Source organism: Plodia interpunctella, chromosome 16 (assembly GCF_027563975.2).
Source record: "Plodia interpunctella isolate USDA-ARS_2022_Savannah chromosome 16, ilPloInte3.2, whole genome shotgun sequence".
Classification (NCBI taxonomy): Eukaryota; Metazoa; Arthropoda; class Insecta; order Lepidoptera; family Pyralidae; genus Plodia; species Plodia interpunctella.
In genome coordinates this window covers 2,752,133-3,306,557 of record NC_071309.1, presented here as the reverse complement: position 1 = coordinate 3,306,557, position 554,425 = coordinate 2,752,133, and the positions used below count along the sequence as shown (strand labels likewise).

Genomic DNA, 554,425 nt, shown 5'->3' with positions numbered 1-554,425 from the left:
TACTGGATGGATTCGAATGAAACTTTTTTGTTATATAGCTATTAAGCCTGGGCAACATATAGGAAATGAATGATTTTGAAAACTGGAACACCTGATGGAGAATAATGATTTTCCAGCTAAACTATAGGAAATATAGAAATGACGACGTAACAAAACTTGTTCAGTCTGATGAGCATTTTATTTTGAGGTATAATATAATCGAAGATATGGAACACCTGATGCAGACCCATGATAGTCTAGCTAAACTATAGGAAATAAATAAATGACGCCTTAATAAAAGTTGTTAGGCCTGATGAGCATTTCATGTTGAAGTATAAACATTTAATTCAAGCCGAGATTCTCACTGGGAGTGGTGCCGGTGAAACTGTACTTATGCCGCGTATACCGCTTATTGCGACTTTATGAGGCTTTCTCCAGGGTGAGTAATCTTCAGGTCTTTTTATTTTGGCACCCGAAGGAAAGACCCCCAATATATTATATAAAGAAATTTTTAAATTTCTCTAATAATTTTGACTCCTTACGAAAAATTATCCTGCACGCGAACGAAGTCACGGGTATCAGCTAGTCTTCAATATCGAATTCGAATATATTTCACTAGATCACAATCATTAGGTATATGTTTTTACAAGCTTTTCCTTAACATGCAATGTTACATAAATTGTGTTAATATGTTCAATTGGAATCTTGTAACTTAATTGGTGGATCCAGCGATTGCTTATACCCGATGGGCATTGTAACGCTTGTTTTTGTAAAAAATATTTTGATCGATCGTATGAGTTCCTTCTTTGTTTTTTTTTGTGCGTTTGAAAGCCGTTTGTAGATAATCTCTGGTCGTGCTTGTTGACAACGTCAACTATCACGGACTTAGTATATCTGTCATTGTCACACCTGCTTTGGTCATCTCACCCTGCGGGCGGTTTTCGAACTCAACGAAATTTAATATTCCAATGATAAATAATATTGGCTAAATTCGATAATATACAAGGCTTGTCGAAAATTCAACGCACACAATTTGGGAATTGTTTATTATTCCCTACCTATTGTCTTCATCATAACAACCCTGCAAAGTAACTCAAGTGACCACTTAATTTCTACTTTTACAAAGTTTTCCTATAGAAATTCATTTAATTTTTTAAATTAAATATCTCCCTAAATTGGTACGGATTTTGAAAATATGAATCTCGTTTTGGAAAGTCTTTATTTTGTTGTAAAAATATGTTGAAGGTAAATCAAAATTGCGCAAATTCTACACAAGGCAATACATTTAACTAAATCATGATTTTGATCCATGTTATTGTAGAGAGAATACTAACTATCTCGAAACTTAATTGGTGTAATTTTTCATGTTTGAATCTTCCAAAAACAAAGAAATGACATTTTGTTCAACCTTGGGTGTGGTTATAACTCATCATTGTAACCTACCTTTTCCTTATTACTTTGTGAAATAAAATAACTTTTTACCTAACAATTGTTTCAGATTAACTTTTTTACATGACGGCATACAAAATTTCAACCCTGAATGGTTGCCCTTTTCATGATGCCCTCACCAACTATCACTCCCGATGGGTATGTAAAGTTTCATGTCCCTACTATTAAGCGTTGAGGATCTCTCGTCTAGAGCTGCAGCATCAGTTCATGCGTATCATCAACAAGGCAAGGTTACCGGTACCGTCGCTTGTGGAATACATTTCAAGCCAAGAAAATCTATGGTGATAGAGTGTGCAAACAAACAAAAAATACATATCAATAAGTTTCACTTATCGCCGTCTACGCCAGAACTTGAACTTGAACTTAATTCTTTTTTCAATTTACCTTATTTCATTGAAAGTTCATACAGCCGGATGTTAGAAAATTGGTAAGGTCGATGAATAAAGAACCTTTCCTAAATCATAAAAACCTAATATTGATTAAATTTTATTCTAGCACCAACTAATTTTCAAATTTCATATTCATGAGCTCAGTAGTTTTCGAGATTTCGTGATACGTGAGTGAGTGAGTGAGTGTTTTTCACTTTTATATATATAGATAGATAGGTAAAGAAGATATATGGTAAAGTGCTGCATTTTTAATGTTGAACTATTTGAATGAATAGTTACACATTAGTGAATGAGCATGAATCTCGACAAGATTCATGTTTGTTTATTACACGTATCCTGTGCGATCCTTTTTTTATTCCATCATAATTCCTAAAAGTCATCGTTGGAGTTAAAATTGAGGTATTCCGTTTAGCCCACCAGGAATATTTTCCAGGTGCGATTTGTGAAATAAATTAAAATGTATTTTTTCAAGAGGCCCGTAGTTACTAATGATATTTGTGTTGAAGAATTTAAATTACATATAAAATCTTGAGTATACATTTCTATAATAATGTAATATGTAATATTGGCCAATGTGACTAAAATCTGAGCTATTCAAAATGGTGCGCTTAACGGAATTCTTCTAAATATTTACCAACATCTTGTACTTTCGTTCTAGGTAGCAAATTGCCATTGTTTTTTAATAAAACAAAAAGTGAATTAGGTCCAAAAATTGTTTATTTTCCTTTTTAAAACCAAAGAGAAATTTTAAAGCCATATAAAGACATTTTGTTAAAATTTAAGGTTCAGGTTAGACTTAGAAGGGGTAGGTGTTTCCTGTGTTCACGCGATAAATTCCGGACAAACACCTGAAAAAAAAATCGGTATGAAAGTTTTTATCTTATCTGTATTAACAAGTGTCCGTCTCATAAAATAATCAAAACTAAATTAACATCAAGTAATAGGATTTATAAAGTAGTGATCTATATCCTCTATGATTATCAGCTTGATACACTATCTGCTAGACAATAGTCTGCCCTATCTTATTCAGAAAATCTCTGTCTAGGATAATATTTTCCCATCCCTGGTAGGAACAATCGAGTTTATCAAGGCAATTAATCCATACGTCTTACAACATAGCCTTCCATCTTTTATCGATTATCCCTTATTTACATATTTCCATCGATTATTGGATAAACGATGAAGCCGAAAAATTTTGTGAAGAAATTTTATTATTTATAAAAGTGAGACAAAAGTATATGAAGTAATACTTACGGTGTTTTCGAGAGTCTGTTAGTTCCCATAGGAAGGGTAGATAATCTGCAGGTATTGGAGTCCTTCTCTGATATGGTGCTACAGCAGTTCGCATTGAAAGTCTTGTCTCTAATCGAAGCAGCGAAGTACAACCAAGCCCTGTTATGGTGACACTCGTTGTTGGCGCACCCAGGTTGGGTCCTACCACCATTGGGGTAAAAGTCTGCGTGGCCCAATTTTTCACCAATGCCGTTGGATAGAACGGTTCCTGAAGCGTCTGTATGAATCACCTCTACGTATTTTGCATCAGTGATGGACAGTTTGATTGGGCTTTGTGATGGATCAAGTCCTGCAATTATGAGAATAGATTTAGTTTCTTTATCAGATGAAAACTTTATTACTCAAAAATTCCAGACCAATGAAAATGCACTACTTTTTTGTCATCTACATGTTAATTTTGTCATCTAAATTTATGTTTATTTCTGCAGCTGTCAAGACTTTTCATTCTCATTTGCAAGGAGAAATTCTATGCAAGTAGCATATTTATCTAATGATAACTACCTGTAACTCTAGCAACACCGCCTATAAGTCTACCGGCGATGCCGGCAATGTGAGCTCCCAGGTTGAAACCGACCAAGTGAAGAGATCCAGGGGGAACATCGTTATTTCTCAGGGCATTAGCTAAGTACTGCGCAACGCTGAGTACCGCGGCTTGCGCTTGCGCATATGTCATCGACGCGTATATCGACCAGTCGACTACGATCACATTGACGTCTTCCGACTCCAAAAGTTCTGTAAATACATTGGCATTATTTATTTACACCAAAATTAAAATAAAAATAACAACAACATGGTAAAATCTATTAATTTTCAAAAATATCAATAACTAGCTGATGCCTGTCACTTCGTTCGCGTGGCCGAACAATTTTTGGTAAGGCGTCAAAATTATTAGAGAAATTTAATTATACAGACAAATATAACGATACCTATACATACAGAAGATGCTAATCACACTAAAAAGTATATTTTCTATAGTTTAGCTGAACTATTATGACTCTTCTTCAGGTGTTCTTCGATTTTTATACGTAAACAGAAAATGTTCATCAGACTGAACAACTTTTATTAGAGCGTCATTACTATATTCCTTATAGTTTAGCTGTATCATCATAGGTTTACATCAGGTGTTTCAGATTTCAAAATTTATTTATACCCTATATGTTGAAAAGTTTTACTCGAATCCGTCCAGTAGACTGGATTAGCGTGTGCAAACAAACAGAGAAACAGACATACAAAGAGACTTTTTTTAAATTCTTATTGTATTACTAATTCTCTATCGATCTAAATTTTTTTTTAAATTTAAATATCTTCAAAGTATAGAAACACTTTTTTTTACTATTTTATTATATGTATCGATTAGCTAATATTGTGCCCCATAAAGCTTACTGCATTTCCTCGCTGAATAGCTTAGACGACCTAGCTATGCTTGGAATAAAATGTATTGAGCGATTCACATAAATTTATGAACAAAATGATCTAGAAGTCAATTTTTCTCAGTAAACAAACTGTTTGAAAGTAAAAGAAAACGAAAGTCTATGGTATACCGGTAATGAAAAAATATATATTTATGTCATAGTTAATAATACGATTACACACAAAGATAAATCTTTTAATGCGCTTGAAGCAAACAAACATTTTATATATAATTATACATAGCTTGCTTACTGATTGACTTATAAAAAAAAAGATTGTTCTACTAATTTGTCAGCATAAAAGCAAACGGATAGCTTAATTTTTTTCTATCTGTCACCTCTAGAATAAAGCAGAGTTTCAGATTGATTGTCTCGATCATTGCACGTAGAAAAAACAAGTCATTAGAACATGACGATAACCTCCATCAAAAAGGTATAGGTGCCTAATGTTCACATAAAATGCAATACCGAGGTTGTACTGATGTAGAAAACCTACAATCAGTTCATAGTACTACATTGTACAATAGACCTCTTTTCAACATACCTCTTCTAACGTCAAGATTAAGCGATGTAAGGTAGCTTCCTCCATGCCCATGTACCAACACCACTGTAGGAACGTCTTCTTTAAGATCAGTGGCGGCAGGGCCAGCCTGAAGTAATGGCACTCCAGTCACATTGCTGCAAATTTTATACGTTATCGATTGGTTTAATGAATTGATGACTAATTAAATAAATAGCCAATTATGAAGTGAATTACTCACACAAAATGTTCGTTTATGATTATGTTTTCTGCTAATAACTATTAATTTTAAAAAGGTGAAACATATAATAAATCATTTATTTCGATTTCAAGTTAATGGTTAATTATTAAAATTAAATTACTAGAAAACCTGGACTGGCAGTGTACATGTTTCCTTGTTACTAGAAAAATTGGAATATAAAAAATACGCTAGAGCTAGTTTTTTTTTTTTCATGAAAAGCGAGGTAAAGTTAATCAACGGATAGGAGAATAATAATTTACCTGTTGTATAAATAGTATCGGCTAAATTCACCATTTTTTTGATTTCTTGGGACGGGCTCGCCATTAGCTAAAACTGGAACAATGTTTGTCTAATTAATTTTTGGACAAATAATAAATAAGTAAGATTTAACGATTAACATTATCTAGAGAACTTGTAATAAATTTTTGTTTGTTTATTTATCCCTACCTCTTTCACGTCAATACGTATAATTGGAGAGCGGGAGAGTGACATAGGCTACATTTTGCCGGACATAGCCGTGGGAAATAGCTAGTAGAGTATTAAGTTCTCTATGTCTTGCCACTAAGAAGCAATGCTAAAAACTAGTCTACACACCTGGAATAAGTTTTTATACAAGCAGCAAATTTTTGGTTTCATATCTCAAATATTAATGTCAATGTTGCGTTTGTATGTATGGTGTCACACGGCTAGACCATGCGAGGAACTCCCGTATTCGGTGCAGTCTTCGCGTCCGTGCAGAAACAAAATAGAAAGACAATTTCTGAGTAATGTTTATCTATCAAGATATTGACATCTTCACTTACCTAAGGCAATTGCAAAAACTACGGACACACCCTTCCACATGTTGACCTATTTCACTGCAACTAAAGAAGGCTGAATACTTTTAATTTTTGATTTGTAGCTGTATTTATATCACTGATTAAAACTTCATTGTGAATCGATAGTGAATCATCCGATTAGGAGATGCCATCATTAAAGAAGCCGACATTTTTAATTAATTTATGGACAGTATCTATATGTTAAAACTATAGAGGGGTACAATAACACATGTATAAAAAATATTTAAGATTACTTATAATTATTTTCATGAAAGCTGCAGATAAAACTTTTTTCTGTTCCATTTATTTATAAGAAATTGTACCTCGAATCGCATCTAAAAATATTGGTTGGTGGTGCGAATCGTACCACGAAACCTGCGAATAGAATCGGTGCAATTCCAAAATGTGCGGAATACTTTTTTTTTTCATTTTCTAATACCAAATTAAGCTGCCAAAAAAATGTTCACTTATGCATCCGAATAAAATCATCTGTACCTTGTTTCATATTGAGCGCTATCACTGGTATTAGATTTTATGCAATACCAAATACCCAAATCATCAAAACTAAAAAAGAAATTAATAAAAAGAATACGAAAACCAAATTAAAAAGTCACTTCTTGTTTAATAATCAGCAATCTCGTCATTTGTTTTTCGGCCAGCCTTCATCATAGGTATAGATGCATTGCCATGCACGATTGTTGTTTACCTACATTTCACAGATGTTCGACGTGAGTGATACATAAGGTTTTTCTTATATTTTTGTTAGAATTTTACGACTGCCGACATCTTGTTGTAAGAAGTCTGATACACTCATGAACTTAAACTGTCAAACAGTGTACGTACATGTTTCCTCAGAATGTTTTCCTTTACCTTTATTTATTAAACTTAAAGAAACAAACATGTAAAGGTAATAAATAAAAAACACAATAAAAATAATCCCGGTTTTATTATGCCCGCAAGTAAAACTTGTTGTTTTAGGTATTTATATAAATAAATAAATAAATAAATATATTAGGACAAATCACACAGATTGAGCTAGCCCCAAAGTAAGTTCGAGACTTGTGTTACGGGATACTAACTCAACGATACTATATTTTATAAATAGATACATATATAAATAGACATCCAAGACAATTTATGTAGGTATATTGTAGTAAAGTTGATATAATATTTTTTTTTGTATAAATAGAAATAGTTTATTGTAATCGCGATTAGCTCAGGGATTCCCTGTTATATACGTTATATTTACATCTATAACTCTTATTTAAAAAAATACTTATTCAATTCATTTTATCGGATTTCGAAGGTTAAATAAGTAAAAGTGTTGATAAGTTATGACTTTGTGATTTGTGGTAGTATATACCCTTAGAATGTAGGTATTACACAAGTTTTTAATTTTTCTGGGTTGTCTGCGGCTCGCATAAACCTAATTTAATCATATGTCATGTAACATTGCATACATTTATATTACACAGGGTCTCTATTTTATATTTAAACTGCACACATTTTGTACATTAGAGATTAGATTAATAGATTTAGATGATAAAACTGAGTCGGCATCCAAAGACATCGATCGTCATGCATACAGTATGCAAAACTGTGTGCAATCAATAAAAAGTTACCATATAGAGGATGTCAATTATGCTTAATCCATTGGATAAATCGCCATTATATTTAGTGAGAGGGCAGAGACCGATTTGTGCTCCATGTCTTGGACATAGTCACACGTTGGCAAGGGCTTACATATTCTCTCGGCTGGTATCAAACGCAAAACCTCCTAAAGAGTACTTGTTCTACTAGTTTTCGTAATTCGTAGTATGTCTTATTCATATAAAATAAATAAAATCTAATTTTGCGATTCTACATATCCTAACTCTATGTAATAGCCAAGCAACACGATACTAGTATAGTAGCGTTATGTAGCGGAATCAAACATAGAGTTTACGTTTTATAGAAACGACATTAAAACTAAAAAGAGGAAAATTTATGTCTTTATTACGTTCTGACAAAAGTCGTAGAATAAGATGTTAGTCTCTATGTATCTTATACGCCTACGGAAGGTTATGCGTTAGATACCAGTAACCCTGTATAGTGAGTTGGCTCCAAAGTTTTACCAAAGGCAGATCTTGGTACAAAAGTCTTCTACATGGGTAGGTAGGCAGTACATGGGCAGTACTTGCATTGATGTGGTCCGGTTTGGTGGGGCGTAAAAGGCAGTGTATTTACAGGGCACTATGGCAAAAGCTCCTAGATCACAAAGTAGGCAACACGCGTGTGACACCCCTGGTGTTGCAGGCGTTAATAGGTGGTTATACCATCAGGTGGGCCGCATGTCTATTTGTCCTAACCTAACTAAGTACGATACACGTAGGTGTAAACTCGAGGACTCATTCTACATGGCTTGATGGCATCTACGAGGCTTGATGGTCCGCGCCACGCTCGCGTAGCGTAAGGGGCGGGTGGTTAGCACTTGTGCTTGCTGCTCGCCCAGGTCGGGGCAAGGCCGGCCGGGGGGGCGTCGCGGTGAAATGCCTAGCGACCCCGTGATGTCCCCCATAACGGCAGCATGGAAACGCCCCAGGGGTTTAGTGGGTAGGCTGGGCCGACTAGCGGCCCAGGAGTCCCACACTCAGTGCGTAACAAGCATTCCCCTGGGTAAACAAAAAAAAAAAGGCTACACCTAGGACAGACCAATTAAGACCGGCTGTACCTACATCTAGCTGGCTAAACTTACGTTTAGCTGCACTTTGTAGTTTAGCCGTAACATATATATTTACTGTAAGGAGGTGAAATGTGGTTATGTCAAAACCATTGATGGCTTCACTCCCGTGGGAATTTCGGGATAAAAAGTATCCTATGTGTTATTAGAGGTTATATTCTATCCATGTGCCAAATTTCATAACAATTCTTAACTCAAACTTTCGCATTTATAATATTCTTCTTCATAGTCGTATTCCTCATGACTGAGGGTAGTGGTCATTACGTGGAATGAAACACACGTAAAAACTTTCTTGGCATTATTAATAGAGTGTATTGTCATTGCCTTCACCATTTCACACACATGTTAATAATCAACAAGTGTGCAGGTTTCCTCACGATGCTTTTCCTTCCGGAAGCGAGTGGTGGTCGATGAAAACTACTTTTACTGATTGGTATACAAGTTCATGTGACACGAGTAGGATTCGAAACTTGGGAACTTTCGAGCCACAGGCGGGCGTTTTAACCATTACACCACCACCGCTTTATAATATTAGTACATGTGTGTTTATTTGTTAGACAAATTAAAAAAAACGACTTTCAATATTCATATCGCTACAACACGGCTAAACCGAATTTAATGAAACATGGCTAAGAATACTCGGGATAAAGTTAAACTTATAACACTCCTCTTTTTGCGTTCGGGGGTTAAAAATAGTAGAATTACGGAAGTCTGTCTATACTAGGCGTTCAAACTTATCTTGATAATTTGTTACAATTTATACCTTGAATTAAAGATTGAAATAAACTAAATTAATTATCTTAAAAGCTTGATTAGCTCTGGGATCCCCCAGCTTATTTGTCCAACATTATCTGTCCATAAATCTTATCGATTATAATGTTGTAATCGTTATCATATGACTAGAATAGCCTTTAATAGATCGAGATGATTCGCCGAAGTTAAACGGTGTAATAAATTATACTACCACTCGCTGTAAACAGTTCACTGCACTTATGGCGCCTGGGTAGGCATCTTATTTCACTCACACAAATACATGCATTTATTTTATTTCATACATTTTGTTGAGAGTATATGAGCTTCGGCAGTGCTGATTGCTGATGGTGCATGTGTTCCAAAGGTCCCCACTTCGAAACCTGCTTGTATATCATGATTTCATTAAAGCTAAAATCGTCAGGAAACCTGCGCAATTGATGATTTTTAACAATTTTTCTGTGAATTGAAAACTGAAAACCACTCTAGTAACATATGCGATGCAAATCATTGTGTATGTTTCATTCCACTTAGGTTCCACGACCCATGAGATAAAACACCAAAACTGCTCAGTTTTAGTCCGTTCCTTTGACTATTTGCAATTCTTGGCTCGTACTCGTAATTCTTTCGTAATTCTGAGCCTCATTGCAAACAATGCATATAATAAAAGAGTAGATATTTTTGTCCTGTATATTGAACATATTTACACAAAAACAAAATTAGGCGATAGATTCATAATAATAGAGTAAGAATTTGAAAAAACTGTCTGTATGTCTGTTTGTACACGCTAATCTTCGGAACTACTGGATGGATTCGAATGAAACTTTTTTGTTATATAGCTATTAAGCCTGGGCAACATATAGGAAATGAATGATTTTGAAAACTGGAACACCAGATGGAGAATAATGATTTTCCAGCTAAACTATAGGAAATATAGAAATGACGACGTAACAAAACTTGTTCAGTCTGATGAGCATTTTATTTTGAGGTATAATATAATCGAAGATATGGAACACCTGATGCAGACCCATGATAGTCCAGCTAAACTATAGGAAATAAATAAATGACGCCTTAATAAAAGTTGTTAGGCCTGATGAGCATTTCATGTTGAAGTATAAACATTTAATAAATAAATAATAAATAAATATATTAGGACAAATCACACAGATTGAGCTAGCCCCAAAGTAAGTTCGAGACTTGTGTTATGGGATACTAACTCAACGATACTATATTTTATAAATAGATACATATATAAATAGACATCCAAGACCCGGGCCAATCAGAAAAAGATCATTTTCCATCATGACCCGACCGGGGATCGAACCCGGGACCTCTCGGTTCAGTGGCAAGAACTTTACCGCTGCGCCACCGAGGTCGTCAAAAGCCAAAAATTCAAGCCGAGATTCTCACTGGGAGTGGTGCCGGTGAAACTGTACTTATGTCGCGTATACCGCTTATTGCGACTTTATGAGGCTTTCTCCAGGGTGAGTAATCTTCAGGTCTTTTTATTTTGGCACCCGAAGGAAAGACCCCCAATATATTATATAAAGAAATTATTAAATTTCTTTAATAATTTTGACTCCTTACGAAAAATTATCCTGCACGCGAACGAAGTCACGGGTATCAGCTAGTCTTCAATATCGAATTCGAATATATTTCACTAGATATGTTTTTACAAGCTTTTCCTTAACATGCAATGTTACATAAATTGTGTTAATATGTTCAATTGGAATCTTGTAACTTAATTGGTGGATCCAGCGATTGCTTATCATACCTACCCGATGGGCATTGTAACGCTTGTTTTTGTAAAAAATATTTTGATCGATCGTATGAGTTCCTTCTATTGTATTTTTTGTGCGTTTTGAAAGCCGTTTGTAGATAATCTCTGGTCGTGCCTGTTGACAACGTCAACTATCACGGACTTAGTATATCTGTCATTGTCACACATGCTTTGGTCATCTCACCTTGCGGGCGGTTTTCGAACTCAACGAAATTTAATATTCCAATGATAAATAATATTGGCTAAGTTCGATACAAGGCTTGTCGAAAATTCAACGCACACAATTTGGGAATTGTTTATTATTCCCTACCTATTGTCTTCATCATAACAACCCTGCAAAGTAACTCAAGTGACCACTTAATTTCTACTTTTACAAAGTTTTCCTATAGAAATTCATTTAATTTTTTAAATTAAATATCTCCCTAAATTGGTACGGATTTTGAAAATATGAATCTCGTTTTGGAAAGTCTTTATTTTGTTGTAAAAATATGTTGAAGGTAAATCAAAATTGCGCAAATTCTACACAAGGCAATACATTTAACTAAATCATGATTTTGATCCATGTTATTGTAGAGAGAATACTAACTATCTCGAAACTTAATTGGTGTAATTTTTCATGTTTGAATCTTCCAAAAACAAAGAAATGACATTTTGTTCAACCTTGGGTGTGGTTATTACTCATCATTGTAACCTACCTTTTCCTTATTACTTTGTGAAATAAAATTACTTTTTACCTAACAATTGTTTCAGATTAACTTTTTTACATGACGGCATACAAAATTTCAACCCTGAATGGTTGCCCTTTTCATGATGCCCTCACCAACTATCACTCTCGATGGGTATGTAAAGTTTCATGTCCCTACTATTAAGCGTTGAGGATCTCTCGTCTAGAGCTGCAGCATCAGTTCATGCGTATCATCAACAAGGCAAGGTTACCGGTACCGTCGCTTGTGGAATACATTTCAAGCCAAGAAAATCTATGGTGATAGAGTGTGCAAACAAACAAAAAATACATATCAATAAGTTTCACTTATCGCCGTCTACGCCAGAACTTGAACTTGAACTTAATTATTTTTTCAATTTACCTTATTTCATTGAAAGTTCATACAGCCGGATGTTAGAAAATTGGTAAGGTCGATGAATAAAGAACCTTTCCTAAATCATAAAAACCTAATATTGATTAAATTTTATTCTAGCACCAACTAATTTTCAAATTTCATATTCATGAGCTCAGTAGTTTTCGAGATTTCGTGATACGTGAGTGAGTGAGTGAGTGTTTTTCACTTTTATATATATAGATAGATAGGTAAAGAAGATATATGGTAAAGTGCTGCATTTTTAATGTTGAACTATTTGAATGAATAGTTACACATTAGTGAATGAGCATGAATCTCGACAAGATTCATGTTTGTTTATTACACGTATCCTGTGCGATCCTTTTTTTATTCCATCATAATTCCTGAAAGTCATCGTTGGAGTTAAAATTGAGGTATTCCGTTTAGCTCACCAGGAATATTTTCCAGGTGCGATTTGTGAAATAAATTAAAATGTATTTTTTCAAGAGGCCCGTAGTTACTAATGATATTTGTGTTGAAGAATTTAAATTACGTATAAAATCTTGAGTATACATTTCTATAATAATGTAATATGTAATATTGGCCAATGTGACTAAAATCTGAGCTATTCTAAATGGTGCGCTTAACGGAATTCTTCTAAATATTTTCGTTCTAGGTAGCAAATTGCCATTGTTTTTTAATAAAACAAAAAGTGAATTAGGTCCAAAAATTGTTTATTTTCCTTTTTAAAACCAAAGAGAAATTTTAAAGCCATATAAAGACATTTTGTTAAAATTTAAGGTTCAGGTTAGACTTAGAAGGGGTAGGTGTTTCCTGTGTTCACGCGATAAATTCCGGACAAACACCTGAAAAAAAAAATCGGTATGAAAGTTTTTATCTTATCTGTATTAACAAGTGTCCGTCTCAGAAAATAATCAAAACTAAATTAACATCAAGTAATAGGATTTATAAAGTAGTGATCTATATCCTCTATGATTATCAGCTTGATACACTATCTGCTAGACAATAGTATGCCCTATCTTATTCAGAAAATCTCGGTCTAGGATAATATTTTCCCATCCCTGGTAGGAACAATCGAGTTTATCAAGGCAATTAATCCATACGTCTTACAACATATTAGCCTTGGATCTTTTATCCATTATCCCATATTTACATATTTCCATCCATTATCGGATAAACGATAAAGCTGAAAAATTTTGTGAAGAAATTTTATTACTCGTGAGACATAAGTATATGAAGTAATACTTACGGTGTTTTCGAGAGTCTGTTAGTTCCCATAGGAAGGGTAGATAATCTGCAGGTATTGGAGTCCTTCTCTGATATGGTGTTACAGCAGTTCGCAGTGAAAGTCTTGTCTCTAATCGAAGCAGCGAAGTACAACCAAGCCCTGTTATGGTGACACTCGTTGTTGGCGCACCCAGGTTGGGTCCTACCACCATTGGGGTAAAAGTCAGCGTGGCCCAATTTTTCACCAATGCCGTTGGATTGAACGGTTCCTGAAGCGTCTGTATGAATCACCTCTACATATGCTGCATCAGTGATGGACAGTTTGATTGGGCTTTGAGATGGATCAAGTCCTGCAATTATGAGAATAGATTTAGTTTCTTTATCAGATGAAAAATTGATCATTCAAAAATTCCAGACCAATGAAAATTCACTACATTTTTGTCATCTACATGTTAAATTTATTTTTATTTCTGCAGCTGTCAAGACTTTTCACTCTCATTTGCAAAGAGAAATTCCATACAAGTAGCATATTTATCTAATGATAATACCTGTAACTCTAGCAACACCGCCTATAAGTCTACCGGCGATGCCGGCAATGTGAGCTCCCAGGTTGAAACCGACCAAGTGAAGAGATCCAGGGGGAACACCGTTATTTATCAGGGCATTAGCTAAGTACTGCGCAACGCTGAGTACCGCGGCTTGCGCTTGCGCATATGTCATCGACGCGAATATCGACCAGTCGACTACGATCACATTAACGTCTTCCGACTCCAAAAGTTCTGTAAATACATTGGCATTAATATTTACACCAAAATTTAATACTATTGAAAGTAAAAGTAACAACAACATGGTAAAAACTATTAATTTACAAAAATATCAATAATTAGCTAATATGTCACCCCGAATCGTACCCGGCTCGAAGGTGCCCGAAAAATAATATCGTTTGTCAGCATAAAAGCAAACGGATAGCCTTATTGTATTCTATGTGTCACCTCTAGAATAAAGCAGTGTTTCAGATTGATTGTTTCGAAAATTCCACTAGAAGAAACAAGTCATTAAAACATGACGATAACCTCCATCAAAAAGGTATAGGTGCCTAATCCAACATCAAATGCAATACCGAGGTTGTACTGATGTAGAAAACCTACAATTAGTTCATAGTACTACATTGTACAATAGACCTCTTTTCAACATACCTCTTCTAACGTCAAGATTAAGCGATGTAAGGTAGCTTCCTCCATGCCCATGTACCAACACCACTGTAGGAACGTCTTCTTTAAGATCAGTGGCGGCAGGGCCAGCCTGAAGTAATGGCACTCCAGTCACATTGCTGCAAATTTGATACGTTATCGATTTATTTAATGAATTGATGACTAATGAAATAAATAGCCAATTATGAAGTGGATTGCTCATACAAAAATTTTCGTTTTATGATTACGTTTTCTGCTTATAACTATTAAATTTAAAAAGGTGAAAAATAATAATAAATGATTTATTTCGATTTCAAGTTAATGGTTAATTATTAAAATTAAATTAATCTCAAATGTTGCTACAAAAATTGGAATATAAAAAATACGCTAGTGCTAGTTTTTTTTTTTCAAGAAAAGCGGGGTAAAGTTAATCAACGGATAGGAGAATAATAATTTACCTGTTGTATAAATAGTATCGGCTAAATTCACCATTTTTTTGATTTCTTGGGACAGGCTCGCCATTAGCTAAAACTGGAACAATGTCTAATTAATTTTTGGATAAATAATAAATAAGTAAGATTTAACGATTAAGATTATCTAGAGAACTTGTAATACATTTGTGTTTGTTTATTTCTGAGTAATGTTTATCTATCAAGATATTGACATCTTCACTTACCTAAGGCAATTGCAAAAACTACGGACACACCCTTCCACATGTTGACCTATTTCACTGCAACTAAAGAAGGCTGAATACTTTTAATTTTTGATTTGTAGCTGTATTTATATCACTGATTAAAACTTCATTGTGTATCGATAGTGAATCATCCGATTAGGAGATGCCATCATTAAAGAAGCCGACATTTTTAATTAATTTATGGACAGTATCTATATGTTAAAACTATGGGTACAATAACACATGTACAAAAAAATATTTAGGATTAATTATAATTTTTTTCATCAAAGCTGCAGATAAAATATATTTTCATTTGATATAAGTTATTTGATATTTGTTTATAAGATAATTAAACATTAGATTTTTTGAGTAACACACATTTAAATTGTACCTCGAATCGCATCTAAAAATATTGGTTGGTGGTGCGAACCTGCGAATAGAACCGGAGCTATTAGAGCCTAATGATGCTGCCAAAAAACTGTTCACATAAGCATCCGAATAAAATCATCTGTACCTTCTTTCTTATTGAGGGCTATCACTGGTATTCGTTTTATTCAATACAATATAAATACCCAAATCATTAAATAGGTAACTTACCATCAAAACTAAAAGAAGAAATTAAGAAAAAGAATACGAAAACAAAATTAAAAAGTCACTTCTTGTTTAAAAATCAGCAATCTTAGATCACCTCGTGTGGAACGGTGACGCTCGTCATTTGTTTTTTCGGTCAGCTTCTTAGATATAGATGCGTTGTCATGCACGAATGATGCTTACCTACACAGATGTTCGACATGATATGCCAGTGTACATTTAAACCTATACATAAGATTTTTGTTACACTGCTAGCAGATACATTTATTGCTAAATCTTTACTAAAATATAAGGATATAATGAATACAAGTAACTATTAATCTTCTAGTACTTTTGATGGGTTTTTATAATCGCTTCTTCGCGCACGTACCTAACCACATACATAGATAGTCTAACCAGTAAGTGGGTGTCTTAATACTAGTTGGCGATAGTAAATATAGATCTATTTTTCATTGGTTTTGAACTCACAATACCTATTTTCTGTGTTTCAAGGATAATACTTTTTACCCTAACCTCTATATAAAAATATATACCCAATATTGATTATAATATTATGTTCTTAACCTTTCCCTAGGCAGTGGATACCAGGATGTGATGTTTGGCTCATTTCTGGTCAAGACCCTCCAGACATAAACAAGGAAATAGCACCCAACGAAGATGATGCTGAACTCCCACATATGACAATTTTCACTGAATTCGGTGATTTGAATCTAAGGCAAAAAATCACAGTATTTAAAAAGTAAGTATTATTTGTACGCTATCTTGTTCCCCGCGCCCCGCTCCGCCTCCAAAACGGTGGACGAACAGCGCGAGGTAGCGGCCAACGAGAGTATGGTGAAAACATAACATTACATTTACTTTACAACTTTTTATTGATGTATTAAACGTCATTGTTCCAAGTATAAACATACTTATAAACAAATAGGAGAACTTAATTCTAGAAGCATTATCTCCTAGCTAACCACTTTATAGCTTGTGGAACCAAATCTACAAATCTATGAGTGGCTACTTGACTGGGTAAAAATTAAAATGCATATAAATAGCCTATTATAATCTTGTTTCAGATTTGTATCATTGCCAGAGTTTGAACAGTGCCCTTTCAAAGTGACTATGGAAAGCAATTTGCCTAAGTTTGTGGTGCCTTTAGACGACGACGACAAGGACAGTATGGTCACACACATAGACGATATGGATAATTCGGATGTAGAAACTGAAAGTTAATGAATAAAACTGTTTATAAGGATAAATTAGTTTATCTCATATTTACATTATACATCTAGTGGTAAGTAGTCTGATACACTCATGAACTTAAACTATCAACCAGTGTACGTACATGTTTGCTCAGAATGTTTTCCTTTACCTTTATTTATTAAACTTAAATTAACAAACATGTACAGATAATAAAAAACACAATAAAAATAATCCCGGTTTTATTATGCCCGCAAGTAAAACTTGTTGTTTTAGGTATTTATGTAGGTCTGTAGTAAAGATGATATAATATTTTTTTTTGTATAAATAGAAATAGTTCGCGATTAGCTCAGGGATTCCCTGTTATATACATTACATTTACTTCAAAATATACTTATTTAAAAAATACTTATTTAAATAATTTTATTGGATCTCGAAGGTTAAATAAGTAAATGTATTGATAAGTTATGACTTTATGATTTCCGGAAATATATACCCTTAGAATGTAGGTTTCACAAGTTTTTCATTTTTCTGGGTTGTCTGCGGCTCGCATATACAACCTTATTTAATCGTATGTCATGTAAGTTTAGAAACTGCCCCTCGTTTATCAATCTAAACAAGTTTTTTACAAAAATGTCATTTTTGACACAAGCTTTTATTGTCATCAGAGAGGTCTTGTGGCATTTAACGCCTGACAAAATAACGTCCGTGCTGTAAACGGTTGAGAAGTTCCCTCGTTTGGAACCGATCTGGGCGGAACCATCAAGTCATGCTTATCATAATAATACATTTAATAATTGTCATGTAAACTGAACGTGGGAAATTTCGACTCTGTAGGATTACTGGAGGTAGGAGAAATCTAACTTGCAAGATTTGATTACAGACTGACAACGGGAAATGTGAAAGTAAATCTAAAAGCTTGTAATTATATTACACAGGGTCCCTATTTTATATTTAAACTGCACACATTTTGTACATTAGAGATTAGATTAGTAGATTTAGATGATAAAACTGAGTCGGCATCCAAAGACATCGATCGTCATGCATACTGTAAAACTGTGTGCAATCAATAAAAAGTTACCATATAGAGGATGTCAATTATGCTTAATCCATTGGATAAATCGCCATTATATTTAGTGAGAGGGCAGAGACCGATTTGTGCTCCATGTCTTGGACATAGTCACACGTTGGCAAGGGCTTACATATTCTCTCGGCTGGTATCAAATGCAAATCCTCCTAAAGAATACTTGGTCTACTAGATTTCGTAATTCGTAGTATTTATTATTCATATAAAATAAATAAAATCTAATTTTGCGATTCTACACATCTTAACTCTATGCCAAGCAACACGAGACTAGTATAGTAGCGTTATGTAGCGAAATCAAACATAGAGTTAACGTTTTATAGAAACGACATTAAAACCAAAAAAAGGAAAATTTATGTATTTATTACGTTTAGAGAAAAGTCGTGAACAAAAGATGTTAGTCTCTATATACCTTATGCGCCTTTGGAAGGTTATGCGTTTGATACCAGTAACCCTGTAGGGCTCCAAAGTTTTACCAGTGGCAGATCTTGGTAAAAATTATTCTACATGGGTATGTAGGTACCTCACTCTAAACAGCAGTACTTGCATTGCTGTAGTCCGGTTTGGTGGGGCGTGAAAAGCAGTGTAATTACAGGGACTGTGTCAAAAGCTCCTAGATCACAAAGTAGGCAACACGCGTGTGACACCCCTGGTGATGCAGGTGTTAATAGGTATTATTATACCATCAGGTGGGCCGCATGTCTATTTGTCCTAACCTAGATAAGTACGATACACGTAGGTGTAAACTCGAGGACTGGCTGCACCTAGATCTAGTCGGAATGATAAAGGGTAAAACTGATCTAACCGAACTTAAGCAGGCTACACCTTTTTTTTGTTTTCGCAGGGGGGAATGCGTTTAGGTACCAGCCGTCAGGAATGTGGGACTCCCAGGCCTAGTGTCCGGACTGACTACCCACTAAACTCCTCTGCGGCGTTTCCGCACCTGCCCTTATCGGGGGCGCCATGGGATCGCGGACATTCTACCACGACGCTCCCCGGCGTTAAGGCAGGCTACATCTAGGTCAAGGCAATAAAAACCGGCTGTCCTTAGATCTAGCCGGCTACTAAACTAAACTACTACTAAACCTACGAGTAACTTTGTAGTTTAGCCGTAACATATTCATATACTGTAAGGATGTGAAATGTGGTTATCATTTGACCACTGATGGCTTTACACCCGTGGGAATTTTGGGATATAAAGTACCCTATGTGTTATTCGAGGTTATATTCTACCCGTGTACCAAATTGCATAACAATTGTCTTTTAGTTTTTGCGTGAAACAACATGAAACACGTACATCCTCAAAAACTTTCGCATTTATAACATTCTTCTTCATAGTCGTATTATTCTTGACTGAGGGTCGTGGTCATTACATGGAATGAAACACATGTAACAACTTTCTTGGCATTATTAATGGAGTGTTTTTCCATTGCCTTCTTCATGTCACACACAAGTTAATAGTCAACAAGTGTTGCAAGTAGTGGTCGATGAAAACTACTTTTATATGAGTCAGTTGGTATTCAAATTCATGTGGCAGGGGTAAGATTCGAATCTGGGAACTTTCGATCCACAGGACCTTTAGATCTTAACCATTACACCACCAAGTACAAGTTTATTTGTTAGACAAATTAAAAAAAAAACCCACTTTCAATATTCATTTCGCTACAACTTTTGAACGGCTTAACCGAATTTCATGAAACATGGCTAAGAACACTCGGGATAAAATTATCTATGACATAAGAAAAAACTAAACGAAAGTCGGTGCATCCGTTTGGGAGCTACGATGGCACAGACAGATACACAGACAGACACGTTAAACTTATAATACTCCTCTTTTTGCGTCGGGGGTTATATTAGAATTACGGAAATCTGCATACTAAGCATTCAAACTTATCTTGATAATTTGTTACAATTTATATCTTGATTCAAAGACTGAAATAAGCGAAATTATTAAGTTAAAAGCATGATTAGCTCTGGGATCCCCCTAGCTTGGACATTCATTTATTTATCCAACATTATCTGTCCATAAATCTTATCGATGATAATGTCTTAATCATTATCATATGTCTAGAATAGCCTTTAATAGATCGAGATGATTCGCCGAAGTTCAACGGTGTAATAAATTATACTACCACTCGCTGTAAACAGAGTTCACTGCACTTATGGCGCCTGGGTAGGCATCTTATTTCACTCACACAAATACATGCATTTATTTTATTTCATACATTTTGTTGAGAGTATCTGAGCTTCGGCAGTGCTGATTGCTGATGGTGCATGTGTTCCAAAGGTCCCCACTTCGAAACCTGCTTGTATATCATGATTTCATTAAAGCTAAAATCGTCAGGAAACCTGCGCAATTTATGATTTTTAACAATTTTTCTGTGAATAGAAAACTGAAAACCACTCTAGTAACATATGCGATGCAAATCATTGTGTATGTTTCATTCCACTTAGGTTCCACGACCCCCATGAGATAAATCACCAAAACAGTTAAGTTTTAGTCCGTTCCTTTGACTATTTGCAATTCTTGGCTCGTAATTCTTTCGTAATTCTGAGCCTCATTGCAAACAATGCATATAATAAAAGAGTAGGTATTTTTGTCCTGTATATTGAACATATTTACACAAAAACAAAATTAGGCGATAGATTCATAATAATAGAGTAAGAATTTGAAAAAACTGTCTGTATGTCTGTTTGTACACGCTAATCTTCGGAGCTACTGGATGGATTCGAATGAAACTTTTTTGTTATATAGCTATTAAGCCTGGGCAACATATAGGAAATGAATGATTTTGAAAACTGGAACACCTGATGGAGAATAATGATTTTCCAGCTAAACTATAGGAAATATAGAAATGACGACGTAACAAAACTTGTTCAGTCTGATGAGCATTTTATTTTGAGGTATAATATAATCGAAGATATGGAACACCTGATGCAGACCCATGATAGTCTAGCTAAACTATAGGAAATAAATAAATGACGCCTTAATAAAAGTTGTTAGGCCTGATGAGCATTTCATGTTGAAGTATAAACATTTAATTCAAGCCGAGATTCTCACTGGGAGTGGTGCCGGTGAAACTGTACTTATGCCGCGTATACCGCTTATTGCGACTTTATGAGGCTTTCTCCAGGGTGAGTAATCTTCAGGTCTTTTTATTTTGGCACCCGAAGGAAAGACCCCCAATATATTATATAAAGAAATTTTTAAATTTCTCTAATAATTTTGACTCCTTACGAAAAATTATCCTGCACGCGAACGAAGTCACGGGTATCAGCTAGTCTTCAATATCGAATTCGAATATATTTCACTAGATCACAATCATTAGGTATATGTTTTTACAAGCTTTTCCTTAACATGCAATGTTACATAAATTGTGTTAATATGTTCAATTGGAATCTTGTAACTTAATTGGTGGATCCAGCGATTGCTTATACCCGATGGGCATTGTAACGCTTGTTTTTGTAAAAAATATTTTGATCGATCGTATGAGTTCCTTCTTTGTTTTTTTTTGTGCGTTTGAAAGCCGTTTGTAGATAATCTCTGGTCGTGCTTGTTGACAACGTCAACTATCACGGACTTAGTATATCTGTCATTGTCACACCTGCTTTGGTCATCTCACCCTGCGGGCGGTTTTCGAACTCAACGAAATTTAATATTCCAATGATAAATAATATTGGCTAAATTCGATAATATACAAGGCTTGTCGAAAATTCAACGCACACAATTTGGGAATTGTTTATTATTCCCTACCTATTGTCTTCATCATAACAACCCTGCAAAGTAACTCAAGTGACCACTTAATTTCTACTTTTACAAAGTTTTCCTATAGAAATTCATTTAATTTTTTAAATTAAATATCTCCCTAAATTGGTACGGATTTTGAAAATATGAATCTCGTTTTGGAAAGTCTTTATTTTGTTGTAAAAATATGTTGAAGGTAAATCAAAATTGCGCAAATTCTACACAAGGCAATACATTTAACTAAATCATGATTTTGATCCATGTTATTGTAGAGAGAATACTAACTATCTCGAAACTTAATTGGTGTAATTTTTCATGTTTGAATCTTCCAAAAACAAAGAAATGACATTTTGTTCAACCTTGGGTGTGGTTATAACTCATCATTGTAACCTACCTTTTCCTTATTACTTTGTGAAATAAAATAACTTTTTACCTAACAATTGTTTCAGATTAACTTTTTTACATGACGGCATACAAAATTTCAACCCTGAATGGTTGCCCTTTTCATGATGCCCTCACCAACTATCACTCCCGATGGGTATGTAAAGTTTCATGTCCCTACTATTAAGCGTTGAGGATCTCTCGTCTAGAGCTGCAGCATCAGTTCATGCGTATCATCAACAAGGCAAGGTTACCGGTACCGTCGCTTGTGGAATACATTTCAAGCCAAGAAAATCTATGGTGATAGAGTGTGCAAACAAACAAAAAATACATATCAATAAGTTTCACTTATCGCCGTCTACGCCAGAACTTGAACTTGAACTTAATTATTTTTTCAATTTACCTTATTTCATTGAAAGTTCATACAGCCGGATGTTAGAAAATTGGTAAGGTCGATGAATAAAGAACCTTTCCTAAATCATAAAAACCTAATATTGATTAAATTTTATTCTAGCACCAACTAATTTTCAAATTTCATATTCATGAGCTCAGTAGTTTTCGAGATTTCGTGATACGTGAGTGAGTGAGTGAGTGTTTTTCACTTTTATATATATAGATAGATAGGTAAAGAAGATATATGGTAAAGTGCTGCATTTTTAATGTTGAACTATTTGAATGAATAGTTACACATTAGTGAATGAGCATGAATCTCGACAAGATTCATGTTTGTTTATTACACGTATCCTGTGCGATCCTTTTTTTATTCCATCATAATTCCTGAAAGTCATCGTTGGAGTTAAAATTGAGGTATTCCGTTTAGCCCACAAGGAATATTTTCCAGGTGCGATTTGTGAAATAAATTAAAATGTATTTTTTCAAGAGGTAGTTACTAATGACATTTGTGTTGAAGAATTTAAATTATATATAAAATCTTGAGTATACATTTCTATAATAATGTAATATGTAATATTGGCCAATGTGACTAAAATCTGAGCTATTCAAAATGGTGCGCTTAACGGAATTCTTCTAAATATTTACCAACATCTTGTACTTTCGTTCTAGGTAGCAAATTGCCATTGTTTTTAATAAAACAAAAAGTGAATTAGGTCCAAAAATTGTTTATTTTCCTTTTTAAAACCAAAGAGAAATTTTAAAGCCATATAAAGACATTTTGTTAAAATTTAAGGTTCAGGTTAGACTTAGAAGGGGTAGGTGTTTCCTGTGTTCACGCGATAAATTCCGGTCAAACACCTGAAAAAAAAATCGGTATGAAAGTTTTTATCTTATCTGTATTAACAAGTGTCCGTCTCAGAAAATAATCAAAACTAAATTAACATCAAGTAATAGGATTTATAAAGTAGTGATCTATATCCTCTATGATTATCAGCTTGATACACTATCTGCTAGACAATAGTCTGCCCTATCTTATTCCGAAAATCTCTGTCTAGGATAATATTTTCCCATCCCTGGTAGGAACAATCGAGTTTATCAAGGCAATTAATCCATACGTCTTACAACATAGCCTTCCATCTTTTATCGATTATCCCTTATTTACATATTTCCATCGATTATCGGATAAACGATGAAGCCGAAAAATTTTGTGAAGAAATTTTATTATTTATAAAAGTGAGACAAAAGTATATTAACTAAAACTTACGGTGTTTTCGAGAGTCTGTTAGTTCCCATAGGAAGGGTAGATAATCTGCAGGTATTGGAGTCCTTCTCTGATATGGTGTTACAGCAGTTCGCATTGAAAGTCTTGTCTCTAATCGAAGCAGCGAAGTACAACCAAGCCCTGTTATGGTGACACTCGTTGTTGGTGCACCCAGGTTGGGTCCTACCACCATTGGGGTAAAAGTCTGCGGTGCCCAATTTTTCACCAATGCCGTTGGATAGAACGGTTCCTGAAGCGTCTGTATGAATCACCTCTACGTATTTTGCATCAGTGATGGACAGTTTGATTGGGCTTTGTGATGGATCAAGTCCTGCAATTATGAGAATAGATTTAGTTTCTTTATCAGATGAAAACTTTATTACTCAAAAATTCCAGACCAATGAAAATGCACTACTTTTTTGTCATCTACATGTTAATTTTGTCATCTAAATTTATTTTTATTTCTGCAGCTGTCAAGACTTTTCATTCTCATTTGCAAGGAGAAATTCTATGCAAGTAGCATATTTATCTAATGATAACTACCTGTAACTCTAGCAACACCGCCTATAAGTCTACCGGCGATGCCGGCAATATGAGCTCCCAGGTTGAAACCGACCAAGTGAAGAGATCCAGGGGGAACATCGTTATTTATCAGGGCATTAGCTAAGTACTGCGCAACGCTGAGTACCGCGGCTTGCGCTTGCGCATATGTCATCGACGCGTATATCGACCAGTCGACTACGATCACATTGACGTCTTCCGACTCCAAAAGTTCTGTAAATACATTGGCATTATTTATTTACACCAAAATTTAATAAAAATAACAACAACATGGTAAAATCTATTAATTTTCAAAAATATCAATAACTAGCTGATGCCTGTCACTTCGTTCGCGTGGCCGAACAATTTTTGGTAAGGCGTCAAAATTATTAGAGAAATTTAATTATACAGACAAATATAACGATACCTATACATACAGAAGATGCTAATCACACTAAAAAGTATATTTTCTATAGTTTAGCTGAACTATTATGACTCTTCTTCAGGTGTTCTTCGATTTTTATACGTAAACAGAAAATGTTCATCAGACTGAACAACTTTTATTAGAGCGTCATTACTATATTCCTTATAGTTTAGCTGTATCATCATAGGTTTACATCAGGTGTTTCAGATTTCAAAATTTATTTATACCCTATATGTTGAAAAGTTTTACTCGAATCCGTCCAGTAGACTGGATTAGCGTGTGCAAACAAACAGAGAAACAGACATACAAAGAGACTTTTTTTAAATTCTTATTGTATTACTAATTCTCTATCGATCTAAATTTTTTTTTAAATTTAAATATCTTCAAAGTATAGAAACACTTTTTTTTACTATTTTATTATATGTATCGATTAGCTAATATTGTGCCCCATAAAGCTTACTGCATTTCCTCGCTGAATAGCTTAGACGACCTAGCTATGCTTGGAATAAAATGTATTGAGCGATTCACATAAATTTATGAACAAAATGATCTAGAAGTCAATTTTTCTCAGTAAACAAACTGTTTGAAAGTAAAAGAAAACGAAAGTCTATGGTATACCGGTAATGAAAAAATATATATTTATGTCATAGTTAATAATACGATTACACACAAAGATAAATCTTTTAATGCGCTTGAAGCAAACAAACATTTTATATATAATTATACATAGCTTGCTTACTGATTGACTTATAAAAAAAAAGATTGTTCTACTAATTTGTCAGCATAAAAGCAAACGGATAGCTTAATTTTTTTCTATCTGTCACCTCTAGAATAAAGCAGAGTTTCAGATTGATTGTCTCGATCATTGCACGTAGAAAAAACAAGTCATTAGAACATGACGATAACCTCCATCAAAAAGGTATAGGTGCCTAATGTTCACATCAAATGCAATACCGAGGTTGTACTGATGTAGAAAACCTACAATCAGTTCATAGTACTACATTGTACAATAGACCTCTTTTCAACATACCTCTTCTAACGTCAAGATTAAGCGATGTAAGGTAGCTTCCTCCATGCCCATGTACCAACACCACTGTAGGAACGTTTTCTTTAAGATCAGTGGAGGCAGGGCCAGCCTGAAGTAATGGCACTCCAGTCACATTGCTGCAAATTTGATACGTTATCGATTGGTTTAATGAATTGATGACTAATTAAATAAATAGCCAATTATGAAGTGAATTACTCACACAAAATGTTCGTTTATGATTATGTTTTCTGCTAATAACTATTAATTTTAAAAAGGTGAAACATATAATAAATCATTTATTTCGATTTCAAGTTAATGGTTAATTATTAAAATTAAATTACTAGAAAACCTGGACTGGCAGTGTACATGTTTCCTTGTTACTAGAAAAATTGGAATATAAAAAATACGCTAGAGCTAGTTTTTTTTTTCAAGAAAAGCGAGGTAAAGTTAATCAACGGATAGGAGAATAATAATTTACCTGTTGTATAAATAGTATCGGCTAAATTCACCATTTTTTTGATTTCTTGGGACAGGCTCGCCATTAGCTAAAACTGGAACAATGTTTGTCTAATTAATTTTTGGACAAATAATAAATAAGTAAGATTTAACGATTAAGATTATCTAGAGAACTTGTAATAAATTTTTGTTTGTTTATTTGTCCCTACCTCTTTCACGTCAATACGTATAATTGGAGAGCGGGAGAGTGACATAGGCTACATTTTGCCGGACATAGCCGCGGGCAATAGCTAGTAGAGTATTAAGTTCTCTATGTCTTGCCACTAAGAAGCAATGCTAAAAACTAGTCTACACACCTGGAATAAGTTTTTATACAAGCAGCAAATTTTTGGTTTCATATGTCAAATATTAATGTCAATGTTGCGTTTGTATGTATGGTGTCACACGGCTAGACCATGCGAGGAACTCCCGTATTCGGTGCAGTCTTCGCGTCCGTGCAGAAACAAAATAGAAAGACAACAACAATTTCTGAGTAATGTTTATCTATTAATATATTGACATCTTCACTTACCTAAGGCAATTGCAAAAACTACGGACACACCCTTCCACATGTTGACCTATTTCACTGCAACTAAAGAAGGCTGAATACTTTTAATTTTTGATTTGTAGCTGTATTTATATCACTGATTAAAACTACATTGTGAATCGATAGTGAATCATCCGATTAGGAGATGCCATCATTAAAGAAGCCGACATTTTTAATCCGACATTTTTAATTAATTTATGGACAGTATCTATATGTTAAAACTATAGAGGGGTACAATAACACATTTACAAAAAATATTTAGGATTACTTATAATTATTTTCATGAAAGCTGCAGATAAAACTTTTTTCAGTTCCATTTATTTATAAGAGAATTTATAAGAAATTGTACCTCGAATCGCATCTAAAAATATTGGTTGGTGGTGCGAATCGTACCACGAAACCTGCGAATAGAATCGGTGCAATTCCAAATGGTGCGGAATACCTTTTTTTTCATTTTCTAATACCAAATTAAGCTACCAAAAAAATGTTCACTTATGCATCCGAATAAAATCATCTGTACCTTGTTTCATATTGAGCGCTATCACTGGTATTAGATTTTATGCAATACCAAATACCCAAATCATCAAAACTAAATTAATAAAAAGAATACGAAAACCAAATTAAAAAGTCACTTCTTGTTTAATAATCAGCAATCTCGTCATTTGTTTTTCGGCCAGCCTTCATCATAGGTATAGATGCATTGCCATGCACGATTGTTGTTTACCTACATTTCACAGATGTTCGACGTGAGTGATACATAAGGTTTTTCCTATATTTTTGTTAGAATTTTACGACTGCCGACATCTTGTTGTAAGTAGTCTGATACGCTCATGAACTTAAACTGTCAACCAGTGTACGTACATGTTTGCTCAGAATGTTTTCCTTTACCTTTATTTATTAAACTTAAAGAAACAAACATGATAATAAAAACACAATAAAAATAATCCCGGTTTTATTATGCCCGCAAGTAAAACTTGTTGTTTTAGGTATTTATGTAGGTATATTGTAGTAAAGTTGATATAATATTTTTTTTGTATAAATAGAAATAGTTTATTGAAATCGCGATTAGCTCAGGGATTCCCTGTTATATACGTTATATTTACATCTATAACTCTTATTAAAAAAATACTTATTCAAATCATTTTATTGGATTTCGAAGGTTAAATAAGTAAAAGTGTTGATAAGTTATGACTTTGTGATTTCCGGAAGTATATACCCTTAGAATGTAGATATTACACAAGTTTTTCATTTTTCTGGGTTGTCTGCGGCTCGCATATACAACCTTATTTAATCGTATGTCATGTAAGTTTAGAAACTGCCCCTCGTTTATCAATCTAAATAAGCTTTTTACAAAGATGTCATTTTTGACACAAGCTTTTATTGTCGTCAGAGAGGTCTTGTGGCATTTAACGCCTGACAAAAAACCCATATCCGTCCGTGCTGTAAACGGTTGAGAAGTTTTACTTATCATAAATACATTTCATAATTGTCATGTAAACTGAACGTGGGAAATTTCGACTCTGTAGGGTTACTGGAAGTAGGAAAAAATCTAACTTGCAAGATTTGATTACAGATAGACGGTACGTGTGAAACTAAATATATAAGCTTGTAATTATATTGCACAGGGTACCTATTTTATATTTAAACTGCACAAATTTTGTGAGTAGATTTAGATGATAAAACTGAGTCGACATCCAAAGACATGTTCAAAAATAACAAATTTTTGGTCTTCCATTGGCTGACCCACTGATCTTACAAAATATTAGGAAGTAGACGTTTCACGTCAAGCATACTGTAAAACTGTGTGCAATGAATAAAAAATTACCATATAGAGGATGTCAGTTGTGCTTAATCCATTGGATAAATCGCCATTATATTTAGTGAGAGGGCAGAGACCGATTTGTGCTCCATGTCTTGGACGTAGTCACACGTTGGCAAGGGCTTACATAATCTCTCGGCTGGTATCAAACGCAAAAACTCCAGTTACCAGTTTTTGTAATTCGTAGTATTTCTAATTCATATAAAAAAATAATCTAATTTTGCGATTCTACACATAACACACTCTACACTCACATAATACACTCTATGTAATAGCCAAGCAACACTCAGACAGTATAGTAACGTTATGTAGCGGAATCAAACATAGAGTTAACGTTTTATAGAAACGACATTAAAACTAAAAAAAGGAAAATTTATGTATTTATTACGTTTAGAGAAAAGTCGTGAACAAAAGATGTTAGTCTCTATATACCTTATGCGCCTTTAGAAGGTTATGCGTTTGATACCAGTAACCCTGTAGAGCTCCAAAGTTTTACCAGTGGCAGATCTTGGTAAAAAAGTATTCTACATGGGTATGTAGGTAGGTAGGTACCTCACTCTAAACAGCAGTACTTGCATTGCTGTAGTCCGGTTTGGTGGGGCGTGAAAAGCAGTGTAATTACAGGGACTTTGTCAAAAGCTCCTAGATCACAAAGTAGGCAACACGCGTGTGACACCCCTGGTGATGCAGGCGTTAATAGGTATTATTATACCATCAGGTGGGCCGCATGTCTATTTGTCCTAACCTAGATAAGTACGATACACGTAGGTGTAAACTCGAGGACTGGCTGCACCTAGATCTAGTCGGAATGATAAAGGGTAAAACTGATCTAACCGAACTTAAGCAGGCTACACCTTTTTTTTGTTTTCGCAGGGGGGAATGCGTTTAGGTACCAGCCGTCAGGAATGTGGGACTCCCAGGCCTAGTGCCCGGACTGACTACCCACTAAACTCCCCTGCGGCGTTTCCGCACCTGCCCTTATCGGGGTCGCCATGGGATCGCGGACATTCTACCACGACGCTCCCCGGCGTTGAGGCAGGCTACATCTAGGTCAAGGCAATAAAAACCGGCTGTCCTTAGATTTAGCCGGCTACTAAACTAAACTACTAATAAACTACTAAACCTACGAGTAACTTTGTAGTTTAGCCGTAACATATTCATATACTGTAAGGATGTGAAATGTGGTTATGGTTTGACCACTGATGGCTTTACACCCGTGGGAATTTTGGGATATAAAGTACCCTATGTGTTATTCGAGGTTATATTCTACCCGTGTACCAAATTGCATAACAATTGTCTATTAGTTTTTGCGTGAAAGGTAACAACATGAAACACGTACATCCTCAAAAACTTTCGCATTTATAACATTCTTCTTCATAGTCGTATTATTCTTGACTGAGGGTCGTGGTCATTACATGGAATGAAACACATGTAACAACTTTCTTGGCATTATTAATGGAGTGTTTTTCTATTGCCTTCTTCATGTCACACACAAGTTAATAGTCAACAAGTGTTGCAAGTAGTGGTCGATGAAAACTACTTTTATATGAGTCAGTTGGTATTCAAATTCATGTGGCAGGGGTAAGATTCGAATCTGGGAACTTTCGATCCACAGGACCTTTAGATCTTAACCATTACACCACCAAGTACAAGTTTATTTGTTAGACAAATTAAAAAAAAAAACACTTTCAATATTCATTTCGCTACAACTTTTGAACGGCTTAACCGAATTTCATGAAACATGGCTAAGAACACTCGGGATAAAATTATCTATGACATAAGAAAAAACTAAACTAAAGTCGGTGCATCCGTTTGGGAGCTACGATGGCACAGACAGATACACAGACAGACACGTTAAACTTATAATACTCCTCTTTTTGCGTCGGGGGTTATATTAGAATTACTTCCGTAATTCGTCTGCATACTAAGCATTCAAACTTATCTTGATAATTTGTTACAATTTATATCTTGATTCAAAGACTGAAATAAGCGAAATTAATTAAGTTAAAAGCATGATTAGCTCTGGGATCCCCCTAGCTTGGACATTCATTTATTTATCCAACATTATCTGTCCATAAATCTTATCGATGATAATGTTTTAATCGTTATCATATCTCTAGAATAGCTTTTAATCGATCGAGATCATTCGCCGAAGTTCAACGGTGTAATAAATTACACTACCACTCGCTGTAAACAGAGTTCACTGCAATTATGGCGCCTGGGTAGGCATCTTATTTCACTCACACAAATACATGCATTTTTTTATTTCATACATTTTGTTGAGAGTGTCTGAGCTTCGACAGTGCTGATTGCTGCTGGTGCATGTGTTCCAAAGGTCCACACTTCGAATCCTGCTTGTATATCATGATTTTATTGAAGGCTAAAATCGTCAGGAAACCTGCGCTTTAATTGATGGTTTTTAACATATTTTCTGTGAATTGAAAACTGAAAACCACTCCAGTAGTACTAACATATGCGATGCAAATCATTGTGTTTGTTTTCTTTCCACGATCCTCATGAGATAAATCACCAAAACAGTTAAGTTTTAGGCCGTTCCTTTGACTATTTGCAATTCTTGGCTCGTAATTCTTTCGTAATTTAGGCTTTTGCAATCTTTAATATCGAATTCTAATATATTTCGCTAGATCACAATAATTACATGTTTTTACAACCTTTTCCTTAACATGCAATGTATGTAAGTAAGTATTGGTATATGTTCGGGTGGAATCTTGTAAGTCAATTGGTTGATCCACCGATTGCTTATCATACCCGATGGGCATACAAAATTTCAAGTCTTGCTGTTGACAGTCGAGGGGTTCCCTGGTTTGGAGCCAATCCTGAAGGTAGTAACCATTTTATGATGCCCTCACCGACTATCATTCCCGATGGGTGTGTAAAGTTTCATGAACCTACTGTTAAGCATTGAGGCGATCTCTCGCCTGGAGCCAATCCTGCCTGCAGCATCAGTTCATGCGTATCATAAAGATGCATTGTCATCAGAACTGGACTAGCTTATAAAATTTGAAGTGAATTGGACATCGGGAAGTTATTCAAATTTAACTTGCAAGATTTGTACTTAACATACATACAAGTCAAGTTAAAATAAAAGCATTTAAAAACAATGATGGTAGGCTTACCGTCATTGTTATCATATCCTATAACCTATTATATAAGAAGGTCTCTTCTAGGTTATAGGATATGTTAAATTAGTTTCTTTGGGCATTTCTTCTTAGCAATGGTAGTTTTGCAATACCAGTAGTTTGTAGCTTTGGAGTAATGACGATCAGAAAAAGGTACTGTGAATGTCTAATTCTGTATAAGCTAAAGATATAAAATTGATACTATAAATCTTTCGCATTGCAGCGCAGCCAATCAATCACATAGCGGCATTGTGCCACGACAACAACGTGCGACGTACACGGCAACGTGCCATTGGTTGCTTGCCGTCTCATTGCGAAAAGATTCACTATTAAAAAGTGCTGTGGTACACGCGTTAAAGATTCTGGATGAAAATAGGCTACAGTCAATTCTTGGAAAAGAAAGATGTGCTGGCTTGATGTTGACAACGATGATAATGTGTAAGGCTTGAAAACTAAGGCCATAAACACCGTCTGAAGTGGAGAACAAAAAGTAGGAATCTAACCCTAAACTCCGATGTTTGATAGATGAGAAAGAAGATGCAAATTTTAAGTACCAAGGCCCACTTCTTTTTCAAAATCCATCCAATAGAAAAATCTAAGTACATTACGCCTTTGCTAAGTTTATACCTAGGTATTAAATCTAAACTACTCATTTATAATGAATAATATGGCTGCTATTTTGTTTTGTTCATATTTACGAGTGTGATTACATTCATAATCCAGTGCATTTATTTACTTATCTACAAGGAAACAGCGCGCTGCGTTCATCCGGCCCGATAACCTCACAGATACGGTTCAAATTCTTCGATCCGATGGACTTCACAATATGTTTTTGTTTATTCACTTTTAACCCCCGACGCCAAACGGAAAGGTTATAATTTGAACGTATCTATATGTCTGTCCGTACCATCGTAGCAACGAAACGGCTGTAAACCGATTTTGATTTAGTTTTCTTACAGCATAAACAAGCATGCCCAGCACAACAGCAACCCGATACGGGTCACCGAAGCATTACCGACTTTTGTAAAAGCGATACTTTTTTCTTGTCGAACCTATTAAAACACCGCAGAGGGAAGTTTATTCGAAAGATTATTTAAGTTACTTGTTAACACTTTCTGCCTTGTCTACCCCGTAATGATAAAGTAACCGTATCAACATCTGAATTTGCATTTTTACAGACAGTGTACAAAAAGTTTTGAAGATACAGAACCAACCGTTTAACCCTACTTGGGAATGCTGTTGTTACCTAAAAGTTGACTAAGCTATATGTTCCATAATCACCTCGCAGTCTGCAGTCATATGAAAAAAGGACGCACCTGATTTTTTTCGAATAAGTTTGTGTACATAATAATAGGAATAGTCTGTTTTGTCGTGTTCCGTCTATGTATGTTCCTATTTTATCCTGTCGACAAAGGAATCAATAAAAAAATGATTTATTCAAGTGACCATGAATCAATAATTACTATATCAATTGGGTACCATCAACCGTAATTGTAATGTATTGATTAAATTTATTGATAAATACTAGATTTCAAATGTGATCGATATTTGATAAGGGGACGGAAAGTTGTTATCTTAATTTTTGTATTAGCTCAAAATGTTGAGGAAAACTGGCAAAGAATAACATATTTACGCTGTTATTGCAAAAACAAACAGCGAACGAAGTAGCGTACGGCTGCTAGTTCGCTAGTAAATCATGCATTTTTTGATTATTTTCCTCCAACGGACTTTACTGACCTAATGCTTGTATGTCTGTGTGTTCTTCTCTGGAGGTTGCATTTCACAACAAATTCCTATTAAATTTTAAAATTAGGTAAGAAATAAAGCCCCGCCATTTTACATGTGCGCCTTTCTTTGTATCTGTATTCAAGTTGATACCCGAATCCTTCTGTATATTTGGTCCATTGACGCATTAATGTATGGAACTTGGCACATAAGTTGGCACAGAGCGTCCAAGTCGGCTAACTTATATAGGCCACTCACTTACTGACCCCAAATTACTTTGGCAAAGGAACACTCGATGAAGTTGTTATTTGAAAAGTAGTTGTACATTCATCTTTTTAATCAAATCTAATTTATTCAAAACCAATAATATTTTACAACAAATCATAAAAAATAAAGTAAAAAGTAAAATAAAAATTTAATCAAAAATGCCGCCCCGAATAGTACCCGGATCAAAAGTGCCCATTATGCTTGCAGCATTCCCTCTCTGAATAGCTATGAACAACCTTTGAACCTGGTACTGCCCAGAGCGGTAGTCATAACCCCTGTCCCTTAAGCGACGTCTATCTCACTCACAAATTCCCTGGCTTCTTGGCACCAAGGACCAGCCGTCTCGACAGCCACCGGAACAAACAAATAATTGTTGGTCAAAGCTGAATATTTGCTTTTTTTCTTCATAATTTTTTTTTCATTCATCTTATCTTAGACATATGTCTAAGTGTTATATAACACTTATTATCTTTGACGATGATGGAGTGTTAAGATTGTAAACCTGTTATCTAAGGTCCTAGGTTCAAATCCTACTCGTGCAACATGAGTTTATCGAAGTTTTAATAGATCACTTGATCACTTCATCGCGATCATTTGATCGCGATCAAGAACATAATGAGAAAACCTGCAATAGTTTCGATTGATAAGTTCACTGATGTATATGCGACTACTACAACTAGATGGTGAAACTTGTAAAAGGAATGTCAGATGCCTTTAGGTTATTTGAATAAAACTTTGGAAATCGAGAAACGATTGACTACTACAAGGTAAAGTGCGTTGAATGTAGATCAGGTGATCATGAACCACGCAATTTTGTCCTCGTGGGAAATTAAATGAAAACCTTTTTGATGAAACAGAGATTGAAATGTACTTTTTAATAACTAACAATGAAAAACTGTAACAAGTGAGGATGATACCTTTTTTATACATAGTTATAAAACTATGAAAATAGACTAAAGGATGCCCGCGGGCGGAGCCATTGTCAAAAACAAGCAAAATAAACTAGAGGAAATTAGAAATAATTTCTGGTAACCTCATTTAATTTTACATGATTCTAAGAAATATTTTTTTGACGGATACGTTCAGGGAATAATAAGCGCATGCGTCAATTGTTCCTCAACAAACTCCGAGAGGACCAGTTAGTCTGTCAGACTGGTCCGCGGACGCGCATCGTCCCGACACCAAGACCTCGTAAAACTTTTGTGGTCGGTTAAAAAATATCGTAAGCTGAAGTGTGTGTTTTGTGACAAGATGTGGTGGCAGTTAACTGTTACGTTGGTTATAGGGCTCTCTTGTGCAGGTATGGATTCGCTTTTTTACCTTGAACATTTTACAGGCTACTAAGTTTTTGTCTGAGTATTGTGTATATTTATGACTGAAATTAAATCCGTTCTAATTTATCATTTTACTTCCAAGATCGGGTATTTTTGTGGCGTCTTCTTGAAACTTTTTTAAACTGGATTTTATTCCCTGTGTTTGGCTGAAACCGGGCACCCTGCCTGGTACTTAAAATGCACATTAAAATTTATTATTTTTCTTCATTATGAAGATGCATAGTGAGAGTAGATAATATAAAGATAATAATTCAAAGTTGAAAGATTCTTAAAAATATTAAATAAAAATCAATTGCAAACATCTAAGGGGGGCAGGGAGGGGTTGATGTATTTTTGAATTTACCTACAATTCAAACTTTTTTCATTTATCAACCAAACTTGAACACACCCCTCTATTTCATCGGCTGGCGACGCCTTTCGGTGTCTACGTTTCACAGAGTTATCACATAGATAAAATGATCATCACATAGAGATATGTCTGCAAAAAGTACCTTTATCTATTATATCTATATTTAATAAAACTGTGAGTCTTTAAAGATATTAAAGAACAATAATTATGGGTCTTTACGGGACTAATAAAAGCCAAAAAGTGTTTTTAGAATTTTTATCTGCCTGCATAATGATAGAATTGGATACGATTTTCACAGTTATATAGCTGATGTTCTAACTTCAAATCTGTTATAGATCGCGAAACGTTGCTTAGAACTCGAGATATTGACAATAATTAAATACGTTATATCAGCGGACGCACGATATAAACGCGGGCGGAGCTGCGGACAAAAGCTAGTGTACAATATTTTGCGTGATTACGATTACAATTCACGTCACGTCTTCGTCTTTTTGTTCGCAGAGATCCCTTTAGGATCTTTTGCGCATCCTATATCTCCGCAAATATCTAACCGAAAAGTCTCTATAATCACCCTTCAGAGAAAAGCTATGAATTTTATGAATGAAAAGTCTATTGTTACGTGTAGGATAGTCGTTGAAACCAAGTGCGACATTATCCATTTTACCCGTTTTCAAGGTTTGAAAGATTATTCATGGAACATAGTGGAGTAAACCGACAAGGCAGAAAAGTCTATTTTTTGCGAAAATGTTAGTACCTGAATATCTGTCCGAAAAATGAAAATAGTTGATTTTTGGCAGATGAGGCAAATTGAAAATAAAGTTTAAAGTCACAGCTTATGCGTACGATAAATAGTTTGTCTCGTTAAATTTATGGAAAATAAATTTGATGTACTTAATGACCAAAATGTAACTTAACTATAAATAATCAAACCCCTGTCCATATCCAGACGACTTAAATGTAAATGGTGTCTCTGTGTTATTACTATGGCAGAAATATTGATATATTAGCCACATAGTGTAGCGTAGAACGAATGATTGTGCTGTGAAGTCCAATGGTCTAAATGGGCAATTTTAGTCGATTGCGATACGACGAAGCACTAAATACTCGCATAAACTCGTGCTAACCCCAGGCACGAGTATGTGAGTGTCACACATTGTCAATCGGATCATGTTTTTGATCGAATTCGAATTTTCCATTTACATATAGATGCCACTTCTGTTTGCTGTCTTGTTATAAATTCTGTGGTCGTCATACAAACATTGTTCCACTAATACTAAATGGAACCGAACAAATAAAACGATACTAGCCTATTGAATCAAAATTAATATCATAAATTAGAAAGTCAGTCTGTCACGTTATCATCGCTAAACCGCTCGGCCGATTTTGAAGAAATTTGAAATAGATATAGTTTATGAGTCAAGTACAAATATAGGATACAGTTAGTATTATTAAATGAATTGATATTTTTTATAGACAGGAAATAATTTTACTAAATGATGTCCTCTCATACGCCTATTTAATTGGCAGGTCAGTCGGTGTGTCAATTATAGTTTGTACGGCTAATGAGGTTACGCTCCAATAAACACAACGGCAGCAATATAGTCTGAGAGGGGTACCTAGAAGTAACCTATTCGATCATACATAACCCTCGAAACTATTTTTTTGACGCTTTAATAATAGAAAAAGAAAGTTTGACGTCAGACTATGTTTGTCCCTTTGAGAGGTATGTGTTTTATAACAAAACAGACAAAAAAATGGATATTTTTTTATTAATATCTATGGCGATACATATAGAAAATATCTTTAAAAATATAACAAAAATATGCCTTCGCGACATCAGTCACGTCTGACTGTCTACTAATATTAAATTTACGCCTAAATTAACTCCATAGCTATGTTGGACCGAATAGATTCTAGGAACCCAGGGTTATAGCGTCATCTCTTACTTCCTTCTATGTAAGATGTTTTTATCAGATTTGTTGTTTTTTTTCAGATTTTACATTTTTTTAACCTATTATATACCTTCAATTAAAAAAGACCTTAATTTATTCATTGGTGACATACGCTATGCAGGATTTTTTAATTGCAAAAAATTTAAGAGTAGATTTATATAAGAAAATCTTTTTGTTATTTCCCATGTACAGACTCTATTGTAATTTTATGTCTCTGTGTTAATTTTGATATTAACACAAGGAATTAGTCAGTTTTTTTTAATGTTTTAACCAAAGGTGAATCACAAATAATATACCAATAAATATTCTTCATATACTTCATAAATACTTATCAGAATTCGAACAAAAACGCTTCATCATTACAAAAATTCATCCGCAAGACGTTTTGTCAATTTTTTCCAAAAAAAAAAGGTATAAACTTACTTCATTACAAATTAATACCCTAATTCATCTCTAGTGATAACAAATAAGTAAAAAACCTATAAAAAGACTGCTATAAAAGTATAATACGATTAGGTGCTCCTGTACCTACGTGTTTTTACTGTTGTTTTACCACTTTCTGGAGCATCAGTTAATTCACATGATATTCCACCATTAGCCGTAAAAGGTGTGGCGCCCAGCCCCTGAGGATGTAATGTACTGTTTTAGCCCAGGGCAACGACTTCACTTAGGAAACAGGGTAAATGTTTCTATGTTGTTGAGACCTTGTCACGAATATTCACAGACATTTCAGTTTCACACCATAAAAAAAGAAATAAGATTTTCTCTTTCTCTTCTCTGCAACTCAATTCTGAAAATCTCAACCGATTGAGTTGAAAGTTTTTACACACGTTTAGTACAGTTTATTATAGGGATGACCTGATGGCGCACCCAGGAACGGCTGCAGGATCCTCAATGGTTTACTGCACGAACATGATTTTTGTCACACATTGAAGGCAATATGTGACAAAAATCATCTCTATTACAACAATAAAATACCAATATGACATTTTCGTAAAAAAACTTATTTATGTACAGATTGACTTTTAAACATTGGCTTTCTTTTCTCCATGGTACTGAAAAACTTTTCGTAGGCATGGAACCCTGAAATTGCGATGAACCAATCGTAATCAAATAGCTAATTGAGGAAAATCAGCTGATGAAGAATGCGGACTACAGGTAATTTTTTAAATGGGAGTAATCCCATACGAAAAGTTCAATATCACGGACTGAGCATTGAACAAAAAACCATTGCCATCAATGTATATATATATAATCATTATTATATACTACTATAGGATATATGAAATACCATTTTTAAATAAGGAGGAGAATTTTTTTATTTAATTTTTTGTAATAATTATTCAATATATTTTTAAAATATTTTTATATGTTTTAGAATCTATGTGTACCGACAAGATAGATTTTGTTATTATATTACCAGCATATTTCGATGATAAAGCAAAAAGGAAACTTGATAAGCGCGCGATAAAGGAAAAGGAAAAAAAATATTCTCTCCTTATTTTCTTCATATATGAGATATCGTTGTATCATCGCATTTTTATTCGTTTATTTTTATCCAATTTTGATACCAATAACATACATCGATCGAAAAAGAACGAAAAGTTCGAAAAAGGTTTATCTGAATACCGAATTTTATAAAGACCTAAAATAATAAAAATAAGTATATAATAAACTAAAAATAATTATGTAGTGAATTGATGATATTGTTATAATGCAAAATGATATTGCGACATTTTCTAGACAATAAATAGACAATTCTTCTCTAATGTAGAGAAAAAAACTTATACGTACGACATATATTGCTATTTTAACCCAATTTTAGAAGAAGTAAAACCTAATTAAGAACATTTCACACTACAGTACAACATGAGTACAACACAATACTCTGTTTTGCCCATAAAATAATAATTATAAAAATGACATATAAAAGACGGCGTTATCGCAATGCCTCTTCCACGCAACCCTATACCCAACTTCTATGCCGAAATTCCCAAAAGACCAGGGGGCTTACCATCATCTATTCATGCGAGCCAGTTCAGGACCTAAACTGATCTACATCGCAATTTCGTACCATCAAGTTGATGTTTAGTATGAATGCGTTTTTAGGTTCCTAAATTGAACTGCAACATTTGAATTACTCTGTAAAAGTTGATGGTAGGCCAGCAGGTCTATATGAAGCGTTCAATTCCCGCCCTAGACTATATATAATCTTTATCCCACTCTGGATGTTGTTTTGTTTGTAAACTCTTTATTACACAAAGAAAAAACATACAAAAAGAGCAGTAAAAATGCGTACAAAGACGGACGAAGCAATAAAGTACGTGAGATGTCGTTCAAATTCAATTCGCTCCGGAGATCGGACACCATGAAGCCAATTGGTGACGTCGTCGCGTCAATTGAGCAAATGTACGTACACCTCACCGTTCTTTTTTAACCGATTTCAGAGAAAGTGCGAGTTCTGTTTTTATGTGTACTATTCTCATGCAAGCAAACAGGAATTTTCCACCTGAAGAGAAATGTTCACCGCAGCCTATGGATGCCTGCAAGGCCAGAAGTGTCTCACGTGCGTTGTCGTCCCAAAATAAGTTTTATCACGGCCTTTGTGAAGAACCTATTGTAGTCTCTAGGGAAAACCACGGCTCATTCCACAACCTAAGAATACGGGAGAGGAAGTTCCATTTAATGCGCAAGTTTCTTATGCATTTCGCCGGTTTCATATTATACTATACTTTGTGAGTATCACTGGGCTAGTGTCCAGTGACTCCATGACCAGTGATATTTGATCCATGATCGATCAACGAGAAGAAGATTGCTTCGGAGCAAACTCTGTAAAACTAAGACAGACGAGTGATTTTATAACGGATTCCTTTTTTTTTCTCAGATCGATGTTTTCGAGAAATCGATGAGATTCATTTATTCGATCGATGAGATGTATTTATTTTTATTTTATGGTTCCATGTGAACCCTATATATTAATATAGAATATTACTAGATCTGTTAAAAAAACATGTCGGGATATTATCGTCAATTGTGTTCCTGGATAAAGCCATTAAGACTTTAATTATGCATGAAAACTGCAGTTTTTGGCTTAATGCTAGTTGTTTTTGATATATAACGGTTCTCAGTTGCAACTGGCGGCAATAAAAAAGAAAAAAAATACTGAGTTATTGATTCTATTTAAAGTTAATATTATGTCGAGTGAGTCAGTGGAATGAAAGTTTTGTACATCTGAGGGTAAGTTGCACCAGTAAATTATGACGTTGACTTTAACCTGCGCGGCGCTGACGTTTAGACAAAATGGCGTAAAGTCGCGTTAAAGTTAACGTCAAAGTTGCCTGGCGCAATCCGCCCTAAGTTATATTTTGTTTAGGTGCTTAAATATCATCTGTAAATGCTAGATATAGTTTGAAAATAATTATTATAATTTAATTTGTTATCTCATTTCATATTATGTTCAGTCGATCATAATTTTCATTTCAAATGTAATAAAACGCTGTACACATTTTCCTGTAAACTAATTGCAATTTGGACTTATCAAAAATAGATTATATAAATAAACTCCGTCGGTATAAAATGTTGCAGGATCGTTAATATCAAAAATCTTAATACCACTAATTTCTTAGCTATTTAGAGAATTTCATTATTCTTAATAGTGATGTCCTCGTGATGGAATCCCCATCTTAACATTGTTATGAGGGTCAAGAGGTTAAGTGGCTCATATAATGTGAGGGCGAAATGAGAGAGAGCCCACACTGCTTTAACTGGCGCGTTAGATCATAATCGTGACTTTCATTGACAAAAAAATCAATGTATGTTTTATTTTTAACTAGCGACCTGTCTGCACGAGATCTAATAACCTTTGGTAATAAATAGTATAAAGAACACTGAAAACTGCGTGAAAATCGTGGTTCAAAGGGAAAAAGCTTAGCGCAAACATACAGGCGCGGAGGGCGACTTTGTATTATACTATGTAGTGATGTGAATAGTTTTTGAATAGTACATTACAGAACTATGTGGAACTAACAATCGACCATAAGGACCCTTTACCCGTCGGGCGTCACATATGTAACTATTCCGTGGTTATAAGAAAACTCAGATCCGAAATCACCGAGCGTAGAAAGCTGAAAACTCTTTGTGTACCTTTGTAAGGACCTGTAGCCTTTTTTAAGCGGCCAGGGATAATTTTGTTCCTATTTGTAACACACAAATAAAAAAACATAGATTTATTAAAATTGTTATCTTACAAAATCCTGACTATCCTAAAAAATGTTATCTGTGTTATTAAATGTTTCTTTCATCCTGGAAAAATAAATGTTCCCGTTGGAAATTCACGCGTGCACAGCACAGCCGCGGGCAAATCCTAACTAAACTAAACTTTCAATTTAAAAATTTCTAGGCAAATGTAATGTCACGCAAGCAACATTTTCGCTCTGAATTGCAATGGAAAAGGACTGAAGAAGAGGAATTTATGTCAAAATTTTTTGAACTTATAAGTTAGTATGTACTGTACATGTACAGTTTAAATTCATCTAATTTATTATATAGTAAAGATATTGTCGGATGATCCTTGGAATCTTTAAGCAGGCGATTGTGTAGTTCGTGAAGGGATTTCGGAGTTGGGGCCAGATGTTGCCCAGAACGCAGCTGTCTCAACCATCAATATTGTAATAAAAACACTTTAACATAGCCTGATATGTATAAGTTTCGATGTAGGGTATAAAAATTGCGGGAAAAGTTCGATATTCATGAGGTTAGGACTGAATATTGATGTAAAAGTAACTGCGATGCAAAATCGAAGACATCATAACTAGTTTTGTTTGGGATATCTTGAATAGAAATGTCATGTTAAACTTTTTTTTTGTGTGGTTAACATTTATATGACTTCATGGTATAAAACAAAGTCGTTTCGTATATAAGATTATACTTTAAAATTTCGCAACGGATTTTGATGCGGGTTCTTTGTGATTTTTAAAGTAGGTCCTATATAAATAATATTATATCAGTATATAAATAAATTATATAAGTATATACTTAAATAAATTATATAAATATATATATACATTTTTAAATATTATAGTTTTACCCAAGCGAATCTAGGATGAGCTGCTAGTACATATACTAAAGAAAGAGGAAAGATTTATATTTTTCTGACGAGTAATCTTAAAAATTTTGTTAAAAAAGAAACACAAGGGAAAAACATTAACCAGGTACCTTTTTAAAGGTCGCGGGCAGCTGCTATCTACTATTAAATAACAGCTAAAATGTCAAAAGTAACAAATTTTCTTTACAATATTTTAACCCTTTTCAACCTAAATTTATAGTTAACAGATTTATACGCCGTATATTTTAAACGTTTTGTTCATAATTGAAAATGTACGTAGTATTTTCAAGCTCCGAATTTTTTGTTCAGAAAAATATTATATTTATAGCTTGTTTGACGAAAAATTAAGCAATAAAACGAATCAACCTGGACAAGTGGAACAAAATTGGGTTACTGTGAAAAAAGTCATCGCGTAAGTCAGGCGTCAGTATTTTTACCACATTAGCGTACTCAGTATTAATTTTAATTTTTAATCGCTGGAATACTATTCAGTTACATAATTTGATTACAGTTTAAGGTAATAAGAATACCTAATTAAATTAGTAGTATTTTAGCATTTCCTCTCTGAATCGCGAGACATGCCTGCAAAACTAATTACATTGTTATGCCTTAGAATATTTTAGACAATAAAATATTCATAATCTACAGGGTAAATCTTTTATGATAGACAGATGGACAGGATGTATATAAAATTTATTTTTTTTCGTCATACCTTAATTTACTTTATTCGACAGAAGTTACAAAAGTTTACAATTACAAAATGTTATAATATTTGTCTTTGTTGCATTTTTAGTTCTTGATGGGAAAAAAAGACGACAAATTCGTAACAGTCTCTATACGCTTTGTGAGAGCACGATTTAATAAATTCACAAAGACATAATTCTCTTCATATTGGTAATCGAACGGAACAGTCAACGTTATTAAAATATTACTACAGTTACTTGGAAATAGACAAAGGAACAAAAGGCAGACTTTACGTAGTAAATTACATTGCGAGGATTAAAATCTTGTAATGAAATATTCTTCCTCGTCTTCTTTATTGTGGTATACTCATGGCTGAGGATCGCGTCTAGTTGTTCTACAATTTTTCGATAATGTAGATGTCAGGATAAAGAGTTATGGGAAATTCTAGGAAAATGATAATTTCCTTAGGAAATTTCCGAGAATATGTTGTAATACCTTCGGTATACATTTATTAATTTTCTTTGTTAAACTTCATTTTTCCAAGTAAAACATAAAAACGGTTATCGATGAATTATTTCCTTGAAAGCCGGGAATTTAAAAAAAAAGTTAATTTCTCGGCGACACGTCAGTAGTACGCTATTCGGGCACGGGCTTTCCAGGCAACTTAATCTTGTCATCAGAAACAGGACCAAGCTTGTCCCTGATGTAGTTTACATATGATGACCTTATCATATCTGTCTATCTAGCCAGTACACTTCTCTCTAGACATTCCGGGTAATGACCTAATAAGATAAACTTCTTCACGTGTCCGTATTTATGACGTGTTGGGGTCACTAAGCGATTTGGACTGCGAGATTTTCGAACGGCGGGCCCCTATCGTCCAAAGCCCATTATTAATTCAAGTATTGTTTCTGAATTACTTGAATAGAAATGCAGTGCCGGAACAGTCCGAATGGATATATGCTGTGTATTATTCGAAATAAGAGATTAGTAATCAAATAGGTACTTACTTAATTTTATTCGACATAAATTAATGTTCGACTTTATTTGACTAAATCAACTACAGGGACTGGGTAAGTAGAAAAAGAGTATTTTAAAATATTTGACATTATGACATTGTCGCTCGCTTATTGCCATGTGAATATAATGACAGGATCGTTTTTGATATTTAATATTCAAGGAACTATTTTAATACTAGCTGATGCCCGCGACTTCGTTCGCATGGCCGAATCGAGGGGTTTTCCTTTGAGAGCTAAGTTATTATGATAAATTATGAATAAATGGAAAACTTTATGCTGAACAGTTTATCTAGCTAATCTCTATGAATTCCATATGAGATGTGCCAGATCTTCGATGTTTTAAATATTTATAAACACAATGTTATGGAAATAAATTTAACTGTACAGACAAAGCGTAACGATACCTATACAGAAGATACTCTGATGAGTATCTTGGAACTTGGACTGGAAAATATTTGTTAAGGCGTTAATATTATATTACCTATAGTTTAGGGTCTGGGCCATCATGACTCTACTTCAACAAAAAATGCTCATCAGCATGAACAACTTCTGTTAAGGCGCCATTTCTATATTTCCTATAGTTTAGCTGGACCATCATAGTCCATCAGGTGTTTCAGTTTTCGAAATGATTTATACCCTATATGTTGCTCAGGCTTAATAGCTTATATAACAAAAGTTTTATTCGAATCCGTTCAGTAGTTCCAGAGATTAGCATCTACAAACAGACGTACGGACATACAGACAAACAGACAATTTTCTTTTATTCAAATTCTTTCTCTATTACTATGATTCTATTGCCTAATTTTGTTTTTATGTAAATATATTCAATGTACTGACATTTGTGTCTACTGTTTTTTATACGTATTGATATTGATAAAGATAACATATTATAGATATAATAGATACCATATCTCAACACCAACTATAAGAATCTAATCTAATAATCTAAACACTCTTGCTTTGTTATTATTTTATTTGTATTTTATAGTTATTATTTTTGTATCTAGATTAGACAAGACATGTGTCACGAAACAGCATGAGATTAAACAAAACAAATACCTAAGTCGAAACACGAAAAACTCTTCACGTTTACAGTACTACGTAGGAACAAATATAATATAAACAAAGTACCTATCTAATCTTTAATATTTTTTTTGAGTTCTTTGTACAGCAATGAGACAACATAAGTTCAAACCACGGCGTAGACATTATTTGTATTTATAGTAAGTACCTAATGACAAAGACTTCGTAATCCGAAACTGAAAGGCTTCACATTATGAAGACTATGGCTGTGTTGCACCGACAAATTTTACGTTGACTTTAACCGGCGCGCCGCTGATATTTAGACAAAATGGGGTAATTTGCGTTTTTTGCACACGTTAAAGTTAACGGCAAAGTTGACGACACAACCCACCCTATGTTTATATCGTTATTCGTGAAATAGAACACACTATTTCTTTCTAGTTTTACTTTCTATCTTCCTTGCGTATTCCTCTTTGCAATCTGAACCGTGACGCCTCAAAACCCGGTGTCTGCGTAAAAAATAATTTAATTTTTTTTTATGGTTGACTGTAAATTTTCGACCGATAGCCTGACCGTCAAACCTCTTTGGGAGTACTGTTACTTATTACCAATCAGTTGCTTAGGCTCTATCTCATACTCGCGTGTACCAGGTGTGACGTCCAGGGTTAGCGTAAGAAACATTATCAAGTGTTGAAGATTCGGCTATGATTTAACAACCAGCCGACCGCATAACGTCAGCCCTTTTCGGGAATGCTAGTTTTTGCCTCTCAGCTGCCTTGTTCCTTAGTCGCCTCGTACGAGATCCATGGGAGGATATGGAGTGTTGCTACTCTAGACCACACGATCATCTTAGCTAAATCTATAGGTACATAAAGCATATACGATAGTCATTATATATTTGACGACCTCGGTGGCGCAGTGGTAAAGTGCTTGCCTTTGAACCGAGAGGTCCGGGGTTCGATTCCCGGTCGGGTAATGAAGGACAATGATCTTTTTCTGATTGGCCCGGTCCTGGATGTTTATCTATATACCTAAGTATTTGTTATAAAATATAGCATCGTTGAATTACTATCCCATAACACAAGTCTCGAACTTACTTTGAGCTAGCTCAATCTGTGTGATTTCTCTTAATACGAGTATATTAAAATATATATTATTAAAAATATAATATTATCCTATTGCTAGTCTACTAACCATGATTGCAAGGTTTAATGTATTTTACTAAGCTTAACTATGTGGCAAACCCTATTGTGCTCGGATAAGCTCTAACGTCCCATCTTATAGCACATATAGGCTCACAGCCTCGAGCAATGATCCCATAGTACTATATCAAGTTCAAAAGCATACCTTGTGATATTTTATTAATTTTCTACCGGCCCATTTCGGCTTCGCTTGTGTAAAAAGTTGATAAATTAGACACCCAAACCTTCCTCAGCAATCACAGTATCTATTAGCGAAAACCGCATGTAAATCCATGAAGTCGTTTTTGAGTTTATCGCTAAAAGACAGACAGACACGGCAGAGGATTTTTTTTATAATAAGTATTAAGGATAAGGATTTAAAAGAAGACCAAGAGCTACTTCAAAACACAATCAAAGGAAAAAAAGGATGAATCAAATGCTATACAATAAATGGCTAATCTAGGCTATTCGTATATTGTATTGGCGAATGAAATTTTCTAAATTCGTCCAGGAAGGTGAAGGAGTAAAAGTCTACTACTAACTTTCACAATTAAAAAAACAATTTTGATTGAATCTTAAAATAACAATTAAAATCCTGTTTTGTGACACAAGTACCTTACTATATTGTATACTACTGGATACTTGACATACAAAGAAGTCTTTATCGAGTTGTGCAAAATAATGCACTTGAAAAATGTCAAGTAAGAATTTTTAAACATCGTTTCACCGTATTATTTTTAATTTGGTGCTGTAGTTAATTCGCCACCTTTAATTTAAATAAAAAAATTAATTGATACTTTAAGAAACCCCGGAACCTGAAGTTGGGAGCATAGACCTCAGTTTGTTTTTTGCATTAGCATTTTGCAAACATTAACTATGTTAAAGAAAACTCTCGATTTAATTCTCTTTCAAATAAAAAAAACTAGATCATAATCGGTACAGCCCTTTGGCTGTTACGATGCCACGGACAGATATACAATTTTAACTTGTAACTTTAACTCTTTCTGGTGTTAAAAAATAGCCTTTATCGTGAACAGTTTAATTACAATTAAAATTAGCATATCAGATAACGCACGTAATTCTATCATCGCTTACGAAGCCTGTCAGGTCACCCTTTCCTTATCCGTACTTAAATAAAGGAGTATTAGAAGAAGGATAAACTTGTTGTAGTCTTATTGGATAAGTTGATGCCTCAACACAGGTTGTAATATAAAGTTTTAGCTAGTTTTAGCTGTTGGGGCGACTTCTTCACCGCACTTCCTAACTGATCGCATTTAATACTACTCATATAAAAAAGCTATTTTATTTTCAGCATTTGAAGTATACGATGGAAGGAAAAGTTGCAGTTAGTAGAACATGTGCAATAAGTAACTAACTTCTAGCATAAGGTAGACATTTTTACAAGCTTGTATTTTTAGTTTCACCTTTACCGATGTTTGCTTGTCTGTCTGTAATCTAATCTTGCAAGTCATTGTCCATTACAATGCATTATTATGATAAGCATGACCTGTGATGGTGCATCCGGGATCGGCTCCCAATGAGGGATCTCCTAACAGCAGGCTTACAGTAAGGACATGGGTTTTTGTCAAGCGTTAAATGCCATAAGATCTCTCTGACGACAATAAAAGCTTGTAGCAAAAATGAAATTTTTATAAAAAACTTGACACTGTTTTGTATTATTTACAAAACAGTTTAATTTTTTTTTAAACTTGTCTGTGGACCGGTAAGGAAAGAATAGTTATCAATCAATGATTTATTTAATCTTTTCTATTTCTCAAGAATCATATTTTAAAATGTTAAAATCAAATGTGAAATTAAAAATTGTTTAGAAATGAATTCACCGGCGATAATTAAAATTTTCGAAAGGACTTAAAAATAATCTTTAAAAGTAGCGAATCCTACGAATTGTAAATTGAAAAATCTGGCAGATTTAAATAATCCATTTTACTTCATTTTCGTCGACAAATTCATTATAAATCTGTGTAATTATTCGCTTAAAACTCAAAAAGTAGAATTTTTCATTATTAAACTTAGATAAATTCGCGAAGCTTTTTCCTAATTAGGAGCTTCTAGTTAATCCTTTGCCTGAGACGACAAACAAAAGCTCAGTTTTTTTTAACTTTTTCCTTTTCAGCGTCAGAAAGAACTACGAGTTTGTAATTTAACGGCGTATCGGAGACTATAGTTTCATTTTACAAGTTTTAGTTTTCCATAAACATTATTCAACATCAAATTCATCCTCATTATAAATAAAAGCAACACGATATTCAAAACAAAAATCATTTTAGCTAAGAATATAAATAGGAATAAATATTGAATAAGGGTCAAGAAAAGCTGTCAAACCATTTCATTGCAGCTTCACGAAGCGAAATAATTGTATCACATTTTATTTGCCTACATTTCCTTGGCGATAGGAAAAGATTTTGAATTCTCCAAATCGTCACAGTATAAAAACTTATTGCTTATACGCTATGCGACATGGGTAATCGACAGACAGTGTGAAAATTATTCTAGAGTAGATAATTCTTCTCTTCTAAAATGATTTTCACACTGGTATGAAGGTCGGTCGTGGGTATGGGTAGACCGCGTCAATATGGGATTGTATTGACATTAATTTAGGGAGGGAGGGGTTGGATTATTAATATACTTAGATTTGGTATAGTACGGTCAATACTGTCTTTATAAACTGTAGTATAGTTAGTTACTGTACGAGAGTCTATAAATACAGTACATTTAATTGCTTTAGCTATTGGCCGCGGCTTCGCCCTCGTGGATTTCCTACGGGAGGAATTATTTTTCCGAAATGAAAAATAACCCATGTCCGTCTCCTTACTTAAAATTACATGTATGAAAATTTTCAAAATATTATGAAAATTTTCAAAATATTAGTTGAACCATAGATATTTGATCTCTCCTCCTCCCGACAACTTTGCCACTCCACACGTGATCTCCTAATTTTTATTTTACTGTTTTTTATTATTTTATTCATAATTTTTATTTTTATTATAATAATTCATATACTGTGACATTTAAATTTTATTTGTAAAATATGTACGTGATTTGTGATCACGTGTCTGAATTATACTGTGAAACACAATTAACTTACATAAAAATATATGAGAAACGAGATGACCAGTTCCCTCTGGCAGCACCCGTTCACGAGTTGACGCATGGGTCAGCCATCGCGTAGCTCAACCATACTAGAGGGAACCTCACGACCCGGCCCACGACGCCACTACCAGATTGACCATTTGAGTGAGTATGACAAACTCGATTCCCATGACTTCATAATTACATATTATAATCAGCACTCGGATCACAATCATAACCTGTTTTGATATACCTTTTGACTGTGTACATTATGTACTTTTATATATTATTAGAAAAAAAAATATTGTAAGAAATAATAATGGTAAGCCGATCTGGCATGATAGGGACCAACACTGTTCAAATGAGTTTCTTTCTGCATTTCTTCTCAGCAGTGGTCGTTCCGAAATGTCAGTAGTTTGTAGCTTGTGAGAAATAACTATAAATGTAAAAATTGACGAGAATAAGTGCGTGTGAAGGTCTAATTTCTGAATAAATGATTTGAATTTGAATTTAAACCGTGAAGGGTAACAAACCAACGTACTTTCGCATTTATAATATTAGCTCGGATTATTATGAAAACCACTCTTAAGTGTAGTGTCCATAATAAACGCTAGTTCAAAGTCTGGAGGCAAGACCTAGATCCCCATTTGGCAACTGGCATTTTTGGTGCATAGCGGGGTTAGCTCACTGATGTGTGAGCCAGGCGACTCACTGTCGCGACGAGACGGCGCCTTGCCCGTGACGTCACAGGGAAACTCTTTTGTAGGTCACCAGTACGCAAACAGTTTGAGAATTCAAGGTCTACAAACTTAGTCTATAGACTGCTGTCTATGTGCTTTTAAGGTTTAATGGGCTCAGGGAATTAGGATTTATTTGCGGGAGCATAAAGTGAAGGGAGAAACGATAGATTTAAGGATTTTTATAGGTACTAATACTGTGTCTAAAATCATATTGCATGGAAGGCACTAGTCAAGAGAGCCTAGCTGCTGGTGGTCACGACCCGTAGACGTGGCCACGAGGAATACGACTATGATGATGATGATACTGTGCGTTATGTCCTCTCCTCAGTAGGTGTTCCAGGTAGAATTATCGATAGCCTACAATCCTTATGAGCTATTTCTTCGTAGCAAAATCATAACGCAACTCTGGTAATTTTTTTCAATAATTCTCTATTATGACAGTGCATATTGAGGTTCTCAGTGCGTTTCGACCGCTGCGCCTGCGCTTACATTCGATCTGTCAAATTTTTTTGACGAAGGAATTATTTCCAAAATCAATCTATACTATTATTATAAAGAGGTAAGCGTTTGTGAGTTTGTATGTTTGATGCGGGTAATCTCCGAAACTATCGAATCGATTTCAAAAAATAATTCACCATTAGAAAGGTATATTATCAAATATATTGCTATAGGCTATATTTTATCTCAAAATTCCCTCGGGAGCAAAGTCCCAGGCAGCATCTATTCATTCATAAAATTGACATTGCCACAGAACAGATTAATTATTTTAAAGTCAGATAATAAATTTAATTCTTGTCTTTGTTAACATTTGAATAATTGTAATGACAGCGCGGCCGCAGCGGTCGACAAGCTTCATAGCTTGTCGTGGCTTTCATAAGCCACCTATAACAGGGCATTGAAATGCGTATAATAGTATAAAACATCATAACATTTGTCGATTGTGTATCGACCTGTAGTCAAAGGATAATTCTAGGCCTTGGAAGCTAGAGAACAAACCTAATGGGGTCATGGGATTCACCCTAGTTGCGGCGTCGAGGCGGCGCGTCGCTCCGGCGCCCTCTCAGTATCGATGTGCGGCTAAGGTTTATGTTCCAATGGACCTCTTTGGCAGACAGTATAATTGCTTTAATACTGAACAGATCAAATATTATCTGCGCCCCGGTCTTCACTCCTATGGGAATTTCTTTAATCAGACCGTTTGCAGGTCTCGTCAATCGATCTGCCATCCTACATTTCTTCGTAAGAATATCAAATGCTAGATTAAATGCACTTGGTCCTTCAATATAACGTTTTTATATCTGTGACTTGCCCGTCCATCGGCTAGGTAGGCTAAGTAGTCTAGACAATAGTTAAAACATTAAGGCTATAGCAATTGTTAATGGATTTATCTACCAATATAAATCATATACCTAACTAACATTATTACCAAAACTAAAACATAAAGCGAGTCCTCATTTAGAGCATTAGTTCACATTTGAATAAATTTGCATGTTGGTAAATGTTTTGCTGCACATGCAGATAGCGATCCACCGATAGATGACGTCATTGCTTTCAGACGATTACAGCAATTACCGTAAGTAATGAGAACTAATAAACTTATGTTTTATAGCCTGCCTGAGTATAACTGACATCGAATTGGACCCATTTGAACCATTAATGATACAACTAGAAGCAGTAGACATAGTTTTAAGTAAATATTTGACGATCAACTTAATGCCTAATAGTAAATAAGTAAATAAATCTTCATCTCCTTCTATGGGAGGAGTTTTTTTTGCCTAGATTGAGTTTTTTTCTCTTTCTTCTTGAGTCTCTCAATCTCTCAGATTAGCGTGTTTGCCCTATTTTTTCCTTAGCCCAAGTAGTCAGACCATTGGCACGCATACCCTACCTACATCTTGACAACATCAAAAAGCTAACTTATTGTGTATGCCCCCTTCCAGGCCAAGCGTGAACGTAATTTGAGCTATCCAAATACGCAAAGAAAACAATGTTCAGCTGATGAACAGAGGAGATAATAAAGTTAAGTTATTGTAAAGTTATCGAGTCAGTAACGTGCAGCCATTGTGCCGCCGACGGGCGATCATGTTCCGTCAGGATTGGCGTTCGTGTGCGGACGACCTTTGTTTCAGGAAATCGATATTCGAAATTTTGACAGAAAATTGAAATACTATTATAGTTTTCGTTGGAAAATTCTTGGAAAATTGCTGGGACATTTACTAGGTACATACCTATCTCTGTCATTGATAAAAAAAGAATTTGATAAATACTACCTAAATGTATCTATAAAACTATTATTCTGTTGGTAAATAAAGTATTTAAGTTAAAGTATGTTTTGTTCCGTTCTGTCAATGCTATTTTTTTAAAAGTGCGATATTGACCTGCAATACTTTAGCTTAAAGTAACAGTGTTACTCATAACTTACGTCAAGTTTACAATAATTAAATTAATTTTTATTTACCACGTTAACGAATGCAGACTATAAATATTAACGTAACAATAATACTTATAAGGGAAACTCGGAAGTACGAATTTCAAACTCACTCGTTGGGTGTTATAAATTCTTTCATCGCTTGTTTCAGTACAGCCTACTGCATTACAATTCAGTCTATGGCTCTCTATGCGCAATATTGACGACTAAACAATGAATTACAGGTTTGTGTACGCTTTACCTAGTAGAATTTTCGTGTGAACGAGGCCTAAATTATCGTACATTTCGTGAGCAACGTGTTCAGAAATCAGATTTCAGAATTCAAAATTCCCAGCTCAGTTATGTTTCCGAACGTAGCTCCAGCATTTGCAGGAACGTGCTGATGCATGCAATGTCACTTATTACAAACCTCCATTACATGTTGCCATCAATGCTGTCATGTAATGATTGACGACATTTTAGAGCTTATTTGTGTAACAGCGTTTGAGATTATCTACTGTTTCTAGTCATGGAACGATATTTTATTGAAACTAAAATGCCACTTATTACTAAAATTTATGAATTCTTTGCTATAGCATAACCCGGCTTGACTAATGGTTCTCACTTTTTTCTTCCTGTTCAGTCTTTTCCATCTTTTTCTTGTCGTATATGTATTTAATTAGCACATATTTAACCTAGTAATCCAACTAATGTTAGGTAAGCATGTTTGTTACTACATTAATAATAGTAGATTAGTAGCCAAGGGCTGTAAGGCATCAATTGCAGTCCTAGATATTTAGACGCACGAGCGCAGCGAGCTTGATGCTTACACCCGAGCTAACTACTCTGCTTTACATCTCGATTGTGAGGTAAGTAGAAAAAAACGTAATTATAAAAAAGAACACAAAAACAAACAATAGGTATTTAAAGTAAAAGTTTTCTAGTCCCGCCTTTTTTCATTAAAAGGAACCAAGAACTTTTAATTTTTTTTTTCAAGAACGGAATTGAGCTTCGCCGTTCGATACCTATTTAGAATTGATAACTATTAGTATATTTATATGAAGATAAGGCTGAATAGCGAAACCACCTCTTTGGTCATTGGGGGTGAATGCATGATGTCTATTGCTAGTATGAAGGTTAGATGTACGCGAACTTTTTGAAAGAGTGAAGTGTTTTTTTTTAAATTACTTACCGCCCTAAGGCTTTTCTAGCTACATTATTACCCTAGAGCGCTAATTGGTCACCTACAAGCCCCATTTGGGGTTATAAGGACCTACTTACCGAATATGAGAGATGTAATATAACATATTTATTATAAATAGTATATATATAATAAGTTCGAGAGTTATATCATAGGAAACTAAGTCAAAAATACTATATTTGCAAACAAATACATATTATAGAAAAACAAATTTTTTTTTTCATTTTGACCGTCGAACCCAAGACCTACGGTGGTTTATTACGCAATCACCAACTCACCAACTAAGTACTTTTAAATGAATTTAATACGTAAATATTAATATACGTATTAATATGTAAATAAATATAGGTACTAGCCATTTTTAACTTCATTTATAAAAAATCTTTTTAAATTTGGTAATATGGAGTTTATGAACGAGCATTTAATTTTATTGTATATAAATATGTTATAGGAAAAAAAATATGATAACATTATTTTTGGTTAATAATTTATTTTATGCTATTACTCCGAAATGACTTAATAATTTTGAAAATAAAATGTTTGCAAACATTTAGCCTACGTTATTAAATATTCGGCGTAATGGACTGCATTTGAATTATTTATTCGCAGCATTTGAAGCTTAATTGGAATATGCTATTTTATCAATCTAAATATAACTGTAATATAAATATAACTGTCATTAAATGAATCAGTGTTACTGATTGTTATTATAAAAAAATGTCAAAAAGAATTTAAAAATGCAATTTATCTTTTCAATTTGAAAAGAGAACACTATGTCCCGATTTATTAATATTTAGCAAGAATTTAAATTCTTCTTGCAAAGTTTCAGAAAAACCAATTCCACCATACAAAGGCGTCCAATTTATGACTCAGTGCACGCAATACCCGTGGGACGAAACGTATATTGCGTACGCAACACCAAATTAATTCTGAAAGTCAGGAATTATATCTCGAAACTGAAATGTGAATGACGTCGTATAATCGAATATTATTGTATTTTATTGTATTGGTGTTGATTCCTCTGTCGCGCCCCGGTAGCCGTCAGAATCAGCAATCATTTCGCCTTGAGTCGGGTAAACGCACCATTTGTTGGCCGCTCCCAGATATTATGAGTTTTATTAGCTGTCATATCGCATTTTTCCGTTGAAATAGGTCCGAGTCACACGAACGAATTCGATAATTAACTTCTTTGTCTCACTCCGTTCTCAATTATCGGTTTATCGGATCATAGAGGGAGAGTTAGGAGTTATATCTTCACGAAATACCTAATTGATTTGACGTATTTAGTTATATTTCTGGTTGAAAGGTTTGAATTACCGTAAGGTTTGAGCCGCTTCTCCACTTGCGCCTGAAAAACTAGTCAAATGTAATTATTAACGTCAATAAATTTAAATTTAAATTAAACATGATTAGGTTGGTATAAAGTAAAGTAAAAGTAAACATTATTTGCTGTGCTGGCCCTATTTTCTGTATAATAGAATCTCACCAAAAGTATTTTCATGTAAAAATGTTGCCAAGACGAGTCTAGTTTGCTTCACAAACTCTACATTTTAGTCGAAATGTATGAAAAAGTGGTCAGATCTCATGTAGAGCCAAGATTCTTGATATATGCGCCCTAACTTTACCAGACCTAACTTCACATACTTTACATTCTAGTTAAATCGTGTAGCTTGGCCGTTTCGTTACTCTAGAAATTAGACAAACGAATACCTATGAAATCTAAAACGGCCAAGCCACACTTGGATAAGCTAAGAGACATACAATATTTTGTCATTATTGTCAACATGCATGTAACATTCATTGTTTTGCTGCTATTCTTATGTACGCAAGGACACGTTATTAGTATAACAACAATTATTCAAATATCAAGTTGCAGTGTGCTATCAATTTCAGAATAACTCCCTAGTGAATGATGAATGATCATCTTCAATAATTTCATTTTATTTGGTCATGTGGGCGTTGCCTAATTGCACGTGTTGTATTAGTGTAAGTAGCAGAGTCTAAGGGTGAGTATACACAAGTTTACTTATTGGACTTTTCACTACATCTAAGATAACAGTTAGAAGTATCATCGAACTCGCAATATTCATTAAAAAGATTAACTTTTTAATTTTTAATGAAAGCGGTACATTTTCGAATATTTACATGTTACACTTCTTGTACTCCAGTAACTGTGTGTGTGTGTTTTCAAATTCACGTGTAACCTCTTCATTATTTATTTAAGAGCACCTTCGGCGTTATTGCGTGGACGTGTATGTATGTATCACACGCAACGACATTCTTTGTAACCTCTACAAATAAATTATATTACTTTTTTTATTATTATTATATTTAATTATATAATTATATAATTATTATTATTTGTAACCTCTACAAATAAATTATACGACATTCGTTTTTTGAACTTAGATAATTACCTATAATATAAATTTAAGAAACGCGGAAAGTACGCACCACGCTTCGGCAGACATAAATCCGCCACATGCTTTGTATTGAACATCGGCCGCTACAAGCTTCGTCAAAAGTCAATAACCTTACATATTATAAAACAAAGTCCTTTGCCGCGTCTATATGTCTGTCACGATAACCTTAAAAAGTAATGCGCTGATTTTCATGTGGTTTTCACCAATAAATAGTGTGATTCCTGAGGTAGGTTTAGGTATATAATTTATTAAGTTTTGGCCGCTATTGTTGATATTTTAAAACTGCCATAAAAATTAAACTCTGTGAATACATGGCTTTACTTTGTGATAGTTTAATAGTTTTATGGATACATACAGAGCCGGGGCCGAGTTTCGCTCGATAGATATAAATTAGTTTTGTGGGTCGAGCGGCGTATTGCCCCTTACACTCACATTGCCTTGGGAATGGAACATTTTTAGAATATGCAAAATACTGTGATAGTTTGTGGAAAATCTACAACAAATTTACATATCATTGTTCGCGTTGTTGCTTAAAGTTTTGAGTTGTTATAATTTCAAAGGAAATGTACATTATTTTTTTTATCCCAGACTTGGTTGTAATATGAAATTCATCATTAGTTATTTTAATCTCGTTACGATAAGGGCGCTGGCTTTACGTATAAGGTAATGAAAAATTTACATGGCCATGACGACCCATCATGTAGATCACAACCATGGGATGGTTGTGATTCCATTTAAATGACTGTCAGTAGTTTGTAGCTTTCAGCTGTGTACTTAATTATATTCCCCACACTAGTAAGGTGACCCCAAACATAAAGTTTTAATTGCTCACATCGTTCAGTGTGAACACGAGGAATAAAAAACATTTTCGACACGCCATTGTAAAAATGTTGTATGTCCACAATTGTCAAGTATTTTTAAAGGTTATATACTTGTTAAATAACAGAATAAGAATATATTGAAAATAAATAAAATAAACGACGACAGCCGGGTGCATTTTATGGTAATCTGATCGAACGGAACACCTGACGACGAGACGAGACAAGACGGATTTTAATCAAGCATTTATTACCAAGTTACCGTCAGCTATTTACCAATACTCCGCTCGTAAGTAAATTAGACTCTTAGCAAAATGTCCGACGTAAATTCAGACTATTGTTTGTGTAATGATGAGCGTGTGAATCACACGATGGTTCGTGTTAGTCCCTATTCACCACTATTTCAACTTATAGTTAACCTTATGTCTGCTATTATACTAGATATTTAGGGGTCTGTACTCATAAGGTAAAAGGGAATATTATATGCTTCTGCTATCTGTCGTTCCATCAAAAAGCTTCATTTCGCGGACAATAATGGTAAACACTTAATTTTTTCTTATTGTACTTAGCACTTATCAGAAAAAAATGTTTAAAAATTCAACAATACGCGTAGTACCGCGCTAAAAATTAATTTACCGTAGGAACTATTTTGTATTAGTACACATTATTAAGCATAACGAGGACCGTGTGAAGTGGAGAAAAAAAGTAGGAAAGCGGCCCCTGGGCTTTGATGCTTTACGGCTGCAGAAGAAACCGGGAAAACGTTCAAATAAAATACAGAAACTACTACGCATTTATTCCAGTGGTATCACTGTTAATATCATTTGAACAAACTTGTAACATTATGAATTAGAATAATTTGTTAATAATGCTTTAAGCAATTAATTCTTCTATTATTTTTGTACAATAAAGATGAAAGAAATAATTAAATATAAAACTAGAATTAAACTGTTATTTGTTGGATAATTGATTAGTTACTTAGGTATAGGCAAAGCGGTTAGGCGATTACGTGGCAACTTGCACTAGCTCTATCTATCTTCCGAAGTGCTCCAACTCGTATCATTAAGGTACACAAGAACCATATACATATTCTATGTACTATCATTTATTATGGAATAACAACGGTCAAGATTGCAATGAATACTTTGCGATTCCCACTTTTACTTCAGCCATTTTTGTTTGTACATTGCCATTGCATTTAGTTCTTTATTTATTTTATTTTAATGTATATTTGTCGTTATTCGTCTATGTTTTGGAAAAGGAACAAACTTTATTATGTACCATACATAGCTTAACTATGTCGCAGATGAAATATTTGATACTTATTTTTTCACCGTATCGAAAAGGGACTTTAATTAAATATAACATAATGTTCATTTTACATTGAGCCAAAACGCCATCGTATCTATACAACAATTTTTCGCTATATGTATATTTTTTTGCAAGTTCATAAGAGTCCTCGTCGCAATGTTTAGATGTTTAATGGGACAACATATCCTGAATGCTCGCTTGTGTAATAAAGCTTAATAGACCAAGCAAAACCTTACCAACTGTAGCTCTTAATGGCAGCATTTAACTGGATTCTTTCAGCAATAACCGAGTAACGAGTGAGGCAGGTGGTGGCTTGCTCCAAATATTGCATAATGTGATTTTTTAGGGGTCCGTACCCCAAAACCAATGGGACCCTAGTCGGCCATCTTTATTTTTTTAGCTAATCTTGACCAAAAAATAGGTCGTTCTGATAGTCTATATCGGCTATTACCGAACTATCGACAGTTTCAATCCAAAAAGGCTATACTATCGATAGGCACAATCGATATATATAATATATTTTATTATTATTTATTATTTACTATCGATACTATTGCTTTTTCTCAAACTATCGATAGTCTATCGAAACGCTATAAGCGTCCAAGAAGTTTAATTTTTAGTTTTCATAAAGAAACAAAGGAAACTTATAAGAATGCGGTGGCACTAGAATGCGGGCAAATATCGTCTTAAAAATGATCTAATGTATTTTCCGATGTGTTTGTCTTTGTGTCATACATATTTTATCCTTAATATATTTACTAAAGGTTAATTTGAGTCAGGTACAACTCGTGGAAGACTTTTTGACTGAATATTTTATTTGACTGTATATTTTTTACGGAGTTATATGTAGTAATTAATGTTATTAGACAGTTAGTAATTTATTAGGCGGCACGGAACCCTTTGTTTGCAAGCCCGACTCACTCTTGACCAGTTTTTCTTACTGAACTCATACAATCGCAGTCGTTCGCCGTTTTCACGATCATAATTCAAATGCTCTTTATGCTCACCATGAAATATTCCCTTAATTTTCTAACCAACAGCACAAAGGAAGAGTTATGCGTATTTTGAACTGATATTTAGACTGTAAATAAGTATAATTATAGCAAAACATTTAAATAATTAATAAGATTTATTTTAATAACTGTGTTATATAATATTATAATAAATGCGTAGTAATTTCTGTATTTTATTTGAACGTCTTCCCGGTTTCTTCTGCAGCCGTAAAGCATCAAAGCTCAGCTTTCCTACTTTTTTTCTCCACTTCACACGGTCCTCGTTATGCTTAATAATGTGTACTAATACAAAAGAGTTCCTACGGTAAATTAATTTTTAGCGCGGCACTACGCGTATTGTTGAATATTTAAACATTTCTTTCTGATAAGTACTAAGTACAATAAGAAAAAATTAAGTGTTAACCATTATTGTCCGCGAAATGAAGCTTTTTGATGGAACGACATGTCTGTCGTTACGCACGTCACGCAGAGGCATATAATATTCCCTTTAACCTTAGTACTTCGTACAGACCCCTAAATATCTAGTATAATAGCAGACATAAGGTTAACTATAAGTTGAAATAGTGGTGAATAGGGACTAACACGAACCATCGTGTGATTCACACGCTCATCATTACACAGACAATAGTCTGAATTTACGTCGGACATTTTGCTAAGAGTCTAATTTACTTAGGAGCGGAGTATTGGTAAATAGCTGACGGTAACTTGGTAATAAATGCTTGATTAAAATCCGTCTTGTCTCGTCTCGTCGTCAGGTGTTCCGTTCGATCAGATTACCATAAAATGCACCCGGCTGTCGTCGTTTATTTTATTTATTTTCAATATATCCTTATTCTGTTATTTAACAAGTATATAACCTTTAAAAATACTTGACACTTGTGGACATACAACATTTTTACAATGGCGTGTCGAAAATGTTTTAAATAATTAATAAGATTTATTTTAATAACTGTGTTATATAATATTATAATAACACAGTTATTAAAAATATCTTATGAATTACTTAAAAATTGTGTCACGGGATTCGTGTTAAAGTATATAATAAAACGTGCCAAGTGTGAGCCTGTCAAACACCGAATCCAACGAAACAGTTTTAGCGTGTAAAACCAGCAAATCAGTTGGATAAACTGCTATTCAGCACTTTACATATACATACACGCATAATAGTCCCAGTCCGTCCATTAGCAAACAGGTACAGTACATTTGGGTAATGCGCTCTAAATTCACTTTACGACTGAATGGAAATGATACTTAGCTGAAAACACTGTCATTTAGGTTTCTTTTTATTAAGTTATCTTGATTTTGATGCAGAATTGACAAGCACAATAATAAAATTTATTAATCAATATTTATTACTTATTACGAAGTTATTTTACTTCTGGATATGTGTATTTTTTAAAACGTGCACAAAATTATAGTTACCTTACCTTTACCTTTGACGTTAAATTTAACGTGAGCAGAAGCTCACGTTGAATTTAACGTCAAAGGTGACAGTGCAACTTACCCTAAATATAAATAGGTATGTCATAGATTTTAAAATCATTTTGCACTAGAATTGATATCGGCAGTGCCGCGCACCTGGCGTATTTTAATAACATCCCTTTCAATTTTCCTACTATATCGTAAATTTAATATTTCCACATCGGGCGCGTTGGTTTGTCGTAATCAAATTTGACAGTATTTCGTTTTGCGAACTCTGCCTTACATAATATGAAAGCAAATCACACAGACTGAAAAGTATATAACACACGACGTGGATTTATGATCGTTGTTCTTGTCAGTGTAGTAGCCTCCATTTACATCTATCCTCTGCCATTGATTTTACCTCACTTTACGATACGACCCTTGCTTTTTCTTTCAGCTGATCCATGAAAAGGAAAGCCACGAAGGCCATTCATTATCTAACAAATACTTCTAAATTAATTTGTTTTAAATAAATACAATAAACGTTTATATCCTATCTCAGGGTTAATAAATCAGGGGAATATTTGCTATATCGTACAAGATAATTTGACATAAGTCTAATTTGCAATTTCATTTAGACATTCAGGCAGTTGGACAACCCATGCGCCAGCTCATATACCTACTTATAGTAATACCCATGAACATTTGTATTGTTTATAGTTATGATTTTTTACAATTTTGACAACATCTACGGAAATAATTATATATAAAAAAAGTAGAAACAAAAAGTAAAAACCATTCCCATTGACTAAATGAAAAATCTGAATGCACTATTGTAAACGCACATTGAATAAACTGGAAAAATGGCATTAGTTTAAACAGCATTTCTCCAATAATCTTATATCTCTTAAAGTGACTCCCGGCTAGTGCTTGACAAAGACTCGAGTTACTTAATCCAGTGGCTCTAATCCTGTTTTTTTAGAAGAAAATATTTTTTAATATTTAATAATATAGCAATAGTTAAAATACTTCTGAAAAATATTTTATCTTTTGTCAATCTGAGTGTAATATAAACTAAGTCTAATTTCTGTATAAATGCTTAAGGTGAGTTGCACCGTCAACTTTGATGTTAATTTTAACTGGGGCACCGGTGACATTTAGACAAATTTGGCTTTTTCTCCGCACGGTAAAGTTAACATCAAATTAGAGAACATTTTTAGAGGAATTTACGATGCGTTTTTATTATTTGGATATCAATTTACGGACTCGAGAGCCTAGCTCGAGCTCACACGGGCTTATTCTGACAACACTAATCTCTGTGCATCGAGCGGGCCTTATGTTCTGTACGGCTTCTGCAATGCTGCACTTAATCGCATTCAGGCGCTGTTATGGCGGTATATCATAATTGCCTAGCTATTTTACGATAATATATTTCTGATATTTAAGTTATGTTAATGTTCCAATGCAATTCGGCGCGGGAATTAAGTTTACCTATAAAAGTTTTTAAGATAGATAGTCTTTTGTTTAAATTAATATAAGTTATATTGCATCATTAGGAGATCTCTATGAATACTATAATTTTGTTTAATGCTGCCGGTTTTGTTAGATTTTTAACGTGTCTAAGTATATGATAGGTGAAAGATTTTATTTGGCCTCAAAATCTCGTTTCGGTTACAGATTTGGTTGCGGCTTTGATTGAAGACTATCAAAACTGGTTTTATTTTATTCGTCAAAAAAAAATTATGAACATGTAAATTTTTCTAGTAACACACAATTCACATAAGACACCTATTACAAAAGAATCAAACATTAAACATGCATTCGTGTCTTGTTAGTCTACAACATTATGTCAGTCATTCTAACAAACATCACACCTGCGGCCTAGTTTCAGTAGCCTCACTTATGGAGGGTCTCGCACCCACTCCTAGACGGTTTTCATAACCGATACATAGCACTTTTACTGCTGAAATCCATGGCACATAGAAATTTCTAAGATCGAAACCACGTGGTTCGTCGTCAATTTACAGTATTACTGAATATGATACGATACCATTTCATAACTACTTCCTAATGAGAAGTGCTCTAAATAATTTCTGTAATACTAAATATTCACTTTTTTGTCTTTTAAAAATATCCGGTTTTTGTAAAATATATTTTATGTACTCGTACCATTAGAAGCTTGAAGTACTTTTAGGTAGAATCAGGTATATCATAAATAAGTTCGTATCACAAACATATTGCATAAAAAAATACTCAGTTACTAATAGATTGTTATGAGTTTCCAGTTACGAGTGGGTGGGGATCTCAGAAACCACTCTGAATAAACAAAAGCTTGTCTACTTCATATATGTATCCACTTGGTATAATTGGAATCTCTGTTATATGAGATTTATAACGCCTACAGTTACTAAAATCAACAGTAAAACGCGAAACTAGATCGTTTCCCTTCTTCTTGGTATGAACTTAACTTATTGAACTTAGTTGTTTTGATCACCGTTGACTTGTTCGTTTTCCTGATATTTGCAAATCACTTTTGTACAACTAAAATATTATAAAACTATTTGCATTAATTCGATAAAACCTCTAAATAAATTTTGACGGCGTAAGTACATTAAGATGGATCTTTCTTTTAATTGTTATTGTAGGATGAAATAAAATGCATAAACTCGTTTTTTAGAAGTCGAGTCACTAGACTTCTAAAAAACGACTTTTTTTGGTTTTTCATTTACATGCAAAGTCACTTGATTAAAGAAAATAAGTAACATACAGAAAGCTTAAATTTCTGAATTGTGCTTTGAGGTCAAAAGCTCGACTGATCAGTAAAAAGCTCAGGATTCTAGCTGTAGCGGGTAAAAAGTTATTAGTGTGGGGAGATAGCGCTTTTAAAAGAGTCCGGGAAAATATACAGTTTCACTCGTCGATTTTTTAGGGTTCCGTACGCAACGAGCGCAGGCAGAAGTCTATTAAAATGCTGTCGGTCTATCAAAGGCAGGATTGCGTATTTTTTCGCACTAGAAAGACAAAGTGCTACGGCTCTTTACCTGTTTGAATCATTAATTGATTTTTTCTATTATTGATTTATGAATCTAGTAGGTATGCATATAAGTTACTCTTGTGCCTCAACAAACAAATCTTGTGCCTCATTTTCTATGTTATAAAAAAATAATTATTAAATAAACGAATTATTTTTAGATAACGTTCAAAAATAATGAGTACCTACTAAAAATATATGATAACTAAGTTTTTTGAAGTTTATTGAAATTTTGTCCAGTTAAAAGCTAATGATTAATAATTATTTTAATTTAATTAAAAATAACCAATTAGGAAACTGTCTTCAGAGGACATTGCTTTATTTTTGGAATGGCTTGACATACACAATTAGAAACACGTCATTACGTTACTATCTTAATAATTAATAATAACTATTATGCGATGAAACGGAACCCAGTATATTTGAGCCACAACCACATAATTGTGTTCGAACACGTTCACCATCACATCAATTGAATCATTTAAATTTTGAACTATCAGAATAACAATTTTCGAATTGGAATTGGAATGCAATATTCAATTGTAACATGTGTAGGTATGTTATCCGTAAATCCGATTATAGGAGATGTGTGCGAGGGCGAGCAATCAGGGCGACTGTTTCAACGGTTTCAGCTCTCTATCATACTTACAGGTCGATGTACGGCGGTGTAAACGATTGTGTTTACGATTCACCAGTTACGGAAGCATTTGTCATCAAAATTATTTACTAGATCGACAATGACGTTTTAGTGAAATTTTGTCAGTATTACTAATACGTTATTATGACGTTAATGGATTTCTAATGAATCTATGAAGTGTATATCATTCAATCTATCATTCATTCATTCATGTGTATTGTAGTTTTAAACATGGAATTAGTAGGTACGTACAAAGTAGGTACTTACTAAATCCATGGTTTTGAACGCTTTAGTAAAATGTTATTTTTGAAAATAAGTGTGAATCTTTCACTTTGTTTTTGCTGACCATTGTGTAAAATTATTGCCTTTTTCATCAACAACTCTCTACAGCCATCATTTACATTTTTATACAATTCTTGATAGAATCTTTCCATCTCTTGTTTGGGTCTTCCTCTTCCTTCATTTTCTTAACGCATGCGTCTGTTTTCTCTTAAATTTCTACATTCTTGACTTAGCTACTAACCCTCAAAAACAGAAATAAACCACAATGTTTTATAACTAAAATTAGAAAAGAATCTTAGGATTTTATTTTCTGTTCAACGTTAGTAAGTTAGAAGAGCCGATTCCCTAGGGATGCCGTCTTTGCCAGCCATATTTCGGTTTCTTTTGAGACGTGCTCGAGAAGATATTAATCACAAATAAAAACCAGGTAACCAGCCCTCACATCTGATGGGTAACAAAATCATCAATAAAAACTTTTGACGTCAGGCTAGCGGGCGATCATAAAATCATAACCCATTTTCCAGACTGCTAAGAATAACATGAAATGTGACAACTTTTTATCAACCAGCACCGATTGTGAAAGTCAATCAACAATCGAGGGATAGCTATAAACGGGATATTATTTTCATAGGCTTATTACCAGATACATACCGACATACAGCTAATCGTGGTGCTTGAGTTTAGCAGATTTTTACTCTGTCTATCTCGGAAGGAATAAAGATGTACTAAATTTGCAACTATATATTTGCTAGTCGTAGTCTAAAATAAAATCCTCAACACATCAGCAAAGATAAAACGTGATCTTATAGAAGTTGATTCCCTAGGGAAGCCCCCGGCCGCTTCTACGTCAATATCTGTCAGATAGCTAGTGTGAAGATAACAGCTAAATGGCAGATATACACTGGAAAATAGACGCTCAGCCGCGAGCCGCTCAGTATATTTTTAAAGATTTGTTTTTCAACAATGACAGCTTTGTGTGTTTACTTATTTTCAGTTATTTTCACCTGCGATATTTATTTTGAACCTATAAATCTAATATTTTTAGACTAAATATGTATTATGTAATATTGGCAATGTAAAATACTGATACGAGACTTAAAACAACATCTCTGCAGTAACATGTCCAAAAGATTAGTTTTCCTACCATTTGTAGATGATGATAAGAAGCACGTTCTGTATTCGAGAATAAAAACAGGTATTCATATTATATGATGAAATTCCTGAAATACACCTAAGCAGACGTGGAAATCCCTCTTTGGAAATGCTTTTATTATCAGCTGTCAGACGACTGTAGCCTAATGTCCTATTTTAGGGCGACAACTATAATAGACTAGACATTCAATGAATGTGTTTGAATGCAATCAAATCCCACATGGAGAATCCCACACAAATATAATAATGTGATGACCCTGACAAAACAATTATATTTTATACTAAACGAAATGGAGTCCTGATGAAATGCCATATAAAGTTCTTGCGTATCACGTATCGTATATATCAAGAGAATAATTTATTTGACAAAGATTCTCTCTCGCGTAGAAAGAAATTTATTATGGGCGAGTTTTAAAAGGTTCTTATGTACATTGGAGGTGGTAAAAATAAACGGGCCTATTTCACGATAGGAACAACACAGGAACATGTGATTGCATTAATGTTTTGGTGGTATGAAAATCCAGTGAGACGTTAATACAAAACGTGATCGGGGGACGCGTCTTGTAGGAAATGAGAAAAAATTAAAGCGAAAAAAATCTGGAGTGGAAAGCTTGATGAGTTTTTTAAAACTTTATGATCATGATAGATTTCTGTCAAATAAAAAATAGTAAAGTTTTCACGTAGCATGTATATTTTCCAAGTACCTGGCTTGAATTTACTCTCATCAGTTTACAAGATATTTAGTTTCACCTGTCCCGTTCCGATGTTTGCTTGTCTGAAAGTAATCAAATCTCGTACAATTGCACCTTACTTAATACAATGTAATGATTAAAAACATGCAACATAACATCAACTTGTGAAATTATACATTTTTGACGTTAAAAAAATCTATTTTAAGTGCTTGCTATTGCGAAATGAAATTTTAACCTTAAAAAATAAATAGAAGAATGCTTCTCATTTCACGTACTTTACCTACTTTAAATTATTACTTTCAGTTCGCACAGTCGGCAAAAGAGGAAATGTTTAAAATTCAACGCACTTGGCTCATTACTACTGGCTTTGTCTTATTATTTACGAGGTACGTGGATTCTGTGCCGAGTGCTGTACCGCCATTTATAAAAATAAACACATCGTTATATTTTATGATTTTACGCGAAATACGAGTACCGTACATTTTATTATGACTAGCGTATAGTTGAAAAATATGAACAAGAAAGTAGATTACTAGGGGGTAAGACAACTCGTTAGAACAACCACGCTGGTCTGAGAGAATAAGAGAATCATATAATATAGTTTGTAAAAGATAATTAAGGGAAAGGGCTATATAAACTGATGATTCATCTCATTGATGATTTATTGGCTAGCAATCTTTCAATATTTCTGAATCTTAATTCCACCCATTCCACTCAACGTGGCTTTAGAGTTTCGTGACTCTGTCTATCCCGTAAGGCATAAATACGAGATAATCTTGTATCTGTATACATTTACGTCAGAATGTATTATGCATGGAATAAAATTATACTACAAATTGGATTTCCACCACTAGGATTTGATCTTAAATATTCCCTCTTCTGCGAGGGAGGAAAGAAATTAAATCTTGATTGATTTATTTCTGATACTAAATAAAAACACAATGACTACCTAATCAAATCATAGAGATTTATGAGAGTATTATTATCAATAAAACAACTACGCAACGGATTATTATGAGGGTTTTTTTAAATAGATAGAGTAATTCAAGAGGAAAGTTTATTATGTAGAAGTATAACATGAATAACATATTCCAGCCGTGCGAAGCCGGGGGGGCCACTAGTAAAAAAAAACTGATCGCCGATCTTTAAGTGATCTTTAAGTAATAAGAAAAAGGATAAAGATAAGGATCATATATATTAACTATATTGATAGGAGTTTTCTGTAACTTGCAGTCTGTCAAGAAAATTACGAAAATAAATGAGGACGCTGCTTCCAGTTCTCCGGCGACACTGGGTGCTTAAAACCAATCTTGACCTCTCTTCTTCTCTAATAATCTATTTTCTTCACATGACAGACTGTATCTATATCTATAGCGAAAGAGGTCCACTATCTGTACAACCATGCGGTTTCACTTTAGAAAAAGTGCATTTATCATGGCAAGAGTTATTAGTGGCGTAATCAGAGTATCCATCTAGTCTAAATCATTAATTAAAGCAGCTGGGCCGGCCATGCCTCACCCGTTTGTATACGGACGGCGGAGCCGAGGGGAGGGCAGGCGGGGCTGTTGCTCTGGGGCCCCAATAAGAAGGGGCCCCTAGAGTTAAAAACAAATAAAACAGGTATTGTTTAATTGATACATGGACTGCGACATTTCCTTGTTTTCCTAACAGTATTCGCATTTGCTAATTGAATTTAATTTAACAACATGTTTAATAATATAAGACCATCAATTCAAGACGGCACGTGTCGTTTTAATAATAATAAAAAATATATCAAAGTAGTATCTAGATCTTCAAGGCGTGCTTTGATTTATGCCTCACACCGTTTTAGATCAAACGTCTCACTAGGCATATAAATGGACCTAGTCCCCAAGCAAGCCTCAAAGGATCGGGTTACGACCCGTGAATACCTTGACATACAAAATGAAAGACTTATTCAAAATGTACACATAGGTATTAGGAAAATAAATAGGGGATACCACATTGGCCCGGGGCCTCTAAAATGTCCAATCCAGCTCTGACGAACGTACAAGTTTCCGCATTAAATGCTCGTACAACCAGACTTGAGGCTTGAGGTTAACAATAGCTGCAATATCTGAGCTATTACACAATCCTATAGTCGTATTACTTATGCCTGAGGGAATTAGCATATACTACTACAACTCTTGTATATTGCCGGCCCCGTCCGGTTGCATTCACGACTGTGACACCCAGAAGCAGATGTCCGTATGAAAAAATAAACCTTTGAATTTTGAAGGTAGCTATTAACTTAGCTAGTTTCAAATATGTGATATTTCATAGAAAATAGCTTACTGCTGAGTCTACTGTAATGTACTGTAATATACGTTTCCTTCGATCAATTATTTTATTAATTAATTATTTCTTAATTTTATTAAGTATGTACAGTCAACAGCACATAACGATTCTTTGCAAACTCCCTGCAGGTTCACGCAGGATAACTTGATATTCCGTTGACAGTACCAATTAATGAAATTATAAGAATTTCAGCCCAATTACGAAGTTTAATGAGATAACCACAGCGATCGCGTTTCTAAGAAAATGTTATGAAGTCTTGTTCGATTCTTATTATGTATGCAAGATTTTTTTGCAACCAAGTTGTTATCATTTGGTAAAATATTAACTAGACACTAATATTATGTGATTGTAAATCTAAGAACTGGACCATAGGGAGTCCGAAATTGAACTTGAGCAATAACATTGCAATGAATACGATGTCAACTTAATAAGAATTTGAATGTGAAACTGAATAAAAATATATTATATATCTACTACATATTGTAATATAAGTGCCAGTTTCACCACTTTCTGAAAAAATATCAATTCAAAATATTGTAATCTGACAGATAAACTAACCGCTAGACGGGCCAGTTGGATGAAGCGGTGGTGGTGTAATGGTAATGATGCCCGCCTTTGTTATCGAAAGGTCCCAGGTTCGAATCCTACTCGTGCCATATGAGTTTGTATACCTACCAATCTGACTCATGTATAGTAGTTTTCAGGTGAAGGAAAACATCGTGAGGAAAACTGCACACGGGTTGATTATTATTATTGATTGATTATAATTATTCTTGTGTGTAAAATGGAGAAGGCAATGGCAAATCACTCCATTAATAATGCCAAGAAAGTTGTTGTGTGTTTTTCATTCCACGTAATTATGACCACGACCATGAAGAATAGGACTAGGAAGAAGATGGCCAAGTTATCCCAACCTAACACTTATGAAACACCATTTTTAACTCTATCTGTTCAACATATTACATAATATAGGCTATCAGATACTTTATCAGCAAGCGGCAAATTAGACCCTAAGTCTAACCACAATTATTAAGCCACTAAGACTAGGTATAAAATATATCTTTATACCCAAGATTAATATCACCTTTTATTAAGATTGTATTTTTTTCTTTTGTCTCCATTTGCATTATAGTGGCTGTCTGGAGGTGAGAATTTTAAAATATTAAAATTCTTGGAGCTTTCTTGATTTAAACTTAAGTTATTTAAGTGACGAAGTGCTTCCTTTTACAGGAAGAACGTTACTTTGCAGAGATCACAGAGTCAAGTATAGGTACTTAAGTTTATTCTTTTGTTAGAGCAAGTTTTTATAATCCATCCACTTAAGTCTTGGCATAAACAAACAAAATTAGGCAAAATAATTTTAGAATTATAATATTTATTCAAATCATAACCTAAAGATCATCCTATGATTTATCGGTGATCTATGACATATACCTTGTGTATATTACTCTCTGTTTGTTTGTAGTGTTAACAAAATATTATTATGTTTTGTAAATATTATCTTCGTATTTATTAATATAATAACCTGTTATTAAAACGGCCTCCCGGCAGACCACGCAGCATAGACAAAACGATCAAAAAGTTTTTTTAGAACCAAACAATACCATCTACGCATATGTATCAAATTATTGACAAATTTCCTTTCAAATTTTAGTTTTTTCCATGAAATACACGACACCCATACACGATTTATAATTTCGAAGATAATAAATATACGTATCATTGATCTCTTGTACTTCTGTACCTTAATAAACTCAGTGCATATTGTATCGAATTTCTCATGGTTGTGGGCAAGCTAATTGAAAAAGATTAGCAAAGATGCTCGCTCCGTATACAACAATTTGCCTCAGTTTAAGTTCTGAATGATTAAATTATATTGGGCTAGCTCAACCGAGTTATACTGATATGGGCTATAGTTTAGGCGAGGGATTATTTAATTTGATCAAAACTCGAGAATCAGAAACTTAGACTGTCACCACACCAGCACCAGTCAATTTCCAAAAATAAATAATAGTAATAAAAAAATGAATGGATGAAAATTACTTTAAACCTTAGTTATAGTCCAATAGTCCTTAATTAAAAATTAAAACTTAATTATTAAATAAAAAATAATTATTTGTCGATATTGTTTTAATAAAAGAATAAACAGTGTTTTAAGTCACTTATATTTATTACAATAATAGTACTCTAGAACTAGGATGGTGGCAGTGAGACACCACAGACTAATAAAAAAACTAAATTAGGCTTTGTATTGGATTTGTACTCTTAGTAACGCCGTATCGGATAATTACATTTTTGAAGCCATTTTTATTATAAGAAAGAGCCTGAAATTAATAAGGGCGAGGTCATAATTTCTCTGTAATATTAAACTGCCTGTTAACAGCATTTTTACAAACAAGCGAAATGCTTCTATTAATTATTTTAGAGAATGTGATTTTTTCCTTATCACAAAAGCAAAGGTTGAAAATGAAAAATAATTTCATAATAATTCAATATATGTAAAGTATGCTTTAGCTTTTTTATATATAACAGTGTATATGCTTAACTTTAAATATAGTTCTGAAGATGTCCAAGCTGATATAATTGTTTTGCATTAAATCGACACCATAAACATTAAATTACAGACTTATAAAGTTTAATAATCTACTAACAATAAAGTCATTTCAATAAACGAAAGTACAATGGAAACCTAAATATCCAAACTCATTTTGGAGTAATACAAAAGTTATTAGAAAGTTTTGAATTAGTTCGCGAATTCAATCCAACCACAAACATGTTGCGAAAATTATGATCAGTAAAATAAAGTTTTCAACAATTTGATGAGGAAATCTCAAGCGATTTCAAATTAATATTATTATAAGATATCAAATAGATTACTCATTTTTTCTACTTACTAAACCAAAAAAAACATACCTTAGACTTGTATTTAGGTATTATTTTTAAAAAATGGCGCAAGTCTTTACTAAAAAAATGTATCTACTTGCTCTCTCATCTGCCGGTTACGTTCGGAACTATGACGCCGCGAAGCCTAGGTCAGCCACAAAAATAACCTTAATATTTTGAAGATTAGACTGTGGTTTTACAATCGGCCGCCTGTGTGAAATCAATCGTCCTTGGGAATGCTACCGTTGCCTAGGCTATAGTCCCTTAGACACGTCATATGAGGATGATATGGAGTTGTCCTTTTCTAGGGCGGAACCAAAACAGATGTATCTAGATTGAAAACATAAAAATCATCAAATGTTAGGAGCACTATCAAGTCGTTCCTTCTAGATATACCTAGTCAATCGCACATTAAGTAAACTATTAATATATCATTTTCGCTAATACCGTCGCATCCATGACTGAGGAGTATCCTATGTGTTATTTCCATAATGTGGAAATGTGTTTGTTTGTCCTTCTTTCACGTTAAGCCATGTTTGTTTGTCATTTGACAATTTGAGATTGTTTGACTTTTTGTGGGTATATTTGCCCCAGATAGAGCCGCGGTTAACTGCTAGTATTTAATACAGCTGGACTCTTGCGTGGTTACAGCCAGAAGATTTAATCCATATTGTCGGTTTGCAAAGGGAATGCTATCTCCCTGCAAACTGAATTTCCCAATTCATACAAGAATGCTCAAATACTCACAGGCTTTGAAATTGTTTGTGTACCTGTTCCATAGCAGAGTAATGAGAAGCATGGTATTTAGGAACTAGGAAGAAAATAGATTTATCCGATTAAAGATTCTATTTTAAACATACTTTTTTAAATAAAATAAGCATATACCTATAAGGATTTTTGCTATTTACCAAAACGTCAAGATTTTGATGAAAGAAATTGGAATCATTTTAGGGACCAATAAGGTCAGATTTTTTTACCACCAACCTTATTTTTTTCCTATATCGTAGCACCAAAACAAATAAACTTATCTTAGTACTTAATAAGCAGAAAATATATCACTTTATTAATATAATGACGTGTGATTTTTTAATCATAATGTAAATTTTTAGAATATTTTGTTAAAATAATTAAATCCTATATCTCAACTGGGCTATAGTTTATCTCCAAATAGAGTTTGATCCCTTTGATATATTCTTTAAAATAATGAACATTGGTCCGAATCCATTTATTTTTCCAATATTGTCTGTCAACGCTGAAATATTTTACGAGAAAACATACAAATATTTTTACCAATCGTTATGCGTTACATTCTTTTATATTTACAGCATGGCTGTTCTTTATGCTGCTATTACATTTAAAAAATATAATTTCAGAGGAATATAATGTGTATAATATTTAATTAAGCATTTTATTTGCTTTTTAATCACACTTGAAATGGAAATGTTTTAAAAGAAAAAGGTTTTGTATGACATTTGATTAGAAGCATCTCAACCGAATATCGTCAATTGAAATATTGAATTAGGGTGAGTTGCACCAAATACGAGGTTGATTTCGAGTGAAAAGAGATTTGTCAAGATCATGGCAAATGGAAATCCCTAATCTCCTACCCCCATTGAGACTGATTATATAATACTTCCATGGGAAACAGGCGTGATAACATATGTATGTAATTATAAAGTATTAATTGATTAATTCATGAGTTATAAACTAAATTATCAATCATCATACATAGTATAAAACAAAGTCGCTTCCCGCTATCTGTATGTCCCTATTTATGCTAAGATTTTTAAAACTACGCAACGGATTTTGATGCTGGTTTCTTTATTAGATAGCGCGATTCAAGAGAAAGATTTCATATAAAATGCGGGCCCCTTAGTGAGTTATAAACTCAACTCAGTCGATTGAAACGAATTAATTAATTCACCGATCAAATTTTAATTACTTCGAAACCGGATAAACGATTATGTTGTCTATTGATCTAAATTCATTGAAAATATAAATATTTTCGATGGATTTGAGATCAAAATGGTTTCATTACTCCATCGTGACTGGCCTTTGCATGCGGGTTCGCCTACATTATAAATCTAAATAAATCATAATCAGTACCATCTCCATACCCTACCCATACATTAGTGAACACCGTATGAAAAACGGTTGTTTATAGCTTATTATACAAACAAACATGCGGGTTACTCGGTTCACGTCTGCCTGACGTAAACCCTCCTTAGGAATGCTATCGTTGCTTAACAACAATCAAATTGTGTCCCTCGTACGACATCCACAGTTGAGTTGTGAGTCCTTGTCTAGGTCAATTAATAAGACAAAAATAAGGGTTATCCTAAATGATACTCTGTTCCTTGCGACATTGCACGTTTGCTATTCGACTGTGTAAAGAAAATATGTTTAAATAATAAAATACGATTTTACTTGATCGGTTTTATTAATTACGCGATTTACTATTACATCGTTCTCATTAAAATATATATAGAGATGCCTTTTGACTCCAAATTCCGTAATAACGTCACAATACATTACTATAAGTAGTTCAAGCTCCTTATATACCTAATTTAGTTTTTGTCATTAGCAAAAAGTATCAGATTTGTCTAGTTGGAGAATAGCCAATTGAAAATTACCTTATAGAAAACGAAAAAGAAAAAGTATAGAAAATGATGTGCGTTTCAAGCATTCGACCTGCGAGGGGTCTTCATTGTCCATGACCAACCATGACATTTTACAGACAAATTAATCATTTTATGGGTCAGTGAAAGAATTATATCACAAGGCCGTTTATATTAGCACCAACTATCATTTTGCCAATATTGCAAACGTCGCTAATATTGATCTCTATTATTGTATATTTCTGCATTTATTGAATGAAGCGGTGGTTGGTCCAGTTGTTAAGACCATCCACCTGTGATCAAAAGGTCCCAGGTTAGAATTCTACTCGTGCCATATAGTCACTCATGTCTAATTGTTTTTATAGACCACCCCACTTGCTTTTGAACTTGCTATAATATTACGTACCATTAAGTGCTATAACTCAATTAGTATATATTAATATCTAACTCATCCTCAAAGCTCATCCCACGCTTATAAATGCAGCCGAAACATGCGGGTGTTTTCTGCTGTCCCGACTCACGACATTTCTCTATGTATTTTCAATATTATATGTGCCTATCTGTCAGATTTCATCATATATATTAATAAGAAGAGGACCGCCGTGTCGCGTCTGCCTGTATGTCTCTACGAACGCAATAAATTCAAAACTAATGGACGGATTTTTGTACGGTTTTCATCAATAGATAGTGTGATTACTTAATAAGGTTTTTGTGTATTGGTATATTATGGTTTAACCCGACCAACGCTTAACGGGCCATTACTTAATAACACATATCAATCATTAGTACAGTGCAATACATATAACATTTACATTTACAAAATTTATATCGGAGTAAAACAATATTTCTGGCCTAAATACGAATGTCTGCCGAAATCCTAGCTAAAGCTATAAATTTTGTGAAACACAATCTTCAATGGCGGCAACAGAAGCGAAATGAGCTCGATCGACACTCCATCATGACGGATTACTTGTTATTGTTTAGTGGTACAGTCAACTAGGCAAAACTCTACTCGAACTCATTGCAAATTTGCTCTTATTACCACAGAATAAGGGACTCTTATAACCACAAAATAAATACATTCGAAGAACTTGCCATGATGTTGACTACACCAACCTTCAGTAATTAATAAACATTTCGTTTTTTTAGTTATTTTGCTGTTAAAATTAATATTTATTTTTGGTATTTAAAATTTTGTTCAGGACAGATAAAGTAAATATAATAATTAATAAATATATCGGCAGGGAAAAACAACACACAATTCCGTCCAATATCAAAAATATAGCCCAAAATTGCAATGCATTTGCAATATTTCTAATTGGAATCAAAAAAATCTTTTTACGATGCCACCAGATTTTAGAAATTCGACTGTCAAAGTTAAAATTGATGGTCAAAACAACGTATTTATTATATATAATAAAGAATTCACAGATGAATTACTTTGAACATAAATATGGAGCCAACAAAATGGTAAACAATAAAAACAATTCATTTTCGTACTTTGATGGCTTTCATGCATAAATCAATATATACCTAGTATGTTTATTGAAGGTTGGCAGAATATTATTTATATTTCCATCATAATATTGTTGATGTAATTTTTAGGATTGTTATTCTGAGAATTTTTTGCACACGATTACATCCGTTTTTCGCATTTGTACTCACAAGAGTACAAATGAACATTTAGTGAAACATGAAATATTGTATATATTTCATGTTTCAATAAAGAGTTATAAATATTATTTTATTTATTTATTTTTCTTTATATTATGTTGTATGAGACACTAGACGTACTGCGTAATTTTTGAACTAATTTTGTTTAATAACGGTTAAAGAAAGTCCAAATTTCTCATAGTTTCGTTAACAATATGTTGTTAGCCAAATATATCATGGAAAACCATACTACAAATTTCGAGTAGGTTGTCGAAGTTTTCGTATCAATTTTAATAGAGATTAAGAGTAAGCTTGGAATTATTACGGAGCAGGTGGGGCGATAAATATCGTAGATCCAACTACGGACGACCACAATATCAGACCTTCCATTGTCTACTTTTGTTTTAATCTTCGACAATTAGTAGGGAATATGACGACGTGAGGTTCCGCCCTAGAATAGGATCACACCATATCTTTCCATGTATCTTCGTGCAACGCGACTAAAGGAGGAGGAGTGCCTTAGTAGTTTGTAGGTAACAACAGCTTTCCCAAGGAAGTTTCACGTCATACAGGCGGCAAATTCAACGAATCTTCTTTAATTTTTTCGCTGGCTCCGGGCTTCTCGGGGTCAAAGCCCCGAATGCAACCTTAGAATAAGATGTTAACAGCATATTTTCATAATGAGTAGTCTCCCAAAGCATGAGAGATGATTGACATCGAAAGCAAGGATTTTACGTTTAGGTTAATAAGTATAGTTAATAAGTACTTATAAGGTAAATAAGTACCATTACCAAGATGTATTTAATGGCTAAACGCAATATGGGGTTGTCGTTGTCTGTCCTATAAAGTTTTATCATGGATTTAATAAGTACTTCGTACAACGTACCTACTAATTCCATGAGTTTTATATGATACCATTGAGACTTAGAAAATTTAAACAAAATCTAATAGTAAACAACTTGGAAGGGATGTCTGTGAAATATAAAGCTTTTCAAGTCCAAGGTTTGGGTTTAAGGGTGGTTCGCAGAGCGTTTCGACCGCTCCGGTCGCGCAGTCATTACAACTTTTCAAATTTTAACAAAGACAAGAATGAGTTTTCACTATATGACTTTACATTAATTACTCTATACTGCAGTAATGTAAATTTTATGAATGATTGATTTTGGAAATGATTCCTTCCTCATGAAAATTGACGGATTGTAATGCCGCGCAGCAGGAGCGGTCTAAACGCTCTGCGAACCACCCTTAAGCGTTAAATAATTAATGGAACGAATCCGTACTTTTTTTCGCTTTTCTTACCTACTTGTCCAGTGGTGTAGATATTTGTCATATTGATTCGGAGATCGTGAGTTTGAAAAGTCCAGGGAGCATATTCCCTTTGTTTCCTAGGTATTAATCATCTGACAGACCATAGAAAGATGACTCAAGTACCTACTTTAGCAAACAACATACATAGTATTACGACTTTAGTGAGTAACTTTAATTATAGCAAATGCCATAGACACAGAATTTAAAAGGAAGATTTCAAAAGATTATTTTTTACTATTATAGGATACCACCAGATTAGAATGAAATTGGAAAAACGCATGGTTGATTGAAAGAGAGCTCTTGCATTGTTTCTGTCTGTTAGTAAATTGTCTACTTTTTAGTAACTAATTCTTTTACCTTAATATTGTGTCTTGGGATTTTTTAATTATGTTTTTGATTATTTAGAGAACGTCAAATATTTTCTGTCAGTTTTTCATCAAATATGGAGGTGCCTGGGTTCGGTCGCTTTATGATAGAATGATCTCATAATCATCAAGAGTAATCATTAGGTTTTTTAAAATGTATTCATACAAATAAGTAACATACAAAACATTTTTTTTTAAATATTAATATTAATGACACAATAAGGCACTTCTATTTGCCTTACTAAAAATTCTGTGGCTCCCACACATTGTCACATTTCTTGTGACAGTTTCATGGTCCCAGCGGGATACAACCGACACGCACAACACATACATCAGAGTAATAATGAGTCCATTAATTATCACCTGAAAACCTAGAGGATCATCTGTGAGGGTTACCGCATGTAGATAATTAACGCGAAGTTTGAAAGATACCCATTATTTTCCCAAGTACATTGTGACCTAAGGATTGTCTTGTATATTTTAAACTAGCTGCAAATAGCGATGTTACCCACGCAATTATTAAAAAAAATACTTACATTTTTATGCACAGTAGCGCCATCTATATTCTAAAGCGACATTGACTATCAGACTTTTTGACTAAATCCAACGGGAATTTGCATACTTTTGGGATAGAAAGTACCTTATGTTTTAATACAAGGTATCAGTACCAAATTTCATTAAAAAATATCCAATCGTATAATCGTAAAGAACAAACATACAAACTTTCGCTTTTATAAAATTAGTCGTATTAAATGAATAAAGTGTGAGAAGGCCGAAGATGAGATGGATAGACAGCTCCAAATAAAATGGGATACGGGTAGGCGGATGATGATGTACCACGACCATTACTACCATGAGTTATTTTATAATACTTATGAAATTTTGTCAGAGGAGCTTATGCTAGGTTAGCTTAGGTTAGGTTCACAATGCCCCCGACGGGTTCTCCCATCTTGTAGCGATGGTGGGGCTTAGTAACCGGGGGGGCTGGTCTGACACAACCAGCAACCAGCAAGCAACCACAGGTGAAATGCCTAGCGACCCCGTGACGTCCCCCATAACGGGAGCGTGGAAACGCCCCAGGGGTTTAGTGGGTTGGCTGGGCCGACTAGCGGCCCAGGAGTCCCACACTCAGTGCGTAACAAGCATTCCCCTGGGTAAACAAAAAAAAATCGGGCATCTTAACCATTACACCTCCACCACTTCATACTATGACATAAATAGCAAAAAATAAGGCTTTATTCGTGAGACAACATTTTATATTTTCATTGCAATCCAAGAATAAGTAAAAATATGTGACCGCGCTTCCTGGGCACTCTCGGAAAAATCAAAAGTTGTGAAGGCAGAACTTTTCATTTTAGTCTGAAATTTTATGTTAGTCCGGACTTTCATCCCGCTATAAAGTCCAATTTCAAAACAAACACCATTTCTAAGAAAACTTAAATGATACTGAAGTTTTCTTGAAATAAGTGAACATTCAAATTAAAACACTCTAATTCTTAACCACAACATGATTTGACGTATAATACGTAAAACTATATCTATGGGTAATTTCTATTCACTGGTTAATTTTTGCAATATGCTGAGCACAAGGAAAATAAATTTGCAGTGAGTGAACAAACATAAAAGAATTCTATTAGACCAAAGAAGTCACATATAAAATCTCCTCATACTTTGTGTAAAAAATTATATGTAATTTAAGAGACAGCGGGAACCATACTGCAAAGTCAGCAAACACATCTGTCAAATCGCATGTTATGAATAAATTAAATTAATTGATCATATAAGCTTTCTGCGTAGTTGATCAGACCGTCGTTACTAACACTCCTTTTTCCGCTAGGGGTTTAATCAATAAGTAAGACAATGTACACACGAGCAAACAGCACCAAAAAGCCCCTTAGTGACCTCGGCTCAACCCTGGACTATGTATACTTGGGGTCATAGAATTTGTAATCATGCCAAATAGAAGTGGCATACTCACGACATATAAGTCAAATTCAAATTTCAAATTCAAAATTCTTTATTCAATTTAGGATGATATACATCACTTATTGACGTCAAAAAAAATACTTAAACTAAGTTTACTGCCGGCTTCCAAAGCACAAGTGAAGAAACGGCGCAACAAACTTCACCGCAGCCTTTTCTCCAAGGACGTCAATTAACAAATATAGGTCTTATACATATATTAAAAATTAAGAGGACGAATTTACATCATTATTAAAAATGTCAAACTTTGAATAAATAAATAAAATAAAAGTTGTATTTCCAATAAAATTATTGAAATTGTCACACAAAATATATATATAAATAAAAAGGTAAATGTACAAAACGTACGTAATAATGTCATAATATATAAGCTGTATATGACTGTGAAGATTCTTCAAGGCTTCTGAAGCTATTTCACTTACACGCAATTGAATTACAGAATACGCCGCACAGTGGATTCATGCGAATACTACGCGAATCTACCCATTTTTAGAGTTCCGTACCTAAAGCATAAAATGGAACCCACTAAGACTCCGCTGTCCGTCCGTCTGTCACCAGGTCGCAATACTAACACCTTATGAACCGCGATTGTTAGACAGTTGAGATTTTCACAGATGACGTATATCTGTTGCCGCTAGAACAATAAATACTAAAGATATTTTCATATGAAAACATCAGATGTCATTTCTATTTGCCTCGCTATTCAAAATTCTATGCTCGGGGCGGCGGATTACGACATGACTCGACAATATTTACATGACCTTGTCTATCTAGTCCACCTTCCCTTTAATATGACGGTCTAATGTACTTTTTAATAAAACAGAAAAACGAAAATATTTTTCATATTAAAAAATCTACAAAAAACTGAAAGAGAGTTTACTCAAGTTTTACTTCACGGATTTACTACATCAAATAATTAAAATAATAAAAAAGAATAAAACAAATATGTAATGAATTTGTCATTACATATATGTATTTTTGATTTTTATTTTATTTATTTACGTAAACTTTATGGGTCAGACTCAGGAATCAGTCCTGAGTCCGACCCATAAAGTTTACTTTTCAAAAGTTTTATTTCACTTTCATTCTGGTAATAAGTCTACAGTCTGTTTTGTATCGAAAAAGTTTTCACGGAGACAAAATAGACAAAAGGAGCGGAACAAAGAACCCCTGAGAGAAAAGGTCGGGATATCTTTCTGGAGAGCGGCGAAGTGTCACGAATTGGGGCGATAAGAAACGCATCCCCTTTGAGTCTTGGCGCGTTGAAAATCTAAAGTTTTTCCTGCGCGATAGTTCTGAAGCGAAATAGCCTGGAACGGTTTTGTTTTCAATGACCTATGTTGAAATAACAAAACTAGGTATTTACAGGGTATTAGTGGAATGAATATATGAAAGATTAAGATTTAAAAACAATGGCTTTGGGGTTAAGTGAAATAAGCCTTGAAACAAGGTTTAAAATATTTTTTTGCTAATATGTCATTTTTGACATAAGCTTTTATTGTTTACAGAGAGGTCAAAAGAGAAAAGTTAGGGACGACATGATGATGATGAATTTATGAGATACTCTTCCGATTACACTATGAAGTTTATTATTCACACTAATATATATATATATATATATATATATATATATATATATATATATATATATATATATATAAAAGTGCCTAAATGGTCTCTATTGTATATACTTACGCGAAAATGTAAAGTCGAATGTGTCATTGACAGAACGAGACAAAAGGTATGTCTTAAACCCTATATATTACTTTACTCTTTGGTCTTAAACTATGATCATTTTTATGAACAACCAGATAATCATTCATACATTTTTGTCCAGATATTTAGCACCGCGACGCGACGGGAATGTCATATTGCCTCAGTTGTCAAGGCTATGTAGGTTTCTCGTACGACTTCCACTGGAGACTACAGAATGGTTCTAGTCTAGAACCATTGTAGGACGAAACCACAGGTCACATCTCCCACTATTCAGTAACATTCCCCTATCTATCTACACCCGATTGATCTATACAGCGAAATATAATAGTAATACAGTGCTACAACACCCGAAAATGCTACCGTGCAAATTTCGTGTCTGCTAAATGGGCGCGCCTTAATTCATGGCCTCGACACCGACCGCCGAGCGCGTGACATAATGAATATCGCGTTTGCTAAAGCCATTTCACTATGAAGTAATAGAAATTGTTCGACAATTGGATTTTAAATGATCAAATACTTTGATAGCTCAAGCGCAGTGATTAGGTTATTATTATTATTATCTGCTATTCATAATATTTTTCTTTCCGAGTGTGACATGTGTGGTATATTCCGAGATGTCTATGCAAGTTGTCTAAAAGCTTATTAAATTCATAAAATGAAATGTAATTTTTTAAGTATATTTTCCATCCTGCTTGACAGGACTGTGTCTTCACAGTCCTTCAGGGTCCAAGAGCAATAAGAAGCTACAAATTGGTCTTCCAAAATCTTAATGAAATAATCGGCTTCCAGTTCTAAGCCAGCAGACGAATAACCTCCTTTGTGAATTTTATAGCTATGCGGATTAAAGGATTTTGAATACCCCCAACGAGCAATACAGTTCAGAATAACATTCACTTTGTGATTTATGTCTGTTTAATAAGTTTTTCAGTGTACGTTCAAAGATAAATCCAAACATTTAATCTTTTGAAATATGTTTGTGAACTTGCAAATTCGTGTCACAAATTGAAATGCTTGTTGAAATCAAATGTAATTTCAGAAATTCTATTACTTACATATGTCAAATTTTAGGGTAGGTTGCAACGTCAACGTTGACGTTGACTACTTTAACATGCGCAGAAAAACGCAAAGTACTCCATTATGACTAAACATCAGCGACACGCCGGTTAAAATTAAAGTCAAATTTAACGGTTGAACTCACCCTTAAACTATATCTTAAAAATTTAAAATATGAATCTCAACATATCTAAAAGTATTTCGGAAAGTGTGCTAAAGATGAAAAAACAGACATACTTACCTATAATAAAACGAACGACCCGTACCAATAGTAGAATATATTTTTTATTATAGGATTTTAAAAACGGTTTTACTAAACTGACACCATTTTTGTAAAGTATATTTAGTGCGCCTCGGGAAAAATAGTGCATTTAGATTTTCATTAACTGTAATGGAAATCGTCACATTTTTTATTTTTACGATCGTAATACCTACTAGTATTTTTTAGAGTGAATAAAACTGTAAAAGTATGAAATATTTAAAAAATAAATAGTAGCTAGTAAAAAATTATTAATTCATAAAAAATGTATATCTTTTTACTTTATAAGTGAGTCAGAAAGGTCACAGAGGAGCTAACTTGGCGAGACGATGAGTCGCCGCCGTGACCCGTATTCCATTCCATGCCAACTGTTAGGAAACAACGCATTTATTTTATTTGTCTCCAGGTTTAACTCTTAGATTAACTGTATAAGGTCTTCTTATTTTTGATCATGTTCAACAGACCTATAAGTACGGATATCTTAAGTTATTGGTGTTTAGTTACTTACCTACTTTTTCTTCTCGTTCTCTTTATTTTAAAGCTTACGCTGATGTCAGATTTTATTTAAGTCGCCTTGAGGAATCGGACATATTTTTTACGACTGTCTACCGAGCTGCAAGTAGTTTTAGCTAGTAAAGAATGAATACAGCTTTTGAGTTTAAAAGAACACTTATAGTTTCAATTTTTAGCTAGTTTAGGCATGTCAGTTCGTCTGTAACCGACTTAACTCTGAAATTACTACTAAGAACCTTTTGTAGAATACGTATTAAACAAGCGGATATATAACGAAACAATGAAAATTTAAAAATAAATTGTACCTGTGTGTGTAGATGTACTCACGACATTTATCGTCTCTAGAAGCAAGTGGTGGTCTATAAAAACTATTGATGAGTCAGATAGGTGAATCTCGGGTGACACACGAATACCTAAGATTTGAATCTAAGGGAGAAGATTTTTCAATCACAGTGTTACATTAATAACCACTGGAGTAATAATATAACAGTCTTTCATGAAAGTGTATGCATGTATTGTCAAAAATATTTATCAGACCCGTCACATAAGCTTTTAGTAAAAAATAAACGTTGACATCTTTTTTGTTCGCTCGAAATTTATAATATTTATTATTTTTATTACGCAAAATAATTGGAAATTTTTGATTGTTTGATTTTTTTCTGACGATTTTTACACTTCCTTCACCCATTTTACGACTTTTTGGGTAAAATTTGGTAGTTCCCAGTAACATGCTCAAAATCTCGGAAAGAAGCTTTAAAATTTTAAGAGTTGTGATTTTTATATATACTAGCTTGCCTTATATCAACCCTCATTGGGAATGCTGTCTCTATCATACCATCAAAGACGTTTACGGGAGAATGGAATAGTGTAATTCTAGGGCGGAAACCACACACGTCACATAAGTACCAAATTTAGTAAATATTGTAATTAATGCATAAAAGGCGCACGTCACGTAAATTTTTCGGGCACGTCTCTTAATCGAGTGAGAGGTTTAGGACGAACTGTGCATTTACATAATCTTACTTTGTTAACCTGGATTTGATGGGGTTTCACCCTAAATTGCTATTTATTTTTGTTGTAAAAAGTTTAACCCTTTCACAGTGACGCGTTATATTAGTTCCCGAAGCATAGTGAATCGAAAATAAATACCTACGGCAAAGAAAATAAATACCTACGGCAAATAGGGATGTCCAAAACTTATATGCTACATCTTACAATCACAGATTTTTGGATATCAGACGGTCGCAAAATGGGCACGGAATTGTTTGTCGGATTAATCTGATGTACGCGGTAAAAGGGTTATCACAAACACTATAAAATGATGCCCCCCAAATGTTCCAGAACATTTACATTTTGGTCAATGTATTATTAGCTGAAATCTGAAACTCGTGGTTGTGTTTTCACCATTGATTTTATCATAATTGACAATCTATTCAGATTGTTAATTTCACACGTATTCACGTGTGAAATTGACACAAACTCGTGTGGCATGAGTAGGATTACAACCTGGCACCTTTCGATCACAGCAACGTGACGATGCCCATCTGTGAACGATTGCGAAATATAGCAACAATTTTACGCGTGAAACGAGCATAAATCGAGAATTTGAGATACGAGGCGGCCTGACCATCGGGCGCCGCATCACCCTCCGTTGTGACGCAGCAATGAATGTCACACATAAATTTCCCAACGGCTAAAATGCGTCGCCAACGCTAAGTAATGACCGCACGGGTTTTGTAGGGCTTTGAATTAATTAATTTCGCGGGTTTTATTATTTTTGGGAGAGTCCTTTTGAATAATAATCCTCACTTAATTTCGCAAAATGTCGTGTCATATTTTTTTCTGGGTTCATTTATGTACTCGTATGTACCTCCCTATCAGTTGATATTGAAATATTTTAACTTATTTGTCTCCAACATCTGAGCGTCCTCGCGGGTTTTTCCGCAGCCGTACCCGTCGGAGATTTTAATTAATCTAACAAATAAAAACTCTAAACATAATAAAAATCATATTCTTCAATGATGTTCAAATAATTGAAAAAATATTTTTTTGTTCAACGATTTGATTTATTTCAAAATAATGGTCATTATACGGTTCCGCTCGCGAGAAATAGATTGTCACTCTGCACATTCTGCCCATTTCGATCTCCACACATAAATAACACATTAATTCATTGTCTGTTTATCCGTGAAAAATGTACAAACAGTGTTTGTTTGTTCTTCTTTCGCATTTATAACATTGTTAATGTTACTATAGATTTTATATATTTTTCTCGTGGAATTAGTAGGTACCCCCTATAAATTCCATGATTTTTCTTTATCCAATCAACGTTGACAAGCGACGTAATTTATTAATCCTAGTCGTCAAGGAGCGTTGATTTACATTTGATTAAATGCCACTCAGGCGTATCGTATATAATATATATTGTTATAATCTGGAACGCAAAGGCAAATTAAATTTGTGCTACATACCATACGTTGGCATGAAATCTATATTTCCACATTTCACTACATAGTACAAAACAATCTTTTTGTATGTTTAGACTTTAAACTAATACTTAAATAATGTGAGTTTTTTAAATAGATAGAGTGATTCTAGAAGAAGTTTTGGTGTATAATTTTTATAGTTTTATCCGAGCGAAGCCAGAAAGAGCAAAAGTCTGTCTATCTGTTACGCTAAAGGGCTAGCTGGCGATAAACCAGCAAATGCCATAGACACAGAATGATCTGATCGTTACCGTTCACATAACGTTGAACCAACGTTCAACTAGCTAGCATCAATCAACGGGCTAGCCTTCCAATTGAATGACTGATTTAATGGCTTATTTGATTTCTAGCCGACAACTGTCAGGACTAAGAGTAGGAAATAAGTAGCTTGGATGCTGCTTAATAGCAAGAATAAAGTATTATTTTCAGTGCGAGACACCTACGAACGCGGTTCAGAAATAAAATATTTCCTTAACTATCCTTAGCTCCTAGAACTTCCTTATAATGCACTCAACTCGATCGCACACTAACTGCTATCAAATACTCCGTGAATGGCTTTTTATTTTAACCAGCTCAGACCGACTATAGGACACTTTTTACTCTTTGTCGTCTGTAATTGAATTTCGCTTGAAAGCTGCTGCGTTTGGTACTACCACAGATTATATATTACCTCCAGTAGTACTACAAACTACTTGGATTTAGAACCAGTTATCCTCTTCAGTTTCTGTATTATAACTCAGTTTTAATATGAGTAATCTCGGCTAATATAACGTTTCTAGCAAATATTACACTCTCTTTTATCTCATCTAAGCGATTTTGTGGTTTCGTTGGGTTGCGATTTAGAGTCCGCTGAAAAAATAAACCTTTTTTTTATTCGGTTGTTTTTTCACGTCTGCTGTTTTGATGTCTGCTCTCTGGGACCGCTATTGTTTCCTCTTAGCCGTCAAGAGAATATGGAGTGGCCCCGTTGTAGGGCGGGAACCGTTCTACATTTAAGTTATGGATTTGATCATTAATTAGTGAAAGTAGTAATAATTGAACTGATAACTGAAGTGTAAAGTCTAGATAGAAACAAAGCGAAACAATAATTGAACGCTTCTATGTTTTTCTACATAAATGTTTCACACAAACGATTTAATTGATATTTCCATATAACTGTTCTTAGTGCTAATAGTAACATAAAACATTATATTATACTCTTGAATTTTATGATAAATATATCAATACGTATTATGTCATTGCAAAGTATTTATTAAATCAACTAGAGTTAAGATTTCATCAGTTGCGGTCTATTGAAAACATGATTTAACAAAATGAGGCAAGAGTAGAATTCGAACTTGGGACCTTTTGGTTATTGATAAAACAAAGCCCACATAAATGACAGTTAAATGAACGTTTGTATAGTATGTGCTGATAGATCACAATGAATGCCAAAAAATAAATAATTTTTACACATTATATTACGTTCCACGTATGAAGATACCTTCAATATCACACACAATAAACACCACATAAAAAAATCAATAAAGTAACTTTGTCCGTCAAATTTATGTATTTAGGAAACTCAAGTGCTGCAAAAAAATTGATTGGTGTTCAAAAAGCCACGCTGTATATCTTCTGTCACCAGTAGGTATACGTTTTTTCACGGAGCCGGAAGATTTTCACTTGAATCACAGTCTTGTCTGATAAAGGAATATTTATGTAAATTTTGCCAGCTCTTACACAAAATGGCTTCCATTCCTGGCGGCCGCGCGCACTCGCTAAGTCGTTTACAATACCCTGTTATTCATATCTTTGTATAATTTATTTGATATCAATTCCACATTTTTGAGATCTATCGATAGATATTATTTACTCGTTTATGTATATATATATATATATATATATATATATGTTTCGACAACGAATGAAACGAGCCTATTCCTGGATGAGTTTCGTCGCTTTATCCAAATATCCTCACTATGTTTAATATGCTGTATCTACAAACAAAGTATACCGCTTCTTACTCAACCACGCAACGTTTACGGTTTGGCACATAAATAAAATAGACTATAATACATATATAATAATACATTTTATACCTCAACAATGAGAACAAAGTCCAGAAATATCAGAAACATTAATTAATTTACCCAATTTTCTGGTGGTGTTTGATATTCGCACGTAGTAAAAATGGTAATTGGTGACCAAAACAAAGTAGTAGTGGCACGTGGAAGAGACAGCTCAGCGGCTTTCGTGCAGCGACCAGGGTAACATAATACGCCAAATCAACCCTCTGGACGTGATCGGAAAATGTTATTATAATGCTGGGTTTGTAACCCAACGTCGTAACTGAACTACAAATGCGACAAAACACCACGACGCTACGCCTAGAGTTTTTTCAATTCTCTTGCTCATAAAGTTCTTATCTTGCATAAAATAAATCCAGACGTCGATCATCATCATATCGAGTGTGTTATTGCTAACACTTGTGTCAGATTTTAATCAAGTCGCCTAAAGGCATCTGACATGACTTTTACGATTACTTACCGCCATCTAGTTAATACCAGGCGCAGATAATGTTTAATTATATATTTTCAACTAGCAGCTTTCACAGCTTCACTCGGGTAGATCTATAATAAATTACACATCTAAACCCTTTAAGGAATCATATCATCATCTATTAGTGAAAACCGTACAAAAATCCGTCTGGTAGTTTTTGATTTTCTCGCGTTCACACAGACAGACAGATGCTACAGGTGGGCTTCTTGTCTTCGTGGAGTCAACTACTAGGGACACATGCACATGCAGCTCGCATCGTTCCAGCCGAGTCAATTAGAATGGTATTAGCAACATCCATATTCCATTTATATAAATATTTTTCTAGCCGCGCACAGCGCATGCATTAATCACCTGGTTCAAACGTGACATGACGAGACGAGTTTATATTTTCGTTTGTAACTTTTTCTATATAGACAATACAACATTTGCCATGAAAACTGCCTGAGAAGGTCTAAATTCTTTAATTAGAATAAACGCCTTGACTTTGAAATATTAATATTCCTAAGTACCTACTTACTTATAAAGCGGTGCTGATAATAATGAAGCCCTAACATTCAAATTTCCCTTTGTAACTGTGATTTACATTTGAAATTCATGAAATGGCGACGTTTATTATTAACGTGTGCTAAAGTTTCACATATTGACTAGTCTCTTTGGTTTCATAGCACGAATTCTGATCACAATTCCACAAACTAAACAAATATCACAAACTAACAAAAATAAGCAATAGTTCAGTTGATTTTTTCTCTAACTAAATTTGTATGTAGGTAAATACTCTTACTAGTATCGGGATGAATATATATGTTCTGTCAAGTCTCTTCCCTAAATTACATCTACAGCTGTGTGAACGAAATATCGCACTCATAAACAGTAAGTACTCATAATTTTAATTATTTAATTAAGCATCCACATGTCACTGCGCAATAACACAATAAACCGGAGATGAAAAAAATAATTTGGAAGGGAAAATTGGAATGATGTGAATACGTGACCTTTACAGGCCCTCCGTAACATTATTTTCTTCAAGTTTTAGTATTTTGTAGATACGTAATCTCTAATCTATGAATTTTTCCAGCTTCTTTAGCCATAGAGTGTATGATCACTAGATCTGCTCCTGTGCTCTGTTTGTAATTTGTTTTCTGTTGAGTTATGAGACCACTAGCTGGACCCTGCAGTGTGGGTAACACTGCAGGGTCCAGCTAGTGGTCGTGGTAGTGGGCATGAATATATTTTTTAAATACGTTTTTATGCACAATATCGCCATGTACTTTGTCAAACGCCGTTGATTATCAGACTTTTTGATCAAATTGTACAGGATTCTATGTATTAATCCAAGGTATAATTATACCTTGGATAGGTAACCTACCTCAATACAAAATTTCATAAAAAAGAAGTAACAAACATACTTAAAAACTTTCACGTTTATAATTCCAACACCCAACATTATCATTTAATGAGACAGGCCTTCCTTATGAAGAGAAAGGTGCTACCACACTGGCCCAATGCGGAATGATGAGGTTAAATAATAGTACCCTGACTAGCTACACCACTCCATTAGCTGAAAGTAATTTAAAGCACCATTATAATATAGTATAAAGGATCATATCCATGTAAGTTTTCCATTACAACAACAACATTCGTCGTAACCCAGAGAAAACTATGCAATAGCAAGATACAGCAAAGTTTTGGGTAGCTTTAAAACTATTCAGGGAGTTTGTGTCACTCCGATGTAGTGAAAATTAACCAAGTGCTAACTGGCCGAGTTGACAGCTAGCTACAATTCACCAAGTCTGAACAGACTTTGCCCTTAGCAAATAGATAGAACTAGACTTTGGTATAGTAAATGTTTCTGCATACACTTGACTTCAACCAATGGGCTTGTTCATTTAGTGGTCGTTCAAGTAGGGTTGGGGTCAGGTAGGCAGGATGTAAAATCACTTTATCAAACTTTTACAATACGTTTAGTTTACATGACAATACATTATCATAATAAGCATGACCTTATGGTGCAACCAGGAACGGTTTACCGCACGGATATAATTTTCTTGTTGTAAGCCATACGCTTATGGCTGTTAAATGGCATCGCAGCGTTACAGCCACGAATATAACCGAGAACAAGGGACTTCTGATTGTTAATGCGTGTTGGGAGTAAGAGAGGCATCCCCATACATATTACTTAATATACCGAGTAAGTATGAACCGAAGCAATAACACTCCGTTAATAAATCATCTCGACAGGTATTAAGCCAAGTCGAAACACGCCTTATTTGTCAATTAGGTATTTAAATAAACAGACGAATATTTATGGCCTAAACGTCAACTCGCTCATAATAGACTTTCGCTTTTAAAGATATTGAATCATGAATATAATTACACTGTAGATTATTTAATTAAACACTGCTTTTCTCAAAAGTACATTCACAAAATTTACTGTAAATATATAACTGTTACTGTAGGTATTGGTATAAAATTCTCGAAGACTTAGATATTAGTTTTTACGGAAAGTAATAAGGCAGGATTCCTTCGAGTCTTCACTGGTCTCTAGCAACGAATACGTAGTAATATAAGAGTGGGATGAAATCTATGTTAGTTTCAAGATTTCCTACGTGTACATACTTTATCTTTGCCTTTATGGTTACATTATTATTTAATACCCAGCTGGTGCTTGGCTACCACAGAACATTTAGTGGTCTGTGTTAACTACTCTAGCATATATTCCACAAAAACAGACCGTTTGAAATTAGTTTTGTCTTTCTATATTATGTCAGGTTATAATAATTATTCAACCATACACAAGAATCTCTCAATCTATCTCATCTGAGCATATTCCCGGTTTCTTTCTTAGCCGTTGAGTGTCGGATAGCAGAGTCCGCTTACTATATCCAAAGAGTGTTAAAATTAAACTGTTTAATTCTGTCGTGTAAGAAACCGCCGTTACGAAGTTACTTTGCGCATCACAAGTTATCAACTAATGGACGGGCCTCGCTAAGCGCTAAGCGCTAACTTGTTGACTTAAACTTCCAACGACAGTTCTGACCGATTCTTACGCCCAAAAAGATTAAGTAAACATCAAACTTTACAAAGTTTGCGATAAAATGTTTCACTAAATATTTTGCGAGCTCTTCGGCTCCCAATTTGTGGAGCGCGTCTCTAAGATAAGGCGCATAAGCCTGTTAGTCTTAATAATATTATAAATCGTACATTTTGTGGAAATTAATCATTATTTCACGTAAAAGCAATTGAAATATATTTTCATGAAATTTGATTGATGGTTGGAAACAAATATTAAAATTCACTCGAGTGTTATGAAATCAAAACATTATTACTTTGATGAAGGTCTAAGAGGCATGTTTTTTTTTGAGAGGTCAAATGAGCACAAATAACGGTAAGGTTAAATTTTGGATGTGCAGTGTGATAGCCTATTTTAGATGAGTTGGCAAATTGTTTTCCATTTTGAAATATCATGCATAATTGTCTTTGTTTTGTTTGACGGCACTGTTTTTAAGAAGATATTAGAATTGTTACACCATTTATTTTATTGCCAAACACATAATTATAGTACCTATTCCTAACAATATCAACCTTATCTCAATACTACAGTCGTCTGACGACTGTATTAATATTTCTCGGTTCGCCAAATATATTTTCGAGTGACTAAACTGATAACTAATGTTGGTAATTCATTTTGGGCGCCAAAATTAGCCGAAGTGAAGGATGTGCGACGTTCCGTGCCGCCGACTCGTTGTCGAACGAACAAATGAACGTGGTTTCGAATGGAAACCAATAAACTTTGTGCGCCTCCACTTCAACGCGTTTATTTTTTGCTAGATGCGCGCAGAGGCGACGCTCCCGTAGGAATTTCCGAATAAAAAATATCCTAAGTGCTATTTTATCGAAATTCGTCTAGTAGCTTTGGCGTTCAAAGTTTAATAAGTATGTTTAAGTAACACATCCATCCAGCCAACATCACCGCATATAAACTTTGGCAATTATAATATTTGTACGATTTGTTTGAAATGCCCTCAAGATATCTTTGACAAAGGCGTTTTGGATTACAAGTACTCCGAAATGTGACGATGTTTTGCTTTTGCTTGGAAAATGTTAGATTGTCTCTGAGCTAAGCCGCGATAGCATGTTTGCGTATTTAATGGTTTTCTTTTTAAATACGTTATTTCATGGTTATTTACCCTGCGTAATTTTGGCCAAATGAATCTAATACTTAAAGTGAGTGATGAAATGGTTAAATACTTTTTTGCATTTACCGATGTAACCACACCATTCTTAGTAAAGCGAACAAGAGATAATAAATCAATGTAACAAAAAAAAAATGTTTTACGTCTACACGTAAAGTCTAATTTTCATAATGAAACATTGGCGCAGAAATTTAGTTTCGTGACGGTACACAAAAATTTCACCTGTACAAAACGTGTTGCATTCGTCTTCATCGAGATCAATGTAGGTAACTAAAATTTGATTAACCGGAACAATAATAGCCTGTTTTTGTTGCAGTTTGGTCGCAAGATGAAAATGCTGAACCTTCACTCGATATAATGGCCAGATCTACACCCTACGAAGTTGGAGAAACTAAGGCGATATTTTGCAAATTGATAAATTTAGAGGTAAGTTACAAGGTGAGATGTTTATTAAAGGCCGGTGCACTGCACACCCACTGCGAGGGGACGTGTGTGATTTTATAGAAAAATGTTTTTTTATAACAAAACCAGCCATAATTCAATAAAAAATAAGCAATCAGTGTGCAGTTCTTTTATCTATGGTGTGCAGTATTCCTTGGCGCGGATCTTTTTTTTTTGTTTTTTCATATACTCTTTTTTCAGGATGGAGACTGGCTCAATCCAGCAGGAGATGTAGTCGGCACACGTAGCGCTAAAAACAAGAGAATTTTCGTGGAGAAGAAAAAAGAGGTGTCAGGTTTACTGATGCCCCTCATCATCAATAAGATGGAGATCACTGACAGCGGGAACTGGACGTGTAGGTCAGGGGACCTTGCGGAGACCATCTACATCTTAGTTGGAAGTAAGTTGGATAGAAAATTAAAACATTTTAATATTTTTCGTGATTTCTGACACAAGTTTCGACGTCGTTACAAAGACCTTATTTCATTCAACTCGTGACAAAAATATATTCCACATCCCTTGAGGGGTTTATTCGTCGGATGCCGATTCTGGGTTCACCAACAAGTTGTGGATATGAAAATAATGCATTGTAACAATATCATGTCTTGATCGGTTGAATATATTCAACTGCTTCAAAATTGAGTTGCAAGGTTCCACCCGAACGTTATAAATTAATCAAGTTAAATAAAAACTTGTAAGTTTATTTTGTAAAGTACGGATCACCACCTAACTCTCTCTCATCGTTGCTCAAACGTTCCCCTATTTTATGTTTTGGCGTAGGAACCTACTACATTACTTTTTTTACGTGTTTCTATGATATATTTTTTAGGAAAGGTTGTAATGAAGGCAAGGGAAACTCAGTACGGCAACGAAGGCAAAACCGCGAGATTCGACTGTGAGCCGGACGGCTTCCCAGAGCCGGTCGTTCAGTGGTACAAACCTGACCGACAACCTATTGAAGGTAATTTATCTTATTCTTTTTTATTGTATTAATTGCTATTTCATTTAAATCGCCTAAAGGCGCCTAAAGTCAAGACTTTTGCGACTATCTAACGCGTCTAGTGGCAAGTAATCGGCATCAACACTCAACGGCTAAGACTAAAAACACAAAGCATTTATCGCGGGTCTGATGAATACAAATGGACGTATTTTATATGTGAACATAGATACAAATACAACAAATAGACAGCAGCGATTGTGTTCCCGTTTGAAGGGTGAGAGATGCAGTGTAATTACAGAATACAGTAGCAAAAGATCCTAGGCCACAAAGTGTAACGTGTGTATTGTAGGCATTGATAGACAGTGGTGACCACTTACCATCAAGTGGGCCGCATGCCTCTTTGCCTGAGTGGTATTATAAAAAAACATTTTGTAATCCATCCAAAATTACAATGTATCCAAATGCGTTTATTGAAGTAACAACACAAAACACATTTTAACTAAGTAAAATAGATTTAAACTTTTTATATTAATTAAAATTCGTGAATGATGTTGATTTTCGTTATAAATAGTTATAGGTTATAATGTGTTTTAGTTAAAATGTACTTGTGTCATGTGTGTCATAACATTTAATGACATTTGAATTTCTATGGAAGATATCATGTATATAACATCATAGGACCTATATAACAATATGAATATTTCACACAACAAAAATTTCTATTTAAAAGAGAAACCAAGCTATATATTTACATTTCAGAGCACGACAAAAAGTATGTCGTCCACACGAAAGGTCGCAACCGCCAACTTGAGATAAAGAATGTTAACCATATGGACACTGGCGAGTACGTCTGTAAGGTTACCCAGAAAACTCTCTCCCACTACACCGACAAGACTGTCACTTTCATTGTTAACCGTAAGTAACCAAGAGATAAAATATGATAACGGACTGTCCCTTTGTGGGCTTTGGCAACGCATCAAAAACTCTTAATCAGGTTACAGATGTCCATAGACTGCGGTGTTTGCTTCCATTAGACTAACAGCATGGTCGTATGCCTCTCATCTGCGCATTTTTCCTCTGCCATTAAGCATGATCGTATGCCCAGGTGTACTCTAAACAAATGTCAAACGAACAAAGAACGAAAGAGACGAAAAAAGTATCTAATCTTTGATTATCATATTATAACTTATGTTTACACAAATAGCTGTGTGAATGATGTGTTCAGTAGTAATGGGTATCTACTCTCGGCTTATATTCCTCAGGGGGTTGCATAACGAAGATTTATCTGGAATATTCCAGTCTTTCGTAAAATTACGAACATCCATCCATCGTCCCAAATTTTCTCGTTTATGATATAAATAAGAGAATGATGATCGATTGCAATTGTAACACTGTACAAGGCGATCGTCTGCCCGGATCCCTCAACCGAGAAACAGTCTGACTGAAGAAACAAGACACACACAACGTCCAATTCGAATGGTTATGTCCAAATCGAATTTGATCAGAATTTTTGCTGGATTGCATGGACAAATGTTCATAGTAAATAATGGAAAAAAAAAAAATTAATATCTTTTTTTACTATGGAATTAGTAGGTAAACTTACTAAATCCATGTTTTAAACACAAGAGTTTATGATTAGGTAACACGCGTGACAAAAAGCAAAGTCAAATATAAGCTGGTGAAATCGGGCTCCTCACTGTTCTCTCTTTTTGTTTCCGTCATCCAAGAAAAATCCGGGAAAACTCCCGCGGTTTTTTCTTGGATGATGGATCCGGCTAGGCGTGCGTTGCCGCGCTGTGGACCATCGGCCTCAATAGGGGATTATCATGGATTTAATATGTACTGTACGGAATATCTACTAATTCCATGGGGATTATAATTCCTACAGAATTCAACAATTTTAAAATTTTACATTCCAGACTCGCCAGTGATAGTCAACCCGGAAACACAAGAAGAAAACACTGCGTCCACTGAAGAAGTATTCACGTTATTAGACAGAGTGTAAGTCGACATTTAGGTAGTACTCATATGCTTTGGTAATCAATACTAATGTTATATTATAAGTGTTAAATTGTATTTGTTTGTCCTTCTTTCACTGATTGAGCTCTTCACAGCTCTCCAATTATATTCACACTAAAATCACTACTTTTGCCGCGGGCCGAACCGTGATCAATAGCTAGTTCGATTTTATAAAATAACTAACTTCAATTTCTTATGTATTTTCTTATGATTTTGATAGGTTAAGACCGCAATGTTTTGACCGCAAAATATTTTTTATGTTTAGTTTGAAATGTCCAAATACCAATGAACGTTTTTTCTTTAACGAAATAAAAGTCTTTTAATATGAGTAGAGAATATAAGATGGCAAGGTTGTGCAAATGTCTAGCAATCACGAGCATAATAATTTGATATAAGAATTATTAAAAAATTGAATTCAAAAGTCCACTTTCTATTCTTTGTGTACAGATTCTACTTATATGTTGTGTATTTTTTTTAATGCAGCAGCATTAAAAAAAAATTGCACGACAACAACTAAATGAAAAACTTTTTCCACGTACAATAGTTGTGTGTCTTTCACAGTACAGTCAAAGCAAAGTAAACAAGCCTAGCTCAGCGATAGTTCGTCTCTATATATACTACATACATACTTCGTTTAGACCGAGGAATTTGAACATAAATAGCCATTGTATTGTGTGAATATAAAAATAAAAAACACATTGAAACAGTTTTTTATATACTTGTTGATGACGATAAGGTTGATTCTTCTTTGTCGAGGGATTTTTATTAAGAAATACGTGTGATGTGACTCAATGATTATTAATTTGCAACTTAAACACCATCGACACTCAAGTGAACTGTACAACATAAGTATGCCTTGGACATTTCAATAGATTAACGATTTTAACTTTGATAATACAAAATTAGATATTGCAAAAGTCAGCTTAAATAATGTTCTACCTGATGAGAAATATATAATTTTAATGTACTTACAGCATCTACCTCATACTCATGATTAACAAAAAAATAAACTTTATTTTGAAGATTTCACAATGAGAAACTGGTCTGGGTTTTAAATGAAAAATTTTTTCTGTCTTGCAGAAAAAACCTGACATGTAATGCAGTTGCGTACCCACTGCCAGATTTCAAATGGACCAAACATAAGAATGGTTATGACTATGAAGAGATCAAAGATGATACAGTAAGTGCATTGAGAAAACAAAATATATAGTAATACCGTAATACATACTATTGACACTAAAGTCTTTATGTTACACTTTCGGATATAATTATTTTTTAATATTTTATCCCTATTTAAAAATGTGTATAATGACTCACCTACCTTATTTATGATAAATTGTAATAAAAGAGCTATAACAAGTCCTTACAAAAATATTATTGTTGTCAAAGAGATCTTGTTGCATTCAACTATTGGCTGAATATCGTCATGGGTGATACGCGTGCCAATATGGTCTGACACCTAAGGATGTCGACGACTGCGTGAAGTGGAGACGAAAAACCTACTTAGAAAAGCGACCCTGGGCTCCGACGGTCAACGACTTCGGAAACAATCGGAAAAACGCTCAGATGAGAGAGAGATCTTGTTACATTAAACAGATGAGCGACAGACAGAAAGACGGGACAGGTTTAACTAAATAAACTTTCTAATATAATTTGGGTTGATATAATTTTGAACATAGACAGACTAAGGCGCTGAATATAAAGTTTACGTTTAGTTTAGGCACATTCTAAACAAAACTCTGCCTTTTACACGAGAGTTAAAAAAGCGTCCGAAGACGATGGAGTTTTCTAAATGCTATCGAGATTGAAATGATGATGATAAGAGAAGTAAAATTGGACATTCGGACTGTTCGTTCAAAAAACGTCGCGAAATAAAAGCACAGACGTGTGGATAGAAGGATGCTCTATTCCATCGCGTTATAAAACTGCTGCTGTCGTGTAGATACATGCAAACTCATACCATCAACCATTTTTAAAAGCGCGTCAAAAAAGCGCTCGTGTGTACGGATTCTAAGTACAAATGTTTATTGACGATGGCAAACACGAAGTTTAATGAATCATAGGCGCTTCAAGGAGAGCTCAATCGAACCTCTTAATTTCTATTTACTTCAGTCAAGTTGTCGAGTTCTAAGCAAATTCGGTATCGTCCTATTTTTATTTTAAATAGAGTTTTAATTAAACCTCAATTCCTCACTGATTTATTGATTATATTCCTTGTATATACTCGTAGTTCCTAGATTCCTTGTGTAGTATTATTTTTTGAATGTATAACATGTTAGTGTAGGTACTTTAAGTTTTCAAAAGCAAGTCACAATATAAAATTCCGTCTTTATACTTTGCAACAATGTTTTTTGTGGAAACTTCTTTAGGCGCGCCGAGCACTTCATTTTCTTACTTCATTATATCGCTGAAGAAGTTTTCACTTGTGTCGTACTTGCAATTTTCATGACAAAAGAAATCATTATGTCAAGTACAGTGATTTAAAAAAAATGCAAGTACATTTCGCATCACACTTTAAGGGTAAAAAAAAAATAATAATTTTCAGGTAGCGTATTCCGAGGGCGGCCTGACCTCAGTGCTTCAACTTAGAGTCTTCAACGAATCATACCTTGGCCAGTACAAGTGTACAGCGAGTAACACTCATGGACACAAGTTCATAATATTTGACGTCCGGCTGGGGAACAAACCTAATCCACCAGATGTGGTATGTGTTTCAAACATTTATCTCTTATTTTTTGCATTTCCGAGTTCGTTCGGGGGTTCGGGGCTATGATGCCGCGAAGCCCGGAATCAGTGTAAAAATTAACCTTGAAATTTTAACGATTTGGCTTTTAATTGCCATGCCCGTAAACCTGTCATGTACACCAACTATTATTCCCTATTAGCTGCTGTGGTTATATAATGTAGAATTACATTTAGTCGCCTCAAACGTTAACCTCGAAACATTTGGTGGGCTGCATGTATGTTCGCCTGTTTGGTAGTAGAAAAAAAATTAAGCTTACTTGTACATAATTGTTATCAGTTCGCCGTGGTGGAGAGCAATTCATCGTCGATCTCATTCAACGTGACATGCTCGTCATGTCTGCTCGGCCGCCTCGATCAGGGCTACTCCGACCCGCAGAACCTCGCGGTCACTGGTAATTTTTTTAAATAATAAATCGAATGCGTTTGACCTCAATGTCGCCTAATGCCCTAACTTCCTTTTTAATCCAAAATTATGCAGCTATTGTTGTATTACCGTGCAAACACAATCTAATACAGGCCTGGGAACTTAATGGCTCTGAATTTACTTTTAAATTATATCTTCATTTTGTAACAAGGATAATAAATGGAAATTACGTAATTATTCTATGATTTCAGGCTATAAAATTCAACTTACGATGAAACCCACGGAAGCTAAGCCGGATGATTGGGATGCAGCTCTCACATTCTCCTTCGATATAGAAGATGTTGAAGGTAAGCATTATATACACGTACATTTATATTTTTTAGTTAGTTAATTAATTAGGGTTAGAAAAACAAAATCATATTTTCTTGGGGCACAGACCATATAATACTTCTGGTTGGTACTTGGAATAAGCGGTGTGTAGCCTTTGCTAAATTCAGGAAAATCGGTCTAGTTATTTCTACTTTTAAGAAAAATTTTCAAATTATTTTTTTTTCCATGAATAAGTACTTGGAGAAATACGATCGTCTGCAATTTCAGCTACTGGGAAAAGTCTCTGTTTTCTGTGTGAGAATGACGTTTTTTTAAATGTCATTATTCCAATCCATCGCTTTTTAAGTCATCTCTTTGGCACTAAAATTTATCTAGTCCAATTTTCTGCCATCATATTTTTATACTGTTTCTTTTAGATACCATATTTACGCCAACGAACCTGACTTCGAGCAGTGTATTCCACGCCCGAGCTTGCTCCGTGAACCAGGCAGGCGAGTCCGAATGGTTCTACCTCGAAGGCGACGCCGTGACTAGTCTGGGAATCACCCAAACTCCCGCCTCAATCCAACATCTCTACGTCATTGCCGCTTTCCTTTTTAGTTTATATTATTAATACGAAAGCTCAATGTATTCATCATAACATTCCAATATTTATATCACTTTACTCAGAATAAGCGATATAAATTTGTTGTTACCATCTGTCTTTGATGGCTTGAGAGGTATTTTGTTGGGTGAATTTGTTATTGTCTTGGGGTTTATTTTTAGTTTATAATGTGTGTATATAAATTGTCTTGAATTGTTTATGTATTTATAAAAATTGGTTTTGCCTTGTTCTTGCAAATGATGACGGCACGATTTTGCCGACTTGATTGTGGCAAGGTCGTTGTGAATATATAACATTTATTTATATTTAACAAATTTTTTTGAGATATATAGAGGAATTCATGCTCGGCATACAATACATTTCTTTTCCAATTCTTTGAGAATTGTTATTCTTATACTTACAGATAATTTCAGCAAACTGTTGCAGGAGAACAAGATATATAAGACGGACTAATATTTTCAATTACTATTTTCATATCAGTTGTATTTATTTCTATTATTTCATTATTATTAATAACTATCTGCGCCAAGCCGTCATCAAAGCAAAGTTGTAAATACCTACTATGTTTAGATGCACCCAAATGCCTTTTCATATCTTAACAATTCATTGACATGTAAAATTGTTATTCCCATGAAAAATCACACTCGTGTTTAGATAGATAAATTGAAAATAATTGTCTGTTATTCAATTTAGTTATATCCCTTTTCTTGGCAGTGTGCAATTGCATATTCCAATAATATTGCTATGCTAACCATTATTATATATACATAAGAAATATAATATCCTGAGAAATAAGAAAGAAGTATCTGCCAAGAAAAGAGTCTGAACATTTTAATATCCTGATGTACCAGAAGCCGTAATGTTATGAGTAGGTGTTGTTCAATTGTATGTGATAGTATAGATAAGAGGAAAGATCAGAAACTAAGGGCTAACTTGTGTAAGTCTGAATACTTAATGTAATTTATGAAAAAGATAATCAATTACACTAATATCAAACATCATTTCAATTAAATTAACTATATATAGATACAGCTTGTCACATGCTTTAAGATTAACTTTTTTCTTGTATTTCAAACGCAATTTACCTATTTGTTCATTGGTTGTATGTAGTCGCTGATGTCGAAATACAAAAACGAGTGAAGACTAACTAAACATTGGACAATATTCAGTTTTCATTTGTTTCTGTATTTGAAGAAGATGACAAACAGGAGAACACACATACACAGAGTACAGACATGGGGACTCCTGTATGGTGTAGAATGTAGATAGATATATACTTACTGACAGTTTAAGTAGTTCCACCTTGAAAAAATATCAGAAACTACGTTAAATTCCATATCTTGAAAATATTGTAAAGAAGAATACACAATGTAAAAAAAAAACTAAAGAGAGTTTTGAATATATTTTGCGTCCATTTTTTATCTACGCACGTGCATACACTCAGAAATATTTCAACCCGTAAAAATATTTATAAGTGCTTGTTGTTAGTTAAATTTAAATTGTATTATGGGTAATTTCGAAGATACCGATCTCGAAACATAACATTAACATAGCATAAACATTTTGGTAAATTAAGTTTGATTAAATAAATTAATAAAGTGAGACTAAATATCAAGAAAAACTTCCTAAGAATTTGCTGAAAAATTTGATAGGGCTTATGCAAGCCATTTAATTGAAAGTTTTATTGCCTTATTAATAAAAAATATATTCTTTCAATAACTTTATTTGCTACAATAGCATAGGTATCTACATGTATGTAACAAGTCAATAAAATAAAAATCAATATAGTTTTTAAGCACTTTTCTATATATATGACATGATAACTCAAAAACTACCAAACAGATTTTTATGTAATTTTCAACGATGGATAGTGATAATATTAGAAAAGTTTCACGTGAACAGGCAGCGAGCAAAAGCATATATAAATTAAAACTATGACAATATTTGTGCAGGTGACATTATACAAGAAATTTATTTGTAACTTCTCATCTAATATTAAGATTTACATTTATTTTCTAAAATTTAAAATATAATTTTAGGCATTAGATTTTAGCAACGGTAGTCAATGAGTTGTAATCGTCAATTTTCTTTACAATTATTTACCACAATACATGGCAGTCTTTACACTAATCAGTAAGACTGATTTTTTTACTTAGATAACGTTTAGTTATGCTGTAATGTTTGTGAGCGTGTTAGCTTTAGAAGCTTGCATTATAATAAATATTATTATGTACTGTACAGTCAGTACCTACCTATATATTAGAAATCTGCCTTGAATTTTAAAGAATCTTGACTATATTCGTGGATGTTATTTTTGTTGGGGCACGTCTAAAACGACTCATTATATATTTGTGTTATTAAACATTTTAACACTCAAGGCAAAATTTGATCTTCATATTTTTAGGCACTGACTAGACATACATCTATGTGCTAATGTAAAATAACGAATGGGGCGCTTGTATGTATATGTATGAATAATATATATCCCAGTTTTGGTAGATAGTTGTTTTATGTTAAAATTTAGGCAAACACCGTTTAAATCTGGCACAAAGTGTTTAAAGTCGGAGTTGTCAAAATCGTAAAATATTTCATATTCTGAATATACTGGTTGTTGCGTACCTATGTTACTCACACTGATGTTTTATGGGTCTAATAAAATATTTATAAAATTGGCATGGTTCGTTTATTTATTTAGGTACTTTTTTTGCATCCTGAGTGTTCATCATCCATATTACATTGATTAATTTGCAATTAATGCATACCTCACACACATATTAAGCAATCTATAAGATAATGTTGAGCCTAGGTAGGTTGTTAACCCTACCATATATATTATCAAATTATTTTAGAAGTCTTATAAGAGGTAGACCGTGGTTTAAAGGTCGTCTGCATGCAATAACTCAAACAGCAATACTTCGGTTTGAAGGATGAGAGATGCTTCTCTCACCTCTCTGTATAACTGTATAACAGGGTACGAAAAGTCTATATCCAATCTAAGAGTAGAATTAAAAATAACTGTAAATAATTAGGTAATTATTTAAACTTAGTAAGAGTATGAGACAGAAAAAAATTAAAATAAAGTAGTTTTAGAACGATTTATTGAATGAAACACAAAGAAAATTTCTGACATATATATTTTTTCCCTCAATTTTTTTAAAGACAGGATTTTGTTAAAGAATATTCAATTACAAAAACAGATGTATTGTTAAACATTAACTTTCATATAATGGAATATATTTATACCAATCTCATCGCAAACATACAGGCAACAGCCAAAACCAGAATTCCTCCAGCAAAGAATATACCATAAAAAGTACCATCACTAGGCGAAACTTCTTTAGCAATGTCATCAATCTTCTCTGTTAATGATTCTGTAGTTTCCTCATTAGTTTCCTCGGTAGTCGTGAGTTCATCAATAGCTCTTGTTATCACTGAATATGGATCGGACCACGGCGAATAGCCTAGGTCGTTTTTGGTACGAAATCTCACCCAGTATTTAGTATCGGTGTCAAGTTCTACCAGTTTATATTGACCTGTGAACATCATATGTTATTGTTATTTTTTTTATTTCATCTCCCTCTTTTTTTCATCAATGACTGTACCTACCATCGGTGTCTTCTGATTCTTTGAGATCCGTCGTTCGGCTTCCTCTTCTCCATTCAGTTTCTCTAGGTTTTCTGTCTGAATCAACACTTGATTTGTACTGCGCTTGTATAACTGAAAAGTAAATAAACAAATCCATACCTATTTATATAAATTTCTGATTTGATGATTACATAATGTTAAAATCATAATGCCTTATTTAGACTATAATTTGGATTTACTCAAAATAGACGTGAAATCATTCATTCAAGGGAAGGTGAGTGTAATATATCCCTGGTGCACCTATTAGGCTGGGGTGAACACTTTCCTTTATACCTATAAGCTCCACGCCTTTTTGCCTGCTTAGTAGTATGTATAAAAATAGTGAATCAATTTGTACAAAATTCCACTTAATTTATCGGATGTTCTAAAATATTTAGTTTTAAACTTACCATCAAAAGGAGAGCTGTCTTTATTGAATGTGAACATAAAAGTTATTTCATTATGCGAGCTATTTGATACATCAACCTAAAAGAGGAAATAACATATATAATTTATATTTTAATTATATAATACAATTATAGAAATATCCTAAATTTCATTTATAATATTTTCCAAACGAAAACAATCAAGTCACAAGTAGAACCAAAAATGTAGTAACTGACTTGTACTATACAGTATAGGTAGTTGTATTGAACAAATTTCGCTATGACTGGCCTCATCTGTTTCAGTAATCGATGTCGTAACTGTACAGGTATTAGTACTCTGCAATTACTAAGTACATAATTAATATCTCTCGGTTCACTAATTGGATTGGATTCGACAGCTGTCGAGTCCCGACCTGCGGTAAGGTCCATTGTTAAATCAATAGTCCCTTCTACGTCATCCGAAGGGTCTGTTTTGTTTGCAAAATACCTACCACTGATGTGAGATTTAAATAATAGCTTCTCCGTGGATTTGTGCTCATGTGGAAATAATTGCTCATATTATTTCTGGACATAGAATGTTATTAAAATCTCAATCGGATGGGAATTTCTATGAGTTCCTACTGATGTTTAAGTGGTCATATAAATTGTTTATTACATTATTTATAAACACTTACCAATGGAGTATGTTATTCTTTATAAAAAGTTTTCATAAAATTCTTTCGGTTATTCATAAAAAGATATTATAGTCTACTTTAAGTTAAATTATTATATTGTATTTTATATTTGGTCATATTATGTTATGTTTTGTCAATATCGTACTTTACAATGTAGTCATTGATAGAACGAAATAAAACATTTTAACTTAAACTACCTTTTTGTGAATACGAAGGAGGGTTTATTAACACGGACATTTTTATCGGTTGCATTTTAGAAATATTCAGTATGACGTGATACCAAATAAAACATTGCTAATGTTACCTCTATAGGCGCATCAGGTTTAACAATCTCAGCCAAAACAAAATCATTATGATTTTCTCCCAAGTCATTGGTGGCTTTGCAAGTGAACTTCTGGCCAAAACTGAGGGAATCTGCGACGAGCGTTAGCCTGGCAATGTTCTCGTCTTGCAATAGTTTTATTTGCTTTACTGGGTATTCGTACAGCATGCTGTCTCCAACGTCGTGGAACCATCGGTATGTTGGTTTTGGGAAAGCACTGGCTGAACAGTCAATATTTACGCTGAAAAGAATATCAGTATTATTATCAAAAGTTGCATTCGTTCAGTTAATCTATCAACGAAACTACACTGATACTAGAGGCTTGGTTCTCAGAGAGTTTCGATTGCTACTGCCGAGCCGCAATAAATACGATATACTTTTCACCTGTAACACTGAAATGAAAGTAGGTACCTGATCTGTTTTATTTTGTGGCACATAATTATTTTATTGGATGAAACTCACCTTTCATTATAATTAGCGAATATCATCGTCGGTTCGCCGGAGGTGTCGAAAACAGGCGCGTCTGGAACCAGGAAATGTCCAATAAAACAATTGTTCGCTCAACTCATACAAATATTGTTTGTTGTCAGCTCTGAAATATACGCTCAAACATTCGAGTATTTTTATTACAATCGAAACGTATACATATATACATGGTGTTACAAAATACCTATAAATATTCAGACAAAGTGAAGTCGCTTACCGCTGTCTATCTATCCCTACGTAGGTATGCTTAGATCTTAAAAACTAGGCAAAGGATTTTGATGCGGGTTTTTGTAATAGAGTGATTCAAGAGGAAGATTGAAGGGTAAAATGTATTATTACTTGCCACTAATAAAGTATATAACATTACAAGCTATATTGCTAATGCTTCCTGACAACACAAATACAACATGAAGTCTAACAACTAGGGCATCACTTGTAATAGGAAACAGTTAACCAACCTATCAATTAAAGATTTAAACGTATATTTTGTTGTACCTTGTATACGATACGAAACACTTGCATTGAGCAATAATTAATTTATACCTACTGAGAATTGTGACGATACCTTTGTAACCAAAATGTCTATTTAACATGGGTTTAGTCGATTTATTCAGTCGATTATAAAAAACTGGATTTTGCCCGGGGCTTCGCTCTTTAAAACTAGGTACGCAACGGATTTTGATGTGGACTTTTTTAGTAGTTATAGAGTGGTTCAAAAGGAAGGTTTATATGTATATGTATAACATGCCTAATGTTGTACTTCGCACGGGAAGCCAGGGATAGCTAGTAAAATATAGTAGAAATTGGTGAAAACTGACAATTTGTATCTACTTATAGGTAATTTTGACGACCTCGGTGGCGCAGTGGTAAGATTCTTGCCACTGAACCGAGAGGTCCCGGGTTCGATCCCCGGTCGAGTCATGATGGAAAATTATCTTTTTCTGATTGGCCCGGGTCTTGGATGTTTATCTATATATGTATTTATTATAAAATATAGTATCGTTGAGTTAGTATCCCATAACACAAGTCTCGAACTTACTTTGGGGCTAGCTCAATCTGTGTGATTTGTCCTAATATATTTATATTTATTTATAACTTCGTAAGCATGCGTAAGTAAAAGTTTAAATATAAGAATTAGGTATTGGCTTAGTGTTTAAATAGTCTTGTAAATTGTATGTTACAGAACAAATGATCCTTACATATATATTATAAATGCTGCGTATGTCTATCTGTTCGTGATAAACTCAAAAACTACTGCACGGATTTTCATGCGGTTTTCACCAATAGATAGTGTGATTCCTGAGGAAGGTTTAGGTGCATGGTTTATTATGTTTTAATCCGAGCGAAGCCGGGGCGGGCCGCTAGTTTATCTATAAAAAAGTATTTATAAGTATATCTATAAAAATAATATTGTTTTGTACTTACAATTAACCTGCAGTGTGATGTTTATGGAGTCGATCACTGAGCAGTCCTCAACCCGCTCATTGTTCTGAACTGCTGTACATTTGTAAATGCCACTGTCTTCGGGGGTTAGGGATGTCACAGTCAACAGGCTTTCGTAACCGTCGTGGTTGAACTTCTCGAAGATTTTATACTTGGAATTCAGTTTGTTATCTGAACAATACAAATAAAACTTGAACGTTTCATTATGAAGATAAAAGCGTAGCTAAAACATGAAAAAGACAAAAGACGTTATGAAAGTGTGATTTTATAAAATTTATGCATATCATGGAAACACTCAGTAATTCCTTGGGATCATCGAGAATCAGAACTACCGGCATGAAAGAGGATTTACCCGTAGTACTACTGCTATGGTCGGGTGTAAAGTTGAGTGATTTCGACTGCATAAGAAATAGTTTAGTTTCAAGTACATTTTTTAACGTTAATAAACGATATATACCTTCCTAGGTTGAAACTCCATGAAACTCCGTTTGGAACTCCAAACGATTTGCAAGATGTACTTCTTTATTAGCTTCTTTGTTTTTTTCCCATTTAGGCGTATTGACATAAATATCTAATTGCTCTGTCTGGCACTGGTGTCAAATTTTATTTAGAGGCTGCTGATGACTCACCTTCCAAGTTTCCTTGGTCCTTCGACCACACCAGCTCAGGCTGTGGCTCTCCCCTTGCTTGGCATGTCAGCGTAAACGACCTGCCTTCATCTACAAACTCTTCTTTAGGAGTGTCCACAAAACGAGCGGCGTCTGTTTAAAGTAAATACTTAGCCGAAATTTATGTCTTTTTCAGGATAAACTGTCCCAAAGTTCCTAAGGCCAATATACTACTTTATAGTAATTAAATAACGTTATAGGGTACCAGTAACCATTAATCATCAACAGATTAATAACATTAAATTCAATTCAAATCACATTTCATTATTAATTAAACGTATTAAATGGTCGAGGTATAAAAGGTACTTACTTACATGCGCGTTAAATACCAGTTTTTAGAAATTAATAACATTTTATTGTCATTTCTCTATCGCAATATAAAACCAGGACAGACATTTAATTATTTCGAATTAAAAACTTTAAAAAAAAAGTAATCCAACATTGATATTATCGGCAGCCAGCTATCATAACACAACTCTGTTTGCACCGACGGCAATGATAGTTAGTGGTCGTTCTAAAATGCCAGTAGTTTGTAGCTTTTTGAGAAATACTATGTAAATTTAAATTTGTAAAAAGTGGTAAATTATTTAACTCTGGTATAGGTTAAAACTTGAGTTTTAAACTGGGTATTAAGCATCGCTGCTGGATATTCCAGCTATAGCTATATATATAATAAAAATCGCGCATACATACTACGCTATGTGCCTACATTCACGTCAGCATCACTTTCGCCGATAGTGTTGAGCCGGCATTACAAGAGCCATACCCCATTACTCACGTCAACGGACGTTAGTATCAAAACCTTTAGAAAAAACGCAAAAACATTGCAACTAAAGCACGACTGAGCAATGAGGCATGGCTCTAATGAAACTAACCAATGACACATAGAGCGACATCTTTCTTATCCTTGTCTGACTGGCAGGTATAGACGCCGCTGTCATCTACCACAGCATGGGTGAACGTCAGTAGAAATGGCGAAGTTTTGACGCTAGAGTGCGCTATTCGTCGGTGGGAATACAACCTGTTTGTAGTGTCGTGTGTGATTACATCCTCTTTTGGGTCTAGCCATTCTACCTATAAAGAATAAATATTTGACAATTTTAATTTTTGATCGGAAATATCATGGATTTAATAAGTACACGAAGCTAAGACAAAATCCTACTTAGTATTATAAATGCTTAGAAAGTTTGTGATGATGTACGATGTTTGTTCTCTCTTTCACGCAAAATATATTGAACTGATTGTTATAAAATTTTAATGACAGATAGGGTACTTTTTATCCCGAGATTCAGAGTGCCTCTTATTCCATGGGACATAGGTAAAAAGTAATTGTGATACTAGAACACTGCACTGCACTATTAAGACATGTTTATCAAAATACATACCTATATATACATACAATGTCACGGAGACTGAAATAAAGCAACTAAGAACAAACAAAATTTGATTACAGAAAGGATAAGTTAAACGAAATAATAAAAAGAAATGAGAAAATCTCTTTCAAATGGTCTTTCGCACTTTCACGGTTACGCCGTCGCCGCCGGGCCGGATTTGATAAAATTAGGAATAAATATATTGAACTACCCGAGGTCAGAAATAAGCTACTCAATTTATTTGTAATATTTACCTTCTGATTTCTATTATTTGACTTGCAGGTGACTGTCAATCGCGATCCAGATGGCAAATAATTCAGTCCTTCGGGATATGATATTGGTACTATTTCCAAAGCACTTCCATCGGCTCCGTATACTACAATAAAGTAAATATGAATGATAATGGTTCTTTTTTTAAATTTAACAAATAAAATCTCTTTTTTTTTTAATCATTTAACATAAAACAACCAAAAAATATCATCACTTATATATTTTTTCAATATATATTATTGTTCATTGCGGGATATCCGACATTTCTTTCTCCTGGTCTAAACTTTCTTGGTTTTGTTTATGATATAAAAATTCTCTCGTCTGATCGTTTTCCCTAAACTTATATAACATATATATACTTACATCAACTCTAAAATATTACACATATAAATAGGTACATAAATGAGATACAAATACATTTGTTTTTATAAAATAAACTTACCTGCTCTGTAGAACATATATACGAACACTATCAAATAGAAAAGCCACTTCATATTTACTTTTTTTAATTCAGACTACAATACTCATTTTCGTTAAAAACACCTGGTATTCAGGACGGCTTTGGAGCGAATGGGACAAATGAGAATATTTCGCCATTCATAACATTTGTGCTATTTAATTGCGAGTGAAAATTAACTTTAATTGTAAGCACCGGGGCAAGGTCGCGAGGATATAACCCATTATGTGGGAGAGCCGTATTAAAATGTCCTGATGTATTAAAATGACATTTTTACTAACATTTTCCCACTTTTTGAAACTTTCCGTGTATCAACTGACATAACTTTATCTGAAACACTTTAATCCTTCCATATCATTATCATATATAATACATAGCATAAAACAAAGTCGCAAAAAGGCAGTAGTTTAATACAAACTGACGTCGACAACGACCCAAAAAAAACTAGACAAGACTATACATACATATTTCCATTTACATTATCCATATTATTTCCATACCAATTAACGGGTACGTCGATCTGTATATCTGTTACGCTTTCACATCTAACTGCTGGACCAGATAAAAACTCGAGGACAAACAAGGGCCACCATTTTTTTCTCAGTAATCAGCCCCTTAGGTTCTGCGATGGGGACGAAACTTTGTATGAAAACACAAAGGTGATAGTAATAATAATATAAATTATTGTTTCTATTCCAAGCAATTTGAAAATTATTAATTCTCGAATTTACGACAAAAATTTAGCTATCTAAACTAGCTAGACGAGCTAGCTTGTTAACAGCTATTTAAATGTGAATTATCACTTATTATTATAATTTACGACATATTTTCTTAATGTTAAACTTTACATTTCACATCTCAAAAAGTCGAAAATTAGTTTTTGTTTCATTTCAGTAACCTGATATAAATAAACCTGAGTGTTACAATCCCCATTAGTACGGTAATAGCATACTTACGCGCTATATTTTTTTTAATATAATATACAGAATCTTTGTTCTAAATAAACATTCCAAATACTGTTTCAATCTTTTTTTAAATTGTAGGTAGGGTATTTATTATCTAAATTAGCAATAAATTTTGTGAGTCATTAAAAAATAATGAGATCATTTAAAAAAATAAAGTGGCCAGCTTCTCGCTGACTACGCCATATCTAATGCTGATATCAAAAAAACAAGGCTATTAACATACGCATTCATTTCGTCCACCTGGTGAATTTATTTTCATATTTATTCGATAAACATTATATTGTTTGTAAGCGTTGACTACGACTCATGCGAAAGTGTGTGGAATCTAAGATTATTTCTTTATTGATTCATACAAAATTACGTCTTTTAAATTTTTTTTTCACAATCTTCTCAGCAGATTCAACAACTTCCAAGATATAAATGTCATAGTGAAAGAAGAATTTAAAATGTCGACTCTCCATACTTATCCCGATCAGCTGATTAGCTAATTTATATGAAAGAACATAAAAAATAATCTAACTCAAAATTTTGTGCAATGTTTATTAGAGTATTATTTATTATCTCTTCACACATCATCAATTCCGCCGTACCTCATAAATCAGACAGGGTAGCATTATTATATATTTCTAATTAGCCTATAATCAACAACAATCATCATAAATATATGAACATCCTCTTCTTTAATTTTCTATTGTTTCAGTTTTTAGAACTAATTTTAGGGTTCCAAAGGAGCCCTTATAGTTCGTTTTCTCTGTCATCCGTCATGGGCTTAGCTCAAAGATTTTTAAAATTAGAAAACCATAATTTGTTAGAAATATATAATTCCTCCCACCTAAAAATATATTTTTAGGTAGGAGACACCTAAAAATATTTTTTTGTAGGGGAGGTCTAGTACTAAAGTAGAAACACTATTCTCCCGATTTACGCATCGTGTGGGGTATTATGTGATAGATCTACGAAAAATATTATGAAAGTCGATATATCTTTTACGGTTTAGGGTTCAGTTACAATAATAATTTACAAAGAACTAAATTTTGTCCGAGTTATGTCTTATGTGTTCCCTCGATGAGAAAAAACTATTATTGTATCAAATATAAAATATTTGGTAGGAAAACTACAAATACAGGCTTTACATGTTAACGAGATAAATACCTAACCTTACAAAATCAATTTATATAAGAAAAATATATTATAGAATTTCATGTCTTACTCGTATATAATGTACAATGACATTACATAATATTACATGAAATTTGTCATCATGAAGTTGCCGTCGCTATACCTAGTAGTTAGTATGTAAATCTGGAATCATATCTGCGTTATTGTCTTGTCTTAAGACATAGGTACGTATGTATCTTTGGAACCATAACTTGCGCGTAGTGTAATAACGCACTAGTCCGACACGCACTTGACCAGTCATTATTACATTTCATGATACCGATTTAAAATATCAAGGTTTACTTGAAGTAAGTAACTACTATTCCTAGATGATACTGATTACCAATTAACTACCTTAAAGGATATTTTTTTACAAAACACAAATTCGACGATCAAATTTGTACGATGAAACTGAGTTAAAAATATATATAACAAAAATGCTCATACCAAAATTAGACTCAATAACGAATTTAATATCGATTTATTTTGGAAGATATTAAATATGAATAAGTACTTCATGTACTAAGTATATTGGCTTTATAACTAGAGATACTCTACTTTTATTTATTTATTGGCAGATTATCGAACCCGGAATATATATAGCGTAAGGCAGAGACCCTGGCACTGCGCCACAGCGTTATCAGCTGCCCTTGTTGCTGTAATATAATTATATAGTTAGTTAAAATATATGTAGTAATTTAGTGATAACGCAATTACAAACATTGCGTTATTGTGTAGATGACGCATCTTTTATAGTCTGACCGCAACCTTGCTCATTAACATCAAAATATGAAACATTTTTAATTACTGCATCCTACTAATCCGTATATTATAAGAATGGGCTGAAGTAGAAGATTATACTTAAATACGAAATTTTAGATACTTATATGTGAGTATACGAGGATATTTGTAAACGAAATCTATAAATTCTAAGTACGCAGTACGCACGTGTGTCACTCCTGATGTTGCAGGCTTAATAGACTGTGGTGACCACTTATCATTAGGTGGGCTGCCTGTTTGACTACTTGGTAGTAGAAGAAAATCTTCGGGACGGATTTCGGTAAAATTTGTTACATATCAAAACTCAAAACATTATAAATTTTAAACTATGTAAGTTTGATAATTCAAATCTGTTATTTATTATGGAGATTAAAATTTCACTCTTAATTTGTCGAATTAGTATCCCATTCATACCGCAAGATCATCGAATATAGCCGGGAGGCTAACTCAATGTGTGTGAACGGTCCCTATATATTGGTTTATATCAATTTATTTATTTATTTAAAACTTTATGGCACGAATAAAATAAAAATTTTCGAAATGGTGAACTTATCTTTATTAATTTATTTATGCATTAGCTGTATAGGTATAATGCTAGCCACATGCATCAGCTATATTTCTTTGTGCTTTGATTTCAATACAATGGATATATTGATGTATGCCACTGATAACATATAGCTTATATAACGACGTAATCCATACAGCTCTCTTTGTATCGATGTATTTATTGCCCTGTGATAAATTTAACAGAGCAATGTTTCCTCTATTCGCACAACGATTCTATCATAGCTATATCATATCATTAAGTGTTCTCGTGATAAATTTAAATGAGATACTTTTTTATTGACACGTGTTCGCAATCTAGTTGCCAGTGCTTGTATGCTAAAACGGAACATATTTAAATTACTCCAAATATAAAAAATACCGCAGTTTTGTGAATATATTAAGATATGAACACTCGAAAAACAGCCAGTGCGTGACTTATAAAAAACTACGACCGAGATAGCCAAAGCCATTTAAGTGTTTCTTTTTATTAAACGTAAATGCTTACCAGTTAACTATGATCAGAGATGGTAACGAAGGAGCGAGTTCAAATCACGACGCCCTTACACTGAACCTTAACATTTTTTAAATCTAAAGAAATGCTCAGAAAGTTTTCAATTAATACATTTGCAGGATAGGTTATGCTAATAATTACTCTCGTAAATTTGTTATTACTGACATTTCTTATTCAATTCTTGACTAGTGATGTGACGTTCTAGAAATTTATAAGAATGCACGAAAATATATAATAAGTTAAAAAGCATGTGCGATATGTATAACAAATCCAATATATAATAGTCTGGAAATATTCTCGGAAATTTCCGAGAAATTTCTTCACATCGTTCCCGTGAATTTTCGGAAATATGCGGGAAAGGGGCGAATTTCCGAGAAACGAGAACTTCACAGCGGCACCAAACATATTTGGGATGAATTCCAAAAGGTAGCCACGCCATATATTGGCAAAAGCTAAATTATTTCGTCTCATATTACATTGCTCGAATCATGTCGACAGATTTGATGACATAGAATCAAACGCGCGCGATGTAATCAGTAAAAATTCCAAACTTTGCCATATTACGTACAAATATTTTTCAATCCAACTCGCTAAGTTTGGTCAGTTGCATAGAGGGCGTCGAACGGAGCGCGTCGTACGCTGCGTGTTCGTTCATTGCGGTGAATATCGTGTGTTGACATATCACAAATTTAAATATAACCTAAATATTATCATACTACTCGTAATATTTAATATCATTCACGGAAATAATTTATTGTGAAGTTATTTGGACAATTATTATATAGTTCACAAACTTTCACCATGTTTATCAAGTGCTAGCGCGTACCCGCAAATTGGAGAAGGTATGTAAAAATTACATCTACTAATAATTGCTGCATATTTTTGTTATAGCAATCAATATATAATTAATAAAATAAATATAAATTATGTATTATTATTATGTATCAGTATTATTTGCATAGTTTAGGTACTAATAACACCGTTGTGAATATTTGTAACCATAAATCTATCTAGACCTTTCATTTTTATCTTTTGCTTTCCAGTGATTGGAATTTTATTGCTCTTTGAAGTTTTATCACAATGCTACTTCATACTTGAATAGTAATTACAATAGCTCGGGTATTTTCAATTAATTAGAAAATATCGTTTATTCAATTTTAAATCTACTCGAATAGAAAAAATAAAATTCAATTTTATTCTAAGTTTTATACAAGCTTGACCTTAAGTTAATACTTATAAAAATTGAATTGAATGAAAAGGATGAGAAAGTATATGGAATTTAGAACAGTGTACTAGGTACCTATCTACTGAGGACTAGTATTTAAATCACAGAAAAGCATTTAAATAATAGTTATTTGTCAACTAACGTTATGTTTGTACATAATATAATAATATACGATAATAAATTTCAACAAGCATGAATCCACGGATTGACGTAAAAGAATATAATAAACAATATAAAATAGGCTTTTTTTAACCATACCGAGTAGGTAGTTTGCCTATAATAAGATCGGAGATAAAAAGCATAAAAAAGATAATGGTATTTGGCCTCCTGTCCTCAGTAAAAAAACATATGTTCATCATTCGAAAATAAACTTTAACATTTAAACCACAGGTTTTATTATTAGACAACATTGTTTCAAAGAACCAAATTGCATAGGCGCATTGAATAGCTGACAATTTATCAGATTTGACTTTTGTAAAATTAGAAAACATCTAAAGAATACCTAAGTACCTCTAGACTTATCATTAGATTTCTTAAGATTGTAATAAGTTAAATAAATTCAAGCTGTGTAAGTAGTACAATAAAGTTGAGGAAAATGACAAAAAGTTGACGAACCGGAAACGCTCCTGTGATGCCCCTGGTATTACAGTTATGCATGTGCAATGGTAATCACTTACCATCAGGTGCTTGAAGGTGAGTGATCATCGTTTATGTGCCAGTGTTTGGCAAAGGCCTCTCTCTTCCACAACAAGCGCTATATCACACCATCCGTTGTTAAACTTATTCAGTTCATCACTCCAACGCATGCCTGGATCACCCTTTTGCTATTCGAAGGATCCCAATCTGTCGCTTGGTATAAAGCCCTGGAGGCATTCTTCAGCTTAAAAAATACAACGTTAAAATAAGTACAAAAAGTTTATAAATTGGAAGCCACTATTTTATAATTGATGGTTTCCTCTGAGGAAGGAAAGAAAAAACATCCGATGTTAAATTAGTGATGTAAATTATAAACCAATCATGAAACTATGATACGTTTGCGAAGGAAATTATAGAATTTGTAACATCCTTCATTTAATTTTGTGCCAGCGAAAAGATTTACGGTTTGCTAATCGATGTTTGCAGCTAGTAAACGTCTTTCACATGATTTGCTAGGTTTTGCCTACAACTTCGTACGTGGATAACATTCTGGTATGGTTGTAATAAACTGTGTTCACTCAATAATTATAGTTTTGTGATACCTACCAAATAAATAGATTTCTTTGTTTCAAATATCTACTTATTCTTTCTTTATCGATGGTATAGTTTCGGAAAATCCATTGCATTATTTGCCGATAATTTATGTTGTGCATCGTCTTGTAGCAGCTCATCTATGGAATATTTTTATATAATTGTTTAGGAGTGACAGGACAATATTTCTAAGCAGAATTAGAAGGTATCACTTGCATGAAAATTTCAACATTAATAATAGTTTAACTTTATGTACAATTTTAATCTATCTCTGAAGGTACAAACCCAGTGTAAGACAAGTATGGTCTATAGATTCGTACATCTAGATTATTTTCCGTATATTAATTCAAAATCAAAACATATATACAAAGCTTCATTGATGTCACGATACTCACGATCACAATATCCGTATATTGAATGTTCGCACAAAGAAAGAGAAAAATTAATAATATGGAGAAAGAAAGTTATTTCTTTTTTATCTATTTTTTATTTCAATTGAATCTCTCTTCTCTTCAATTGAATTTCAATTGAATCTATTTTATTATTTCAATTGAAAACTCCTATAAATTATAAAAAACATATGACTTTTTTTTTAATGAAATATTAATTGGTCTAGATTTAGAAATGATTACTTCGAAAAACATTCTTGAGTTATTAAAATTATATATGATGATTTGTATTTTATACAATAAAATGGAAATTCCTACCATTTAAATTTCAAAAAATGTTAATTTTTACGCGGGTTAAGCTGCAGGCACAATCTAGAGGTTAATACATTCTCAATATTGATTTTCAGATATAGATAAATCATGCGAGCACACGGAAGTTTAACCACAACATACAACGGACGCTGGTAACCACAACTGATAAGGATGGTCTCCAGAAAAGACTACAAAGTTATCATGTTGACAATGAACTTTTTCGATTGATATTGAAATTATTCCGTTATAAATATGACTCGCATTCTGACTATTATTTGTGCATTTGCCATGTTACTCATAAAAAAGTTAAATCATACTTTAAGTTGAAATATGTTTTGTCTCGTTCTATTAATGTTAATTAATATTAAGTGCGATAGTGACAAAACTTTTTAATGATAAGGTACTATTACAAAACTCTAGTTCAATTAGGGTCATTCACTACGAGATCACACGGAGCTGTGGTCAAATGGTAGAATAGAAATGTTTGCATTGACACATCGGAAAACATACAATTATATATTTGGACATACAGCCAGCAAATATGACTTTCCTGTTTCCAATAAACACTCATAATAATATAGATTCATATATGTTTTACGGAAAATCATCAACATTTTCTATTGACATCTGTATAATACTAATACTTATCGTCGCAAATGTAAAATATATTTTGTACCATTTTTCACGAGATCCACACGTGCAAGCGTTGATCACATGTACCGAATGACCTAATTTTAATATTAAACTAATGAGTGCTAATTAAGTTACTTTTTGTGAGTTACCTGATTACTAACGGCCGTATTTATTTTCAGATTGCCGAATGGATTGCTCCTGCGCAAGGTTTACGTACGACATTTGACTTTGGGAATGATAACAGTGCCAGTGCGGACTTAGTGTTTTTTACATATTTTTTTTAATAAAAGTGAGTGACTATGACGAAAGTTTTGCAAGAGATGCACGGAAACAACAATGTTGTTCCCCTGTTGCCCCGGGCTACGGTGAAACTTGAGTTTAGGAACATCACGTGTTCCATGAATATATTCTCCGTCAACAGACTGCGATACGGTGAGTTGTTTTATGCATTTTCACATTGCCGTGTTGTTATAGTGTTCAACAAGAATTGCTTTGGGAATATTGAAGTTTAGCAAGAAAATTAGTGGTGAAACATCACTTAAACGAAATTGTAACTATCGTGTAGACTATTTTTATTGTACCTACATACAAATTTCTAATAAAGTACATCTATGTTACGATTAGGAACTAAAATTATATTTCAGCTCTCGTTTTGTGGTACATTTATAACTGTAAATCCTATTGTAAATAATGAATCTTATACAGCCCTATAGTTATTTTAGAATCAATCATTTCACACTGAAGCGAAGAAAAATCGGAGCACACTCAGTAACATTATAAAAGATTATTTTGATTTTCTACCCAAAGAAGTCTCCCTTGATCGCGGATCCTTTAATTTGAAACTATGTATGTGCCAATATTTGAGTGTCAAACGAAATTTTACTAATCATTTCTACGCCCTTAACATCAGCTAAATAAAGATCATCTTTGCATTGGATATTCCGACTATTAGTATCAATATTTAAATTGCATGCATATTTATTTATATTAATTAGAAACTGACCTATTGATAAGTCATTCTGGAAATTTTACAACACAAAGTGCATATATATTGTTTATTTTTATCATTTCTCAATAAATTTAACATTTTAGCTTTTAAAATAACATTGCCAAGGAGGGTCGACGTCGTGCCGGTAGTAAAATCAACGTTCAAAGTTAATTTTTTACGATGATCCAGAAATGGGAGATTAATTTTTGCCCACTTTTCGTACGCTCGTAAAAATGTCCTTTTCTTCCGTTCCCCTAATTTCACTCAAGCCTACTCTAAGGAACCTACACACCAAATTATAATATTCAATTGGTTTAATAGTAAATTCTGATTATTAAGATTTCGCAAATATTCAAAGAAATATAAAGCCAACAGCTACATTTTTTTTATTCCAAAGCAAAAAAGGTTTAAAAATTGTTGTTCATTTTAGACAATATATATTTTTAGCTAGTATATTGTTAATATATTATATGTAATGTATAGAACGAATTGGTCCTTTGCAACAAAAAGTAATTGATAAAATGCACCAAATTAAAATAAAACTTTTTTTTACTTGATTACCAAATCACCTGTCATAATATATCAAGTGCTTGCATGCTTATAAATGCTGGAACAATAGCACAACAATTGAATTTTTATGAATGTGTGAATGAGTAATGGAACAGAAAAACGTCAGAAAAAAAAATTTGCATTGCAAAAAACGGTACACGTAAATATATTGTGTACGTGCATTGAATAAAAAGGCTAGGTAATAAACATTCTTTAAGATTGAGCCAGTTTATGAATTCATTATTAAGTAGATAAGTACATAAGTTCTTATTTCGAGGGCGACCTTCACGTCCGTTACATCACAGACAAACTAACTTAGCTGGTACGGCCACGTCTTGTGTAAACTAGCAAATGAAGTACGAAAAGCGAAAAAATGTCTGGTTCTCGCAGAAGGTGCACAAGAAATGTTGAATTGATGTCGTCAAGGAAGGTATGACTACACCAATGGCCTGACAACTAAAGATTGAAGTGAAAGTTTCTGTACATAGGTAGGAGAGAGGGCTCTGGGCTCTGACACTCTGTGGCTGTGGAAATAACCGGGAAAATGCTCAGATGAGATAGAGTGAGGTACATAAGTTTTATTACGAATATATATTGTGTGTATGCCGAACCAGATGTGTACACCAATCACAAGCAATCGTGACGCATTTTCCTGTATCTTTCAAGTTTATTTTGGGACCAGATACGTCGAATGGAAAATACTCAGTGAAATAAAAATATGCAGGATTTAATATGTCATCCTAACTAATATTATAAATGCTGCAAGGTGTGCAGGTTACTGGAAGCAAGTGGTCTGTGAAAACTAATGAATGAAATTGCGAAGTAAAGATTGAAGAAATTTAAATGTGCAAAATAATACATTAATATATAAATTTGAGTTTGTTAAACAAGGAATGTAACAGTTAAGTACCTGATACGTAATCGTTTCTACTTACTAAGGTCTGTATTTGTAATGACTCAGTGGGTTAAGACTTCCCTGTCTATTTATATCGCCGGAAAATTTAGGACGATTATCCGGCTCGAAAGACCAAGAATGTAAATGTCGATGTCTTCTGTGGCCTGTGGGAATTTGGTAGTCAAAATGTACTTAATTTATTATTTCTAAAGCAGAGAGATTTAAATAGACAGTTGTATTTTTGTAATAAATAGGGCTGCAAAGGAATTCTGGTCGATGTAGTATATATTTATAGCCAATAAAGTTCAATTTGGTATTATTATTCTGATATTTGATAATTAGGAATAAACTGGTAACCTATATTTTTACTAAATAATATGATTCAACCTTCACAAAGTAGATAGGTAACACACGAGAATATCGTGTGTTAACTCTTAACCAAGGCATATTCATAGACATTGCAAATGTATTTTAAATACAATCCCATTTTGCGGTGACCAGACTACATATCCATTTAGTTTCGTCTACCATAATGTGAGTCATGGAGTTTAATAGTATATGTTTTAAGTGAAAGCGAAACGTCGTACGATTATTGTATGCAGCAACACAAACACACACACAGCAATGGCTCTGATATAAGGCTCCGTCCACTCATCGATATTTTACAGCGCGGTTTTTAATCTACAATGCTATAAGTAGGAATAATCGCACAGCCGATTGATCTGCGTCGAATCATTCACGAATGTGTTGGTTCATTGATAATGAAATATATGATAGATATATAGAACATTTCAGAAGATTGATTATAGAATTGGAGAAATACAGACAATATTCTATTGATTATGATACAAAAGTAGCGAAAAGATAGGACGTTTCTGCACTAAAAGAAATCTATTCCGCGGACACTACAATAATTAATTTCAACGCAAGGGGCGCTGGTATAGAATGTAATAATGTCTAATAGGAATAAAGTTTGTGATTCGCAAGGTCTGTCTCTTTAAAACAACACAGTACACAGTGAATTGAATCTCGGTCGACTGACACTAACTAGTGCAGAAACGCTTCCACCCATGGCAGAAAAAACACCATGCGGCTCTCGTAGTGGTGCAATAGCCCTAAGTGGACTGGTTGTTCATTCTTCTTCAGGCCGGACGTCGACCCGGTAACCTACTAAATCTAGACTTTTTAACGTTCATTTATTGGCGCTAAGAGAAGAATTGTAAGCATTGATCGAAACTATAACAATATTTAAAAAATGGATTTGTTACGCATGTTACACATGTTTTTTAACTTATTTTTTCGAAAAAAATCTGGAATCGAGCGGGAATTGAACCCGCCGCCCCTGTCTATCCGAAACAGTGCTCTTGACTACTGAGCTATCGAGACCATGCCAGTTCGGCTGGTAGCAATTCATCTCTTTACGTCTTACGTCGACGTACAGTATTGATTCTCTATTTATCATTTCCAGGCAACTAGTTTCAATCGTTATCTGACGTCCTTGCTATCTTGGTTGTTTACATTTGTCGATTTTCTGCGTAATATTGATGGTTTGCTATTGAGGTCCTATCTAGCCGTACAACATCACAATGTTATCAATTTCTCTTATTTATAAACTAAATAAAAAATATCTTGTCAAATTATACTACACTACTAGATAAATAATGATATTTGAAAACGCGCGTATGTAGCCCCCATACAAATTACGTGATATTCGTTAAAGGACTACATGGTGATGACCACATGTATGGTCAAATAAATAAACTTGAAAAAATATTTTTGTTGAGATTAACCATTCAACTACTACCCTGAGATGAGTGTCGGCTGTAATAAAAACCAAAGAAATGAAACGGGCGAAATTCCACAAAACAGTAGTAGAGACAAAATTACAAATATAACAACATTACAACAGATCGGCGCTCTAACTCGTTGTCACAGGTGAGTAACAAACTCAACAAGACGACGCGACGCAGTGCTGTTCCCGCAGCCCCGCAGCTTCCTATGTTTGACTTAGGGTCTTTAACTATATCTAATCCTTGGCTATATGCATGTGCAGTTTGGCTGTTTGGAAGGAGGAATTTTTGAATAAAAAGTAGGTACCCTATTCTAATTACATGCGTATATAGTTCGCAATCCCTTTAATAGAATTGTGCCATTCTCACTTCGTATTTATATATCAGACAGATGTTAGTACGAAGTAGAATTTACTATTGACAGTTGTGGTTTTTGATATAGCCTCCGCCGTGCCGTGCGACCTAACCCCGCTCACCTAGGACGTCGGGTGAAGCTTCTAAAATACAAACGATTACAAAATATGCATTCGCGTGTATTCCGGTTTCGTGCTAACGTCACAAAATATTTCAACACGCGGTCGTATTACCGACCGCTAAGCTTTGACATTTGATGGTGTAATCGCCTTCTAAACTCAAGAATCATCAGCTAATTTATATTTTTCTGTTTGAAACGACACATAAATTCTCAAGGTGAATGCAAAAAAGAACTTTTTATGGCAAAGTGACATTAATTTCACCTTTAACAATTACATAGGTATCGATAGTCAAGTCAATAGTTTCTACAAAAACTGTTTTAAAGTTTTTTTTAGTTAAAACTGTGAAAAATGAAATGTACATATATTAAGCTTTATATATTTTCAGTTTATACTTTGAATGTGGAGACTTTAAAAATAAATCATTCATGTCAATCAATCATCTTGAGAATAGACTCCAATCATAATTGCTGACTCTCTGTTGTAAGATTTCATTTTGATCACATTTAAAATAAATGTAAGCAGGTTTATATCTATGCTTGTGCAGTATTGCATATACTTTGCATAATTCTTACAAATTGCAAGCGTAATATAAATAAGTAATGGTAATTTAACAGGATGTTTATTGAAACTATTTATCAAGATTAGATTTAAATGATTGGGGAGAATTGTTTAACATGCTCTTTCTAAATTTCCCCCATCAACCCCCTTCAACCTAAAAGATAACTAAAACTAGCTTTTGCCCAAGGTTTCACACACAAAAACTTTCCTCACTTTTATCGACCAAACTATTACTATGATAAAAATCCGTATAATTTGAAGTTAAAATGAATAGTGGACATGATCAGCGTAAAACATTATTTTATAATCAGCCCGCAGTATTTCCCGCGCTAGTCTATGTTTGACCCTTGGTCATAAACAATATCTATTCATAATTTCATCATAATCGGCCCAGCGCGGTTTAACCGTGACAGCGTCACAGACATACGACGGCGTTTATAATATTAGTATAAAACTATGAATATTAAGTAGTTATTTCTGTTTCATTATTTTCTAGTGTGTTATTGCTAACACTGGTGTCAGATTTTATTAAAGTCAATAAAATTTGCCATTTAAGTGATGAAGAATTTGTAAAGTTACAGCCGGATTTTTTTTAAATAAGTAATTTTTCATGGCTTCGCGACGTTTTAGCCCCGAACGTAACCTGAAATTTAAAAAAGAGAAATGTAACGGAGTGCCTTATAACAGACACGAAGAGACGTAGGCGTGTTACATGCTGTACCGACCTCCCGAGGTGGGGATAAGGGTAGGCCGATGATGATGATGATGATGAATTCTGCCTAGCTATACTTCCTGAGTAGAATATAATTTTTAAATAGTGTTATAAATGATAGCCACTCACTAAGTCTAAGTTCGTGATCACCTTGTGTTATCTTTGACCCAAATTTACTTACAACCTTCAAGGTGTCTTAAGATATTCAATGTCGAGGAAAAATTAAATTACTAGCAGTTCCGCTTATTATTATAAGATCTAAATAGGGATCTAATAGGCAATAGCTGCTATAGACCGGGAAATCAAAACATTTTCTCGCATCTGCTGCTGAGAAAAGAAGCATTACACAGGTATAGAAACAAAAAAAATGAACAGTAACATTAATTTGAAGACCTTTATTTCACACAATTCATTTTGTCCTATTATTCTTTGGCATACCGGTTTTGGCATACAATATTTTGGCATAATAGGTCTAAGGCATAATTTATTATTGGCATACGAGTAAATGTGGCATAATTAACTGTTATGTTAGTTATGTTCCAAATAGTTATGCCTAAACCATTATGGATAAGAACGTTATGCTTAAAAATCATTATGCCATAGTACAGATGGCTTAAATTTTATGCTTATAGAGACCCCATTTATTTATTTTATTACATCATATCGAATAATTCAATGAAGATCTGAGACGATTAACGCGAATGTGGCCTTGGCTTATTATTTATTATTTGAATTTAATTTAAGCTTAAGATAAGTAATATGGAGCCAATAAATCTGTACGTTCATTAATTAGAAATCAATTATTATTACATGTAATGCTATGTGTTAATACAGGTTGAAGTTAATAAACAACAGACACCATAAACCCTTGAATACAACAATTTGTTTTATAATATCGTTACATACATATTTATAAATATTTCCCTTCTCTCATAAATGAATACTCAAAGTCACACTATAGTATATCATGTAGATACAAAGTAGGGAGCATCCAAACAAATCGACATAGAAAACGTTTTGTATTTTTATTTGTTGTTTTTAAAAATACAGGAAGAAATGGAAGACATCCATGGGCGAATATGTAATTTGACTTGCACCTCAAATGCTTTTATATTGACTATTAAAATACCTATGTCAAAAGGGAATCGAATTTTATGTTCTTACTCGTATTTCTAAAAAGTCTAAAAGTCCTCTTAGTGCTAAAAATTAGCTAAATTAGAAATTCGAATTGACTTTGCAGTTTGAGTCATAACATAATGCTGAATAAGGTCAATTGTGTTTATTTCAATTTCTCTAACTTTCTAGAATCTTAAACATCATTCTGGTGTCAATATTTGAGGCCTGGAAAGGCTACGATTCAATGAATGAATTAATTAAAAATTTCTTCCCTTGAAACATAAGTAAATAGGTAAATATGACCTTACAAGATGGCGGGCTTTTGAATATAAATCTTTGTTACTAAAATTACTATTGTCACAGTTTTCGACATCTTTCGCGTATATCACATTATTATGTACTCCGTGCATAGATGTCTTGACACGCATTGTTTGCCCAGTGTCTTACCAAATAGTCGGGCGCAAAAAAACTTTTTGGGAAGAAACTGGGCGTGAACCCATGTATGGCTGCGTGTGAAAATTTCAAAATGGCCGTGCCCATACTGCCCGTACGCCCATGCCCAAATGAGGCAATAGTAAAATTCATACTTCTGACCTCACACTCACTTCTACTGTCATCAACGCTAGTTATTAGCATTTTGCAATGTTGATGTTTAAGTATATTTTCCCACAAGATTACACTATGTTGTGAAGTCAAATTGTACATAACAGTCCCTCTGATTTGACAATTGCCAAATAAAAACAATTTGGCAATTTTCCAATTTACCGCAGAGCTAAAGACAAATAGGACTTCAGACTATTAATAGCTAACCATCACTGGCTGGAGAGGCATTCTTAAAATAATAAATAAAAATAACACTGGACCCTTTTTATCAATGACTCATTTACTTACCATTTATTTAAATAAATAAATATATAGGGACAAATCACACAGATAAGTTCGTTCAGATTTAGGTTCGAAGCTTGTGTTATGGGATATTAACTCAACGATACTATTATATTCTATAACATATACGTATTAAGATAAAGATCCAAGACCCAGGTCAATCTGAAAAAGATCATTTTCCATCTTGACCTGACCGGGGTTCGAACCCGGGACCTCCGGTGTAGCAGTACGGCATAATGACCATTAGGCCACGGAGGTCGTCATTTCATTAAAACATATAGCAGATGGATCTTCTATTGCTTTGTTATTCAAAGTTCTATACTTGACACATGGGCTAGACACGGATAAGATAAGGAATATTTATTTTGCCTTTCCTGGAAACCTTGAAGCCACTACTCATAACACGACGCGTCATACATGTGAAGATATATTATGTAAGTAGATTTTGATTATTTATAGTTCTTGCATAGTTGAGTTTACGTATTTTGTTTATAAGTCCTTTCTTCCCAATTTTTGGGAACATTATGAAAAAATACTGAGTGTAGACACATCCTTAGAACGTCTAGGTCAAGTTTTAAACTAATCGCTAAATAAGGAGTCCTCTTTTGAGTAATTTTAATATAGAAGAGAACTTTAATATCTTTAATTTAACTTGTCCATTTGACTTTGGTAAAATCTTTGAAACTCCGAATTTATTATATTAATAGATAATTATTGATTTGGTTGATATTTGAAATATGCAATAAATATTTTTCTTTTTACTTCTTCAAATACTTATTGAATATCACTTGGTAATTATAAGGTATAAAATAATTAATTAATAAGTAATTGTAAGTTTATTAACGAATCTGAAAATACGAGTACAATTAAAAATATATGTCCCCCTATCTAGTTATTTGCCGCGACTTCACCCATGCCAATTTTACACTTAGTTTACTATTTCCCATTTTAATTTAAATCGTATTAATATAGCTAACTCAACACAATCAATATATTCTCACACCTAATAATACCTGTATATATAATCTAAATTTATGAATCCCCTTGACCTGAATTTTAGCAAACAGTAAATAAATATCAAAAAATGTTTAGTTAAAACACAACACAATATGCGTAAAGATGATGAAATAGGTTTGAAGATATTAATATATTTTTTTCAAGAATAAATATTTATCGATCCAGTGGACTAGATAATTTTTAGGTTAACTTTAACCTGCGCAGAAACATGCAAAGTACCTACGCCACTTGATCTCGTCAGCGGCATGCAGGTCAACGACAAAGCTGACTAGTGCAACTCACCCCAAGTGGAATACTAATTACTGAAATAGAAGCTATTCGAATGTGCTCTCTGAGAGGAATATCTGAAGGTCAATAATCTAAAATATATGTACCCCTGATCTCTCTATCTGCTATCTTGCAAATATATAACTTTTAAGTAATAATAACACAAATAATATTTACTCTATCTAACAACTAACTTTTGCCCGTGTCCTTCCCGCGGGATCAGTACCTACTTTTTTCTCTTTCAACCTTTCTTACATGTATATATATAATATATGACATTTCAAGAAGATTGGTTGACTTGTTGAAAACCAACAAACGAGTTTATTATAAGGATTGTTATGGCGCAAATTTGTAGAAACAGCATTGTTGCATTTAGCAAAGCACGCATCCTATAGTGCTGTTGTAGCTTGCTCCAATACATAAATCGTGCTTGTGACGATCGATCTGGCCTGAATAACTCCAAAATGCACCTTCAGCTTCAAGAATATTGGACTTTGAACATTAGATGTCATAGTTAATTTCCCAATTTTCCTTACTCGAAAGAATACATACGTGAACTTGAAATGCTGACTTGATGTCGTGAGGATAAGCGCACCAATGCTCTCACGGACAAGGATGCCGACGAATATGCGAAATGTAGAGAAAAATGTAGAAAAGACCTGATGTGAGTGATTCAAGACCTGGGCACTTCAGGACCGAAACTCATCTGAAACGCAAATTCGTATCATCAAAATAATTTTCAATACTCATGCGATTCATTTTAGGTTCCTAAATTGAACTGCGCTGCATATGAATCGTTCCACAAAACTTGGGGAAAGGAATTAACCGAGGAAATTCTCAAATGAAAGAAAAATCGTTTAGTTTCTTATAGTCATAATTTTAGTTATACTTATTAAAATTATACTGTATAAAGCCTTCTTTAGTAGATATAGCACATCATACATTTTAATGATACACCTAATCAACGAACACCTAAACTTGCAATTAAAGTTAATTAGGCTTTGAATGAAACGCTACGAATTGTCATTCATTCATTGACGCCTTCCTGTAGCCTTCATTGATAAAAATTATCTGTATGCGATAATAACATGTTTATGTTTTTTACCGTATTATCTTTAAACTGTTAGAAAAAGATCAGCCAAGCAAGCATGAGAAGTAAGACTACGCATGCGAATATTTCGGTTGAAATCGTAACATATAATTTATTATAAAAAATCACTTTCCTTAATTGATCACGTGATGAGATGCATATTTTTTTTACAAAAATATTTACTATAAAACAAAACGTTATAGTGTAAGTAATACTTAAACGGTTGCAAATAATAATTTGAACGTAATAAACACGAATATTTTAACTTTACTTTCGCAATTAATTGAATTAGTTACACTTACTGCCATCGCATGGTCAGCATAGTTTGTCCCTGTGTCAATAACATTATGTACAATTCTGACTATTTTCTAATCATCTAGTTTAATTTACTTCAGTTTCTTAATGTGCTGCAATATCATTTTGATTAAATGTTAGTAAGACGTAAAAACTGTAATCTATTACCGTTCTTTATATTAAGATTAGTCAATTAGTCATTAACAACATTAGTTAAGTAGTTACTTATTTCTCTTCCCTATTTATTATCATTACGAATGGGAAATTGCCGGCGTATCTCGATCTGTCCAAACATACGACGATTTAGCTAATTTAAGGATCGTACGACGCACGACAGAATTGATTGTGCAAAGGGAGCACAACTAATACAGTGTTACAAGGACGTACGTATACGTTCCGTTATGTTTAAGTACGTCATTGTAATATATAGATTGATACCTGAAAAAAGCTCATTCGCAAAAACTAACCGACCAACCTGACCATGGTCTTGTATATTCATGTTATTTAACCAAAAAAATCTGACCTCGGAAATAACATCCCGTATTGATTGCAAAATTTACGGCGACCCTAGCAGGGATGGGTTTACGCCAGGTCTTCTTCCCAAACAGTAGACCCGTAGCCAGACTTTTTGGGAAGTTATTGGCAAATACTGGTCCCATCTATGGACCCTAGTAACATAATAATATATTATATATCACCAGACTGGATCAGCAATCAATGATCACATTATCCGTCGAAGCATAGTGCGGCATCTCGTTTCCGCCACCATTTGCAAGTAAGATAGAATGATGTGACTGTTGTGTCGACAGACATCAAGACATGATCTGGGTGGTAATGCCATAAGATTCGTATTGTCTTTTGCCTTGATCGAGTCCTTATAAGTTTTTTATTAAGTGTATCATTTTTCAAGGTATTATCGAGGTAAACAAAGTGAAATAATTGTAGTGAATTATTAGGTACCTAGCAAAATGCGTTTTAATATGACACCAAATAGTTACACCGCATTTATAGCAAAATAAATATTTTGATAAACCGAAATACACCATAGACTGCATTTAGATGAACTACACGCTCAAGAGCCTGACTCTTTCATATTTTCCTACGTCTATCTACAAGTTAATTGTTTAGGCTACGTCGTACCATTATAATAAAAAGTAAAATGTTAAACAAACAGATAAACAGGGAAATGTGTTTCGGTATCAACTTCCGGAGTTGTTTTTGTTTTGTGATATCGGTCATTTACTTTTTAATACTTAACTATAACTCACGCAAATCGCACGTGACTATACTACTAACAAAAAGTATCCTACTAACACAACGAATTTCGTGCACAAAGTCCGTGCAAATATTTGTAAGTTGCAAAAGTTATGAAATTCTATTATAGAATAACTTTAATATTTATCATTCAACAATTTCTAAATACCGGAGGTATTATGACGTTTTATGAGAAAAATGAAAAACAGTCTGAGATACAGGCCACAAACTACAGAGACTTTTGTTTTTCTATTTACGGTACGAAACACCAATATTAGGCCAATATTAGGATGTATGTGTATCACCTTATTTCCTGTAACAAAATTGAGGTCAAAAGACCAATTAAAAAAACAGCTACATATAATGTCTGAATGACTCGTTTAACTCGACAAACTAATTATAACTACACTAAGTAATTTGAAATAACATTATGCTGTTCTTAACGTGAAAATACAGTTAACGTGTGAGTTTAAACATTAAAAATAGGATTTAATTGCATATTAACTTTAGAACCTTAACTAACCCCAAGTCAGTTTATAAATTACCAGCTGTGGCAAAAAGTAGATAGATACTAACTCTCCCTCTCGAACTATCTCTCCAAAAACCTCAATTCAATGCTCCGTTTTGACATGAAAAGGACAAGGACAAACAAACACACTTTCACATTATTTTATAATTATGTATTTTACCTGGATTAGATGTTATTCACAAAATTGGAGCTAACCAAGCATGTGGTATGTTTTGTCACCTTTACCATTTTGACATTGAACGAGACAAAACATGCTTTAGCTTAAAGTATGCTTTAACTTTTTTTATAAATAAAGGGTGTGTATCAAATAAAAAAGAATTTTCTTTTATCTTATTGTTATTTTTATACATTTGTCACTTATCCCGAGGTTAAAAGAGGTCAGACATAACACCTTGATTTATCGCGGAACGATGATAAGGTCAAACGAGTCACTTGACACGCGAAAAGCGAGCAAATCCCACCAACAACAAATCTAGAACGATTATGCAATGAAATACACGGAATGAAAGTTATTACGTGAGTGACTTTGACCGGCAATTAGCTAGAACCGTATCAGAGCCGGATTTGTCTAGAAGGCAATAAACAATGTTCAATAGATCTACCAAATCCAGAAGAAAATTTAAATCGATAGCCCGAAAACGTTGTTAAATCTGCAAATGTTTATATTTTTTGTCCTTTTCATTCTGATTAGAATCGAGAATGTGAACTTCTTGGTCAGGTTGTACTTTTTAAGATTCCATTCCAAATATCAAAAGAAAAAAACTACTCGTATAAAATCACTCGTGTGTCTGGCTGTAGCTACAACAGCTTTTTTACAGCTAGTTTGCCACTACTAAACCAATTGATATGAAATTTGGTACGCACATGTAAATCTATGACCCAAAGACGGACAAGGTTAATAAAATAATTTTAACTTTGTAATCTACTTTTGTTAAGGGCTCGATTTGAGACAAGTGGCCAAGTGGCTAAGCGTCACAGACGAATCTTCAAAGATATATTTACTTATCAGCCAATGCCAAGCCAAATATATTTGCTTATGTAAAAATAAGATTTTAACCTCCGAGGACAGAATTAGGCAGTTATAAGTTTAACATGTGTCAATGTAACAGTCAAACGAATGAACATATTTTGACCGATTTTGATCTAGTTCTGTTTAATTGAAAGATAATTTAATCGAGAATGTTCTTAGATATATTTGAAACCAACAACTCTTTTCTAACAGATGACAGATGCCGGGGTAATGTTTACAAATATTAGTAAACATAATACCTAGCTGCAATTTCAGAGTCGGAAGTTTCTTACCTACATTTTCAATTTAGTTTTAACAAAATTTTAAATAGGCCTTGGTCCTCGAGATCTCGGGTCCTTAGAATATCCAGATATTCTTGGGCCCCGAGATCTCATGTTGGGGCCCAGGGCCCACCATGGTCCAGCCCTGGCTATCAAACTAATATGATACAGTCTAGTTAACCCAACAGTGAACTTGCAATCTTGTTTACATCTGCCTTACGTAACCACACCAGGTTTTTGTAAACAAACGCGCTGCTTCCAGCTGAAGCAATACACGTTTTACTTGATTGCACTTACTTCTGTTTAACCCTAAACAACTAACCTTCGTTGAATCAACGAAAACATGACATACATATTGCTGCCCCTTTTTAATCATTCATGTTCACAAGTCACCAAGCACTCTCGGACCAGTGTTTTAAGAAATTGTCGAGTTTTAATGTTGTTATTAATATACAAAATATTAGCTGTTTACCCGCGACTTCGTAAGCGCAGAATAGACAGAATATTTATATTTTTTGTGATTAAAGTTTTTGCTAGATTACTAATTTCTAGGATAAAATATTTTTGTGTGATATTCCTATCAAGTCTTCTTTGGAAGTCTTTTCAACATAATTTTCATGCAAGCTTTCATCCTCCATTATAGGCTTTTAGAAGTTGCATTTTGGAAAACAAATAGCCTATATTTAAACGGGGATCTTTAAATATATACCCACAAAATTTCATCGAAATCGATCCTGCGGTTAAGCCGTGAATACGACACAGACGTAATTTATGAGTTTATCGCGAACAGGCAGATAGACAGACGCGACAGAGGACTTTGTTTTATAATATATAAAAATGAGGTAATATGAAATTTTAAGAAATAAAATTCTTTTTAATTTCAGAACGGCGGGAAATCCTGAAAGGCGTGAACGGCTGCTTCAAGCCTGGGGAGCTGACGGCCATCATGGGCCCATCGGGGGCCGGCAAGACTACCCTGCTCAACATTTTAGCTGGATACTTGTAAGCATTGTTCACCTGGGGGCTTACCATCTCTTAACGCGATCCACTTTACAACCTAAACTGTACCATCGACTTAATTTTTAGTATGAATACGATTCATTTTGTGCCTAAATTAAACTGAGTTGCATTGGAATCGTTCTGTAAAAGTTGATGGTAGGCCTGCTGATATACATAAATGGACTTCTGACCAGCATTTGAGGCATAAATTGCTTTTAATGTTTTATTTATTTGAGTAAATACATATAACAAATTGTAGTTAAACAGTTTTAAGTATATGTAAAGATTATGAGCTACACTATACCACATTGCGTTTGCTGTTATAACCCTGAACACATCCCGAAAATATAAAAGGTTGGCCAACCTACTACTGAAACAACGGTCTCCGACTCAGTCGCCCAAACACTGTATCTGAATGGGTTTATTAATGAGCAAAAGCCCAGTTCAAACAACTATAGTCTTAGAAGATACCGCAGTTGTTTCTACGGGGTCCGAGTTTACCAATATATTTTTGGGAATGAGCAGACTTAACTTTACTAATTACTAACTTATTCAAAAGTACTTATTTATTACATAACTTCTGATTTGTTGAACAGGACACGCGGCGCCAAAGGAGAGATTGCGGTGAATGGCGTCTGCGCATACGCATCTCAATCGACGGGCCGCGGCGGCGCGCGCTACATCCGCCAGCAGGTACGAGTAACATACACTAGACGAATAGATTGCGCTGTATGTTGCACCTAACACACTTTCCTGCACCAGCATGTGTTTTATAATTATTATAGTTATCAATATGATCTAAGTTTTAATCATCTATGCCATGCTGGTCTACAAGCGAAAGAAAAGCATACACTTAGAATCAATTGGCACATTTTATGAATTCTTAATAAAATGTGCCAATTGTTTCTTGTGCCGCGTAAATTGTAAAATTCATTTAATGGAAATTGAAGAAACTTCCCAGCTCATAGCTAAGGAGCTAATGTCTTTCATTAAATTACCAATAAGAATTTTCACGTCCAGCATTTCTCGAATTTCGAGACCTAAGTCTATATGTATTGTATATATCTACGCCGTAAGGCACAGGTACTATAGGTAATATAAAGATGTGATACATACAGTATCTTATGTATCACATCGTTATATTGTTTGTACAAGTAAATGATTTTGGTAAATATAAAATAATTTCTTGTATTAACGACTCATCGAACACAGACAAACCCTGCCTGTTTTCTGCAGTTTGTTAATTGTTATATTTGTGTATATTTTTCATCTTATGTTGAATATAATATGATTTTTTTAAATCTATCTACCTATCAGGACGAGCTGCGCGCGCATCTCACGGTGTACGAAGCCATGTCTCTGGCTGCGGCTCTCAAACTGGCTGACTTTTCGCCCCACGAGCGGAAAGAGAAAGTAAGTATCGCAATTGATAAAGACAAGGTGTTAATGACCAATGTGGGACAAAATTGTACGTGCGAAAATCACACTTTCGTTTGTTTGCAATAATCAATATTCCATAACTACTTTTAAACTTTCGCGTTGCATAATTATATACTAAATAACAGTAAATACCTTTCGTATTTCCCAGAGGTTTGGAGGACCTTTTTACAAATGTCCGTGGCCGTCCGTCAGTCGCCCAGTGACCACGGACCTTTGTAACAAGGTCCGAAACTCCACTGGGAAATAGAAAAGGTATGTGCACGTTTAATAGCTGTTATTTAGTATACAATATTTCACAATTATGTATAGCTATAAAATCGAGTGCAAAAACTAGTGTTTATGTATATATGAAATAAAGCAATTGAATAGAATAAGTACGGAATAACCATCAATATGATTAAGTGCTCTGTGAAAAAGATATAAAATCATGGTTGATTAAATAAAATACTGCTATTCAGATGAAGCATTCGTATTACTAATGCGTTTACCAGATAGGTACTGATTTAATCAAACCAATATGTAATAAATCTCGAAGTGCTATTCTTTATCACAGATAACATAATTATAAAGCGTTTTATAGAAGTAGCATGTACTTTTTAGTCACTAGCGGCCCGTCCCGCCTTCACTCAGGTAAAAACAAAATAAATTATCAATACATATAATAAAACAGTAGAAAAAAAAAACCTGTACATTGAATAAATTTACATAAAAATAAAATTAGGCGATAGTCACAGCAACACAGTAAGAAAAACAAATTAAAAATTAAAAAAATATTTTAAAAATTCTGTCTGTATGTATGTATGTCTGTATGTCTGTCTGTCTGTTTGTCTATTTGTACACGCTAATCTTCGGAACTACTGGACGGATTTTAATGAAACTTTTTCGTTATATAGCTATTAAGCCTGGCTAACATATAGGGTACAAAATATAAATTATTTTGAAAACTGGAACACCTGATGTAGACCTATATGGTACAGCTAAACTATAGGGAAAATAGAAATGACGACTTAACAAAAATTGTTCAATCTGATGAGCATTTTCTGTAGAGGTATAAAAATCTAAGATCTGGAACACCTGATGTAGACCTATGATGATACAGCTAAACTATAGGAAACATAGAAATGACGCTCTAATAAAAGTTGTTCAGTCTGATTAGCATTTTCTGTTTACGTATAAAAATCGAAGAACACCTGAAGAAGAGTCATAATAGTTCAGCTAAACTATAGAAAATATACTTTTTCAGTCTGATTAGCATCTTCTGTATGTATAGGTATTGTTACATTTGTCTGTACAATTAAATTTCTCTAATAATTTTGACTCCTTACCAAAAATTGTTCGGCCACGCGAATGATATAATACCAACATATAAAACTTAAAAAATAAACTATAGCCAGGAATCACACGATCTATATATTGAATCCAGCACTTAAAAATACGTGTTTTTGAGTTTATCACGAACAAACAAACAGACACCGCAGAGAACTTTGTTTCATAATATGTAAGGACTTTAATATAATTCAAATCGTGCATCGAGTCGACGTTATAACAAACAGAGAAGACAATAAAAACTTCACATTTATTTACTTGTTGCATAACTAAACAACGCTATATGTGAATCCAATTACAGTATCTAGTAATAAAACAAAATTGTAAATTTATTTACACATGTACTGACAATCGACTTGCACTTGGCTTGTTCATAAAATATCAAAATAAAATAAATTCATACTTTAGTGAGTATCAATATCTTAACATATTATAAAACAAGGCCTCTGCCCCATCTGTCTGTCAATATCTGTCTGATCGCGATAAACTGAAAAACTAACCCACGGATTTTCATGCGGGTTTCACGAATAAACAATGTAATTCCTATGGAATTAGGTGTATAAACTATTATGTTTTACTCGAATTAAGTCGCGACCATAGATTAATTTTATCTATGGTCACTACCACAGAGATATATATATTCTGATATCTATGATCGCGACAGTCTACTAATATATGATATTCGGCATGAATAAACTCTACAAAAAATAATAATATTATGCTAGTTTTATGTTATTGGTGCCAAGTACTTACAGCAACGGTTATGTATTTGATTAATTAGGCATTTATACAGACAAAAAATGTCGTAGTTTTAGTTTTTCTGCGCAGGTTAAAGTTAACATCAAAATTGACTGGTGCAATCGACTCTTAGTCAAACAACAGATAAACACTGGGAAAACGATCTTCCTAAATATTTTTCTTGTGGGCAAGACAAACACATCCTACCTAGCTGTACCTATAGGTACATAGAAAATTGACAGCCTGAATTTTATGTGTGTATTTATTTTTGCAAATAAAATATCTTTTACCTTTTATGTTATCCCAACAGGTTTACGAAATTCTAGCTTTACTTGGTCTAAGTGGCTCTGCTCAGACCTTAAGCAGGGACCTCTCTGGAGGACAGAGGCGCCGCCTGGCGGTAGCACTAGAGTTACTTTCAGACCCCTCTCTACTCTTCCTTGACGAACCAACTACGTAAGTCACAATTACTTGTAATTGGATTAAATTTTTTCAACAACGCAAGCTATTAAATTAGTTTTTACGCTTATGTAGGTACCTACTTATCTAACAGGTTTTATTTTATAATTTTTTTACGTAGAAAACAATGGAAATTATTTTTAATCACATTAGAACAACAGTATTCTAGAAAGATTCGATATAATAAATAGAAAGTTATAATTATTTTTTGTTTTTTTTTATTTGACACCTATCAAGCCAGATGGAAAGCGAATGAGGTTTATGGTGCTACCATAGATTTAGTAAGTACTTCGTACCACTAATTCCATGGGTGCTACACGCAAGCTTAATCCTTTCACGGACACTAAACAAGACACAAAATTTTAATTATTATCACGTCTGTAAACGTAAAGTTTCCTGCGAAGGGTAAAAACGCCTATTTTCTATCTTAAAATTTTCCAAATCTTACAGTGGTCTAGATTCTTCAGCATCAGCGTCCCTCATAGCACTACTCAACGGCCTCGCGCGCGGCGGTCGCACGCTCGTAGCCACAATACACCAGCCTTCAGCCCTATTGTTTGAGAAGATCGACTCGGTTTATTGCCTGGCCAATGGCAGAACTTTGTACAATGGACCCAGGGCTCACCTGATACCAGCGCTGGCGAGCGCCGAACTGCGGTGCCCGCCATACCACAACCCCGCTGATTTTTGTGAGTCCTTCCTTTCATTTGTATTACACTAGCGGCCGATTCTGAATTCGCTCGGACAAAACCATAAGAAATTATACACGTAAACCTTTCTCGGAAATCACACTATTTATTGGTGAAAACTACATGAAATACCGTACAGTCGTTTTTTAATTTATCGCAAACAGACAGACATATGCGTCAGAGGAATTTGTCCTGGCTTCGCTTGGATTAAACTATAATAAATGAAACACCTAAACCTTCCTCAGACACGACCGTTAATTTTTGAGACCTGATACTTCTTTTTATAACACGTAAAAATGAAACACACTGAACATAAAATATACCACATTACTAATGAGATTAGCTTTTTTAGTTAATCCGTCGTAATTAATCATATAAACAAATCATTACTCCCTATAATATTATTTTAGATTATGTATCAACACACGGAATTACAATGCACACTTATTATTATAATCATATTCCATATGCGTGTCTACATACCGTATAAAACTAATTAAATCAATTAAACTGTCATACTATACAAAGCAATAACTAATATATTCGTATTGTCGTAATAATTTAATTTTATATTTATTTAATATTAATACATCACATTAATTCTTTTTTTTTATGAGATGATCTCTGTAGTTATTATTGCATATGAAAAATTTACTACAGCATCTTCGGATATTAACTTTTACGGGAAGCAAGATGGTCCTTGAAAACTAAACTATCATACATCTTAACACAAGGGTCAGATTGCAGTCACACACACACTGGTGTAGTGAACTAAATAATCAACCAATGCAAGTTTCTTTACGATGTTTTTCTTCGCCGGAAGCAAGCTGATGGTCTCTATAAACCCCCGTATATGATTAATAATACATTTATTTTCTAATGTAATATTTTCCACGATAAAATAACCATATGGAGGTAAGTAGCTTAAAACTTTTCAGTTTTTATTATAGATACGTAAGCGACTACCATTCATAAAGTACCTTGTCTAGTTAAACGTAACACATAGTCAATACTGACTAACCATAATTTTAGTGATGGAAGTGGCATCAGGAGAGTACGAGGTGGACCTGGTGAACGCAGCCAGGACGATGGAGCAGTTCAAGCCTGAACAGCTGGCCAACGGGAGCTGGGAACCGCCTATACCCACCATACCAGCTTTACCCGGGCCTTTGGGTAAGGAGAAAGTTGGACACATTTTTAATAAATACCAATAATAAATAATTGATTTTCAGACCAAAGGCAAAATAAAATGCCCTGTTTCTGCCTTTTTTTACAGCTCACCTCTCACGCGTCTGCTGGAAGTAATTTTATTTTAAATACGCAGTACCTATGTACTAAGCTTTTCTATTTACCGTCTCTCTATTCCTCATTTTTCTGTGTACATAAACTGTTATATAAATAAATAATTCAACGGGTAATACTTTATAATTGAACGGTTTCATGATAATGCAATTACTAGCTCTGCTTTTTTTTCAACGGTTCAACGGTATGTGTGAACCAGAGCATTATAAAGGCTGATTAAGGAACTTCAAGATAAACACTTCTGATTTATTGTCATCATTATCATGTGATCATGAACTTAGTAATCTAAGTTAACATAAGTACCTGATACAACAAAACACACGACACTAGACATGAGTTCAGATATAGGCTAGTTTTTCAAATATATACTCAAATATCAGAAAAAGGGGGTAAGTTTGTATGACAAACGTACCCGGTACATTTTGCCGCGGGCAACAGCTAGTTATATATTCTTTGGAGGAAGTAACAATAACAACTTTCATACACTTCTCATATCTTTTATCAATGTTTGATAAAATGAGCCATAATTTTCTACGTCGTACTAATGGTACTCTTGTTTTTATAATGTTTCAGAGATACCGTCCGAGCTGAAGGCAAAACATCTTCTATCCGACTCAAAACACCAAAGAAACCAATCTAAAACCATGTTCAGACAATCTGGTCTACTGCGACAGACGTGGATATTGCTTTATCGGAACTACTTGATGACTACCAGAAATTATGTAAGACTTACTCGATATTATAACTTAAATTTATGAAACTGGGATGACTTTAAAGCATTGATTTTCGAGTGGTTGTGCTTGTAATCGAAAGACACCAGATTCCACAACACAATCTAGTGGAAAAACCGTTTTCCAAAAGTATGAAATTATAAAAACAAATTCAACCATCGTAAGCAAACTAAACGTAACTATTTTTATTAAGAAGTCATCAATATAATAGATGTCGAACCTACATAGCTTTTTTGCGAAAATATTACCAAATCGTGACATCATTTCTACGTGCCATTTAGTATGGAGTGTTTGAACAAGCCCAAAAATATGTGATTATATTATAGTTTCAATAGTGTTTTTATTAATATAAGGGCCTTCGAATTGTCATCAGAATAAAAATGTGTCATAAATATATTATAATTCCTGTTTTTCCCTTCCAGACATTATTCATGTTAAGGGTGGCGGCACACGTGGTGATCGCTCTGATCTTCGGCTACCTGTACCTGGGGGTGGGGAGCGAGGCCAGCAGTGTACTCGGCAACTACGTGTATCTGTACGGCTCCATGCTTCTCGTTGTTTATACTGGAAAAATGTCGGTTACTTTGTCTTGTGAGTATTCTAGTACCTTCAGAATCTTTGTCTCCCTCTCTTTCTCTCATCTGAGCACGTTCTAAGGACTTAGATGAGCAGACAGAGAAAACTTCTTCTTTTCGAATACGTCATTGCAAACCCTGGTATAAATTTTTTTTTCAAGTCGCCGAAAAGCATCTGGCCCGAAAATTTACATGGTAATGTTTTATGTAATTTGGCTATGTTACTTCGTTGTCTATATTTTTGGAAGCAGGCCTAGTGCGAGTATGCAATTCACATTTCACGGATAGTGGGATAACAGCGTCAGCTGTTTAATCGGTACATATAAAACATGAATTTAAAAAGCTTAGCTTACGTCTGGAAAGGTTCCGTCTTCGAAATACTTTGAGAACCGCTGTTGTAAAGAAATGAAAATTGATATTCGTCTTTAATCGCCATTTAGGTTATACCAATATTTTAAATCTAATTAGGGTTGCACGTCAAAATGCGACGAACTAAAATATTGACTTACCCTGATTAAAAGCTGTCTGTGTAGTCTTATACGCTTCTAATAATAATTAATTGAAACATCTGGATTTATAGACCAAAATATAAACAACGGATAAAAGGAGGAAGAAACCAGGTAAACGCTCTAGTTTTCCTGGGTTTTTCCCCCGCCATAGAGCGTGGGAACCATAGATAACAGATATATCCCTAGGTCTACTTTCCTACTTTTTCTCTTCTAATAGTCACACGGTCTTCTCACAGCACGGTCTTCGGTTCTTATTAGTAGATAGATTATAGGCAAACATCTTACGTCTATATGTCTAAGACTAAAAGTTACATAACAAACAAAGCAAAGTTAACATAAGAAAGATTAATATTTTGAGCGCCTTTTTTGAACTAAAAAAAGAATGTTAAGTATATAGTTTCTTCAGAAGTCCAGAAATCGCGCATACCTCCAGCCTCGGAGCTCAGCTAGGGCCAGTTTGGTTATATACCGAAATCCAAATATCTATCTACACCCAACCCATAAACCCAGAATACAGAAAAACCTCTCTAAAGTAAGCATTAGGTGCTTAGTAAGCCTATATAACTGCCTATATAACCAAAGTAACTAGTTTTTTTGTATAACTGAGATAATCTCATGCCATCGATTCTCGTCCTACTCACCGACTTAGAAATGCATTGCGTAAGTAGATAACTCCATGAGACATTTACTAAGCACTTATACGACTGAGCAGTCAATTATCATTAGAAAAATTCCCTTTCTACCTAATCAGTTGACCTTTGTTAGTTGTTTTGTAATCGTATATCGATAGAACTACGCGTGTATTCAATGCTGTATTATGTTATTATTACGTAATGATTTCAGCATTCTATCACAATGTTGATTTGGTATTAGGTATATGGTGATTTTATGAAATGTGTGATGTCTGAAGGATATTATTTTGCATATTTTTATAAATATGTATAATGTACATATACGAAATAAGAATCCTCTAATATAAATTAAAAAGAAACTTTATTTTTCTTTCAGAACACTATTACAGTGATTTGTTATTTCTTTTAAAATCATGTATTTGTAATTTATTGTTCCGGGATGAGAAGAGTTTGTTTATTCATTTGATTTTTATGTTTTTATTTTCAGTTCCGCTAGAAATGGATATCTTAAAAGGGGAATATTTCAATAAATGGTATTCCTTAGGGCCGTACATAGTCTCAATACTAGCAGTGGAACTACCCTTCCAGGTATGATTTATTTCATTGGTAAAAAACAATTAAATTAATAAATAGGAACTAAGTATAAAACAATTCAGAACAAATTCTGTCTATCTAGACAGTTGGCAAGCATACCATGACAAATAAATCCTACTGTATTTTGGATCAATCTAGAACCTATATTATACCTACTGTTGGAAGAATACCTCAACAATAAAATCAATTTTTTTTGTCCCTGACATGAGTCCAAATTCCTCTAGGAATTTTTCGTCAACCACAACTTTTTCAATAATGGCCACTAGAAAAGTAATTTTCTCCCGATCATAAATATTGATCTATTTTAATTACTTATTCCAGATGATATCGTGCGTATCGTACGTGGTATTATCGTATTGGTTGACGGACAACCCGCTGGAGCCAACACGAGCTACACTCTTCCTGGCAACCATTGTTGCCACATCCCTCTGTGCCCAGGCGTGGGGTTACTTCATAGGATCTACAACGCCTACTAAAGTAAGTGAGAAAATGTGATGAATTGATAATGGAAGAATATAGCATAATACACAATTGTTATTCGTCATTTCATACTCTTCTTGATGACCATTATTGCTACATTAAAAACATTGAGAAATGAGAAGAAAAAAAATCCTAAAAAAAAATTGAATCCTAATTCTAAAGCGGGCTACCGCTCCGACGATTGACCTGAGTCAGTCGCTTGGTGACCACCGTCCAAGGTATATAAGGTACTTTCACATTGTACTTTCACCTGTATTAGGCAGCAAAAATGATTGTTTTATCAGAAGTGTTCTATTAATAATCAGTAGCTGCATAGTGGAATAGTAACACACTTATAGGCGCGAAAAATTTGTGAACTAGGCAATTATAAAACATTTGAACTAATTTTACAAAAAATAGATTTTCAATTTTTTTCCATTTCGGATGATCGCGTTGCAAGCGGTAGCTGCCATAAACAAGTACTTGACTGAAAATATATTAGTACCTGATACTTATTACATACAAGCAATAATTGTATTAACCAAAAAAATCTCCTACAGATAGCAGTGTTCGTGGGTCCAGTAGTTGCGTGCCTGTTCTCAGTGTTCGGATTCTGCCTGGCGCTGTCCGACACGCCCTACTTCTTCCGCTGGCTGCACCACATCTCCTATTTCAGGGCCGGCTTCCACGTCGCCGTGCATTCAGTCTACGGCTTCAACAGGACCAAGATCCACTGCAATAAGAGTAATTATCTATTACGCTTTATTTTTATTGCTTGCTACACCAGTACTTGGCTTTTATATATTAATTTTTCTTTCATCAGCACCTGATCACAATCATAATATTATGTTTCAGTACCTTTTGACCATGTACTTTATTGTGTACTTACATTGTTATATTACTGATAAAAAATTATACATAAATTTATATTTAAAAAATGGTAAGCCCTTCTGGCATAATAGGGACCAACACTGCTGAATGAGTTTCTTTCGGCATTTCTTCTCAGCAGTCGTTCCGAAATGCTAGTAGTCTGTAGCTTTGGTAAACATCATTTAATTTAGAATATGACGTGAAAAAGTGCCTGTGAAGGCCTAATTTCTGAATAAATGATTTGATTTTGATTTTTGATTTTGCTCAGCGTGTTTGCCAAGCCAAGAAATTATAGTGAGAAACTTGACTATTCTGTTTACCTACTAGAAGGTATGTAAACTCAGTATGTAAATGACATTTTGTGAAAGTAACTATTTGCCATTAGTCGTACAGTAATGGATACCTTTCGATAAGCTGCTTGTAAAATTTGGGTTGCTAGTTTTCAAAGCAAAAACTAAAACTGAATTCTTAAAGAATCCTAATACAAATTGAAATGACTGATAAAAAATAATAATAAAGCTCATTCTTGTTTTTCGCATGTCATTTTACCGGGGTATAATTGATTTACTTTAAATAATTTCTAAACTAAAATCTCAATACAAACTTCGTAGCGCTCACCCACTTAAGAATAAAATAATCAAAAATACCATACTAATTCTACTAATATTATAAATGTGAAAGTTTATGAGGATATGTGTGTATATGTTACTCTTTTACGCAAAATCTACAGGACGGATTGTTATGAAATTTGATACACGGGTAGAATATAACCTGGAGTAACTAAGTAGTACTTTTTATCCCGAAATTCCAAGGGAGCGAAGCCCCGGGGCATAGCAAGTATTATTGTATTATTATTTCAAATGGATTCAAACTATTTCCTACATTAATAAGTGTTGATAAACATATTAACGAAAACCTTGTACTTTAATTGAGGATTATTTTTTAACCAAGGTTTAATTTTGTATTTACTGAGAAGATATTTGCACGATAAATCCATACTCCTCGTAAATTTTTTCTGATAAGATTCTATCAATGTCGTATGTTTCCAGGTTTGTCGTATGCAAACAGATTGGTTGTTCTAATGCGCTACGTAGCCATTTTCATCTATTTTTGGGCTTATCATGACGATAAATGTGCATTATATTTAAATTAACTCAAAATCTAGTAACTATATAAACAATGAATGTAAAAAAATCACATTCTGACAAAAATATTACAACTATCTTGCCCCTAGGGCTTCGGCCCTTAATTTAATTTACGAACATTATTTTTACAGTTTACTGCCACTACATAACGCCAAGCAAATTCTTGAAGGAGATGGACATGGCAGAAGTGGACGTCGGCGGCAACATGGCCCTGGTTCTATCCACCACAGTCCTGATGCATCTCCTCACCTGCACAGCTCTGTGGTACCGATTGAACAAGAGATGAACACTACCTTTGGCAAGGTCGGGTAACGCGCCTTCTAAATGGCAGTTGCTAAGTTATGATTTATGATATGCAGTTTTGGGTGACATAGCTTTAAGGGACTTAAGTGATTTTAGGTATTATTAGACGATGTCATGAGTTAGTGTAATTAATGATTTGACCAAAAAGTAACTCGAATCTCGTCGACGTGGTTCTTGTGAAAACGATCTGCTAGCGTGCAAGATAGCGGAATAACCAGATTCATAATCCGATAGGGAATGAGACCTTAGATTTAGAATATAAGTAGCTCATATTGTAGCATACTAAATCTCTTGATCGATCATGGCAAACTTTATAGACTTAAAAACAACAGAAGCATATATTTTTACTTGAAGACTTGTATCAGATTGTCACAGTCGATTTGTTTACCAAACGATTTGTTTGGTAATTAGTTATAGCTTCACACGTAGGATCGATTTTATGATGATTTATTGACTATTATTACGAATCTACAGATTGGCCACAAATTCAATAGGCCACGTCGCAAAATATTTCTTCACAGACTATCCTTTTCGTAAAAAGGTAGCAAATGTTAACATTTTATAGTTGACATTATTGTAAATATGAAAAACCAGTAATAAATTCGTTACCATATTACTGGTCTTTCATGTGTCATAACAAATTGTAACTAATATGTCATGATCGTGAGTTTTTATATGCATTTACACGTGCAAGCTATTGTAGGGAACACTATCTAGGGTTCCTCGAACAAATCAACCGAATGCCGGACCCGGCAAAATGACCAATGATTAGTACCACGTTTATATGCAATTTTTATAAGAGTAGATTAATTAATGATTTAGTAAATAAGTAGTTAATATTCAGTTTAGTTCTCATGAATACATAATTATTTTGACATTGGACACTTAACAGTTTTGATTTTCTTTATGGTTATACAGTCGACAGCACATCAACCTACCCAAATTAATTGCAAACTCGGTTATTACCGCGCCCCATAGAGGTAAATTGATGTACTGGTAACTGTACTTAATTAATTACTTTTTCTTAATTGTCAATTGTTTTAAAAATCCAAAAAGAATTATTTGGATAATTAATATCCAAATTATTGTGTCGTTCCTATATCGTGTTGAATGTATGATTTATGTGAACTAAAGCGTAAGTATTTTAGCTGTACTATTTATATAAAAAATAATATTATAAATTCTACTTTTGAACCATATTGACGAAAAATATATGACGTTAACTTTAACCTGCGCACAACAACGCAAAGTTTGCCATTTTACCTAATCGGCGGCGGACGCAGTTTCAAGTTAACGTCAAAGTTGACTGATGCAACTCAGCCATTCTGAAAATATCTTTGGAATGAATATTCTTAAAAATATGACAATAGTTACAATTAATATTTGCATAGCTAATGTAGACATAACGCTGAAAACTTTATTGATTTCTTAGGCTTAGTTGCTCCGGTCAATTTTGACGTTAATTTTAACCGGCGCAGATCAACGCAAAGTACGCCATTTTGTCTAAAGTTGACGTCAAATTGACTGGTGCAACCCACTCTTAGTAATTAGTTGTGTAAAAGGCATCGGTACCAATTTTGTGCCTTTACCTTCTAGTAGATACGATTCGCAACTATTTTATTAGTCTGATGAATGTTATGATAATTGAAACTAACCCTGTTATTATAAATTTAATATTGCTTATGGATCTGATATTTATGTAATTTATAATGTCACGTATTTCTTTAAGTAGGAAAAGAGTACCAGTAGTCCAGTAGTTCAACTTTATTATTCCTTTAACAAACTGGACATGTACTTTAAATGACTTGCCATACTACTAGAAAATTAACTTGTATACTTTGGCTAGCTGGCTTAGCTCAATGTTTAATAATGTTTATTTATTTTTTTAACGTTAAATCCAAATTTTCTTTAAAAGCACTCCTTTTTTAACCTAAGGTTCTGTGTAAAATGCTCTTTTGTTATAGGTACTTCCTTCCTACTAAATGTTAATTCACGTCTATCCTTTAATGCTATCTCATACTAGTTTTTGCTTTCGTGTACGTAATTTCATTGAAATCCGTATCAAAATTCATCAAAACATCTCGGGTAGGTAGTATAAGTTTTGGTTTATGACTTCGCTTTAGAATATTAGATAGGTACTTATTAGAATAGGATAGAAAATGTATTTTGATGGTATTTACATCCTCTTATAGGGTGGACTATCGTACTGACGAATGGTTATTTATTCTTAATGGTTTCCTGTGAATATAATTTATTTAAAACTAATCAAGTGTTTTATTATGCGAATAACAGCGATAAATAAATGAAACAAATTTTAAACTAAATATTTTGCTGTCGGTTCCAGTCTAATGTCTCCATGAAAAGACGAATTTCGAATGACGAAACCAAAATCACCATATTCCTACAAAACAATATCAACGTACTGCTAAGACTATATAAAGTTAAAAATAATGCGTAGTTATTAAAAAAAAAAGATAAATAATTATTAGCACGCAGGCATAAAACTCATGCTACATGAGTTTTTTGCAAATACGTAATCCTATCGACAACTTCAAAATGTATATGGGAAATGAACATCGCCTCTATTGTATGTAAAGGACCCTAATAATTTTCGCAAGATACGATCGCAAAAAAAGGTAAAAAAAAGGAATATGTAGACTATATTTTTGTCATGATTTTAATAACGTCCCTGACTTCGTGACATGACATACCACAATATTAGTTATTTTACTGCAACGATAAAATTAACTATTCATATATAGACACCCCAGATGTCGATACATCACATAAAAGCAATTGAATATGGCGTAATGTAAACCTATGTCCTAATAATTTAAAATAAACCGTAAATATTTTTGATTAATTAGTTACTTTGTAACACAATATAGGTAGTTAGGTGTCAAATATATTGTGAGTCACCGAACTACACATTATCTATTGTGAATTATTTTAATTCGAATAAAAAATATTATTGTTAGTTCATTTCTTGGTATGTTAATAACCGGAAGTTATTTTAAACTGATTATACTTATCTTACTATATCTTGGTTTTAGTGAAATGTGGATATATATGAAGTAAATAACACTAAACTATGACACCGAACCAGTAGGTACATGACACCGAAATTAGAGAATATTTACATGAATTGACCATGAACAATGTGCCAAACAATTCAAACATAGGCGACGCTGCAATGTTGACAAATAAGCACTCAGATTCTACGATACTTGACACAAGGTTCAAAAAGACTGGAACTGAACTCCTGGCGTACATAGAAATCCTATTAAATTCGCCGGTGAAACCATACCGTGCATTCACATCGCAGTTAACTTTTGTTGGGTTGTATGGGATACAAATGGGTGTAAAAAGCTTTGACCATTAATAGACAATAATAGCATTCTCTACCAAATATAAACAAACAGGTTTATCCGGAAATAAACATAGCGAGAAAAAAATCTAGTTCCGATTGCTTCAGGTCATTATCAAGAGCTGGACTCGTCGGTGGAGTTCCTCCTACTATTTATTAGTACTATTTACTAGTTATTTTTTATTCCTTTCCATTGCCAATTGTTATACTTTTCACTATTTCCTTTATTTGCCTTATTAACCCATACATGGCCTGCATTCCCCTTTTCACCCATTCATCTTTTCTAAGAAAAGATATCCGGCTCGAAGGACCAAATTATATTGGCACCCCACAGCGGCGAATGAATATTAGGACTTATTAAATGGCAACAACCTGGACTTTGGATGTATTGTTATCACGAAATAATGACATATTTTTTTAAATACTTTATATAGTAAGTATTTACCCAACCAACTATCAAATATACTTCCACAAAGGTTCCTTATTTCTATTATAGTAATCCCTATCGTGTATCGCGTTATAATCGTTCTAATTAATCAAATAAGTTCTGTTTTGTTCAAAGATATCCCTTATAGTCTGCAAATGCTAACAACTGCTTCCTCGCACACGATCGAAGGCTATTTCCTTCAACGCGACTCGACCTCAAACCGCCGCGGTTCACACTCGCCTCGCTTTGTTTGGAACAAAAGGTACTGATAAAAATACTAATTAAACTCATCTACAGATAAACGTAATACGTATGATAACGAATGAGTATCTACTGTCATTGTATATCAGTGACACATGAACAAACGAACATCTGGTGGTGGGGAGAACGACCGATAGTATCCCGTCCAGTGTTTAGAGACTCTTGCGCAGCACCGCTCGTGTGCCGAGCGCCTTTGTGTACGTCGCGATTCTTTGTTCGGTAGCGCGATGGAAGCAATCCTATTTATTGTTTAGTGAGTGAGTGTTTATTATCAAAATGTTGAGCGACGAGTCCCAGGAGAGCACTTCCACATCGTCCGAATATTCTTTGAATATTTCCTTTGAGAATATCAACTACAATGTCCGACATGGTATCTTGGCGGGAGGTAAGACCTTATTTTATGAGTATTTTTAAACTAGAGTTCCTTGTTAATGTAATATGGGAATACATTTAGCGCCACGATCGATATAAATGTAACAATTATTGCCTGTACTGGGTCATTGGCATTATAATGTAGCTCTAGCTGCGGAGTGGGTGGAGTTAATTGCGGGATAGTTCGGGATTCGAAATCCAGACGACACGCTCTGCACGTGTGCCAACTGTCAACATGTGTTCAATAGTTTCCCTTAATACAAACACAACAAAGTGTAAAGTTAAGATAAACGTAGAAAATAGAACGTAAACGGTGCACCTCTCTATTTTTTCAACTACAAAATTGTTTACCTTTCTCGTTATCTGATAAGTTGAAACCTAGTTTTTATAGAGAAACATTTATTTTATCACTAAAAATTGTAATATATTGTTCATTAAATTAACATATAATTTGCGAAATAAATTGTACAAGGCCGCGTTATCGTCCAAAGTTGTGATTTCTGCCAGACGTTGCGCATTCTATCTTCTGTGTGGTAATAATTTGATCGTATAGTTTAATAAAATATTTATCAGCCGTTGTAAAAAATATGTATATGTAATTTTATGATAAGATATTACTGATTGTTTGAAGGCATTTTAATTTTCTAAGGTTAAAATACCTAAATGAGATTAATAAAAGTTAACACACACGTTTCAATATTTATAATTAATCCACGATAAGATCTCTAAAATTGGATAACGTTACATTTTATTGTTTGAATATATATTTGATTCAATTTTATTTCATCGATGTATAAGTTTCGTAAATTATTTTACATTTATATTTTTCAATCACCATACAAGAGAAGCTTTACTTTACTTATCAACCATTTCCGTTTACCCTATTTACTTCAATTTCTTTTGGTAATCCATTCGGTTGTGTATATTTAACTGTATCTGCTCATTAGCAAATAGCCGAAACATTGTATTAATTTACATAGGCTTGAGAGACGTTTCATCTATTTAATTGCGACAATTGACTTTCGACAAAATGGTTGCTGGCATTTGAAGTTTGTCTAGTACATCTGACTACAAAATAAAAAAGAGTCTTATGAAAGGATAAAACATTACAGCTCTGATCCCTCATGTTTCCAGTTGATTCTTGGCTGTGATGCCCCGAAGTCCAGGGTCCGTGTATATCATAAACTTAGGAATTAATTTATGCTTATCAGCTGTCAATCCCTTAGTCACCTTGTGCGACATCTACTCGATCCACAAGCAGTAACTGACGCGGGAACCACAGCCCGGATTGCGTTACACTTTTTGTATCTTTGCAGAAACGATTTACTTACCTATTGGTCAATAGAACTATTATTTGCGTACTATACTGAACAGTTTCCTACCATGTAGATGTACTGGAATAAAAATATAGACCAACTCACCGACATACCTTCTTAATGGACGAAATTGCCGCAAACATCACGTTATTCCGGTCAAGTCGACACGAGCCCACGCCACACTTAGCAATGAACATTAACATCATTCATCATGCGATTCTGGGATTAAACTTTTAAACATCATATGACGTATCTCAGGGCTGTACTTCCTGTCTTCTTTATTTATTCATCTTCTTATGAAAAACTAGCAGCGCGTCCCGGCTTCGCTCGGGTAAAACCATAATAAAACTTGGAATCACCCTATTCTATGTCAATCCTGGTCGTCCTCATGTTTCGTCTGTCTCTGTGTCAAATTTCGTCAAAATCGGTCTAATAGTTTTCGAGCTTACCAGTTCCAAACACAAATCTCTTCTCTTTATAATATAAAAGAACGCCAAAAAGAAGAAGTGTAGGGACATTTCATCTAGACTTCTTTTTTCTTCAGGACTCTAGAAAACTTGTTCTCTCCAAGTTTTCTACCCTAATCTTATGAAACAGATAACTCAGTCACACACACATGACAACTCGACAGTATTGACAATAATCGACTATGATAATTTGTTGTAGAAATTACTGAACAAAAAATATGGACCATGTATCACACACATGATTTAATTTCACCTATTTTGCATTCATTAAAACACTTGGTTGCTTTCATCAGGTAGCATTAGCTGATAAGCGTGTTTAAAATTGCCAGCCATTAAATAATAACAATTAATACTGGATAACAATATGGTACAAATAATATCAATATATTTAATACCTTCATAAATATCTACATAATTTATTTGAAATAGGTTTTCAATAAACAACAATAAAAGATTATTATTCCAGACCAAGACAAAAGACAATTTTTTACAAAAACATCCGTTCACATTATTTACAATGTAATGTTACAATAAATCTTAATCCTACATGTAGAATTAACTTTTCTTTTATAGCAACATGCTATTGTCCCACAGAAAATATAATATATATCTCGATTCTATTTGTACATTAATACCATTTATTCTGAGTGAGTGATAGAGTTTTTCTTTTACAATCTATATTAACATTGTTTTTATTTTTATGGAATATATGAGCTTTTTAACAGATTTGTAAAAATGATTAAAACAATTATTATTGTTTTACCCCAATAAGCCGGGGGCAAGCCGATATAATGTAGTTCTATTCTTATAAAATAACGGTTTCGAGTTCGAACTCGTCCTCTAGGTCTATTTAATAAAATTGCGCGGGCGCCAACGGCTGGACACACGAGCTTATGGAATTTTAATATTATTGCTGTCTCTATCGAAAGCGACAGGTGGCAATGCGACAGGTAGCCCATAATAAAGTAGACATAAAGACATTGCTAATATTTATTTTATCTATGTAAGCCCTTCTTATGACTTTCCTCTTCTATCTTCTATTTTTCCTTCCACGTTGTCATGTTGTACAAGGTAGCCTAACATCTTTCTGGGTCCCGTTTCGATAACTTTATAACTTAACAAAGATCTTTTCTCAAAAACTTTTCAGCTAATATTAACTACCTTACCAACTTTTTAGCTAGTGATGCTGATGCTTTTAGAAATTATGGAATAAAATTTGTCACAGTATATGTGACAAAGTAAGAAAGAAGCAAACTTCAATGTTCGTCTTCTTTTCAGTCTAACTTATTCTTACTATTCGTCTCCACTCCAGCATCATATTTCATACGGCTCCAGACATGCCATATTTTAGCCACAAGTCTTATTATATGCATATGACATTACTCCAGGTGTAACGTTTTATTTTATTAGGTTTTTGTCTGTTGATGAAATTTCAAGAAAGAAAAAGTCGGTGACCCATAACGGGTTGCAGGTGTCCATCGACTGCCGTGTCACTATTATTTAAAAAAAAAATTAGATGTGCTAATTTCTAATATGTTTGTTGAAATATTGGGATATAACTCTGCGCGTTCATAATAAAAAAAGTTATACATTTTCCTAAAGTTGAACAAACATTCCTTACTTAATATATTTGTGATAACAATTCGCAAAGACCAGTTTCCAAATACATTCTTTGCACAACACCGCCCACCAGATGTCAATGTCTTGGGTGACCACACTGATATCGTCGGGAATTTTATTTATACAGATAAAAAGTTCACGTGATAACCTAATGAACTTTAATCAAAACTATCCGACAGAAGCGTGCGTGACCAATTAGTGATTATTACTGAATTAAAGCATTTAGACAGCTTTGCAAGGATTCACCAACAGACAGTGTAATTCCAGAGGAAGGATTACGTATATATAATATAATATATTATGTTTTTACACGTGCGAAGCCGGAAAGAGCCGCAAGTTTTTTTAGAAAGAAATTAAAATAAGCAAATATACCTATATTATTTACATATGAATAAAATTAATATTTTTTTTTAATCAGTGTCGCTCAGTAATAAAATAAGTGGTAGTTTCTGACGTTTTCTGCAAAAAATACAACATTTCCCCGCCCCTTATGACGCATGTCAACTTTCAAGTTATTGTAAATGTTCATAATAGTACTGAGACGTTAATTAATTCAATATGAATATTATATTAAAATTAACTTTTTGAGTGATATACAGCCTCCTTTGACCCCGCGCATAGAAAACATAAAATATTTACATTTTCATAATACTGTGTTAAGTAGCCAAACAAAAATACGGCCCACTATATTGAAGAATTGTAACTTAGGGAATACTAAGGATAAATGATCTGAGATAAATGTTATAATCATCAAGATTGAATAATTAAAAAAAAAACTAAAAGGTATTTACATAAAATTTAAAGTAGAATCTTAAGGAAATTCCTTGATAGAACTCGATACTTTTTCTGAATTTAAACAAAATGTTTTATTTATTTTATTGTTGCTAGTTTTTTTAAGTGTTCAAGTAGACCAATGAATAAACAGTAATAAGGACAGACTGACTGGTTCGTAATAAATAAAAGCAAAAAGAAGAAAAAAAAAAATTAAAACTGCTGTCCTATTTTCAGGCAGAAAGACAATCCTTCGGGACGTGAACGGAACCTTCAACTCTGGAGAGCTGAACGTCATCATCGGGCAATCTGGCGCAGGCAAGAGCTCCCTCATGGACATACTGGCTGGATACACGTTAGTGTCTACTTGATTTTGCTGTTTAAACTTTTCTTTTTCATTTCATTCGTTCTTCATTTTGAAGCTACTCTTTTCTTCTGTGGTAGATCCGCTAGGTGCGGATCCCGCAGAGGGTAGAAATAAGTTTAGAAGTTTAGAAAGTAGAAATATTAAGCGCTTAGTAATAAATATTCTAATGTTAGTTTCTTAAAGAAGCAATGTACAAATTACCGGTTCCTTGTAGCCAGTATTTTTGCATTGTGTTTAGTTAACATTGTATTAACGGTACTTAGCACGTTTTTTAATTTTTCGTACTAAGTCCAGTTCATTTGTAGATAGTTACGTATTCAAAGTGCGAATGTATCATTTAAAATTCTTAGTTTTAGAAATGAACTGTATAGTGTGTATGTGTTTGTGACTTTACACTCGTGATTTTATAATAGCCACATTTAAGGAGTGGAACCGCGTAGAAAAGCTAGTATCTATTGTCATATTAATTTATTCTATAACTAATTTGTAAATGTAGGTACTTACATATGGTTTAAATTTACCTATCTAGGCATTGTGAATCATAATTAATTTTTAATCCTTAAAAATATTCGTTAAGGATATTATACATAGTGTTGATTTTAAATTTTAGCTTTTGTAGCAAAGCAACCGACACCGCATTGCAAATAGTAACGGTAGTGTATTGACGTTCGCCACGCAGCAGTGTCGTGTTCATGTCTATTGATATTATTGAGCTATGTATTGTATATATTCTTGTCTTGTCTGTTCCATTATGTCTTAGGTATCTCACATATGTAGATTTATTAATCAATAAATAAGACTTATTAATCAAGTAATCAAGTAGATTTAATAAATCTCAATTTAAAAATCAAGAGTTTTGGTTCTCAAAATAATATCGTCGTCGCATTTCCATTTAAGAGTTTTGAATGAATGAAAATATTTATTTCAGACTATGCACAATATACAATACAAGTCCATATTATATTAGTAAAAGACTTAAACAACTATGTTAGTAAGAATTAAAATGTAGGTTGTTGTTTTATCTATCAAAATATATGTTATTTTTCTTAAAAATTATGTAACAATTTAGAAAATATCTAATCTGCAAGGCTATTTCATTTTGTAGATAAAATGGACAATAGTGATATCTATCCTTAATCATCATCGTCAAACATTAACGAGGTCCTCTACCGCGTCTGTCTGTCTGTTCAAGTGTCTGTGTGTTTCAAGATAAATTGAAAAATTACTGAACGGATTTTCATGCCGTGTTCACCAATAGATAGTGAGATTACGGAGGAAGGTTTAGGTAAATAATTTATTATGTTGTACCCGAGCGAAGCCGGTACGGGCCTTTAGTGGAAATTAAAATCTTTCCCGTGTTTATACATGGGAAAGATTTCAATTTGTTATCACAAAATCTTGCAAAAATATCTTGTCAGACAAATAAAAAAAAAGTGATAACAAATGCCAAAACCAGTTTTAAAACTACTTCCTACTCGGAAGGATGGTAGAAGAATCACGGGTAACAAACTATTGTATCGATTTCCATTTGCATATGAAGAGCATTAATATTCGTTACTATAAAAAGCCTACACAATAAAAGTCAAAATTTAAGAAATACTAAAATGAAAATAACGCAGATTTTATCTTCCAACTTTCAACAATTTATTATACAAATGATCTGGATTACTACTCGTAAAACTTATAATATATTTTTTCAACAGACGCTTCGATTATTAATCGATGATTCACATACTACTTATAAAATAATCTGAAGTGACTCACAACACTATTACTTAATTAATATTTAAACAATAGTTAATCAATTATGCTTTTACATATTAATCGATGTTGGCACATAATCCCAATCAAGCACATACTCACTAGCTTAGCTATTGCCCGCAACTTCACCCGCGTTTATTTTGTGCGTCCGCTCATAAATTATTATTATCGATATCTCTGGTTCAAAGCAATATAACGCGATGAAACCTATACTAAATTTTAAGTTAGACTTTCCGCTATACAACTGTAAAATTCGCATCAAAATCCATCCAGTACTTTTTGCGTTATGCGTGAACAAACATACAAACAATGATTGGCCATTTATATATTTTACACAATTTTCATCACTATCTGTTCGATGTGTTACATAGATTATCAGATACTGCAAGCGATGAAAAAGTTCCAATTTAGGAGGTATATTTAGGTTTAGAAATCAAAAAACTAACAGATATAATATTTTATGCTTCATTGTACACTATGTATTTACTGATTCTAATTGAGAAGAAGTGGTTTACATAATATAATCGTGCTTTATCTTGTATGTCTGTGACATTGGTATTTATAACCGAAATTACATCACTTAATATTATCTTAATGAATTCAAATAAGTATCTCTTGACCTTTGTACGGTATATTTGTAAGGTATACAAAATATCAATCTTATACTTTAGTTACTAGTATGTTAGGGCGTCTTTCCCTATAGAACGGCCCACATAGCCGCCGGTTGTTAGGGGGCGTCGAAAAGCCGTTCGCCACCTTTTTTTAGGCGATCGTCACATTTATCTCAAGTGGGCGCCAGGGTATTGATTGTACACGGGCGCTACATGGGCTAGAGCCGCCTCTGTTTGGATCATCTAGAATAATTTAACTAAACCTACAATCATGAAATACAAACACATATATAATATATATAAGTAATAAGAAGAATCTTCAACTGTGTCTGTCGGTCTCCCTGAACGCAATATATTATAAAACTGCTTGAATGCAATGAATCGCAATAATTCGTAAGAAAGATTTCGTTTATGGTTAATACAGTCGACTGAAAGTCAAGCTACTGTGTATAGAATTATATTCAACGTTAATGACAGTGATACTGAACAGGTTTACGTTTCAATAAACTATTCGGGATATCTAAACGAAAGGTAATAACTATTCATAAATCAAATGATTTATTAACACTTTATTGAACAATCGAAGGTAACATACAGAAGGTGTTGAATGTTTGTGATAAAAATAAAGTAAACAATGGAGAAAATAAACCACCGTAATACTTTTCAACAATTTATTTCTTATCTTATCTTATTCTTATAAGAATGTCAATGTCTGGAAATTATTTTCCTTGCTTGTTTTTTATTTTATACTTACAGACAGAGAAGATTGTTGATCCGATGACCAAAATTAGAAATATGTAAGTCAAGTACTCGTAGTAGCCGAGCTGTGCTAAACCCAATATAAAATGATCTTTACATCCAAATCATTCTGTCTGTATGAAGGCGATAAACTCAAAAACTACCGAACATATTTTTCTACGGTTTTCACCAATAGGGTGATTCTGGTGAAACGTTTAGTTATATAATTTATTATTGTTTTACTCAGGCTGGGTCACTGGTAAATTTTACATTTTAGTTGGTCACAAAATTCAAACTAGTTCTGAATATTATTAAGATTTCTGTGCTCGATATCAAACAAACAAATCATTCCGCGTTATACCATTAGTATCAAATTAGTATAGATATAGATTATAGCTATCTTCGAGAGTTAATTGTTTATTATTAAAGCTATTTTCTGAACCCATTTACGTAGCCATCTATTACGTACTTTACCCTCATTATGTGCCACATGCTCGATTTAACAAACACATGCAAAACTGCATTAAAAATCAATAATATAATATACATAATAATGAGACTACAAAGTGACATTGTACACATAAGTAGGTAGGTATCTATGCGTAAAATATTTAAAGTAAATATAATTTTCTAACTACCTATTGAAGGAGAAAAAAAATGTTTTAAATGTCACACATGATTTTCAACTAAAAACAAGAAAAATACTAGCATACGCTCATTTGGCAATTTTGCTGTTATTTTGGGGTATCGACTCTCTCTGGCTCACACACCATGTTGTCACACTAGTGTGAAACGGAAGATTTCTTTTCTCCACAGTCACACTATGACTGGTATGACGGACAATCGCGATATCTGTACATGGGAGATATTAAAGCAAAATAACTATGAGGGGTCTTTATGGAAGCCAAAACATTTTTTAGAATGTTTGTGTGACTGTATGTTCGTTCGCGCATCACGCAGAAACTATTAGATGGAATTTGATGTGGCTTTCACAGTTAGCGGGTGACAGTATAGCGGATGGTCTAACTTCACGTACACACATACATCCTCACAAACTTTCGCATTTATTATACCTGTTAGAATAGAACTCCGTCAAAATAAATAAGTGCCGACGACTTTATGCAGCAAATTGCGTACCTACTTGAACTTGACCCCGCGTTCACCTCAATTTATTTTGTGAACACCATAACTAGTTAAGTACAAAATTAATAAAACCAAGGAGGAAGTTATTTTTAAGTACTGCTTTTTATTACATGTAACTGTTTGGAAAAAATGAAATATTTTTGTTGTGGTGTGTGTAAATACACCTTCACTCAGTTTTTCTCATATCTTGGAAGAAGAAACCGGCCTAATACGATCCTTTAAAACATATGATCATATACACAATAGATTATACGTACGTGTACTCATAGATTCTATTTTACAATCACGAGTACATAATATTATATCTTTGTAGAGTTACCCATTGCCCACGCTCGATTCCTTCTTGATGATTACTTGTAATTGATTGTTTTTGTATAAATACATTTGAATTTTGTCGCACTATGTTCATTCACATCATCGAAGAAAGGTCATAGAATTATCAAAGAATATTATCTGCTATGACGCGTTAAGAATAATGACAGCAAAACAAACTGCAAGTAAACATAAATTTGTTTCTATTTCAGCTATTTAAAGGATTCACCAACATTTTAAGACATTCTCCCCTTGAGCCGTTTTCGTTTGAAATGTAAACATAGATACCTCTTTAGATTTTGATAACTTGTATATTTCTTTAAAATACAATGATTTCTCGAACTCACGTCTTTATCTCTTCAAGCTACAGGAGTAGTGTCGGTTTACCTAGATTTTGCAATATTATATGTAATTTCTAATGAGTTTACTGCTCGAAATATCTCAATGATCCAATATGAAAGGTGATCAGAGTTTAATCTGGTCATTTCACCTAAAAATATGTTTAATGGAAATCAACATACAGGAGTGATTTTTTATACTTTGTTATCTTTTTGTATACATGCTTATATAGTCCATGATGCATAACAATTTCTCTGGGAGCAACCACGAATAGATTGAGCATGTAGGAAAAATGATGCCAAGGAATAAAAAAAATCACCTGTATAATCACAAAACTCCATAAGAAAACAGGAAGAAGTACAAAATACATCTTAGGCCAAACTTAAACAAATGATAAATATTTGTAAGTTAAATACTTAAATAATTCTAAAAATGTACATTGAATGTACACGACATACGATTTGGGCACAAGAGACGGACACAAAAGATCTACATACATAGGTATTGTTTCAAGAGGTTATTTAGGCAATAATTTTTGACATTCTATCAATCACTATCATTTAAATTATGAAAAACTAGATGTTTTTAATAATAACAACCTCGAGCTGTAACGTGAAACGATTACAAAAATACAAACAAAATTCATTTGATTCCCAGTGAACGGAAAATTTGTTATTTATAAGAGTTTTTCCTAGACGACGTTATAAAATTACACAAATACAAAGAGATTTTAAAGAAATATTGTTTTGTATTGTAATGATATAAGTTCTGGCGACTTATTGCTAAGAAGAGATATCTAAAATTTGCGACTAAAACGTGAGTTCATTTACATATTAGAGTACCTTCACCTCTGACTCGCACCCAATCACGAATTCTGCCGTTGTTGCCTTGCCGAATTTTTATAATGTTATATTAATTTTATAATACCATATTATATTTGTACTTACAGTATAGTGTGTACCGTTGATTGTTGTCTATCTTTTTAATAACATAACGTAATTATTACTTCATTCTTCTGCAATCGGGGGCTGAAAAAGTTTCACTTGTCCCAGAGAAAAATCTTACACTAATGGTGACAATCAAATTGGGGACATTGCATACCAACAAGATTATACTCGTTATAATAGAGTGACATGGTCAGCTATCAAAAACAGATCACGGGGTCATCAGTATTCGATAATACATACGTAACTCGCTAATTTACTGATGATACTTGGTACATTTTCGATCTTTGTAACGGATTTATCCTTAGTTTAAAGAATATATCAAATAAATGACTTTATCTTCTTCTATTTTTCTCATATAATAATTTTTCCAGCTTCCTCAGCCGCAAAGCGTTGGAGAGTATTTTTTCTCGTTAAAAAAATATTTTGTTTTAGTATTCAAAAAATATTAGGCATAAGGTATTTTTGGATTTTTTTCAAAACAAATAATATAGAACATGGCATACGTGATTCCGGAATAAGGTAGTTGGAATGAGACCATTCCATTCTAACCACCTTATTTTCCCATGGATGTCGTCGTACGAGGCGACTATGAGACATATACCTAGCCTTGTCGTCTAGAGCATTCCCAAGGAGGGTGGAAGTTATGAAAGCGGCCTGTTATAAAATCCCAGCTAAATCTTCAAAAGTTTATTTTTACGCTGACCCCAGGCTCCGCAGCGTCACAGCCCTGGATACACAAAAATGAGAGAAAGATAAAATATTATCTAATTTCGTTAACTGTTTTAACTTAATACCTATGTAAGCAGTGAAAGTACTACTAATAAATTATAATATGTATCTAAGGTACTTTCCTAGCACATCTGTATACCTAATTTTATGAAGGTGCGAAACAATCGCTAGGAACAATAACTAGGAAACGGAGGTCCTTATCTCATTATGAGTACAAAGTTCAATACATTGTGGTCCCTATGAATGTTTGTGCACTGCGTTGTTGTATTGTCACCAATTACTCACCGCCAATTAGGACACCGATATGTAAAGTATTACGATTAGAACATTTTTGTAATCTTAAAACGTATAAACCATACAAAATTATGTATGAGTAAAAAAATAACAATAAATAAAAACAAAAATATTGGCGGTACTCATGATTCACAAAAGGCATATACTGATTTTGATAAACAGTTAAAAATTTTAAATTAATGTGAAACTTGGTAACAATGCGAGATTTCCAGTGCCTTAGTTTCTGTAAAAAATTTTATCACAGTGTATAAAACTTAAAAACAAAGCAATTTGTTCTAAAAATGTTTATTCTTTGTTTGTTACCGCACTTTAAACACATACATGTACTGTAGTCCAGAACAATACAAAAATCAACCAACATGCCAGCTCAACATACACGCGGACGCGAATGCGTGAACATTGCGTAGTTAGTATTAGTGTTTTTATTTACCGCAATGAAAAACCAGTAACATACCGAATCATCCAAAGTTTTGCAAACTGTTCGACTACAGTGTGGAGCCGGCGTTATATATACGCTGTGATAAAAAGTTGCAATGTTATATATAACAAGGTTTATTCACATAATATAGTTTAATCTAATTTTAGGCGAATACATTCATACATACATTCAAACATAATGTCAAACTTTTCAAGTATGTCAACAATTTTATACCATTTTATTGTTTCACGCAAAGAATTATTTTAAATTTATTACTTCGCATGTCTACGTTTTATTGTCGCCTCAGTTTACATTACTCTGTCTTTTAACGTCATGTTATGAACATTTTATTTTTATTAATTGTACTAGTTTTTCATTAAATTGCATTGTTGTCTGTCTGTATGTGAGACATGAGGAAGAGATCGTTAACTCACTGCTTCCTTGGTAATACTTGGTACGAATTACAAGTATTAATGATGGAGATATATATAAGTCATAAGACTGTAAAAATAATTCTCCTTAAAGAATATTTATTTCATGTTTACACATAGCTTAGGCAACGATTACTTACTATGCTGTACGGAAAAATTAATTGCTGTATGATTTGACGTGTGTCTTTGTCTCTATCCCCAAATTGACAGTATGATATTTCACATTATGTGGAATATGACACAACGAATTTCTGTGCAATATTAATGGAGAGGTTTGCCATTGCCTTCTTAATTTCACAGACTAGTTGATAATTAAATCACCAACTAAGAGTGCAGGTTTTTGATTTCATTTACCATTTTGTTAATAATCTTTTATCTGAGATGAAACCGTTTCCATCTGGTTACCACGATGTAACTATGAACCACATATCTACTTTTAAAATATTCAAACCAGCTCACCCACTCTTAGAGCCACTAGTTCAATGTTCGTCTCATGGGTTTTGAATACAACGTCCTATTTATTAGGACGGATAGTTTTGGGATGAAACACAAAATGTTATGGATAAAATTAATGATAAATACAATTTATATAGATTATCATAAAACAGGTACGAAAATATATAAGGCGGCTATCCTCTATGTTTTTACTCCGTGGTAGTAATAGTAATAACCACAGAGAGAAGACGTGTGAAGTAAAGAAAAAGTAGGATAGCGGACCCTGAGCTGCGACGCTCTGCGGCTGCCGAAGAAACCGGGAAATCTCTTATGAGAGAGAGAGTAAATAGTGAAAACCTCATTAAAATCCTTAGCGTTTGGTGGAAGCGGAGAGGCATAACAATAACAAATTACCCAAAGCAATTAGAGACACAAAAATATTTTAAGAATAAATTGAAAAAATGGTTACTTGACCAATGTTTCTATGACATGGAAGAATTTTAGGCCACGAAATAGTCATAATTTTTGTTTTTAAATAATTTATGTTTTTAATATGCATGGCCGACATTATCGCTTTCTGGCAAACATGTATAGAAAAGTAGAAAATCTCAATAACATGAATAATTGAATTGTTATAATTACGCATTAATAATTAAATTTACATGCCCTCTTGATGGCGAGACATGTTGGTCCTTACCTATATTATCTGCATTATATACATCTTTTACCATGTTTCACATAAATAAATGATTTCATTTCATTTAAAAACAATAAGTTTGTTGCTTATAGTTATTTAAAGTGGTCTAATTTTCCTTTCAGGAAAGCAACAAGCGGCGATATATACGTGAACGGGCGGCTACGAGATGAGAACACGTTCCGCAGACAGTCGTGCTATATCCTGCAGGACGACCAGCTGCAGGACATGCTGACCATCCAGGAGAATCTCACGATAGCCGCCGAGCTCAGGCTCGGGAACCACGTCAGCAAAGAGCAGAAGGAGAAACGGGTATGGAACTAAATCTTGTTTACTAAATCGTGTTTTCTTGTTTGTATTCCTATCACATTTTGTCACGCTTTAATCTAGTTAGAAATCATATGAACCTTAACAGTTTTCGATAAATATAACTCATACGTCGATATTTGCACTTTACCGACCCCTTTTAATTCAACCAATGCATCACATTGACATATAACTTCTATAACATTATGTACAGTTGGTAAATAAACAATAACATATGTATATGGTATATATATACTCATATATTTCAATAAACTTCCTCGAAATATTACAGCTATATATGGTTTATTCGACGGTGTGAATTTCAAATGTGTATAAAAAACGTGGTATGACAAAATAACAAACTCGGCTATATTGTAGCGCTTGGCTTTGCCTTACGCATGAATCGCAGCCTCGCATGTACGAACCAAAATTTGGCGCGCTTGTATGACAATGTACTATTATTTTCTCAGATAAACGAAATCGTAACATCCCTCAGCTTGGTGGAGGCTCGACACACGAGGGCGGGAGATCTCTCGGGGGGACAGAAGAAGAGGCTGGCTATCGGCCAGGAGCTGGTCACCGATCCTCCTGTCATGTTCCTGGACGAACCAACTAGGTAAAGTTTAAGTTATATTTGAATATAGTCAGCGTATATCATCTAAGCTTTTTTACGGTTTCCTTTTCAGCTATAGAGCGTCAAAGGCTGTTTATTTGTTCGTACTCACAGAAAAAAAAATACTTTAACTTATTGCGTTAATTCCTTTTAGCTTACTATCACAACTCTTTTAGATAGTAAGAAAAAGTAGAATAATAAAAAAAACCTATATGTACTCAAACTAGAAGTCGATAAATAATATGAATACGTGTCATATCAGGGATAAATCTTGTATGTCTACATTTTTAATTGTGGCTTACATTATTAACTACTTAACTTGTAATAAAAGCTCTCTGTTAACTGAAAATGAGTCATACATAAATAAAAAAATTGAATCATAGATAAGTAGTCCTAAATTTTTTAAATCAATGAATCATAACACGATAGGACGCAGGTGTCTGCTTGAATTATCTAAGTGGTGCTTTAACTTGACTCGATCTCTAACTGATTATATTATAGCAGATATAGCACATAATCACTTCGAAATAGTAGATACAGTCATCTGTAGTCAGTTGTCACTCAGTGGAGTGACTCACCAACACTTGTCCTAGAACCTTAGATGGTCGGTAACCACTAAATAGAACGTTGATGCTACTTCTCCTCCCGCGCAGATTGTAAAAGTCAACAAAGGGAAAGAGAAGAGATTACCAACTCTCAAAAGTCATATTTATTGAAATCCCCACGAAGAGTTTTTATCCTAATGAGCATAATCCTTATCCATCCACTAGCTAATGCCCGCGACTTCGTTCGCGTGGCCGAACAAGGAGTCAAAATTATTAGAGAAATTTAACTGTACAGACAAAGCGTAACGATACCTATATACAGAAGATGATAATACGGCTGAAATATATATTTTCTATAGTTTAGCTGGACCATTATGACTCTTCTTCAGGTGTTTCAGATCTTCGAATTTTATACATCAACAGGAAATGCTCATCAAGCTGAAACAGAGTTTTTTTTTTTCAAATTCTTTCTCTGTTACAATGACTCTATCGCCTAATTTTGTTTTTAAGTAAATATATTCAATGTACATGATTTTCTTTTCTACTGTCTTATTATATGTATTGATAAGGTGCAGTATCCCAGCGGTGGGATCATTTATAATTGATGCTTATGCTAACTTAACAGTATTAAAATTCGGCTCATTTTATTCAGTAAATAAAACATGATAAAAAATGTTCCAACGCACACGTATTCTCAATATATTTATATATTAATGGCATCTATAGACTAGTGATATCTTATCCTTAATCGATTACGATGGATTTTAGTTCATTGCCACTTCGATGTACCTTGTGATGTAGATACTTTGTGTTTCGTAACTGACTATTGTGTATATGTACAGCATAGCTATATGAATATACTTAGAACAAACCTAATTCAATGACACAACACACAGCACACAACCAAAACATTGAAAATATAATTGCCCACTTCCTCTACTGTTAGTATAATTTAAATAGAGTAACGTAGATCATACAAGGTGATTTATATCATATGAATGTTATATCTCGTACGTAGTTTTCCACTGCTTTTCTCATTACAAAACCATTCCATCAACTTACCTTTGCTATAAATTGCCATTTTCCGCGTCTTTACTAAAACAACTTACTTAAAATAAACCAAAACCCAGTTCCAGTGCAAACATAGACAATCTGACAATCCCAAGATAATCACGAACAGGCCGACAGACGCGACGTGGGATTTTATTTTAACATACAATGATAGTGATATCTCTACTAATCTTAATCCCAATCTGATATTAGTTGTGACTCTGTATTCCTTTATTTTCAGTGGAGTCGACAGCTCGGTAACAAAAAAAATAATAGAACTTCTTCACCAGCTGGCTCGGCAGGGTCGGACGGTGGTCATCACGATGCATCAGCCATCTGCGACCCTTCTTCCGTTGATAGACAGACTGTATGCTTTGGTTGGCGGGAACTGCGCGTATATAGGCTCTGTAGACTCTTTGCTGCCGTTCCTGAAAAGGATAGACCGCCCGTGCCAGCCCTACCACAACCCAGTGGAGCATTGTGAGTAGACACAGCAACCAAAGACAAGAGGTGTGCGGTTCTGCTCTAGATTCCAGAATAGAATGTCATGTCCTCGCCGATGTCATATGAGGCGACTACAATGCCGCCTGATATCAACCTTCTTAGGGAGGAGGGTTAACATCAGGCAGGGTTGACATCAACCGGAAACATGTTAAGATTAGAGAGACAACAATCAGCATTTATTTATTGTCCGGGTGGTCGGTCCTCCCATCCTGAGACCATTTCACCCAACAGCAACCGTCATACTTCTACCGTTAATCGAATATATTGTGTGTAATAAATATGTAGAAATGTATATAAGATAGCTGTCAATCCAAAATACATTCCAATATATTTCTCCAGGGAGTGGGACAGGGGAGAGATTTAAAAGGAGTTTACACTCAAATATCCTATGAAAAGGGGCAATAAATTAATTGCCCGATTAACCTTAACTCTTTAACCGATTAACTCTTCTGTTAATTAATTCAGTTGAATATCAAAACGCCCACTCACATCACTACGTTTCTCAACTGAGATTTTCCTTGTTTCTTCCTTCTTCTACTACTTTTTCTACTTCGCACGGTCGACGCCAATGTATCAGACCAATGGCACGCGGAACCTCTGTGACGACATCAATCCAACATGTACCAATTCGCTATAGAGGCATGCATAAGAATAGTGATTAAGATACCAGTATTACTTAACTTCATTCTATTTATTCCAGTGATTGAGTTATGCGGAGAGTATGAGATTCAACAAGTACTCGTAGAATTTTCTCAAAATGGAAGAAACAATGAATGGATTCTTAGCAATGAGACTGATAGTAGTCTAAATGGCAAGTATTGTTTTATGATTTAGGCCCAGGCACTATGCATATGGGCACTTTTGGTAACATTCAGTAAGGCATATTTGATTAGTTTTCAAAGAAAACGTGGCCATTTTGTAATTTTTATAAATGACATTGTGGTGGAGAAAAACCGTACACTAAAAACGAAGTTTTAATATTTTTATGTCGAGCAAGACCATCTTTATCATCAATTATATTTTTACTTTCAGATAAAAACATAAAGATATGTAACGAAGTGTACCTGACTACATTACCGCCACCAAAGGAAGACCCAACGAAGAAGATTCTATTATCATTAAAAAGTACATACTCTACATCATTCTGGAGACAGTTTTCTACATTAACACGGAGATCTATCCTGGTAATTTTATTATTCGTATGCAGACCATAAATAGACTTTCCCAATCGCTTTATCACAGACATCTAGAAATTTATCTATACCGTAATATATCTATTCTGATAAATGCGTGTTGCGTTATCTATTTTGTTTTAGTCCAAGCAAACCTCTTGAATTTCAGATTTCGCTAAGTTAGGTCTTAAAAGTCTTAAAAGGTAAACAAGTTCTGAGTTTAGTGCATAAAAAAAAACATTTGAACTCACTGTAAGAATTTTTCAAATTCTTACTCTGTTGCTGTGGCTCTATCGCCTCATCATCATCATCATCTGCAGCCCTCCGTGACCCACTGCTGGGCATAGGCCTCCTTCCATCTTCGCCAAACATCTTTGTCCTGGGCCATCCCCATCCAGTTGTTGCCAGCAATTTCCTTTACATTGTCGACCCATCTAGCTGCCGGATGTCCTACGCTCCGTTTTCCAGTTCTGGAGTACCACTCAGTTACAGCTTTACTCCACCTTCCATCATTCCTTCTAGCCAAGTGCCCAGCCCAATTCCATTTTAATGTCGCGACTCTGGAGACCACGTCTTGAACTTTCGTTCGACGACGTATCTTCAGGTTGCGAACTCGATCTTGTAATTTGATGTCGATCATGGCTCGTTCCATGGCCCTTTGCGCAACTGCAATCTTACATGGTTCCTTTTGTGTCTCAGCACCATAGGTGATAGTAGGGAGGACACACTGGTTGAAGAGGCTCTATCGCCTAATTTTATTTTTATGTAAATTTATTCAATGTACAGGAAATTTTTTTCTACTGTTTTATTATATGTATTGATTTGACGAGTGCCGATGACTAAATTAATGAGTTCAAACATAGTATAGATTTATGCATTTTTGTTTAAATTTTTCTTGTTTTCCAGTCGATATGGCGAAACCCCAGTTTCACGTTGATCTTGACTGGCATCCATTGCCTCATGGCTTTATTCATCGGCTTCCTCTTCTTCAACATCGGTCACGACGCGCGATACGTGCGCGAAAACTACAATATGCTTTACTTCAGCCTTATGTTCCTCATGTTCACCGCATTCAGCGCAGTCACCATCAATTGTAAGTTAAAAAAATTGCAAGTATGATGGTTATATATCGACTGCTGATTTATTTAACTAATCCGATTTATACGATATTACACACGAAATGGTTGTAGTATCAAAAAGGCGACCGCAAACTGCATTAACATTGGATAGAAATTGGATTTTCTGAGTATCTTTTAGTTCGACTCTTCAAGCCAGAGCACCATTGAATTAAAATATACACAACGACTTAGAAAATTCAACTTCATCAACATTTTATTTCTGGTAAAATATGAACAATCCTCGAAGTCAAAATGATAAAGGTGGTTTTAAACTGTTATATCAATATCTACTTTTAGAAATAATTGATACATATCCTAATTGTAACATTTCTACAATTTCCAGTTCCCCAAGAAATACCAGTGGTCCGCCGCGAGTTCTTCAATCGCTGGTACTCGACAGCAGCATACTACAGCTCCACGCTGGTGTCAGCGTTACCAACCCAGGGTATATGCACGTTGACCTATGCGTGCATAGTGTACTGGATGACGGGCCAGCCACCCGAGCCGAAGAGGTTCTTCGGATTCTGCTGGACACTCCTCATGGTGTCCAGTGTCGCTCTCTGTCTTGGTTTACTGAATGGGGCTACGTTTAATGTCAAGGTTAATTTAATTCCTTCTAATGAGTACTTTTATAAGTTTTAAAAGTAGTAAAGGCTTTGATTTTAGAATACTAACTTTTAGCAGAGTCTGTTTAAGTACACGTTACCATTAGCTCTTCTTTATACTGTAGTGTCCTTACTTAACATTGTATAGAAAATAAAAGTATCATTTTTGCAGAATTTTCACTATTATTCATTCTTTGGTTCTGTCAATAGGAGCATAAGAAATTATATAACAAGATCACTTTTGTGTAAAGCTACGCTGTCATTTAATAGATTAAGTTCATTAATGAAACGATAGTAACGTACAACAAAAAGTTGTCAACAAACCGATTCCAAGCACCCGGCATATCATCTCATTATTAATTGTTCTGTATTATATTCCAGAATGGCGTAATATTTGGCCCGTTCTTCATCCTCCCCTTCACCATCTTCTCTGGGTTCTTCCTTCGCTACAGCGATGCCCCTGTGTTCGTACAATGGATCTTCCACATATCGTTCCTGAAGCACGGCCTCGTCGGGCTTGTCTTCTCCATATTTGGCATGGAGAGGGAGAAACTACCCTGCTCTGCCCTCTACTGCCATTACAGACTACCCGCGCAGTTTATCAAAGATGTTGAAATGAGCACTGAACAATATTTCATAGTGGTTATAGCTTTATTCGCCATTGGAACTGGTGTCATTTTAATATCATATTTTATACTTAATTTTAGGCTTAAACATAAATGGTAACATAGATTTTATTATGGAAACTTACCGCCGAATAGATATTATAATGGATTAAAAATTAAAAGGTTGTTAGAATTAATAACTTCACTTACAACGATACTTCATTCTTAGGTGTCTGAATACATAAATTAGTTACACATATTAGGTATGTGGATTTTCTAGATAATTATAAAAAAGTCTATCTATATGTCGGATTGTAGAAAGACAAAACCCGCTTCAAATCTAGTTTCGTTCGTAAAGTTAATTAGGTACTTACCCTACTTTATTATTTTGGCGCCGATTGTTGATATATCAACATAAAAAATCATTATACTTAGTATGCAGGATTTAGTATTTATTTAGGTTCCTTTAAAGGTGTAGGGAACACTAAGAATTTCCCGAAAAGAACGGGATTAAAACATTTTGAAGAACTTTCGAAGTTACGGGCAAAATCTATCTTCCGATATTTACCAATTAGATATTAAGTAAATAAAAAGAGACATTATTATATCTCTTTCTTTATATAATGCATTGAATTTTCGCTGTAAAAGTGGATTGGAACAAAAAAAATTTTCAGCGAATGATGATTATATTTTCATTAAACTAATAGGTATTATGAAAATTCTCGTCAAGAATTACTAATACATAATTATTATTTTGAAGTCATAGGTATAAATGGTATAAATGATGTCTACTTGGCAATTTATTTAATGTAGATTAATTGGTTACATATAAGTAGCATTTATATATATATAGAACAAAATGGCAGGTCGGGCGTGGATCTATCATTGATAAATAAAAAGAAAAAAGGGTCTGTTTCGCAACCTTCTGATAAAAAATCGTATTGTAATCTAACAGATAAAGTAGCTGCTATATAAATCTGCCTGAAGTGACTTACCTCTTATGAAACATTATTTTTAACGCTATCTGTTCGATATGTTACATATAGACTATCAGATACTTTATCAGCAATTGGTGAAACAGGACCAAATTGATTGAAAGGAGTGGCACGCGTAGACTTCCTAATCTATGGATCAATATATCAATATATGAATTTAAAAGTAATATTCATATATTTGTTACAATGTGTTATGGATAATTCTATGGATTTATGAAATAGGTATCATTTATGTTCAGATACTAAAATCATATATTTTATTTATGAAATGTACGTAATAGATATAATAAATCTTATGTTTTGTTGATTTTATAATTATCTGCGAATTTATATTCTTATCTGAGATCTCTTTAATCCAAATATATAAAACTAAAATACACAATTTGATTACACAATGTTTTTTAAATTATTTTTCTGTATAATTATTTTCATGCCCCGATATGTGAGGAAATTAAAAAGATATTATATTCAAATGAACAGCTGCTGTGTGAAACATGATAAGAATTACTCTAAATCATTCCATGTATTGCAATCATTAATGTATTTGCTCAAATGCTATTATATAAGTTGTTCACGTCGTTTATTATCTAAGAAAATTATATGAATATTTGTTTTTAAATTCAGTCGAGCGAATAATAAATAAATACATATACACTAGTTTTATAAATATCACTGTGATAATTAATTAATAACAAAATATAATATAATTAGTTACCTTTATTACGACAAGATTATATATAAATACTTTAAAATTTCTACGAAAATTCATTATAAGTTGGTGGTGAAAAGAAAAGTTGATATGACAATTTCTAAATATTATACCTTACTAATGAGAGTTTAATAACACTATCTATAATGACGACCTCGGTGGCGTAGTGGTAAGGTTCTTGCCACTGAACCAAGAGGTCCCGGGTTCGATCCCCGGACGGGTCATGATGGAAAATGATCTTTTTCTGATTGGCCCGGGTCTTGGATGTTTATCTATATATGTATTTGTTATAAAATATAGTATCGTTGAGTTAGTATCCCATAACACAAGTCTCGAACTTACTTTGGGGCTAGTTCAATCTGTGTGATTTGTCCTAATATATTTATTTATTTATTTATTATTATCCGAAATCATGTTTTATACTTAATCTTCCATTTGTTCAAAACTATTAGATTAATATATTCCAAAGAACCGTGCCATCAATTTATTTTATTGAATAATAAAAATGACATTCGTGGATTTAAAAATAAATATGTAATAATTAAAAGTCTAAAAGTTTTTTTTTCTGTTACCCGATTGCTGCAAACAGCAACATACCCACACTCAGTGTGTCATACACAAGAATTCAACTGAAAATAATTGTACAAACACCAGAGAAGAGCCAACTAACCTAAGGTTAGTAAATGTCTTGCTTTAAAAAATATTAGGTAGAAACATTGTGTTTGTCTATGTCGCTGTCGCCTGGACCTGGCAGAAGGAGAACCCACAAAGTGCTGGCTTGATGTTGTCAAGCTAGGACGATATACGTGTCGTTCGACATTTTGGATGGTGATGAAAATTGTCCAAGGAGAAAAGAAGGTTAGCGGACTGTAGACTTCGATGCTTTATGACTGAGGAAGAAATCAAAAATGCGTTAAGATAAAGTTATTGTCGTTGAAGTTTCTTTACAAATATTTTGTGGATAAATTAAACACATATTGAAATAAATTATATACATATTTACTAGCTTTTTGTCCGCAAATTACACGCGTGATTTTCAGTTCTTAAAAGGAATCGAAGTAACCTTTTAATTATTTTATCGCGTATTCTAAGATTATTGATTACTATGATTCAAATTCGTATTTTTGTCATCTTTAGTTCTATTCCACGCTTCCGCTATGATTTCCGCTACGTGTCTCGTTTCGATACTTGTCCAGTCCCGTTCCCTACAAATTGTCCCTTTTTTTCTTGTAACGTGCCCCATCCCATTTCCCGCTAGTGTCTCACTCCCGCTTCCCGTGACCGACGCGTGCCGAACATTTCATGGACCTCTCTTCAAAAATAGTTCAGTTTCGCATAAATTTCCACCGCTACATAATTCCCCTAGAGAAGCAATTTTCAAAATCTAGTTGTTGCATTATTATATTTTACTAATCACTAGTTTATACCTAAAATTTCATGTGTCTCACTTCAAAAATGACGAAATTTCATACAAACTGGCGTCTCCTAGTCACAATGTAGCTTCCTGCAAAATTTCATCTTCATGGGCTCAGTAGTTTTCGAGATTTCGTGATACGTGTTTTTCGCTTTTCGGTATGTATATATATACCAATAATTTTGTATACTAAGAATGTACGTTCGCAACTATTTTACTCCATTTCATACTTACCCCTAATTACCATACTCTGAAGTGTTGGAATATCAATAAATATATACAAATTAATTAATTAGCAGGTGAGGTACATAAGTAAGTCTTATTTTTGCAAGAAGCCTCAAAAGACAACATGTTTGAGATCTTATCCACTAACACCCCCCATTATATGACAGACGACGACCACGAGACGGCTTCTTCATTAGAGGAACAGTTATACCCTGCCAATAAACTCCTACAACTAGTTGTTGCTAAAGGACCATAAAAAAACATAATTAGATGTGCTACCTCGGTAGCAATCTGTCTACGTTTTGTACGTACCTTTTCCAAGGTCTACTTGTATATGAATAATTTTATGGTAATTCGTCGCCACTTGTATAATAAATTATAAAGTACATACCGACTACGTAAACTATTATAAATGCATCTAACATTGATCTATGTGATTCTAATCTATTTATTAAGAAGATTTAACTTATTGTGTAAAATGCTACTCTCCTTCTCCTACTACATATTACCACCGAACTCCCTATGTATACAGTCAACAGCACCACCAGGTAGTAGTTGACAGCAATGTTTTATTATAAAGCATTTCATAACATCCTGATATTTATCTTACGCTTGCGTTGATTGCACGCTACATCGATTTATCATACGAAAAATAACTAGCTTAGCTAGCCCGTCGTTTTTAGTTTTCTTTGTCTTTGTGAGCCAAGCCCAATTGTTCAGTCGTGCTCCGTTTCGACGACGCAACACGTTGTGGCTCCGTTGTTTTCGGTGTTGACACTGACCTGCGGTGATGTACGTCGAATCTCCGTACAATTTCTGCGTCGTCGGTGCTGGAGGATGACGGAGCGCAACGGATCAACGGGGCATCACTCTATGTTGAACCGATCCTGTGCTGTTGACTGTATACATAGATAGCTTTATTTAATTAGCATCATCAGCCGAATATTCGTCGTTAGCTATTGTCATTATCATAATGTTATCAAACCGCAAACTCTGATAGCAGCAACTAAGTATGGACTTTATCAGCTCCTCTACAATTTGATCGCAATAAGGGGATACCTGAAATAACTAATTTTCATTTTTTACGATTTTATATATTGTAAAACAGATGTATTCACATCCTCCATTGCCGAACGAAATTTTGGAATAAATATATTGCCTTTAAAGAAGGAAAATAGGAAAAAATCGGATGCATATGTTAACTACATGATGATGATGATGATGATACATGATGATATGATTTTTAAATACGAGCATAATTTCCCAACATACGATTTTAATTTTAAACCGAATTTTAATTACCATCCCGGTGTAATTTTTATGCCATTCCATATTTTCTATATCATTCCTGATGAAGTTATTTGTTACTCCATAGTAGCACATAACTTTCATAGCGTCTACCTCTTAAAGTGAAAGGCAAACACGACAAACACGCGAGCGTCTGTCAGTATCTGTACAACTGCGCCTTAAACAGTCGTGCATTTTGTGCAATTACCAATTCCGCGCGTAATACATTCCTTCCGTTCTCAATCCTGGACATGTCGAAATAAAAGGGTACTTGAAGTCTCTCCTATCCTCGCTTATTCCCGGTTGTATTCGCGGCTGTGAAGCCCCAAAAGGTAAAGCCCGGGGCCCTCTTTAAAATAAACTTTTTGGGAATGCTGTTGGAGTAAAACAGTAAGTGTTGCTAATAAAATGGATGTCGAGTCCGCAAAGGACAACCAGAGTTTCGAGGATGGCAAGATGTTAGTGTTCGTCCATATCATTTATAAAATCCGACATTCTACAAGTAAGTATTAATAAGTTTTGTTAATTGTAATAATTTGTTTTAATTATGTGAATAGAAGATTTTAATCGTGTTAAGAATTTAATTAAGCAAAGAAGTTCTTTAATATGTTAAGAGAATTAAACTTTGGTCGATTTGGTAGTGGTCCTGTGGAACCAAAAGGTCCCGGGTTCACTCGTACACATAAATTTGTATACTAGTTTGACTAGTCTATGTGTACCTAAAAAATATCTTGAAACAACTCAATTGATAATTTAACAGATAAGATGTTAAATGGAGATGGAAAATACAAACTACTCCAATGACATTGCCCAGGAAATCCTCGTGCTAGTTACATTCTACATAATGGCACGAGGAGCCATAGAATACGACTATGTAGTAGTGACTCGAAAAGAAAAAGTTCCCTAAATACTTACTTTTTGTTGACACCTCTCTATCTCTCTCTTTGGATCCACTTAGTCTCCCTTACCTATCCTTTGCCTCTTCTAGCTAATTGTATCTTCGGAGAGCTTTTTTATTTTTAAAATATACCCTTCGATCCCTGGAGATAATAAAAATAATTAAAAAACAATAGGATCGCAGTCAGATCTAGCGCGCGGGAATTTTAGGTTAAATTTTAAGTTAATCTCCGAAACTACCGAACCAATTTCAAAAATTCTTTCGCCATTAGAAAGGTACATTATCCAAGATTGCTATATGCTATATTTTGGCTCGAAATTCACACGGGAGCCGGGCAACATCTAGTATATTAAATAAGTATTCTGCGTATACATCAATTATTTTTTTAAAAATGAGCACACAATCATAAATTCACGTAAGATCTTCTAAATGGATCAACATGAAAGAATTTGGTACACCTTCCAATTATTTATTTATTAGTAACTCATGTGGTATTTCATTTCTTATTCATATTTATGAAAAACTATAGTTTATTTTAGCAATACTTTGTTTCTTGGGCCATAGATATGTATAGAAAACAGTGAAAACACATTCATAATAGTAAACAAAATGGAAATGAGTTCATTTAAATAACCACCGACTAAGATAAAATGACACCTCTTCTGAGCTTCTGAGCAGCAAATCAATATTCAATGGTACTAGCGACACTCAATTGCGGTATTTTACTGTTCAGTGGTACTAATGATATACTTACATTTATATATATATATATATTTTTATTGTTTCATAAAAAATTACGACAGAAGTGAAATAAGAGAAATTTACTACGTTTTATACAAATATAAATTTCTTCGTGATGACTTTTTTTTTTGTTTTCTGATAAAAATGGTAAGTATTTTTTATGATTTGTTTGAATTTATTAAACTATTGCGCTTGAACCCAAGTCATTATGTAAAAACAATAAATGGATTCTGTAATTGAGAATCGCTAGTCTAACACTCGGGGCCGTTTCTTATCTCAAAGTCAGAGGTTACGGCACCATTTCTGTGTCAAGACACATCTAGCAGAAAATACACCAATTATCAGCAAATAATTTTTTTAGATATTTGAAACAATAGGTATATATTTGGGCTTGCCCGAATCATAAATTTATGCAAAATCGCGTTCCAAAAAAGAATTATATAGTAAGGGTAATAATAGTAATGATGCAACCAATGAACTGCAAAATTATGATGTACTATTGTCGATGTCAGCCGGAAATAGTTAATGATTACAAATCTATGTCACGGAAATAATTACACCAAACAATTTATACTCATAATGACACTTTTTATTATAAGTAAATAATACTGCAAATCTTTTTTAATTTCCTTTACCATCGCGTCATAGATAAATATATATAAAAAAACTATAATATATACTAAATAAATAATAAAAACTTTTTATTTCGAATTTCTTTTTATTTAGATAATTATCTCACACCTTTTCTTTACCACCACGTTAAAGATAAAAACATCACCTTATTAAGAAAAGTTTTTTCACTTCAATTTATTTTTAATTTTATTAAAAGCCTTAGCCGAGGATTTCTTACACAATATTATGCAGACAACGCTTGAATCAGGTTTTCCAAGGCCCACATTAAGTAATGTTATAGCACAGAGGATAAATTTAACTTGAAAACAGAAACTTTGAAAACAAAATGATATGTTAGTAACAATTATTATGTCTAGTTGGCTTTACTTTTCAATTGTATTTAATTTATTTGATTTCTTTATTTATTTGGTACTTACTACGCTCCGAGGCTTCGCTCCCGAAATAAATAAATAAATAAAATAAATAAATATCTTAGGACAAATCACACAGATTGAGCTAGCCCCAAAGTAAGTTCGAGACTTGTGTTATGGGATACTAACTCAACGATACTATATTTTATAACAAATACATATATAGATAAACATCCAAGACCCGGGCCAATCAGGAAAAGATCATTTTCCATAATGACCCGACCGGGGATCGAACCCGGGACCTCTCGGTTCAGTGGCAAGAACCTTACCACTGCGCCACCGAGGTCGTCAAATTAATTTTATATGTAAACTTCAAGAAGAAATTGTCTAAATAACAGTAAAAATTGCATCAATTCCGTTGCATATTTAAAAAAACAACTTAGAAACAGACAAACATTGGCGGAGGATGACTTTGTTTTTTTATTATATGTAGTGATAATATAATATTTTTAGTTATATAATTTATAATACGTGGCCAGACGTACTTACTAACTGACACAACAACCAAATCTCTGACCTACAAGGCTACAATATTATCATGCATTTGCTGGATTACGCACAACAACATGCAACAGAGCGACGCATGCGCAGCAAAAAGCTACAGCCATAATGCTTCCGTACCATAGACAGAACATTAGACGTGTTTTGAATTTGAATTTGACGCCAAAGAGCTAGAATGGAACGCTTAACGCCATTGCGTTATAGATTGTAACGTTAACGTGATTTACTTAGCAATCAACTTCGACGTTAACTTTAACCTGCGCAGAAAAAGTCCGGCATTTTGTCTAAACGATCCATCGTGACGTCACGTTAGAATATGATTTAATAAAGAGAGTTGTAACGCCACGCATTATGTCCTCTTCAGTCATATCAGCGTATAGCGTTACAGGGTTAAATAAATAATAAATATTAGGACAAATCACACAGATTGAGCTAGCCCCAAAGGGTTTGGGCGAGTCCAAATATGTGTGATTTTATATTTGTCATATCTTTGAAAACACGTTGTTATTACAGTATTTTTCACTGATGTTTCTAATAATATAAGGGGCAGATAGTCATCAAAACAAAAAATCCTCTACCCTATTATTTAGTTTTTTTTTGTAATGCCACTTCCAGTAAGATGTGAGTTTGTGTATTTACTGATATAAAATGAACACATTACTGACCGCACAGAGGCCGGTCCAGTCATACCAACGGTCTGCAATATCACAGTCGCCTACACAGTTATTAACTATATTTTAACGTGTTTTATTATCATCTTTTCTTATGGATATCGAAATGAATAATACTGTCATTGATAGTACATTGAAAGTGTTCAGTGAGCCGATGATATTTTTGGATGTCGCGTGTAAAGTATCTAAATGTTATGGTAATTTTGTTCTTTATTTACTAAAAGCGGCCCCCCACTCGGTTTAACTCGGGTGAAAACATAAAAAATTGTACTCGTAAACTTTCCTCAAAAATCACACTATCTATTGGTGAAAACGACATGAAAATTCCGCAATCGATTTCGAGTTTGACAAAGGGTTTGTTTTATAATATGTATAAGGATATTTATACATATTTCTTCCATGCTGGTCTGGGTGCCAAATATAAACATAATCTGTCCGCTGCTTCTTCCGGCGAGCAGATTGTAAAAGTCAATCAAGGGAAAGAGCTATAAACAGGAGATTCTACTCATAGGCGATGGGCTAGCAATCTGTCACTATTTAATCTCAATTTCAATAAGCTCACTGTGTTACAGCTAAACATTCTTCAGTGTCGCAAAAGCTCTCGTCTCTGTCTACCCCGGAAGGGATAAAAACGTGACATTGTATCTGTAACACATATTTAATTTAGTAAATATAATAATATAAAAGTAGTATTTTTATAGCTTCTCAAAGAGGGTCTAAAAATATTTCCACTGGATTGAGATTATATCCTAGGCATTTTTACTCCATGGCTGTGTCCCCCACTGCTGGGACACTGACCTTCCTTATGGATTGATGGTATGGGCCATGGCCCATCCAATATCATAATAATCATAATCATGACCATTGCGGATCGCCGGGTTTTGACGACTGCAAATACAACCGGGACCAACGGCTTAACGTGCCTACCGAAGCACGGAGGAACTCAGCGTAATAAATTGTTGGTCACCCATCAAATAACCGACCATTTTTACTATCGCAGGCCTAACGTGCTGACCACTATTCCATTGAACTCCTGTGCTGTTTTAACTGTACTCGACTAAAAAGATTTTATATAAATACTTACCTACTTAAATTGCTTACAAAGTATTAATGGATTAAAAGTCATTAGTCTATATTAATTTGTTGATTACATTTCCGATATCTATAATATACATTAGTTGTGAAATTCGTTTATTTATCGAATTGTAAATGAGTAGATACGCAATCATTCTTATTACATTGTATTTCTGCAGAATATTTAGAAGATATTCTGCAGAAATTACACATTTTAAAAGATATAATATAAAATATTGGTTTTGGTTTGAAACAGATTTCTTTTTCAAGTATGTATATATATTTATTTTTTAATATTTTCCCAAATCGTCCCAGTTGATTATTTTTAAGGTCGATATTGTTTTTTTTTATATTTAGTTTTATTGTCTTAGGTCTATCCATCGAAATAACAAATCCTTACGTTAGTATAAATCAAACACGGATCTATCAAGAGTAGACTGATGTTACTCTACAAAATAATGAATATTGTGATAACTTTTTGTGGTTGTTGATAACAGACAGACTTTTGTCAGTCGATAAGTTCCTTTACAGTGTGTGAACTAATTATAATGATTCCGAACTTACTGCCGATGCCGTATATGTTAATTCGTTTGGTTCCGTACAAAAAATCAAAACGGAACCCTTCTAGGATCACTCGTGCGTCTGTCTGTCCATCTATCTGTCACAGTCAATTTGCTCCGAATCTTCTTGACCAAATCAGATTAAATTTGCTAAGATGGTGTGATCCTATGACCCAAACACATACGTGCAGAGTAAATAAATAATAAGGGTGATTGTCTGCCAAGACCAAGTGTAAGCGGCATTTAAAATTAGCTGCTGTCTGCGCTTCGCCCGCAATGGCCTATATTTGAATTCATCAACTATGTCTGTTCTGATTTTCATCAAAATCGACTTAGCCGACTAGCGGTTTAGCCGTGAAAGCGTGACGAACATACTTTCACATTTATAATATGGATATGGATCACCTAAAGGTCCATGCTGGGTAACTAACACGCAATAAGTGCACGTGTGTCATATTCCAGGATGGTCCATAAAGAAAAAAGATCCCAGAAGAAAAAAACATGTGATATTGAACGAAGCATGTGGTGCGATACGGCCAGGGCGTTTGACATTTATATTAGGACCATCTGGAGCTGGAAAGACTACGCTTATGAACATCCTGGCTGAGAGGAAGTAAGTGACACTTCAGTATTTAAAGGAGATTATCTTTGACAGCACCACTATTAGTTTCACCCATTATTATACGAGTAATTGTAACTTCTGCCAATTACTACAAAATCTCTATCCCGATATTTTTTTTCATTAACATGTCCCACTGCTGGGCAAAGGCATCCCCCTAATCTGTCGAAGCCGCTCTATTTCTATTCATACACCCTTAATTTTATTTATTGTTTATTATATTTTTCTATATAGCATATTTTTTGCAGCTGTAATCGACCCGCAATGAATTTTGTAAAAAAATATTTATCCCTATTCTTACTATGATCTATCATAGTAACAATAGGAATATATTTTTTCCCGTGAAAAACATATATGATTAATATACCTAAATATCTATAAAATTTATTTTGACGTGACAACGTCTTAAATTAGGTTGCGGCTGGGAGTCACTTATGAAAAAGTGTAACGCCCGGTAACGTTACGATGAGTCACCGAACGAGAGAGAGGCCCGCCGAATGCCTTGCGTCTCTCTCCCACTCAACTATGATCGGTCTGCCGCGCGCGTAAAAAGACGTTGTCACGTAAAATCTTCGCCTGTAAAACCGACTTTACAGGCAACCATTTTTATTTTTCAGGAAAAAAGGTGTGATGGGCAGTCTGTACAGCGCTGGTCAGTGCTCGGTGTTGGTGGGACAGCACGCCACTCTGCTGGACACCCTGACAGCTATGGAGACCCTCAGGTTCGCGGCCTGCCTCAAGCTGCCTCACTCTACCAATCGCGAGAGGATCCACACTGTGAGTATCATCAACGGATTCAAATTCAAATTCATTTATTTTGTGAACACAGATTAAATAGGTTGACATAATATTGTAATCGACATATCAACATACGTACATACAATTATGTACGTATGTTGATATGTCGATTGTAGCAATCGTACAGCACTGGTCAAAAATCGGTTCTATTCTCGTTCACTCGTTTCAGTGATGTTCGATCGTATGAGTGTGTCGTGTAGTTCCGCCCTAGAATAGGACCACTACATATCTGTGGATGTGGATGGACGTGGATGTGGTACGAGGAAACTAGGCAGCTGATAGGCATCAATAGCATTCCCAAGGAGGGTTGATACGATACAAACACCGCATCGCTTCAATATGATGTTTTTAACATGTGATATGACGTATTTAACATATGATGAAACTTGTTTTTCATGTAAAATTGATAAATATGTAATTAAAAAGTCTCAATTCACTGTAGACACAGATAAACCACTTAATGTAAAGTGATAAATTTTACTTACTTATCAATATTTTTACTTAGTATTATAATAAATATTGAATGCTTTTAACGAAAGCGTATATAACGGAATCTTTAACGCAAGCAATCATAGCGCAGTGATCAATAAAATTGTCATTATGTTTAAAAAAGCGACAAAGACGAAAGGATAGACTTTATACGGAAAGGACATTGACCACCACATAACATATTTAAAACGATAAAACAAAACATAAGAACAGAGCGAGTAGTTTGTAATCGTTCGAACTTAGTTTAAAGCTATTATCATCTGTGTGAGTTGTCCCTATATATTTATTTATCTACGCCGCGGTCTTAGACCTCGTGAATACAATACATTTTAGAGTTTTTACAAAATTGTGAATATCTCAAAAACGACTTAACCGATTTTGTTAAAAATGCAATTGACAGATCCTACATAAGTACCTTTTAAATTTCATTAAAATCGGACCAACGGTATGAAAGTTATCGCGTTACAAACGTACATACCTACATACATACAAAAAATGTATTTTGTCACAATTTGATTTCAGAACCGTTGCACTATTGGTTACAGATATCGCAGGTAGCAAGACAGCTGGGTATTCAGGACGCCCTGAACACCAGGGCAGGCAACTTGTCTGGAGGTGAGAGGAAGCGGCTGACGGTTGCCTGCGAGCTGCTAGCTGACCCCACCTGCTTGTTACTCGACGAACCAACCAGGTCTGTTGGTATTTATGTATTTTTTCATCGATTTAATCATATTGATTCAAAACTGTTTCCTTCATCGTGTCTCTGGTTTCATTCGGAGCTGTGATGACATGAAGTCCGAGTTTAGCGCAAAAAATAAAATCATTTTTTGAATAAATAAATAATAAATCAGTATATTAGGACAAATCACACAGATTATTTTCCATTATGACCCGAGACCTCTCGGTTCAGGGGCAAGCAGTTTACCACTGCGCCACCGAGGTCGTCAAAGGATAGCTTCATCCACAATTATGGGCGTATTCACTGTGATTTTTAATTTTAATGGAAGACCTCTATATAATAATCATGGTATATAATAATCTTAAGCTATATTTGATAAGACTTTTGTCCGAAAAGTTCATTCAACTTCCAACCAATATGTTTGTCTCTTTCCAGTGGTCTCGACTCCTCATCATCAATGTCGGTAGCGAGAGCTCTTCTGTCAGTGGCGAAGAGTGGTCGAACAGTGGCGTGCGTCATCCACCAGCCGTCTTCGCAGCTGTTCAACACGGCTGATGACGTCATACTGCTGGCCAGCGGCAGAACCTTGTACTGCGGTCCTTTGACGGATATCCCTGAGACCCTCGGGAGAGCAGGCTTTGTTTGCCCGCAGTATTATAATATGGCTGATTATAGTAAGTACTACACTGGTCTGACATCTAGGGATGCCGACTCCCGTGAGAAATAGAGACGAAAAAATGAAGCGAACCCTCGGATCCGACGATCAACGACTGGGGAAGAAACCAGGAAAACGCTCAGATGAGGGAGAGAGTATCAACTACTAGTACCACTCCACTAGCTACAGGAAAACAAGCCAAGGAAACCTGCACACTGGTTGACAGTTTATTTCACTAGTGTGTACGAGACTACTTACTAGATATCGGTTGGTAATTGTAAAAGTCATGTCAGATGCCTTGGGGAAATCTGAATAAAATCTCACACCAGTGTTAACACACTCGATAAGAAAGAAAGAAGTAATAAACTGCCTGTATCACTCTGAAAATGGGCGAATGCCCAAACGAAAGTTTATCAGCCTGATGAGCATAAGATTTATCTAACTGTATCCTTCGTATATAAAAAAAAAATAAATAAATAAATAAGAAAGTATGTCTATCTGTTCAGTCAACACTTTTATTATGGCTAAAATAATAGAATAATAGAATTTGAAGTGGTTAAAGCAAGTGATCAAATATAAACTATATTTTCCAAAAATCCACCGTATTATGTCAGACGACAAACACTTTCATACATATGTTTCACCTCTTGTAGCAGTCGAAGCTCTTACGTAGCGTTGATGTCTTTTACATGTCCACTAAAAAACCTTACTTTAGTCAGAAAATCTCACAGAACAAAATAGTTTTCGTAGAACGAAAAGCTAATAGTCAAAATTTATACACAGGAGAAAATTATATTAACAAAAATATATACAATTTTTGTTAATATAATTGTTTAACTTGAACAACAAAATAATCTGTATTTTTCTAATTAAATATTTCATTTGCCATGTTTTATATATTTTTCAGTGTTGGAAATAGCGAGCGGCGAGCACGTTGGAAATTTGACTCTGTTGGAGAATGAGGCAAAAAGTTATTCGTACGAAATGAGAAGAATTGCCAAGAGTGATATACATGAAATTAATGGGAAAGGTAAGAATATTCATAAATAAAGTTTTTCAATGAAAATGTTATTCTTACATCTTACTTTCTAATAAATTTATTGACAAATCAGATTCATATTTACTAGTACAATATAAATATTGCTTAGTTGGGAGTTTTTGTTTACTCACAAGCATACAGTGTAGGCCACAATACATGAATTTTCTCTCTCTCTCTCATCTGAACGTGTTCCTGGTTCCTTCCTCAGCCATTGAGCGTCGGAGCCCAGGGTGCTTTCCTACTTTTTCGCCTCCATTTCTCACGATCCCGTTTATTGTGCACATAAATTATTTTTGTCAATATCTCGGGTTCTAAGCAACATATCGCGATTAAACCTATACCAGATTTTAAGTTAGACTATGTACTATATACTGAATATAACTGAAAACCGCATCAAATTCTATCCAGTAGATTTTACGTGATGCGCGATCGGACACACAGACAATAACTCTTAAAAAAATGTTTTGGCTTCTACAAGTATTATAGAACCCATATAGAACCCCCATAATTATTTTTTCTGTAATATTTCCTATTCTACAGACATAGCCCACTTACAGTTTTATTATATGTATAGATTTGTTTCAGTATTACCAGCGGAAGCTGAAGGTCTCCTAAGCACAAAGACCAGCAGGTCCCAGGACTACACTGCCAGCTCGGGACAACAACTCAAGGCACTGTTCTGGAGGTGTTGGATCAGCTCACTGCGAGATTTACACTTAACCCAAGTACATACGTTACGGCCAGTCGCGCATAAATTTAATATTCTATTAGAATAGATATTAGATTAATAGAGTCAATAAAGATCTTTATAAAAATCGAAGTCTAAAGTTTTCTCTGTCTATGACATATCCTTAATCCCTCGGCCCTCAGATCCGGTTGGCGGCGCACCTGGTGGTGGCGATGCTGATGGGCGCGCTGTACCGGGGCGCGGGCGCTGACGCCGGCCGCATCATGTCCAACACCGGCTGTCTCTTCTTCTTCCTCCTGTTCCTTTTCTTCTCCAACGCTATGCCACCTATTCACACATGTGAGTTTGAATCTGCTACTTTCCAATTTCGATACGATTCAATTCAAGTCAGATGTTGCAATGATATTTTATATTTAAGTAAAAACAAAACCTCCAAAAAAAACTTTAATTAAAAAAACAGGTAAGTAGGTACTAAATAGTTTTTTGTCTTTATTTAATAACGCTTACTTGAATCCTATTCTCTTTTTTAGTTCCTGTCGAAGCTGCCGTAGTCCTTCAACAGCACTTGAATAAATGGTATTCTTTGACTACGTACTGCATATCCAAGGTGCTTGTGGACCTTCCTATCCAAGTAAGTATGCTTTTTTCTTCTTCGTCCACCCATTCTTTCACTTTATTAGGAGTCGGGCCTACTCGTACAGTTGCGTACGAGGTACTCCGGGTTTTCTGGGGCAATCCCCAGATAGACAGACTGTCTGTCTTTCTGGATCTTATTTTCCATGTAGCTCAGCCACGTGGCTGGTGGTCGGCCTACACGTAAACCCTTTGGTTTTACAGAGGGAGGTCAAGGATTTGCTTTATTGAGCGATTTTCAACCCAGTTTTCTTGTCTCTTCCAGTTTTATTTAGCTGTCACCACCAAGCAAACATCCGTGCGTCTTTCATTGAAGCTGTGCACAAGACGACACATCGGGTTGCGTGAAACCAATTTCTATGTACAACCCAACGCCCTACGCATTGAGTTGCAACATATTTTGTCCCTTTTATAAAAGCTGTTACACTGGGTCCTTATCTATAACTGGTCCGTGGCTATCACTGACATTTTCGTGTCGCTAATAACGACTCATTTATCAACCAAGTAGTTACATGGACTCATACATGACGTGACTCAATGCACCGTCTATACCTACTTATATCGTATCTTATCGACTCGACTTATCTTTACCTATGTTTATAACAGTTGCTATGCGCGACGGTCTTTCTACTGCCGGCATGGTACATGACATCGCAGCCGCTGGACGCCCACAGAATGGGCCTGGCTTGGCTCATCAGCGTGTTGCTGACCATCCTCGCACAAACCTTCGGCCTGCTGGTGGGCACTGCTTGTGAAGTTAAGGTATAAAACGTATTGCACGTACTAACGTACATACAGATACTGCTAGAATTAGCAGACGTTTTTTACATGTGATTATAGGTAGGTAGTAACAAAATTTAGCTCACAAAAGATTCGAAAACACATATGTAATTACACTAATATTTCATTTAAATAGGTGAACCTGTCGACTTACGTCACGTTAAATACTCAAAAATTATATTTTTAAATAATTTTAACTTCCATTAGCCTGTACCTGTAGACATAGGTACCTACTTATTTTTAGTTCAAATTATTTTAAGTACAATTTTTTAATTTTCAGCTGGGATTATTCGTGATTCCCGCGGCTAACATCCCTATGTTGATGTTCTCCGAATTCTTCATCCCGTACGACGAAATGCCAGTGTACTTACGACCTTTCTCCACGATCTCTTACTTCCGATATTCTTTCTCTGCATTGCTCCAAACAGTGTACGGTTTCGACCGCGAAAAACTACCGTGTCTTAAAGACTTTTGCATGTTTAAGGTACCAGCTAAATATCTCCAACATTTAAACATTACTAGAAACATCAATATGGATATAGCCGCTTTGGTTATTTGGATTGTGTTGTTGCAAATATGCCTTATCTGTGTTTTAGTGTTTAGAGCTCGTGGAGCTTGCAGGTAGTCTATGGTCACAGAAAATCTATGGTGTAGCTATAAAAATAATATTAAACTTTCTAGTCCTATTGTCTCTAGGTATTTCGTAATTTCACTTTATGGAGATGGCGTAAATAATTTAATTATTAAAAATATAAAATAATAATAAAGATATCTGAGTCATTGTAGATGGATGGTTTATCAATAAGAACCAGTCAAATTTTCAAAATTATCTATGCCCGGAACGTGGAATTTAAAAAACTTCCAAATAAAAATTTATCTAAAAAACAAAATAAATCGCCCTCCGTATGTACAACACCTACAACACCTAAAGCTGGTCGCTTAATTAGTATAGATTTTTAAAAAATACATTTGTTGATATTCTTCGAATAACATCTATTTATGTTTGATCATCCAAACATCCTGAGGAAATTAGGCTGGTGTTCAAACAGCCGTCTACAAAAGTAGGTAGTACACATAAGTAGATACCTTCAATTTTATTTTTGTAAGTATTTCTCATTCCCGTTTTGGACTAAGGTAACTAACTATAAGGACTAAGACTAAGGTTATATTTTTTATGATGTACGTACGCATATATAGATAGATGTATGCATATGCATATATAGATAGATGTATGCATATATAGATAGGTATATGATTTTAATAAATTTATCATTCGTTTTCTTTATTAACGGGATAAATATTACTTACGTAATGTGATATTATTATTTATTATAATATGGTATTAAATTATAGATTGTTAAAATTAAATGAAACAAAAATCGTTTAAAAATAAGCCAGTTTAATACATTTAAGACTTCTAATAAACAGATAAATATATATACCTACAGTCGACAAAGCTAAACGTCTTCTAAGTGTCTTCCATTCGATCAAATATGTCGAAAGATTATGTATATCTTTAAATGTAAGTAAATATTTTTTGTAAAATTACATGAAAATAGGTATTACAAAAATAATTTATTCCTTTTTTATTGTATCATTTTTTATTTCTATATAATTTTGTATGTAAACCAATGGTCAGTTTTGTTGACTGTATTGTAAAATGTACAATTGTACAAGCTTGATTTAAGCCTGCCATATTATAAAGTAAAATAAAATACAATTTTACTGTGTATTAAAAAATATACAGACTAGAAAGTAATGACTGTTATAAAAATAATATTCTCGATGTATTTTCATTACAAAACAATAACCTACATGTCGTTTATAATTTAAAAAAAAAAAACAGAACAAAGAAATACATTTCGTCAATACTTTTACAGTTTGTACGTACTATCTTTTTTAAACAATTATATTGTTTCAAAAATAAATAATTACACATGAATATGGTTAATTTTGCCGTTACAACATTTAATATGCATATTCACGCATACATTTAAAAATATATCTTTGATGACTAGGCTACATGTCAGTACAGTCAACAGCAGATCAACTTATCCAAATACATTGCAAACTCGCCGTTATAACCGCGACATAGAAGCTCATGCAGGCTAACTTGATGTGCTGTTGACTGTAGCTATTGTTAATGTTATCAGGCATTATGAAGAGATATTAAGTACTCTATATCTTCGTTGTTTTGTACATCGTACAAGTACTGTTGGCAAATGTTTAAAAAGAAACAATGCAAAGTGCAAATGTCATTTACACAGTGATAATATTGTATGAATTAAAAATACTAAACTAATATTTAAACTAACGTCTATGGTAATTAATTAAAAATGAATGTTATATTTAATTATAATTTTGTAGTAAAACCAATATAATAATATATAGGTACCTGCTCTCTATTTCACAGCCTGTCTTATATACGTAAATATGGCGTTAAGTGGTAATTTGACAGGGTTGTATTGGTATGATATTATATTGATATTTTTGTATACCTGAGTGTTTTATTGATATATGTATTACTATTGAAAAGCACCATACAGTACACATTTTAAAAGAAAATGTTGATTGCTTGATATAAAAATTGCAATTTTCAATATGATAACTGTAATTTATGACTATATAGGAATATGCTACGACGAAACTTTCAACATTTTTTTCACACTGTCAAGAAAAATTAGACTTTAAGATAATAGTTTTTTTAAAAGCCTCTTTTATATAGTCGCATTCATAGCTGCAACAATAAATTTTGATAATGGCAAAAGTTATGTAATATATTTTTAGTTGTATTATCGTCGTAAAAATCTAGAACATTCATAAAATGCAATAAACAAGCCTAAAATGATGATATAGCTACTCGTTCCGCCGCGCAAGTAATATGTATTTGCCCTTTATACATTACAATCACAAAGTGGAATGTAGTCTTCCTTAATCTTTGGTGCAAAAAATACTTGTTTAAACAGCCCTAAGCAAGCGTATTGACGTGTATCATAATTATAAATAATAATAAGGTATATGTCTTTTGTCTTTTGCCGAGTCGTTGTGATTTTCTTTTGAGTACCTATTACATAAATACTAGGTCTCACCACACGTATATTCAACCCTTTTTCATGCTGTATTATGATGAATCGTTTAGATTTCTAAGTTTCCTGTAAAATAACATACAAATAAGTTCAAAAGCCAGGATAATCAAAAATGTTTTCTCATTTAAGGAATAGCCATAAAACATTATTCGTACCCGCATGTTGTACACAGCCAAATAAATATGAATTATTGAAATGTAATGTAAATATGTAAGTGACATTTTAGTCTCTTATACTATTTTATTTGTCATCATTAGCCAGGCTATGTTTACATACAGGTTAAGAAGGTATAACTAAAATAGAAAACTTACCTACAATGCTCCAGGGGCAAATTCCATGTGTTATACCACAGCATAATATTTAAGGGCACACTCCATGTTCTCAGTGGCCCGAATATAAACGCCATTGTGCCATATTCCAGCCAGAAGAAATAAGCTAATAACAGCTGTATCGAAAGTAAAAATATAAATGGTAAATTACTAAATAGTCTTCTAACCCCTTTTATATTTTGGCAGAACAGTTTGGTCTTCAAGCTATGTGCCAGTACAAATAATAAAGGAATTTGAACAAACATTATTTGGACGCTACCATACATATAAGTAAAAGCTTCAGGTATAAATGTGCCCCTTATGACTATACCCCATGCAAACACAATCCCAATGTGATCATCTATCAATTCTCCTATTGCCCATGGCCCAAATGGCAGGTAAATGGTATACAGGATCAAGGGATAGTATATTTTGTCTATTTTGCTCAATAACCATAGTCTTCTTAGAACATGGCTTCCACATGTTCTGTTATACTTAGGTGCACGCTTCTGGAACCTCAAATATACCAACGGTAATATAGCGGCCAGAAGTAATGTCGCAAATACACCCTGAAACTGTAATTAACACAATGTGAAAAAACAGTTCTGTAAAATGTATGCTCAACATGATATTCAAACAAATGAGCTTTATAACATTTTTATGTTTTATTTTGTGACACAGTGATTTTGGAAATAAAGTAAAATCTTATGAAGTAGTAAAAACTCACAATAGTACAAGCATCAAGCATGAGAAGAATTCTTGGTGGTATTTCAAATCTTACAGATGAGCCGTCTAAAGAAAAGATGTGGTCGATTGTTGTCTCTTTCTCTAATTCATCAGTAACAGTCACAAACAAGTGGTGCAACCCACTGGCAAACTTATATGGTGACCATTGACAAACATAAAGAGGCCCTTCTCTTTGGATACACTTCTCCCAGTTTACTTTATCAAAAGAAACCTTTACATCTATAATTTCTACATTACTGAATGCTAATATTCTTATGTGTGTGGAATCATGAATTAATTGTAAGGGTTCTCTGCCTGGCATTATGTATTGTGCATGTTTTGGGTTTGTCACTAAAACCAAAGGCCATGTATTGTGTTTCTGATCCACAAATGAAAATATCCCATGATCAATGGCAGCGAGTCGCATCATCCTACTGTCTTTCCAGTCTGCCAGTTCAAGCTCCAGATAACCTTTCTTTTGCTTCGTGTACATTCTAGGTACAATACCCCCCATAGTATGTAAATGTCCACAGAGATATACCAAAGACTTTGCATTACTACCGATTTCATCTCTCAAACTCATTTTCTGACTATCTTTTTGCAAAGGTAAGATACATGAAGAGGGGTAGTGACCAAACCAAACTATGTGATCAGCACTACGTTCAGCTTCAGATTTTAATTTCTTTAAATTATCTTGTTCCTGTCCATCTAATATGCCTATGAAATTAAATGGTCTCCTGAGGCCTGGCTCTGGGCATGCGTCAATACCTAGAAATGCTATCCTCAACCCATTCTTCTCCTGAATGTTAAGATATGACCGTTGATGATTAGATCCTTGCACTGAATAATTTTGAAAATAGTTCTGTTCTGAATTGATTGTTTTAATGTTGAAGTTATCTGAAATTATATAATTGACTCATTTGTAATACTTTTTGCAAGATATCATTCTTGAAAGATATCAGATATAGATAACATAGTTTCTTCATCGTTTACTTACTGATTATCTGGCTAAAAGTAAATTAACAATAAGTAGATAAACATAAAACATACCATGGTTACCCCTGATATCTAACCATAAGGTGTGGCCTGTAACACCTGATTCTTTAATAATATTCTGATAGTACACCCATTCTGTCTTCACTTGTGAGCTCCCCAAATTGTCCCGGGCCTTGGCGTCAGTCAGATCACCAGATGCTAACACTAGCATTGGTTTAACTATTTTTACAGTAACATCACAAAACTGCTGGAATTGGGATATTCTTCCTGGATCTCGAAATATGCTTAAATGTATATCAGTTATCTAAAACAATAATTATTAATTCGACTTAACTGCAATTCAATTTCAACACATTAAACAAAGTTTACATCATAATATAAAAGTGCCATAGGATAAAAAACTTACTTGTAAAAACCATACAATATTCTTCGTATCATCAGTCATCTGACCATACTTGCTGCCTAAATATTTTGCGTGATTTTCCTCTTCTGACTTGTAGTCCAAGTAGAAATTGTGGTCTGTCGCGATTGCATTTAGGAAAGTAGCCACGATTATTGACAGTAACAGTAATACGCATATCAATGTGAAAGTACCTCTTGAGAGGCTCATCATTGAAAATTACGATAAAGTACTTTTCAGTCCTAACTTGTTACAGAAATTTACATAATTAAAATAAATAATAAAGCACCACAAAAATTATAGAAATGCGACTAGATCATTTCCAATCGTTCGTTCGCTAGCTAGACCTTGCTTAAAATCAACAAATCACATCATTGACACTATTGACAGTGACACTAATCTTGTCAATGATAGCTTTTTTAAAAGAGAGGAATATGAAAATGTACATCCAAAATATCCAAAGAGATAAAAAATAGAAAAAAACATTTATTTTAAATATTATTTATGTAGTTTTCTAGCAAAACGAGACAAAACGAAATACATGAATATAACTAGATCATGGATTTAGTAAGAACTTCAGTACCTACTAATTCCATGAACTAGATATTTGAATAACCAAATGTCAGTGATGGGAAAAATATTAATGTACAATTACAATTAAATTACAATAACATACACACAATTACTTGTAAATTGTGTTAACGCATATTCTTAATTACTTTTAAACAAACGTAACCTAATTAGTCTTACAATTTAATTCGATTAAAGTAATCTAATTAGATAGTCAACTCACTAAAACACTAAAAATAATTTACAAACTATTTTTCAACAACTTCAATCTCGGGAAGTTTTCGTCAGACTTTGAAGATTAGGCTGTGATTTTATGACGCCTGAAAAATATTAAATTTTCACTAAAGACCACATCATTCCTGCTTTTTGGGAGAACTTCCAGACCTTAGGGTACTATATTGATACCATTGACCCATTCAGCCCTTGATCCATGATATTCCTATTACTCAGTGAGTAAACGTTAGCAGTAAGTTCAAAAAATATATTGTGTTGTGGATACATTAGCACGTGTGTGTATGAAAAACTGTACTTTTTATATCAAAACAAAAAACACAGGAAGTTCTGCTATCAGATTTTGGACGACAAAGTTCCAGACTAGCCGATCGTAGAATTTTTTTTCGGGCCACGTAACATAAGCTTTTGTCACATTCTTGCTTACTCGCGAGGTTCCTTCTTATCACGGAAATCCGGGATTATCCTGTTATGAAAATAGATGGTTTGAATTTTAATTAGGATTTTTCGTAATATTTAGGCCTAACAAATATCTTGTTAGGTGAGCTCTCTATATTACATGCATGGCATGGTGTATTTACAACATCATTTAAAACAATATGAACCATTAGCAGCCTGCAATATCCCACTAATGGGAGGGAAGTCCTCCCCCTTTTACTTTTACCTACTTCATCATATTATATAATGGTTCTGGCATCCAAGTACCTATCTACCAATTTTCTCTATTTAGATAGGGGTGTTATCAAAGTTTAATCAACTAATCGGTTACATAGTTAAAATAGTTTATATATTTTTATTTTAGATTGGGGATTTTATTTAAGGGTGTCCCAGAATAGCACCTATAAGCAGGGGTCCTAATTTTGCCATATGATATTGTAAGTAGGTATATAAGACAGATATTTTGTAATTAAATAGAGAGGTAGGTACTAAACGGTAGAAGCCTTGATTTCCGTCTTTGAGATAAGGCTGTGCGTCACAAGCTCATTCTTTTAATGGTCAGAAAATCAATTGCGCGCATTCCATCCGGTGATGGCGTGGAGCCGCAGTCCGCGGAGGCTCCAGCCGCCAGCCTACAGCGGGCCTCGGTACCGCGCCACTATCTTGCCGCATTCCACCGAGCCGAAGTGCCGAAGCCGAGGCGCGCCCCGCGCGTGCCTTCACCGACCCACGCGCCCGCTTCGCTCGCCGCACTCACTCAGTTGATCTTGCGCGCTCACAGACTTGGCGCGCTCGGAGACACGGCCTATCCCTTTTCTAACATCGCGCGAACAGTGAAGTGAAGTGCCAATGGATGCGGTTTACATGGAAATATTGTGTCAATAAATTTACCAAAATTGGATTTGTCTCTTCATGGTGAGTTTAGCGGACACCTACGATATTTTGGACGGCCACAGTGGATGCGCGCGCTTTCACGATGCGGCCACTTTCATTTCATACGCATAGCTTGAATTCCGCGCGCCCAGGTCGAGCGCGCCGCGGCCGCTGACCCCGCGCCCGCGCACCCTTCCTTCAGATGCAGAGCACCACCGCAGCAGCCTATCCAATGATGCAGATGTTCGATATGCTCATTCTTCATCTACATTCCATCATCCCGTGGAATTCAAAAACTACGTTCGACGTAGCGAGCAAAAGAAGTTGTACAAATTATCGTTCGAATTTAGATAATTAGATAAAAAAATTGTGGACAAAATGTAATTACTTAACCTGTCTGTATTACGTAGGAATCCTTAGGATGCGTCAGCGTAACGCATTTAAGATAGATGGTTTAAAGACATTCCATATCTATCTGCTTATTCATCACAACTTCTTTTCTATAATAAGTACTGTGCTTTCCTATGATATTATGCTTCTTAATTCTTACCTAGGTATATATATTTTCTGTTGCATTCTAAACAATTCTAAGGGACAATTGAATTTAGAAGGTAGGACATCAAAACATTTCATAAGACTAAAATTCATAACCGAATATCGAAACCTACCTCTTGGATGAAGTGATTGATTAATGTAATGTTTCTGTGGTTTCATATCAAGACAACAACAAAATAAAGTATTGCACCTATTGTGGTAACGAGAAAACTACTGAACTCGACGACTGAAAGCCTTATTTTTACTACTTATACCTTGAATGATATTTTAAAGAAATTTTCGATTACTACAGCTGCTAAAGTCAAGATATACATACTTAGCGCTAATTCGCGAATTAGAAAAGTTGTTGCTCCCATGGACTTTTTATATTGTTGCTTCATCTACGCTGAATAGTGCCGTCACTTTGTAACATAAGTACCTAAGAATAAAATAAACAAATGCCTAAGTAAAGCTTAATTTATTTTCTTTGCGTCAAGTCTACATTTGTTTTTTAGCCCAATAATTAAGTAATATGAAAATAGTTAATGACATACCTAATCGTTAAATTGCTGCTTCTGTACCAACTTGACTGACTTTAACGTGCATAGTTAGATACTATTGTCTGTATATAGGAGGTACTTATTTCTACTATATTACTACACTAATATTTACTATAATTTACTTTTGATTCTTTTTGTTGGAAATTCGCTTCTTTGTAATTTCGCCTTGTAAAATGGAACATTCTGTACAGCCAAAATCTTACTTCGTTCTTTCAATTTCTAATGTTTATTTTCAAACTAGCTAAGTACATAAGTAACAAGAGTAATAAAATTTTATTTCTGAAAATCTGATTAAACTTCTTATAAAAACTTCAAGTCTACTTGCGGTTAGTGCTTGGTGCGGTTAGTGCTTGGCAAAGTTTTAAGTTGGAATATGGTACCTAACAGATTTGTTTGTTTATATACAATATTGTGATTATTAGATGTCATGTATATAAAAATTACCATATAATAATATTGAATGTAATACGTGAATTTCCTTCCAAAAAAGAGTCAACATATTTCAGCCATTTTTGGGGTGTAATTTTTAAAATCCAATAACTTACTTAAAGCCTTATTAGTTTTTCACTAACAGCAAATATATCTAAGTATAAAATCTCACGTTGGTTGATTTTCCGAGATGAAAATTACTTGTATACTATGCTCCGAGATCTTTTCAGAAGTAGTACCTACCTAATGTCATGAAAAAGTTTTCAAATCGAACGGGAATCAAATCCACGCCTCTGCCTAACCGATCTTAATCTTAGCGAACTCCCATTGAAATAGGATAACCAGTCCAAAGATTACCTTTAAAAGACAGTCAAAAATTCTAAAAAGAATATATTTAGATAATGGAAACGTGCCATCTATGCAATTTGAAAAATGAAGTTATTTTAAAATTACAGACAGACACTTCAATTTTATTCATTATAGTGGATATAACATATAACGTATCCCAAAGTACCTACTTACGCGCACAAGAGAACGAATTCCTAAACAGAATAAGTACTTACTTAATATTCTGTATAGAAATGTATAATATAAATCTGTGATTTATAATACAAATCTGTGAATTCCTATTTCTTGCACATTTCTATCTCCAAAACGCTATGACTTATTTATTTTTTGTTTCTGAAGTCTGTACATGAATTGGATTTTAATATCTTCAATACCAAGTTTTAATAATATTACAAAACGTACAAAACGACACCAGACGCACGTCGAAACGTACTCCGTATTTACATGCGATGATGGTGGAATATGTACGCGTAATACCTAGGTACGTCATATCTGGGCTTTCTCGAATCATTTTTAATTTTCTTGCAGGTTCATTTCTTCACTATCATTGTTATTTCAAATGTAACAAAGGTTTTAAATTTTCTGAAACGTTAGCTGATAACACAATATTTATTTATGAGCACAGCCTCTATCAGACACGTGCAAACTAACATCGTCATGGTAAATTGACTTTTAAGGCTTATGATTGAACGCTCAATGTATAGTTAGCATTTAATAAGTACTTCGACGGAGTACCTACTAATTCCTTGATAGCTAGATGCTTTGATGCCATCGTGCAAACTGGGCCGGCCAAAACCAACCGGACACCCTGGGCGCGTCACATATTTGGCGCCCAAATAATATATTTATTGTAATGGTGTAGTTGTTGTAGTGATGTTAACCGAAGACTCGAAGTTCCTGGCAGAGGACCATATCCATAATTGCCACTTTATATTATTTTAATTATATTACCCATTATGACCGGACCGTAACCGTACGGTTTATGAAATTCACTAAATTCTAAATATATATATAATAATAAAATATTTATCTGCCGTTTAACTTGTATAATAATATAGTATAAGAAGAATGCATTTATTGTAATTAGATACTTATACAGTATATATTTCCCCCAATCTAGCCAGTAGTAACTAACATGGTGCGCCGACGACGTTTGAATATAACCTACAATGCATAAATACAATTCATGAATGAAATACTCAACTTGGTAGTAAAGAAATGCAGAAATTTCGTTCTTTCATTTTAAATAATTTGAACAACTAGATTTAGCTCGAAAAATTTTATCATTATGATGATATATAAAAGATATAATTTTATTGTTAAGTTATATAATAAGCCGAGTCCTATTACCATACAATTTGACCGCAATCAGTCTCCCAGTTAGACCCAAAACGATTATGGAGAAATATTAAAAAATATATACATACCCTATGTAGGTAGTTACAGGGCCCACTAAGCTGGCTCATTTTGGCACCGTCTCAGTCAAGCTCACAGACTTATATAAACTAGATGTTGTCCGGGTTGTTTACCGTGGAAATTTTGAGATAAAATATAGCCTATAGCAATCTTGGATAATGTACCTTTCTTATGGTGAAACAATTTTTGAAGTCGCTTTGGTATTTTCGGAGATTACCCGCCTCAAACTCACAAACTCTTACCTCTTTATAATAATATTGGTCAAGCTAGTCCAAACTTTATATACCAAAATGATATATAAAGTTTGGTAAGGGGTAATTACCAAGTAATTATCAAACTATGAATTTCTCGATAAAATTATTTTTGGTATAAAATGTAGAGTTTATAGTAGATACAAATATTGAAAACGGGTATAAACGCAGGGATATAAGTAATATTAGAGAAATCTTCCATAATTTACTTATTTTTGGCCCTATTTTAGTAAATTCTCATCACGGAAAGGCTTTTCAAAGGATTAGATAGGTAGGTATGTCAATATCGAAAACGCTCCAAATTTCCTGATGCTCGGTCCACAATGATTGCCTGCCTTCACTTACGACTATTTTATTATTTAGGTATTTGGTTTTTGATAACTTTTTAAGGCCTAAGGCAAAATAATAAACGATACATTAAAATGGAATGTTACGAGTTTATTCAGTTTGTCTATAAATTTTACTTATACATAGAGATAAAATATTACTTGTTTTATTGAATTTTCCTTATAGTCGCCTATTTTGGGTACCTAAGTAATGAATCCTTCGAATGTAGAACAGTAAAAAGTGCATTCTCTTTGGTACCCGTGGAAAAACGTATTTATTTTGGCGGTATCGTTTTTCTCACATTTTATATGTTCTTTCCAGTTCTTGTAGGGGTAGAAAGATTCATTCTAGACAACATTTTTAATTTAGCTGTTAATCTATTTTCTAAACAGCAAAATTATAGAATTCTCAAGATCGTTAACGATTCGATGCATACATATATGTCTAAAAAGTCAGTTTATTGCATATAAACACTTACAATGCGGAAAACATTGATGACGTATTTAAGTGTGGATGGAGGTATATGATTGTGTTTAAAATTCCGTCAATTATCATGATGACAATTTGTGAGTGTCAAAAGGTGTCGAGATGTCGAAGAGGCAGCGACGGCCTTAGGTATGCGAGGACGCAAGATGCGGCTGGAGTAGTTGGGGAGGGGCGCTCGGCATCTGAAGGTCGTCCGCATTCCACGCGTCGCCATCCGCTGCTACCGCGCTTACGTAGCGCCCGCCTCACCCCGCGCACACCCTTGCTTGCTCGAGCCGTGGACCGGTCGCGGTCTGCCCCTCCCTCCCCGTACCCACCCGCGCTGCCATCACAAACTATCGCGCATTACTAAAACAAAAAACATGTTCTTATGGTATGGCTATCAAGAGGCACCGGATGCAGAGACCAGAGCAGAGGTACCGGATGGGATGAAATTTATTCGCGTCTAGTTTTTTAGAACCTGATCTTGTGGTTCTACATTCCAATAAACGTTTTATAATAGGTATACCTACCTTACATTCAAGTGAGTTTTAGATATCGCGTGGGCCAAACTTGGCGAATTGTTAATGAATTGAGGTTAATGGAAGGAATAAAAATAATCTAAGAATAAAACGTAAAATATTTATATACGCACTTACATAGGGACATATGTATGCAAATAATATATAAAGCCATAAAATAGTACCTATATGATATAACTAGGTATCATATTATTTACTATTCTAATACCTAATAATACATTTGAAAGCTTCATATTAATCTAACTTTATCCTATCCTCCAAAAGTACCTAGGTTATGGTTTTCTTATCAACACTACCTTCGCTTGCCATATAACTAAAATGCCATTATACTAACCATTTCATAATAGAGAACTTGATTATGAAATAATGTGTACATAGTTACTTCGGTATAAAATAGTGGTAAAATTTAAGATTAATGTACTTACGTACGACTGACGAACGGAACCCTGTTTGAAACTAGTAGGAATGTACATGAACTAATGTAAAACCATTTCTTTCGCAGTATTATTAAGGGCTATAATCTAAATGTATATTTTAGCTAAAAAAAGTTTTTTCTATTAAATTGAGAAACGACAAAGGATATTCGAAACACTTATAAAATATTATACTTACCTATACACGCGCATGTTATTTAATGTAACGCGAAAGTTTAATTCTGATTACGCTTACAATCAAAAAGAAGAAAAAGTATAATAATAATAGGGAATAGGAAACTGTTCCGGTCCTGCCAGCGCAGCATAAAAATAAAACAATTTTAGAAATATAATACATCAGCTGCGTAAATGCCACAATGCGGCACAGTGCAGCAGGTAGCGAAAAGGAGATTGTATTGTAAAAAAAGTTATTGGAATGCACAGATGGCGCGGATCCGACATTCCTTCACCGCAGCCGCTTTAAGGAAAGTGCATACGGTTTTAAACTACGTAATGGTAAATCATTGATTTAAACAATTGTCATAGTTTAGATTGAAGCAAAACTTATAACTGAGGTACCTACATAATTTTACTTAGGTACTCAGTGAACCTCACGATGTAAGTAATTACTTCTTTGGAATTGAGAAATATTAATATAATTTAATTTTGATTCAAATACTAAATATATAAATAAATAGTTTAGAAAGCCGGATGAGTGACGCAGATGGCGAACGCCCTAAAGTCTTTATATAAGGCAATAAATGCCTTACAATTATTATAAGGCAACAAATTTATATTCAGATTCACTCTTATTTCTAAAATTATTAGAAAGATTTTATTTAATTATCTGATTATTATCAGAAAGAACAGAATGGTTGCTCTCATTGCACATTTGCCCCCATAAGTACGAAGCCCCAGAGGGATGCAAACTCTCTAGAGCCATCACTTTTCATTAATTAGTATAATCTTTATGCATCTTTATGTTAGTATAATTCCATGTAAGGCATAAAAAATATAGGTAAACAAAAAAACAAAGATATTATGCCAAACATAGATAAAATAAATAAATTTTCTTTTATCTATAATGCCAAAACTTATGGGTTAAAATTTTTTAATCAGGATTTGTATTTGTTTTCTAATAGTGGCTGGATACATTTGAAAAAAGAAACAAATTTTAAGGTCTTACATATAAATGTAATACTAAAAAAATATATCGCTTGTTGCATTATACTTGTCTTTCTTTGATTTGTATGATGTAAAAGTGCAATAAATGCAATTCTATTAAATGATATGTCTATAACATTCAAATTAAGAGCGTCCAGCAAAAAAAAGCTGGGTCAATGGAAAACAGGTACAGATATACATGTATATACATGTACCTATATATCAAGTCTTTATGCCTTACACAGAGAGTACAAGATATTAGACTCGATGGCCAAAATTAGCTGGATGGTGGGCTTAATAAATTGTTGAAATTGTGATTTAGATAGCCCATCGCCCATATTGCTAGCCCATCGCCTGTAATAATAATTTATCAGTTCAAAACTTAAAATATTCACGAAAAGAAAAGCAGTAGGCTGTTTCTATATTTTTACTTCGTTCCCAGTCCGACACGGAAACATTACAAGTTATATTTACATTAAAAGTGCTGACTTAACTATTAAATAAACATGCTAGACCATCGAATTAAATGCTATGCGCTAGACACAGATTTTGGTTTGGTGGCCTGGATCTATCATATTCTGAAGTTTTACTAGCATCCTCAATTTAAATTGTACTTTACTATTCAAGAAAGAAAGTGCTATTTCAAATGACATGTAAAGCAAATAAGTACGCACAATAAGGTCGCTGCCTCTGTGTTCAAATGGCAATTAAAATATTGACTTTTGTTTCAGGGCGGGTAACAGTGGTCTCGAGATGCGACATGCGTGCTCTGTGTTCGGTTCGAGGGCCGCTGGGCGGCGAAGCGCGCGCGCTCGGCGCGGGCGCCCGCCTCCTCTCTCTGCGCATGCCCGGGCAACCTCAACCGATCCACTTCGTCGTCGAAGCCAAGGCCAGGGTCAAGGAGCTCAAATCCTTGGCCAGCGCCCATGCCCAGCTACAAGGCATGACCGACACCGATCTCTTCGGATTAGCTATTATGCAAAGTAAGCTCTCATAATCATAGTTTCTTCTTTTTCGTGTTTCACGGTCTTCAGCGCGCGTGACTAGAGAACTATTTTTCCCCGCATAAGATTATAACATTCCAACCTGCTATCATCATGGCTATGCAAACAAAAGGCTGTTGTGTAATCATTCTACATAGCGTTTGCATATGTTTAAGCCATACTTCGCATCAATTTGTCACACAATACTACATACGTCATGTTAACAATAATTTTTTTGGAGTTTGAACTTTTAGAGTTTGGGTTCATTAATAATTCGTATTAAAGAAATAAAATTATTATTTTCAGATGGAGAGTACTTGTTTGTTGATTTGGAGAGTAAGTTATCAAAATATGCTCCGAAGAGCTGGAGATCGTCCCACACTCATGTAAGTAGATTACTTTATTAATGAAATAATTATTTATTTATTTAGCTAAATAGAACGGTACACAATATGTATCCTTTTAGCAATACATTACATACATTTACAAAAGATAACTTACTTAAGACATTTGTATTTTACTTCTAGTTATATAATTACTTTAATTTCAGGGTCTGGATGCAAATGGAAAACCACTCCTCGAATTGCACTTGGTGGTACAATTTCACGTAGAAAGTCCTCTACTTTTGCACGATGAGGTTGGGCGCCATTTGTATTTCTTGCAACTCCGGCATAACATCCGCACGAGAGACGCTCTTCCCGCCGAGGTGCTCTTGCTGCTCACCGGCCTCGCCTTGCAAGCAGAATATGGCGACGCCGACACTTATGAAGAAAGGGATTATTTCAAAGTAGAAGAATATGCACCTGCTTCTCTCACGGGTGATTGGGTATCTGCTGCGATGAGGGCCTGCCATCGGGAACACAGAGGCCTCTCAAAAACTGACGCAAAAATAAGATTCATTCGTGAAGTATGCCTTCTTCCAGACTCAGTCAACTCGCATAGGTACCGACTAAAGCAATCAAAGTCCGAACCAGACCCAGGAACCGTTTGGTTACTCGTCACAGCTAAAGGCATAAAAATTTTACCTGATAATGGACCATTGTCCAATTTCATCTGGAGTTCAATCGGAAAGTTAAGCTTTGATAGAAAAAAGTTTGAAATAAGATCAGAAGAAGAAAAAATTATACTGTACTCGTCAAGTGAAGAAAAAAGCAAATATCTTTTCGCGCTTTGCAAAGAAACTCATCAATTTTCTATGAAAATTGGTCCAAAATTCAACGATATACAAAGACGGGAAGAAGAAGAGCGAAAGGTGTGTTATGGCTATTCAAAGTCTTTAAGTTTCCAATATAATAACCACAATAAAAGTGAACAGAGAATATCTGTTATATCAACTACAAGCTCCAATACTACGTCAGGCATTGTAAGCGACAGGGTACAATCAGAAGATGAACTAGAAATAATGATAGACTCTCCTCCAGCACCTTCAACAGAAAGTTTAGCATTTGCTCATTTATTAGACTGCTCAAACTCTTATTTTATACGTCAAATATCACAAGACGAGCCATTGAACAAAACTTCGTCTCTAAAACTTCAGAAAAGCAAAGGCCGACTAAAAAATTCGAAAACAGAAAGTGACATAGCCTCTAATAATGAAATTAGTTCCATGAATATGGTTTCGAACTGCACAATTTCACAAGAAGAAACAAATGCTCTCTCTGAACAAAAAAATACTGATAGCGGCAGCCCAATATCCAATAAATTAAAGTGTACAGGATCTCAATGTTCATCTTCATGTAGCACAGTGATCATGGCAAGAGCAGGTCTAAGCACACTAAGCAGAGCCTCAAATGCGAGCAGTTTAGAATTAGGTTTCAGTCATACAGCCCAAAACTCTATGTTAAGCGATAACAGTACAGTTGGTATAGATGTTGAATATTCTCAAGACACAGCTTCAGCACTGTACGACGGACTAGGACAGCCTGTGACTGTAGCTGCATCTAGCGAAACAAGTGGTGTATACACAATGGGTAGCTCAGAACTAACTACACGCTCAAAAATGGACGCGCTATCAGAGGACAGCCGAACAGATTATAGTGGCTCTCACTACGATAGTTACAAACCAACGAAGGATAACGATCTTGCTGATTTTGACAGCGTCTCCTCTATATTGAAAAATAAATCTTCACGATCTTGTCTTTCTAATGTAACGCCTCGATTACGAATTCTATCCGATACAGACTGTGTAGATGGAGCATCAAACTTTTCAAAAAAAGGTCTTGACGAAGGTGAAAATTTATTTAGAGAACGAACTAACTCTAATGTAAGCACGGTTTCCTTTCATGGGGACGGCAGTGATCCAACTGATAACAAGCATAATTTACTCACTGCAAGTGAATTAAGTGATTTAATTGTAGGACGAGGTGTGTATCCAAAAAGCCAATCAGTGAGTGATACTTTAGACTCTGTATCTGACTATGTTAGATTACCCATCCCATTTTCTGGAGATAGTTATCTTCAGGGTCATGAAGATACTGCACCTTCAGATGACAACTATCCCAACACATCATTTTTCGATCGTCCTCCTACCCCTCCAGCAAGAAAAGATAGTAGAAAATTGCTCAATTTATCCCTTCCCAATATTGCTGACACAAATGACGTAATGTGTAAACCAAAAATGTACAATAAACCGCCACCACCATACGAATTTAAACACAAAACTTTAGGCTCTTGTACTTCCGCACCCATGAAGGCACCTCCTGCGTATCCAGGAACGTCATCATCAATGACATCTTTGAAGCAAGCCGAAGACAATGAAGAGGTAGCAGCAAGGCTTGTTACTTCTAAACCTATGATTACAATACTAAAAGCGGAAGCCGGTGACGTTAACACGTCTTGTGGAAGAACATTCGCAAGTCCGATGGTTGTCGAGCATCGTTTCCAGAAGTCCAAAAGACATCAAGCTTCAAGCCGCAGAGCAGAGAGATCTAAATTAGAACAAGGAACTACTCTTTCGCCATCGAGAGAATTGCCACCTCATGGTATCGATTCAAATTTGCTCGTAGCTATGATGAAGTTGCCGCCGCCTCCCCCGCCGCCACGACGCACTCGCCTGCCGCCGCCGCCGCCCGAAACCAGACTACCTCCACCGCCACCACCTCACAACCCAATGTTCCATCAACAGCTGTATAGCGACGTAGATTATGTCTATTACCCTTTACAAGATCCTTTGATATCACAACAAAATTATCTCGATCATAAGCTTACTGAATCGAGATCGAACATGCATAATAAAAATGGTCTTCAATACAGAAGTACTCCATTCTTGTCCTCATCAATGTCTCCACCTTCTATGTACGGATCTATACAAAATCTGTCAGACTCCTACGTGCAGTTACCAGGGCAACGTAGCAGCTGGTATTCTCTGACGAGCAGAAACTCGCTGAGCAATCACTCGATCAATTTTGAACCTGTACTTCCTACACATACACCTGAATCCAACTTCATTCGTGCCACGGTTGAAGATAATGTGTCGAATGTGAAAGAACCGCCTCCTGTAAAGATGAGGAGGATGCCTCCTCCCCCCCCACCTCCCTATGAACACAAGAAGAAGCTCCCTACACATCTGCGTGAAATTAAAATTCCAAGTGTTAATACAAATGTGCATAGTGTCGCGGGTGCAAGTAAAATTAAAGACTCTACTAATTGTGATTTAGACATTAAATCTCTTAGAGAAAAAAGTAAGAATTTAGACTTGCCTCTTATAGCGGCATTGTGCAATGATCGATCTTTGTTGAAACAGACTAAAGCTTTCGGTGCTCCAAAGTTAAGTAAACAAACAGGTAGAGACTGTGAAAGTGAACGTAAGTGCCCCAAGCCTGTTAATAACACCACCGATAATTTAGAAATAAAGATTAAACAAGAGTGTAGCATAAAAAAATCAGCAATTGTGCCCCAGAAGAAGACGCTCATACGAAATCCTACAGATAAGCTTCCCGCACTACCTGGATCTGAGAATCACACTCCTAGGGCAATGTCTAACACCTATGTAATGCATCCAAGTATAATGAAAGTAAAAAAAACACAACCTAGCTCATGACATTGATATATCTCGCCTACTTCTTGTGAATCCTTCCAGTGCTATGAGGTTGCATCCACCGATTTAATGCCATATAAAGACTGACCTTAATCAAACCCGATTAAGTTCTGCATTTGTAAAAAAAGGTTAAATCTAAATGAAAGGTTCTAATTTCGACCACAGATTATTTTATTTTTCATAGCACAAGTCGCGTTCAAGTTCAGTTTATTTTATAGGAATTTAAAGGATACCGTTAACAAAAAATATTGGCTTTTAATTTTACAAAAAAATATATTTTGACTTAATAATAATAGAAACACTAATTGCTTTTTTCTATGTTAAAACTAGGTACGTGTCGCTTTTGAATTTCTGTATTAACTTTTTTTAACAAATGCAGATTAGTAATTCAAATAGTTTAAGATAATAATAACATATTTTTTAATTCTAAATCACACACATTGTATTAAGTATTTTTAGCAAGCGTCAACACAAGACCACACGATCCATCACTTTATAGGTAGTTCTCATTTCCGTAACAACTTGTAATTAGCTTAATTCATTATATTATTCGACTACTGATTGTCAAAGTTACGTAATGCCAAAGCTAATCAGATATTGGTTATAATAATTATTCATATGTACTTGTTTAGTTTTGCAACACAAAGAAACAACGCTGTTCGTTATTTTTAGTTATCAAAAAATGTAACCCGATATATATATTTTTTTACATTAATATTGTATCGTTAATTATATTAATTAGCCATTATTGCGGCCCAATGGCATTACTTAGTTTTTCCTTCCGTTAACATAAATATGCCAGGAATTCATTGTCTTCGGCTAAAAGTTCACCTAAAATGGCGAATTCAAGTTTTTTATTACCACTCGGAAAAATGTACCTACGACATTTTTCCGAGTGGTAATAAAAAACTTAGAAACTACACAATGTACACGTCCACGTTACACAAAGTTCGCTGATAGCGTATTTATAAAGCAATGTATGTAGATTGACCGCAATCATGGCTCATTGTGCAGATCGCGCGTTCATTCGTAAATGGATGGAGGTCGACTTTACCTTGAATGCACATCACAATAGACACTACAATATCAGAATATTTAAGTCGATCCCCTATTTCATTACAGTACAATTACAACGCCCATAATTAGGATTACATTCAGTTGTGTTAATTTTAAAAATCTTTGTCCTCATTAGTTTTTTACTCGACAAATGCCTTTTATCCATTTCCACCTTTTTAATACTATATTTTCATTACCCAAATAATTTCAAATCAATGTGTTTCCTAACGAACACTATTTTTATTATCATTTTGGTAGCATTATCGTAAAAGTCGCATTTATTTAATAACGCCTAACGGTCTTAAACCCGAACTTCCTAGGCAGTTGAAGAAATAAAGAGAAAGATATTTTAATTCAAACATTCCTTTCTTTTTATGTAGAATCATTTAGTACTTAGCTTAAGGTAGTCACGACGACGTGTGCGATGACGAAATACGATTAGGTAAATTATTAAGTACCTACGGCTTATGTATGACGTGAAATCACTATGTGATAGTGATCATCTTAGCAACCATTACTTGAAATATGAAAAATACTCTCCCTTAAAATATTACCTGATATAGAATAAATTATGTGTAGATATCTAAATCTGAAGTCGTTACTTAGTCAGTAAATGATGGAAAGATAGCAGCGGCAAGGTATTTATTTTGTTTACAATCATGTGTACATAATAATACAGTCTGGATATACTAAGTACATAATAATTATTTGTTTGCAATGTGTACAAATGTATATTAAAGTTTGGTAAATATGGCATGTTTTTTTTTTATTTTTTTTATTTCTTCAAAGTAGATATTTAAAAAAACATTACTTATACCACATAATACTTTTAAAATAAACTAGTTTAAATGTATACTTAAAAAAAAAACAAAACGAGTATTTTTGTCACTAACCAGTTTTCATTCTAATCTAAAAGGGTCGTGTAAAATTTATCTCACTTTAAAAATCCTTTGGTAATAATACATTCATAATTAAATAAAAAATTGATCATGGCATATTGACTACTATCTATTAAACACAACTATATATAATGTTCGAAAAATAATAGTTTACAACAATATCTGGTCTGACTAATAAGCAATACGAACATTTCACTCTTAAGCTCACATTTCACTCAAATATGACGAGATAAAATATTTAAATAAAATCAACAGGAGATTCAACAGAGATTACATAGCCTCACAGGCTTTTTGATCTTAGTGGAGATTCTATACTATTTTTATAAGGTCTCTAATACTATTTATTAACAATACTCTTGGACCGATAGACATATTCCCATAAATTTCTTAAGTAGATAGTTTGATCAATTGTAAAAAATACGATTACGCTTAAAACATTTAACAATAAGTCTATCGTTAGTAATGACTAATAATATTTAATATTGCCTAATCTAAGTACGGTATATGATTACTTTTCTAATTTGAACAAAATGGCTGAATTTGGCGCGAAAGTGACCTGATCAAAATACAGCACTTGTCCGACAAGCGAGCTGTTGGTAGCGGCCACTACTGTTCCCCCGTAGAACATGGCTGACAGGTCAGTAGTCACGGGCTTGCTGCCCAGATTGCCGACAAACACGCAAGCATTCCTGCGAGGATACCTCCTCTCGATCAGAACCAAGGATTCTCTAATAATCTCCACCTCCATATTCTTCTGTATGTTGCCATCTTTATATATTGCTCTCAAGTATATCGTCGGAGTGCTCAATCGAACTTCCGTAAAACTCTTTATAACATTCAAGAAATGATATTTTGGCTCCAATACAGATTTTGAATTCCAAGGCAAGATTCCAACGGTTTCTTTAATCTCGCTTCCTGAAAAGCTCATTGGCACTAGATTGTGGATATGTTGGTGATCATGAAAATCTGTCTCCACTTCATCTACAGGCACGCCGCCAAGACCTATCTCGTCTCCATAGAATATGTTGACAGTGCCAGGCAACATAAACTCCAAAGCGGTCAAAGCTAAAGTATTATTGATATGTTTGGTAGATATTCTTTCACTGTACATATTCCCTATGTTCCAGTGCACCCATGGATAGTGCGGTTTAGACCAGAGGTCGCCAGTTACCATGTTATTAATTTTATCTACCAAACCAGTGATATCTTTGTGTAGATCCAAGTGAACATCAATCAAATCAATCCTTGACAACAAGATGTTGCGAGCATCTCCGGAAACGCTATTCAATGTCTTTTCACTTGCCATCAAGATTTTATTGAACCCAATAATCTGTTTCCAATGTTGGAGGCTTTTGCCAAAATTAATATCTTCAACAAAATGTTCTAGATTTATCAGATAAAACCCGTCGACCTTTATAGCTTTCGCCCAATAGACTATAGCAGCAGTGGTAATGTCAGAAGTGCCAATTATAGTGTCATTTGCAAAGAGAAATGTTTTAGTAGAGTTACTTCCTATCTGAGGTTTGATCATAGACAAAACGGGTAAATCAAGGATCAGAGAAATATTCCTCTGGTGGACCTCTGAAACTAGCTGCTTAAAATCATCAATGGTACCTAAGCTTCTGGCAATTCTAATTAAAGATGTTACATTGTAATACTGTTCGGGGTAGTTGTGAGCTTCAAATATGGAATTGAGCCTGATTGCAGAAGCACCCATCTCCTCAATGTAATCCAGTTTTTTAATGATTCCCTTGAAGTCTCCGATTCCATCATTATTTGAATCTTTGAAACTGGCTGGAAATATTTCATAGAAGACTTTCCCTTGATACCATGGGATGTCCGGGTTGCACTGTCGAGGCATGGTAATCACCATGGCGACTATAGATGCCAGGCAAGCTATCAAGCCCGACAGAACAATCCATAACAATACTTTCCTAATTATTCTCCAATTCCATTTAACAAAATTAGGTAATTTTCTGTTACTTACATTCAAATTCCCATTTAGTTTGCAATCTTCAGTCTGTAAAGAATAAAATGCACGAGGATTAGGAATCAGACAAGTAAAATAAAAAACTTATAGTATTGTTTGCAAAGAACTAAACTACTAAGATAAATAAAACATAAAACCTATAAAACCTATAAAATAAAACATAAAACTTTATATAATTGGTCTTTAAATTGTAGTTGTAAAATGCTCTTTGTTTTTTGTATCAATCTATTGAATAGTGACCATTCATATAGTTATACCACTTAAGCCAATACATATAAGGCTTAATTGAAACATCCATATATTTAAATAAATGATTTTAATTATGGAACATTATTTTTAAGTGTTACTAATGGTTTGCTAGCTTTGCTCAAAAGCAAGCAGGTTCTTGTCCTAGTAGAAGATAAATTGCTTCTATGTATGGGCTGCTGTATCTACGAGCACACAGATTATATTCAATCTAATGCCTATTAACCCATCGAGTATGAGAATCGGAACACAACAGATAAACAATTGTTGTGTGGTAGCTGGCTACTGCTGAGTAGCTGACAGGTTAAATTTTATAGAAATTCATCATGGAAAATTATATGGTAGTACCTATATTATTTATCTCAAAATTTTTGCATGAAATCTTTTTTAAACTTTTAAAACGGGAAATGAATGTTGTACACGTACAAATTAAAAACTAAATTAAAACTCACAGGTCCCAAAATGAGGTCTCCGTTCTTACTCAGAGTTTGATAATCCAACATGCTGATATTGTTTATAAGTTGTGCACTAACAGGATCTTGGACTACAGAGTTAGAGTCTGCTGAAGAACTTGAATCACCTGCTGAAAGTCAAATCATTGAGCTGTATTTAAATTCGGAATAACTGTAATTACATAAAATAACTTTTATATTAATTGCGTTATATTTCTGACAGTGTAAACAATCTATAAATTATGGAATACACTCATATGGGAATATTAGGAAAAAAGTGCCCTTAGTAACTCGAGAATAATGAAGCAGCAGGAATACTGGTGAAAGCATTTTTGGAAATTATAGTGAATAGTTCCAAAGATAACCTCCTACACAAAAACTTACAAGAACTCCTTTATTACAATATTAGTGTAGATGAATGTATAAGGTATTAGGTACCTGAATTCTGCAAATTCCCAATATTGTTGTCATCATCATTAATGGTGAGAAATGGCTGTTCACTCATTTCTTCAGACAAAGGGTGTTTGAATTCTAATTGAGTTGGACTTGGTGTTGTCGGCAAAAGTAAGCAAGTTGAAGACTTCACCTCGCGCAAAAAATCCAAGGTCTCGATGTCTGAGTTAGCATTATTGCTACTATTTTCTGGCGAGTCGTTCATTTTTGTCACGTACAATTTATCAGTTTTTAATGCTTCGCAAACCTGTAAATTTATATGTATTGTACAGTATGTGTAATAAAAATAAAGGTAGCAAGTGGAACTTTGTAAAAAGAGCTCTTGCCAAACCTAATCTCCTTTTGGGTAAGTACTTACAGTATTAGAAAATATGTCAATCAACACTATCAATTAGTATGTTCATAGATCTAGTCTTACAATATCGTATATAATGTTTGGTTTGGATTTTAAACTTATTTAGCACATTTTTATAACAACTTCAAGTACATTTTTGCATTTTACGTAGTTAAGTAGTGGTGAAAATAAAGTGAATTCAATCAAGCCAACCGAGCGAAAGCCTGAGTGACTGCTGAAAGCTGAAAGATTCTCATTTTGTTCTCATGTCTCAAGTAGGAAGAACTGAACTGAAATTGAAAGCTGACAACAATTTGACACTGACAGATAAAGAAAAAAATGAAAACCTTTTTTTTTTCAAAAGGCAAAGGTCGTTGATTGGTTGAACAAACATGTTAAGTAGGTAAGGTATGTTTACAATATTTTGACTTTGACAGAAAGAGAAAAAAAAAATTAACGCATAACTTTTTTATAAATTACGGGCAATCGAGCGGCAAGGTAACATTAGTTCATGACTGGCTGTCAATGTCATGACGATATATATCAAATACGTCATAAGATTAAAGTTCGTCTGTAGTGTAGTAGCTGGTACTTTGTAATAGTTGATTTCAAGATTTTGTTATTTTTTTACTGTTTTTTCTACTTTTGTATTAAGTTTAGTTTTATTTTGTATCTCCCAAGTATTTTCTTATATAGATATTAACTCTTAAGTGAAAACAGGAAGCATTTATTTATAATAATGATTAACGTTCACAAAATTTTTAATAAAGAGAACACGGTTCTAAGAAGTTTTATTCAACGAAAAAACTTTTCTAAACGTAAAAATATCCGTGATATTGAATACCAGTACATACAGAAGAGTAAAGTGCCTACTATGCATTTTCAAAAATCTCTACCTCGTTTACCTATACCGGAGTTATCTAAGTCTGGTGAACGTTATCTAAATGCATTACGGCCCTTATTAAACAGCGAGCATTACGCCGCAGCAGAGCATAGAACTAATGACTTTATAGCTAAAGAGGGTAAAAACTTACAGTCAGAATTAATTGCAAAAGACAAAAGAAACAAACACACAAGTTACATATCAGAATATTGGTTTGATCTGTACTTACGTGATCGAGTTCCTTTGCCGATAAATTATAATCCACTGATTGTATTCCAAAATGATAGTCGACCAGCTTACAATAACCAGTTGGTAAGAGCAACTAACTTGTTGATAAGTTCGGTTCGTTTTATGGAGTCCCTTAGAGAGCAGATTCTTGAGCCTGAGGTTTTTCATTTGAATGCTAAAAAGAGTAACACTGAGTTCTTTAGGACATTCACAGGGATGTTACCAGAAGCTGTATCATGGTTTGTATTCTGAATTTACAAACTTCACATACAAATTGTCTACTTTGTGCAAAGTACCTAATAAAATAGTTAATTTGCACAAAGCTACAAATTTTAACAAAATACACACACATACTTTTTAACTTTTTTTTTTGTTTGAAGAAAAACATTATTTATATGCTATATAAATAATGTTTTTCTTCAAACAAAAAAAAAGTTATTTCAAAAAAGGTATTTCAAACATTAATATGCTTATTAATGTTTGAAATATTTCAATGAAAATACATATAACTTCCAAAGCTCAATTCATAAAGAAATATATAATTTGTTAACTGAAGTTTATTTTATGTGTTTATTTTCAGGTATGGTGCTTATCTTATGAAAGCATTTCCCCTAGATATGAGCCAGTTTGTAGGATTATTTGGATCTACAAGGATTCCTAAACTAACAAAAGACAAAATTTTCAGAGATCCTACTAGCAAACATGTTGTTGTACAGAAAAATGGAAACTTTTATGCTTTTGATGTATTAGACGCAGATGGTGAGTTAAATTTAAATCTCTCATCTTTGTATGTGTCTTTTGTGATTGTGATGCCACAAAGCCTGGGGTCTGCTTAAAGTTTTTAAGTTGTAATTTGTTTTTATAACATTTATTGTAATAATATTTATACTAGTGTTATCTATTGTATCAATAGATAATTCAAACTAGTGTTCCTACCTACCTGTCCAGGCATTGCTCACACCTTAGGAACCACACTTTCCATAGGTGAAAACTGCATGAAAATCCCTGTAGTAGATTTTAAGTTAATTGTGAACTGACAGACAGATGCGTTTGCAATTTTTTCAGATCAAAAATGAAATTTTTTTACAGATCTGAAATATTCTAAGTATTAGATATCATCTGATCCCTATTCAGTATGAATAAATATGTTAACAAACTAAAGAAGTACCTATGCAATATATAATATGCATGTGTAACTATTATTATTAGTAATTAGTATGTGTTTAATTACTAACAAGAAGTAAGAAAGTAGCCATCATATACCTCTTGTCTATAATTTATAATTAACTCATTTTAGGTAACATATTATCACCTACTGAACTACTAGGTAACTTGTCTCGTATATTGAATGATCCTTCTCCTAAAGCTGATCATCCACTTGGCATATTAACTACTCAGAACCGTGATGATTGGGCCAGACAAAGAGTTCATTTAGAGGAAACTGGCAATGGAGAAACATTAAGAAAGATAGACTCTGCAATTTTCAACTTGGTTTTAGATGATATTGTCATAGATGACAATAAACATTTGCTCTTAAGACACTTTCTACAAGGTGATTCGAATAAGTAAGTATTTTAATATTATATATTTTATTTATATAGAGTGAGCCCATAAACTGTCACAGCAAGATGTTCTCCTTCACCGGAACCAAGTGGTGGTCTACAAAAACTACTATACATGAGTCAGATTTGTATACAAACTCATGGGGCATGAGTAGTATTCGCAACTGGCACCTTTCAATCACAGATGGAAAGTCTTAACTGGACCACCACTTATACTTACAGATGGTTTGATAAATCATTCAACCTGATAGTAACGGGTGATGGGGTCTCCGGCGTCAACTTCGAGCACTCGTGGGGTGACGGCGTGGCAGTGCTCAGATTCTTCCAAGATGTCTACAATGAGACCACGACCAAGCCTTACATACACCCAGATTCAAAACCTTCGGACAACAATATCAGTGTTCAAAAGTTAGGTTAGTAACTTTTGGACTTGCATTATTACATAACTTAGTAACAAATATCCTCACTTTCTTCAAATTAGCATGATTACATAATTAATTAAAACTTATACAGAAAAGTATACGCAAAAGCTTCGTCAAAATATACGACAGAGAAATCCGCAAGAAGCTTTATCAAAATGTTTACATGAAGGAATCTGCAACATGCTTCGTCAAATAGTTAATTAATCTATGAGACCGCTCCGTGCCGAACCCAGCCCAGTTGAATTTCTAAGGAGAACCTTTGAGCCAGGAGCTCCTGACTTTCGTATTTATAATTCCCTGGTGTGAATTAATGTTTCAGAGTTTAACTTGGATGATAAATCGAAGGGTTTTGTAACTAAGGCCTTAAAAGACTACAAAAATTGGTGCGACACTATAAGCATTGACTACATTCTATACGAAGGTTTGACAAAGGAGGCTTGTAAAAAGTTTAAAGTCAGTCCAGACTGTATAATGCAGCTAGGATTCCAGGTGAGAATTTTTATATCTTTCTAACGGCCAGTTTCTTAGTGTAGGTGAAAACCGCATTAAAATCCGTGCAGTAGTTTTTGAGTTTATCGCGAACAGACAAAGACAGACGCGGCAGCAAGGACTTTGTTTTTATTTAATATATACTAGCTTTTGCCCGCGGCTTCGCCCGTTTGATTTCTCACGGGAGCAGTTATTTTTCTGGGACGAAAGGAACCCGATGGCCTTCTCCATACTTCAAACTACTATATGTATGTAAAATTTCAAGGAGATTGGTTGAGTAGATAGAGCGTGAAGAGGTAACAAACAAACTTACCTACTTTCACATTTACAATATTAGTTAGGATTAGGATTGTTATAACCAAAAATATAATGATAGTCCATTAAAGATTCACATTAGGGTCGTGCTCGAAGTGGCAGTAAGGACATGTTCCTTTATTGGTCCACTAGCTTGCCTGCGGCTCCGCCCGCGTGGACTTCCCACGGGAACATTTATTTTTCCGGGATGAAAGGTACCCTATGTCCTTCTCCGTAATTAAAACTAAATGTGTGCGATATTTCAAGAAGATAGAGCGTGATGAGGTTACATATAAACAAACTTACTTTCCCATTTATAATATTAGTGACCTTGATCACAAAAAAGAAAAAAACAACAACTTTCAGAATCAACACCCTATACGACAACATGTTCACTATCTTTACTATCTCTCTCTTACACCTGAGTGGTTGTCCGGTTCTTCTTCAGCCGTTGGGCGTCTGAGCCCAGGGTCCGGTTTCCTACTTTCTCATTGATGGCAGTGTATTTCCAGGCTGCGTATCATTTACTGCACGGCGCGTTCGTGGGCACGTACGAGTCGTGCAGCACGTCCGCGTTCAAACACGGACGCACGGAGACCATGAGGCCGTGCACTGACCACACTAAGGTAACCTACAATTTTTTACAGGTTACAAGTTTCTATTTAATTTGTTATGTATGTAAGTGTGTATGATGATCGTGGTGGATATGTTTGTTCGAATAGAACAATACAAATCTATTTTGCAACATATATCTTCATCTGATTGAGCTGAAATTTTATATATACGTTTAATTTGAATATAATGCATTATATTCAAACTAAACTAAATGTGTGCGCCTAACAGTACACCCAGGATCGGCTCCCAATGTGCGAACTCCACAGCACTACTGCTCAGACAACATTATTTTTTCACATATTCAATAGTGAAAAAAATTATGCTTATTAATATTAATTCTTATTTTGTCACAATAAGACCAGAGAAGACAATTGACAGAGAATGCCTTGTGGTATTAAGAACACCTATTGTTAATGACTAAATAAATAAAAACAACAATGAAAGCTTCTGTCAAAAATTACATTTGTGTTTATGTGTTCAAAAACTTTGCTCACATCTATTCCATTAATCTTTTTTCAGCTGTTTTGTGATAAACTTCATCTAAACAATTCGCCCAAAGAGGAACTGCGCTCAATCATGGCAGAGTGCTCAATATACCACAGCGAGTTGGTCAAACAAGCCGCTATGGGACAAGGCTTCGACCGGCATCTGTTCGCGTTGAGGAAAATCGCCGAAGAAAATAACTTGCGAACACCAGAGCTGTTCGATTCATACGAATATAAGTATTTGAATAAATCGATACTAAGTACCAGCACGTTGTCGGCGCCGAGTGTGATGGCGGGCGGTTTTGGACCCGTAGTTAAAGAAGGTTTTGGCATTGGGTAAGCGTATTTTTTTATGTTTGCCTATATCTCAGTTTCTAAGCAATGTATTGCTATGAAATCTATATAAAATGTTAAGTTAGACCATCTGCTATACAACTGTGCTACATAACCACATCGAAATCCATCCAGTAATTTTTGCGACAGATAAAAAACAAAAATTGTAAAAATAATGTTTTGGCTTCTAGTAGTCCCTTTAATATCTCTAGCACCCTCCATGTTGGGGTCTTAGAGAAAACAATTTTATATAGTCTCAGAAAGCTACAAACTACTGGCATTTCGGAACGACCACTGCTGGGAGGATAATGCCGAAAGAAACTCAATAGTGTAGATCCTTATCATGCATGCTTTTAATTAGTATATAATAACTTTGTGTTGTTAAATCCAGGTATTCAGCGTTCCCTGACAAACTGGGCGCAGCCGTGACCAGCTACAAGCCTCACAACGACAGCTCACAGTTTATCGAAGCGTTGCACAAATCATTCCTAGATATCACTAAAATATTGTCCGGTTAACTTTGTGTTGCAACTAGTGTTGTGCCGCAGGGAAATTCTATATTCTCGGATTTAAAGTACTTTCTCGATAATTTCCGCTGTGCAGAACGTTTCTTTACTTTTTCCGAGACATTTTTGTAAACGGCACATCGCTAGTTACAACAGTAGTGAGCCGTCCGTTAATCACTTGATGTTTCTTTAGCATTTAACTCATCATAACTATGAAATAACACGCCGCTTTTGGTTTAAAATTCGAGCATTTGACGAAAATATAAATACACATGACATCTTACTACATCCCTGTTGTTATATTTCGTCATTTTTGCTGAACCTCGAGACTCACGTGATTAAGAAAAGTGCATCATCTTCTATTCGCTCATACAAGAAAGAGAAATGCGTTAATAATAATTTTGGCTCTCTATTCATCTGTATGAAGATATAGAAGGCTTGTGATTAAGATGTAAAGTTTTATATCATCACTAAAAAGTGAAAAAATATTTATACTTCTGTTAAAAAAAGAAGGATAAGGGATCAACAAAGTTTAATATTGTTAGTATTTTGTACATTTTTTTATTAATTTATTTTAGATTTTATAAACATACATACGGTTTAGTCCAATCAACTAGGTTAGAGGAACAGTGGACCGCATGTTAAGTTAAGTATTGATTCTGCAATAGGGGCGAATTTGCAATTAATCTAGGATCGATTTTTATTCCACTATTTCTTATAACTGCTTGGTATCTTTGTTAATCAGTTTTTCTATTTTATAATACCTAATACTTAAAGTGCCTTTATAAATGCCTTATCAATGCAATATTACTATCATTAGGTAGTTGTGTGTTTAAAGTAGCATGTGAAATAATATATTTTTCAAAATAAACTATTTATTTATAATTTCATGTTTTATTACTAGTATATACATACATACATCTACACACCAACCACATAATAATTACTATGTTTATTTCTTATCGAGTATGCAATTGCTAACAGATTTTATTTAAGTTGCCTAAAGTTGTCTGACATGTCTATAATGATTCAAGTTACGACAATCAAAATTTCGTTTCAAAATTCTATAAGTAGGTATTTTGCTAGTATTTCGTTTTTTTTTTTCGTGTATTCAAAGGTAGAAGTAACCTATTTTATTTACAATATATCTGTGGTACCTACCTATATGTCTGTAATTATTTGTGTTATGAAAAAACAAGATTCTAGTCCGACGCAGTTCTCGCAGGAATTAATCCTCTGTCTAATGTAATAAAAGGGCTAAAAATATACTCTAATCGATAAGAAGCTAATGAATGTGAAGGTAGGCGGGTAGGTGTTAACAAAGTTTAGTACTTGTAGCGTTCAGATACGATGTTATTTATATCTACAAACTGAGTGCATACAGGTGTGATACAGGTAGTAGTAATCTATAAATACACAGAATAGAATCGTTTGATTCACCGACGACTGTTATCGATTTTCCTACATTCATTGGCAGTCATATTCATAGTCGGGTTCATAGATTTATATAAAAATGGTCTACTTATGTTCAATGTGTTTTATGTTAGTATACGTAGTATACATTGTGTAGCCATGGTTTAGCCCATTGTTTGTCTGAAGGTATGTAATAAAAATATTAAATCATTGGTGGAACCATTATACAACATGCAGGCTTGTCAAGTGTACTAAGGTAAGTGTAATGATCGTGTACTATTATATAATATCTATGTAAAATAATATGCAAAGATCGAAACTCAGATAGCAGCTATATTGTCTTGTACTCTTTAATACACTGTGTGGAAGAATCATGCAGAACAGGGAAGAGAAAGACTATTGATTAGACTAAAATTGCACATAATATGCTAAGTGTTGCCTCGTATTTCGTAAGCAATAGAGTCTAATTTGATTTAACACAATGGCATTAAATTGTGACATTGCTCTACGCAGAATCAACAACGTTCCAATCTACGAGAGCGTACTATAAGCTATGTATGTGTAACATTATTTACTTACTATACTAGCATGAGTACATGAATGTGAAGTGATTATTTGTTCAGAAATAATTAATATTAAAAATCGTGACAAATTATAGTGAACATGTAATGTAAATTAATTGTGTTTATTTCTGTTTGAACTAGGTTATGGTCACAATATCATGAAAAGGAATGGCGGTTAAGCCATTTTTGCAATGCGAATGTAAGTAAAATGTCAAAGTTCATCTTTCTTGGGCTGGTCAGTTGTGTTGTGTTGTGTTGTGATAATTGAGTAAAAATATTTTTGTTTAATGAACATGAATGAAATAATACCTGCTTTGGTTTCGTGGTAGTGAACAAAATTTTGTAACACGTCAGGTAATTTTACTTAGACTATCCTTTATTACATATGCTCATCGTTTATAATTAATTTCTCATTAATATTGGGTTTGTATTACCTTGATTTCATTTCGTATATTGAAAGGCACACGTTTCATATTCCTAACAGTTTTATCAATTAAGCATAAAAACCTACTTATTATTAAGTCTTCAAAATATTATCTAAAAACATAGTACCTACCTACTTACTCACCTGAATTAACACTTACCTATGAACAAAGTTAAATAAAAATATACCTATTCGATATTTGTTTGTGGATAAAGTTTAGATTTTTTAAATACATTATGTAGGTACCACCTACATTTTTTTATATTATTTATTTCTTAAAATTAACTTAAATACTTTGAAGTTGAACTTAAATACAAGTTTAACTTAAATACTTGAAGTTGTAAATTCGTTTTGGATTGAGTAGCTTATTCTTGGACACACAGTGAAGTAGTGTTTCATATGTAACCTAAACAATGTGTAATTTAATTAGGTGTTTCTGGGACAGTTATTTTATTGATAAGCTGTATAATTTGATTTTTTGAATACTTATTAGGAATTTGATTCCAATTAATGTAAATTAATGGCACATATTAGATATTTATTTATCCTGCAGCCTTAAGAATAAATTATATTGCTGAGTATGAAAGAAAGAGAAAGAAAAATTATTACCAACAACACAAAACAGTACAATAATAACATACAAGCAACAAATGATTGTAACCAATGAACCATGATGCTGATTTTCATGATACTACAACTATATACACTAAAATTGTATATTTGTTTGTAGATTTGTTTTAATAGTAATGTTAAGAAATAAACCATATAAAGGTTGTTTCACGAATAATAACTCTTGTCAGTTGCAATAATACTTTTTTAATGATCTTTCATATTAAACTACTACTACTTTTCCTATTGAAAATTATTATAAAGTAATCTTAAATCTACTTATCTACTATTTCTGTCCTCATTGTTTTTTTTTCTTTTTTTATTTATATTCAATTTTGATCTCAATTGATAGAATTCATCATCATCTGAATATTATATACTTATGTTTTTCCTGGTAACAGATAGAAGTCCAATTCATTTTGACTATGGGTTATTGATTATGATGAGCACATATATTTTTGAGAATTTAAATACTATTATTGACATCACTATTCTACTATCTTTGCAGGACTTAGTCATAAATTCATGAAAATGAATAAGTTAAAAATGTACAATATTTACCTATTTCTTTTTTATCTATGAGATTTTCTTAACTTACTATGGTAATAAAATTTGACAAAGTTTATTTTGAAAATAATAATTATTGCAAAACAAAACTTACTTGAATGATTATTTTGTTGCAGGTAATGATTTCGGACACTGATATTGAGATTGATAAACAAATTTCAAGATGCTTATAAAAGAATACAGAATTCCTCTTCCACTCACAGTGGAGGAGTATAGAATTGCCCAGCTCTACATGATAGCAAAAAAGAGCAGAGAAGAAAGCTCTGGTGAAGGAAGTGGAGTGGAGATTTTAGTCAATGAGCCTTATGAGGACGGGCCAGGTGGTAAAGGTCAGTATACTCAAAAAATTTACCATGTCGGGAGCCACCTACCTGGTTGGTTCAAAAGCCTCCTTCCAAAGTCTGCCTTAACTGTATCTGAAGAAGCATGGAATGCTTACCCTTATACTAAAACAAGATATACATGCCCATTTGTTGAAAAATTTTCTTTAGAAATAGAAACTTACTATTATGCTGACAATGGCCACCAGGAAAATGTCTTCAAATTAACAGGCAGTGACTTGAAAAATAGAATCGTCGATGTTATTGATGTTGTTAAAGATCAGCTCTATGGAGCAGATTATATAAAGGAAGAAGATCCTAAATTGTTTGTGTCACAAAAATGTAACAGAGGTCCTCTTACCGAAACATGGCTTGATGACTACTGGAGGGAGGTGCAAGGGAAAAAACAGCCACTTCCTAATGGAAAGTCCCTTATGTGTGCTTATAAACTTTGTAGAGTAGAATTCCGATATTGGGGAATGCAAACTAAATTAGAGAAATTTATTCATGATGTTGCACTAAGGAAAACTATGCTACGAGCTCATCGACAAGCTTGGGCCTGGCAAGATGAATGGCATGGTCTGACTATGGAAGATATTCGTGAAATAGAGAGACAGACACAATTAGCTTTACAGAAGAAAATGGCAGGTGAAACAAGTGATGAGCAGGATGTTTCAGAAGAAAATTCGAAATCTCTTGCAGCCACTATGAGTAGTTTGGAGAAAAATGAAGAAATGCCGACACCATTAGTCACAAAAAAGAATCCAGAGAGATTACAAAAGCATTTATCCCCAGAAGGAACACCACCATCTGAACATAAGAATTCAAAGAACAATTTAAGGTCATCCTCCTCTGGATCTATCAAGAGCTTGCAAGCACAGGTTTCCCACTGGCGAATGGAGACTCTAGTAAGAGAATCGGAACCTGAAACTGGATCTGAAGATGAATTTTATGACTGTGAATCATCTTTCAATAAATGGTCTTCGTTGTGCTCTCTAGATGAAGCCGATATTGACATATCGCCTACACAAGGCGACCAAAATCAGGAAGATAGTATATTTAATCCATCATTTCTGAAAAGAGTAACTTCAGAAAGGGGATCTCGCAGAATTGCTACACTGCAAAGTCGTCAAAGTGTTGATGGTTGCCCTGACACACCTGTTCACAGCTCTTGTCCTACTACCGTATTAATACTTGTGTTTCATGCAGGCAGTGTTTTAGATGCCAATGTTGATATGACAGCAAAAAAATCTGATGTGACAACTTTTAAAGGCGCGTTTGAATCTGTAATGCGTCAACATTATCCAACTTTAGTTGGGCATGTGACTATGAAGTTGGTACCATGTCCCTCTATTTGCACAGAAGTTCTCGGAATTTTGTCTACATTAAGCCCATATAGCTTCGACTGTTCTCCATCGACTATAGAGACACCATCCTTAACCAATGATCTTATACCTATAGGTGCTATACCATTAATTGCTACATCATCACCAGATTACTTTGAATCGGTTACAAAAACAATAAATTGTGCTAATGCCGTCTATAACGAGTTTATAAAATCTGATGATGGAAAAGGTTTTAATGGCCAAGTATGTTTTGTAGGTGATAGTATGGGGTCTGTATTAGCTTACGATGCTCTTTGCCGGACATTGCAGTATCAATCGCGACATGATAGTGAGAACAGTATTTTAGATACTGAAATTACTATTCCCAATGAACCCACTGATCATTACCTAAATAAGTCTCATTTACAGGCTCCAACTCCTAGAAGACGTTCTTCATCAACAAGCGAAAATCAAGTCAAATTCGAATTCGAAGTAAATGATTTCTTTACCTTTGGAAGTCCATTGTCTTTAATTTTAGCTTCCCGAAAAATGTCTGACGATAAAACTCGCGATATAGTTAAACCTCCCATACAACAAGTATTCAATTTATTTCATCCTACAGACCCCGTCGCTTCTAGATTAGAGCCATTACTGTCTGCTAGATTTTCAAATCTGCCACCAATAAATGTTGCTCGTTATGCTAAATACCCTTTGGGGAATGGCCAACCATATCACTTAATGGAATTAATACAGAGTCATCCCCAGTTATTTGGAGATCATTTGCAAATGCCCCCAACACCAGTATTAAGACGACTGTCCGAAGCGTCTGTCCAAAGTAATGTCAGTGGTTTGGTAGATAACATCCCTCTAATCACTATGAATGCTTTACAACAAAAATGGTGGGGTTCCAAACGTTTAGATTATGCTCTGTATTGTCCAGAAGGGTTAACTAACTTTCCCACCAATGCTTTGCCTCATTTATTTCACGCAAGTTACTGGGAAAGTTCTGACGTTATTGCTTTTATACTACGACAAATAGGTCACTTCGACTTAGCTTTGTATGGCCATTCGGAAGACAAAGAATGTCCAATGTTTAAACCGGGACAAGAAAGAGAAAAATGGATGAGAAAGAGAACTTCTGTAAAATTAAAAAATGTGGCTGCGAATCATAGAGCCAACGACGTGATTGTGAAAGAAAATTCACCGCAAACATTTATAGCGAGATTCATGTATGGTCCTCTTGATATGATCACTCTTACTGGTGAGAAAGTTGACATTTACATGATGAAAGATCCGCCAGCTGGGGAATGGACTCTTCTCTCCACAGTGGTAACTGATAAAACTGGAAGAATTTCGTATACATTGACCGAAAAACAAAGCGTAGGTTGCGGCATCTATCCTGTAAGGCTTGTGGTCCGAGGAGATCATACCAGTTGTAGTTTTCATCTCTCTGTTGTTCCTCCTCAGACTGAATGTATAGTGTTTAGTATCGACGGGTCATTTACTGCCAGTGTGTCCGTCACAGGCCGAGATCCTAAAGTTAGGGCCGGCGCCGTCGATGTAGTACGATTTTGGCAAGATTTAGGGTATCTCATTCTTTACATAACCGGAAGACCAGACATGCAGCAACGCAAAGTCGTATCTTGGCTAGCTGAACATAATTTTCCACACGGTTTAGTCTTTTTCTCTGATGGTATATCCACGGATCCTCTCGGGCACAAAGCTGCCCACTTGAATAATCTCATAAATGACCATGGAATAATTATTCACGCAGCTTACGGTTCAGGGAAAGATATAAGTGTATATAATAATTGCGGTTTGTCTCCAAAACAAATTTACGCGATCGGTCGTATCAGTAAAAAATATGGTAATTTGGCTACTACTTTGAACGATGGCTATGCTTCTCATTTGGCTGATTTGAAACAGCCCGGTGCTGTAAGAGCGGCCAGAGGAAACGCTAGGCTTTTAGTGCCCCGACGACTCCTGGCGCCTGTCAGTACAGTCTCGGTGTCGCGTAATCGGCGTTAGTTGAACAATTGCGACGCCAGCACTAAGCTTAATGTTTCTTAAACGCTTATTAAATTACATTGTAATTTGACTATACAAGCGATCGTCGTGAATGTGACTTTTCGAAGGAACTATATTTTACTTTGGATAAGCTACCGTTAATATCCGAAATATTATTGTAGAATTGTAATGTAATCCGTCATATTTTGATAATTTTATTATTTAAATTAGCTGTTGCCCGCTTGTGTTTGACTTCGGATCAACTATATCTAGGTACTCCAAATTTCAAAAAAAAATTGTCGTGAAAGATATACAGACTTTCGCATTTGTAATATATGTGTGGATATATATAACAGGCATTCAAGATTGTCAAAGTAATGAAATAACAATGGCATGTGGTTATTTAGTATTCTTGTGTATGTGTGATTACCATCTATTATTAATTGTCCTGTTCATGACATTGGTTCATGTTTATTATAATCTAGGTATATGTTATGTATTCCTTCAACATATTTTATTGAAATTAAAAGCCGGAGACCTCAAAAAACTGTATAAAACTATGGCATTCAGTAATTATGTAAATTTCTACACGTCTTTACAATTTCGTAGTTAAGATAATTTCGTAGAGAAATGGTTCAGATTCTTGTCTATGAAATAATGTTAAAAATATGTTGTATTTTTACCGTATAATATGTGTTAATATAAAATTGTTAAAACTTTATATGAATGTGATAAGTGTATTAATGCAGTCACCGTGTACCTAAGTATTTCTGAATTTGAGAATGTAAAATTCGCGTAACCTTGTGTAGCTTTATTTTCGTCATTATATTAGGAAGTTCTTATTTCAGTATTTATCTAATTAATATAAATACATTTTTAGATTTTAATGTTGTTAAGATTTTAATGGAAGGAATGGAATCTCTATAGTCGCAAAATTTGAAATACTCTAGTCTTTTGTTGTTGTTATGTTTTATAAACAGTAACATCTTATACAAAATGTTAATTGTATAAAAGTCTAATTGTAAAATGTATTATTAGTTTACGTAACGTATTACGTAATTTTGTTTTTACAAATGGAATTGTATAGTGCAAAAAAGTTCAAGTATTGAAACTAAATTATGATGGCATACGTTATTATTGTGGTTGCAGAAGGCCTACCACGCAACATACAAACACGTAGCACGTTACTAACATCCACATGTTGTCTCTTTATCCTATATTAACGCATCGTGTAAAAAAAGAGAACGTGAACGTGACGTGCTACGTATTTTATTTTTAATGGTAGCCCGTAATATTATTATATTCGTGAAGAATATCCTAGAAACATACAGTTTCATTTTTTCAATATTACATGCAGTAAAATAGCTGTGAGTATCGTGACATGGGATTAGACGAACTTGACGATAACGACTCCCATTTTAAGTAAAAATGTGGATTTCAATAAACTAAGACAGCAAAATTTAGGGTTTTTATTGACGCGTTTTACTCGAATTGTCTAGCATAGAATCTATTTAGCTCAATCATATAAAAGAAATATCAAGACAAGCCCCATGGTGAAACACCATGAAAATCACATGGTTTTCATTCATTCTATAATTTTCTCACATTCGCAGACCAGCAATTGAAATCCTAAATTTGTTATAAGAAACAATACTTACCTACCAACGTATTATTGCTATAATTTGATCAATACCGTACATTTGGTCGTTTATTAATACTCTCATGTCACATTCACATGTTTACGTTTTGAAGGAAAATGGATAGTTATTTTTGCACATAGGTAACAAAAAATGCGATCAAACATATTTAAATGTAGAAATGATAATCAAAGCAATAAAATAATTCAAAATATTTCTATAAATATAATTGTATATTGTCATTATATATTGGACTATACATTAAATTTTATAGATGCTTAAATTAAATACTATGTAATTCAAATTATTTATCGAGTATATTTAAATTTTTATTGGTATTAAAATGAATGTTTCATGAAACATAAAAAAACCGGAATAATTAAAATATTTTTATAAAATATTGTGGTACATATACGATATAATAAATATGTTTTCTCTAAATTGTATATATACATTGTGTGTTACTTTACTTATTTAAACTTATTAATAAGAGCCAAAATTCGTATGGAAATGGAGCACAGGCCCTGAGTAATGCAATTATGTTTTTTAAATAACTTAGAATTTCTATAGCTCATTTTAGTAGGATTAGTATTGTGATATCGTCTAAAATGTTTAGGCATATTGATTTTGCGTTAGATACTCTGTAAAGTCGTCACAAAATATGCCGACGCAAGATAAAGACTATGTGGCAACTGGAATTATTACGTAATAATATTTATAGATAAAACAAACGAGCAATATGAATCGTAATGGTTAACCGGTAAAAAATATCAAGACATTTTAAACTGTAAAATTTCTATTGTTGATGTTATACCTATATATACTATTAAAATTATTTTTCTAATTTAACAATAAGTTCTTAATGAACTTAGTATGTAAGTTAATGTTACTTAATGTCGTAATTATTACAGTCTTTCATTAAATCACATTTATTCGTCATTAATACATTCCTGATCCAGAGTTGTTTATATTTATTATAAAATCTCATTTTAATTATATTATGGTTATTATAAAGTAAGATATTATGATTATCTACTATAAGATAGAATGTAGACGTGAAAATGTATTACTTTTTGCTTTTAAACTAAAATAATGTGGTGTTTTGTGTTATAAAACTATAAGTATTTGCATACAAGTTTTCCTATTATACAAAGTAAAAGGGTAGGCTGAAATTAGATTCTGAGTTGTAATTTTAAAAAATATCGGAATAGCTTTTACAATGGAAAAAACTAGAAGTAAAAGCCAACTTCATCTGATAATACAAAAGTAGGTACTCTTTTCAAAATGTTACAAGTTGTTATAGAATGTTGTCGGGTTTCACAATGTTATAATTCTTAACATTTTGTAACCGCTGCGTGGGAGCACCGAATGGAAATACTAATGATTTTAGTTCAATGTCCATATTAAAAGTAATTTTAATACCTATTAGCCAAAATACCCGAACTTTGTAAAGCTTTTGTGTAAAATCAGCCAAATACCTATGATGAAACAATATTTATTCAGTGCCAAAATTCATATACGAGAACCTTTCAATTACTCGCAAATATTTTAATTACATAAATTACAATTTTCATATACATGTATTCTTACTGTAAAACAGTTCATTCATAAAATATATTTCCAAATATAAATGTTTATGGTTTGCGGAGACAAACACCATAAAGGAACATAAATCAGTTAACAATCATAAGGTATTATATTTTATACGATCTCACGACATACTGGCATATAACTGTTCGCAAATTATGAAATCAATCCTTTCATTATTTATTGAAGAATTTTTTTTTTTCAATTCTCTCTCATATCTAACCGGATTCCCGGTTGGTTCCCAGTTCTCTTTCTTCTCCACTTCGCACGATCTTCGTAATTCTTAGCAGTTAGGTCATTGGCACGCATATCCTGAAAATAAAAACATGTTTACATGAAAGGTGTCTCGCCCAAGCTCGATAAGCCAGAATTATAGGATATAGATGCAACCCGTAGCCACTTTTGTGGGGCTTCTTCGAGGTCGGCCTGTCATCTAAATTTAGCCGTTTGAATCAGGAACAGTACCAGACAGATATATATTATTTATAGCCATGATAGTAGGTACTTGTAACGTCGATATAAGATTGGCTGGCATCAGGCGCCTACCTACTGGTTACGATAAACATTCTTATGAAAACAGGCGATGTTATGATTATGATCAGACATAGGTAAACTTCTGATCCACTCATATCCATTCTGGTTAAAACTATATATATATTAACTCGGTAATATAAGACAGCATTACGACTCTCATCTGGGCTTTTTCCCGGTTGGAGCCCAGGGTCCGCAATCCTACTTTCTCTTCGCCACTTTTCGCGGTCTCGGCATCTTTAGTAGACAGATCATTGGGTGATCGGCACGCATAACCTTGCTCCTAAATTGTTAGATAATGCTAAGGGTCTCTAGATATCCAGTTTAGACTTCCATTTTTCGACTTAATTACCTACTCTAATTTGAGCTATACAGATAAATACACTTGAACTTGCAAGTTCAAGTGTATTCATATCATGTCCACAGTCATGTCCCATGGAGTCTCATGGAGTCTCATGGACCGTTTAGTAGGTGCACCTGTTAAATTGTCCATGAGACTGTCCGATAGATCATACAATATCATTAAATCGTGTCGTGAGGTCGTTACTTTTTTCAGTATTTGTTATTCTATTAGCATTTATAGTGTACCTGCGTTAGGTGTTTAAATGTTCTATTCTTCTACTGCCTTCTTAATTTAGTCTTATAGTTCTAAGTATACCTCTACTATCTACTACGTACCTACGGTAGGTCTCGACCTACCACTGGTTTCAATCTTTTTTATATTGCGATCACAAATAATTGTATTACGACCCAATGATGAATCTGTCTCCTATTTACCTACTCGATCTCTTGAATTTTTAATGCTTTCTAAATATTTTCATCGACCGCCACTTACTACTGTTGAAATAATAAATTGCATCGTCAAACTAAATGCATACTTTTATAGAAGCAGTGGAAAAAATGTAAATTAGGTAAGTCCTCCATTATCTCTGCCATGCTAATCTAGTTTCATTATTTTCTGTGTTCTTTTATGTCTGGGTAAATTAAATAAATTATTGTTGTTGAAAAACCTACCTAGTTTTATTCGTGTTTGTAAAATGAAAATCTACTTTTAATTCCTCACAACACTACCACAAGTTCCTTCAATTCAGTCCGAAGGCTGAAAATATGTATGTCTTAACCCTCTTTTGAAGGCAATCATCTTATGAATTAAGAATGACTTTGTCACCAAAACTATATTATGGTTTCCAGCAGCTAAAGTAGTATAGATGTCATTATAAATGAAACGACATTTAAATAATATTAAATTTATTTACAGTTCTCTCACAGCTATACGAATTTTCACTTAATACAATACAAAAACATACAGAAATCTCTAAATGTGACTACAAATTGATGCATTTGTCTTCTAATCGCAATTTTTATTCGAATACGAATTTACAAAAGAAATGAATCATTTCGAATCATAAGATTTCGTTTAAAATAATATAATCGAATATGTCAATTTTGAAGGATACCTGATTATATCGTCAAAATATCGCTGCTTGAAATATCGCGAAAAACAGAGCAACAAAAAAGAAAGCACAAAACTTAACTAGTTATGTATACTTGCCCCTAGTATTTGTATCTGGATTTAAAACAAAGTATCAGATTAGAAACTGCGACATGTCTAGATCTGCGTTAAGCTTAAAATATAATAAAGTAAATATTCAGTTTTGGCATAAGGAAAAATTTTAACTAATAATAGTAAAAATATAGAATGTGTAAAAATAAAATCATGGTATAGGAATCCTTATGATCGACTCGAAGTTTGTTTTAGTGTGACTAAAGATTAGTCACGATTCCACAACTTACGCACATATTTTAAACGAAAATAAAAATATAACATGGGTAATAAAAATATATAGAATATATTTGACAATATTTTTGTATAATTAAACAAAAATTCAAACAAAGAATTTATTTTGATACTAATGAAATAGTAAAAAAACAGCATTAATTAAAACGACTTAAACGTCTAATTTAACTAGAATATAAGCGCGGCACGACAATCATTTTTCATCGTTTCACTAGAAACCAATGTCGTGCATCTGATTAATGAGTTGTAAAACCAAAACAATAAAATTGTAAGCAATCAGCTATGTAGGTACGTTATTCTCGTCAATCTGCCAGATTTTGATATCAGGCGCGTCTTTTTTCCATATGACGGTACAAATAATATGTACTCCGTTTCAGTAACAACATTTGGAATATTAAACAGAATATAAATGTAATTTACTGTTGTATGTATACCGGTTCTGGCACACATTAAAAAGTACGTAGGTATACCGTTCAATTCGAAAGAAAATTTTATTCGCAACTGTCAATTCTGAATGGCTATATTATTCCAAATAAATAACGTTTTAGCAATTTTTTTTTAAAACAATCGTATTGGCCCACCTGTGTATCGGCTCTTTGGGCGTTTTACTGATTCATAATTGATAAAAACAAACTTAAGTTAAATCTATTTAACGGCACTACACAAGTCTAGCTACATCTAGTTTTCCTAATATCTATAGGATTGTTCAAAAAATACAGTAAGCAAACCTTTAGATGAGTGACAGATTATCTAGAAAAATACGATTCAAGGTCATACCAGATTTATACGATGATGCCCCAACGGGAAAATTATATTCGTTCATATATCGAGCTTTGGGGCGCCCACAGTAGACATATTATACATTGGCAACAAACAAAAATATTTTTAAAGAAAAATTTTTAAACAAGCTCCTATTTAAAAACATTGTATAAAAATTATAAAATCCAATATGAGATCTACTTGTACTTAATTGCAAGTTTACCTATTCTTAAAATATAGTACAGTGGAAACCGATAGTGTTTATCAGGTATAGAAATTAGAGTCAATATTGATTGTCGATTTTACTAATGAGGGTTTTCTGCGATTTTCTCCGCTAGATTGCGCTAGTGAAACGTCAGATCTAGGCAACTGTCAGATAGTACAACACTGTCATTTGAATTTGAAATCTGCGTCATCAAATCGTTGACTAATGTCAACATAGCGTTAGAATTTAGATTCTACGCCCAGGTGCTGACTGGTGAATCCGGTGTTCAGAAAACCCTAATTAAGGAAACTAAAACAGAGTATCAGTGACCATAGTTATATCACCGTCAGTTTCCACTGTATCCATTATTGTAATAAAATCTCCATTTGTGTACAAAATGTATAAGTATTAAATTTAAATAGTATTCCTTTCATAAGACTTTGTTATCTATTGACAAACGGGATACCTATTCGTTGGTTCTTTTCACTTCTAAGGAATAAATTTGTAACGTCATTCATGCAATATTCAATATTTCAGGCTTCCGGCGTTTCAACTACACACTGCTCGGCTTAAATCTTTGAAGTAAATTATAATAAAATAAAAATAATAAAATGCATAACTATAATAATTATGCGGAATAATAAAATGCATGGGAAATTAACTGAACAGTCAAGTGCATGTCAAGTTACCCGGCATGAACTCTATGCAACGGCAATAGCGTCGAATTTACAATGATTTTGGGAAGGTTTATGATGTGTATCTGTGCTGTTCACTACATACATATTGTAATATGTCGATGATTGTGTAACTGTTTACAATTAACATCAATGTATTGTACAACTGGCTTCTTACAGGTCATGGAAAATTATCTAGTTCAGATTCACCTGGGTATAGGACTTTATCTATGTATGCATATATTATAAAATATAGTATGCTTGAGTTAGTAATCCTATAACACAAGTCTCGAACTTGAAGATAACTCAATTTGTAGAATTTTTCCCTGTTTATTAATTTATCAATGTTTTCTAGTCTACAGAGCGTATCTAATGTAGCGCATAGCCGATAACAGATATAAATTAGTGATGCCCTGTTCGCCTAATCTTTTGATAACACTTGGAAATAAAGTATTAGAAAATATTTTTTGTATGTAAAAAATCAAGTGTGTATTTTAAAATTATACTTAGTGGTATTAACATCGAAAGCAATGTCACAAGAATTACAGTAATACACATAAGTTTAAAATTTAAATCAAACAATGATGTTACAAAATCATACGAGGCACAACTCATTTATCTCATAATCTTAACTCTTTAATAAATTCTTTACTTTTGTATTAAATATAAGGAAAATTTTTACTATCTAGCTGACATTTAAGTTAATTTAATAAGTGTAAATTAACATATAGTTCGTTCCAAATTGGCACTTTGTCATTTGTATTCGGAATTTCGCTGCATTTACATCAAAACTTTCATTTAGCGCTATGACAGAAGAACTTTCTAGACACAGAAATAACGACGCCATATTGGATTCGCAACGTTACAGTGTATCGTCAATGGCGTCGTTGAATCTTCTTATTTGAAACGAAAAAGTAAAATTTGTGCATTGATTTTACGTAATAATTCATACTTAGTACAATTATTGATAAAGCGGGATTAATAAACTCATTATTAGTATAAGGCATTCATTGAGTTAAACTTTTGTCTTATGTGTGTAAAAATATTTCGATAGTACTTGTTTTCAGTCTATCTCGATCGTCGAAACTATTCGCAGTTCGACGCAGCTAACCAATCACAATGTGGCATTATGACGTGACGACAACAACGCCGTGATGTGATTGGTTGACTGCGCCCGACCCCGGCAATAAGGTTCGACGACCGAGTTGGAATTTGAAAACTCACACTATGTATACAAATATATCTGCTACACATATTTTACCAAAGCTTTAGTATTTACTTAATCAATACAGGAATTATAGAAATTGTGCAATTACCTAAATTCGAACCATACAGATCTAAAATCGAAATCGATCCATCAATTCGAAAGCCGCAGATCCAAACCAAATGTAAATCAGTGACGTTGTATTGTACGGAATTTTATGAGACATGCCAAACGGGCTGCATCAACGTCATGCACACTTCACGCATTTGGTCTGCGTCTACGACAAAAACATCATATCAACTTTATTCTAAACCACTACTTTGAGTACCTGTGGTCCTATTTCAAACTATAGTAACAGCATGGTCGTAGAAGTTGGCACATAACACGACACTAATTTTACATTCCAGATTCCAGACTGATCTTTGTTCGTGTACAAAAAGTAGTTCAAAATAAAGTACACACATATTAACTTTGACTTTCCGCATTAACTATCATAGAAACATTTAATTTGTCTTTGAACATATAATGTATAATGTGTGCGTAGTGCGACTTTGCTATTTGCGACACAGCTAACCAATCACAGCGCGCCTTTATGACGCAATGTCAACCACACCTCAATGTGATTGGTTCGCTGCGTCTCACTTCGAATCGATTCGATAGTGAGAAGTCAAATGCAAACCCGCACTTCGCACTCTGCTCAGTTTTTTTTTAAAGTGATTTTAATTTTGAACTACGTTCCATTCTTTACTGGGTTTTTAAAATTTGTAAAGTCACCTAAATGTTGGTTAAAAAAACGTGTATTCACACTTTAATCCATTAGACATTGCTATGAATACACTCCATTCTTGAGCGTCGCTCGTGTAAATATGACGTCTTCTTCGTCAGCGTTGACAGAATCTGAGGTGAGCGCCACAGTGTCGCTGTGCACCACGTGAGGGGATTCATTGAATTCGTCCAGCTCTTCTATGCCCGCTGTGATAACGAATATTTTTTTAAATTATTTTATACTAGCGGCCGGGCTTCGCTCGGGTAAAAAAAAATTATACACCTAAATCTTCCCCAGGAATAACACTGCCTACTGGTGTAAACTGCATGAAAAACCGTAGTAGTAGTAGTAGTGAACTCAAAAACTGAGTTTCAACAGAGAGACAAACTTGGCAGTGGACTTTGTTATTTAATATGTAAGAACATAATTTTTATTTTTCGTTAATAAATAAAAGATATTCATAAGAATATGATGATTATTCTAGTATGCATATATGTAGCCTCTTCAAATTAGATACCTACACAAAAGTTGTGCCAATTACCTGTGTAGTCGGATGGGGCGAGCAGTAAGTACTGTTCGGAGCGAGTGGGCCACAGCAGGTGTGCCATCACGCAGAACGCCAGGCAATCAGCCGAGTACGTTATGCCTGGAAATTGTATATTGTTTTAACTATGTTGTAATTTTTAGCTACGGTATGTCGGTAAAACAGCTCGTTACAAAATGCTATACGTCGGCAAAGGGCGTGAAAAGATTTATTCAGGGCCGGCAACGCGCGTGTGACACACGCACGCAGCCACGCCTTCTCCACGGTGACCACTTGCCATCAAGCAGGCAGCATGGCTGTTTGCTTGCTCACTGCTACTAATATTATATAAATGCGAAATCTTGTGTTGATGTAGTTTGTGACTCTTACACGCAAAATCTACTGGACGGATTGTTATGGTACACGGGTAGAATATAACCTGGAATAATATGGCAAAGTACCCTATGGTACTTTTAACCGAAATTGCCATGGGAGCGAAGCCCCGGGGCGCAGCTAGTAGTATATAAAAAAACTTGCAAACTTACCCAATAAAAACTTGAACCTCCAAAGGGGACTGATTTGCAACGCAATGAGCGCAATAATAGGCAGGTACACGAACCAAACGAGGCTCGAAGCGCCGAAATGCAACAGAAAGTTTAGCTTCGATATATTGTGCTCGTACATCATCGTATTGCGAAGCTCGAGAACGAACCAAGACATGATAGCTACACGCAGAGTGAGTATCAGCCAGCCAGGCCATGTTTGGTATTCATCAATTTCTTCTATGATGTCCACTTCGGTCTGAAAATATTTTGTTATTTTTGTTACTGTGTAAGTTTCTCTCTCGTTCGAATGTTCCCACTACCTATCTTTTTCTACTCCATTTCACACGTTTAAAATCCTATCATCTGACAATGTCCTCTACATTGTCATATATACAATACAATAAAATATTCAGTTATGTCAAAACTCGTAGAACAAACGTACTCGTAGATCGACGTACCGTCAATACGTAAACGTTTTAACGTACCGTCGTATAATGAGATGAAAAAATTTAGGACTCAATTCAGGGTCCTTCGTATGCAGCCCAATGGTCTTATGAATGGCATGCATATACCAGTACAAAACAAAAGTTGAGTGTGATGTCAACATCGACCTGCCAGCAACTTCGTATGGCACTTACTGTGTTCCAAACATAGAGTAGGATATGAACGATCCCGTAAGCCAACCACACTCCAAACACGAGAGGCTTGTAAGTAAGCTCTATCCTCGTGACCGCCCACCCTTTGGCCAGCAACAGAAGCAGCAACATGAATAGAGTCTGAAAAACATAATGTTTTTCAATGATCAGACATATTTATAAGAGACAATAGAAAAGAGTAGGTTCTCAATTCGTTGCCAACATTTATAATAGCAATAAAACGTGAAAAAGAAATTGGTCAGCAGCAAAAAAATTTTTAATATTGCATGAAAATCTACACAGCGTGTCCATTCTAGTAAAGAGAAATAATTTAATATTTCCATGGTTTCAACAGTAGTTCAAGTTTGTTTGTAGTAGGTAAGTATTGTATTTATTAAAAATTGACATCTTTATTAAATGTTTGGAATAGGTTATACTTTTCCACTTCTAACATGGCTGAATCAAAATTTTATCTCATATTACTACAATAGTAATACACACAATATGTGTGAGTATCAATGTTTGTTACTCTTTTTTCAGATGTGCTATATTCAAAAATTGTATCAAATGTACCCGGCTCATAATATCCAGAATGTCGCCAGCCACAGAGAGCTCAGGAAATCCGACCCCGTCGGCTGCAAACTTCACAGTGTGCAGGACGTTGAAGCAGAAAGCTATGAACTCCAGCACAAGACTGAATGTAAACAATTTCGTTACCGGATGCTTCTGTGTCCTGAAATTTTAACAATATTTTGTTTTAATATATTGATAAGCTTAAAAATGTTCTAATTTCTGAAAAAAATAATCAACTTTGAAATTGCTTGGTGCCTTAAGAGCCATTATAGGTACAATTACATTACTTTTAGGACTAATCTAATTTATCGAGAAAATCAAAGATTGTGTGGCGTGAGGATCACCTAGAATAGGATCACTTCATATCCTTCCATGGATGTCAAACGAAGAGACCAAAGCTCGGTTCACATTGATCAATTTCTGTGGTTCACACATTCTTTAGTGTGTGTGTGTGATGTAAGTTGGAGTAAGACTCTGAATAATCAGTGCCTGTCCAGAGTGTGTACTTAACATGTGCATTTAAAACTTAATCAAAATTCAATCTGGGTTTAAGAAATAAGAGAAATAGAGTAAACATTTTAGTTTACCATAACTACCCAAACGCAATTGGAGACACGGAAAAATGAGACAGGAAAAAGATTAATTTCCCTTTAAATTATTTTTTTTTAAACATGACCCATAAGCATAGTCGTTTCGTAAATATATCATAATATGTGTATAGTACAAGATCATGTACACTATGCTTATGAGACTTGTGTGAAGGAACTAAACTTAAACTTACCTAACAGCATAAATCTGTACTGGCAATAATATAATATAAAACAACCAAAACACCAAATACACCTCAAGTGTATTTTGCTGATCAAATGAGAACTGATATAGTAGTGTATTGTATAAAGACAAATTGGGACTCCCATTCACTAGCCAAAAGTCATAGTGCAACTTTTGGGGTATGTCGGTTAGTGTTTTGTTGTCTTTGGATGGTGTCCCCTTGTAATGGTGCCATGAGCAATCAGACACATCCAAGTAACAAGAGACCATGGAGATGTACCAGAATCTGGAATTAATACATATAGAAAATTTATTTCATTCAAACTTTAAAAAACACAAATACAAAAATGCTGTTTTACAAATAAAAATAATACATATTGTTTTTTAACATGTTATGTTCAAAATTAATGATATTTTAATTCACAAAAAAAAACTGAATTAATCTCATTGGATTTTTCAACTGAAAGCAAAAATCAGAAAGATTATTTCCATGTTGTGGGACCATTTCAATTATTTTAAAAGAATAAACTCAGTATTTTTGTTAGTTACAAAAATAGTATATATACATATATAACTTGGAATATTAGAATTTCCAAACAAAATCTGTTTTTTGTCACAAGTTGTTTTAATACAACAGATAATAACAATGTATTCTGATAACAATGGCAATGGTCATAAGGCTTAAATAATATTTTAACATAAATAAAATGGCATAGCATTAGATTATTATATCGAAAACAAAATAAATCAATAGCACAATACACAATCAAACTAAAAATTTTGTGCTTACCTTGGTTGACCTGTATTCATGATTAGATAGGTAAACTGATTATTTTTCACAACATTCCAGGGCATATCCTCATCAATGCATAAGTCGCCTTTAGGGCAAGGTATCCTCCTGAACAAATCTTGCCCCTTTCCATTGCATATTGGGTGAAATGCAGAACTATTCAAATGCTGAAACATTACTTGACATGCTGCTTCTTTGTTAGGTATATGTCGATTTTTATAATAATGTAAAAAATGTTCTCGATCCAAAACCGCAAATGTTATAGGATATTTGAATTGTTCATTCGAAGTAATGTTACCAAAAATATACCCATATGTTTGCTTCTGGTAGTGAATGTCTGTCTTTTGAAAGCCGAATTTAACTAAGAACTTGAAGAAATCTCCCGTCGAAAACTCTCCGTGAATACGGGTAGTCGAAACGGAAATAATTAAACACAGTAGATACAGGATAATTTTTTTTGTTATCATTTTGATTCCAGGTTGTTTCCAAACAAGATCATTTTATTCCGCCTCAAAACTTGGTTCATTCATGTTTTTCACAAAATAACTTAACTTCAATTTCTATTCTATTAATTGTCTAGAACAGAGGGAAAATAACTAATCTTGTTAATTTAATTTTTACAATTTTGATTTTGCTAGCAATGGATACATAGGTAATAAAAATCTAAAAATCGTATGTAGTCCATTGATAGGTTGATTGACAATAGCTAGTGATGTTGCCACTACTACCCACACTACACATATACACTAGGTATTCAATTTTCTTTCTAGTGTTGTGCCGTGGCAGTAAGTAACATAACGTCTTTAGGTTTTTTCCGTTCTGATTCGAGGAAATCAAACCCGAACGTTAGGTTATTTTTCCAGCGGTGTGAACATTTATTACAACAATTTTATTTGTTAGACAAATTAAAAAACTTTCAATATTCATTTCGCTACAACTTTTGAACGGCTGAACCGATTTTCATGAAACATGGCTAAGAATACTCGGGATAAAATTGTCTATGACACAAAAAAAAAACTAAACGAAAATTGGTCCATCCGTTTGGGAGCTACGATACCACTACACCCCTATTTTTGCGTCGGGGGTTACAAAAGCATATAGATCTCCGAATTCGGATTTCTGATTAGGTCCCGCGTTCGGAAACCTGATGTGTGCACGCACCCGGGCTAAGTTAAGAACTTTTTCCTGAGCATAAATATTGCTATCTCTTTCATCTGTAGCACCTTTGAGCCCACCCGACCCGATATCCTTTCTATTTCGATTGAAATATTAGATTATCGATACACTAACAAATGGGATGGGCCTTCACTGACTAGCTTCACTTTGTACATGTTGGTGTCCCTGCGAGTTACGATCTCGGCGCAACCGATCGTAACCGATCGCAACCAACCAACCATGGCGGACGATGAATGGTGTTGTTTGGCTGTGAATTGAATTGGTTTTTCAATTCTATGAGAGTTATTGTGAACATTGTTATCTCTGATGTGTAAAATTATTTTGGAACGTTTCCTCTCATATTGGTTAAATTCCGATGTGTTTAAATTAAAGCCTAGTGAAAATTGATGTGCCATTTTTACAGACCAATTTCCAAGCTCGCCCATTTCCTTTGTGATCTAGTTAACTTCTGTAGTGAACATTTTATACATCTTTGTGCAGATAGTTGACACTCAATAAACGCATTATTATGATTTCAAATGACTGTTAACATAAAAAAAAGACTTCAACATTTAAGCGCTTTCCTTTTCTGTAACCTCAAACGCGGAAGAAAATCACGTCAGTCGAAGCCGCTACGATTTTCTTGTAGCTTTGGATAGAAGTTATGCAAATATTGCCCAAATATAATATACCTGGAATATGTGCGCCAGTGGGTGATTAAGTGATAATACTGCAATAGTGATTTGATAATGAAATAATGGTTGAAATCGGCGTCCCGCAGCAATCAGCTGATGAGAACCTAGAAAATGCGGAATGGTATTGGGGAGACATAACCCGGTATGTATCATGTCATGTTGTGATAATGGTTAAGTTCAATCAATAATTAATGTTAAGAGACAATGTTATGCACTGTTCTTAGTAAGTTTAGCTAAGTATTGTCCAATTCTATAGTCTTATTGGATTATATTTTGTTAGTAATTTCAATTTCTCTCGATTTTGATTTGTGTCTTCCTGACTGGATAAAGACCATAAACTTTTATAATGCCCACATTTGGCACCTTTGGTAAAACTAATTTCAAGATTTTTTAATAAATAGCATAAGCATTCTTTGATGTAAACTGATGCAATAATAATTACAAGTACCAATATTATATTCAACCTTTCTTATTTAAGGGGACAATATACATCTAAAATATAAATTAATTTAGTTTATTCTGACAGGAGGTTGCTGTTTTCACTGTAGACAAAGATTAGGTTGTCCCTCATGTGCCTGGTTTTGCATTGCCTATCTTGCTGCTTTGTATGAGACAGGCTGAGAAGTTGTATAGAAATCTAACATTTGGCTATGCTAGTCTTGTCTTTATTTTTAAGCATACCTGACAACAATGAATTTGTATAAACCTGTATTAAGTTTACACAATTTTATCATTATATTATAGTTGTAAACTGATGATTCAGATGTAACAGAAAGAAAGAAACAGATAAACACACTGTAGTTCTGATTTGTACAATTAAATTTGACAAAATTTTACAAATAATTTTTTAATTACAGTGATGAAGCTGCTGAGAAGCTCTTGGACACATGTGATGGAACCTTCCTAGTCCGCAACTCATCAAACAAAGATGGAGGTTACACTCTCACCGTAAGGAAAGGTGGTTCAAACAAGTTGATCAAAATATATAACCAAGATGGCCGGTACGGATTTTGCGAACCCTTTGAATTCAACTCCGTTGTGGACCTGGTCAGGTTCTACACAGAGTATTCTCTTGGTCATTGTAATCACAATTTGGACATCAAGCTTACACACCCGCTTTCAAGACTCCCTGAATATGATGGCGGAGAAAACATGAGTGATGAAACACTTGAAATGCAATACAAAGAGAAGCATGAGGAGTATATTGCCAAATTTAGAGATTTTTCAGAACGGTCATATAAATTCACAAGGCTCAGAGAAGAAGTTAAATATAAAAGACAAGCTTTAGATGCTTTCAAAGAAACACTTAAGAAATGTGAGGAACATCTTAAGATGCAGGAGAAAATGCAAACAGAAGCCCAACCTCATGAAAAAAATGATCTTATAGAGAACAATAAACAGCTACTATCCCGAGTACAAAGTCTGAGGGAAGCTAAAAAGGAGCTGCATGAAATACTGAGAGCAACTGTCAGTGCCAGTTTAGTTCTTGAAAGAGAAATTTATAAGCTAAAATCTGATATACTTGTAATATACAAAACCAAGGACCGGTACAAACTGTAAGTTTTTCAACATAATATGTAACATATTATCTAAATTAAAACTCATGTTGAAATTTATTCTTCTAACTGTAACTTGTTCATGTAACTTCTGGCAAATTAAACTTACATGTAATATGTATCATACTGAAGTGTGTTAACTGTATTTTTCAGATGGTTACAAAGACGAGGGAAAACGGATGAATATCTACAAGCATTGGAGAATGACAACACTGATGAATTGGAAGAATTGTATGCACACCGTGAACCAATCAGTTGGAAAGTAGACTGCACCAGAGATATGGCAGAGCGTCTGCTGGCTGGAAAGCCTCAAGGCACATTCTTGATTAGGCCCAATTCAACAGGCCAATTAGCACTTTCTATTTCATGCAATAACACTATATACCATTGTATTATCTTTAGAACTGAAAGGGGATATGGATTTGCTGAACCTTACAACATTTATAGGTAATTATTGCATGATCCTACTATGACAGCCCCTTTAGGAAACTAATAAATATTATTTTCCTTTATTTTATGTTATACCACACTGTGCATTTAGTGTATAGTCGCTTTTTTAATTTTCGGTAAAATCCATTTTTGTATATTGCAAAAATGAAATTAATGAAAATAACATTTTTCCTGTTTTAGGACCCTGAACGAGCTTGTACTTCATTATGCTGTTAATTCACTTGAAGAGCACAATGATCACTTAAAAACGAAACTAAAATATCCCCTCAATGCAAGTTTGGTGAAGAAACCAGAGAGAAACCAAGTAAAATGAGGATGCAGTGGTATTTTGTTGGTGAAACTTGCAGTATACTAAAACTTATCTTGTCTTCTATTCCATGAATAGAATGACTACTGAAAGTTTTCAGTTGAAACACCTATTTATTTGCTATATATCTTAACATAATCAAACATTGAAAATATGCCTGATATATACCATATAAATATAAAATTTGATTATCATTATGTATGTGTATGAGAAACCGTTGATGAAAAACAGTACTTTTTAAACTTATGAAATACTGTTGATTTTTTAAATGTTATATTATCAATTTTAATCTATTGTATAGATTTTTATTTATAAAATTATTGCATTGAAATGAGATTACTAAAAACAGTATGTAGATTTTGCAGGTTTTTTATTAAGAATTTGTCTTTATGACAACGAAAATATTCACCTTAATCGCGTCCAATATATTCTTGATTCAATGCATAGTTCATGGAGTGATGTGTGTGTAGATATTGCCTGGGTAAATTATGTGGGATCAGAGTTTGAAATTGTGACCTTTTTCTCTGTGACGCCATTTGAACTTTAATGTCGCGTTTGGTGGCTCAAACGCAGTCGTGGTGCACAGAGAAACAGGATTACGAAATTTGTGTATATGTTCATAGAGTATGTGATATGTGAAGTTATTCACATTAAATTAGACTAAGATGTGCGACTGTCAAATACACAAAGAGCTACCACAATGGTATTACTAATTTATGAGTGCAGATGAATGATTGGGCCATGTTATATCTTGTTTTTGTTCTTAATATTGTGATAGTAATGTGATAGACAACTTCTGTTCGTGCATTTTAATGTAATTTGCTTATTTTAGAAACGTCAATATCAACTTCTAGTATTGATGTTAGAGAACAATAAATATTTAATATATTGATGAACTTAGTATGCCCATTACGGTTTTACATAACAAATGTTTTAACTTTGAATTGAAGATTTAAGAACTTAATGATAGGTAAGAATAATCTTAAGGCCTTTTGGGATCAGCTGATAAGATATTGTTTTAAAATTGCTAAGGCATGGAAAGAAGTGAGGTATATAATTGCCAGCTAAATCTGTTCTCTCTGTATCGATCCTGCATTAGTACTAATATTGTTAAGTGTATTGAATGTGCTAAAAGACTGAATGTCAAGGCGATTGTGACAGGTCACAGGGTGAAGCAGGAAATTTGTTTTTTTTTTATTCTTTACTGAGTAAAGTAGCCTTTGTAATGTAGCCTTTTATCCCTTGATTTAATATTGATATTATTAAAGATTCTAAATCAGAATTCAAAAACGAAAAATCTGCATAATTTAAAAAGGCTAACATTTCCTGCTTATCGACAACGAATTACACTAACAATTTAGATATTTGCGTCGCGCTGCCTAAAAGCTGGCCTACTTACTGTGCCTCAATGTTGCGATCTTTATAGGGAATCCCATCTTCATCGCACTGTTTATGGAGTACGTTTCATCTTATTTTTTTGTGGACTAATACTCTAATACCCACAATTTAATTAGTGATTTTCTACTGTGTAAACTCAACAATAAGTTTACCTAGGGGGTAAATGGGCGTTCTTTTCTAAGCATAAACAAGCCACTATAGGTTTTGGTAGGTATCAATTTAAGACCTTGTAACGCAAAATTCAGGACGATATGAGTTGTACATGTTCGTAAATGTGGGTTCGATGTTTTGTTACAATTTGAATAAATATGTGATAGTAATTATAAAATCGAGTACTATGTACATAGGTGTACGTGAATTGGTCTTACCTCGAAAATGTCTTGTACCAATCAACATATTCAATATTATAATTTTCGTATAACAATTGTATAATGAAGTATGCTTTGCCGTAGTTGCTTTCATAAGTGTAACATAATGAATATAATCTGTAATCAGTTAGTTATAAAAATACTACCGAATTTGCACCTTGCTCTATATAAATGCATATGCATAAATATATGTAATAGAACTTATTGAATCACTTGACTTACTCATAAAATCTTATGAAAACGTTTTCGGATGGATATATTTACTTTTACACCTACATATTTTTATGTATTTGAATATAACAAATCGCCCCACATCCTTTTATAATATAGCTCTTAGAACTCGTTCATATTTTTCGAAATGTGTCTCAATTCCGAGGACCTACCTTGATTTGTTTTTTTTAATCAATTTTAAATAAATATTAAAATCGTCAATTAATTATCATTGAGTCGTATTAGGTACTTGTTAATAATTTTATATTGTGGTAATTACTTTAGGTAGGAATATCAAATTAAAAATGAAATTGTTTTGAAATTTGTATAATCTCTCATGACATCATACTTCTATACTAATGTCAGTAACTGACTTAAAAACTAGTAGGTCCACCTAAAGCTCAAACCCTTGTTAGTCGAAGCTATCGAGTACTACCTATTTTGCAAAAAAAATCATTGAAATTCTCGTTTTTAAGCCAGAAGCCCAGCATACAAAGATTTTATCCAAAAAGGCCTGAAATATTGTTTTTTAATGTGAGCGGTAAACATGTGTGTGTAAGTCTAAACATTATGTAAATTTTATCTTGGTTAGATAGTTTTATTTTCCTGTATATTTTGTAACACATTTGTGTATTTTTGTTGCATGCAATAATTTTACATTGATTTCAGTGCTAATGTTATTTGTGCAATAGGAAATTTATAAAATCTCAAGATTCTTTTGTATATATCAATAAAATTATGTTCCCAAAATAAGTCACCAACATAAATGGTATCTATTTAAAATTTATATTTTAATTATAACATTTCGTAAATGTATAAATTACGTTTTAATTGTATGTGAGTTTAGTGTGCATCATAGTAGGATATATATTAAGTTTATATAACAAGAGAGCATAAGAGTAAGTGAGATTATCGAATTGAAATTTATTTTTATATTCGTATCTATAAATATGTATGTCCTTAGGATTTTAAATATTATTTGCTAGCCTACATTGTGGAAATATGATCTCAAGGGTGATTTGTTAAAGTAGGCACATTTAGCAACGACCGAGACCGTGGAAGCTATAGGTAAGACTGGAGACTCCCAAGAACTTTTTGATCCAAAGTACATATCTATCCCTTTCATCGGTAGCTCAATCTCCTTGCGCTCTGCGAGGTATCTTTATACCTAGGTACAGGTAGGTAAATAAAATATTTTTTTATTATTGAGGTCAGGCTACAGATGAAAGAGATAGCATTTATCTACCTTGCATCAAAAAGTTCTTAAGAGTATTGGTTCCAGTATTATCTATTTATTAAGTTTTATAGCTTCATGGTAAAGACCCGATTTTTTTCAAGATAGCCACCGGGTTCAACATGTCCTTTGGTTGCAACAAGTCCTATGACTTAGAAATGGGTTCTTCTGACTGAACACAGCAGATTAAAATTAGGAATGCAAATATATCAATATGTACAGCCAAATGCATAAAATAGAACTAAGACAAACTATCTCCATTTGATATAAACATTGTAATAGTAGTGTTTTAATAAGTGTTAATAAATAAAATGTCAACAAATCAATTTTCTTGTTTTCAATTTCTTTAATGGATATACGTGTAAGAAAAGGTTCATCGTAGGCTATGCTATGACGGAATATCGCGTTAGTATTTATTAAAATAAAATAAAAATATATGTATCTTATTCACGAATTTATTGATCACAAAATCAATACAAGGCTATTGTGTACTATAATAAAATCAATGCAGGAATGATAATGTTATTAGTTGATGATGGAACTGATACAAAAATTAAAGAATATTGAGAGAACTAATTAGACTTCTTGGAGTCCTTGGATGGCGACCGAGACCTGGATCGCGAGGCGGAGCGTCCCTTGGAGCGGGAGCGAGAGCGAGAGCGGCTGCGAGAGCGAGACGCAGAGCGCGGCGAGCGGGAGCGCGAGCGGCGTCGGGAGCGGGAGCGGCTGTGGCGGACATCACATAACATTACACATATGTCACAGGAGAGGTTTATCTGACTGCTGTAAACTTGACAGTGTTAACAAATCAAGGGCCTGTTTCGACACTTGCTGGTAACTTTACCAGGACATCGACTCCAGATAGCCTAAATGTAACATGTCAAACAGATATTGTTAAAAATTGTGTTTCACATGTGGTGGACAGCGCTAACTGATCAGGCAGATTTATCTAGCATTTAGATTATCTGTCAAGACTACAATATGATATTTTATCAGAAAGTGGTGAAAAAGACCCTAAAACTACAATTCTTAATTTTTTTTCTGTCGACATCTAATCAAATAATCTTATAGTAGTTTACCTACCTACCATCTCTTAATACATCCAGTTTAGAAACTGCATCGAAAATTCATACCTATGTTATTTTTTTTAATACCTACCTACTAATGCAGGTTCCTAAATTAAACTGCTCTGCATTTATATCGTTCTGTAAAATTGATGGTAACTCGTGTTTCGTAGAAAAGTACGCGAAACTGTGCAGGCCTGAGGCACAGATTGATAACTAAAATAGTTTTGCTTTTTTGTTGTACTAATAACAATTAATAATGTAAAGTTCTGAATGGTATTTTCCTTTATTGTAACATCAATTTACTGCCGATGAAATATCTGCGTGCATGACAAGTATTTGGAATGTAAATATGAGGTGAAACGGTTAGAATGACCTAACATTTGAATAGCCCTAGTTTTTCGAAAAAGACGACTTCGACTCCTCCACTTTGTCATTGTTTGTAAGGAACATATCTTCTACAATTGACCTTTTTTGTTAATTAGATATTACCTTTACAAACAAACATGGGGAGTGGAGTAACGCAGCTGCTCTTCTCTGTACACAAAGACAGAATAATAATGTGAGACTCACTGAGTGCACGCAGTGATTACAATAGACGTAGGTTGCGATGCGCAGAGTGAACAAAATCTCAATGGAGTTCTCAACAAGTGGAGCGTGCACGTAGGACGTAGCTACGTAGTTCGCAGAGCGAAGTTACCGATGCGGCCAACTCAAGCGGAGTACACGCCGCGAAGTGAAAACTACGTAGCGTTGACAATAAGAAGTGCAGACACTGACGAGTTCATTCTCGGCGCACAGGCCAATGATAACCTATAACATAGTTATCATTGGTATATGTGGATTCAAAACATAGGAATGGGATCTTTATTATTATCAAGCTTTCATGTCTTTTCAAGATGAACTTAGATTTAGATGTGAGATACCATACCATGAACATTCAAGATAGTATACAATACAAACCATTTGTCAACGATTTATATAATTAGGTACCTGCGACGGCGACGTCGTGTGCAGTCCCTGGCGTAGTGACCTCTGTCACCGCAGTCATAACATCGGTCGTCGTAAGGCCGGGAAGGCGGACGAGACCTTGGCGGAGGACCGCGTCCCCCATGTCCTCGGCTTCCATTTGACATTTCAACGCGTGCACGACGTCCACATACTGTCCGACCATCCAAACCACGGACCTGTAAGTGTTATATTTTAATTAGGTACACAATCTATTTTGTCTGTAAAAATGCCTCTCAGTCCAATGCCAATATAATAAGCCGGCCGGCGGTCTTGGCATTTGACTTCGAAACAAATTACTTAGAATGAATTGCTTTGCGATGGTTTGCTTTGACTATTCATAGCGGAATTAATTTTTAAAAGCACAACCAAGTAGTAACTAAACTTACTGCATCTTCGGCGTCACGAGGATCTTCAAATTCAACGAAGGCAAACCCAGGTGGATTTCGAGCTACCCATACATTTCTCAATGGACCGTAGTACGAAAATGCATCTTCCAACTCCGGTTTGCTCGCATTGTTTCCCAAATCTCCCACGTAAACTTTACAATCTCCATATCGCGACATACCTAATTATCTGAGAAATAAGAATAGACATAGTTATAGACATGACAAAAAAGACCAAACTGCGTCACTCACTGATGAACACAACTAAAGCCACCCCGAAAAGAGTTTCGTGCATGAGTTATAAAGTAGCAGTGTGGTTTTGTCATAGCAGTATATTATACGTACCAATTAAAATACAATTTCGTCAGTAATTTAAGGAATAATACTAATGCCACAATGAATATTCGATCATTGAAAATTATAGATTCGCGATACGCGGCCAGCAAAGCGACCACACCAAAAAAACGCAAGCGAGGCGAGCGAGCACAAACAAAATAGAATAAAAAAATAAAGCAAGACCATAGAGGGAAGAGAAGTTTTGATCCACGGGTGAGAAAAGCTTAAGCACCTTGGAATACTGCATTGCAAAACGGTCTTGTTGAACGACTAATTTGAAGATGGTAAAAAATTAAGTAATTAAGATAATACTATTATTGAAAAATATTGCATGCCTGAAAGGGCAATCTGTTGAAACTCTTACTTATATTTACCATTCTTGTATGTATGATGTACATGTACACAAATGCAATAAATGTTTTTGACTGAAAAAAAAAATGCTTTACCCTAACACTTCTGATCGGCTACTTCATAGTCTATGAGCTGTGAGTTGCGAGCCAAGCTTTGTCGTCATATATTTAATCTCACCAAACTGTGGTCTTTGCTCGTAGGTGGATTAGTGATGTATTATCATTCATTTTGCCTCTCTATACCTAGTTGTTGATAAAAATATCTAAAGTGTCAAAACATAACTCAATGTCATTCAGTTGTCATTTTACGTTAGTGTTGCCGAACTATCGATATTATCAAACCGTGATGCCGTAGTATTGATTTGCAATAATAGTTCTTTACCTTTATCACATTGGCTATCGTAATCGTCGTCATGACGGTTCGATACTATTGGTAAGTATTGTTCTTTATTAATAGTATAACACCAAAACTGGCTATTGATACTATCGATAGTCGGTTTACTAGCGATAGTATGGAACTTATATCGATACTGTCTATAAATATCGATACTATAGTTCTTTCTTTTTTTTTCAATTTATCGAAACGTTTTCAATAGTTGACTATCGAAACGAAAGGCAACTGACAACCGACAACACTATTCTCCATCACAACATGTGAATGGAGATAGGTTTGAAAGAAAAAAATGTTTCATCTAAAGTTGATTAAATTGTAGGTACGATACATAGGCTATATAAATAAATACCTACTAATTTTTGTCTATGTTAAATTTAATTTGTAACGCTAGGAATATGTACTATAATAATTTGTAAAAAACGATTAAGATTTGTTATGATCAACCCTTGAATGTTGTCAATTTGTGGAGTACCTATATTTTTTACTACAAAATGTAAGTAATACTTACTAACCAATATATAACTTATCGCAATTATATTGTATATAATGATGTGTTCAATGATTAGCGTGACATAATATGAGTCAATTGATTAGATTATTAGATGTAGTTGTGGCCCCCATGGAAAAAAGTATCTACATTTGAAATAAACCTTTTTATCCACTATTTCAGGACGGAATACTGGAAGTCACAGTCTCGTAAATTTTGCGAATTCTGCAAGTGTTGGTTTGCTGATAACAAAGTTGTAAGTACTTTACCTGTATATAAAAAGGTATTTTTTAACACCTCATTGAACAAATGTAACACTCCTCCCGAATGGTCCTTTGCTTCAGTATTCCTATTATGATATATTTTACTGAGCAATAAACTAAAAACAGAAGAGAGATAGGTATGTATATATCATCTTATATCAATTACAGTGGAAATCTTTTATTCCAGTCAATATCCTTTCATGAAAATGGCAAAAGGCACAAAGAAAGTGTTCAGAAACACATATCTCAACTTAGCAAAAAAAGTGCTAAAGAGTTCAAACAAAAGGAGAAAATGGATGACGACATTAAGAAAATGGAAGCAGCAGCAATGGCAGCTTACTTGAAAGATGTTCAGAATAATGCTGATCTGACATCACAGGTATTTTTTAATTTAAATATGTAATTCATTTTAATAATTAATAAAAAGCTGTAGTTAGATTTCTACTGTAGATAGGTACAATCAACTTAAAGCTGGGTTCACATTTTGATTAGTGTCAAGTGCATGTGTGTGACTCCAAGTAGTTCTACTAAACACCTACACTTAATAATGCGAACTAAGCTGTGTATCTACCCTACATGGAACTTGGTATGGAGGAAATAATGCTATTTTTCAATGTTGGGTTTGTTGATGTATTGCCTCTATTATAACATATTATTTTCTATCTCTGTGATCTTTGACTGTATTACTATTTCATACATTGCTTATATACAAAAGATATGAAGGTTTTTTTTCCATATAATCATATCATGTAATACAACTGTCATTGTATATACCATTTACACATTTTTAGGATTTGTGAAGATTTTAAAATTTTAGACTAAAAAATAAATATTGTTTTAAAATTTTTCTCCATTCTTTCATTGATTTTTCTTTGAGTGATATATTGTTTTGTATTATGACAAGTATTTTTTCAGAGTATAAACGATATGCTCGTGAAAAATGGTGACAATAAAAACGAATTAACAACAGCATCAAGTAGTACAGCCCCAAGTAGAGCTCCCGTCTGGCACGAAGTGAAAGGGGATGACGGCAACTCATATTACTGGAACACAGTAACTAATGGTAAGTGTCCAAATATCATTTATTAGCTGTGAATTTTGTGGAATAATGGATATTATTCTGTCTCACGTTAAAAGTACTTAGTACAATCACATGCATTAATATTAGTGTTTATTCCAATGTGGCAAAGTCAAAAATTGAATAATTGAGCATGTCCTGTATTAGTTTTTGCTCAAAGACTGGATAGATTGATTTTGCCACTCAAATGATTTAGTTTATTTGTAGATAATTTTTAATTTACCTAATGGGTAAAATATTTTGTTTTTCAGAAACTACATGGGATACCCCCGATGAGTACCTGTCTATTGCGCAGCAGGAAGAGAAGAAACTGAAAAAAGAAAAAGCAAAAGAAAAAGCCAAGTAATGCTTATGATTTTCATTATTTAAATTTATAAATAATTCACCAACAGATAGTGATTCCCGAGGAGGGTTCAATTGCATAATTTCTTATGTTTTTATTTTTACCCGAGCGAAGCCGTGCCGGGCCAAGTGTCATATACAAATGCCAATAACGAGGTTCAGTTCAGTTCATAGTTCTTTATTGCTTTACTCATATGAAAAGTTTTTTTTTTACAGAAAACAGAAAAACAAAGAGAAAATGAAAGAAGTAAACGCTCACATGGCGCGGGAGAAAATGAAGGAGCTCGCGGCCAAGCCGGAGCCCCGGGCTCCGCCGGAGCTGGGGCCCGCGCTCCCACACAAGCCCTATGGCTCTTGGACTGCCGTCACTATAGAGTTAGTACTCTATCTTTCTCTCATCTCATTCGTTCGTTCTCGTTCCCACTTTCATTAGGGGCTGTGACGCCCGGTATCAGTGTAAAAAATAAACTTGAAATTTTGATGATCCGGCTGTTAATGTACTCTGTCTGAAGTCCACCCTCTTTGGGAATGTTATTGTTTCCTAGGCTATGTGTTTTCTCCCTTAGTCACCTCGCACAAAGTCCACGAGAGGATATCGAGTGATCCTATTATAGCGGTCAGGAACTATTATTTAAAAAGATTGGAAGTCCATGTTTTATGATTAGTGTTATTTAATGTCAGTTTCATCTGTTAGATGACAGTTTTGACAGTTTGTTATACATGTCACACATGCTTTTTGACTTATTTTTGAAAATACTAATGACATGAAAAAAATCTGGAATCGTGCGGGAATTGAACCCGAATAGACAGGGGCGCGGGTTCAATTCCCGCTCGATTCCAGATTTTTTTCATCTCATTATTATTTTCACATAAAACAAGTTTATGATAGGTATTTCGTAACATTCTGTATAGTGGCCGTCCATTAATAACGTGATCTTTTTTAAACATTTTTTAACTCCCTCTTCCCCTTGGTGATACGTGGTGACATTTAAAACTACGATTTCAAAAATTATTTTACCATTAGAATATATTTTATCTCAAAAAAATAATAAAAATCTAGCTCTAGTAAATAATAAAAATGAATTTTTATTTATATTTCCAGGCCCGTAGAGAGCATAGACCTCCAACTACCAAAGCTGGAGAAGGAAAAACCCCCGCCCGTGGTGCTGCAGCCGGAGACTGTCCAGTTCAAAGAGAAACGAGTGGAGTCGCTGGGCGACGGGCCCGTCGAGTTCAAGAAACGCAAGTTTGCCAATCCCAAACGGAATATGCGCCAGAAATTGGACGATGAATAAAATGTTTGATATATTTGTTGTTTTCTTTTATACCCAGAAATAAAGCTTATGGTTATGGATATTTGTCATAAAATGTACTTTTGTCATGTTAAAAATAGTGGTTCAAATGGACATTAGGCTTCAGAATAAAAGCCATGTCTCATTGCTCAGTCGTGCTCCAATGCGACGACGCCCCACGTAGGTGCGTCGTTCTCTCGTTTTGTCTTGATACTGACGTGCGCTGACGTACATCGACACTTCATATTTCTGCGTTGTCTGTCTGACAAAATGGCTGAGCACGACGACGCGACGGAACAACAACGTGGTACGTCGTCGCAACGGCACGCAACTGAGCAATGAGGCATGGCTTTATCATCATATTTATGGAAGTACAATACTTAAAGATAACAAAACTTAAATATAGTCTCCGTGCACAAACTATAGATGGCAGCACAAAACCGACTTTGTGTCGGCACGATGGCTTATGGACATACAACATATTTATACAACCCCACAATAGGTGGCGTTAGTATGAAATATCCTACCTTGCATTATCCATTGTACAGACTAAATGATAATTAATCAACTAGAGTTCAGGTTTGCTTCATCGGAAGGGGGTGGCGGTCTATGATAACTACTATAGGTACCTACATACATCAGTTAGATTGGTACCTATAGAATACAAACTCACGTGGCACACGAGTAAGATTCGAAAACCTTCACAAGCGCTCGTCATAACCATTGGACCACAATCGCTTCATTGTTTGGGTTGCTGGTGTCCATTGGCTGCTTACCAAGCCGCATGTTCACAATGCTTTAAAAAACCGCAAGTGTAGCTGCTAGCAAAAGCTAGTATGTTACATAAACAAGTCAACTATAAATAAATATATTAATGAAATAAGACGACACTCCTTCACAGTTACAAAGCTGTTTTTACCGCAATTAATCTGGCTACAATACGCCATGGTGCTATTGTTGTGATCGTGATCCGATCCTATATGGAAATGAAGTACTATTATCATCTAATGCGACATTGTACCTTCGGTTATGTCCGTATCATTGAGGTGTGAGGACGATTCGGCGGTCATTAGTTTTTCTAATCACGGACGGGACGCTAAACGCACCTATATAAGATGTTAGTGTGACGGTGTGAGGAGCACATCGCATCTAGCCGTGATAGTACCCCTGTCTAGTGCCTTCTAGATCCAGGATTTTGTGCTGACAAGTGACATCAAACAATATGATGAAATTGGTAAGCATTTCGTAATTTATTTATACCTAAGTATTTTCACAGCAATTAGGTACCTATATCACGATATTTTTTTTATTAATTGTAAAGCTATTTCCATTATAATTTTGTTTCTTTAATATACGTAGGACGTAGGATTAATGTTTGATTTTTGTCTTAGTACAAACCTAGAAACCGACTAAAGTAAAAGTACCTACCTAAATTAAATATTAGGACCTACAAAACGATACATTCTAATGTTAAACATTTAATTTTATTAACCACGAAAGTATCTTCCTAAAAAATCGATTTTAACATTATACGTAATATGACTTGTAAGAAAAAATGGAGTGTAAGAGCCACGCCTCTTTACTCAGTCGTACCTCCGTTGCGACGACGCAGCACGTTGTTGTAGCTCCATTGTTTTCTTATAGGTTTTGACAATGTCGTTACGTTATGTTACGTTGTTCTGCGTGGATCAACGTGACGGAGCACGTACGGAGCAATGGGACATGACTCTAAATAAGTAGGTTTATTGACTACGCCTAATAGTATTTTAAATTGGATGTTATGATCACCAGGTGGTACTTCTAGTCGCAGCGTTCCTGCTGGTTAGTCCAGCAGTGGGCAAGCCGCAGGTCCTCCTGGACTACGGGTACTACGCCCCAGGGTACGTCGCGTCCTACAGCACCCCACTCGCGTACTCCTACCCCTATGCGTACGCCTATTCGTACCCATATTACTTCCGTTAGAGATTATGAATTCTAATATTAAGTACCTATTTAATGAATTCTAAGTTAAATAATAACCGATGTATTACCTAGGGCGTAGCCAAGGTTATGTAGGGCTGTTCTCAGATTAAGATAATCTAAGATTATATTGTTTTTTCTGTAACAAAAATACTACGTTTGCAAAGTTTTTTTAGAATGTTTTTGATGTAAAAAATATATTTTAAAAATAACATCCACCATAGTTGGTTTTCGCAAGCCAGCCTTCAAGCCTGTTAGTTTCTTAGATCTTATAAGAAGCTTCACAAGGTATGAAGCTCGACAAAATTGTAGAAAACACAGACCGACCGTCTTTTCAAAGGAGGATAGCTGCTCCTCCCAGACCGTACCTCGGTACGCCCATAATACTTATACCCTATTCAAAATGCCACAACGTTACAGTTGTAAAATATCTTTTATTGTTAGATAAATATTTTATTGTAAACAGTCAATAGTAGGTACAACAATCTTCCCAAATTCATTGCAAAGTCGCCTTTATTACCTGTTTAAATAGATTTGATTACCTACCTAACTAATAAAATAGTTTCATTATCTAGATTATCGAAGTGATGTACCCAGATAAATCATATATTTTTATGTACTTGATCAATATACTCACTACTTGATTTGATACAAACTTACCTATCTATTAGTTACTAGGTACTTATATTGTCTATAGTAGGTAACTTGTTAATTATTTCCATTTACTTACATCCGAATGTTTGTACAATTTTATGTTAATACAAAAATATTATTATAATACACTTTCAACGTTATTTGTATTTTATTGCTTGAAATTTTCTCAAATCAAAATTGAAGTTCTACATTGTGTCACCTCGCGTTTTCTTGGCTGTGAGGCCCAGTAAACATAACATGAGAACTTTGGATGTGATGATGTACAATAAATTGGGTAAGTTTCCTTTTAAAATCTGAAGTGGCTCCTCAATTCATGCTTACATCCCTAGTCAGCTTGTACAACACCCAGGAGGAGGATATGATGTGGTTCTCATTTAGGTACATATGTATTTATTAAACGCACTAAGGATGCACTTTATCGCACCTCTTTGCTATCTCTAGTTATTAAAAAAATGAAACAAGAAACGGTAGAAAATGCAATATTAAGTCCAAAGCTTTTTGCAATAAAGTTTAAAATAAGAAAAATTTGGGTTGCACGATATAAATATAACAAAGCTTCTGTGTCATTTGGGTCTGACGCAAAATGAGTGCACATTTTGCGAAGTTCCCATTTCGAGAAGTGCCTATTTTGAGAAATGCACGTTTTGCGAAGGGCCCATTCTGTTCTGTGTCAATAGGGACTATTGGTATTACTGCCAATTTACCCCACCAGAGTCAGCACTCTGTGGGTTGGTAAACATGTAAGCATTCGTTTGTGCAAATATACAACAGTGTTGCATATTCGGGTGCCAAAATATTAAGAAACATCGTTTTCCAAAAGATAAAAACTTCGAAAACTGTGGGAAACCGCCACACGCTGCAACATTTTTGAGCCAGTAAACGGTCAAAAATACTTATTAAAATATGGACTCCGTGAGTACAGGTAAGATCTTCAGTCAAGATCAAGTTTACATCAGTTTATCACCACAGTTGACCAATCAATGCAGAACATAACCTAAACTGGTGTTATTAATTTCAGGACCAAACCAGTTAACCCCATCCTACACAAAAGGAATAGTACCTTCAGTTTTCTCATGGTCTAAAACTGTAACTGTAACGGTAAAACTGAAGTCTTAAAAGTGTACTCAAAGGCGACAAAGAGCTGCTAAACGTGAAGATAAAAATAGCTTTCGATTCAAATATGTCGTTTCACGGGTAAAAGTTAACCCTATAGACGGTTTTTTGTGTTTATATTTTTGAATAGTTTTTGGGTGGAACTGGTTAGTTTACGGAAAAATAAACGTGTAGAGTTTATTATTCCGTGGATTAGTTAATGGAAGCAGTGGTGGTCGAAAATAATATATTCCTCCATACTATCCCAATCCCAAAAATAGTGTAATTTTGAATAGGTACCTACTTTGTGTTCTATTCTATAATCCACTAAATCCTTCTTTTTTTCTTATAACCTCGCACCAAGATTGCGAAGAAGTTTTTTTAGTCGTAAATCTTCAACAACATTGAAAATTGGCGCTTTTTGCCTTCATTGGCAATGTTTGTTTACCCTAGTTGTAGGTACCAGTAGCGCCTCTGCACCGAGCTTTGCGTAATATTGTTTATTTTTTCTTTTTATTAAGTTAGTCAACAATTGTTACATACATTCACATCCATTTCTACATTCACCAATCTAAAGCACAATCTCTTATAGACAAACATCACTTGCATTGAACTACATGGAACATATTAACTAAAAAAGCATAAACGGCATGCTTGGATGCGATGGCAACTAAGTATAAAGTTATAAAACCTAATAATGACGAATTTGTATAGAATCAACGAAATCAATTCAATATCTGGTTAAACTTCACCACTTTGAGTATTTCTGCATACATGTACGCATCGAAATATGCTTAATGCAATCAGGGATGTCATTGATGAAAACATTGAACAGAATAGGGCCCATGTGAGAGCCTTGCGGAACTCCAGTATTAATACGGTATTGTTTTGACTCAAAACCATTGACCACTAAAAAGAACCGGTAAGCCTAAAAAGGAAGCAGACCACTAAAAAGGAACCTAAGTAAGGTAAGATTTTATCCAATTTAACATAAAACCTGCAAAATCATATACAGAAAATTTCCGCGCCTATAAATTGTGAGAAATAGAATCGAACGCCTTACTAAAGTCTGTGTATCCACGTGATCCTGTTGACCCTCATCTACTGTTTTCATAACCTTTTTTACGAAACATACTAAATTCGTTATAGTGGATGAACATTGAAAGACTGTGCAAATCCGAGTTGGAGTTGTTTGGTTGGAGTTAAACATTGCTTAAAATGTTGTATTGCTATAGTTACAAATGATCCCAATAATTTACCAAAAATTGAAATTTAAAATGGAAACAGGGCGATAGTGTTTAACATTCTATCTATCGTCACTCTTATTATATAGACACCACCTTTGCAACTTTCCACAAGTCTGGCTGGAAAGACTCCTGACTCTAATTATTTATGAAATATGATTGCCAACGGCTCCAATAAAGTCTTTGCACAGTTTTTTATAAAGTATGGAGGAATGCCGCCTGGCCTAGCACCTTCATACTAAAATTTCCTCTTGACTCTTCCTCACTGATATAAAGAGAAGAAAACGTTTCCGATACAATAGTTAACTATTTTGCGTCAGACCCTGTTCATCTCACGACGTCTAGCTAAAATACTACTTACTCGTAAAACGGAACAAGAACAATACATAATCCTACTAATCCTTCCTACTAATATTATAAATGCGAAAGTTTGTGAGGATGTATTTGTGTGTGTATGTTTGTTACTATTTCACGCTAAATCTACTAGACGGATTGTTATGAAATGTGTTACACGGATAGAATATAACCTGGAATAACATAGACGCAGCTGGTATACAATAATTTATAGATTGATTTGATTTCTCAACAGAATTTTAGCTCATGGCTGGACGTCATGAGATATCAGCCATGACTCAACATTGTGGCATGTGCAAGGTTGATCCGGTACCGCCTTGGGTTTCCCGCTCATTTGTATTCAGGGCTCGGGTACCGCTTAGCTCATAATCTTATTAGAGCACCATTACAAATATTTAAACTGCATCTTACATACTAATTGAGGGGTCGATAATCACTCAATCGTTCTTAGACTCAAAGTTTAATTAATTTTCCATTTTTTTTTCCACTGTTTAACAATCTTCATTCACAGAAAATCACAATCGGAAAATTTCAAACTAGTGTCCCTACCGATAGATCGAAATTTTTCAATTTGTCAATTCCACAGAAGTCAAGTGGTCAATCTACTTAAAACCGTCGAAAAAGATGGAGAAAATTGATAAAATGAACTTGGATTGCGCGAGAATCGGGCCCTAGGACATTCTGAAACTACCTTTGGTTTTTTTTAGACCATACGTACTTCATTCATGATGGTGTGAAAATCATCACGAATGATAAGATAGGCATGAAGGCCATGAATTTTACGACTACCTACCGCCACCTAGTGGCAAGTAGTCGCAAACATACTAGTGAACTAAACTATCAACTAGTGTGTAAATTTTCCTCACGATGGTTTCCTTCAAGTACCTAATGGTTGTTAGTGGTGTATGGACCATCAGTATTTACCATCTCAACTTGATAAAATTTTTGTAGGGTATTTAAATGAACAAAACACACATTATATTGTTTAATTGTATAATTTAATATTACTACATACAATAATTACATACATTTATTAGTATTTAGTAATGAAGAGTTTTATAGGCCTAGGCTCGACACGATTCGATCCCTAGTAACGTGCCCCGTAGTTATGACTTTATGTTAAGTTTTTTTTTCATGTTTTTACATATACAGGACACGATTTTTTTATTTAGAAACATCTCGAGTCTATTTAAAATGGGACTATAATATTGATTGGGCAAAATATATTACACATAAGTATGCAGTATTATTAGATTTCCAATGAAATAAATTTGTACGTTTCAATAAATCGAATCTGCGGTCGAGATTTTTCATTGTTGCTTTATCGTAATTGAAATTAATTAATTAATTCTGAAACTGTTATGTAAAAGACCTATCAATTAATTTGTGCCAAAGAAAAAAATAACTACTCAATATTATTTTGCATAAGCAGATATATTTTTTCTAATAAGTCTTATTCCACACGGCTGAGGGTCGTGGTTATTATGAGGAAGGACACACACGCAGCGACTTTCTTTGAAATATTAAATCGAAAGTTAAAGGAATCGGTTTGCCATTGTTTTCTCCATTTCACATACTAACTGATATTATCGACTAAAATGACGACTATTAGAATGAAGGATCAAAACACACGTTCACAAACATAGTCATATTTGTTACAAGCTTTTATTTAGTATAACCCCGTGGTATCACCTATCTCGAAGTCAAATTTTACCAATTTCTGCTTGCCCTAAAGAGTTGAAATTTTCCACGTCGCTTCAGTTGTAAACGGTGGTAAAATGGTTTTCTGACTGCACCAACATGATTTTTTGAAAACTAATGGCAAAATAGACATTTTTGTAAATAAACTTTATGACAATTTCTGTAATTGGCTGAAGTAAAAAATTGTAGATAATAAATTATTTACGTATATATTTTGTTTAGGCAATAAATTCATAAATATTTAAACTATGCCGTAGTGTAGATGTCAAGCAAGATGATTTTTTTTTGTTCAGGTTACAGATTTATTACTACTTAATTTAGGCCTTTATATAATTACACCTTAACGATAAATTAGACACTATATTTTTATATTATATTGGCTAGACACGAGCGAAGTCTACTTATAGTTTGATTTACAAAGTATAGTAGGTTATATTATAACACCAAGTGTTTTATATATATATATGTCCGGTTCATGTAAAATATAGTACTTACATGTTCACTTCACTGAGTTCGCAAAGATCACGGTTCCGTTCACTAGATGTGCATTGTCACTAAAGTCACTTATTGTGTCCATTTCCATCTATATAGTTCTGATAGAGGTGATGTTGTACTTGCTACGCTAGACTAGATCATGACATTATAAACATGTATTTTGCACCGTTTGCCACCTTTGGCAAAGCTGAACCACTAAATATTATGCAAAACCATCATAGGTGTTTCATTTTCATGAACTATGTACGAAGTCACGTTCAATACAAAATAAAGAACATACATGTTGGCAAACTTATCTGGCCCGGTGAGGGCGCGTAGCTGCTGTTAAAAATTACATAAAAGTTTCCAATTTTGTTCTCCGGGTCAAATATCCTTGTCATTCTGTATGTAGCTGTAGTTATGTGATGATTTTGCTGACAATTTGTCTTGACAAAAAAGAAACGCGAAGCATCATCTGCGTCAACAGAACTTGAAGCTTTCTTAGTACTGCACTAACCAGCAGCGTGATCTGTGTTCTAAATTTGAATCTCATGTTTTTAATTTAGGCAACCTCGACGTCAGAATCGGAGTCGTCGCTGTAGTGCCTGGGCGTAACGGGGGCGTGCGACGCGGGCGCGGGGGGCGAATGCGCGGGCGACAGCAGCGGCCGCGTCAGCAGCGGTGCGCGGCCACAGCTTCGCTCCTCCTGCAACTTCCGCAGCCGTTCCTGCTCTTCGCGCTTCTGTTTCCGCCATTTCGCGCGCCGATTCTTGAACCAAACCTAGACAAAATGAAAACATTAGAACTTCAGAACAAAGCTGTACCAAAAAAGAGGCTAATGTACAGCAGTGAAACAAGCTGAAATGATAATGATGAGTATCCACTCATCATCTCACTCGCATCCGCTAAATATGGTGCTATGTAGCACCATCAGTCATTAATTTCAAAGAAAGACGAATAATTCAGAAATTCTTGGAGATTATTTTTATCTCTGGCATTATAGTTACGTAAAAATATCATAATTCAACGTAGAAACCAACATTTGCTTTATAATTACCGTGTATCTATATTTTTCATAGAAATCCATTCGGTGTAATTTTAGTGTGAAATAGTAACAAACAATCATGCATGTATCACAATCCTTCACATTTAGTAAAACTCGTATTGATAGGATTTGCCTACCCATTCATAATTTAAATATTCAACATTCCCCTTACAAACCAAACTCCAAACTGGGAGAAGAAAAAAAAATTAATATTCAATAATTTTTAAATCACGTCGAGTGAAAAATTGTACCTTAGGGTTTTTAAATATTTATGCATTGGGAGCCTTTACAAGTGCAGCGGGCGGTGAACGCGCGATTAAAAACGCGTTACTCGCGGACAATCGAGACGGCAGAATAGAGTTACAATCGCTACCGAATCAATACCGGGTGCACAAAAAAAGTAGGTTAGTGTGGAATTATTGATAGTTCTGGGTAAGATGTGTTTCGTGGGTGCTTCCACTCGAGTGGGCGCGGAGAAGCGCTGCCGTCGCGGGTGGTCGTCCATCGGCCGCTATTGTCACCTCCACATCACAACATCTCGGCCACCTTTAAACATCATACATCCATTCACGCTGTTTGACATGCTTGTTACATTTTTTGCCGTTGTCCATTGATATCTAGAATATTGCAGTTTAACAGAGTTTATTTATTGTACCGTGAAGTCTTTATTGATGAGATATCGATCGACTGAGTGCAGAAATCTTATAGAATCTGTTGTCCTCTCCTGACTTACTGTATGGCTTTGTTCAAGAAATCTCTATTATTTATTATTATTAGGGTATACATACGTAATTCATACATATGTATGTAAATAAGTGACTGTATATTTGTAGTCCATTATTTTATTATAGGTACAAATTGAAAATTGAATGATAGGCTTCGAAGTTATGATCCTATTATCATAAGGAAGTATGTCTGTTCTGTATCAAAACTTAAATAAATCAAGTTTTATGGTTACTTCAAACAAACAAACGAATGTTACTCCTATTTCTTATACAGTATACGTACGTTACACAAATAAGAATAAAATAGTTTGACCAAAGTAAAACCAATCGTTGTTTAAACTTTTCTACTTGTCATTTCCTTTTTCCTCCCAGTGAAAATTGTCATTCAATCCGCCCCCAAGGTTGTGAACGAAGCCTTACAAAGCTTGGTATACAACTTTTCGTATTTAATTTGTTAGCATCACTATTGTGGAAGTTAATTGGCTAACAAGAGCCGGCGGGAGCTCGACAAAAGCGCTATTAACTTTCGGCGAGTGCCGGGGTTTTGGCACTAGGAGGCTCACGGGAGCCTTTCGATGGTATCCAAGCGCGAGTTATGATCTGTCAGCGGCAGACACAAGGGCGCTCCTACGTTTCTCCCGGCCATTGTCCTCTCTCGCCCACAATAAGATTACCCCGACGTTCTTTTGTCAGCCCTGATTGGGTCCGACTTAACTCTCATTCACTGGGGTTACACAAACATGCCCGCAAATACTAATTCAACTCTTCAATGAATATATTATCGTGGCTAATATAATTATGTGCCTATTTTCTTGAATATACACCTTTCACTTTAGTCTGACTGAAGAAAGACCGAACCTCCTTATCTCTATGGGCTAAGCTACAAGCATATATTCTTAGGTGAACTTTCTTATGTACCTCTGGTTACAAGTTAGATAGATAAACTTTTTATTTATATCGAAGACACATAATATACATTTATGATACAGTAAACCATTCAAATAAAGAACAAATACACAAGAAACCTTCTACATAACATACAATCATGTGCCGCAGTGATATAAAAGGGCAGTATCACAGTACATATTCTGCTCAACAAAAAGAGAGGGCATTGGTTTTCATATACCACCAGAGGGTACACGGGGATACTGATTGATAACGTGTACTAACTAGCTTGAACTATCCCAAATACTTAGTTACCTTATCTTACCGAAGTTTCTGATCTTTTTACATTTGTTACGTAGCATCTACTGAATCTAAGGTACCGTAACGTGATAAACTGAAGCAAGGCCTTTGTTGTCGCCGTACAATGTTCGGAATTTCCAAAATCTATTGTACACGGCAGCGTTCTTGCATCGTGCATAAATAATCAGGTACCTCATAACCTGCCAAAGACAAGCAAGCTCTTTATTGAAAAGCTAAACCGATTGTAAATATCGGAGCCGCTTGCCTCCAGGCTCAGGTACAAAGTACAACATGGAATCGTTAAACAGATTACGTAATTAGACTTAGACCTTTGTTGAAGTTAAGGTAATGTAGGTTTTAAAGCTAGTCGAGTTTGCGTCGGTAATCTGGTTATATCGTCTGACCGTATATCCTGGGAGCGGTAATGAGGAGTGTGGGAAGACGGCCAGCTGTGGAGGGAGAGGGGTAGGTGGCCGCCCCGGGCCATGGGTGTCACGCCTCGACACCCATCTGTAGATACACGAGACCGAACACACTGCTTCCTCCGGATGCACATAACATCGGATTGTTTACGTTTCATTTCCCAATGTACTCTGAATACACAGAGTTGAAGATGCCAAACAAATATTTTTTCCTTAAATGATGCTCTGTAATGAGAATCCACTTGTACATGTACATTGCTCGGGGAAGTAATAACTTATATGCTATGCTATACTTCAGAGATGTTGGTATCAATGTTGGTATCAAACACACAAATTACGTCAAATAAAATACATACATGAATCCAGTACACAATAATCTTCTAAATAAATATAAAATTTCATTATATTCATAATATCATTTACTACATCACTCCGTAAGCTTAAGCTTTGAATCCGCCTTTGCTTTTTTTTGTAATAAGCTAAAGACATATGATGCATATATGAAAAATAATTGGCCAAAGTCGCTGGTTTGATGTCGTCGTCAAGAATGACATACCTGCCAATGTCTGTGACCGTGGAGAAGAGAAAAAGTATGTAGAAGCTGACCCTGGGCACATCGGGAAACCGGGAATATGCTCAGATGAGAAAGAGACAAGAAAAACAACATTCCACAATCCACATTTTTAAGAATTCAAAGATTCATGAGATGATTACAACAGCATCGTACCGTTTCAATAAGGAACATGAAAAAAAAATTTTTTTCTATACTAAGTATACTAGGAAATAGATTATTCTATAGAAAATAATTTGAGACTCGCTGGTGTTTTGGAAAATTTATAAAATTAAAATATAGGTACTTTCGTGAAGAAAATAATCGTGTGAACTGCACGGCACGGGCGGGTGGCGGGCGGCGGCGGCGGCGTGGCGCGGCGCGGCGCGGTTGCGAACCGAAACCCAACTTATTGTAATAATGTTGTGAGAACAAACACGCTCCCTCTCCTTGTTTGAGATTACAATTACGGTTTTAGCGAACTGATTTATTAATGGACCGCCTGATCTCCCGCTGATACTTTAATGTCGATTTAATTTGCATTCACCGGCAGCTCTCTAATTAATAACGTTTATTATTACTGATATTTCCGCTCCAATTCATTTGCGTTTTAAAAGTATTAATTCTGAAGTTAATTTAAAAGGGTAAGTTAAGTAAAATGGTATAGGAAGTGTGGTCTTTTTCCTATTTAGGAGCTATTTCCATTACGAGGAATTTAACACCAATTTCCAAAATAAATGAATTGGTTTTTCATTTTATTTCAGTTTTTACATTTATGTGGGTAAGTATATGTATCAAATATGAGACGATAGAAAAATCGATACAGTAGGTACCTATATAAAACATAAATCTATATACGCAAAAGCGAAAAACACTCACTCATCACAAAATCTCGAAAACTACTGAGCCAATGAAGATGAATTTTGGCTGGAAGGATGATAGTGCCTAAGAGACGTCCACTGAGACAGGATGTATGAAAATTCCACCCCTAAGGGGTGAAATAGGGGGTAAGTACCTGTTGGTATAAAACTTCGTCATTTTTAAGTGAGAAAATGACATGACATTTTTGATTGAAATTTGTACTAAGTAATATATTTATGTACCTACCTATATCCCTGATACTAATGTATTCAATTAATTTATCTTATTGCTAACAAATAGCTATTGATTTTTCACATTGTAACAAGGGTATTATTTTTAAACCTCGGCATTCGTGAAATCCCTCACACCTGTCGAGATCCATCTCCCCATTAGGCGGGAAATGCATTAGTCAATATTAAAGACGCCATCCGCGAGTATAATTCCACAAAGGGCACTTCAAATCACACCCATCTCTATGGGTGGAATGTCAAAACACTCTCTGTCGGCCGGAGGCTGCGGCGCAAAATATTTAGGGCATGGAAGGAAACGAAGGAAAAGGAAATGGTTTAAAGTATACTTAATAGGAGTTCTGTTTGACTGCAAAATTGTCACGTCATTTCCTAGATCTAGTTGTTATTGTTTTTTTCTTTTAACACCAATTTGTATGTATACATGATTATTGCAAATATTTTTTCTTTCCTTCTGATCACGACGAAATGTCTATTCCAACTTTATTTTGTATCTGTACCGTGTCCCCTCGGCTCTGTCACTTCGTATCAATTACCGCACGCAAACATCCATGCTCACGTCTCAATACTGCCATAAAGTCCTATCTGGCAACAATGCGCAGCCGAATCGAAATTCAATCGTCAAAAGACCGCTTTAATAGGACCACGATTTGAACGTAATTCAAAAAAGCACTTTATCCCCTCAATTTCTTATCAAAATAGCCCTAAAAACAATTGGTGTAAGTATCAAATTCACGAGGTTCGGGTCGCAGGCAGCCCGGAGGGTCGTTATGCAAACACCGTGTTCCCCTAAACGTTATACTTTGAAAACAATAATTTGTATTGCGTATCGAATGTGTCTATAAATAATAGAGTGGCAACTCCGAACATTCAGAAATGTAACCATTTTATTTGTTGCGATATTGTAATAAAACTAATTTAGTTTATATAATAAGTAGTAATTGATTATGATTAATCTCAAAGAATTTATCTATTTTAATGACAAAATTAGTATATTATGTTATATAATTACAAGCAGCAGGTGCCGCTCATTGATTCACTTACACATGCACACTTACACATGGCGGGATTTTCAAGCGAACCGTAGCGGAGCGCGATAATAAAGCTAGAGCTAGATATGATACGACGTTTTACAACCATGGAATCAGTAGGTACCCCGCAGCACCTACAAATTCCACGTTTACAACACAATCGGACTTGACAACTTTGACATAAAATATCGAAGGCTATAGTTACGACCGCAAATTTGTTTGATAAATCACTGATAATAGTAGTTATTGACTATTAAAACAATATGCAGGCATCCTCCTTTAATTATATAGTCATAAGAAAGATTTCGTCAAGTCATAGTACTTAATAAGTTAAGCGCTTGAGAAACCTATATCTATAAAATAATATGTAAGCGGTTGTACAAGTTTCACCTATGACTACAATTTAAATGTGTTCTATATCGCTTACTTAATCTTACAAAAATTAAATCAAAAATTTAAGAAACCACCGATTCCCACTTGCTGGCATCATCTCATGTGCTAGAAAAGAGTTGATAATTTCCAAACGGATTTTAAACTTATAACTCCTTCTATCGTCGATGGTTTAAAAACTTCTTGCATGCCTGGTTAAGTTACATAGTAGGATATTACATCACATAAAAGCAAGGAGAGTTTAAATAAATGAGAAGAAAAGAGTAAAAAGATTTCGTTTTCCAACTCTGTTTCATATTCGAGGAGTAACAAGCGTAAAATGAAACAGGAGCGAGCCTTTGATCACTTCACGTCGGCTGCTCAGATCATAAAACGTTATTGCTTGCAGGTCGCGAGCAAAAGACAAAATGGCGCCGCTTTATTACTTAGTAACACATTGCGAGCGAGTTTTATTATAGCTACTTATTAGATAACTTCTGGGGGAGGCTGTACGATGACAAGGAAGCGCTGAGCGCGCGCTGGGCGGAGCGCCACGCCCACTTTTCTTGCCCGATGCGACGCAGATTCAATTTTGTCATTTTTGTCACGTTGTTCCGTTATAGAATTTTTCAGTTTGCAAACTATGCTTTGTTTTGTGTCATGCGACCGAAGCTTGACGCCTTTGTAGGACGCGTGACGGTCTTTCGTTTTTGTCGAAGAAAATTAACATGTTGGCGAAATAATTTGAAGTTTTAAAACGCAAATAACTTTGTACGATGTAAGTTTAACGATGCTTTAAAACACTGTTCTATTAAGAAAAGCAAGAAAGCACATTTAAAAAGAGACGAAGTATCTATATCTTATTGGTACAATATCATACAAATTCAATTTTACAACAACACTTTTTTTTTAATTTCTATAATATTCTAATTCATGTATTTACAAGATACGAACTGTGCTACAAGAGATCGTAGCAGTCGTAGCGCTCGTCGTAGAACTACATACAATATAGATGGTTTTGGTTTTATTTATGGCATGTACCTATTTTGTTTTTATGAAACACGAGAGCACCGGATATGGCAGAAGGAAACATAAAATAGGGCCTGCCACACTAATATTATGACTAATGTTAATGCATGGCTGCTATTTTATAGACATGTTAGTGTTATAGCTTGGTACCAACCAAGCTATAACACTAACTTGGGTAAAAATACCAATTTTTACCCAAACGATATTCACACGGGCGAAGCTCCGGTTCAAAGTAAGTAATGGATAAAAAAATGTTGTTACGTATTAGTAGATTAGTAGCCAAGGGGTGTAAGGCATCAATTGCAGCCCGAGATATTTAAGAATAAAGAACTTTTTAATTTTTTTCTTCAAGAACGAAATTGAGCTTCACCGTTCGATATTTGAAATTGATGACTATATACTCATACGAAGACAAGGCTGAATAGCGAAGCCACCTCTTTGGTCATTGGGCTGAATGTATGATGTCTATTGCCAGTATGGTGGTTAGATGTACGCGAACTTTTTGAAAGAGTGAAGTTTTTTTTAAAATTACTTACCGTCCTATGACTTTTCTAGCTACATTATTACCCTAGAGCGCTAATTAGTCACCTACAAGCCTTATTTGGGGGTAATACGGATCTACTTACCGAATATGAGAAATGTAATAGTAAGTTATTAATCACAATAATTTGAATTTAGAAAATCAAACAAAATTAAAATTGGAATGTGTGCGGCTTCGAAACCTTTATTGTGTTTTAATTATAAATGTCAAAGGAAAACATACCACGGGCGAAATTAAATAAGCCATCCTCATTTAATCAGACAGTCTTCTAAGATCAACATGGTGGATGTGGCGAGGGCAGAGCCTCGGGCCGGGGCGAGGGGCGCGATTACACGTTACTTTAATATTTGATTTGTTTAAAGAGTTGAACACCGAGTGGAACAATTGCTGCTTTCTTATCTTTCTGTTTGAGGAGACACCGCAAATATTAGCACTGGCTGATTTGACAAGTCAGTTTGGAACATAAAGCTAGAAATAAAAAGAAAACATTTGAAGTCTACGATCCGAAAAAAAGACGATATTATTTAAAGATTTTCCCATCAACTTGGTGTTTTCTCATATATTTCGTCTGTTTTATTTTTCTATAAATCTTGTAACGGATTTCAACATCAGAGAACACACTGTAAATTAATACTAAATACCAAATGAAAAATGTATATAAAAAATATTTATATAGTTTATGGTAAATTCGTTGGTGCTGGCATAATCTATTTTTTAATGTTAAGGATATTAAAATAATAATGAAAATTCGTTTTAATTGTTGTTTATGTAATATTTTTAATGTACAGTTTCTATTTTTTTTTGTGCCATGCGATAGTAAAATACTAGCTGCGATATAGATCGAAATTATAAGTACCCTTGTCACTATGAACTAAAGTAGGTTCCTATTAGTGGTATACAATTTGATACAAACAAACGCCTTTTTTCCATTGTTATATACACTTAAATAAAAAAAATATTATTAAACAATTGATTAAGTTGCGCGTACAAGCTTATTCCAAGCAAGTGTTGTGTGGCTCCTAAACAAAAGGATTTTAATAATGCAATTTCCAATTGCCGGTGCGCAAATAACGAGGGAACAACAGAACGAGTGTATCGCCCGGAAAACACGAAAACAACGCTGGGCAAATATCGCCGGCCGAGTGCACGGGAAACCGATTTCCTCCACGTTTTCACTGTTAATTGCAACTTTTAAAATATACAATTCACATAACAAATAAACCAATTTACAGTCTAATCTCCAATAGAGTTGTACGGCTTCGAAATAAAGTGGAAAAAGTAAAATCGATTAGGACCTCTGTAAGTTAAGCAAATTGTAAAAACTCTATGATCCGAGAAAAAGCCGTAGTAGTGACTCTCATTACGCGCCCTTTCCCGCAGCCCCCGACTCGGGACAGCATAAATAAATGAAATTTAATTAACTCAAATTAATTTTCGCCGCCATGGCTCCCGCCCACGAGCCGCCTTTTTTATTTGCCCACAGTTAAATTTGCTCCCGTAGAAAACTCAGCAAGCGGGAACTAGTAGGGCTTCATAAATAATAGGTAATTGAACCGTTTAATATTCAGCTTTCGGATGTTACGATATTTTTTACCTACTACGTTAGTATGACTAGAATTCTGTAATGTTAATAAATTTGTAAGTCATAGTAAGACCTGAAAAACGCATGATGAATACCTTGTAAAGTGGAAAAGAAAAAATAGAAAAGTGGACCTTGAGCTCAATCGCGTCGCTTTTGAAGAAGAACAGGCACAGCACATATTTAAGAGAGAGAGAGAGGTATGTAGAGGTATAATAAGTCACTAACAGTATTCAGTCATCATGACGAAACCGTGATAATGGTCATTCCAATCTGGGGAAACTCCGTTGATGTTAATAGGGTATTTATTGCACAGAAACAGTGCGTACGTGCTATATGCGGTGCCCCACCATTAACGTCATGTAGAACACTGTTCCCAAAACTAAATGTACTAACTGTCCCATCCACCTACATATTTGAATGCTGTGTTTTTGTAAAATCACATCAAAATTTATTTATATTCAGGGACGCCTACAACAATCGTTCTCATGGATCTAGGTTTCCAAATAAACTACTGTTTTCTATTGTACGAACTAAATATTCACAAATTCATTGCTACTGTAGCGCGTAAAGTTCTACAATAAACTCCCTGAAGATATAAAAAAACTAGAACTAAAACCGTTTAAGACTTGACTCTATACTTTGTTAAATGATAAATATTTCTACAGTGTTAAGGAATTTTTAAATTGTAAATTTACATGGGTATAATATTTTACAATGGAATGAAATTATTTAATCACATTTTTTTAAATATAATTGCGATATGATTATTTAAGATACTTTTTTATTTGTATGCCAAATAGGCTGAATGTATGGAACACATTTTAAAACACAAAATAACAATTTTGTATACATTCAATGCAAATAAATACTTTCTTTCTTTCTAAAATCCAGTAGTTTCACAGATAGTTTCCATGAATAAAAAAAAGGATCATGCGTTTGTGATTGTTTGATATCTACGAGAATTTGGCCAAAATATTTAAATCTCGAGTGTTGATTAATTAAGGAGTACTCTTTATTACACAGTGGTTATGTCAAATCGTATAGGTACGTCATAGTTCTAACTGCAACTAAATAACAATTTACAAAACATTTGAATTGATATTATCAGTATACACTATGGGTATATTCTTGAGCTGATTTTATATAGAGTAAAACGAATTTAATAATATTACTCTTCCTCTCTCTGAGCGTATTCCCGCTTACTTCCTCAGCCATTGAGCGTCGGAGCCCAGGGTCCGATTTTCTACATTTTCGTCTCCACTTTGCACGGTCGTCGGACCCCTGGTTGTCAGACTATTGGCACGCATATCATCCTTGACGAAATCAAACCAGCAATGTAATATTGTCACTAGTATGAAAAAAACGATAATTCGGCCCGTTCGCAAATATTGACTACGACATTTGACTTGCGGTATGTGATGAGATTAACAGGGCGTAACGTTTAGAAGTAGCTATGGGCCTGTCAACATTGGTGACTCAGCACTTTTACCCTCTCGACATGTGGGTGGCCTGCTGACCAACCTTCATATCCGATGACTACTTACCAGGGTGTCAATTCTGTCAAAGTCATAATCTTGTTTCAATTGCTTTTTATAATAGTAGTTTTATACCGTAAATATCTATACTAATATTATAAATGTAATAGTGTTTTTGTGTGTTTGTTTGTCCGTATTGACAACGTTCAACGGATTGAGGTGATTTTCGATGTGGAGATAGTTGGAGAGCGGAATGTCATAGGCTAAATTTTGCCGCGGGCGAAGTCGCGAGTTACAGCTAGCATAATATAGTTATCTATAAAATAGTAGAACGTAGAACGTTGCAGAACCTGTTAAAAAGCATTTTCGTACAGATGACATATTTTGACGTAGTTTCGTACAAAATGAGTGCATACGCCCGCTTTTCACCATGGCTTCTCACACAATCTTCAAAATTTTGTACAGAACCCTCGGGGCGCGAGTTTAACTCACACTTGACCGGTTTTTTATTATGGTTTAACCCAAGCAAAGCCGGGATGGGTCGCTAGTGTTGAATAAAAGATTTTTGATTCCGGTTTATTGAGATTTAGAAATTAACAATGTCAAAGCTATCAAACGAATGTAAGTACCTACATATAAATTGATATAATCACATCACAGTATACATACTAGATGAAACTAGTGTTTGAAAGTGTGTCGTGAATGTTTACAAGCTACCGGTGTTGGTGCAGTCGAGTGTGTGCCGGCCACTCGACAGCGCCACCCAGATCGACCGTCACTGTCCACATCTTGTATGCCTACCATCAACTCTTACGGAACGATTCCAGTGCAACTCAGTTCAAATTAGGAACCTTAAATGAAATCGCATTCATACTTAAAATTTACTCGATGGTACGAGTTTGCGATGCAGATCAGTTCAGGTCGCAAAGTGGATCGCGGTAAAAGATGATGTTAAGTTATGGATTGCATAGCTTTTATTGAAAAATTGACGTGTTCCGATCTAGAATAGGACCGTGGACATACTATTAAGAGGCACATAGCCATAGCAATGTACAATAGCATTCCCAATAAGAGTTACGTCAGGCGGCCGGTTGTAAAATCATAGCTGATTCATCAACGATCTATTTTGTAAGTAGAATATACCCCGGGATTCACTGCAATGAAACGGAGAAAACGCGAAGCTGAGAGAGAACTTGCTTATTATCATCATCTTCCTTACTTTTTTAATTACAAAGGACTAGAACCAACAAGTCTGTATTAAAACCACACAAGATTTACAGCGGACGGAGCCGCGGGCAACAGTTAGTATTAAAATAAATAGAAAATCACACAATAATGTCGCCGGTGGAATACCGTAAATACAATTAACTAAATCCCAAGTATGGATGTGAGTGAGGATGTTTGTCACCCAATCACGCTAAATCTACTTTACGGATTTCGATGAAATCTGTAGAATACATCTTGGAATAGCAAATAGTGTACTTTTTATCACGGAATTCCCACGAGAGCGCAACTCGTAAAAATAAATCCACAATTAATGTAAATGTGATTACTTTTTTCATTATTTGATAACTATAACAAGATAAATGCGCCTACAGGTTTTACAACTCGGTCGGAACTCCTCTAACTCTACCCCGTACAGAGAATAGACGTAAAAAGTATGTGTTGTAATATTTTGATAATTTTGACATTAAAGTTAGCATGACGCTCTGCCGAAATTCGTAGCTCTTTGCTACGAGATGTAGCACGTGGCTACGAGGCGTAGCACTAGCTTCGGTTTGAACAACTTGTAATAAAGTACTTGTAAAGACATCAACTTGTAATGTTCGCCTAAAAATATAATAATATTATGTTGTATCTAGCCATCCCAAAATTTTTAAGTGAACTCTAAGACATAGTAGCCTTCGTTCACTTTGTTAACTAAACTTACCTAACCAGTTACAAGAGAAGATTTTTATAGTCTAGCTTTGGCCCGCGGCTTCGCTCGGGTGAATTTATCTGACTTTCACCCCCAATTATAGTACTTACTGATATTTTTGCACATCGATAAAAACTACAAAATGTAACAATATTAGAAAATATTACAATTCTCCATTAGTGACGTATTGAACCTCATAAATTTCGCCGAGTCGACAAAGTTTACTTTAAAAATTTTAGTTAAAAACATATGTGATTTGCATATACCAATATAAAACATTGTCCCCAATATTTAACATAAAGAAAATTAGCGGCACAAACCTCAACTCTTTCTTCCTTAAGGTCGACTCTCAACGCGAGCTGTTCCCTCAACACAACGTCTGGGTAGTGAGTTTTGTCGAAGGTGCTCTCCAATTGTTCCAGCTGTTCCTCTGTGAAGATGGTGCGATGCCTGCGCTTGCGCTTGGGCGGAGGGCCAGCCAAGCCGGCCAGCGCCGCGCTGGCGTACCCGCTGTACAGACCAGCGTACCCCGCCGACCCCGGCACACCGCCGCTCACCCCTGCTGACGAAAATAAAACAAAAATAAACAAAGTATTTTATTTTCAGACGACGAGATCCGCAGAAAACGTAATTTCTGTTGCAACCTTATGGTAATTTCTGTATAAACCCTAAGTGGGTTTATACAGTTGGTAACCAATTGAGAAATTTGAAACTCTCAAAAAAAGACCTTTGAGAAATCCTTACATTTTGTTGCAACAGTTTTCTTTCAGACTTAATGTATATTAGTCATATTATTGTTTTTGTTAAATATACTCATGGGGCTTTGAAAACTTATTTGGACGTATTTGCCAAGATGGAGCGTACATCATCGCAAACACGTCGCATGGTTGGATGTTGGATTTATGGATAGTTAAGTTTTTTTTAATTCTGCAATATCACCAAAGTTAATTGTTTAATTAGTGTCAATGTAGAATTCTGTTTTTTTTTTAATTTTCAAATAAAATTAGAACTCTACTCTATTTTCTTTTCAAAATTATAAAAATCCGAGATTTCATGATTCTCCAAAGTCCGGCCGCAATTCTGAGAATTGTATAAAAATCCTGAGATATAGTAAATCTACTTACACTATGTTAGAAACAATATTATTAGTAGTGACGTAGTAGTAGACCGTGCGCAGTGGAGAAGAGAAGGTAGAATAGAGGACTTCCACTTTTAACAGTGGGGAAATGCTCAGATAAGAGTAAAAATAGTATTCATTTATGTGACAATGACAAAACATTCATTGTGTACGCGTAGTGTCACCGTATATTTATTTTTACTTATTGCACTACCAGTAAAGTTCTATTGGTGACTACTGCGAGACCCTCTTACCGATCGTTCCGGAGGGATTATTTCTACTTCTATAGTTTCTAAGTTTTGAATTTACAGTCATCCTTCCTTCCATATTATAAAACAATATGTCCTCTGCCGCGTCTGTCTGTCTGTTCACGATAAACCTTAAAACTACTGCACGGATTTTCATACGGATTCATAAGGAAGGTATAATTTATTATGTTTTTATCCGAGCGAAGCCGGGACGGGCCGCCAGTCTAGTCTAAATAGAATTTAGTTCACTTTTTGAGGGGATACCTCAAAAAGTATATACTTTATATAGAAGAGAATCCGTTATAGAATCATTTTGTTGCCTGTCTGTATCCGTTTGTTAAATCAAGACCTTTTTCCTTTAGAACACGTAGTCATGGAATTATTAGGTACTCCTTACGTAATACCTACTAATTCCATGCATGTAGTTCATTTAAATTCAAAATGAAGTTTATATATCAAATCCAATGCTCTGTCTCTTCATAAAGGTTCTATTTTCTGTCGTACTCAGGTATCGGATATATAATAATATTTATCTCAAATATATCAAAATAAATAATAATATATAAAATATTGAAAATTTTACTCCAAGACACGCCACAGCAAATCAGTTTAATATGCGTTGGAGCAGGCGATGCGTGAATATCCAGGCTTAGGGCTCCCTAGGCGCGCCGCCAACCGTTAAAAATATTAGCCACAAATAAAAATTGAATATTTTTGCATACTCCAAACCTCGCTAAAGATATTGTTTGTGGAGACGTGAAAGCTTTTAAAGCCCGAGGCAGATCGCTAAGGCGCTATCGCGTTTTAAATACGGCATTCGATGCATTCACCGTATACCAATGCGTAAGCTGTATCGATTTTTCACAATCAACCTGGGTAGAATTCATAGACGAGATTTTTTTTAAATCTCTTTGTGTGAATGAGTGTGACGTGTTTGAGGTGAAGCGGTGTGGTCCAATGGGTTAAGACACCGAAAGGTCCTAGGTTCTAGGATTCGAACCTACCTCGTGCCACATGAGTTTGTATACCAATCTGACTCATGTACCTATAGTAGTTTACATATATGGCAAACCATTGAATTAATAGTTAATAGTCGTAGAAATACTATATTGAGCGAATGAGATGGCATGTTCGATTTATTTTTATATATATAATTTGGTTAGCTCAAAGCCCGTAAATTCCAACGGTAGCGAAGCCTCGGGGCGCAGCTTGTAATATAGTAAGTAGTAATATTAAAAAAAAATGTGGTTTCTTTATGGAATTAATAGAAACCAAAACAATTATTTTTAGCATTTTGGTCTATCTGTCTGTTTGTTCGCGCAAAAACTACTGGATGGAAATTGATGCTGTTATCACGCAGCTATATAGGTGATAGTCTAACTTAAAATTTGGTATAGGTTAGGTAAGTTAACGTACCTAAATCATTTAAATCCAAACGTTAGACAGCTGTTAAAATTATAAAGTAAATAAATTAAGTCATTCATAAGAAAAATAAACCATAATACTTTATGCTAAAGCTAAAATATGTTTTGTCAATATCGCCGTCTCGTCATTGATGACTGACTCAGTATGGGCCGCTATTTGAATTAACTAGGAATTGAATACTTTCGGGTCAAAGGTCCCTCGAGAACATTTTTTTTTCTAGATAGTGATTACTAGAAAGCATCTTTATAATGCTTTTGACTAGGTAAAAATTCAGGGTCGAGTATAATCCCCGGAAAACTGAGGGCGAGGAGACAGGAGCCCGCGCGTGCCCGGGGCCATCGCGGCTAATATCAAATTATAATACTATTCTAACCCGGGAGGAAATTCCGCTATCTTTTTATAGCCCCCGAGGGCTACCCGTGGTTTTTGTACTAATATTTGGTATCTTATTTCTTATAATTTTTCGTTAGCATTAAGTTTTTTCCGCATTCTAAAACATGTTAATAACTAAGCCGGTTGATTTTAAAATGAAAACAAGCAAAGGTTCATATTTATAGCTTTAGTTCTTAGATATGGAAGTATGGATATTATTGGGTGTGTTATTTATCCCCGCTGCGATGTTATCATATTGTTTAAAGCGAATAAAGGAATATATCAAATTAAAATTCGAAATTATTTATTCAATATAGAATGATATATACATCACTAACACAAAAAAATACTTAAACTAAGTCTACTGCCGACTTCCAAAGTGCAAGTGAAGAAGAAGCGGCGCAACTAACTTCACCGCGGCCTTTTCTCCAAAGACGTCAATTAACAATATAAATACAAAATTATTGCCCCACTCAAAAATAACCTCGTAACATTGTTGATTTACACATTTTATACTATAGTTGGAGATCCAATACATACCTACTGATATGAATAGAAAGCCTTGCCAACTTAAATTCTTAACGTATAAGTACTTAGAAAGTAGGCATTAAGTCTTATATTCCCTGGATAAAAAGTTATATGCATCATAATTAAAAAGTAAAACCCGTCAAGTGCCAGTACTTTCAAGGTTTTAAACAACGTTTAAAGTTGCGAGTAAAAGTCAATTCACAAGGCAGCAAGGGGCGAAAAAAATTATATCTTAATTAAATTTATAGGACAATTTTAAATGGTCTGTACCTACACAAGATTCTTCTGTTTAATATATTTATATCTGCAGAATATTTTACCCAATTCAAAACTTAAAGTCTATCGTAAAAAAATTATTTGTAGTCAAAACTTCCTGAAAATTACTAATAGATGTTTTTTTATTACGGAACAAACTAATTATACAGTTATTTTAGAGATTAGCGGGTTAGGTTATAGATCAGCCAAGTATAAAAATTCGTAAAACCAAGGAATTAATTTAAAATAGATAAAAACCCGTAACGTTTGCAATTTCAAAATTAGTTCGTAGTTTTTCAAAGGGTTTTAGAAAGCATTGATAATTTATTATTGGGTTCTAAAAGTAATTTCTCTATTTATCGAACGTATTGTAAAAAGAACAATCAGTAAAATCAATTTTATTTTATTTGTATTTATTTATATTTATTTGGATGAATAAAGATATGTAATCACTGCACATACGAATACCTAGCTATATTCATAATATTCTCAATATTCGAAAAATGGTTTTCATTAGGATTTTTACTTACCGAAAAAATCGTGTGCTCTTTGGAAAGACGTATGTGTTAAGTGATGTAGTTGTAAAGGTGGAATGGGGGGTTGTGGCCGGGGGGCCAGGATGCTCTCGATGGTGAAGAGCGGCGGCTGCGGGCGCTCCTGCAGCGAGCCGCCGAACAGCAGCGCCGTGCTGAGCAGCGCCGGCGCCTCGCGCGCCCAGCCGCCGCCCGCGCCGCTGCCCGCGCCGCCCATCCTCGCCGGCTGCGTCGCCACCGCTACACTCGATCCCACACACATCCACTACACATTCTCTAAAGTGCTAACCACTATCATAGTCACCACAGTCCGAAAATTAACAATTAACAACGCGAATTTTAACACATATTTTATAAATTAAAAAAACTCATCATACCAGCAGGTGCTAGTACTTCGTTAATGTATTTAGTAATTACGGGATGACGGTTGATGCGATTGCGAGTAAATCGTTTTAGTAAGTCGTATAGCCGTGTCGGGAATGGAGCCGAGGCGGGAAGTCGTGTGTGCGCGCGGCGGCGGGGCGGCGGGCGTGGCCTAGGGCTCCGCCCCGCCAGTGGCTTAATGGATGTGACAATACGACGACGCTCCCAAACAAGTAATCGTAATCTGTATCCCTCCCTATCAATTCGTTGTAGTATATATTTGGGTAGGTACATTTTATGCTCTCACTCCGCGAACAAACCATGATAATAATGCCTTTTGTAAGATTTTCAACATCCTCATTGTAAATTTCTTTGATTCTTAATAAGATATAGGATACAGGCAAATTCTAATAAAAGCAAACACTAATATTATTAGTGTTTTCTTGTATTTTATACTTAGCTTATATATCCTATTAGTTATTGGAATAGTGATTATACTTAATTACAAATAGACATGCAACATGACTCAAAATTGCAACTTATTCTCACATGATGTTTACTCATTTATTGACGCAGATTGTAAATATACCCTCATATTTTTGTAATAGCTCTCAGAATGTTATGCAGTCTATAAATCCAAAATAAGACAAATCCATTTAAACTTTAGAGATGAGTACATCAAACCCCAATAGTTTAACTGTAACATATTTTTACACAAATATTAAAATTAACGGCCCGTCCCGGCTCCGCTCGTGTAAAAATCATAATACATTATACACCTAAACCTTCCTCAGGAATCGCACTATCTATTAAAAATAACCCGCATCAGAATCTAAGCAATAGTTTTAAAGATCAAGGCATACATAGGGACAAACGGACAGCGGGAAGCGATTTTGTTTTACACGTGATTCGTATTAAATACAGATCCTCTTGTTCATAAAAATAATTAAAATCAAAACAAATGTTATTTAAAATATGTTTCATCTCAATATTTCTTTACAATATTAGACATCGACTGAATGAGGCAAAATATATCCACACAAATTTTATAAATGCAAATGTATGTCTGTTTCTTTAGTATGACTTCTTAATAACCCAGGGGTGGATAGTAAACTATAAAATAGGTTTGAAATGTTTTATAAATAGGCAAATAAAACATTAAGAATAATTTCCAATACTTGGGTAGCACAATATCACAAAACAGATGCCACCAACACAGCGAATGTTGTCTCTGCCTCCCGGGCGGATAATTACTTGCGAATCGCAACTCAATCCGCCACCTCGCCACAAACTAACGAATACACGGAACTTTGAAAATACACACTTAATTAATTAAATTAAGTGTAGTACTTATGTATTTTTGCCCACAAAATTTTCGGTCTGTAGATATAAAATGAGAAATTCTTTAAATTCTAAAACACAGTTGACTCAACGTTCTGGATTTGAGGGTGATTTAAGCTGTTATAAATACTTGTGCTATACCAAAGTGGATGTAGAAATCCATGTTGATTAAGAAAGGGTGCATTATTTGTTCTCAGACCGATAAAATCATGTTTTAAAAAGCAAGTTCCTACAGTCCAAGCTGCGTAGCTAATAAAAATTCTCGTGGTGAGTTTAAATAAGTTGTTCCACTCGAGGAAAATTTTGGTTAGAGTCGCCTCCTCCTCCGGCATTCATGTGGGCCCAAGGACAATTAAAATAATATGGTGGTCCCACTCGTTTCATCCGTAGATCAGTGAGTCCGCGCTAAAAAAATCGAAGAAAAGAGTTTTGGACCCAGGTTTAACAAGTCAATCGAAAACTTGTATTAAAAGCTCAAATTCAAAATTCATTATTCAACTTTAGGATGATACATATCACTTATTTATTGACGTTAAAAATTTACGCTGTATTTTATTATATACAATTATTTCCCTGGACACCCAATGAGTGCAGCAGAGGAAATAATTTCAGAGAAATTCTGATATTATGCAGTCAATATATACTTACTTTCTTTTTAATTTTTGAATTGCTATATAAGCATCCATCCATAAGGAAGGCCTGTCCCCAGACGTTTAAATGGCTGTTGATGATGATGATAAGTTTAAAGGGTAGTGAAGTGACTTTTGTACATTTATTCTTTTGTGTCTATACCCGGCAGGCCACCGAGCATACGTTGACAGCTTTCACGATCACATAACAACACACAGCTTTTCGCAATATCGTCAAAGACTCGGGGATTATGTCTTTTGCTAACGGCTAACAAATTGAACGATGTCTTTCCAACGCCCACGGCATTACTTCGCCTTTTTGCAGCTTATAGACACAATACCTAGCCACGCACCTAATACTGATATTAAAAAGACGTACGGATAAAGCGACAAAAAATACTTACAACGATTTATAAGAAACGTGAATGATCTCGGAAAATAGAGGATTTGATTCTTTTTTGTGAGGCGATGTAATTGACTACTAGTCTACGGTATGTAGGAAATATATTTCGATTCTGTTATAAACTGTCAAATACTTACTTATCTACAAATTTTAGCACTTTATTACTGCCTAATAATAGTAACTGCTTATACTGTATAGTAATAATCTGCTAATAATAGTAACTGCGGTACTTTACTAATATGATGATGATGTGTACAATCAGCATATGAATAAGAAATTTAAAAATACAAAACAATACACAAAGTTTGTTCCTCTGTTAGGTTATGGCGCTAAGCGTAAAGCGATTTATCGAACCTTTCGTTTCTTGGAACCTCCGCGTATTAGATAAATTCGCTTTTCCTGGAAATGTTAGCTTTGAGAAGCCACGAGTGGAAATTGTAGAAACCACGTTTGTAATCAAAATCACGTTCCGCTCACAAAGGACAAGCTCCATCTAAGGTCATCAATAAAAGAAAAATATATTTATTTTATCTATGGTGTAGATTCTGCTAACCAAAATTACAATGAAATGACTATTGAGGCAGTTTCTCAACGTTGTTTCATTAGTTTTCCTTTTTTCCTAGACTAGATAGTTTTTTACTGGGCACTAAGTATGTCAAATTAGATATGTTATAAATCACATATATTTTTAGTTACTTATCGATTGTTTGTTATAGACATCAATCAATGCCGATAGATCGATTCTTAAAAAATAGATAAAAACAAGATTAGTTAAATTGTTTGTTTGTTTGTAATATCAATATTGTAAAAAAAAAAAAAATGATAAAAGCACATACATAAAATATACAATGCAGACTTATCCTATGAAGGTATCTCTTCCAGTAAACCAGCGATAGTTTGAGATGAATTGCATAGTTATTTTGAAAGAACTTAGCCAATTAACGGTGTAAAGTCCAATTAACATCCAATAAAACCGACAAAGAATTCATTACAGAAATTAGTAAAATCGAATTAAAAAGGAGCCTCGGTATGAAAATTCAATTCAGCAAATGCATGCAGCATGAATAATTAATATAAATGAGTGTCCATCGCAGTGAGGGGTGAGAGAGGGGGGAGCGTCCGCCGTCGTCTCTCTACAAATATTGACAAAGCTGGCAGCGAAACCTGAGCACGGCCATATTTACCTGTAATTGATGTAATTAGTCGTGTCCCCAGCTGCCTATAAAATCCCAACTTGTTTGAACAGTTAATATGATACTTTCTGTGGCCGGAAACATTCTTACGGTGTCTCGTTCCGACAAATATTGGCCGCACTCGACGATGCGTGACAGTAAGACCAGATTACCCAATATTTGTTAGTTTTTCTTATTAAAGACTTAAGATTGCATTTAGCTAAAATAAAACTATGAAAAAACAGATACTACATGAGTATTTATATTACGACCGCCGTGGCCTAACGGTCATCATGCTGGACTGCCACACTGGAGGTCCCAGGTTCCGAATCCCGGTCAGGTCAACATGAAAAATGATATTTTTCAGATTGACCTGGGTATTGGATGTTTATCTATATATGTATATGTTATAGAATATTGTATCGTTGAGTTAGTATCCCATAACACAAGTTTCGAACTTACTTTGGGGCTAACTCAATCTGTGTCATTTGTCCCTATATATTTATTTATTTATTTATTATTATTCTGTGTATATTTATTAATTAGTAACGAAGTTGTGACGTTTGAAAGTCGGATAACAAGTAACAAGTAAAACTTTGCAGTATCTGAAACTTTTGAGTAAATGCCGTCTGTATTGTTTGTAATTATATGACGTGCTTCGTTTTACTTAGAACACGGGGGCCATTGACATCTTAACCTTCTGATATTGATCCTAGTTTTATAATATTATCTTAACTAATATTATAAATGCGAAAGTAAGTTTCTTTGTTACCTCTTCACGCTTTACCTGCTCAACAAATCTTCTTGAAATTTTGCATAAGGACATAGATCCGAAGTCTCGGGGCACAGCTAGTATTTTATAAAAACCATTTGTAAAATTAATCCAAAAATTATCATATCTCCTTATATATCCTTTTAATAAAAAAAAATCTATCGGTGGAGTGACTTAAATGTCGGCCTATCCCCAGCCATCCCTTTGACACAATGACAAACAATAAATCCTGGTGTTCATATTTACCTGAAATATTTCTGGGTTAGCTTTGCAATCTTCAAATCATAACGCACATATCAGTTACGATCAAAATAAACACCTTTTGTTGACAGCACTATTAAATGAGTCCATGGAATTAGTAGGTACTCCGTATAAGTCTTTTTTGAGTAATGCAAAATGTCGCCGATGTGTCTGCAAGCGACATTCGGCAGCTGCCAATCCGTCTCGTACAAGCTAATGGAAAATTAACTCAGGATAATGCAGCGATTATCCGCGTACGACTTAATACAGGGCCCACACAAAGGGCATAAACATCAAAATAGCTAACAATAGTTGGGGATTATCCGGGTAACCTCCGCGTCGACTGTAGGCCACGCCTGGCCCCTTGTACCTTTTATTATTCCAACTAGTTAATCAAACGATTATTATATTTATTTAAATTTAACAAAGGCGGAAATTTGTGCGGTTTGTGCATGAATTTTGGTATTATAAAAAATATTAAATAAATGTACCTAATGTTGTTGTGTGTTAATTCTGAAATCTGATGCCTGAGGAGAAGTAAGTACCTAAGTACTTTATTAACATGAAACTTGAAAAATAAGATATGTTTCGTTCTTCTATAATTGATTTATTTGCAAGCTTTTGTATAACATGTAGTTACTGAACATATTCTGAAAAATTGTGCAATGAATATAAAATTACCTTCTATATAAATTCAGCTACTAAAACCAATGCATATCATTCGTTTCAAGCTTCAAGAGCCGACATAGATAATATAGAACGAGTTGTGGCAAGTACTCACATTACCTGACAGTGTCAAGTTACGGAATACGAATAAACTCATAATATGATTACCACAGAGTAGGAACTTAACAAGATTGCGTGTAGTAAGATAGGCTCCTTATGGTTAACACTAGTAAGAAAGACGCCCTTAATGCGGTAAGAGCATTAGCTATTTGTGTTTTACTAGAACTAGGGCTGTAGACTGTGGTTATGCACTTTTATGGTTATCAATGTGTTAACGTTCTGAATACGCTGATTGGAATGGTGTAAAGCCGTTTATCATAGACAGATTGTTTTGGATGAGGCCGCCTCTGCTAGCAGCCGCACATCGACGGACTAGTAGAATGGAAACTAGTTTCTTCAGTTTTCGATTTTATTATAAAGATCACAGGATTTATTTATTACAAAGCTAATGACGATATTAATAAAATATTAATTAATTTGTCTAAATTGTAAGAAAAAGGAAGAACTATATCGATCGTTGCAGTGAATTTGAAATTATTTTGATGCGTCATTGATAATCTCATTGCATGCCAAGGCATCCACGGGAGTATATACGGTACGTCCGATCCTACATATTCTATAGGCGGCACACGCCTCAACCAGCAAGTATGTGACACTATGTATCTGCATGCTAATCTATTGTGTTGATAGAAAACGGTCCAGAATCGCCATGACCAATGACCTTGACTGCGAGCTGTTTCGAAAGCAGCTCTAGAAAAGTGTGCGCCGGCGCGTGACGATCGTGAACTTATTTCCGACAATCCGAAACGTTTATGTCACCCAGCTCACAACTACATGTCGAATAAAAAATGGATCCATTTAATGACACAGTGACCCAAATTAGTCTCATTTATAATAGATGGGTCAGATGAAAATATGACCGTATGGAAATTAATCCAGTAGGTAGTTTAAACAGAATTTATAATACTACTTACGTGGTTTATGAATTTATGGCAGACTCAGCGGGAGATTTTATTTTATAATGTGTCATTAATGTGAGTGCTATTACGACATGGCCACTGATCGGACGGAAACAGAAACTCTGAAATAAAACGCCTTCATCCCACTTCTGAGCGTTTTACCGGTTTCATCCTCAGCCAAGGAATGTCCGTTTATTTTCAGTAGTTCCACTAGAAAATCCTCCGAAAGAACTTTTTTTTTTGTCGAGGTAGTTCCTTAAAGAGAGCTAAAGGAACCATTGAAACACTTTGTCCTTAGTAATTCCTCCATTAGTTTCAAGACCAGGGCCGAGTTTACTACTGTTTCTTCTCCATTTGGCAGCCTTCGGAATACGCTTTTTGCTAAATAAATAATTCATTTGCTAAATAACTTATAAGTGATCTTTTTAAAATCGAAGGATGTTTGCTACTTTTTCAAGCAAGATTATTGATCTTGCTTGATTGAGATTACATGAACAATTGAACATTTTACCATAACTACGTCGGCAGTGAATTAAGAAAAGTGAACTAAGAGTATAATTCTGTATGCTGTGTTCACAGCGGCGTGATATACACGGTCCCGCTCGGCATCAACAAGAGACTGAATTACATTGAGCCTCGTTTACATGAACTAATTAGTACACAAGTAACGTATGTAAATAAGGCCATTAAATGGCAAATTTTAATTAATTAAAAGGGTCGTCACGAAAGATATTTAAATCACAGATTAGACAACACTTCGTAGTTTTGAAATGGTGGTTGTACCTGTGCTGTTTAGAGACGATCCTCGATAAACCATCGATAAAGCGAAGCTGTATGTAAAAACTACGGCCAAATTAAATTATCATATGCCAAAAAATATCGAATAATAAAATTGGCCAAATGGTTAGTTACTACTAACCATATAAATATGATTTTGTACGCCATTAATTATAGTATTTTTATACGACTGGTTAAATGAAATGTAATATTTTCTTTAAAGTGTAATATTTTCAGAGTACTTTGTAAAAGAAGTCCGCGTGAAATTTTGTGATCCTTACTATAATATTTCAATATTTGAGGTAAGGAGTAAGTAACTGCTTATGTTACATCTAATTACATTTTTTCTCATTAACAATATCTTGAGTCACATAAGCACAGACAAGTCGTTTTAGGGCAAGTTTGACCTACTTGAAACTAAGTCCATGTAAACGAACCACGAAAGAGATCGGCACGGCATCATCAACAAATCAACAAGAGCTCGCATTAAAGAGTCCACTCACTCGGAAGAATTGTTTAACACTATCCAAACAGCGGCGGATTGCAAAGGATCCACTAAGCAGATAATTTCACTTCGATCCAAACTTATAAGCTGTCAATCAACTGTGTGAATACAATAAAGAGTACCTATTGTATTTACATGTATGATTGAACGAGTGAATTCCTTCTTATGGTTATAGATGGTATTATATGTTGTTCACACACTATTAGTGCAGCTTGGCATGGTCCATTAAAATAGCAGGAAACTTGGTCTAGAGATAAACCTGATTCACCTGATAGAATACAGAACTCACATAAACTGATATTTTTGTCTTAAATGTTTGGAATAGAGGGAACCTACTATAAAAACTGTATGAGTGAGGATTTGTGATGATGTAATAACGTTAAGTTATAACACCGCAGGTGAAATTGTTTCTAATAGAATTACAACTACTAATAAGAATATCTAAACGGAAATAAGAAAGAATATCTAAATCGAAATACTTTGTCTAAATCGGTTGTTAAAGGTTTATTATTATTATTTACCTTTAACAACCAATTTAGACAAAGTATTTCGAGAGAATAAACCTACATCCTAATTGTAGTATAATAGAAGGGCATAAATTCCTGGTATAATTTCTCAAAAAATGCCTTAATTCATTATCTATCTATGTAAAACTCTTGCGTTACTGAGTGACTGACTGACAGACAACTCACAGCCGAAACTACTGGGCGTAGAAAGCTGAAATTTGGTGTGAAGCTTAGGACAGTGTAGGGGAGCACTAAGAAGGGATTTCCTGTAATTCCCAAGGGAAACTGATTTCTTGTCACATACGAAGTTGTGGGCAAAAACTTGTCTAAGATATAGGATATAGTAAGGTACTCTTTGTTATATTGTCGTATTGGTATAGCAAACGTTACTTCTATAGCAGCTAGGCGCATATATGTATATCACTAAAGTGGACGGATTTGATGTATATCACTCCTGACTCCTGTGGGAACTTCGATACAAAAAGATCCCTATGTATTAATCCAGGTTTTACCCGTGTACCAAATTTCATAACAATCCGTCTAGTAGATTTTGTGTGAAAGAGTAACAGACATACATACACCCATGCATCCTCACAAACTTTCGCATTTATAATATTAGTAGTATTCTAAATAAATGTAAAAAAAAGAACAAGAAAAATAGCTTAGAATATGCACCACAATATGAAAACATCATCATGGACGCGACCGGACGCGACGAACAGTGCGATGCTGCCTTTTTTTCAATTGTCCCTGAACTAGCGACTGAATTCTTGCGGAATAATTTCTCCACCGCTGCACTGTGCACTGTGACTTGCTGATATAAATAGACAAACGTCCGAGCAGAGGTCAGTTACAACCGGACTTCCTCTCGTTAGCGAATCATTGGCAACATGAGGCTATTGGTAGCAGTCGGTCTGCTGTGCCTGGTGGCGCTGTGCGCTGGCCACGGCCACCACCACGAGCACGGCGGCGGCCACGAGCACCACGGCCACCACCATCATGAACACGGCGGACACGAGCATAAGGGCCACAAGGGACATCATCACCACCATAAGGGAGACCATGGACACCACGGCAAACATCACCACGGCGAGCATCATCACGAGCACGGCGGCGGCCACAAGAAGCATTGGGACGAGCACGACCACCACGGCGAGCACCACGAGCACGGCCATCACCACAAGGGCGGCAAGCACGGCCACCACGAGCACCACGACAAGGGCGAGCACACCGACGGCTACCACAAGAAGTACCACAAGGACCACTTCCACAAGGACCACCACTTCCACGACGGCCACCACGTCGACGGCAAGCACCACAAGCACGACCACCACCACCATCACCATCACGATGAGGGCGGTCACCACAAGAAGGGTGGTCACCATCATTCCGGACACCACGAGGGGCATCATGGTCACCACGGGCACCACGACAAGGGACACCACGACGAGGGCCACCACGAACATCACGGCCACCACGGACACGACGAGCACCACCACGGCCACCATGACCACGGCAAGAAGGGCGGCCATGAGGACCACAAGCACTGGGGATTCCACCACGGCAAGCACTGATCAACGTGCCGCGGATCTTGACATAAGAATGAACGTTGTTTTTGTTGTTGTTATTCTTTTTATACAGAGTAAATAATTTTTCATAAGTTATCGTTTTACTTAGGTCCTAACGCAGAATGTTTTTTTTTAATACAAACGACTGAACATACAACACTAATATCACAAGTTAGTAGTAACTCACAGAGCTCCCGTAAAATCCCAGGTTTCACAAAATTTTGGCATTTTTTGAGTGAAAGAATCATGTATGTAATGTACACTACATTGTAAGATGTACACTACATGCTAAGATCTTCAAAATTACTCAATTGATTTTCAAGCTGGTTTTTTTAAATACAGGTTCCTGAGGAAGGTTTAGTTGTATAATTTATTATGGTTTTAAATGAACACATGAACACAACACAATTGGTTTAAATGAATCTTGAATGAAATCTTGCGACCACTTAGGTAACCATTGACATCAGAATGGGATAATCTATTTCCTATCATAAGAATGTATGGGGCGTTTTGGTAAGTGTAAATACCGCTTAAAAAGTGAAATTCTTTTTAGGATATTATGAAATATATGGATGGGAATTACTGCGATGTAATAATTGATGTAATTTTACAGTAATGTAAATAAATAAATTGTTTAGCCCAAAACTGTAATTAAAATAGAAATAGAAAAATTCCGTCCCGTCACTCACACACACTATACGTAGCGGTCTATCCGCGAACGACGTCATAGTTCTGTGTCTCGACTATAATGGAATTTAAATTTAAAATTCTTTATACAAAGGATCACCTATCGACGTAAAAAACTTACTTAAAACTAATCCTGTGATATAAAGTTAAAACATGCTTTAAGATAAAGTATGTTTCTATTAAAGGTAAATATTAAAAAGTACGATAGGGACAAAACATATTTTAGTTTCTTCATGAATAACGGGCTAGTATTCTGTCGACTTCCAAAGCGCAATTGAAGGATGTTGTGGGAACTATAAAGGATCATCAAATTATTTAAAAAAATATATTGTTAATGCTCATCCTTATCCTTACATATTATAAAACAAAGTCCACTGCCGCGTTTGTCTGCCTGTCTGTTCGCTCAAAAACTGATGCATGGATTTCCATGCGGTTTTCACCAACAGATAGTGTGATTCCAAGGTTTTTTTTTGTTCCAGGAAGGTTTAGGTATATAATGTATTATGTTTTTACACGTGCGAAGCCGAGTCAGGCCGCGAGTAGGTATTAAAGTAATCGAGTCAGATTGGTCTACACACTCCATCGCAACCACTACCGTCACCACTTCGACAAAGCACTAAATAAATAATATATTAATGCAATCTGCTGTCTTTCAAATTAAATTTCGTCTGACCCAGATCAGTTGCCTAACGATAAAATGGCCCAGACCTAAACGAGTAGGTAACGATAAAGGGTATTATGATACTATCACCTATCTATTTCAAGTTCATGGCCTAGTTTAACAACCTGTCAAGTTTAAATTTCTGACTGTAATAATCTATGCCATCAAAAACATGAAAACACTGAAGAAAAACTGAGCTGCGAGCTCAGTTTTTCTACCGTAAAAAGTTGCGAGATCCATGTTACCAAGTCGATTAATTTATTTAGTCCCTACTTAAGGTATCTTCTGTCTTAACTTATTACGCAAGTTATTATCATATCAATATAAAAATATTCTAGGTTTTAAATAAATAAATCGACTTGGCAATCGCATGAAAACACAATGTAGGTATCTTACAAGTAATACATATTATATTACATTGTTTAGTCTATGGCGCCCCACGCGATTGAAACTGCTAGAAGTGCCTTAGACTTTTGTTGTTCGGTCAGTCCGTGAGTGAGTGACAAAATCAAGAAACTTTAACAAGTTAAAATTCTTTTACTACTGGTTCAAATTGAATGAAATTTGAAATTTACAGTGTTTATACACCTTATAATATATACCTATATTATATACCTGCTTAATTACTGAAAATGCAGGCTTCCTGTTTTATCCACAACGAAGTTATTGGGGTTCGAAATTGGCCTGAATTGCTTCGAGAAAAGGATGGTACGGCCGTGCTTTTTTTTTTGCTCGACTTGCGGGCCCCCAGATTAAAATTTTCGGTAACCATAAACTATGAGGTACCTTAAAATTTTGTGGTATAATCTCATCTCAACGATATATCCTGAATATGTAAACCTTGACTGTCACTTCGATACATACAATTATAATTGTCAATTTAAAATACTCTTTCTCATATACTTCCTGTCTTTCTGTCTCTCATCCTCGGGTGTTCCCGATTTGATGCCCCAAAGCCATGGGCTTCGGGCTTACAAATCTTTCAGTTTTGAAGATTCGTCCGTGTCTTTATCTTTACTGCCAGCCGCCCGCCTGACGTTAACCCTCTATGGTATAAAAATATGGCCTCGCATTTTATGTCCCTTTTTGTTCTAAGCGACTGTACTGCACCCATAGACCTAGCATTATCTCATTTCTTTTGAATCGGTACTATTGTACAGATAGTCAACATCACAGCTCGAAACATTTTTGGTTCAAGAACTTTTTGCTCCAATTAAGAAATCGGCAACAAATGAGCGTAACAATTGACAGCACCTGTACAAGTTCGACGACTTAACAAATACAATATGAGTATTTTAGGCCTAAGATAAAAGTAGTTTCGCAATGCGCAAGCTTTAATTAGGCGGAACGCGTACAGCGGGTCCGTTCCGTCCTTGCCCGTTAGTTTCACCGACTGTAACTTGCAACTTTATTGATATAAATGCTCTATCTGGCCGTCACAGAGCCAGTGCACTTCCAGAATCCAAACATTTAACAAGTGAACACATAACAGGCACAATGAGGGCGCTCGTCCCGTTGCTTGCGTTAGGATGTCTTTTAGTGGTCGCTTGGGGGCGGGAGATAGGGCAATCGGATCTGGAGGCCGCGGCGAGCCACCACAAGGGGCACCACCACGAAGAAGGCGGCGGCAAGGAGCACCACGCTCACCACCACCACGAACACGGCGAGAAAGGCCACAAGGGACATAAGGGCCACCACCATCATCACAAAGGCGAGCACGGGGAACACCACCACCATCACCACAAAGGCCATCACCACGAGCACGGAGGCGGCCACAAGAAGCACTGGGACGAGGACGATCACCACGGCCACCATCACGAGCACGGTCATCATCACAAAGGTGGGAAGCATCACCATAAGAAGCACCACGATAAGGGAGAAGAGACTGAGGGTTACCACAAGAAGTACCATAAGGACGAATACCACAAGGACCACCACTTCTACGATGAGCACCACAAGGAAGGCAAGCACCACAAACACGGGGACCATCACGGACATCATGAGAAGAAAGGAGGTCACCACAAAAAGGGAGGTCACCACGATTCCGGCCACCATGAGGAGCATCATGGTCACCACAAGCATCACGATAAGCACCACCATGATGAGGACCACAAAGGCTGGAAAGGACACCATGGTCATGAGGAGCACCACCACGATCACCACGATCACGGCAAGAAGGGTGGCCATGAAGACCACAAGCATTGGGGATTCCACCACGGCAAGCACTGATTTAATTGTTAAGTTATTTGTTGCCTACCTATTTTTGTTATATGCTGTAAATAAAAACTATAAATAAATGACTCTTGTTATGTAATTTATTTGGTTTGTTTTATTTATTATGTTACAAAATTTAAACTTCTGTTTTAATAAATCGAAATGTTTTTTATAAAGTTATTAAAAGATACATGATCGTATAACGAATGATCACATATTGACATTGACATATAGCAATTAAATTTTTGTTATTAAATGTGATACCTATTATCCTTAATTTAAGCAAACACTAGTAGCCGCTACCAACTTGTGTTATTCTCATTTTCTAGACGTGTCTAGAATAGACATCACGAATTTGGAATACAATATATTTTTTTAAAATTTGCTATTATAACTAATAAATTAATGTGGACAACCTATCAACATGAAGTTTTTAGATTTGCATCTAACTTTTACAATGAGGAGAAAAGTTAATAAGGTTACTTTTTATCAAAAAAACAATACTTTCCCGGTCCGACACTAAAGAAATAAGGCCGTAAGCAGAGTTGGGTTCACGCTCAAAAGGAAATTTTCCCAAAATTCCGATGTAATACCATATTTGGGATTAAACTAGGAACATATTTTTGGCCCCCCGCATGACCTGAAATACCTATGCCCCCAATATTGAGATCTATAAAAAAAATTATGCGGACAAAGTCGCGGGTCCGATTCCTAGTCTTGATGAGAATATGCCTTTATAATGAAAATGCTACTATCGGTTTATGAGTACTACAGAAAAGGGAATAAGTCACCCCTTTATTTTACTTACTTATTTATCACCTTCATGTGACTTTTCTCTGATTAGTATTTTCTTATACGAGCGTTCAGGTAGGTTAAAAATGTTTTAATAAATAGCAGGTTTCTATACATTACAGGCAGACTTCCATTGCAGGTACTGAATAATAAAATATCGTTTTCGCGTGTTTCTACCACTAAAAATTTAACGTGTCAATTATCAGACAAATCAATCAGAGAAAAACTAATATATTAAAACGAATCAGTCAAGCCTGTAACGGGCGTAACGGAACTAATCGAGTTGACCGTAGACCGATGTCGTCACCGAGCCAGCCGTCCAGAAATCTGCTTATTGCCAAAGATCGCGCTGTAATCGACAACAGAAAGCGCTGTTATAAATTGGAGACACGGCTGTTCTTGTGACACTGCGCTCCGACGCTGCCCAGCCACGACAACCAGCACAGTGAAACAAGTAAGTGGATCATAATTTTATTTTGCAGTAAAGCTTATGGTTGTCACTTAGAGGCTGCGTTGTCACTTAGAGGGAGAAACTTCAATTTAGTAAAAGCACAATAGAACGACGAAACGACGATAATTGTATGTTTTTTTTTTTCAGAAACATGAGGCTCTTATTACTGATAGAGTTGCTGGCATGTGCTTTAGTCACTACGCGAGCGCGGAATATTGCCGCAAAGGGGGAAACCGGAGTGAAACTGGTAGCTATAGCTGCGCCCGGCGATCTGACGGCTGATCTGGTTCCAGCCGGCTCCGAGCACGCCAAGGCCAAGGAGAGCCACCACGAACAAGGCGGAGGCCACGAACATCACGCCCACCATCACAAAGAAGACGGAGAAAAAGGAGAAAAGGGATACAAGTCCCATCACCATCACGACAAAGGCGAGCACGGACACCACGAGAAACACCACCACGAGGGTCACCACGACGAGCACGGCGGACACAAGAAAAAACACCACGACGAACACGACCATCACGGTGAACACCACGAAGCCGCTCATGGACACAAAGGTGGCAAATTCGGGCACAAGAAGGGGCACAAAAAAGGCTCTAAAACTACCGGGTTCCACCACAAATCGCACAAAGACGAGTACCATAAGGAACACAAGTTCTACGACGACTTCCACAAGGGTGGGCATCATCATAAACACGGCGACTTCCACGGCCACCACGACAAGAAGGGCGGGCATCACAAGAAGGGAGGCCATCACGAAAAGGGTCACCATGAGAAGCATCACGGCAAGAAAGGCCACCACGACAAAGGGCATTATGACGAGGACCACAAAGGGCACAAAGGCCACCACGGCCACGAAGAACACCACGCACATCATGAAGAACATGGCAAGAAGGGAGGCCACGCCGGCGGCAAGGAACACGGCTACAGTCACCACAAAAAAGAATAGACATAATTACAGAGTCAAACCTTATTTGTTAACATTCTTGTTGATTGGTTATTATGTTTGTCTGACACGAGTCATTTTTTTTAATAATATTTGTCGTAAGTCCTTATTTAATTGAAAATTAGATAAGTTAATGGCAAGTTGTTGATTATATTTATATTTTTGTAATAAAGCGCCATTGAAAGAAAAGTTCAGCTTTTTTATTTTTCATTGGTGGTGCCAAAATGCATTTAGGTAATGCGACAATTCAATAGACTGCTCTATAAACAATCATTTCACTGGTCTCTGGCATGTGGACTTATCTGAGCAGGATATCAATTATTCACAATAGCCTAAACTAAACGCCAATTTCTACATAGGCTATATCACTACCAATACTTGTAATTATCTTTGCCTTTGTTACTTTTGTTATATCTACTGCTACCACTACCATAATAATCCAGACAGGAAAGTCTCTTTTTTTTAGTATCAATTCTATTCTATTTCTACAAATTTTAATAAATCTACAAAATTAAATACAAATACTTTAAATTGAAACAGTGTGATTTACATAATACCTTTAATAACTTGAAATCAATCAGTTTACAAGAGGGCCATAAGGGGGGCCAAGTGTTCAAACTCAATTTTTTCAGTGATATTCTTTGTTTTTATGTTCTCATCCTGATTGGCAATGAAGATAAGGTTGCCTTCATCTCTCCATCCATATTTCTTGACCCAATGTTTTAAGGTGACATCTGAAATAAGATTTACATAAGTAAAAAAGATAATTTATAGTTATATGGTCTTATGTTGTAGGGCTTTTTATCAAATTATAAAAATCAGATTGTCAGTTTGAAATTGAATGTATTCTATAAACTCATTGTACAATCTAATATTCTCTCTAGTTTTCAATCTAATATCTAGTTTAATATTGTCTTTAAAAATATTTGTGTGACACAAATATTAAATTAATATAAAATATCAAAGACAATATTAAACTAATTTTAATTAGAAAAAAAGTAAATACAAATATGGCTCTCAAGTTTAAAGAAATTAAGAATCTCTGAAGCTTTGAGCAGTGAGTGTTTATGACAAAATATAATGTTCTCACCATCAATTCCTCCCAACAAATTGGCGAGGTTGTTCTTATCAATAGTTTGAAAAGTGATTCCAACCACATGACACACAAACTTGCGGATGGAATCATGGAAGCCAACTATGCGGTTGCATAGTTCTGGCATCTGATGCACTCTGTTCCAAAACTGGGCAAAGTCACACTGCTCCAAAATGTCTGCCAAATATTTAATTTGTGAAATTGTTTCATTTTCCGTCTGAAATATACAAATAATCATAAGAAATTATTACCATAACAATGAAAATATGTAACACAAATTTAAACTTTACCAAATAAATACATACAAATATACTTCACTTACCACAGACTCTAACAATAAACATTTACATAATGTAAAATCAGTGTGAGGGAAATTGGTGAGAGCTTTCAGCAGTATCTGACAAGTGATATCTGCATTGAATTTCTCAGGGTTGAATTGATATAGTTTTAACACGGCCAAATTAGCTTCCAAATCGTAAGTATTCTCACGAGACTGTGTCTCTACGTATCTCTCAAGAGTTTGAAGATTCGCCGGATTATATCTGTAACAAAAAAAATGTATTTTTGCGTATTTAGGTTATATTGAGAACGAATGTAGAATGTTATAGACTTTTAAGACAATACCTTTCTATACTTTTTAATATTGTAGCGACAGTTTGTTTCATAGTCTCAGCCATCGTAAAGCAAATTATTTTCTTTTTATTGTTGAAACAAACAGTTTTATTTCTTGAAATAAGCAGCGAATTAATCAAAATATTAGACAGCCAACAGCACACAGTAGCAGCGTCGTGCGTGTCGTGCGGTCTTGGCTTCATCAAATGTCAAGTTATGACAGTGACATCAACAACTTTTGTAAGAGAAGAAGTTAAAGGATCAAATTACTTTCATCCATAGATATGAAAGCAAAAACATAATGAGGGCGCCACTACACCACATACGCAAAAATGTTCCTTTTTTATACAATAATAAAATAAGTTTTTTTTTAAAGGCAGCCTTTGGTAATGTTACTTGCACAGGTTACTCGTGAGAGGAAAGTGGCTCGGAAAATTAAAAAAATATTAAAATCAAATATTTTCCCTTTATATCTCTACTCTCTAGTAATATTACAAAATCATAATTTTATAGATATGGATATCTATGTTGATCCAATAACATTAAAAAATCACAATGTAAACTTTTGTGTAGTTTATAGTTCTGTAGAAATAAAAACAATGTATATAATTATTTTAGAGATTTTGCTGTCACTAGATACAAATTAGGGAATAACAAATAAAACCAACCAAGGAATGCTTGTATTTTAATGAATCCTTATGAAAATAACTTATTTCTAAAACAAACAGAATATATAACAGAACCACTTACAATTAGAATCACTGTTTTTTGAAACTTTTTAGAATCGGGTAAATATTATCAAAGGCTTCATATATCTCTTGTCTCACTTTGGCACCAGTAAGTACAACTTTTCCAGAAACAAAAATCAATAAAACGATCCTAGGTTTTACCATTCTGTAAATGAGTCCAGGAAACAGTTCAGGTTCATAGGAACTGAATTGACCATGGGTAAGGACTAAGCCCTCCAAACGAATAGGGAATTTCACATCACAACTTCCAACCATATTTTGAATTTTGAAGTCTAAAAATTTTGCCTGTAACAAAAAATTATGATTGAGTATAGAATACATATACCTACATATTTATACTTACTAGCTGCAGGAATTTAGGCATAAAAAGTATTCTATGAGTTAGTCCAGGTAAATTGTATAGTGGTCAAATAAAGATTTTTTACATTTTGACAACCTCATGCCGCAGTGCTTGCCTCTGAATCGGGTTCGATCCCCAGTCGGGTCATGATGGAAAATGATCTTTTTCTGATTGGCCCCGGTATCTATATATGTAATTATTATAAAATAGTATTGTTGAGTTAGTATCCCATAACACAAGTCTCGAACTTACTTTGGGGCTAGCTTAATCTGTAATGATGTGTCCTATATCAATATTTATTTTTTAATAATAATAAATACTAAACTAAATACAATACTCACAGAAAAACCGAGTTTCTGAATAATCCTAGCGTACTTTCGGGCTGCCAGTCTCGAGTCCTCCTCACTTTTGGCACCTGTGCACACCATCTTACCAGATGAGAAAATAAGTGCAGTAGTTCTTGGTTCTCTTATTCTCATAATGACAGCTGCAAAACGTTTTGGATTATATTCTGCATTACGAGCATGCAGAGCGATTTTCTTCAAATCCAATTTGCAATTTAAATTGACAGTAGATACTATGTTCCTGAAAAACAAATTCATCACATTGTATTGTAACAAATAAATGTACAAGTGTCCAGAATTTATCAAATTTTCTCAAGATGATGATAACAAGCTTTCAAGTGGCCTACTACTAAAATATAAATACTGTGTTACACATATTATAATAATAATTTAAAACACATTAAAAGCTGCACATTCGCAACACATACATTTTCCTAAGAATGGAAATACAAAGCAAGCAAACAGCATTCAAGTGTCAGCCCTCCTGCTCTGTTTAACCCTTTCACTACACTAAATGAAACACAAAGTAGTTTCGTTGTTGATAATGTGATAATGTGTTTCATACTTATTAACAATGCAGTGACACAACAACCTACTGCCAACATTATTTTAATAGTCATAATAAAAAATCATATAAAATATGCTTACTGTAGCTGTGGCAGGAGTCCCGGATCTGCAGAGTGAGGTGTCATGGGAGTCATTGGAGCAGGACTTGCTTGGCTGAGAAGCGGCTGGCCGGCTAAACTTCCCCCACCAGCTATCATTGGAGACATTAAATTTTGCTGAAAATTCAGAATAATATTTTTAGGAAAAATACTTGACTCTTCCCTTGTTGCCATATAATAAGCAGTTGATCCAAGCAAAGATATACTTTTTTTTACATACAGGTGTTTGTGGCTGCATCATTTGTTGTGGGGTGGAGAATGTGGGTGCGTAGGTATGCAACCGTTGAGGTGTGCCCATCAATGACGCTCCAAAACCAACAAGAGGCGAGGAACCCATAGCCGCCAAAGATTGTTGTTGATGCTGCTGCTGTTGCTGCAGGGCATTCGGCAATATCTGTTGATCTTCTTCGGGCTGATGGAGCGGGGTTCCAATACCCGGTATATTATATGGACTTGGTAGCATTTGATCCATTTTTGCTGGTGTTTAGTAACTATAGAAACACAACAAACAATACTTCTATGAAAAAACTTTGGTTAGTTTCGATGCAACTTGATTTGTCTTTATATTGTTATTTCTTCACGATGCAAACTGTAGTTAGAAATTACATCTAAAAGGGGATATGTAACGTTAAAGATATTTATTACAGAAAAACGAAAGCTAGCGTTTTAGCTTCCCAAGAGTTGACATTTATTTTGACATATTGACTCTGACTGACAACTGTCTTGCTTGGGTTCGTGGTTGACATTGATAATTGTTTGACGTTTTGGGTCTACCGACCAGCTTTTTTCTACGAAGCTAATATCGATTATTACTAGGTATAAAACATAACATTTATCGGTCAATAAGCATTACTGGTGAAACCAAGCCATAGAAGCGGTGAAAACCAAATTATGCGCAGATAGATAAAACAGGGCCCACACGCGGCCCTGTTTTATCTATCTCCGCAACAAAAAGGGAAGGGATGCAGGTAAATAAACTGTTTAGACCATGGAATTAGTAGGTACTTAAATCCATGGTTTAGACAAGTAGTTTTGATGGGAAAAATAGACCGATCGTTCCGGAGAGAAGAAAAATGAGTGACTTCTTTGTCTATTATATACCTACCATTCCTTTCTATTGCAGTAACAAATAAACGTAGGTAGGTAGATACGATGCATTTACTACTTCCATGGCAAATACCTACATATTCTTTGAACCATGTGCAGTCAATATAGAAATACTTACCATGGAATTAGTAGGTACTCCGTGAAGTACTGAATTCATGAGAAATACATATGCCCGCTTCAAAGTAATTAAAGCGTTGTTGACGTATATTAGCAAGGAAGCCAGCTGAAACAATGATCCATAAACTAATGACAAAAACTTGTGCATTAGTACTAGAACTAGAGGTTCAAAGGAAACAGCAGATGCATCAGAGGTTAAAAAGAAACAGCAGATGCATCAGAGGATAAATGGGAACAGCTATAAAACCAATAAAGTGGAATTTGTTTACTTTATTAATTTAAGGTTGTTACATTTTGAATGTAGAATTCCCAAATTTTGATAATAATTTGAATAGAATCTAATCCTTCAGCTTCTTCTTGGGGCGGAGGTTGTTGGTGTGTCCACACTTGGTCTTGCGGCAGTTGGTGGCGCGCGGGTGGAGGCGTGCATAACACTTGCGGCAGATCATTTTGTCACAGTTGTACTTCATCGCCAAGATACGGAGAGAGGGTTCAATAGTACCTGTAATTGAATTTGTTTTTCATTTGAATGAATGGTAAACAAACCTAAATTTATTGGCTAGCTAAAATAGAGCTGGGGAGGACATGTTTGCCCATTCATACCACAGGATGGATGGGCACAAAAAATGAGGCAAGCCCTTAACTAGATGGTCCGATGAACTTAGGACTTTCAAGAGTGGATGGAAAAAACCAGGCACAGGGATGAGTGGTTATTAAATCAGCTGTAGCATTTATGAGTAACCACACCCATGGTCTTACATGTCAGTTTTTATGTTATGACTCCTATCAACAAGCCAAAAGGGCAAGCCCTTTAAGTTACTAGTGCCTTAAATGTAACAAACTATTAAATACAAATATGCCTGTATTAAATCCCATGGGAATTCATTGACCTAGGGCCTAAACGGCTAATTGTCATAAAAGCATAGAATAGTAAAAATATCTAAATTTAGTTACCTCCTCTCAACCTCAACACCAAGTGCAAGGTGGATTCCTTCTGAATATTATAGTCTGACAAAGTGCGGCCATCTTCCAACTGTTTGCCGGCAAAGATCAGTCGCTGCTGGTCTGGTGGAATACCTTCCTTATCCTGAATTTTCGCTTTAACATTTTCGATAGTGTCGGAAGCTTCGACCTCAAGGGTGATGGTCTTCCCTGTTAGCGTTTTTACGAAGATCTGCATTGTGAGCTGAAAGTGTTATTTATAAATTAACATTTATGAATTTTTTGATGGGCATTATTTCCACGGTGATGGTGTTTTATTTAAAAAATGACGATCGCTAGCTGACAAGGGAAATGAATGACACGCCACGCGGGTTTCAAATTTCGAACAACGAAACAATACAATCGGCACTACACATAATCACAATAAAAGTAAGTGTCGGAACTATAATTATTTACTCGAAATGCGAATTTTGGACTACATTTTATTGAATTTCAACAATTTCTTGGATAATCATACCTCTTGAAAACGTGCTCAACTCAAAGAGAAATGTCAAAAATTATATTGAAAATGGCGGCCGTATTACGTTCAAAAACATACGCTAATATTTTATATAGAATATATATTTTATATAAAAATAATAAGAAAACAATAATTTGTGGCAAAAATGAAAATAATTGAAGTTACAACAAATGCCAAATTTTATAATTTCATTTACACATCGAATAACTTTTCATTTCGTTTAGAAACTAAATTGAACCTTACTGTCTAAACGTTCAAAAGTGCAAACACCAATTTTTAAATTGTTTGATTTTATTTGTGAATAATATTTTTGATTTAACTGTGATAAAATTATGTTTTACATTAAGCATTTAATTCAAACAATATATTAACGCATTTTTGTCATTATATAAGTTACAATTATTGAAAAATATATATTTATAAAAGTTACAACTTTACATATAATGTGATGTGCACTTTTGAACGATCCATTCAGAAAACTACCTAACCTACCTAGTAGTTGTTTCGTAACAGCTCGCGTTTTTCAGGCACTTTGCAGATTGCGTATAATTTCTTGTAAATTTAAACATGTATCACCAATTCAGTAGAGCTACTGGAAGGCTGGTCGCAGCTACAAATTTGCAGACCCCACTATTTCCGGTTGTACGTATGATTTTAACTTCAATTCAAAGTGTACTCTCTTTTGCACTTTTCATCAAATTTCCTTAAAATTTGGTAAAAATCCATTTGTCAGCTTTTTCTTGTCACCTGTGTTGTTCAGGAGTGATCAGTAGGTACTCCAAATTCCCATTAGCTAGGTACTACTTTGAATACTATCAGCTGATAATAGGAGGTATAGATATGAATCCGAATTGTACCGTATCTAGTTTACAGAATATTGTACGTAGGTCACTCAGTCAATGCTACATTTATAAGAAGCTAATGTGCGCGATGAGTGTTTGAATGAGTCCAAAAATGTGATTTTATTTTTGTCATATCTTTGCAAGTATTGTCATAATCACAGTATTTTTTTCATGGGTGTATCTACTAATGTCCTTTACATACCTTCGAATTGTTACCAAAATAAAAATTTGTCATCTATTCAAAACTAAGGTAGTTTTTATTATTTCTAAGCTACTATAAGTTTGTTAATTTTGTCTGCAGGCACCAATTGCATTGCAACGAGTGGACCCTCCTAAGATTCAGTACAACACTGCTCAGCTTTCAACAGTGACTGAAGCCTGTCCTGCCCCAGGCGCTAGAAAACTCATTCCGGGAACCAACACACCCTACTCTCCTGTTCCAGAATCTATCCGCAAGCAACAACAACAGTTCCAGGTATGTTTCTCTTAAGGAGCATTGCTCATTCTATCCCCATTCTGCTTGAAGCCACATGCTACCACATGCCACATGTAAGATGTGGGTGGATCAAACAGTGTGGGCATAATTTTATCCCTAAGCAAAATAGCATTTGCTTGTTTTGGTATAAACACACCTTTATCATATACATAATATTTATTGTCATAAAATGTAATAAAAAATATTTTTCCTAAGTATGAAACCCACATTGATAAGCAATGTCCAGAATCCCAAAAATCCCATGGAATCTATGCTGTAGGGTAAGGTCACATACATACTTGGCTAGTGGGATAAAATACATACTTAACTAATGAATTAATTTTCAAAACCCTGACCAAGATCATAAGGAAACCATGAAAACTGGTCTTTATACAATTTTTTTATTGCATTTCAGAAAGAAGATGATGTTCCAGTATTCCTGAAAGGTGGCCCAGTGGACGGCATCCTGTACCGTTTAACCTTGGCGCTCTGTGTTGTTGGTCTCGTCGGAATAGGCCACACTGTTTACGACCATGCGTTCCCAAAACAGTAAATGAATTTATTTAATAATTTATGTATTAGATTTCTGTGTTATGCAAATACCAGCACTGTAATTAGATGCTAATAAAGGTGCAAAGATAAAATTTGTTTCAGTTCTGTATTAATCCTACTCCATACTAGATTAGAAATTAATTCATACTCCATACTAATTATAAAGAGGAAAGATTTGTATTTTTTTATTATGGATTTATCCGAGCGAAGCCAGGGCGAGCCGCTAGTTAATTATAATATTAATTACTTTAAGTACCTAGGTAATTAATATTAAGTACTAGGATTCTTGGTACTGTGAATAATTGAAAACATCCTAAGAAGACATTAATAGAATAGATATCAGTTCTCTCGGGCTGATCACGCGTCTGGTGCTAGCACTGTATGAGAATACTGGGGCCATTTCACCCAGTAGACAGATGCAAGGGCTATGTACTCGAAAGCCATGTTTGATATGACTTGTATTTCTTTTTTGTTGAATAAATAGGGATAAAATAAAACAAATATATAATGCCTAAACATTTCTATATTTTATAGCAATAATAATAACATACAACACTGGCCATTTATTATATGGTGCCTCAATTTTTTTAGAATGATGTAACACCCGTAACAGAACAATCTATTTAGTACCTACTATGCAATTTATTATACACATGATTTTTATATACCTTGTGCTCAGTGGTGCTCTCATTTTAAATAAATTATTTCATAAAATTAATGAAATAAATCTTTAACAATGTTGCGATTTTTGCTACTTTAACGTATTTCATAATCAAGTTCGATAGTTTTAAGGCTAAAGTCATATTCACAAGCATTTCATAAGATAAATAATTTTAGTTTTAACGAAAACATGGGGCGCCACTGGACTCATGGTAATTCTCTACAAATATATTATTACCTATGTAATGCACACAGAAATATGAATAATATAATATAGTAATACATATAATGCAAATTTGATAATCAATACATATAATATTACCAATAAAATTGCATTTGTAAATTCATGAAAAATAAATCAGGTACCTTAGGAACATCGACAGAGAATATGAAGGTACAATACAACAAGTACAAAGATAATATGAGAGAACAATCAACAAGCTGTATATTAAAATATTAAACCTTACGAATATCGATGTACAATATAAAAAAATACAAGAATAATTTAAATCAAATATCTTAATTAAAATAACTATTCGTCTTAGACGAACCCATATAAAACATAGTTTACGTATAGACTGGTTCAGATTTTACATTGCTGTTTTCTTAAAGAACAAAAAATACTTAAAGATACGCAGTAAAGCAAGCTTCATATATTGCACCAATAATCAATAAATACGTACACAAAACATTCGTTATTCGAAAATTAGTACAAAAACTTCGCCTTAATAAACAAACCCAGGGGACGACGTAAGGTGGCTTTGGGTCATCTAACATTGATATACATCACATATAAAACATACATCGATTCTCACGGCAACGCCAGATTGCACATATGAAAAAAAAAACTGGTCCTTTGAATTTGGCGTGGAATATTTATGTTTCCCTCATGACCTAGGAATATATAAAACTTAACTAAATCATATTTTCTAGCACCTAAATTAAATTAGCAGATAGAACTTATATCAAGTGTAAATGATGTATAAAACAGATAAATAAAAAAATAAAAAAACGACACAGCCCTCAAACGGAAAACTAGGAAAAATGGATTTACTACGCCACATCGAATAAATGCATTATTGAATTGGTTCTAGTAGAAACAATTTCTATTCTTCTACAATGCAATACACGCGCGCACGCTAAATATTTACAACGTTCTTATTACCGTGACCTTTACTTCATAACCAATAATGTCGATGTTACGGTATTTGCTTGTTTGCATTAATTAACTTTAATCATGGAAAAATTGTGATTCTCAAACTCTATGAGAGATAAGCATTATACTTTTGCTTTTAGTTAAGATAGATGACAAGAATTCGTTTATAATCAAGTCAACAACACCAATAACTTGTATAATATTGTAACTAAGTATTTATGTAACTGATTGCATGCTAAAATTTACTATTATTCAAAATTAAAACTATGAAAAAAATCTATTTGGCTACTTGTTTGTTCACATTAAAATTGCAGTGATGACATTCCTATTTCTGATGATTATTATTTGCATAGTTTTACTATAACAGCCGACATACATCTTTCGATTAAGTATAATTGCAATCTCGAGTTGTCCTCGAGGACATACATTTATATTGAATAAATTACGTTCAAAAGCAATAAATATATAAACCTATTCCTATGATAATCCTGCTTTAATTTTTAAGTATCAGTTATTTCATGAAAATGAATTCAATTACGAAGTGGGTCGTGGACGTGCCGGTAACGGGGGCGGAGCTCCCTGGCGCGCTGGCACAGGGGGTGGCGGGCCCGCGGGGGGAGGGGTGCTGCTGGGGGGCGGCGGCGGGGGCGCGCACGCCGGCGGCGGCATGCTGTCTGCCGGCGGCGAGGCGATCGGCGGCTGACCCCCGTTGTTACCAGCGTCAGGTGGCAACGGAGCTGGCCGAGGCGGCGGCGGGCGGACGGGGCTGGCGGCGGGTGCTCGCGACGGCACCAGCGGCGTGGGCGACGGCGCCGGCGGCCGGCCCGGCTGCTGCCGGCGCGGCGTCGGCGGCGCTGATCTCAACGGACGCTCCTGCTGCACCTCCCCAAACAACGGAACAGTATTATTGGAGCACAATCCTATTTCAGATCGAACGATCTCGATCCAGTTTGGCGATTTCAATGTGATGGCTAGGGGAATCGAACAAACAGACAATTTGCCCATTTGCGCCGCTGCCAATGCGTTCTGTCCTTCTCTGAATGTTATGCTCAGTGTTTGTTCATCTACAAAACGCACCAGTGTGACTTCCCCGATAGTAGCCAGTTCTTGCAACACAGCTGCCATGATATTGTCGTCAAAGACAGACTCTTCGCTATTGATTTCTTCCACAGGTTGTACAATAATACTTGCGTCAGGAGGACCGAGGTCTTGGACGACTTCATAAAAAACTTCCATACATTTTGTGTAACTCACTTGTAATACTTCTATTTCTAGGATGGCTATAACAGGCCTATGGTCACTTTGTTTTAATTCTGCTCTGCCATAGTGCAGTAATTTTCCGGCGGACAACTCAGACGCGCATTCAGGATCTATGGTGTGTTTTCTACTTCGCCAAAGGACTCTGTCAGTCCACGCTGGCGCCCGACATTTCTCGCTTGTGTCATAATCGTCACTGAAAAGGTCATATTTGTATGTGGGTGGGAAAGTAATTTCTCCCTCAAAACAATTCTTGAAAACCATCCCTAAAGCCTTTTGCTGTAGGAGCTGGTCTTGTTCTAGTAGCCTCTGCATATTATTTTGTGAGACCAGCAAACGCACTTCGTCTTTGTCGAGATCAATGCGATAGTTAAAATCGCCACACCAGAAGACATAGTCATGACAATATAGAGATCTTCCCATGGGAAATGCAATTTTTCTTGTTATCTCAGTATAATCTGCATTGCGCTCTGACACCTGGCTTTGGCCTGCGGCGAAATGAGCACAGACAAAGCATAGTGATGTACCATATATAACCATGCGGATACCTACAGCTCCTTTGTTACCTGTGGTACCACCTAATCCTGTTTTTACAGAATCTAATGCAACATCTCTTATGTGAGGAATCAGATCTTTTCTTACAAAAATGAACAAGCACACACCCACAAGCTGATGGCTGGAGAGCAGGGTATATGGAGCATCTCTGCACAAAACTTTTTCTAGCTCTTCACTCCATGCTTTGGCATTGTCTGAACTAGCAGCCATAATATTGCTGGCATTCAGGTCAACTATTTCCTCAAAGCCAATAGCAAAAATATCAGAGGGATGATCTTTTAAGTTAACAGTGTTTACTAAAGCCGAATTTGGACAATCCAACAACCAATCGGCCAAGGAAACATCTTTGTAAGCCAAACTCCTGAAGTGCTTACCTCCATTCACATTGTAAGTTCCAATAGTGATTCGAATGCTGGATGGCTGTGTATATTCATTACATCTACGCACCATTTCCCTCAGCACTGGAGTTGAAGTGTGCAGTATATTAGAGGGTAATAATATTCTTGTACGATCAGAAAGTTCTGAATTTAATGTTGAGCCCAGCAGAAGTATATCAATGGCTTCCTGCTTGGAGTTGTCCAGTAAATTATTCTGTATGGTGCGTGCAGCAGATCGTGCCCCATCAATAAGTTTTGAGCCTCCTTGTATGGCTCCAGTTCCAGCATAAATTTTAGAAACTTCATTTCCATTATTTACCCACATTTGTTTAAATACTTCTTCAAATCTTGTAACATTCTGTTTTTTATCAACACATTGAAGCAACATCATCTGAATGGCTAACATTTCAATGCCAATGAATGTCTGTATAGAATTTGTTCTATCTAAGCAGTCAAGGCAGTTGGTTCTGAGGACTCCTTTTTGTATATTATATATATCTGATCCCTTAGCACTGAAGATGCCAATCTCATCATAATATTTCTCTACAATTTTTTTGAACTTGCTCAGTGTATTTTCTATATGTGCGGCTCTAACTTCTTGGTGATAGTCAAAAATAATTTGTGTGACATCAGAATGAGCTGAATCATTGAGGTGTTTCTGAAAAGCATTGCTCAGAGTTGCCTCACCTTCACTGCCACCAATCAAGCTGGAACCCAGTAAATTAATGACAATCACATTGCCATAATTGCGTTTCAATTGTGAGAAGTGTCTGTCACAGGCACTAGTTGATGCATCATAACCTCTAGACATTTTCACTTTGTGAGATCCAACTTGGATACCAGGCTGTTCCCAAAACAGAGGTACAGAGCCTCGGGTTTGTATGTAGGAGGTAACCGAATCATCAATATAGATAGCTTGCTCAGTCTCAACAAAATTAGCTACATTGCCGTCATCATTACAGCCTCTTACATTGAATCTAGTTCCTGCTCGCTCGCAGCTCAGCCTGGAGACCAACACAGCCCGAGCCTGGCGGTGGCCCACATAAATCGTACGTATTTCAACAGAACCACACATAGCCCTTGTGAGCCAATCTTCACAATCAATTCCATATCTAATTAAATGTATAAACAGAGTTCTGTTCCAAAAGAATCTGTTGTCAGGGGCTGCACCTTTGCTCTTTCTTTGAGAACACAAAGTTAAGTCGAATAGGTTGTCAGTAGATTTTCCACTGTTCCAAGAAAAATAAAATGTCCCAGAATTTAACAATTTCCTTACCTCTCCCACTTTGTCTTCTCCCTGAGACTGGTAGAACAGAGGCAGAAATTGTGTTTGAGTAATTTTGAAGACTTCGACGTCGCCTACCTTGCCCACGGAGCAGCATCCTGTCACGAGCACTAGGTACAGCAAACAACTTTCACCAGAATTTAGTTGTAGAACTCCCAAACAACCGTAGGCATCTGCTATTTTGTGGTATTGTTTTCTTAATGTTTCCGTCTCTTGAGACGAAAGTGATACCACTGCTTGTGATTCGAAAAGCAGCGAGGCATCTTTATTTCTATGCTGCAAAATTATACTGTAGGGATTAGGCGGTGATGATTTTTCTAGTACCTTAAAGCCTTTGGACATAGCCATGATATCGATTTGTAGTTTAGTAAGTAGGCGTTTTCAGATCAGATTACAGCCATCCGCCCCACAATAAATTAGGTATCTTCTGTTAACGAAATGTTATTTTATGCGAAAATGAAATAATGCTAGGTACCTATTCCAACTATTGACTCAACTTTGACAACCGAAGTCAATAAGTAGTGATGTCGGTCGATAGTCGAAATATCGATTGGACTATCGGTAAAAAAAAACGAAAAAAGTAGAAAACAGGGTAATACAACAGTCGATATTAAGACTCACTTGATAGTCACCAAACCTACTACAAACAATTTTTTGATTGTTTTTTTCTTTTCACGCATTAGCAATACACACATTTCTTGCATGAACGAAATGGAAGATATAACGAGTCTATAGCAAATACAATAATGAAATAACACTTTAATTGATCAGTTTTATTTATTACGAAGATGTAACTACATATTATTTTTTCGGTCTCATTAAAGTTTATCAGAAATACTTTTGACACCAAAACCCGTGACGTCACAAGTCACAATGCATTATTGTCATGCAATTTACATATAAAATGTAGATTTTTACATTAGAAAAAAATACCTTATTAAACTAGTACGAAAGTAGCCAACGCACCACAGAGGAAACAGCAAAATGCGTGTTGTTAAGTGAAGAAAATAAATGAAGACGCTGTCTCCTGTTGGCTGGCAACACAGGGTGTTTATCAACCAATCTTACAGGACCACAGTGTCGCCAACAGGAGACAGCGCCTTCATTTTATTTCTTCACTTAAAAAATGTAGTTCGTTAAAAATCCGTTTCTTCACTGTCTTGACAGACTATACCTTGCATTAAAAAATAAAAGTACTGGCTCCAGTATTACGCTACGCGATTGTATAAAAAGTTTTTAGCAGTCCAGTAGGTATTACTTATAGCTTTATATTGCATAATTTATTCCATAATATAGTATATACGAGTACTTAGCTTAATTATTAGACAGTATGAAACCGACCTGGCCTAACTGGGACGAATAAAAAAAAATAATGTAGATAAAATATTGCACATTTATTCAGAAACTGAGTTCAACATATTTGTTATAGAGGTGTATGGAGCTGGGCGGGGTTGCCACGTAACCTTGTCCGCGGCGCACGTAGTCTCTGTATACCTCTCTCGCTCGTTTGGACACAGTGGGGGGGATGACGTGTACTGAGCTGTCAATGGAAAACGCGCTGCTCACGGTCAATACCACGTGAATGTCCGAGTTGTATTTCGGGTTCGATCTCCGCTCGAAGTTCACATACCGTCTGTATCTGTTTAGGAAAAAGACAATATTAATATTAATGACAATCGAGAAAGATGAGTTGTAATGGCTATTCAAGTAATATTCTACCAATTAAATTACCTTGAAGTCAGGCATAATAAAAATTTTGAATGCAAACAAAAGTAAAACAAATATTAAATAACATTGATGTGACATCCAGTTTCAGTTACTGTTTCTTTGGGTTATCAAGGCAAATATCATATTTAACAGCTAGAGTCCATGCCATGAAGTCCCGAAGTCGGCGACGCTATTGTCGCTGGCAACAATAACATGGCCGATCTATTTTTATAAGTACCACATGTAAGTACAAGTATAAGTACCGCGGGACTTTTTTCGTGGCCCGGACTACGGTACACTTCTACCGCACCGCTCCCACACTCGACAAGATGAGGTTCATTGAAGTGAGCCTTAAAGCTTTCTACTGTTAAGTATGTCTACACTACTTTACGTTGACAACGATAGTTTAGTTGACAGCGAGTACTGCGCCAATTTGTTGTCAATGTATGCCTACAAGAGATGACTTAAAGCTCATATTTCAATGAACGTCATCTTAATACTTACACAGTCATATCTCGCTTGGTAGGATGAGCCAATAGGACTCTGTTCTGCCGCCTTATAGCCGGGAAAAGGGGTTCCTCCCAAGTTTCCTCATTGTTTAGTACTTGTGTCGCGTACGACAGCGGCGAGGGGGGGCCGGCGCGGCCGCTCATTGACGTCAGGTCCTCGTCTGATGAAGAGTCGCTGTTCGAACTAGAAAATAAATGATTTTTCACTTTTCATGCTCATAAAGTTTATTACATCATGGTTGGATGTAAGCTGTCTAAAAAGCTATAGAACAGAAAATATAATTTTATGAATTTAATTTTTGCTTAAGAGCGTAAAATATAAATTGCATACAAAAGTAGTGCAAGGAATGAAAGACGGAAGCTGGCTGTAGACTGATTTATTGAGCTTGACACTGACAGTTAATAACATCTTCATAAAAAATAAAATACAGAAGCAAGTGGCCAGTCCATACCACATTTCCCCACTTTAATCCTTATATACTAATTGTAACTATTTACCTAACTTAACCTTACATTTAAACATCTCTTTTTAAATTTCGGTTGTAAGCTCAGAGTCAATCAATGCAATCGTCTCGACCTTAGCGGGTGCGTTTTTGTCCGTTTCACTTGAAACTAATTCCTGATGAGTCCGTGCCACAAGTAGGATACTTTTTATCCCGCAATTCCCAAGGGGGCAAAGCCTCGGGGGTAATAGGAAGTAATATAAATAGAAAATTTGTCTGTTCCGTTTTCACGGCTAAATCGCTGGACCGATTTTGATAAAATTCAACACGCACATAGTCAAAGACCCCGTTCAAACAAAGGCTAGTTTTATCAAAAATCAACGCCTAAAACGATTATAATGGGGGTGAAAGTGTACGCAAACTCACTCGCTGGAGTTAGAGGCGGCGGCGGGCGCGCGCGTTGCGGGCGCGCGCGCGCGCACCATGAACGGGCTGCAGCTCTGCGAGAACACGGGCGCCAGCTCGCGCGTGTGGCACATCTGACACGGGAACGATACTTTTTTCGATTATAGATGCATTACTGCCCGGGTACGATAGTTAATAAGTACAATTATAGTACTTATACTTCGGCCGCTGAAAGAATGCGTTCCTGACACCTGTCAGTTAGTCGTCAATAGTGACGGGCAAATAATAACACGTTATGTCGCTGTATCATATTAGTTGACGGTTATTAGTCGATTATGAAGTAAATAAATAAAAAAAAAAACTTAATGAGATTTTAGAGACGAAAATAAAAATTTCAGTATTATTTAGATATTTATTATAAAAAATTCAATCCTTAAAAAAAAAATCAGATTCTGATTCATTCATCATTTTCACTCACATGTATAATTATATTATTATCAATAATGCTATCAAATCGGATATCTCGATCGTAGTCTTCCATTATTTGTTTTTTAGTTTTTTCGACAACTTTTGCCCACTCATCTTTAATGCCCTTCTCGCAGGCTTCTTTTAACAATGTCATCATCTTTTTCGTGGTAAAGGGCGGAGAAGTATTGTGGCGGGCTGCGTATCCTTTTATTTGAGCCCAGATAAGCTCAATCGCGTTGTATTGGCAATAGTATGGTGGTATTCTCAAAACGCGATGACCGTGCTCCGAGCCAGTTCATCTATTTCATATCGGACATGTGCTATTTTATTCTATTTAAGTAATTTAATTAATTCCGGTTTCAGCATCTCCATATTTGCGTCAATTCCTTTTTTTTGTAACCATTCCACCAATTCATGTTTTTTATTGGCTTGTGTAGGTGCCTTTTCTATTTGCACAGAATGGTAACTATTCATGATAATCATTCGTGCTTTTCGATTCAAATGCAAGTAGTCCATTCTCCAAAAACCCATAGTTTGCAGAACCTGCGTGACATACGATTAGTCGTGCCCCTTTACCCATTGGCACTTTTGATGTTGAGGCTTGAGTATCATCTGTCCATGAACGGGAAACTATGTGATTGGCATTTAGCCATGTTTCATCAATGAAGACGACATTATCCCAGCTTCCGATTTTTTTTGCTTTTCTTAAAAAACCTACGCGTTTCGTAATAATATCATATCTCTCCAATAGAATCTTTCTTTTATCGGTTTTCTTATATGAGAAACCAATAAGTTAAGTTAAGTTTTACCACCGCTAAACAATCCAGCATCTCTCAATGATATCAAAAGCTTTGGCCTGTTAAGATATTCATTTCTTGAATAGTAATCGTATATATGATTCCTTATTGCATCAGCGTCAAAAGTGTCAATATCGTGTCACTGGTTTAGTTCTACGTTTCTTCTTCGGAGTACGTAATATATGATCCGCCGTGCCCGAAGAGCCGATCTTTTCTTTATTAATATTTGTTATACGAGTAGTTCGTTTGCTAACTCCAAGCGCCTGAGAAACGCGTTCTTGTACTTATTCGACAGGTACCAAGGGTCCACCATTTAGCCGCTCCCGCTCAAAGTAATCTTGCAGCTTGATGATTAGCTCACGGGATGCACTATTCAACGTTTGTCCACGTTTAGGCATTATTGCACAATACAATACAGAAAACAGTCGAAGTCCAATTTAGCGCCGAAGTCAATATAAAAAGCAGAAACAGTCCATTTAAAAAAGGCGAGTTATTAGATAAAAAACAAAACAAAACAAAACAAATTGAGTGTGATCAGAACTATAGAATGTGATCTATGCGCACGAAATGACAACAGACGACTGAAAGCACCACAAAATGGCGGCACGTCGCGCTCGCTGGATTTGCCATTTTTTAAAGATATTTCTTTTTTTTATTACTATTAAAGTATTAAAAATAAAAACATATTAAATAAATAAATTAAAACGATAAACTAAAAAAAAATAAAAATGTACTTATTACATATTTTTAGTACATCTTACGATTTTGTCCGTTATATTTGTCACATCTCTACGAAAACAAGGTGCACACATAACCTTGTAACAGCGTAGTGTAGATTAAAAATAATATTGTTATCTAATTTATATTAAAGAAAATTTAGCACATGACCACACATTGATTGTCTAATCACATAATAATTTGATTTTTATTTGTAAGTAGGATTAAAAGACAACATACATATTATTCAGACTGTTTCGCGCCATTACGAAGTCACATTGTGAGTCGACCTGTCAGGAACGCATTCTTTTAGCGGCCAAAGTTTAGTTATTTAGTCAACGGATGCACTACTACTACTAGACCGCCGGTATGACCGTAAAAGCGTGACAGGTCGGTGCACGAATTCTAACAGTTGTTGGTGAACGTATTGCTAGGTATATTAGCTAGTGATGTTGTAAACTTAGTCTATAATCAGTCATACTAAATATAAAATAAGGTATCATGTTTGTATTTTTATTTATTAATATAGTATAATTTGTAATACTTATGTATCCGCGTACATTTATGTTTTTATTTGCGAAACCGGGAGATGCCGCTAGTAAATCATGCCAAAAGGGCTTACCATTATTGTTTTTTACATATATTTTTCTATTAGTCAAAGTAAATATAGACCATGTTCAAAAAATATACAAAAACATGATATAATTGTTATCGAGTGCTAATAAAAAAATAGACATAAAACACTACGACCCAAACAAAATATATGAGAATCGAGCTGACCAGTTGACGCATGGGGTCAACTCGTGAACGGGCGCTCTTCACGAATTGGTGCGAAGCTCAACCATGATAGAAAGAACCTCACGATCCGGCCCACAACCACGACACCACCAGTTCGACCAACTTACCTTGAACTCGAAACATTCAGCAAACACGGTATATTCAAAAGGCCGATGATAGTCGTGATAGGTATCCACCATCTCGAGCGCTCGAGAACTGTCTCCCTGAAATAAAATGTATATAAACTATACCATAACACAAAAATGTATGTGTGCATGCTTTTTTAAAATACAATACAAAGGCCCAGAAACTACAGAAGTAGTAACTAAAGACGAAAAAGCCACCAGCGTCTAGAATGACAGTGCGGTCAGGGCTGTCACAAAATATGAATGTATTTTTTTTTCAACGAATGTGATGTAAAGTAGGTCATTATTTAAAAAAGTAATTGTTTTCTTTTAAATCGTGACAATATAAAGCGAATAGCTACCTGCATACCGATAACCTCGCAGCACAACTTGCGCATCTCGTTGCACGGCACCGGCAGGTAGCGTAGCACCTCGTCGTCCCACCATTTTGTTAGTGAACTGTACATGATAAACTACACATGAAGTTATCAATATTCTTCGGCGGAGATCTACGGCATATTCTAGCACTGGATGAGACGATGTTGAATTAAGTTATTTACTATTTATTATTAACAATATAAATACATAAGATTATCAGCCAAACGATTTGTCATATGAAACAGTATACGCAAAAGCTTCGTCAAAGATTACAGTAGTTGGAATTATCAATACATATAATAAAACAGTAAAAAAAGTGTTTCTGTACATCGAAGATATTTAAATATAAAAAAATGAGATCGATAGAGAATCAGTAAGATATTTAAGATTTAAAAAAAAGTCTATCTGTCTATTTGTTTGCACACGCTAATCTCTGGATCTACTGGACGGATTTGAAACTTTTTTTGTTGTATAGCTATAAAGCCTGGTCAACATATAGGGTATAAATGATTTTGAAAACTGGAACACCTAATGGAGTATTATGATGGTACAGCTAAATAATAAATATAATTTTTCAGTCTGATTAGCATCTTCAGTATGTATAGATATCGTTACATTTGTCTGTACAATTAAATTTCTCTAATAACTTTGACTCCTTACCAAAAATTGTTCGGCCACGCGAATGAAGTCGCAGACATCAGCTAGTTTATTAAATAAAATCATCTATTATGGGTGCCTCACTCTCATCTTACAGCTTCCAAATAGCTGTGCTTGCTTTGTTATGTTCCTGTTTCATTTTCTCACCCTTCGAGGTGAGAAAAATACAGTGTACTGTGGCAAGAGGCTACAAAGTCGGCAACGCGCGTGTGACAGTCCTGTATGAGTAGTGCGACTTTGCTATTTCAATATCAACATCGAGTCGATTCGATGTGAGACGCAGCGAACCAATCATATGGCGCTTTTGTGACGCAACAACAACCACAATTCAATGTGATTGGTTCACTGCGTTTCATTTCGAATCGACTCGAAAGTGAGGAGTAAAATGAAAACCCGCACTAAGCCCTCTGGTGTCGAACGAACGATAGGCACGACCGAGCCCACTAGGTAAGTCCATCGTGTTCTATGTATAGTTTGACTAATTTCTAACTAGACTCACTTTTTCCTAGGTATATACACAAACGCCTCCGGGTGATGTAAGTAGTAATCGCTGGGGTAGTCCCATATGGCAGGCTTGCCCGGGTCAGGCACGAACAAGCCCAGGAACAAGTTCATCGTGTTCTGTTTCTCCGCGTCTGAGAACGTGTTGGAGTAGTATCGGCTCAGAGTCTGCATTATGTCGTTCCCGTGAGACGACCACGGCGCAGTTTTGCGGTAGGTTTTTATTCTGTAATTAACATCAATTTTGTAGCTATATATTTTGCTTTATCACTACATCATCATCATCTCAGCCCTTTTCTGACCACAGCTGAGCATAACCTCTCTTCTTTTATGTCCTCCTTCTCTCTCTATCCTGTGCTAATCTAAGCCACGTATGACTGGCGACTCTAGTCCTATAATATACCCATCTCGCTGCTGTGGTCTTCCGACACTTCTTTCCCCCATCTTAGGCCACCTCCTCCTGCCATCACTTCGTCGTCCCAAGTGCCCTGCCCAGAACAAACTGTCGCATTTATAATACTAGTTGTTCGCCACGAACTTGACCTCGCGAACACAATAAATTCAGACCAACGGTTCAAAAGTTATCGCGTTACAAACATACATACATACATACAAAAAAAGGTATTTTTGCCCCAAGTTGATTTGGCTTCGAATAGACCTCGCTCGCTCGGTCAATTAGTAGGATCGGTTAGGAAATGTAACAGCTTGCTTAGCAATAGGATACCGGTGCACCAGCTGGGAGCCGCCGTACTGCAGCGCCAGCGTGTCGCCGTGGTCCTCGTAGAGCCCCTCCAGCAGCCGCACGCAGTCCGACTCGAACTCCACCAGCGGCTCCTCGATCAGCCCCAAGGCGTGGAGCTATACATAAATATACATGGGGAGTGAACTATCGACGTGGTTTTTAAAAATACACAAGTTCAACTGAAATATATACTCTAAATTGTGACGGCTGTGTAATCATTAAAAAGTTTAGCCAAAAAACGTCATTACACATACTTATTACCAAACACCAAAACGAAACCGTTATGAGTTCTAAAGTTGAATATGCTAGTATCATTAATAATTTAATAGGTAAAAGGACTTATTTAATTTATTAATTTTTATTCTTGATCTAATATTGATAATAATGTACAAAATATAATATTTTTGACACATTCTATTGTTTTTTTTTTATTATACTGTCGGAGGGACGCGAATGCATATTCAATGCAAAACTGGCTATGTCAGCCATATAAGGCACATCAACACCTCTCAATGAACAGATGCCAAGTGGCTGTGACCGAAATCGATCATATATATATACATATATAGGAGCCAATACCTGGTGAGCCAGCACGCACTTGCCAATAGCAAACTGCGCAGTGTTGGTGCGGTCGAGGCAGTCCACGCAGTTGACGCGCACCAGCCCCGTCTGCAGGCGCCCCGCCTGGTGCCCCGCCCGGTGCCCCGTCTGGTGCCCCGGGCCCGACCCCACATCGTCGTACCCCGCGCAGCTCAGGAAGAAACCCGTGCGTTGCACTGATGTGTGAGCTATCGTGGATAGTCTGACAAAAAATATTATTACTTATTTGATTATTTTTACAGGAATAATTAGTACCTTAGCACTTGTTTCCTATTTGTATAACTTTGATACAATGGGTAAGGGTGTCGCTTATACCTAACATCTATTTGTACTATCAAGTATAAACATTTCATTCATAATCGAAGCGGGTGACATCTTGAAATGGATATCTTCATGTTAATTTGATAACATGGAAGATAAAAAAAATGGACATACTAGACTAATATGGAACCTGCAACGAAAAAATCGGGTGACCCCTTCTATCTAAATAATTTTCGATATCTATGGGTCTAAACTGTGTCACTATTAGTCAACGATAAAGTATATAACACAATGAAAACCACGTACTTATCCAACACTTTGGCATCCGCGCCCTTGTTCATCCGGGCCATGTCTATATGTATGTACTGGATCACATGTTCGGGCGGCAAAAACTGGTTCAAGTACTTGATACTATTGCTGATGACGTCTGTCAATAGCGACTCATGCTTCCTCTTCTCACGCTTCTTCACCAGATTCAGAAACATGATTGGAGATCCGTATCTCCGTAACAAGTTGTTGAGATGTTTGCCGGGTATCTCTGCGAATGGATCGCTCAAGTCTATCGATATTGCCGGCTTGGGCACCATTTTTGAGACGTCTTGAGACCAATAACTTGGGATCGAACCTCGCATTTGCACAAAGGAACTAAACCTGTAAGTCAAATTAGTGATATGATATTGGTGATACGACAAGCGCCTAGCAGACACGCATACATGCGCTGCAAGCTTCTAGTGGCGTACTAAGAAAACATAATTGTATGAATCTTAGCCACCATTTTAATTATTGCTCATTGCACCCTATGGCTCGAAGCTAGCGATATGTATGAATATAGATGCTACTTTCTTTATTAGTGATACCTAACTGCATTTAAAGTTGAAGTTTCATAACCGCAAATAGAACATTGATTTAACTAATTTGCGATACTCACTCTTTGTATAAATACAGTATAAAAAGCCCACAATATGGCTACCTGCCATCCGTTTAAAGCACTCTCCATCTACGTCAGGATAGGGAGTGATCCTATTCTAAGGCGGAAACCACATATCACGTCGGGAGCATCCGATGTGGTGTAGGAAATGTAACGCTATTACATATATATAGTTGTAGTAAGTAATTGTTGATTTGATGGACATCTTATAGTGAGGTTCCAACAAGTCAGTGGGCCCGAAAAAAAATCTACCAACCTTCCAGCCGTGAACGAAGACACCATAGAATCATGAACAATTTGTTCAGTCTCCACTTCGTTAGCGACGTCCCCGTGCATATTAGCGCCTCTTTTGAGAAACCTTGTCCCTGCATATCTATTGCTTCTCCTCGCTATGAGAGTTAAATAGATCGGTCGCCCGAATATGTTCAAGTTACTCTGTTCCACAAAACCGTGAATGATGTAAAGTATCCAGTCTGGGTGGAGATGGGAATGCACTGTTGACAATAAGTGGCTGTTCCACACAAAACGCCATTCAGGGACTGTTCGAACTCCAAACTGCAGCGTTGAATGTTCCCTAAAAAATGGAATAAAAAGTAGCATAAAATGCAATTGTAAGACAGAAAATAACCAAATATGTTGTTCTTAGTTTGTCTTGAAGGCACAGAATTCAGATTTTTTTGCATTAAATTCATGTGTTAGCCTGCCTATTCTCAAATTAAAATTATTTATTTACAACATTGGATTTAATAATACATCATTATGCACATTGATTTTTAAATAAATATTTCTATAATTGTGGTAAGTATAGAAATAAAAATCGTAACATTTACCCAGATTTTTCCTGTCTTTGTTGAATCTGGCTTTTCCATGTTTCAAATATATCTTCCTCATCATCAATGCTAGAACTACAAGTACATTTTTCCTCCTCACTCTGTGAAGAATTAGAGCCATACACCACGGCAGTATCAGGTTTCGGGAACAAGACTGGAGCCAACTGCCTCGGAGGTGCTATATTCATTTGTAATGTATGCGTAATATCATAGCTGTAACTGTAGTAGAAATTTGTTGATAAATCTATTGCTTGGAACATCTTCAGATATCTCTGCTCATCAGGGTGCTGTGGCTTGGTGTTTTCACTAGGAATGTAAATAGTTGCAGTGTCTTCAATTTTATAAATTGAATGTGATCCAATCATAGCTATTTTTCTCCTTTTTGTCACCAGTATTATGTAGTAACCTTCAAGGAACCGAATGAATCCTGAAAAAAAACACAATATAAATTAAAGTAATACTTCTCATATTTATGTATTTATATTTTTCTATATATGAAGCAAAAGTGAAGTACAGTGAGAAAAAAAGCTGGTATTTGCCATTCAACCTATTGTGATTTGTTTGTTAAACAATGTGGAATCAGAAAATAGGACAAGCAAGATTGAAAAGTTGCCACAGCAATTGGCAAGGCAAACTTACAATTCAGTGATAAATAAAAAAAATACATCCAGTTTATAAACATGGTAAAAACAAAACACCAAGTAATAAAAATAACTTCCTACCTACAATACCAAAAGCAGAAACCAATTTATTGAAGCCTCCTGTTCTTCCAGAACGGTTTCCAAAACCAATCATGTTCAGCAGTTGATGAATCTCCTGCTTGTTATATTCCACCTTGTCATCCACAAGAATGAGCTCCCGGGGCTCAGTCCTGTCTATTTTCAGCACCCTGAATCTTGTCTGAGTATTGTTGGATCCAATCAAATAAAATCTCTGAAAGCAATTGGTGAACATAATATAGATACATTATCACATCTTTATCCCTTATGGGGTAGACAAAGCAGAGTCAGAGCATTCAGAAATCATGCTTAGAATGTATCAGCTATAAGCCTAATCTAGTTATTAGGCATATAGCTGATACATTCTATGTGTTTCTATGGAATGGAAGCAACTGTAGGCAGTTGCTTCCATTCTGGTCTAGGAAAAAGTTTAGATAGTTTAATGGAAAACTTTCCAAACAGGACTTTTTTAAAGGATTGTGGAAAAACTGGGTTTGTATTTAATTTTGTCAAACTATTATGAGTTAAGCAGAGGGATTCTCTGTATCTAAGTTTATTCTAGTTAAGCAGAAGGTTTCAGTAAGTAAAACGTTAGCCATGCATGAACAGATTGTTGCAAAGACTACTACGCCCTCGTAGTACTCTTTGCAACAATCTGTTCATGCATAAATACGAAGTCTTAAATACGAAGGTGACTTACCGCTTTCGTTTCATATAGAGCGATTCGCTGAATAGAACTTATTATGGGATGAAATATAACGCTTCTTTTAGACATTTTTGTACATATATAACTTAGACTTAATAAAGATTTATTCCTTGGTGGCAGTAGGTACCTAACAACTAACTCTTTTGTTGATCACTCCACTTTTTAATTTTATGACGTTTGTTTGTTTTGATCTTTGATTTGTGACTTTGACAGCAATGACATCAATGTAAATGTGACGTTGACGTATGGCCCATGGTTGACCCATGGCTTTCAGTATTGCCAGTAAAAAGAAAGTAGCGAACTTAGCCGTTCAGCCCCGCCCCGCGCGCCGGCCATTTCTAATTAGTTCAACACCGCGCGTTCTCGTCCTTCCCGCACTTTTTCAAATTTTATACAGTGTTGTAACTACTGAAAGTTTGGTGTTAATTTTACAGCTGTACTGTTGGTGATCTATTTAAAAAACCGGCACAGGCTGCGTGGTGGATCCTGAGATATCATGGGAAAGTAGTGTATGTTGATCCGAATGTCGAGTTGAGATGCAAATTCTTCCAATACTTATAAAGGAAAATATAAAATTTTTAGGGTACCTCCCCTACAAGTGAAGTGAGAATGTTTTTTTTTTTTCATCTTTCCTATAGTTGTTGTATAGGTCTTTCTAAATAACAGAGATGTGGGAAGATCGTTCGTTTTTGGATTTTTTAAATTAAATTATTATTAAGCTTTAAAGTGCCAATTTTCGTTAGAGTCAAGTGTCCTCCACCTCTACCGACGAAGCGGTTGTTGTTAGGAATTCAAATTTAAATTAGAAGGAAAACTATCACATGTAAGTTGGCTTGATAAGTTTACGAGTAATACTACTTACCTACTATAAAACTTAGAACAACTTTATGGAATTAGGTAAGTATTTAGACTTATTTCTTATAATCCATAGTAGGTATATCAAAGTTTAAATTAAACTTATACATTAATAAATAGTAATAATGATCGGTTGTTGTAGTAAACGCTACACTGTGTGTGGCCCGACACGCACTTGGCCGGTATTTAATTTTAACTATAGTTAAAAGCAATTTGTTGGAAGCGGCACAACTTTTTTATTTTTTGTTGATTCATAAGCTGCACCGAAATCGATACTCGAAACTTACCTATTTTACAAAAATTTACTTGTTTTTAACTTCCCATTCGAAATGAAAAGTAGGGTATTGATTGCCACGGTGAAAGTCATTAATTCCATACGTAAATACATCGTATTGGAATTGATTCCTTTCGAACCTAACCTATCGAAACCAACCTAATATTACAATACAATAGTTACTTATTTCGATTTGATTGATAAGTTAAAGTTAGGTAAGTATGTTTAAAACTAAGTTAACATCGAGATATAATGAACTTTTAACTGCATTTCAAGTTACCTTGCATAGAACTCTATGCGATAGAAATAGAGGCGAATTCGCAACGATTTTGGATAGCTTAAGTGGTGCTGATTGTACATTCTAACGTAAAGTACTAATAACATTATGGAACGGTGTAATTATTAAACGCATATCGCTAAAGGTGTTCGGGGTGTCACAGCCCCAAATGTAACGGACGGAACCATGTAACCGTGAGAGAGATACCGAAGAAGATGATGACTATATATTCTCGGAGTTTGCACTCGATCGAGAGTAGGTATATATATAGGTAGGTATATAGTTTGAAGAAATGTACACACAATTACTGTCAAGCAGACCATGTATAACATAACCACGAACATAATTGATAAGGTGCTCTGTTGCATTGAAATATGATCTGTCAATTATTAACTGTATATCATGCCTATCATGCATAATATACCTATATGTTAACTTGTACCTACCTACTAACTTAAGAACACTTTGAGAAGGTAAATACATTGCATTAATTAAGTAAGGGTTTACTTGATCCTGAGATCAAGATAGATATATATAGGTACCTAAATACCTATTGTATAGTAATTTACATAAACTCAGAAGTACTATTACGTACGTTACGATTTTCCGATATTTTCTACGCTGTGCTGTGACTGTGCCCCACATGTTGGTCTGTTTCCTATTATTATTGTATGTAATGTCAACAGCGCAATGAATTGCTGAGATGTTGGCCGCCACTCCCAGACCTACTAAAATATTCGTGTGCAACTACAAGTAGGTCAAAGCCCGGACTCCAGCTCCATCGCACAGTTGGGCAAGTTTATGATAAGAAAACCTCCCGTCTTCGCCTATCTATTATTGTCATTGCTTTTGTAATAATTTTCACAATAACCGTAACATTTGAGGCTCTTTGTGAGGCATTCGGAGTCCTCGTGTATAAATGAGGTTTTAGGCCCGAGTGGGCAGGCGAGGCGCATGCGCGCGGGGACGCCAGCGGCGCCCTCGGGCGGCCAGAGCAGTTCGGTGCGCGTCTCCGTGCCCGCAGTACCTGTGTGCTGCCGCTTTTATTACCTGCCGCAGTGTCCGCAAACGAACCCTTTCAAACACACCATGTTTCAGACCACACGAATCAACACAGTGTTTCAATAGCAGTTTCAGTGATAATAACCGTCTCGAGTTCTCTCGGAGCCTAATGATCTGGTAAACAACCGGTCCAGATAGGGAAGCTGTGCCGGTCGCACGCCCGACCACAGAGGAATGCGGCAATTTTAACTACTGCGGAGCCCGGGACAATTTCGGTGTGGAATCGACCGATTACAGCAAATGCAGCGAGGTAAGCAGGACTTCGAAGTAAAAACATAAACGGGCTCATTTATAGTGCAAAAATAGATTAAATATATCTATATATTATAGAGCATGTAACCATTCTCATACAAGTTTTAATAAGTAAATAGACGAGAAATACAGATGGCTAATACAATAATGAAATGTCCTATTTATTTCTTAATATTCACGAGACCACCTTAGGACAGAATACTAGAGCGTAAAACAGACTTTTTTACGCTCAATTTTTACAATATACTTATAAATATAGACGTAATTTCAGCACTTGTGACTATGGGCTTCGATGACTAAAGGCTTAGGAAGAAACCAGGAAAACACTCAGATGAGGGAGACATGGCAGTACTTGCAAAAGTAAGGATGCAGATGTTATTATCAGCAGTATTACCTAGAACTACCTAATTGGTAATATCTGTTGGGGTAAAATCTTATATTTACAAAATTTACTTATTATATTAAACTCATAATAGTTAGACACAGTTACAGATAAATAGGTAAAAACGAAAACTCCTATAAGATATAGGTAATCCTGTATAATCTTGAAGAAAGCCAACGCCCTCCTAAATAATATATTATCTTCGTGGCGGGAAAATATCGAAAAACAAACCATCTTTAATTTACAAACATAAAATGAAACATAGTTCCTACGACACGAGTACTACTAAGTATACATCTTACATTAGCATTGAATTATTTAAGTGCCTTTACGTTACGTTCTAAAATTGCGAAACTCTGTAATGTCGAAGCGTCGCAGGTACGTACGCGGATTAAGTAAGATGAATCACTTTCTTTTCGACCAGCAAATTATTCGAGAGATCTATTCAGTCCTGCTCTCAATTCTCACGGCGGCACTCGCAGCGAAAAAAAAAACAATAAAATGCTTTATGCCGTCCTGATTCCAGTTAGGAAGTCAAAAACTGCATCCCTTGCATTCACTATTCTGTTTCTTGGGTTGACATTTTTATGGATCTTTATAAATGTCTCTACGGCAGGTATTTTATTCCAGTATTTTGTAGCATTTACAAAATTTGTTATAATAGTCGGCCCAACCTATTTGAAGGAATTTACGAATATTCACCCAACCCTTTCATGACCAGTCTCATTGTATATATATTATCTTTCTTATATGTGTTCTTGACATTGCATATAACTACATTGGTAGACAAATCCAGCCATTTTCTCACGTGTTCCCAGTTTCATTCTTGGCTACGACAGCCGAAGCTTGGTGTCGTAAATTATACTAACCTGTAGATTTTTAAAGATTCGTCTCTGATTTTATGACCGGTCACCTGTCTTACGCCAACAATTTTTGGATATGCTATCGTTGCCTATTAGCTGTCAAGTCTTTATATCCCTTAATCAACTCGTACGATATCCATGGGAGGTTAGGGAGTGGTCCTATTTTATGACGTGAATCAACTCCATAATCGATTTAGTGTTATAGATATGCTATTATCTAGAATTCCTTTATCCCACAGGAGCAATCCAACGAAGAACTGTAGGTATGAGTTTGCACTTATCTACCTTGAACAACTAATCTATCCAAGTAAAGTTAGATTGCAACATTCTGATTGAATTGTTCACTGGAAATATCTGGACAGCTTCATTTTATATACTTCTTGAATAGTACAAAGTACCAAAGAAATACAAACGGTAGAGTGCTTTAGTAAAAAACTATGTTAAGTTAACAATATAGTCTCACGCAAACCTTCGTGTTATTACTATATTCAGAAAAAGATAAATTTTGATGTGCTACAATTCGTGCTAGCCGTTCGCGCTTTCAGCTAAACTACGAATGCTTTGTTCGTCATAGCTTGATTGAAGAAGTTGGCTATCGCGATCGACTGATTCCTGTTGGACTAAAATTAGTTACACTATTCAGTTAGGCGATAAGGAATAACCAGTTACAGGACTTTTGTACAAAGGCCGTCTGCTTGGGTACCTCATTCTTTCACATCTATTTCTGCCGCCAAACAGAAGTGCTTGCATTGTTGTGCTCCGACCGGACCAGAGGGAAAAGATCTACCTAAAGGGTCTAAATGTCAAAAGGCTACAAAGTCGGCAAAGCGCGTGTGACACCCCTAGTGTTGCAGACGTCCTTGGTCTGCGGTGACCACTTCCCATGTGGTGGGTCACGTGCCTGTTTGCCGAGCTGGTAGCATAAAAACGGGGAAATTGATCGGTTTACGTAAGTTTTAGATAAATAAATAAATATATTACGACACATCACCAAGATTGAGCGAGCCCCAAAGTAAGGTTATATATAGATATATTATATATTTACTTATATCCATCCTATCCATATATAAAGAAAAAAAGATTTGTATTTTTGTTTATAATGAATAAACTCGAAAACTACTGGACCGATTTTGATGAAATTTTGCTCAGAGACAGCCGAAACCTTCAGGAGTAACATAGTTTTATTTAGGCTTTTTTTTTCACTTCGCTCGGATAAAAATCCGAGCGAAGTCGGGACTGGCCTCTAGTATAACACATATCAGTCTGTATTTACCATACCTATATATCTTTTCTTGTGGTGCAAAACTAGCCTGTATGGAAGAGCTCTCGAGCTCTGGACACGACTCGCATACAATTTGTGTGTAGGTGGCGGTGGCGGACTGTTAGATAACACATTTGTTCTCTCCGGAACCCGTGGAATTTATTCCACGGGTTCCGGAGCCTGCTCACCAACCCTTTAGGGTTGGTGAGCAGGCAGTAATTTAATAAAGCCTGCACGTTGCAGCCTCGGCTTATAGCTCTAGTGTACCTAATCAAAATATCAAGAACGAGTTCGATTTCTTGGAAGGCCGCAGCAACGCTCCTGTGATGCCCCTAGTATTACAGTTGTTTCTGAGCAGAAATCACCAATGTAGGAAAAAAAAATGGAATTTCCGGCTAAAAAGTAGTATAATCTAGATTCTTGTACCAATTTATATCAAAACCCATTAATATACCTAAGTATTCTCTTTGATGCGAGTTGTGGTGTGGAGTAACTGAAACCGCTATATTCAATAGTATTTCGTTATGAATGACTAGCATAGGATTATAAAGGAAGTTTAAATTTATGAATGGAATGGAACTGAATTTAGTGTTTCGTGGGAAATTCAAACGTATCTGATGCTTACTAAAATCATTAAGAAGTTGTGAGTACATATTGACTTAGGACAGCATACTCAACAACTTTTTTATGAATCTTAATGGACATGGCCGATGTCCAGTTCTTGCTCATACATCTCTCCTAGGAGTGGTTGAATGTAAATGAACACATAGATACATAACAAACATTCACTTATATACATATAATGTTAATATATATAATATAATAAGTTAACGCATATATTATAAGAGTACACAGATAAAGAGGCAGAAGCTCCTCGATAAATGCGGATATCGTATAAAACATTATACTTACCTACTAACTACTTACTACCCTTATAGCCTTATAGCAGGACTGAGCATGGCTATATTAATTTATACGTACAAAAATACTTATTTCATTATTTGCTCCTATAAATATGTCTGTATCACAAGCCGATTGCGAAGTCGCCAGGGTGGAACTTTTTCTATTAGGCGATATTATTTTCTTCGACGTAAAGAAAATAAAAGGTTTACTCAAGGTCATTTGTTATGAAGTACCTACGCGTGAGTAAACCGCATGTTTTTATTTTAATTACCTAGGTATATATTCAAGGCGGCTATGGTACATATCGGAATATGTTCCACTGCATAGTACTTCGTTTGTTGTAGATACTACCAACCACAAACGTACAAAACAGTTCCAATGCTACAGCGACAAACAAATTACCTAAACATTTAAAGCAAAAGTTACTCAATTTCCGTGTAAACCTAGTGAAATATGTACAAACAGGCAGGCCCTCAGTGTAGGCGGCGAGTGTTTGCTGAGGAGTGTGTGGCATCACTAATGAGCAGGGAATCGGAGAAAGTGCGCTGGAAGTAAACCGCAGAAGCCGCGGCACTTAGAACACTCGAGAGACACCTATAGGTTTACGCCCAGTACTCTGCCAGTTTCTTTCCAAACAGACCGGCGCAAACTTATCTTAAAGTTGGGTTTGCGCCCGGCTTTTTGGGAAGAAACTGGGAGTGTACCCATCTCTATACTCGTGGTTCTTGTATATGTGTGTTTTATTGTCACCTTCGCGAGTATATCTGGCCGAGAGCTTCGTCTAACAAGGCTTCGTCATCATGCGGTTGCTAATCTGTTAGGTGTACGGTACACATACACACGTGTAGATGTTTCTTTGTGTCCAAAATTAGCAAGTTAGTTAAGTATACCTAATATAACTTTTTGCATCTCTCGCTACCTACTTTTTCGACATCATTCCGCCGGTTGACTGATAGAAAAACACAATTTTCGTAATAAAGTTAAGTTAATAATATTAATTAAACAACTTACAGGTAGATGGATGCGGGCGGAGAGCTGTTTTATATTTTTGCCTATGTAACAACACTTACAAATCATCATCAGCCCACCCTTATGATGATTTGTAAGTGTACCACTTAGTGTCAGTCTCCTCCACTTCTCTCTGTCTGATGTTAACCGATCTGTTACTTCCTTTTTAGACATATCCTGCCTGACGCACTCAATCCACCTCTTCTTCGGCCTGCCCTCACTTCTTTTCCCATTCAATTTCAAATCCATAACCTTCCTTACAATATTATTTTACTCCCTTCTCATAACGTGACCCCATCGAAGCCTATTATTTTCCAATTTTCCTATGATTGGTGCTACCTTGAGACTTTCTCTCACATATTCTTATCTTGAAATCAGGATTCGAAGGTATAAAAATTATTATAGATTGGAAGTGGGACTCATGTTCCAGTAGGCTTTACACATGAATAGATACTCTCCGTTACATAAATTGGACTCAGTTGACGCGGACGGATGTGGCTGATCGGCAAGGCAAGTGCAAAACCTGCTGGCAACCGGTCCGCCCGGTGCTCTTACCGCAGCCCGTGTAATCTTGACTTGGCCGCACCACACCATCATTTCATTATTAGTGACCTTGTAACCAGACCCATAGATTAAGCATCTAAATTCTGAATTCTGGTGCAAATATCCATTTTGGACGTTCCCTGCGTTATTATCTTTCAACGCTTTTGTTTACTAGCTTCTTCTACCCATGGCTCCGCCCGCGTTAATCCCACGCGGTAAGAGTTAATTTTCGGGAATTAATGGTACCTATCTTATGTCCTTCACTGTCCTCTCAACTCCATCTATGCAAAATCTCAATTATATTGGTTGGGTAGATAAACCGTGAAGAAGACATAACATCTAAACGCGTGAATTTCAGTTTTTAAAAGAAATCGAAGTAAAATTTCAGTTACTCTTTTATTGCGTATTCTAAATAGGATAGTATGGAAAGGATGTTTGAATATGAAAATTGAAACAAAGTGATACAATTTTTTTTAAAGATATTTAGTGTATACGAATATGCTTCATTTTCTCACACAAGCATGATCCATCGTTATGAGCCAGGCGTTGACTAACGGATGCTAACGGTTATAGTTTTCAAATATTTATTCTGTGAGCGAAGCGAACTCTTTAAAAAAAGAAAAGCTTTCTTCTGAAAAGCTTTGGGCTGTAAAACAAGACATGACAGCCCAATAAGTAACTAACAATTTAATTTACTTTATCTCGGTTCATGCTGAAATATAATTTCCCACTATCGCCCTTTATTGTATTAGCCATTGACAAAAAGAGACATAACATACTTTTCAACTTTTTTATGAATGACAGGGATTAGTGGGTATGTGAGTTCACTATCAGTACATAGTATGTATGGAACAATGCCTATATCTTTAAAACAACGCAACGGATTTTGATTCTTTTAATAGATAAACTGTTGATGAAGACGGTTTAGATGTATAATTTATATGGTTTTACCGGACCGGAATGGACACAATAAAAGGTTTCTTAATTAGTAAAATAATAATTTCTTAAATTCCCACAGGAACATAGCGCAAAGTAATGGTTAGTGACAGGATAGCTAGTAGTTATCTTACTTAAGTACCTAGACATTATAGTGAGATCAGTTAATTACTGATTATATCAACGACAAGAACTTTCATTGCAATAATAAACGAAGAAAAAATTATTTACTGGCTATTAAATGGGTTAGTTCTTATGGAACCGCTTACATGCAAACATTTTCGGGTTAAAAAGAATTGTACCTAATATTTTCTGGTATCAAACTAAAAACCATAATGAGTTATCTAAGAGGGCGTGCAATGACTTTTAAAATAGACATACAGATCGACAAAATTATAACCATTCCATTAATTTCCAAGTAGTTTTTTCTTTTGGCATAATCCTAAGTAGGTACTAAGTACTTTAGTTTGTATCTAACGCTACTTGTAAATATACAAGACTAGCCCCGGGGCTTCGCTCCCGTGGGGATTTCGGGATAAAAAATACCCTATGTGTTATTCCAGGTTATATTTTATCCGTGTACCAAATTTCATAACAATCGATCTAGTACATTTTGCGTAAAAGCGTGACAAACATAGATACATACACACATCCTCACTAACCTTCTCATAATATTAGTAGGATAGCATTAGATACATACATTATATAGAGCTACGATCGAACAATACTACATAGAATAACATATTTCGTAGAAGCGAAGCGGTAAACCTTTCATTACAGTAGTGTACAATTCAATCTTGCAAGTCTATATAGTCGCAAATTGTGTCTGAAGTGATTCTGTGGCTTAGTTTGACCGGGCACGTCCAAACACGCGCTTTTACATTATGTGGTTGTGGCGTATTATACTCAGTTGCCACCTGTGGGCTGTGTAAATGTCGTCGCTCCTTTCGACATAGTGATTAGTTAATCTTCATATTCCCACAGAAATTTTTTATTATTTACTTGAAGTTGGAATGTTATCGACATATTTAATATTAGTATTTACCTGCGGCTTCGCCCGTGTCCATTTTTACCCCCGTTTCACAAAAGTACCACCGTACGTTGTTACTTGAGACCACACGATTGGATTTAACATATTCGCCATTAAATATAGCCTCTCAGTCTTGAACACTCACAAAATAGAACGTTTCGGGATGTTCAGTTTAAAAGAAACACCCCTAAAATCTACCACCCGGGGCGTCGGCACATTCACCCTGCTATCAAATCCACCTCTATGTGCCGGTTGTTTGCCCGCTCTCGCCCCCGCCGCCGCTGTTTGCATTCAATAAGCTGCTACAAACAAACTCCGTCGCTTGATCTGTTTCTTTACAAAGGCTTACTCGTACTTGGTAGGATTTGGATTATTCTGTTTTATAATTAACTAGCTGCGCCCCGGGGATTCGCTCCCGTTGGAATTTTAGGATGAAAAGTACCCTACGTGTTATTCCAGGTTATTTTCTATCCGTGTACCAAATGTCATAACAATCGGTCCAATAGATAGTGCGTGAAAAGGTAACAAACAAACTTACTTTCGAATTTATAATATTAGTTGAGACTAGTTGTTGCCCGCGGGAAGCAAGGTAGGTACCATATGTCCTTCTCCATACTTCAAACTACATGTAAGCAAATTTCAAGAAGATGGTTGGATGTGTAGATAGAGCGTGAAGAGGTAACAAACAAACAAACTTCCTTTCGCATTTATAATATTAGTTAGGATGTGCTCGTATACAAGCGACATGGTTTTGCATGGATGCTACTGTTTCTATTTATTTGACATTTATTTAAATGGATGTCCAATCGCGATTTTTAACTCTATTATTGAACTGTTTAGCTTAGTTCTAATGATTAATTCTAATGCATATGTAGATTTCACAAATAAATTTTCAATTAATATTTTAATAAGATACTTAAGTGCTTTTTTATGGTACATTTTTTATATGTAATTACTATGTAACGTAGTATTTTGATATTTTTCAGTTCACCTACAATGAAACCCAAAATTTAATTATAGAGCTTTGAAAGTTTTGTTCTTACAAATTACTGTCTCTATACACAGGCCGCAAGTCAACACAGGGAAAAGGTATAATACAATAATATAATATTGTGCCTAGTTTACCACAACGCCAAGCAAAACTTGGGGGTTAATTAACTCATCTTCACGTGGAGGAGTTCGCAAACTGACGAACTAGGGTTATTACTAGCACTCCCGCTGCGAATATCTCAATTCTCTTCGGAAACTAATAAACGGAGCAAAAAGTTACAATCGAGGAATTCTTACTCATGCTGCTGAAAATAATAATACTTATACGATTTACAAATATTACCTGTGCATTTCTTTTTTTTTTCTTGTGACATTATTGACTGTAAATTCATTATACCTACTTAGTTATTTTTTTGCAAAGTAGGTTAGACAGCAATTAGATCATTAAAGTCAGTAGAAGGACAAATAGTGACATCAAAAAAAAAATATGCACTTGACATAAATTATTCTAATTAACTTTTAATTTTAAGCGCTTGGCGCCTTTTTTGTCTTGCGAAAACACGAGCTAATCTCCGTTATAGCTGACGTTAGCAAGTATAATACGGGTATTGCTGCTAGAACGAGATAGAAGATGACATCAGCTTCGTAGTAGGCAGCCCAGGACATGTTGGCGGCGGGGGACCGCAAATGACGGCCGCCGCCATGACGGAGGACGTGTTCTGTCCACCACACTGCGCGCTCCAGAGGCTTCTGTGGCTGGTCGTAGATCATCGCGCGGAATTTTATCATGTTCTGCTTGTAACTGGTAGGACAAATTAAATATTGAAGGCCTGTTCTACCGCTTGTTTAAAAGGTACCAGATAGTCTAAATGCAACATATCAAACAAATAGCGATATCTGTTTTACAAGTGTTGGATAGGGCTAACTAATATGCTAACATATCAGTAGATTTATAGGTTAGTATTCGTATTGGAAGTATTGTATAATCTGTGCCTATCTCTCTAGTTGAAATTGCATTGAAGAGAGAAGAAACATTTCTTCTCAAATTTCATCACATTTCTACACACTCATTTCTTTTCTACACTTGCACTTACACGTGTAAGCCACTTGTATGCCTCATTGTAATATTTAAGAGCATTATTTAACTTACGTATCCGTAGCGAGCGCTTCGATTGCAGCCTCAAAGTTTTCTTCACTGAGGTCTTCCAAGTTGACTAGGATCCCGATCTTGTGTCGCACGTACATGGCCACGTTGTACCACTGGTCCGCCAGCAGCGGTATGCCCAGCAGTGGGACGCCGGCGGCTATCGCTTCGTCGGTGGACTGGAGCCCGCCTTGGGTGACGAACAGTTTGATTTTAGGATGGTCTGAAAAAAGGAAGAATAGGATAATTGACAAAATAAAATACATATATAAACTTTTCGTTCCGCTAATAATTTAAGTTATATGTGTTTAATTCCACGTAATGACCACAACTCTCAGTCATGAGGAATACGACTATGAAAAATAAATAATTCAAGCTGGTTTGGTAGCGAAAGCAAATAGAAAGTGCCAAATCTATCTTGTGATACTATCTATTACAAAAACGATTAACTATTGCGGAACACTAGACAACAATAGTTAAACACATACATTCTTGCGTAGCTCTGAGCATCCGCACTCGCCATGTTAAATATTTTTTGTGGAAAAGCAAATCTTTTCCTGAATCATATATTTCATAGCAACAGCTTATTATTATGAAAATGGTTGATATAATGATACAGGTTATAGGATAAAGCTACTTACTCAGAAGATCTGATTGCGGCAGCCATTTTGATATTTTAATATTCTTCGAGCGTCCGGGAAGTTCGTCCTTATCCCATTTCCAAATGACATCGTAAGGTAAACGAGACAAAACATTTAGGAAAATTTGTATTTTTTCCGGGGCTAGCGTAGAAGGGCTCACATTTGAACCAAAACTTACGTAAATCACACCGTATTTGGAAGAATCCAGATAGGTTTGAAGGTCCTGAAAGTATTTCCATCAACAAATATAATTTCCATTACATATATTAATGGAAGTATTAATGGTCATTCATAACTTAGTGTTATAAAACTAAATTCAAATATTAAGTCACCCTCGACTCCCAAGTTGCTTGCAATCTCTCTCATCTGCTAGAAAAGAGCTGACTGTAGCCAAACGTGTGAACGCTTATTTCCCGAACATAGCTAAGACTAAGAATACCCGATTAAATTATTATTCAATAAAAATAAAACTAGATCAAAATTGGTTTGGCTGCTACTACGGTGGCACGGGCAGACAAACAGACTTATAAACTCGCTCCTGTCGTCGGGGGTTAAATAATGTAAGAGACATTGTGGATAAGTAAGTACCTTTATAAATTGCATATGGTTATGCCAATAACAATCATTAGTTAGAACAATTACGGTAACAATTAATAAGTAGTCTGGAATCCAATATATGCATATTTATTGGTATTTTTTTGTCAATTGTTTGCAAAATAGTTTTTTGAGAAAAGGTTAAGATTTGACATAAAAGCAATAAAAAAACGTTATTTAAATATTTGCGTGTCGGTGCTTTTGTTTTTTTGTACAATTTTCTTTGGTTACTAAATTGGAATGAGAATAACTACTTGTAAAACGATGAAATTTTTTTATCGTTTTATTAACCCTAGCGTATGATTCATATGTTACCAAATAGCAACCAAATACCATAGAGTTACCAAACATTGAAGTTAAAACAATAATCTCCTTCAATTAAAAAGGAGATAGAGCAGCAACATGGCCGGATATATTTATGATTATTTAAAAATAATAATAAGGTTGTTGAACAGTATAGTTTTGGTTTTAAGTAAAATTTAAGTACCATCACTTTTTAGAAAAAGAAACTTACCTGAGTTAGTTCTTTTGGGGTATTTATGTGTATTCCACCAATGTATTGCACATTCGGAGGCACGGGACGGTTGGAGTCCCAGATCGGGAATGTGTTCAGGAATAACATGTCTATATTATTGTATAGTTCTGTAACTGAAGGAGTGTTCGGCCCGAATGATTTTTTAATGACTCCATCTATAACATCTTCATACTTCTTCATATTTATAAGATGATATACTAACAAAGTTTTTATTCTTTCTCCCAAACTCAAATTATCCAGTTTCTGGCTACCGAAGTTTGGGTACAGGATAGGGTGATTTGGTGCGCCAACATTTTGCATATCGATGTAGAGAGGCAGAAATGAACTCATTTGTATAAGAGGCACTTTGAAAACATGCGAAAACCCTAAAGTTGGTAAAACAAAAGCTTCGACTATTATTAAATCAAAGGGACCTGTTTTATTATTTATAATGTTTTGTACTGCTTCGACTTTTATTTGTTCTTCAAACACTTTCATCATTACTTCAAAAATAATATCCAATTGATTCCTCAAACCATCTTTATTTCCGAACCGGACTGTTTCGTTAGTTAATCTCTCATTCCAAAGTTTATATGATATGTCATGGACATCAATTTCCGTCAAATTGTCGGGTCTGTTTCCATTTGGGAAGGCGGGGTCTGCGGTGATGACAACAACTTCATGTCCTCTCCTCACTAGTTCTTGAGTCAATGGCCTAAAAGTCACTTGGTGGCTTATCGACGGTGTCGGGAACACCGCCAATATTCTAGCGGCATCATTTTCTAATACACTACACAGCAATGTTAACCAAAATAATGTAAACATGTTGAACGTCTACAGCAATGGTGTCTCAAATGCTTACTAATCGACAGTTAGTACCTATTGCAAGAAAACATGACTTTTCGACTTTGTCTTTAGTCACTCAATAAGTAACATATTCAAACAAGTCTGACTAATTGAAATTAATTTTTAGGGTTCCGTACATCAAAAGATAAAAATAGAACCTTTTATAATCCCTTCGTTGTCCATTTTCTCAGGCTAAGATCTATTTCTCAGGGACTCTAAGGGGTTTCAAGTTCAATTTTATATCAATGTACCCAGATCTACGAGTTCAACCATGTAAGTCAACGCGATCAAAGGATTTATGTCATATTATTTTGTGATTTCATAGGGGAATCAAAACCTAGGTATTACCTGGTAAGTTATAAGGGCTTATAAAAAATCAAATCTGTAGGTATGCACACCTAGACTTAAATAAAAAAATCTAATTTTACGGAACCCTCCTGGAAAATTCTATTTTTGAATAATATTTTCGCGTGGATTATGTAGGTACAATAGTATGTTAAAATAATTAAAAACTGATGTTTTTAATTGTTTTAATATATCGCATTACATACATCAAAAGAACCATTTTTCAGTTTTACAGTTGATATGATATTTGCACTCGAAAACTTACCAGTACCTATTCAATTGTTTTTGTGGGTTCACAACGGTTTGACCTAAAAAAAAACTTCACAAAAAGTCTGTTTCCGCAAAAATTTATCAATGTGACAAAAACTGAATTACCTAGCAAGTATTCGTTTGTTAAATTTTTATTTTAATATAAAAAAGTCTTCATCAGTTGTTTACTTGGCAAATATTTATTTTCACCATTTCTCAAAAACTGACTTGATAAAATCCGATCTCCTCGACCTAGGTACTTTTTTCGGTGGAGTATTCGCCGCGCCTCTCTATCCTCATCTTTACTACGACACGTCGCGTGCCTTCTCTTTCATATTAGCTAGGTTAACTCTTTCTTCCCTGGACCTCTTCTTTCCTACCTACCTTTCCTTCAGACAAAATCCGATATGGGGTCCAAATCAGTTTTGGATTTGGGTTAAGTTAAGCTTTCTCCTCTCACTCTAACAACAATATGCGGATAAAAAGTAAGGTAAATTTGGAAATCACTTGAGTAATTTCAAACATTAAAAGTAATTAAAAACAAAACACTTCTACTTCATAATTTTAATTTAAAAATGTAAACTAGAAAGAAACAACGATCAACTTCAAACTTAACTCTATATGATGATAAGTAATGCAGTAATGTAAACTAACATTCTCACGATATGCCAAAGGTGAACTGGTAGACAATGCTCACAATTAAGCTCATCCTATTGTACAATTTATTAAGTCTGTGAGAAATAATTTGTATTTTAAAACTTTCACTCTTAGAATCCGCAATGAGAGCAAGGCTTCAACCTCCACTGATTTTCAATTAATTTCTCTCATCAACGCGTGTTCCCCGTTGCATAATGATAAACCTAAAAAAATTAAGATTTGGCTATGATTTTACAACCGACCGCCCGCCTTACAGGAACCTTCAATGGGTTTGCTTTTGTTGCCTATCATATGCCAGGGCTACGTGTCCCTTAGTCGCCTCTTACGACATCCACGGAAGGACATTATTTTACTTATATATGGAGTGGTCCTATTTTAGGGCGGGACCACACGCCTGAGGTCTCGGCTAATAAATAATTTTACAACTATGAAGAAGAAGAATTTCAAAAAGGGTAGCTCCAGAGGGCTGTTATTTAAAATTATCTATACGACTATCCGTGATAAACTTTGGATTTTTTTAATGCAAAATGAAATCGGAGCAGACGGGCGCGAGCGGTTCAGGCAAAGGCAAATAGGTTAATGGCTGCCGAAAAAAGGTCACGGAGGAAACGTAATCAAAGGTAGTCGCTTCTTAAAAACCTATTCATTAAATTCGTTTGCGTTCGCGTCACGTTTTAATATCTGTTGCTCTGCATAAAAGAATATTATTACTCTGCGCTGTAGGTAGAGTTATGTTTGATCATGAGATTGAAAATACTATGAAAATATTTCAGCAGAAAATTTATAAAAGAAAAAATTTCACCCATTATATGTATTATTCTAGCGGCGCGCCTCGACTTTGCTAAACCACCAGGATAAATTATGCACCTAAACCTTCCACCTATCACACTATCTATTGGTGAAAATCGCAGAACTTTAGGAAGCCCTACAAAATCCGTCCTATAATTTTTAAGATTATCGCGCACATACAGAAAGCCGCGACAGCTTCTTCATCTTCATCTATCGTTACAGGTAGTGTTTACAATTTGATAGTATAGCTTACAGACCTTTACAACCTATAACAAATTATTATTGATTTAAATTTCAAATACATTTATGTCGTTTGCCACAACATTGAGTGTGCGCAAGGCGCGCGTCGGTGAAGCCTTTATGTAAGGATTTACGAGTAGATTTCGTAAGATTACATTATTACCACCTTGATTACTATAACTAAAGCGAATCTACCAGTATAATGTGAAGCACTGTATATCAAAAAGCATCAGGGAGTCAATTCTGCTAACTTGAATTCAAAGTTGTCTCGCAATGGTTTTTCAACAGCAGTTTTGATTTACACGCAATAAGAACAATAATTGAAAAACGATTCAAACACGATTATGACCGAGACCCATGTGCTGACAATAAAAATTTTAACAAAGCCACACAAATCCGTGTCGTAGCATAGTTATTGGCTATTAGCCACTACTAGTGACCTAGTGAAGGAGTATTTCATCATAACATGAGTACTCCAATTCATGTCAAGCAACAAAAGTACTCGTCTGTGAGTGTACTGTTTTCTATAATAATTATGTACTAATTCTATAGAAATAAGAGTGAACTTTGGTTTATTCCACATTGACACATGATATGATAACCTCGAAAAAAGTAAAGAATGAATTATTTATTTGATTTTAAATATGATTTTTCTTTTTGTTGTATGATTTAGATACAGAAATAAGGTCATTTAAAAGGAATATACTTTAAAATCAATAATAAGTACGACCATAAAAACCGTTCAACTAAATTCACTAGTAACTTATCTATTACTATTAGTGTCGGTTTATTTATCTAAATTTCAGTCTAAAGAATTTACAGTAGGAAGGAAGTTGCTTTCGTTTTATACGAATACTGGAGATATATATAATTGTTCAATTTTAATAATGAAAAATATTTAAATAATGTTTCGTTTATTTAGGGCAAATCCATCATCATTATGGGAAGAAACTAGGTTAGAAAGCTGGCATTTTTGAATCGTTGCGCGCAACAGTTGCATTGCAACATCATCAGATATTACTACCTTCATTCACGTACAGTTATTAATGTCGTAATGTATGTATTTCCAGTACATTGCTTCAGTTAATGTTACTTTTCGATGTACAGGTGGCGAGTACGGTAGGTTGACTGGTTTATTCTGGTTTGTGATGATATTTTATTGACTAATCAAAACAAATAGTCACAATGTAAGTTCAAAACTTGTATATATTTCTCCTCTGTTTTGTAAAATGCATAAATAATCCAAGTAAGTATTTTAAATTAGGTGGTTATTTTTTATATCTCTTGATAATGATTGCTAAGATGTAATATTAAAAGGAAATACCCATTTCTTTAATGTTTATCAGATATTCAGTTTATACAAAACTTTAGATACATTTATGAGTTTAGTGTTATTGACTTACGAAAACGGGTTTAAACCATACTGTTAACTAGCTATTTTAAAATTCATAGTAAATACATAAATACCTATAACTATCGGTCAATGACATTATCGGACATTTGTAGCGAAATATTATATTTATTTCTTTAACAAAATATAATGTTATGCATAGTAATTATTATTGGCGAGATTCTTAGCTTTGCTCTTGTTGTTATTTAATACTTATTTTTTATTAACATACCGTAGGACTAAAAGAAGAAGACCTAAAATATGGACAAAGTTTTATTAGTATTTATAAAGTACAAGTTTATCAAGTATGGCATGAATTGTTTCAAATGAAAATGACATACGATCTTAAACAAGCGGTAGATTCTAATTGAGGGAATTAACATAAGTACTAGGTATAAAAGTGGGAAAAAGGGAAGACACAATTTCATCCGTGGCATGATTACGAAATTCCTGAACCACAGTCAACGCTTGAATTGATACGACACCAACCAAGCAGTAACAGACACGTTATGTGCGCTAAGGCTGGTTCTGATTAAACCGTAAAAGAGATTGGTTCCTGGCGGTGCTTTATCACTGGCGTTATGTCGCCAATTTAGGGCGTCGTCGGAGGCGTGGGGCTCCAGAGATTGCGCGGATTTTCAACGAAACGCGGAACAAATCCCAACGTGTCGGGGATTCAAATGAAGCTGAGCAATTTTTTGATAAACGCGAGATGGGAGGGGTTCTAATTATTTTTTTATCATATCCTGTATCACTAGAATATGTATCGTTGATTATTCAAAGGTTGACTGTTAGATGAATATTATATTGTGCTTTTGTGCATACAGCTTAAAAAAATATGCTATGTCCTCAATAAAACGATTTGTTTAATCTAAGTTTTGATTTTAAGGATAAAGTTGAAGTTTTGAGTGATAATTTCAGATCAAAGAACCACATAAAGTGCAACTTTATTTATTAGTTACTTTAGATCTACAAATTATGCATCAGAATATGCAACTTGTTTAACTAAAACAGCATGAAACATACAATTTCGGTGTCTACGTGTCCCATCGCAAGCCACTCGAATTTTAAAGACATGCAAAGCAAATAGTCATGAGCGAGTAGAGGTGTAGCTAGGTAATCCTATGCCTTGGGGAAAAATAGATCTGAGGCTCATCTGAACAAAGCCACAAAATAAATGAATAATCAACTATTCATTTATTTTAAGTTATTGCACTCAACAATACATTTGATAGTACAATAGGTTCAATTCAGAACACTTGGAGGTGATAGATTGGGTGCAAGATAGATAGAGAAATATATAGATAATGCAGAATCGGATATTAAAATGTAACTGGGCGGGCACCCGGCTAGAGGGAACGAGGAAAAGTGTAGTAAAACTGTACCCCAGAAATGGAAAACGTAGCGTAGGATCTATGATAAAGGAAATGGCTAGCAACAACTGGATAAGGATGGCGCAGTACAGAGATGGTTAGAAGGAGGCCTATATCCAGCAGTGGATCACGGAGGGCTGCCGACTATGATGATGATGATAGATATTACGATAAACACGTATGACGGCTACATATAATTGATGCCACATTTTTAAAACTTGTACTAGACCTTGGTGCAAAAAAGATTTGGGCTCACCTCAACAAAACTATTTTTTATTGTATGAAGTGAAAGTGAAGGGTCCCCTTAACACGCCCCTGTTTAGCTCTCCAATAGCTACGCTACTGAAGCATAGGCAGTTGGCGCTTGCCGTAAAAGCAGGCACAGATAAAACAGGTGCAGGCAGAAATATGAATCCGCATTGGCGAGTTTCCCTGCTGCAATTTTCGTCCACCTCGCTCACCTATACTTGTGTATCTGTGCTGTGACTGTGCTATTTATTATGCAGCATATGGACATCCGCCAAGAAACCTACGTTTTTGTCCCAAATGCTTTCATATTCATGCACATGGCACGCGATTTTATGTACGAAACCCAAGGTGGCGTGAGTACTTATGTAACTCTAGTTTTTGTTCTTCATATTCTCATATTTTGTTAAAATATTCAGCAATAATTGCTTTTAATTTTATTTCAGGCTTTTATGGAATATTTTCATTGAAAAAGTATAAAGCAGGTGGTAAAGATTGAAACTCTAATTCCTTAATTTCACGGCTGCGTATAACTTTTACCATTTTAAGTCATACTAGCTGTTCCCTGGGGTTTCGCTATCGAGGGAATTTGGGGACGGTATGTACTATGTTTATAATCTACACATGTACCAATTCAAATCAGTCTAATAGATTCTGCGTGATTGAGAAACTTGCACATTTATAATATTAATAGCACTTGCTGGATACTTACCGAGCTATGCCTTACATAAGCCAGATCTTGGATTACGTCGTTATTTTAACAAACCTTCGTCAAGACCGAAGGCTGCAATCGATAATACGCCGCCGTCGTACCAGCCGATATAATTCTGTATACAGTTTGAAACAAGATTCGCAAGTCTGGCAACTTTGTACCATCAACCACTTTTTATCTGTCACCTTGACAGTGACAAGGTCTATCTTGTAAAAAAAGACACTTCTTTTTTTACAAGATAGATTTTTCTACATTTTGAGGAGGCAACCGGGAAGACTCTTAGATGTGAAAGAGTTTTTTTTTTTAATATAAAGAATTCACAGTATTCCAAAAAACTGTCTAAGAAGAAGGCTATAATCCTGAACTAATTTCAAATAAATGGAATTTCCTTATGGAACTTCTCTTAAATGCAACATTATATTTCTTGAAGCGGCAGAAAATGTGTGAGGCAAAGAAACTCACAAACATACATACATGCTAACATGGAGCCTGATAACCTGAAACTATTTTTGGGGTATCATGAAAAAAATGAGAATACTATGAATATTTATTATATCACCCAGGTTCGTTAATTTTATTTTAGGAGTAAATAGTTCCTTACGGAAATAATTTCTAATGAAAAATCTGTCACAGTAACTTTAAAAAAAATATCTTATTCTTCTGAAAAATTGTCGTGTTTGCACTTTGAAAATTGTGAAACCATTGCATTTTGTTTTTTTTTAAATTATTATTGTCTCACTCAAATAAACCTTTGCCAATGTGACTTCATAACAAGAGGTCCCAAATCTACTGGACGAATTTGGATGAAATTTTGTACACGGGTATCACCTAACATAGCAGGGACTTATTATCCCGAAGTTCTTACGGAAGCGAATCAGCGGGGCGTAGCTGTACCTATATAATGCAATATAGGTAATGCTCGTGTATAGGATGTGGTAGTATAGTGAGTGTAGCACCACGTGAAGCCTAGTTGGTTCGTGTAGCTGGAGTAGCGGTGGCTAGCGGCGCGTAAGCTAGGGGTCAACGACCGCAGACCGGTCGGACGCGTGATCTTCAGACACTGGACCACAATCCACTACCTCGAGATATAATTAATTTATTTACCCGTTGCCCTATCTAAATTTTACCTAGTTTTCGTATAGATTGAAAATGAGTGGAAGAATTTGGAAGGAATTTTGCTTAATTGTGTGGACTTCAGTAATGGGATCTCAGGTGGGACAATTTAGGAAAAAGAAAAACGATTGAGAAGGCATTAGTTGAAAAAAAGAAATCTTAGATAAAGCTATTAGAGATTCTTAATTCCTGAGGTAGGTCGGGTACTACCCTCATAAAAATTTAAGTAATACCTATATCCTCCAACATTAAGATCCGATAAGATATATTTTTAGTTCATACCAGCGACTCTTCAGTCCCTCCGCGACCGTATGATAATATTTTTTTTAGAGACGACACAGCCAAATAACGCAGGTTAGGTACCTTGTTTATCAAAAAGATTCCGGGGATTAGAATACACCAGCTCCTTAAGTACCACTCCTACATATAGGTAGTAAGATTGGTACTATAAAGAACTGCTCATGCCTGCTCAGAAATTTCACAAAAAGAACCGCGAATTGAATTTCTAACCAAGTTTTCTGTAACAACCTCTCACACAATCCACACAGGAATATTCAAGAAACCGCCCAAGTTAAAAGCTTGTATACTCACTAAAGTACGCTTTCAACTTAAGTAGTTACTTGGATTCCTATTCTTGGTAAAGCTGGAAACATATTTCTTTATTTTATTTTATATTTACCGTTTATTTTTACTTTCAAAAACATTTTATGTATTTTCTTCGGCTACCGGGCCACATAATTGATTGTAGCTAGTTCCGAATTATCCTATTTGTACAATGATACAATAGAAGTAGATGACATATTTTTTTATTTTAATGACTATTCAAAGGCCTTTATTTATATTATTAGAAATAACAGTGGAAAAAATGCTGTGATAATGACAATACTTTCAAAGATACAACAAAAATCATGATCGCGAGGAAACCCCGAAATATGCAAACTGCAGACTGTTTCAGTGGCAAAAGTCTTGTCAAATGTGTTTAAGGCGCTTTGAATAAAATCTGACACCAAGTACTGTAAAAAGGAACACAATACTTGGTAAACTTGATGAGTATTCGATATTACTGAAAATACCGGTTCAATTAAAATATATAATATCACTACATCAGCATCCAGAAATTCGAGCACTGCACTCTGTATGTTGTGATTGGTTGCCATGCCAGCGTAATTGAATGAAGCACACCTTAATACAAAGAATCTATTTAATCATAATAAAATATGTTAAACATTTCTTATGTCTTAGAGTCCGTTACTCCCAGGTCTATCAATGGGAAGGCACATGTGAGAAGTAGTACGTTATTGTGGTGGCTGTTCCGCTCGGCTGCGTAGGCGCAGCGCAGCCGAGACGCTTATACAAAGAGAACTAAGTGTGTTGTATGTAGGGTGTAGGTGTAGTACCCACTTCATTTATTTTACTTTATAATTGTGGCTTTAAATGCAGACGATGAAATTTTTGATGATATGATGGGTTTCGAATATCTACGTATAAGCCCTTCATCAGATAACATCTTCGACCACATCTGGATGGTTACAAAAGATAGTTTCGATGGCCACCGAAGGGTAAAAATGATGCATTATTACACTGATATATGTATTAGGAATGAAATGTACACGAAGGTTCTCATCTCATCAGTAATTTCGAAACAATGTAGCCACCATAGATAAAAGAAAAATACCCTTATTTATTTTATCTATGGTAGCCACTTATTTCTATTATATAAAAAAACTGTGAAGGCCCATTGTAATGATCTAATATCTGTGTGAAGGCCTAACTATAAAGTGAGTTCAGTATATGTATGCTTTGGCTGTTGTATTGTAATATTTTTGTATAGATATGAGATTTTATCTAATCTACTTACTTTTGCTATTATTACCGTTAAATTAGACACTCTTACTTTCAAAACTTTATTTGCTACAACATAAAAATGTGCCTACCTACTTATTTACATAAGTTTTATTTCCAACCGTTCCACTCATTCATGATATACCATGTAGGCGTAAGTAGATTTACATAATTATTTGGTTACATATCAATCGGGGTCAAGGTGTTATCAAATGCAATAGAATGAGTAAATGTGGTCAAGTGCATCTCGAACTTTAGTTGAATTTTTAAAAAATTAGACGATACTATTAAATTACTGGCCACTTATAAGCTAATAAGACGAAGATTTTACTTCTTTGCTCTAGAATTTGAATTCTCTAGAATTTTATTTAAGTAATACCTATATGTCATTTTATTTTACGCCCTAAAGCAAAAAAAGAAATTCATAGACGGAAATTTTACTTTATGCTCTAGAGCTTAAACTCTAATTTTAGACGGCTTGTATCCATGCTTCATAATATCATAGAAGAGCATGCGAAGTGCAAAATAATATTAATTTAATTATGATTAAAATTATGTAAGTAATAATTGTATTTTGTCTATATTAACGTTAAACAACATGACATAAATTTATTTCATATGATGTCGAAATTCTGCCCTTTACCTTTAAAAAGCAATAAACGTAATGTTATGTTACACCTACACAGTGTTTGCACCTGTTCTATTCACGGAACACTATTAATAAATGCAAGACCTTGCCTTGACAGTGGGCCCTGTAGGGCGGGCCCTATCAAGGCGAAGTAGCAGAAGCCCTTCGTTCTTATTAAATTTTAAAACAACGTCAAGGAAGTTTACGCAATGACAGTCACGCTGTTTCGATGTTTGTTTTTATTTACAAGAATAGAATGATTACTTGAATACATCGATGTTTGAATAGGAAAAAGTGGAAAAGTGGAGCTTTTGAAGAAATAAAGTCACTTAATCCATACTTCCATACTAATTTGAATTATTTCTAAAGAAATATATCTTTCAGCAGACTCGATAATGGAAACGAAACAAAAGAATACAGAGGCTTACCTCTATGTCCTAAAAAATCTTTTGTGGTAGGATTTTTTTTGCCTTAACTAAAAAATTATAAAAGTTACATATCTTCATATAATCATACTCAAATTTTGTTGACAACAATGAATCTATTCCAAAATAAATAAAAATATATAAATCTATATTTTTATTATATTTCAAGGTCCCTATATTATTCATGTGAGCTGTTTCAACAAGATGGGATCTCGATTAGGGATATCCTCCATAATTGGATGCAAAATTAAATGAACAAAAAGAAAAACCTTTTAAAAGCAGCTCGGTCGTTACCTACCGCGTTATCACCATGTAACTTTACATAACAATCGGATAAGATCTTGTTCTTTCACAGACAATGAGTAACGGTGGCTGCCCATGGCACTGAGTTCTGAATATCTGTTAATTTAAATTATAATGATTGTATTTAGTGTAATTACCTTACATAACTGTCTGGTTCAAGGTGATTTGGAGAGGTCACTCACCGTTGAATCGACCTTTTAAGGCCTGAAAAATCCAGAAATATAATTTTTCTGTTAAAATAAAAACCTAAAAATAAAAATCTTTCGACTTTCACGTCAGTTTACAAATTTAATTATCAAAACTACCAAGCTTGGATTATTAAAGACTCCCAACCAAACCTAAGCATGTACTGTTTCGACCACTGCCTGCTGAGAAGAATTATGACAAACGAACAAACTCCCTTATCGTGTCAGTGGTGCTTCTTATATTTTTTTTTTCTAAAAGCTTGTTTAGTTTCTGTCCACTAAATATTGTTGTCCTGTCTTGAGTAGACATGTGACAAAAAAGTGACTATGTAGAGATGACAAATAGTAAACTAATTTACGTCACCACACTTCTAATTATTATGCCTTATCTGCTGAATATTTTCTATAAATTATGATATTTAGCATGCAAATGCAGGATTTAGACCGACGCAAAGTAAATTTTACTATCTATTATCCGAGAAATTACCTTCGTTAACTTGCCACACATTTTGTCTTTTCTAGAGATAGTTACCTATCAACATAAATTAATTTGATCTCCTGTGTACCTATCGATATCGTCTCTTTTCGAATGAAGGCAACGTCGTTTCCGCCGCTATATTCCGATCGCTAATTTGTAAATTAAACCACTAACCCCTATACGAACAGAGCATATTTGATTTGCTTAATTACTAATCAGGGTTGGTAAATCGGTGAATTGCTTAAATAATAATGTTAACTCGTGGTCGCTTTTTGGCGAAGTCGAAATTTCGTAAATGTATTTATAATTTAACTCCTTTCAGTACTGTTTCGTAACTTTGGCGAAGTTCTGTATTTTTTTGTTCTTGTGGTTATGTAGTAACTTTATAAATTTTATAAATTAATTTATAACATTTATAATTAATTTTATAAATTAATTAGTACATTCATTTATAATTAATTTTATAAATTAATAAGTACATTCATTTATAACATTTATAATGGTATACAAAATTGGTGCCATACATACCTAACCTCGCCTAGAAAGATAACCAAGTTTGCCTCCTACGAGATTTGTCATAATATATGAGTAGATAATAATTGGTCAGGTGCGTGTACATAAAACCGCACAGTGTTAGGGTTCAGAGGATATGTCCTACACATGCAATACAACAACGCATCCGCGTTGTTAACTTATGACATTATACCTTCACAATATCTATTGTGAAGGTATAATGTCATAAGTTGCATGTAGTGAGGTACCTTTTCAAATCAATAGAAGTCAGTTTGATCCGAAATATGGTTTCATTAGCACCCTAACATAGCGAGTGACATAACTATTATTATATATATACTTCCACATTTTCATAACTAACAAACGAGTTCGACGTTCATTCGACGTCTATGTTTAGGCCTTTACGCGACTTGCCGAAGCCGCATCCACTATGCACATTGAGGTTGAAATATTTTAATATGAAAACTGTCATAACTCATAGATCAAATGCTGTATGCTCCGCTTGAAATAGAGTTTGTGTTGATTTTGAAGCAAAAAAAAAATACTGCTTATTTGTAGATCACAATTAGATATACGTCACACAGACACGTCAAAAATGAACACCCACTTCGAAAATATTTTACTTCCTACTGCACTGAATAATTGCTATATGTTGCAGGGACATGTCGTCATGCTTTTTGCCTTTTATTTCTTGCATGGTAGCATCGCAGCACGTCGTAATGACGTTTGTGCGAGGAGGCGTCAGCGCGCTCAACCGTGAATTTCCGACACACAGCCAGACGTCATTATCGGCGCAAACAATCATTACGCGATTCCCACGGAAAGCAACTATACATATAATGCAACTTTTTATCGTCGCATCCGCCTTGTGCACACCGCCTTAACTCGCTTCCGATGCGTACGAGCGGAAACTATCTCCCACTTTTAATGAAATTCCCCTGTTTTGAGTAAAAATCTTGGAAAAGGATTGCCAATTAAAAATATCTGTTATTCTGTGATGTGAACAAGTCAAAGAAACGTATTTTTTTCTAGTAAACAATGCGAATGTATTTTGCTTTGATGTTTTGCAGTAAATTTATTTTACTAAATTTCATTTCAGTTTTGTGAAAATCACAAATAGGGTAAAATATACCAAAAACGAACTGGGCGGGCGTTAATTCAAATCACTGCTTGCAATAACAGATAATATCTACGGATTGACTTTCAGCGATCGTTTTAGAAATACATATAATTTCGGTTCACGTAACCAACAACGCGACATGGCCATATGCCAAGCAAGCCCCTAGCGTCAGCCGTGGCGAGATTCAGTCATCAAATATTCACGTGTATAGCGATGGTTGCCGTTTTACTGCCACCGCGCCCTACCCCCTTAACCACCCCCCTCGACCCTCCGACCCAGACTGAAACAACTGACTGTGCTAAAATCGATAGCTGTTTGACAAAAGTTTCGACAATGTGCCAATACTAAGTGATCATTAACATTTAATTTTCTAGTAGGTAATTTCTACGCAGTGTTATGACGAGGTAAAAGTCCAAAAAAATAGAACCAAACTTGATGAATCGATTGTCCGTCATTGCCAGTAAACAACATTGTATAGCTAGTGTAGAGTGTCGAATAAATAACTACTTACTAGGTAGGTAGTTAGAATAAACTAAAACAGAAGTCGCTAATGGCTGCGAAGAAACACAACAACGGGAAAGTACGTAATGTCGTCAGCCGCGATCGTGACTCCTATCAAATCGCATGACCTCATATTAATCACTGAAATAAAAATAATAAAGTAGAAGTGTCTATATAGTTACGTAATAACGTTTACGGGTGAATTTCACGAGCGTTTTGACCTCCGCCGCGGGCTGTCTTTAGTGTTTATTAAATTGTAACATACACAGTAACCAATTTAATTATCCTATTTTATAAATAAGTAAAGTACTGGTACAATGTTTATTTTATAAATGTTTAATTTAAAAAAAATGATTCTTTATTTAAAAAAAAAATGTGCTACACTAATGAAACGCTACACGCCGCGTTCAAACGGTCGTGAAATTCACCCTTACATAACATTGTCGGGCAAATAAAAAGAGAAATGGAATAATGTTAATCCGTAAAATACAATTTTCAGATATATAATAAATCAACTTTGCACATTGTCGATAAATTAACTATGCGAAAAGGTATCAGCCAACATGTGCCACGGCGCTAAGCCATGATGATGATTTACTGTGATTAAATACCATTTTATCTCAGACTCAACAAAAAGCAGGAATATTTGCCAGTTTTGCCATATGTCTTTCTACATGGCTGCTACCAGTACCTACAGCTATAAGGTTTACCGTAATCCATTCCGTATCGGTTAACGTTATCCATAAATACACGGGATCGGTTCACTTTTCTAAGAACGTGAACGACGAAACCAGGAACCGTAACGAAGTAGTCGCCTCTCTTTGGAAGTCGCTCTAAATACAGTAAGCCATTTACTTAAGCTTTACGAAGTTGGCTAGAACCAGTCTTTTAGTCAGACTGCGTGGATTTGAATGTTGTTTTTTTTTTTTTAGTTTGAGATAAAATAAAAATGCTTAATTGTCAATATGGAACACCTAAATATTTGTATCTAACATTATAAATGCGAAAGTCTGTCTGCCCTGCTTTCACGGCTAAACGACTGTACCGATTTTGATGTAATTTGGTATGCATATAGTTAAAGACCCTCGTTCAAAAATTGGCTACCTTTTTGTCTAAATCAACCCCCAAATGACTATAAGGGGGAAGAATGTTTGTATAAAAATCATAATATGTCTGTTCCACTTTAAAGCTAGAACGAACACACCCCCTATAAACAGGACACCAAATCCAAAGTCGCGGTTTTTCCAATGATAAGTCTTAAGATAAGTCTTAATGATAAGTCTTAAAGTCTTAATATTATAACTATAAAATAGAATAAACCATAAAAAAATTGTGATACAGGGGTAAAAGTTGGTAGAAGTATTGAATCTGTTTTAAATTATTTGATAAAATTTGAAACAAAAGAATGGAAGATTCAGCCATATTTACAACACAATCTTTATCGCTATTCCGTGTCAAGTGGCACATGGTTAATTGTAACATAATATTTTGATACGATAAACAGGTCATAAGTAATATCGCGTGAAGTAAATAAATACCAAACACGATTCGCAATTGTGCTTATTACTAAGTTAAATTGACTCGGGACGATGTAATTATCACAGTCGCAATTATTGGAAAAATCAAATTTCTGTCACGGTCGCCATATTGTGCGCGACAGATAAAACGAGAAGTTGACGAAAGAAGATAAATAGAGAAAGAAATAGACGCAGAAACTAAAACTGAAAATAAAAAAAACGTGAAAGCTTTACCCAAAACGATTAATAACAGTAATTTATATCAAGAAATAAAAAATAACGGAAGAAAAAATAAAGAGATCGACATTGATCAGAAGCAGAAAAAACAAATCGTTATAAAGTAAGTGCCTCATTACCTATATATTATCAATATTTACTCTCTCACTGAAATTTGACTCACCTACCTAAATAAAAAATGTACATTATGCCACGATGAGAGACAAACACGTGGAAGAATCCTTTGAAGCAGCGGATGTCACGGCGGTTTCCTTGTTACTGTGCTTGATAATATACTTACGTTTAATCGAATCCTGTATGTTGTTGAACAGGATGTAGCCCTGGATTCGAATGGTATACCTTGCGCACAGTGGCGTATTTACCGTCGAATTAGACGGTGTCGTGCACCGGGGCTCCCAAGCTTAGCCGAGATGAAACCACTGAACATAGAATCTTAAAAAATTGCAGGGAGGTGCTTTATACAGGGATTTACAGAATACCCATAAATAAAAAGTGAAAACATATAATACCTTTGGTAGATTCTTTATGCGAAGTTTCAAATTTAAATTAATATTTCTAAAATGCTCATATAAGCATATCGTATTCGTTAAAGTAGACGCGACTGACGACTAAGTATTTTTAAAGTATTAATATTAGCTTGAAACTTTTCATAAAGTATCGACCCAAGGTACAGTATCTTACCACGTCATATTCACGTCAAAACGTAGCGACTAATCAAGTGATTTTGAGTGGAGACATAGGCGTAACATAGGCTGCTTTTAAAGAGCTGCAGGCAACATATACTTGCATATGATTAAACTTAAACTTATTTGGGTGGGGCCCCCAGAAATTCGCAGCAGGTAATTAGAGTATGTATGTGCAGCTACACCACAGCTCCTGCCTGAAGTTAGACCGATACCGACCTATGGTTTCCTGGCGTGCAGTGCTAACTTTTTCTTATTATTTTGCAACTTGATGCGAAGCGTTACACAGCGTGCAGGATTAAGTTACATTAAACTTATTTTTAAACCACGATTGAAATAAAATTGTACTAGAAATGTTAACTTGCTTGTATTATTCTGGGGTTTCATAGATCCCACATGATGATATTATTTTATTAACCAACAGTGTTTCAAACGCCAATGGTTTTTGTGATAACATTCCAGAAAATCTAGTTAAAGTATGGGGACTGACTGTGGAAATTGTATGTAGCTTCTCGGTTCTCTTTCAAGGCTAAATATTCAACTTTCGAGTAAATTATTATAAATTTTTCCTCGCTGAATTAAAAAGAAACATTCGCAGAAATTCACGATTTCCGCCAAGAAAATACTAGGAACCACCAAAAGGGAATAAATCAAGGTAGATCCCGCTCGGCATAAATAAATGTAATTTACAGTAACGTTTTCGCATTCGAGCAGCAAAATGACATTATGGAGCAGGAGCGGAAGGATGATTTTAATGAAGAAATTTATTCTTCTTACCTGAGGAGCTTGTATTGTAAAGACGATTTACAGTGATGTTATTTACGTGGTACGATTAAGTGTTTTTATCGCTTTTACAGTTTTATTCATGTGAAATTCAGTAAATATTGTTGTAAGCATATGTATAAATAAGTATACATTAAATTAAATAGTATAAAACAAAATCGCCCTCCATGTCTGCCTGTTTTTCTACTTTCTTTTTTCAAACTATGCCCGTTTTATAGTTTGAAAAAATATTTGATGAAAGTTTTGATAAAGTTTTTCTATGCCTTGTAACCAAGCAAAGATTCAATCGGTAAATATAGATTCCTATTCAAAGGCTCCAATTTCCAATTTCGCTGAAAGAAATACAGCAAACCGGTTGCTACCAATTTACACGCGATTGTATTTGGCCCGATGAATGTGAAATTAAAATGTTTGCGTTGCGATGCATCATTTAAATAGAGTGGAGTCCTGCTGCGTGGGTGGCAACAGAGACCGATACCGAAGTCCGGGGCAGGGACGGCCCTACCAAGGGGTGCAACGTGCCGGGCACTAAGTCGCGGGAGGCCGTGGCTTTTAGCTTTTTCGAATGACCTGTTTTTTAGATCCTAATGTCACAATCGTATTTTAGAAATACGGTAAACTCTTCTATCTCTCATCTTTATCCGTATTCCCGGTTTCAATCGACAACGAATATATATTTTGAAAAGAATATATGGATACTTTAAAATTTTGAAGATTTGGCTGTGATTTTACAAAGCCCTTATTGGGAATGCTAAATAGTCGCCTCGTATGATATCCATGGGATTCATATGGCATGTTCGTATCGTGGATTGATAGGATTAGTTTTGCAGAATGTTCCGATCGTATTGTGGAAATATAGGACACTCCATTAGGGGTCAAGATATAGATCGCACCCCAGTGTAGAATAGGCTAGGGCCGCACCAGAGGGGGCTTCCCCCTCGCTGATTAAAACCAGTAGCGTTGATTACGTCGCGTGTTGAACCCTTTCATAGAGCGTCCGAATCCGCCGATACGTTTGTTCTGGCCAGCCATTTAGCCGATATTTGTGTACAAAGTGATTAGCTTTTTCGTTCGTGGGGGAAAAGGGAAAAACGTGTCGATTTCTTTTATTGGGTGTGATAACTTCCGGTTTATTCGAAGCTTTTAATATTTTATAACTGCCGGTCAATTTGGGTTAAATACTGGTTTTGAGAGGTTACCTACAAACAGCTCTAAAAACTGGAGCACACGAAATGTACACCACTACCTCCATTAAATTATATTAGGATAGGACACGTTTTTCTATTGCTCTTGTTTATTAGATTTATTATTTGATTCTGTATTACAGCCAAGTTTATTAGATATATTTTAATTGAGATAAAGTCCCCGTTTCATTTAAAGCTCCCCAAGCTATACATTAAAAGACGACAATACATGGTCATTGGTCACATCTTTGATCTTCTTCTGACTAACAAAAGGCAACTAAAAATTAAATACATACAGTAAATAAAAAAATACAATATAAGTATATTCTCTGTGTGCTTAAGCAAATGTATTACAAAAATTACCAGTACCTGCTGTTCGTACTCTTAGGGTTACGTGCCCAGAAGGCTGGCAACTACGCGACGTTGAATGGTAATGCAGATTTTTTTAGATGATGGATATTTTACAAGGTCCTACTTAAGGGGGGAAGACGAAGTCATATAATTTGTGCTGTCCATCAAATTAGATAATATGTCACGGCGCGAGCCAGACGAATCGCCGCGACGCGACTGTCGTGAGCTGACTCGGATTCCACAATTTGTTTTGTTGCCATTCCGTGCTGCCCAGTGGAATGTTACCTTTCAGTATCATTTGAGTATAGATAGATAGATATAGATATATTAGGACAAATCACAAAGATTGAGCTAGCCCCAAAGTAAGTTCGAGACTTGTGTTATGGGTTACTAACGCAACGATACTACATTTTATAACAAATACAAATATAGATAAACATCCAAGACCCGGGCCAATTAGAAAAAGATTATTTTCCATCATGACCCGACCGGGGATCGAACCCGGGACCTCTCGGTTCAGAGGCAAGCACTTTACCACTGCGCCACCGAGGTCGTCAGTATGCATTTGTCATGCAGCTACTCAATTATTTATCACTCTCTTCAAAGTCAACAAGTATTTTATTGAATTGTTAAAAATCTGCTTCTTATTGGTTCATCTAAAAATAGGAGGATTTCCTATTATCGCCTCGCTGGACAGGCGTGGCTGACAATTTAGGCTGGATATAACATTGTTTCATAAGGAAACTATCTATCGACCCTTTGGAATTTTCCCTGTAGTTCGTATACGGTATATATTTTTCTTATTTATAGTTTACTATATATGTATAGTTCGTATACTCTCACGGGAGAAATTGGGAGATGCCATTCTAAATCGGACACCACACGGGACGCGCCCTGGCGGCTTTCTATTACCTATTGCCAAATCAAATGTTTGCAAATCACCAATAACATTTCATCATTTTTGTATTATTTCTGTTTTACATATATTTATGCATATGTATAATAATTATCTGTCAAACGTTCAATGATGATCGTCAAATGTTGATGTTCGATGATGTACAAAGACTATGACCTATGTTGATACACGCATTCATACATCAATCTTTCACAATCTAATTGTGCCTGTAATTTAGTTATGCACTAGAAATACGTAAGATTATGTGAGAGAGAATAGGTAAATATTTGATTCATTTTTGTTTATTCTGTACAATCATAACTGACCTTTTCAGCGCTGGCCAAGTTCTACAAAATCTGACTATTCCGTTGTGACACCTGCGATACTGATCAATCATTCACAGAATCCTCACGAGGAACATTTATTTGACGTATCGGATTCAAAGACACATTGACTGCCGATGCATATGTCATGATACTTTGGTAGACGGAGTGTTTAGAGCAGTCATTTATCATTCAAGTTGTGTGGAACATGGCGCGGCCAGGTTGGGGTGGTGACACCAATCAATTTACGCAATAGATTTCTCACGGGACATAGTTTATTGGATTTTATTAGAATGTACAGACAAAGCGAGTGGTGCCACATACCTTAAATAACCTAGTTATTTTATAACTGCATTTTAACCCCCGACGACAGAAGGAGTAAAAATCGATAATGTTTTCGGATACGCGATTAAAACATAACGATATAAGAACTTTCATTAAATTTAAAAATGGAAATCAATATCAATTACTGAGTTTAATTTGACTAAAAAGAGATAAAGCCAAGCTTGGGTTGTAAATGTACGAAATAGATTTAGAAACTTAAGAGTCTGCATGCAATGCATAATACTGTCTATGTCATAGCGATGCATGTGTGATGACATTCGCTATCTAGCCACTGCAAGTGTAATCCGTCATGCGAGTGCGGAGTGCGGACTTGGCTCCGCGGCTGCGACACAGATCAATCATCCGCCGTGCGCCTCCGACCACTCGCAGATGTCACCCGCCACCCGCATCCCGCCTAGCCTAATACGTTTTTAATTTCACAACTTGCGATATTTGTTACAACTTGGCTTGGAAACATGTGTTTTTTTTTAGATCTAACTATAGTTAAATGCAGTAAAACCAGGGTATTTTTTTATTCCCACTCACGTGTGGGGGAGGTACCTGCTTACTCTAGTTTTTCCAGATTTTATTTGACCACCTTGTCTGCGTGATTAATGTGTACCTATGTCTATACCAAATCTCATCACTCAAGTACTAACAGTTTTTTAGCTAGACCGTGTACGGACGGACGGACAGACAGACATTAAACTATAAGGGTTCCTTGTCTTTAGAGAAATTGAAACGTCAAATACTTTGCATAGGTACTCCAAAACATGCTTTTTAAAAAGAAAATGTATTAAGCCGTTTCAAGAAATCCATTTTATATTAGAATTTATAACAAATATGTTTGTTTTTTTTTTCAGATTAGAGGCCCGTTGCTGTTCATAAGCATACCGCATTGGGGGTAAGCATTTTGTTTACTAATAGTAGTTTATTTAAATAACAACCTACATTTTTATCAGCCAGCCACAACTAAAAATAAAAAACAACATTCTTAAAGATGTATTTAAATTGATTCAAGGTTATATGTGCGGGAGACAAACGACAAACGTATACTTTGTGTCGTTGTTATTTAAAAAAATGAAAAATAAACGGAAGAAATTGCGTGCTCTGTACTTATACAGAGCACGCAATTTCTTCCGTTTATTTTTCTGTTACTTATAACAGATGGCAGCACTCAATAGTTTTTCTGTTCGAGTGGTTCGATACGAGGAAACATAAATGTGTGAAATTGAGTGGAAATATTCACAAGACCCTTATCTCTGTGTAATGAAATGAGTGGCGTAAATAAATTGCCTCTCCTTTAGACCGCGTTTCAGTATCAGCCACTACGGCGGTAATACTCAAACGGGTACTTTCAGTTACACAGTTCAGGGTCCATAACTGATTAATTTTTGAAGTCAGTTCGCGCTTTGAGAAAACCTTTATTTTTGGACGTCTGATCGAAGAGCATTTTCATTACGATTTTGTACGAATTATCATTTAAAAGATTTTACTTGTTTCCCCCAACTACCAACCCAAACGTATCTATACAAAAGTAAGTAAAGAATAGACAAAAAATTACATGGTCTTTGTGCAATTGGAGAACTGCCGGAGGCATGGGCCGCGGCTAAAAGCAGTCGCTTTTAGCCACGGGCCATGCCGCGGGCAGCAGCCATTTGGCAATAATCAATGAGTTGGGATGCGCACTGTACCATACATTTTATAAAATTATCGTCTCTCATTTCAACAATTAAATCTCAAGATTTCAAAAATTCTCATGTTGAACCAGGATCAGACTAAACAATACCAAGTCCTCAAATATTTAAATTGTATTTGTTTCTTCAAACAACAAAGTATCGCCGCCGCACAACAAATGAAATAGAGACGAGGCCTCCTTTATTGAATTTTAAATTGAACCTCTTCTTCAAACGCCTCGCATTCTTTCTATTCGAGTTCACATTTAATATAAATCTAGATGCATAGGAAACTTGTGACCAGTAATGGATAGCATATCTAAGATATCAAAACAGAGTCGCTTCCCACGTACAAAACAACGCTACGGATTTTGATGCAATATCACTATTATAATAATAAATGCATCTATTCAGACTTAGTCAGTTTTGTTAGTAACAACGAGATCAACCTATAATTTAGATATTTTCCCGGATAATTTATATATAACTAAAATAGGGCTAACTACCCTAATCCTAATTTCATAATATTTCAAATAGTTGCGGAAACACAGAGTGGGTTGAAAAACCACGTACGTACGTGAACGTAAAACGTACTTAATAAAGTTGAAGGAAATAAACTCCAAGTTGCTACAAGTTTTATTAAAACTTTGGAATTGGCAGTAGTTAATTCGCTTTGCTAGAAGCCCATTCTCGACGGCATCAACTGTAAAACTTGCCGATTGCTTCTCCTTTTCTAGCTGTAGCCACCCATTTCAAACTTGCATTAAAAGCGTAATAAGAATGAATTAAGTTGTGATGACTTAATCGAGTAATATAAATATTTATAATGATGTGCCTAGTACCTATAAAATAGGAAAATCACTTTCTTATACGGTATATAATTAAATATCTATATCGGAATATAACTATATTACGACTGTTTTCTATCTTACTGCGACATATACACAATTTGCTTATTATTTATAGTACCTAAGTACCTATCTAATAAATGAACATATCATTGTCCTGAATTAAGGCAGACGTGAGATCGTCGACAAATAAGACGGATATGAAGGCGCGGATATGAAACTTTCATAAAATAAGCTGGGAAAACGTAGTGAGTATTTTTCGTGAGAAAGTCATTTCCCAAGGACCCTCCCCCTCCGCCGCCGTCCCTTCCACCATTACTCATTCCGATTGCGAGATAGGTTAGGTATATTTACCAAAAGAATCCAACTACTATACGTTATCAGAGGTTTTCCGTATAGAGATAATCTTGTACAAGTCTTGTTTTATTTTTGGTATAGAGTTTTATTGATTTGACACAACTGCCCTTGGTATTTAAACGGACTAATTACAGGGCTAACCTTCGAGGGCAGACTTCACATTTGGAAAAAAACTATAATCATGAGTTTACTAAATACATGCTTACATGTTAAAACAGTTTTTATAACTATTGTGCAGAGTTCAGAACTCTTTTTTATTATTTTGGATGTACCAAAATAAAGTAGCTCTTAATTTTTTACATGCATGCAACATTAATTAAGTCATTATTTATTGCAATCGAGATAAATGAAATTATGTGTGCGGTAATTGTTTCAACATCCACAAATTAACTGAGTCGTGTTTTATCGATCTGAAAATAAAGAGATGTTTAAATGTATGATATTATTTATAATTATGAATTTAACTAGTTATTTGTATATTATTAATGAATAACTAAATAAAAATATGTACACATTTTCATTGAAATTGAGAAGTAAATCATTAAATTCCATAACTATGATAAACTATGAATGAAATTTAAAATATCTTACAAATAATGTATGCTATGATACCTGAATACATGTTATTGAAATCTTATCTTTTTCTTCAGTGGTGAACTCACACATAAAATCAAGTAACTAAAATCACTAAGAATTTCCACTTGCTATCCATACAAAAACTCTAAATCAGGTATCGGACTGTACCCGCCCTAACAAAAATCAAGTAATAAAGACTGGCACGAAGAGTTCAAAGCAAAGTAAAAGAAACACGATCGATCGAATCGAGTCGTCATCCTCTTGGCGCAGAATGTCACGTTCGCAAAATGTCATCGTGAATTTTGTCACTTTAGCAATACCTCATTTTCGTAAAACATTATTTTCGCAAAGATAAGGCATTTTGCCAAAGATACAAATTGCCATTTTCTAAGAATATTATAAATTCCAAACAATCTCAACACTAAACTGATTCGGTTTATTAACTACGTCATTAATAGGTACTAAGTATAAAATCAGCCATTATTATTATTAAGTACACTCTCTTGCCAAATGCAAGTTGATCTTGCGCGTCGAGGGTTCAGTAAAACCATGGAATTAGTAGATACTCCGTACCTACTAATTCCACATAAACATACCTACCCAAACATAAACATACCTACCCAAAATCATTGCAAATTCGTCCCTATTAACATAAACATAGAGTGTGAACACATTTTTCTCGATGACATTTCGCGAAAGTGACATTATACGCCAAAACGTTCCTAGTCTGTAAGTTGTCGGCTTTCAGTTCAGCCATTATGGTGCTGCCGCCGTGCTTCCGCCCATCTCGTTTGCACCTGCTTCGATCAATCTGCAATCCATTACTATATGTGTCGTTACATTGTTCTTTAATTTCTAGTCTTTTTATGTAATTTTGTTAAATACCTTTAATTATATTTTCCACCTACTATTGGTCAAAGAACTCATTCATCGCCTTCAGATTCAAAGCACCGCTAAGTACTTACTTATATAGATAATAACATAGCTAATATAAGTTATATCATATATTTAAAGTAATAACCACATAATGTGCTATTCATAAACACATAGCCAACAAAATCTTCAGAAATAGATCTCGTAGTGAAGCTATTTCGCAAACTGAACAAATAGTGCTCCGAGCTACTGCTACGAGATTCGCTACGAGACGGCCGAGTGCTACGCTCTCTTGCTCTAAAACGCTGCTGCTACGACAATGCTTAAAATAAAATGTGCAGTGTATTTTTAAATATATCCCTGTTAAAACATAATAACTGAAAAGTTAAAGTTAATATTGTAGTTATAGCTAAATATACCTACTTATCTGCACTTGAACCAGAAATATACATTTATTCAGGAAAGGGAAAGTAAAAAGTTAAATCTCGGTTTGCATTTCCAATTTAAAAATAGACGGGCATACATAGAATTCCTGGATGACGGCTATTACGGGGTACCGAATATCGACGTGTGAGACGACAGCGAGGAGGTCGCGACGAGCACGTGAGCTGAACCCGGGACCATTCACCGCTAACCACTCAGCGATGCCCGACGCGGGTTCTGTTCCGTCTCTTTTTGTCTCTCCCTCTGAGTATCTGTTGTCGCCGCGTGCAAACGGCTGGGAGCGAGGATGCGCGCGCATCGATCAATAGTTGCGCGGGTGCGGGCAGTGGCCAGCCCGCCGCGCGACGCCTCGCACGCGCCCGCCGACGTCGCGAGCCCATGACCGCCCTCCACAGATGACGGAGCCCTACACCCGCCGAACTCTTCGAAGCAGCCCTGAAGCCACGCCAGCGACCGCGCGACCGACCTCGCAACCCTCCCGCGCGACGACAAGGTAGGAGATCGATAGCGGCCGTCGCAGCCTCCTCTGACTTCAGGGCGTGCGCCACCAGCCTGTACCAGAATCGGCAGTACATAACATAGTTAGCATCTGAAATACTGGCAGCTCGTCATTTCCAAAAATAGATTAAAAATATCTCGAATGGAGCAGCTATGAAAAAAAAATTGTGAGTTTTACTTTTTTTTTTAGTAAAAAAATGTGCTCTACATTCTGAAGCACGAAATGAAAACTGTAAAATGAAGTGAAAAGTCGACTTACGGACCTAGTTTTAGGGTTGCTATAATTTTTATTGATAAAATCTTGGTGCTAAAGAAAATATACTTTGATAAATTACTTATGACGTCATACTATAAAATGGGCTTTTCGTATATCGAATAGCATATAAATGTAGATGAGTATAGTATATATACATCAACATATTTATATGAGTAAATAATATGTAGGTACATTTTCGAAAAGACAACCGTTTTCGTCTTCATTTTACTTTCGTTCGTGGCCTTTTGCTCTCAGTCCGTCTCCAGCAAGTTAGCCTTCCTGTAATTTTGAATAAATGCAATAAGTTTTGTAAAAAGGACTTCAGAATATTAATATATTCAAAAAAAGAAATCAAAATTTCTTTATTTTTTTCTCCACAATCTAAACACTAACCACTCAGCGATGCCCGACGCGGGTTCTGTTCCGTCTCTTTTTGTCTCTCCCTCTTTTAGTATATTATCATCAACATTAAATTAGGATTAGATAGAGCTAATGACCCGATGCCAAACCTAGCGCAGGTTTGGCATCGGGGTGGAGCTGCGGTCAAAAGCTCAGCTTTGTTATATTTCCTGGCTTTTTACGTGAAGATTCAGGTAAAGCAGAGGCTCACGATATCCGTTTTTCTAAATCCATAATTCCCTCGTAAGTCGGATAAATTCTTTCCTCGCACATAAACTCTAAAATATAATTCGGCATTGGATTAATTCTGCGGTTGAGATCGCAATCTGAAAATCGATAAGGCTATCTAACTGTGCTGGCTTCTTCCTACATTCAAAATAAATGGTGAGACCAAAACACAATGGGAAAATGTTTCCTATATCTGTTGAATTGTACCTAGCCTGCCAACTGTGGGAATTTTGAGATATAAATTCTATTTGGCGTAACGATTTAATACAAGGCGCTTACAGCTTACAAAAAATTATAGAACGAAACCATATGGAAACATGGTAAATAGGAAATCAAATGCGAAAACAGGAGGTCCACCTGTAAAGGTTTCCATATGGCTCAAATGAGCGATATTGGAGTCCATAAATTGTTGTAGATTTTTTGGATTGGACAGCTTTTTGAGTCCAAAAAGTTCATATTAAAATGTTTAATTTTAGATTTATAGATTACAAATAATCATGGGAATTATAGCTAAATATCCAAAATATCCAAAACACAAGGTCTCAGATGTTTATCTATAATTATGTGCTTACTTATATGTTAACATATAGTATCGTTAAGTTAGTTTACCATAACAAAAGTCGCAAACCTAAGTTTAAGGCTGTGTGATTTGTGGTACCTATATATCATCCCGGAAAAGTACTGCTTGGTAAATTCACGTAAGCGAAGTCGCTAGTAAGTGCTAGCTTCATTTATAATATTAAAATAGGATGGTATAGTTTCGTAAAAGACTGCAGCAGAATCAGCGATGTCGTGACGTAGCACAATTACTTGTTGGTCTCCGTATAAATAGAACAAGGACAATATTGCTTTCATGTTCCATTCCACGCGTATATGCTTGCTTATATACTGAACAGTGCCGTGTTAACTATGGAGTCATTTATTTTTCTAGTCAACTGATTAAATCAGAAATGGCCCTACTTACAAGGTAAGTCCGGAAAAAATAATGTCTTCCTGTTTCTAAATAAAATAATCCCAAAGGGCCTTTGAAAAAACTTTATAATAAGTTTACACGAGTAAAAGAGAGTTTAACTTAAGGAGGAGGGTTCCGCATTCTAAATTACTCCTTACTAAATATAAATGCGAAGTTTTCGAGAACTGACAGTTGTTTACTCTACCTACGTACTACTGAACAGATTTTGATTAAATTGTTGTAATTCCTACATTGTTAGGGGATATTAATTTTGGTTTCTAACATGAAGATTGTAAAGATATGTTATTATAGATCAATCTCTATCTATATATACAACTACATAGTTGGTCGGAGACGCAATCCCTTCGATCATATCTATTCTGCAAAACGGAAAAAATTGTGGGTTTGATACAATTTTCATCTCGAGTTCCATTCTCACAACCAGTTGGTCGGTTTGGTTGAACGGAGTAAAATCTGCGGGCTAAATGTGTAACTCAATATTCTAGGGCACCGAGAAAGAATAGTCATATTTAGGTAATTACCTATTTGTGTAATTTTAATTAATTTTTTTTTGTTTAATAAAGCATCCTAAATTAAAAATAAATACTTGCTTAATTATTATAATTCCCAAATTCCAAATAACACATTGAAATGGGTTAAACGCGGATACATAAACTGAATTTAGGAATTATACAGGCCGTGTACGTCCTTCGTCATTCATTTTCAATAATAATATAATGTTCATGCCTATTATTTGTCCACTCCTCCTAGCATTGTCACAGTGCCCATGAGACCAAATTGAACTCATTATGTGTCTAACCAGCCGTATTATGTGTTCAAAATCGATTAATTTATATCAATGAACATGGCAGGGCAACGGTGGCTTAATGGATGGATGTTTTATCTACATTTACTTAACTGTATTATATGATTATAATATACTTATCAAGTTTATTCCGGGTTCCGCACCTGAAAAAAAAACAAATCTTTTTTTCTTTCAATTATTATTTCTAATTTTGATCATCATAATTCATCTGAACTGATAAATAAAAACTGATACATAGATAGATGAATCTTTACAAATACAAATTTGAAGGTATAAAACATCTTAATGAAAAACACAAGGAAAATAAGTACGAAGTGTAAAAAGAGACACAAATGAGTGTTGATGATATTCGTTTCGCAGGTGATGCATCGAGGATGAGTCGCCGCGCGCGGCCGTGACATGGGAGCGCAGGCATGGGCTGGCGCGCCGTGCACCCGCCGCACATCGCCGCCGGCTTGTTGTTGTTGCTGCTCGGTAACCTGCCAGGTGAGAGACTTATCACCACAGACAATTGACCTACCTTCTTGATTCCTACTGTCGAATTTAGAAACGCCTCCTCGGGGGGCTGAAAGGTGCGGGGAGGAAGGGCCGCGATGTAGCTTGACGTCGTCAAGATGCAGGGCAGATGGTATAACCATCTAGATTTCCGACAACCGTACGAAGTGAAGAAGAAAAGTAGGCAAGCGGAGCCTGGGCTTAGATGCTTTACGATTGAGGAAACAACCTATACATATAGCTTTCAGGTAGAGAGAGGTAATTTGCTAGGTTAGAGTCAAGAAGAAAGCAGACAACAGGCTGATGACGAAGAAAATTCAAGACCAAGACCTAGTGACATAAAGAGAACGAGACATGTGACTAAGGAGTCGAGGGCAAGCAATATGTTCCACTTTAAACTGCAACTGGCTTATCGTCGTGCATAATTAAAATAACAACAGGTGTTATTGAAGTACAAACGCATACGTAGCAGACTTGTAAAACAGGCAGGTGACCTAATATCCCAGGAAGCAACAGGTTTGAATATTGCCATTTTATTTATACTGTCTTGCTTAGCTCTATGGCTACTAAATCATTCAGTTCCATTGAGTCAATCTTCATATTTCTTTCATATGATACCTATCACTGGATAGTACACAGCCTATGTTTCTGCCCACTCAATAAGGGAATCGTAAATTAACAGTAACAACTTTGTGTACCAGTGACCTGCCACCAAGACCACCAAGATGCAGTGCACATCACGGCGATCCTCGGCGAGAGTGTCGTGTTCAACTGCCAGGTGGACTTCCCCGAGGACGTCCCCGTGCCGTACGTGTTGCAGTGGGAGAAGAAGGTAGGCGAAACGGTACGGCAGTCCACACTCCACTCTTACAAATACTACGCTGCTCATCTTCCGTGTGTTTTTGTTCAGTAGAGGACGGCTCGTCCCCCCGACGCGCCTCGGACTGTAAAGTATATGTCTCTGGACTGAGACTCGTGTCGTGACGTGGTAACGCGGCGCCGCGGGCCGGGGACGCCGCCCCAGCGCCCTCGCCCCGCGCGCGCCCCTCGCACGCCTTTTATGTATCTGCCTCTTCTTCGTATTGCCTGGTGTACGTTCCGCGCCGTCCCGACAGGGCGACAACACCACAGTGATAAAGGCCTTCAAAGCGAGTCCGAGAGAGCAGCAGACCCCCGTTAGATACGATCATACACAACACTGCCACTTTACATATACAATAAGATTTTTTTCGATCTTATATTTTATTTTGGGTGCACTATACTTTCGAGATAGCCTGAGCACGGCTTCCTCGGCTGACACGGGCACGGGGCAGCACTTCCCCCACTCGCACTGGCGGCGGTTCTGTCTGTTTCTCTCTTCCTGTGGCTGTGGTCTTCTACCACGCTCTATCTGCAGTAGTTTAAAGTTATAACAAGTATTTTAACGAAATATACAGAAATCAACAAGTTCAATACTATATACATGCACATACATTAATCATTTAGTTGGTGCACATAGATTTTTGTTTTATGTAGCATTATGACATTTTGCATGCCTCATCCAAACTTGCATTACGATCACAATGATTGCATCAGGTAACTCCAAATCTATTCACATAAGTAAATAGGTATTCGTATTCATGTATCCCATTCCAAGTTTAATTTTAACATTATGCATGATTTTATAATCGTTTATTTTGCAATACTTTGTAAGAGCAAAAATATTTACCATTTAACATTTTACAAATTTCTATATATTTGTCAAAAGCTCTATTTTGCTTTTACAAGATTCAAGATTCAGTATGAAACCAAAAAGAAATCCTCATTCATTAACTTGATGTGTTTAAGAAAATAATTGTTATCCAATCTATTCTTTTTGATTTCATCAACACAGTTGTTGTAAGTATATATAGGCGGTTGCACATTTGAAATACAATATGAACATGTGAAATTCTGAATTATACTAGACTGGTTAGCTAAACATGACATAGTTAAGATCAACATGAAAATGTTGGACGCGTCATGTATCGAATGTCCAGCTGCCATACTAATAGAGATAGTAGAACAATAGCAAAAAGTAGCATTATTTAATTAAATATGTATAACAAATGTAAGTTTATGTGTACGTAGCTTATTGTTCGATGTAGCATTTGTTTTTGTTATGTAATTGTGGTGTATGTTTTGCGATCCGGTTTATACTGCCCGCATTCTGAGTATGGAAACCACCTGTGTTTTAGAATGGAAAGACTGACCAACGATGCTCCCGAGTATATCAAAGGCCATATTTATCTCAGGTGCATCAAATATTTTAAAATTGCTTTATCGAAATCGCAAAACAAACGTTACAATTCAGTGGTATCCTCGCTCGCGCCAGTTAAAGATTGAGTCTAATGATGTTGTTTGGGATGTAGGGACAGGACATTCCGATCTACATCTGGTACGAGAGCTACCCGACCCACAGCGGGGAGGGGTACGAGGGCAGGGTATCGCGCGTGGCACAGGACTCCCCATACGGAGCCGCCAGTCTCAACCTCACCAACATTCGAGAGTCGGACCAGGTATTACAACTTTTCATACAGAGAACTAATGGGAATCTATGATGACTTTTACAAGATTTTGCAGTTTAACTTGTCTCAAGTGTTCTCACTTGTTTGATCTCATGTTAGATAGAGCTGATGTGATCAAAGAACTCTTTGATCTAATGGAGACGAAATAAATCAAGCAAAACACGAGATTGACATAGACAGGTCCTAAATAAACGTTTTCAAATAAGTTTTCATACTATCTATAGTTATATACCATAACGTATGTAAAGATGTTATACAATTCTGAGCCTCCATGACTATTGTAACATCTGTTATGTTCAACAGGGCTGGTACGAGTGTAAGGTGGTGTTCCTCAACCGGTCCCCCAACCAGCACAAAAATGGCACTTGGTTCCACCTGGACGTGCACGCGCCACCGCGCTTCTCCATCACACCGGAAGACATTATATACGTTAATTTAGGTAACGTGTTATAATATTTATGCATTAATCGCATATAACTTTTCCCTAGCTGACTGTTATAGTGCTGAAATTACTGGGCATATAACGCTGTAATTAGTAAAAATACAGGTAATTCTGATATTATACTAGTAAAGAAGGGTAGACATACACACTGTTACTCAAGTCTAGCTAAATATTAGCAATGACACTAATAACATTTTCAGGAGACGCTATCATCCTCAACTGTCAAGCTGAGGGCACGCCGACGCCCGAAATCTTGTGGTACAAGGATGCGAATCCCGTGGAGCCATCAGGAACCGTCGGCATCTTCAATGATGGCACGGAGCTCCGCATCAGCAACATCAGACACGAAGATATTGGAGATTATACTTGTATCGCGCGCAATGGCGAGGGACAGGTGTCGCACACAGCGCGCGTCATCATCGCAGGCGGCGCCGTCATCACTGTAAGTTACCTTTGTAACGTCGCTATATGACCGTCGTTTGTTTGTCTGTTTGAAACATTTATGGGAGAAGAAAACACATAGACACAAGAAACAGAAAAAGCACTAGACTGAAGGGATTTCTTCCAGTCAACCGGCAGAAAAGACATTTTAAAAATAGTTAAGTAGTCATGTGATATTATGACTATTTACACCAGCGTTAGATACATATACACTCAATACACCCGCGTACTCTAGAGGTTGTAGAATAAGCGCTGCCATGGTTTTCTCTAGACTTCAAACAGAGCATGAAAAGATTCATTCAGGAACGTGTGACACACCTGGTGTTGTAGCAGGTGGGCTGCATGCTTGTTTGAAGTATATAATAATAATAAATGCGATACTCTAAGCAAATAATGTTGAAAAGAAACAATAACGTCCTGTAACTGCATTTAATGAAGATCATGTTAAACTTTGGTTCACTGAGTAAACTCAGATATCATAAAACGTTATAAACTGTGGTTGCAATTAAATAGGTGATAATTAAATTAGATCCCACATAGGTTGGGTAAATTATGAATCCGTTCATGAATATTTCCTTTTTGTATTGTTACGATCGCCACTTTACGATCGTGGGAAATTTCTACTACATTGGTTACTACACTATCAATTTACTATGATTATGAGCATGCTCTTTAAATGTTGTTCTAACTACTCTTTGTACATAATTTATATATTTACATCTTTTGAATATATGGTCGTGAAAGTGATTGTATCTAATATAGATTAGACATACCTACACATATCTTCATTGCAATAAATAATCGTACGTAATATAATGAATTTACTGACATCACATTATAAATCTTTATCTAAATGACTTTATGTAAATAACCCTATAATATTTGTTCTTGGACAATTATCAAGAAACCTAATCTTTCAGATGCCTCCAACGAACCAGACAAAGTTAGAAGGAGAGAAAGTACAATTTTCATGTGAAGCTAAAGCCTTACCCGGCAATGTGACAGTGAAGTGGTTTCGTGAGGGCGCTCCCGTGGCCGAAGTGGCTGCCTTGGAGACCAGAGTCACGATCCAGAGGGACGGAGCGCTGGTCATCAACCCGGTGGCTGCTGACGACTCTGGACAGTACCTCTGTGAGGTCTCTAATGGAATTGGAGACCCGCAGAGCGCTTCTGCATACTTGAATGTTGAATGTAAGTACTCTAAAATGTAATTCAAATAATTATTTAGATGCGAGTAATACGACCCGTGTGTTGCGTATTTTAAAATTCATGTTTACCTAGATATCTAAAGGAAATATATTGTGTGAATAATTTAATTCACATACTGTCATACTCTGTATTTTCAGAATTAATTTCAAGATAATTGCTTGTTATCTTTGAGTCGCATATGAGAAATCTGACACCTATAACAGGGCTGGTTCATTATGCTGTATTTACGTTGAATTCGCAGACCCCGCCAAAGTGACATTCACACCGACCGTGCAATACCTGCCGTTCCGCCTGGCGGGGGTGGTGCAATGTTACATAAAGGCGAACCCTCCGCTACAGTACGTGACCTGGACGAAGGACAAGAGACTTCTGGAGCCGTATCAGACGAAAGATATAGTGATAATGAACAACGGGTCTTTGCTGTTCACGCGCGTGAACCAGAATCATCAAGGCCGGTATACTTGCACGCCGTACAACGCGCAGGGCACGCAAGGATCGTCTGGACCAATGGAGGTTCTAGTTCGAAAACCGCCAGCATTCACAGTGGAACCAGAGCCATTATATCAAAGAAAGGTTTGTTGAAGATTTTTGTTAGTTTTGGGTCATAATTAGAAAAAATCATAAATCTAAAGCCTTAGGTAGTAAATTGTGTTCAATGTGACATGGCAAATATAGTGGCTTCATTATTATTGAGAGACGTAAGGTAAATTATTAATGCACAATCTTTTCCCAAAATACCCACCCTATCGAAACACTCACACAGTATAGAACTAAACAGAACATCATCCGAATATATTTGTCAGGTGGGCGAGTCAGTAGAGATGCATTGCGAAGCGCAAGAAGCGGAGGGCACACAGCGGCCCAGCGTGACGTGGCGGCGACGGGACGGGCTGCCGCTGCAGAAGAATCGAGTGCGCGCACTTGGTGGGAACATCACAATAGACACGCTTAGAAGACAGGACTTCGGCATCTATCAGTGCGTCGCATCTAACGAGGTAAATATTTAACATTGTATTTACAAGTGTTGAAAATTGGGAACAAATAAATAAATCTCGATATAAACTTTGAGAAGAATGAGGTCGTAATTTAAAAAAAAGTGTTTTACCATATGACATTGATTTGACCAAGATTTGACGCAGTTTGAAAAAAAAAAGATTTATGTGGTTAGCCCATGTAACGGTTTATGATTCCACAAATACATGAATTATTTCAAGTCCAAACATTTCTTCCAGGTGGCAACAATAGTAGCGGACACGCAGCTAGTTATCGAGGGCACGCAGCCGCACGCGCCGTACAACCTATCAGGAACGGCGACGGAGTTCCAGGTGACGCTGCGTTGGCAGCCCGGGTACGCGGGCGGCCCGGACTACAAGCAGGACTACACCATCTGGTACCGCGAGGCTGGCTTCTCTGACTGGACCAAAGTGCCCGTTACACCCTCTGGAGCTACTTCTGTGAGTTGAACATACTTTGTATATACGTTTAATGGTAAAACAAAAAATATGTTTATCATCCATCCATCGCTTTTTTAGAAATTATAAATGATCTGAGAAAATTTTTGGGCTTGCCTAAGCAAAAACTAAAATAAAACTGTTCTAAGCCATGAACCTAAATATGAGCAGATGTAATAATGAGTGTTATTTTTGGCCACTATGTGCTTTTACTTTATTTATTGCTATCTTAATAATTAATTAAAACTATTATTCCTTTACCAATGTAGATTTATTAGTCATCGAAAAGATCCTTGCGTAATATATCTCTGGATAACAGAGGCAAAAAATTTTAATCTTAAATATTTAGGCTGATCATATTATAATAGATATTTAAGCTTAGGATATTGTTATGATTTATATTTTAGGTCACAATAAACCGGCTGCAGCCTGGCACAACCTACGAATTCCAAGTGAACAGCAAGAACACCATCGGGGAAGGGATGATGAGCAAGACGATAACGATTCGAACATTAGGTACGTACCTGATTTTTCTCTAAAATGTTTGACGGTATTTGGTATTTTGTAGGGTTTTGTAAATAACTCATGGGTTCTAGATCGATTGGTGATTGGTTTCAAAATTCCTTCCTAATACACTGTTTTCATTTAAATGTTTCGGGTTAAGGATGTTTATTGGTTGTTTGATCTACTATTACAAATTATTGCTCAAAAAATGAAGAAATCACTCCAAGAACATATTTATTACGTATCAATATTGATAAACTGCAAATAATTGATAACCTAAGCATTTATGCGACTGAAAATATAGTCGACTTTTCAGTCAATAAATAAATCACATGTGAGTGATCCATATAAAACAGTTCCTGCATTATTATGGCCAGGAATAAGTAAACAATTGTAGACGTGACGAAGTGTTCCCAGAGATGTAGTTGTAGATAATGCGGGGATGAGTGTGTCTACTAACAATGTGTTACTTTTTGTAGATGTAGGCGCCAAGCCGAAAGCTCCGGCCACGCCGGCGGGGCCCGTGGACGAAAAAGTTTTTCCAAATGCACCTGAAGGCTCGGGTACACTCACATGCACATTACTCTCTGTAACACTGCCTTACTAACAGCTTAGTAGAATCGATAACTGTTGTATGCTTGCTTGTATGTCTTAAATTATACGGCTAGAGATAGATAAATTAATACAGAGCCAAAAATATCTGTAAGATATTTTTTTATCGGTAAATGCATGCTATTAAAACTAAATTTAAAATGAGTTGAATAATTCAGGGTTCCCACTGATAATTCCCATACGTGTTCTGATTTTTTTTCATCTCATTGTTTTATATTTTATATTTATTTATATATTCACATATTAGTATATATTTATGGTTAAAAAAAAACCTTTGCCTTATACTTAAGTAATACCCTGTACATTGTACACTCTTTCACTATAGACTGCTAGCATTCTGGGTCTGGTCTTCTTAGGGGAAGGCTTGCTTGTCTACTTTTATTTTCAACTATCATATATCTACAGGAAGTAATTTTAATTATACTTCTTTTTGAATTGTGTATATTACTGTGTGCACAAATTGTTGTAAAATCGTACGGGCTTACTATCATATCTTAATGCGATCCAGTTTAGGACCTAAACTGATCTGATCGATCTGATTTGTTCCTAAATTGAACTGCGCTACATTGGAATCGTTCCATAAAAGTTGATGGTAAGCCTGCTGATGACATTTTCAAACATAAAAAGTGTGTCAAATGTTATGTGGTGTCCAAAAAGTTATCTTACAGAGGAATAATCAAGACTTATCTGGCATATAGGTCCAAAGTCGGGTCCGCCTCGCAACCTGACGGTGACAGAGGTGCACAACGGGTTCCTGATCACGTGGCAGGCGCCGCTGGAGCGCGCGCAACTGGTGCAGTACTACACCATCAAGTACCGAACTGACGCGCAGTGGAAGACTCTTAACCGCGGACAAATCCGCCCGGAGGAGACCAGCTATCTAGGTAACCATTTTACTTTTGAAAAAAGGAAGACCGACAGCTACTAGTGGAAATCGTCTAAATATTATTTAAACAGGATTTTATTTCAATAAATAAATACTACTGACATTACAACCAGATGGAAAGACTTAAATTATTTTCTATTCATAACAATATTTCTTCAACAAATCTTATCAATATACAAATCAATTGAAGCGGTTTAAAATGGAATGATCATTTATAAATTCACTCATTTGAAATAATTATATCCGATTAAGATCTTGATACGACTATTTTCGAAAACGGATATATATATATATATATATATATATATATATATATATATATATATATATAAAATAATTACCCATAGATATTTTGACGAGTGATGATATTTCTCTTGTATACATACTTATTCAAGCCAATACAATTTGTTATTCCAGTCAAGAATTTAGTCGGCGGGCGCACGTATTACTTCCGAGTGTTGGCGAACTCCGCCACCAGTTACGAGAGTTCTGAAGAGGTGAAGTTCCCCGTCCCGGCGCGGGTGAAACACAAAGCTATAACGGCGGGGGTAGTGGGCGGTATACTCTTCTTCATCGTGGCGATCATCCTGTCCGTGTGTGCGGTGAAGATCTGCAACAAGCGCAAGCGACGGAAGCAGGAGAAAGGTGAGAGGTTCATGGTGCGTTGTGGGCGGTGGCTATGGTAATGTTTACATCAAAGCCGGTTAGACCGAATCCGTATGCAGCACGTGTTAACGTGCGCATACCACTAACGTTGTTATTATACTGGATTAATACAATACTACCTGTGTGACTTATTATTTTTCATATATGACACGCGTTTCGTATGCGTACAATTCCATACAATCTGCATATGGGTGTGACCCGGCCTTAAGATGTAAATGATATCGATGTCACCGCCCGGTCGTGCCGCTTGCCCGCTCCCCTTGTGCGTCGCTTACAGAATGTGGCCTATATAGTAGTCTGGTGATATAGAATAGCCGATGAAATAATGAAATAAATATCGATAAAGACTTAACTCAGTTTTCGACCACACATAAGTAAAAGTTTCACTGACTCGGCAGAGTTATTTAGAAAAAAAATTGAGTGAATAGTTAGGTAGTAAATATTTACTTGTATCTACTCGTATTTTCTCACTGGGTGAGAGTTTTTGAATATAAAGTGTGGATTTGTTTAATTAAAAAACCAAATAATTTGGCAAACTCGAGCTTGCATTTCTTGAAGTTAATATATATGTTTGTGTTGCATTCTGTAAGTGACGTCAAGTCAGTTGATGTCTTTTGTATGAAAAGACAACTAGCTTACCATATTGTCGGTAAAAAAGCAAATCATTTACCATTTATTCGATAAAATTAACTGACACGTATTATATTCGATTTTTGACCGACTTCCAAAAAAGGTGGAGTTATGTTTTCGAGTGTATATATTGTTGTTTGTTGTTTATGTATGTTCAACGATATCTCCGTGGTTCAATTTTTTTTGTTTGAATGAGTATACTCGCTGGAGTGGTCCAATGTTTCATTCTCTTTCTTATAAAAGAAATACGAAGCAATGAGTGAATGAAATATAAATTGTGTCAGTTATTAACTTTGATGTTATAGTTAGGTATGTATATTATTTTGCATGTGTATTGTGTGTGATTTTTTTGTGAAACGTTAACACATTGCATGTTATGTTTGAAAGATTTATAGACATTGAATTGAACAAATTTATAATTTTTTTATGGTTTATAATACTTAGTAATGATATACATTTTTTAATGTAGGTGTTGGGAGTATTTTTTGTTTTCTGCTTATGAAATTTTTTTGGAAGGTAATTAATTAAATGTGAATATTTTATTTTGTTTAATTTCTCATGTAATCATGTCATTTAATGTATAATACTGGAACAGACTTGAAAAATTTACACTAATCGTTAGTAACTCACCCGTCACGATATACGTAGCTTAGCTTAGAAAAGCTATTTTCCTTAGATGTACTTAACATAATTTCGCTGTCATAAGTTGCAGTGGGTGTGGGTAAGAAGATGTATATAGGAATCATGGAATTTTCAAGTCTGGTACCAGTCCCAACATAAGCTTTGAGATTGACAATATGGTAGGTATGTGGTGTCGGTTGGTGGTGGGGGTAGTGGGGGGTGAGGGGTGCGGGCGGCGGTGAGGGGTGCGGGGCAGAGCAGCGAGACACTGCAGTAATGTTCAGAAATTATCCGGTTGCAGCATACAACATGGTAGCCGCGCGCCTGACCGACCTGCGCGCCGCTGACAGCACTCAAGTGCCTTTTAAAAAGTAAGTTCTTCACGGTATTTTAGTTCGATTAATGTTATTCTGTCTTTGCTAATAATTTTAATACTGATCTCTATTCTGTTTCCGCCGCTTATAGGAAATCAGGTTGGTTTATAAAAGTTTTTATACAACGTCGTAAATTCTGTGCGTCTAATTCCATCCTTTATGTATTATATCGTTCTTCATTACAGATTTAGAGAAAGCGGAATATCGGGTATAGTGCAGTGTTTGCGTTTCACTGCCAACTGGGTGTGGCCGCCGTCGCGGTGCGGTGGCGAGGTGCACTACTGGCAGGCGGCGGCCCCCTCTCCCCCGCCCTCCGCGTCCTCCGCCTCGCCCGCGCCCTCGCTCGCGCCCTCCTCCTCCGACGACGGCGGCTTCCTGCCGCGTCTGCGCGCGCCACTGCAACCCTCCGCCGCGCCGCCTCTGTTTCGCGCCTCGTCCCCCACGCTGGCCCTCCACTGGCCGCCCTGGCCGCCGTGGCCACCCTGGGCCGCGGCCTGGACGCCGTGGTCCCCGCTGCACGTATCGGACCTCAGCTCCGTGCCGTTCCCGAGCTCGGCGGACGGCTCGTTCCCGACGCCGCCGTCCCCGTTCCGGCTGCGCACGCTCCGGCTCGAGGCGGCGGCGCGAGCCGGGGCCGCGAGGCCACGCGCTCGCCCGCAGATGAGGCACGCGAGGCCGCGCACCATCGCCGAGCTGCCGCCGCCGCCGCACGAGGCCTCTCCAGAGAGCCGCAGCTCGTCGAGCGGGTTCGGCAGCAAGAACGCATCGTCTTCGCAGCACAACCGCAGCAGCCGCACGGGCAGCTTGGCGGAGTGGCGGCCGCCACCGTACCGGCCGCCGCCGCCGGCGCCGGCACCGCGTCCGGGCTCTAGCGCGGGCGAGGCGGTGGATGCGGGGTCGGTGGACGTGCACTACGAGTGGGACCGCGCCACGCGCACGCCCACGCCGTCCACGCCGGAGCGACCGCGCCCGCGGCCCTCGCGAGACGACGTGGAAGCGAGAGTGCGAGCCATGAAGGAGGAGTTTCTGGAGTTCCGCAAGCGTCAGGCGCTCCGCCGCCGCTCGCCGGAGCCGCTTGGCGCGCCTCCGCCGCTGTCGCAGCAGCCTCCGCTGTCGTTGTTGCCGTCGCTGTCGCAGCAACCCCCGCTGTCGCTGCTGCCGCCGCTGTCGCAGCTGCCGCCTCTCCCGCTGTCTGCCGCGCCCGCTGAAACCGTCTGTTAACATCCTGCACTATCCGCAGACCCCACCGACCCCATCAGTTCCTGTAGGAAATCATTTCTTTTGAACGCGCTCATTGACGTTGTCTAAGTAAAATGATGTCGATATAAAATAGAGTTAAATGTTCAAATGAGTCTGACGATCATCAGATTTTGAGTTCCGAACGAACATCGCTTGATCTCTAGATACAATTAGTGAAAACGATCAAATGCCTACGCTATAAGTACTAAGTCTGAATAATTGATTTGACTTTATCACACATCCGCCTAGCGTTAAAAATTGGGCACGCGTAGCTATCCTTTATCCTTACATGATATAATTAGCCCTCGATTGTATACTTACTATCATTTAAGTAACGCAGCCTGATCCCGTTAGACGAGGGCAACACTTCGAAGTAGATAATGATTTGATACGTTCACTGTTCAAGTAGTGTTAATTCAAAAATCCCACCTAAACACCGGTGCGCGGGGACCGCGGCCGGTGCTTTTATAAAATAATTAGGTTTAAATAGGAGCGACTGCAGTGAAGAAACTGCACGACTGTAATAAAATAACGTACGTATGTAAAGTGGATGCTGTGGCGTCAAGCCGCTCGCACTGTCTGCGTCAACTGTCTGAATTAATGTCAATTAAACAGTCGATAAGTGTATTTGTAATACAGAGTAAACGATATCGTGAATGTGACACAACTTGCCATAAGCTTCGAAGGACGTATGATGCGGTACACCACTGAGTCGAGCGCAGGCCGTGCGAGTCGGGCACGCACCTAAACGCTTTAGGTATGAGCGGGGAGGCATCCACGACACCGCTCATACCAACATTATATTGTAGTTATTATTATAATGATATAAATGAGGACGCGCGACGAGAGGGCGCCGGACGCTCCGCTACACGCGCCGCCGTCGCCCGCTTCTCCGCTCTGTTTATATATAATATGCAACAAAATAATCATAAGTAGACACTAGAATAATTATTGTAGATTGAAACAAAACATATAAACTAAAAATGATTTTACTATTGTTAAATGGTTTATTTTACGAGTACAAATTTATTAGTTTTATGTTATTGTATTTACCGTGTATAATTTAAAAATGTAAATATGTAAAAATATTAGATAACATACACTTATTTATTTAGGTATGGCATGATTGAGGTTCTGGACTCTTTGATAGCAGTACTGCACTCTAAAACTTTTTCACGACTATTAAAATTTTATTATCATACTACCCAATGTTACTTTAGGTTAATCTTTAATATTATGTACAAATCACTTGAGAAGTTGACTCTTCACCAGTGTTATGTTTTCAATGTTGTAACAGGTCGATGACTGGGTGTATACTTAGGTGATTGTTTTTACTTCGTTATTTATTTAAGTTTGGTGCCCACAAAAGGAATCTATGAATAATTCAATGAATGTGGCGTAAAAGCTTGTGCCTCTCGGTTCCTGGAGCAGCCCACCTGATATCGATCAGTCAAAACAAAGACTGTTTAGTGTTACGTTTGTTGATAGCTTTATTTCTCCCCTTGTCAATACGTGCTCTTTATTTTTTGAATGCACGTTATACATTTTTTGCTATGATTTATACCTACTTGTACAATTTTATTAAATATTATATAGTTGATATAAGAACCTCATAAGAAATAAGTATAAAAATGTACGCTTTAAAGAAATTGAAATAAATTACTCGTAACAAATAGATAGGTCTGTATGATAAGGAGTAGTTCTGATATGTGCGTATTGTGCGTGTATGAACGTTGAGAGTGGGCGGACGCAAGGGTGCGCGCCCTATCGACTAGTATCAATGACATGAATGGCGCAGCGCACATTCACTGCTGACGATATACGCACTATCCACGTGTAACGACACATATTGATACAGTTTTATTTATTATATAATTTCTAACACGTTCTTTAGATAAATCCCGCCATAGTGATACACATTAGAAAGTTAGGATCGATGACTCGTGCAATAATTTAGCAGCTGTTCAATAACATAATTATAAATAATAATTATGTCCAACATGCTCAATTTTTTCGACTGACCAACTGTAATGTATTGGTATGTTATTAACGATTAATAATTCGAAATACGATCGTGTAAAACGAACGAATTTATACTTCCGTGTAGTCAGTTTTGTATCGTATCGACGACGTTGAAGTTTACTTTTTGAAGACGCGCTAATTACGAGGTTTTTGAAAAATATGCCTGATTGGCTACCAATAAATAGACCCGTCGTTGGGATCAAACGAATATTGTACAAGTACTTAATATTGAAACTATCGTCGACTGTTGCAGTAGACAAGTCATGCACGTCGAAACTACAAACTTTTTAATACGGAACTTATATATATTTTGTCGTGGTATAATAAAACTTAAATGTAAATAACATTGATTATTTAATATGGCAAATTTCACAAACAAGCAGTATGCCCACGTTTATTTAAATCGCACGTTTGCGTAGGTACACCTTCGGCTAGATGATATATCTAGGTTTTATATGTAACACCGACCTGAGAACTTTCTTACAATAGAATCTAACACACATTTCAGCCATCTCTAAAGACATCGGTAATTTCTTAGGCAAACGTCGCCGATTCTATATGCTAGCTCTTCTATCCAAACCTATGTAGGTGTAGGTAGGTAGGCGTAGCAACACGATTTCTAAGACACAACGTACCTAATGCTAACTAGATTTAATTTTGTCACTTTATAATGTACCTACGAAAATAAGAAACAAAATTAATATATATAGCTCAAACCATGTGATATCTAGTCTTTTCCATTATAACAATTTCTTTATGTCCCGGGTTCTATTTTGGAGTGTATGACTGATCAAAATCTTTAATCTACATGGATGACTTTGTTTTTTTTTTCGACGAACTTTTAAGACAAAGCAATTAGATTCTTTATTCTTCACTTTGGTGTTGGTAAGTCATACTTTTCAAAATTACAGTTCCCGAAATTAATTTCGTCTTTTCACGAATACAGAATTAAATGGTGATGGCGTGGGTTCAATCATAAGTTGATATTAACACTAACAATATCTAGATCGCATTATTAGTCATAATAACGTTATATTCCAGAAAATACGACGAAACAGTGATTAATAAGCGTTTCAAAACATATAGTCTGAAGTCCTTCGACTTTTCTATAGACTAAAATGAAAAGATAGCAATACATTAGGCTAATGTAACTAAATCGTATGTATCAGTTTGTATAAAATAATGGAAAATAAGTAACAAAGTTATGTGCTCATTGGCATTTACGTTGAAGACGCGGAGGGGCACCAGAGACTTGTCCAGTCGGCACCTTCCTACATGTAAGGCATCCTGCACACTACAGTATCTCGGCACATAATAAACGATAAACTCGAACTTTTTTCAGATACAGCACGTTAACTGTAATCCGATAATTCCACCATAAGTTTGCCTCGTTGAGAACAAATGCACAAGCTACATTTTTTATAAATCGGATTATCAATTAATTTAATTTTTTTTAGAATATTTTTAGTTGTGTAAGTGTTGAGATCATGTGTTTACTGTGTAAGCACAAAAGGATTCAATTCAAAAAATAAAATACAATAACGTTGCTATGATTAAATTGTTGTTTTTGTTTTCCTATCTTCAGAAGGGAGATCTGGGCATCCTCCTTGAATGCACTATTTAAACAAAAGGTAGGTATGTACTTTAATCTTAAAAGCATTTGTTCCTGATTTTACCAGTTGCACTGGGACTCAGTTGGGAGCCAGTAGTAAATGGTATTTCCATCAATGGAAATCTGAAAGGGATGGGAGTTGTCCTACCAGTCTTGGAGAACCAAACTATAGCACTCATGTTAAATCGTATTACCTATACCTATCAATCAATCAATAAACTTCACTGCTAGATAATGACGGAGAAACATAATAAAAGTCATTTATTTTTTTGTACATGTATTGTAAGCATTCGTATGTAAATAAATTTATGCCATAATAAAAAAAGCGGACTGCAGGATCAATTTACATACGAAATGCGCGTTTGCATTGCTACTACATTTATGTAGGTTGGGTACCACAGGTACAAACAAAATTACAAACGGAAAGTCGTCAACCGATATCTTCTGAAAATTTAACTATGGTAATGTTATGATAATAGGATATGAACTGATAAAATATAGATAGACACACGCATTTTTCTTGTTAGTTACTTGAAACAAAAATGGACTACAACATCGTTACGTCGATTATATTACTGTTAATAGGTAGGTAATTTGATTATATAGATACAATAAAATATTACTACAAGAATAACTCATATAATATATTACAACTCATAGAAAGCAGTCGAGTTGACTATAGTTTCAACTCCATTGGGGAGTCCTTCTTAGAGCGATTGGTTTATTTTTATTGATTCAGTGATACGTTAACCCTATACCCCAAAATTTTGTCACTTCATCGTTTTAGCTGACTTGGTGCGCTGCGACGATGGCTACGGTGATACGTGGTTGTATTTCGTAGACGACATTAACGGCACCACACATGTGATGAATTTCACCCTTCCCACGGAAACCAAGGGATTTCTCTTTGGCGATGTCTATTTTTATTTGTTTACCAGGTGAGTCTTATTCTTATGTAAGATGATAATTATTTATTCGCGAAAACAGAGAGAATGGTACCTTTTTTATTTTATAGGCAAAATACCGACAGCGAAGAGGAGTTATTGTTTCCTAAAAATGGTGGTAAAATTAGGAGTAAATACTTCAACGAATCAAATGACATCAGAGCCATTACACATGGTTGGCTATCCTCTACACAGTACTGGGCTACCAATATGAAAAACGATCTCCTAAATGTGTCCGATTTCAATGTAATATTAGTGGAATGGAGCGAATTGGCAAGTAACCCTATATATCCCTGGTCGGCTCTGTGTACAAGATATGTGGGGAAACAACTATATAAGTTACTCTGTTCTCTCGCCGACTCCTACGACATAAAAGATAGGAACATTCACCTCATCGGACACAGCCTTGGTGCTCAAGTTATGGGACACACAGGGATGTTTTCTAAAGGAAGAATAAACAGAATCACTGGTATGTATGATCGACTGGTACTTCGCATACGCAGATGCGTTAAAAAAAGAACCAATAAATGATGTAAGTAAATTAAAGTCTCCTAAAAGACATCAATGTGCAGAATCAATAACTGCTAATAAAAATAAGTGAATAGCACGCACCAGTGGAATTCTCATATGCGCCTAGATCTAACCTTGCTTGGTATCTAGCAAGAGACAAAAACTAAAGTAGCTAAATAAAGCTGCATCCAAATCTTAAAAAAATCTCGGCAAATCACATTTTGTTTCAACTACAAAAGCAATGGCATGCGTACCTTACACATGCCTTCTCGATTTTACACAATAGCTGATGAAACGATAAAGGTTAATTTCATTATCGAATAAGCTTCATGTTTCCTTATGGTTTATTTTATTGGAAGCAAACGGTGGTATATAAAAATTACCACCTATACAGATTGATATAGGATAGGTACAACTGGCACGCAACAGTATGATTTGAGCCTGGGGCTTAGACACAAGCCCAACTTATGATGATGGTTGCGCCAGATGGGATTACGCCTGACTGTTTAGGAAGAAACTGGGAAAATACTGAGCGTAAACCAATCTCTTCTTGGGAACTTTCGACAATAAGCGAAAGATTAAGATTAAACCTTAGGATACCGACATTAATTTCCCAAGCAACATTGCTGAAAAAGCAAATTTGCCGCATAGTTGTCTGAACTCCTTAAAGGCTTGGATCCTGCCAGACCTCTGTTCGAACTGCCTAACGTCGGGCCGCGGTTCCGGCTGGACGCCTCTGACGCGGATTTTGTCGACATCATCCACAGCTCCGACACACTTGGCTATAAATACAGTCAGGGAGACGCAGACTTCTACCCCAATGGCGGATCCAAGCAACGTGGCTGCGAGGATCAACAGTACGAGCAATCGGGTGAGTACTATGTGACTTAATTATAAAGGAAGAAAATTACCCCAAGACAACTACGCCACGGTAACAGCGGCGAACGAATTTGGATATAATAATATGGTTGATGTCCTGTCGACTGTACTTATATTTTTTCAGAGACTTGCAGTCATAGTCGGGCTTACATATATTTCAGCGAGTCAATAATTACATCAAACCATTCGTTCCGCTCATATCCATGCATGGACTGGGCCACATACGAAGGTGGCAAATGTCATTCTAATGAAACACTCATGGGATACCCAGCTAATAACCAGGCGTCGGGGGACTACTACTTAACCACGAACGATAAATCACCTTATGGGATAAGTTAGTATAATTAAATACAAATTATCGAGTGTTTTGCTAACACTGGCGTCAGGTATTATTCAAGCCAGCCAGGCAACTGACATTACTTTTATGACTACGATCATCCTAGTGTCACCAGCTGATGGTTAGTATAAAAAATATTTACTGATAATAAATTATCCATTACCCATATACATAGAATGGATGTTAACGGAATAAAACAAGCACATGAGAAAACAATATTTTATTTTTGCTTTTTTTTAAATAATAAAAACAATGCCTATCTAAATGACTATCACAATTATTTCGAAAGTACCTAATCCTTTCCTTCACCATTACCTGAAACAACGAAATAGAAAATTAAATACTTTTCCCAGCTGCAATGAAATAAAATCAGATGTTTTATTAACATCAGATAAGATTCGGTTGTACATCAATATGCATCAGTCGGGAAAAGAAGACAAAAAATATGAAATCATCATTTCATGAGGAATTAAGGGATAATTCTCGATAACAAGTAGTTTTAAGAGAAGTAATATATTATTGCATTAACTTACCGTGTATGAGATTCTCACGCCACCTATGGTAGGACACTGAAACATTTCAGACATCGACTGAATATAAAATGACTGCTGTTCAAATACAATGTTTCTCAATATTTGCTTATATACATGACATATTATTCCACAATTGGCTATTATACTGTGTTAAAAAAATTAAAAAAGTTTAAATTGACACTTACTTTAATGACATGACTTTATATATATTCTGTATTTTATTGGAATCGCTTCGTAAAAATTATTGTTTTTGACATTTATGCGGTGGGTGGTTAAAAAAAACACGTTAAATGTTAAAAAACAAAACCACCAAAACACGGCACAAAAGCCCGGCTTGATTTGACTAGTTGTACAATAGCCAATTGTTACATCTTGTACAATTTATAGTTCAAAATTTAACGTAAGTTACATCATTTCATTATTGTATACAGTCAGAACTAACATCGAAAAACAAATGCATGCAACTACCTATACTTTCATAACGCAACAGAGATTTTAGGCTGGTTGGGAGACCCACACTTATCGACGTGGAATCTCTCAAATCTGTCGTCGAACGAACCTCGCCGATTAAAATGGTAGACACCCTTATTCCATTGATAAAGGTTTTTCTAGGATTTGCAGCGTGGGGAATCCCTAACTGTAAACTTCTGGCTTAATCTACGAATGGAAATATTAATATGAGAATGTGAGCTAACTTGTTTACTAATACATTGTTTATATTAAGTTATGTGAAGATACACGGGCAATCAAATCACACTAGCTAGTCCAATGGAGAATTTTACAGCTCCATCAAGATATTGTAATGTACGAATGCATAAATGATTGATGGCTATTCGAGCCGTGGTCGTAAGAATGCTCGCCGATCCCACCAACAACGATCGTTCGAAATTCGCTGTGCAGTAATATTGCTCTCTGTCTATATATGTGACGTAAAATTAAAGAGCACATAATGGTCTGACAATTCGCTACATGACCGGTTAAAAAAATGCGTGAGTAAAATACAAAAAAAATAAGTTTAACGGATTAGTTTTATCAATAACATGTTTTTTTTTTTTGCATACAATGCAATGCAGCAAGGTGACATCATAGCGCGCATCACTGTTATAAAGATCCATATAAAAATTTGTTAATGACACTGGAAAAAAGATCTGACATGAATCTCATCCCACATGGCCAACTTTAGACTATACGTGTCTTCAATTATATATAATGCACTTTAATTTTAATAAACTATTAGTAACGTAGGTGGTGGGAGTGGCCTTTCAAAAGTATGTATGTACATAAATTGGATATAAAGCCTAGGCATATAATACAAGTATATATCACTGGACGCTTATTGATAAATTCGAAGAATAACTCTGGAATAGGTATTTTGAAAATTGATTTCGAAATAGGCGTTCTGGAAACCCGTTGAATTTTCTGAAAATAGAAAAAGCTAAGTAAGTATTACATTAAAAAGTTCGGTAATAATAATCTATATCAGTTTTTATATTCAGTAAAAATGTTATGCGTCATCATTAATCCGTCGGGAAAAGAAGACAAATAATAAATAAATCATCATTATAATGATAGTGATATATCACACTAGTGTATTTTGGAGCTTTAAACTTGTATAAAAGAATGCAAGTGAGAAAAGCAGTAAATAAAATTCATAAAAGCTATTCTATATTGCTGACGTAATGGTTTTTTTAATCGCTTATTCATATGTAAAATATGCAATATATAATCTACAATAGTACTATTGAACTTTAAGCTTTATGTCAGGACTATAAAGCTTATGTGAATAGTAAAATGATTTAATACTAAAATCTAATCATTCAGAAATTAGGCCTTCACAGGCACTTTTTCACGTCATATTCTAAATTAAATGATATTTACCAAAGCTACAAACTACTAGCTAACTATAACTTTGTACTTCACTTACCTCGACCAAACGCTTCACGATCTTCTAAAATTTTGAAAAATAGTGCCACTTGCCATCAGACCTTAAACAAATAATAAAAATTTAATAAAGTGACGGAGGAATAAGCCATTAATAATGACATGATAAATCCAAATCCCTTATCATAAAAATAAGTTAGTCCCATGATAAACCTTGTAATTTTTTTTGTAATATTTCAACTGTCTATTAATCTTAAATCATGCAGAATATTGAAAAGTGGATTTCGACTCAAATTACACATAAGAAAAGATTCAGTTTTTGATTGCCAGTAAAAAGTAAATACCACATAGATTTATAACATTTAAAAAAAAATTAAAATTTCGACATCCAATAATTATGTATTGGAACAAAAAATCTTTGAAAGGAGATATTTACCTCAATAGCAAAGGTGGCGCCTAGCTAAAAACTGAAACCTGTGGACACAACAAGCATAATATTATTATTTATATAATGAACTATTTATTTGGCAGGAACTTTATTCTCGAAAGACTGGTTGGACAGGTAATTACTAGTCATTGTTCATTATAGCGGAGTTAAGTACAAAAATAATGTAGATATTTAAAATTCAATGTAGATATGTGTAGTTGAGAAACTCAAACCTATGTTTTTAGGTGATATTATATAGATAATACAAGTTATATAGATAAGTATCCAAATACAGAATGATTTCAATGATCAATGTTTCTTATTTAAGAGCAATGCTCTTGTCGGTGGAGTATTCGTCACGCCTCTCTATCCTGGATTTTTATATTAAAGGTACAATACACTTCTAAGATTTTCTAAATGCTAACTGCAGTTAAATGCATTAAAATGACTCATATTTCTGTTTCTATAGATATTAGTATACTAATTATAGAAACTAATTTCAATCATAAGGTAACCTTCCAATGTCCCCATAGATTTGGGATAAGGAAGGGAAGCCTACTGATAGAGAATTGTATCGATCAATACGAAAAAATATATTTTACTGAGGACGTTGATCAAGAAATTATGCTTAATTTTGTCTTGGACAGTGACAATAGTTAAAAATCAGATAAATTCAATTCAATAGGTAAATATCAAAATGCTGTCGTCCGCATTATTATATTACTGTTCTCTAGTGCAATATGGTGGAAAAATAATTCTACGCATTACACACAAAATTTGTTTGCTTGAATCCTGGCTTATCAGGTACTGCCACTCGGATTTTGGTTAAACTTAGTAACGCTAGGATTCCCGAAAATAATAATGTTGTAGAACATTTTAAATGGTGGTGAATTTTTGGTTGGATTTTGAACAAGGATGTACATAATGTATCGATGTATATCTTAGCAAAGTCTGTATATGTCAGATCTATCAGAACCATATTGTGTAGTTTTTCTTAATATATTTATTTAATTCATTAATATAAATACTTGGCTCCTGCTTCGATGCAACAAAATTATAAGAATTTGCCAGTGTATACGAAACTAGAAAATAGAACAAAATATGCAATGGCTATCATAGTATACTAATATCTATTTATTATTGGTTATTGGATTATTTCCATGTCCGCTTCGTAAAACCATGTTGATTCTATTTTATATCAGAACTACATACATTTATAATATACTCTTTAAAGCTAGAAGACAAAACATGATTAGAATAATTTAATTAATAAAAATCATATTAGATAAGATGTCCAGGAATTAAATTGCACGTAGGTATATTCGGAAAATAATATTTTTTTCTTCCCATCAAAAAATCTGCCAAAAGCTGAATATGTTCGTTCATATAGCTTAACTGAAATTCATTCCGTTAATTTTTTTATTTGATTGCTTTTTGTACAACAGATAAATCTGAAAATCTAAACAGATCTTCTCTTCTGAACAAAATGCAATAAAATTTTTAAAAAATTGTAATAGTAGGTCAGGACCACAACATGATATATGAAAGATAGTTTGCAAATTAATCTTCATTTGTTTTACATATTTTTTTTAGATAATTGTAAAAAAACCTGTATAATAATACGATTATTACTTATTATAGACGACAAAATGGTTAAATAAATGTATAACCAACCGGTGATTAACAGATGGTTTGTTTATCAGGTTAAGCGATAGAAAGGATTATATATAGACACTCTTTTGAGGTGTATACTTGAAGCTTCAAATACACGTCGTAAAATTTTCAATAGTTTCACGCTGTCACATTGCGTTTGCCTTTCAGATTCGCGATTGTGGTATGTGGGTATAACCTGTTTGCATAACGCATATACACACGTGTCTTATCTTTATCTGCAACTTCCAGAACTTGAACCTGAGAATTCTAAAACTTATTAATGATGCCAGCATGATTATTTTTTTTAAATGAAGTCAATACGTCAATGAGCGAGTAAGACAAATTTATTATCCCACTGAAACTCACTTTATAGGACACAGTTGCCACAATTTATTAAAAGAAAACGACTAAACAAATTGTTTTTATTTCTTAGGAAGATGCATGTAAAGAACTCTTACGAGTAAACAAATTGTTTTTATTTCTTAGGAAGATGCATATAAAGAACTCTTACGAGTAAACAAATGGTTTTTATTTCTTAGGAAGATGCATGTAAAGAACTCTTACGAGTAAACAAATTGTTTTTATTTCTTAGGAAGATGCATGTAAAGAACTCTTACGAGTAAACAAATTGTTTTTATTTCTTAGGAAGATGCATGTAAAGAAATTCATAGTGTAGCAAAAATGCGTAAGATTTACTTAAATATACCTTAACACTTAAAGTGTTACATAGACGCAACAAGTCAAAAGATTTCCGAATATACCTGGTTTTCTTATGATAATAATGTAAAAAAATAAAATGTCATATCAGACGACTTGTTATATTATAACTTACCACTCTATGTCGGAGCAATTCATTTGACCCTTTGCGGGACACTTAACGTCTACAGACGTGGTATCAATTAACTTCTTTTGTGTCTCGTTTAGTGTCCGTGAAAACGTTAAAGGTTGGATTCTTCTTGGAGGAAATAAGGTAACATGTTGATCATTTCACGTCGGCGTTTGTCTTGATACATCACGTTCCGATCCTAATTATGTAATTAAAAGCTGTAAAAATAAACCATAAAACGAAACATAAAAAGACAATACAATTGACTTTCACAGAAGAAAATTCGAAAGCAACCGATAAAAAAAATACCACACCACGGCGGCAGAACTAGCTTCGAGTGTTATAAACAGGGATTAGGCGAAAATGTATCATAAAATACGTATAATGCGAATGATAAGAAAGTAGCTGTAAAGCTGAAAATCCAATAAAAATGTCATTCAATCAACAATGCAATCGTACAAACTGTATGCGTAAAATAGAAGCCGATATTTTTTTATCTTTTTGCGAAGTGTGGCACCTCCCCTGGAAAAGGAACGTGGTAATAATAATACCAAGTAATCTACCAAGTATCTCCAATAAAAAAATCATGAAGACAAAACATTTTTTGAAGTCGAACTTATTGATTGCTGCAGGACCAAACCATATCCTCTCGTGGATGTCGTACGAAGCGAAGAAGAGATAAAAGCCTCGGTCATAGCCAACAACAGCATTCCAAAGAGCACCCCGGTTTCCGGAAGTACCTACGCTCAAATGAGTTTTTCTAGGTTATTTTTTCAAATCTTTATTTGGTAAATAGCCATAATTCTAAAACAAAATATTTGACGGCAAGCCATTGAAGAAAATTGCTTCTAGCTTGAAAGAGCAATGAAAGCTTGAAGAGTTCATAGTTCCGGTCAGTCCCTGGGAAAGAATTAAGACCTAATTCTTGTAGTTTGCTGGGTATTTCAACACTAGTGACCGCTAAACTGATTTTTACCACCCTTGTTTTAAAAAAGGTGTATATACATGGTTTGTTGTAAAACCTTTTGAATAACATAATATTAAACCGTAATAAGCTTGTTCAGTACATATAAACTTTCCCAAAAGAAAGTATTGAAATCAGGATAAAAATTCGCTTGTACGAATGACGAAGTCAAACTTTGGTGAAAACTAATAGTACTGAAAGGAAAAACATGAAACTAGCTTTGGCCTGCGGCTCCAATTGCGTTCTACACTGATTGCAATTTGTGCACAACTTGGATGGATAATCTTTTAATTAGTCAAAAAAACAGAGCCGCATTTTAATAAAAAATGGCGGCTTTCACTAACTACTTTCACTAATTGTTGACATTTTAAATGTACTCATGTATTTCATTATTACTCAGGAAAATAATAATCCAAATAAAAAATTGTGTTCACACACATACCAAAACCACAAACCCCAAAACTAAAATCCATTAAACCATATACAATATTGATATATGACTAGAAATGTATTCCCAGATGGAGCTTTATACGTTTTGACACGTGTAACAGACTTAATTTTCGTTGAGTTTTAGAATCTAAGATCGGTTTCCGTCGTCTATTTTGGCATTGTATTGTCGCATGACATAATAACACTATATGTACCAAGAATAGTGTTTATTAAAAATATTAAGCGCGTATTGTTTAACGCAATCAAAAAGTTCGGCAAAATACCCGAATTCAAAATATCGAAAGAGTCACTTTTCATTAAACCAGATGAACCAACTCTGTATGCGGACCGAGAGTATCACTTCTGGATGCGTGACCAAATGTTTCAAATAGCATCTACAAGACGAGAAAAATATTTTCTCATTACTTGACCCCAATATTAAAAATTTTGAATGAAGAAAAAAATGTATAATCTATATTTTTAACAACCCACTTAGGTTGAATTGCCCCGGATGGAATCAGCGATAACCATATTATGGAAATTAATTAGCGAATAATTAATTCCAAACTATATAAAAATAATATTGTCTGATGCTCGAGAAGATTCTTACCACACTTAATTCGTTGCAGTTTATCCTTGTTGAAGTAGAGCCATTCACAAACACAATACGTCGTACATCGTGGCACATTTTATGGCATATTGATGCAATGCGCATCTTAAAAAATACGACACGATTCAGTAGATCGCTGCTATTATAAATATAAGAGTATTTAGCTCTATGTCAACGATTAATAGACTATATACCTAGCTCTATATACAAACATTTGCCGCGTGCTTTATTTAAAAATGAAACATAGTAATAAAAATAACTATTTTATATAAGATTTCTTTTGCAAATTTTACAAAAATATAAAATTCTGTGAATGACAGATTCTTCCGATTTCCAGAATGTAACGATTAATAAATATAGTTCGCAAGACCGACGGACAGATGGCGAATACGGTCTAAATTACAAGTCTGGATCGCAGTGTTTATATTCGGAAAGTGAGAAGAATATAGATAGGTACCTATATAATATCCAAATACACAACAAATACACCGCGGTTACCCCAGGCATAACAGCCGGCCTGGCGGGAAGTTCTTTCCTCATGTGGTGGAACATATCACATCGTTCCTGTTATAGTAAAAATGCTATCATTACAATGTGCCACGACACAACGTCGTATGTGTTTAGTTATGGATCAATATAATACTGATGTCGCTGTCACTGTTGGTAAAATATAAATTAAAGATAAATTAGTATAGAGAACTGTAGACTTGACACATTCTCTGCCAAAATACCTTATCTCCCCTATTCCCATCAATGGTTTCGGGGCGCATTTTTGTTCTCCCTTCACAACACTCTATTTTACAGTCTACCTTTCATTCATTCATTCTAACGATTTTCATATCATTTTTATTTTACTAATCCCAATTCTTTTAGAAATACCTCCTTCCTTCCTCTCCGTCAACATTTAAATAATTTAAATATAATCATTCATCATATTTTTCATCACTTGCATGTCATCCTTTCTCATAGAGTCCAAAGCATGAAAAATCTCCCTCTCTTTATTTATTACGGGAAGCGTTTTTAAAAGTAATTCTTCTAACACGAATATGTTCATGTTATGTATCATTACCGTCTATTCTCATCACACGATACATCCATCGAAACATTCTCATTTTCACCGCATGAACACATCATCATCAGCTTTTGTATGCCAATTGTTTGAATTGTTTGAGTCATTGGTTTATTCCACTTCGTTCCTTGTATTGTTCTCACCTGTATTGGATGAACAAAATGATGTTATTCACTCTTTCAATTTCACATTCCAGGTGTTTTTTTTTAAATTATAGTGTACTTTTTGTGATCAAATTAATGAAATAAACAGTCATTCCATTAATAATTAATAATCATTCGTAATCAATAAAATAAAGATTGTTTATGTCAAAAATGGTTGAGTAATAGACAATTACCTTCTCCACAGTAAATTATGTAGTAATTATGTACACTGTCCATGTCTTACATTATGTCATGCAGTTTTTTTTCGGCATTTATGCCCCACTGCTATAAACATTCTTCATGCTATTTTGAAGGAAAATTTTACAAAAAGCAGTAATTCTTATAAAAAACATGTAATAAAAATAATTCTTTCTGTTTCATATCTCCCCTGATTAGGCTACTCCCATAGGAGCGCCTTTAAAAATGTTTAGGGTATTTAGATGAGAGAGAATGTCTCCCCTACATTGCTCGAAAATCACACTGGCCACTTGAAAAGAAATAAATCACATGGCAGCTGGTGAGTCGGTATCCAGACTATTTGACGTCAATGGCGTCGAAATAGACTAACTGGCAACAGTTTCCTTCACAAGTCGATTGCTAACCTTTGTAGACATTTGTTGTTTTATTTTAATGTCAAAAACATATGAGAATTAAAATAAGTTTAACAATTATCATTTTCTATGAATATGACAGTATAAGTTACGTACACATGATACATGTAATATGTAGAGTATAACGCGGTCGCCCTTAGTTCACTTATTCCCAATTAAGTTAAAGAAGCTAATTACAATTTAAATATTTATTGACTGACAAATATTAATAAGTTTATTTTAAACGCAAAACTAAGGACGAACGCGTTGTAAAATTTGTGAATTGATGCATGGATTACATACATATAAAGCCAAGAGAAGTAACTAAATACAACAAAATAAATTAATAAAAATGCATAAGCAATATTTACGAGTACGCCGTCTATTTATTTTAATTACAATTATTTGGTGGCAACTATTGCAAGTTAACAGAGTAGTAGAAGGAATGACAAATTGGAAATATACAAGCATGCAAAATGAATTAAAAGGATGAAAGCAATAAAAAGCTATAGCAACTCATGTTATAATGATACTATAATATGTTAAATATGATGACTGAGGGATATTTTACTGTAATAAAACGCTCCAACAACGCGTCAAGTAAACAAAATGACTGCAAATTCGACGCGCTATTTATCACTGCATAGAATATAAAATACATTGGGCCTAGATAGATGTAGAGGGTGAATACAAGCTCCTTATTTAACTGGCTGAGGCTTTATTATACTTATTTCATTTTTTCAATCTTGTTTAATTTTTTTTACCAATTTACAAAAGATCGTTCATAATATGTTGTTTTGACTGACTTTTTTTTGTTTTTTACTGGATTTTATACTAACTTTACTAAACTAAAGATAAAAATTGCTATGCAATACAAATAATAGAGGATTTGAAGATTGAGACTGATTTTACAAACTTAACAATTGTGATTGAACTTTGGCTACAAACTTTTTAAAACTAATCAAAATTGAATTATAGGAAAAACCGAATTATCAATTTTTGTTGTTCTCTGGAAAAGCTTGATTTTATAGTGAGCTGCATATAGGGGTCAAGATAAATGACCCTAAACGTTTAGAATTTTAAATCTGATCATCCAGATCCTTTATAAATAACACACGATACTTACCACACCAAGAAATAATTCAGAGTCACGTATTTTACTAATTTCAATTTGGAATAGTCTAGACCGGAATGTGATTGACCTTCTGTAGAAAATTAAGGGCAAGTAAAATAAAATAAAAATGTTGTGATGTTTGTGATGTTTTTAACTATTTCTCTGTGGTCGCTCCTTCATGTTACATTTATCAATATAACTTTGGAGTCACAGTTATTACCATAACTGAGATTAAAAGTCTTGAGGCCCTTGGTATTTTTATATATACAATCATTTACTTTGACAATACTGTAATGACAGATAATACAGGTTTACCAACACCCGATTATTTACTCTTAGGGGTGCAATTTTCAAAATTAAATTATTTATTTATTTTGACTAAGAATGTAGATTTTCGTTCCAAATGAAAGTAACTATCTTTAAAAATTATTTTTCATGCAAACTTCCACCACCTGTTTTGCGACCTACTAGGTAGTACTTTTAAGACCTATATTAGTATTATTATTTCTTAATAACCAAAAGCGTAAAACAAAATATTTTTCATATTAACTTTCAATCCCTTTTTTACACCCTCAAGTATGGAATTCCCAAAATGCTTTGGTGGTGCTGATTTATACGTCACACCTTTATGCAAAGTTTATGAATCTAAAGCCTAGTAATTTTGTCTGTACGTTGTTAAATCAGTCATCAGTCAATTTCTTCTTATATTATATATTTAAATAGGAGAAATAGGGGAATAATATAATTTTTCAAAAGTTTAAGGTTGGTCAATTTAAAAACATTGTGTTCATATAATAAAGTCTATTTAATTTCTAATTGTAGACACTTAATTTAAAAAATATTAAGAGACTTAATTTAAAAATATTAAATAAGTAATGTTCACATTCACGTAGAAACACATATCATTTTTTAATATTAGATTCAAAGAATGTGTCATTATCTGTGCGAATCTAAATCACGTGGTATCATTGCACAAAATAATGATCTACGAGAGACAACTATATCCTAACAAACTATACCTATCAATGATGTTTCTGTGCATTGTTCATCAAAGGTGGATACAAAACTATTACGACCAACAAGCGCTAATCGCGTTGCAAATAGTTTACTGAAAAATATTTAAAATTTACAATATTATAATTTCTTTTTTCACCAAAAATCAACATTTATTCAAGGTATTCATTTCTCATAAAAAAACCCAAGCCCACTCCCTCTTTTTGAAGTTATCAGAGATGTTATTCATAAACCAAACGAGCTTTCAATTTGATATATTAAGTTAATTGTTCAGTTGTTGCACGTAAATACTATATTAGCGTCGCTAAGTTCATTTTAGATAATACAGGTTTAAATTCATAACAAGGTTATGTGTGTTATATTAAAATGTCGACTGGTAAAACAAATGTTCTTAAGATATATCCTATCAATTTGTCACCTATATATTGCTAAAAAAATTTAAGTGTTTATACTGATTATTCGCCAGAATGATGTCTTTAGTTAGGATAAATATTGGGATAAAAATTGTACTGTAGCAAAGCCAATTAGGAGCGTGTTGAGAGACAATGAAAAATATCTGGCATCCCTATCATATTTAGCCCTAACTAACGACTGCATTCGTCGCTCAGGAGCATGGGTCACAAAAGTGACACGATTCCCGAATTTTCTTCTCCACTACGGTTTAAAACCGACGACGTTTATTAGGAAAATCATCCATTTGGCGCGGGCCATCCCAACCGCGCCCCTGCGGCATGTCGTCATAACCTCCTCGTGGCATGTCGTACTGGTCTCTGAAGCCTCCATCCTAGGTAAATCAATACTTTCTAATAGTTTCACTTCATAGTAATATGCTAAAAATACTGCTTAATTTTATAATATCACTCCTTAATTACGGAAGAAAAATGAAATTGACGACAATACCGAAATCAGGAATGTGTCCAATAAGTCTTAAACACAAGTCGTGCGATCACACTGCTCTTTTTCAATCAAAAAAGCTAGTTAAATACAGCTTTCATGGAACCACAATGATAAACATTCTCAGAAATTGGAGATAAGATTAATCTATTTTTTAAGTGTGATTCGAGTATCCATAACACAGATGTATTACTAAATAGATCCTCTTTACTTCGTATATGTTATGAACCAAATGATCAATTTTGGCAATTTTTATAATACCCGGCCATCATGACGTCAATTGGTGGTCGTGGTCGGGTTACGTGTGAATGCATTTGCGCTGTAGTGTTTGAAACCATCGTCCTTCCTCAAGTCTTTCTAGTTTATTATGTATTTTTTTATTGTTTATATAAATTATATAATAATAAACAAATTGGTCGAAAATTGAAATTTTCCTTCAATTGTCGTCTCGTAACAGGAGAGATAAATGGAGGCGGGACCTTGATACAACCAATCGCGTGCAAGTATTTTCTGATGACAATGTTTGTTTGTCGTTGCCATGTTGTTTATTAGTAGCATAATTATTATAGCCCTTTATACGGAAGTGGTGATAGTCCAATGATAGGATGCCCGCGTATAAATTGACAGGCCCCAGGTTTGAATCCTACTCGTGCCACTTGAGTTTGTATACTTTTTTAATTTGTATACCAATCCAAATCATGTTACTTTCAATAGACCACCACTTGCTTCCGGTGAAGGAAAACATCGCAATATCGTGAGGAAACCAGTACTTTAGTTGATGATTTATAAACTGGTATGTGACATGGAGTAGGAAATGGCAAAGCACTCCATTAATACGGCCCAGGAAGTCGTGTATGTTACAGTCCACATAATACTACAACTCTCAGCCAAGACCAGTCTTAGGCTAAGAGTTCTTCATAACAAGGACACTCAAGTAAAAACATACTTGTCCCTGTATCGGGGTCGTCGAATATGTCTACGATAATCTATATTCCCAACATTTTCATAATTTTCACCCAATCAATTTATTTTAGAATACCTCTGATATGTAACCGTATATTTAAAGAATCATGAACCTCAAAGTCAAATCATAAGTCTCTTTGGAGCAAATAACATTTCACATTCAAATTTGACATTTTTCAAAATAACCGGGCATTATTTACCGTGTCCAATCAATCGTATGATTCGTAACATAATAAATAATGAATGTCAATTGGGCCTCAATACAAGAAAGCATTATTTGGTCAAAAATAAGAATTTGCTACTGACCAAAAACAAACGTTTCTTATTTTAGAAATTGACCACCAAATATATAGGACATTCAATAGTTTACTAATCAATCATCCAATTGTATTTTATATGAAAATTAAAGAGCAATTCTCCTGCGACACGACAGACGTCGGTATCCAATCATAACAAAATAGAATACTGAAATACCTGTCATGATTTTGCCTAGATTACTACATGGAGTTCATCCAAAATTCATTAATGGTTGATAACGTGCGTGCATGACTCCCTGGTGTTACAGACGTCTATAAACTACGGCGACCACTTGCCATCAAGTGGGCCGCAAGCCCGTTTGCTCGCTCAGCAGTATAAAAAAAGCGCCGAAGCGGCCAAGCGCTAGGCGCAATTATTACACGTTCGGAGATATATACTCGGTATCGCCCGTATACTCGGTACGTGTGATCAAGACGTCACGCAGGCAGACTGTCGAGTTTGATTTTGAGATCCGATAACTCTTCCCTTATCTACACTTTGATAATTTGATAATGAGTAAAACTGGGTGAGCACGACACAATTAGCATGACAGAAGCAGTTTTCTGTGACAGCGGGTTGATTCCGAGTGAACCATCAGAGCGGCTGTCATCCTTTTTTTGTGTCATGAGACCATGTACCTTTCATAAGGGCATGGTATATGCATCAGTCATAGCTTCAGACGTTCTTTAACACTATCCTAGTTTTATACACTAATTTATAAAATCGCAAACCTGTTTAAAAACAGACTACTGTATTTTCAATTTAATAATAAATAATAACGTCTGTCGCCCCACAAGAGAATGTTATGATGAATTAATTGTTTTTTATAATAATGTTAAGTTTCCAGTTCATATATAATTTGATGTTGATAATTCCTTTCCAGATATGTTTCATAATAATATTAAGCTATTGTATATTTAAAATGGTAAAGAAACATCTAATATATATTATACTTTATGGTCCATAGAGTTAAAAGTTCATATTTTCAAAACAAAATAAATGCACAATAATGCTGTTTAGATTTAACGAAAAAAAACTTCATAAGTCATAAAGTTATGTAAGCAAGCATAAAGATTTTTCATAATAAAAATAAGAGTTTAATCAATATTATATGAATATAATTCATATTATGGATATGCTCATAATATGAATTATAATTTATATTATGTTCCGGTTGATTTGTTCTTATTTTGTCATTATGTGATAAATCCATATCCATCTATCAGAGAAAGACCCATCATCTATCTATCAGAGAAAGAAACAGGATAATTCTAGATAAATCAGTATTCACTTGAACATAATCTTTTAAAAGTACTCACCATTGGCTTCTGTTGATCGAACATGCCCTGTTCTTGACGGTCCAACATGGAATTCAGTCTTTGGGCCTGGGGACAAAAATACTATAATATAAATTCAGCATATTCAGATTCTACATAACTAGTGGTTGTTGTAAATAGTAATTGGCATTAATAGGCAATGACAGTATATAAAAAGGGTTTAAGTCGAAAGCGACAAGTTCGAAATTCAAAGCCGAATGCGTAAAATTTAGAGATGCAAAAAGAGATTTTTTGCTAACATTTATCCATGATGCAAAAATGAAGGGCTGCGAAAGTCGGCTCGCAGCTCGGCGCCTGCACGCAGATCAATGAGATGTGTCACCTGCACAAAGAGCGTGTTCTCCTGCTGCCGGCGCCGCAGCTCGTCGTCCTGCTGGCGCATGCGCTGCGACAGCTGCTCCTCCTGTCGCAGCAGCTGCGCGCGCTCGGTCTCGCGGCGCTCGTCGGCGGCGCGCTCGGCCATCTCCCAGCTGCGCTTCTGTCGCTCGCGGTCCTGCTCGCGCTGCCGCAGCTGCTCGCGCAGCAGCTCCGTCTCGTGCTCGTATCTACACACGATTCGCCACATTTCATTTTTCTAGCACCATGTTTTCTCGTGCTAGTGAGTACTTTAAAAAAGTAGGACAAAACGATTCCTAATTTTAATACTGAGAATGGTAATTCTTTCAACATGTCATGACTGCTAGAGTTGGCCGTAATCGACTATGTTTATAATCTGATTACATTAATCCAGCCCATCTCCGAAAAAGACTCAACTAAAGAATGACACTTGTGAAGAATAATCATGTAAACAAAATAATCACAAGTAATAATCTGATTAATTATAATATAACCTGATTGAAAATAATCATAATTGGTGTAGTTTTTGCCCATAACATAACGCTATCAACAAATTCGAAGGCACATTTTACAAGTTTTGCAAAGAAATACATAAAGGCAAAGAAACCAAATCTATGTCGAATTTGCCATGATTCAGATAAAGAAAATATATAAGTGATGGATGCTGTCTAGTCACACTGACTCCTGAGGCAGCAGCATCACGGCAACCGCAATTGCTTTTTTCTTAGAAATTCTAACAAAAGGGTGTATTTTACTACTACTTCAGAGACTAGATAATATCTCTATTCAACAAAGAATCACATTTGTAATAAACTGATACATACTTGGCATATTCCATTTGTGCTTCCAGTTTCTCCTCCTCAGCAGAAAGCTCTTTTTTGAGTGCCTCCTCCTTCTGACGATGGAGTTCATGCAACTGCTTCCATCGTGTGCCGTATTCATGCTCAAAGCTGTTTAATTCCGAGAATCGTGGACCAATCTAACAAGGGAAGATGATTCATAACATTATATGTGAAAATAACAATAATAACATAACATCATATATGAAAATACCAGAAACTCTCAATAATTTGATTAGTCCTCACCTCGCGGGCCTTGAGGAATTCAGGATGCTTTTTGGGCAAATTCTTCTCTGGATAGCCATCAAATTCATCAGGCTCCTCAAAGTTCTCTACAATCACTGGGCGAAGAGACCTAAGACCAAAAATATACATTAACCAACATGTAAAATGTATTATAAATAAAAACAATAAGCCATGAACAGCACAATGTAAGCTATCATTGTAAAGCCAGAGTATATCATAAGTATCACATGTACTTGTATATCATAAGTATCACATGTACTTACGAAGTTAAGAAGAAACACTTGTCCGTACAATTCCGGATGGCAGCAAGGGCACTTGGTTTACGTGCATATTCAACCACACCCTCTCCAAGAGTTTTTCCTCTCTCGTCCACTTTTACATAGGCCCTCTCTATTTTACCAAATATCTCAAAGGCACGATACAAAAGCTCATTAGATACAAAAGGAGGTAAATTTTTAACTCTGATTGCACTGTTATGTGGAGCAAATCTCACTCTCAGTGTTCTGCCATTTCTCATTTTGCCATCAAGTTCACGCTTAGCTTTCTCTGCACTCACTCTAAAGTCCTGCAGAAAAAAATCAACAATCAAAACAGTTCACATATTTAATGATTGTTTATAAATAAAAAATCCCCAGCTCATCAACTTACCATTTTAATAAATCCGAAATTCTTCTCTTTGTTGAGGAACAACTCGGCAGTCTCACCAAACGGCGCAAACAAGGCCAGGATTTCTTCTTCAGTCACATCATTTGTTAAATTGCCAATGTAAAGACGGCTTCTACCATTGAACTTTACTTCGGACTGATCAATTGGAGGTAGGTCCAGTAAGGGTCCCATCAAATCCTTCAGTTTATTTGACAGCATATGCTCCTAAAAACATCAATAATACAATGTCTCTCCAGTAGTGAAAATAAGGCATATTCAATAAAAAATAGGTAGATAATGGATTTTAATTTATGAGTAAATATCATAAATAATAAAGCAATTAACACTTACTTCTCTCTGGGCAGGTTTGAGACCATCCATGTTGCCATGGGGCCCTCGGTTGTTACGCTGCTGTGGTTGATTGCGTGGTGGTCCCCCTGGCCCTCCAGGCCCGCCCCCTTGCTTCTGACCAAATGGCCTGTTGCCCTGGTTAAAGTTATTTCCACCTGGCTTGTTACCAGGCCCACCTTGGTTGAAGTTATTTCCACCAGCTTTGTTACCAGGTCCACCTTGGTTGAAGTTATTCCCACCAGGCGGTTTGTTACCAGGTCCACCTTGGTTGAAGTTTCCACTAGGTTTATTTCCTGGGCCACCTGCACCTTGACTCCAACCACCTTGTTTATTGGGTCCCCCGAAGTTCCCATTCATATTCTATAGACAAAGCAAAAAATACCAATAAGTACAGAATAACTTAATGACTCATAACCATAAAAAAAAATCCTATTACAAGTGCAAATAATTTATAACAATGTTTTTTTGAATTGTGTAGAAATAAATCTTAATACCTATAGATAAGTACATCAAAGATTAAAATCAACCTACCCTCTGTTGCTGCTGATTCTGATTGCCTTGATTTTGATTCTGATTCTGGAGTTTTTGTTCAGGGATTGCCTTGTCCACTTTGTCTTGAGATTCACTGTTTGCAGGTGCACTTGGAGCTGATTTAGCTGGTTGTTGTTGGGGAGTTGTTTTTTGTTGTTGCTGAGGTGGTTTCTGCACAGGAGTCTCTGGCTTCTGCTGTTGCTGTTGAATTGGCTGTTGTGGCTTTGGCTGCTGCTGTTGTTGTGGCTTCGGCTGCTGTTGTTGGGGCTGTTGTTTCTGCTGTTGTTGGTTTTGTTGCTGCTGAACTTGTTGCTGCGGTTTTGCAGCAGGTTGGTTTTGTTGATTCTAATAATAATAAATTTATAGGTCATAAATCATTTATAACTAGCATTGTGGTGGTGGAGTGGTCAAGAATTTGTGTGTGTAAATGTAATTATAAACCCAAAGTTACCATTTTATTGATGTAATTATGAACCCATGGTAAATTACAATTGGCTCATAATTACATTAAATCTTCAATAAAGTAGTCCTCTATCAATCTTAATTTCTCGCTTTTTGCTCTTATCATTTCACACAGCTAGCTCATCAAAATCTAGACGAAAGTTCATTGCCATTACTAATGAACTTTCAGCTAAGTGGGTTAAGTAGGTATGTACCTAGGTTACATTCATGACTCGTGCTTTGTCGAGATGAGAAAGGTAGGTACCTACTATTCAAAATGGCGGTATCGCTTAGAAAAATATCGATTAAAATTATTATGTACTAGCGTAATTTCAGAAATCATTGATCCACAAACCCATACCTCATTATTAGGACGTTGTACTCCTTGGCCCTGATTTTGATTTCTCTGGTGTGGACTGTTATCAAATCTAGAATGGCCACGGAACCCGCCACGATTATTGCCACGCCGATTTTGTCTTTGCGGTTGTGGTGGTCCGCCGAACCCTCTGTTGTAGTGATTCATAGCTTGCATTTGAACTCTAAAAAGGAATAATAAGTTATAATATCATAAATTTTTCACATTTTCAACCACGCTTCGCACAATACGTGGTCTTTTATTTAGAGATCAAAATAAGTGATATTTTATTATAAACATTCATGTTGTTATTACTTACCACAATCAACAGTCGCAATGTGAACAAGAAAATATTTGATTATTTCCTTCAGGTGAATTATTAAGTTATATATCTCCGTGACGCTGACGCGACGCCTATTTTAGCTGCACGCTCAAGAATTCAAGAAAAAGAAGATCAAAATGGCCGGTGAATGAATGAATGAACTGAACAGAGAGACCGGTGCGATGACGTGCAAGTGCAAGAACTCAACGATTATTGTTGCCGCTTAATAGGTACCTAGTCTTAGCGCTTTGATACTACCTACCTATAGTATAAAAAAATCAATAGAATCAAATATTCTGGCGGAATTGGTGCAATACTATTGATAAAGAACAATACTAAATACAATGTATTGCTCTGCTATCTTACATCATTACTATCGATAGTATTGATTTGCATATAATGTTCTCACTGTGTATGAGATACATTATCGATTGTCTAATCATCATCACTGCTCGGTAGTATGTTTCGATAGTTTTTTATTTACCATTTAGGTAGTATTGCTCCAAAATAGCTACCGATCACAGATATTAATGTAATGTTCTTATATCTGTGCTACAAATACATGAATAGGTTTATCGATAGCATGGCTTTATGCGATTAAAAATATCGATAGGCAAACTATCGATATTTTGTTATGTTAGTGCAAATTAATGAGGGCTTATTAAGCAAAGCTCAGCGCAGATAGCGCTACTGGTACATGTAAGGTACACAAACATTACCAATGGAGGCAAAAAGCGCCAATTTTCAATATTGTTGCAGATTTACGACCAAAAATACCTTCTACGTAATCGCGGTGCGAGTTTAAAGTAAAAAGAAAGGATTTAGAGGATTATCCTGAAAATAATAATACTATTTAAGGTTATGTTCTGCATTATTTGGTCAACTGTGGTCATAAACTGATAAAAACTTGATTTTGACTGAAGATCTTACCTGTATGTAGTCCATATTTTAATAAGTCTTGACGTGTGAAGTGTTCCGAGCTTCTTTTCGACCGTTTACTGGTTCGAAAATTTTACAGCACGAGGCGTATCCCATGGTTTTCGAAATATTTTTATCTTATGGAAAACGATTTTTCCCAATATTTCGGACTTCTCTCTCACCCGAATATGCTACTTTGTTTTATATTTTTATATACGAATGCTTACATAATGAAAGGATTAATAAAGTACTCTAAAATAAACGTTTTAATCGACGTAGCAAAAGGCGACAAAGCTTTTGTGTACCTAACATACAGTGTTGTGCTCTGGCATAATAAGTGTGCAGTAATACTCCCTATTATTCCGTGTCTACTACCATCTACCATGAGATAGGTAAATAAGCTCACTCACTGTCACTGTCATGTTCTTGTTCAGCTAATTCAAACAACATCAAGAAAAGCAAAGAGTATAAAGAAAATTTTGGTTTGATACTACAAGCACCAAACAAAAATTTATCCATACGTATAATATACTCAAAGCGTACCTAGCGTACCTACAAATACATATTTACTCTTACCTCCTTCATTCATATTGATAGGAATCGAGGAATCTATAGCTAGGTAACGATTAGAATGGAGTCCTGTGAAGAAGTAATCCCCCTGAATGTGGACATAAAATTTCCTTTATTATCATTTGAAAAACAAATATTAATCGATGTATTTGACAAGGATTCTTTATTAATAATGGCTAAGTAAGTAAAACCAGTAGTGCAGCTACGCAACGTCGGCATGGGAAAAATATCTATATATCTAGAAAACAACTGGCTGCCCGTTGTGACTTTACATATTCATTTATTTAATTACATTATAAATATATTTATCAATATTTAATATATAACAATAATTACAAATTACGTTATACGACCACCATTATACAATCATATGGAATATTTGATTATGTATGCCCATTGTTTTGTTTTCAGGGGTATGAGTTACAACAATATACTGTCTAATTTACTATGGATTTATAAAGACCCAGGAAATTTAGTTCTGGTTGTTAACAGCAGTGATCATGAGGAAAAATTTTTTACAGAAAAGTTAGGTCTAACTCCACTGCCAACCACTGGATCTGAAAGGTAAATGAAAAACATAGGCTGGTTTTAATTAGAAACCATGACTATTCAATCACTGTTAAAATTTAATTAAATGTATCTTTTATGCTAATGAGTAAATTTAGATAATATCCATCTAAATTTACTCATTACAAATATGAGAAAATACAATTATTTTCCCTCTATACAAATAATGAAGAATTATTCAATTAGAATAAAAAATCATTATATTAAATTTGGTAATACCTTTATGAAGTTTCCAATACATTGTAATGTTTTTGTAGAGAAAAAACTTACTTGGAAGGAGGAGTCCATTTTGTCTCCACTAGAATTCTTGTAGTTGACCTATTAAAGCAGCGTGTACCCATATCTCACATTACTGGGATTGTGGTTTTAAGGGCTCACACTGTGCTGGAGTCATGTCAAGAAGCTTTTGCACTTAGACTTTATAGACAAACCAATAAGGTACATTATTGCATTACATCTATTCATTATTTATCTTAACATGAAAGTGAGTTTATTTGTTTGTAAGTTAACCTTCACACTTTATCTACTCAACCATAATTATAATACTTAGGAGGAAAAGTATAACTCCTCTGGAATACTTAAGTGAGTGAAGCCATGGGCTAATGCTAGATATATGTATATATAATTGTTACATATACACATCAGCTTATAGGTACCACCGCAACATACCTGGATATTAAAAAGGAAATTTTTTCATCTAAATATAAATTGGCACCAAAGCAAAGAACTATGATGCCAATTTGCCTTAATATTTGCTTTAAAATAAGATAAATTATTTGCAGACAGGATTCATCAAAGCGTTTTCTAACTCACCTATATCTTTTACTTTTGGATATCACCAAGTGGAGAAAGTCATGAGGGCGCTGTTTGTGACTGAATTATTTTTATGGCCAAGGTAAAATATTTAATTTGTATCATCATCATCATGGGGTGCCATCTTCGAATTGAATTAATTTGTATACAAACTGTAAAAGTATCCTCATTTTTATTAGCATAGTTCTATTGTCAAGTAAGCTGTAATGATACGATGATGATAGTTTATATGTGCAAGGTACAGGCCATGCTGTATCAGGGGCATTTTATTGGTCTTCACTAATATGATTTGCCGAGTCGGCATGCTAAGAAGAAGAAGGTACAGTAATCTGCATGTCAAGATATCCTGCATGGATCTCTATGCGGCCGTAACAGCAATGAATTTGGGTAGGTTTATGTAATGTTGACTGTACATTTAGTTACGATTTATAAAGCATCAGAGCGCGTCAGTCTTTTTTACATTATCTCCACTTCGTACGGCATATATTGTTAAATAAGTGATCTAACTAGCTTAATTATATGTTTCTTAATCAATTTCTCATCTATAAATTTTGTTTTAAGATTCCATGGCATCATAATTCAAGATCTGAAGAGTCAACAGGTACAAGTAATAGAACTTCATGTGGATCTCACATCTAACATGAGTCTTATACAGACTTGTCTCCTGGATATCATGAACTATATTGTGAGGCAGCTCAAAAGTGTTAATAAGACACTGGATATGAGGGTAAGACGGACAATAAGTTTGCCCATAGATAGAGAAAATTATAGACATTGTCATATCTTTTGTTTTACTCATACACTAAAGAGAAACTTGTGAACTCTATATCGTCCAGTGGATATAGTAAGAGGCGACTAAGGGACACTCAGCCTAGGTAGCTGATAGGCAACAATAGCATTTTCAAGGAAGGTTGACGTCAAACGGGCGTCCAGTTATAAAATCACAACTGAATCTTTGAAATTGTAAGGTTTTTTTTTACGCTGACCCCGGGCATCACATCGCGGCTTCACAACGCCGAACACAACCGGTTGCCCTTGTCCCACATAAACTTCCCGTGGCGACATTGTATAGTAAATTTATTTTATTTGTACGGTATAGAAATTACCCGATGCAAAGGTTTTTTCCATACGATGAATACGTCAAAGTAGGGCTATGTTGTATATGTAGTGCACAGATTTTGATGAACGTAAAAACTATTAGCCCATTTTAGTCCTGCATTCCTCACTTTTGACTCTGTCTATCCCGTAAGGGATTAAAACGCGAGAGTCTTTAAAACAGGCTAATATCGACTAGGGCATTTCCAGGAAATAACATCAGAAAACTGTATGACGAAGAAATTCCATAAGATTCTGCAATCCCAGCTGGACTGTGTGTGGCACCAGCTCAGTACAAGAACCAAGGAATATATCCAAGATCTCAAGGTGCTGAGAAGTATGATAATGTAAGGAACAGGTACTTACAGCTGTCCTACAAGGTATTTTTATACCATGAATTTAACAGCAGATTATACACCAAGATAGTAAAGCTATTAAATCACTGGTCACTTATAATTTTTTGCTCTAGGCATTACTTTTGTTCGATTTTATTTTACACCTAAACATCATAGACGAAGATTTTTCTTAATGCTCTAAAGCTTAAAATCTAATTTTAGGCGGCTTACAACTTGAGAGAATGAGAAAATAAAATAAATCTCTTTTCAGAAACTTAATTCACGACGATTCAGTATCATTCTATGCGTTGGTGTCTAAGTACAAGACTCCAGAGTATGCCAAAATAAATTCAGGCTGGATTCTGCTCGATAGTGCTGAACACCTATTTCGGGCTGCCAAGGCGAGGGTGTATAATCACAAGAATGGTAATTATTGTAAAGTTCATAGTAATTTTAATGTGTATTCTTTCATATTGAGCGTGTTGTTTGCTAATACTTATGTCAGTTTTTGTTCAACCTTAATCAGTCAACCAGTGTGCTGGCTTTCTCACGATGTTTTGACATGAGTTAGATTGATAAATAAACTTGCACATGCACACCGCACGAGTTAGTAGATCACAAACGAGAATATTAACCACTGGATCACCGCTGCTTCCTATTATTGTGTATTAATAGTAAACCAATGTCAGTTATATTAATGTCCCTCGCGATGCCAACGGCGTCATGATAGGAGGACTCAAGAACCTAACTTGATTGCTTACAGAATTTGATCCAGAACCTTCGCCCAAATGGAAATGTCTAAGCGAACTATTATTAAAAGAGATTCCTGAAGAAGTGAAAAAAAAAGAAGACGGGAGTTTGAATAAAACGAAAATATTGATACTCTGCCAAGACAACAGAACTTGTTCACAATTGAACCACTATTTGACCATGGGGGCGAATAAATATCTGTTTTACATGGCCTTCAGAAGAGACCTCACAATAAACAGTGTTTCTACAAAATATAAAAAGTTAAAGCCACCAGAATCTCTTCGAGATGAAGAAAAAGCAAATACAAATAGTGATGATACGAAATCGGAGCCTGATGAGGAAGACGGGTTCTGTGAGGAGGATCCAAAGTCTAATTATATTTTAACTTTGTCACAACTGCCGCCTCAAAGTAAGAAGAAAAAGGAATCTTCTGATGATAGTATGTTTGAACCAATATCTCAGGTATCATTGTTTTTTTATTTATTTATTTTACACCCCTGAAGTTGCAGGTGTTGATAGGCTGTGATCACTTACAATCAGGTGAGCCGTAAGCCTGTTTGTCTGCTTCGCAGTATAAAAAAAAAAGAAGTGAGCGAAGCGAATCTAGATACTTTTTATGTACAGTCAACAGCACATCTGTCTTTTCTATTACGCTATTATAACTGTTGGGCCGATTTTGATCAATTATTAGTATGCATATACACAACGGCCCGAATTCAAACATAGGCAACTTTTTAATCATATCAACTTCAAAAGTTTGCAACACTAATCCTTTATATGAAAAAAAAAAACTTTTATTTTTTTCAGATAGATAATTTGGACATAACTCAGATAGAATCGGAAAAACCTATAATAATTATACAAACATTCAAAGAAAACGGGAACCACTTCTCTCTGGAACAAACACTAGAAACACTTAAGCCTGAATACATCATACTATACCACAGCGACGTATCGGCTGTGCGTCAAATCGAGCTGTTTGAGCGTAGAAGGAGAGAAGGGGAGAAGCCTAGCAAGGTATATTTTATGGTGCATGATGACACCGTGGAGGAACAAGCTTACCTGACGTCGCTGAAGAGAGAGAAACAGGCCTTCGAGTTGCTGATTGAAACTAAAAGTGTAAGTTCTGAGTAGACAATAATATAAGTTCAAACTATAATCTCACTACACCAGCGCCCCTAGCGGCGAATACGATTGCATTAGCCATAATTGTCTAAAAAACTTCGCATCATGATTATGTAAACGTAAACTGGCAAACACTGCTTGGAATTGAGTTGTATCTATTTCATCATTATCATCAAATGTAGAATACATTCTAATGATGAATGAATGAATGAACGAATGCATTTTTTAAAATATTTGTTTACCATCAGGCGATCTGCATGCTCGTTTGCCCACTATAAAAAAAAATATTGATTTTTTAAAAGTTAGGTATAGCTAACAAAAAAACATATCTCAATTTGTAATCGTGTACAACTCAAGAATTTTACATTTTGCAGGTTATGGTAGTGCCGTCCTATCAAGACGGTAAAACAGACGAATATTTCAATATGAATGTAGAAGAAGAAGACGATAGTGTGGATACGAGAAAAGCTGGTATGTTTTGGATTTAGCGAGATCGGCACCATAAGTGAGAAGATATTATACAAAACATAGTAAACGTTCTCGTAGCGACAATCTACAAATTTATTTGAAAAATAATAGTTCATTTGGCACTATTAATTCGATGGCAATATGAATTATATTCTCGGAAAAAACTCTTGCCTATCAAAACTTATGATCTGACTATTGTCAGCTGGTTGTATAATTTATAGTTCCTTCATTATTTTACAATCGAAATAGAATAATAATGAATTAGTAAACTAGATATAACACACACAATTTATTACTTGTATTATAGAAATATATTTCTTTCAGGCGGGCAAGTCCAGAAAGAAAAGCCAGTGGTGATCGTGGACACGCGCGAGTTCCGCTCGGACCTGCCCGCGCTGCTGCACAAGAGAGGGATTGGCATCGAACCTTTTACTATTGTGGTAAAATACGAGCAGTATTTGAGATTATCGCGAACCGCGAACATCAGCGACCCGCCCCGGCTTCGCACGGGTGCTTGTTATGCATGTTATATACATACTTTCTTCTTGAATCACGCAATTAAAAGAACACTCATCAAAATCCGTTGCGTAGTTTTATAGATCTAAGCATACATAGGTGTCCCTAGCGGGAAACGACTTTGTTTTATGCCATGTAATAATAATAATAATAAGGATAAGGAAGGACTACATATACAAGGAGCGTAGGACATCCGCCAGCTAGATGGGTCGACGATGTAGAAGAAATTGCTGGCAACAACTGGATGGGGATGGCCCAGGACAGATGGTTGGCGGAGACGGAAGGAGGCCTACACCCAACAGTGGGTCACGGAGGGCTGACGATTATGGTGATGAAGGACTACACGAGTATATCGTTTAATATCAAGATGTTTCGCAGATCGGTGACTACATCCTAACGCCAGACATCTGCGTGGAACGCAAGTCCATATCGGACCTCATAGGCTCGCTCAACTCCGGGCGGCTGTTCACGCAGTGCACGCACATGTGTCGCAACTACAGCCGCCCGATACTGCTCATCGAGTTCGACCAGAACAAGCCCTTCAATTTGCAGGTTAGTTCTCCAAGCTACTTCTTCTTCGCCGTTCTAATTGCAACTTGCAACATTACATATGTTGCTAGCTTAATTTTCTTCCGAATATAAGCGGCCAGCGCATTATTTGTACCCTTCATATAGCTCCCAAGGTGCATGAATGTGGGCAAGATGACACAAGCAATTGAGGTGTATGAAGCAGTTATGTGCAATGCAATGCGATGCAATCTACTGCATGTCGATCATATACAATTCAGTTGTATGGGTATCTTTTTCCATTGTTGGACTTGAATAAGAACATTTATTTGTGAGACATAGGTAGTACGACACGAGTACATTTAATTTTTCAGTTGAAATCAATGGATATCATTATGTTCTGTCTTATAGACTTCCAAATATTGATAAATTGTTAATAAGTAGCTGCGTCATTTAAATGTAAGGAATATATATATCAATCAAAATCCATCCCACAGTCTTGATTCACATGTGGATCTTAGAATACTTTTTACTCTTCGATCCATCTATGATGCTGTCCAAATTCAGGGTTTCTAGTATGTTATAAAATGTTATTTTGTTTTTATATTCATATTACTAAATTAAAAAAAATGCGTGTTCGCTGTTATGTGCCTAGAATCTACATACCTATAGTAGAACGCTAGTCTATATAGGACATCATAGGTGCGCTCAAATCTGGGCGGCTGCTCAAAAAAATCAGCTGTTCCATACAAAATCAAATAGCTAACTTGAGGAAAATGTATGGAACAGCTGATATGTATGAACAGCGCGTATGCAGTCCCTTAAGGTAAATTAATTTTCAGGGCCACCAGATCGCGTCGTCGGAGGTGTCAGGCGCGGACATCCAGCAGAAGCTGCAGCTGCTCACGATCCACTTCCCGCGGCTCAAGCTGGTCTGGTCGCCCAGCCCTTACGCCACCGCTGAACTCTTCTATGAACTCAAGGTAAAATACCAGTTTGTTGTGAACAACCAGGATATTTATGGTCGATATGAGAACAGTCTCGAATAAGGGAAACTGGATGACGACTTAATAAAAATGACGTATCAAAGAAAATTACTAGTGATCAACAAACTCTACCTACGCGGTTCATAAGCTAGTCACCTGCCAGAGTATAAAATAAAATGTATAAATGCGTTCACTTAATGGAACGACAAGAGGATGTTTCTTGACTGTTCAACATTTGATATTTTTTTAGTTCTCATATATACATATAATATCTTTTTGACTCTAAGATTTGTGACGTCATTTGTTCCTATCGTCAAACAAAAAGCCCCAAATTATTTTTCTAAATAAAAAATGGTGTCAGTTTTTAAATAATAAACTAGAAAGACCCATGATGTGTTTTACCAGCAAAATCGAAAGAATCCGAACATAGCTGAAGCGCTGGCTCTCGGCGGCGACCACACAGCCGAGGACATGCACTACGAGCGCTACAACACGCGCGTGCACGACTTCGTGCAGAAGCTGCCCGGCGTCTGCTCCAGGAACATCGCCCGCATCATGAACAGGGGGCGCTCACTCGACCACCTGGTCAACCTCGACAAGGTTGAACTTACGCCTCACTGAAATACTTCCAATTACCTATCTCTCTTGTAGAGTGTCGCCTAAAGGCATCAGATATGACTTACTATCGCCATCTAGTGGCACGTAGTCGCATAAACATTAGTGAAATAAACTGTCAACCAGTGTGCAGGTTTCTTCACGGTGTTTTCTTTCACCGGAAGCAAATGGTGGATGTATAAATCTCCTTGTCCTTTACTAAATCCCAGTTTAATAGACATGATGGCGTTTCCTGTTTTCCTACAAGTATAAATATGTTCCTTATTTTGTTTTAATAACTTTTGAGTTCTCGCAATCACTTTTATGACCACCACCCACTAGCTTTTACCTGCGGCTACGCCCGCGTTCGTTTGTCGTAGGAACAGTTATGAAAAGTACCCTATCCTATGTCATTCTTCGTAGGTACTCTGTATGTAGAGCTTGTGAAGGTCTAATTTCTAAATGATTTGATTTACAAAAAAAGCAGATTGATAAACACGTGAAGAGGAACTTACTTTTGCATTTACAATATTGATTGTTATAAAAATACACATTTGTACACTGTTGCAGGAGGAATTAACAAAGATTACAGAAAATAGAAATGAAGCCGAAACGATTTACTCCATTTTACACATTGAAGCAAAGCCCTGTGATGCTAGTAAGGATGACAAACCTTACGGAAAGAAAAAAAATGCTGGAAAACCTTTATTCAGAAGTAAAAAACGTGAGTAGTTATAAGCTTATTTATTAATTTTATAACATTAGGTACATAAAGTGAAAAGAAAATGCAATAAATATATTTTTACAGTAATTGTTTTAATATCATCCCTGGTAAACATTACTAAAATACAGGCAAAAGAAAAAATGTCATCTGTACATTGAGCGCTAGGGCGCAATTTAAAAGCAGAAATAATTTTTTAAAATTCCTGTACATGATCACAATAATTTTAATTTCCCGCCTTCGGTCTTAGCCATATCATCTAATATATACATCATATTTGGCTTGATATCATTTAAATAAAAATAATGAAATTAACGCCACATACCTAAAACAAAATTTTGAGATAATTCGAGAAAGAAATATTTCTAAAAAAATACTGTGAAAGTGGGCATAAATAAAATGTTATCACATAAGTAATATTTTTTTCTGAGTCGTAAGTAATTCTTCAGTAATTTTTCTAAACATAAAATATGGGATAGATTCAAGTCTAGTATTCATGATTTTTTTAATAATTTTTACTAGTACTATACGCGCCATACAAAAAAGAAACCTGACGTATGGTATATGGTTTGCTTACGTAATAAGTTTATATAGTATGCTCGTTAGTTATAAAAAAGTTAAAGTAAGCTAAAGTAGTATATTTTGTCACTATTTGAAATTGACAGAAAGAGACAAAATATACTTTAGCATAAAGTATGTTTTAACTTTTTTATGATTAACAGGGTATTTTGCTATTATGCAAACAAACCATATACTTTCCACTTTCGTAGAGCGCATTATAAAATAAATACTACGATCGAAAAACCGTTGAGACACGACTATGCCTTCAGATCAAAAGAATCGACACGGTCATTACCTTGGGGCGTTCCATGCGTGACACGTATTTGGGTCGCTATTTACCAGATCTACCCAGTCAGTCAGACTGGCTTTCGTTATCTGACCTAAGGTACAAAAAAAGGAATGGAGTGCCGACTTTGCCATATAAGAAGTGTGACATACCTGGTGGTCTCTTGGAAAGACTGCCAACAATCTTATACACTATTTCTTATCCCCTTTTCCATAGTAAACCCAAAGTGGTTGCTCAAAGATACCACTGGAACCTATAGCTTTTAAAAATGCATATTATATATATTGTTATTATATGAATTGAATAAAGTTGATTTGAAAGAAATTCACATCTTTTAGGTTGGTAATGTTGACCCCAAAAATAATACGAAATAAATTAACTATTTTGTCAAGTATTTAATGTACATGAACAAAACTCACAAATTGAGAAATATATAGCAGTAATAAGATATTGGAAGGTCAAGTCTGGTTTTGGTAATTCGAAAGCAAATAAGGAAAAAGGGAAACCATAAAGTTTACAGTTTACGACACCGATTGTATAAACAGGGCGCGGTAATTTGATAAACTATTTGTTATTGACCCTATAATTCAAATGATAGCCTTGCAAAACTAGCTCATTCAATCGGCATAAAGTATTCTACATGAAAACATGATGAATCAAATAGGAAGATTCTTTAAGACCAAAGACACAATATTTCTACAATACATGGTGACCTTTTAAACATTAATCACATTTTATGAGCAGGTTTGGTTAATTAATTTAATGAATTCTCATGTATGTACATATAAAGGCATACAATGTGATTTGTCTGCTGAATAAAAAGTCACTTAGTCTACAATTCTACATCCATCAACAAATAGGTTGGAAATGAAATCTAAATTAGATCTGATGAATACTTGGTTACCATTAAAGTCTATCACTTGTTTTACACATTATAAGTCAATCTTATACACCAGTAGATGATGGCTACTGCAAAGACTACCGTATACGTCGTCAGTATGATAACTGAGCCATAACGTCACTCACGGTATTGATGCTCTTTGTCAGTCAACGGCACATAGATTACACTCATGAGTTTCTTCACAGATGTAGACCCATCAGCAGCCTTGTCAACCTTTAAAATATTCAATCATTAGCACTTGGAAATGTAAGTAATATTTTTATACAAACTGAGTCCCTGTCCCTGATTGCATAAGGAAGGCTGATGAAAAAACAGCATGGGATGGTAAAACAGCCTGTAATGTTAAGGGACGATTTTAATAGTAATCATCTTCTACTTCTGAGCGCACAAGAAGTAAGGAAGAAGTATTTGATTGGTATAATACCTGAGTGAGATGTTGCTCTCCACCTTCAGGCCCCACGGGCACTATGAGTCTCCCACCAGGTTTCAGCTGATCAACAAGCTGCAAATATAAATTAACAGACGTTTCATCTTGCTGTACTTAGAATGTACATAACATCATCTATCTTTTCTTCCCTAACTTCAATTTTAGGAAAATTCATTAAGTCTTTGAAACAATGATCAAGCATCAGATTTTTTGTGCCACAAATGATGCAAAAAATTATGAAACTTATTTTTCTATGATTTCACACTGACAGAAACATTCAATATGGTACATACTAAAGAAGCCAGTAAAATGTGAATAGACAAATGACTTCATAGCATTAGTATCTATACTAATTATGCTGAAACTTACAGCTTGTGGCAAAGTAGGTGCAGCAGCGCCAACATGAATTGCATTGTAAGGTGCTCCTTCTGAATACCCCAAGCGACCATCTCCAGCTAAAAATATATCTCTAATTATATTAGGTAACAGGGCACAGCTAACAAATATTTATAAAAAACTAACCATCATGTGAAATGTGTAAATCTTTTTCCTGTGTTTTAAGTGGAGTATGTTGCCACCAGAAAACTATTTTGATAAAGTGTATATTAAAATGGATACATTTATTCAAAGTAAATATTACCAATCAGTTTAATTCTCTCAGAAGACAGTAAGCCAGGATTATCTTTCTTTATATTCTTTGTGGCCAAGGATACCAGCTCCGGAATGTGCTCTATACCAATAACTTTGCCAGTCTCTCCCACCATAATAGCCATGCAAGCTGTTAAATAACCTGATCCAGAACCAACATCTAATGCATTTTCTCCAGGAATAAGTTGCATCTTTAACCTTTCTAAGGCATGAGCATGCTGCAAAGAAGACCAAGGATTAATTTATTATTTTATGAAAAAGTAAACTTATATCTCAAACCATGGACATTTTAAATACATAACAAATCAATAGTTTGGATAGGTTAGTCTTAGGCTGAGAAAGCAACTGGGACACAAGGTAGTCAGATGCGAGAAATTGTATCTCATCATTTAGGTATAGGATACAAAAAAGCCTTTAATTGCATGCACCCAATTTTTTATCTACTCAATACTATGTATGCTCACCATATGTGGGGCACTAATAGTTGCTGAATATCCAATCGTCTGGGGAGAATCATGATACGGAGCATAAGGGCAATAATTTTTACGGTCCACTGAATTCATGGCATTGGCAACAGCATCCGATTTGATGATACCATTAGCTAAAATAATTGGAAGTCAATGGTAAAATTTCAACAGGTAATTGTGAAATGTGATTACAACTGCTTTGCTTAAACCTTTATAACATCGATGTTATGTTAGTCATAATATATGATAATGTGAATTATAGATATTTCCAAAACGTCGACGTAACCGCTAAAATAGTATATAAGAACTACTACTAGTGCATAATACCTCGAAGGTTTCGCACCAAATCAGCATTATTTACTCCGTGACTTCTCCAAGCCATTGTTAATATGATAGGTATGACGATATTAAATTTATGCCATGAAATAACCGGATAATGTTTTTCGATCATGAGTTTAAGAGTTTGAATTGAATCTAATTTTATTTTGATTGTATTGAGGTTTTTTATTTTTATAAATGTCAATGTCAATTTCTTTTTTTATGTAAAATCTACCTATATAGGTACACCATGGATTTAGTAAGTACTTCGTACGGAGTACCTAATTCCATAAGGTACACTTTGCAATCTGCTTATTTCGTAGTCGTATTTATAAAATAAAAAAAAAATTAGGTTATTTTCTAGAATATGCACTAATACAGATAGAAGGGCGCGTACCTGACATTGCATGCAGTAGGTACTCCGTTGTACGGAGTACTTACTAAATCCATGCATTTTTCCTAGTTACTATCTGTGCGTGCTGTGCAGTCAAGTCAACGTCAAAAAAGAAAACTTCACAAAATGCAAAAATCTTAGCTGGTACTAGCGTCACACGAAAATAAATCCGTATACATAAGTACATTTTGTTATTGTTATAAACTTTATCAAAGATCAACAAAAAGTTATAAGTTTAAATCATAGATACTTATCAATTCATCATGGTGTGCGATGGGCCTGATCCACCAGAAAATAATCCCCATGAATTGAACCCACCTCCAAGATACGAGTTGATGATGAACGGAAACCCACCCGAGGAAAGCGACGACGAAAATGAGTATTTTGGATATGAACCGCTGCCTCAAGGACCAGACCATAATTTGACGGACCACGACAGTGACAATGATGAGGTAACAGGTAGTCAGTGATAATTCGTTGTGGGATAGCTTTGTAAATTACGACGGCTTACAAGTGTGTGAATCTATCAATCAAGCAACCAATCTATCAATCTATCTTTACCTGAAAACCAATTTTATAGAACACAAGCGACCAGGCCAAGTTTCACCCTAGTGTGTATTACACACTGGACTGTTTTTGATAATAGTTGATAGAATACAATCACAAACTTTCTATCGGTCTAGCTAGCCGAAAAAATAATTGATACTAGCTGCAGCTATAAGTATTAAAAATCAAAAAGGGCATTTCTAAAGTGTTTGCCACCAACCTTTTAATTTTGCATGCAGGTGAGTGAAGAACAGCCCATGCCCAGCAATCTTCCTTCAATTGAGTCCATGGATGCCACCCTTGCTAGAGAGGTGTGGAGCACTCCACAAGCCGCTGACACCATTCAGATGGACAATGAACGTGCTAGGCAGGTAAGTAGTATTTTTTCAGCCTATTTCTTTAATTCTTCCCATTCTTTTTTCAATTATTTTTTTTATTAATCTGTTTAATATTTTTTTCTAAATTTTGGATTATTTACTGTTCAGTCAATTTTTTGTCTATCTTCCTTATGATGGCTTAATTTTATTCAATGTTTAGTAGGAATATTTATTTAGGAAATCTTCAAATGACTATGGGTTACTATGGGTATGGGTGTAAAGACCTTTATGAAAAATATAGTCCAAGAATCACTACATCACCTAGCTTACTTTTATAAATCAATATATGTTGTCATAATATAAAACTAAATTCCCTTGAATTTAGAAGCAATAAACTCAACTGAAAGTATTTCCATGTAGTCCAATAATGGATTATTAATGGACCAGTTGTCCAAGCTAAAGATTTTCGTGAAAAGTTAGTGCCTGATATAAGAAGAAAGATCTTTTACTTGGTGAAACAATGTATTTTGTTTCAGGTTATGACTGCAATGGCTAATTTTGCACTGCCTCAATCCTCAATACCAGAATGGGCCCAAAGCATATCTGAAGAACAATGGAAGCAAACACTTCAGGACAGGATAGAAAGGTTAAGAAGCAACAGATAAATTGTTAAAATCAAGTTGTTAATGAAGTGGAAATAATATTTGTTAAAAAATAAATCAAGTGATAAGGTAATCTTGATCTAGTATCTTTGAACATGGATAGAAAATATTTATCGAAAAATTGAGTTTAGCTACTAAAAAGTATGCCACTGAATTATTAGATATTGAAAAAGGAAATCGTATTTATAGTGTAGAGTTAAGTCTACATAAAATATAATATCTTAAAATTATACAATGTTTTATTTACAGAAGTCTTATGGGAAATTGTTTACAAAGTGATCTATGTCTAAAAGGTTACAATGAATTGAGAACCTCCTCTTTTTTTAAGTCTGTTCAAAATACAAAATACTGGTTGGGTGGTACCAGTCAACAGCATATCTCGGCATATCTATGGCAGCGCGGTAATAGCGGCGAGTTTCCAATGAATTTGGGTAGGTTGATGTGTTGACTATACTCACAGACCATTTGACCTATGAAAATGCTATCGCCAAATTGTGGTGGGGTGCAGGGGAAGGTCGCTTAGCTCTCATTGGAGCATTCAAAAATACGTCAAAATTGACAAGGTTTTGAGAACTTACTTGTGTTGGGCAACACAAGGGCAAGACACACATGTCCCCCATTAGTGAAAAAAAAAAATCTTATCTCGAACAGAGTACAGGAGGTCTCGGGAAATTATATCTGTATGACTAACAATACCTGGGTTAATGTTGCAACAGAAAAGATAATATATTATTTATTTGATCTTTATTACTATAGTTCATTATAGTAAGTATTGTTGAGAGAAATGATATGACAATTTGTTTTGTTTAAACATTCTCAAAAAGGATTAACGTTTGACCGTCGCCGGTAATAAAAAAAGAATCGAACCTTCAAAATATAAGGGTAAAAGTATAGCCTACTTCGAGTTCAAATTGTTTTGTCCCTATAGCACTTTACAATATTTGACATTAACAGAAAGAGACAAGACATTTTAACTAAAAGTGGGTAGTAATTTTTGATGAATTATACTTTTTTATATTTAACCAACGTTTCGCCTACGTTTCACTATGACTCCGAGTAAATCTTTTCACGTCCTTTTTAAATAACCTAGCATAGTCTCTTAAAAATGCAATTATAAACATAAGGCGTTACATACCCGCACACTAGCGCCATCATCACATTTTCAAAATATGATAGTAATTAGCGAAATCTAAGAAACTTGTATTCCAAAAATAACATTTCCAATTGGTTATAAAAAGCTAAAAAACGAAAAACTGGCTTTTCGTAGTTAAAGCGTTCGTCGTAGTACGAAGTATTTGCCAAACACATCGCAAAGCAACAACAGGATCATACACACCTGTGGGTGCCCACACCACAGCGACATTCATCGATCGATTATCATATCTTACGTGTCCGTCACTACCTTACACGTGCCAAGGCAGATGAAGTTAATTATATGTTTGTGACATAGTGATTTAAGTGCGAAAGAAAGAGCTAGATAATAGTTTCTATATATCTAGCTCTTTCTTTCGCATTCGTATTATACAACATGGTTTGGAAAATTAACAAATTAAATTATAATAAAAAAATAATGACTTATTGGTGAAAAGTGATTCTATCTTTTGTTAGACTGAACGTTGAGCTACATTTTCCACACCATTTCACATCACAATACGGCATCATTGTTTTGATATTGTTTTTATTTCCGAGCAAACTGACAGTCTTCGCTTCGATGCTCGGCGGCGGTATAACAAAAAAAAAGGGGCGGGGCCCGATCGTATGTAGTGTCACGACTTAAGCTTGGCGAATGGATACGCCGGTTAAATTAAGGTTAAATGGTCTGTGACTGTATCATATAAAATAATGATACAATATCTGTAAATTTACAGTTAGTATAATGACTTTACAATGTCAATTTACAATTAGTAAGTATAATAGCTTTACAAGTTTCTTTGCTAATTTCAAGCTACCTATAATACAATATATACTAATACTAAATACATATTATAATAATTACAACATTATTTTATCAATGGGATCAAATATAACCGCACTAAATATGACTAGCTTTGTTTTTTCGTTTCTGATGAACATTAAAAATGGGGAATCAGCATAAAAAAGCTCAGCCGTGCGCGCCATTATGCCGGCCGTGGACGCTACCGCCTCCGTGCCATATTCTACAACAGTAAAGTATAACATTAGTCAAATCATTTTTCAATTGTTTTAGGGGACATATCAAAAAAGAAAAAATATTTGATTTAATGTAAGGAGCTAGGAGGTTGATTTGTTCAAGGTTCGAATCCTATTGCCAATTTGAAAATCAAAATGAAACAAACAGTAATTAAGTAAGTATACAAAAAGCGGTAATTTTCAGAAATGCTATTAAAGTACGAACATTTTTAGCTCCTAGTTGAATTATATTAGGTCGAATAGTCGCTGAATGGTGTTACGTCTGTGGATCTGAACGTGATATAATATGTAGAAATACGGTATCTGGGGGCACGGCAGTGCCCCCCCAAGTCGATATTATTTTACTAGTGAAAGATTAATCAAAAGTTAAGACGGCAATCTTACCATCGATGTTAATTTTCACTTTTTGTTTAATTGAATCTACATGTATTCCTGGGTTAGGTAGATTATCGAGCAGGTCTTTAAGTTGTTTGAAGTTAATGTCATCATCGGCCCCTCCCCACCTTGACATCACATCCAAGACAGTTTTATTTGTGACATTGTCTGCATCTTCAACCATGAGAGCGAAATTTGCATTGCCTGTTTCGAACATAGTTGGTGCTCCTTCAAGTTTTATATATTTCTCTAAATTAAAATCTTTCTCAATATTCATCTTAGGAAATCTTATTACGCAGTCTTCATCCTCCATTCTGTTGATTAGTTTATCTATTTTTGCATAGTTAAGATTTTTAAGAACTGTTGTTATGTTTAAGTTATGTGTTAACCAAGGTTTGAGAGCATACATTGTGGTAACATTGTCTTTGTAAGGGAGGGCCACCATATGTACACCTGGAAAAAATATGAGACTTCAAATACCTACATTACTTTAACGTGACAAGGAGTTTATGCCATAGAATATGTATCCTTGCTCTCAATTCCTTTTGTACATATTTCCCTTTAAAAATGTTTCTACTTGCTACACGTTGAAATGGTATTTTTGAATAAGTGGAACTTTTACTTATTCAAATGGACCATTCTACTTCTTCTTCCACGGTGGAAGAATGTAAAAGCATACATTTGTTTTATCGTGCGTGAAGCCTCTTGTTCCATCATTGGATAAACAAATATTGTTATGTATGTGTCTTTAAGATTAAGATTCGGCTGTGGTTTTAGAGTTTGCTTGATGTTAACCCTCTTTGGGAATGCTGTTGAATTGTTGTTGGCGCAGTGAAGGCATTTTATGCCTTAGTTGCCTTTTGACATCCACCGAAGGGTATGGATTGGTCTTATTCTAGGACAGGCCACGCAAAAATAGTATTATACTTAGCAGGATATAACTAGTTAATAATTTTATATTAGACGTACCATCCTCCCTGGACAAAACATAACGGAATCGTCCCACGTTCAACATGAAATCGGTAGTAACCTCCTTTTCTGGAGTCTGGAACGTCATCCTGCAAAATTGTAGCAAAAAAATAAATATATATTTTTAGGAAGAATCGATAAAAAATATTATATCGATGCAGTTCAATTATCAGTAGAAAGATATGTACGTAAAAGTTAACCTGCGTGGATCACTGTGGGCGCTAGTAGGAGCGATTTGCTGAGGTTGATGTGCTATTGGCCATACATGCTAATAAAAATGTTTTCTTTGGACCATCTAATGTTGATTAGTAAGGTAATTATGAAACATACTTAGTCGTGTACTTGGGATTGAAAGGCTTCGTCCATTCCGCTTTGAAGTGCACAGCGTTGACCAACACCACCCTGGTGCTCCGCGGGAGGTCCTCACCCAGGAAGTGTTCTATCTCATCGTGCGTGTGCACTTTCACCCAACTGTCGAAGGGAAGCAATTGTTTATATGGAAATTAATCATATATGATTTTTCTTGTTGAAGGAGAAGGAGCCATAAGAAAAGCGGCCGATCGACGGCAGAGAAAGATTAAGATATAGAAAGAATATTAGCTAGATTGGCATAAACGCCGTCTCGTAGAACATCGACAGGAAGGTATGAAGTGGTCATATTAGGTTGAGAACCACACCCAGGGCCTACCAGAAAGTCTGTTGAGTATGGAATTCCCAGAGTTCAACTGGTAGGAATACAGAGGAAGTCTCACTCATTGATCGCCATTGTGGCCGCGCGGCCGTCAGAGAAATCGACGTGTTCCGCCCCCGCCCCATACACTCGGCCGACGTAACTGAGATACTTCTCACGGAGCTCACTGTGGAGGTCTACGAACACGGCAGCTGCAAACATGGTCTTGGAGTTTGATGGCTCGCTCAGGGTTTGCAAGAGACTGCCTAAGTTTTCATGCAGGTTGCGGTTTTTTAAAATATCTGAAAAATAAACAATTTATTCAAGTCCTTCTGGTAGGAAATTAACGCGTATTCTGTAATTTACAAAAATAGGAGACGTGGAGGATAAAGTGGAGACGAAAAAGTAGGAAAGCGGACCCTGCATAGGCTCCGACGCTCAACGGCTGAGGAAGGAACCGAGAAAATGCTCAGATGAGAAATATATACACTAAATATTGCTATTTTATTCGTTTAGGCGCAGAATGTCCAATTTACGCAATGACAAGTTCGTAAAATTTCCCATTCACTGGATGTCCAAATTTATTCACAGTATTTACACGATATTTTTTTGTTAGGTAAGTACCTAATTATATGAAGCAACGAGATATATTTTTTTTCATTTTTGTTGATCTATCACTTCACATAATTTGACTATTTATAACAATCATGGATAATACTTACAGTACTACAATAATATTGTACTACTGGAAGTATTATACTAATTATTTATTTTAAAATGCAATTGAACAACACATTCAACTAACATCACTTTTATTTATCACCAATAACTAGGTACTACTTGATTCCATATATTACTCACCACGGGAAAACCCCAGGATATCAGCTAATTCGTCATAAGTTCTTCCTGTACTTCCGAGAAGAGCCATGCTCAGTAAAACTGGAAAATCCCACAGTAACACAAGTATAGTTGATAAAATTAAGATAGATACATAAGATTTATTTTTTTACTAATGACTTGATATTTATATATTGTATATAATATATATCTCTCTCTTAGATAGATTTTTCTAGCTTCGAAAAACCGCACTATTTGATTATGTTGTTTACTTGTTTTTTGTGTGCACGTACCTATGTGTATCTCACAGTGTATCATTGGTGCGAGGTTGACAAGGAACCTACAGACCATTTCTTGTCAAATATTTAAATAGTTACCTGTAACACCCAATGGAGACATCACAATGTTATTAGAATTGCAATCCACATATTTAGTCATCAGCCGGTATCCAAGTCCGTTTAGAGCTTCCACTTGCTTCTCACTACTGTCTGTGTCATAACTTTCTTGGCGCGCTGTTGTGCTAAAAAATGAGATACTTAGTAGTTAATTACTAACGGACGGAAGAGTTAATAAATTAATTAGCGGTAGTCGAGTCACAGAACCAACTTCCTCAAAACTAGAAATGCTTACAACTCGTCGATGACTTCTCCCAAAATGTTAGTACTCAGCAGTAACACCACCAAAACCCGTGTGTTAAACATGTTCTAGTAAATCTGTGAAATAATAGATTCAAGTCATTGACAAAATATAAACTGATTTTAGCAAGAAAAAAGCAAACATTGTGTAGAAAATACCGAGACAAAAGTTTGTGCTAATCTTTAAATTCGGATCCATTTTGGATTTGAGAAAATTACAGATAAAGCTTTCATGCTGCCTATTAGGTATACTGTAAAATTTTTATTTTGAAGTCTACTTAATATTGTACAAAAATATATCCTACATGGAAGTTTTTTTCTTTAGTTTGTTCTACATAGGTGTAGTATTTCCCACGGGAACGAAGGCGCAAAACTCATGACCATTACAGCACTACACATCTAACAGGTAAAATTTGCAACGCGAATAGCTACAATACATAGCCATGACCCTGTTAGCTCAGCACAACAAAGAACAGGTATTACGTTAGTCACATAATGATCAAAATAAAGGTACATACTTGACTTCGCATATACGGAGAAAAAGCTAATGAACTGAAAAAGGTGTCAACGAGCGACGCGTGTGACGGCTTCACGGAATCAACAACCAATGCTATACCTACTAACATTACGTAGTAGAGGCGTCTGGTTCCGTATAAGGTTACTACTTCAAATTAGTCAACCGCACAGATAGCAGTAGTACAGTCTGCGAGTGGCCGTACAGATAATATTCACGGTCAGCCGATTAACATAAACCTTGCAAAATATGCCACATAAAATCAGTTTGATGAATTCACATTAGGTTTGATTTACACACGTTGCGACAATACGGCATACAGTTTTTTAAGGGCGGAACTACGTGACAGCCGTGTGAATCATCAAGCCTAACCTTCCTTCAAGCAAGAAACAACGGCAGCTTTTTATTCTGCTTTCTGTAGACACGATAACATCGCATCGACATAATTTTAGGGCAGCAACAGAAAAAATAAAACACGTAAATTATGAATCTTTTATAAATATTCGTAAATATAGGTCAAATGTGGTACAATTAAAATCAGGAGAAATATTCTTATCAATTTCATATAAAAAAAAGAAATGTTTATGGATTATTTTCTACACTTTATCTTAATTAATTGTAACACATAATACTTAGTATCTATTAAACTAGGAACATAAGCAGAGATAGGGTAAATAAAATTAATTTTTCATAAACAGAATCAGGATTTAGAAATCAATTCATTTTTTTTGACGTACAAATAAATTACTATGTTGCGTTTAGAATTGTCGCGGTTTCCTACAAATGAAAGGCATAAAATAAATTGGAGAACTTCTGTCATTGTGGTCAAGAATTTTGGCGAATAATAATATAATTATAAAAATTAAATTACTTTTTAATTTGATATCCACCCTATCACTATCTAAATAGCATTAAGACTCTTATCCGAATCAGAAGACTCGGTAGAACAAGCCTTGAACAAAATACTATAAATGCAATACAAATGTCGTTTACTATTTATAAACAAGAAATATAACTTATTTCCATGATATTTAAGTTCTATCTGTAGTTAGTAAATCAATAAAATAAAATGATTTATATTGATAGAGTGTAGAAAATAGAAATGTTACCTTAGTTGGGCGTAAAACCAATAAAACATTATTTATGAATCAATATACTTAATTTATACTAGATGCCAGATAAATCGTGTAAAGTTATTAAAATTACCTTTGAAAATGGCGTAAGTATCAAATAATAGTTTTAAGGGTTGTATGTCCGTGGTTTATGATAAATAGAAAACTATAAATCTTATAGTACATTAGAGTTTGAATGTAAATTAACATAAATGTGGTTTAATTGGTTTTCGCTAGATTACAAATTGAACAGTTCGTTCATGCAGATGATCATCGTTTACAAACTAATTAATAAGAAATAACCATTTTAATACTTTAAGACATAAATAATAACACATTTTAAACAATTTAACTTGCTTTCTTTGACTTAAAATCTCTTATTACTATTTGACTACACTAAAAATATAACCAAGTCCGTTATGGTACAATTGAATTATCCTATACTGACATAATGTAAAAGGCGGTAGGCAGACAACTTCTTAAAACTATGACTCAGAAACAGAGTGCAGAAAAATTTCGTAAAAAAAAAACTTCTTCCATCTTGAAAAACAAAAAACAGAGTTTAGGTTCTTGAATAATTCTCTTTACAAGGATAATCATCACCAAATAAATTTTATATTAAGAACTGCTACTTGAGAATATTTTATTTTTAATTAATGACAAAGTTGGATGAAACAAAAACAAGAGCTAATAAAATCTGTCATTTTCGCTTCATCCTCAATGATTCAGAAAAACAAACTTATTTTACTAAACTATTTTATCACAATTTGTGGACACGTATTCCTTAACTTTTTATGCCCAGAAACCCCTTTATCCATGGATTTACATAAGAAAATATAAAAAAAATCCAGCATTCAAAAAATATTTTCACAATTTATTTAATTTATTAAGTGAAGTTTATATTTTTCCATTATGGAATATTTCCTCGGTCAAAAAAAACATGCATCAAAGTTACAAAAATACGGTCCCTTATGTGTTGCAGTTCAGAGTCCTAAAATAAGTCATGTTACAATAAAGTGCATCAAAAGCTAACTTATGTCATTATTTTCCGAAGTCTAATAAAATTAGAGATTTTCATATATATAAGACCTATGTTGCTACAGTTCTTTAACTAGAATAAGCAACACCTTTGGTTAATATATTTTAATGATAAATCTCTAATAATGCTGAACTTCATAAATCAATACAAATATTAAGAAATACATGCACACATACAGTCAAATAGAACACACATTTCACATACACATTTTACTAACTACATGATGGTTGGACCTAGCATAACTTAATAATGAATAAAATGATCAGTCTTAAAATCATAATCCTATATTATAGGACTGTCTTCTGTTTCTATTGTAACAATGCAACCAGCGCGAAACCACTCTGTTGCTGAGTCCAACTTAAAAATAAGTTACAATCAAGACTTACATGGAAAACTATTAACAAAAAGCACTGCATGTTAATATCTAACAAAAGTCAGCACATTAAAGCGAACAATAAACGAATCACTGTTAATTATTTTACCTAATTTACTGAAATACACTACACACAACCTAGCCGCTGCCAACCAGAGCTGTTCGGAGCTGGATGATCTCATCATCAGTCTCCTGCGGCGGACGTGGTGCGGGCGAGGTTGCTAGTCAATTTGAAATTTTTTGTTACACGACAGCACTTACAATACATACAAATATTAATATTCACGATGGGTACCTATTTACCAGTTCTTATTTGAGTAATGACCTAATAGATTTTTCAATGAAATATGCTCACAACAAGCATTACATGAATACACTAATTAGTTGAGTACAATATACAAATTCAGCTTTAATTAACTACATCTCATGTGGATTAACTCTGAACCGCAAGAGAAAATCCGAAATATGGAATGCTCAAATATTCTGTCTATTACCAAAGGTAATGCCAATTGCTATAAAATTTATAATTAATGTCAAGTATAAAACAATAAGCACTGGAAATTTCAGAATTAACAAAAACATACATATTATACTAAATTACACTGGATAAATAAATTAGTCGTTCCCTATAAAGGGAATGCATAGTTTACACAAAGGACTTAATTAATGACGTCTCATAGCCGCATGCCTAAAATTACCTTATTTTACACAAAGATATTTATCTAGATTTTTTTAAATTTGCCTAGTATTTTTGTTTTAATAAATATTGCTGCTAGATCTTCACAAGTAACAACAACCCTTGTCAGATTTATTGCTCACACGAGATATTTTCATCTTTCAGTTTTATGTAACCCAGCCAAAATATCACATTGCTTCGATCATATACAGATAGATACCATCTTAAATAAAGTTTACTAAGTTTTCAATCGACGTCGTGAAGAATATTGGCACGCGGCCCAACAGATCATTCCCACTTCACCAAAACCTTACTTAAATCAGTCAATCTACAATCTCTCTTAGATGGTAACAATAAATATTAAAGTGAAATACAGCAAGATTTAACAAAGGAGAACCTATACTAATTGGTTTCAGAGATGTGCCACTGACAACAATCCCATTATAAGGAAAGTTGACATGAATAATTATTATGAAATAACCAAGCATAGGCACATCACTGTTTATATCTAAACAAGAGAAAATTTACTGAGATGCTAAAATCCTTTTTTTTTTCAGAAAAAAGGAATACAAAGCCTTTTTGCTCATTGCAAAAATTATTTAAGAGGGCATATAATATGAAAATATCCTACTAATGATTCTTACAATAGAAAATAAACTGAAATATCTTAGGAGCTTTTCTCTTAAAAGTAATAAGATGTTATTGAGACTAGGTACTTCACGTCTAATGAGACACCATCATATTCCATTGCGCTTTGACATTTAAGTCCATTATCAAATAAATATAGTGCTACAATTCTTAAGTCCAGAATATTTGATAAAGATCAATAAGAAATACTTATCCCATTTCACCTTCATAACAATGATTCGAAAGTCAAATACAATTTCAAATCGAGAATAATCTATGCACAGGGCTGATATTTATAATCAGCTACATAATAGGTAGGTAATAATGATACAATCGCTCCAACCGTTATGTGTAAGACAATGCAGGGCAGACTTATTTCGACTCGTCACTTTGGAAAACACATCTAAACAACTAAAACTTTAAAACTATATTCGAGGAGGGCCGGGAGTCCTCATTCTGCAGAAGCACAGAATTGGGCAGAGTCCAGGGAACACAATCACGAGTGCTTGACCACGATGACGCCGGGCCGCGACGCGCGCTCCGGCTTCTTGGTGAGTGCCAGCGGCGCCTCACCCGGCTCCTCGCGGAACAGGTGGTCGCCCTCCAGGTGCCGGATGGCCTCCACGATGGTCTCTAAGTTCTGGCGGCTCGTATTAGGCAGGTACAGTCGCGCCGCCTCCGGCAGCACCTCCACCTCCACGCGGGGCTCCGCCTTGATCGCCGCCTCCAGCAGAGGAGCGGCGGCCTTTTCTGGCGGAGCCGCTGCGACCGGCTCGGTTTCCTCTTTCTCTGTCTTACATTCCGAGACTGCGACGTTGGTTTGCTCGTAATGTATTACGGGATGTGTTAGTTCACAGACAGTCTCAGGGTACAGTTGGGCTTCCAAGGCGTGCAGTCTTTCTTCTAATAAACGGCGATGTCGTCTCTCTCTATCCAATTGAAGTCTCAAGTCTCCACCTTCGGCATCCTTTTTTGGGGCTACACTTGACACTGTGATGACAGCTACGGGTTCAGGTGATCGTGAATTTGCCATTGTATCATCAGTAGAATCAGGGATGATAGAAGTGACGTGAGACAAAATATCATTTTTTCTCTTCTTCAAAGGTATTTCACCTCCTTCATGTTGATTCAGCAACCTCTTTAACTGGCAGTTTTGTGAAAGAAGTCTTGTTTTCTCTTGTTCAAGAGAATATATGTACTCTGCAGTCTGTTGCAGTATAGCAGCCTAAAAAAAGAAAATCTTTATTATTATGTAAATTTAAATAAAGCTCATTTAATAAAAAACCCAAATTTATAACATTGTTATTTCCAGTATCACACACATACCTGGAAAAATTTGAGATATGATAATTAATACAAATACAATTTAACTGTTGAAAATCCATGCTTTACAAATTACATTACAAAAGAACTTTTACCTTGCTAAGTTTTTCACCTTCATGCCGGGGTAATAATGTTCGCAAAGCTTGAAACCCAGCATTGATACTTTGCATTCGTCTACGCTCATTACTGTTAGCAATCTCACGTCGAATTCTCTTCTCTGCCTCCATTGTTTTGCCACCAGAGTTCAATTGTTTTTCTCTGTAAACAAGTTTACATTATAATTATCATTCATATATATTATGTTAAAAAGTAAGCATCATCAATTATATTTATGATTTCATTTTGTATGTAGCTGATTGTCACTTGTACAATGGTTTAGTTAGGCATGTAATAAGAAAAAAATAAATAGCCATGTAAAATATTATTTCCTGCTACTACTAAAGTCTAGAATAACATGATTGAGAAAATCTAGCAGCTAGGCTGTCTCAATAATCTAAGTTTGTAATGCAATCATAATATAATTGAATCTATATCTAAATTTCTAATTTCAACATGATAAAATAGTAATTCTTTTATCATGTTGAAATTAGAAATTGTATATGTTAGTCTATGGGTTATAACTGTCTGAAAATATTTTTATAGAATAATAAACAGAATTAGTACATATGTAATTGCTAGATAGACTTTTATAAGAAAAGGACTCCTATTTTATTGATATAATTAATTTATAAAACTGAAGCAAATATATAGTGTGAATTATGGTTAAGTAAATAAGAATGAATTAGAAAAATATTTGAAGAATTACACAGGCACTGCACCATCAAAATAAAATTTAATTATAACATAACAAAAAAAAACCTGTGGTTTTTGTTATTGTTTTGGCCTAGACCTAGGTAATTCACAGAATTTTCAAAAGTATTTTCATGTGATTTTCTTCAAGCTGAGGTCCTTCTTGGTATCAATTTAAGTGGACAAAGCCACAGGCAAAAGCTAGTTGAAATAGATATAAATATACAAAGTAGACCTTTCACAGGATTTTTTTCATCCATTCCTTACAATAAACAATATTAAGATTCTTCAAGTCGAAAAAACTACTTGCATTTTGAAAATATGTATCACTTCAGAAGTGGAATATAAAAACTAAAGTACAGATTGTTATTGTACTTAGTACACATTAGTACACAGTACAGAATTAATTTCATGAAAAATGAATGGCCATTTACGATAAAAGGTTTAGGTGCATACATGTGTTTGTTTGATAGTACGCTAATAATTCGATACATAGGTACCTAGTGGCGCCTACTACGCCTATTTGATTTGACCAAACATGGCGCCCCAACAGCTGACTACACACCGGCATGGGTGCCAGCGTCGTCATATGGCGCGGGAAATCTTTACGTTTTTATGTATACATTATACATAAATAAATATATCAACCAAAAAACAACATAAGTAACTAAATAAACTACGCCCATTCGTCAAATATGTCACAAGTTCGGCAACCACGCCGGTCCATTCCATACCTAGCAAATGCGTGATCAGATGCTTCTTCTTCGTACAAGTTGTAGTCTTCCACTTCTAGCAAACAGACATCATTTCCGTGTAAAGACATTACTCAGGTGAAATATTATGCTATTTTACAAGCAATTCACGCACAGAACAACATGATTCAATCACTTTGGGTTGGATTAGCGAGCTACAATGGCGGGAAACGACAATGGGCTCCGTCAGGTGACGCTTCACATATAATACACACTGCAAATGAGTTTTACACAATTTTCACTGTTTAACACACTCGTCACAATCAGTTTATTGTTTTATACAGTAATTTTACTGATTACACTAAAATAACTTTTTAAAAACAGCAATTAAAATGGAGGGAGTCAAGGGCAACGCGACATCGATGCTGGAAATCTACCATAAACAAAATATAGATTTCTATTTATTGTCTATGGTGTACGCATTGCCCGCTTAAATAATTTAATGAAATTTTTTTAACTGGCATTCTTTTGTATACTAAACATTTTTTTAAACACAGTATATATATTTGTGTTTTAAAAAATATATGTAAGTAATAATATGTACGAATAAATTAATGGAAGTAAATTCTAGCTTCAAGATGTTCAGTGCTGCTGTTAAACTGAAATTATGAAGAGTGGGGTAAGTACCACGGTAAGTAGGTACCACTTAGGTACCTATCAAACTCAATGTGGAATCTGCGATATAGCAAAATCTGAGTCAATATCTGTACATCTGTCCGTGGCATCATCCAAACGGCTGAAACGATTTCGTACAACCTACCAATTCCATGCTGTCACTATATTTGGAAGATGCATGGAATTAGTAGACAGGTACTCCGATGGGAAGATGATTGTTAGGCCGTTTAAAAACCACCAGCTCTATTCTAGCAATTGAGGCATCGGAGCAGCTAGTAGCCAAACGGCGGAATCGATTTTGATACAGTTTTCTTATTATTTAAAAGTTAGATTAATTCAATACTTCGTCTAATTTTAAAGTACTTAGACCTTAAACTGTGCTTTAAAGTTACATGAACTTAAAGGTCTACTTTAAGAAATTTTGCCACACATAGTAACATTGACCTGTAAAAATTCCAATTCATTGAGCTCATGTAATGGTAATATTATGATATAATATGGTGATAATTTGCTGATGATGTTGTATAATCACTTCCTCGGGATTCTCACCCAAATCCTCACCAGCTTACGGTAGAGATATCGTGTTTGGACTCATTATAATGTTAGCAGTGAATTAAGTTCTGTGGAATATAGATAGTTGATAATCATGTCCAACCTAGACGCGACGATACAGAATCACTTTACCAGTAATCTCAACAGGAGGAATATTATACAGCACGAATATAATGTTTGGGCTCATTATAATGGCTTTAGATATACTAGCGACCCGTTCCGGTTTCGCTCGGGTAAAAACATAATAAATAATACACATAAACAATTACAATGATACATATAATATAGGAAGTACGGCCACGTATTGCGCAAACTAGAAAGTTACGTTGAGTGCACATTGTTGTGGCCGAAGGGACCAACCTAGAAAGTGCCGGTTTATTGTTGTCAAAGACGATATGCGTGTCAGCCCGTGGTGTCAACGATCAGAGAATGAAATATTTTGAAGACGATGCCAAGTGGAGAAGATAAAGTAGATAAGCAGGCCATGGATTCCATGGTGTATGGAATGGACGTACCGACCGACTGCGGAAGATTGAATTCAGTCTTTAAACATATGCGGGCATTTAGTTTTGGACTATATACACTATTGTATGGTATACTGTTCTTCATAGTCGTATTCCTCATGGCCGAGGGTTGTGGTCATTACGTGGAATTAAACACATACAACAACTTTCTTGGCATTAGAAATGGAGTGGTTTGCCATTCCCTTCCCATTCCCCATTTCACACACGTTAATAAATGTGTGTGCAGGTTTCCTCGCGATGTTTTCCTTCACCGGAAGCAAGTGGTAGTCGATGAAATCTACTATACATGAGTCAGATTGGTATACAAATTCATGTGGCACGAGTAGGATTCGAACCTGGAACGTTTCGATCCACAGGCGGGCGTCTTAATCATTACACCACCACTGCTTCCAACGCATATTATGTACCTACTCTTTAATTTAACTATATTATTACGCTTCAAAATGTTGCAATTCAAAAAAACTTAAAGCATATATTTTAAGTAGGTACCATAGATTTAAAATATATCTGTGGTAAGTACAAGTATATTGTATAGTGTGTATTTCACACTGACAGAACGAAACGTACTTTGTCCGAAGTATGGATTTAATAAGTACTTCGCGGAGTACCTACTAATAGGGCAAATACTACGCAAAGCTCAGCGCAGATGGCGCTACTGGTACAACTAAGGTACACAAACATTGCCAATGGAGGCAAAAAGCGTCAATTTTCAGTATTAAAAATACCTTCTACGCAATCGTGGTGCGAGTTTAAAGGAAAAAGGAAGGATTTAGTGGATTATCCTGAAAATAATAACACTATCTTGGGTTATGTCCTGCATTATTTGGTCAACTATGGTCATAAACTGATACTTGATTTTGACTGAAGATCTTACCTGTATAAAGTCCATATTTTAATAAGTCTTCACGTGTGAAGTGTTCCGAGCTTTTTCCAACCGTTTACTGGCTCGAAAATTTTACAGCGTGAGGCGTATCCAATAGTTATCGAAGTTTTTTTATCTTATAAAAAACGATTTTTCCCAATATTTCGGCATCCGAATATGAGACATTGTTGTGTATTTTTACAAACGAATGCTTACGTAATGAAAGGATTAATAAAATAGTCTAAAATAAACGTTTTAGTCGACATAGCAAAAGGCGGCAAAGCTTTTGTGTACCTAACATACAGTGCTGTACTCTGGCGGGATAAATGTGCAGTAATACTCTCTATTTCATGGTTCGAAGCTAAGTACACTTTAACTTTTTTTATGTCGGTAAGTTTTTTAGGTTTTTTATTTAGATTTAATTTTAATAAATGCACTTTGTCGCACCATAATCTGTTTGATCTTTGATTCTGTTGGATTGACTGGTAGAGAATGCCATATGGCGTTATGTTCGCATTTGTACATATATTTATTTTGAAACTTTGTGCAAATTTTGTCTAATTATAAATTTGATCAATAGACAAAAATAATTGAGAGCGGAAGTCACAACATAAACAATAAAGTTTTTTTTAATTTTCGTCTTTATGTTGGTAGCTCCTATTGAAGCGTCGTGGTTGGATCGACCAATCATTGTCGAGTTTAAAATTTTCTAAAAAGTGGGGGTTTCATCCTGCCGCCATATTGTGTTGGGCTGTGAGTGCTTGAAGTGAATATTTTACATTTTTTGTGTAAATTCTTTGTCAATAAATTTCGGATTGCCAAGACTTAAGGTGAGTTCTTATTTGCTATAATTATTTGCCCTTAGTTATCTGAGACACGCATACATAAAAATTATTTAGTTTGAATACCGGCTTTTGAATTTCAATAATGTACAATTTAGCTTTGGTAAAAAGTATTTGAGATCGTTACTTTTACACTTTCTCAAGCATCGATTGCTTTGAAGATACGAGAAACTGGTATTTTTGAGGTACATTTATGTCATAAAAGTTACATAGATTTCCAATTACTCCTAGAAATTTAAGCTTCGGTGCGTTAAGATACTAAATGGTAAAATTTTGGGAATTTGGAGGTAGGGTAGAATGTGTAAAAGGAAATGATTTATACGAGAAATAATTATATTATTATCTTTTAAAACATAATATATCATTAATAGCACAGGATTATTAATTTCACCTATGTATAAAAAGAACAAAAGGGAGGTACTCGGATCGAATAATTTCCTTTGTGAATTACTGACACGATGATGATTCATCGTTGTGAGTAACAAACAAGGGGAGGCAGGGTGCGGGCCGGCAATTTCTTCTTCGTGGTTCCTACTGTGCCTTTTTCAGTCTTCGGTCTATCATAGCTACTGTTTACGTTTAGTAAGTAGGTGGTACCCATTGACCAAATTATTTTTTAAATGGGTAGGAAAGCTGTGAACAGCGCATTTGTATTCATGTCCGAGTAGGTAGGTACCTACGTAGAATATACAGAGTATACATAAATAAGCTAGGTACACTGAATTATTCTATTAAGCTAGGTATGTCGTTTATAATATGGGTAGATATGTTTTAGTACAGCGGTAGTGGACTGTAGTACTTTACCCTATTTAGTTTTTGTCCCTTCTGAGTTGTAGGTACACCAATAAATAGGTAGTGTCGGCTGCTTCCTCATGAAGTTTAACCTCCCGTCTAGTGGTGGAATGAATTACCTAGCTAATTGTTTTTGAGTAGGTACCTATACTCCGAACAGACAGATGCGGAGCGGGACCTCTGTGAGGCTATATCCCGTGTAAATTGGAACCTCTGCATATAGTTGTCTATAGAGGGACTAAGAATGTAATGTAGGTACCTACTAGACTCATTTAAACCATCTATAAGGCCATGGTATACTATACAACAGCCAGTTTGATCTACGATATACCTAGGTATAACTAGAAGTATTTTTTAAATGTATAACTATAAGTATATCTGAACTTGCCATCAGACACCACTCCTCATAATAGGTACCTATAGGCAGGTATTTTTTCATCTTAACCCAAGTAACATTGCGCGAAACGTTTCAGACTAGGTTTCTTTAATGTTCAAATCCAAATGGTATTCACCTATTAATGTTTTGACGGACGAACTACGAAATTCACGCCGTTTCTTCTACATAGTCGTTCTTTACCGTGGACTCATCATTTCAGAGTAACCTATGTACCTGCCTGCTCTGCTGAAGTTGACGCAGGCTGTAGACGTAGATCTTAGCATGATATTAGGTATTTTAGGTAGGTATCTACCCACTTATTTTGATTTGATTCAATTCAACAAATTAAACCAACAATCGTTCTATGGAATGCCATGAATCCAAGGTGCAAAGTTGATGCCGGCGACTTGTGTTCTCTGACAAGTGTCGCGGTGACTCGACTGGTTTCATTATTTCAATGTACCTTGACGAGTCACCAGCATCAATCAGAAATAGATATATAGACATAGATTATTAGTATTTCATGGAACATAGAAAAGCGATGTGACCTCGTCTGTTGCCTTCACAAGTCGCATGCACTCTAAAAAATCAAGACTTTACAGCCTCTTACCTATACAGAAACGTTACTTTAGCAACAAATTGCCAGTATCTATTCATTCATCGGTCATCCGTTTTCTATTGTCGTTTGATAGCTTACATGTTATGACACGACAATGAGCGGTGCAGAATTACTGCTTGTGGTTTGAATCCGCAACCGACCGCTTCATATCGATTTTCTACTTACTATCAACATGTAGACACGCACGGACACAATGCATATGTTCCATATGTATCAGTTGCATTTAGACAGGGGTAAATGCATGCCGGCAATGGGATTATTGTTCATAGTCGACTCCACCCCAGGGGTTGTGTGGAATGTTCGAAGATTTCGCAATATTTGCCAATTTTGTCACAGGAGCAACGAGTTTCAGCTTTTTTGGGTTTATTAAGTATTCGTTGAGACCTTAGGTTGAGACCAATCACGCTCTTTTTCAATAGACCTTATTTATTTTACAATTTCCTATCAAGTCTTCCAAGCATTTTCAAAATGTATCAAGAAAGTGTTTAGAAAAAATAATTTGCAAGGATTTGCATTATACTGTTTACTCAAATAAGCGTATTTTACGGACGATTTTTCTAAATATTTTGTTTAATTAGTTTGTCCTGTTCCTTTCGTTTTTTCTATCTCTTATTTCTCTATCTGGATCAGGACTAGGATTCCTTGCATTGGCACCATATTTTGTAATGCACTTCACAATGAATATTTTGCTTCTGTTAAACACGATTCGTGTAATTGAACTCGTTCATTGATGCTAATTAGAGTTTCTAATTTTAACGGATATCGGTGGCAAGGAACAATGCTGTAGTTGTGTATTAAATTCTAGCTACCTATTGTGCTCTTTATCTTTAGAGTAAAAAAAAACATAATACACAATCAAACAATACATATGGGTACATTTTAGGTTAGTACGGCCTAGGTGCTTAAAAAAAGAAAACTTAAATATCTATCTATCGATACAGTCATAGATGGCGAAACTTAAATTCTTTCTAAAATACCTATTAACAGTAGGCACCTAACCCAAATTAGAATTAACATGTGTGCTTCATGTGTTGGTTCTTATATAGGACATATTAAAACCGTCTTCTATTCTTAAGAATAAAGATTATAATTAAAGTCTTATAACTATTCCATTTAAGATTTGAATTTTTATATTCGTTATACCTAATAATATTTTATAGTAGCTATCAACCGAGATACGTACACCCGATAAGGAACAAATTAGATATACGTAGGTACTTAAGTAGTACCTACATCCTACGATTTAGGTAGTTGTAACAAATAAATGGGTGGGTCCGTGGGTATCTACCACGTGGTTGATGTTTTCGAATGCAACCGTTTGTAGATGATAGCGTGTGAAACGTTCACGAATAATGTCTACTCGGGCAGTTCGGGCTTCGGTACCCACTCGCTCAGGCGTCGACCTTGAAAGCGCTACACTCAAGGTCGCAGATGTGCTTGAGCTTATTTAAATTGAATCAAACCCGCGTGAAGTGCCTCCTATTGTGCCCCGACGACAATAAGTTTGGGTTGACTGCGCGCACCAAAAAACTTATGGTACAGGGTTGGGAGGGGGGACCATAAACAGGTCAACCACCTCAATGCGTGAACCAATTCGAAATGATTATAAGATGACGACGCCCATCGCTCGGAATAGACTCCTACTTACTCTACGCACTAAAAACCATGGAATGAATTTTAATGTAGGTACTTGTGTGGAAATATAAAAATCCGTTCTGGTTGAAATATAAAAATCGAAGATCTGGAACACTTAAAGAAGAGTCATAATGGTCCAACGAAACTATAGGAAATATAGAAATGACGCCTTAAAAGTTTTTCAGTCCAATGAGCATCTTCTGTATAGATATCGTTACGCTTTATCTCTATAGTTAAATATTTAAAACATCGAAGATCACATCTGATCTATGGAATTCATAAGGATTAGCTAGCTGTTTAGTATATTTTTTTTATTTTAGTCATAATTTACCAGAATAACTTGGCGGCCGAAGGAAAGATCCCCAATATACATATAAGTAGTATACAGGTACTTATAAATATTTTTTTAATTTTGACTCCTTACCAAAAATTGGCCACGCGAACGAAGTCGCGGGCACGAGCCAGTTATGAAATAAAATTGATATCTACTTTTTCCGTGAACGATTTTTCAACATTTGACTTTGTACCTATATGAGTCTGCGAATAGATATTTTATTAGCAGGTCTCACTCAAATGAACCCAACCATAGAAAGTACTGTTAATAAATACTGTGTAATGTTACTTTATGATAACTATGTCAAACCTAGGAAAATAGGTGTATCTGGGTATAATCCACATGGTATCTCCAATCTCAGTATTGGTCGACATCGCTTTCAGGTCGCCTGCAGTTCACGGCTGGTTTTTGACCACTAATGCTCTGTGGTCTTATCATAGGTACATTACTTATTATATTTTAATTTAGGAATAGGTAGGTGCATTACGTATCTGTCCTAATTTGGGTTTTGTTATTAGGTCACTAAACCTGTGTCAGTGTTTCGTACTTTTAGTTCAATGTGTATTTATACCTGAGATATATATCCATCGAGTCGAGAATTAGAGATATAATACTGCATCAGTGTTTTGTTAATTTATTACAGTTTATGCCTTCCCGACGCCATAGTTGAGTAACTGCTTAACATAGGGAACTCGTTAAACATGGCGGTGAAAATGCCCATATGTAAACTACGCAATGCCTGTTATTCACATCGGTACCAGTCTGTTAAAAACTAAATTGGTTTTTTTACAGACACAGATGACACACTGCGGTCATACATACCATAATAATGATTCAAATATTTCATTACGTAACACGGAACCTTATATAAAAACTGCAGTTTATACAAAAAAATGTTATCGCAAAATTCTTACACTAAGCTTGGATCCCTCATGCGTTTACTGTTCGGAGAGTAGATGTGATATTTTTGTCTGCGCCGAGATAAGGGCCGAGTCCTGGGTGACTAATGTTCCTGCTATTTATATATTTGTATTGGGAGTAACGAGCAGCATAATGGACGATAAATGCAGTGATGCTCTAGGAATTTGTTCACCACTAATGACCAGTTAGTGATAACCACGCTATGCTCCACTCTCAGTTTCGTTTCCAAAGTGATAACATCGTCTTCAGTGTACTATTTGGCATAAATCTGCGTGAGTTTGTTTAATTTATAATACGTTATGAATAACTTTGTCTTGAACTCTTGACCGATTGTGCGACCATATTGTTACATTTGTGACGCGTTTTCCCACCGTCAAATGAGTTCAAACAATAACGTTTTATTGTAAATTCAACAACATACATTTGTAAGGATAAAGAATCTTGTTTTTTATGTAAGTGTTAACGAACATCCTCTTGCATCTAATATAAATATTGTGCCGGTTCGTCGACGCTTCCTGCCTGTTCCCCACTTTTTGGTGCGTGAAACTTGCCATTGTAGTGAAAATTAACCCGAAACAACAATGCACTTCATCTAAATTGTGCGTTCCTATTTGTGGACATTTATTTATTTCATTTGTCAATTTAAAATTCATCGCGTTTCGCCAAGAGTGTTGGGTAGGTGGTTATGAATAGATCTTTGCTTTGCTGTCGAGATGCATCCGTGACACTTTCGTTGAGAAGTACTATTTTCGTCACCAGTCAGCTTTTATTAATAGCTTATTCCCAGCGCCCTGACCTGACCCACTGACGTTTGTTGTATTCGGAATCTGTTCCGTGTTCTGATTTGTCTATTAGTGGCATAACATATCTTAATGCCATACAACATTCTGGTTTGTTTTGTGTAGCCCTCGAAACTTCTAAACTTCACGTAAATTGCTTGTGCTTGTCTTTTACTCGCTATGCATAAACTGCTACCAAGCCAAAAGTAGTCGTTGCAACGTCACTACATGTAATTGAGTAAATTATCTATGCTCTATGACTATGATTATGTGTTTGTTGTTTGAAATATCTTTATTGCACTAAACAACATAAATAGGTAAGTACAGAAAATACAAATTAAATTCAAAATATGTGATTGTTTTGTTTGTTTTAGTGGATTTGAAGTTAGCATGGGTGCTAAGCAGAGCAAGCGCTCGGTCGACATAAGCGGCAAGGAGGCCGAGAATGTTGGAGAGGTCGCTGTCGCCGGCGCCGGCGGCGAAGGCCGGATGGAGCCTCTGGCAGACGCAGACGCGCTCAAACCCCAAATCAACGGCGATGCGCACATACATGAACAATCGGTGAGTTTTCGTGAAAGCCGTTACCATAGCTTTTATATAAGTTGAAAGTTTTAACCCAGCTGCGCCCCGAGGCATTCGTTCTCGTAAGAATAATTATTCTACCTGTATACCAAAATTTCATCGAAGCTCATCCAGTAGGATTTGTTTCCGTAATAAACTGACTTTTTGAAATTTATATGTTTTTTTAGTAGAAATAGAAATTATAGAAACCGTAATTGAAATTAACAAGGGAATAATTGTTGTCCTTACAAGTTTAATAGACAAAATATCCAGTGCGAATTTCGAGGAATCCCATCTGTTTATTGTTATCTTCTTATAACAGCTATATAGTGCGGTTGTGCTTTCATTTTTGACTTGTCTGCTAGTGTGCTGATACTGTTCTACTTAAGAAATTCGTAATGTCTGGCGTGGCAGCCCACGGCTTCCTGTCGAGATAAGTTGCATGCAATTCTAAGCCTCTGGAATTTGTTGGACAGTGATTTCGATAGCACATTTATTTATTTAGTAAACTTCATTGCGCAAATAATATAATATTTAAAAGTACAAGAGGCAGATTTGAATACGCAGTCAATTTCATCTCCCTAGTAGGCATTATCAATTTGGTTACCTATTTAAAAATAATTTCCTTTGTCACTTCTTTTTTAATTACCTCTGGTGCTTAAATTCTATTTAAGCACCAGCGTTGTACTACTTATTATTTGTTTCAAACATTTAGTAGTAATCCCGCAAACAGACCTTCATTATCCATTACTTTTGTATTGGATATTCTTACTCTAGAATATGACTACCCCATATGCCCCCGTGAATATCGTAAGAAACCTTTATTACCGCTAATAGGATAGAATAGCATTCTCAAAGGGGATAGACATTAAAATATTCAAAATTGCGCCAGGATAAGAGAAGTCACAACTTTTAGTGACTAAATAAACTTTATTTTTAAGGACAAAGAGAAACAACTAGACAGCGGTACACCAGAGAACGAAAAAGACGCAACAACAGAGAAAGAGGGGAAAGAGCAGGAGGAGAATAAGGAGAAGGAGGCAGCTCCCGTGACTAACGGTGAAAACGGGGAACAGAAAGAAAACGGAGACTCCTCGCCCGCACCCGAAGATGGCAAGAAACCCAAGAAAGAAAAGGTAAGTCGTGTGTTACTACGCCTGCTTGCGACATTAAATGTTGGGCTATTACAGTATAAAATACATAGCTTGTTGACAAAAATTTTGATTTGATTGGATTAACATCTTGTAATATATTTTTTTGACAAATAAATATTAGATTTCTGACTGATTTTAGGGTTCTGTGGAATGGTGTAGTTAGAAACTATAACCGTGGAACTTCACTTAATACATTTAGTATATCGTTGGCAGGTCAAGAAGAAATGGTCGCTGAGGTCGATCAGTTTCAGCAGAAAAGAAAAACCGAAGCAAGAGAAGAAACAGAAGGAAGAGGAACCAAAAACTAACGGAGAGCCAGAGAAAGTGCCAGAAGAGGTAAGTGAAAAATTAACTAAGAAGAAAATACGCATTTTTGGATATTTCCATAATGACCAGTTACTTTAGTGTTAGATAAATTTTTAGTAAATATTTATGTAAATAAGCGCATGCAAGTGTGACATGGTGCAATGTCTACTGGATGCTTACAAAGTACATATTACGTGAATTGCATTGGCAATCCCATTGAATTTGCAATGAAAACGGCCGGTCGTGCGCGCTTAGTTCGGGTTCCTAGTTTGTACTTCCATTAGTAGGTAGTATTGATTGAATGGTCCACTATCCTCTATCTTTTTCTACTACCTACACATTTAAGGTCTTTATTCTAAAATCTATGTAGATATATCTATGGATTTAAAATGTTCAAATTGTATTTCACATAGGTATCTCCGTCTCGTATTTTTTACTAGAAGATATGTTGTCTATTTTTACGCATAGTACCCGATATCATCCGGCGTGAAGTGTGGGAAGAAATTTCACAACAAGGTCAAGGCTGAATTCAAGTTGTATGTTTACCTACTAAAATAGTAGCAGTAGGCATACAAATGCTAATTACCTAATTCATATACAATAAATGTAACGTTTTTAAAGTTAACAATTATGAAATTGTTTACTAGTAATTTAGTAATGATCAGTATTTTTAAAAACAAGGCAATCACAGACTTGACCCTTGTTTACACTGTTGAACACATAATGACACTTAGTTTTGTCTGCCATAATGATTGTTGTCATATAATTTTTATTTAGGTGGACGATACAAGAAGTTTTATTTTATTTTGTTTTATATATTGTGATGACCAACAGATTAATAAACTATTTATCTTGCAAAATAAACATTATAGAGCCAATAACAGATCTTCACAATATAACAGTGTAAAAAATTAGGATGTACGGGAACGCCAACAACACATTTAGCTAAATACAGCGTAGTTATAAGTTTTCTAAGTGATTCAGTAGATCAACTCATTTCCGTCTAGATATTGCAATGATCTAATATCAAATAGGAGATAATACTTTCTAATGTATCTGAAATCGTGCTCTTTATGCTCTTAGAACTGGTATTGCCTCTTTGTGCCCCACATCTTGTTTATATTTACCGTTACTCGGTTACTAATACGAGATTTATAATCGTAAAATGTAAGGAACTGTGGATATTACTGTCGCAAAAAACCTCTTCTAATTAAACCTTAATGATTAAACTCTGAAATTCAATAGAAGTGAACCTAATTGTTTTGAGAACAACGATTGCATTTTAGTACCTATTGTCAAACGGCTCAAATAGTTAATTACTTTCAGACTTTTCAACTCAATTACTTTGTTAACTGACAATATTACGAATTGTCTGGAGACCGACGATTTTATTCTGTAAAAAGGGTATTCTGTGAACAGAGTAATATTCAAAATTACATTATCATTTAAACGTTCCAATTGATATCTTAATTCTGTCCTAGACAAACCAAATTCAATTTACTAATGGGCGTTTATAAAACCCCTATTATCTATTAACCTTGTCTAGCCAAATAGAAACTGATTTCTATGACAAGTATTGCGACGCAGTGCATTGCACCCGCGGCGGCGCGCGCGGGGCGGCCGAGAACAATGCGCATTATAATTCAAAGTGGTGCTATATCCGCGCGGCCAAACGTGAGCCTCTATTGTCGAGGATAACGCTGCCTGCCACCTCATTGATGACCATTGTGTGACGTCAGTTGATTCATGTACTGTGTCCTAAATAACACGTCCGTCCGCCTTTAAAGATGTCTGCCTGCCAGTCAAGTCCAGCCAAGTAATGTTAGTTTGTTCTGGACGCAGGGGCATTATTTCTTAATGCAATGCATATCATACCATAATACACAATATGCTTAGTAATTTTTTGGTCAAGGTCAAGTCAAGTATTAAAACAAAATCAGTAACATTAATAAATTGTTTCCCTTAAACGGGTTTAGTTAGGTTAGATTGTTAGATTGGATTGTTTGTATGTCTGTCTGCTGCATGTAGCTCTCAAAAGAATGAATGGATTTTGATCTATTTTTTGTATGTTTGAAAGGCTGCTTAATTGTGTTCTTAGCTTTAATTCAAAGTTTGCGTTTTGAACATTTTTATATTAAGCCGAATTTAGTCACGTCGACTCACGAATCTTATATTTTCTACTTTGATAACAACTGCAGTTCGAATAAGTACGTTCTGCTATTACAAATGTGGGGTGTTGTTAATTTTGTATGTCAATTAACATGAATCTGAATAGCGTGTGTAATTGATTGAAATGTTTATTTATTTGAACTCGGTTCGTTCGGCACACACACGCGGGCAATGTGCTTGGTTCGCGGTCGTTAACATTAACTACAGTCTCCCACAACGGTAGTAGATACCTAATCTACTAGCAAATTAAATAGACAAAGCCTTTTAAAATACGTTCGCTTCGCGTAGCTGGAGGACTAGCGCAATCTTGGAGCATTTCGATCTTCGGCGTCATAATCATCCTTAAAATTTTAACAAAAAACAATTTTATCACTCTAATTTTCAAATAATAACTGCTGATGTCAAAATGTTTTATTAAGAACGATACTATCCCCGAAAAAATTTGAAGGATCCACCTAGCTGTTGTTTAAAATAAATAATAATAATAAATTGACGACGTGTGCTTATCAAAAGGATGAGAGAAATACTTAAAGATAAACATTATTATATTGTTTAAGAAGTCGGCATATCATACCTTACATGGTTCTGCCTAAGATTGATTAACTTCAATAAACGACAGTTTTCATTATTTCATTACATAAAAGAAAATCACCTTCTGGTTTACAATGTTGAATTTACAAAATGTTGTATTCGCAAAAAGTTTATCAAAAGAATTTTGTGAAACATGATATTCTGTCTCATTGAGATAGAAATCGCGTTGAGATTTTGACGCTGGCTCTGGAGCATTAGGGAACTGGTTTGCGAAGTGTAAAATTAGTCGGCGGCAGGTTTTGCGGCGGCCACTCGTGGGCGACATGCACTGGGAGCGATCGCAATGATACGTAGGAGGCGACCCAACCGCTTCTCCCAGAGTGCCTTAAACCCTGTGCACAAACACCAGCAACTTATATATTAGTGTCGTTTGAGCCTTTGAATAAATCTTTGATTATATTTTAAGAGAAGAATGATGTATTTTAAACTAGGATTTTTTATCAACTATACATATTTATTATTATTGTTAGCCTTCTTTAACCATGGGCATGGAATACAAACTGCATTTACAGTATAATAAAGAGTTGCTCCAGGGGAGATATTGTTATTTAAGCAGTATACTTACTTACATTTTGTAGTGTAAAATGAAACTATGTATTGGCCAATTCATTCGGCTTTCTACGCGACTACGCGCTCCTCATTAATTCTTTCTGCACTTTATGTAGTCCACATTCATGTCGTCTAATACACACTATCAAATACTTCCGGCGTTATTCTCCCAATTATTTTCTAACTGTCTTCTAAAAGTTAATTGATTCTCCACTATTTATTGTTCTTTTTAGGGTCCGTAGTCTTACAGACAAGGAACCTGTAAAACTTCGAACAAGTGGTGGTATGGTACGAAATTGTCGGCCAGTGAATCCGGCACTAGTTTGATGGTCGTAGTAAACTACCCGACACGCACTTTTCCGGTTATTTTCTTATATTCGGCGGCATATTCGGTCGTTGCATGTCCCCCACAGAAGATATCCCTAATAATATAATAAAGACGAAAGTTTGTGAGTATCTTGCTAATTCTTCATACTCAAACGGGTCTTGACCGATTTTTATGAAATTTGATATTGAGGTAGCTGATGCCTTGGATTAGACACAGGGTGGGAACTTTTATCTTGAAGCACACCATTCCCATAGGATTTCATTCAAAAGTCCCATAGTCAATGACGCTTTATAATATGTATACCTATTTTTTTAAGAATATCGCTGGTAACATCACCACATTAAACATCATGACGTTAAACTCCACGGCGTGTAACTAGTAATTAATAAATAGGTTCATGGTGTTTTCCAGCTAGCTACAAATTAAATATTTTTATTTGTTCGTGTAGTTAACCAAGCGTGGCGATGTAAAAAATATAAAAGTTTAATAAGTGTAAAGAGAGAAACTTTAATTTATTCCTGCAAAGCAAGCTTTAGAGTATGAAGTAAAATATAAACAAGTTGGGATTCACGGTCGTACGTGTAAATCTATAAATAACTGTGTATTCTCGGAACTGTCAACATAAACTGGCGCCCTCATGCCAGTTAGAGTTCAAGAATATCTTTGCTTTGAAGAGCGTATTGCATTAAATGCACTTTGTCGAGTGTTCGTCGCCCGCGCTTATAAAGAAGTATTAAAGAGCAGTTGTAGTGCTTACACGGACAGGTTGTATCAGAAGTCACTACCGGTAGTGTAACACTAGTGCGCGTCTCACATTGCATGTTTACTAAATGCATGCCACCGCTCTACTGGATCGACTGTCGTATTTCCATAATAAATAACACGCTTATACATTGCACAATGGAATAACAAGGAAGGGCTTCTTTTTAATTCTCAATGTGGAAATTTTGCAGATTTTTAGCTATTTAATTAACAGCCCTGCGTATGGGACTATAATGTAAATATACCTACCTATTTAAAAATAATTAGAAGACAGAATAACAGTATTTTTATGATAGACTAAATGTTAGAATAAAAAAGTTCATAAAGCTAAAATTAACTCTAACCCGCTTAAATACAACTGTATTTAAGGAAAAGAAACTTATTTTCCTTCCTGATGTAGTTTAGTCTTTCAATACTTTAAATATATTTTTTTTATTGCTTGCAACTTAAATGAAAAATTATAAAAGCGTATAACCATACGCATGCCACGAACATAATTTTGTTGGGTTCAACATGAAGAAACATCAAAAGTACTGTAATCAATGTATATTATCTAAGAAAACAAAGAACTGTTTATAAGAATACTTGTAAATACGCGAACAAAGTATAGTTGTTTGATGCTTTCCGCGGAACAAGGGCTTTTATTACTGTGATAATTTTATTAGTGCTTTGTGTTGAAGGGCTATTGGCAGCTAGCAACTGAGATGCGGGCGGGACCCCTATGTTAATTATTCTATTTGGCGGTCATTTTCATTTATGTCTAGCGTCTCTCAGTGGTTTCTCACGCGTAAATTTTCCACAGGAACTTTTTATTTCATTGCTTTTTTTTCGGGATGAAAATATATATTTCCGTACACTCCTAAACTGTGCTTTTATTTTTTTAATAGCCATGAATGTCTTACTGCTAAACAAAAACATCTTTTTTGAAATTCGTCTTTTCTGAAAACTTGACTAAAGAAAATATGTAGGTATGCGATATTAGAGTATAGTAGTGAGTAGATAAAAGGTGAAGAGGTAACAAACAAATATAAAATACACACATTTATAAGTTGGGACTAATTTCGTTCTGTGGTTATGCCTGTGTTAATTTTACTTATCTTGTTTAGTACTTCCTTTGGAAACAGATCTAATTCTATCGCTTAACAATATGACTTGTGTGAATAGGCGCTATATTTCGCTCTGTAGCAGAAGTCTATCAAGGAAAAATACTATATTTTATTTTACGACCTGTAGAAAGCGGAAATTGCCTATAGGCAGTTGAAATATGTGATAAATATATAGATGTGATTATATTTTCCGCCAGATATGTTCTGATTACTAAACTTTATGATATGCTTTATGGAAATAAAGTTATGTATTTATTTATGGCACCCCAGATCCAATAGGTATATGTAGTGTATTGATATATCTTTATGCAGCGATTCTCAAATTGTTTTGAAGATTTGAAAGTAACCCAGTCCTAAATTAAATTTTGTTTTGTGTACTGACATAATATCAAATAGTGTTTTAGAATTTTAAGAGTTCAATTTATAATTTGAAAAATGTATTAAATCCTATTAAAAATCTTTTCTCAACACGATTTTCATGTTAAATAAGGCTACTAGTAGGTACTTTTTTTAATGTGTCTAAAATGTTTGAACTTATATTTTTACGTTGCCTTTTATAATCTATAGTAAGATATAAGAGATTTATTATAGAAAATATTTTTATTTATTAGTGAAAACACTGTTGTTTTCACTAATAAATAAAAATATTTTCCTTACTGTAGATAGATTTATTTTTTAGAATGACTGGTTAGTCTTAAGTTCTCTTCTTGCAGTGCACCTTCATTGCTGGAAGTTGACGGTCAGTTTCGCAAACCCTACCCTGAAATTGCTGTCCCATTTTGATGATTCCAGTCAACTACCTTATGTTTCTCCGCCATCATATTCTATGTTAGAGTAACGCGAATAAAAAATGTTGAACAGAAACAATTACTCGAGCAAGTTGCTGGTGAATGCCTTTGCGCGTAATCGGTGCCAAGACAGGGCGTTCAACCGCTGATAGGCGACGTCTGTACGTGTCTGTACGTACGAGTATGACAGTTGTCTGAACCCCGGCCACGATGCTATCTCCACCGTTATTTATTGCCCATGCAAATTGCTCTCGTCCGTCCGTAATGTGACTCCTAGGCCTCCTCCGCTTACTCCCTAATGATACGGCCTAATCGTAGCAAGAATGGACGCTGGTGTCAAAATGTTGTCGTTAACATGTGTAAAAATTACAATAAATAAACGATAATGCTGTTAATTGCATCCTAACATTATAAATGCAATGGTAAATTTGTTTGTTACCTCTTCACACATTATCTACTGGACCGATTGTTATGAAATTTGGTATACGGGTAGAAAATAACCTCGCTCCCGTGGGAATTTCGGGATAAAATTGTTTTTACTTTTTTATCCCGAAATTCCCCCTCGCTTCGTTTAAAAAGAAGTAACATTTGCAACAATAAAAATAGGGATAATGGAATAAGTAGAACTGTGGAAACAGTTTCTTGTGTAGGAGGAAAAAAAAATAGTACTAGTAGTCTATTTCTGACGTGTTCTTTTGCAAAGGAAATATACCTAATTTAATTGTATATAGGAATAGTATTTTATATGCCGGTTGTCAAGTAACCGAATAATGCGATTGTTAAAATGTCATCTTTTGTTTAGTGACGCTAGTCGCACAAAATGCTTTCCGGAGCGGAAAATGATTTCCATATAATTCCATGAGTACAGCAACGTATTGTATATCGCTGGTGGTGTAGTGAATCATCGCATCGTCATCGTTGTACATTCACCGTTAACGTGGATTAAAGTTGTTCTTCCACCAATGCGGAGGAATGCGAAATATGTGTGCTAACAATTAACGATAAACTGGAAATCCTATTATTTGGTTATTTCCATTTCATTTGCTTTTGCCTTTATTTTTCATTATTTTGAATAATCAATTTATAATGACAATATAACATGTTCATTCAATTGGAATGAGAACTGAAGGAGATGTAAAATCAAATTCGTTATGCCAAATAACCATAACAATTTGAATTAGTAGTGAATAAAATCTTCATTTAATTTCAGAGAATTGATATGTTGTAATAATACTAAACTACCGAATAGTAGTTTGTAGACTTAGATTATAGAAATTACTTGTCGAGATTTAAAATTATACATTCAATCAGTTTTACATAGCACAGTTTCGCTTCGCGTCTCCTTAGCCGGTGGAATAGAGACCTAGTTGACCTTGTTCGTTTTTGTGTAGATAAATAATGTACCCACCTTTTGCAGAACGTTAACGGAACTTCTAGACAGCTTGACATTCTATGTACGAGTACCTATGCCCAGAGTGAACTAACCTTGAAAGTAGCTTTTAAGGTGTACAAGTACGAATAAAATGTAACAAGTGGACGATTCCATTAGAATGATAGTCTATAAATTATTTATTGAAGAAAAAATGTGAATATCATGAATATATTTCAATTCATTCACTAATGAAAGTGTGTAACGTAGTACGCTAGCCGTGTTCGTGTGGGAGTTAAATGGGCCGTTTACTGTGTTATTTATAACATCTTTTTTTTCTATTTCCAAATTGTTTGGAATAAAATGGTCTAGAAAACAATATACACGACAAAAAAAACTTAGCGGCATGTTCATACACCGTTTTAATTATTCAATTCAATTGTTGCTGCAATTCCACTACTTCTTCTGTATAACAGATTATTTTAGGATGATGCCTGTCTGTCTGAATTAAATTTTGAAATTTGCCTGCATAAATAATCATGCACGTTCTTTCTAAACGTCTAAATTCCAATTTTCATACAGATTAGAATGCGCTGAAGTAGTGTGTACTTTGTACTTATATATATATATACAACATTTCATATATATATACTATACATATATATGAATATATATCCATTACCGCTCGATCAGCATCAGATCTGACTGAGATCATGAAACAAAATTTAATGAAATGTTGATGTCATAAATAAACAAATTTCAGTTTATATATATATACATTTCATTAAATTTTGTTTCATGATCTCACTCAGATCTGATGCTGATCGAGCGGTAATGGATGATGATGGAGCGGGAAGATGTCTATAGGAATAATAAAGCTCCGCGGCAATCCCTTATATGAATTTTCTCTAGTTCTTACACTTCAAAATTAAATCAGATGTCAATATATTTTTTGTTGTTGACAACACACTAAAACTTAGCAGGGATCTACAATTGGGTGAATATCACGAGCGTTTGGACGAGGGTGTAGCGTTTCATTCGTGCCCGACAATTTTTTTGAATAACGAATCTTTTTTTTTTAAATTAAATATAAAATTAACATTACTTATTTATAAAATAATTGGTTTACTGTCTATGGTAAATTTTAATAAACACTAATGACAGCCCGCGGCGGAGTTCAAAACGCTCGTGAGATTCACTCAATTTCTGATTTGTAGTTCCGAGGAAAAATACATCTAGTTAATATAGAGGCGGATTTATAAGTCCGTAAATTGCTATAAATCTTTTTAAATACTCGTTTGGGTCGTTAATAATTATTTATGTGTCGTCTATTGCGTCTCCTGGCAGACGTCAAACATCCACATCTATTAGCGCAGCCCTTGAGGCGTATCTTTCTACATCAGTAAACAAAGACGACCTTGTGTTGCAGTATCGTTTTATTATTTGCCACAGCCCTGTGGTTACATCCAGGACTGCACACTCAATATTTTTTGTTAAGATTTATTTTCACAGTAGACCATTTCTTCCTAAAATGAATCTAGATTCCTTTTTTGTTGAAATTTAAATAGTTTACTACTGTTTTTTAAATACTTAAGTACTACATTTAAATTAAAACCGTTATAAAACAAGAACTGAGCAAATTGTATCTCTATAGAACAGAATAGTTTATTAGGAACATACACTAAAAAATACACTTATATAATCCTTAGTATGATTACAAAATCATAATCTGGTACAGTGTGTTAATTATTTGTAAAATTATTATTTAATTATGAATATTAATTAATTATTTGTATAATTATTTGTAAAATACAGTTTCCACAAATATTTATTTATTAATTGGAATTTGGATCAAAATAAATAAAATACATTAATATTTCTCAGTTACACTACTCTTTCTCCTCACGTCTGTAATATTATTCAAAGTATAACGAAAGCCTCCTATAATTTTTAATCAAAATTATTCGTATGTAAATTGCGTATCAACCCTACTGTACTGAAGCATTGCAATATAATATATCTTCGATCATGAGCATTGAAGGGTAACTACGTAATCTAAAAATGAAGTCCAATCTTCCGTGACAAAAATGGCACTATAAATGATATTACGCATATCGAACGCCCCTCAGTCTTGGCTAGAATTTTTCGTGATCTGTGCAGTTCGTAAGAGTTGTTCTAAGTTCATTATTTTATTACAATGGCCGACGATAAGGTATTATTCGACTATTCCTATTGATTTCATTTAAGTAACAGCAATTTTCTGTGGCAGTTGGTCATAATAATTATTTTTATATTTACGAAGTATTTAGTTGTATATTTATACATATATCCTTCTAAAGACTTCAGTTCTAACAACACTATTTTTTTTATAACATCAACATTTCATTTCATTTTGTTTTCATGATCTCACTCAGATCTGATCATCATGGAGCGGGAAGATGTTCATAGGAATAATAAAGCTCCGCGGAAATCCTTTACATGAATTTTCTCTGGTTCTTACACTTAAAATTAAATCTTTTTCGAAAAAAGGGTGTGCTGAAGTTTGTTGTTCCGCTTCTTCTTTACCTGCGCTATGGAGTCGGCAATAGGCTTTTAACGTTAGCACACACACGTCCTAACTCACATTCACTTAACAGTATTAATCATTAAAAAAACAATTTATTTCGCAGGCGGCCGAAGTTACCCCCGAAGCCCCAAAGACCGAATCTGCTGAAGAACCTAAACTGGACACTGAGAGCAAGGACGAAAAGACGCCGGAGACCCCGGTAACTGAACCTATCACAAACGGTACCTCCACACCGGAGTCCAAGGTTGAGACTCCCGCTGAGGAGCCCGCGGTCGCGATCCCCGAGACAAACAGGCCCGAGCCGAAAGCCGAGCCCGAACCCGAACAGCTGCCAGTCAATGGCCTCTCGTTAGAGGAGGCTAAACATGAGGCTGCCGAAGCGCCACAGAGTGAGGAAAGCAAACCCGAGGAACCCATCGCTGAAACGACGGAATCGACTCCAGCTCCTGAAATCCCTGTCATAAAAGAGGTTTGTGTTGAACAAATGCCTTTAGAGACCACTCCACCTCCACTCCCAGCAAACCCTCCTCCTTCTTCAGTGGCTTCATTTGCTGCCACCACTATGGCACCTGAATTGACAGACGCTTCGCTAGCTAACATCACAGAGTCCACAATTACACCACCATCCTTTGTAGCCTTGGAGACTAAACCAGAACTACCTAGTGAAAATAAACCTGACGAAACTCCATTGGTCACAAATATAGAAACTGAACTTAATTCGCAACCCCCTACCTTAAAGGAAGGCGATGACTGCAAACCTGAGGAAAATGCTGGAAATGAAGTGCAATCTCAAATACCAAATATTGACGCTGAAATTGATCTCACTGCTCGGTTAAATGAAGTTGTTGAAGAGGTAAAAGCTGAACCTCTAATTGAAGAGGTAAAGGCTGAACCTGTTGCTCATTTAATTGACTCTAACCCAATCATCACCAATGAAGAATCTGAAAATGACCTCCCTCCCCCTTTAAACGAAGTTAGTGAAAATGAAAATATTGTTGAAATTGTTAAGCCCGCATCGGAAGAGTTGCCAATTGAAAAATTGCCAGAAGTGCAGCCAATTAATAATTTGGTTGAAAACTCCTCTGATAAAATCGAGTTAAAAGATGAATTAAATGAAAAACCTATCGAAAATGTTGAAAGCGAAGCTATTAATTTACCAGCGCCAATTACAGAAGATGCAATTATTGATGAAATTTCTGAATCTGAGCCATGCATATCACCACCTGCCGAATCCGAACTTCCTGAAAATCCCGACGCGCTCGATTCCGTCGACGACTTGCCTCCTCCTCCCCCAGTAGACGACCTCGTCGAATCAGATATCGTAGAAAATTTCAACGCTGACAAAGTTTCCGATAAAGTAGAAGTAATTTCGAATCATGTGTCTGAGATTATTAGCGAGACGAATGGTATCGATAAGGAAAGCATCAACGGCATTGACAAGGATGAGATTGTAAAGGGAGACCACGTCGACGATACGCTAGGAAAAGTGGTAGAACCGGTGGAATGCAACGGCAACGGGATCACGGAGGATCCGAAAGCGGCGGAGCTCTCGTCAGCCGCCGCGCCCGCTCAGGTGAATACTATGGACGTCTTGCTCTTGTAGTGGATTAGAATCGTATTAAGCGCGTTTGAAACCCCGTTAACAGTTTTCGTACTTAGTTATGTGCATATGTCTACCAGCATGTGTGGATCGTCAATAACCGAAGAAATGGAGTGTGCTCGAGTCGATTGAACCCACGTCATGGTCTATGCTCATCTCCTGCCCTTTCCTCCATTCCTCTCGCTTGAAATTAATTGTAGTTACATATTAATATTTATATCAAGCATGTAGTTTCTCACTTGCGTTTTTAACCGACTTGTGCTAACATTTTTATTAAGTTATTACATAATAATCTATTATTTAAGTTAACTGTAGGACTATAATAACAGATTTTATTTAGAATTTCACTTTTTTAAATTTATTTTTGGATTAAATATTTTTATTTTTGGATTAAATCTTTTTTAAATTTATTTTTGGATTAAATATTTGAAATTAAATAATCCCAATTTAATTTTTTAAATAAAAAGCATCTTGTGACTGACAAAGTCGGGCAGTTGTAATATACCATTTTTATTATTGTGATGAAATTGATATTCTTCATTTGGTTTATATAAACAAATTCAACAAAATAAGGGGAGTGCCATTCAATGGTACTCCCCTTATTTTGTTGAACAAAAGTTTTCCATAAAAAGATTCTAAAAGGATTAAAAAAACAATTTCACATAATGCTGAAGTATTACATTTTATTTCCACTATATTTATTTATTCTGGCTGATCATTGGGAATAGTAAATATACATAAAAAGGGTGCACTACTTATTTTGGGTTGCAAAAACCTTAGTTTAGTCTAAAGTAGGGCAATTAGTTTATTTTGGATTTGCTTCCATTGTCTTGTAAATAATCACACATTTTCTATCACCATTTGTCTGTTTATAATCGCTGCTATAAATCGTTAGTACGAAAGTCACGCCTTCTTTGATTAGCGTCACCATAAGCCAGTATTCATTGTATTGTAATTGTAACTAATTCTGATTATAACTGAGGATTGTACCCAGCTAGACCCTCATTGGACGCAAAGTACGTAGTAGCAATTATAATGTGTGCTAAATGTTGAGTATTTTTCATTTTATTAGAATGTCGATATTTTCCAGGAGCCACTCCCAGTCAGCGATAAAATAGCGGACTTGATTCCCGAGGTGCCCGTTGTACCAGAATTGAAAACTGAATCAGTAAGTAGTATTTTACATCGTAACAAATCAAGTATGTGTAATAATGCTAAAAACAGCCTATTTTACCAGGTTCTGTTAACATTTCTGCATATTATCTTAATTCCTTTTAATGTATTTTAGCAATAATGGCGTTACATATGTACACTACAGGCTCTACCATTTCTAATTTTTATCCAAACCCAATTAAAAATGTATAATTTAAGAAACTTTCGATTTAATTCCCCTATTGTCTAGTTTGACCGCTGGTTGTTGTTGCAGGAGACGACGACCGACGTGGCGGTGAACTAAGCCGCGACACCGTAGCGTCATGTAACGAGCCTTTATTTATTTGATGATTACTGTGGCGAATATTATCGAACTAAGTTCGATTGATGTTTTTAACCGTCAAACATGTGGATTTCAGTTTCAAACGTGACCGTTCGTATAGATTGAACATAGTATAAGTTTAGCGTGCTTTGCTTTTGTAAAATTAAGATTTTATACAATTTATTCGCTAGGATCGAGTCTTTTATAATTATATACAATAAATAACAAAGTTATGTAGGCAGTATACGGTGCGATAAGTTGGTGCCATTATTACAGGGGTATTAGTTTGACGTCGTCGCGTGGTACGAGCTCCAGAATTATTGTAATTGGACAAGTTTCTAGATTCAGGTGACTAATCATCGATTTAATGTAATACTTACAACTTTCATGTAACATTCGCTATTGGATTTGAATCGATCTCAACATTGTACCAATTTTACTGAGCTGTGTTTATTTTCAGTTACATAGGAAAATGAACAAATTGAGCATGGGCTCATAATGTCGGTATTATTTTAGAAACAGAGATTTAGTTATATGTTGCGGATGCATTCCTAAATTTAGATAGATATCGTAGGTTCGGTGTGAATGTTGAGAAGAGGGTGCCGCAGCAAGCGGTTCTCTAGTATGGACAAGAACATACATTGCGTAGGAAGTGTACCTATGTCGCTCGACGATGATAGAAGTATAATCTGTTTTATTTAGTAGTTCGAAACATTATTATAATGTATATATGAACATTTGATTCCCTTTACACTACTCGAATATTTATGTTAATGTGTGTCCAATTGATGTTTAAAATTACGTATTATGTTTGATTTAAACATGAGATAAACTATGAATTCCTTTTATTTCAACTGTGTGTTATATATTATGCACTTATAATTATTCTGCTCATATTATTAGTTTAAGTTGTATAAATTTAGGTCTGTATTTACAGCTCTCTTTATTATGAACTCAAAATTAAGTGTTGGTATCCCTTCAACTGGTTACACCAGTAGCCGGGTAGTAAATAGATTACCCATTTAATGTGAAATTTTAGAATTTTTACTCAGCGGCCAAGTTTTTTATTACAATATACAATTTTTATGCATATACAAATACATACATAACTAATATAATTATACTGTAATGTTTAGACTCGTAGTACGTGTAACAGTTAGTAGGCAGAGTCATCGATAGCTGCCATTAGTAGAATATCGTTTCGACCCGGATCGTACGGTGAACGGCTCATAAATTTGATATAACTATACAAGTGTAATTTTTCTACAGTGTTTCAATTTCAATAATACTATGATTTCATAATCATTTTTGTAATTTTATACATTTTTTAAGAAATTCTAAGTGGTACATCTGATGACTGGGAGAGTCCTCCAAGTAAAATTAGCAGTAACTATGAGTGAGACATTCCATATCAAACGCTAACTTAGCTCAGTGTTCGGCGTGACCCTTCCCACCTCTAGTTTAGAGCACTAATCATAATCAAGCTACTCCCAACATATGGTGACCATGTGTGTTAAGTTTGGTTACAATTGCAAGCTAGCAGAGTTACTTTTGTCACAAGATCTGAAACTTGTTGTAGTTATTATGCTAAAATATCTTTTTTCTTATTTCCAATGTATTTTGTGTATAAAATATAATTTAAAATTTTAATTCCTCATAGCACTGTGGAAGTTGTATGATAATATGTTATTCCAATTTAAACTAAATGTTGATGTGTGAATGTCTCTTATCAATAAAATAAAACAATGGACATTGTTTTTTATTTGTTACCAATTTATCCCTAAACCGAAATTTTTGTTACTTCCCGATTAAATCGTTGACTCGAGTGCTTCCCGACAAATCGTTGACTCGGGTGAATGTTATTTTCGGTATAGGTTATTTGCGAAACAGATCGATTTGAGATCGTTATAAATATGTAATAACTCTCAAAATTTTCCAGAATTTTTTTTCTACTAATCTTATGCTCCACAAAATTACATGCAAACCTTTAACAAGAAGAGTCATTTTGAATAGTGGCGACAAAACGTGAACGGTTGATGAGAGGTGTTGATGCGAATCTGATTAAAATTCATAAAAGTTCGAACCTTAGGCTGATTTGCATTGATCCAATAGCCGAGTCCCGTGGTACTCGATTCAAGCGCTGGATTCGTATAATCATATTTCTAACCAGTTTAAAATAACAAAACATCAGTATGTAAATTATATCTATTTAATTTCCATTACAATTCGTAATATTAACTTTAATATTTACTGCTAATTAACACATGTCACTTGGTACAAAACATACATTGGGCATTCGTACACATTTAAAATTGTGCATAGAATACGTTATTTTTCAACAAAAACACTCAGTTATGTACTGAATCTTTCAAAATGCAGGCAAGAATAATCTCGTCAATAAACAGATGAGATTTCGGCTAAGTGGGTTTTCCCGCCTAAAATAAATGCACGAGTTACGTTCGGATTCCTTGTTTGCATAACTGTATGGTGGGTTCACCTGACCTGTTCAAATATATTTACTAGCGATCGACTCCGGCCACTTCCTGCTCAATAAAAAATATTAAAGGAAAGAACAATAAGCATCCAACCAAACTCGAACATTTAAACTTTGTATACGTGGGTGGTTCTCCGAGCGTTTCGACAGCCGATGCGGCCGTGCGTTTTAACAAAGAAAAGAAACAGTTTTACTATCTGTATTGAAGTCAATTTTTTGAATGATTGATTTTGGAAATGATTCCTTTCTCAAGAAAATTGACGGATCATAATGACAGCGCGGCCGCAGCGGTCGAAACGCTCGGAGATTCATCAGGTACTTATTATACGTTTGCATTTTATAAATTCGCACATTTCAAGTGAATCCTTTGTTAATAAATTATTACATTCAGATAAATAAATTCGGACATTTTCGAAATACGTACAAGTTTTTTCCCCTTTTATAACCACATAACAAGTATTATAGTCATGCTGGGGTATATTGACATTTTAGCAAACGTTATTAGCATTAAATATAATCTATGTACGGTCAATTAAGTCTCATAAATTAACCAGGCTGATTTTCACTTGGTAAATACAGCTAATAACAACCAAATAATTAGTTCAATATGTAAACACTATTGTTACAAAAACATAGTATGTATAAGACTGAGCGACCTCATTGACCATACTTAAACAACTACACTTACACTTGAGCAGAAACAAAGATAGGTATTGACCACTAAATTATTCATCAACTTCAATAATATGAGGTAAAAGAAAATGGCAATTACAAAATTAAAACAAATAATTTTAGTTGCCATAAGACGGATTTTACAATCGATATTGTCCACTAAACTCCGACGTTGTTCATCTTTATAAATTATATTCTGAGTTGTGAACATTTGACTATTATTACTCTTACTTACGTCAGCGTAGAAACTTATATCCCGAAAAAATTGTCTCCTAGTGAGGTGAACACATCTAACATTTACAAGGCAGCTGGTAGTTAAATTTGGACCGTGAATACATCCCTGAATAACCTACATCACATGATATCACAATCAGCGTGCTCATTGTCAGTATAACATAGAGCAGGCCAAGAATCGAAAGAAAATCGCACCGAAAATTGACCATTGCGATGTCATGACTGGTCAATTATTTTTGATTGGTTTTTCACGGATGGTCTCAGGGACTCTTACCACTAGACACGAACATAACATTCTAATATCATAGTAGGTTCTAACATATCTACCACATTTTATGTGAAACAGAATTGTATAAGACAGATGAATTATTTTTTATCACATTTTATTGCTGTATGTACTTCAAATTGACAATAACTTGAAAATATTGATGTAGGCACAAAATACAATAAGTATTTTTATTTCAAATTACTTGAATTTCAAATAGTGTACTTAATATGAGATTTCAATTGGAACTCAATGTTTATATTTACTTTCCGCAGCCAGATGCAACAACTAATCACAGCGTACAGCAAAAGTAAAGGTTGTCTAGTACAAATTGAAAACTTATACTACACACAGAGATTATAATAACTACACTACGTATAGTACAATATATACAATATACATGGAAGTAAATATTCTGTAAATGGGCAGTATAAGTAGATTATGTAACAACAACTTTGTTAATTCTGTAAGTGTAAACACCACAAAATCAAACTATTTCTTCTCGGAACTAGGAAATAATAAGTACTTATTAAGCACAAACAATACTAACATTCGTAAAAATTCTGTCTCAATTTACATAAGTACAAACACATTTCTCTTAGCACTTTGTTTCTACAATAAAACCTTATTCGATAACTCTTATAGTAGCTTTCTTTTCCAATTTTTCAGGATAAGTAAGTTAATGGTAACCCGCATTTCCATGTTTTCATTATAAAATTTCAAAAGCGTAAAATATAAAACATTTCGGAGTATTTACGCAAAACACAACGTTTTAACGTTAATTTTCATGCAGTCTAATGAAAAAAAAAAAATATATTAATCTAAGTTCGAGAAAAGTAGGCATCCATAAATTACGTCACATGTTTTTACCCCTCCCCGTCCTTGTTACAATTGGACACATTTGGGAGATCATTAATGTGACGTCGCAAGTTTTGCAATTATGAATTAATTGAAAACCCTAGAAATTATTAAAACAATAAGAATAATGAATATTAATGTAGGTAGTCTAGATTTTGAAATGTGACGTCAAGAAATACAGGATACCCCTCAGATACCCTTTTAAAGTGACGTGATTTATGGATGGCCCCAAATAATACATTTGTAAGGCAATAATTAGCAACTTGCCGACTTCAGCTGTTTGAAGTATTTTACTCGCGACGGATTGTCCCCATCACAGTCGTAAAATATTGCGTGTGAAAGAGCTAGAAGTTCTTAATCTCTTTCACATGTAAGATTGGTGACAGAGAGAATCCGTCGCGTTACGCAGCGGACGCTTTAGAACGAACATCGTGTGGCAATGGTGTTAAATAATTGTGATGTGTGATGCCAATTCATTTATTATTATAAAAGTGGCGGAAAATATGATCAAGAAGGGCTGGTACTTTTAAGCTGAACATTATAATTACTAATAATAGATTCAAGTAAGTACATTCATTATTAAGTAAAAACACAATGTATATTTATAGATTTTAATTTTAAAAATTGTAAAATATTTAAGTACTTTCTACGTGATGTGAGTCATATCCAAAATGTGTGTTTGGTTTGTATTTACGAGCTAGGTACTGCTTATCGTTTGAGCAATGTAACATGAATCATAATAAATTAGTAAACGGTCAATTTGCAAAACATTGTTTTTCAAATTTCAAACACTGCAAAGAAACGACACCTAAAGGCACATCTTACTTTGAGGCGAGTAAATCAATATTAAGCATGGCAGCGAGGTGAAGTTTTGAGTACTATACATTTGTGTAATATATATAGCGCATTGATTGGGTATTCCTTCTAGGAACTGATGCACGACAGATACTTGATCAGCACTAATTCACTAAATGGTCTATGTTGGAATCTATCAATAAAATATTTAAAATTTTATTTAGTAACCTTCGAACTGAAGTTTTAAAAATAAAATAAAAAATAAGTTCTAGTGTTACAATGCTATGGTGAAAAGAATCTTTCATGAATAGTTCCCCATCTAGCCGCTTCAGGTCTAGTCGTTGTGGCATACCATTGCCTCGGATATCATACTCTATGGTGGGTAGAATCACTACTTTTATCAACATCGCTAAATTGAAAAAGAAAAAAAGATTTCTGTGGTTTTCACACATTATAACTATGTTACACTGATGAATATGCCATAACTCGATTTTTAATTCCAGCTTTTTTAACGCAGGTTATTTATTTATGAACTAAAAAGCACTATTTGAGTTAAAAATAGAATCATTGAGCAAAGCACAAACAACTAACGGTTTACTGGTGTACTACGGCATTTGCTCATCATGAGTCAAACGATACGATGAAGAATGAACCTATTATTTTTTAAATAAAAATTGGCTCAACTTGGCACAAATACAATAGCACTGGCTGGAATTAAAATAAAGAATCGTTCGATGACACGGCTCGGAACCAAAATCGGAAACTTTCAAGTCGTTTTAAATTTAATTGCACGTTGAATTTATTCAACAGCAGCGACACCGCATCGGGCGAAATAAGTTTGTTTAGTTACAATGCGTTTAGTTGACGAGACCCGCGTCTTTCGCCATGCCGTAGAAGATGGAATTCTTGTCTTGCAGCAGTTGTTCTGGCGGCGCGAACTCTACCAGTTGCCCGCGATCGAGCACCATCACTCGGGTGGAGTCCATGATCGTGTTTAGTCTGTGGGCGATCGTCAGGACCGTGCACGACGCGAACTCCGACCGGATTGTTTTCTGTTCAAAGTTCAATCAAGTCAGAAGACAATAATCTCATTACGTACTATGTATTGAGGCAAAAGTAAACAACAAATCGATTTTGCTCAGGTGAAACATAAACAGGTAGTCTGTTACTCCAGAACGTTTCGTCTTTGTACAAAATGTCATCAAAATCGGCCCAGTAGTTTTTGAATTTATAATATTAGTAAGGAAATATGGATGTAATGAACAGTCTGTCAAGAAAATTATGAAAATAAATGGGGGCGTTGTCTCCTATTGGATGGCAACACTGGGTGTTTATCAACCAATTAATGTGGTAGATTAAATAGTTTAGAATATGACGTGAAAAGTGGAAGTAAAGGTCAAATTTCTGACTAAATTCTTTGACTTTATTGGTTGGTTGTTGTGGTGGCCCACCTGTATGAGGTCGTCGGTCTCGAGGTCGACGGCGGCGGTGGCCTCGTCCAGCACCAGCAGCGGCGTCTTCCGCAGCAGCGCGCGCGCGAGGCACACGAGCTGGCGCTGGCCCACCGACAGATTCTCGCCGCCCTCCGAGATCGCGTGCCGGAGCCCCGCCGGCAGACCTGGGCAAAATTTAACATTGACAAACTTATCAACCAAGAAATTCCTTTCTGGAATATTTTCGTCATTTGCACGCGTTTTTGTATTTTTTAATTTTTTCTTTGTATGTGTTATCTTTGTGCAATAAAGATTTTACAAACGAAATATTGTTACTGTTTTTCCTGCTTCTTGTATATCTGCGTTTTCTTATGTAATAAAGTTATAGTTGTCATAGGCTACCACTTGTTTCTAGTGAAGGAAAATAGTGTGAAACCTGCACACTGGTGGAACTGTTTAGTTTACTAGTGTGTGTAATACTTGCTACTAGATGTAGGATGCGGTAGGTAGTTGCAAAAGTCAAGTCAGATGCCTTCAGACGACTTGGAATAAAATTTACACCAATAAGAATCCACTCGATAAGAAAGAATGGGTCAAATTAAACTTCTGAGATTTGACTAATACTAACAGGGTATGTTGGATAGGGCTAACTGGCAAATAACTTGAAACAGATTTATCTAGCTATTAGTTTATCTGTCAGATAACATTATGATATTTTATTAGAAAGCGTTGAAACAGGTGTTCTACTTAAAATGTCCTAAATCTTTTATTTTATGCTGTTTACCTTTCACAAACGTCTTGAGATGCGCATGTTCCAGCGACCGCCAGATCTCCTCATCGGTGTAGGCCTCGAAGGGGTCGAGGTTCATTCTCAGCGTGCCCGAGAACAGCACGGGGTCCTGCGGGATGATGGTGATGCGCGCGCGCAGCTGGTGCAGGCCCAGCGTCGCGATGTCGATGCCGTCGATCAGGATCTTGCCGCCCATGGCTTCCACTATCCTGTTGGTGAATCCAGATTTCATTTTACCTTTTTATGCCGGACACTGTACATTGTACTTACATTTGTAGTGGCTGCGGTGAGTAATCATCTTTATATATTGTGTACAACAACTAATACATTTGATTCAATTCAAATCTTTCGTTGAATTGAATCATAAGTTTAGCAAGCAATTTTGGATTGCATTGAACAATTCAATCCAAATAGTTTGAAGCGAGAACAATTGTTTGGGCAATTGTTCAATATTGCAACATCATGCCGGTTCCGGCTTCCGGCGGATTCGGCGTAAATTACTGGTTTTTCATTACAGTGAATAAAATCACTCTGCGCTTGTTCGGCGATAGCGTGTAGCCGGCATCAAAGGCTGTTGGCGATATTCTGACGTCACACAGCCAAGCGTGAGTCGCGGGGTCACTAACCTGAAGAGGCCAAGCGTGAGCGTGGACTTGCCCGCGCCGGTGCGGCCCACGATGCCCAGCTTATCCCCGGGCGCCACAGAACACGTGACGTCACGCAAGGCGGGCTCCCCGGCGCGGTAGCCAAGCGTGAGTCGCTCTAATTGCAGGGCTCCGGTCTCGGGCCACGTCGAGCCCGGACCGCTGCCTATCGTCCATGGTGCCTCCTGAACGAGTATCAACAGGATGAACCAAATAATAGGAAAGTTATGTCAGATTACTTCGCGAGTTGAATAAAATCGGAAAAAGGCATAATCTTAAAGCGCCAAAGAGAGATATTTTGAGTGAAGAAAGATAGTGTGAACACACCTGCTTCGTTTCAGCGTATTCCTTGATTCGTTCTACGGCGACAATATTAGTTTCCACCTCGGATGTCATGCGTACCAACCAGTTTAGTGTTTGCGTTATCTGAAACAGTAACGATGTAGTAATTTAACATCTCGAGCTCAAGATCGATCTCGTGATCTGTTCTATAATCCGCTTTTGTGAGAAACTATTGTCCGAGTGAGGAACGCCTTATTATCAACGTTACCTGAAGCGCATAGCTGACGGACAGACCGACCAGGCCAGCGTAGGTGGTCTCCCTGCCGAGCACAGCGAAGATGGCCGCGAAGAAGATGATCAGGTTGCCGATCATCTCCAACCTCACCGCCAGCCATCTGTTCGCGATGCAGCTCGGGTAGTAGCACTCTTGGTTGTGGTCCACGCCACGCTCGGACTCTTTAACGAATCTAAACATAATAAATTTGAATGTGAATATTGGTTATAGTTAGTTGAAATAGTCACTTTTTTTACAAACTTCACTACCGTGAGAGCTAACTTCACATCCGAGCTCGGAAGAGGCCGAATTTGAAAATAGAAGAAATTACTTCAGTGCGAATTTTTTTATTGGAACTAACCTTTGCGTAACTCCGTAAGCCCTTATCGTGGACGCGCCCGTGATGCTCTCCCCGAAGTGGGAGTAGATGGGCGACCGGGAGACGGACTCCAGCCGCTTCAGCTGCCTCGACGACGCCACGTAGAAGCGCTGGATGATGTAGTACACCACTCCGATCGGCAGTATCACAGCCAAGAATATTGGCGTCGAGAAACTGATCACAAACAGTGTTCCTAGTACCTATGTAAAGTTATGCAGCGTTATAGGAAAAAAAAAAATTAAAATGGAAAAAAATGTCACCTTTAGTAGATCGGCTTGTTAACTTCTTCTATTGATCACAAATATAAGAATTTCGGCGCTATTGAATGTGATGATTCTCTTAAGAGAGAGCGCTCGGAGTAGATAGCATAAATATAATATTTGTTTGCCTTTAGTTACTAGGACGCATATTTTATACCCATAGATATAATTATAGGTAATTGATTCAGCATTGTTTTATACTGGGATCAGTTTACAAATGTTAGTAACATATAAATATTTATCTTGTGTCAGTAGCTGGTTAACATAAAAATACATATTCTCAGTGTACAGTGAAAGAAAAATAAACAACACAAATGTGAAAATTATTGACATATAACAAAAACAATACATAAAAATAACAAGAAGAAGCAAAGAAAATAAAACGAGAAAACAGAGAACTTAAGAAACAAAGCGATAATCTTCTCGCCCACTCCATCACTAGCAGAATAACGACATGGACACAAAACAAAATATTGTGAAAATGTGCAAAATAAAAAGCTCAATTAAATTATCGGCCAAATAATCGATAACCAAAATGGTACAATTCATAATAGCTTGTATTACCTCGAAAAAGCAATAAATGACGTCAGCGAACTGCGAGGGGAGCGACGAGTCCATGACGTCAACGTCTTTAGAAAATCTAGAGAGTATCCTGCCCACTGGCGTCACTTCGAAGAATTGCAACGGTGTCTTTAGCACATTTTTCAACAAGAGGTCGTGCAGGATCCGCGCCGCCCGCCAGCACGCCAAGTATGGCATTAAATCCGAAAAAAACGACGATATAGCTGCAACAACGTCCACGAACACTGTTTTATCAGGAAGTTAATTCTCGGGACGCTCGGGAGGGCTCGGGCTATAATGAATACATTCTTTACCAGTCGTCGCACGGCCGGTGCAGGGCAAGCGGCTACGGACTACGGCTACGGGTGCTACAGATGTTAAAACGAAGACACACCAAACAGAAAGAACGTAAAGCATGCCTTTAGTATGAAGCCTAAGCGGGCCAAATATTTTGCTATTTAGCCTACGTTACATGGATGAAGGAAAGCATAGAGAGAAAAAAACTACGAACATATTAATCCTACAAAGTTTTGTGTCGTAACTCGTCGTAAATTTATAAACTGATCCCACATCAGTCATGGCTGCCATCATCTAAAAATCTCCTTCTATCTATGCTGGTCTATGGGAAACGAAACACTATAGTCAATCCAATTATTGAATAAACCAGTAATCTAGTCACCACTGCAATGACATTAGGTAATGATATAACAGTATTTCTTGCCCCAATATTTGAATGAAACGCACGCGGTTAAAAGAGGTTCATTTTAAAATTTTGGAGAAAGAGATTCTGTATTTCATGGAGGATTAGCTGAGAATATGCCTCTTCACCTCTTCACACTTCTCACTGACAAATTAAGAGTTTGAATAAACCTTAATCAATATTAATAAAGAAGATTCCGGAATGAGGGGCATATTCCACGGCATAAGACCCAACACTCAAAGAGATCTTTAGTACATTTTAGAAACGAAATGAAAAAATGTAACGCATGTAATTAATGTATACATGTTTTTAATAAAAAGACAAATCTATTTCCATACACAATAATAGTCCGCCTATTGTACTTTTGCAAATTGTATTTTTGTACAATAAAATAAATAAATCAAAGATCAACGCGTGCTCAGACTGACACTATATTTTCACTTCAATATTGATTTGACTCATGACAGTAAAATCTATCTAGTCCACGCGTGCATAGACATAAGTTAGTATTTTTAATTTTCGACAAAAAATCTCTTGAAGAGCCGAGTGAACGAATGCAGCGGCAGGCGGCTGGTGTTTACCGCAAAGAAGCAGGAGGTCCATCCGCGCAAGGTCATCGGCAGCACGTTATCCAGCACCTCCACGTCCTTGCTGAACCGGTTGAGCACGCGGCCGACGGGCGTGCAGTCGAAGAAGCCGATGCTGGGCGCGCGCAGCACGCCCGCGAGGATGGCCGCGTGCAGAGCGCGCGCCGCCAGCAGCGTGCCCAGGTACAGCGCCAGCGACGACACCGACACCGACACCACTGCCACACCCACACGCTACACCCACACCGCTAGGCCCGCCGCCGTCTCACGGCCATATTACGGAGATTTATGTATATTTCGCGATGCTTTAAATTGATTTTCGAATGAGACCATTTTAGACAAGCAAGATCTTTACGAATGAGTTATTATGGTCGCGGCCATTTTATTTCTTGCGAGGCCGTGACGACCGACACCGAAATTTAAGGTGAGTTTTCGAGATCGGTGTTGGAGCTCCGTAACATTCCTAATACAAAAACCACATCGCGATAGTTCGACCGGCACGGCCGTATGACTAAAAATTATTAATTAAATCTCAGTATAAAGGTTTATTAGTACAAATGCGGTTAAGTCGCTTAAGATGTGTAAAAATCCGATCTAACGAGAAACTAATTATTTACATATTGATTTATCCAAATTTGAGAACAATGTCCACTGACTCAATCAAAATGTCGGTGTAGGACCGCGCCTGAACTTGAATGCTTAGAAGGATCCTCGCTATTTTTAAATATAAAACAGAAACATATAACTTTGAAAAAATAATGATGTTATTACATTTAAAAAAATTGTTCGGATGTGGTCCTTGAAAAACCGGCGCGAGGTCCTAGATTGTGGACTCCCCACGTATCCACGGACTTGACACACGTAATGTTCAGAAATCACATGATGATATCAATAAAACATGCACTAACATGATGTTCAACAGAAAGCTGAGAAGATGAAAACCTTCGCTGCTTTCTGTTTTAAATTTATGAACACAAAAATGAATATTATGATATTTTAAAATCATGCAATAAACCATGCAAGATCGTTTATTAAAAAGAAATATAGAATGTGTGTGTGTGATGACGTCGATAGTGGAACGCAAAGGTTTTGTTAATAAATGGGCAAGTCCAAATAGAAACCAAAATTGAGATTTAAAAAGACCAAATAGGAAACAGCCAGAGTAAACAATGTATTCATTACTAAACTTCCATTACCTCGGAACCGCAACTTCCCGTCCATTTTTATTTACAATGAAGTTCTAAATTTAGTAATACCCAATTTAGTATTTTACAATATCTGTTATGTGTATACCAATTTATATAGTTCATATCCAAGTATTAGCAGACAATCCAACGTTACACAAATTTATAATTATTTTTGTCGTTAAATTAATTTACAGTTTAGTTAGGGTGATGTTTAATTTTTTCTGAATGAAATGTGTCTGTTCTAAGATAAAGTTTCAATTTTGAGTGACGAACCAAAATTGAGTGTGAATAAGTGATTTATTGCATTACTTTGTATTTTTCATTAAATAAACCAGCATGTCAGCATTTTACAATAGCCTGCAGTTATTCAATCTGTAAGTACATCAACTAAACCGGACAAAGGATTTTTAAATTTAATTGGTGATACTGATATTGTCACCGGAGTAATGACAATACATGAGATAAATATCTTTTACTTTTAACGAATATTTTAAAAATCCTATATCATTAATAGATTTGTTGATTATTTTACAAACATTCAAATCAAACCCCCCAAGAGCCATTGTCAAATTCACGAGCATTTATGAGGATTTTTTTTACAACTTGACAGTTCCGATTGCGCCTATATAACATGAAGTGATATTAATTCATGACAAAGTAATATCATTTAGAGCCTTATTTGAAACTGTGAGTAATTTAAGTCACCTTAAAAACATATTCTTCTTAATTAACAGTACAATTTACTCTTTTCTTTTTTGAATTCGCATAAATTTTTGAAAGATAGCTAGATTGGTTATAATGTAATATAACTTTATGGTATGCAATAAAAATATTAAGTATTGAGTAATGATTAAAAACGCACCCCAATCTAATAAACAATAACTTTGGCGCGAATAATCACACGGTGACAATATTCAACAAAATATGGAGAAAAAATTTTCTACGTCACATTCACTAGTAGTGTGACAAAATGGTCGTAACAGACGAGTTTTTATGACATGTTGAGTGCCATCGGTTGATATTTAACCAACTTAGGTGTTTATTTTCATTGAAAGCTCCCTAATAAGATATAAATGCTCGTGAGTGCCCCGTCAGTTAGTCACAGTGCGCACAACGTGAGACTCACCCTGGCCGACGCCGAGTGCGCCGTACACTCCCAGGTACATGTCCCTGCGAGAAGTGTCCACTTTGTTGTCGACCAACTGGCGGACGAAATTATACTACATTATAATCACTTTTGTTGTATTGTAATCGTATCCCATATTAAATGGACAACGCTCAACGGCTCATATTGAGCACTAAGCTTGTATCGTATCGACATACGGGAACAACACATTAAGGAACGGCAGACAAATGTCTATGATCATAAGTACAAATATATGCCCGTATTTTTATTCTACTAATATTAAATGCGAAAGTTTGTGATGATGTATGTGTATGTGTGTTACTCTTTCACGGACAAACGACTGGACGGATTGTTACGAAATTTGTTATACAGGTAGAATATAACCTGGAATAACACATAGAGTACTTTTTATCCCGATATTTCCACGGGACTGAAGCCCTGGGGCGCAGCAAATTTATTATAAAAGCATTAATTTTTACTCTTCATGCTTCATATGCACACTAGCTGCGCCCCGGTGTTTTGCTCTGATACGATTTGCAATTAAGAGGGCGCTTCCGGCTCACTAGCGCCACCATTACGTTTTTATCAATTTATTTTAATTTATAGCAAAATAAAAACTTCATAGGAGATTATTCTACATTAGTGAAATAAAGATAACACACTATGTATTATGGTAGTGCTAAAAGTGTGATTGTGGCAATAGTGTGTGGCTTAGCCGAGTGTTAATACTGACTCAATACTCACAATTCGATCGTCGCTGGACCAGCGCGCCAGCCAGTAGTTGGAGCCGACCTGGAACACCTGCAGCACGAGGTTCATGAGCACGGTCACCAGCGACGCGAACACGCCCACGCTCATCAGGTAGTGCTTGTACACGCCCCACTTCACCTGCGGACGCAAACAATAGTCTTTACCGTCTAATATGATAGTGCGACTCTTTTTTTCACTTCTGTCTTCCAAAGGTCTCTATAGTGAGCCATGGGAACCCAAGTTGTGGTGAAATATGCCCCGCCCAATCCCATATTATATTCAGTGTAAATAAAAAATATTCTTCTGTGTCACATTAATGTGATTGTGAAGAATAAAATATAAAGTTCTTCATGTCACACTAGTATGACAATGTCGGCACCCAAAGTAGCTTAAAAATATTCACCCAAAATTTAATATGACACAAGCTTTTATTATCGTTAGCGAGATTTTGCTGCGATTCAACGCGTGATAAATATCACGTCCGTGCAATAAACCGTTGGAGTTCCCTCGTTAGGAGCCAATCTCGGGCAAATACATTATCAAAGACACGACATGACATGACAACTGAAGCGACATGGAAAATTTCAAATCTTACGTTGGCTACGACATTACTTAAAGTACACTTGGTTTTTGAAAATAATTATGAGATGAAAAAATTCTGGAATCGAGCGGGAATTTCCAGAAATATTTCATCTCATTATTATTTTCAAAAATAAGTTAAAAAGCTTGTGTGATATGTATAACAAATCCATTTATACACTTAAGTTTATTTGTGTATAAAAGAGGAATAAAAAATATGACGTCACATTGATATTATATATATACTTCTACTAGATGCAATTACTAATTCGATTGCGATTCGACTCGAAGTGGGAGTCGTAATCGAATCAGCAAGTGATAACATTTTTGGTACTTACACTTCCAGTTTCGGTTTTTTCCGCTTCAATGAGTTTGTTTTTCTCTTTCAGTTCGTTGGGAGTGGCTTCGGGTGTGCGTTTCTTTATACTGTCGCGACTATCTCCTGAGAAAAATGTTATATGTATTTATCTATTCTTGTGTTCCCAATTGCGTTCACGGATGTGGTGGCCGAAGCCTGAAGTCAGCGTAAAAAATTAATTATTTGAATTTTGAAGATTTGGCTTTGATTTTATGACCGGCTGCTTGTTTGACATCAATCCTATTTGGGAATACGGTTGTCATACAAATATAATACATATCAAAATCAGTAGTTCAAAGTATTTAGCAGTTTTAGAGTCTAAGCATACACACAATAATAATAAATTTACCGGCGGCGGCGGCGGCGGCGGCGGGCTCCGACTCGGAGGCGCTCTCGGACAGCGAGCGCGCGCGCTGCAGCTTGTTCTGGAACTCCGAGCCTAGCTTCGTCTCCAGGTCCTGCTTCAACTCGTCAAGTTCTAGGAAAATATTTACTGTTACCGAACATTGTGTTAAAAAAAAAACGTGTTGCACTCCGGGAGTGCCGGCAGAAGTGAAAACTTGAATATTAACGTTTTAACGTTGTGCATTTCTGACATCTTACGCATTTTCGATCAGGTCACGTGTCCTGACGCGCATTTTTTTTACCCATCACAAAAAGTGCACAACGCCGCTAAAGAAGTTTTCACTTAAAAAATTGCATTTATTTATTTGTCATATGATACCAATTAAACTTAATATATTAATATAAATTACTAATAGTCCGAGTTGAATTGAGTCTTCCATTATGCAAGAAGGTAAGTGTCAAATCAACGACTAATGACATTGGACCCTAGCCCTCAAAGTCGTATCGTGTAGAAATGTTGTGACCATTTTCCACGAGCCGCAAGCCTTTTGCCTCCTTGGTAATTTAAAAAACGCGGCCCATCCCAGCTTCGCTCGGGTAAAGCCATAATAACATATTTACCTGAACCTTCCTCAGCAATCACACTTATATATTGGTAAAAACCATACAAAAATCCGTCTAGTAGTTTTTGAGTTTATGTCATTCATACAGACAGACGCGACAGCAGCATTTATTTTTATATATAAGAATGTTACCTTCAGGGGAGGTCCGTTCAGCGTCACTGAGATGATGCAGCAGGAAGTCGGCGAAGGCGCCCTTCTTTTCTAGCAGTTGCTGGTAGGTGCCAGCTTCTGAGACTTGTCCGTCGCGAAGGACCAGCACCAAGTCTGTCTGAGACAAGTACGACACGTTGTGGGTCACCCACACGCGCGTTTTGTTTTTGAGTAAGCCGTTGGGGCCGATCAACTGCAATACAAATTATTATTTAAATTACTCGTAAGAAACACAAGTACACACTTCATTCAACATTAAATATTGTTGAAAAATCAAAAAAGGCAGTCGTCATTGCATCATGAATTTGCTGGAGTTACCTATTTCTTTGTCTTTTCTATATAATAAAGTATGGCGTACACGAACGAAAATGAAAATCTATATATTTTTAACGACGGAAAGTAAATGTTAATATTTATGTAAAAAATATAATACGAATTTAATTCTAGTTTTATAATTTCCTTCCTAGAATCTTGGCTATTCTATTCGGTATTGTTAAAAATAAAAAAACAGTTAAAAAAAATTAACTCGTAAAAAATCCGATTTTTACTATTTACAGTCATCCGACAGTCAAATCTTACCGAATATATTGTCACATTCAGAAATATAATTAATTAAATTACAAATTTATCCATTAAATTTAGTCTAACATGTCTGTCTCGGCCGTAAGGACAGTCCAGTCGTTTTCCTATCATTTTCAGGACTACATTGGAGCTACGAGTAGTCGAGTATATATCATTACGTATATATCATTAGTATTACGTAAGTTTCCAGACAAATGTAATATTTTTCCAAACAAACCTTATCGAAGATATGTTTTCCGACATGCGAATCGACTGCACTGAGAGGGTCGTCCAAGTAGTAGTTGTCGGCGTCGAAGTACACGGCGCGGGCAAGCGATACTCGCTGCTTTTGCCCGCCAGATAAGTTGATACCTGCGCGATATGCATGTTCATTACACTACATTTGTTTTTGTTTATTTCAATAAACCTCTAATGAGAATATGAATAATCACCCACTATGATATATGTTCAGATTTAGGTATGGCTAAAAGATCATTACTAACAATCGGAAGAGCACAGCGAGCCATTCTAAAGATTTCCACCTCTCGCCCTTTTCTTTACCCTACTGACCTTTTGCATAAATCATGTAAGGTTCTTACAGTAAGACAGTTATTTATATTAAGCACAGTCCTCAAACAGCACGCCGCACTCCCTTTCAGTTCCACAAATTTGTTGAACACAAATTGTTATCTTAACATATATTATCAATAAATATATGTTAAGATAACAATTTGTGTTCAACACGTGTTAAACAAGATCTAGACCTTACCCTTGCCTTATGAACAAACAATATTATGTTACAAAGTTCTTACCTTTCTCTCCAATCTCAGTCTGGTCGCCGCCGGGCAGCATATCGAAGTCAGTTTTGAGCGCGCAGACGTTAATGACATTTTGGTACTTGTGGTTGTCGAGCGGTTTGCCGAACAATATGTTGTCTTGTAGGGTCGCGTTCTGTATCCACGCCTGCTGCGGCACGTAGGCCACCGTACCTTTACCATAGACAAATATGTATTATTACATAACCTATTTCTTCCTTATTAATGTAAACTTTATAACATTACCTTGCTAACTATGTTTGGTCTAATAGTTCAAAAAGTAAGCGAGCGGATCATGGCCCCGGCGGTTAGCGGCCGATGAAGAAAGCGGGAAAACGTTTAGATTAGTTAGTGCCACATTTTAGCTCGTTCAAACAAACAAACAAAATAAAACCTAACCTAAACGTGTATTTAATATGCATATTATATACACGTTTAGGTGCCTAAACGTGCACGTTTGCCCGCGACTTTTCCGGCGTGATTTACGACCAAAGTTGTGGTTAATTCACCTTGAGTGTTGACTCTCCCGGAGACCTTGTTCATCTCCCCCAGCAGAGCGGACAAGAGCGAACTCTTTCCGGATCCCACCGCGCCCACCACGGCCACCAGGGAGCCACGAGGGATCTCCAGGTTGATGTTCTTCAATGTTGGCTCCGCTTCGTCCCCCCATGTGAAGTGCCCGTGCTCTATTACTAGTGGATTCGCTATAATAAAAAAAATCATTTCAACCTAAATAAGGTAATGTTATTGATCGAGATTGTTTTTTGTTAAGAGACGAGTTTGTTAACACATGTGTCAATCAAAATTTTATCATAATGTTTTATTTATCTGTACACATTTTAATTACATTAATTATTACTATATATAGGAGTTCTAATCAAGATTTTTACGAAATTGAAGACATTAATAAAATACTTTTTCCATTAGAGATCTATTCGAAACAGTACATTTGTTTTACATATACTTAAATATATATATATATAAATTTGTATAGCTTACGTTCTTTAGGGTCGTGCTCCACTGCACTCTCATCCAATTCATCACAGTTCATGAATTTGTTCAATCGTTTTATACCGACTGATGTCTACAAAACATAATAAAACTATTTTATAAAAGTGACATACAAAAAAATTGGAAAGAAAAGAAAATTATAGTGTTAAAAAGAAGTATAAACATGTATGTCAACAAATTAGTATAACATCCAAGCAACATTTTAATTAGTAATTTATTCATATTTATACTTCGTCATTGTTTAAACCATAACAATAAGTTAGAACATAACGCCAGCACCAAGCGTTAGTATTATTAAAACAAATAAATTATCACAAAGAAATAGGAAGAGAGTAAAATGCGTTGTTAGTTATCTAATTAAGCCACAAATGATTTTTCAATGATCATGTTTCAGTTAATTGCAAGTTAATAAAATAAAAAATAACACTGTCTCCTTGTAAAAAGTCTTCTTAATCTTCTTTTGCAGCGGGAAGCGAAACTGTACAACACTGAACAAACAAACAAATCAGATTTATCAACTTACTTGTACAACGTTCGATATAACATTAGGCAGCATTGATAATGGGAATCGTAGGATGTTGAAAAGAGACAACGCTACGAAAGCCTTCTTAGCATCGAGCACTTCAGTATCGTTTACCAGTACAAAGCATCCGAACGACATCAGCGACACCTGAGACCATTCCGTGAATTAGATGCGGCTCGACGGACATGCAACTCGCATTGTGCGAGACAGTGCGAGCCGCAGCCATCTTTGTGTGAGCGTTCACTAATAACTTCGATTGATAATTTGATACCCGTGCGCCAGCGCCTAGGCAATTCAGTAACTTTTAGATAGTAAGTAGTTTTGATCTTAATTGCGCATGTGCAGTGCAATGATGTACTAAACTGATAATATCTCTGTAATGAGCTGAGTCAGTACTCCATTTTTTTTTGTCTTTATTCTTAGACTTTAAGTCAAAAATTATTCTAGATACAAGTATAAATCACTTATTTACAAATCCATAGTGACACACTCAAACAAATGGCCGCGACTCGCTTCAGTCGACATTGCTCGTACGTTTCATCACCGGCGACTCAATGGCTCATCGCAGAGGCGGCCGGCAATAAAACCACAAAACGACTGATGGAGGATTAATGTTAGTATGTATTCGTGCCAGAGGAAGATCCACAGCCATAGGTTGCATAAACAATGGCAGTTCTACCTCGATCACTGATACCACGATGAGGGGAAGCAGACCTAACGGCAAATGTATAGTGTAAAACAGTGACATCGACACGAAAATGTTGGTAGCTGTCAGTCGGTTCTTTTCCGGGTCGATGACCACGAATGTGAGAAAAGTTAGGAAGGTAACCTTGAAACAAAAATAACACTTTAGCCACGAGACTTTACGCCAGAGTAACACGGACTTTTTGAGAGTAAAGTTACGCAATACACATGTTATGTAATTTATAACAATATATTTCATATTTTACTATTCATAGTATCGTCTAGTACTACACATTAAATTTGATTAATGTGTAACTCTCTTTTGTAATCTTTTAAACCTGTTACAATTCCTACATAAATTCCTACAAAAAATCGTCATCCGAACTTGAGGAAAGCAGGAATGTGAAAAGATCGCGACAGTTATTATATGATAAAGATGGTATGATTTTCATAAATGAACTGATCAGGCGTATTTTGATAATTTCAAACTCGCTCCACCACCTATTTCGTCGGCTTGGTATCAAGCTACATAAATAAATATTTCACGTACTCTATAGATGCTATATTATAGAAGTATATCGATAAGATATAAAGCGCGGATTTGGTCAAACATATGGAGAGTCTACCTCTATCATGTATACTATGACGTAGGGGAGTATGATTAACGGAGCTTTCATAGATAACAACAGGGCCATAGACACGAATACCGTCTCTGTCGTAAGCTGATTATTTACAGGATCCGACACCACAAATGTGACGTACGTTACAAATGTTACCTTGAAGAAAAAAATATAATTGATTACACACGTTAACTGTTCGTCTTTTCAGGAATGCATGCATATTTTATTATTTTATGCATCATTAACATCGACTCGAGAATATAGCTATAAGAATGGTAAGTCAGAGATAATGATATTTGCCTTGGGACCAGTGTAATTAAGTTATACTTACGTCGTGTCTTTGCTAAAATGTCATTACTTTACCGGTTAATAACGAAGTAAATCTGTTGGGCTAAAACTTATAAAAAAATAACATCATAATATAATAAGTAAGTAATATGAGAAGCACCAAATAATATACGAAAACAATTTTCAACTCAGGTAATTAATATTAAAATAGAACAATTAATATGTCTGCTTAATTTTCCCAAAAATAGAAATAGTTAATTTTGGTGGTAACCGCAATGATTTATTATATTAGATTGATTTATAATCAAAGTTTTATATGATTCTGCAAAATATTCCTAATCAGTTTTACAGGCTATTAATACGCATCGATAAGAGAATTATCACTTTTAATAAGGCTGATGTAATAAAACCAAAAGGATTATTGCCCCGAACAACTGATAAGTGACAGTCATCAATCTCAATAGGTAATGATAGTGTCATATCGTAACATGCCATGATATTGAGATTCAATGGCCTGTATGTCGTAATAGATTAATAATTTACTTACTCATTATCGATTATCGTGAATCAAATAGGGTGTGTGCATTAAAGACATTAAATTGTTGTAAACTCTTAGGCTTTATAAATCTTTTAAAAAATGTTTTAAAGTCAAAAACAAATTCGGTCTTTAAGAAGAGTTAAGGAACATTACCTCTCCATTTCATCCTAATATTTATTTATATGTATATTATATATTATTTATATCTATTCATTATAGTTTTATACATATATTTATGTAGCATTTTCCATTATGTAGAATATTTAAGTTTATCACAATAATATTTATCTATTTTTCTTGAACACCCCAATGGCTCCTTTTTTCTATTTTTCTTTCGCGCCTACTGGAAGAAATTTCTATAGACATAGTAACATTTGTTTTCTATTTGTAAGTTTTATAATGACACCGTTATCTTGTGTACATATATTTTTTTAAATGCTATCTGAGAATGTCTCGAAAATATCTTTTTCTGTATATAAATGCCTGACTCCTAGATATAAGATACAGTAGTCTTTAAGTATATACAATTAGACTCGCTGTTTCAAGATACTGATAAGATGTTAATTAAACCTATAATTGTGTTTAAGATCTATTTAAGAATTTAAAAACAACTTAAAGTGAATGCTACTTGCTTAGTAAGGGCAACGAATGTCCACGGGGATAATACTCGTATCAAAGTACTAAAGCACGATGTCCAACTTTTTGAACATTTTGAGATGGTGATGACGACTTTTGGGTCTGAAATAGTAGTACAACTTGTCCCATGGGACCACTGGGACGAAATCGACTCAGTTGTACCATTATGGGACATCTCAATGGGACTAGTTGGATGGACGGGTTAATTTTCATATTTATATACTTAGATCTTTTAATTACTTACCAAAAACGGTGCGCAAGACCAAATAAATGATGTCGCAGAGTTTAGATACGCTGTTTGTTTCAAAACGTTCATTTCCTTATTCCTTATTTTAAGTACTTGGTCCTCGAAGCTTGGCTCCCAAGCATACATTTTAAGTACCTATAAGAGAAAATAATTAGTTAGCAGTGGTGTAAAATACGTGTAAATAATTTAGTAAAACTAGGCGTTACCAGCCTTCAAGTCGAATTAAAGTTAGTATCGTTGTATAAATAAATTTTACAGGAAAAATATGCTATTTTATAACACTGCTATTAAAGGCTTAATAGATATTAATATCAGAAATTTTTGTCTTCATGATTTATTTGTGTGTCTTCTATGACGTCATGAAAATAATAACAATTCTTATAATTTTGTATTTGTCTATGTGACTTTATGCTCGGTGGCTTTTTTAATACTAGAATTTTTTCTTCTGCGAATAAGTTCGTCTATTTCATAAGTACGAAGTGTCCAAAATATTGTTAGGATGCTTCTAAACTATTAATGCTCGCAAAAACATTGATTTATAAAAAAAAATATGCACTCAAAGTACTGTGGGCGGTAATAGGTTAAGCAAATAATGCATGTTTCAGTGATCATTGTACTGTATCATCTTTTGTAATATTTTATGCTACAGAAACATATATACGACTTCCGATTACTCAGTAGTCCCAAATTAATCTAAAATGTAAACGACACAACTGTGCAATTTGGCATTAACATTATAACCTCCTGTGTGAGCAATAAGCGACTTCAACAAGATATTATCTAAGGACTTTAATGATCATAGTAAATATTTACTTTAAACAATCACCCCACTGTTATCATACAGCAGCATTATTTATACGAATGTTTTGTAAGACTTTTTCTTGACACATATATTGTTATAAATTGCAGGATATTTTTGATAACTTTCAGCCTCAAGGGAAGTCAAGATTTCTCAAATATTCATATGCCATTCTTACACCGCATATTTATTACAAAAGGGAAATTTACAAAGGGAGTGAGAGCAACAAATTTCGTTTGTTGCTTTCACTCCCATTTCCAAAAAGAAACGATATTTCTATATATAACCATCTATGGGTAAGAATAGACTCTTCACCTCTTGGAATAAAGGTGGATGGAAAACTGGTTAAAAAACAATTACTTTTAACACATTCCTGCAGGATATCATAAGGCCTGGCAGAAGACGGGGAAGTAACCGAAAATACGTTTAGATAGAGACTAGAGAACTAAAATAGCTACTATTCCTATTACGTGAATGTTATTTTAAGTGACTTAGATACGACGGCAACTATGCGATAGCACATAAGTACATTTGAAAATTGTATAACTTATTGATAAGTGTATATGAAATCGGAATGACATTGAACATTGCATTTTTAGTTCAATGGTTCACTATGTCCACATTCTAGAATGTACGAGTTATTGCTCATATCTATGATAAGATACACCACCTAAGATAACCAATTGCAATGATACTCATATCAAATTTTGTAGAAACGTAAATTTAACAAATTAGCAAGTCGCGATCCAAGTCTAATGTTGACTTTGTCAGACCGGTTCGTATCAAATTATAACATTAAAACAACAATAGTGAAGTCAGTTTAAAGAATTTATCTTTAAACTGGTTTGTTTTAGCTGGGAATTCCACAAAATATTCCTCTAAAATTTTAAATACAATTTATATTTATTGAAATGAATGATTTAATGTTATTTGTTTTTTTGTTAGGTTTTAAACGAACTATATTTTTCTAGATTTTTTGTATAATTCTACTTTCTACAAATTTTTACCTATCATAAACTTAAAATTACTTTCTGTTTTATTTTACCGATTACGACAAAACCATAAAATAGAGGGTTATGTTTTGTTCACAAAAATATTCCCGATATTCTCTCTCTCTCTAATCTATATAGCACATCAGTAAACGGAGCTGAAATCGTAAGTTTAAATAGTAACTACGGAAATAAAAATATTGCCCAGTCATGCAAATTACGTACAGATACACAAGCATTTTATGTGCAATGATATTTTCGCTGGGACTATGGAAATAACTTATCAGTAAGAGATAATACAGATAAAATGTGTGTTGTTAAATGATAGCGCACATACGATCCGGAATAGTATTCAGTGAATTTATTGACCTACTTAAATAACATCTTCCATGTACGAAATAATATTTTGATTCTTTCATTGGATGGAATTTATTATTGAAAGGAGGGCAAAAATCCGGAGATCAAATTGAGCAATTAATGCTCTGCTGATAACGCTGTCCTTGTTGCATCTAAATACATATATTGACTGTTAAATTATATTACATTTCACTTACAGAAACTATAGAACATCTCATATTTCATCACACAATATTCATAAGTATAAGTTGTCATCAATTTCCTTCAACAGGTGGTTCTCTAGCCAAATTTTCACAGCAGGTTTGGATCTCGAAATACAACAAATATCTAAGGAAATGACTGGGACACCCTCCGAGGAAATAGTATGTGAAGCCAGGACATAGTATGTAATAATTTGGTATTGACCTGACCATATTGTGATTCGGCTGGTGTATAAAAATCGCCCTGTATAATATCCGTATAATTAATATATCTAATAATCTGTATAATTTTGTGTGTCAAAGACGTTTTTCTTATAATATTTATGACGATTTCAATATCAAGAGGGGGTATTTTCTGCATTGTCATCCAGGAAACTGATTGTTTCAAATTATATTATTTCTCCATTCATGATGAGCCGGAGATATTGTGTAAGTATCAAAAACGTGTTTCTTATCAAAGTTATGACGAATTCAATGTCAAGAGGGGGTATTTTCTGCATTATCACCCAGGAAACTTATTATTTGTTTATTTTTTAACACGGTCATAATCGACGTCAAAAATGTATCTATTTTTGCCATTTTATTGAAAGTGCCTTCTTCCTTTCCAACCTTCATATAACTAAAAGATTAATTAAAAGATAACTATAGTACCAAATGTAATCTAGTATGTGCCAGTATTATATTCAGCAGATATAAATGTATTTGGGTTGATGAGAACTTGAAATTATAGGATTAATGACATATTTCATTTCAACCACTCTTATACATAAAAATGTTTTGTCTCGTTCAGTCAATGTCAAATATTGTAAAGTGACATAACATACTTATACTTTATCTTAATTTTTTGAGTTGGAAATTAGGTTATGATGAAGATGTCCTCCTTGACGTATCCGTCAAAGTCGAACCTTGTTAGTTTCGCAGACGTGAGCGGATATGACGTGTGAGTGAATCCAAACATGTACTCATATATTGACAACTAGCTTTTACCCGCGGCTTCGCCCGCATTAATTTTCCGGGATGAAAAGTACCATATGTTCCATACTTCAAATTACATGTATTCAAAATTTCAAGAAGATTGGTTGAGTAGGTAGAGCGTGAAGAGGTAACAAACAAACAAACTTACTTTCAACGGAGACAAGAGAAAATAACACAAAATACCGGCGTGACACGAAACTCATATTGTTTGAAATCGATTGATAACTATTTCAAATGTGACAATGTTAATGTTATGTTAGCATAGTATCATTTTGGCAAAATTCTACATGTACGAGTTTCTATTACGAACGGATCATAATGTGGTATTGTAACTGTATTATTTATTAAATTGTACTAATACAGTTCTAAGTTTTGTTTACCCGACTCAATATAGACCTAGTCTGAAGTAAAATCTTTCATTTAATTACATTGTGGACATGACGTCACAATGCCACACTGTGTTTGGCTGCATCCGGCAGCGAAAAGTAAACGCGATCTAGTTCGAATTTTAAACTCGCACTATGCTCTTAGTAAAACAATCCAATTAGAACGATGTATTCCTATGAAAAAAAAAATGGAAAGCGGTGGCTCCGGTGGCTTATGTCTGCGGAAGCGACCAGGAATCCAATCAAATAAAAGAGAGATTCATTCATACCTTAATTCCATTGAGTACTTCATTCATAAGCTTGACCCTTTCGTCTTTGTACTTCATCTGTTTAATTTGCAGTGTCTTCACCCTGTTGGCTATAAGCCCGTTCACTGGTATAAGTATGATCATCACGGCTAGACCGGCCAGCACTGAGGGGCCGAGGATGCCCCATAGGAAGTATAACGCTAGAGCGATCTGAAGTGGTGCTGACCAAATCATGTTCAAGTACGCAGTCAAGTCCAAAAATCTGAAGAAAAAAAAAACTAAGTGGGCTATATCTGTACATAGGAGATATTACAGAAAAACAATTTTTATAGGGGTCTTTATGGGATTAATAGAAGCCAAAACTTTTTTAATTTTTGTGTGTTTATCAGTATGTACGCAAAAACTATTGGATGGAATTTGATGCGGTTTTCACACTTGTATAGCAGATGGTCTAACTTAAAATTTGTTATAGTTTTCATCGCGATACCTTGCTTAGAAGCCGTTCAATATCTATTGAAAACTATAATTGATGAGAAAAGCTCGTTAACTATAAATAAACAAACTTCGGAACGATGTTCCCGTCAACTCACAAATTACCGCAATGTATGAGAAATTATTTGTGAACCATCTGCAATACTAAACGTCAGTAATTCGAAATCCCCTAGTCGCCTCGCACGATATCGAATCACGAATGATTCGTAGTGGTCCTATTCTAAGGCGGGAACTGAAATATGTTTTATGACATATGATTTTTTGTTTTATAATCCCCTTGGCGAGCAAGACTACCTACTTTTTTAAAAGACAAAATTTTCGTGACGATCCTTGGTTTTATCTGTAGAATTACTTGAACTAACTCAGGACTAAATATATCAACATGTTAATTGATACTTAAGTAGCTCGTCCAATTAGTAAACGACTATTATAAAGACCAATGACCCTCTAACAGACTTCGTTTATAAAAAAATTGTTTTATGAATGGGAATTGTTCGAAATCAATAGATTTAAATTATTCCATTGGAAAATGTAGGTTATATCTACAACAGCTGAAAGTAATTTAATTGCGACATGATTACCGAAATTTTATAATATTATGAAATGAATTCAATTTATTGAACCTTGTGTATTTAGGGACCTAGTAACCAATTAGTTTGTCATCATGATAGTACAGTTTTTTAAGAACACGAATGATCAGACTTTTTAGTGATAAAAATTACACGTGAAGATTGCACAACATCATGAAAATATTTAGTTTCAAACTTTCAGATTTATGACCTGGGTATTTTTTACGTTGCGATATTCATGCCCATTCTAATGTAATGTCAAATTTTATATGATAAATTAAAACAACAACTTATATGTACAGTCAACCGCATCTCAAGCTACCCTGCAGAGCACTATGCAACGGCAAATTTTTGATGGTTGCTTTAATTTTGGATGGTTTGATGTGCAATTGACTGTAATACAGCCAAGCCTGTAGCTCGTATATAAGTATGTAAGTTACTGGGCTAGTGTATTACCGCCTTTAAAACAATGAATGCTAGCCACTCACCTATGAGCATCAACAGACATCAAGTTGACGATTTCACCAACGGTGGATTCTTTTCTCGCAGAGTTGGACATGCGTAAAGACTTCCTGTAGATGGCGCTAGTGAGGGCGGTCCGTATCCTCATTCCGACTAAGTACATCCTCGTGAAGTAGTGTGACAATAACATGGTTTGTATAGAAGCGCAGGCCAGTAGTCCTACGGAGTAAAGGTATCCTTTCCATAACTCTTCTTTACCTTCTACGAAACCTATAAGGAGTCTGCAAAAAAATTTGTATAAAAGCCAGAATAATAAAACCTGGAATAGCATATAGGATAATTTGCTTTCGTGTAACAATTGTTATCTAAGTCTGCACTGCAGATTTTGCGTAATTAAATAGCATACATATAAATCCAAAGTCAAAATCAAATCCAAAGTCTGCAACAGATGGCAAATAATATGTAAATAATTCAACACATAAACAACTGTCTCTGTCGCTCACATTTCGAATGTATCGGTTCACCGTGTTATATTTTACAAAGTAAGATTTATAATTTATATACGGTTTTACAATTTCATAGGTTTTAATCATAGAAATTCATTATTGTCAACGAATATCGCATAAAATATTTCCCCTACAAAGATGTAATCTAATCACGAAGCAATTTAATACACAGACATCATACGCTTAGTAACAGTGCCTTTTGTTATTTCGGATAAATCATGCTAAACAACTGTACTTAATAATAATATCCTTGTCCTTACGTATTATAAAGCAACACGCGTCTGTCTGTTCGCGATAAACTCGAAAACTACTGCGCACATTTTCATGCCGTTTTCACTTGAGGAAGGGTGAGGTGTATAATTAATTTTTTTTTTTTACCCGAGCAAAGCTGGCACGGGCCGCTAGTTTCGGATAAAGCATGCTAAACAACTGTAATAATATATAAATTATAATATTTTAAGTGGGTGTCTAGTGTTCATCGTTCGGTCGCGCGTCCTTGGTTTTTTTTAATATACCGTATACATTATTTAATCCAGTTAACCATTTCTGTAGACCTATTAAATCATCAGATATGGCAAAAAAATATCTACAATTAGTTCAAACCAGATTTATTAATATAAATCTGGTTTGATCTAACAAATGTATAAATCCTAATATTCAAATTCGAAAGATTGCATATGTGGATATTTGTTACGTAATCACGCAAAATCCATGTACTGAATTAAGCAAGGAAAGCAAGTCAAATACCTATATGTAAAATAAAATTCCTTAAATAAAACAATACTTAATTAATTAGTAAACAAAGATGGGTACGCCCAGTATTTGCTGGTTTTTGCCCAAACAGTTTGGCGCAAAACGAGTATGTTTAGACATGATATTAGGCATGGGAGAAATCATCTAGTCTGTGTAAATTTAAAGATCTATAATTTACGAAACTTGTGAAAGTGGCTATATTGTCTATCTGTTTGTAAAAATATAGATGGAAGTAAAAATATTCGTAATAAAAAAACTATAACTTAACAAATTCATTAAATTCTTGACTGAAAAATTATGAGCCCTCCAGCAAATAGCGTGATATTTTTAAACAACCACGCGTCGATACGGGTGCTTTCTAGATATCCAAGTCTCGCCCGGGGCTACAATTGTTCACACTACGCCGCTGAGTCCATAAACGAGCGACCGCCTTTTAGTCAATGGATTTTATGGAAAAAAGCAGAGTTTCTTGCTATAGTAATCGTGGATCAGCGGTTATTTAAATGAAAAGCTTTTTTGAACAAAATGTCATTTTTAACAAAAGCTTTAATTGTGGTCATTCAACAGGTGGTCTGACTGTTTAGTGGTATAAATAATACTCACTTTAAAAGTTGAGGTGATAGGAACATGAGAACATCATTGATCAACTTGAGCAGGGCTCCGAAGAGGAACTGGCCCCCAAAGGCCAAGCAAAGCGCTGGTAGTATAGAGGCTGGCTTTCTTTCCGACTCGGGTTTAAAATTGACGCTGGCCGATGTTTTGCTGTACGTCGCCTTTGCACCGTTAGCGCTGCAAAAAGTTATCGTTGCATCTTCCCATGTTGCATTTTAAAAAAATGCTTCCATAAAAAAAATATTGTTAGAATGATTAATACATAATTGTTAGTTTCTTCTTTATTGTTCATTGTCAAATTAGTCATCATTAAACTAATAATAGTCTAGCATCGCCTGCTACTTCGCTCGTATTTAATAGTCGATTGCACATGGCAAGTATTCCGATTTTCAACAACGTGCGTGTCCAAGCTTTCCATTAGGCAAATTTAACCTTTTGTATTACTACTATACTTTTGCTCGAAAGGAACCGGCGAAATCTGGTTATAGCTGGAACGAATCAGCTTAGTTAAACGCCGGTTACTCATTATCGCTGAACTAAGCCAGTTGCGTAGTACGTTGTTAGTTTGTATGCGAGCTTTTTTTGATAGTGCCGGTAAAAGGCAGACCACTTTCTCCCTCTACTTAAGAGACTTCTCCCAAAACTTGTCGAATTCTGCGGATTGAACGCCAATTCCGTCTTGTTCCGAGAGGGCTGAGCGGATGCCGGATCGAACCAGTTGGTCGAACAAGCTCAGATAAAGATAGACTATACTTACTTCTCCCTCTTTCTAAGAGACTTCTGCCAGAACTTGTCGAATCGCGGCACGACTTCGGCGGTCGAGTCCGGCGGGTTGAGCGCCCACAGGTCATGTTCCGTGAGGGTCCGGCGGAATCCGGTCAGAGCCAGTGGGTCGAACCAGCTGAACGTCAGACGGCTGGGAAACCCGGCCGCGCTTTCTGGACACTGGTTCTGTGTCCGGGACAATGCATCACATAGTTAAGGACAGCAAATGTTTTAAGGTCGCAAGTCACTCTTAACAAAAATTCTAAAGAGTCTAACTACTATTTAACATACATACTAACTAAAACCCAGTGATAGATCTCTACACAAAACAAAAGAATAAGAGAAGAAGTCTAAGACACAAACAAGTTTGGTAGTTTAATACATTTTGCTCCATGGCCACTTCGTTATACTGAGCCGTGGCCTAACTTTCTATCGCATTGGAAATAATACTTATCTTCGATAATATACATTCTACTTAGCTTGCTTTAGGTCACAATAAAAATAAAAAGTTACAATTCCTTTTGTCGTCTTCGAAGAATCCCACAACTGGTGCTCCAAAATAACAGATTCAATGAAAAGTGTGCCCTCATCCATAACCTCTAAGTATTGTGTAAGTACTATGTTGCGCTTAAGTCACAAATTACATAATAACGCAGGCGTCACGATCAATTAAACTAATGACCGTTGAGATTGGACAGCCCTTTGCATTTTGTGTAGATGTGTACAGAATGAATCATGACATTCAGGCCACATTTCATGCCCAAATGACCACGGGTCTAGGCCGTGGAAACACAAGGTCTAAGTTATACTATAGATATATTATGGACGAATGGCGAAACATAGTTTACATCTGACGTTCCGCACCATAATTTCAATGCAGTTATGATAGTAAATAATACTTAAAGTGTACAAAAACTTCAAAATTGGTGTGACACTGGTTTACCGGTGGGAACTACCACTGAACCCGCTTTTGGGAGCCAAGTAATTGATGTTAATATAACAATATAACAAGCCACATACAACGTCACAAACAAAAAGTTAATAGTTGTAACTATATTTGTCACACCATAGGGCATCTCTTTCTCTCTCATCTGAGCACTACCCCAGTTTCTTCCTCAGCCATACAGCGTCGGAGCCCAGGGTCAGCTTTCCTACTTCTTCATTTCGCATCTCTTTCTCTCTCATCTGAGCACTACCCCAGTTTCTTCCTCAGCCATAACGCGTCGGAGCCCAGGGTCAGCTTTCCTACTTCTTCATTTCGCATCTCTTTCTCTCTCATCTGAGCACTACCCCAGTTTCTTCCTCAACCATACAGCGTAGGAGCCCAGGGTCCGCTTTCCTACTTCTTCATTTCGCAAGGGCTTTGACATCATTCATTATCAGGCCATTGAACATTAACAGGCCAGAGAAGAATTTATATAAAAAGTGAAAATCTTACCTTTTCGTATTTATAAGGAGAGTCCTTCGGAGGCAAGTCGGCGAAACAATTCAGTATAAACATCAGCAATATCAAAGGGTAATAGACCATGTAACTGACAAAGTTATATCTGACATTCTCATCATCCTCTCGCAAGAAGTGGCGTGTGATTTCAGACCGAAACTGGGGCATCCCAGCCATAACCAGGAGCAACCAGAAGAAAAATAGGACTCCTGATGCCCGCATTCCATACTTCCTATTGTAATACAGCAAAGTTGCTGATAAAGCCTGTAACAACATGATGTTTTACAATATCACATTATTATGTTTTCTTATAATTTTTAATATTGTTGTAAAAAAAGCACTATAGGACGAGTTCTTCTTTGAAGCTCTTGAGCGTTGAGGACTTAAGGTATTCAGCGTTCAAGCGTTAAGACTCGCGATAAAAGATATTCAGTAAGAACTTCCACTTCAATATTATATATAAGCATACTCCTATAGATTCCACATTTACAGATCGAGATATATGTCCCTTTTTACATCACTATTTACGTTACATATTACATATCTACAATTGTAAATCTTAGGAAATAAAAAGTTTAATAACATAAGGTGGGCTTTCAATGGTAAATTTTTGATAATGCCTCTCAAGTACGTGCTATAGAGAGCACGAAAACATCTTTGCAGTTGTACTGAATTCGATGTAGGAAATAGGTATCACTCCTATTCCAAGTATTGTAAGGTCTTAATAAATATGGACTAAAAAAATAAAAACGAAAGCAGTTCGCTCGAGCGGAAATACCGCTACTCTATTACACATTGCATAAACCTGCAATTTGGACGATGTCAATTTAACAATTCTTTTTAATTTTACGTGCTGTCTAATGTCCAGCTCTTGAGATAGGTCAGATTATATGGTTCCCACAGAGTCTACATACATTGCTGTGTAAGTAGAATGAATTGATGTTAGTACTGAATTGAATACGGGCGTGGCGCCGGCCGGCGCGGTATATTGATGACGGCTTGAATGTGGGTTGTTGGATTAATTAATAAACCGATATACCTACTATAGGAAATCTACTAGTTATTAATGTTTGTAAAGTAAAATGCTGTAAGGTTTTATTAATTTAAGTAATAATGCATGGACTGCTAGAGCTCTTTGTGGTCGAATCAAATTGATGCTCAGCAACTTTTTTGTTAGCAGTAGGAATAATTAAATGTCAAAATTAATTTTAGCCAACAAATCCGTCAGCTTAAAAGTGCCGTAAGATAAGGTCAAGTTTTTTACTTGGAATCTAGTATGAGGTAATACATATTTTCACGACGACGACTCTCGGACGTTACCGATCAAAATTGAATATTATTATGATACTAGGAAACGCAGCAAGGTCGTTTACAGCTCTCGGAAACAATCCATGCTTGGAACCGGCCATAAATGAACGAAACATAAGTGAACTTGAGACCTCTATAGAAAAAATGTCGTGGTCACGGTTAAACATTTTCGAACTAAGCATCACGACGATAATAATCCCATTGAGCGATGAGTCAAACTATTTCGCAATAATAACGCAATTTCGTACAGTAACAGATTGTTACATACCTATGGTATATGAGGAAAAGATGGATAGATTTGTATAGATAGTTTTTTACATGCTGTATCTACTCACCACACTAAAATTGGGATAAGGGTAGGCGAACAATGTTTAATTACAGTGATATTTCTTCTCGGCTATAATCATGGTGATTTTATGGTTACTTGAATGAACGAAAAATTACTTTTATTAATTTGTAAATTAATGAAAAAAAGGGACCTCTCTATAGATATTCTAATATCATAAGACAGGTAGATTCTGATAAACCTATTTTTAGGATAACACTGGTATATAAAGGGATGTACCTTTTTGTATTAAATACATGATTAATAATTAATCATGCATGCAGGTAACAAAATTAGTGCATGCATGATAATTATTATATTCAAATTAATATTGGTTGTTAAATTATAAGATTCTATCTGTGTTGTCAAGAATGAATTAAGAAAAATATGTAAATGCTAACACCTACTAATAATTAAAATAAGAAATCACTTACAAATGTCAAAATCTTTATAATGGGACTGTAGTAGTCTGCACTGTACACTGGAAATGCAGGTTCCTCCTGGGACGAAATGTGTACAACCACACCAAGATCCACAAATTTTATAACTATTAAAAAGCATGTGATGACCAATTTGCTGATGTTTAATATATTCCATGGTATATTTCTCTCTTTACTATGTAATATGTAATAGATATCTAGTAAGGCCGCCACCCACAGGTAAAAGCAGGGAATCCACACAAGAACTGTTTTCTCGAAACATGGTGTTAGCTCTGGGTTGTTTGTATACCACGAGAGTGAACTATCCTGAAACAAAAAAAAAAAGGATTTATATGAAATATGACTGAGCTGTGATAGTTAAAAACCTGAGGTGAAGACTGGATTTTTTAAATTAGTTAGGTACTAAACACATTTATCCATTGGAGCTCTTGGGGCACCTTTATGAAGACCTATAACATTATTTTTTAATTCCAAGTTCAAATCGTATGACATTGTGAAGAGTTGACTGAACAAATCATGGACTTATATTTTGAGTTAAAAATATCATGACATTAATTCTTCTATCATCTTAAATTGAAAGAAAGAAAGATAAAAGATTTATTTGGTAAGTGTCACAAAATTAGTATCTCTATAGTTAATAATTTATTTTATGTGGAAGTGCCAGTTTTCAACAACTTTAGACAGTGATAATATGATCATTCAATACCCTACTTGCATACTATTATTAAAAATGTGAAAGTGTTGTTTGTCCTTCTTTCACATCAAAAATGATTTAATTCATTACTCTACTCCTATATTTAACTGGTTGTTTATGACTATTCCAGAGTCAATAAAGTAGATTTAAAAATCAAGATCTTAAGAAAAAACTACAAATTATATTAAGGATGAGGATTTTTTGTGGTAACAATAACATAACAACACCCATCGTGGGACAAAAAAACCTTATGTAAAATAAGCAGTTAACAACATAAAACCTGTTTTATAATAAAAATACAAGATCATTATAATGTTGTAAATGTTGCACACAAATTATGTCTAGAAAATGTCTAGGGTCAAGGCCACATCACAGGTAACTTTGAAACTATTTGTTACCTACTAACTAGACGTAAGAAAATAATCCTCATGACATATATTACAACTTCAAACTTCGATAGAATCTACCTACTTTTAAAACTTTATATTAAGACATTTTGTAGGTTGTTCCAATTTCATGAATCGGCGAATAATTTGGTTCATTTGGTAGGTACCTAATTCCATTAAAAGCAACAAGATACTTACCGCCAAGATATAATATACTTTCGATGGTACTTACCCAGAATTTTGATCCACAGAATTCGTCAAGCGTGTAATTGTAAGACATTGTTACAATTTTGTGTTGAAGGCACAAAGTACGATTACAGTTTATTCAATATCTGCCATGAAAATCACAACACTTTATACCATTACCTTAACGGTGAATAATTAGAAAGCGATTTTAAGTTCTTTTGAACAGTTTTTTGTAAGAATTTATTTACAAGACACACACCACACCATCGCCACACGATCGCCACGCACAAACCAAATTAAATCCATCATACACAGAAACACACATACATTTGGACCGACCACCGACACCAAACGAAAAACCAAAGTCAATGCAAGTCAAAGTGTCAATCAACCAAAAGCTGGTTGGCAGTTGTTTTTTTCTTTTGTTACCCATAGGGCTGCCAGTTGCAAACTTCGGTTTCCTATTATAGAGAATTTTATTAATAGCTATCCACTTACGAGCAAAGATCACGATGCCCCACAAAATTAAATGTAAATATCCGTGCGGCGCCCATGGTTTTAAAAACGACTACATCATGTAGGTGGGACACGTAAGTAATTCTAGTGAAGTGTACTTCAAAGCACAGACATAAGAACATTTCTATGTAATGTTCTTATATCTGTGTAATGTTTTCTCATTTCTATGTAATGTTCTTATATCTGTGGCATTGAATGTAACAATACATTTACTAGAATTACCTACCTAATATAGTACAGTCTATACTATTATTATAAAGAGGTAAGCGTTAGTGAGTTTGTATATTTGAGGCGGGTAATCTCCGAAACTACCGAACTGATTTAAAAATTATTTCACTGGAATCTGGCAACATTGGCATCTGGCAACATTTCTTTCCTAAAAATATACCGATTTTTGCATTGATTTAAATCCGAATGATTTGATACACAACAAATTGGGTTCTGAAAAAATTGTTTTTTTTCTTACATCTATAATATAAGTCAATTTTATTATTTATTTATTTTAACTACCGACCAGTTCCGACTTCGCACGGAACACCTTCATCACACTACCTATTGGTGAAAACCGCATAAAAATCCGTGCAGTAGTTTTTGAGTTTATCGCGAACAGACAGATGCAGTAGAGGACTTTTGTTTTATATGATGTAAGGACATGGACAAGAAACATATTATAATAAACGATCTTTGAGCAGTACAATTAGGCAATTCTACTTTTACAATTATTTTTATTACCACAACAAAGTATCAGATCTGGTATAATAATTACAATTATTTTCTAAATGTATTTTTTGAAAAATTAAGAAAATAGACAGACAAAACCATAAAATTATTTATTATTAGCTATATAATAATAAATAATTTTATGGTTTTACCAAAACTGAAAAAATCTAATGTCAATTTTCAAGGATGTCAATAAAAAAGTCGATTTGAGTGAGTGTTAGAGTTCAATGAGATTCATATCTCATCATATCTTCTCAGCAGTGATCGTTACGAAATGCCAGTAGGTACCTAGTTTGTGGTTTACGAGAAATTGAAAAAGTGCCTGTTAAGGTATTATTTCTGAAGAAATTATTTGATCCGATTTAATTTGTAAGGCACAAAAAATAATTTACGGTTAATCAATCTAAGATCGAAAGTTATCCGCCTCCCTACAAGATTAACATGTAGAATAACGTTTTTAGGCGAATAACGTTTTTGGCTTCATTGGCAATGTTTGTGTACCTTAGTTGTATCAGTAGTGCCATCTGCGCTGAGCTTTGCGTAATATGCCCTATTAGTAATTAATAATTTAGTATTTATTATGTAGTATTAATTTTAACTTATAGTACTTTATGTTGTAAATACTTTTATTCTTTTAGTCCATATCATTATATTAAGTTCTGTTCTTATGTAATAAATATTTTATTCAATACTTATAAATAAATGTGAAAAATATATCAATACATATCAAATCGAGATTTTACGAATGTATAAATATTGACCCCAAAATGTCGATACTTTGATATATCAACATTTTATTACTCTTTTCCTTTTTTTTAGAAATCGGATTGGAAAAATATAACGATGTTTACTCTTTTCCTTTTTTTTTAGAAATCAGATTTTGACATAATTTTTTAATCTGAAAATAAATATCGAATATCGATATATCACTGGAAAATATATCATTGATTTATATCGATAGATATGAGACATATCGATTTTTTTTGCCCATCCCTATTGACATGACGCTACCTACGCTGACTGTGACAGCTCTAAAGTTGCGTTGCGAAGAAATTAATTCTCTCAAATTTTTCTCTTCTAGTATATTTTTCGTGATAAAAAGTGTTAATAATTAGCACCCAAATATATTAGCTTCAATGTGAATACTGTAATCTTTCGTTTTTTTATTATTTTTGACGGTTGAGGTTAGATACAAATCATTACAGGTTATAAGGTTACGACTACTATTAAATTTGCCGTAAAATTCAAGAATGGCCGAGTACTTGGCGGCTATATTCGGCACAGAAAAAGACAAGTAAGTAAAATCCCTACTCCCTACTCTAAGAATATTTTAATCTTAAACTAATTGGTGCATGTATTGAATCCTAAGAATAATCCGTTCTGTTACCAAGTATGTTTGGAGTTGACATTTACAGACTTAAATCATGGTAATAAAATTACTTAATCATATTACTTGAATTTTATATAATTAAGGTCGTCATAAGATCGTCATAGATAAATTGTGTGTAGCTTGATATGTTTATTTTGGAAAAAAGTGTCTGGGTACCTATTAACAATGTTTAGGATACACTAGCTTCTACACATATACCATCTAACATATATATACTTTTCATATTTCCAGAGTAAACTGTTCCTTCTATTTTAAAATTGGAGCATGTCGTCACGGGGACCGATGCTCTCGTATTCACAATAAGCCCACATTTTCACAGACTGTGTTACTACAAAATCTTTATGTGAATCCACAAAATTCTGCAAAGTCTGCTGATGGCAGCCACTGTAAGTACCAATTTTATTGCTTGTATCTCTAAACCGTGAATGTGTCTGCTTGGCTTTTAATCTGGAAAAAAATAATAGAAATATTCAGTCTGCTATTGTATTTTTACCTCATTATGTATGTACTTTTAACATGTGTTATTTGTACAAAATATTACAAACAAACAAAAATAAAGAAAAGAAGGAACAGTGAAGCCAGGTTCTGTAAGTTGTGCTACTCCTGCTAATATTATAAATGTGAATGTTTGAATGTGAGAAATAATAACACCTTGTTCTCAATTGGTTGTGAATCTCTATTGCTATGGCGGCTGAAAGGGATGTTTGTTAGTTAATCATTGCTCTGTATTCACAGATTTCTATGAAATTTTGTACACAGGTAATATATAACATAGCACTCTTTTATCAGAATGAAACTTTGGGGCACAGCTAATAATAAATATATATTTTTTTCAGTGGTTGTAGCCAATGTGTCCGATGAGGAGATGCAAGAGCATTATGACAACTTCTTTGAGGATGTTTTCGTTGAGAGTGAAGATAAATATGGAGAGATAGAAGAAATGAATGTTTGTGATAATCTCGGGGATCATTTAGTGGGCAACGTGTACATTAAGGTAAATATAATAATTACACTAAGAGCTCATTACAATTATGTAAATAATTATTATAATTACACTAAGATTAATGATTTTGGGTTACACTTACATTTGGTAATCATCAGTCATGCATGATTACAGATTACAATATACACAAAATCATTATTGAAATTTTTTTTTACTGTAACTTACAAGTTCAATTTAAACTTTCTAGCTCATCACTTATGAGAAGAATTTGCAGTTTATAGCTTTCCCCCTTGATTGACTTTTACAATCTGCCTGGAGGAGAAGCTGCTGACACTGTTTTTTTTCGCTCCTTCACTAGTACTGAAGCATATTATTTTGATCTGATAATATAAATAATTGACTATAGAACAAATATATTTGTTTATATCAGTTCCGTCGCGAGGAAGACGCAGAGAAGGCGGTGAACGACCTGAACAACCGCTGGTTCGGCGGACGGCCCGTGTACGCGGAGCTGTCGCCCGTCACCGACTTCCGGGAGGCGTGCTGTCGTCAGTACGAGATGGGCGAGTGCACCCGCAGCGGCTTCTGCAACTTCATGCATCTCAAGCCTATATCCAGGGAGCTGCGGAGGTAGGTTGCTGCATTTCAACCATAGATGTCAAAGTCATACTGTATTTTCAGAAACAACTTTATCAGGCACTTTTTCTCGTAGTATTCATCAAAAACCTGCAAACTACTAGCATTTCGGAACTACCAATGCTGAGAAAAAGAAACCCATTTCAACAGATATAGACATCGAAAAAGAAATGTGTTCTTATTGGAAACATACTTGAAGAAATCGCATGAAGCTGTAATATTTTCTGGGCCACATCATGTGCTTGCCGCTTGCTGATAAAGTATCTGATAGCCTACATGTAACATTCAACAGATAGCATAAAAAATGTGTATTTTACACATTTTTTAACTAACTGAACAATCACTTCAGGTAGAGTTTAGCAGTTAGTTTACTGTCAGATCCAGTAGAGAGTAGAGTTTATACAGATTTATTCCATACTGTGATGATGTATGAAATATACGTTGGGACCATCAGTAGTATTATATATTGTATTAGTAGTAGTTTATCTAAAGTCAGATCAGAGTCAGACAGGTCTATAATGACAACGTAATGATTTTGTAATCCGTAGATACCTGTACTCGCGCCGCAGCAAGGGCGGACGACGGTCGCGGTCGCGGTCGCGCGACAAGCGGCGCCGCTCGCGGTCGCGCGAGCGCGAGCGCGAGCGGCGCCGCGCGCCCGCCGACGCGCCGCGCAACTCGCGCTCCGGCCGCTACTAGCGCCTCTCCATCTCTCCATCTCTCCACACACACACTCGAAACGATTCCTCCGCGCCTTATCTTCTCTTCGGTCTATCTACAGTTTCACTTGAAATCCGGCTGATTTCAATTGAAACTGTATGTTTTATGCTTTTAGGCGCAATTGATCCAATCAGCCTAATTCACGATTGGTCCAATTCGCGGTTGGTCCAATTCGCGATTGGTCCAATATAAACTATTTCCAAAATTAAATAAAATTACACATGTTTCTTTAAATATATATTTATTCATAATTACATTACCAATCATACATGTGTTACAAGCTTCTACTTATAAATATTAGTTTGTTATTGTGTACTTTCGTCAAAAAAATCAACCAAATGAAGTAAAAAATAAAGCATACTATAATCGTACCTATTTGACATTATGATGATTTTATCATACCCCGTAAAGGATAAAGACGTGATTAGTATGTATATGTATGTAAATTATACAATTTCGGAAACATCGTATATTTTGGACCAACTGTGAATTGGACCAACCGTGAATTGGACCAACCGCGAATTGGACATTTTTTGGAACTTTGGACCAATCGCGCCTAAAGGTTTTTGGCTTACGCGTGACACGCGTTGTGTACGCTGACTTGTCCGCTTCATATAGTCATATTCAAAAAACCATAAGTGTCAGGCCTGTGCTCATTGTTAAAAAAATAAAGGACAAGTATTGAATGACATGGATATTTAACAAGGACCACAATTGACAGCAACAAAATTTTAATTTATTGTTCGATTTAATTGAGAATGATAAAAAAAATCTTCCAAAAGTCCTAGTATCTGCCCAAAAGTCGGGCGTAAACTGAACTAGTAAATGTTGCGCCAGACTGTTTCGAAAAAAATTGGAAAATACAGAGTGTAAACCCATCTCTGCTGCAGGGCCTGCGACATATCAGACAGGAAAAAAATCAACTTGTCTATAATACTTCTATTGCTTTTTAGTTGTAAATTGGGTGACATTCACTGAAGGTCCCATAGAGTTATTAAGAACATTTTTTTTGTCAAATTTTCCTAACTTCAAAGACGAATCGAAACTTTATTATAACCACATCAAATTTCCCTTTCACTTTGTTCAATACATAATTTTATTATAAAGTTACGAATCGTGTTCGAATCGTTTCGAATCGTGGTCGTCGTGCGGTATCTTGTATTTTACGCGAATTCTACAATAGCGCATACCTGATTTAAAATTAGGTCTTGAGTATACGACAATTTATTTTTTTGTTATCAATTATGTAAAGGCGGTTTTACCAATTTTGAATTAAGAAAGAAAACAAAACAAACAAGTTTAAAGTGACAAAAATAAATTTGTCCGTTTTTAAGGAAATTATATAAAAAGAAAATAAGTCGCAAAATGGTTAATTTCTTTTTTATATAACGAAGTAGAGTTATTACTTACATTATTTTAGGTTGCGAATTGTATTAGGAATTAAAAATCTCGATAATTTTTATTGATACAATTTGTAATTTGAGTGAGGGCTGTATTTTCCATTCGTAATACGCATGCAAAATTCAGCCGTCAAAATGGAAGGGCAAATTGTAGAACTATATCTCGCTTGTACTTGTGCCATCTATACTTTGTAACTACACATTTATTGAAATTAATATTTTTGAGTTTGAGAACTGAAATGCTTTTATTGGGAGCAAAAATGCTTTCAAAGAAAGCGACATAAACAAAAATGAACCTAGAGACTGCGCCACAAAAGACGTGCCTCGCAGTCACTGACAACAACGACGTGGCCGATATTGATAGTGCTACATACTGCCGCGGGACTATCGTGGCGCAGTTTCTAATTCAGTTAGATTTGAATCACAAACGTTGAAATTTGATTAATTATCATAGCATAGTTTGCTTTATGATTCCTTGTTGGTAAGACCGTCCTCCATTATAGTTTTGCTACTGAGGAAGTATTATGTAATCTATGGTTTTACGAATAAAATAAAATAGGCTATTTTAAACCAAAATATAATAATAAATTATCGTATGTCACTCTAATGGACAAATTTTGCTAATTACGTGATTAATATTTTGTAATTTCTCATTAGAGAATATTCGGAATGCTTTTTTATTCTAAATTAGTGACGTCACTATTAAATCACTGCCGTTCTGATTAAATTAATGTGTTTGACATTAGAAAAAGTTTTTTATTTGACTTGTCTATTGTAAAAGTTGCGCTATTGTAGTATGTAATTTCATTTAATTACATATAGTTATAAGATTTGTAAGATTAATGATAATATACGGAAGTATAACGATATTTGTGTTTTAGTTTCGTCCAATTTTGTTCATTTATTATTAGAATGGACTAAGGTCTGCCAGAGAGCATTGGACGCAGTGTTTTGGCCTTACGTCTAATAGACAAGGTAACAAATACCAGACTGCGTTCCCATATTCTTCTCCCTCATGGTTGAGGGTCGTGGTTATTACGTGGAATGAAACACACACAACAACTTTTTTGGCATTAATGGAGTGGTTTGCCATCGCCTCCATTTCACACACAAGATAATAAGAATCAACCAGTGTGCAGGATTCCTCACGATGTTTTCCTTCACCTGAAGCAAGGGGTGGTCGATGAAAGCTACTATACATGAGTCAGATTGGTATACAAAGTCATGTGGCACGAGTAGGATTCGAACCTGGGACCATTCGATCCACAGGCGGGCATCTTAACCATTACTGCGCCTTAACCACCGCTGCGTTTCCATACTGGAAGTATTATAATCTGTGCTCATGCTAAAGTGACAGATGTAGGTACAAAAAACTGGGGTCACGTTTGTCTACAGCATAGGTAGGAAGGTACATAGAAAACGCGGGGTATGATATGACAAAATTTAAAGCTGTGTGAACTGAACAACAATGAGGTAGGTAAGTGACGCAGATGTTGATGACGTGCACCGGGAGCGTCCAATCCATGGCGATGATCTTCCAGATGGTGAACCTGAACGGCCGGGCTTACATGTAGCGCATGAAGCGCAACAGGTCCCTGCTCTTGATAGCATCTGGAATTATCATATTATTAATACATATAATAAAACTAATTGTATAAATTTACATAAAAACAAAATTAGGCGATAGAGTCACAGCAACAGAGTAAGAATCTAAAAAAAAGTTATGTGTGTTTGTCTATATGTACACGCTAATTTTTGGAACTACTGGACGGATTTGAATGAAACTTTTTTGTTATATAGCTATTAAGCCTGGGCAACATATAGAGTAAATAATTTTGAAAACTGGAACACCGGATGGAGAACAATGATAGTCCAGCTAAACTATAGGAAATAAAGAAATGACGACTTAACAAAAATTGTTCAGTTTGATGAGCATTTTTTGTTGAGGTATAAAAATCGAAGATCTGGAATACCTGATGCAGACTCATGATGGTACAGCTGAACTATAGGAAATATAGGAAATGAAATGAAATGAAATGAAATGAAATGAAATGAAATAAATTTATTTACACAAAGCACGGTACAAATAGATGTTACAGAATGACGCCCTAATAATAGTTGTTCAGTCTGATGAATATTTTCTGTTGATGTATAAAATACGTAGATCTAGAACACCTGTTGCAGACCCATGATGGTACAGCTAAACTATAGGAAATATAGAAATGACGACTTAACAAAAATTGTTCAGTTTGATGAGCATTTTTTGTAGAGGTATAAAAATCGAAGATCTGGAATACCTGATGCAGATCCATGATGGTACAGTTAAACTATAGGAAATATAGAAATGACGCCCTAATAAAAGTTGTTCAGTCTGATGAGCATTTTCTGTTGATGTATACGATCTGGAACACCTGAAATGTAGTTTTTCAGTCTGATGAGAATCTTCTGTATGTATAGATAGGTATAGTTACGCTTTGTTTGTACAATTAAATTTCCCTAATAATGTTGACTCCTCACGAAAAATAGTTTGGCCACGCGAACGAAGTTGCAGGCATCAGCTACTAATATGACAATTCATAAATAAATTCTTTATTGAGCCAATAATAAGATACTAGATACAGTTGGAACTTACTCGTACCTACAATCTAAGATTTACTTACATAGATGAAAGATAGCATTATTGAGTACCCCGACCTAGTCCCTGACTCGAACTACCTCCGAACTAGACGTAAGTTTATAGAGTTCCGGAACAGTAAGGTACCTAGTACTCTTATTCTCTTGATTTAAAACTTGATCACGACTTGTTAGCTGGTGAGAACAGCGTGGAAATGTGATTCAGTTTTGCCGTTAAATATTAACTCTCCGAACCATTCCTACACCTCGTTCATTGGTGAGAACCCCATGTAAATAAAAAAAAAAAAGATTTTACTTGGCGTTTTATTGCTTCCAGACACGCGGCTTATGAAAGTTAGTCCAGTCGAAAGTTAGTAAGACGAGACGAGTATAAGTCAGGATCAATTTCAATTTACCAATCGGCGTTTGAAAGCTTTCCAGCAAAATATGAAGACAAACTTATACATATTTACCAGAATGAAGTGTATTGTGGCACTCACGGCGACGTAAACTAGAGACAACTGTAAACATAACTATTTATTTATCGATGTATTTTTTAAGTTAAATGCGTACCTACCCTATAGTACAAATACTTAGTACATGTTAATCTCATTCATCAACTCATTCGGGATTGTGGATGTAGCAAGACCAACAAACAATCCCAAATACATGACGCGAAGTAGCTTCGTTTGTTTTGTACGAAAGAGAATTTTTTTACTCGGCAATTTAGGGAATCACTGTGAATTTCTTCCTTCATATGGATTAATTTTTTATATATTAATTTTCAAATGGATTAGGTACCTAAACAGTGTCCTATATACAGGGCGATGGTACTAAATAAATAAATGCTCTGCGAACATAAAATGTTTTGGAACCCCTGATATCATTATAATTAGCCTAGAGTGGTCAGACAGAACTCTTGATCAGTCCCTGGCTGTTATATAAAACTAAACTCATATTAAATTTGTTTATTTTATTACCTATTTACACAATATCAATCTAATAAACAATTATAATATCACACCGGACATTGACATTGCAATACTATTTCTCCATATATTTCTTCCCAAAGCTGGATATTTTTAGCGTCTTCACCTTCCGTACATTTCAGGTCCTGCCCAATAATGTAGACGTTTCGTTCTTCGTCTTTGAATGGTTTCCACGGTTCCAAATCGGTGGTTGGAGTTGGATTGCTAAAAAAATAAATAAATATATGTATATACGTATAACTGAATAAAATCTATCTTTTATGTGTACTCTCACTTTATATTTAAATTGTAGTGGTTATAATGTTGTCAGTTAATGTGTGTCTTGTAATGTTTATTTTAGTGATGTGTCCTTTATCAGCGAAATATATTTATTTCTATTCTATTATATTTTTAAGTATCGCCATCTTCACAGCATGTATAACATACGAAATGTATTCCTAATTTCTGTAAAGGTCTGTAAATAAAAAAGGTGATTACATAGCTCTACTTCTTATTGCGTGTTAGTGTTACTGTGGAGATGAGTTTTGAACTCTTCGTTATCGTGTTTTTGTGGTTAAATTGTAATTTTTTACATATGACGATCGTTGACTTACCCTGTTTTTGCGAAATTGGTCCATAATTTTCCTAGATTATTTACAATTATCCTAGATTTATCTGACATCTGTATATCAAGACATTTTACATCGAACAAATAAGGCAACTCGTCCGCGTGACACACGCCTCTGACAGATTCCATTTTGTAATATTTCTTGTAATAATTCCTTTCAGTTTCTGCTGTAAACTTGTAAAGAAAAACTGGCTTGGAGCAGTACAGATCATGGTACCTCGCATAACGTATGATATTGTAAATGAAAAGGTTGTCAGACTCCAGATCTGTCACCTCTTGAAGTAAGTTTTCTGTAATTTCTTTATAAGAAAAATATCGGTTGCGAATCTTTTTATCTACATCTTTCAACTCTTCCCGCGTTAACTTAAATTTCAACTCTCTCGGAACGACGGCTCCTGTTCTTGCTAGGAACGATAGCAATTGTGGTAATTTTCTTGATATTTCGATTCCCTCCCCAGACGTGTATCCTACTATTATAGGTACGTTTGCTATGCTCCCATTAATAACCAGTTCCACTGGAGATTCTGTTAAAAACTTTTCAATATTCAAATGAGATTTTTCTATTACGGGTCCGAACAAAATGTTGTCCGCGAGATCGTAATTTTCAACTTGTAAGATGGGCAATTCGATTTTAACTAACGACGACGTAGGTAACTCTCTGAAGAATTGTAATAATTCAGAAGGCTCATTTGTTTCTTTTCCAAGTTGCCTAGCTAACTGAAATGCTCTTTCCCGAGGGTAGAGATTATAGCTCCATTCGTTAAGGCAGACTCCGCTTTGACATATCGCCTTGTTGAACAACCCTCGGCTCATTTTAGATACTAAATGGTAGGACACGGCGGCCGCGCCTGCGCTGCAGCCGAACAGGGTAATGTTATCGGAATCTCCACCAAATCGGGATATGTTTTTCTTTACCCACCTCAAGGCAGCAACTTGATCCTTTAAGCCGGCGTTGCCAGGGACTTCTTCGTTGTCCAGACATAGGAATCCAAGGACTTCTAGTCTATAGTTGAAGGTTACAAGGATGACGTCGTGCTTTATTAGGAATTCTGGGCCGTAGTAGTCGGAGTTTCCTGAGCCGGTGTAGAAGCCTCCGCCGTGGATCCAGACCATGACGGGGCGGGGTGTGAGGGGATCGAGAGTTTTGGTGAAGATGTTCAGATAGAGGCAGTCCTCGCTTCCTTCCTCGATGCAGTCGAGGCGCTCGTTGTACTGCGGGCAGACGGGGCCGTGCTGCGTTGCATCGCGCTCGCCCGTCCATGCTTCGGGGGGTTCTGGAGCCTGCAACATTCAAATTATTAAAACCATATTCGCAAAGGGCTTGATCTATGTGTAGTTTCAGTCTTAAAATAGATCGAAGGACTTGATGTACTGGACTTTTTGCGACAGTAGTAAGCATTAGAATTTGTTAAAATTAAATCAAATTACGTAGTCGTACAGCCAAGCCGGTGTGCGAAAACTTGGACAATTCCCCACAAATCTGTATAATATAGATAATATTTGTTATGTATAAGCAGCTGCTAATACGATAAGCACTGTGATAATATGGCAACACCTTTGTAGTCGTAAAAGAACGTAGTCGTAACACGGAACTGAACATTGACCTTTATATTTTATCACGCCCCGCCTTACATCATGCAAACATCTCTCAACACTTCTATTGATACATTTTTTATACTTAATAGAGTGAAAAATGAACTCTGTTTCCTGTGGAAATGATGTGAGGGTACACTTACCTTAAATCTTAAATTTCCTATCGGCGGTTTGGCGTAAGGTATCCCCTTAAAGGCTATATACGTAGTGTCGCCTTCTTCACAAACTGCGCCCTTCAGTATGCCTTCTTCTACCGTCACAAGCGGCATTTTTCCTGATTATTAAATTAAAAATAATAGAATATGTTACTTGTGTACGGAATTAAATACATAAGTGATATGAGAGGTTCGCTGCCAAAAAATTCATGAGTTTTGTAACATCTTTACCGAGGTGTCATACATAACCTTGTTCGTTCGTTTGACAGTCGACGCGCACGCGCGCTGCATACTATATAAGGGCGCGCTACGTACAGCTGCCGCGATATATAAAATATGTTTTGTTAAGATATGATAAGATATGATAACGAGTAGAATATTTAAAATGGTCTATTCATAAAATTGTTTTATAAATAGACACTATTTCAATTGATATTTTGACTCTCGGATTAATTAGCACAAAGGCAATCGAACCACTTCAGTCATCGGACAGTTATGTCCCGGAACAGAACACATCCAATGCCGGCTACACACTATAGGCTGACGCAAATTAATGAACATTGCGTGTTAGGGGCTGCTGTATATCCGGAATAAAATAAATAAAACCAGTCAAATACGAGTTAAACTCGCGTGAAGGGTTACGTACTTAAACTTATATTTTATATTTTTTTCAAAATTGTAGGCCCAGTAGTTTCGGAGGTCTAGCTTTCGATGTAACACGATTGTATTTTATTATTATATTTTTTGCACCAATTGACACGAGCCTATTTTTGATCTATTGTTAAGATGTGCGGTATCCAACGCGAGCAAACCTTTTGCAGCCAAATGTTCGTGTAATATCTTATATATACACATCGTCATACAATGTCCAAGGACGCCTCTATCTCTCGATATGTAACATGACGATCTTGCTTTGTTAGTTCACGCACTGCATCGTCGTCTGTGGTAAGTACAACAACTGATTTAGCCGACCATCTTCAGTTTCGTCCATAAGCATACCAAGTCCACGATTAACTCACAAAACCAGTGATACACAGTGGTCTTAGATGGTGCTTGATCCCCAAAAGTCGAACTGAATTAAGTGATCGATGTACTGCTGTTGAGTTAGACCATTTTCGCGAGTTAAATCCATTGTGATAAAGAAACGCAATTTTTAAAATCACACCACATGAAATAAACTGCATTGATGCATTCCACAGCCAAAGAGTTTAATTTTAAAATGTAGTAATTACTTTTACATATTATTTATTTAATGGCCAGTTCCGGATTCTTAAATAGCAGCCCTCGTATGAGAGCTTTTATTTACCGCAATGAAAAACCAGCAATGTATGCCGAATTCGATAAAGTTTGTAGAACTGTTAGCTGATAGTGTATAACCGGCTATCATTTCAATACCGGCATTTGTTTTAATTACATTACGAGATAAGTAACTTTGGATTTCACTTTACTTTCGATCTCATTTCTGTTAGGTCAAAGAAAGATTATAAATTTAAAATGGATACCTTTAAAGGAACAATAATTATAGTAACAATGGGATCAAGGAAAATTTTATCATTACAAATCTTCTGCTGCCATTGAATCGGAAATGAGAACCGGAAAATTGAAATTTTTTGGGTCGTCCGTAGGTACCTTAATTCGTTACTTGTGTAAAAATGTATAGGCATAAGCACTTACCGAAATGTAGAACGGTTGTACCTAAATGTTTTGTTTCAGGTATGTTATTGATCGTTTACTTGTCTGCAAAACGGCCTAAGAGACGTACAGGCTTCAGTCACACCGTCTCGAGACTAAGACACGAATAATTGATGATGGAATATAGTACGTTCGTGTTTTCTCACTTTATGACTAACGCGTATTACAGCAATTATGATTTTATTATCATCGTTACAAGGCAGTTTGCTTTTTTATGTTCTTTCACATTGTTTTTATGGCCATTTGGAAACATTGGTGGACTGCAGATAAACTGCAACTTATCATCGTCTCAGTCATATTGCATAGTTAAAGAGACTTTCTGAAAAAATATCTATATTTTTTTTAGTCTAGGGGACAAAGGGGCATATTGCCAGATGGTAAGCAAACAACAACAGCAAGCAACGGCAACCCAATATGGGTCGCTGATATGTTGACGACTTTTTGAGAAAGTAATAGACATTTTTCTTGAAGGCCTCAATGTCGAACCTGTTAGGGAAGTTTATTCCATAGTTTATTACAGCGCAAAATATTAATGCAATAGCCATACAGACGGACTGTTTAGAAGACTTATGTAAAGACATAGCTTACTTTAAGGATTTATAATCAAGATAATGTTATCTAAGTACTCCTATTGTTGTAGATATATTTTATTGTGGGCGTAATCATTGTAATCAGCAGACAGCATGATAATATGTAATTAGTATAGGACTAAATGTCAGTAAATTACTCATCATCTTGACTAAAGGTCAAAAACAAAACAATAATACTAGAGATCCGTCCCGTCTTCATCCGGGTAAAACCCTAACAAATAAAATAGTTATCTAATGCTACTCCTGAAGGTTTCGTCTGACTCTGTGTGAATTTTCATCAAAATCGGCCAAAAATATAATTATTTTCAAGAGAAAATAACAATAAAGAATTGTATTAGTCTTTATTGTATTATCAGCTTGTTAGTCCATCGCTTATGAGATGAATCTTTACTTTATACTTCTTTACGTATATTAACGTATCTACTAACATTTTTAGTAATATAGGTTCGTACGTAATTATTAGTATAATTAAAGTTTTTAATTATCTAGGTCAAGTATTTTTATAATTAGATAGGTACAGGAAAAATTACAATATATAAGTTCATTTACCAAAAGTTGTTTAGATGATTTGAAAATGATTTTCTAGTTGATTAGTATTATCGAGTTTCAATTGTTTATTAGGCAAATTAGCCTAAATATTTAATAAATGGAAACCTTTATACTTTACATACTAGTATAAATTACATATCCCTATATACTAGTATGAAACAGATCATGCTAAGCCAAATCATTGTAAAAAGTACTATTACGTAACGTTTATGTCTAATATTCGCGAAAAACTTTTCGTAGCGTGTGTTACGCTACGAGGCTCTACAATTGGGTCCGCTACGGGGTGGTTCTCAGCGCTTGCGCCCGCGCTGTCATTACGATCTGTCAATTTTCTTGATGAAAGAATCATTTCCAAAATTAATCATTCATAAAATTAACATTAACTACATTATACACTACATTATATACTACATTAACACAGTACAGATTATTTTAAAGTGAGAGATAGTGAAACGAATTGAATTTTCGCACTACTTTCGCATTAATTAGGATAGTTGGGATTACTTAATCTTAATATGAAGCTTTTTAGTGTGGATTAAATCTTGCATGTAATCCCACCCAGCGCCCGATTATTCAGAATTTTGGATGTATACACATTTAATTTGGATGACATGATATGAATGATGACGGTGCTCACATCGGCTCCCGACGATGGAACTGCTAGCACGGTCACGAAATTTTATACGTGGCTGTTCCGATGGCAATGCATTATTGTGATAAACAAGATCTGACGGTGGACCAGGATCTCCCAACGAGGGAACTTCTCAACGGATTGACGGCACGATTGTTTTTGACATCGAATTTCATTTCCCAGAAAACTATTACACGATTTTCAATGGATTTTTTTCTTAATAAATTGAATAAAGTAATGATCGCAGTTTCTTATTATCGAAGTAACTTAACAAAATATATTTTAAAATGGTTTAGTTACTTACTTATGTTACTGAAAATGTAAAAAAATAATTTAGTAAAAAAAACCTTATTTTTTCAAACCACCGAGTTAAATGAAACGTTTTGATATAAAGATTATGATTTCCTTCTAAGCAAAATGTATAAAACGCAAAATGATCCAAAAATAAATGTAAAATGGACTATTATTTTATTCCGCGAAGACTACTTTGTACTACTTAATAACGGGAGTAAGACTTTAAACAAGTAATTGACTTCAGTGACTTATATTTGAACTGTACTTATACAATTAAGTTTTATTTAAAACTACTTAAGTTGGATCTGAAAAAAAGAAGAAAACTTATTTATTTTTTTAGCTAAAAACATAATTACAATTGGAAAGAAAATAAGTTTGGACGTAACTAGTGAACAATTTGTAAGTAGGTATACCGAATTGGTTCCCGCTCAGCATGTGCATAAGCATATATGTATTCACTCTTTATTCATTTTGTGCTACTTAAGTTTAAACACACATATAACTATAGTACCCTACCTACAGGGCTTACCGCTAGGCAAAGCAAGTTATCATTCTTGTTCTTGAATCTTGGACTACTTTCAATCAGGTTTGAAATAACCGCCATCTATCGGGAAACACTTCGCTTGTCCGTTGGTCTGTTGAATACACTCACTCAACTTGAAAACATAGCTTGCGTTTTGCGCGCTCCAACAACCTACAAGCAGCAGACGCGATGTTTCGTCTCGCTCTAAGCGCGTTTGCCTCTCTCTCCTGAGCTTGGGTTCAAACGTGGTTATTTTACTTTGTTCACCAGTGTGCGCCGTGGGCTTCCTTCCAGCAAGCGCCGATCGCGAGTGTTATGGTGTTCCGTAGTATTTTTTTTTCGGTTATACATAACACCGTAAATATAAAATAAAATTGCGCTAAATTTGTCCACAACGAAGAATATACCATGCAAGTCACAAAGACAGCATTAAGTTATGTGATTAAAATAACTATGTGATTGAAGTTATGTGCACATATTAGTGACAAGTTTTTGTGACAGTTAAGTTTACTCAAGTGGATTGTGATACAACATGGGAGCGTGAGGTTCAGGAGTGGATTATGTTTAGAAAGTTATTAGGTGTCAATGAGAAGATGGGGGCACAGTGGCGGCTTTCACCGTTTACTCTACTGGTGATTTGTGCAGGTAAGCGGGCGAGTCACCTACCTACTTACTGGCTAACGTCACCTTGCCTTGCCACGCCGCTGCGCCCGCGCCGATACGTTCACTTACTTCACAGTAAAAAGAAGCTGCGACTGTGTTGACTTTCCTATTCGTTTGTTCTTTATTCGGTACCAATATCAGAACAAGATCATATTTATTTATGTTACAACAGAAATAACAATATTATTGGTACAATATGATAAACAACTTCATAATGATACGAAGTAAAATGTCAAAAAAGAAATGTAAGCAAAGCATGGAAAAGTAACTATTTCTATTCTAATTGATAAAAAATTCTTACATTAAAAAAAAAGAGTTTTACGATTAACGTTACGATTAATAAATAATATTACAATTTTAACACCATTTGATGTCAATAAAATTTATTGAGTTGTACGTCTACTGACTAGAAAATGTAATATTTCATAATTTACACACATAAATAATGCAAGGAATTTTCAAACAACACAAATAATCTTGCAACAAAACCATGGAGCGTGATTTATTTTGACATCAAGGCAGTCTAGAGAATGTCTGGCAGACTTTTGTTGTTCTTGCACTCAAAGAGTGCCAAAATATTTTATTTCAATTTTGTACAACCGCGAGAAAGATAGATGATTCTTCTCTTTTCTTTCCCAGCTGGAGATCTTGTCTTGTAGGTGTAGGCCTCTTCATGATTTTTCCATTCGACTTGGTTTCTTGCCGATAGATCCAGGTATCTTGCAATTTTTCTGTACCTATTCAGAGCCTTGTCTTACTTTGTAATTAACTAGCGGCTCGTTCATCGCTTGGGTAAAACCATTATTGGTGAAAACCGTACAAAAATCAGTTTTTGAGTTTTTAGCGTTCATACAGATGCCACTTCTTTTTATAAGATGTAAGGATATTATCGGCCTGGCGCATCAGTAATTTCCCTACTGCCTATACCTTCCACTCTCCACTTTCCCGGGTACCACCTATTACGGATATCAAAGTTTATCAAAATATCGTGTGCAATTTAATTCCTCCAACGACAGTAACGAAGAGCAGATATAAAACATTTCTCGCATTTTTTTCTAAACACACACTGGTGCTATAAGATGTTAAATTCATGAGATGGTTATAATCAATTTTATATCTAAACACTAAACAATAATTTGTTATACTACCCATATAATAAATTGATACCACTATCAGTCTACTCTCGTATTCATACTAGACATCATCAGCTCATTATCACAATAGCTGATGATGTTGAGGCAGCCCGCCTCTTGGTCATTCATGTTTCGATTTGGAATAATGATTGATTATTGCTTATTGTAAGCTAGAAATTATATTTACTAAATTACTTACTAGGAAAAGCTGCCTATCTGCCTACAATTATTAACGTTACGACTTAACAATAATCCTTCGGATTGGATGGATAACCGGTAAATGTTAGCAAACCACTTCATTTTGGGAACGACTCACATTATTAATTACTAAAACGCCATCTGTCTTAACCTCAACTGCTCCGAATGTCGAATCTTAATGTATTCATCGGAATGGCTACTTGATTTGAACGCACCTGGTGCGTGCATTTCACGCGTTGATCTTATGGTAGGTGGGTACCTTGTGGCAACGTTTGCTGCATCTCTACTGATGTATACTGTTGTCATAAGCCGGTAACTGATTATATTTCTTCATTCTCTCTCTTTTCTCCACGAAGCTCGAGATCCCCTTAAACATATAATCCTTAATTACGAAGTTTCGTGTGGTTTTACGCCACCTGCCTTACGTCAACGCTCTGCTTATTGCCGCTCCGCTGTCAAGGCTTTTTATCCAACCATCGCATCCATTCCATTTGCTAATATTAACGACAGTTTGTGTGTCCTACCTTTACTTTCTTGTATAAATGGGTTTACTTCCAGTTTACCCAAAATGTTCAAATTCAAATTCAAATTCAAATCATTTATTCAGAAATTAGACCTTCACAGGCACTTTTTCTCGTCATCTTTAAATTTATAGTTATTTCTCACAAGCTAGAAACTACTGGCATTTCGGAACGACCACTGCTGAGAAGAAATGCCGAAAGAAACTCATTTGAACAGTGTTGGTCCCTATCATGCCAGATCGGCTTACCATTATTGTTTCTTACAAAAAAAATTTTTTTTTTCTTTTCTTTCTAATAATATATAAAAGTACATAATGTACATAGTCAAAAGGTATATCAAAACAGGTTATGATTGTGATCCGAGTGCTGATTATAATATATATATATATATATATATATCGATGTGAAACACAATTAACTTACATGAAAATATATGAGAAACGAGATGACCAGTTCCCTCTGGCAGCACCCGTTCACGAGTTGACGCATGGGACAGCCATCGCGTAGCTCAACCATAATAGAGGGAACCTCACGACCCGGCCCACGACGCCACCACCAGATTGACCATTTGAGTGAGCATGACACACTCGATTCCCATGACTTCATAATTACAATTCTTATTCGTCGAAATAGAAGTATAATTCAGACACTTGAAGATCACAAATCACGTACATGTTTTACAAATAAAATTTAAATGCCATACGAATTATTATAACAAAATTCAAAATTGTGAATAAAATAATAAAAAACAGTAAAATAAAAATTAGGAGATCATGTGTGGAGTGGCAAAGTTGTCGGGAGGATCCAAGCGTTTTTATCAGTCAAATAGGCGTTAATTGTGTAATACGCTTTATCCATTAAATTTTTCTTAACATAAATTTTGTAAAATGTCGAGCGCAGACCCAATTAGAAGATGGGTTTGCGCCGGACTGTTAGGGAAGAAACTGGGTGTAAATCGACATCTGCCCTCTTGTGTTTGTGCTATTTGAGGTCGAAATTTTTAACACCTTTGCACTTTCACCTGTAGAGTAGATCAAAATTAGGTTTTTCTCTTATAGTATAGAAGTTCTATTCATTTACTTCGATATTCGATTTCATTCTTCATTATTCAACACAGAATTTACCCATTAGACCATCTCAATGATTAGATTTGACACAAATGGTTTTGTTATACACGTCATGCATGCTTTTTGACTAATTTTGAAAATAATAATGTTTTTTTTCATCTCAGTATTATATTAAAAACAGTTCTGCGATATCTACCATCCACAACTGTGAGTCGATAATGTTGAAAATAATGTGAAAATCGATGTATTTATCGTCTTTTCATTTAGTAAACTAAGTTTTAGCTGTGTTTCCAATGTTACTGTTAGGTTATATATTAACTAGTAAAAATCGTTGATCCATGTTATTTCGTATTTGTGTGCGAGTGAGACAGGATATTTTCGTCACGGTTTGTTAGGAATGTCTATATATCCTTATTGTTTCAGTATATTTTACACAAGTTCATATAAACAAACAAACCTAACGTCCACTATGAAATAAACGTAGCTTACATAACTTGCAAAGCTGAGGATTATTGTTTATGTTTGGGTGAGTTTCCTACATAGATTGTTCAGTTAAATGGTCTGTGGTATCCTATTAGGCATTCTAATAAAAGCGGTATATGTCCCTTAAATTAAAAAAAATAACAATTTAAAAAAATATTGACAAAATTAATAATGACTATCGTTCCTCAAAATTCTGATTCACCAGTTAGCTAATGTCACAATACTTCTTATGATGAGTAGCATTCGTCGATTCAAAGATCCGTTTAATTAACGACTTACATTTTTGTGACTCATGTGACTTGAGTTAGACGAGCGTGAAACATAAACGAAAGTTGTGACATTTCCGCTATCAAGCAGTATGTGGAATAAGTGAGTTTTATTGTCGATGCTGCAGTAACTTTTCTGATCATCTACATTCGAAAAAATATAAAATCTTATAAGTAGTTAACCGATTAATGTTACCATTTAAAAATATTGTACGAGTATGTATAAAGTATTCCGTGTAATAAAGAACCAAATAACGAAGAGAAAATAAATTGTAAATATTAATATATTTGTATGTATGTATATACTTGTATTTCCGTAATTTTGCGGATAATTTGCATTTATCTTAGATGTGGGTTAATCAAATTGTTCTGTGATGTGAACAATGGAAATGGAGCAAAGTAGGTCTACGGAAATATGACAAACCTTAGACTCGTATAAAAACAAAGAAATAGAAATTGCCAAACATACAACAAAATAATAAATAAGAATGACGAAATAAAAAGCGATGCTAAATAAAAGCTAAAAACATAAATAGTGAAGAAAGAATTAATACTTTTCTTTTCGATGGAGAAAAGGAAATCTTACATAATATGCGAAAGGTTGGATGTGTAAGATTTACTCAATGACGCAGATGATGTAGCGTTACGCTACATATATGTTAATGAAATTTGGTGCATGTGTAGAATATAACCTGGAATAACACGTTAGGTTCTTTTCATCCCAAAATTCCTATGAAAATGAAGTTGGGGCGCAGCAGTCTACAAAAGACTTATTTATTTTTATTAAAACTCAATACTACAACTCGTTGTATCTTCGACGAATAAATTAGTAATTAACTACACACATCTATACACAAAGTTGAGTAGACCCGATCGCCTGTAGATAGCTGCAGAGTGATAATTGGTGAAATGAGATACGTAAGATGTTTCGGGGCCCTGAGTTCAATAAACAATTGCCGTGCGTTACAATGTTGTTTTGAAATTTACATAGTCCGCAGGAGTGCACCAAAAATAATAGTAACAGGACTGGATGAAACTACAATTTTACTTATATTTCACAATAACATGGATAAAGGTAGGATAAGACTATGATGATTTTTTAATATTTCTAATTTTCACTCACTGATGTATAATGGAAGTAAGTAAAAGTATACTAGTTATTGATAATTTGCTGTGCCCGAAAATACGATCAAATGTGATAGGCGGAATGTAATTCGTAAATGAGAAGTTAAGTAAAATATACTTCTTGCCCTTCAGCTTAGTTTTAGCGAGACAGTAGTTTACTGAACTTAAGCCCCAGAACTCGGCGCGCGCGCACCTGCACTCCAACCGGTTTCCACTAAACCTACAAAAACATGATTTCACTCTCTCGGCCCCAGTGGCCATCACCGGCCAATTTACTAATGTAGCCAACACTGGGTTCATACCGCAGCTTCTGCTATATCTATTTCACATTTTTAATTTTTTGATGAAAAATGATGTTTGTTCGAATTTTATCAGAATCTTATATAATTTTACGAGTATATGTGGAATTGTGGATGTAGTTTTATTTTTGAAATAATGATAGTCTTTCTAATTTTTACTTGTATGTCTTAAAACGAGACGCAGCTGACTGATTTATAAATCTAGACTCAAATCTCAAAGATTTGATACGCACCCTGGGAGAGTAATTGGGGAGTGCAGGTGAGCACTAAGAGAGGATTTCCCGAATTTTCTACGGGAATTTAAATTTACAATGCGTCCTGTTTTCCCGCGAAATCTTATAAATAAAAAGTAATCAAAATCTGTTCAGCCGTTTGTGCTACGATGCCATGGACACGTTAAACTTGTATATAACTTTCTTATGTCGTCGGGGTTTACAAAGGCTAAAGCGGACGAAGCCGCGAGATTTTCATAATTTTTCCATGCTTTATTACAAGAAATTCTAAATTTGACATTTCCTTTATGGGGAAAACATTATGTTTGAAATTACGAGCTCGGGGGGACATTATAAGACAATGGCGGGTACGGGTCGCTGCCACGACTCCGTTCCATGACAATGGCTGTTTGTCTGTCGGTTCCCACTGTTCACATCAACAAAACTTTTTGCGGTAAATGAGGCCGCGTTCACAACAAGATTGTCTATCTTTCTTGATGTAAGTAGGTGCGTGCGACACATCTTGGCGGCGACGGTGTGAAATTCGTTGGATCTTAACAGCTATATTTTAGATAGTGTAAACAGGCAAAGTTAACACGTGAAACCATTACTAAACAACTTTGGCGCCCAACAAATAATTTAATAATGTAAAGAGAATTGCCATATTTACGGAAATAAATGTGGCTCTGAATCGTACTAAAGACAGGTACATGCTTGCATAATAAATAGTACTGCCGTAAGTGAAAAGTAATGTGGTGACAACTTGGAACAAATCTGCAAAATAAACTTGACAAACCAAGAAAGCGATGCAGAGTATGTTGATCGTAGAAAATTTTAAATTGCTTCTACTTTCCATGAACCAGGTTAAATACCAGTATCTGATACTTTAAACCATAAATAATTAACGTTGTGGCTAAAAATACAAATTTTGATAGTTTTAACCCTTACCTAAGTGTCTCTAGAACGTTATATACCTACCTACCTTCGTAAGAAAGGTTTTACTATTTCGATGCCGTACCTACCGCTGTTATCTATTAGTGAAAACCGCATGAAAATCCCTGCATTGGTTTCTCAGTTTATTGCAAACAGACAGACTGACGCAGCAGATGACTTTGCTTTATGATATGGCATTGGGCATAAGGAGTAAGTAAAACTATGTATATTATTGGAATTAAACGACATTTGCTTGCAGTGCAAAGTGAGTAGTACCCATTAGGTATACAAGAGCGTGGGTAAATTTTAAGAAATAATTATTTTCGATATTGTGAGAGCTGAGAACAATCAACCACAAAGCAGCACATTATGATCAAGATCGAGAAATTGCAGATTTTACTTATCTCGTATCTCAGTCTCTTATGTGTATAATGTGAGAATCCTCTTCATAAGATCTAACTGATAACCTTCAGAATGAAAGCATAATAGTAATAGGTGTATGAGAGAGGGTCTAAAGTTATTTAGGTATAATTATTACACATCACGGTCCTATCATTATACGTATAAGTAGGTAGTAGGTCCATCTTTTTTCCTGAAATCTTGGAACGACCATCCGTTTGCTAAAGACTTGGGGGATTATTCCAAGTCTTGACTTCGGGTCCTCACAGACTGGGCGCAAACAAGCATCCGTTTGTAAACTGTAAACATTTTTTCTGAATATTATTACACGTCGGGAATCGAACCCAGGTTTATTGGGAACCAATGAGCTACGTTGATCGACCGGTTTCTTTATCAAGTATCAATTTATAAAGTTCTTGTTTATGCTCTGGTTAACTATTTCATATTTTACGTTTGCATTGGCTTACAACATATGCAGCAAAATGCCGTTGCCTCCTGCAACTGCGTGATTTCGGTGCACACGAGCGCTCGCCCTCGCTTACCTGTTTGGCCGGTCTCAGCTATCTCTTTCTCTAAAGTTTCTTCCGTCCCGCTCTATCTAGCGGTGTAGCAACGTCGCATCAACTCCGGCGCAATGAAACGTGATGGTTTTACCTGCCGAGCCAGCCGTCCCTAGGCCTAGCCAGAATACAAACATTGTTGAATATCTTCACAACTCAAAGCATTCACCTACCTGTATAGAATTTGAATCAAATAACTCTGACAAAAAATTGTTAAAGGAATTTGCAAAGTAATAAATTTAAAGTACCTTAAGGTTTTGAAGACATTCAATAGGGCTCATGAAGTTATAAAAATGTTTATTTTGTTGTATTTTTATAACCTAATTCATAATTGATAAAGACCCAAGTAATTAGGGATAGTAGGTATTAAACAATACACCTACCTAGGTACCTAGATAATAAAAATATCTGACCTGGTTCAGAAACCCAAGCCGAATGGAGTAAAATAAAACATTAAATTTTCACTAGCTTCTAACTACGGTAAAGATTAAAGAGATCATATTACTTATACCTAATTATGTTTTCCCTTTCACGTAGGTAACTTAAAAATATTGCCGCGGCGATGTCACAATCAGTATCAAGAAAAAAATTTAAAAGAAACATTTGTTTCGTTCCAAAAAAAACGAAAAGGAAATACCAAATCATTATCATATCTGGAACATATTTATCGTCTAAAACTAAATTTGTATAACCTTTGATTAATAGTATCAATAATAATAAAAAAATATTACTAATGAGTTGAAACTGTACCGTTAATATCGATAACTCCAATCCCGTGGGAATTTAGGGTCATTAGCCTAGTCTATTTTTATTAATCTGCCCATCATATACATTATTTATTGCAATCCATCTGGTGGTTCCAGAGATCTCAGACTGAAATTCTGTTTCATCATCGTTTGTACAGTTATTTTTAACTCTTTATTGGAGTTCCGTTCATCGTTCAAACAAAACCCCAAATGTTATAAATACGTGTTCAATTTTCAGCGGCTTATATGTCTGAAAAAGATACCGTTACGCATTAAACAATTAAATTCTGCATATCCATTGCTCCTTTTGCTCTTCATTTGCTTACTTTTGAGCGTGGTCTTAATTTTGCGCTTGGTACATTTTGCTCTAAAGGGACTGGGTAAAGGGACTAACAAAATTAAATTTTCATTCAAGTAACTATTTTTTTCATAAGAAAGTTCTGCCAATAATTCAATGTTAAACATAAAAAATATATATGTCCTAAATAACCAGGCGGATACATAGTTCTATGATTAGATATAATCTAAAACCGTGTACGGATTCCTTCGTTTTTAAATTTGTTACCGGATGCACGGTAACGTGCGCCTGCGCAGCGCCACATATGTGGCCGTCGTGGAGCGTCTCCTTCCATTCCAACATCTGTGCGTAGTCTTGCAAAAAAAAGGAATCTTTTCACGCCACATTATGCGGGCACTTTAAATCTATTTCGATAAAGAACGTAGGTACTTAACATGGGAATTTTTGACGACAATATTTTGTGTAGTTTATGCTTTGTGTTGATATATAATGACAAAATTACACGTTGCGCTGTGACAAAATATGCGAGTGAATTATCAAAAATCAAAAGTTTAAGTAATTTTCAATTCTTATGTTCTTAAGTTCTTAGACTAAGTGGTCTGTGATATGATAAAAGAACATAAAAACAGAACCCAGCATATCACATATCGGCAAAGTTATACCTGTGAAAATTAACACAAGTAATTACACGGGCTGGGAAGGAAACCTAGGCCAACCTAGGCTAACCTAGGCCCTTCAGACGGCAGATATGGTATGGTTTTCAGAAAAAGAGGTCGTTAATTTCTTGGTCTCTACCCTTCAGAGTTTGCGGTTGTGACGCCATTATGCCATAGATCATAAACCATAAAAATTGAAATATCCAAAATTCCCCTGTAAATTCACGAGCCAATTGCCTATCAGCTGTCTTTTTATCCCTTATTCGCCCGGTACGACATGCACGGGAAGATGGAGGAGTGTTGAGTGGTCCTACTATGGCGGGACCACACGCCTCAATTCGCATAACATTAGCAATGACGATCACGATGTAACGATCTCGATTCACATGTGTAAATCATTAGACGTTTGATATGCATGTCTGGTCCATCACTCGCATGTGAACTCAACATGCTGATTTTACTGGCGACCAGTTAGCTAACTAGGTATAAGAATACTTTTGATTTGTTTGATTTTATTTTTTCATTTATTTTTTTAATTTTCACCGTAGTTGTTTTTACTATCTTAATGTCATTTAATTATAGGTAAGTATATATTATTAATAAAGTGATCATATACGGTACCTTCCTTATAATTGTGTGCAAATTTTTAATAGGTAACATATTTTGCATAACAAATGACATCGACGACCGCTCACTAAATAACTTAGTGACTTTATATAAACAAAGTCGTAAGCTTAGATCTTTAAAGTACATAACGGTATTTGATGCGGATATGTATATAACATGCATAGTATTGCATCCGTGCGAGGCGCGGACGGGCGGCTAGTGTATTAATTGTTAGAATGTTTGATTGGGGAAATACACGAACACACCCAGGTGTAGCTAACTGAGACACCTACCGACTACATCTAGGTCTAATCGGCTAAACCTAGGTTTAACCGCATTTCGGGGTTTAGCCGTAATACATATAAAAAATACAGTCATCATATTTCAACGGGACTGTCATTATAAATCATTCATCTATTAGTAAATCCTTACGGATTAGTCGTAGGTATACTCGTATTTCTAATTATATCGTCTATTTTTTAGATATACTTAGTCCAATGACGTTAAGTAAGTTAAGTATGTATTTCTAGCTAGAAATATTTTTTTACAGATTGTGGACGATGGATTTATAATGATTGCTTGATAAAATAATTATGATGCAGCTATATAAAATTGGTCATTCATTATCGCTAGAGATGAGATTATATGAGAGAACTGAATGACCAATGCGCATGACAAGCACTATGCAAGACTAGTAGCAACAGCAAACACAGTTTCGGACAATGATTAGGCATTTTTATCATCTCTGTATTGCATAAAATTTACCTACGTAAGCGTACATCATTTGTATTTTGTTTTCAGTTGCAGTAGTATATAGCTAATATATTCAAAAGAAAAAAATCATCATTATTATATAATGATGATTTGTTATTAAATTAAATATTAGTTAAATTCAATCACAACTCGAAGTTAAACGAACATTAGCGAAATTGATGTCTTCATTAATTTCTCTGTTAAAAAATTGTGTGACAAAGTTTACGTGCATGCAATTAGTCTGTAAAAAACTAGAAGTGACTTGAATGCAACGATAAAAAAGTATAAAAATAATATTCCCTTGTTATTTATTTTCTTTACTTACTTATCATATTAGCCCACAGACCATTTAACGCACAGACATATATTGATTAGCTCTCAAAAATGTGACTTTTATTTGACAAAGAGAAATACTTTAATTTTGTCAAATAAAACTACTTTTAGTTAAGGTTATGATACTTCGTACTTCCATCTACTAAAAGTAATATAGCAAAGATGTGAAGAAAAAAAACCAAAGCTTTTTGAACATGCAATCGACTACCCACAAATTTTAGAATATTTAGTATAACCGCAAAGAAAAAATTAGAATACCTAGACGTAAATCTACGGAAATTAATAGTCGAAACTGGTTGTAGTCTTAGCTTTCATTGAACATAAATTTTTAAATTATGAAACCGTAAAAAAATAGCCTCATCGAAAGACAAAATTTAGTGTAACCTATCATAAATTGTTGCAGCATTGACGACGGCACAGAGCAGCGATGAAGAGCCACACGACACTCGAGAAGGCGATGACGTCACGCTGCAGTGTCGTTTTTCCCCCGAGCGACACCTGAGCGAGTCGCCTGCTTACTACTGGCTGCGAAACACCGCCGCTGGCCAGGACAATGTGGCCATTGGGAACCTCTCTCTGGGCTCCAACTACAGGTCAGCACCATAGACTACAGCTGGTATATGATGTCATGTCATGCTACGTTATCGCCCTTTGTCCCTCGGGCGACTTTATTATTGCCTGGAATGTTTTCATGGTGTATTTTGTTCTTCATAAAATGAAGCTAATATATGATTTTTAAAAATGACACAAGTGGTTTTGATACAATTTGAGTATGCAGCCTATACTAAAGCGCCCATCTTTCTTTACTGGCAATTTGTGTCCCAGGGTGTAGTTGCGTCACTGATCATGGTCGATGATGCATCTAAAGTAACTGAGATTTTTTTTGTATCTGTAGGATCTCATTCGTGCCTTCGGAAGGGCGGTACGACCTGCTGCTGTCCAATGTGTCCTACGACAGAGACAACGGCCGCTTCGAGTGCCGAGTGAAGGCTGGAGGCTCCGGCCGCACTCTTCATGCACAAGTAAGTTCTTTGTAGGGCTGCCAATTTGTTACCGACGCCGCACAAACAATTAATAATTATAACTGTTTCAGTTTGGTACTTCAAAGCGTTTCTAAGAAAAAGGATATTGTCAGACCATTGAAAGACACAGTTTTAGTTCGTACGGCCACATGCCATATTTTTGTAACAGTTAATTGATAGAGGAGAAACATTAAGTATTACATTATTTGCAATTTAGGTCACTGGTTTGTCGAAGGCATATTAAGGAGTTCTCAGAAGGATAACGAGACAGAAGACTATTAGAGCCTGTTTCACCTCTTTCTGGTACAATATATAATACAATCTGACAGAAAATCTACTAAATATCTATCAGTAGTAAGTTATTTGCCAGTCAACGTTATAGTGAAACACAATTTTTAACACTATCTGTTCGACATCTTACACATAAGCTATGAGAGACTTTATCAGCGAGGGGTGATTCAAGCTCAGTTTTTCCTTTAAATTCTCATATCAAGTGCCTCTTCTAAATATGTAGTCTGTCATCAGATCCACATGATCACGGTGCTGACGCCGCCGCGCGCGCCCTTGCTCACTCCCGGCGCGCAGGCTTTCGGCCTGGAAGACAAGGAGCTCAACCTCACGTGTTCCACGTCAGGAGGTTCGCCTGAACCCAGCGTCAAGTCAGTACTTATAAAGACCATCTATTAGAGACACGCCCGCACTTTAGACATGCAAAAAAACAAGGGGACTCGCACGAGTCCAACTTCAAGATCCCGAACTCAACTCTCTCTTTTTTTATATAGAACAATGAGGTTTTTATCTTTTTATATATATCCGGATACTTTCGGGGTCGGGACACTGAGAAGTCCGGGCTCAGCGTAAAGAGCAAACATTGAAATTGTCAAGATTCGGCTGTGATTTTACACCGTCAACCTGCCTGACATCAACCATTTTAGGGAATGCTTTTCTTGACTATCAGCTGCCAAGGTGAGGCCCTTATAGTCGTCGCATGGGACATTCACGGGAGTGGCATATAGAGTGGCCCGGCCCTATTCTAGGGCGGATCCACACGCCGTGTACATATAGATCCTAAGTTCAAATGAACGCGGGATAAAATTTGGAATATTTTGAGTAAAGTAATTGTACCTAGTACATGATTTTGTGCTTTGACTTAGTTAAGAATCTGAAAATAACATTTCAAGGTCCAAATTTTTCGTCTTTTTGATATACCATGACTTCAACGGCTATCTTACAGGTGGTACCGAGACGGGTCGTCATACCCCTTGGAAGCAATAACAACCCACGCGAAGTCACGTGACGAGGCTACCATCGCGACCCTGCGCCTAATGCCTAAGAAAGAGGACGATGGTGCCATCTTCCGCTGCGTGGTGTCCAATCGCGCCCTGCCGCAGGGGCAACAACTTGATTCCATGCTCAAACTTAGCGTTAATTGTGAGTCCATTCAACTAGTAAATATAAAAATGTACTAGAATACGAACCTAATCAATAGGGTTGCCATCAAGTTAATTCAGATTTTTATTTCCATGACTAGCAATGCATAATTAGTTTTATTATAACAGATAAACTACCGGGCTATATCTAAATCTGTATTGTAGTGCGGTTTCTGGCAATATTTAAGAGAATTATAACGATGCATACAACTGATGAAATATATGCAGGAATAATAGAAAACTTCTGCCTATCAAATCGCTCTGGCTACATATAATGAACACAAAGTCAAATCTGAACACAATAAATAAGATCCTCACTGTTACACAGTTATCTTCAACAAACTAGTTGAACGGAGAAAGTTTATGCGATGCCGCCAATTAAAATTGATTTATTTAAAAATGTAGTACAGCTGAAAATAAATCATATGTGTTGTGTATTGATGCTACTAAATAATTACTTTGTACCAATTTCTTAGAGAGATAGCTTGTTTATTCAAGAAGCCATGTGTTGCTGCATATGAGATACGGATAGAAATGTTTATATTATCTTTTAAAGCGAAATCAAACATAGATTTCACTTCTCGAAGTAATATTGAGGTCAGTCTATTTTAAATGATAACATCGAGTTCACTCACAGTTCAGCAATGCATCTGGTTATCACTTGGGTAAAAATGTACTTCCTTATTGACCACATAACATGCATGTGAAGAAATCAGTTTACAGTCTGACCACTCTTTACAGGTATGGTATTATCTTATTAAGGCTTGGATCATTTTGACGTACTTTTGTATTTTCAGATTATCCTAGAGTTACTGTAGTGCCTGAAAATGAACTTCGAGTAGGAATCAACGCAACTGCGACGCTGGAGTGCCATGTAGATTCAAAACCAACTGTCAATTCAGTAACATGGTATAAAGATGGCAAATTCGTTTCCGATGTTTTCGTGCACACAATCACTGGAATAACCAAACAGGATGCCGGCAAATACACGTGCAGCGCTGATAATGGATTGGGTCGTCCTGGAGAGAAAGCTGTCGTCCTAGACGTTCTGTTCCCACCTACTGTCACGGTGAAATCAAAAACCTACGAGGCCGAAGAGGGAGGCAATATTGAAGTCATTTGTGAAGTGCTGTCAAACCCCAAGCCAAGTACAGTAGAGTGGACGAAAGAAAATGAGCCAGATTTCCGGCAGTATGGAAATATCTTGTTATTAAATAGAGTAAACGCGGACACAGCGGGAACTTATACGTGTCGCGCGACGAATGTGATGTCGATGAGTGACGGGAAGCGTCAGGAGCGGTCCAGTAGTGCGTCTGTGGTGGTGCTGGTGCGCCACAAGCCAGGCCGCGCAATCATCAGCCCCGCTGAACCAAAGGCGCTCGAAGGCACCCCCCTCATCCTCACCTGCAGCGCCGAGCCCCCCGGCTGGCCTACCCCGCAGTATCGCTGGTTCCACAACACAGATTCTTTCGGAAATCCTATTGTCCTCGGCACTTCAAATCAGCACAAAATCGACTCTGTCCAACTCAAAGATGAGGGATCATACAGTTGCCAAGCATCAAACGAACTAGGACATGCGGAAGAAGCCTCTGTCATGCTTGAAGTACTCCAGCCTCCTCGATTCCAAGCGAAGCTCCAAACCCACATGAATAAAATCGCGGGAGAAGAAAACTTTGCGATTTCATGCACTGCTATAGCCAAGCCGAGATTAGATGTGATCTGGCTTAAAGACATGAAGCAAATAGACCCTGATCTTAATTTGTATGAGATTAAAAACGAAGTATCTGAAGGAGCTAAATCTGTTTTTACAGTACAAAGTACCCTTCGATTTGTGGGTACTGCCAGACCTAAAGGTGATGATTTGATACCTGCCGACCATGGCAGATATACCTGTGAGTTCACCAATGGCATTCAACCTATAAACGCAACGATGCATCTTCGTATAGAACGTAAGTTAAAAAAATAATTGTTTGCTTGTATGTAAGGCTTATGTTTATTACACTACTAGTCTCGAAATAAAAGTACCAAATGACACTTAGGAATAATTTAGCTTGTGAAAGAATTTTGAAATCGGTTGAGTAGTTAGATTCCTATATAAGTGTAAATAGTGTTGATTTAGTTACAAAATATACTTTAGTATAATACTTTTGTTTATTTTCAGATGAACCGATACTTGTTCAAACACAAGACAGAGTGGCTTTTGACCTGGCAGAAGTCGCCAAAATATCGTGTCGAGTGAACTCTTATCCGAAACCAGAATTCCAGTGGTTCTATGGAACAAGCAGCGCTCCATTGCAATCCACTTCCGAAGGTCACCACCAGATCGATGTTAGTTCCGATGAAAATGAGTCTTATTTGACTGTATTGAAGATACATGGAGTTAAATCTAGAGATTATGGAGATTATTATTGCCAAGTGAAAAACACGTTGGGTATGATTCGGCCTAAGATTCGATTGCAGCCAAAAAGTGCGCCCGAAACGCCTCAAAAGTTAGTAAGCGACGACGCAGGCCCCTCCTACGTGACGCTGAAGTGGGAAGCTGGTTTTAATGGAGGGTTGCCTAGCACTAAGTACTTTGTGCGGTATCGTCGAATCCCGCGAAAGTCGGACGGGCAGGCGGGAGACCACTGCTCCTCAAAACCTTCTGACTTCGACTGGATGGAGTTTGACTGCGGCCGCCAAAACCCTTGTAACGTCACACAGCTGACCTCTAACAACCATTACATATTTCTTGTAAGTAACCACATTATTTTACTCTTTAGGTTACTCTTCATTATTTTATTTACAAGATAACTAGCTTATGTATAATAAACATGCATTGTGCTTGTGACAAAAAGCACTTGTCTGTGGCGTGAGAACAATATTGATTAATTAAATACCGTTGACTTACAATAAGTATATGCGATGGAAGGAAATGACGCCTCTAAATCAATGTTTGTTTCAGGTGAAAGCATTAAATCCAAAAGGCCAAAGCAACTATTCGAACGAAGTAACAGTAACAACGAAGGTGGACACTATAGCGCCCCCCGGACAAGTGACGTACGACCCCAGCTCCAAGCAGCTAGTGTTCAGCGTGTCTGGGACCTGTCTGTCGCTCGTGGGGGTTGCAGAGGGCCTCACCAACAGTTGGCAGGTATAGCAGGGAGGACAAATCTTTTGATACTGCTTTACTATATGTTTACACATTTATTCAAAACAGGCGCAACTAATTTGTAGGCAATTGGCATGCTTAATATTACGATCATCTACTGTTATGAAACACCCATTTTTTTTATTAAATAGATAGAATTAGTCAACATAACCTAATATTAATATAGCTTCATATTATTACTAGGTGATAGACACAGTGCCAATCCAGCTGTCAGGCGGCATGAGCTCGGTGGTGGAAGCTGCGCTGGAGCCGCCTGCGCCGGCGCGGCGGGGCGCGGCGCTCGACGACCTCAACCCCCGCGTGCGGCTCAAGCTGTGTCTCAGGGTCAACCCCGAAGTCTGCAGCGAATATACTGAGGCTGAGAGTGAGTTAATAATGAATTAATATAAGTATATTAGTAATTATTATCTCATCGCATAGCACAAGTCTCGAACTTACTTTGGGGCTAACTCAATCTGTATGATTTGTCCTCTGTATTTATGCATATTTTTTATTAAGGTTAATTCCATATCCTTGGATCCATGGAAGTCATACGAGGAGACTAAGAGGTAACATCGACGGAAGACGAATAAAATCAAGTAAAACACGTGGATGGAATAGATAGATATTAGTTATAGGTGCTGCCGTAAATGGTGGAGGCCGCACTGAAGCAAAACTTGTACATAAGTCATGAGACATGCAGAATTTGCAAAATGTTTGAATTGGTATGTTTTGTTTTCCAGTCGGCCAGTCCTACATCAAGCAGACATCAGGTTTCCTCGGCCCCGCAGCCATGATCCCCCTGGTCTGCGTCATCGTCATAGCTATAGGCCTGATCGTCATCGTCGTCACCTGGCGGTGCCGCAAGATGACGGACAAAAACCGCGAGAGCCCCAGCAAAGATTACGAGATGAATGTCATGGGGTCCCCTATGAGTCCCAACCAGGTAATTTTTGATACTTCTATTTAGTACACAACTAGTATTTACACGCGACTTCGTATGCACTTTACTTCGTTTTCTTGTGACAACCGTTGCGACGGTACGCGCGTTCAATTTATTCTATGATCTATGATATCTAGATATGTGGTATAGATTTTTTTAGCTTATTTTTTTGTATTATGACTTGACTTATACTTAGATATATAATTCAATTAATTTTTTTATAGGTTGTATAAAAACCGCAGAACATTATCACTAGTAAATACTTATTTAACTATATCAAGTGCATGGTTGATACACAAAAAAATATCTTTATTATATTTCAAGGCCCCACCACCATACTACCAGTCGACAGGCATGGAGAATAAAGCCCTGGAACATTCAATGGACTTAGCACTGGAAGACTCGAAGAATGCTGTATGTCCTCTAGGCGATTACGGGTACCACGGCATGCCCCATGTTCAGTGTCATTCTGGACAAAACATGCCTAATTCGGAATGTAAGTGATGATGATAAATTTCCTCTTTGGTAGACGCGGAGATAGATCGAACAAGCTTGAATAGTAGTGCTCGATATTGTGATCCCATGTGTTATGATAATCATGATGCTGATGGTATAGTCAGGATTGGATCCCGAAAAGAGAACTTTCCAACGCTTTACTACACGGAAAAGATTTTTTTATCACGCCTTGAATGCAACAAGATCTCTCTTGAATGCAAAAATAATATAAATAATTAGATTGTTATAAATAGGTAAATCTTATTTAAAAATGATTTCACATTTTCAGGGAGCAACAACATGTATTTGGAGAACAGCTACACGAACAGTAACAACGGGGGCAGCGTGAACTCCCACGATTCGCTGTGGCAACTTAAGATGGCTGCCGGCAACAACGGCAATATGGCGCATCCAATCATCGACCGGCAGAATAACTATGCGTACGATCCTATGCCGGGTGGCTACGATACGATACAGGTAAACTATTTTTTAACCCAATGCTAGGCAAAGGACATCCGTTTTCCAAATCTATCTATTAAAAGCAACCTTAGTTCTTATATACATATATTGCGCATAATCTTGTAGCCAGTTCTTTCTGCAGCAACTTTAAGGACGTTTCAACTTTTCTATATGTAGATCAACAAAACAAGTTTTCTGACATTATTAGTTAATAATTGTCTCTATTAAGTAAAGAAAGTACTGCATTTATTTGTACTTATTGCCTATAAAATATATTTTATTTTATATTTTTACATTGTCAGGACTACGCGCCGTATCCACACTTAGCGCATGCACAGCCAGCCCCCGCAGACTACAACCTTCGCGGCAGTCAGAACCCTTCGCGACAGGACTTCTGTTCTGACCCCTATGCGTCCGTACACAAGCCTAAGAAACGCATGGACCAACACATTGGTAATTTTCTTGTTCACACCGTTTCTTAAGCAAACAAAAGAAATGTCAATTTCATAGGCGCGTGCATGCATGCGTAGTCGCAGCGAAAATATTGCGAAAAAAATTTCACCATGGTCTAAAATCTTTTAGTTTAAGTCCTCGCTAAAGATATAAGAAATCCATATCACTTTTTTGTAACCGCAGAGTTACTTAAATGAGTTCCAGTCACTAGAAAACCAAGTGGGTGAAGCAAACACTTACCCCGTGTCCTCATTGATTTAATCGACATTGTGAAAATATCAAATTAAAGGACATATAAGGCTTTGTCCTAATTATAAGACATTGTAATATAAATACATGGATTTGATATTTTCAATGAGGACAACCCTTTAGTGTGTGGTGTTGTTTTAGAATCCCCGTACCACGAGGTGAGCGGGCTGCCCGAGGCGTTCTCGGACGCGGGCGCGGACGACAAGCCGCCGCACCTGTCCATCAACTACGACGACTCGCTCGAGTCCGGCTACTCCACGCCCAACTCCCGCGCACGACGCGTCATCAGGGAGATCATCGTGTGATTATACTTACACTAATTATATCGAATCGCGTCTCCACCGAGTGAAAATTATCATATATCTTTGTATCCTCAATCAACAACAATCATTTAATTGTCTCCACATTTGGGGCATTGGCTTTTCTAATGGACGGACAAATGTCACTAATTCTTGAGAAAAAAATCCTTGGCGGAGAAGCTCCACAACATCCGCCGCGTGACTCAACATCGTACCTAACTTAACGCGCATTCAGCCTGTTTCAATAACATACCTTGCGTAGATATGAGTGTGAGTGAAATAGTAGGTTAAATACACATCACGACTCTGCTTCACGCAGCGGACACAAAAGCTATAGAAATAGTTTTTACTATAACTTTAATTAGTAAGCGTCATATACATATAGTTATGATTGCGAACCCCGATCGAATCTAAAGAATCTCGGTATAATCTTTTCTATATTATTTTCTATTTAATCTATATTAATGTTCTTATTTGATATATTGAAAATAAGGTATCTCTGAATCTTAAAAGACTGCGCCGTAAATATCATAAAATAATATAGTGTACTTACTCATTGATGTCTACTTAAAAGTATGGCCCAGTCTTATATAAGTTGGTTAATTAATAATAAAAACTTAATTTTAATGTTTTTACTCGTAAATCTTTGTGTAAATATTTAGGTTGTTGTGGCGTATGTTGTATGAAGTGAAACTTTTCTATGTGCTATATAGAAATAACGTGTATTGATTAACAGGGTGGAACCCTCAGCCAAATCGACTGTTGCTGGAATAATATCATATACATCTCTAAGAATAATTTAAACTGTCAATTTTCTGCGACATATAAATTTGGTGGGTGTAATATTAAATATACATACATGAAAGGATCTGAAAATTTCCAACATGTATGATTAGTTACAAAACATTTGTATAGATAAACCTGTGACTATGACTCGGTATATTGGTAACGTATTGATGCAATATTGTAATTATACAATGCTCTACGACTACATCGACTACGGTATGCCGGGTACTTAGTTGAATTAAAACTGATGCTCTCAAAAGGTGTTTGAGGTATAGAACTACTGGAAAAGGGTGAAATTTTATGACTGTATAATTTTATTCATCAAATAAATTGAAACGTAACTACTTAATAAAAATAGACTAATTTATTTGTCTGGTACTTTATACCAGTTTTCTCTGTTGTTGCCGCAAAAATATCTTTCTCACTGCGATTCTTTAAACAACTCAAAATTTCACATGTATTTTTTATCTTATTTTTCTTGAATATTTAAATATACTGTGGATGTAACGTAGTCAATCCTTATCTCGATTGGGACTGTTATGTAAGTAGATAGAAAATGTATGTACATAGTTAGAAATAGGGAAATACATTCATTGTTAATGGATTGTTAATGGATCTGTATGTAAGTTTGAATTTGATGTAGAAAATCTCCGTTGACTTTGAAAAATTCCAGAAACTACGATCCACATGAGTCTAGATAAGTATGTACTATCTAATGGGGGTATCGATTCTTCGCACATTAGCGCTATTGTCGAGCAAGATCCTATTCAATATAACTGACATTGAAATAAAACTAGTGACCCGTCCCGGCTTCGCTTAGGTAAAACCATAATATTATATACACCAAAACCTTCCTCGGGAGTCACGCTATCTATTTAAAAAACCCGCATCAAAATCAATTGCGTAGTTTTGAAGATCTAAGCATACATAGGGATAGACACCGGGAACCGATTTTGTTTTATACTATGCAGGTGACATTGCGCACACGTGCAAACACAAACTTTGCGTTGGACCTTGCTCTACACCCGCGCCACTTGCGGCGAATTCAATCGCGTTAGCCTCATTGGAGTACGTTTGCCACACAAAAGTTATCTTGAGAATTTGTAGCGAATGTAGTATATGTTTTCGATCAAATTGGTAGTAACAATATTTGATAGACAATAACTTAATCATTTTTATTATTTGACTCAATGAAGCTTGGAAGTGTCTACTACGCTCACTCACTCACTAAAGTGTCGCATGTCGCCACAAAATCTCACTGTAATTTTTGCTACCTGTAAGAAATTGTCTTTATTATTCCTGACGAGCGTACTGATTATCGCCTTTTTGTTTTTATACTAACATTGTTTAGGTTAACTATAAGTCTGGTATCTTAAAAAAAACAATATTCGATTAATTATACGTGCATTAAATTGATTGTGGATTTGACTAGCATTTATATATATTTGTGTTAAAACTGAATTTGTATTATGAAAAGGTCTCAAGTCATTTTGATCGTCAGCAGTTAATGTTTGAATGACATAATCAAGACATAATTTTACTGTTGGATCATGCTTTCGCGTCTTAATTTTATTATTTGATTGGTTACAATCTGGTTTATAAACCAAACTTCATCACAAAAATGAGTCTGTAAACTTTATTTAGAATTTTTGAAAAAAAGTTTCAGTCGGGACAGTTCAAACTGATCAATAGTATAGTTCAACTGGCCTCGAAGATGACTGTGCTTAGGAAGTATTTAACACATGAACACTGTTTATAATATGTATCCAATTGGATTGTAGATGCGAGTATCATGCACAATTTGAAAATACTGTAGTCATAATATAATACTTATAGCAGATTATTGATAGCTCTTATAAGAATTCAGTTCGATCATGAGTACTTTACATAATTATAATAATATACACGTACAACGATGCTATTCTAGTTTTCATATTCGCTAGTTAGATACTAATAGGTGCCTCCTACCTTTTAAAGCAACGCAGTAGTTGATCTCGCAATTCAAATGATTTTATTAATTAATTACTATTATTACTATTAAATTTGCTAAAATATATAATTAACTCAAAGCTAAATTTAGTGCCAATAATTTAGATTAACGTACTTAATATATTTTTTACATTTTATATTTTTCAATAGACAAATACAAATTCTACTGTCAACTACTTACCTTGTCAACTGTTTACCATCGAACTAAAATAGGAGAAAAATATATTGTTTACTGACTACTCAGATCTAGTCAATGAGTGGCTAAAGGGCATGACCCATCACTTCATTGACTCAAAATGGTAACCAATTTTATATGTGAGACTGTTTTTATTTAACTCCTTTTGAGTTTAGTACTTAGGTAATCTAATTTATTTCTCTCATGCTGTGGATCATGACCTCAAAGAACATTTTAATTTTTTATTTTTGTGCCAACTACTGCTAACGACTGTTTTGAACGTAACGTCCACACCGAAACAAAAACCTTGGGTAGGCTAATCGTAATAAAAAAAAACCTATGTACTCAAATCAGGTTAACTATAGAACATAGTTAACCTGATTTATTAAATTAGTGAATTGAACGGACCCACCTTTAAGAAATTGTACAATTAAGTATGTTCATAGACATTATAAAAACATAATTTAATTGACATGAATATGTCGCAGCCGACTATAATATAAATATAAATATATGTGGATGTATGGATATGTTCTTTTTTATTTATAGGACTATATTAGTAGCTATTTAGTTAAATATAGGTTATGTATGAAATAAAGTAGTTATTTTACCAGGTGGTGATAGCATACTTACTTGAAATGAATTATATTTTTATACCTACATTTATATTGTAAAAGATTTACGTCAATGTGCTCAGTCTCAATATTTCAATTTTGCAATCAATTATTTTTTAATGATAAAAAAAAATGAAAAAATGTGCTCAATTTTAATATATATATATAATTTTACTCAATTAATGATAATGATACTGCTGAATTGTTGTTACAAATGGGTCCCGATTTATTTACATCTTTGTAAAATGTGTTTATCTCGTATTTATGGGGCCAAGTATTTTATATTAGATCATAAAAACTTAGTATGACACAGTTTTGCCATAACGCATTTTTATTTTATTACGTATCTAAGATCTGTAAATATTTAAAACATAAGATTTAGTTGTAATAATTAAGGAATTATTTTAAAATAAATGTTGTTAGAGCATTACTGCCGTGTTTTTTTTTACCCTGAGACTGTGCCCATATACTTATTGTGGAGCTCGGGCATGGCATATTAGGAAGTTAGGTTTAAAATAAAATGCATTTATGTATTTCAATAACTAAATATAATAATTAAATGAATTAATCAGTTTTAGTAATTACGAGATTTACTATTTTTTCAGTCTCATTAAATTTTTGACTCCCAAATCCGTTACGTTACAATACATTACTATCATACAAGCTCAATATATATTTTTGTTAAAAGTTTATAATTTGAAGTAGCCAATTAAGTATGTATTTTTTAAATTGTGATTATACAAATGAGTAAAATGATAAACATATCCATGGAATTAGTGGATGCTTCGGCATACGGAGTACCTATCTACTAATTCCATGCACATATCATTTTACTTTTTCACGTATTAATTACATGCAATGTACTTATTTATTAATTTGTAAAATAATATATTATATACTTATATACGTCGCGTATATAAGTTTTTATTGATAAAATAATATAGTGTGTATCCGAAATTATTGATTTATGCGATGAGAACCGCGCATGTGCAGATACTGGAGTTTACATTTTTGGGCTGTGCTCTGACCTGTGATTCTTTTCAAGTTCTTGGCGATACTTCCAGTTTATCTTATTATTTTTATCTGTTATTTATCTACTTGTAAAATATTTCTTACGAAGTTTGATAACGATAAGTTTGATCACTGATACCAGTAGACCGGTAAAATAGATAACCAAGAAATTATTTTAAAAAGGAGAACGATTCTGATCCCTAAATATTACATATTATATGTATATATAAAAACATGATAATTATGAATTGACGGCACAATTCGATTTACAAGGTTTCCTGGATTAACTTTGATGAAGCAATAAAAAAGAAAAAGCAGTTGAAGGAGGTTCATTAAAATGGGTAATATTCAGACAAACGAAAAACAATCAAAGACGGGCAAATCCCCGGCAAAAGGAAAACATTTCATCAGAAATTTAAATAGGAAGTCGTCGGGGCGCGACAGCAAAAAACATGGAAAGAAGAAAACTGACGCGAAGCGAGAGTTCGATAAAACGCCAGATTCCGATAACAACGAGTTGATCGAAACATCCGATAATGATGCGGTCGAGTGCGTGTTCAAAACAGTGCGAGATGTGGAGGGCGCGGCGACGGTGCAGCCGGAGGTAACGGACAGGTGCCGGTCAGCGACCCGCGACCAGTCCGCCTCCCGCTCCGGAGACTCCGAGTCAGTGTTCACGGACCCGCTCACGCCGCTCGCCGTCGAACTCAACCAGTGCTACTACTCCGCCGAGAGCGACAGCGCGCACGACGACCCCGCGCGCACCCTCACGCCCTCCGAGGCGCCCGCGCAGCCCCTCACTCCCTCTCTGCGCTCCCTCTCGCCCATAGACATGCCGCACGACGACGCCACCTCCGCGCTCTCCACTCACGCGGAAAAAGAAGAAAGACATGACATATTAGATGACAGCGACAGAGGCGATGAAAAGGTTATGGGAAATACATATTCGATATCTAAGGCCCAAGAGTTGGAACGTAGCACGCACGAGTGCAACCATGACTTCCGAGACAATAGGCTCAAGGCTTGCCCGGGTCAGACCTCCTTCACGCTGTCCAAGCACAAGAAGGTGGAGCTGCCGCACTTGCCGCCTGTCGCCTGCGACTCTGCCCTCTCCGTTCTGGACGATAACGGTCAGTTTACTTGATTATGTATCTTCAGGAATAGTTACGTACGTACTTACACCACAATACAAATTTTAGATTTACATACATTTTAATAATAAGAATGAGTCAATAGATTGATATTCTAACATATATTATAACATATAACATTCTAAATCGAAACTCAACTCAATAACAAACAGGTACCTAAAACCTATCAGTTTTTTATCAGCAACAATCTGCGGCGTTATTACAGCTGCACATGTACTTGCTCTGTGAAGTGTGAGTACGTATACGTACCTGCAATACAATGGCACGAAACTGGAAACCAGTTTGTTGATTTGATATTATTACGTCGCCTTTATAGTACACGCGGCTAAAACCGCTACCAATGTAGAGCATTTTATAGAGTTAAAACGTACTAATATCCATATCGCAGTCGGCGTTTAAAGAACAGGCTAGCATACCAATTAAATGGCTGATTTAGCCACACGACTGCGACATACATATTGCGTATCTAGTAGTTCCCAAAGTAGTTCGACAGCAAAAGATTTCGGAGTGAAGTTCCCACAATAAATATTTTTGACTCTAGACTGGGTTTGTTATAAGGCAATGCTATGAGTCATCGTGTCATGTTTGTTTATAATGCTTTTTAAACGGTTAACCATGGAAATAAGTATTTATTTAGGTAAATTAAAAAATCTGATCACGTGAAATAGAATGACTGCTACTGGTCGCATTTTCATAAAAAGTGGCGATGTAGAAAATTCGGTAAACTTAAAATAGGTGTGTACTCGGGGCTCTGACGCCGAGATCCGCTTGAAAAATAAAACTTTAAATTTTCGATGATTCGGCTGTACTGTGTCTACCTGACACCCTGAAGTGATCTATCCTAGTTTGATCATAGTTTATCCTAGTTGAGAACGCTATTCTCAGTCTCGATAACAACTTTTAGTCAAGTCTTATGATATCCACGGGATGTGAAGTAGTCCAGTTTCACGCCGGGAAGTTAATTCTTATTGAGTGTGTTATTGTTAACAGTGGTGTATATTATTCAAGTCGCCTGAAGGTAACTATATAGTTAGTTGCAAGTAGTGATATGCACACTAGTGAACTAAATAGTCAACCAATGTGCAGGTTTCTTCACGAAGTTTTCCATCACCGCAGGCAAGTTAAGTACAGTTAACACTAAATTAATGAAGTACTTACAGTTAACATTACAGAAACAGATCGCCGTCATTCGAACGTCAGCGACGTGGTCGTGTCGGAGTCGAACGTGCTCCGCAAGGTGGCGTCCCTGACGCTGGAGAAGCTGACCGACTCCAAGGTGGTCCGCTCCAAATTCGTGCCCGAGAAACTGGACTTCCACATGCATGAGAAATTCGAAGGTGAGCCGTTATCTTCGAACCTTATTGTTGCTTAGGAATGTCTGTTTTGCCAGAGACCTTAGTTGACAAAGGTCAGTTGACAAAGCATTAAGAAATTAGACCTCAAATAAAAATTTTAAAATATATAATATTTCTCAAAAAGTTACAAACTACTGGCAGTCTCTACTCGTCTGCGTGGATACCTCTCTCTCGTCTATTTCTGCCGCCTAACAACAGTTACCTACTGTTGTTACTTGGTACTTGCGTGTTGTGTAAGTAAAATAGTAGTAAAATAAGTAGACACATGAATATACGAGTAAGTATTTGATATTGTAACTCTTTTTAGATTAAAACTTACAGATTAGAACAGAAGGAGCAGTGCGCATGTTGCGGTTGCGTACCTAGTGCTACTGTCTATTGCTAGTGACTAGTAATTTTATTTCGTTTATTTGGATTGTAGACGATAAACTAAAAGTAACTACTTACCTAAGTACATCGAGATAATAATAATATATGTACTTAGGTAAGTAGTGTTTCAGGCATCGCATTACATTTAGTACTGCCTACATTACATAAACCTGAAGATATATGTACCTAATAATATCCTTTAATGATCAAGCGCTATTAGATTACTGTAGATAACAATACCCCAGTTGTATACGAAAATGTAATAACCGCAACTCTACAGAAATCTGTGTGATGCCTTACCTTGTGTTTTGGACCTTGATACCAAACATGTAGTTATTTTTATTATACGATTTCTAACTAGGGAAGTGTAGACAATATCCAGATATCTATGAGTATATTACCGTATTAGCAAAGTATGCTGGTATCTATCTGCATAAATAAGATAATATTTAGCAGTCATCAGTCAAAAACCATGAATGAACATCATGATAAAGTGCGTTATCTTTTATCAACAGAACAGTAGGTACAACCAGCTGCTATCAGTAGAAATTAGTCAGTTCAGATTAGGCGCCGCTAATTGGTAGTATACGTGACTTGGCAGCCATTAGAATTAGCAACCATGCAGCTACCGACTTCCCGCGTAAACTTCACAAATACTTCCATTGCCCAATTTAACTATGTCGAGTTTTTGAGCAAACGATACGTGGAGAAGAGTGTTCAAGACGTTGTGACTATATTAGGTTTACATAACGATGAGTTTGTGACCATTAACGCTGGTTTGGTGTCGCAAAGAGCTCGCCCGGCCACAAGAAAAAACAAAAGAAGGCGGGATATCGTGTTGTATAAGCCGCCTTTGTCGTTAAAGATGAATTTCCAGAAAACGGGCAGCTGGTACCGTGCTTCGGTATTAGTGGTGGTCCAGAAGTGTTACCGTGTTAGAGTCGAGTGTAATTTGAAAACTGGCCTTATGCAGTGCTGTTTATATAGCGAAACAAATACTTTGGAATATGTGGTCCAAGTGCAAATAATACGTAGTAAGTCTCTTACTTCGTATATTAATTAGAAACACCGGAGTGCGTAAGTTGATTGACCTTGTTTGTAATCTGTTTCTTAACAGGTACTTACAAAGACTGTTTACCACTGAAATACGCCACAACATAATTATAGTTTGCTAGCTATCATTGTATCTCGTGTAATGCTAATGTCTCTTCTCGCAATGTCCTATTCGTAATTTTTCACGAGGCAGATATATTTACAGTATTGGTTGTACCTTCAATACAGATAGTTGACAGGAAGTCATTCTATGGGAAAGTCTAAACTACTACTAGTCAGACTTTCGAGCGATTTGTCGAGCTACATAGTAAAACACAAATAATATTTCAATAATGGTCTGAACGTTTTTTGATTTAAGCCTTATTAGTGAGGGCACCAACTGAAAAATATATTATGTCAGCTTATCAAATGTCAGTTTATTGACTTGACAGCTGTCTTGTCACTTTCATTTCAGATTTTTATTAGCGAAGTTTTTAGATTTGTTTACATCAAAATTATCAGCAGATAACAAATTGTATAGTGTACTGTATGTGTATTTCTATAAATGAAATACTAGATTAAAAGGGTAAATAGATTAATCGATTAAATTTCAGGGCAAATGCTTCTCAATTGGTTCGCATCGTCCATCGCCGATAATAGTCATCTGAAAACGTTGTTCAACCCACAAGATCTGAAGAGCCTTGGAGTACAATATTTCACCTATTTGCTAGCAGCAGGCGTTTTACGACAAGTTGCGGATAGAGACGTGCCGTCCGAAACTATTTTTAAGGTTCGGTGAATGTTTATTTATCCCTCTGCCTTTATGTACTACTTAGCAGTGAGCACTGAGTTAAATTTTGAGCCATCAAGTGTCCCACTATTGGGCAAAGTGTCACCTACATTTTTCTACCTATTTCCTAATTTTCTGGTACAAGGTATATAAAATTGTTTAATAATATTGAAATTTAGAATTGAATTATAATTAGTATCTGATATCTTCTTCAACTGGCTGAATTCAACACACATGCAATTTGTTCTAGTAAAAATAGTCTCTCTTCTTCAGAAATGTCAATGATAAACTTCTGGAAAACTGATCTAGTGATTTGTGTTTAGGGGAGATCATTGTTGCATTTATTGTGATTACACAACTGAGCTAAGAGGGATTTTAATAGTGATTTTAAACAATAATGCCATTGCATTATTCCCATTTACTTAAACTTTAAACTTCACAAATACTTATTTATTTTATAACACTAATAAAAGACCATTGTCTTTTGCATTATTACTTGCAAAAGGTTAAAAGTACCTATGTTAATAATTAACATATTTTTGCTAACTAAACTGATGTTTCTATTTCATTTTAGCCAAATGTAATGTATTATTGGGCATACATGGAGGCACCAGCACCACAATCTATAACCCCAGGCCGCATTCATGCGAGTCCGTGGTCTTCGGATAGAGATCATCAGCATGTTGAAGAGCACATCACAAATTATTGTACTATAGAAAATAATAGAAGTTTTAATCAAAACAATAATGAAGAAGTGAATGACATCAGTGAAGCTAAAACCCTCATATCACAATTAAAAAGGAAACTGATAGAATTAGAATTCCAGTTAGAAAAGTATAAAATTAGTGCTCAAATTGACAAATTGAACAAAAATTTGGAGAAAAAATATGATGCAGAATATAAAGTTTTGTATAGAAAAACAGATTTAGTTAATAAAGAAGTGCAGACAATCTTTCCTTATGAATTTAATAAGTTATCTGATACATCTGTGATAAATCTACCTGAATATGACCCTCACATAAGAACAAATTTAAATAATGATAAAAAATTAGATGTAAGTATTATACCTAAAGAAGTTGATACCTCTAAAAACAGATCTGAGAAATTTGAGAATTATTGTAAACTTAATAAAAGCAGAGATTATAATCAATCATATGCTATAGAAGATATTCCACAAGAGACTGTACTGTCTGAGAATAAAAGTGAAAAAGCAACAACAAAGGCAGACACAGCAGACATTCCAGAATCGAAACCATCAGATCATTCCAGTGTAAATACATTAGGCAGCTCATCTGATGCTTCATTTCGAAGTACATACACAGATTTACCATGTGTACAAAAAAATGATATTCAATTAAAAATTGCCACAAATTCCACAAATATTGCTTCAGATGTTACACTTGACACTGCTGTTAATGAAGTAGTAAGAACTAGCAACTCAGGAAATACAAATGAATCGTCACAGACTGAAAATTTGGTGAACACTGAAATGAACACTGGGAAATGCACAGTTAATGCTGTGAATGTTACAAGCCCAACATTCGCTCCCCTACCTCCCCCCTCGCCAGGGATGGCTCCGCCACCACCCCCGATGCCGGGAACAACAATAACTGAAGATAAATTTGAAGACTCTTTAAATACATTAAGTATAATAAACAGTGCCCATCCTGGTGTTTCTTCTTCTTCTAAAGACTGTACTAAGTCTATCTTAACAGCTGGAACGGGACAATCATTGCCTCCACCGGAGTCCAAAACTTCGGCAAACACACACCCTACATCTCCAACATCAACGAGATCTTCGCCCCCACCGATGAAAGTGCCTGTAAATACTATATCTCCTCCTCCAACTTTAGGAGAATCCCCTCCGCTTCCGATGCCGGAAATGGGATCCCCTTCACCCACAATGCCAGGAATAGGACCCCCTCCGCCGCCGATGCCAGGGACGATGGCTCCTCCTCCACCACCGATGCCAGGATTGGGTCCCCCTCCTCCGCTTATGCCTGGAATGGGTCCCCCTCCCCCGCCTATACCTGGAATGGGTCCCCCTCCCCCGCCTATGCTTGGAATAGGTCCCCCTCCCCCGCCTATGCCCGGGTTGGGTCCCCCTCCGCCACCATTACCCGGAGTGGGACCTCCTCCGCCGCCAATGCCTGGAATGAGTCCCCCTCCACCTCCTATGCCAGGAATAGGTCCCCCGCCACCGCCGATGGGTGGCGTAGGCCCCCCTCCCCCGCCGCCCCCGAGCTCCGGCCCCGCCCCGCCGCCGCCCAGCATGGCGCCAGTACCGTTCCCAGCTCCACCCGTTGGCGGTTGGAACGTTCAAAGAGCAAGTAAGTATTAGTGTTACAATAAACTTGTAGTTTCACACATATGATTGACTACTTTTGTATGTTTATAAAATTTATTATAAGTTATCGTTTTCAGCGTTACGGAAAACACCGATAAAACCAGCGGCGCCCATGAAGCCGTTGTATTGGACTCGAATCCTCGCGCCGCCCGCCGCGCAGGCGTACCAGACGGAGGTCGAGAACGCTAAGCTAAAACCGCTTTGGCTTGAAATAGAAGAGGCCAAGTTGGACAACATTGACGAATTCACAGATTTATTTTCCCGGCAAGTCGTCAAAGCGCCCGTGAAGAAAAAGGTTGAGGTGAAAACTAAGATCCAACCTGTGAAAATTTTGGACAGCAAGCGCTCGCAAAATGTCGGCATCCTCGCGCAAAGTTTACATGTGGAGTTTTCTGAAATAGAAAATGCTATTTATAACTTTGATACCTCTGTAGTTAGCTTAGAAGCTCTGCAACAAATATATGAATTGGTAAGTACCTACAGATAAATTAATGACTGAGGTTTGTTATATAGTTTGATTGTTACAAGATACATGTATACAGCTACAATATTATACTTTTATCCCTTATGATATTGGCAGACCCAAGATTAAATTACATGTATATTTTATGAAAATAATTGTTATTACAGAGGGCAACCGACGAAGAACTAAGTATGATCAAAGAGCACCTCAAAAGCAAATCGGACATACCTTTGGACAAGCCGGAAGCGTTCCTTCACGATTTGTCAGGAATCCCGAACTTCGCCGAGCGCATATCGTGTTTCATGTTCCAGGCAGACTTTGAGGACGCGATCAGCACGATTATGCATAAGCTGGATAACTTGAAACACACGTGTGAGGTATGTAATGCGATATTATTTTTCTGTTGTTTTAATCAAAGTTATTATTTAAAAATTAGACCGTATTCACGTCAAATTCTAAATAAATAAATTTAATGTTGTTTGTATTTCTTTCACATCAAAATTTTAAACGTGGGATTGAGGTGATATTTGGATTTGGCGACTTGAAAAGTAACTTTTTAACAATAACTAATTACATAAATCATTTTATAATCTACTGGTATTTTACAATTCAGCAGCTGAAAAGGATCTTACTTAACTAATAAATAAAAATCTTTATATTCTACACTTAACTCACATACATTTGTGTTCTTTTTAGTTTCTCATGAATAATGAATCTCTGAAGAAATTGTTTGCCATAATATTAACTTTGGGGAATTACATGAACGGCGGCAATGGGCAAAGAGGCCAGGCGGATGGATTCGGACTGGAGATATTATCAAAGTTGAAGGATGTGAAGGTATAGCTTACAACTTTTTATACACTTAACACTAAAATAAAATCTCATTAGATATTTATTAATTGTATACTAGCTTGTGCCCGAGGCGTTGCATTTATTTCATGTTCTAATTATTATCTATATCTCGATTTCTAAGTAACATATTGCTATACCATATTTTGAGTTAGACCATCCAAAAGCAAAGATTTTGTGTAATGCGCGAATAAACAGACAGACGGACAAAAATTCTAAAAAACATTGTTTGGCTTCTGTCGGTCCCTCCCATAAAGACCTCCATAACTGTTTTTCTTTAATGTCTTCTATGTGCATAGTCTTCTTACAGTTTAATTTATTTACAGTTTAATAAGTATAAACGTATAGATAATACGTAAGTTTTCTCAAAGGTGGACTGATAGGCCATGATTTTAGCGTTATGTAAAAATTTTCACCGTGTCCTACTACGTGTACTTTTCACCGTGAAAACATATAATTTTCCGTCGGTACAGTCGAAGCAGTCGAACGTGACCCTGCTGCACTTCATAGTGCGCACGTACATGAAGTGCAGCGGCGGCGCGCTGGCGCCGCAGTGCGCGCTGTGCGTGCCGGAGCCCGGGGACGCGCGCCGCGCCGCCGCCACGGACTTCGGCGACGAGCGGCTGCAGCTCGCCGCGCTCCACGCCCAGCTCGCAGGTACCATCCATCACCTACACAGGTCCTTCTTGAACTTTTATTCTTCGAATTTTCGTGATACGTAGTTTTTTTTTTTCATATAAAAAAATACAATCGAGACAGTACAGTAGTGTTATGTAGCGGAATCGAACATGAAGTAACGTTTTATAGAAACGACATTAAAACTAAAAAAAGGAAAAATTTTGTACTTATTACGTTTAAAAAAAGATGTTAGTCTCTATGCACCTTATGCGCCTTTGGAAGGTTATACGTTAGATACCAGTAAGCGCCAGTAACTATAACTAACCTATATATATAAATACTAATATCCATTATTATTTCCTGGTTGGGGGCACGCGGGCACGCGAACGATCCTCCCATTCTGGTACCATCCAATTATCCATACGCTTTCACTGCTAAATCGCTTGAAATTTAGTTGTCACAGTAGACTAGCGATTTAGCCGTGAAATTATTAGGTAGGAAACTGGTAGGCATGTGTCATATTATTCTTCTTTATCAACGTCGTTTTGAAATTTGTTTGTATATTTGGAAGACAACATGGACGAAATAGCATTTTCACTACTGTTTTCAAATGCTGAATGCATAAATCACATTTTCGTTTATTACAGAATGTAAAGAAAAAATGAAAAAAGTGATAGAAACGGACGCACAAAGTCACAGCCCCGATGAAAGTTCTGGAACGGAAAATGTAAAGAGACAGGATATTTTTAAGGAGAAGATGACCACATTCATAAACTCTGCCGAGGAAAAACTAAAGACTGAGTATGAGAACTTGGAGGATTGCCGGAGTAAGTTCATCGCTACCGTGCGGTTCTACCAGTACACGCCCAAGTGTGGGAAAGTGGAGGAGTGCGAACCGAAAGAATTTTTTTCTCTATGGACATCGTTTTGCAGCGATTTCAAGGACATTTATAAAAAGGAGGAACAGATAGCGATCAAAGAAAGGTTTGTGAAGATTTATTACATTAAAGCTAAGTTCCTAATAAAGTATTTGATAACCTAGATTGTGACATATCAAAGAGCTTTAAAATCTAGTGTTTCACAAGTGTTGAATATATGCAAATAACTTCAGGCAGATTTATCAAGCAGTTAGTTTATGTATGAAAATAATTCAGTAATTTCAATAATCTAATGATATAAATACTACCACTTGACCAAAAATTATTTTCAATGTTCATTGTTTCAGATTGAAAGAGGCCAAAAAGCAACAGGGTGAAAGGAAATCCCTTACACAACCAAAAAAGGAGGGCGGCCTAAAGGCGCGTCTGCAGAAATTATCAAGTACAACAAAAAAGTGAAGTCTTTTCACGCGACAACGAAACAACCGCCTAGCTTAAGTTTTAAAGCACAAATACTGCTAATATAGCAGTAATAACCATCGAATACTAATAATATTTATACGACAACTTTTTGTACAAATTATTCCATGATTAGCACATTCCAATTTTAGCTCTGTTTTGCGTTTTATGCGAACTGTAATTTAGTATTGAATGCGTCGAGCGTATTTATTTTAAACTTTGTACATATTGTGTAACATAAGTATACATAATATGTGATATTAAATATGAGAGTGGCTAGTTTAGTTGTCTTTACACTTTGGCTATTAGTTATCCCTGAACCTAAACTTTTAGTACCCTATAAGATGATTAATGATCAAATTAATGATCAAATAAATTAAAGTTATTCCGGGGTCCTAGTAGCAGGAATAAAAAGTACTTGCTACCATTGAGACATGATTTTGTCTTCTGAATCGATATCCAAGTAGCTGAGTGCTTTAGTGACTCAGTATTTTTATTTATTGAAAAAATGCGAAAGAATGTATAAAATGCCCCATCTTGTTCTGCTAATAGCCTCAATTTGTGGAATAAATGTAAAAGTGTACTATAAATGTCAAATATTGGAATTTAATGAATTTACTTCAGAATAATATAGGCCCAGTTTAATCTCCAAATATTTTTGAATCCTACTGTGCTAGGATCAATCTGGCATGTTTTTTACTATACTAAGGCATAGGGCCTACCTTGTGGATTGATTGAAAGTGGTTTATAAAGGAAATATAATATTATTTGTATTGTTCATGAATGTAAATATAATATAGTCATTATTGTACATAGATTTATTCACACCATGAGACTGCATATACTTAATAGAAAAAAATTGAAACTATTTGTTTATACCACAGGGTGATCCAACCTAACTGCTACTGAAATCAATGTTGGTATTAGATGCAACGTCTATTGAGTTGGTACAATTAGTTGCATTTTTATTTAAATTATTTATTGTGTCAGTTTTCGTAAAATATTACTATGAAAATGGTGCTGTAATAAGTATATTGTATTGTACATACTTAATAAACAATATAAAGAAATATATCTTATTATTAATGAATGTAATCTAAACATTTTTCTTGCCATATCTTTTGAAATTTTCTCTCAATTTTCCTATTATTAGCAAGAGACTCATTGAGTTTCTCTAAAGAGGTTCTAAGTACATGCCATTGCATGAAACTGAGATGCTGGGTCAGTGATTGGTTATCACCTTCATTTCTAAATGATTCCTCATCTTTAAGGAATTTCTGAAGAGTAACCTTACTGGTGACCTTAGCTGAAGAATGTACATTTTGTTTGTCATTAAATTTACTATCTGTGTTAAAGAATTTTTTAAAGTATTCTCTTGATATTGATTCCCCCTTGTCAATATTCTGAGGAAACTCTTCAACCTCTTGTAAAGATTCCTCAAGGTTTTTAGTAAGTGCTTGTGTTCTGTCTTTATCATTGTCAGTTAACACTTGGTTTAATGTTTCCCCATCATACTCTACAGATTCTTCATTCAATTGTTTGACATAATCTAAAATGTTATCAGTATCATCTTCAAGGGCAAGTGGATCAATTTTATATTTTTCTCCTGACCAACTAAATTTGCCATAACTATCAATGTTGACTACATCCAACCATGTTTGTAAATCATTTGGTAATTCATATCCTTCTGGCAATAAATGGATCCCTTTTAAATCCAACTTGTCTAAAAATGTATACAGACTGGAATACCATGAAGTAGCATGTTGCAGTAATACCAAACTCACTGACCACACACGGCTTAGAAGACCATAAGGCATTAGGGACATCCAGTAACTGTCACCTCTTTTCAATCTATCCATATAGAAAATTGCCGCCTGTTTTGAACACACACAAATTCTAAACATTATTTTAGAAAATGTCATCAATCTTATTAAAATGTACTGTAACATCTGTCTTGTTGGAAGGTACTGTTCTTCTCCAGGTGATGGTAACACAGAACTGAAGCTTTTGACATCTGACAACAAATTTAGTGCTAAATATTTATGCAAGGCTGTATTGACTTTTCTAAAGTTCCTGTAGCCGATATCATTGCGAAATTTCTTATCGAATTTATATAGAAATCTAGATAAGAGAGCACTTTCTTTGTGGAGGGGTGATTGTCGTGATAATATGCTAATTATGTTGTTGATATCATGTCTCAGTTTCTTTACACCTGAAAATAATTTAGACATAGAGCAATCATTAATTACTGTATGGAACTGTCTTACACACAAAATAAAACATATTTATTTAGTACAATAATGCTATTTATGAATGAGATTATGAAGTAAGATTAGTAAGTAAATTTTGAATTTGTTCAGCAGTATGGTATCATTAGTATATGGTATCTCAAACTGGTAAAGCTTAAGACTTCTTGTTTGATTGAATTTGCAAAGCTCTGCACCTATTGGTCTGAATTTCAAATACTTTACGAGGAATTACACTAACCAACATTGCCTGTGAGAAGAGTTGTCAAGATTGGCGGTGGCCTAAGAGAAGAGTCGTTCCAAAGATCTAACATTATTTGAACCAACTGGACTGGACGCGTTTGCTTTATGAATGCTTTAATGGGCTACTTTAAATGGCAAAAAATACTTTGCAAATTGTTTAATGTTTTTATTTGGTTAGAATTAGAAATAAACATGATAGCAACATGTGTAAACTTCGTAAACTTTGACGATGACATTGACAGATAAGTGTTCAAAGAATGCTGCACAAGGCCCTATTTACTGTCGTTTAAATTATTCCATGATTACTACCATACTCGATTAATTTGTTTGCAAATACCAAAAAAATACGAAAGAAACATAAAAAAAAGAACATTTCTATATAACTTCCCGGTCTCCATCTCATATAAAGACATATGTTTCATTTCCCTTATACAAAAAACACATATATAAAAACATTTCTGTCATACAAAATAAGGAAAAATGCATGCTCTAGATCGTCGTTTATAGTTCTCTTTATTAATTTCCACGGATCCCTTTCCATGGGTAAACTAAACCAAAAAATGTCTTTGCTTTGTTTGTTTGTCAACTTCAAGTCAAGTCAATGTCAATTTTTCCTAACCTAAATTTACCGGCAAGCAAAGCAACGGCTGACTTGGCTAAATTTACTGAAACTAATGTCGTTTTTTACTTTGTAAACTGCTGTTGTTTTGAAATCGTTTATTTTAGGATTAGGTTAACACTAACTGTGAATAAGTAGGTGAGTTAATTGTTTAATTTGTGGTAAATACTTATAGCTATTGCCACCGGCTATTGCATCTAATTTAAGTAATAACATTTAGAGCTTTATTTTTCTCTTCACGACATATTTTTTTTTAATATTTTCTCAGTTTTGCGATCGAAATGCCAAAACATAAGAAGAAAGAAGAGAGTTCCAGTAGCGATAGTGACGATGGCCCTGTCGATGTATGTAAGATATTTTGTGGTACCTTTAGGTTTAGTGATAAAATTACTATCTAGTAATCTAAACAAGTTTGATTGACTGTATTATCTATTGCTTTTTTGTAACAATATATTACCTGCAAATGGACTGTGGGAACTCACACATATAATTTTTAAAATAATGTCAATGAAGTAGGTACCATGTCATTCCAGAGTTAGACTAAACTCTTCAACTTAATTATATCAGTATCGCTAGCACTATTCTTGGTTTGAACATTGTCAAAATTTATATTGTATTAATTTTCCATAAAAGTTTTGATGTTGGCAAGATTATTATATTTACAAATATTCATGCTAGCTTTTATGTGGATTTTATAACCATTATTATATATATTTTAGAGAAATCCACCCCCAGAAAAAAAAGCTAAGATGGGGTCAAGAACTGACGATAAAGAGCCAACCTGGGTGCTACAAGGGAAGAAATTGGTCAAAGTCAGAGAATTCAAAGGGAAAGTTTATGTAGATGTCAGGGAGTTTTACGAGAAGAATGGTGAATTGCTGCCTGGTAAAAAAGGGATCAGTTTAACTCCAGAACAGTGGAGGAAACTCCTATCATTGGGAGATGAAATCAATGAAACTATAAGCTCACATTGTTAATATATGTGTTTTATATTTCTGTTCAACTTCATTAAAGAAGTCTGCAATCATATTTGTGTTTATCTATTTAACTATACAGCATGTTGGTGTGTCAAATTGAGAGTCATGAGTACTGCAAAGCTATAAAAAAATCTATTTATTCACTATAATTGTCCTAATCAAACAAAATCTCAATTGGTGCAAGTCATTGCGCATGCAAGGATAAAAGAAAAAGTACCATTAAACATAATGTGAACCTAGGTACTTAAATCTTTATAATCAGTGGTACAGAAAAGCACAACAAAATATCTTTATATTTTTCAAGAAGTAATTGAACTATTTATTGCATAAATGTTTTCTATTCCAATAAATAATATAAATCAGTCTACATGCCTTCGAATTAATGAAGGCATGTAGACTGATTTATATTTCCATTTCCGCCACTACTATTAATTCGTCTTGGAATAAAGATCCAGGCGATCAATTTTATTAATACTACTATACTAGCTTTTGCCCGCGGCTTCTCCTGCGTTTATTTCGTGCGTCCACACACAATATATTGCAATAGCTCGGATTCTAAGCAATGTATCGCGGTGATACATATACCAGATTTTTTAAGTCCAGTAGTTTAAAAATAGTTTTGACTTCTGTTAGTTCCATAAAAACACCATAATTATTTTTCTTTAATAGATATTAAAGAACATCTGTACATAGATATGTACAGACATAGCCTACTTAGTTATTATATCTATACTATTATTATAATGAGCTAAGCGTTTATGACTTTGTATGTTTGAGGCGGGTAATCTTCGAAAGTACCGATTTCAAAAATATTTTCACCATTAGAAAGGTACATTATCCAAGATTGCTATAGGCTATATTTTATCTCAAAATCTCCACAGGAGCGAAGCCCCGGGCAACATCTAGTGTATAGATAAAATTGTAATGGTATAACATTTGTGATTTTTATTCAAATAACCTTGTATTATCTATTAGTTCTTCAAATAAAAAGCAAGTTTAAGAGTAGGTATCTTTAATTTTTATATTCAAACCAAACCAAGTACTTAAATAATACAAATATTTCCATTGAATAAAATCCCCATTGTAATGGTACTATAATCGTTAGAAGTTTGATAATATGTGCTCTCATAAGGCCAGTGCAGACAGCGCAATGTTAGTATGGAATTGTGGCTGGCTGCATAGACGCGTGCGTTACATTTCCATACAGAAAAGCGCACTCATTGTGCATTAGGTGTGGCCTTTAACACTATAAATACATGATGCACTTAAACAGATTACAAGATTTGGTTCGTAGTTGTTTTTATGAGAGATAATGAAATGAGCATTCAACATTTCTATAAGAGAGCGAAAGTAAATTGAATGAGTATCCAAATATATTATATACAATCATCTTAACTAAACTTAGTACCTCTGTCCAGAAAGTGAAGAAAACTGATTTTTGACGATTGATTGGTTGATAAACACCCAGTGTTGCCAGCCAAAAGGAGACAACGACCTCATTTTATTTCTTCACTTTCTGGACTGTACAAGGTCTGCTCGATCGAATATGCACAAATCACTTAAATGCAACAATAACGGGGTTTGAAAGAAAATAAGTGAAAACCCTGTATTCGTAACGGAATAATAAATCTTATTTTACACTTTTAATTCATAAACTTAATTGACATAAAATTACATCATTGGTCATGTGAGATTTTTAAGGCGAAAATAAATATTGTTTATAATGTACAAAAATTTCATAATAATGATATCACGATTAAAATGGCAATGTTATAATAGTAACAAATATGACTAGGTACCACTAGTAACTTTGGAAATAACTTAAAAAGATAAGAATAATAGGTAAATATATGACTATCCTTAACCTTTAAGAGTAAGCAATCTATGGAAATGTAAAAGTACTTTTACAGTGTTTTACATGTACCTAAATGAGATAAATATGCTGCCACTCAATAGACTGATTAAAATTTCTTAGATAAATACCCGTTCCATTTAATGTTAGTGAGTAAATCAGATCATTTAGTTGTGAATAACCATAGTCATACAAAAATCTTGCAGAGTAAAAAAGTGTGTACAAAATTACTAAGCAATAGCGAATAATTTTAAGTAATAATATATTACGTCTAAATGTGTAGGCAGAATAAAAATTACATATAGGTACTTCAAAATATATTAATATTTTTACACAGCCATAACTAATTTTAACTATTCAAATGTAGAAAAACAAGGTAGGTAGGTACGTCGCCGACTTCCTAGAATGTTATTCCTTTGAATACATCAGTCGAAGTTCATTGAACCACTGTACCTATGTGAAATGGCAAACTAAGTGACTATGTGAGTTGGATTTTGTAACGGAGGGACAAAGTAAGATTTTTCTTTTACAAGAGGAACTATAATTTTTCCAAATAATTATATTTTTTTAACAAACTATAATGTTTTTTATCTTTTCAGTTTTAAAGAAATAAGATATTGACTCTAGGTATATTTCAAAGCAATGACATTCATTGATATGTATCTCTCGAAGAGACACAAAGTATTAGTGTTATGACATCTGTGTTACTCCTATATACAGTCCCGTGTCCGCAATTTATGATAGGTTTACTCTGCAAGATTTTTGGGAGGTTTTGTACACTAATATCTACGTACTGCCACAGACCATGTAGGCTTACTAAATGGGTGCTGCATAGAACAGCACTAATTTTAGCTATACAATGTGAAACATCTATATACTATTTCCTAAAAGCCGAATAGGATAAAAATCTGGGAAGCGCATAACCAGTACCAAGTCCAGGTGTAAGGTTGTACCACTTTCCCCACTCGATTTATAGGCAGTGGGACTAACGTCGGCGAATTTGCCGTTAGGGGAGCTAGTGTCGTGAAAGGTTTGTTTTTGCAAAATTTTGTGGTGTGCGCTTGCACACATCCTCTAGCGGCGAATGCGTTCGCGTTAGCCATCGAGTATTCGCTCGTGGGTTGACAGAGGTGCGGGGACAGACGACATTGACGCAAAATGAACACTTAGAAAAATATGAACGTGTTAACCATTTTCAGAAAGTGCTCATTTTGCGAATACACATTTTGCGTCCGACCCTACACGAGCCGAGAGGTCAGCGGGCACCCACGACTGTAACCTCGCGGGCAAAAACTCAGTTGGTTTGCCTACTAAATGTATTTGCTTAGAAATAGATCTATGGCATAATCTGCCTTACAAGAGTCCAGCGATAATAATACACTGGACTTATTCTTATAATAGAATTGTACGAAAAATAAAATATCTACTAAGAACAGTTCATAATATGTTAATTCAGACTTACTTTTGTGCAATTGAGTTAACGTACAAACATATTTTTTTTACTGTATATATGTACCTTCTTTGACAAGAATTTCAAACGGCGTGTTAAATCTTTTTTATTGGATGTGAGATTTTAATACATAGAGGTAGCTGTCAAGTGGCAATTTTTTATGAGGAAGACTGCATAATTATTACTCATTCACACAAACGTAAACCTAATATTCCCACATTATACAAGATATCTAGTAGGCGAATGGTCCTTCGTTCCATCACCAAGCTATTGCTATGATATGTTTAGTAGTTATACTCCGAAATTGATAGTGAGGCAGTACTAAGTACAAAGTAAATAACAAATCCTCATACCTACAACTTTATAACACAAAACCGATCACCTAGTAGTAGTTTCTCAGCCTTTCACAATATTCCCGCCTCATATTCCTCAAATATAAAATCCAGAAATAGTCACAAAAGACGTTCTTTTTACGAATATTTTTAAAAAACTTCAAGATTCATCAAGTAGATGTTTGACTTTTTATTTTTTCTATTCACAAGACTGACACAGTACAAGCATAAGATTTTTAAGAAGTTAGCTTAAAATAAACATAAAAAAGTGACAAGTCTTCTTGATGTGAACACAACATGCACATAAAAAAATATCATAAATCTTTCTCTAATAAAATTAACTTCATACCAATGCAAAATTTTGAAGAGCAATTTTAAGTTTATTTTAAAACTTTATTTTGACAACCTTACAGAAACAAATTGCGAAAACAAATGCTTGTAACATAATCGAGGTCCGAGTTTCTGAGATTAATATTATATATATATGTATTTTTTTATTAACAGCAAATCAAATATATTGTATATATTTCTGTAAGGTAAGAGTTGTGTAACTCAAAGGCAACATTTACCTGTACTTACCCATACAGGAGCCTTATTCGAGGAGTTGAAATTCTGAAATAGTGTTAGGTTGCTAGCCCATCGCCTGTGAGAAAACTCCAGTTTATTCTATGAGGAGTTCTGAACTTAAAAAATAATAAAATGTTAACTAATTCGTTTCTTTTTGGTAAGTATATAATGTACACCGGGGGCTGATAAACCTGACCCAGCACCAAAGTAACTCACTACCACAGAGATCAGCTTTATCTGCCCTTTACTGTACCACTTCTACTATAAATTAGTATATGTGGCCGTCCAAATCAAAAGGGACCTTATGGCGGCTGGCACTGGACTTTATTGTCGTTGTTCGAATACAAAACAACGGCAATAATGGCGTAAGTGCCGGGCGCCATAAGGTCCCTTTTGATTTGGACGGCCACATATTATTACAATAAAATAATTCAAATAGTTAGCAGCAAATGAAAAGTTATATATGTGAGCGACGTTCCAAACGCCTCTTATGACTAGCTACATTGCAATATTTATACAAACATACAATTAACACGAACCGCATATTAAATTATATAAATACCAGGGACCGGACAAGCCGTTTGTTTGCTTAATCCTTTGAAAAGCTTTCCCATATTCTTGTATAACCTGTTCAATGGATTTGAACGGGTTACAGCACCGAACGGCTTTCGAAAGCAAACCCATTCCAAAAACCCCTTCAAAACCCGTGAAAGGGATAGCGGTCCGGTCCCTAAAAAATACTAGCTGTTGCCCGCGGCTTATTTACGCGTAATATTTCAACAGGAACGGTTATTTTTGGAGGACGAAAGGTACTTTATGTCCTTCATATTTCAAATTACATGCATGCAAAATTTTCGTTGAGTAGATCAAGTAATAATAAACAAATAAACCTACTTTCGCATTTATACAATTAAGATAAAATCTACTTTATATTTGGTTTTATATGGAAGCAATTAATATTGAAGTGTTCACACATTTCTCGCACCTGGAATTAAAAACGGTATGATGTTATTATTATATTTTATAGATAGAGTTTCGCAGACGCGGCGCTACAGTCGCCGACAACAACAACGTGGCCAATCTGTTATTCCAGATATTGCCGATAGACGTTGTGAGCGTCTAGAATAGGCTAGTACTGGGTAAAAAATAAGATTTAATTGATCAAACACGATATTTTATGTCTTTTGCACCAGTGGCGGTTCCTGGTATGTAGTCTCGGGCAGATTCTACTAAGCTTATTTTTTTTCTAAACTAACTTTATAAATAGTTTTTAATTTCGACAACTGGGCACGGACGTCCATCATTTTGTACAAAAAATTTTTTTTCGGCAAATAGTCTTGATGAAAATTGCTTTTCTAATTGATCTTCTATAAATCATGGCAGAATCGCTGGAAAGCTTAAGCACAATTGCCAAACAGGTGGCCCTTAACATCTTACGAACCGGTGCAAATGCGCCGTTCAAACAATTGTTTATCTAATGTATCACTGTTCGCGTTAAAATGAATATCAACAATGCATTAAGGGAATGTGTACCGAGCGCCACCATCTATTTTTATCAATTTCTTTTAAATAAAAGCAAATTTTAAAAGTCTAGCCTGGTCAAATTATTCTATATAAAGGACTTAATTAAAAAGTAATATAAGTAGTTTTACATTGTACAATATGTAGTCACAATTTACTAAACTGACTTTAGTGGCCACCGTTTTCCGTTTAGTGGATTGTGGCAACTGTGTCCAATATTTTATTTTATTTATTTTATTATCTTAGGAAGACCAATAATAAGAATAGTTACACTGAAGCCAATTATAGGTCCTCACAAATAGAAACGGTATGTGTTTACAAATGAGTTGAACATTAATACACGCTATCAAGAAAAAAAGCAAAAAGTAGGTATTTGTGCAAAACAAAAGTAAAGAATTGATATAAAACTACAATACTTTTTATTGCAGGGAAGAATAATAAGTTCGAGCCCAATTTTTAAAATTTGCCTCTGTTTAAAGAAATTGATGAAAATGGTGGCGCTAGTGTGCGCTCGGTACACTCTTAATATATTTAGTGTATGTTCACTCACCACACTGGTTCCGTAGTAGATGTGTTGCGCGGAACTGGAAACGCACAGTACGGTCAGCAGCGACAGCTCGGCGATGGGAGGCGGTTGTAAGAACAGTACGGTCAGCAACGCAAGCGAGTATGGCATCAGTAAGGGGTTCCAAGCTTCGCAGCGTGTGTCACTCATTTGGGAGACGATCAGACGACACTGTGGTCGAATTATTCGATCAATTAATAGGGAGTAATTCCGCACGAAGCGGTGGTGGTGTAATGGTTAAGACGCCCGCCTGCGGATCGAAAGGTCCCAGGTTCGAATCCTACTCGTGCCACATGAGTTTGTATACCAATCTGACTCATGTATAGTAGTTTTCATCGACCACCACTTGCTTCCGGTGAAGGAAAAACATCGTGAGGAAACCTGCACACTTGTTGATTATATTAACTTGTGTGTGAAATGGAGAAGGCAATGGCAAACCACTCCATTAATAATGCCAAGAAAGTTGTTACGTGTGTTTCATTCCATGTAATGACCACGACCCTCAGTCATGAGGAATACGACTATAAAAGAATTCCGCACGCTAGCGCCTCCGCAACATTTTTATCAATTTCGTCACTGCTTTACTGGACTGGAGGTCCCAGGTTCGAACCCCGGTCGGCTCAGGATAGAGGGAAGATAAAAATATAATATTATTTATCTACATCTATTGCTGTAATTAATTTATCTTTCAGTTTTTCCTAAACTAGATAGGTAGGTACTACTATTATAAGAAGATAGGTTTCTTGAACTAGGTAGAGAATGCATCCTATGTATCTTCAATACATAGTATAAAACAAAGAAACGTGTGTTTACGTGTCTAAGCATCCTTAGATCTTTAAAAATACACATTGGTTTTGATGCGTCTTTTTAAATGGATAGTGCAAATCGATTAGGCGGTTTTGGCGTATAATTTATTACGGCTTACCCGAGCAAAGTCAGGACGGGCCGCTAGTGATAAATAAATTTTAAATTAATAAAGAAGCGACTCACATTAATATTGGAGAAGATAGTCCCAGTGAGCACGTAGAAGAGTCTCGGGCATCGCGTCACGATGTCCGACGGCGAGTACAGAGCCCAGGCGGAGCTGAGCGCGAAGAATGCAGCGACCGGTACCAGCGGCCGCAGGGCTTCGCTGAACGAACGCATTTTGCCCGTGCGGTCGCGGTACGACCTGGGATATTAATTTATATGTATTTTATTCTAATGAAAAATTATAAAAATATGTTGAAAACTTTAATTTTCAAGAAAATTATTTTTTTAAAGTATATTATCAATTTTTTTAACGCAGTTTCTCAATATCGAAAGAAATATGGCTTGCGTGATCTGAAAGTTAATGAAACACAGAAGTTGCCAGCCGTTTCTCCACTCGCGTTAAATTGGACATTTTTATATAGAAGATGGGCTAGGTGCCTTTCATTATTAAATTTTAATTTCATATTGGCTCTGCCCATCTCGTAATTTATAAAGACGTGATACTGTATTATCGAAACTTACACTAAGATTTAAAGACAGACTATTAAATTACGAGTAAGTCCATATGTCATTCAAAACTAATTTTAAACACGTTCACAGCTGCATACGAAAATACGACCTTAAAACATAAAACATAAGGCTATCTCACTTGTAGATGTTCCAGATGATAACAGTCTGGCTGGTGAGCATCGCTGAGAAGTAAAGCACGAATTCGAAGACGATGCCGGGGGTGAGGCCGCCGGGGAGGGACACGTGCCAGGCGCGCGGGCCCGTCACCGACGTCACCAGCAGGAGGAAGCATGAACCCTGGTCGGAAATAATTGCATTTTTTGAAATAGAAGAAAAAAATAACTTATTTTGAAACCTGCCGGAATCTGGTTCAGAGGGCAGAGCGTGCTTGTCGTTGAGTCACAATGGCGCACTGTGATTGGTTGCTTTCGATATTGAGAAGCTGCGTCTCACGTCGAATCGACTGGACTGGACGAGATGTAAATAGCAAAAAAAAAAAAACAACGTCGTACTACAGTCAAAAAACTAAATTCGTTAGCGTATCTTCCAGTTAGCTTTCCAGTTTCTACTTTTTCTTTTCCTCTTCCACTCCAGCATAACATCCGTCGTCAATGCAGAGGAACGTATACATTATTTGGATATTCGACGTACTATACACACGTCAATGTAAAACAACAGGGATGTACGAATAGTAGAAACGCGTTGCGTCGACGCAAACGGAGCACGACGGAGCAATATTTCCCCACGAGCACGGCCACTGGTACGAGAAGAGATTGCTGTAGGTTGTTTTCCACTCACGAGCATGGTGAAGTCGTAACCCCAGGGAAGGAACATCACCCCCGTGTTGTACTTCTCCCAGTGCGTCAGGTAGAAGTTGATGAAAATGTTCCATATCACGAAGAAGAACCGCAGTGGATTCAACTCATCCCTGTGAATAATGTTATTAGTTAAGCCCGGGGCATAACCTATACTTATACCGTTCTTTCTTACCAATCCCAACAATAATTAAATCATTTATTAACCACGATACACATCCTATTAATATTATAAATGCGAAAGTTTATGAGGATGTGTGTATGTATGTTTGTTACTCTTTCATGCAAAATCTACTGGACCGATTGTTATGAAATTTGGTACACGGGTAGAATATAACCTGGAATAACACATAGTAAAATTTTTATCTCAAAATTCCCACGGGAGCGAAGCCCCGGGGCGCAGCTAGTATTGCTGTAAAATCACAAAGACCCGGTAAGATTGTTTACTTATAATAAGACTTGTAAAAAAACGGAGTTTAGTGATGACATATACATCTTAATTGCTGCTAGTGTTGCCGCTCGATAATCAACTATCGATTGCGTTTCGATTGACTACCGATAGTTTGAGGAAAAGTAATTTAGTATCTATTGTTATCGATAGTATCGAACTGTAATGACGAGAAGACTTTCGATACTATCGATAGTATCTATAGTATTGCTCTGAAATATTATATATGATATCAATACTATCGATAACCGATAGATTAATGATCATCACGGTTCGATACTATATGGGCTATCGATAGTATGGCCTTTAACTATCGATTGTGGGCAAAACTATTGATAGTTCGGCAACACTACTTGCTGCACTAAAAATACTGATCGTGGCGTTCTACAGCTGGGCCAGGCCGGTAGTGATATTTTAGAGTAGTTATCATAGAGTTTGCGACCCGTACACCGTCCTTTTCACTCGTACAGTGACCCGACCCGCGTTCAAACGAGTATGATAGCGGAACTAAATGCTTAGCATCCTTCATGGTACAATGCAATGATGCCCACGTCTATACATGATATAAATTAAGGTTATAACGATCTATTTATATTCTCGTTTCATCGTTTATATTATACTAGCGGCCCCTCCGTGCTTCGCTCGGGTAAAACATAATAAATTATACACCGAAACCTTTCTCAGGAACCACAATATCTAATAAAAAAAAACGCATCAAAAACAGCGGGAAGCTATTTTGTTTTATACTACGTAGTGATTTTTGACCACGTACGGTCATAATTGACCTACCTACTCGTATCAACCTAGACAGTTGCTACTCTAGATAAAAAAAGTAATGATTTGTAAAATTATTTTAATAGGTTTAAAGTGAAGTTCTTCCTCCTAACTAATAACAGACAATAAAATACATTGTACCTCTACGTCATATGTATAAAAAAGTAATTAATAAATACTGGCCGCTAACTTCTGTACTATTTTAAAAGAAAAAGAAAGAACTGTCATTGATTCTTATTGTCTTTTTCTTATGGATTCTTAGGTTAATAAGTTGTTCGTTAAATTTATGTGATTTCTATTTCACTCTATCCAAGTTTCGTGTGATTTAATCCTGGCAATAACCCTTTATACATCATAGGTCGTTTCACCCACGTGAATGTAGTTTATCGCGTGTTCAGTGAAAACGTGTTAAATTCGGAGATAAAATGTATCAAATATACATTATAGCGCTGGGAAAAAAATCCGGGGACATAATTTTGTCTTAACGTAACAATTCAAGGTCTTCAAGTCTAAAATAGGTAGGCTGATGTCAGATTTTTAATTTGATTTTACTACCTGTCATTGTTAAATCTTAATTTAATAAGCCTGGGCCTTTCGAGTTTCGCAAATATTGGCTCCGTCTACCCCGTAAGAGATAAATAATAATAAATGGACAACACTCAACGGCCCATATTAGTGCTTTGCTTACACTAAGCTCGTATCGCTGGTCCGACGGACACAAACACAGAAACGGGCACAACACAATCAGAGCAGCAGAGAAATATTTGTGATCACAGGTCTAAATATTTCCCCGTGCTGAGAATCGAACCCCGGACCTCCAGATACCGGGCGCGTGGTGACCACTACGCCACGGAGGTCGTCAAATAAAGACGTAATATTGTATGTATGTGTTACGGCTAAACTTAGTGTAGCCGCAATTTGGTGTTAAGCCGTAACCTCTTCAATAGTCATATTTCCTTATGTCTGAGGGTCGTGGTCATTACGTGGAGTGAAACACATACAACAACTCTCTTGGCACTGTTAAATGGAGTGGTTTGCCATCTCCGGTTCACACACAAGTAAATAATCAACCAGTTCACCGGAAGGTGGTGATCGATGAAAACAATACACGAGTCAGATTGGTAGGTATACAAACTCATGTGGCACGAGTAGGATTCGAACCTGGTACCTTTCAATCCACATGCGGGCGTTTTAACCACTAGGTACACCACCTCCGCAGCCGTAACATATGTATTTGAAAGTGGATTACCTTCCAAAGATGCTGTACAAGCACGTGGGTATGAGCACGGCGGAGTACGAGTCCAGGCCGTGGTCGAACAGTTCGCCGAGCGGCCCGCTCGTGCCCGTCCGCCGAGCTTGCTTGCCGTCGATACCATCTGCCATACACACCACAACATTAATTCTAGTCGCACAGTTTTGACAAACTCCAGGAGTGTCGCCTGCGTTGGTACGGCCACGTCTTGCGTAGACCGGCAAATTACGCGGGGAACAAATGTCTGGCTATGCCGCTCCCGCCCGGCCCTGGCAGAGGGGGCAAACCCAAGAAATGCTAGCTCGATGTCGTCTAGGGCTAATGACTAGAGATGCCGACTACCGTGCAAATTGAAGATGAAAAAGTAGGCTTACCTAGGAGATGTGTGTTTATAAAGGTCATAATGATAATGACACACGTGTGCAGTGCATTGATCATTAGGTACAAGCTCGACTTATCCCGCATCGTTTGTAATAACGAACATTTACATGCTGGTAATAACACAATGTAGGTAATAAATAATCAACATGTACACGCAAATTTACATGAAATATAAGAAGTAGGCATCGACACAGGCATATAAATTTTATATCGTCGTTGTTGACAGATGTCCACTGCAAACGACACCGCGGATGAAGAAACTAGATTGATTATGAAGAGTTAAAAATAAGGAATTTGCAAATTCTAACCCTACTAGGGTGAAATAGTTGCCTGTGAAATCTTGTAACATCCTTCACTATCCTTATTACGTATATTATAAAAGTCCTTTGCCACATCTTTCAGTCTGTCTTTTCGCGATAAATTCAAAAACTGCTGCATTAATCATTAATTATCCGCATGTGTGTGTGTGATTCCTGAGGAATGTTTAGATGTAAATTTTATTATGTTTTTACTCGAGCGAAACCGGGACGGGCCGTTAATTAAGTACATAAAACATTACTATAATGTCTTTACTACGTATTTGTAATTTTATATAAATCTCTAAGCAATGAATAGACAAAACATCGACACGACACGGTGACATTGAACTTATAATAATATAGTGCCGAATGTGTATAATATACATATTAATCTACTATTACTGTTAATAATAAATAAATCCTAATAATATAAATGCGAAAGTTTGTGAGGATGTATGTATGTGTATGTTTGTTACTCATTCACGCGAAATCTACTGGACGGATTGTTATGAAATTTGTTACACGGGTAGAATATAACATAGGGTAGTTTTTATCCCGAATTTCCCACACATATAAGTTCTAAATAACTGACTATTTACTGTGAAATTTACATTCACAAAGAATTGAAGAAATCATTAACATCCGGAATTGGAACAAAATGTCGAAATGCATATTGGTCTGTACAACATTATCTACACAGTCTTTAACATTAGATAAGAAAGGGCACTAACAATATAATATCAAAACTCGAAGGAATCATACGAGTCAATGATTTATTAATCATGACACTATTATGCTCAATTAATATATCTATTTGTATATGTCACGTCATAGTACGAATACTAAAAAAAACTAATGTGTTCTTTACTCTCATGCGATAAGAATTTATTAACATAAAAAAAATTTCGTTTTTAATTTTCAAGTAAAATGGTAGAATAATTAGCTATTCCACGTACTGTATGTGTAAAAATAAGACTAATACATTTTTAAAAGATTCAATCGCGATTTTACTTCTGCCCGCCTGCCTGATATCAACCCTTCTTGAAAATGGTATTGTTACCTATTAGCTACCAAGACTATAGTATACTTAAGTGGGGAACCACATGTCACTTGTATGCTTTTTATATTTACCTATTTACCTTATGGATCAAAACCTGTCATAATTGGATAATGAAGACAATCTAATGCGACCTTCATTAGTTGAGTCTCGGTTGTTATTATGCACATGTCAAGTTGGAATGGAGAGAATATTCACATTGAGATTTTAAAAAATGTTACCTATACTACCATAGTGGTTAACCATTATCTGTTTAGTTTCAGTTTTACTTTTTCCAGTGATTTTGCCCGTGTCAATAAAATAAATTAAATTACTTTTTTCTAAGATGAAGGTAGTAGGTAGCCTATGTACTTCCTAACTATAAAAATTCAAGGAGTTTAGTTGAATTTATAAGGCATGATAATAATTTACTGTAGTCAGTGGGTTATATATGTAAGACATATTTGTTTCAATATAAAATTCATTCAATACAAGAATTTAATTAAAAAGTTAGTAACACTAATTACTGATTGCAGTATAATTTATTGTACATGCATTGCTAGGAAAGATGGCTACTCTTGTAACTGACAGTATTATAATTAAAACATGCTTACCAAGGGTGTATGCCACAAACAGGTTAACTGCGGAGAGAGCCCATACCCACCACGGGATGGAGTTTCCATCTTTGTTCTCTTGTGTGAGTGCGTAGAATCCAAAGTCGTAATAGGAAAATAGAAGGAAGTTTAGGACCGTCAGTAGGAAGCCAGTGAAAGTTAATAGGTTTGGTGCCACCCACACCGGGCAAAACTGCAATCATTACTCTATATTAGTTTTAGCTCTATTTAAAAATGCATGTTTAACTAAAATATGCATATTGTACTAACAAATGTGACATTCCACAGGTAAAGGTATGGTAAACTTTTAGATATTCAAATTTCTGTAATATTGTACTCAAAAACTATTCTCATATAAAAATCAAAACATTTATCTGTGGAATGTTACAATATCAATACCAACATAGTGATAAACTTAGTGTTTTCAGTTTGATCATCTCTGACCATGTAAGTACTCTAGTCTTTTAAGCAAAATATTTACATAATATAAATTTTAAATAATTTCTACGACATATTTATAGGTATTATTACCCGCGCGAAGCTGTGGCGGGCTACTATTTATATAACTAGGTATAGGTAAAATAATATAGCAAGCAATGATATTCCAGTCTACATACCTGAACACACCAATTCCAGAATGGATGCATAACATAATTGCTGAGAATGCACGTATCAATAGAATTGTACTGAAACAGGATACAATAAAACAATGAAATAAATATTGAAAAAAACAAGTCTTGTTTACAGTAAACACATTACGTATCAATCTTTGACAATTTTATATATTAAAACTATAACCATTGTAAGCTAATTGTTAATCATATTTGATTGCAACTAATACATTCTCACCTTGTATTTCTCGAAACCTTCCAATTTATCCTTTGATAGGAAACGAGCCATTATGACAAGAAATCAAATGCTGATGTTTTAATGTTGCTTTAAAATATCATAATGGCTCTGATAGTACCGTTTACTTTTTGTGTTCGATATTTTTAATTATCTGTACGGTATATAATTCAAATAAATCAGGTGCGCTCAAAGTACAAGACAAAATTAATTACGGAATATTATGTAGCCCTTAAAATTTTATGAAACATCCTCCCACGATCTAACACCATTGACAACCAACTGAGATTGAGAACCGGAATGGAAGTTTAATTTGACAACTGAATTAAATGTCAAAAATGACATTTAATTTTTTTTATTTCTTAGACCATTGTTAGACATTGACATTTCAATTATTTTTATTAATGGACGAAACCGTGTCGAAAGGCGTCATGTTTTCGAACTCATCGTTCCATAAATCTTTCAATATAAAAATTTCGTGTCACCGTGTTAGTTGCCATACTCATCTGAAATTGCTTGATCGATTTTGATAAAATGTTATATGTATTTATTATTTTATATAACTAGTTGTTCGCCACGAACACCTCACGAACACAATAAATTGGTGATGAGTTTTTACAAAATTGTGAATATTATAAAAACGAATTAACGGATTTAGTTGCCCCACGAAATTAAAAATTCTATCGACAGATCCTACTTACCTTTTAAATTTCATTAAAATCAGACCAACGGTTCGAAAGTTATCGAGTTACAAGCAACAAACATACATAAAAAACAAATAATTTTGACCCAAATTGACTTGTAGACCTCGCTCGTTTAGCTCGCTCGGTCAATTATATAAAAATTTCAAGTGTAGGTTTTAATTTCGACTGAAAATTATTTCGAAAGGTGACTGTCGTGTCACAGTTGCCATACTCCTCTGAAAAGGCTAGATCGATTTTGATAAAATTTAAAATTTTGTATGTACTACTACTAATACTTACATATATTTTGTAGGTCTAAAAATGGGTATAAAAATAGATAACTTATTTTCAAATTCAATTACAAAATTATTTATGAAATATAGGATGACATACTTACATCACTTATTGACGTCAAAAAAATTACTTAAACTTCGTCTACTACAGACTTAAAAGCGCAGGTGAAGAAGAAGCGGCGCAACAAACTTCACCGCGGCCTTTTCTCCAAAGACGTCAATTAACAAATGTAGGTCTTATACATATGGATATTAAAAATTAAAAATACGAATTCACATCATTATATAAAAATGTCATAATTGAAATAAATGATTAAAAAAATGAATATTTTCAATTAAAATATTGAAAATTGTCAAAAAAAATGTATATTATATAAAACTAAATGTAGGTACAAAACGTAGGTACGTAATCATAGACCACCGATTCCGGTGAAGGAAAATATCGTGAGGAAACCGCACAAGCACATTGGTGGACAGTTTGGTTCATTAGTGTGTATGCCATTACTTGTCACTCATGTTAGAGGCCTTTAGGCGACTATAATAAAATCTGACATCAGTTTGTTATCACTTTCTCTTTTTATGTGTGTTATTGCTAAATAACAAAAGAACCAATCAATCCACATTTATTTATTTGCAAGAACAATTTAATACTTGTTTAGCCGGCTCAGGCTCAGGATGACTGGGGGATCGCAATTTAGTAAATTACCAACCTGTTATGCAATTGGCTC

General features: G+C 35.2%; 45 protein-coding genes, 2 long non-coding RNA genes and 1 pseudogene across 81 annotated transcripts; 24 read left to right on the top strand and 24 right to left on the bottom strand.

Moving 5' to 3' along the window:
- Positions 1-2,516: 2,516 nt before the first annotated feature.
- On the bottom strand, positions 2,517-6,200 carry LOC128676732 (inactive pancreatic lipase-related protein 1-like). Its single transcript, XM_053757028.1, has 6 exons — positions 6,084-6,200; positions 5,541-5,613; positions 5,064-5,197; positions 3,612-3,842; positions 3,072-3,399; positions 2,517-2,665 (listed from the first exon to the last, which is right to left on the bottom strand). Exons 1-6 carry the CDS (start codon positions 6,121-6,123, stop codon positions 2,614-2,616), a joined length of 858 nt encoding a protein of 285 aa, XP_053613003.1. The 5' UTR covers positions 6,124-6,200; the 3' UTR covers positions 2,517-2,613.
- Positions 6,201-13,119: 6,919 nt separating this feature from the next.
- On the bottom strand, positions 13,120-15,649 carry LOC128676739 (inactive pancreatic lipase-related protein 1-like). Its single transcript, XM_053757040.2, has 6 exons — positions 15,517-15,649; positions 15,299-15,371; positions 14,847-14,980; positions 14,199-14,429; positions 13,673-14,000; positions 13,120-13,268 (listed from the first exon to the last, which is right to left on the bottom strand). Exons 1-6 carry the CDS (start codon positions 15,554-15,556, stop codon positions 13,217-13,219), a joined length of 858 nt encoding a protein of 285 aa, XP_053613015.1. The 5' UTR covers positions 15,557-15,649; the 3' UTR covers positions 13,120-13,216.
- Positions 15,650-16,418: 769 nt separating this feature from the next.
- Positions 16,419-17,351, top strand: LOC128676538 (uncharacterized). Its single transcript, XR_008405422.2, has 2 exons — positions 16,419-16,843; positions 17,169-17,351. It is a non-coding gene; the product is annotated as an uncharacterized LOC128676538 (long non-coding RNA).
- A 6,253-nt stretch (positions 17,352-23,604) lies between these two features.
- On the bottom strand, positions 23,605-27,307 carry LOC128676725 (inactive pancreatic lipase-related protein 1-like). The gene is made up of 6 exons (XM_053757019.1): positions 27,175-27,307; positions 26,626-26,698; positions 26,151-26,284; positions 24,700-24,930; positions 24,160-24,487; positions 23,605-23,753 (listed from the first exon to the last, which is right to left on the bottom strand). The coding sequence occupies exons 1-6, from the start codon at positions 27,212-27,214 to the stop codon at positions 23,702-23,704; spliced, it is 858 nt and encodes a 285-aa protein (XP_053612994.1). The 5' UTR covers positions 27,215-27,307; the 3' UTR covers positions 23,605-23,701.
- A 7,961-nt stretch (positions 27,308-35,268) lies between these two features.
- LOC128676778 (neural cell adhesion molecule 1-like) lies at positions 35,269-102,990 on the top strand. The gene is made up of 11 exons (XM_053757102.2): positions 35,269-35,440; positions 93,191-93,300; positions 93,517-93,715; positions 94,145-94,276; positions 95,015-95,170; positions 96,175-96,256; positions 97,355-97,454; positions 98,820-98,978; positions 99,297-99,411; positions 99,635-99,730; positions 100,130-102,990. Exons 1-11 carry the CDS (start codon positions 35,392-35,394, stop codon positions 100,324-100,326), a joined length of 1,395 nt encoding a protein of 464 aa, XP_053613077.1. The 5' UTR covers positions 35,269-35,391; the 3' UTR covers positions 100,327-102,990.
- Positions 102,991-103,434: 444 nt separating this feature from the next.
- LOC128676777 (opioid-binding protein/cell adhesion molecule homolog) lies at positions 103,435-110,154 on the bottom strand. The gene is made up of 10 exons (XM_053757101.1): positions 110,006-110,154; positions 109,548-109,669; positions 108,796-108,994; positions 107,882-108,013; positions 107,235-107,423; positions 105,786-105,846; positions 105,306-105,564; positions 104,352-104,427; positions 103,924-104,034; positions 103,435-103,850 (listed from the first exon to the last, which is right to left on the bottom strand). The coding sequence occupies exons 1-10, from the start codon at positions 110,055-110,057 to the stop codon at positions 103,555-103,557; spliced, it is 1,497 nt and encodes a 498-aa protein (XP_053613076.1). The 5' UTR covers positions 110,058-110,154; the 3' UTR covers positions 103,435-103,554.
- A 4,428-nt stretch (positions 110,155-114,582) lies between these two features.
- Positions 114,583-146,512, top strand: LOC128676775 (ATP-binding cassette sub-family G member 1-like). Its single transcript, XM_053757099.2, has 14 exons — positions 114,583-114,822; positions 117,946-118,198; positions 132,361-132,478; positions 133,072-133,168; positions 133,793-133,888; positions 136,290-136,435; positions 136,889-137,127; positions 138,160-138,300; positions 139,003-139,151; positions 139,583-139,751; positions 141,364-141,464; positions 141,792-141,947; positions 142,490-142,673; positions 144,076-146,512. The coding sequence occupies exons 2-14, from the start codon at positions 118,066-118,068 to the stop codon at positions 144,228-144,230; spliced, it is 1,884 nt and encodes a 627-aa protein (XP_053613074.1). The 5' UTR covers positions 114,583-114,822; positions 117,946-118,065; the 3' UTR covers positions 144,231-146,512.
- A 1,934-nt stretch (positions 146,513-148,446) lies between these two features.
- Positions 148,447-169,970, top strand: LOC128676776 (ATP-binding cassette sub-family G member 4-like). Its single transcript, XM_053757100.2, has 10 exons — positions 148,447-148,687; positions 153,086-153,203; positions 162,193-162,379; positions 162,844-162,989; positions 164,823-165,061; positions 165,786-165,896; positions 166,118-166,269; positions 167,164-167,350; positions 167,719-167,975; positions 168,362-169,970. The coding sequence occupies exons 1-10, from the start codon at positions 148,579-148,581 to the stop codon at positions 168,704-168,706; spliced, it is 1,851 nt and encodes a 616-aa protein (XP_053613075.1). The 5' UTR covers positions 148,447-148,578; the 3' UTR covers positions 168,707-169,970.
- Positions 169,971-173,380: 3,410 nt separating this feature from the next.
- LOC128676743 (ATP-binding cassette sub-family G member 4-like) lies at positions 173,381-187,571 on the top strand. Of its 3 annotated transcripts, none has more exons than XM_053757046.1 (11): positions 173,381-173,717; positions 179,166-179,316; positions 179,940-180,099; positions 181,155-181,300; positions 181,724-181,962; positions 182,851-182,973; positions 183,568-183,707; positions 183,853-184,009; positions 184,201-184,301; positions 184,910-185,065; positions 185,364-187,571. In XM_053757046.1, exons 1-11 carry the CDS (start codon positions 173,624-173,626, stop codon positions 185,706-185,708), a joined length of 1,812 nt encoding a protein of 603 aa, XP_053613021.1. In that variant the 5' UTR covers positions 173,381-173,623; the 3' UTR covers positions 185,709-187,571. The 3 variants fall into 3 exon arrangements, with proteins under 3 accessions (XP_053613021.1, XP_053613020.1, XP_053613022.1); XM_053757045.2 differs by lacking the exon at positions 173,381-173,717 and adding an exon at positions 177,077-177,266; XM_053757047.2 differs by lacking the exon at positions 173,381-173,717 and adding an exon at positions 177,078-177,245.
- On the bottom strand, positions 186,463-190,976 carry LOC128676741 (transmembrane protein 62-like). Its single transcript, XM_053757042.1, has 5 exons — positions 190,606-190,976; positions 190,254-190,503; positions 189,205-190,100; positions 188,481-189,052; positions 186,463-188,235 (listed from the first exon to the last, which is right to left on the bottom strand). Exons 1-5 carry the CDS (start codon positions 190,810-190,812, stop codon positions 188,205-188,207), a joined length of 1,956 nt encoding a protein of 651 aa, XP_053613017.1. The 5' UTR covers positions 190,813-190,976; the 3' UTR covers positions 186,463-188,204.
- A 1,449-nt stretch (positions 190,977-192,425) lies between these two features.
- ex (expanded) lies at positions 192,426-206,108 on the top strand. The gene is made up of 4 exons (XM_053757041.2): positions 192,426-192,753; positions 199,892-200,143; positions 200,450-200,529; positions 200,694-206,108. The coding sequence occupies exons 2-4, from the start codon at positions 199,921-199,923 to the stop codon at positions 204,180-204,182; spliced, it is 3,792 nt and encodes a 1,263-aa protein (XP_053613016.1). The 5' UTR covers positions 192,426-192,753; positions 199,892-199,920; the 3' UTR covers positions 204,183-206,108.
- Positions 205,863-209,920, bottom strand: LOC128676742 (uncharacterized). Of its 2 annotated transcripts, none has more exons than XM_053757043.1 (4): positions 209,634-209,920; positions 209,261-209,522; positions 208,823-208,953; positions 205,863-208,154 (listed from the first exon to the last, which is right to left on the bottom strand). In XM_053757043.1, the coding sequence occupies exons 2-4, from the start codon at positions 209,478-209,480 to the stop codon at positions 206,643-206,645; spliced, it is 1,863 nt and encodes a 620-aa protein (XP_053613018.1). In that variant the 5' UTR covers positions 209,481-209,522; positions 209,634-209,920; the 3' UTR covers positions 205,863-206,642. The 2 variants fall into 2 exon arrangements, with proteins under 2 accessions (XP_053613018.1, XP_053613019.1); XM_053757044.1 differs by having other exon boundaries at positions 208,823-208,950; positions 209,634-209,877.
- Positions 209,921-210,163: 243 nt separating this feature from the next.
- On the top strand, positions 210,164-216,311 carry CPT2 (Carnitine palmitoyltransferase 2). The gene is made up of 8 exons (XM_053756812.2): positions 210,164-210,959; positions 211,301-211,479; positions 212,018-212,285; positions 212,505-212,695; positions 213,024-213,193; positions 214,000-214,113; positions 214,622-214,923; positions 215,312-216,311. The coding sequence occupies exons 1-8, from the start codon at positions 210,349-210,351 to the stop codon at positions 215,436-215,438; spliced, it is 1,962 nt and encodes a 653-aa protein (XP_053612787.1). The 5' UTR covers positions 210,164-210,348; the 3' UTR covers positions 215,439-216,311.
- Positions 216,312-216,798: 487 nt separating this feature from the next.
- On the top strand, positions 216,799-227,413 carry rdgB (retinal degeneration B). Of its 4 annotated transcripts, none has more exons than XM_053756737.2 (3): positions 216,799-217,095; positions 217,544-217,601; positions 219,119-227,413. In XM_053756737.2, the coding sequence occupies exon 3, from the start codon at positions 219,166-219,168 to the stop codon at positions 222,673-222,675; it is 3,510 nt and encodes a 1,169-aa protein (XP_053612712.1). In that variant the 5' UTR covers positions 216,799-217,095; positions 217,544-217,601; positions 219,119-219,165; the 3' UTR covers positions 222,676-227,413. The 4 variants fall into 4 exon arrangements, with proteins under 4 accessions (XP_053612712.1, XP_053612713.1, XP_053612711.1 ...); XM_053756738.2 differs by lacking the exon at positions 216,799-217,095 and adding an exon at positions 217,378-217,394; XM_053756736.1 differs by lacking the exon at positions 216,799-217,095 and having other exon boundaries at positions 217,406-217,601.
- A 2,895-nt stretch (positions 227,414-230,308) lies between these two features.
- Positions 230,309-236,335, bottom strand: LOC128676502 (uncharacterized protein). The gene is made up of 7 exons (XM_053756640.2): positions 235,653-236,335; positions 234,873-235,148; positions 234,092-234,251; positions 233,522-233,659; positions 232,884-233,139; positions 232,357-232,461; positions 230,309-232,021 (listed from the first exon to the last, which is right to left on the bottom strand). The coding sequence occupies exons 1-7, from the start codon at positions 236,117-236,119 to the stop codon at positions 231,876-231,878; spliced, it is 1,548 nt and encodes a 515-aa protein (XP_053612615.1). The 5' UTR covers positions 236,120-236,335; the 3' UTR covers positions 230,309-231,875.
- Positions 236,336-236,997: 662 nt separating this feature from the next.
- Positions 236,998-243,351, top strand: Pi3K21B. Its single transcript, XM_053756527.1, has 4 exons — positions 236,998-237,644; positions 238,360-239,058; positions 239,212-239,505; positions 239,689-243,351. Exons 1-4 carry the CDS (start codon positions 237,565-237,567, stop codon positions 239,819-239,821), a joined length of 1,206 nt encoding a protein of 401 aa, XP_053612502.1. The 5' UTR covers positions 236,998-237,564; the 3' UTR covers positions 239,822-243,351.
- A 109-nt stretch (positions 243,352-243,460) lies between these two features.
- LOC128676428 (serine/arginine-rich splicing factor 7-like) lies at positions 243,461-245,973 on the bottom strand. Of its 2 annotated transcripts, XR_008405412.1 has the most exons (5): positions 245,829-245,973; positions 245,487-245,673; positions 245,083-245,276; positions 244,663-244,902; positions 243,610-243,751 (listed from the first exon to the last, which is right to left on the bottom strand). XR_008405412.1 is itself a non-coding variant. In XM_053756530.1 (4 exons), exons 2-4 carry the CDS (start codon positions 245,661-245,663, stop codon positions 243,598-243,600), a joined length of 525 nt encoding a protein of 174 aa, XP_053612505.1. In that variant the 5' UTR covers positions 245,664-245,673; positions 245,829-245,973; the 3' UTR covers positions 243,461-243,597. The 2 variants fall into 2 exon arrangements, 1 of the variants encoding a protein (XP_053612505.1); XM_053756530.1 differs by lacking the exon at positions 244,663-244,902 and having other exon boundaries at positions 243,461-243,751.
- Positions 245,974-246,506: 533 nt separating this feature from the next.
- On the top strand, positions 246,507-250,041 carry LOC128676427 (uncharacterized protein). 2 transcript variants are annotated; one of them, XM_053756528.1, is made up of 7 exons: positions 246,507-246,602; positions 247,234-247,306; positions 247,501-247,692; positions 248,229-248,376; positions 248,643-248,733; positions 248,950-249,108; positions 249,836-250,041. In XM_053756528.1, the coding sequence occupies exons 1-7, from the start codon at positions 246,583-246,585 to the stop codon at positions 250,026-250,028; spliced, it is 876 nt and encodes a 291-aa protein (XP_053612503.1). In that variant the 5' UTR covers positions 246,507-246,582; the 3' UTR covers positions 250,029-250,041. The 2 variants fall into 2 exon arrangements, with proteins under 2 accessions (XP_053612503.1, XP_053612504.1); XM_053756529.2 differs by lacking the exon at positions 246,507-246,602 and adding an exon at positions 246,795-247,056.
- A 1,078-nt stretch (positions 250,042-251,119) lies between these two features.
- Positions 251,120-252,778, top strand: LOC128676734 (uncharacterized). The gene is made up of 2 exons (XR_008405454.2): positions 251,120-251,259; positions 251,817-252,778. It is a non-coding gene; the product is annotated as an uncharacterized LOC128676734 (long non-coding RNA).
- A 3,532-nt stretch (positions 252,779-256,310) lies between these two features.
- On the bottom strand, positions 256,311-276,587 carry Gsc (Goosecoid). 3 transcript variants are annotated; one of them, XM_053757057.2, is made up of 4 exons: positions 276,504-276,587; positions 274,960-275,354; positions 270,805-271,046; positions 256,311-258,284 (listed from the first exon to the last, which is right to left on the bottom strand). In XM_053757057.2, exons 2-4 carry the CDS (start codon positions 275,222-275,224, stop codon positions 258,066-258,068), a joined length of 726 nt encoding a protein of 241 aa, XP_053613032.1. In that variant the 5' UTR covers positions 275,225-275,354; positions 276,504-276,587; the 3' UTR covers positions 256,311-258,065. The 3 variants fall into 3 exon arrangements, with proteins under 3 accessions (XP_053613032.1, XP_053613033.1, XP_053613034.1); XM_053757058.2 differs by having other exon boundaries at positions 274,960-275,253; positions 276,504-276,547; XM_053757059.2 differs by lacking the exon at positions 276,504-276,587 and having other exon boundaries at positions 270,805-271,043; positions 274,960-275,818.
- Positions 276,588-284,208: 7,621 nt separating this feature from the next.
- On the top strand, positions 284,209-285,015 carry LOC128676608 (histidine-rich glycoprotein-like). Its single transcript, XM_053756798.2, has one exon. The coding sequence runs from the start codon at positions 284,246-284,248 to the stop codon at positions 284,927-284,929; it is 684 nt and encodes a 227-aa protein (XP_053612773.1). The 5' UTR covers positions 284,209-284,245; the 3' UTR covers positions 284,930-285,015.
- Positions 285,016-287,711: 2,696 nt separating this feature from the next.
- Positions 287,712-288,589, top strand: LOC128676607 (histidine-rich glycoprotein-like). The gene has a single exon (XM_053756797.1). The coding sequence runs from the start codon at positions 287,769-287,771 to the stop codon at positions 288,498-288,500; it is 732 nt and encodes a 243-aa protein (XP_053612772.1). The 5' UTR covers positions 287,712-287,768; the 3' UTR covers positions 288,501-288,589.
- A 988-nt stretch (positions 288,590-289,577) lies between these two features.
- On the top strand, positions 289,578-290,838 carry LOC128676605 (histidine-rich glycoprotein-like). Its single transcript, XM_053756795.2, has 2 exons — positions 289,578-289,731; positions 289,876-290,838. The coding sequence occupies exon 2, from the start codon at positions 289,880-289,882 to the stop codon at positions 290,675-290,677; it is 798 nt and encodes a 265-aa protein (XP_053612770.1). The 5' UTR covers positions 289,578-289,731; positions 289,876-289,879; the 3' UTR covers positions 290,678-290,838.
- Positions 290,839-291,218: 380 nt separating this feature from the next.
- eIF3k (eukaryotic translation initiation factor 3 subunit k) lies at positions 291,219-292,577 on the bottom strand. The gene is made up of 4 exons (XM_053756796.2): positions 292,392-292,577; positions 292,090-292,309; positions 291,765-291,984; positions 291,219-291,408 (listed from the first exon to the last, which is right to left on the bottom strand). Exons 1-4 carry the CDS (start codon positions 292,442-292,444, stop codon positions 291,257-291,259), a joined length of 645 nt encoding a protein of 214 aa, XP_053612771.1. The 5' UTR covers positions 292,445-292,577; the 3' UTR covers positions 291,219-291,256.
- Positions 292,578-293,051: 474 nt separating this feature from the next.
- Positions 293,052-295,180, bottom strand: Tbp (TATA binding protein). The gene is made up of 4 exons (XM_053756794.2): positions 294,698-295,180; positions 294,461-294,594; positions 293,810-294,053; positions 293,052-293,413 (listed from the first exon to the last, which is right to left on the bottom strand). Exons 1-4 carry the CDS (start codon positions 294,947-294,949, stop codon positions 293,138-293,140), a joined length of 906 nt encoding a protein of 301 aa, XP_053612769.1. The 5' UTR covers positions 294,950-295,180; the 3' UTR covers positions 293,052-293,137.
- A 776-nt stretch (positions 295,181-295,956) lies between these two features.
- On the bottom strand, positions 295,957-297,294 carry RpL40 (Ribosomal protein L40). Its single transcript, XM_053756600.2, has 3 exons — positions 297,161-297,294; positions 296,656-296,887; positions 295,957-296,203 (listed from the first exon to the last, which is right to left on the bottom strand). Exons 2-3 carry the CDS (start codon positions 296,879-296,881, stop codon positions 296,040-296,042), a joined length of 390 nt encoding a protein of 129 aa, XP_053612575.1. The 5' UTR covers positions 296,882-296,887; positions 297,161-297,294; the 3' UTR covers positions 295,957-296,039.
- A 346-nt stretch (positions 297,295-297,640) lies between these two features.
- LOC128676471 (uncharacterized) lies at positions 297,641-299,124 on the top strand. Its single transcript, XM_053756601.2, has 3 exons — positions 297,641-297,805; positions 298,307-298,480; positions 298,896-299,124. The coding sequence occupies exons 1-3, from the start codon at positions 297,731-297,733 to the stop codon at positions 299,031-299,033; spliced, it is 387 nt and encodes a 128-aa protein (XP_053612576.1). The 5' UTR covers positions 297,641-297,730; the 3' UTR covers positions 299,034-299,124.
- Positions 299,125-301,233: 2,109 nt separating this feature from the next.
- On the bottom strand, positions 301,234-304,819 carry Synj (Synaptojanin). The gene has a single exon (XM_053756599.2). The coding sequence runs from the start codon at positions 304,668-304,670 to the stop codon at positions 301,383-301,385; it is 3,288 nt and encodes a 1,095-aa protein (XP_053612574.1). The 5' UTR covers positions 304,671-304,819; the 3' UTR covers positions 301,234-301,382.
- An 876-nt stretch (positions 304,820-305,695) lies between these two features.
- Positions 305,696-316,776, bottom strand: FIG4 (FIG4 phosphoinositide 5-phosphatase). Of its 2 annotated transcripts, XM_053756818.1 has the most exons (13): positions 316,587-316,775; positions 315,890-316,100; positions 315,168-315,594; positions 314,594-314,911; positions 313,716-314,060; positions 313,128-313,350; positions 312,531-312,664; positions 311,805-312,032; positions 310,633-310,729; positions 310,274-310,369; positions 307,408-307,520; positions 306,534-306,722; positions 305,696-305,961 (listed from the first exon to the last, which is right to left on the bottom strand). In XM_053756818.1, exons 1-13 carry the CDS (start codon positions 316,659-316,661, stop codon positions 305,721-305,723), a joined length of 2,697 nt encoding a protein of 898 aa, XP_053612793.1. In that variant the 5' UTR covers positions 316,662-316,775; the 3' UTR covers positions 305,696-305,720. The 2 variants fall into 2 exon arrangements, 1 of the variants encoding a protein (XP_053612793.1); XR_008405438.1 differs by lacking the exon at positions 307,408-307,520 and having other exon boundaries at positions 305,820-305,961; positions 316,587-316,776.
- LOC128676620 (uncharacterized) lies at positions 307,528-310,266 on the bottom strand (annotated as a pseudogene).
- Positions 316,777-319,007: 2,231 nt separating the features above from the next.
- On the top strand, positions 319,008-374,002 carry LOC128676233 (protein turtle-like). Of its 6 annotated transcripts, XM_053756237.1 has the most exons (18): positions 345,633-345,933; positions 351,237-351,277; positions 354,897-355,640; positions 358,667-358,792; positions 359,503-359,645; positions 361,192-361,338; positions 361,651-361,786; positions 361,990-362,231; positions 363,151-363,421; positions 363,681-364,012; positions 364,243-364,434; positions 364,672-364,893; positions 365,298-365,406; positions 365,874-365,957; positions 366,705-366,890; positions 367,310-367,537; positions 369,111-369,180; positions 369,369-374,002. In XM_053756237.1, exons 4-18 carry the CDS (start codon positions 358,720-358,722, stop codon positions 370,402-370,404), a joined length of 3,471 nt encoding a protein of 1,156 aa, XP_053612212.1. In that variant the 5' UTR covers positions 345,633-345,933; positions 351,237-351,277; positions 354,897-355,640; positions 358,667-358,719; the 3' UTR covers positions 370,405-374,002. The 6 variants fall into 6 exon arrangements, 5 of the variants coding, with proteins under 5 accessions (XP_053612211.1, XP_053612212.1, XP_053612213.1 ...); XM_053756236.2 differs by lacking the exons at positions 345,633-345,933; positions 354,897-355,640 and adding an exon at positions 319,008-319,310; XM_053756238.1 differs by lacking the exon at positions 354,897-355,640 and having other exon boundaries at positions 359,503-359,633.
- LOC128676238 (UDP-glycosyltransferase UGT5-like) lies at positions 327,579-331,045 on the bottom strand. Its single transcript, XM_053756248.1, has 4 exons — positions 330,122-331,045; positions 329,014-329,236; positions 328,379-328,595; positions 327,579-328,030 (listed from the first exon to the last, which is right to left on the bottom strand). Exons 1-4 carry the CDS (start codon positions 330,944-330,946, stop codon positions 327,754-327,756), a joined length of 1,542 nt encoding a protein of 513 aa, XP_053612223.1. The 5' UTR covers positions 330,947-331,045; the 3' UTR covers positions 327,579-327,753.
- An 842-nt stretch (positions 374,003-374,844) lies between the features above and the next one.
- LOC128676518 (pancreatic triacylglycerol lipase-like) lies at positions 374,845-376,979 on the top strand. Its single transcript, XM_053756655.2, has 4 exons — positions 374,845-374,994; positions 375,072-375,469; positions 376,181-376,381; positions 376,514-376,979. The coding sequence occupies exons 1-4, from the start codon at positions 374,924-374,926 to the stop codon at positions 376,726-376,728; spliced, it is 885 nt and encodes a 294-aa protein (XP_053612630.2). The 5' UTR covers positions 374,845-374,923; the 3' UTR covers positions 376,729-376,979.
- Positions 376,932-395,695, bottom strand: LOC128676235 (hrp65 protein-like). 2 transcript variants are annotated; one of them, XR_008405394.1, is made up of 14 exons: positions 395,534-395,695; positions 395,221-395,398; positions 394,419-394,763; positions 393,888-394,247; positions 393,540-393,761; positions 393,155-393,456; positions 392,892-393,000; positions 392,631-392,785; positions 391,793-392,015; positions 391,453-391,518; positions 379,577-379,614; positions 379,184-379,244; positions 377,260-378,678; positions 376,932-377,041 (listed from the first exon to the last, which is right to left on the bottom strand). XR_008405394.1 is itself a non-coding variant. In XM_053756243.1 (11 exons), exons 2-11 carry the CDS (start codon positions 395,389-395,391, stop codon positions 388,641-388,643), a joined length of 2,076 nt encoding a protein of 691 aa, XP_053612218.1. In that variant the 5' UTR covers positions 395,392-395,398; positions 395,534-395,695; the 3' UTR covers positions 381,693-388,640. The 2 variants fall into 2 exon arrangements, 1 of the variants encoding a protein (XP_053612218.1); XM_053756243.1 differs by lacking the exons at positions 376,932-377,041; positions 377,260-378,678; positions 379,184-379,244; positions 379,577-379,614 and adding an exon at positions 381,693-388,763.
- Positions 395,696-396,862: 1,167 nt separating this feature from the next.
- mei-9 (meiotic 9) lies at positions 396,863-405,591 on the top strand. Of its 2 annotated transcripts, XM_053756241.1 has the most exons (15): positions 396,863-397,204; positions 397,436-397,588; positions 397,849-398,029; positions 398,374-398,486; positions 398,966-399,131; positions 399,710-399,846; positions 400,106-400,260; positions 400,598-401,046; positions 401,392-401,703; positions 402,084-402,180; positions 402,502-402,617; positions 403,072-403,245; positions 404,043-404,183; positions 404,592-404,786; positions 405,351-405,591. In XM_053756241.1, the coding sequence occupies exons 1-15, from the start codon at positions 397,086-397,088 to the stop codon at positions 405,510-405,512; spliced, it is 2,670 nt and encodes an 889-aa protein (XP_053612216.1). In that variant the 5' UTR covers positions 396,863-397,085; the 3' UTR covers positions 405,513-405,591. The 2 variants fall into 2 exon arrangements, with proteins under 2 accessions (XP_053612216.1, XP_053612217.1); XM_053756242.1 differs by lacking the exons at positions 396,863-397,204; positions 397,849-398,029 and having other exon boundaries at positions 397,448-397,588.
- Positions 405,512-409,528, bottom strand: Pcmt (Protein-L-isoaspartate (D-aspartate) O-methyltransferase). 3 transcript variants are annotated; one of them, XM_053756250.1, is made up of 7 exons: positions 409,507-409,528; positions 408,789-408,925; positions 408,317-408,542; positions 408,046-408,131; positions 407,674-407,751; positions 407,375-407,462; positions 405,512-405,826 (listed from the first exon to the last, which is right to left on the bottom strand). In XM_053756250.1, the coding sequence occupies exons 1-7, from the start codon at positions 409,511-409,513 to the stop codon at positions 405,813-405,815; spliced, it is 636 nt and encodes a 211-aa protein (XP_053612225.1). In that variant the 5' UTR covers positions 409,514-409,528; the 3' UTR covers positions 405,512-405,812. The 3 variants fall into 3 exon arrangements, 2 of the variants coding, with proteins under 2 accessions (XP_053612225.1, XP_053612224.1); XM_053756249.1 differs by lacking the exon at positions 409,507-409,528 and adding an exon at positions 409,119-409,321; XR_008405395.1 differs by lacking the exons at positions 405,512-405,826; positions 409,507-409,528 and adding an exon at positions 409,119-409,321 and having other exon boundaries at positions 407,674-407,768.
- A 68-nt stretch (positions 409,529-409,596) lies between these two features.
- Positions 409,597-411,263, top strand: LOC128676240 (uncharacterized protein). Its single transcript, XM_053756251.2, has 3 exons — positions 409,597-409,955; positions 410,289-410,420; positions 410,903-411,263. The coding sequence occupies exons 1-3, from the start codon at positions 409,767-409,769 to the stop codon at positions 411,029-411,031; spliced, it is 450 nt and encodes a 149-aa protein (XP_053612226.1). The 5' UTR covers positions 409,597-409,766; the 3' UTR covers positions 411,032-411,263.
- LOC128676236 (serine protease inhibitor 28Dc-like) lies at positions 411,250-417,352 on the bottom strand. 2 transcript variants are annotated; one of them, XM_053756244.1, is made up of 9 exons: positions 417,202-417,352; positions 416,679-416,761; positions 416,426-416,568; positions 416,073-416,150; positions 415,294-415,513; positions 414,872-415,012; positions 414,542-414,630; positions 413,582-414,025; positions 411,250-413,184 (listed from the first exon to the last, which is right to left on the bottom strand). In XM_053756244.1, the coding sequence occupies exons 2-9, from the start codon at positions 416,747-416,749 to the stop codon at positions 413,021-413,023; spliced, it is 1,350 nt and encodes a 449-aa protein (XP_053612219.1). In that variant the 5' UTR covers positions 416,750-416,761; positions 417,202-417,352; the 3' UTR covers positions 411,250-413,020. The 2 variants fall into 2 exon arrangements, with proteins under 2 accessions (XP_053612219.1, XP_053612220.1); XM_053756245.1 differs by lacking the exon at positions 417,202-417,352 and adding an exon at positions 416,989-417,125.
- Positions 417,353-417,675: 323 nt separating this feature from the next.
- On the bottom strand, positions 417,676-424,266 carry crp (cropped). Its single transcript, XM_053756246.2, has 3 exons — positions 423,871-424,266; positions 422,443-422,605; positions 417,676-422,249 (listed from the first exon to the last, which is right to left on the bottom strand). Exons 1-3 carry the CDS (start codon positions 423,957-423,959, stop codon positions 421,521-421,523), a joined length of 981 nt encoding a protein of 326 aa, XP_053612221.1. The 5' UTR covers positions 423,960-424,266; the 3' UTR covers positions 417,676-421,520.
- A 2,846-nt stretch (positions 424,267-427,112) lies between these two features.
- LOC128676612 (A-kinase anchor protein 200-like) lies at positions 427,113-449,812 on the top strand. 3 transcript variants are annotated; one of them, XM_053756811.1, is made up of 8 exons: positions 427,113-427,271; positions 433,114-433,300; positions 434,242-434,436; positions 434,668-434,790; positions 445,092-445,457; positions 445,728-446,561; positions 447,679-447,756; positions 448,015-449,812. In XM_053756811.1, exons 2-8 carry the CDS (start codon positions 433,130-433,132, stop codon positions 448,042-448,044), a joined length of 1,797 nt encoding a protein of 598 aa, XP_053612786.1. In that variant the 5' UTR covers positions 427,113-427,271; positions 433,114-433,129; the 3' UTR covers positions 448,045-449,812. The 3 variants fall into 3 exon arrangements, with proteins under 3 accessions (XP_053612786.1, XP_053612784.1, XP_053612785.1); XM_053756809.1 differs by having other exon boundaries at positions 445,092-446,561; XM_053756810.1 differs by lacking the exon at positions 427,113-427,271 and adding an exon at positions 432,118-432,232 and having other exon boundaries at positions 445,092-446,561.
- Positions 449,813-450,253: 441 nt separating this feature from the next.
- On the bottom strand, positions 450,254-483,596 carry MRP (Multidrug-Resistance like Protein 1). Of its 6 annotated transcripts, none has more exons than XM_053756808.2 (26): positions 483,271-483,596; positions 481,953-482,264; positions 479,883-480,149; positions 478,437-478,630; positions 477,671-477,856; positions 475,835-476,089; positions 474,307-474,547; positions 470,329-470,466; positions 468,629-468,778; positions 466,784-466,868; positions 466,294-466,488; positions 465,782-465,958; positions 465,208-465,341; positions 464,391-464,601; positions 463,640-463,768; positions 463,271-463,374; positions 462,348-462,491; positions 461,604-461,679; positions 458,007-458,227; positions 457,165-457,382; positions 456,798-456,996; positions 456,575-456,673; positions 456,230-456,432; positions 455,598-455,812; positions 454,832-454,998; positions 450,254-454,432 (listed from the first exon to the last, which is right to left on the bottom strand). In XM_053756808.2, exons 1-26 carry the CDS (start codon positions 483,316-483,318, stop codon positions 454,238-454,240), a joined length of 4,563 nt encoding a protein of 1,520 aa, XP_053612783.1. In that variant the 5' UTR covers positions 483,319-483,596; the 3' UTR covers positions 450,254-454,237. The 6 variants fall into 6 exon arrangements, with proteins under 6 accessions (XP_053612783.1, XP_053612777.1, XP_053612776.1 ...); XM_053756802.2 differs by lacking the exon at positions 458,007-458,227 and adding an exon at positions 459,285-459,508 and having other exon boundaries at positions 483,271-483,595; XM_053756801.2 differs by lacking the exons at positions 458,007-458,227; positions 468,629-468,778 and adding exons at positions 459,285-459,508; positions 467,998-468,147 and having other exon boundaries at positions 483,271-483,595.
- Positions 483,597-485,466: 1,870 nt separating this feature from the next.
- On the top strand, positions 485,467-490,416 carry U2af38 (U2 small nuclear riboprotein auxiliary factor 38). Of its 2 annotated transcripts, XM_053756799.2 has the most exons (6): positions 485,467-485,754; positions 486,082-486,236; positions 486,687-486,844; positions 487,224-487,423; positions 487,978-488,026; positions 488,080-490,416. In XM_053756799.2, exons 1-6 carry the CDS (start codon positions 485,711-485,713, stop codon positions 488,218-488,220), a joined length of 747 nt encoding a protein of 248 aa, XP_053612774.1. In that variant the 5' UTR covers positions 485,467-485,710; the 3' UTR covers positions 488,221-490,416. The 2 variants fall into 2 exon arrangements, with proteins under 2 accessions (XP_053612774.1, XP_053612775.1); XM_053756800.2 differs by having other exon boundaries at positions 487,978-490,416.
- A 2,699-nt stretch (positions 490,417-493,115) lies between these two features.
- LOC128676560 (juvenile hormone esterase) lies at positions 493,116-497,355 on the bottom strand. Of its 3 annotated transcripts, none has more exons than XM_064436456.1 (4): positions 497,181-497,355; positions 495,495-495,625; positions 494,678-495,039; positions 493,116-493,355 (listed from the first exon to the last, which is right to left on the bottom strand). In XM_064436456.1, the coding sequence occupies exons 2-4, from the start codon at positions 495,618-495,620 to the stop codon at positions 493,181-493,183; spliced, it is 663 nt and encodes a 220-aa protein (XP_064292526.1). In that variant the 5' UTR covers positions 495,621-495,625; positions 497,181-497,355; the 3' UTR covers positions 493,116-493,180. The 3 variants fall into 3 exon arrangements, with proteins under 3 accessions (XP_064292526.1, XP_053612703.1, XP_053612704.1); XM_053756728.2 differs by having other exon boundaries at positions 493,745-495,039; positions 497,181-497,348; XM_053756729.2 differs by lacking the exon at positions 497,181-497,355 and adding an exon at positions 496,153-496,547 and having other exon boundaries at positions 493,745-495,039.
- A 2,675-nt stretch (positions 497,356-500,030) lies between these two features.
- Positions 500,031-523,510, top strand: ed (echinoid). Its single transcript, XM_053756726.2, has 14 exons — positions 500,031-500,430; positions 511,440-511,629; positions 511,932-512,058; positions 512,584-512,717; positions 513,293-513,489; positions 514,286-515,437; positions 515,650-516,221; positions 516,433-516,621; positions 516,823-517,003; positions 517,362-517,564; positions 517,886-518,057; positions 518,346-518,533; positions 518,818-518,968; positions 519,359-523,510. The coding sequence occupies exons 1-14, from the start codon at positions 500,346-500,348 to the stop codon at positions 519,520-519,522; spliced, it is 3,705 nt and encodes a 1,234-aa protein (XP_053612701.1). The 5' UTR covers positions 500,031-500,345; the 3' UTR covers positions 519,523-523,510.
- Positions 523,511-524,114: 604 nt separating this feature from the next.
- Positions 524,115-535,474, top strand: LOC128676558 (protein cappuccino). Of its 4 annotated transcripts, none has more exons than XM_053756722.1 (10): positions 524,115-525,221; positions 526,394-526,579; positions 528,613-528,788; positions 529,363-531,118; positions 531,213-531,604; positions 531,766-531,975; positions 532,295-532,435; positions 532,921-533,104; positions 533,713-534,049; positions 534,291-535,474. In XM_053756722.1, the coding sequence occupies exons 1-10, from the start codon at positions 524,429-524,431 to the stop codon at positions 534,400-534,402; spliced, it is 4,287 nt and encodes a 1,428-aa protein (XP_053612697.1). In that variant the 5' UTR covers positions 524,115-524,428; the 3' UTR covers positions 534,403-535,474. The 4 variants fall into 4 exon arrangements, with proteins under 4 accessions (XP_053612697.1, XP_053612699.1, XP_053612698.1 ...); XM_053756724.2 differs by having other exon boundaries at positions 524,116-525,221; positions 526,415-526,579; XM_053756723.2 differs by having other exon boundaries at positions 524,116-525,221; positions 526,403-526,579.
- Positions 535,206-537,136, bottom strand: LOC128676561 (uncharacterized protein). Its single transcript, XM_053756732.2, has 2 exons — positions 536,890-537,136; positions 535,206-536,614 (listed from the first exon to the last, which is right to left on the bottom strand). Exons 1-2 carry the CDS (start codon positions 536,960-536,962, stop codon positions 535,485-535,487), a joined length of 1,203 nt encoding a protein of 400 aa, XP_053612707.1. The 5' UTR covers positions 536,963-537,136; the 3' UTR covers positions 535,206-535,484.
- A 357-nt stretch (positions 537,137-537,493) lies between these two features.
- Ssb-c31a (Single stranded-binding protein c31A) lies at positions 537,494-538,537 on the top strand. Its single transcript, XM_053756734.1, has 3 exons — positions 537,494-537,648; positions 537,779-537,854; positions 538,230-538,537. Exons 2-3 carry the CDS (start codon positions 537,792-537,794, stop codon positions 538,485-538,487), a joined length of 321 nt encoding a protein of 106 aa, XP_053612709.1. The 5' UTR covers positions 537,494-537,648; positions 537,779-537,791; the 3' UTR covers positions 538,488-538,537.
- A 945-nt stretch (positions 538,538-539,482) lies between these two features.
- LOC128676562 (uncharacterized protein) lies at positions 539,483-553,006 on the bottom strand. The gene is made up of 9 exons (XM_053756733.1): positions 552,725-553,006; positions 552,493-552,561; positions 551,876-552,068; positions 549,543-549,669; positions 547,055-547,184; positions 546,396-546,553; positions 545,765-545,945; positions 544,760-544,945; positions 539,483-543,673 (listed from the first exon to the last, which is right to left on the bottom strand). Exons 1-9 carry the CDS (start codon positions 552,773-552,775, stop codon positions 543,611-543,613), a joined length of 1,158 nt encoding a protein of 385 aa, XP_053612708.1. The 5' UTR covers positions 552,776-553,006; the 3' UTR covers positions 539,483-543,610.
- Positions 553,007-554,425: the final 1,419 nt, after the last annotated feature.

Bases quoted from the DNA above. Each gene is read 5' to 3' on its own strand.
- Pi3K21B (XM_053756527.1), top strand. From the start codon at position 237,565: ATGGTTGAAATCGGCGTCCCGCAGCAATCAGCTGATGAGAACCTAGAA. The intron at 237,645-238,359 runs GTATGTATCATG...TTTTAATTACAG, and splicing joins TATTGGGGAGACATAACCCG to TGATGAAGCTGCTGAGAAGC. The intron at 239,506-239,688 runs GTAATTATTGCA...TTCCTGTTTTAG, and splicing joins GAACCTTACAACATTTATAG to GACCCTGAACGAGCTTGTAC.
- LOC128676235 (XM_053756243.1), bottom strand. From the start codon at position 395,391: ATGCAAGCTATGAATCACTACAACAGAGGGTTCGGCGGACCACCACAA. The intron at 394,764-395,220 runs GTATGGGTTTGT...TATTATTATTAG, and splicing joins TACAACGTCCTAATAATGAG to AATCAACAAAACCAACCTGC. The intron at 393,457-393,539 runs GTAAGTTGATGA...TTTTTTCTGCAG, and splicing joins ATTTCGGATTTATTAAAATG to GACTTTAGAGTGAGTGCAGA.
- LOC128676558 (XM_053756722.1), top strand. From the start codon at position 524,429: ATGGGTAATATTCAGACAAACGAAAAACAATCAAAGACGGGCAAATCC. The intron at 525,222-526,393 runs GTCAGTTTACTT...AAATTAATGAAG, and splicing joins CTCCGTTCTGGACGATAACG to TACTTACAGTTAACATTACA. The intron at 531,119-531,212 runs GTAAGTATTAGT...TATCGTTTTCAG, and splicing joins TTGGAACGTTCAAAGAGCAA to CGTTACGGAAAACACCGATA.
- LOC128676562 (XM_053756733.1), bottom strand. From the start codon at position 552,775: ATGGCTCGTTTCCTATCAAAGGATAAATTGGAAGGTTTCGAGAAATAC. The intron at 545,946-546,395 runs GTGAGATAGCCT...TTAATATCCCAG, and splicing joins ATCATCTGGAACATCTACAA to GTCGTACCGCGACCGCACGG. The intron at 544,946-545,764 runs GTGAGTCGCTTC...ATTCGACCACAG, and splicing joins CTATCTTCTCCAATATTAAT to TGTCGTCTGATCGTCTCCCA.
- ex (XM_053757041.2), top strand. From the start codon at position 199,921: ATGCGTGCTCTGTGTTCGGTTCGAGGGCCGCTGGGCGGCGAAGCGCGC. The intron at 200,144-200,449 runs GTAAGCTCTCAT...TATTATTTTCAG, and splicing joins CGGATTAGCTATTATGCAAA to ATGGAGAGTACTTGTTTGTT. The intron at 200,530-200,693 runs GTAAGTAGATTA...CTTTAATTTCAG, and splicing joins GGAGATCGTCCCACACTCAT to GGTCTGGATGCAAATGGAAA.
- LOC128676240 (XM_053756251.2), top strand. From the start codon at position 409,767: ATGGTGTGCGATGGGCCTGATCCACCAGAAAATAATCCCCATGAATTG. The intron at 409,956-410,288 runs GTAACAGGTAGT...TTTTGCATGCAG, and splicing joins ACGACAGTGACAATGATGAG to GTGAGTGAAGAACAGCCCAT. The intron at 410,421-410,902 runs GTAAGTAGTATT...ATTTTGTTTCAG, and splicing joins ACAATGAACGTGCTAGGCAG to GTTATGACTGCAATGGCTAA.
- RpL40 (XM_053756600.2), bottom strand. From the start codon at position 296,881: ATGCAGATCTTCGTAAAAACGCTAACAGGGAAGACCATCACCCTTGAG. The intron at 296,204-296,655 runs GTAACTAAATTT...ATTCAATTACAG, and splicing joins GGTGTTGAGGTTGAGAGGAG to GTACTATTGAACCCTCTCTC.
- rdgB (XM_053756737.2), top strand. From the start codon at position 219,166: ATGCTTATAAAAGAATACAGAATTCCTCTTCCACTCACAGTGGAGGAG.
- LOC128676238 (XM_053756248.1), bottom strand. From the start codon at position 330,946: ATGTTTACATTATTTTGGTTAACATTGCTGTGTAGTGTATTAGAAAAT. The intron at 329,237-330,121 runs GTAAGTTTCTTT...AAATACTTTCAG, and splicing joins CCCCAAAAGAACTAACTCAG to GACCTTCAAACCTATCTGGA. The intron at 328,596-329,013 runs GTAAGTAGCTTT...TCCTTTTTTCAG, and splicing joins GCCGCAATCAGATCTTCTGA to ACCATCCTAAAATCAAACTG.
- LOC128676427 (XM_053756528.1), top strand. From the start codon at position 246,583: ATGACGGTTCGATACTATTG. The intron at 246,603-247,233 runs GTAAGTATTGTT...CCACTATTTCAG, and splicing joins ATGACGGTTCGATACTATTG to GACGGAATACTGGAAGTCAC. The intron at 249,109-249,835 runs GTTAGTACTCTA...TTATATTTCCAG, and splicing joins TGGACTGCCGTCACTATAGA to GCCCGTAGAGAGCATAGACC.
- ed (XM_053756726.2), top strand. From the start codon at position 500,346: ATGTTTAGAAAGTTATTAGGTGTCAATGAGAAGATGGGGGCACAGTGG. The intron at 516,222-516,432 runs GTAAGTAACCAC...TGTTTGTTTCAG, and splicing joins ACAACCATTACATATTTCTT to GTGAAAGCATTAAATCCAAA. The intron at 518,058-518,345 runs GTAAGTGATGAT...TCACATTTTCAG, and splicing joins AAACATGCCTAATTCGGAAT to GGAGCAACAACATGTATTTG.
- LOC128676778 (XM_053757102.2), top strand. From the start codon at position 35,392: ATGTGGTGGCAGTTAACTGTTACGTTGGTTATAGGGCTCTCTTGTGCA. The intron at 93,716-94,144 runs GTAAGTTGGATA...TATATTTTTTAG, and splicing joins CATCTACATCTTAGTTGGAA to GAAAGGTTGTAATGAAGGCA. The intron at 98,979-99,296 runs GTATGTGTTTCA...AATTGTTATCAG, and splicing joins AACCTAATCCACCAGATGTG to TTCGCCGTGGTGGAGAGCAA.
- LOC128676612 (XM_053756809.1), top strand. From the start codon at position 433,130: ATGGGTGCTAAGCAGAGCAAGCGCTCGGTCGACATAAGCGGCAAGGAG. The intron at 433,301-434,241 runs GTGAGTTTTCGT...TTTATTTTTAAG, and splicing joins CGCACATACATGAACAATCG to GACAAAGAGAAACAACTAGA. The intron at 434,437-434,667 runs GTAAGTCGTGTG...TATCGTTGGCAG, and splicing joins AGAAACCCAAGAAAGAAAAG to GTCAAGAAGAAATGGTCGCT.
- LOC128676725 (XM_053757019.1), bottom strand. From the start codon at position 27,214: ATGTGGAAGGGTGTGTCCGTAGTTTTTGCAATTGCCTTAG. The intron at 24,931-26,150 runs GTATGTTGAAAA...ATGTATTTACAG, and splicing joins TAATCTTGACGTTAGAAGAG to AACTTTTGGAGTCGGAAGAC. The intron at 23,754-24,159 runs GTAAGTTTTAGT...TTTTTTTTTCAG, and splicing joins AACAGACTCTCGAAAACACC to GTGTTTGACCGGAATTTATC.
- LOC128676502 (XM_053756640.2), bottom strand. From the start codon at position 236,119: ATGATAACAAAAAAAATTATCCTGTATCTACTGTGTTTAATTATTTCC. The intron at 235,149-235,652 runs GTAAGCACAAAA...TATTAATTCCAG, and splicing joins ATGAATACAGGTCAACCAAG to ATTCTGGTACATCTCCATGG. The intron at 234,252-234,872 runs GTAAGTTTAAGT...TTAAAATTTCAG, and splicing joins GTACAGATTTATGCTGTTAG to GACACAGAAGCATCCGGTAA.
- LOC128676560 (XM_053756728.2), bottom strand. From the start codon at position 495,620: ATGCCGCTTGTGACGGTAGAAGAAGGCATACTGAAGGGCGCAGTTTGT. The intron at 495,040-495,494 runs GTAAGTGTACCC...TGAATGTTGCAG, and splicing joins TAGGAAATTTAAGATTTAAG to GCTCCAGAACCCCCCGAAGC. The intron at 493,356-493,744 runs GTAAGTCAACGA...TTATTTTTTTAG, and splicing joins ACCAATTTCGCAAAAACAGG to CAATCCAACTCCAACCACCG.
- LOC128676608 (XM_053756798.2), top strand. From the start codon at position 284,246: ATGAGGCTATTGGTAGCAGTCGGTCTGCTGTGCCTGGTGGCGCTGTGC.
- crp (XM_053756246.2), bottom strand. From the start codon at position 423,959: ATGTCTTTACACGGAAATGATGTCTGTTTGCTAGAAGTGGAAGACTAC. The intron at 422,606-423,870 runs GTATGGAATGGA...ACTTGTTTACAG, and splicing joins TCTGATCACGCATTTGCTAG to AGAAAAACAATTGAACTCTG. The intron at 422,250-422,442 runs GTAAAAGTTCTT...TTCTTTTTTTAG, and splicing joins AAGGTGAAAAACTTAGCAAG to GCTGCTATACTGCAACAGAC.
- LOC128676776 (XM_053757100.2), top strand. From the start codon at position 148,579: ATGTTGAGCGACGAGTCCCAGGAGAGCACTTCCACATCGTCCGAATAT. The intron at 165,062-165,785 runs GTGAGTAGACAC...TATTTATTCCAG, and splicing joins CCACAACCCAGTGGAGCATT to TGATTGAGTTATGCGGAGAG. The intron at 166,270-167,163 runs GTAATTTTATTA...CTTGTTTTCCAG, and splicing joins TAACACGGAGATCTATCCTG to TCGATATGGCGAAACCCCAG.
- LOC128676607 (XM_053756797.1), top strand. From the start codon at position 287,769: ATGAGGGCGCTCGTCCCGTTGCTTGCGTTAGGATGTCTTTTAGTGGTC.
- U2af38 (XM_053756799.2), top strand. From the start codon at position 485,711: ATGGCCGAGTACTTGGCGGCTATATTCGGCACAGAAAAAGACAA. The intron at 485,755-486,081 runs GTAAGTAAAATC...TCATATTTCCAG, and splicing joins TTCGGCACAGAAAAAGACAA to AGTAAACTGTTCCTTCTATT. The intron at 488,027-488,079 runs TCGCGCGACAAG...GCGCGAGCGGCG, and splicing joins GACGACGGTCGCGGTCGCGG to CCGCGCGCCCGCCGACGCGC.
- MRP (XM_053756802.2), bottom strand. From the start codon at position 483,318: ATGTCTTACAATTACACGCTTGACGAATTCTGTGGATCAAAATTCTGG. The intron at 480,150-481,952 runs GTAAGTGATTTC...ATGTTGTTACAG, and splicing joins TTATAAAGATTTTGACATTT to GCTTTATCAGCAACTTTGCT. The intron at 456,433-456,574 runs GTGTGTTCACAC...ATACTCGTTCAG, and splicing joins AATACGCTGAAACGAAGCAG to GAGGCACCATGGACGATAGG.
- LOC128676471 (XM_053756601.2), top strand. From the start codon at position 297,731: ATGTATCACCAATTCAGTAGAGCTACTGGAAGGCTGGTCGCAGCTACA. The intron at 297,806-298,306 runs GTACGTATGATT...TTTTGTCTGCAG, and splicing joins AGACCCCACTATTTCCGGTT to GCACCAATTGCATTGCAACG. The intron at 298,481-298,895 runs GTATGTTTCTCT...ATTGCATTTCAG, and splicing joins AGCAACAACAACAGTTCCAG to AAAGAAGATGATGTTCCAGT.
- Pcmt (XM_053756249.1), bottom strand. From the start codon at position 409,242: ATGATCGAAAAACATTATCCGGTTATTTCATGGCATAAATTTAATATC. The intron at 408,926-409,118 runs GTATTATGCACT...CAATTATTTTAG, and splicing joins TTTGGTGCGAAACCTTCGAG to CTAATGGTATCATCAAATCG. The intron at 407,463-407,673 runs GTATTATACCAA...AATATTTTAAAG, and splicing joins GAGAGCAACATCTCACTCAG to GTTGACAAGGCTGCTGATGG.
- LOC128676236 (XM_053756244.1), bottom strand. From the start codon at position 416,749: ATGTTTAACACACGGGTTTTGGTGGTGTTACTGCTGAGTACTAACATT. The intron at 416,569-416,678 runs GTAAGCATTTCT...CTCATTTTTTAG, and splicing joins GGAGAAGTCATCGACGAGTT to CACAACAGCGCGCCAAGAAA. The intron at 415,514-416,072 runs GTGAGTAATATA...TTTATTTTTCAG, and splicing joins TATCCTGGGGTTTTCCCGTG to ATATTTTAAAAAACCGCAAC.
- eIF3k (XM_053756796.2), bottom strand. From the start codon at position 292,444: ATGGCTGAGACTATGAAACAAACTGTCGCTACAATATTAAAAAGTATA. The intron at 292,310-292,391 runs GTATTGTCTTAA...TTTTTGTTACAG, and splicing joins ATATTAAAAAGTATAGAAAG to ATATAATCCGGCGAATCTTC. The intron at 291,985-292,089 runs GTAAGTGAAGTA...TGTATATTTCAG, and splicing joins GTTTATTGTTAGAGTCTGTG to ACGGAAAATGAAACAATTTC.
- LOC128676741 (XM_053757042.1), bottom strand. From the start codon at position 190,812: ATGATGAGCCTCTCAAGAGGTACTTTCACATTGATATGCGTATTACTG. The intron at 190,504-190,605 runs GTAAGTTTTTTA...TTATTGTTTTAG, and splicing joins ATATTGTATGGTTTTTACAA to ATAACTGATATACATTTAAG. The intron at 188,236-188,480 runs GTAAGTTTTCTA...GTTATTTTACAG, and splicing joins TTGCCCCTGGAGCATTGTAG to GAAACTTAGAAATCTAAACG.
- mei-9 (XM_053756241.1), top strand. From the start codon at position 397,086: ATGGAGTCCTGTGAAGAAGTAATCCCCCTGAATGTGGACATAAAATTT. The intron at 399,847-400,105 runs GTAAGGAACAGG...ATCTCTTTTCAG, and splicing joins GTGCTGAGAAGTATGATAAT to AAACTTAATTCACGACGATT. The intron at 400,261-400,597 runs GTAATTATTGTA...GATTGCTTACAG, and splicing joins GGTGTATAATCACAAGAATG to AATTTGATCCAGAACCTTCG.
- LOC128676739 (XM_053757040.2), bottom strand. From the start codon at position 15,556: ATGTGGAAGGGTGTGTCCGTAGTTTTTGCAATTGCCTTAG. The intron at 15,372-15,516 runs GTAAGTGAAGAT...ACATTGTTCCAG, and splicing joins AGTTTTTGCAATTGCCTTAG to TTTTAGCTAATGGCGAGCCT. The intron at 13,269-13,672 runs GTAAGTATTACT...TTTTTTTTTCAG, and splicing joins AACAGACTCTCGAAAACACC to GTGTTTGTCCGGAATTTATC.
- LOC128676732 (XM_053757028.1), bottom strand. From the start codon at position 6,123: ATGTGGAAGGGTGTGTCCGTAGTTTTTGCAATTGCCTTAG. The intron at 3,400-3,611 runs GTAGTTATCATT...TCATAATTGCAG, and splicing joins CGGTGTTGCTAGAGTTACAG to GACTTGATCCATCACAAAGC. The intron at 2,666-3,071 runs GTAAGTATTACT...TTTTTTTTTCAG, and splicing joins AACAGACTCTCGAAAACACC to GTGTTTGTCCGGAATTTATC.
- LOC128676233 (XM_053756236.2), top strand. From the start codon at position 358,720: ATGGGCTGGCGCGCCGTGCACCCGCCGCACATCGCCGCCGGCTTGTTG. The intron at 364,013-364,242 runs GTTTGTTGAAGA...TATATTTGTCAG, and splicing joins AGCCATTATATCAAAGAAAG to GTGGGCGAGTCAGTAGAGAT. The intron at 364,894-365,297 runs GTGAGTTGAACA...TTTATATTTTAG, and splicing joins CACCCTCTGGAGCTACTTCT to GTCACAATAAACCGGCTGCA.
- Tbp (XM_053756794.2), bottom strand. From the start codon at position 294,949: ATGGATCAAATGCTACCAAGTCCATATAATATACCGGGTATTGGAACC. The intron at 294,595-294,697 runs GTATGTAAAAAA...CTGAATTTTCAG, and splicing joins TGATGCAGCCACAAACACCT to CAAAATTTAATGTCTCCAAT. The intron at 293,414-293,809 runs GTGAGTATTGTA...TTTTTGTTACAG, and splicing joins TTCAGAAACTCGGTTTTTCT to GCAAAATTTTTAGACTTCAA.
- Gsc (XM_053757057.2), bottom strand. From the start codon at position 275,224: ATGTGTGTGGGATCGAGTGTAGCGGTGGCGACGCAGCCGGCGAGGATG. The intron at 271,047-274,959 runs GTAAGTAAAAAT...TATTTTCGTCAG, and splicing joins AAGAGCACACGATTTTTTCG to CAGGGGTGAGCGGCGGTGTG. The intron at 258,285-270,804 runs GTTTGTGCCGCT...CATTTTGTCTAG, and splicing joins TTAAGGAAGAAAGAGTTGAG to GTTTGGTTCAAGAATCGGCG.
- LOC128676775 (XM_053757099.2), top strand. From the start codon at position 118,066: ATGACGAAAGTTTTGCAAGAGATGCACGGAAACAACAATGTTGTTCCC. The intron at 133,889-136,289 runs GTAAGTATCGCA...TTATCCCAACAG, and splicing joins CCCACGAGCGGAAAGAGAAA to GTTTACGAAATTCTAGCTTT. The intron at 141,948-142,489 runs GTAAGTGAGAAA...AATCTCCTACAG, and splicing joins GATCTACAACGCCTACTAAA to ATAGCAGTGTTCGTGGGTCC.
- FIG4 (XM_053756818.1), bottom strand. From the start codon at position 316,661: ATGTCTAAAAGAAGCGTTATATTTCATCCCATAATAAGTTCTATTCAG. The intron at 312,033-312,530 runs GTATCCTATTGC...TGTTAATTACAG, and splicing joins GGCTCCCAGCTGGTGCACCG to AATAAAAACCTACCGCAAAA. The intron at 310,370-310,632 runs GTAGCTATTCGC...ATTTTATTTCAG, and splicing joins GCGAGGTTATCGGTATGCAG to GGAGACAGTTCTCGAGCGCT.
- Synj (XM_053756599.2), bottom strand. From the start codon at position 304,670: ATGGCTATGTCCAAAGGCTTTAAGGTACTAGAAAAATCATCACCGCCT.
- Ssb-c31a (XM_053756734.1), top strand. From the start codon at position 537,792: ATGCCAAAACATAAGAAGAAAGAAGAGAGTTCCAGTAGCGATAGTGAC. The intron at 537,855-538,229 runs GTATGTAAGATA...TATATATTTTAG, and splicing joins GTGACGATGGCCCTGTCGAT to AGAAATCCACCCCCAGAAAA.
- LOC128676518 (XM_053756655.2), top strand. From the start codon at position 374,924: ATGAATTTCACCCTTCCCACGGAAACCAAGGGATTTCTCTTTGGCGAT. The intron at 374,995-375,071 runs GTGAGTCTTATT...TTTATTTTATAG, and splicing joins TATTTTTATTTGTTTACCAG to GCAAAATACCGACAGCGAAG. The intron at 375,470-376,180 runs GTATGTATGATC...AACTCCTTAAAG, and splicing joins AAGAATAAACAGAATCACTG to GCTTGGATCCTGCCAGACCT.
- LOC128676742 (XM_053757043.1), bottom strand. From the start codon at position 209,480: ATGAACGACTCGCCAGAAAATAGTAGCAATAATGCTAACTCAGACATC. The intron at 208,954-209,260 runs GTACCTAATACC...TTTGACTTTCAG, and splicing joins TGGGAATTTGCAGAATTCAG to CAGGTGATTCAAGTTCTTCA. The intron at 208,155-208,822 runs GTGAGTTTTAAT...TATTCTTTACAG, and splicing joins GAGACCTCATTTTGGGACCT to ACTGAAGATTGCAAACTAAA.
- LOC128676561 (XM_053756732.2), bottom strand. From the start codon at position 536,962: ATGTTAGATCTTTGGAACGACTCTTCTCTTAGGCCACCGCCAATCTTG. The intron at 536,615-536,889 runs GTTAGTGTAATT...AATTATTTTCAG, and splicing joins TCTTCTCACAGGCAATGTTG to GTGTAAAGAAACTGAGACAT.
- LOC128676428 (XM_053756530.1), bottom strand. From the start codon at position 245,663: ATGTCGCGATATGGAGATTGTAAAGTTTACGTGGGAGATTTGGGAAAC. The intron at 245,277-245,486 runs GTAAGTTTAGTT...TAACACTTACAG, and splicing joins CTCGTGACGCCGAAGATGCA to GTCCGTGGTTTGGATGGTCG. The intron at 243,752-245,082 runs GTACCTAATTAT...TGTCCGCCACAG, and splicing joins ACACGACGTCGCCGTCGCAG to CCGCTCCCGCTCCCGACGCC.
- CPT2 (XM_053756812.2), top strand. From the start codon at position 210,349: ATGATTAACGTTCACAAAATTTTTAATAAAGAGAACACGGTTCTAAGA. The intron at 210,960-211,300 runs GTTTGTATTCTG...GTTTATTTTCAG, and splicing joins TTACCAGAAGCTGTATCATG to GTATGGTGCTTATCTTATGA. The intron at 212,286-212,504 runs GTAAGTATTTTA...TTATACTTACAG, and splicing joins CTACAAGGTGATTCGAATAA to ATGGTTTGATAAATCATTCA.
- LOC128676777 (XM_053757101.1), bottom strand. From the start codon at position 110,057: ATGAAGTGGCTTTTCTATTTGATAGTGTTCGTATATATGTTCTACAGA. The intron at 105,847-107,234 runs GTAAGTACAAAA...TCCTGGTTCCAG, and splicing joins CATCACACTGCAGGTTAATT to ACGCGCCTGTTTTCGACACC. The intron at 105,565-105,785 runs GTGAGTTTCATC...TATTCTTTTCAG, and splicing joins TTCGCTAATTATAATGAAAG to CGTAAATATTGACTGTTCAG.
- LOC128676743 (XM_053757045.2), top strand. From the start codon at position 177,164: ATGGATATCGAAATGAATAATACTGTCATTGATAGTACATTGAAAGTG. The intron at 182,974-183,567 runs GTAAGAATATTC...GATTTGTTTCAG, and splicing joins ACATGAAATTAATGGGAAAG to TATTACCAGCGGAAGCTGAA. The intron at 185,066-185,363 runs GTATAAAACGTA...TTTAATTTTCAG, and splicing joins GCACTGCTTGTGAAGTTAAG to CTGGGATTATTCGTGATTCC.
- LOC128676605 (XM_053756795.2), top strand. From the start codon at position 289,880: ATGAGGCTCTTATTACTGATAGAGTTGCTGGCATGTGCTTTAGTCACT.